At 48.9% G+C, this 555,869-nt stretch overlaps 8 protein-coding genes and 1 non-coding gene across 12 annotated transcripts; 7 read left to right on the forward strand and 2 right to left on the reverse strand.

The window, feature by feature from the left end:
- Nucleotides 1-2,339: 2,339 nt before the first annotated feature.
- On the forward strand, nt 2,340-19,006 carry CCM2L (CCM2 like scaffold protein). Its single transcript, XM_068987134.1, has 10 exons — nt 2,340-2,395; nt 4,787-4,954; nt 7,155-7,238; nt 7,331-7,514; nt 8,315-8,775; nt 11,211-11,346; nt 12,826-12,889; nt 15,269-15,398; nt 15,886-16,024; nt 17,129-19,006. Exons 1-10 carry the CDS (start codon nt 2,366-2,368, stop codon nt 17,437-17,439), a joined length of 1,707 nt encoding a protein of 568 aa, XP_068843235.1. The 5' UTR covers nt 2,340-2,365; the 3' UTR covers nt 17,440-19,006.
- An 18,042-nt stretch (nt 19,007-37,048) lies between these two features.
- Nucleotides 37,049-82,411, forward strand: HCK (HCK proto-oncogene, Src family tyrosine kinase). 3 transcript variants are annotated; one of them, XM_068987728.1, is made up of 13 exons: nt 37,049-37,310; nt 55,907-56,024; nt 58,992-59,034; nt 59,440-59,539; nt 60,297-60,395; nt 64,330-64,433; nt 67,927-68,076; nt 68,420-68,572; nt 70,085-70,264; nt 71,101-71,177; nt 76,472-76,625; nt 78,521-78,652; nt 81,951-82,411. In XM_068987728.1, the coding sequence occupies exons 2-13, from the start codon at nt 55,908-55,910 to the stop codon at nt 82,151-82,153; spliced, it is 1,512 nt and encodes a 503-aa protein (XP_068843829.1). In that variant the 5' UTR covers nt 37,049-37,310; nt 55,907; the 3' UTR covers nt 82,154-82,411. The 3 variants fall into 3 exon arrangements, with proteins under 3 accessions (XP_068843829.1, XP_068843830.1, XP_068843831.1); XM_068987729.1 differs by lacking the exon at nt 68,420-68,572; XM_068987730.1 differs by lacking the exons at nt 37,049-37,310; nt 55,907-56,024; nt 58,992-59,034; ... (3 more) ...; nt 78,521-78,652; nt 81,951-82,411 and adding an exon at nt 59,832-59,851 and having other exon boundaries at nt 70,085-70,375.
- A 15,134-nt stretch (nt 82,412-97,545) lies between these two features.
- TM9SF4 (transmembrane 9 superfamily member 4) lies at nt 97,546-149,621 on the forward strand. The gene is made up of 18 exons (XM_068986676.1): nt 97,546-97,561; nt 117,746-117,859; nt 122,087-122,186; nt 127,089-127,257; nt 127,357-127,486; nt 128,691-128,814; nt 130,096-130,214; nt 130,318-130,429; nt 131,528-131,598; nt 136,270-136,402; nt 137,000-137,081; nt 137,174-137,249; nt 140,020-140,103; nt 141,891-142,066; nt 142,536-142,599; nt 143,790-143,909; nt 144,659-144,748; nt 147,685-149,621. The coding sequence occupies exons 1-18, from the start codon at nt 97,547-97,549 to the stop codon at nt 147,832-147,834; spliced, it is 1,929 nt and encodes a 642-aa protein (XP_068842777.1). The 5' UTR covers nt 97,546; the 3' UTR covers nt 147,835-149,621.
- Nucleotides 149,622-158,191: 8,570 nt separating this feature from the next.
- On the reverse strand, nt 158,192-163,033 carry PLAGL2 (PLAG1 like zinc finger 2). Its single transcript, XM_068987816.1, has 2 exons — nt 162,755-163,033; nt 158,192-159,422 (listed from the first exon to the last, which is right to left on the reverse strand). Exons 1-2 carry the CDS (start codon nt 163,012-163,014, stop codon nt 158,192-158,194), a joined length of 1,491 nt encoding a protein of 496 aa, XP_068843917.1. The 5' UTR covers nt 163,015-163,033.
- Nucleotides 163,034-168,613: 5,580 nt separating this feature from the next.
- On the forward strand, nt 168,614-192,865 carry POFUT1 (protein O-fucosyltransferase 1). 2 transcript variants are annotated; one of them, XM_068986947.1, is made up of 7 exons: nt 168,614-168,746; nt 170,541-170,662; nt 175,067-175,249; nt 176,364-176,476; nt 183,658-183,850; nt 185,241-185,483; nt 188,875-192,865. In XM_068986947.1, the coding sequence occupies exons 1-7, from the start codon at nt 168,614-168,616 to the stop codon at nt 189,061-189,063; spliced, it is 1,176 nt and encodes a 391-aa protein (XP_068843048.1). In that variant the 3' UTR covers nt 189,064-192,865. The 2 variants fall into 2 exon arrangements, with proteins under 2 accessions (XP_068843048.1, XP_068843049.1); XM_068986948.1 differs by lacking the exons at nt 183,658-183,850; nt 185,241-185,483; nt 188,875-192,865 and adding an exon at nt 176,770-176,812.
- A 26,313-nt stretch (nt 192,866-219,178) lies between these two features.
- Nucleotides 219,179-254,562, forward strand: KIF3B (kinesin family member 3B). Its single transcript, XM_068987036.1, has 9 exons — nt 219,179-219,248; nt 239,507-240,963; nt 245,170-245,271; nt 245,484-245,606; nt 245,712-245,830; nt 250,663-250,776; nt 251,463-251,568; nt 253,643-253,821; nt 254,402-254,562. Exons 2-9 carry the CDS (start codon nt 239,572-239,574, stop codon nt 254,493-254,495), a joined length of 2,229 nt encoding a protein of 742 aa, XP_068843137.1. The 5' UTR covers nt 219,179-219,248; nt 239,507-239,571; the 3' UTR covers nt 254,496-254,562.
- Nucleotides 254,563-276,757: 22,195 nt separating this feature from the next.
- On the forward strand, nt 276,758-342,788 carry ASXL1 (ASXL transcriptional regulator 1). The gene is made up of 13 exons (XM_068987133.1): nt 276,758-276,814; nt 282,636-282,718; nt 283,681-283,683; nt 285,039-285,147; nt 331,598-331,718; nt 331,797-331,894; nt 332,457-332,550; nt 333,014-333,166; nt 334,395-334,558; nt 334,676-334,772; nt 336,154-336,259; nt 336,546-337,176; nt 337,963-342,788. Exons 1-13 carry the CDS (start codon nt 276,758-276,760, stop codon nt 340,864-340,866), a joined length of 4,620 nt encoding a protein of 1,539 aa, XP_068843234.1. The 3' UTR covers nt 340,867-342,788.
- Nucleotides 342,789-349,958: 7,170 nt separating this feature from the next.
- On the reverse strand, nt 349,959-478,301 carry NOL4L (nucleolar protein 4 like). Its single transcript, XM_068987217.1, has 11 exons — nt 477,981-478,301; nt 426,305-426,460; nt 419,832-419,943; nt 410,541-410,650; nt 373,558-373,699; nt 357,548-357,825; nt 354,953-355,138; nt 354,687-354,878; nt 354,407-354,529; nt 353,783-353,981; nt 349,959-350,499 (listed from the first exon to the last, which is right to left on the reverse strand). The coding sequence occupies exons 1-11, from the start codon at nt 478,299-478,301 to the stop codon at nt 350,279-350,281; spliced, it is 2,040 nt and encodes a 679-aa protein (XP_068843318.1). The 3' UTR covers nt 349,959-350,278.
- A 25,056-nt stretch (nt 478,302-503,357) lies between these two features.
- On the forward strand, nt 503,358-503,430 carry TRNAG-CCC (transfer RNA glycine (anticodon CCC)). Its single transcript has one exon. It is a non-coding gene; the product is annotated as a tRNA-Gly (tRNA).
- The last annotated feature ends 52,439 nt before the right edge of the window (nt 503,431-555,869 follow it).

The raw sequence follows: 555,869 nt of genomic DNA on the forward strand, positions 1-555,869 counted from the left end.
TGGGAAGATCCCCTGGAGAAGGGAATGGCTACCCACCCCAGTATTATTGCCTGGAGAATTCCATGGACAGAGGAGCCTGGTGGGCTACAGTCCATGGGGTCGCTAAGGGTTAGATACAGCTGAACAACTAACATTTTCACTTTCCGCTGACTTGTACTAAGCACCTGATCTGTTCATGATCCTGGGCTGGGACTGCAGAGAACACAGATATGGTTTGCTATTTTGAGTGGCATTCAGAACACTGGTCATGTTTGAGCTCCATAGGAGTTTACGGATGTTTGGAGTTAATCCAGGAATAAGAGACATCCAGGTTTTACACAGAGGGAAACTGAGGCTCAGAGAGAAGAAAAGGCTTGCAAAAGCCATCATGGAGGTTCCAGAGCAAGAGACCATGTCTCATTCCCAGCTGCCATCTGAGGGTGGGAATTCGGGACCTGCTCAGGGGTTAACTGGGAGGGTGACGTCCAGGGCGGTCAGGGATTGGCTAGTACATCCTGGCCTCTTCCTGTTAGCCCGCAAGCAGAGGCTTTCACTTCCTGCTGTAGGGACAGGACGGGCAGGGTGTCAGGGAGCAGGGAGGGTGGCTCTGTGAGCTATCACTGAGCAGTCTGGGCCATTTCCCCACCTCTGAAAGAGGGAGGAAGAGACAGAGGGAAGGCTGGTGTCTGAGAGTCTTCTGCAGCTCTCACACCCAGAGGCAGTAGGGAGCTATGAGCTTTGCTCCCACGGGCACTGGCCTGGCATACTGGGGTATTTAAAAAAAACTTTCCAAACAATCCTATGCATGGGCCCCTGCACTTCACAGTTTCCAACTGCTTTTTATCCATGGCCTGATATCTCTCCTCTCATACCTCTGACTCCAGGACAGAGTTTGGGGGCTTATTGTTCCCAGTGGAAAAATGAGGAAGCTGAGACCCAGAGAGGTTACAATAAGCAGCCTGCTTACATCATATAGCAAATCAGTTCCAGGGCTTAGGTCTCCAGAACCGAGTGGTCGGGGCAAGGTGAGGAGGGATCACTCAGAACCTTTCCCGTTGCTCTGGGTGGGCCACGCAGAGGGCATAGGCCCGAGAGGTAAGTAACCAGGCTTCAGATCGGAGCCAGACCAGGCAGAAATTCCAGGCTCTCATCCCATTTACTGTGTGCCCTCCCTGGGTTCACCTCCGCACTTGAGTCTGTTTTAAAAATCTGGATAGCACATATGGGGCTTCCTTGGCGGCTCAGACAGTGAAGAATTCACTTGAAATGCTGGAGACCTGGGTTCGATCCCTGGGTCGAAAAGAGCCCCTGAAGAAGGGAATGGTGACCCACTCCAGTATTCTTGCCTGGAAAATTATATGAACAGAGAACCCTGGCTGGCTACAGTCTATGGGGTCACAAAGAGTTGGACACGACTGAGCAACTAATACACAAACACAACACATATAACAATGGTACACCAATATTGTGAAGAATCAGTGAGATGAAACACATAAAGGGCTCAGTGGAGAACCACAAAGTGAGCCCTGCTTCCCTAGTAGTATTCTCTCAAGAGACAGTAAAACAGCCCAGAACACGCAGACACACAGATAGGTGAAGAGTTAATGTTTATTGAGTACTTCACATGTTCCAGGAGTTTTTCTAAGTGAGTTTAATTCTTACAAGTTCACTCTGAGGGTCAGGCTGATATTGTACCCATGTTACAAATGGGGAAATGGAGGCACAGGAGGTTACAGACCCTAGGTCATAAGCTTAGTAAGTGGCAAAGCCAGGATTCAAACTCCAGCGGCCTATCTCTGAAGCCCAGGCATACTGCCTCCCTTAATATTGGTAATGATTAATTCTTAAAATCATAACTTGCTTTCACACAATAGTCCCTAGTTTATGAAGCATTTGCCCACCCACTCTTTCATTTTTTTCTCACCACAGCAGCCTAGAGAGGAAGGCAATGTTTACTCCTAATTTATAAAAGGGAGGGGGAAACAGGCTGTGAAAAGGGGAACTCACCTGCCTTGCCAAGGTCACACAGCAAGGTCAGTGGCAGAAGTGGGGGTGGATCTGGGATTTTCTGTCTCTAAATTCAGAGGACACTTCCCAGCCTTAATCAGTTCCCAAGCCCCCTTGGTAGCAAGCCTGCGGGCTGGAGATCTTGGGGTTTTCTCCCTGGTCTGGTGCTCTGACTGGGCTTCCACTGTTCAGCTGGAGGGTCCCAAGGCTGCATCCTTCATCCACCCCTCACCCAGCGCTCACTATCAGATGGGAGGGGCAGGAACTCCAGGGCTGGTGGAGTTTCCGACCAGGCAGGAAAAAGAACAAAGGAACTGCGTGGGGGGAGAAGGTGGAGGGGTGGCTAGGAGGGTGGCAGGAGCGGAGGGGACGCTTCACCATGGAATATGAAGTCAAGAAAGGGAAAAAGGTAGGTGGGGGTTTGGAAAGGGTTCGGGGTAGAGAAGTGTACCCAGAGTTGGAGAAATGAGAAGCCTAGGGGTGGGGTGATGGGCAGTGAGTGGCGTCAGGAGCACCTTTCTTCTTATTTGGAAAGACCTTCCTCTCCACCCTTGGGCAGCCAGACATTTGGCTCAAACTCTCTAACCAGTCTGCCCGCTCTTAGTGACCTCTGCCATCCCAGAAAAGAACAGACGGACAGGTACCTTCCAGGAAAATCCAGCCAGCCAGATTAGTCTGGAGACACTCCCAACCTGCTTCCCTGGTGTTCCTGGGAGTTCTCCCCTGCAGTTTCTCAGACTGAAGGACAGACAGGAAAACAGACATCAAGCAAACCCATTCCCCTGCTCCTTGCCTCATCAGGGAGAAGGACCTCAGGCAGGGCAAATGTGTGCTACAAGGCTGCCTATCTGGGCTTGGGACATCTACCTCCTCCTCCTGCCAGGTTCTAGCTGAGCCTGCCCTCTCCCCATCTTTATACAGGGACCAGTTCTGCTCCAAAGGCCTCAGCCTGAGGGTCACTCCCCAACCCCCTAGATCTTTACTTCTTCCTGACTCTCAGAAATTTTCTAGTCTGGTTCTCTGGGCATCTCACCTGTTTGTCTTTGCTGTCCAGGAAGCCTCTGGGCTTCCAACTCCCACCCCCATCCCCACCGAGCCCTCTTCCCCCAGGAAACCAAGATCCAACTGTTTGGAAAGGCTCCCATGTGAATTATGAGGGCTCCGAAGGGAGCCAAGACATAGGTGCTTGTTGCTTCTTGGTTCCTTCCTTCTACAGATATTTATTCAGTATCTATTATGGGCCAGGCACCATGCCTGGTGCTCGTGATGGTGCACTGTGAGCAAAGTCAGACAAGGTCCCTCCTCCCTCCCTGGAGCTTACAGTCTAGTGGGGGAGACAGCTTTCAATTTTTTTTTAAGCAATTAATGTGAAAGTGTACAAAATTCTCCATATGCTGTGCTGGGAGAATGTTAAACCTTAGACTGGTCAGCCTGAGCTGATAGGTGGAAGGAAAGGGGGTAGGAAAGAGTGTTTCAGGCAGGGAAACAGTGTGTGCAAAGCCCCTCCACAGGAGGAAGGAATATAGCAAGTAGGAAGAACGGAAAGATGGCCCTAGAACCACAGAACAGGAGTGAGGGGCAGTGAGGTGAAGTTGGAGAAGTGGGCAAGGCTGGAACATTCAGGGCCACAGACAAAACAACCATTTTCCCGGTCCACTCAGGCATATACACATACTCCCATACATGGGATAAAGTCCTGGCTCCATAGCCAACATTCAAGCTCTCTATGACTTATTCATCTCATCATTTGACTGCAGTGAAATGGCTATAATACTTCTTCTCCAGGCTTGTGCTCATCCAGCCCTTGCGGCCCCCAGGGTTTTGCACATGCTGTGCCCTCTTCTTGGAATGTTTGTTCCCAGATTGCTTGATCTCATTCCTCAGAGCTTCCCTGTACTTAATCCAGGATCCATGATACTGATTGTAAAACTTGAACTGGGCATTAGAATCACCTGGGGTGCTTGTTAAAACACAGATCATGGGGGTCTCATCCCAGTTTCTGATCCAATAGGTCTGGGATGGAGCACAAGGATGTAAATTTCTCTTAAATTCCCAGGTGATGCTGCTACTGCTGGTGGTGGAGACCCAGGAACCACACACTGAGAACCACTGCTCTAAATCAGTGCTCACACTTTCCTGAGTGTTTAAATTCTGTTGAGCTGAGTTGAGGCCCTAGAATTTGCTCCTTCAATCTAGACCCAGGCCATTTTTATGCAGGTGCTCACTGGATTATACTACAGTATCATTAGTTAGAAATCAATCATTTCTAATATTGAGGAAAGCACAGAAAATAGCTTAATAAATACCTATGCACCTACCATTCAGCCAGATTGGATGTTAATATTCTTCTGTACTTGCCCCAGCCTAGCCTAGGTAGGTTCCTACTGTCACCTGGGTGTTTTTTTTTTTTTAACTTTTTATTTTGTATTGGGGTTAGCCAATTAACAATGTTGTGATAGTTTCAGGCGAACAGCGAAGGGACTCAGCCATACATAGACATGTATCCATTCTCCCCCAAACTCACCTCTAACCTGGGTATTTAGAATGAAGGTTTGGAGCCAGACTGCCCAGGGTGAACTATTGGTTCTACAGCCACTAGCTGGTAACCTTACTAGCTCTCTCTGAGGCTCAGTTTCTCCATCTGTAAAATGGAAATCACAGAGGTAACCTGCCCCTCCCTGCAGTGTTTTTGTTAGAATGCAATTAGATAATATAATGCTTCGTATAAGTGCTGGTGCTGGAGAAGACCAAGTCAGTGGCTATTATTATTGCTGTTACCCCCACGCCCTTGCTCCCCCAGGGCTTTGTGTCCCCCATCCGGAGGCTGGTGTTCCCCAAGGCTGCGCGCCGGGCAGCCTGTCGGAGCAGTGTGAGCCGCCGCCCCCTGCACTCAATGCCCCTCTATCCCCCCGACTACCTCATCGACCCTCAGATTCTACTCTGTGACTATCTGGAGAAAGAGGTCAAGGTATGCGTGGGATGAGGGGGGAGGGGTGCGAAGGATCTGGGGACAACGGATTAGGGGGAAAGTTTCCCTCAACCCTCCTAGGGTCCCTGGCTGGGTCTGAAATTTAAATTGAACAAAGATTAACTGGAGAAAAGCACACACATTTTATTAAATTTTCACATGTACATGAGAACGTTCAGGGAGAGAATGGAAGACCCTGAGAAGTGACTAGAGCCGGAAACTTTTATACATTTTGGACAAAGAAACAATAAATCTGTGAAGAACTGACAAGGCAGAGGTGTTCGGAGTAGGGGTAGTACACGGAAAAGGAGGAACAAGGATTGTTTATACAGACTTCTCGGCCCTCAGTTCCCTGTCTCTGGTGATAAGGCGGTCTCCCTTCCTGCTGGTACTCTGAAAAGAGGGTACCTTTCACCAAGGAGATTTATCTCCTGCTTTCAGGGAAGAAGGATGATGCAGGGGAATTCCGAATGACCTTCCTGCTGCTGTCCTTTCCTCTGACTCCTTCAGCTTAAAATAGTCGATGTGCTGAGGTGCCATATTTTAGGGTGGCGTGTTCTGGACCCCATCAGGAAAGACTTTACCTCTCCTGCACACCAACCTATGACCAGCCTTGTCTGACACAGGGGAGGCTCAGGGGAAAGAGGCCTGGAGTCAACCCAGCCTTGCACGTGCATTATGCTGGGAACCCTCAGCAAGTGACCTCCATCTGCTCAGCCTCAGTGTTCCCATCTCAACATGGGGCTCAAAGTTTACCCCAAGGGCAGAGCAGATGGGAAGGTGCCCTGTGCCCTGAAAAGCCAGTCTCCATCTTGTGAGATTTTACTGCAGTGACATTACTGCTACTTGGATGGTGTCCAGATTAAAGGAAGCCAGTTCTGCAAGTCACAGGGACTTGGGCCAACTCAAGGGCTTTACTTCTATTTCATGCGCACCATGAAGGAGCAGTGGAGAATCCTCATTACCCTACAAAGATCGATATGGGGGTAGGAGTGTCAGATTTAGCAAAAACAGGAACCCAGTTAAATTTAAATTTTGGTAGGGGGAGGGATAAATTAGGAGTTTGGGATTAACACACACTATTATATATAAAATAGATAAACAACAAGGACCTATTGTATAACACAGGGAAATATAGTTTATATTTTGTAATAATCTATGATGGGAAAGAATATGAAAAAGAATATATATATTATATATGTATACAGCTGAATCACTTGACTGTATACCTGAAGCATTGTAAATCAATTATACTTCAATAAAGTTTTTATTAAAAATTTGAATTTCAGGTAGGCAATGATATTTTTTAGTATTAATATATACCCAGTGCTACATGAGACTAAAATTACTTTAAAAACAAACTAAAAAATTAGTTGTTTACATGAAAACCAAATTTAATTGGCATCTTGTATTTTATCTGGCAACCCTATAAAGTGAAAAGCTAACAAATCCACTTAAAAAACTGGGGACTAAAACTTTATAGAGAATAAAAAGAAGAGAAATGGTATGATTGGTAGAATTCACCTGTAAGAATAAAACCAAAAATAATGAAAAATGTTAATTCTTACACTTAATGACATTTAGCTACAAGTAACATTAAGCTATAAGTAAGAATGAATGATTTATTTACTTATTTTTCTGACAAAATTATACACTAACTTGATACAATATTCTTTCCTTCCCACTTAATTTCTGCAACAAGGTCATAAAGAAGGCCAGTGACCTGTTGACACGGGTGCTTGGGATGAACAGGAGCCACTCTGGCCAAGTGGGAAATTACAAGTGGCCTGTTCTTTCAAGCTATTACAGTGACCTCTGCTTCTGCCATAGTCAAATAACTGTATGTTCATAAAGTAAGCTTATATTAGCAAAAATAAGCTAGCTGTGAGAGTGTGGGTTCTGGTGTGTGGAGTCCAGCTCCACCCTTTCTATTATAGATAATACTGGGCAGGTTATTTATTTTGACTGTGCTTTAGTTTTCTCATCCTCAAAGTAAGGATGAATGAGTACATAAAACTCGCAGGACTATGGGTCCTAGGATTGCTTTAATAACAGTTATTACCAAGCCATTATTATTAATTCAGATATTTCTATCTCAGTCTACCCTTACGGTGTCAGTGAGGTCAGGGTCCTCCGCGGCTTCAAGGTAACCTCTCTGCCCTTCTCCCACCACCCCCACCCCCGTCCCATTTCTATACAGTTCCTGGGCCACCTCACCTGGGTCACCTCCTCACTGAACCCCTCCAGCCGGGACGAGCTCCTGCAGCTGCTGGACACGGCCAGGGTGAGGCGCCGGGAGAGGGGAGGACAGGGTCTGGTCCCCTACGTTTCCCACCCGTGGCCACCGGGACTCAGGAGATCCGACCCACCCCGCAGCAGCTGAAGGAGCTGCCGCTGAAGACCACGGCGGAGCAAGACAGCATCCTGAGCCTGTCGGCCCGCTGCCTGCTGCTCACCTGGCGCGACAACGAGGAGCTTATCTTGCGTATACCCACGCACGAGATTGCCGCCGCCTCCTACCTGCAGGACGACGCTCTGCACCTGCTGGTGCTGAAGACCGGTACGGTGGGCGGGGCCTGGCGGGGCAGGGCGGGGAGGGGAAAGGGTAGAGAACGGCCCGACACCTAGAAATGGGCGCAGCCTGGGGCGGGGGCGGAGCCTGAGGCTGGAGGATGGGGTGATGGAAGGCCTGACCAAACTACCCCTAGACTAGGGATAGGGCATGGCTGTTTGCAAGAAGTGGGAGCCCAGTGTTGAGGGTTGAAGGAGGGCGGCCTGACCCACCATCTCGGAATTGATGGAGAAGCCAGAATCCTGAGGCCTGAACGCGTGATTCATGGGTAGCAAACCTCTGAGGCTAGGAGGGTACCTGGGGCAAGAAGCGGAGTCTCACTTAGGGGCGGAGCCGTACACTGGGGGGCGGAGCTCGCGGCTGAGCTACCTGGTGGGAGGTGTGAGACCCTGCCAAGCTAGGGGCGGGGGCCTGAGACCAGGGGCGGGGCTGAAGGGAAGCTTGGATCCAAGGAGAGGTTCCCGAAACCAAGAACAGGGTCAGAGTTAACAGTAAAGAGGGAGGCGATAGCCTGACCACTACTCAGATCAGACGGCAGGGTCCGAGGCAAGGGGCGTCTGGATGGGGTGGGATGGGTGGGAAAGGCCAGATCCAGGGGTGGAGCCTGAGGGTGGGGCGGGGTCGGGCCTCCTGATTTTGAAGCTAGGGGTGTGGCCTGAGCACAAGGGCTGGGGGACTCACTCCCAAACCCCCATCCCGCAGCGGCGGGTCAGGACCCCCAGCTGGCGTCGGGAGAGGGGACGCTTAGCCTGGATCTCCTGCTCTGACGGCCACCCGACCTCTCCTAGGTCTGGGCGTGGACCCGGTGCCAGCCGGCGTAGACGCCAGCCCCGGCGGGGCGGGGCGCGACCCGGGCCCACCTGGCATGGCGCCCGAGAAGCGGCGGGTGGGTACCACCGAGCGGCGCCACACCATCTGCAGCCTGGACTGGCGGATGGCGTGGGGCGGCGGCGCAGGCGCAGAGGCCCGGGCCGGGGGCGGCGGCGGCGGCAGCCTGGAGCGCCAGCGCGCCGGGGCGCGGGCGTCGGGCAGCTGGGAGCGGCGGCAGACGTTCAGCGGCAGCTGGGAGCGGCGGCACGCGGGCGGCGGCGGCGGCGCGGGAAAGCCAGGCGGCAGCTGGGAGCGGAGGCAGGCGGGCGGCGGCGGTGGCAGCTGGGAGCGGCGCCACCCGGGCCCCAACCCGCTAGACCCGCAGGACCCCAGCCCCGACGCCTACTGCAACCTGGTCATTCTGGCTGTGGCCAACAGGGTGAGCCCGAGGGCACCCTGCGCCCCTGCACCCTGCCCTCCAGGGCACGTCTTCACTCCCGCGCCCCCGCCCCCCATCCCTCTGCCCCTACCCCCGCAACCCTCCGCCCCCACTCCCGCGTCCCCCCGTCCCTTTTCATCTCCCTCCTTTGGCCCTACTCCCCAGGATTTCAGGCACTGTGTGCCCATGACGGCAAAAGGCTTCTACCCTCCAGCTCCCGGACACCTCCCCCTTACTTGTCCCGGGGGGGTGAAAGTTCAGAATGGCCCAGACTTAGATCTAATCCCTCCTCCAGCCCTCCTCTTTCCCCAAAGTCCTCAGTCTCCGCACTACCACAGTAAGAATCATGAGGACAGTAATCACCAGCACGAATTGAGTGCCCGACCTGTGCCAGACAGGAAACCAGCATTAATCATTTTGTTCTCACGTTAACCCCTAGAGGCAAATATTACCATCATTCCTATTCTACAGAGAAGGAAACAGACACAGAGGCTAAGCAACTTGTGCCAGGTCGCACAGGAAGCAGGCGGTGATTTCAACACTGGGACCCAAAAGTTCAGAGCCCGTACTCTTGGTAACAATGGTCATCACCCAAAGCATAAGATTTCCTGCCATTCTTGCCCCACCCTCCATCCTCCACATTCACCCTTGCTTTTAGTTATTTGACCATGTTTGTTGAGTACCAGCTTCTGCTAGGCTTTGGTCTAGGTGACATGGATACAGAAATCAACAAGACATAATTAGTGTCCTCCTTTAGGGAGCTCACTGTCTAGCAGACACCTCCAAACCCTGAGACTTGTAAGCTTTTTCTCTGACCCAGGGCCTTGAACTCCCCCTATATATAAATCCCATGTGGTGAACAAAATGGACATGGTGCCTCTTTAGAAAGAAAGGTGGATAGTAACCAGTAAACTCAGGCTATGGAGCGGACTTGAAACACTTTCGCATTTATCCTTGGCACCTAGAAAAGTGCCTGGCATATGTGTGCGTTCATGCTAAGTCACTTCAGTCATGTTCGACTCTTTGCAACCCCACGGACTGTAGCCCACCAGGCTCCTCTGTCCACAGGATTCTCCAGGCAAGAATACTGGAATGAGTTGCCATTTCCTAGCTGCTCAATAAATATATTGAGTAGATGGATTAGTTTGTAATATATTACAATATGTTGTGATGGGGACCAACAAAAAAACAGGCAACTTGAAATGATAAGGAGGAAGGAGATCCATTTTTCAGAGGGAAAGTGAGTTTGTGCCTTTTAAACTGAAATGTGGAAGAGAGAAGGAAGCAGCAGGGCAAAGAGCCAAGAAAGTCAATTCCAGACATAGGTACCAGTGTGTCCTGTTTATTCCACTAGGCTGGGAGGGCTTTAGGCCTTACCTAATTCACCTCTGAGACTCCAGAACCCAGTCCGGTGCCTGCCACACAGTGGAAATAAGTAATAATTTGTAGAATGAGTAAATAAATAAGGCTTTTTTTCCCCGGGAGTACCTGAGCCTCTGGCCTCCAATCTGAGGCATCATGGTCCCAAGAAGGGTATAGGAGTTAGAGTCAAAAAACCTGGGCGCCAATATTAACCAAAGCCAAGAGCCTGCTATATGAGTCACTTATCCAGTCTCATAAAATAAGTATCCCCTCTTCTCTGTCCACTTGATAGGGTTATTATAAGGATCAATCCTGGTTTAATGATAATTTCACTCCCTCATCCCAAAATGCCTGTCCTGAGGTTACATTTTAACTTATACCCTGGGCTGACTTTTTGAGAAGCACAAAATAAGAAATGACTTCATGAAGATGGACTCTTCATTAGTTGTCTTTCAATATCTCTTACTCAAAAGGTTAAACCAAAGAGGCAAATTCCTCTTCAAATTTGCCATCTCAAAAAAGTCTTACCCAAGAACCTAAATGCCTTCCTTCTGTCAGGGACTGAAGTTTATATATTCATCCTGCTTCCATTTTTGCCCTGGGTGCCAGGAAGCTCACATCTAAATATGGCACAATAGCTATGATGAGCCTATCATTTTCATACATGTAATTCTTCCTCCTCTTACTAGGTATTAGGAGACTAGGGTTCTAGTCCTGGCTAATCGCTTTATGTCTCTGGGTTTCAGCTTCCTACATGTAAACTTAATTTAATTTAGCATAAGCTTCAGGAAGGCCCATAATTCTCCCATAAACTGGGGGTACATGTTTGTACTTTTCAGAGCACAAGAGTTACAGTTGTCACAGGATTCTATAAAGACCAGTAAGTGGCTGTTTCTGTAAAAGCCACCCAGAACATGGCTATATAATTTTGATGGAAAATGACCTTAGAGTGGCTCTGAAGTCGCCCACAGTTGCATGTGTGCCCCGTGTGCCCGCTCACACTGCGTTTTCAGGAAGCAGGGGCATCTTGATCACGGAAGAGAAACTGAGCTCTGTCCTCTTCTCTGGACAAGGATGCTGCCGAGGAGTCCTGTGCCCTCATCTGTCAGGTCTTCCAGATCATCTATGGGGACCAGAGCATCGAGTGCGTGGACCGGGCTGGTTACCACTACACATCCACGCCTGAACGACCGTGGCTCTGTAGCCGCAGTGAGTATTCCAGTTCCTGGCCAACCTTCCTGTGAATCATCCCGAAAGGCCAGAGGAGGTGGGGGTCAGACGTGGGGTAGAGGGTGATATTTCCCAAGACTGGGGCCAACAAAAGCCTTTAGGGGTCCTGACTTCTACAGCAATTACAGTGTACCCCCAATATATAGCTAAAATAAAATGTCCAATTTCATAATGACCTCAAGCCTAGCTTTATAATAAGCCCTTTAGAGGTGAACTCTCTCTCCCTTTTGTATTTTGGCATCCCAGGGGGATTGTCTGTTTACTGAGCCGTCTAGCCCTACTAGGACTCTCGGTCAAAACCAAGATTTCAAGACTGGTCCTTGAGTGCTGTCAAGGGCTGGAATGAAAATGAAATCAACAGAGATTTGTTGAGCACCAGCTATGTGCCAAGCACAGACCCAGTGTGCCACATGTTTTGTAATCCTCATAACAGCCTCATCTGTCCTGTTTGCCACTGTGTCGCCTGTGCCTAGAGGAGGACCAGGGGCAGATGTTCAAGGTGTATTTTCTGAACAGATGAAAGAACTGTCTGAGGCCTTATGAATCCAGTTTTAACAGATGAGGCTATTAAGGCTCAGAGAGGTCGATAAATGTCTCAAGGTCACACAGCTGGCAAATGACAGAGTCAGGATTCAAACCCAAGTGCACCTGATTCTACAGCTTCCATCTGCAAAAGCTTCACTCTCCATGCTGCCTTCAAGGCCCCAAAGTGAACTTCCTCAGCCACAGCCCCCTCAGGGTGGTCCCTGTTTGCATAGCTCCATTGGAGAAGGAAACGGCAACCCACTCCAGTGTTCTTGGAAATCCTGTTTTTGTTTTTTTAAGAAAAAGAACCTGCTTTAAAAGAAATAGTTACACAAATAAAATGCAACCACACACTCTAGTATGAAAATGTATAATGAGAAACCAGCCTGACCTGGAAAGTCAGGGGAGTGTCCTGAGGAAGAGCCACTAAGTGAGCCAAGGAGGAGGCCAGTACCTGGGTTCACTGGGGTGACAGGGTCAGGTACAGAGCAAATTCTCTGTACCTGGTGCTCCTTTCTCGTGATTTTGACCTCCTTCCCTTCAAAGGTCTTTTCTCTCTCTCTCTCTCAAACATATATGGCTTACAAACCCTACGGCAACTGTTCCCTGGCTTGCTCTCCCCAAGGTCCCCATGAGTAGGCAGGAAGGTGGTGGTGTCACAACGTTGGGGAAGGTGAGGGCCAGGAGGAAGAGGTGGGTTGCCCAAGGTTGTCTCTGTGTTGGTGGTGGTGTCAGGAATCCTGGTCAGAATCTTCCAGTGGCTGCCCATTTCACTCAGTGTGTAAGCTAACTCCTGTACGATTGCTTACAAGGCCATCCTTGCTTCAGCCGCCATCTTTACTCCAGGGTGGGGCTGAGCTTGGGGCCTTGGGGAGCCGGGGATATTGGTCCCCGCTTTGCCAGCACTCACTGCCCTCTCTCTGCTGCCCCCAGGTGAGAGCTGCCGCACTGACGGGACCTATGCCTACGACGCCGACTTCAGCTGCTGCAGCTCCTTGTGGGTACTGCCCTGGCCAGGGACCCCACTCTGGTCCCTTCTGTCCCTGCATAAATAGGACTGCTCCTCTGGGCACTCTTTAGACCCTGTGGGCAAGAGAGGATGGGGGAAAGTGACTCCACTTTGATTTGTGCTGAGACACTGGGCTCTGAGCCTGAGGCTCTGGTGAGCTGATAGAATCTGAACCCCTGAGAGAGAGACAAGGCAGCCAGAGGCCAGAACTAGGTCCACATGACCCTGCCGCTCTTCCCCAGTCATCCAGACACTCAGTGGCTTGCAGAGGCCAAAATCACAAGTAATGCCAAAAAATCATTTTGGCTTCATGGAATAGAAAACTCTAAGAAGAGCCGCTTAAATAAGAGTTTCCTCCCCCTCCCCCCTCTCTTACATAAAGTAGACCAGGAGTTCATGGCCTTGTGGTCCTCAAGGGCCCAGATGTATCTTTCCAGCTTCCCTAACACTTGCTTTCATCCCCCAAATCACCTCATGGGCCAAAATAGTGGTAATAGCTCCGACCATCACAGCAGGTCTTTAATTCTTTGCTAAAATTTCCACCTGATGGCTTCTGCTTACATCTTGTCGGCCAGAACGTGGTCTCATAGGCACAGCTAGCTATAAGCAGGACTGGAAAACAAGGTTTTTAAAAAAGTCTCAGTGGGGAACATTGTCCAGGGTTCCATTTTGGGTGACCAACCACCCCAGTTTGCTCAGGATTTAGATGTTCCCCAGGACATGGAATTTTCAGTACTAAAACTAGGAAAGTCCCAGGAAAAGTGAGACACATTGGTCACCGTAATTCTGTTGCTAAGGCCTTTGACTGCACAAGGGCAAGTCTCTGCCAGTGATATATGCCTTACTCCCCCCACCCTATTTTTACCAGCAATATATTTGCCTAATACTATGTACCCTTAGGCCGGTCCTTAAACAATCTGCTGTATGCTAGAGAGGCAACAATCGTGACAATGAGTATCTTTTGAACTTGGTATGTGCCAAGGGCTATTTTATAATGCACTTCATTTAAAAAATCAACATAGCAACATTACAGTAACTACTGTTTATTTATTGCTTAGTCCATAACTCTAACGCCTCTATTTCTCACAATGACACCAATTTTTACCATCCCATTTTATAGCTAGAGAAATTTAAAAATAGAGAAGTAACTTGACACAAGGTCAAAAAGCTAGTAAGTTGTTGGCCTGGGGTTTGAACCCAAGTAGGCTTAGAGTCCACACTGCTTCTATAGAGCTAATCATTGACGATGGTTCTGGAACAACATAGAGATTGGGAGGCAGAGCCCAAGGCTGACTTTTATTTAAGCACTATTTATTGAGTACCTACTCTGTACCTACCCATGACACAGAGGGTTTTCTGATGCCCCCACCAAATGTCCTCTCTAACCACTCTGTCCCTCACACCCTCTGTCGCAGCCACAGTGGCCTCCTGGCTGCTCCTCAGACTCACCACGCGGATCCTGCCTCAGCATCCCTGTGTGCTGTGCTGTGTGCTAGGGATACAGGGGGAGCAAAGCAAGAATGAGACCTGTGCTCGCCACATAGTAGGTACTCAGCAAACAGAAAACCAAGGTCCCTGCTCATGCATGCTTTGCAAGTGTGGCAAAGGGACAGTGAAATCATTATTTAGTAGCAATAAGCATCAACAGTAAGAAACACTACCGCGAAGCTCAGAGAGTGGCTGCAAAAACCCTGCCTCATCTGGGGAGTCAGGAGGGCCTCTCCAAGGTGACGACACTTGAACTGAGACCTGATGGATAAAAGGGGGAAGAGCACTCCAGGTAGAGGGAACAGCAAGTGCAAGGAGGCGGAGGCAGGATATGGTTGGCGAGGCTGAGGAGCAGCCAGGAGGCCACTGAGGCTGCGACAGAGGATGTGAGGGACAGAGTGGCTAGAAAGGACATTTGGCGGGGGCATTGGAAAGGCCTCCATGTCGTGGGTAGACTTACAGACTTTGTGATCATATTGGACAGAGGGTCTAACCCGGTCGGGAGGGGTCAGGGAGAACTCTCCCGAGGAGATGACTTTTAAAATCCAATGATGAGGAAGAGTTAGCTGAGCACACAACAGGGAAAGAGAGGCATTCCAGGCCGAGGTAATAGCATGGGCAAAGGTCCAGAGGTGAGGAGGTACTTGGAGTATTAGAGGAAAAGCAAGAAGACAGGTGGCCTGAGCCTGAGCAGCAAGGGTGAGGCGAGGCTTGAGAGGTGGTGCAGGGCCAGATCACAGGAGACCTCAAGGGCCAAAATGGGGTCCAGGAGGAGGGCTCAGTCCCAGGGCATGGGTGACTGTCCCCTCCCACCTTCAGCCTACCACATGGAGAGGAGCTGGAGAGAGGGAGTGAGGCCCCTTCCCTCTGTTCCTGCAGCAACAGCTCCCAGGACACATTTGAAGCCTGTTACAGCGGCACGTCCACACCCTCTTTCCCTGGCTCCCACTGCAGCAGCAGCGACCACAGCGGCCTGGGCCTCGAGCAGTTACAGGACTACATGGTCACGGTGAGCTGGGGCGGGCAGAGTGGCCAGGTGTTTCAGGAATCATGAACAACCCTGGGCATAACTGAAGTGTAAGACCGCAGAGGTCAGGGCAGGGCATGACATTTGGAGAGTAAACGGAGTCAGCCATGAAAGACCTTAAGGAAGTCAGCTAGCAGTGAGTGCTGGCTTTATACCGGGCACTGTTATGAGCACCCATAATGTATCATCGCCTTTCATCTTTCAACAAAACCCAAGAGGAAGTGCCAACATTATTCTCACTTTGTGGATGAGGAAAGCAAGGGTTAAGGAGGTTATCGTCTGCTCATGATCACAGAGCTGGTCAGTAAAGGGGCCAGGATTTTAAATTAGACAGCTTGAGTCCACATCCCACTCTTAGATGCAACCCAAAGGGTCTGGATGTCCCCCAGGAGGCCAGCTTTTCTGAGGAGGATACACCCAGCCCTGGGTCTTTTAGGCAGGGGACTAATTTCAAATGGTGCACCCACAGTTGCGGACTAAGCTGGGGCCCCCAGAGATCCAGCAGTTTGCGCTGCTGCTTCGGGAGTACCGGCTGGGACTGCCCATCCAGGACTACTGCGCAGGCCTGCTGAAGCTCTACGGAGACCGGCGCAAGTTCCTCCTGCTCGGTGAGCCCCCTGCCCAGGCTGGGATTGTTCACTCTTTACCCTTTGGCCTCCCGTAAAGCCACATCATGAGATCCATGAGACAAACGAGGAAACCAAAGTGTGGAGAGGGGAAGGGACTTGTCTGCAGTCACAGAGCCGGGAAAGAGAGCACAGGTGTAACGATTTCACCTTCACAGCAAAGCTGCAAGAGGGCATGACACTTCCCATTTTACCCCACGAGGCATCCGAAATTCAGAGAGGCTAAGGAACTCGTCCAAGGTCATGGAGCTAGTAAAGAGGGCTAATGATAACAGAAAGAGGAATGATAATCCTTTTTTTAAAAGTTTTTATTCAATTTGTTACAATATTGCTTCTATGTTTTGGTTTTGTTGGCCCTGAGACATATGGGGTATTAGCTCCCAGACCAGGAATTGAATCTGCACCCCTTCGATTGGAAGGCCAAGCCTTAACCACTGGACCACCAGGGAAGTCCCAGGAATGATCATTCTTAATAAGTTAACATGTATTTGGCAGTTAACCATGTGCCAAAGGATCATCTGGTTGAAGGCCCTCAGTTCTGAAAGCTGAAACTGTGACTTGCCTCCGTTTTGCAGATGAGAAAACTGACGCTTAGAGAAACGAAGTACATAAGTCATAAAGCTAGTAAGTAGTGACAGAAGTAAAACAGAAGTCAAATGGGCTGCTCAGTGTGTGCTAAGAACCTTACTTAATCCTTACAGCTGGGGAGAACAGGTGCAATTACCTCCGTTTTACAGGTGAGGACAGTAAGGCTCAGAATACTTACTGAGGCTACTTATTGAGTCCATGGGGTCGCAAAGAGTGGGACACAACTGAGCGACTAAGCACAGCACATAACGAATAAATAGGAATATAACCATCGAAATAATAATGACAACAAGAATAAGCTAACATGCAGTGAGCATTTAAATGTGTACGGGGCACTGTACCATTATTCTCCAGCTCAGAGAGTCAAGGAGTTGTGCAAGCCACACAGCCAGCGAGTGGCAGGGCGGGGGATCTGAACTCCGCCCTCCAGCGAAGGTGATCCCTCGGTGGGAGGGGAAGGGCTGACCCCGGGGAATCATCGTGGCTCTCGACCCGCAGGGATGAGGCCCTTCATTCCGGACCAGGACATCGGCTACTTCGAAGGCTTCCTGGAGGGCGTGGGCATCCGCGAGGGCGGCATCCTCACCGACAGCTTCGGCCGCATCAAGCGCAGCATGAGCTCCACGTCGGCGTCGGCGGTGCGCAGCTACGACGGCGCCCAGCGGCCAGAGGCGCAGGCCTTCCACCGGCTGCTGACAGACATAACGCACGACATCGAGGCGCTGGCCCCCGACGATGACGAAAGCACGGACGAAGAGGCCCGGGACTCCCCGGGCGGGGGCGACGCGGCCGAGGACAACTACCTGTAGCCTGTGCCGCCGTCCATGCAGAGGGCGGGCAAGGGGGTGGCCCCGCACTCCCGCCCCTGAGTCTCATGCGCCCTTGTCTGTGCGTGTGTGTGATCCATCCCCAGGATCCCCTCCCCAGACCCCAGCCCGGGGCTCCGCGCTCCGGGGGCGGGAGTCTGTCCCTACCGGTCCCCCGCCCGGGTCAGTACTGAGAATGTCCTGCAAGGGGCGGGACCCAAAGCTGGGCTCAGCAGCTCCCTCTGCCGGTCGGGGAGGGCGGCGAACTTCTCTGTCCCGATAGCCCGGACGTTCGGCCTCTGGACAGACACTCGAGACTCCGCAACTTTCTGGAGGCCAAGCGAGTGATGGAGAGTGTGCTCCACCTGCTGGCCGGTTGAGAAAAGAATTCCCCGAGCCTGAAGACCTCTTTTCCTATTTTACAGTTTGAGAAACTGAGGTTCCAGAGAAGAAACTGGAGGGAGTCTCCTGATTCCCCTTAGATATTACCTCACGCTGGACATACTAAATCGTGCAGAGGGTCTTTCTGAAGCTCTAAGAGGCAGGGCCTCCCCTTTGCAGATGGACTTAGATCTTTAGTGTGGAATAGAGGTTTCTTTCTACCAAGAGTCGACCCAGAGGAGCATGATCTGGGTCCCAGCCCCCACCCTAAGGCTCTGAACAAGTCGCTCGTTCAGATCTTGCGACTGGAGCAGGACAGGCTAGGCTCCCTGTCTGGTAGGTGTCCTAGCCTCTCTGCCTCTCCCATTTTCTCTTCTGACCCCACACACCTCACAAGGGGGTCATAGGGATTACTGAAGGTCAAGACCTTAGTGCTAGGTCTAACACATGATAAGTGTTCAATAAATGCTGTTCCCTTCCACATCGAACACTTTCTGACTCAGTTTACCTGTCTTTAGCTGTGTGCAACGGGACATGAACTGAGGTGAGGGTGAGATGTAGGAAGATCCTCAGGGAACTCACAGTTTGGGAGGAGAAAATAGGACTTGCCCCTCACAGCTCTCTTCCAGCCTGACTCCATGCTCAAAGTCCAAATGAAAAGATTCTGCAGGCCAGCCGTCGCATCTCAGGTAGTCAAAGAAACCCAAAGACAGAATTGGAGGGGGAGAAAAGTCAGCATAAAGACAGGACTTGCACAGCCCCAGGAAAGGCTCAGAGGCTGAAAGAAGCCCTCAAAAGAGGCAAGAGAATTACCTAGAAGAGCTAAATTTTATCTGTAGAACTTTACATGGCCAGACACAAGGTGCTTACCATGAGGTAGGTACTATTATCGCCATTGTTAAAGTAATATCATTATTATTACCAGGGCTTGGATTCAGCAAGTTCCCTGATTCATAGTCAGTTCATGGCAAATGACTATCCCATCATAACTGACCCACAAAAGGCCCTTCTGATCACTGACTTGATGGACATGAGTTTGAGCAAGCTCTCGGAGTTGGTGATGGACACGGAAGCCTGGCGTGCTGCAGTCCATGGGAACGCAAAGAGTCAGACATGACTGACTGAATCTTACTTCGTTTTATATTCCCCAGACTTCATCCACACATCCCCGCAATCCTTCTCCTCCCCACCATGGGTACCCATCTCTATGTGTTGATATATGTCCCTGGACATAAAATGTATAATGTCTTATGTGTGTGTTTACCTTACATAAATGGTATTATGTAACAAACTCATTCTGTTGTTTCCTTCCTGTGTAAAAACCTAACTTATTGCATCCAACCACTGCAAAATATTCCAAGCTGAGCATCCACTGATGGACACTCAGGTTGCTTCCAATTTCCTCTTACCATAAACCACACTGTGATGAAAATTGTGCATGACCCTTGTGGGGCTGTGTGAAAATTTATTTGGGCTCTATACCCAGGAGTAGATCATAGGGTATATATGTTTTCATTTTCGCTAAAAGTCACTAGAATGGCTACACCAGTAGTGTGTGAAGGATACTGTCTCCCCACGTTTTCAGCAACTTTACCATCATCTAACTTTCTAACCTTTTGCCTATTTGGGTGTAAGGTGGCATCAGGTTGCTTTAAGTTGCATTTCTCTGTTAACCCTGAGATTCAGAACCTCCTCTTATACTTGTAAGGCATTTAGGCTTCCCCTTCAGTATTGTTTGTTCATATCTTTTTCCCATTATCGTTTGGGTTTCCTGTCTTTTTCTTGTTGATGTGCAGGAGTAGTTTATACCTTTTAGATTTTAATCCCTTGTTGGATATTGTTATAAACATCTTCTCCTAGTCCCTTGCCCATCTATTAAGTTTATTTATGGCAGTGGTTCCCAAACTTTAGCATGCATCAGAATCTCCTGGAAGGCTCTGTAAAACACAGATTGCTGATTCCCACCCCAGAGTTTCTGACTCAATAGAACAGAGATGGGGCCCAAGTACTTGTGTGTGTTTGTTTTTAGCATTTACTTATTTAACGTTTTTTTTAATCTCTATTGAATTTTTTTTACAATATTGTTTCTGTTTTACGTTTTGGGTTTTTGGCCACGAGGCCTGTAGGATCTTAGCTCTCAACCAGGGATTGAGCTCATGCCCTGTGTACTGGAAGGCAAAGTCTTAACCACTGGATCACCGGGGAAGCCCAAAGAACTTGTGGTTTTTAAAAATATTTATTTATTTTTGGCTGCACTGGGTCTTTGCTGGTGGGCGTGGGCTTACTCTAGTTGCGGCAAATGAGGACTACTCTTCGTTGCTGTGCACAGACTTCTCATTGCAATGCCTTCTCTTGTTGTGGAACACAGGCACCAGGCCTCGCGGGCTTCAGTAGTTGCAGTACACAGGCTCAGAGTTGTGGCTCATGGGCTCCAGAGCTTGGGCTCAGTAGTCAGGGTGCAAGGGCTTAGTTGTTCTGCGGAATGTGGAATCTTCTCAGACCAGGAACCAAACCCATGTCTCCTGCATTGGCAGGCGGATTCTTACCCACTGTACCACCAGGGAACTTCAAGAACTTATGTTTTTGACAAGTACCACGCTAGTGGTTCAGGGGCCACACTGGGAACCACTGGTCTGTGGTACCTTCCTCTGAGCAAATTTCCATTGAACAAATTTTTAATTTTGATATTTTCAAATTTATTTGTCTTCATTTTGTGGATGAGGGAACTGGAGCTCAAAGTGGTGAAGTGAATGACCCCCAAGATCCAGTGAGCTGCGATTTGGACCCATATCGGGCTCACCCCAGAGCCCAGGCTCCTACTGGCTCTGCTATCCTGTCTACCTACTTTTGGGTTACATTGATCAGAGGCTGAGGTATTTAGACCTGAGGCCATGGGGTGTCCTGGTAAGTTCCTGAATGAGGCAGCCATGAGGGGGAAGTCCATTGACAAGGGGCAGAGACCAAAGAGGTGGGAGTCCCTCTTAAAGGCCTGAGGGCTTTGCAAGAGGATCAGGCTTGGGAATTGGCCACAGTCCTAGCCTGGCACAGAGTCAGGACTGCTGAGAGGCACTGAGATAGCTCTTACCCCACAGCTCTGAGGATGGAGCAATTTCCCCACATACCCTGAGGAAGTCCCTAGCCACCCCGGAACTATCCTCTTACTAAAGCCATGCAACCCTTTGGTTTCTGAGGGCTGGGGTGACCCAGGCTCTGAGAACGGGGACTCTGGCCACACTTCCTCCTGTAGCCTTCAGAAACCCTGCCAGGGTCACTTCCCATCATGGTTCAGTTCCTGGCACTGCAAAACAGGAAACCCCCCTGGGCAGGGACAGCTGATTCCCAAACATCTGTAGGGGTGGTGTAAAGATGGAACTCCCCGACCAGCTAGATCCCCTGAGGACACTCCTGCCCCGTGCTGGGCAGTGAAAACGTCTCCAACTGCCACTGCCCCTGAAGTCCCTCCCACCTGGGGGCCCTGGAGACTCCCAGCAATCCTTTGCACCTGCATGTTGGGGATGGGTTCTGGCACCACTGCCATCCAGTCACTGTCATTTAGGGAGCACCCACTCTGTGCCAGGCATTGTGCTAGACACTAGAGGGAGATACAGAATAATCTTTGCCTGCTGGGGGCTCCTAGCCTGATGGTCCCCAAATTATCACTACACAAAATTCTCAGCTGTAAAATCAAACAGTGAAAAACCGGCTCTTTCGGGGGAAGCTGGAAAAACCTTCTTGGAGGAGGTGACCTACGAGTGAGACCTTGAAGGACAAGTAGGGTTTGGGCAGGTTGACAAGAGCAGGGAGAGCTCTTCAGGTGGGCCAGCATGAGTGTAGGCAGGGGAACATGGCACCCTCTGAGACACTTAAACACTCTGGCTCCAGGGTCAGACTTGTGGTTTTGAGTCCCAACTCTGTCATCTGCAGCTGGGGTAAGCCCCTAAAGGTCTTGTTTTCCTCATCTATAACGTGGGGCAATAATAGCATTGGCCTCAGAGGTCTTGTAGATTGCTGTGAGGCGTGAACAAGATAATCCGTGTAAAAGTGCACCTGCTGCTGCTGCTTGGTCGCTCAGCTCAGTCATGTCTGACTCTTTGTGACCCCTGGACTATAGCCCGCCAGGCTCCGCTGTCCATGGAATTCTCCAGGCAAGAATACTGGAGTGGTTTGCCTTGCCCTCCTCCAGGGGATCTTTCCAACCCAGGAATCAAACTGGGGTCTCCTACATTGCAGGCAGATTCTTTACCAGTTGAGCTATCAGGAAAACCCCAAAAGCATCTAGTAATCTAGTAAGTGCTTAATCAATGTGACCATGACTTATTTGGGAGGTACATGGAGTATGTGCGGTGAGGGGCAGGGCTTGTAGGGGAGGAAATCAGAGAAGCGGACAGGCTGAGATGCCCCTAGAAGGGCAGGCTGGGAAGTACAGGCAGTGCGGAGTGAGCTAATGGGCTTGCATTTTCTCAAAATGAATCTAGCTGTTTGGGGGGGAGAAAAACCTGGGCCCTGGGGCCCTAGGGAGAGGGCTGGGACAAGGACCAGAGGAGAGATGCTAAGAACTGGCTCAGATGTGGTAACAGGAAGGAAGAAGGGAAGGGAAGGGAAGTCACTCAGTCGTGTCCGACTCTGCGACCCCATGGACAGTAGACAACCAGGCTCCTCTGTCCATGGGATTTTCCAGGCGAGAATAATGGAGTGGGTTGCCATTTCCTTCTCCAGGGGATCTTCCTAACCCAGGGATCGAACTCGGGTCTCCCACATTGTAGGCAGACCCTTTACCATCTGAGCCACCAGGGAAGTCAGGGAAGAAGGGAGGGCAGGTTCAAAGAAGGAGGGAGGGGAAGAGGGCTTCCTATCATCTGAGAGACAGTAATATCTAATATCCTTTGATTAGAACACTCATTCCCTCTTTCATTCATTCTTCACAACTGTTTATTTAGCACTTGAACATTGGCCTCATGGGGCTTCCTCTCTAAGGAGTTTATATTGCTATTAATGTTCCAGATGCAGTAACCAGCAAATGACCAGAAATTGACAGCCCCACTGCTGTGTCCTGGAGAGGGCATGGCAAACCACTCCAATATTCTTGCCTGGAGAATCCCATGGACAGAGGAGCCTGGCGGGCTACAGTCCATGGGGTCACAAAGAGTTGGACATGACTGAAGTGACTTACCACATACACACGCACTGTTGTATCCTCCCATTTCTGACTTGTCTATTAGCAGACATTCCAGATGAAGGACAAAATGTTTTAGAGCCAAGCCAGCCTGTTTTGTCTACTTCTTGCACTGGAGAGCTTGCTGTCTTCTGAGACAGTTCTTTCCTTCTAGAACAAGGCTCACAACTGCCTCCTAGCCCACCCCTCTCCCCGCAACCCCACCACCAGGTCTTAGCATCACCTTCTAGAACAATACATGGCATGGCCACTCCCTTAACCCTTAGGTGGCCCTGCAGTGATGCACAGAAAATGATGTGACCTGTAGAAACTTCAGGCTTTCCTGGTGGCTCAGACAGTAAAGAATCTGCCTGCAATGCAGGAGACTCAGGTTTGATCCCTGGGTCAGGAAGCTCTCCTGGAGAATGAAACGGCAACCCATTCAGTATTCTTGCCTGGGAAATCCCATGGACAGAAGAGCCTGGCAGCTCATGGGGTAGAAACTTCTCATTTCTGTCTCAAAGCAAATTGTTCCAAAACATTATTTTTCAAGCTTATCACACAGACAGTGCCTTTGATGTATAAAGAGAACATTCAAATAAATAATAAGGACCCATAGCCCAACAGAAAAATAGGCAAATTATTTTTTTCAGTTCACAGAAAAGATGATTGGTTCTGAAACTTGTGACACAATGTTCAACTTCACTCTAATAAGAAAAATGCAAATTAAAACTGCATTGAGAAGTCTTTTTTTTTTTTCAGTTACTAGATTGGCAGAGTTTGGAAAGTTTGACAACTTACAGTGTGGGTAGGTGTGAGGAAACAGGCACTCACACGTTTTGGGTGGGAGGGCGAGTTGGTATAAACCCTACTTGACAATATCTATCAATATTTTAAATGCACACACCCTTCGATGCAACGGTTTCACTGCCAGGAATGTCTCCTGCATTCATACTCACAACATGGAAATGATGAAGATACAAGGAAAATCACTGCAGCTTTGCTTCTAAGGACAAGAGATTGGAAATAAATCGAGTGTTCAGTGATAGAGAACTGATTAAATAAACTGGGGCTCGTGCAGACAACAGAATACCACGCAGCCATAAATAAGAAGGGAGTAGCTCTGTGTGTGGCTGTCCTTTAGTTGTCATGTCTGACTCTTTTCGACCTCCTGGACTCCCTGCCAGGCTCCTTTGTCCATGGGCTTTCCCAGGCAAGAATACTGGAGTGGGTTGCCATTTCCTCCTGTTTCCTTCCCAGCCCAGGGATCAAACTTGCATCTCCTGCATTGGCAGGCAGATTCTTTACCACTGAGCTACCAGGGAAGCCCAGCTCTCTGTGTACTGATGTGGAATTGTTTCCAGGATAAAGTAATTGGAAAAAAGAAAAGCAAGATGCAGAATAATGCACTTTGGATGGTGCTATCCTGTTCTTTAAAGAGGGCAGAGAATGTCTTTGTGTCTCTGCATGGAATACATAGTTCTGGAAGGATATACAAAACAGGCGATAGTTGTTGTCTCTGAGCTGGAGGAATGTACAGTTGTAAAATATGGAGGAAAAGAAACTCTCTTTTCGTGATGTATCTTAAATATTGTGCCATGAGTATGAATCACAGAAAAACAATTAAAAATCTGTTATTGCAGTATTTATCATACTCTACAACCCCATGTGTTTCCGTGTCTACCTGACCTCCCTATCTCCATCTCCAACACACACAGAGTTTGATCTGGTGAGGAGGATGGGATGAACTGGTTGTGACTTATACTCCCTCCTGGAGCCCAACACAGCATCCAACACAAAGCAAGTGCTCAGAGAATCTGAATCCATATTCATAATGACTTCCTTCTCCAAGAAGCCCCCACGTAGTCTCACCTCCTGGCATTCCTGCTCTTGTGTGGGCCACTCCCACATGGAATGGAGATGACCTGTGTGACCAGCGTGACGCATCACCTCCTCTCTCCAATCACTCGCTCTAGGGGAAGCCAGCCGCCATGTCATCCGCACACTCAGGCAACCAACCTTATGGGGGGGTCCACGTAGTGAGCTTCTGGGCCTCCTGCCAACAGTTGTATGGGTGAATCATCCTGGAAATGGCTCTTCAGCCCCAGTCAATCCTTCATTTGACTGTAAACCAGGTTTACCTTGCCTGTTTCAGAGAGACCCCAAGCCAGAGCCACTAAGCTAAGCTGCTTCCAGATTCCTGACCACAGAAACTGTGTGAGATAACTGTTTATAATGTTTTAAGCTGTTAAATTTAGGGGCAATTTGTTACACAGCAATGTGTAAATAGTACAGTCAATAGTCTTTATTAAGCATCTAGTAAGGTAAGAAAAAGACGCTTACTCCTTGGAAGAAAAGTTATGACCAACCTAGATAGCATATTCAAAAGCAGAGACATTACTTTGCCAACAAAGGTCCGTCTAGTCAAGGCTATGGTTTTTCCTGTGGTCATGTATGGATGTGAGAGTTGGACTGTGAAGAAGGCTGAGTGCCAAAGAATTGATGCTTTTGAACTGTGGTGTTGGAAAAGACTCTTGAGAGTCCCTTGGACTGCAAGGAGATCCAACCAGTCCATTCTGAAGGAGATCAGCCCTGGGATTTCTTTGGAGGGAATGATGCTGAAGCTGAAACTCCAGTACTTTGGCCACCTCATGTGAAGAGTTGACTCATTGGAAAAGACTCTGATGCTAGGAGGGATTGGGGGCAGGAAGAGAAGGGGACGACAGAGGATGAGATGGCTGGATGGCATCACTGACTCGATGGATGTGAGTCTGAGTGAACTCCGGGAGTTGGTGATGGACAGGGAGGCCTGCATGCTGCGATTCATGGGGTCGCAAAGAGTTGGACACGACTGAGCGACTGAACTGAACTGAAGGTAAGTAAGTATGTCAGTCGTATCTGACTCTCTGTGACCCCTTGGACTGTAACCTGCCAGGCTCCTCTGTCCATGAAGTTCTCCAGGCAAGAATACTGGAGTGGGTAGCATTCCCTTCTTCAGGGCATCTTCCCAGCCAGGGATCTAACCCAGGTCTCCTGCATTGCAGGCAGATTCTTTACCATCTGAGCTATACTGTGTATCCATTCTGGGGGGGAGTACAAGAAAAAAAGACATGATCCTGCCCTCAGGGTAGAAGGCCATGTCCACATTCATCCTTCAACCAACATGTATTAAGCACTTACTATATACCTGGCCCTGTGTGAGATGCTGACTCATAGAATGCTGGCAATTAAAATAGGACAAAGGGGAACTTTCAGGATTGATGGCAATGTCTATTTTAATGGGGTTGAATTTATATAAATGGACAATCCATTTGCAAAAATTCAGCTAATAGACACTTAATCTTATGCAGTTTGTTGTACATATATTTTACATCAAAAATTTGTAAACAAACATTGAACTAATTCACTCTGAAATACTTTTAAAGAGGCACTGATGCACAGCTAGATGGATAGACATGTGATAAAGCAAGTAGAATGTTCATGGTAGATGCAGGTGGTGAGTATAGGGGTTTGTTGTAAAAGTCTTTCAGTTTTGATGTATTTGGGGGAAGTTTTGCAATAAGAAACTTTACAGAAAGGACCCTCCATAACCATACATACCAATCCTCTCATTTATTATTATTTTAATTACACAAATAAAAACAAATACAGTCTAGTTTTAAAAGCAGAGGAAAGGTCATCACCTCTTTCTCTCTGGTCCCATGTTACACTCTTCTTCAGTGACTATCTCTGTTCTTGTCGGCTGTGTATATAGGTAGACACAAAACAATGTGTTTCCCGTTAGTTTTTTTTTTTTTTTTTTTAATGAATAATGCTCTCTATACTATTTTGAAAGCATATATTGGGCTCTCTCCATGATAATTCATACACAACGTCTCAGTTTTAAATTGCTGGGTAGGATGTGCCCTCTCATTCAAGATGTGAGTCTCAGAAAGGAGGTCTTTTTTAGGAATAATGAGTTAGGACTGCCAGGAGGCGAGCCTCCTCCCCAGGCTCCAGGCCTGGACTCACCTAGCCGGAGCTCGGCCACCGAGTGAAGACCAGGCTGAGCGCGGGTTGGCGGGCAGGTCCTGCTCTGCCCCGCCCATCTTCCCGCCCATCCCTCCGCCCTTTCGAAGGACCCCCCTGGGCTCTGGCGCACCCGGACCCAGGAGGAAGTCCGCGTAGCGCTTCCTCTTTTGTTGGCCTCCGGAGACACGGGGGGAAGGGAGTAGGGTTGTGAAACCGAACTGTCCCCTACCCCTCCTCCCCGGGGGAGATCCATCAGCTGGAGGTGGCCACGCAGCTGGGGGCAGAAAAACAACTCCGTGGACACCCCCACCACCCCCGTCCCCGTTCCGCTCCGCCACACCCCTGAGCAGGAGGTCGGCTGCCGCTAGGGTATACCTGGGGTAGGCGGGCTTCCAAGACACCCATAGGGCAATCTCCCTGGTCACCCTCAGGAAAAAGTCCCAGCTCCTTATCCGGTGCTGCTGCTGCCATCTCCAGCCTCCAGATGTGCCTTCTCTTGCCTAGGGCTTCAGTTCAGTTCAGTCGCTCAGTCGTGTCCTACTCTTTGCGACCCCATGAATCGCAGCACGCCAGGCCTCCCTGTCCATCACCATCTCCCGGAGTTCACTCAGACTCACATCCATCGAGTCCGTGATGCCATCCAGCCATCTCATCCTCGGTCGTCCCCTTCTCCTGCCCCCAATCCCTATCAGCATCAGAGTCTTTTCCAATGAGTCAACTTTTCGCATGAAGTGGCCAAAGTATTGGAGTTTCATTCAGACACCAACAAAAAGGTTTGTGGTTCCTCAAACAGGCCAGTCTTCAGTCTTTGAAAGGCTGTAGTTTCTGTCTGGAGGACCCTTTACCGTGACCTTCCACTGTTATCCTTTAAACCTCAAAGGATCACCTTCTCCAAGAAGTTCTCCGTGATGCACCCCAGGCAGAGCCAGTGTCCCTCCTACTTGGTTCTACAATGTCATGTGCCTTTCTACCACAGAATTTTCTACTTCTGTGTCTAAGTTGTTGGTCTAAGTTTCTGTCTCCCTAACTGAATTGCTTGAGGGCCAAGACTATCTTGTAAATTTTTGTCCTGGCAGCTCCTGACTGCCTTCAGAGAGATTAAAGGACATGGGCCCTAACCTTGCTCAGGTGAATTAACATAGAGAGAGCTGTAAAACAAGCTTGTAGAACAGTACAGAGAGTATATTTATTTTTTAAAAATATAACATGGTTATTTTTTTTCACCTATGTGTGCGTGCATGCTCAGTCACTCAGTGGTGGGTAACTCTCTATGACCCTGTGGACTGTAGCCTGCCAGGCTCCTCTGTCCATGGAATTCTCCAGGCAAGAATACTGGAGTGTGTTGCCTTTTCCTCCTCCAGGGAATATTTCCCACCCAGGGATCGAATCCACATCACCTGCAGCTTCAGCATAGGCAGGCGGATTCTTTAACCACTGTGCCACCTACCTATATTTGTATGTAAATATGTAAAGAAAAGCCTGGAAGCTACACAAAGTAAGCCCTTCATAAATATTAATAGAATTAATCAATGAATGGGTTTGGATCCTAGGCACTGTCATTCATTTCATCATTCTATTTGTTTCCTTCATTCAGTTTCTCCATCTATAAAACAGTGTACATGAATAGTATCTGCATGGAACATGCCAAAAAAATGTAGAAAAGATAGACAACAAACAGGTTAACATAGATATGTATTAGAGTGCCTGGTGGTGTCAAGTTCCCTGGAGAAAAATGAGCCAGGGCAGGGGCGGAGGTGGGGTTGGCGGGGGCAGCTAGAGAAGATGGAGACTGGAGGAGTTTTTTAAGAAGGACCTGCTAGGGGCTATTGTGAAGTTCTCATGGGCTAACCTTCTCAGTTTTTCATTTGCCTCTCTTGGAAAATGAGGGCAACAGTGACCTCCTGCCTGGGAGGGTGTAGCTGTGAAATGAACACTGGCTACTTGGCAACTAAAAGGGGAAATATCTGGGCCCTGAAATAATCATTGTGGCTCTCTTCCCCATGCCCTATCCTGCTTTGAATGTAGAACAATCAGCAGTTCCCAAAGCATTTGAAATAAATAAAATGCAAATATTCCTGGAAATAGGAAAATATGTTTCTGAAAGAGCAGCCCTCTGGCCCTCTGTAAAGTGAAGCCTGCGTTGTTCTCCAAGACTGAGCCCTGTGTCATGTCCCGCCATCAGCATCTCTCTCTCCCTGCTCTTCAGTCTCCAGGGCACACTCACCAAGTTTGTGTAGTTGTTACAAGCTTTTGGAGGCACACTGGAGGCTCAGAGACCTGGGTTCGAATTTGTTCTTGGCTGTGTGACCTTGGACAAGTGTCTTTACTCCTCTGAGCCATCCTCTTATAATCATCCCTGTTTCAAGGAGATTAAATGAGATGATGTAAGTGAGGGCACAGTAATGAACTTGACATGCAATGATTCAGTGACCTGGTGAGGTCAGCGCTCTTACCATTCCACTTCACAGATGAAGAAGCATGGACAGAGAGGAGTTGAGTAACTTGACCAACGTCACAGCTAGTGAGAAGCAGTCAGTCCAGCCTCAGTGCCTTTGCTTCCATCATTCTTGCCCTGCTGGCACCAGTGTCAAGTGCACAGACAGAACCTTTTGGGACTCTTCATCCCCTAAAAATCCTACCCAGCTCAACTCTATCTTGTCCATGAAATCTCTGATATTTTAAATGTCTTTACTTTTGAATAATTAATATTATTTTTTGAATAATTAACATATTCAGGTGGTTCAAAATTCGAGAGTACCAAGGGTATACTAGGACCAATAAGCCTCCGTCTCTCCTCTCTCATCCAGCTACATAGTTCCCTTCCCTGGAAGAAACCACAGGAGCTGTTTCTTATGTGTGCCCTTCCTGACTCAGTCCAGGCATGTGCTGGTACATTCCCATATCTTTGTTTTCTTGTTCTACACACATAGAAAAACATAATTGAAGCTGTTGTGCACCTCGCTCCCCTCCACTTACACACTTGTTCCCTATTAGTACATAGAACTTTCTTCATTTTAAAAAAGCATTATTGAATTATAATCCACATAGTCATCCATTTAAATGTACAGTCGAGTAATATTTCATATGTTCTCAGAGTTGTGCAGCCATTAAGACATTTTCGTTACCCACTCCCCCCCACAAAAAGCCCTGTACCCATTAGCAGTCAGTCCTTGCTTCTTTCCACTCCCACCCTAGACAAACACTAACCTACTTTCTATTTCTGTAAATTTGCCTATTTTGGATATTTCATAGAAACGGAATTATACAATGTGTGATATTTTGTGGCCAACTTCTTTCATGTAACAAATATTCAAAGTTCATGTGGTACATATATCAATGCTTCATACCATTTTATTTTCAAATAATAGTCCATTGAATGGATATAGCACATTTTATTTATCCACTGATGGACATCAGAGTTGTTTCCACTTTGGGGCTATTATGAATAATGCTGCTATGAAAATTTCATTTACAAATTTTGGTGTAGACATACATTTCAATACTTTTTGGTAGACACCCTGGAAGTGGGACCACCTGGAAGTGGGTTCCGTGGTAACTCCATGTTAACTTCTTAAGGATCTGCCACACCACTTTCCAAAGGGGCTGCACGGTTTTACATTTCCACCATGATATGTGAAGGTTCTAATTTCTTCGTGGTCTTATCAACTGTTGCTATTATGTGTTTATTCTTATTAGCCATTCTAATGGATGTGAAATGGCATCTCATGGTGGTTTAATTTGTAGTTCCCTAATGGCTAAGTGTTTTTATGTGTTTATTAGCTACTTGTATAGCTTCTTTGGAGAAATACCTATTTAGATCTTTTGCCCACTTTTCAAGTATGTTGTCTTTTTATTATTGAATTATGTTGCTTAAATATTTAGGCTACCAGTACCTTATCAGATGCATGACTTGCAAATATTTTCTCCCTTTCTGTGTGCTGTCTTTTCATCTTCTTGATTGTATCATTTGCAATACAAGTTTTTACTTTTGATGAAGTCCAATTTATCTATTTTTTCTTTTATCTCTTATGCCACATCTAAGATTGCTTTGCCTAACCTAAGGTCGTGAAGATTGAATTCTAAGAGTTTTATAGTTTTGGGTCATACACTTAGTTCTATGATCCATTTTGAACTAAATTTTGTGGGTGGTGTGAGGTAGGGGTTCAACTTAATTATTTTGCATGGGGATATCCAATTGTTCCAAAACCGTTTGTTGAAAAGACTATTCTTTCTTCCCATTGAATTGTCTCAGCACCCTCGTTGAAAATCAATTGACAGTCAATGTGAGGATTTACTTTTGGACTCTTAATTCTGTTCCATTGATCTATAGTTCTACCTTTATGCCAGTAACCACACTATCTTGATTACTGTAGTTAAGTTTTCAATTAAAAAGAGTGAGTCCTTCAGTGTTTACTTTTTCAAGATTGTTTTGGCTGTTCTGGGTTCCTTGCATTTCTATGCAAATTTTAGGGTGAACTTGTCTATTTTTATTTTTTAAAAAAGATACCTGGGGTTTTGATAGGGATTTGGTTGACCATTTTGGGGAGTATCACCATCTTAATATTAAGTCTTCTAGTCCACAAAGGGGATGTCTTTTCCGTCCCATGAGATGACTTTATTTAGGTCTTCTTAAGCTTCTTTCAAAAATGTTTCTTGGTTTTCCAAGTATCTTGCACTTCTTTGGTTCAATTGATTCCCAAGTATTTTATTCTTTTCATTAATATTGTAAGTGAAATTGTTTTCTTAGCTTTATTTTCAGTTTGTTGATTGCCAGTGTGTAGAAAGACAATTAGTTTTTAAACATCGTTATTCCTTTGACAACTGCTGGGCACTCCATTATTGTATTATCATTTTTCCCTAGTCCTCAAATGACAGGCATTTAGCTTATTTCCAATTCTTTCCTGATAAAAAGTGGTGCTGCAATGACTTTTCCTGTGCATATCCATGAAGTTTAAGGGATCTGAAAATGACTGAGAAAAGACCTACAACTGTTGATTGCCACTACCCTGGCCCGTGCCACCATCATCTCGCCTTTGGAGCATAGCCTCAGCCTGCTGATTGGATTCCCTGCTTCCCCTTGGTCCCTCTAATTCATTCTCCTCTAAGCAGCCAGAGAGATCCCATTAAAATACAAGCCAGTTGTGCCTTATTCCTCTGCTCAGTTCAGTTCAGTTCAGTCGCTCAGTCGTGTCCAACTCTTTGCGACCCCATGAATCGCAGCATGCCAGGCCTCCCTGTCCATCACCAACTCCCAGAGTTCACTCAAACTCACGTCCATCGAGTCAGTGATGCCATCCAGCCATCTCATCCTCTGTCATCCCCTTCTCCTCCTGCCCACAATCCCTCCCAGCATCAGAGTCTTTTCCAATGAGTCAACTCTTCACATGAGGTGGCCAAAGTACTGGAGTTTCAGCTTCAGCATCATTCCCTCCAAAGAAATCCCAGGGCTGATCTCCTTCAGAATGGACTGGTTGGATCTCCTTGCAGTCCAAGGGACTCTCAAGAGTCTTTTCCAACACCACAGTTCAAAAGCATCAATTCTTTGACACTCAGCCTTCTTCACAGTCCAACTCTCACATCCATACATGACCACAGGAAAAACCATAGCCTTGGCTAGATGGACCTTAGTTGGCAAAGTAATGTCTCTGCTTTTGAATATGCTATCTAGGTTGGTCATAACTTTTCTTCCAAGGAGTAAGTGTCTTTTAATTTCATGGCTGCAGTCACCATCTGCAGTGATTTTGGAGCCCAAAAAAATAAAGTCTGACACTCTTTGCACTGTTTCCCCATCTATTTCCCATGAAGTCAGAACCCTCCAATTGCTCCCAACCTGTGTCAATTAAAGTTTAATATCAGGATGTTCATGGCCTGACAGTCCGACCTCACACCCTCTCCAACATCCTCTCCATCATTCTCTTTTGTGCCCATTCTATTCCAGCTACACTGACTTCCTTGTGTTCCTTAAACACATCAAGTGCAGTCACACCTCAGGACGTTAGCCGTTACTATTCCTTCTGCCTGGAACACATTTCCCCAGACTATTCTGTTACTCACTCCCCCAATTCAGCAGGTATCTGCATACATGCTCCCTCTTCAGAGAGGGCTTCCCTGCCACTCCGTCTTGGGTCACACCATCACTCCTTCCCCACCCCTGCCACCTTGCCGCTTGCTTTGCTTTATTTTTCTTATAATCCTTACCATCCTCAGACATAAGATGTCAGTTGACTCTCACAATGATTCACTGATGTAAATACTATTAGTATTCCCACTTGACAGATGAGGAGATGGGCTCCGAGAGGTAACTCAGTATGTGCAAGATCACTGAGCTGATAAATGGCAGTGTCGGGGTTTGAACTCCAGTCTGACTCCAAAGATGGAGTATTTAGCACCATTTCGTGTGGTCAGCTATATTCCCTATGACAATGAATGAATGAATGCCTGAGTAGACAAAATGTTTGCTATCCCAAATACTAGCAAGGCAGTGTTTGGGGGTAAAATTTGTTATTGTATCAATGTTCTTTCATGCTAATATGACTTAGAGGGGAAATATTTTTTTAATCACAAAGAACAACAATACAAAATTGACAAGGACATGGTAAAACTGGAAACCATGGTGATTCCCATCACTGGTGGAAATGCAAGGTGGTATAATTACTTTGAAAACCACTTTAGGTTTGTATTATAAAGTTACCGACCCAGGGATCAAATCCAGGGCTTCTGCAATGCAGGTGGATTCTTTACTGTCTGAGCCACCTCGTGGGAAGCTTAGTTAAACATGTGCTTACTATATGATCCAGCAATTCCAGTCCAAACCATTTAACCAAGAGACATGAAAATGTATCCATGCCAAGACTTGTACATGAATGTTCATAGCAGCTTTATTCATGTAACAGAAACAACCCAAATATTCACCAGCAAGTAAATGAATGAACAAATAGTGATACATTTGTACTATGGAATACTACTCAGCACAGTAAAAGGAAAACATACTAGAATATGAAAACACGTGGAAACTCTTAAAAGCAATATGTGAGTAAAATGAAGGCCCATTTTACTCACAAAAAGAAACATATTGTATGATTGCATTTATGTGAAATTCTAGAAAAGACAAAGCTAGTCTATAGTGACAACAAGCCAAACAATTTTTAGCTTAGGAAATGAGTGGGGAAGTTGAATGTATCAGGGTATAAAGGAACTTCTTGGAGTGATAAAAAAAAACTTTCTATCTTGATTAGTGTGGTAGTTACATGGATGTCTACAGTTGCCAAAACTCATCAAGCTGAGTATTTTAAATGGCTTATTTTATTTATATTATGCTGCAGTAAAGTTGATAGGGGCTTTGGGAACACATACGTGATTTTCATTGCAGCATTACTTTAATAGCAAAAAAAGAAATTGGAGAAATTGGCTATTAAAAGGAGAATGTTTCTGCTATCATTGGTCCTTTGCCATCAGAATGGCAAACTCAGAAGATGTGGCTGATGCTGGCAACAACACTCTAACATCCTCAGAACCTGCATCTGTCTTCTTAGAGGCTCTCTCTGGTGACTAGAGCATGCATGGGGCAGGCCAGAAATGTTGGAGCATTAATGTCCGGCCCCACCCGGAGCAGCCATGGGGTTGCAAAGTGTCAGACACTATATAGTGACTAAATAGCAGCAGGAGCAGCCCTCATCCAATGTCTGACAGGAGCTGATGTATAAATGCCCGGACTACTTCATGTCTCAGGTGGGGTAACTCTGTGTGGGTTCACTCCCTGGGCATGATTGAGCTCCAGGAGCCCCCAATTGGAGCTTGCTTGGTACTGCTTTCTTGAGTGGCTTTCTTCCCTTCTCATTCACCCACTCCTTTACCTGTGTTTTCTGCATCTTCTAAATAACCAACTTTCACTTTAATCTGTGTCTAGGGTCTACTCCTGTGGGACTCAAATTAAGACCAGCAGACAATACCTAAGGTACAGTCAAGATATGGGGAAATGGTGGAGAAGAATCCAAGCAGCAGCCATTTGGTAAGTTTCTGTCATTCTTGGCAAAGCCAAGTCTTAATAAAATGCTCACGTAGGTTCATAAGGGGACTCATATCAGGATGTTTACAGTGGCACTGTTTATGGTAGGGTGAAGCTGTGTGCCATCTGGGTGTCTGTGACTAGCGGAATGGATAAACAGACTATGGGGAATATAGACAATGACCTTCAGTAACATGGCTAGATATGAATAGTATCTAGTGATGGAGTGGGAAAAAAAAGTTTAAAATTTAGGTACTATCCAAGAAAATTAAACACACAATTAAAACAATATCTGCCTTTTAAAAGGCCATACATGTATTTAAGTACATAAACCAAACACATAAGAGCAGGGTCATTATCTTTCTCATTCATGGTTCTGTCCCCCTCCATCACCACCTGCCATCCCCCCAACCCCCCACCACAGGGGACCTTTGGTCATGTCCGGAAACATTTTTGGCTATCACAACTGAGGAATGGGGCTGCTCCTGGCATCGAGTGGATGACATCTGGGAATTCTGTTCAACCTCCTGCTATGCACAGAACAGCTCCCCACAACAAAGAATTTCAGGACCTAAATGTCAGTAGTGGGGCTGCCCAAGTGGCTCCATGGTAAAAAAATCCATCTGCAAGTTCCACCCCTGGGTGGGGAAGATCTCCTGGAGGAGGAAATGGCAACCCACCCCAGGACTCTTGCCTGGATAATCCCGTGGACAGAGGAGTCTGGCAGGCTTACAGTCTATGGGGTCACAAAGAGTCGAACAAGAATGAGCGACTGAGCAGGCACGCAAATGTCAGTCAATAGTGCTGAAGTTGAAAAGTTCTGTGTAGCTCAGCCCCAGCATAGTGAATGAACGAGTGAATGAGAGACGGTGGGGGCCTGAACTGACTGGTAGTGGGTGGGACTACAGAGACACTGTAGTGTTTCTATACATTTTGGGAGGTGTGTTCAGCAGGATTTAGGGTGACAGTCCACTTCCAGGAGGAGATGGGCTCTGCCCTTGTCTGGCCCTGCGCACCTCTCATTCATCTGCAGCCTCAAACTGTACCCTCCAGCACCACTTACTGCCCCCTCAATTTTCAAGCTCCTCTGAGCTATCGGGAAACTGGCCAGGAGTGAGTCAGGCTGGTTCCTGCGGGCAAAAACTTTGCATGGAGTTTGAATAGCCAGGGCCTGAGGAATGGAAACCGCAGACCACAGAAGAGCTGGGAAGGCTTGGGACACAGCGTTGGGGAGGGGACTGGGCTAGAAGGAGGCGATTGGAATGGTGGGGAAATGAATCGGAATGCTTGGGGGAGGGGGGTAGAGTCCTGTGAGAATGAGGAAGATAGGGTTAGGATCCTCCCAAACCGTCCTTTGATATGTGGGATCAGAAACCTGGAAAGCAGGGGTTGAACCTTTGAATGGGCTGGATTAGAGTCCTGAGGGGAGAGGAGGATTAAAATCTTATGTGAACAGGTTGGGATTACCCAGGAGCGAGATTAGAATAGAATCCCTAGGATTAGGGTAACAAATCTTGAGGGCTGGGTTAGAATCTTTTTATGAAAGAGACTAGGATCCTTCACTTGCTGGATTAAAATCCTGGGGGCAGAATTAGAAACCTCTGGTAGACGAGGTTAAAATTCCTTCATAGGTGAGATTCAAAATCCTTTGGGGCAGAATTAAGATCTCAGGAGGAGAAGATGGGGTGCTGGGGTTCTCGAGAGGGTGGGGTTTAGAATCATTTGGGACAGGGTTAGGGCACTGGAAGGCAGGATTAGAATACTTTGGAGGAGGCGTTAGTTTATTTGGGGATTAGGACCTTGGAAGCACCGGTTAAAATTCTTGGGGGCGGGGTTATTGCCCTTCGGGGATGAGGTAAGGATTCTTGGAGGCAGGGTTAGAAGCCTTGGATGGGCGGTGTTTAAAAAAATCCTTAGGCAGCGGGATTAGGATCTTGAGAGGTGGGGACAGAGATTGGAGTCCCTGAGGTGGGGTCAGAATCTTCGGGGCGGGTTTAGGACACTTGGGGGCGGGGTTAGCATCGCCCCGGGCGCGGCTAAGGCGCCCAGATGGTCTGTGGGGCGCCACCGAGTCCCTGGTTCCGGCCGGGACGCACCGCCGAGGCGTAGGGGCGAGTGGAAGGGGACAGTTCAGCGCCAGAGGGCCCCTCCCCCAAGGACGCACGGCACCGAAGCCCCTCGGAGCGCATCCCCAGCCTCTTCTTGAAAGTCAATTCATCTTCCCCTAGCTCTCAAGCGCCCCGGGACCCCGGGGACTGCCGAGCTGGGGGGGCGCTCGAGCTGCGAGGATCCGGGCTGCCCGCCGGAGGAGGAGCGGGCGCCCAGGTGAGTGCTTCGGACTCGGGGGTCAGGGGACACCGGCCCACGAACTTGGCCTGACGGTCGGGTCTTCGGGCTGCAGAGGGCACCCAGGGTGGTGAGTTTCGTAGGCCGGGGCGCAGCGGAAAGGAACCGTCGGCGGAGCGGCGGACAGGCGGCGGGATGCGGGGACCGACCCGCGGGGGAGGATGTCCAAATGAACAGCCGAATGGCCCGGCTGCAAACCTGGGAACGCAGGAGGGTGACTTTCTGCCTGAGCCGCCACTTCCCTAGGCCGTCCAGGTTCCTCTTCAGCAAGAGACGAAAAAAAGGGCTTCAAGGAGCCTGAGAGGGGAAAAGCCCTTACTGTTCCTGCTGGGGCTGGGTGACGGTCACGGTCACGGTCACGGTCACGGCGGCTTGGCAGCCATGGTGGGGAAGGGGACAGCTGGCCGTCGACGTGACAGCGCGAGCCACACCCAGGCAGGGCTGCAGCTGGGTCAGTTCCCTCGCTGAGCTCCCTCCTCCTCCCAGCTGCGCGCTGATCCCCAGGCGGTCTAGGTCGGACCCTGAAACCTCCTGGACAGACCACAGGAGGATGCCTGGCCCCTCATTTTCCTCCTGTGAGACTTTGGACAAGTCACTCACTCTCCCTCTTTAAATTCCAATTTCCTCATCTGTCAAAGAGGGCTATTAGGTCTGTCTTCCAAGACTGCGATGAGATAGAGTATATTAGAGGTCATGTAAGTGAGTTTGGGCTTCCCAGGTGGCGCTAGTGGTAAAGAACTGCCTGCCACTCTGCAGGAGACATGAGACCTGGGTTTGCTCCCTGGATCAGGAAGATCCCTGGAGGAGGGTGAAGGAGGGCATGGCAACCTACTCCAGTATTTTTGCCTGGAGAATCACATGGACAGAGGAGCCTGGCAGGCTGCAGTCCACTGGGTCGCACAGAGCCAGACACGACTGAAGCGACTGAGCGTGCACTCAAGTGACAGTTTAGTGCAGTGGTTAAGCAAGGGGTTTTGGGTGGGCAACCTGCCTGCTGGACCTTGAGCAGAGGATGTGTCCATTCTGTGCCTCCGTTTCCACAACTGTAGAATGGGGATTTTGAAATAATGGCTACCTCAGAGGATCTTTTAAAAAATGCATTTATTTATTTATTTGACCACGCTGGGTCTTAGTTGCAGCATGTGGGATCTAGTTCCCTGACCAAGGATCAAACCCATGCCCCGTGCATCGGGAGCTCAGAGTCTTAGCCATTGGACCACCAGGGAAGTCCCCATAGGGTTGTTTTGAAGATTAGATTGAGTTACTGACAGGTCTAACTGCTTAATATCCATTAACAACAGTCATAGCTATTACACGGAGAAGGCAATGGCACCCCACTCCAGTACTCTTGCCTGGAAAATCCCATGGATGGAGGAGCCTGGAAGGCTGCAGTCCGTGGGGTCGCTGAGGGTCAGACATGACTGACTGACTTCACTTTCACTATAGCTATTACAGTCTAGCCTGGTGGTTCTCAAACTTAAACAGTACATGAGAGTCACCTGGAAAGCTTGTAGAAACACAGATTTTTGGGGTCTTGACCCCAGAGTTTGTGATTCAATAGGTCTGGCACAAGACCTAAAGTATTTTTATTCCCGGATGATGCTGTTGCTGCTGGTTCAAGGCCCACACTTTGCGAACCACTTTGGCCAGCACAGAGAAAGGCCTCAAAAGATATCAGTTATCATCACTGCTTTCTCTGCACTATCCTTTTTTTTTTGGGGGGGGGGTGTTAAATACAGAAAAGTGAAGAGAGCAATATACTAAATATCCCAGGAACCCACCACCCAGAATTAACAAATGTTCCCATTTTGTCACGTTTGTTTCAGTTTCTTTGAAAAATAAAATTACTAAAAGTAACAGATAACATTGAAGCCTCCCCACCCGGTATCCATCTTAGTTCTGTTTCTCTCCCTCCCCAGAGACAATCTCTGTCATGAATTATAGCTCTTCCTGTCTGTGCCTTTAAAAATGTATTACATATATATGTGGGTGCATAAACAATACATAAAATTGTCTTTCGTGTTTTAAAGATCTACATAAATGCTGTCTAACTGTGAGATTCTGCGGCAGTTTCATTTTCCCTGCCTTGTTATCATTAAGTTGTCAGAATCTAGCCAGAATAAGATACAGAGCTCTAGTTTATTCTTTCTAAGTGGAGGATTCCAGGAGGGTACCGTCCTGCCCTGCTTCTCATTCCCCCCGATGTTGAACAGTCAGGTTGATCCAGGGCTTCAGGACAACAAACAACACTGCTGGGGCCAGCCTGGATGTGTGGTCTTGGGCTCACGTACAGGTGTTTCTAGGGGGAAACACCGAGAGGCTGAGTGGCTCTCCCAAGGGGCAGCTTTTGTGTATGAGGAGGACCGAGGCGTGGAAATGTCACCCAGGGGGTCTGGGGCAGAGAAGAGAGAAGAAAGGATCGGCTCTGCTGACCTTCCAGCTCCCTCTAGATCCAGGGCCACAGACACCTGTTCTCAGCTGCAGGAGGGCAAAGATTCTCCTCTGCCCTCTCCACTACGCCTGACACTTAGTATATGCTCCAGCAATAGGAGCATGCATCTTTTTTTTGTTTTGTTTCGCTTTTCAGTTTTTTGGTTTTCTTTTTGCCTCCCCTCACAGCTTGAGCAATCTTAGTCCCCCAACCAGGTATTGAACCTGGGCCCTCAACAGTGAAAGCACGGAGTCCTAACCAACGGATAGCCACGAAATTCCCAGAAGCATGAATCTTTAAAAAAAAATGTTTGGGTAGCAAATGTTTTAGTTTATTTTTATAGCCTTCTTTTTTTGTGTACGTTTTATTTAACATAATTAGTAAAATGCTGCCTATACAATTTTTATCCCACTTATTTGCTTAGTATTACATTGCAAGCATTTTTCCATGTCATTAAACATCCTCAAATTTTTAATGACTGAGTAATAGTCCACTGTTTGGAGGGACTATAATTTGTTTTAACCATCCTAGCAAAGCACTTTAAGCTAGCTTGCAATTTTTAAAAAGTATTTTGATGTGGGCCATTTTTAAAGTCTTTATTAAACTTGTTACACCATTGCTTCTGTTTTGTGTTTGGGTTTTTCGGCAGCGAGGCATGGGGATCTTAGCTTCCCAAACCCACACCTCCTGCATTGGAAAGTGAAGTTTTAACCACTGGGCTGCCAAGGAAGTCCATAGTCTTCCATTTTTAAAACTTTTTAAGGTGAAATTCATATAACATTATAAAATGAACCATTTTAAGTGAGCAATGCAGTGGGGCATTCAGGGTTGTGTGATCAGCACCTCTGTGTAGTTCTAAAACATTTTTATCATCTCAGAAGGAAACGCCATAGTCAGTTATTCCCCTTGCTCCCACCCCTCAGCCCTTGGCAGCCACCAACCTGCATTTTGTATCAATGGATTAATTTATTCTAGATGTTTCATGTAAATAGAATTACATAATATGTGACCTTTTGTGACTGGATTCTTTCAAGGTTCATCCACATTAAATACTGACACATTTAATTCCTTTTATGGCTGAATAGTATTTCATTGTATGTATATTCTATGATTTGTTTATCCGCTCATCTGTAGATGGAAATTCAGGTTGTTTCCACCTTTTGACTACTGTGAATGGTGATGCTATGAGCATGCATGTACATGTATTTGAGCACCTGTTTTCAGTTCCCTTGGGTATATACTTAGGAGTAGAATTTCTGGGTTATATAGTAACTCCAAGTTTAACCTTTGAAGAATCACCAAATTATATTCCACTACTTTACATTCCCACCAGCAATGTACTAGAGTTCCAGTTTCTCCATCCTGTGGTCAACACTTCCTATTTTCCTTTTCAAAAATTATTATTAAAACCATCATTCATTAAGCATGACTCTCAGTCTCACCTCTACCAGGCTGCTCTCTGGGGGCCTCTTACCCCAGAGGGTGAGGAGAGAGTTGTCTGCATTCAGAGGACTGGTCAGGGCTTAGACTTTAAACTCTTTTAGAAAATAACTCCCATGAGGGCACAGACATGTCTGTCTCCAAAACTACTGTATCTCTAACCCCTGGCACCTAAGACATAGTTCAGTTCAGTACAGTCGCTCAGTCGTGTCCGACTTTTTGCAACCTCATAAATCACAGTACGCCAGGCCTCCCTGTCCATCACCAACTCCCAGAGTTCACCCAGACTCATGTCCATCGAGGCATTGATGCCAACCAGCCATCTCATCCTGTTGTCCCCTTCTCCTCCTGCCCCCAATCCCTCCCAGCATCAGGGTCTTTTCCAATGAGTCAACTCTTTGCATGAGGTGGCCAAAGTACTGGAGTTTCAGCATCAGCATCTGTCCATCCAATGAATGCCCAGGACTGGTCTCCTTTAGGATGGACTGGTTGGATCTCCTTGCAGTCCAAGGGACTCTCAAGAGTCTTCTCCAGCACCACAGTTCAAAAGCATCAATTCTTCGGTGCTCAGCCTTCTTCACAGTCCAACTCTCACATCCATACATGACCACAGGAAAAACCATAGCCTTGACTAGACTGACCTTTGTTGGCAAAGTAATGTCTCTGCTTTTCAATATGCTATCTAAGTTGGTCATAACTTTTCTTCCAAGGAGTAAGCGTCTTTTAATTTCATGGCTGCAGTCACCATCTGCAGTGATTTTGGAGCCCCCAAAAATAAAGTCTGGCACTGTTTCCACTGTTTTCCATCTATTCCCATGAAGTGATGGGACCAGATGCCATGATCTTCGTTTTCTGAAGGTTGAGCTTTAAGCCAACTTTTTCACTCTCCTCTTTCACTTTCATCAAGAGGCTTTCCTCTTCCCTTTCTGCCATAAGGGTGGTGTCATCTGCATATCTGAGATTATTGATATTTCTCCCAGCAATCTTGATTCCAGCTTGTGTTTCTTCCAGTCCAGCGTTTCTCATGAGGTACTCTGCATATAAGTTAAATAAGCAGGGTGACAATATACAGCCTTGATGTACTCTTTTTCCTATTTGGAACCAGTCTGTTGTTCCATGTCCAGTTCTAACTGTTGCTTCCTGACCTGCATACAGATTTCTCAAGAGGCAGGTCAGGTGGCCTGGTATTCCCATCTCTTTCAGAATTTTCCAGTTTATTGTGATCCACACAGTCAAAGGCTTTGGCATAGTCAATAAAGCAGAAATAGATGTTTTTCTGGAACTCTCTTGCTTTTTTGATGATACAGCGGATGTTGGCAATTTGATCTCTGATTCCTCTGCCTTTCCTAAAACCAGCTTGAACATCTGGAAGTTCACAGTTCACATATTACTGAAGCCTGGCTTGGAGAATTTTGAGCATTACTTTACTAGCATGTGAGATGAATGCAATTGTGCGGTAGCTTGAGCATTCTTTGGCATTGTCTTTCTTTGGGATTGGAATGAAAACTGACCTTTTCCAGTCCTGTGGCCACTGCTGAGTTTTCCAAATTTGCTGGCATATTGAGTGCAGCACTTTCACAGCATCATCTTTCAGGATTTGAAATAGCTCCACTGGAATTCCATCACCTCCACTAGCTTTGTTCGTAGTGATGCTTTCTAAGGCCCACTTGACTTCACATTCCAGGATGTCTGGCTCTAGGTGAGTGATCACACTATTGTGATTATCTGGGTCGTGAAGATTTTTTTGTACAGTTCTTCCGTGTATTCTTGCCATCTCTTCTTAATATCTTCTGCTTCTGTTAGGTCCATACCATTTCTGTCCTTTATTGAGCCCATCTTCGCATGAAATGTTCCCTTGGTATCTCTAATTTTCTTGAAGAGATCTCTAGTCTTTCCCATTCTGTTCTTTTCCTCTATTTCTTTCATTGATCACTGAGGAAGGCTTTCTTATCTCTCCTTGCTATTCTATGGAACTCTGCATTCAAATGGGAATGTCTTTCCTTTTCTCCTTTGCTTTTCACTTCCCTTCTTTTCACAGCTATTTGTAAGGCCTCCTCAGACAGCCATTTTTCTTTTTTGCATTTCTTTTCCATGGGGATGGTCCTGATGCCTGTCTCCTGTACAATGTCGTGAACCTCTGTCCATAGTTCATCAGGTACTCTGTCTATCAGATCTAGTCCCTTAAATCTATTTCTCACTTCCACTGTCTAATCATAATGGATTTGATTTAGGTCATACCTGAATGGTCTAGTGGTTTTCCCTACTTTCTTCAATTTAAGTTTGAATTTGGCAATAAGGAGTTCTTGATCTGAGCCACAGTCAGCTCGCGATCTTGTTTTTGCTGACTGTATAGAGCTTCTCCATCTTTGGCTGCAAAGAATATAATCAATCTGATTTCAGTGTTGACCATCTTGTAATGTCCATGTGTAGAGTCTTCTCTTGTGTTGTTGGAAGAGGGTGTTTGCTATGACCAGTGTGTTCTCTTGGCAAAACTCTATTAGCCTTTGCCCTGCTTCATTCCGTATTCCAAAGCCAAATTTGCCTGTTACTCCAGGTGTTTCTTGACTTCCTACTTTTGCATTCCAGTAGAAATGAGAGATAGTAGGGCCTCAAAAATACAGAATTGAGGGGTGTTGAACACTCCCTCCCCTCCTTTGCCTGAGATATTTCAGCAAATATGTGTGTTTTAGTTGGCCTCACACAATGCTGCTGCTGCTGCCAAGTCGCTTCAGTCGTGTCCAACTCTGTGCGACCCCATAGACGGCAGCCCACCAGGCTCCCCTGTCCCTGGGATTCTCCAGGCAAGAACACTGGAGCGGGTTGCCATTTCCTCCTCCAATGCATGAAAGTGAAAAGTGAAAGTGAAGTCGCTCAGACATGTGCGACTTGTAACGACCCCATGGACTGCAGCCCACCAGGCTCCTCTGTCCATGGGATTTTCCAGGCAAGAGTACTGGAGTGGGGTGCCATTGCCTTCTCCGGCCTCACACGATGATTCTTCTTAAATATGCACTAATATTTAAAGTCAAGAGAGCTCATGGAAATCTGAGTTTCTGTCTTCTCTTGAACAACTGACAGAGCTGGGACTGGAGCCTTGGTCTCCTGTGCTCTGCTGCTATTCACTCATCGTAGCGTGGTGCTGCTGAGTGGGGCTGCCCTGTAGACTGCCCCCGAAACGTCCAGTTTGCAGCACCCTTGTCTGGACTACCTGCCCCATGTGGAAAGTCCTGTGGGCCCCTATAGCTCAGTTGAGTTTTCAAAGCCAGTCGTAAAATCATGACAAGGCCTCCCTTTTTATAGAAAAGAAATGTCAGGCCCAGAGAGGGTAAGTAACTTTCCCAGTTACAGAGTAAGTTAACGGTACAATCTCTTAGCCTGTCTTTCTAAGCCACCCCCGCCCCCACAGCGCTTTGATACGCCATGCCATTTCTCCAGTTTCCTCCACCCCAGGACTGGGAGTTTTAGTGTATAATTCCAGAGGCATGGGTAACGACAGAGAAGAAATCCTTGCTTGAATGTTCTTGGCCAGTGGCTGTGGCCACACAGGCTGCACCCTCTGGGTGGTCCTGCCCTGCTCTGGGCCTTGTGACAGTCCTTATCCTGACCTACGACACCTACCTGAGCTCCCACCATCACCATGAAATCCTTTGGTCCAGGAGACTTAGGTGCAGCCAAGAGAATAGAAGACCCTCCCTCCACTCTGCCAGAGAAATGAAGAACCATACAGCGCTGGAGAAGGAAGTGGCCACCCACTCCAGTATTCTTGCCTGGAGAAGCCTATGGACAGAGGAGCCTGGTGGGCTACGGTCCTATAGCGTTGCAAGGAGTCAGTCATGACCGAAGCTACTTAGCACGCATGCGTGCAGACAGAGCACGGGAGGCCTGCGTTTGAGTGCCGACATTGCGTGCCACAAGTTGTGATGCACCAGCCAAATTCTTTCACTCCCTGAGTCTCAATTTCCTCATCTGAAAAATGAGGATAAGATGACTACTGCCTCACCATTCATGAAAACGGTATTCCTTTTATGTTAACACACACATAAAAAGTGATACTCCATATTTTCTATGAGTGTATATGTGTCAGCCTGAGTTTCCCCAGAAGCAGACCCTAGAAGACATGTCAAATGCATTCACTGTTTAGTTTATTTGGGATTTGATCCCAGAAAACCCTGTAGGAGGGTGGGAAGCAAGACAGAGAAGAGAAGTGAAAGAGAGAAGTGAAAGTGAAAGTGAAAGTTGCTCAGTCCTGTCCAACTCTTTGCAACCCCATGGACTACACAGTTCATGGAATTCTCCAGGCCAGAACGCTGGAGTTGGTAGCCTTTCCCTTCTCCAGGGGATCTTCCCAACCCAGGGATCGAACCCAGGTCAGCAGACAATAAAGATGTGATCAAGTCAGTCCCATCATTGGCATCTGGAGCTCAGTTCTACTGGGAGTGCTGGAAGCCACTGAGCCAGAGGAACTGGGATGCTTATTTGCCTGATCCTGTCAGTCACAGCTGATGGGGATGAGATCAGCTCCCGCGGGCTGACAATCCTCTAGCACTTCCAGTTACCAGGCTCATGGGCAGGGCCAGCGCCAAAGACCACAGAGGAATCTAGAAGAAGAGATGCAGGTCCTGGCAGCTGGACGTCCAGCGAGTGTTCAGAAGGGTGAACAGCTGAGCAAGGAGGCGGGGCACTGATGTATCTGCTTTAGTATAATATGCAAATGTACAAGAAGAGGCTACCTGGGAGGGGGTGATGAATGGAGGGGTGGCCGTGGAGGGCCTGGAAAGGGTAACTTACAGGCCTTATTCCAAAGGTGCCTTAGATTTAGCTTTATTGTTTTCATTTTTAACAAGGACAATGTAGTGTTTTACTAGGTGATGAAAGGTAATTTTAAAAACAACAATGCATACCCTCCAAAACAGAAAAGAACTGGCTCTGTCAACAATAAAAAAGAAAGTGTAAAAGGGTCAGAGCACGTGATGGAAACTTTGAAGTTTCTATTTGAGGGGGTCAGACTTGGGGGCAGCAGACCTTGGAGCACGGTGGGAGGTTGAAGTGAAAAATTGTCCCTTGGGTGAACTGGCCACCACGTCCTTTTGGAAGGGGATCACCTTCACTCAGCTCCAATCAAGGAAAGACTTTGTTCCTCTCCAAGCAAAGATAAACAAACATGAACAGTCCTTCTCAGTTTAAACACACATTTGTGACTATTGTTTAAAAGGAGAAATCTAGGGCACCCTGGCAGCTAAGGGCATTTCATTCTGTTAGTCAGGTCCTTGGAGAAGGTGACTCTCAGAAACTGATTAGAGGGAATGCTTGTAGAAGGAGCTAGGAGAGGTTAGGAGAGGCATCAGATAAGACAGTAAGGCACTGTTGTTGTCACTCGGTTGTGTCTGACTCTTTGTGACCCCATGGACTGTAGCACACCAGGCTTCCCTGTCCTTCACTATCACTTGGAGTTTGCTCAAACTCATGTCCATTGAGTTGGTGATGCCATCCAATCATCTCATCCTCAGTTGTCCCCTTCTCCTTTTGCCTTCAATCTTTCCCAGCATCAGGGTCTTTTCCAATGAGTCAGTCCTTCTCATCAGGTGGCCAAAGTATTGGAGCTTCAGCTTCAGCATCAGTCTTTCCAATGAATATTCAGTGTTGATCTTCTTTAGGATTGACTGGTTTGATCTTGCTGTCCAAGGGATTCTCAAGAGTCTTCTCCAACATCACAGTTCAAAAGCATAAATTCTTCCAGGCTTGCCTTCTTTATGGTCCAGCTCTCACACCCATACATGAATACTAGCAAGGTATGTCTGACTCCAAATGAAAGAAGGAGAGAGGAAGGAAGGGAAGAAGCAAGGAAAGGAAGGTAGAAATGTCTTAAACTGCAGGGCAGTTCTAAGGAACATTGGCAAGGCTGTCAAGGAGGTTCCATCAGAGGTCCCCCTGGCATGGTCCTGCCTTGGTACCCCTGGCACTCTCAGCCACTGGGTGAGAGCAGCCCAAGGCAACAGTGATGTTCTTCACAGCATGACAGCTGAGGCCATTGGTCAGTTCTGCTCTCTGCATTTGGAGATCTGAGAGGCTCATCCTTGTGGCTACCATATTAGATGGTGGCTAAAGCCATGAAGAATATAGCTGGGAAGGGGCCAGAAAGTGATAGGAGTTGGGGACAGTGCTCCTATCTTAGCCAGGATGATAAGAAAAGACCCTGCTGAGAAAGTGAGATCTGCAAGAAGAGCTGGGTGAAGAGAAAGAGGCTTTCTGGGTGATGAATGTTCCAGAAAGCAGCCTGTGCGATGGCCCTGAGGTAGAAACATGGTTGGTGAGTTGAGGAATAGCAAGAGGCTAGTGTGGCTGAAATGAAAAAATCAAGGGAGGGCTGGAGGAGACAGGACTGTGAGGTTGAGGGGACCCCAGGCCATGGAGCCTTGCCAGCCTGGCCAGAGGGGACTTGGACTCTTACTCCAAGTGAGATGTCAACCCCGGGATATTTTGAGCAAAGGAGGGACGTGATCTGACTTATATTTTAAAAAGCTCACTTATCTGTAAGAAGCAGAAAGGGCATTCAAACCCAGCTCTTTCTGGCTTCAAGTGTTAGTTGCTCAGTCATGTCCAACTCTTTGTGATCCCACGAACTGTAGCCCACCAGGCTCCTCTGTCCATGGAATTCTCCAGGCAAAAGTACTGGAGTGGGTTTCCATGCTCTTCTCCAGAGGATCCTCTGGACCCTATATTTTTCCAAACTTCCCTGCCCTCTGCCTACCTTAAAGATAGAAGTATTCTAAGGAGGCTTACAAGTGCCCTTGAGTTCTGGAGTTGATCAGGTGACCCAGAGGTAACATTGAACACGATAAAAATTTACTACTTGTTTGGAGCAAGTGGTTGGAACATATACATCTCAGAGTCAACCTTCTGACTGAGTCAGGCAAATGACCAAAGACCCGACTTCCTCTTTCCTATGTTGCTCGGTCACTTGCTGTTGTGTAAACCAAGGCATGACACCCACCCTCTCTGGGTATTTGCAAAATCAAAGTTTTGAGCTCTTGATCAGAAAGAAGCTGACAGTTGGAAAAGGGAAGAGATAGAGAGTCAGAGGTGACCCCTAAATGTCCATCATGGAGAGCAGTCACTTGGAGGTTTGCCTGGTTTATTCAGAAGAGTCAAGGAACCCGAGGAGAGGGAGCTATGTGTTCCTGAAAACTCTTCAGGGACTTGGTCCCCGACAGCGGAAGGTTTGTTCCCCTGCCCCCATGGCTGAGCTATTCTGAGAAGGAAAATTTCCTCTAAATGGACAGTCTTGAGCCCTGGGAGAATGGGAGGAGGAGAGCTGGGTTCTTGCTCTACCTGCCACTGACTACCTAGGAATCCTCTCTTCTGTGGGCCTCCATTTCCCCATCTGACAGATGGGTTCATGTATATGGCCAGCCTAATCCATGTCAGGTCCTTTCTAGGCATGGCTTCAGTGCCACCAGCTTCCTACTCCACACACCCCTCACCCACTCTAATGGGTCTAGTACCCGCTTTACTTTCTTCTATCAAAACTTCCTTTAATAGGAAGTTACAGCAATCTTTGCCGTAAGCCATTTACACCTGAGTATGAATTGCAATCCTTTGTAAGAATTTCCTTTGCACTCAGCAGGCCTCTTTGAGGTTCAAAGGCACAGAAATCCAACTCAAACTGGCTCAAGCAGAAAAAGAAGGATATTGGAAAGTCCGTGAGCATATCTGCTTTATGCAGAGTTGAAGAATCTGTATTTCTTCATTACTAGGCTCTGCTTTGCAACACCCATTTTCCAGCCAAATGGGTGATTCTCATTGGCCAGAACTGAGTCACACGCCCATCTCTGCTCCTATTACTGCAAGTCTGATTGGCCAGACTTCATCACAGACCCATCAGCTCTGCCATACATAGTCCAGGAACTGATAATGGGAGAGGGGTGGTTCCCAAAGAAAATTGAGGAGCTATTGTCAGAAGGAGGAGGAGTAGCTGCTACACAAGAAAGAACTATAGCTGTGCCCTTCGGAGAACTAATCACCCAACATCTCATCTCATATTTGGGGAAACTGAGGCCCAGAGAAAGGCTGGGACTTGCCTAAGGTCACACAGTGAGTTTGCGGCAGAGGTGAGACTAAACTCCAGGGCTCCTTGCTCCCAGCCCTCAGAAGCCACTGCTTGAGCCTAAAAGCTCCTAGGAAACCACCAGCCGCCCACTCCACAGGCTGTTCAGGCAGGGCTCTGAGGAGGAGTCTCTGAGGCCTCTGTGGCCAGCACGGTGACCATGGGAAGCAGTCAGGCCAAGCAAGCTGAACTTTCTTGTTTCCCTTCCACGCAGGGCCTGCAGAAACCGAGGGGACAGGGAGCTGGTTTCAGGTTCCAGGGGTTTCAGTAGTGAGTTGAGGAAGTGTCTGTGCTGGGGATCAGCTGTTCTAAGTTAATGTGGGGCCAGGCAAGCCACTTCTGCTCTCAGAGCCTGGTTTTGAGTCAGGTTAGATAAGAAACATGTGTTTTCAGAAATTTCAAAGAGCCTTTCAAATCCCTATCCCACAGGACCTCAGGCCAACCCTGAGAAGCAAGTGCCTCCTATTATAAAGGGGCGGGGAGGGGGCAGAATGAGGCTCAGAGAGGGCAAGAGCCTTACTCAAGGTCACACAGCAGTCAGTGGAAGAACTGGGATCCAAAGCCAAGTATTCAGACCCCAGGCTTGGCCTTCCTTCCACTACATTGGTGGGTCTCAAATTTCAGTGTGCTAAGACTCTCCTAAAGAATTGTTTGAAATGCAGATTCTCTGCCTTCATCCCCAGAAACCCTAGTTCTTTCAATTCAGAGTGTTGCCTGGAATAGTTAAGAGTCAGTGAGGACTCTTTGGATACAAGTGGCAGAAATCCAATTCAAACTGGCTTAGGCAAAATTGAGAATTTATTTGCTCGTGAATTAGAAGAATTCTGAGGTTGAAAAGTTTTAGGCATAGCTGGATCCAGGTGTTCAAACATGTCTTCAGGAATCACTTTGTCCCCATTGCTCAGCTCTGTGGGCCTCTGATGGCTTCCCTCTAAGGCAGTCCCTCCCTTCATGATGTCAGAAGGGCTCCCACGAGCTCCAGTTTTCTCCATTCACACCTACATCTATACTCAAATCTATAGCTACACCTACATCCATTTCCATATCCACGGCCACATGCATCCACATCCATAGCTGCATCTATACCTGTGTCCACATCCACAGCTACGTCCTCATTCACACCCACATCTACAACAATGCTTATAGAAAAAGAATACTTTTTCCCTAATTTTCCCAGCAAAACCCCGAGGCAGACTGCCTCAGATAGAATCACATACATACCTATGACTGAACCAACCACCGTTGGTTGTCAGGAAGACATGGAATTCCCTAGTGGTCTGGTCCTGTATCAAGTTGTCAGTCCCTGAAGACAAGGGAGGGGTTAGCCCCCCAGAAGCCCCACTGAAGGCTGGGTTCCTAAGGAATATCCAGGCACGGTTATCAGAAGAGGGATGGATGCTGATGAAGCATGGAGAAGGCACTGGCCCCCTACTCCAGCACTCTTGCCTGGAAAATCCCATGGACGGAGGAGCCTGGTAGGCTGCGGTCCATGGGGTCGCTAAGAGTCAGACATGACTGAGCGGCTTCACTTTCACTTTTCACTTTCATGCATTGGAGAAGGAAATGGCGATCCACTCCAATGTTCTTGCCTGGAGAATCCCAGGGACGGGGAAGCCTGGTAATCTGCCATCTATGGGGTCACACAGGGTCGGACACGACTGAAGCGACTTGGCAGGAGCAGCAGCAGCTGAAGAAGCAAGAGCAAAAAATATTCACCATGCCCAGTTCTCAACTAGAATGATCACATGAATCACCTGGGCCTTGTAAAAACGTACATTCTGATTTGGGAGGTGGGGCCTGAGGGTCCTCATTTCTAACAGCTCAAATACGATGATGCTGCTGGTTTCCATGCTGGCCATGCTCCAAGCAGCCAGGCACCCTGTCACATTTCTAACTCACTTCCAGCCGCTCTGTGGTCCCCACCCTGCAGAGAGGCCCTGGGTTACACAAACTTCTTCTCTCGCTCTCTCCCTACCCCATCCCATGGTTCCGAAACCCAGCCAAACACCAGCATCATCTATTTGGGAAAAAGTGAAAGTCGCTCAGTCCTGTCCGACTCTTTGTGGCCCCATGGACTATACTGCTGCTAAGTCACTTCAGTCGTGTCCGACTCTGTGAGACACCATAGACGGCAGCCCACCAGGCTCCTTTGTCCCTGGGATTCTCCAGGCAAAAACACTGGAGTGGGTTGCCATTTCCTTCTCCAATGCGTGAAAGTGAAAAGTGAAAGTGAAGTCCCTCAGTCGTGTCAGACTCTTAGCGACCCCATGGACTGCAGCCTACCAGGTTCCTCTGTCCATGGGTTTTCCAGGCAAGAGTACTGGAGTGGGGTGCCATTGCCTTCTCCATGGACTATAAAAATACAGTCCATGGAATTCTCCAGGCCAGAATACTGGAGTGGGTAGCCTTTCCCTTCTCCAGGGGATCTTCCCAACCCAGGGGTCAAACCCAGGTCTGTCACATCCCAGGCAGATTCTTTACCAGCTGAGCCACCAAGGAAGCCCAAGAATACTGGAGTGGGTAGTCTATCCCTTCTCCAGCAGATCCTCCTGACCCAGGAATTGAACTGGGGACTCCTGCATTGCAGGCAGATTCTTTACTAACTGAGCTATCAGGGGAGCCCATTTGGGAAGCCCATTTGGGAACCACTTGTCAACATATAGGGGTTTCCCTTGTGGTTCAGGTGGTAAAGAATCTGCCTCCTATGCAGGGGACCCAGGCTTCTGATTTGATCATCCTCCCTTTCAAATGGTGCAACAGAACCCTTTTTGAGTCTTGAAGTGCTCTGTATATGGTTTTCTATCATAAACTCCCTCAAATTCTCTTTGAAAGACAGTGCTTCTATGAAATATTCTTGAATTTCCCCAAATCTTTATTGAAATCTCTCCCTCTCTTCAAAATTCAATTTATTATCCTGCTGCTCAATTATTATACACAAGTTGTTTTTACTATGAACAAAGTAACATATATATGTTAGTGGAAGAACCTGGATATATATTAGATTCACAAAATGGCTTGATATTATATGTGTCTTGCAGGTTGTTTTTCTCACTCAGCAAGTATTTTAGAAGTCTTTGCATGGCTCTGACTGTCTTTGCCAATACCTAACAGCTCCTTGGGAATGTAATTCTGTGTGTCCAGTCTTTGCATCCCAGCTGAAGCAGGAGCCAGGTCCAGATGCCTTTACCTTGGACTGACTACAGAAAGCATGGGCTTTGGGCGCACATTTATTCACTGACCATGTGTTACACTCCTACTGTGTGCCAGCAAGGCGCTGAGCTAACCACCAAGGAACACAGAAATGAGCAGGACCAGTCTCTGGGGTGCCGCTGTGATGGCAATATTCTGTATCTGCCCTGCTGAGTAGAGTAGCTTCAGCCACAGACAGCTCTTTCTCTCTCTTTCTAATATTTATTTATTTCTTTGGTCGGGCCTTAGTTGCAGCATGCAGGATCTTAGTGGTAGCATGCGGGGATCTTCAATTGTGGCATGTGGGATCTAGTTCCCTGGCCAGGATTCCAACCCAGGGCCCCGTGCATTGGGCGCACAGTGTCTTAGCCACTGTGGACCTGGACCACAAGGGAAGTCCTCACAGACAGCTCTTGAGCACATGAAACATGGCAAGTCCTAGCTGAGATGTACTGTACATGTAAAACACACACTGAGATATAAAGACTCAACTTAAAAAAAAAAAAGAATATAAAGCATCTCATTGATCATTTTATGTTGATCACATTAATAATAATTTTGACATATTGGGAAAAGTAAATACATCTGAAAATTAATTCCCTTGTTTCTTTTTACCTTGAGAAAACACGGCTATGGAAAATTTTAAATTATATACGTGGCTCACATTACATTGCTGTGTCTAGTGGTCATGAAAATGAGCATTTCAGAGGCCACTCTAGGCCAAGCAGTTGTGTGGTTCCCTTGGTTTAGGGGGAAATCATGTTGTATGCAAATTTGACTCTTGCCCATATACCACTTAAAAAAAATACTTCATTGTGCAAAAACGGAACTAACAGGAATTCCCTATTTTAAGAAGTTAACTTCTCAAGTATTATGATATCTCTAAACCTGAGGCCCAAAGGACTGGCAGTGTTCCTCCAGGGCAGGGCTATCTGCCAGTAAATGGCAATGATATGATTAGCTCTTCTGTAGAACTTAACTGTGTGGCGGATGCCTTCAGACTTCTCAACTCACTCTGTGCTCACCACCACCCTGAATCATGTGTTTATGTGTTAGGAGACCTACCCCTCAAGACCCTGTGGCCACGTTGAATATGTCAGTTGATGATGAATACCAAATACATGCTCAGAGAAGTGGAGGGAGCTGCCCACCTCCCACAGCCATCCTCTTCCCAGATCACCCTTAACTTAATCAAAATACATCGGAATATGATTTTCTGTCATATAGAACCTCACAATAACCTGTTTTATTTCCCACAACTGTAATACATATTTATCACAAGCCAGAGAGGTGTTGGTTTTCATTTTCAGTTCATATGAGTACATTATAAAACAGTGATTAATTGCAATAATTTTTCAAATTAATGATCCAGCACTCCAGGGTGGATCAGTTCCTTACTTTATTTGCAAAAGGAGAATGAAGCAGAAACCACTTATCTTAAGGTGGTAAACTGTTCCCAATTCCCACCAGGACAGACAAAAACATCCTTGTAAATGGAAAGAACCTTTTTAAAAAAGTAAATAAATAACTCCCATAAACCTAGGAGTTTGGGTTTTTTTCTTAAGCCACAAACGCTTGTTCATTTTAACAAGATAAGTATAACTGCTTTAGAAGAAAATTGCAATTGTGCAGAGCTGAGGAAAACAATTACTTCCTTATGTGACTTCCCAGCAAACACGTGCACATTTTGAGAAAAGAAATAAACGCTTCTACCACTTTAACGAAGTTTTGACTCTGATGGATCAATGTGATTTCTTTAAATTTTATTAATCCATTAGCAAAGTCTGTCAGCTCAACCTCCAAAATATGTAAGCTGATAATGCAAGGGATACCAAAATGTCCCCTGACCCTTTCTGCTGCTTACCCCCTCAGTAACCACCACCCCAGGCCAGGCCACCATCAAGCACCTCGAGCCTGACCTAGTCTCTAAAGGCCATATTCCACCAAGCAGCTGAACAGCTGACAGGGTTATTTAGAGTGCAGATTGAATCCTGTCATCCTTGGGAAACTTGCCCTGGTTTCCCCTCAGCCTTAGAATGCAATCCAAATTCCCCACCGTGGTAAAGATGGGGCAGCCTCGCCATATACTACCTGCTCCCACCTGCCTGTGACCTCCAGTCACACTGGCCTCCTTTCAGTACCTGATTCTCTTCAAGCACATTCCAGCCTCAGGGCCTGTGCACTCACTGTTTACACTTACCTTTGTATTCACTCGCTGGGAGCACTGTTCCCTCAGAGTGTTACATAACCGACTCCTTTGTGTCAGCTGGGCCCCAGGTCCAGCATCACCTCCTGAGAGTGGCCTTCCCCAGCCACCCTGACTACAGAGGCCCCGCGCTGTTGTTCCCTATCAACATCCTCTTTGAGCATCCTCACGCATTTCACTAACTAAATTTATCCCGTTAATTATTTGTTACCTGATCCTTACCTGTGTCTCCCATCCACCTCCAGGGTGAGGTCCAACAGGGGCGTGAGCTTGCTTGTCTTAGTCATGATTTAGCAAAGTGCTCAGTAGGGAATTCCCTGGTGGTTTGATCCCATGCCTCCACTGCAGGGGGTATGGGGTCAATCCAAGACTGGGAAACTAAGATCCCCCATGCCATGTGTTGCGGCCAAAATAAATACATAACTAAAAATTTAAAGGAAGAAATGTAAAGGAAGAAAAGTGCTCAGTAAATGTTTGCCCAATAAATGAATGAACGAATGAATGACCAAATAAGTCCACAAGGGAAAGAAGGGAAGGAAGAAAAAGAGGGAGGGAGGGAAGAAGGAAGGATGCTGTTAGAAGGCAATTGTAAAGTGATATGAGGGGTCTGGTGGCTTGACTGTTTGAGCCACATTATGTGACCTGATCTCTATTATTTAATATAAAATATTAACTTATTATATAATGAAAGTATAGTCTTACTGTTGGCTCATAGCCTGACTCTAGACTATTTCCCCACCCACGTACTTTCTCATCCTCCCAACACCCTGAGAGTAGGCTGTATTAGTATCCCCATTTCGCTGCTGAGGAACCGAGACTAGGGAGCAGGGGCAGTGATAAGTGAGCAGTTAGTGTGGAGGCAGGGAGGAAGGACCAAGTATCAGCTCAGGCTTTCTGATCCCAGAGTGTGTTGAATTTCAATAATCATCACGATTTATTCTCTCAATAAACTTCCCATCGCCAGAGTCCTTGGTAGCGTGACTTTGACAACTTGTCGGCTCTGTGTGGGTGCGTGGCAGATGTGGATATGGGGAAGCCCAGAGATGACAAGGGCAGAGTGAGCTCTGTAAGGTGAGGGTGAGGTAGCGGGGCTGACACGGGGAGGGGAGCCAACCTGGTAACAGGGGCTTTCAAGCCCAGCACCAAAGACTCCCCCTTGCGGGGATCAGAGCAAGCTGGGCTCATCTCCCTTCTCTCTACCGCAGGATGGGATGCGTGAAGTCCAAGTTCCTCCGGAATGGAGGCAAGGTCTCAAAAACCGAGCCCAACACCAACCCACACAGCCCCGTGTATGTGCCGGATCCCACGTCCTCGGGCAAGCGGGTGAGTGGGGGAAGAAAAGGGATGCTGGCGGCTGTCTGGGGCTGCCCCACGCTGCCCCAAACTGCTCTCGCCGTTCCCTGTTATCCCAAGGGTGAGGAGGGTGAGTCTGGGGTGAAATGCAGCTGACCAGTCACCAGCAGTGCCCTGACTCCCCAGGATACACGCCTTGGCCCCTCAGCCTGGGTGACCAGGTCCCAGGGGCATAGCCGGCCGTCCCACATGGCCAGCACCATAATCAGTGCTGAGGATAAGGAATGAGCAGCTTAGTCACAACAGCAGTTGAAGAAATGACAGTAATGATGACAGCATCGGTATCATGGCGACAGCTGTAGTAACAATGGTAGTAATAATAGTAACAACAATCCTCGTGGGAATATAATAGCAATGGAGGTAGGAACCGCAGCACAGAGTCTATGAGAGGAGTGGTAATACTCGCAGAGCTATCCGCTCACTTCTGTTACACTTACACAGAGCTTACGATGAACCAAGCACCATCCTGAGGGCATGATGGATATTAACACCTTTAAATCCTCACAATAGTGCTCTTGTGGGCCACAAGTTGTTTTATACCCGTTTCAGAGATGAGACGCAGACGCTAAATGACTTGCTGAACCTGCAAGGCTAGTAGGGATTCAAACTCAGTGCATGTTCCAGTGTCCCAGTGGCAGGAACAAAGTGACAGAGGCAGAGCCAGCCGCTAGTGACGGGAGCCGTGTCTTGGCGGCATTCGTGGGGGCCTGGGGGCAGCAGTTGCCACAGAAGTCCCCCGACTAGTCATGGTAGTTGCAATGGTTCGAAGAGCAATAACAGTTGTAATAGTGGTGGTTACAGTAATAGTCCTAGTAACAGGGCTGACAGTACTGTTGCTGCTGTTAAGAGCAGCAGCAGCAGTTGTAATAAGCATTATTGTTCTTTGGAAATCTTCTATGGTCTGGGCACTGGACTGAGCTGTTTCTATACCATTCAGTTCAGTTCAGTTCAGTCGCTCAGTTGTGTCTGACTCTTTGCGACCCCATGAATCACAGCACGCCAGGCCTCCCTGTCTATCACCAACTCCCGGAGTTCACTCAGACTCATGTCCATCGATTTGGTGATGCCATCCAGCCATCTCATCCTCTGTCATCCCCTTCTCTTCCTGCCCCCAATCCCTCCCAGCATTAGAGTCTTTTCCAATGAGTCAACTCTTCGTATGAGGTGGCCATTAATTCTCACCAAAAGCCGCGAGGCTGGAGTTAATGCTTCTTATAGCCAGGGTGACAGAGGCTCAAAGTTAAAAGGCTCCCTGGGCTCATGGTGCTGGGACGCAGCTGAGCTGGGTCGTTCTAAACTCAACGCTGGGGTTCTCTCTCCTCTGGGGTCCTTTCGTCCATCCCCTTATCTGAAGCTATCCCAGCAAGCACAGCCTCCAGAGGCAGGGGTGCACTTCTTCCTGGTGCTCCTTAGAAAGTTCTTCCTCATGTTGAAGGGAGGTCTATTACCCCATAACCCTTACTCCTGGATCCTATACCTCCCCCTTCAGTCCCACCCCAAACACATCTACTACCTTTGCCCTGTGAGAGCTTGTAGAGATGGAAGGCAAAGATCTTATCCCAACCCACCCTTTCCTTCCAAATCATCTTTCACACAACATGGGTTCCTGGCCTCTCTCTACCTGCTTGCCCTTCTCCAGGCATGATGCCTAGAACAGGACTAGTTCTAGAAACAGGAGAAGAGTGGAATAGGCACCTCCCATCTTCTGACACTTGACCTCCATTAATACAGCCTGAGTTTTACTTCCCATACTGGTGATGTCCTGAGGTGACATCCTAAACCCTAAGTCACTCCCAGGTCAGCTTCTCTCCTAACTTGCGTGGCCCGGGGCCCTTTCTGTGGCTAGGGCTCCCAAGTCTCAGGTTCTCTGAGGCCCCCTGACTTGTTCCTAGGGGGAAGTAGAGGTTTTCTCCCATCAGTTTTTGCCTGTTCTCTCTGAACATCAAGTTTAAGGGACATTATTATCAGCCATTCATTGCTCTGCTCATGCAGAACTTTTATTTAGCAGTAATGTAGTAACTGAGAAAGGATTCCCAGGTCAAATCAGCTTGCAAAGCACCAGGCCACACACTCCTTTCCGTAGGACTTCCCAGAGCCTTTATGAATCTTTGTAATGGGCTTTATGCATCTCCCCAAAAAGGATATACTTAGTATTTCCCAAAGCTATTTATTTAAATTAGCATTTACTTACGTGTGTGGCACACAAATTCATTCTCTTTTAAAATAAAAATCACAAATTACATTTAAAACTATAGTGTCTGCTGACCAATGCCCTCCTCCCTAGAAATACCACACCCCAGCCCAGAGATAACAGCTGTTGTCAGTTTAGCAGGGAACCTTGCAAACCTCTTTCCATGAATTTACTCACAACTGTACAGTATGTGTCCACAGAAATTGTTTAGGATGTGTGAGTATGTGTTTTATACCAGCGTATCATTTTTACCATTCTGAAGAACTAGCTTTGTTTACTCAACAATGTCCCTTTGAGGTCTTGCTGTGTCAGGAATGAAGTGGCCTCCTTCCTATTAGAGCTGCTTAGAGCAGCTCCCTTAATTTGGTGCAGATTCCCCTTTGGATGGACACTTAGGTTGTTTTATGTAATGGAGCCTTTGTTCATGGGCTTGCTGGTAGACCTAGGATCTCTTCAAACATAGCTTGGAAAACACTGATCTGGACCAACTCCCCTCACTGTATGTTGAGGGGAAGAGACAAGTCAGTGTCCCCCAGTATGTCTAAGGCAGAGCCCATAACCCTAGAGGGCTGCATCCTTGTACTAGCTGTGCCCCTAAGGTGCTGTGTGGCCTTGGGCACTTCCCCAGCCCCCTCTGGGCCTCCCCCCATGACACATGGGGTTGGGATATCCTTTTTTGACACAAACCTTCCATGGCTCCACACACACTGTTGGATTCATTCTCTTCTCCCGTTTCTTCCCCACAGTGGCCTGACAGTAGCAACGGCAACCCACCAGGGTCCACAGAGGGTAAGTAACTGGCAGGCACGTGCAGTGGAGTCTGGTGATTGGGGTGAGTATCTGGAAGGCACGTGCAGTGGAGTCTGGTGATTGTAGAGGATTAGGTTAGGTGCTTGGTGAGAGCTTGAGGCAAAAATCCAAAACAGTCAAAACCGCCCTTGAAAATCCCCTAATTTGCCCCCAAAGTACTTAGTATAGGCCATTGTGTTTCTATATCGCTATTTCACAGCATGAACATGACTCCATTAGCTTTGAACTCAAGAATGACCTTTGGCAAGATGCTTACTTGTATAGCATGAACACACACATCAAGGGGTCCAGGGCTGGGTGCCAGGTCTTGGGGTGAGAAACACCCAGGGCTGTGGGTGTGCTCAGATAAAGCCTCACCATCCCATGTATCTCCCTTCCCAACAGGTTCTGAGGATATCATTGTGGTTGCCCTATATGATTATGATGCCATTCACCATGAAGACCTCAGTTTCCAAAAGGGGGACCAGATGGTGGTCCTGGAGGAGTGAGTCCCCATCCCACTTCCCCTAAGACATAGCTATCTCTAATACTCAAATTTGCTCTCTTTTGTGTTTCAATAAAGAACCTGATAGGTTAGATTATACTAGAGTGTAAATGACTGATGAGAATGTGATCATAATAGAGGAAGAAGGGTTTGCTGTTAACCTGGGTTTTAGCCACAGTAAAGGGGCTTGTGTGCTGGCTAATGGTGCACATCCAGGCAAGGATAGACAGCTGACAGTGCTTTCCTAGGAAAGCCTTCCTTGGACTCCTATGATTAAGTGGCAGGCTTACCTATGGAACAGACCCTGTTGAGGTAACTTTGCACTCAAATCTGTGGATCTCTGAGTTTGCTACCTCCAATCTCCTATAATCCTCACCATCACTAGATGGAGTATCTAATATGTACTGGGACTGCTTATGCTTGGTCAGACTCCTGAGCCCAGTCCCTCTGGCCAGCAAGCCACTGTGAGTCTGCCATGGGCACAGGGCCCTGCCTTATATATGGCCGGTAAGGTCAAGGCCACAAGTCCAGGGAATGAGAGTGAGGCCAAAGACCTAGGCCTGTGGACTGTGAATGTAGGGACAGAGCTTGATTCTAGCCCCGGGGTTGTTGTAAAGATATTAACCTTCATCATGGAGTGCAGGCTGGGGGCTGGGACGGTAGTGGCCCTGCCCTTCACCCTACCAGCTTCCTGTTGTTGGGGGTATTCTAGGCCACGGCTGCGGGGTTGATGCCTTTGCCCTCTTCTGTCCCCCAGGTCTGGGGAGTGGTGGAGAGCGCGATCTCTGGCCACCCGGAAAGAGGGCTACATCCCAAGCAACTACGTTGCCCGCGTCAACTCTCTGGAGACGGAGGAGTGAGTATTCCATCTCCCTGCCCTCCAGAAGCAAGCATGAGCTGAGCCAGCCTTGCTTTTGCCTCAGGGCCTTTGTGCTCACTGTCTCCCCTGCCTGGCACACTCTTCCTAGAGCTGTTTGCCTGGCTGGTTCCTTTTCATCCTTTGGGTCTCAGAGAGGCCTTCCCTGGCCACTTAGTCTCAAGCAGGTCCCCACTGTGACTCTGGGTGACTCCCTGCTTTACTTCTTCTGAACACTTCTCACTAGCAAAAACAATCTTGTTGCTTTGGTTGTGCCCAGTTCACTGTCTGCCTTCCCCCACTAGAATGGGAGCACATGAGGGTAGGGACACGGTCTGTCCTCTGCTGTATCCTGCACTCTCCACACAGGCTGGCATGCAGTAGGTGCTCAATGCATATTTGTTGGATGAAGTATAACAGTTGTGCCAAGGAGGGTCCTCTGAGAGGCAAGCCAGCCCACACCTGGCTGGTCACTCCTCACATGACTCATTCAGCCTGCCTGTGCCTGCGCCTCCCTGAGCCCTGTGCCAACTGGGGGCCACAGAGCCAATGAGACATCCCCCACCCTCAAGGAGATCACTGTAACCCCTCATTCTTTACTGCGGGCTCTTTCTGTCTACCTTGACTCAGAAAACAGACAGTTGTACTTTATCCATCCATCCATCCACTCAATCATTCCACAGACCCTTCAGCATCCACTGAACTCCCAGTCCTTATTCCAGGAATACTAGATGACTCAGGCAGGCTTCCTCCCTGGAGATGTTCACAGTGTGGGGGGTGACACTGACAAGTGAGAAGGTGGCCACACTATAGGGTGGCAATAGATTCAATTCAGAATCAGCCAGTCAAAAAGCTGAAACCTGACGGTCACCACAGTTTTATCTCCTTTGCCTCCTCCCTCTGGCTAGATGGTGTTAAGGGTTTGGGATGCTTACTTGTTAAAACGGGCTTTTCCTATCTTAAAGTCACCCCTTTCTTAGCACACAGAAAACCTCTTTGTGCTGTGAAGTCTCCCCTCTGTGGCCATGAGGAAGCCCTCATTCCCAGCCCTGACCCTTCTGTCCTGGAATGCCCCCAGCACATGGCGTACATGCTGCAGCGGTGGGAGGCGGGGGGCGTTGGCTGCTTCTCTGTCCTTCCAGGCTTCCTCCTGGGGCATCTGTGCTCTGCTCCCCTGCTCCAGGCTCTGAACACTTAGAGAATTCCTGCACCATACCTCACCCTGCACCATACTCACCCTCACCCGGCATGGCTGGTATTACTCCTTAAAGCAATATAACTGCTGAGTGGAAAAGGCCAGGTGCAGAGGACAGATGTGGTGGGTTATCATTTGGGTGATAAGTTAATGGCTGGTTCTCAGTCTTGAGTGCATCAGCATCACCTAGAGGGTTAGTTAAAATGCTGGTTTCTGAGCCCCACTCCTCAACTGTCCAATTCATAATTGGCATTTCTAACAAGTTCTCAGGTGAGGTGGATGCTGCTGATCCAGGGACCCACCTTGAGAACCACTGACCTGAATACCCCTGAGTCTTGCACTCCCAGGCTCTTGTGTCCACATCAAGAGACTGCTCGCAGAGACTGCCTCTGAAGAGAGCAGCTGGGGCCTGGAAATCAGCGTGGGATGGAATCTTACTTCCTCATTTGCCTTGAAATAAGCAGCATTTTCAAATGTTTCAAAATGCAAATGGTCCAGAAGGACATATACTAAAGAGTGGAACGTCTTCCCCCACCCTATCCCCAGCCAGCTACTTCCCTTCCAGAAGCAACCAGTTTCTTGTAAGTCCTCCCAAATGCTTTATACTTGATTAAGAAACTACATATATCTTCCTCCAATTTGTTGAAAAATTGGAGTATAGCTGATTTAGAATGTTGTGTTAGTTTCAACTGTACAGCAAAGTGAATCTGTTATACATATAGATATATCCACTCTTTTTTAGATTCTTTTCCCATAGAGGCCATTATAAATATTAAACATAGTTTCCTGTGCTATAGCCCCCTATTAGGTATCTGTAGTATGTATATGTCAATCTCAGTCTCCCAATTTAACCCTCTTCTTCCCTTTCCCCACTGGTAACCGTAAGTTTGTTTTCTACATCTGTGACACTATTTGTTTTGTGAGCTCACTTGACCATTTTTGTAGATTCCACATGTAAGCGATATCGTTTGGTACTTGTCTTTCCCTTCCTGTCTCTCTTCACTCAGTATGATAATCTCTGGGTTCATCCATGTTGCTGCAAACGGCATTGTTTTATTCTGCTTCATGGCTAATATTCCACTATCATGTCTGTGGTGGCTCAGCGTTAAAGGATCCACCTGTAATGCAGGAGACACAGGTTTGATCCCTGGGTTGGGAAAATCCCCTGGAGAAGGAAATAACTTCCCACTCCAGTATTCGTGCCTGAGAAATCCCATGGGCAGAGGAGCCTGGTGGGCTACAGTCCATGGGGTCGCAAAAGAGTCAGACACGACTTAATGACTAAACAGCAGCAACAATATTTCATGTATGTAAGTCCTGCAACTTCTTGATCCATTCATCTCTTGATGGACATTGAGGTTGTTTCTGTGTCTTGGCTATTGTGAACAATGCTGCAAAGAACATTGTCTCTCTCCGTTTTATTCTACACTATCCTCTCCCACCTCTCCTGTTCAGATCTTCCGTGCAGTACCTGCAGTTGCCTCCGTTTCACAGCTGCAGTGTCTGCCATGTAGGCGCCCCACCATCCCTCGTCAGTGGTCACTTAAGCTGTCCCCGGTCTCATGCTGCCTTGAGTCTCCTTGGGTATATGCCATTTCTTCCTGTGCAGAATCCATGGGATAACTTCCTGGGAGTGGGATTGCCAGGAGGACAGCTCTTACTGTGTACCCTTAATATTGCTTGAACATTTTACCATGGCTTGACTCACTTTACCAAATGAAAGCAAGGAAGGCAGGGGTGTTGCAGGGTGATTAGGACCTTTGGCTCTGGAGTTAGACTGCCTGACTTTGAATCCTGCCTACACCACTTACTAGCGGTGTGATGCCAGGCAAGTTACTTGCTCTTTCTGTTTCTTGATTTCCTCATCTGTAAAATGGGGATAATAAAGGCAATGATTCCATAGAGTTGTTGGGTGGATAATAAGAGCTTGATAAATGGTAACTGCCTGTTTCCCCAGTTGATAGCAGAGGAAACAGAAGTCCAGAGAGGGAAAACAATGTGCTCTAAGTCACACATAGATTTGTGGCAGGGTCAAGGCCAGTTGACCTCTGGTCTGGGGCTTTTTTCATTACAGTGCATGAACTACTCCTCAGGGAATAAATTTGGTTTCTGCTGCTTAAAGTTATCCTTAGATTTTGGGGGGGATCTAAAGATCCCAAATAGTCAAGGAGGATGAAGAAAGGTCCAGGGATGTGGTGCCAAGTATAAAGTTATTTGAGATCTCACATTTGAGCTTAGAAATTCATGCTGATGTTATATTCAACTCTGTATCTATAGAGGAAGATGAACTGTGATGGTAACAAAGCTCAGCCCTCACTCACATGGGCCTCTAAGATCCTGAGAGGTTGATCAAACTAGAGAAGTCTGCAAAAGGAAGATTTTTGACCACAGTTGGTTAAGCCTGCTGTATTTTGCCACCCAGTCTTTTTGCTCATCACCTTATCCCTCATGTTGGGTGGTACTGGAATAACCAGCAACATTTTGTATTAGTATTTATAATGCTGTATTATTTTTCTTAAAGAAATCCCAAATTGCAAGTTTCAGCCCCAGCAAACTGGATTCACTTGTGGTAAAATGTCAATATCAAAGGAATGACTGCTTTCCCCGCAAAGAATCTTTGAGTAAAACTGACACCAGAGAAATCCAGGCCCTTGGAGTCCTGATGCCAGGCGAGAACGCTGATAGTCAGACAGGACTGCCCACCGCGGGCTTACACACTGCCCCCTCCCTTCCCTCTAGGTGGTTCTTCAAGGGCATCAGCCGAAAAGATGCAGAGCGCCAACTCCTGGCCCCTGGCAACGTGCTGGGCTCTTTCATGATCCGGGACAGCGAGACCACCAAAGGTGAGGCCAGTCCTCCTAGCCCTGTGTTTCCACCCCACCACACAGGGTAGCCCCAGACATGACTAGACACCATCCTTCCCTTGGGGTATGCCATTGTCTGAACAACTCACCCAGCCCCCCTCCCCGGCTTGCCAGGCTTCCTTCTGCTCTTTGTTCAAGTCTTCTCAGCCCCAAGACCTGCCAACTTAGGTCAGTGAAAGTAAGATGCAGTGGTTACTGCCCTGAAGAACAACAACCTGCTGAACTTGATCTTCGTTAGCTTGGATTCTTTTATATACCCATCAAAATATATCTTGTCCACAAGCCTGACTCCTCTCTCCTTCCATAAGGAAATGAGATGGACTCAGGCTGTAGGAAGAGACCTCAAGCAATCTTGTCTGGGACCTGTTTCAAATAACTCCTTTGAGGTATTTGGATATTTTGATGTCAGTGACCTGCTTCCTGAAACTTCCGTGCTGTGAGGGTGGCTTTGTGCCTGGTCATTGCATAGGAGGCAAGAGTAGTGCCCCAAAACAACAAATAACTCAAACTGGCATCAACTAAGGCCAGTTTTGCCAAAGGGATGATTGTAAGTAGGAGTCCTATGATTTCAGATTTCATACACAGTGTGTGCCTTTACTACTGTGTTTAGATTCAAAACTGCTTGGTTCAGAGACATCAGCAAATTGTAAAATGTATGACCTCGCAGTACCCTGGACAATCAGTTCAGGGGCCTTCTGCTTTGCCCCCTGATTTCTGAACCGGGGAAGCCTGAATGTGGCTGAAACAGCACTCACAATCTGTGTCAGGGAATGGTTGGGCTTCATTTCCTCCCATCCAATAAACTCCCTACCAGCCCCCAGAGGAAAAGAAATAGTACAAAAAGATAAAGCCGTACACAGCCCTCGGCTTCTCTTCTCCCTCTGGGCCATCCTGCACACAAGGGCAGGAAGGTGAGCCTGGCCACTCCCACAGCCGGGCATAGGTGGGTTCACTGAGTTAATAAACTTGTAGTACAAGTGCCCTGAGTCCCATCCTGCTGCTTCCTGGGTTCTGCCCTTCCCCGCTCAGCATCAGCCAAGTCAGCCTCCCCTTGACTGCGCAGAGTGATTAACAGTGTGGTCCCAGCTACCTGGGTTTGAAGCCCAGCTCTGCTACTTACAGGCTGTGTGACTTCAGGTTAGGTACTTCATCTCCCTGGACCTCAGTCTCCTTACGTACAACATTGTGGTGATATAAAACCTCTACCTGTGGGGTTAATCATTCACTGTAATGAACAATATAGCTTATTATGATGCATATAACTATAGTCCATTATAATGAATATTATTCCTATCCATTCATTGTTATTATTTATTATTCCTATTCATTCATTGTCAAGAGCTGACTCATCTGAAAAGATCCTGATGCTGGGAAAGATTGAGGGCAGGAGGTGAAGGGGGTGACAGAGGATGAGATAGTTGGTTGGCATCATCAACTCAATGGACATGAGTTTGAGCAAACTCCAGGAGATAGTGAAGGACAGGGAAGCCTGGCAGGCTGCAGTCCATGGGGTTACAAAGAGTTGGACATGACTGAGCAACCAAATAACAGACATTAAAGAATCCACCTGCAGTGCCGGAGGCCTGGATTCGATCTCTGGGTCGGGAAGGTCCCCTGGAGGAGGGCATGGCACCCACTCCAGTATTCTTGCCTGAAGAATCCCATAGACAGAGGAGCCTGGCGGGCTACAGTCCCATGGGTTCACAGAGTCAGACATGACTGAGCGACTAAGTACAGCAGCTTAGCATGCATGAAAATCGATCAGTTGTGTCCAACTCTTTCTGACCCATGGACTGTACCCCTCCAGGCTCCTCTGTCCATGGAATTCTCCAGGCAGGAATACGGGAGTGGGTAGCCATTCCCTTCTCCAGGGGATCTTCCCAACCCAGGGATCAAACTTGGGTCTCCTCCATTGCAGGCAGATTCTTTACCATCTGAGGCGCCAGGGAAGCCCCAGCATGTATGGTCAACTGTAATTCATGCAACAATTTAAACCTCCCCCATATCCTATGACATGGTGCTATTGTGGTGGAGAAAGGTGAGAGAGAGAGAAGCTAATAACTTGCCCAAGGACACACAGCTCACAAACCAGAACCATGGCCACGGACTGAAAGACATGTGTGTTTCTGGTCTATGTGAATCCAGGATAGTTCCCCATCGCCAGCTCCTTAACTGAATCATATGTGCAGAATCCCTTTACCACATGAGATGATGCACACACAGGTGTCAGGGATTAGGACGTGGCATTGTGGGGGGCCGTGACTCAGCCTGCCACGACATTTAATATGGACACTTACATTTCAATGTTTATATTGTAATAGTTGAACTGGATTGGTTTGTTTGTTTAATCTTTTTGCTTGTTTGCTTCTAAACAGCCTAACTTTTATTTTCAGAATTAATGTTTATTTGTATTTGAATAACCTATGGATATACCCATACTGCTTTCACTATAAAATCATCTATTTTTATTTTTTAAATTAACTAATTTATTTTTGGAGGATAATTACTTTACAATATTGTGATGGTTTTTTGCCATACATCAACATGAATCGGTCACAGGTATACATGTGTCCCCCCAGTCCTGAACCCCCCTCCCACCTCTCTCCCCACCCTATTCCTCTGGGTTGTCCCAAAGTGCTGGATTTGAGTGCCCTGCTTCATGCAATGAACTTGCACTGGTCCTCTCTTTTACATATGGTAATGTACATTTTTCAGTGCTATTCTCTCAAGTCATCCCACCCTCACCTTCTCCCACTGAGTCCTAAAGTCTGTTCTTTACATCTGTGTCTCCTTTGCTGCCCCGCATCTAGCATCATCAGGACCGTTTCTCTAAATTCCATATATATGTGTTAATATATAGTATTCATCTTTCTCTTTCTGACTTACTTCAGTCTGTATAATAGGCTCCAGATCCACCTCATTAGAACTGAAGCAAATGCGTTCCTTTTTATAGCTGAGTAATATTCTATTATGTATATGTACCACAACTTCCTTATCCATTCATCTGCTGATGGACGTCTAGGTTGCTTCCATGTCCTAGCTATTGTAAACAGTACTAAACAGCCTTGCTTTTTACCAAACTGGGTGTGGTATCTTGGTTTTTGTGAAAAATAGATAGATAATAGGAAGAAAAAGAAATAATAATGAACTCAATGACAGCCAATATTACTGAGCTTTTACATCCTGTGTGCAAGCATTACTTCTTTTGCCACCAGGCAGTGTGCTGAGGGGAGGAGATATGATAACCAGTCCCATTCTACAGATAAGAGGACTGAGGCAAAGAGAGGTGACTTGGTCACATGTCCAAGGTCTCACAGGGGGACATGGAACAGCCTGACAAGCACCCGGCAGCCGGACTCCACAGCCCACTCCTACCCTCTGCTCCACTGCACGGATGTCAAGACGGTACCAGCAGTGGCCTTAGAGGCTGTCAGGGTATTCACACCGCGTGGTTTCTCTCTGGCCCGCACAGGGAGCTACTCTTTGTCCGTGCGAGACTACGACCCCCAGCACAGGGACACGGTGAAACATTACAAGATCCGCACGCTGGACAATGGGGGTTTCTACATCTCGCCCCGGAGCACCTTCAGCAGCCTGCAGGAACTGGTGGCCCACTATTCAAGTGAGTCCTGCAGGGCTGCCTCCCTTCTGGGGGCCCAGCTGGGTGGGCCTCTCTCCTGGGAATCCTAGTCAACGGGCACTGCTGCCTCTGAGGCCTGCTAAGGTTTTCCTGACCCTCCCCCCAGACAAACAGTTGCTTTGGATTCTCCTGAAGTCTTTGCTCTGTTGAACGGGAGGGCAGAGATGCCATCTCACCATGCTCTGTTCTCTTGGGAATGTCTTCGATGGAGTGGTCCTTTGGAACAGGGGCCAGACGCAGTGGACCAGGAAGGGAGGCCTGGAGGGGAAGCCTGAGGCTGGCTTAGGGCTGCCTGCCCTTGGCTGACCAGGGGGCTCTGTTCCAGAGGGGAGCGATGGACTCTGCCAGAAGCTGACAGTGCCCTGCATGTCCTCCAAGCCCCAGAAACCTTGGGAGAAAGACGCCTGGGAGATCCCCAGGGAGTCCCTCAAGATGGAGAAGAAACTTGGAGCTGGGCAGTTTGGGGAAGTCTGGATGGGTAAGGACCCAGGGCCAAAGCCAGGAGGGGAGAGAGGGGAGAGGGAGGTCCTTGCTTCCAAGAACAGCCCGAGGCCAAGTGGGAATGCCACCCAGGGCAGAGGGGAGATTTGAATAATAACCGTAAAGGAGTGATTCCTCTGATAGCAAAGCAAATAGTCCTGCCATGCAAACACTGCCATGCAAATCTTTGAGGTCAGGCCTGTTGGGGTCAAAAACTTTCTTCTAAGAAGCGGAAGTCCTCGATGAGGAATCTGCTTCCTCACATGGAGCTGGGACAGTCTGGGGTTGAGAGAACCAGAGCATCTCTTAGAATGATGAGAATTAAGAATGGGAAAGTGTAGCTTGGAGATTTCCAGGTGAGTTCAATGCTGGCAGCTGATGAACACGCTGTTCTAAGCCCCTGCCGTGTGCCCAGCATCACGCTAGGGCATTGTAGGGCTTCAAAAAGACATATTCCACCCCTGCTGGGCTGCCTCTAATGACTTAAGAATAGCAAAGCCTGCCCTGCAGAGCTGCGGGGGTAGACGCGATGCCTGGCCCAGTGCCTGGGCCCCCCCCAACACCGTGTTTATACTCCACCACGTTCCAAATGGGAGTGAAGACAGCTTACAGAGATGCCAACAATTCAGCCAGAAAAAAACAAGTTTAAAATCCACTCACTTCAACGATATGTATTGAGAGCCTGCTATATGTCAGGCACTGAAGAAGAAAAGGCAGAGAAAGCATGGTGAGGAAGGCAAGACAAATCAGACTGACAGGGTTAGAAAACACACACACACACACACACACACACATTATATAAGGCCTTAGGCTCTTACTGTGGGAAGACCTCAACTCTGCATTAGAGCTTCCTGGCAGCTAAGGCAAAATGCAAACACAAGCAACACTGAGATTTACAAGATCAACAAGATGATGCAGGGAAGGGGTGGGGTGAAGTGAGAGAACAGCATGAGCAAAGTCCCTGTGGTGGGAGGGGGAGACGGCTGCTCGAGGGACTGAATGATATGCAGGCAGGTTGGTGCACAAAAGGCAAGGGGTAGAGGTGTTGGTGGATGACAAGGCTAAGTGAGCAAGGCCAGTTTATGCAGGGCCTTGTGGACCATGATGAGGCATATTTATTTTGAGAGCAGTGTTAAGATTAAATAAACATTTAAAGCAAAGATGGTGTGTATGTGAATGTGTGACAAAACAAAGGTAGGTGTGTGAGTGAGTGGCACAATCAGAGTGATGTTTTAACCCCTTAACCCCTGCATGAACCTTTGCATATGAGGAAACCATAGTTCAGAGAGGTTAAGTGACCTGCCCAAGGGCACACAGCTAGGAAATGGTGGACCAGCCTTCCAACCCACATCTACCTGAGGGCAAAGCACATGTCTCCCCTTCCTTCTCTAAGGGCTGAGATGGGCAGGAAAGGCTCGCTGGAGGAGGCAGGTCTGCAGCCAGGTCTTTGGGGCCTGTGAGGAAGAGCAGTGGGCCCTGACCACCTTTTCTGCTTCCTGTCCTGCTGCAGCCACCTACAACAAGCACACCAAGGTGGCCGTGAAGACGATGAAGCCCGGGAGCATGTCCGTGGAGGCCTTCCTGGCAGAGGCCAACCTGATGAAGACTCTGCAGCATGACAAGCTGGTGAAGCTGCACGCTGTGGTCACAACAGAGCCCATCTACATCATCACGGAGTTCATGGCCAAAGGTGCTGCGCGCTGGGAGCTGGGGGTACCAACTATGCCTCCTCCTGGTCACCTGCAGAGTCAGAGGTGACTCTGACGTGGTTCTTTGGCCTTCAAGATGCCCCCAGTCTGGCCAGGAACTCTTTTGACATAAACTCACTGAGCACCTTCGTATCTGACTGCCCCACTCTCTTGGTTAAGGGGAGTGAAATCATGTTAGGGGGATGCCCGGGAAAGGGGAGCACATGGACCTCTGGGAGAGGGGGTGGGGCCAGAACCCCTCTCAGGGATAGGAGAAGAGCTTTCTATGGGTTCGCCATGAGCCCTTGAGGCTGGGGAGACTCCCTCAACCACCCCCGACCCCCTGACCACCAGCCATCTTCCCTGGGTGGACCAATGCTCCAGGAGACTCAGCAAAGCATTCCTTATGCACTGGCTAAGCATCCTTTCCAGGATGTTCCCATCCTGCCTGCACACAGTCCAGGACGTCTCAGGGATATTTTTTTAGGCCATCATTTCTCAATAATGTTCAATTCCTGCCCATTTCTCAACATATAGAAATGTCCCACGTGACATCCATTTAGAAGGATTTGACGTCTCAAAGCTTTCATCATTTTCTAAACACCCAATTATGCCAGCCTTACAAAACCATGGCCCCAGTCCCCCAGGCTCAGAAAGCTGTCTCAATCAAACAACCAGCCTGGCAAGCACAAAGTCATTCTCAAATGCTCAGATTCTATTTCTCATATGCTAGGAACAATAAATAAATACTTTTATTGAAATTCATTATGATGAACCATGTTAACCACTTGTTAAAGTCATGAGAGTAGTAAATGCTGTTCCCCCTTCCCCCACACAGGCAGCCTGCTGGACTTCCTGAAAAGTGAAGAAGGCAGCAGGCAGCCACTGCCCAAACTCATCGACTTCTCAGCCCAGGTGAGAGTCTAATGGGGAAGTCGGGGAAGGGGAAGTCAATTATTTATTCAACACGTGTTTATTGATTGCACGCTATCATAACAATAATAGCTAACACGTATTGAGTGCTCAGGATAAAAGTATTCCTTTTAACTGTGCCTTCTATGATCTAACTTGGGGCTTTCCTGATAGCTCAGCTGGTAAAGAATCCACCTGCAGAGAAGGTGATGGCACCCCACTCCAGTACTCTTGCCTGGAAAATCCCATGGACAGAGGAGCCTGGTAGGCTGTAGTCCATGGGGTCGTGAAGAGTTGGACACGACTGAGCGACTTCCCTTTCACTTTTCACTTTCCTGCATTGGAGAAGGAAATGGCAACCTACTCCAGTGTTCTTGCCTGGAGAATCTCAGGGACGGGGGAGCCTGGTAGGCTGCCATCTATGGGGTCACACAGAGCCGGACACGACTGAAGTGACTTAGCAGCAGCAGCAGCAATGCAGGAGACCCCAGTTCAATTCCTGGGTTGGGAAGATCCCCTGGAGAAGGGATAGGCTACCTACTCCAGTATTCTTGGGCTTCCTTGGTAGCTCAGAAGGTAAAGAATCCACCAGCAAAGTGGGTAGACCTGGGTTCAATCCCTGAGTTGGGAATATCTCCTTGAGGAGGGCATGGCAACCCACTCCAGTATTCTTGCCTGGAGAATCCCCATGGTCCGAAGAGCCTGGGGGGCTGCAGTCCCTGGGGCTGCAAAACAGCACTGAACAACTAGGCATGCACACAAGTCCCTCCTCATATAGTCTTCATTCACATCAGCCTCCTAGGGTGAGATTTTTGTTATCTATTCCTTTGTAACCAACTGCTCCAAAGTTTAGTAGCTTGAAACAATAATGTATCATTTCCCATGATTCTGTGGGGTGGACTGGGGTTGGTTGGGTGATTTTTCTGCTCCACACGGTGAAACCCAGCCCCCTCTTGAGGATGCGTTCTGCTGAGAGCTTCCCGGGGGCTAGAATATCTGGGATGGTGGCTCATCCTCTGGGTCTGTCTCCAGTGACTCCACATCACTCCTTCAGTAGCCTAACCTGAGCTCCTTCACATCATGGCAGAAAGGCAGAGGGAGTCTTGCAAGGGACTAAGCGATCTTGAGCAAGCTCCTTTTCGCATCATGCAGGCTAACGTCCTGTTGGTCAAAGCAAGTCACATGACCTAGCCCAGAGTCAGTGTAGGAGGGACCGCAAAGAGGCGTGAGTCCCAGGAGGTGTGGTTCACAGGGAACCATGATGTGACAGTCTGGCCACAGATGGGTAATTGTCATCCCGTTTTACAGAACAGGAAGTTAAGGCTTAGAGAGGAAGTAAAGAGGAGATGAGGCAACTGAGGCCCAGGGAGGTGAAGTAGCTTGCCTACATGACTGTGTTACTTTGGGGGGATACGGCAGTGAATAAAATGGAAAGTACTGCTATCCCCCTAGGGCTTACACTTATTAAACAACTAAATATCTTAGAGAGCCACGACCCAAGTAGTCCTGGCTCAGTGTCAAAAGAATGTAGTATCCAGCAAAATTAATAATCTCCAGAAATCACAGAAACGCTTCTTAAAACTCCATTTTCTTTCTCATCTTCCCTTCACTTTATGGAGCTCTTCTCACCCTCAGCCTGAGTGCTTTTCACTTCTGTCCTCTCTCATTCATTCTCTCCTGTCTGTGGGAAAACAGGGGAGGAAACGGGTACTGGTGGGAACCCACAGCTGGAGCACTTCTCCCAGTCCAAGAGCAATCAGAGGAGGCTTCCCAGAGGAAGCGGTCACTAGGCTGAGGCCTGAATAGAAGTTGGGCAGGTGAAGATGAGAGGGAAGGGTATTCCAGGCAGAAGAAACAGTCTATGCCAAAGTCCAAAGGGCAAAACCAGAGCTCAACCTGGTCTGTTGGAGCCTGAGCCTGGCAAAAATGAAGGGGATGTGGCTTGCAGCCTGGAAGGTGTTAAGGAAGAGGGGCACCTGGGCCCAGGGCAGGGCCTTCAGGAGGTGCCTAAGGCAGAGTTCATTTGACTATGCAAATCCTGGGAAGGGTATAATAAAGGAAGAGTATAATAAAAGGCTTTGCCTTTCAGAGTCTTCCAATACCAGAGGCATATGGAAATCCAGAAGAGGCATTTCTCTTCAATGAGCCCTACCTCCTGGGGAAACAGGAGTCTGGCCTGTTGCTAAATTGTAACCGTCACACTGGCAGAAACCTTGCTGGGAGGAGGGTCATAGACCAGGGCAAGAACAATTCTCCCCGTGGTACAAACGGTAAAGACAGAAACCACAGGAGGGAAAGAGGTGCCAGGCCCTTGTGCATCCAGGAGCAGAGGTGGACTCAGAGCCCAGGGACAGAAAGGAGCCACCCTGGGGCCTGGTCTTCACCTCCAGTCCTAGAGAGGTAGGTGGGTGCAGCAGAGACTGCCCCGTCACCACCTGGCTGTGTAACGTCAGATCTGTGTAATTCTGGGTCTCTCGGTCCCTCCATTTGTCAAATGAAGGAACTGGACCATCTTTGTGCTTTTCAAGTTTGAAAGCCATTTTTTTTTTTTTTTTTTTAGCTACAACTATGTTGGTCAAATGAATCTTACGGAGCAGCTGATGATTTTAAAATAGATTAAAACAGAGCTGCTCTGATTGAAGGGGTGACCTTTCTTTTGTCCCTCAGTTAGATTCAATGTGAAGAGCCCTGAGCTGGAATATCCCTACAGGCCCTTCCAGCTGATTCTGTGATTCCCTGGTACTCTCTCAGAAGCAAACCCATGTGCCAATGACTGACATCACGGCAGACCATCTGGTGCTCATGAAATCTCACCAGCTCATCAACTCCCAATTCATAGACCAATCCTGAACCCAGCCAACCTACCCACTATTCGTTCAGTTGGCAAACTCTTGAGAAGCAACACTGTATACACATGGACTTAGGAATCATATGAGTTTTGCTGTTGAGCCCAGGGCTGCTTGTGTGAGTGAGAGTGAAGTTGCTCAGTCGTGTCTGACTCTTTGCAAACCAGGGGACTATAGCCCACCAGGCTCCTCCGTCCATGGGATTCTCCAGGCAAGAATACTGGAGTGGGTTGCCATTTCCTTCTCCAGGGGATCTTCTTGACCCAGGGATTGAACCCAGGTCTCCTGCATTGCAGGCAGAGGCTTTAACCTCTGAGCCACCGGGGCTGCCTGTGTAGTCTTGAGCAAATAGCTTAACCTTTCTGAGGGCTGCTTTCCTCAACAGGGACTGTTGAAGTGAATACTTATATGCCAGACTCTGTTCTAAACACTTGATGTGGATTTAGAGTATTAATCCTCACATAAACCCTCGGAAGAAGATTCTCTTGTCCCATTCTACAGAGAAGAAAAGTAAGGTACAGTGGGTAAAGTAGTTTGCTTGGAGATCACAGAGATGTAGGGCTCAAGTTGAGCTGGCCCAACCCGGGAATAACCTAGGCATTCTCATCTGCTGTCTTCTAAGTGGGGTTAGTCCCACTTGCCCCCTTGAGCTCATGTGCTCCTGTGCAAATCCATAACATGAGTGTCTGCGCCTGAGTACTGAAAAATGCTGACTACCAGCGTTAGTGCCTGTCTGCTCCGTGCTGAAAATTCAGGTAGGGTAATGGACACAGACCCTAAGCAGGGCTGTCAGATTTCCAGTCCTGGTCTCCACCTGGACCAGGTGGTTACTTCTCTGGGATTCAGTTTTATCACCTGTGAAATAATAGTGCTGAAGCAATAGTACCTACCGCAAAGCAGAGAGCAAATGCTATTTAAGTATTAAATATCATATTATGATTAAAGAATAAGCTACAACGTCCACAGTTAATGTTATGGCTGTTGTTAACTGTTCGTCTGAACTCCTTATAAATTTTCCACACCCATGGGGCCAAGACTGCCTCACCCACTCCTGGCAGGCGATGACAAGCAAAATCAGAAAGTCTGGTTTCGTTAGAAAAGGCTGGAGACTCAGATCGAGGTTCCAACGGCCATGGGTGCCCCCTGCTGGCCACTTTCCGCAAGCGTACCATCCACTTGCCTCAGACCTTGAACAGACCTTGGTTTAGTCTGGCCAGAAACCCTACCTCCCCAAATAATCTCACCAGATTGCAGCCACCTGCAGTGTTGGAGTTCTGGGTGCTTAAAGGCAGCATGGAGACCCTGGGGGTGGATATTCAAATCCTGGGGGTGTGATCTGACAAAGGTCTCTGTACAACAGAGACGGTGCTAACACCTGGCTCAAGGACGTCAAAGACCAGTTTATGAACTATAAATGCTATTTTCTGAGTTTCTGAGGGTTAATCATAAACCTCTTTATGAGAGGTAATAAACAAACTATTGTAAGAGGAAAACGTCTTCACAGAAAAATCCCCCATCTTTCTGTCGGGCTTCCCAGGTACCATTGTGAATAAGAACTCTTCACACAGTCCACTATGCACTCAGAAGCCCTGATGACATTAAAATATACATCAGACCATGTCACCCTCCTACTCTAAGACTTCCCACTTCCCTTCGTGCTCAGAATACAACCCAACCCCCTCTCCTAACCTACAAGGTTCTTCCCCATCAGCAGCCTTTCCCACAACCTCCTCTCTCCTCCCCACCTTCCCTTGGGCAACTTCTGCTCAGCCTCCTGTTCCATGAATACCCAAGCTGCTTCCTACCTCCGGGCCTTTGCACATCATCTTCTCTGCCAGGAATGCTCTTCTTTGACAGAGCATTTGCTGAAGTTTCACCTCCTGACCATCCAATCCAAAACAGCCCTCTACACTTCATGTCCTAGCACCTGCTTTCCCCTTTCTTTATGGTGCTTATCACCACCTGTGGGGGCTTTGCCTGGCTCCCGACCTGTCCAAGTAACATGTCTGGTGCCCACAAGACATTCAGTAGATGTTTATTGAATGAGTAAAGGAATTTTCCCTACCCCGGCTTGGCAGTGAAGCAGGCATAATAGACACAACAAAATGTGATGTGAGCCTAGGTTGTTCCCAGTAAGGGGATAGGAGATGAAAACCCTTCAAAGTATCCTGGGGTGTGTGTGTGTATTTCTCCTTGGAGAAATAATGCTTTTTCCTTAAAGTGTTTTCTGGAAGTCTTGGAACCCTAGAGAAGCTCCAGACTGGCCCAGGCTATGAGAATCCCCCCAACCTGATTAGGCAGACAGAGAAATGCCAATCTGAGACCAGGCCCCAGGCCAGCACACATATTTTCCAGTTTCTCACACTTGGACAGTCGTCTTCTGCTTTTGGGTGAGACCCACCTTGGGCTGGGCCAAATCTGAGGGTAAAGGTGTCTCTGTTTTGGGTGGAGATTGCAGAAGGCATGGCCTTCATCGAGCGGAGGAACTACATCCACCGAGACCTTCGAGCCGCCAACATCTTGGTGTCTGCCTCCCTGGTGTGCAAGATCGCCGACTTTGGTTTGGCACGGGTCATCGAAGACAACGAGTACACAGCGCGGGAAGGTAGGGGATGGTGTCGAGGGCCCCGTGGGGCCCACTGGAGTGGGTCGTGTGTACTGAGCGTTAGGACCTGTGAAAGTGGTATTAATCAAAATGCAAAGGTTTGTCCCAGTATCAGCTGTGTGTTATTAAGCTGGAGGGGCTCCATCTTGAGTTCTGGCCTCCAGTCTCCCCCATTAAGTGGGATCAATTGTAGATTGGGTCAGTCAAGTCATGTTAAAATTAAGAGTAAGGGCAAGAGCGACTTTAGGTGTGATAGACAAAAACAGGGAAGAATCTAAATGTCCATAAAGGGTACAATGATATTTAAATTGTGGTTTATTCACAGAATATTATTATGTAGCAATGAGAAGTTACAAACCAATGACTCACGCAAACGCAAAAGAAAATGGATGATTCTCACAGGCATAATATCAAAATAAGGGAACTCAGACCGAAAAAGTAGATGCTGGATAGTTTCACTTATATAAAATTCAGAAACAGGCAAACATGTATGCGAAGGTTGACAGCAGCATTATTCTTAACAGCCAAAAAGTGGAAGTAACCCAAATCTATCAACTGATAAACAAATACACAAAATGAAATTTAGGCATGTGGTGGGATGTTATTTGACCATAAAAAGGGATGAAGTACTAATATACCCTAAACATGGACAAACTTTGCAAACATCATGTTCAGTGAAAGAAGCCAGACACAAAGGCCATGTATTGTATGATTCCATTTATATGAAATTCTAGGCAAATCTATAGAGACAGAGAGTAGATTAACTCCAGCCAAGGCTGGAGTGGGGAGCTAGAAAGAAATGGGTGGTGACTGTTACGGTCTGGGGAAGGGTGGGGTGAAAATATTCTAAAATTCACAGCTTTGTGAATATATTAAGAAAACCATTGAACTGAATACTTTGAGTGGCTGAATTATATGGTCTGTGCATGCATCTCAATAAAACTTTTTAAAAAAACAGACAAAACTCATTTATTGTGCTAAAGGTCAGAATAATACTTAACCTGGATTGCAGCGGTATTGACTGAGATGAGGCAGGAGGGAGCCTTCTGAGATGCTGAAATTTTCTATATCTTAATCTGAACGGTGATTACAAGTGGGGGATACATATATAAAAGGCATCTAGTTGTATAGGAAAGATTTGTATATTTTATTTCATGTTTGTATAACACAGTAAAAGTACAACCACTAAAAGAATAAGAATAGAATGTATAACTTCTAAACCAGGAGAGGAAAAGCAGGAATAAAGAAAACTCTCTCAGTCCCAAGGGAGGAAGGGATGGGGGGAGCAGGAAACACACAGAGAATTTTCAAAACTTGACTGTACTAGATGATAAAGCAGGTCTCAACAAATTCCAAAAAACAGGTATCTTTTACACTGCATTCCCAACTACAGTGGAATTGCAATAAAAATTACTCACTAAAGGTTAACTCAACCTATCCCAGACCAGATGGAAGGAGAGGAGGGCTAGAAGGAGAGACACCCAGTGACTGGGGGAAACCGAAATCTTCCCTTCGCTGACAGTAGTTAGGAGGTCAAGGTAGCAGGTATGACCTGGACTCAAAGTCCCTTGAATTTCTGCTGTCCCCAAAGGTCCTAGGACTCTACTCTTCAGGAGTTGTAGTTCATCAGGACATCAGCTGAATCAATGAGGTGGCCCCAAGAGGGCAAGTCCCCTGCCACACCCCAGGTACCTTGGCTCACTCCTCCCTACTTCAGCCACTGGTCCTCAGAATGGATGCTCCTTGCTTCCACGGGGGCCAGATTGAGGGAAGTCACAGTCCTGCAGGGGGCAGATGTTGGCAGCTGTACTGATGTCCTGTTCCCTCCCCCTACCAGAGACCTAGCTCTGATTGCTCTCCAGACTCTCCTTGACTCTCCTCTGTTCAAACCACAGGGGCCAAGTTCCCCATCAAGTGGACAGCTCCTGAAGCCATCAACTTCGGCTCCTTCACCATCAAGTCAGATGTCTGGTCCTTCGGTATCCTGCTGATGGAGATCGTCACCTATGGCCGGATCCCTTACCCAGGTAGGAGAGAGGGCATCAGCCTGGGGCTGCTTCCAGGGCAGCCTGGCTCCCTTCTCTAGTCATTGTGTCCATTCAGACTGAGTTTTTGTTTGTTTGTTATTGTGTTTGTTTTTTATCAATATTTTTAATGAAGTACCATTGATTTACAAGGTTGTGTCAGTTTCTGCTGTATGGCAAAGTGCTTCAGTTATATATACATATATATATATACATAATAATATAAGCTCTTTTCCATTACAGTTTGTCATAGGATATTGAAGATAGCTCTCTGTACCATAAAGTAGGACCTTATTGTTTACCCATTCTCTACATGAAAGTTTATGTCTGCTCCACTCCATCCCTCCCCCTACTGCCTTCCCCTTGGCAACCACCAGCCTGAGTTGGTTGACCCTCACTGAGTTCTTGACCCTCACCCCCAGCCTCTCAGTTAATAACACTATTATCTGTCCAATTTCTTAAGCCTGAAATCTGGAAGCTTGCTTGGCCCTTCCTCTTCTCTCATCCCTTTCCACGTTCAAGGAGTCACAGGGTTCCAGCCATTGGACTCCAAAGCATCCCAAGTCGGTCCACTTCTAACTCCACAGCCTCCACCCACACCAGACCAACGTCCTCCGTCATCTCACTGGTACAGTGGCCTCCTAAGCAGTCTGCCCTCTCTCCTAAAGGCCATCTCTCCCTGGGCCAGAGGGATTTTTCTAAAATTGTGGGTCAGAACTTTTCCCTTCTCCACCTCTAACATTTTAAAGGCCTCCCAGCATAATTGGGACAAAATCCCAAACTCCTAATTGTGGCCTGCAGGTCCGGCATGATCCAGCCCCTGCCTACTTCTTCCCTCTCCCTTCATGTCATGCTATACCTCACCACCCAGTCGTCTAAAGTATTAAGCACGTCCCTGTGCTTCTCGTTCGCAATACCCTATGGTATTTCATTCACAGCATTTATCACCATTGATAACCATATTTATTTGATATTTTCTCCATCACACTCTGAGGTCTGTGAGGCCAGAAATCATGTCTGTATTCCTTACTGGTGCATCTGGACCGCTACCTTTCTGCTTGGCCTGTAGTGGATGCCTAGTAACTATTTGTCAAATGGATGAATTTATCTCCATGCCTGTGGGCGTCGCTCTACACTGAGTAGACCATGGGGTATACAAAGATATATCTGGCATGTAGAGTGCCTGGGACTCAGCAGATTAAAGTTTTTCTCTATTCCTTTTCAGTTGGGATGCTTCCTAGGGTATCTGTAGCCAGAACCCTGGGGCGGGAGGCAAGGTGGATATAAAGAGAATTCTGACTTTATAAGTAAATAGTCGTGAACTTTAATCCTGTTCCCATCAACACTTTGAGAAATTCACTTGACTTCTACCCCAGTTCTTCATCTGTGAAAAATATAGGTAATGAAGTCAACCACCTTGCAGAAGTGGTTCTGAAAATTAGAAATAAAAGGTGCAGACACTTGGTTCACTCATCAGTATGTATCAAATTCCTACTGTGTGTTAGGCATGGAGTGTACAGTAGGAGACAAAGCCCTTGCTTGGCAGGAGCTCACATTATAGCCTGAAGGAACACACACTAAATAGACGCACTTCTCAGTGGAGATCACTTGGAACAGAAAATGAAGCAGGGGCGTAGGAGAGTAACCTAGGGCTCCTGTGGGCAGGGAGCACCGTCAGAGCAGGTCATATCTGAGCTGAAAGTGAGCAGAGTGAGGATTAGGGAAAGGATTCCAGAGAGAAGGCACTGCCAGCTCTCAGAGCCTGAGTTGTATCTGAAGAATATCAAACAAGCAAGGTAGACGGAGACAAGAAATGAGAGCAGATGGTACGTGAAGCGGGGCTTGGCAGGGGCCCAGTCAGGCGGGATCCCTGGTCATGGTGAAGACTGTGGGTGCTAGTCTAAGTGTAAAGAAGCTACTGGAGCATTATGGGCAGGGAACTGGCATCGTCTGATTTCCACGTGCAAGTGATGCTTTGGTTTAGCGTGGAGAGTGGATCAGGGCTGGGGAGACGGTGGCAGCTGCAGCTGTTGCACAGACAGTGGTGATGGTAACTGATAAGCTGATGAGCTGGTGCTGTGTTTTAAAAGAAGAAAGGCTGTGACTTGCTGATGTGGAAAGCGAGGGAGAGAGAAGAATGAAGGTTGAGTCTCCTGGTTTTGATTGAACAACTGGATGCCTGATGGTCTAGGGATAAAAATTTAAGAGTTCTGTTTTAGCCCTGTTAAATTTGAGGTGGCTTATCCAAGATGTTCAAGGAAGCACTTGAATATATGAATACGTTTGGAGTTCAAGACTGGTAATATAGGACTTCCCTGGTGGTCCAGTGATTAAGAATACCACTTCCAATACAGGGGACAAGGATTCAATCCCTGGCTAGAGAACTAAGGTTCCATGCCATACAGCATGGCCAAGTATTTTTTTAAGAAAGACTGCTGCTGCTGCTGCTAAGTCGCTTCAGTTGTGTCTGACTCTGTGCGACCCCATAGATGGCAGCCCACCAGACTCCCCCGTCCCTGGGATTCTCCAGGCAAGAACACTGGAGTGGGTTGCCATTTCCTTCTCCAATGCCTGAAAGTGAAAAGTGAAAGTGAAGTCACTCAGTCGTGTCCGACCCTCAGTGACCCCATGGACTGCCGCCTTCCAGGCTCCTCCGCCTATGGGATTTTCCAGGCAAGAGTACTGGAGTGGGGTGCTATTGCCTTCTAGTAATATAAAATTGGGGATCATAGATGTTTAAATGGTTGTTCTTGAGGATAACTAACATAAACTTTTTAACTGAACAAAGAAATGTTCCTACTCATAGGATGACACTGAGTCCAGCTCCCTGACTTGTTTTATCTTGAGGCTTCACCAATAAAAACCAGGCAGGGGGTTATGGAGCCCTGCAGGCGGCAAGTAACAAATTAACAGACTGAGTGGCGGAAACAATAGGTAAATTGTTTCAACCCAGACTAAGGAGTCTGACACTGGAGACAGTCAGTTCAGCTGCTCAATGACTCTCAGGTCTCTGGGTTGGTTCCTCTGTGATTGTCTTCCCCATGTGGTCAGATGGCTGCTGCAGCTCCACAGACCACGTTGTGTCACAGTGTCCAAAGAAAGGAGGAAGGGTGTGGCCAAAAGTGGGCACCCGGCCCCTGCCCTCACTGCAGGGGAAGTGGGGGAAGGGATGCCTGGCTTGCATCGTGCGAGGAGCTCGGCTCCCATGAGGAGGTGGGGAGGGATGGTTGTTGGGGAGGCAGTGACTGTCTGCCCGGCCGACCCCAATCCCTCCCTTTATAATTCCGTGGCTCCTTCTCAGGGATGTCAAACCCCGAGGTGATCCGTGCACTGGAGCGTGGGTACCGGATGCCTCGACCAGACAACTGCCCGGAAGAGCTCTACAACATCATGACTCGCTGCTGGAAGAACCGACCTGAGGAACGGCCCACCTTTGAATACATCCAGAGTGTGCTGGATGACTTCTACACGGCCACCGAGAGCCAGTACCAACAGCAGCCGTGATGGGGCGGCCAGGTGGGCCCAGGCACTGAGGCCATGCCTGCGCGGTGGCTCCCGGCACCCGGCTCAGCCTTCCTATTCTCAGACACCCACCCTCCCTCCAGCCACAATTCCTCATCTGCCAAGTGGGTGGGACGGACTGGACACTCTCTTTTTTGACTCTGGCGATCCACAGTCTGAGATTCTCAGGATACTTCCAGTTGACATTTCTATTGCCTGGGACAGCTGGATTCTAGTTACCGCTGCGGTTTGGATAGAAAACTTTTAAACTGATGAAATAAATATTTAAATAAAAGATCTGACAGCTAAAGGTTTTACTAATAGGTTAGCTTTTCTTGTCTTGCCGGTTTTGGAACATTTGCCTTTTGGTGGATGACAAGTCAAAGGGGGAAGGACTGGCAAAGAGAGGTGGGGTCCAATGCTCCCAGTTTCCTAACTGCCCCCTGAATACTTGCTGGCTGTATTAGTTTCCTATGGCTTCTGTAACAAATTAGCACAAACTTAGTGGCTTGAAACAAAACAAATGTATTATCTTACAGTTTCAGAGGTCAGAGTCTGAGATAGGTTGGCAGAGCTGCGTGCTTTCCGGAGGCTCCAGGGGTGAATCATTCCCTTGCCTTTTCCAGCTTCCAGAAGCTGCCCAGCTGTTCCTGGTTTCCTTCTGCTCATCACTCCAAATTCTGTTTCTGTCATCACATCTCCTTCTCTGACTCTGAGTCCTCCCTCTGTTACTTGTCAGAACCCCTGTAATTACACTAGACTCACCTGGATAAGCTTCGCTGATAGCTCAGTTGGTAAAAAATCTGCCTGCAGTGAAGGAGGCCCCAAGTTCGATTCCTGGGTTGGGAAGATCCGCTGGAGAAGGGATAGGCTAACCACACCAGTATTCTTGGGCTTCCCTGGTGGCTCAGCTGGTAAAGAATCCGCCTGCAATTCGGGAGACCTGGGTTTGATCCCTGGAGAAGGGAATGGCTACCCATTCCAGTATTCTGGCCTGGAGAATTCCATGGACTATACAGTCCATGGGGTCGCAAAGAGTCAGACACGACTGAGCAACTTTCACTTTCACCTGGATAATGCAGACTAATTTTCCCATTTTCAGTTTCTTAATCACATTTGTAAAGTCCCTTTTGCCACACCAGATAACATCTTCACAAGTTCCAGGAATTAGGAGGTGGACATCTTTTTTTTTTTTCTTTTGGAGGGGGACAGACTATTATTCACCTGTCACACTGGATGGGTTTTTGTCTCCAAGGAGCTGCATGTGCCAGGCTGACAGGAATGACTTTTCATGATCTGGGACAATGGCTCTCCTGCTAAGCCATGTTTTTATACAAGTTGGTTGGTCTGGATCTCCCCCAGGGCTGGGGGCTGCCTATAGCCCCTGCATTTCCCATGGCCCAGCAGCCATCACGGTTGTGATGGAATCCTACAGTCCTACAGTGGAAATGTGGCTGCTGAGAAGTATCAGCTACCCTGAGTGGGAAGCTCTCAGAGGAGGGGAGGGGTGGGGGGACAGGTAAGAAGGAGGCAGAGAAGACAAGGAGGCAGTGGGGCCTTCCTGCATGTCGTCTTAGTTGAAAGTCCCCAGTGGTCAGCCTTGTAGAGGGAGTGATAGGAAGAGTTAGACCACGGGGTGGGGAGCAAGTGACACCCATCTGTATTCTTGTATCTCCTGAAGGATCTATATCATTTTGTGATGCACCCACCAGAGTCCCATGGAACCCTATACCGACTCGATTCTGTACCCCTGAGTAGCTCAGAGTCTAACCTTGGGCACTGGGTGTGAGAACAGTGGAAAATAAAATGTTTTAACTTATGTAGTTCATAACTGAATTTCTCTCTTGCTTCCTGGTTTGGGAATGTGTCTTTGGGTCTCTGAAAGCAAAGCCCAGGGTCCAGTGATAGGAATTTGCAAATATGATTGGTGGCACATTAGATTGCTATTCGGTAATCCATAAGAGGAGCTTACGTCCCTCCCTACCCCACTGATGTTGAGTTTGGCCACGGACTTGTTTTAGCCAATGGGATGTTAGCAGATATGATTAAGCAAAGGCTAGAAACGCTTGTGTGAGTAGGCTTGCCCTCCAGCCTTTTGACCTGAAACGAACAAAGTCCCGTGAAGATGAGCTACATGTGGAAAAGATCTGGACCCAACCTGCAGCTTGGATTTAAACCCAGGTGAGAACAGCCTTGATCAACTGAAACCCAGCTGTCCTATGGACATGTGAAAGAGAAGGAAATGCTTACTAAGCCTTTGAGTTCTGGGGTTGTTTTGTTATGTGGCCTTATTATAGAAATATATGATTGAGACATGATCTCAAAAGGCAAAATCTAAATGGACAAGATCAAGGGATCAATTCCTGCCCACCTGCTCTTTCTGTTTACACTGCCCTCTGAACCCCACTAGCCTACACTCTGATTTATCCCTTTGGTCACAGGAAAGCCTGATGAAAACATAGGGATAGGCACAGCACCAAAAGTATTCTCCATGAAAGAAAAAAACTGATAAACTGGAATTTATTAAAATTAAAACTCTGCTCTAAAATATTTAAAGTAAAGGAAACCTCCAGTCTGGGAGAAAATATTTGCAAAACACGTATCTGATAAAGGACTGATAGCCAAAATATACAGAGAATTCTTTAAAAATTCAACAATAAGGAAACAACCCAATTTAAAAAGTGGGCAAAAGACCTAAACAGGCACCTCAAGAAGAAGATAAACAGATGCAAAATAAGCATATGAAAGATGCTCAACATCATATGTCATTCAGTTCAGTTCAGTTCAGTCGCTCAATCATGTCCGACTCTTTGCGACCCCATGAATCGCAGCATGCCAGGCCTCCCTGTCCATCACCAACTTCACTCAGACTCACGTCCATTGAGTCAGTGATGCCATCCAGCCATCTCATCCTCTGTGGTCCCCTTCTCCTCCTGCCCCCAATCCCTCCCAGCATCAGAGTCTTTTCCAGTGAGTCAACTCTTCGCATGAGGTGGCCAAAGTCCTGGAGTTTCAGCTTTAGCATCATTCCTTCCAAAGAAATCCCAGGATTGATCTCCTTCAGAATGGACTGGTTGGATCTCCTTGCAGTCCAAGGGACTCTCAAGAGTCTTCTCCAACACCACAATTCAAAGGCATCAATTCTTCAGCGCTCAGCCTTCTTCACAGTCGAACTCTCAAATCCATACATGACCACAGGAAAAACCATAGCCTTGACTAGATGGACCTCAGTCAGCAAAGTAATGTCTCTGCTTTTGAATATACTATCTAGGTTGCTCATAACTTTTCTTCCAAGGAGTAAGCATCTTTTAATTTCATGGCTGCAGTCACCATCTGCAGTGATTTTGGAGCCCAAAAAAATAAAGTTTGACACTCTTTCCACTGTTTCCCCATCTGTTTCCCGTGAAGTGATGGGACCAGATGCCATGATCTTTGTTTTCTGAATGTTGAGATTTAAGCCAACTTTTTCACTCTCCACTTTCACTTTCATCAAGAGGCTTTTTAGTTCCTCTTCACTTTCTGCCATAAGGGTGGTGTCATCTGCATATCTGAGGTTATTGATATTTCTCCCGGCAATCTTGATTCCAGCTTGTGCTTCTTCCAGCCCAGCGTTTCTCATGATGTACTCTGCATATAAGTTAAATAAGCAGGGTGACAATATACAGCCTTGACATACTCCTTTTCCTATTTAGAACCAGTCTGTTGTTCCATGTCCAGTTCCAACTGTTGCTTCCTGATCTGCATACAGATTTCTCAAGAGGCAGGTCAGGTGGTCTGGTATTCCCATCTCTTTCAGAATTTTCCACAGTTTATTGTGATCCACACAGTCAAAGGCTTTGGCATAGTCAGTAAAGCAGAAATAGATGTCATTAGAGAAATGCAAATGAAAATAACTGAGTGCAAAACTACTACACTCCTATCAGAATTGTTAAAATCCAGAATACTGACACCACCAAATGCTGGCAAGGCTGTGGAGCACAGGAACTCTGACTCATTGCTGGTGGGAATGCAAAATAGTACAGCCACTTTAGATGACATTTGTCTGTTTCTTACAAAACAAGCATAGTCTTACCATACCATCCGGCAACTGTACTCCTTGGTACTTACTCAAATGAGTTCCAAACTTATGTCCAAACAAAAATCTGCACAGAGGTCTGTAGCAGCTTTATTTATAATTGCCAAAATTTGGCAGCCACCAAGATATCCTTCGACAGGTCCCATCCTCCCATCCATATAATGGAATATTGTTCAGTGATAAAAAGAAATGAGCTATCAAGACATGGTAGAAACTTGAACGCATACTGCTAAATTAAAGAAGTTGATCTAAAAAGGCTACATACTGTATTCCAACTATGTGACATTGTAGAAATGGTAAAACTATAGAGACAGTAAAGAGGTCAGGGGTTTGGTGGGAAACGAGGGCGGGATGAAGAGGTGGAGCATAGTGGGATGTAGGGCAGTGAAAGAAACTATTCTGTATGATACTCTTAATGGTGAATACATACCACTATAAACTCTTGATGAAAGTGAAAGAGGAGAGTGAAAAGGTTGGCTTAAAGCTCAACATTCAGAAAACTAAGATCATGGCATCCAGTCCCATAATTTCATGGGAAATAGATGGGGAAACAGTGGAAACAGCATTGACTTTATTTTTGGGGGCTCCAAAATCACTGCAGATGGTGACTGCAGCCATGAAATTAAAAGACATTTACTCCTTGGAAGGAAAGTTATGACCAACCTAGACAGCATATTAAAAAGCAGAGACATTACTTTGTCAACAAAGGTCCATCTAGTCAAGGCTACGGTTTTTCCAGTAGTCATGTATGGATGTGAGAGTTGGACTATAAAGAAAGCTACATACTGAAGAATTGATGCTTTTGAACTGTGGTGTTGGAGAAGACTCTTGAGAGTCCCTTGGACTGCAAGGAGATCCAACCAGTCCATCCTAAAGGAGGTCAGTCCTGAGTGTTCATTGGAAGGACTGATGTTGAAGCTGAAACTCCAATACTTTGGCCACCTGATGCAAAGGGCTGACTCATTTCAAAGACCCTGATGCTGGGAAAGACTGAGGGCAGGAGAGGGGGATGACAGAGGATGAGATGGTTGGATGGTATCACCGACTCAATGGACATGAGTTTGGGTAAACTCCGGGAGTTAGTGATGGGCAGGGAGGCCTGGTGTGCTCTGGTTCATGGGGTCACAAGGAGTCAGACATAACTGAGCAACTGAACTGAACTGAACTGATAAACATTTCAAAACTCATAGAAAGTACAACGCAAAGAGTGAAACCTCATGTGAACTATTGACTTTGGTTAATAATAATGTATCACTATTGGGTCATCAAGGGTAACATATGTACCCCACTGAGGCAACATGTTAGTAACAGGGATGAAATGGGGGGGGCGGGGTGAGGGCTGGATGAGGGAGTATACATGAACTCTATACTCAGTTTTCTGTAAACATAAAACTGCTCTAAAATGAAATTCTATTAATTAAATAAATATGGGGATAGATTTGGGGACACCAATTTCATGGGAAAACTGCATGGACTCCTCTCTGGAAGATGTCAAAGAAGGCATAGGTAAGATGCTCTTTCTAAGACGTTATTAACTTGCTTATATTTTCTCTAGTTGTAGCTTTGAGGTTAAATACAGAAAAAGCACTTGTTTCCCCTTGTGATTTGTAAAACTCCCTCTCCCCATTCTCCTACCTGGGCCCTCAATTTTGTCATGGATCTGTCCTCATCACAATAGGTTCTACTATAAGGCTCTATCAGTTTTCACACTGTTTGCATCCTTTCCCTTTCTGAGGTTGGCAATGACTGCTGGTTGTCCCCATATCTTATCCATGTTCCCCCTACTGCTAGAGAAATAGAATTTTATCAGGGACACAATTCCCTGGAATGAAGATTACATTTCCTACTTGTGCAACAAAGTATGGTGGTGTGATTAAGTTATGATCAATGGGTTGTAAGTGGAAGCGTGGTGTAGCATTTCCAAAATCCTTTCTTAAAGGACAACTAATGTGGGCTCTTCACCTCTTATTTTTCATCTCTTCCTCTTTCTGCCTAGAATGTACGTGTGAAGGCTGGAGCTCTAGCTGCCACCATGGACTCTGATGAAAATGAATTAATTCTAGCGATGGCAAAGCTGGGTGAAGCCTGAATCCCTGAAGATATTTTAGGCACAGCCACCAAATCAGCTAAGACAGTCTTCCCTAGACTTTTCACCTTGGAGGGTGTGACATGCACTGTTGGTATCCTTACAGTGGACTGAACTTCTAGCTGTAGTTATCTGCATCCCTGTGCCTGAGAACTCTTTTCCTAAAACTGCAAAAAGCCTCAGCTTCCAGTGTTCCCAGAAGGCCAAAAGTACCAAAGAATTAACACCCTGTGGGATCAGTCAGAACTGTTCCCTTGCCCTCTGGGTAGGATAACTCTAAGGTGTGTGTTTTGCATGGTTATCCAGAGTTTCCCCACAAGGTTAAGCTTGTTAACCACGATGGTAACCTGCTTGACAACATATGCTCTTTAAGTACAGTTCCAAGTATTCATTGCAATGAATGTGGGTTGACAATGTCATGTATATTCATGAATCAGATGAATCTGGAATAATGAAGGCATTCATATGTCAGAATTTCACTTGTTAGTCAATGATACAAGCAACTTCTTTTTCTTTTTTGTTGGAGTACAGTTGCTTTACAATGTTGTTGTTTTTATTTTACTGCATAGCATAGTGAATCAGGCATGCATTCACACATATTACCTCTTTTTTTTTTTTAATTTTCTATCCATTTAGGTCACCACAGAGGATCAAGTAGTTAGAAAACTGTTATTCTAGGATACAGGAACCCCGATCTTCACAGCAGCGCTATCTATAATAGATAGGACATGGAAGCAATGTAAATGCCCATCAGCAGAGGCATGGATAAAGATGTGGCACGTACACACAATGGGATATTACTCAGCCATAAAAAGCAATGAAATGCGCCATTTGCAGAGACGTGGATGAGCAACTTCTCTGCTGAATAAAACGTGTCACATTTTTGTGCTGACTACAATGTTTCGCAGCTACAAACACGTAGCTGTTAAAGTTTAATCTGCATCACTGACACTTTGTCACTTTAAGTCTAAGCTGGGGTTTGGCAAACTAGATTTTATTGGAACACAGCTCACTATTTATCATCTGTAGCAGCTTTTGTGCTACAAGGCCCAGCTGAGTAGTTGTAACACAGTCACATGGTCTGTAAAGCCTTAAATATTTATCACCTAGCCCTTTACAGAAAATGTTTGCTAACAAAGCAAAAATTTAAGCCCTGATTTGTAGCATTTGCTCATATCTGTGGTGTAGATGTCCCCACCATGGCCAATTTCAGGCTGCCACCCAGTGGCACCGTCACTTTCATGGACTTTAAGCAACCTTGTCTTTGTAGGACTCTTCCTCCATAAAACATACATTTTATAAATATCGATGTAAATACTTTCACTTATAAATACAAATTGCAGTCAACAGCTGCATTGATATAAAAATGAATATACTCGGAATTTCCTGGCGGTCCAGGGGTTAGAACTCAGTGCTCTCACTGCTGGGGCCTGTGTCCAATCCCTGGTCAGGGAACTCAGATCCTACGAGCTGTGCAGCATGGCCAGTAAATAAATAAATAAGCCCTGGTTTTAAAACAATGGAGTGCTAATATTATATACAAAAGCTTTCACTTCAACCCCAATGTTTACTTTTACCTTCTGATTTTAAAAGAAATTATTTCTTTTAAACATTTTCATGGCCCCTAAAAGTCTGGTGGGCCTTGGGCACTGTACCTACTGTGTTAATGCATAAACTGGCTCTGCTACAATCCAAAGCCACTGAGCTCAGAGTTGGGGGGAGGTGTGTAGTAGCAGGAATTAGAAGTATTCTGTTGTAAACAAAATAGATGTAAATAGAATCAGGAGCTTAGGGAATAGCAAAATTATTAGGAAATGATGAGTTTTGAATGTTTCAGGTGTGTGTGTGTACTCAGTCACTCAGTTGTGTCCGACTCTTTGTGACTCCATGGACTGTAGTCCATAAGGCTCTTCTGTCCATTGGATTCTCCAGGCAAGACTACTGGAGTGGACTGACATTTCCTACTCCAGAGGATCTGCCCAACCCAGAGATCAAACTCACATCTCTCATGTCTCCAGGAGGATTCTTTACCACTGCACTATCTGGGAAGCCCTTTGAATGATTCATACTTTTGTTTTTAATACCATTTATTTAATTTTAAATTAATTTCATTTTCAAAAATGCCCATGTTCAACAACTGGCTCACAAAATTCCTAAGAATTTAACCATCAGCTCTTGCAAACAGGAGCTGGCTCCTCCACATGACTGCCCTCTGGTATCCCTTTCCCTCCTTTTAATTATTTTAAATTACTCCCTTTAAACTACTTTTGCTTAAACTCCTGCATCTCAATTCCAGAAAAATAAACGACTCAATCAAAAAATGGGCCAAAGAACTAAACAGACATTTCTCCAAAGAAGACATACAGATGGCTAACAAACACATGAAAAGATGCTCAACATCACTCATTATCAGAGAAATGCAAATCAAAACCACAATGAGGTGCCATCTCACGCCAGTCAGAATGGCTGCAGTCCAAAAGTCTACAAGCAATAAATGCTGGAGAGGGTGTGGAGGAAAGGGAACCCTTTTACACTGTTGGTGGGAATGCAAACTAGTACAACCACTATGGAGAACAGTGTGGAGATTCCTTAAAACACTGGAGATAGAACTGTCATATGACCCAGAAATCCCACTGCTGGGCATACACACTGAGGAAACCAGAATTGAAAGAGACACATGTATCCCAATGTTCATCACAGCACTGTTTATAATAGCCAGGACATGGAAGCAACCTAGATGTCCATCAGCAGATGAATGGATAAGAAAGCTGTGATATATATACGTAATGGAGTATTACTTGGCCATTAAAAAGAATACATTTGAATCAGTTCTAATGAGGTGGATGAAACTGGAGCCTATTATACAGAGTAAAGTAAGTCAGAAAGAAAAACACCAATACAGTATACTAATGCATATATATGGAATTTAGAGAGATGGTAAAGATAATCCTATATGCGAGATAGCAAAGAGACACAGATGTATAGAACAGTCTTTTGGACTCTGTAGGAGAAGGCAAGGGTGGGATGATTTGAGAGAATAGCATTGAAACATGTCTATTATCATATGTGAAACAGATCGCCAGTCCAGGTTCAATGCATGAGACAGGGTGCTCAGGGCTGGTGCACTGGCATGACCCAGAGGGATATGGGGTTCAGGATGGGGAACACATGTACACCCGTGGCGGATTCATGTCAATGTATGGCAAAACCAATATAATATTGTAAAGTAATTAGCCTCCAATTAAATTAATTTTAAAAAATTAAAAATAAGCTATTCTTGCTTAGACAGCAAAAGAGACACAGATATAAAGAATAGACTTTTGGACTCTGAGGGAGAAGGTGAGGATGGGATGATTTGAGAGAATAGTATTGCAACGTGCCTATTACCATATGCGAAATAGATGACCAGTCCAAGTTCTATGCATGAAACAGGGCACTCAAAGCTGGTGCACTGGGACAACCCGGAGGGATGGGATGGGGAGGGAGGTGGGAGGGGTCTTAGGGACAGGGGGGCACATGTACACTCGTGGCTGATTCATGTCAATGTATGGCAAAAACCACCACAATGTCATAAAGTAACTAGCCTCCAATTAAAATAAATACATTTTTAAAAGTTACTCTTGCTTGAATCCTTGTGTCAGAGTCAGCTTCTGGAAGAAACCAAACTAAGACAGAAGAGTAAGCATTTATTTTGTTAAGCCACTGTTGTTTGGGGTGGGGTCCTTCCTTACAGCCACAGCTGTTCCCAACTGATAGAGGCCTGAGATGAAATCGTAATGCAAGCATTCAACCAATATGTTTTTGGCACATACTTAATACAGACACAGTTGGGTACACCACAGACCCACTGTAGGCTTTCTTATTGGAAGAAAACCAATAAGAAGTAACCAAAGTATCTCTCCCCACCGCCAACCCAACCCTGTGTGTGTATGCGTGAGTGTGGCAGGTAACAACTCTCTGAGTTGCCAGTTGAGCTGAGACCTAATCATGAGAAGCAGCTAATCACACAAAATGTGAAGAGTATTCCAGAGAGAAAGGCCTGCAAGTACAAAGGCCCTGTGGTAGACATGAGCTTGGCAAGTTTCCTGGGAGGTCTGTGTGGCTGGAGGCTTCAGAATGAAGGGGACACTGTGGGAGTCAAGGCCTGACTATTCAGGCCCTTGCAGGTCATGGTGAGGGCTTGAGATTTTAACTGGGTAAAGTTTTAAACAGGGGAGAAACACAGTTGATTCTTGTTTTTTAAAAGATGACTTTGATGGTTAAATGGAGAAGAGAGACGAGAGGTGACAAAAAAGTCTGTAGGAAAACCAGGTAGGAGGCCATTCCGGAGGCCCAGGTGAGAGAGGGGAAGGTGGCCTAGGCAATGATGGCGTCATGGAGCGTGACAAAATGACCGCTAATGAATCATGCCTCCTTGAATTCATGCCTTTGTGTGGTTCTCTCCCACTCTGACTCTGGATTGATCTCGTAACTCATTTTACCAGTAGATTGACTGGTTTGATTTCCTTGCTGTCCAAGGGACTCTCAAGAGTCTTCTCTAGCACTACAATTTGAAAGCATCAGCTTTTTGGTGCTCAGCCTTCTTTATGGTCCAACTCACACATCCATGTGTGACTACTGGGGAAACCATAGCTTTGACTATATGGACTTGTTGGCAAAGTGATATCTCTGCTTTTTAATAGGCTGTCTGGGTTTGTCACAGCTTTTCTTCCAAGCAGCAAGCATCTTTTAATTTCATGGCTACAGTCACTATCTGCAGTGATTCTGGAGCCAAGGAAATAAAATCTGTCAGTTTCTACTTTTTCCACATCTATTTGCCATGAAGTGATGAGACTGGATGCCATGATCTTAGTTTTCTAAATGTTGAGTTTTAAGCTAGCTTTTCCACTCTCCTCTTTCACCCTCATCAAGAGGCTCTTTAGTTCCTCTTTACTTTCTGCCATTATAGTCATATCTGCATATCTGAGGTTGTTGATATTTCTTCTGGCAATCTTGACTCCAGCCTGTGACTCATCCAGTGGGCATTTTGCATGATGTACTCTGAACATAAGTTGAATAAGCAAGGTGACAATATACAGCCTTCACATACTCCCTTCCCAATTTTGAACCAGTCCATTTTTCCATGTCTGGTTCTAACTGTTGCTTCTTGTCCTACATACAGGTTTCTTAGGAGACAGGCAGGATGGTCTGGTATTCCTGTCTCTTTAAGAAATTTCCACAGTTTGTTGTGATCCACACAGTCAAACGCTTTCATGTAGTCAATGAAGTAGAAGTAGATGGATTTTTTATTTTTTGGAATTTCTTTGTTTTTTCTATGATCCAACTAATGTTGGTAATTTGATTTCTGGTTTCTCTGCCTTTTCTAAATCCAGATTGTACATCTGTAAGTTCTTCATTCACATATTGTTGAAACCTAGCTTGAAGGATTCTGAGCATTACTTTGCTAGCAAGTGAAATGAGTACAATTTTGCGGTACTTTGAATATTCTTTCTTTGGGATTGGAATGAAAACTGACCTTTTCCAGTCCTGAGGCCACTACTGAGTTTTCCAAATTTGCTGACATATTGAGTGCAGCACACTAACAGCATCATCTTTTAGGATTTGAAATAGCTCAGCTGGAATCCCATCACCTCCACTAACATTGTTTGTACTAATGCTTCCTAGCATTAATTTTCTGAATGTCTCACATCATGTGAACTGACGGGCTGGATGAAGCACAAGCTGGAATCAAGACTGCCAGGAGAAATATCAATAACTTCAGATATGCAGATGACACCACCCTTATGGCAGAAAGCGAAGAAGAACTAAAGAGCCTCTTGATGAAAGTGAAAGAGGAGAGCGAAAAGGTTGGCTTAAAACTCAACATTCAGAAAACTAAGATCATGGCATCTGGTCCCATCACTTCATGGCAAATAGATGCAGAAACAATGGAAACAGTGAGAGACTTTATTTTGGGGGCTCCAAAATCACTGCAGATGGTAATTGCAGCCATGAAATTAAAAGACACTTGCTCCTTGGAAGAAAAGCTATGACCAACCTAGACAGCATATTAAAAAACAGAGACATTACTTTGTCAACAAAGGTCCATCTAGTCAAAGAGATGGTTTTTCCAGTAGTCATGTACAGATTTGAGAGTTGGACTATAAAGAAAGCTGAGCACTGAAGAATTGATGCTTTTGAACTGTGGTGTTGGAGAAGACTCTTGAGAGTCCCTTGGACTGCAGAGAGATCAAACCAGTCAATCCTAAAGGAAATCAGTCCTGAATATTCATTGGAAGGACTGATACTGACACTGAAACTTCAATATTTTGGCCACCTGATGTGAAGAACTGACTCGCTGGAAAAGACCCTGATGCTGGGAAAGATTGAAGGCATGAGGGGAAGGGGACAACAGAGGATGAGATAGCTAGATGGCATCACCGACTCCATGGACATGAGTTCAAGCAAGCTCTGGGAGCTGGTGATAGACAGGGAAGCCTGGCATGCTGCAGTCCATGGGGCTGCAAAGAGTCGGACACGACTGAGTGACTGAACTGAACTGAATTGACCCACTCCAATATTCTGGCTTGGAGAATTCCATGGACTGTATAGTCGATGGGGTCGCAAAGAGTCGGACAGGACTGAGTGACTTTCACTTTGCAACTGGTTATATCTTTGTTTAGGCTTCCCTGGTGGCTCAGCTGGTAAAGAAGCCAATGCAGGAGACCCCAGGCCGATCCCTGGGTTGGGAAGATCCTCTGGAGAAGCAAACGGTTACCCACACCAGTATACTGGCCTGGAGGATTCCATGGACTGTATAGTCCATGAGGTCGCAGAGTCAGACTCAAGTGAGTGACTTTCACTTTAATGGGCACAGAGTTCAGTCTATGGTGATAAAAAGTTCCCAGAGGTGGTGGTGACTGCACAGATGGTGAATGCATTTGACACCAATGAATTGCACTTACAGGTGATTAAAATGGTAAATTTTATGTGATATACATTTTGTTGCTATTGTTTAGTTGCTAAGTCACGTCTGACTCTTTCCAACTCCATAGACTGTAACCCGCCAGGCTCCTCTGTCTATGGGATTCCCCGGGCAAGAAAACTGGAGTGGGTGGCCATTTCCTTCCCCAGGGGATCGTCCTGACCCAGGGATAGAACCCATATCTCCTGCACTGCTAGGCAGATTCTTTACCACCAAGACACCAGGGAAGCAATGTGTATTTTACCACAATTTAAAAAAAATTGTTAAGGGAAAAAAGAAATTTGCCTCTACCATGGAGCCAGTGGGTGATGGAAATGCAATCTAAACCCAGGCAGTCTTGCCCAAAGATTCTGATGAATGTATGTATGTTATTAAAGGAGACTGGGTCATGAAAGCCTTTTGGGAAAAACAGAAGATATGAAGGGGAAAATGAAAATAACCAAGGAATAATATACCATTCATGGAGCTTCGTTCCTTATCATTCAACCCTCTTTTGGTTCCAGAAATGATAGGAAACAGCCAAGATTCAAGCTCCAGAACTGGTTGCAAGTTTAGAACCTGTGGCTTACTAGCTATGAAACTCCAGGGAAATGCTCCTCCTGCTCGCTCAAGTTTCTTCTCCCTTGGGGATTTATCCGTTGTGCTCCTCTTCAGGACGGTTGTATGAATCACAAGAGTTAATAGGTCTGTGTTTTATTTGCCTATTGCTTCATGAGAAACCACTCCAAAACCTAACACAACTGGGCTCAGCTGGGCAGTTTTTTTGTTGTTGTTATTCCGTATGGTGTCAGATAAGGTTATGCATGTAGCTGCATTCAGTTGGCAGTTCAGCTTGGGTTAGCATGTCCATGATGACTCCATCCACATGCCTGGGAGTCAGCTGGAATTTCTAGAGTACCTGGAGATGTTGGCCGGTCCTCCCTCCCTCTCCATGTGGCTATCAAGCTTGGTTGCCAGATGTCTTTAGAGCCAAAATGATGGAAGCAGAAACTGCCAAGTCTCTTGAGGCTTAGACCCAGAACTGGCAGAGTCATTTGTATCATATTCTGTTGGTTAAAGCAAGTGATGTGACCAGCCAGATTCAAAAGGAGGAGAAATAGAGTCAACCTCTTGGTGGGAGAAATAGTATGTTGATGGAAAGATCTGTTGGCAGCCTTCTTTGCCTGGCAATCAACCATAGCCCTGCTCCTAGGTGGGGATCAGAGTTCAACCACCCCCTGCCAAGAGGGGGACTAGAGGTCTAGACAAGAGAGCCTTATGAGTAGTTTTAGCGTGATGCTAAATGCTGCAGCACACAAATGTTCAGTACGTGATATTGACCATTATTAATCTTTCACAACTTTCCCTAACAGTTGCAGATAGCACTGGTACTGTACCAACTTTACAGTGATACATGGACCAACTGAACTTTCAGATTCCTGCCAATTTTAACACCACAGCTTCTTGAGTCCCCTTTTCTAGCTACTGGAAACTGAGGTTTAGGAAGGTGGAGCGACTTGCCTCGAGTTACACTCTTAGGTAACAAGGTGAAGTCCACATCCAAAGCTGTCTCCCCCACCCCACCCCCCAACTAAAGACGCTGCGTTTTCTTATTCCATTTAGTAAGTAGTGTATTGGGCACCTACCACACGACTGAAGGAGTAGACATAAGAGTATAATGACATTTATTTAATATATTATTCAACATTAGTTAATTGGATTCTCATCATAAACCTATAATGAAGGTGTTAAAATAGTCTCCTCCCCATTTCACAGATGAGAGTGAGGCAAAGCAAGGTTAAAAAAAAGGATCTTACCCACACAGGGATTAGAGTCTATTGGAGAGAATACTGGATAGCCAAGCAAATAATTAAATACATTAATTACAAATCATTCTGCTAATGGAGCCCTGGTACGGATCCCACTCAACCAAATCAAGGGGCTCAGGTAACCCTGGCAACGAATCTTCCTGCCAATAGTAAAGATGGAGCCCACAGAACAAGCACCTTTACGCACTCCGCTATTACCCACAATGCAGTGTCAGCCGGGGAAGGAGCGTGGGTCTGCCAGGAGTTAACATGGCTTCCGTAGTTACACCACCCTGTCTTTTTACTTAATCAGCGACCTAACTGCCCAGACCAGGCTAGCGATCAGGAGCTAAGTCTTCTTTGCGCCTCCACTCACCGCGACCACAAGAGCGACTGAAACAGGGCAGCACCTCGCGGAGGTAAACTCCGTAACCAAGGAAACCCTACTTCCGCTGACGTCATTACGGCGACACGTGGATCCAAGATGGCGGCGGCGATGGTGAGTGAAGGAGACTCCGGGAGCCGGAGATGGAGCGGGCCGCTCTGGGGGATCCTAGGACTTCCTGGCGTCCCATGCTCGGCCCGATCCACTTCAGGGACCCCTAGCTCAGGCCTGAGAGACATCCCTGATTGGGCTTGTCTCCCCCAAACTCCCCGTCTCCGGCCTTTGCCCCGCACTCAGGCTTGTCAAGGCCCGAAGTTTTGGGGGAGGCTCTGGGTCAGAGGAAGGGTCTCAGCTACCACCCTAGGCGGTTCCTATTCCAGTCTTGGTCTTTGCCTCCTGTGACCCCCATTTCCCAATTTTCACTTTGCAGTCCTCACCCCTTCAAAGAGCCCCCGTTACTCCCAGTTTTGCTCCTCCCTCTCACGTCTGTACCCTGCTTTCTCCACCTCCCCGCCTCCCCACTATCTTGACCAGTCCGCGGATGCGTGCTCACCTCTCCCACCCCAAACCCTGTGTCATATCCTTTCTACAGCCCTGTCCTCACCTCTACCCTCAGTTGTCCCCACTGCCGGTCTTGAGTGCCGATACCCGGAAGCATGCCTTTACCCCTGCCCCCCCAGCCCCCATTGTCAATCCCCAGATCCTTCTCTAATCACATCTCGTCTTCTCTCAATTCCAATTGCCTGCCTCTCTCCTAGGGATCTTTTATCCCACTGGTTGTCAGACTTTCCTGTGCATAAGACTTGTGGTGTGTGTGGGGAAGCTTGTTAAAAATGCAGTTTCCAAAGATTCTAATTCTGTTGGCCTAGGAGATGCCTAGGAATCTACACTTTTATAAGCACTCTAGTGATTATGATGGAGGTGGTCAATTGTGAAAAGCACTATGCCAGTGCCGCCTAGCCCCCTCCCCTTCACGTGCCCCTACAAGGCCACACAGCTCTTTAGGATGAAGCGTTTGTGTGGATAAGGGTATGTGGATAAGCTGTACCGGGAAAGTGGGTCAGAACTGGCTGGCTTCTGTAGATCTGTGAAAAACTGGCCCTTTCTTCTTCCAGAAGGTCGGCTCACATTCTGCTTGTCAAGAGACCAGAACCAAAATTGAAGTCACTTAGGCCAAGTGATTTCTTCCTCAGCAGATAATTTCATCCTGGGACACAGGATGGGACACAAAAGACATTTGACTTTAGTAAAGGAAGATTCTTGTTTAAATTCTTTGGTATTGATTTTTGCCAAGCAAGGATAGGTTACTGGCTGATTACAAATTCCCCTCCTCCTATTAACCAACTGATAAATTATCCTTTTTATTTAATAAGGGATTCCTTATTTAGAACCTCAGAGGTCAGGTAAAAGACTTCACAGCCTTGCCTGATATCTGTGCTCTTAGACCACAGAAAAAAATCCCAAACGTGGTATGTTGAAACCAATTTTTTTTTTTTTTCGGACCACTTTCAGAACAAGAATGGCATAAGAACTTAACATGAACAGGAAAAGTCACACCCTCTTTTGCCATAGGGAAGGAGTTCAGTAAAGTTGCATTTATAGCATTGCACTGGGAAATTCTTGCTCTGTTCTGAGGTTTTAAGAGGTAATAAGTTAACATATTTCTGGTACACATTTATTTAATCAACAAATATTTGAGTGCCTGCTCTGTGCCAAGAGTTAGGGATGTACTGGTGAGTTAGAGGGTCAAGGTCCCTGTGCTTGTAGAGTTTTTTCTAGCCTGAGAAGACAGTCAGTAGGAAAATACATGAACAAGGTAATGTCAGATAGTGGTAAGTGTGAAGAGGGCAAGATGACATGGTAGTAATTGGGGGGTGACAGGCTGGTGCAACTGCTTTGGATTACGTGGTCAGAGAAGCCTTCTCAGAGAAAGTGACGTGAGTTGAGACCTGATTGACGAGAAGGAACCAGCAATGCAGAGAGTGTTCCAGGCAAAGGAGATGGCAAGTATAAAGGACCAAGATGGAAAAGAATATGTTTGAGGAACACAGAAGGCTGGGGGTGCTGAAACATGGTGAGGAGTCGGGGGTAGGGGAGAGCAAAAAATGATACAAGATGGAATCAAAGAGAGGCAGGAAGAGCTGTGTTTCTAGAACATGCCTGTAATTGTGGGTTGTAGTCTACAGTTTGTAATCTGTGGATTGCATTTTGAAAGACTGTTCTGTTACAGTGCTTACCCTTCCCACACTTTTCAGAATGTTACATTAAGGGAGCTGACTTGTTCTCAGCCTGCAGAGAAACCATGGAAAGGCATTTGGATTTTATTCTAAGCACAGTGGACAGCAAAGTGATTTTATGTTTGTTGTGTCACCTGGGAGTATCATCCTCTGCTTTCATGATGAATACTATAAACTGATTTCCAGAAATTAAGAGTGTAGTGTGTACAGGGACCCACAGAGGCCACTTTAAAGAGGGCACATGAGCAGCTTCATGTTCGATGCAATAGTGAAAAGTCACAGAAGCACATTTATTACCAGGGAATACTATGTGTCTGTCATACTTCGTGTCTGTCATACTGCGTGTGACGGGCTGGGTGGGCAGATAAACTTGAGCTTGGTCTGTGTGAAGCCCTTTATTATACAGAAGTCAGAAGAGTTCCTGCACCCTCGTACAATAGGTTGTTTCACAACTGCTGGGGATGGAAGTGTGTGGCTCTGCTTTGGGGTGTCTGGGTTTCTGAGGCAAGTCATACAACCAAAGAGGAACCTAACTAATAGATTCAGTGACCATGGGAACTTGCTGGCTTTTGGTTTTTTCTTTTATTTTGAAAGTTAGGGTTGTGGGTGCAAGTTTCAAGTGATATTTATGGGTTTTTACCTCCCTCCCTTTCCTTAGTGATTGGTTCTTCTTCCCCAGGGGTCGGCTGCCACCTCCTAGATCTGTGTTAGCACAGTGGGTGTTTCCTGAACTTCCCCAGCTAGGAGTAGATGGCTGATGTAAACAGAAGTTCTCCGTAGTTTTCCTGCGTTCCTCCTGCCTGGCTTTAGATGACTATAAAGTTACACGATACCTAGTTGCTTTAGCTGGGTCTGAGGTGAGGAGCAGGCCCATATCTCATCCTTTATAGAACTGTTGAGCATATGGAATATGCTCTGAGGAATATTGTTTTGGTGGAACTTGGGAAGTGTCCATTGACGTTTGTAGACATCTCAGGAATCTAGAAACCTCTGTTTGGAAAATAAAACTCTGTATTTCTCTCACACATTGTTCATGCTGTTTGGGGTGTTATGTTTTTTTTCCATTTTATTGGATCATAATTCATATAACAAAATCCACCCTTTGAAAGTTTACAGTTCATTGCTTTTTAGTATATTCACAGAGTTGTGCAACCTTTACCACTGTCCACCTCCAGAATATTTTCATCACCCCATTAAAAAAAATCCATTAGCAGCCACTTCCCACTCCCTCTTCCCTCCAGTCCCTGGCAACCATTAATATACTTTCTGTCTGTATAGATTCTTCTGTTCTGGACATTTCATATAAATGGGATCAAACGATATGTGGTGTTTTGTTATCTGACTTTTTTTTTAAACAAGGCATAATGTTTTCAGAGTTCATCCATGCCATAGCATGTGTCATGGAGAAGGCAGTGGCACCCCACTCCAGTACTCTTGCCTGGAAAATCCGTGGACGGAGGAGCCTGGTAGGCTGCAGTCCATGGGGTTGCTAAGAGTCAGACATGACCGAGCGACTTCCCTTTCACTTTTTACTTTCCTGCATTGGAGAAGGAAATGGCAACCCACTCCATTGTTCTTGCCTGGAGAATCCCAGGGACGGGGGAGCCTGGTGGGCTGCCATCTGTGGGGTCGCACAGAGTCAGACACGACTGAGGCGACTTAGCAGCAGCAGCAGCAGCATGTGTCAATATTTCATTCCTTTTTATGATCAAATAATGTTCCATTGTGTGGATAGATCTCATTTGGTTTACCTTTTCATCTATTCATGGATTTGGGGATTGTTTCTACTTTCGAGATGTTATGAATAATGTTGCTGTGAACATTTTGTGTGCAAGCTCTTGGGTAAACATTGGTTCTGTTTTCTTGGGTGTATACCTAGGAGTAGAATTGCTGGGTCAGTTCTCACTGTTCCGAGGTTGAGTTTGATCCAGTCCAGAGGCAGGGGAATGGTCTGAATGACCTCTAGGTTCCTTTGATCAAACGAAAGCAGTGCTAGCCGTTCCTTCCTCCCAGTATCCCCCTCGGCTCCTGTCCCCCTGTTTCCGGGCCAGTCAGAAGCACAGGAATCGTGTTTTGTGATGAAGTCTGGCTGATAGAGGCCTGGGACAGAAGGCAGGAGGCCTGGACTCTGCCAGCAGTCCTGTGTGTGGCAACTTGCTGTCTCCCCGGGGCCTCACCTGGGAATGGCCAGCGCGGCTCATTGAGGAAGAGGCAGCTGGGGCTTAGTCCCAGCACTGCCACTGATCTATCAGGTGGCCTGGAGCAAATTACTTTGGTGTTGTTCGTCTGTTTCAGCACAGGTCATATGTGAAATGAAGATTTAGACTTGAGGATTTCTAAATTCTTCAATGAAATTTGTAAAATCTTCAATGATATTGAAAATTTCAACTTGAGGTTGAAGATTTTGTGGCTTAGAATACTTGCATTCAAGGTGATTTTTGCTGATATGCCTATAAAATCAGATTTTTTTTTCCCGTGATCTTAGTCTCTGTGGTCTTTCTGGGCTGCTGTCTGTTGGTTGTATTGTCTATTCTCTCCACTTGCTCCACCTGGCACATGTATTCTGCAGGAGCCGCTGTGTCCTTAGAAGCCGAGGCGCCAACACCAGTCCTTGGCACAGATGTGTTTCTCTGAGAAATCCCTTTAAAGGAATGCCCTTAATCCCCCCAGGAAGTCCAAGGAAGGCAGAGGCGGCATTAAGTTGCCTCTTGGTTTCTCTTTTACAACTTGGACAAAAGTTTCCCTTTGATCTCAGTGAAAAAGAAGCAGGTCACAGAATGTTGAAGGTTGAGTTTTGATCTCTGGGCACTGGCAGGAAGGTGGGAAGGACTCAGGATGAACAGGGCCATCTGGCCATAGGCGAATGGTAGGAGCCACCTACCACCCCAGACCTGCTTTGATCCTTGAACCATTTGCTGACACTGATAGTTCCCAAGTGGAACATGGTTTCGGACGCTGGGACTTCTTTCTCGGTTCTGTCCCATTCCTCTTCATTGCTTCCTTCTCTGCTCTGTATCATGACTTCTCACCTATCCCCAAGCATTAAAACTGACAGATCTCCCAGGGTTTGAAATCTCAAGGTTTTGTGTTCAGAGGGTATACTAAATGGTACTGACAGTTCTTAAAAAACAAAATCAAATCACAAATTGGAGCTAAATTCATAAGCCAGTTTAGAAGGGAGTCTGGGTGCCCTGGCCAGTCACTTAGTATCTTTGGGCCTCAGTTTCTAATGAAGCAGATCTCATGCTATGAAGTAACAGTTATGGAGCACATCTTCACATGGCTTTGATTGGGGTTGGGGGGCAAGGAAGAGAGGTTGGCAGGCACAGGACTTTACATTTTTTTCCAGTTAGCTGCCAATATTTAATAATTGGGAGATTCCACATTACGAAAGTTCAGGGTTTTCATTTTTCTCTTGAAAATTTGGGCCCAAATTTCCCATAAGGAACATTCCCCGTGCAGGACCCAGTCTTCCATACCTTTTGGCTTATTCCTTAGCAGCGTCACCCAGTAGGTAATTTGCATGGCCTTTCTAGAGGGTTGAATTAGCAACTCCTGAATGAGGTGGTCTCTCTATAAAAATCTTCCTATTTTGACATGCGGATTCAAAAGCAATATTTAAAGTTTGTGGTAATCCCCTAGGTTACCTAATTTTGAGGGGAAATTTTCTGTTCACAAGATACATGTCAGTTGATAAACCATATGTCCATCCATTATTCCATCTAATCTTTACAAAAACCCATTTTACAAATGAAGAAACTAAGGCTGGGTCTAAGCTCATGGACTAGAATCTGACACTGATTGGTTTTATGACTTCCGGCCAACCATTTGGTTCTTTAAACCTGTTACTTAAAACAAAAATTTTTTTTACTGTGGTAAAATCGACATAAAATGTATCATTTAAACTATTTTATGTGTACACTGGCTTTGCATGTACAGTGGCATTGCATGTACAGAGACATTGTGTGTACAGTGGCATTAAATACATTCACATTATTGTGCAACCATCACCACCATCCATCTCCAGAACTTTTTTGTCTGGATCAGTTTTCTTATTTTTAAAATGAGGGTGAGACTCTGAAAGAATTGTGATGATTAAATGAAATGAGAGATGAACACACTGTAACTTTCCTACTCCAGGGTTTGAAATCTTTAGGAGATGAACTATCTAAGCCTATTGCTTGGGCTAACAGAGTATTTAATAAATACCCAAGCGGGGAGGGAAGTTCCGTGCTTTTTTAATGTTTTATTTCTGCACTTTCTGGCCTCAAGGTCTGGGTCTGGATGTCTTCTGCTTGGTGGGGTAGTTATTAGTTTCACCTGGCCTTTCACACAGTTGGTTGTTCCCTACCCCCAAAGAACACTTTTGAGTCTTTGTGTGTGTCTCTGCCCCATAAATTATGTTAACTTTTTTGGCTTCGCTGGGTGGGATCTTAGTTCCCTGACCACAGTCTGAACAGGACCCCTGCCCTGAAAGTGCCAAGTTTAACCACTGGGTCTCCTTCTTTCTCCACTCTTGAAACAATGTATCAGCTACTAGTATTCAGTTCAGTTCAGTTCAGTTCAGTCGCTCAGTCCTGTTCGACTCTGCAACCCCATGAATCACAGCACACCAACTCCTGGAGTTCACTCAGACTCACATCCATCAAGTCAGTGATGCCATCCAGCCATCTCATCCTCTGTTGTCCCCTTCTCCTCCTGCCCCCAATCCCTCCCAGCATCAAAGTCTTTTCCAGTGAGTCAACTCTTTGCATGAGGGGGCCAGAGTCCTGGAGTTTCAGCTTTAGCATCATTCCTTCCAGAGAAGTCCCAGGGCTGATCTCCTTCAGAATGGACTGCTTGGATCTCCTTGCAGTCCAAGGGATTCTCAAGTCTTCTCCAACACCACAGTTCAAAAGCATCAATTCTTCGGCGCTCAGCCTTCTTCACAGTCCAACTCTCACATCCATACATGACCACTGGAAAAACCATAGCCTTGACTAGACGAAACTTTGTTGGCAAAGTAAGGTCTCTGCTTTTGAATATGCTATCTAGGTTGGTCATAACTTTTCTTCCAAGGAGTAAGCGTCTTTTAATTTCATGGCTGCAGTCACCATCTGCAGTGATTTTGGAGCCCAAAAAAATAAAGTCTGACACTGTTTCCACTGTTTCCCCATCTATTTCCCATGAAGTGATGGGACCAGATGCCATGATCTTCATTTTCTGAATGTTGAGCTTTAAGCCAACTTTTTCACTCTCCTCTTTGACTTTCATCAAGAGGCTCTTTAGCTCCTCTTCCCTTTCTGCCATAAGGGTGGTGTCATCTGCATATCTGAGGTTATTGATATTTCTCCCGGCAGTCTTAATTCCAGCTTGTATTTCTTCCAGCCCAGCATTTCTCATGATGTACTCTGCATATAAGTTAAATAAGCAGGGTGACAATATACAGCCTTGACATACTCCTTTTCCTATTTGGAACCAGTCTGTTGTTCCATGTCCAGTTCTAACTGTTGCTTCCTGACCTGCATACAGATTTCTCAAGAGGCAGGTTAGGTAGTCTGGTATTCCCATCTCTCTGAATTAGCTCCATTTTATTCCTGAAGAAGGAGAAGGCAATGGCACCCCACTCCAGTACTCTTGCCTGGAAAATCCCATGGATGGAGGAGCCTGGAAGGCTGCAGTCCATGGGGTCGCAGAGAGTTGGACACGACTGAGCGACTTTACTTTCACTTTTTACTTTCATGCATTGGAGAAGGAAATGGCAACCCACTCCAGTGTTCTTGCCTGGAGAATCCCAGGGATGGGGGAGCCTGGTGGGCTGCCGTCTATGGGTTGCACTGAAGCGACTTAGCAGCAGCAGCAGCAGCACCCCAGTAGTCAGTGTCTATGGGCTCTGAAATAAAGGCTACATTTTCAGTATCCTGTGGCTAATTTTGGTTCTGGGTTTGTTTGCTTTTCTTCCTGAGGTCTTTAGCTCCATGGATGCTGCTTGGTAAGTGGTCTTTGGCTGTCATTAGCTTTCGTTCAAGTATGGTTGAATTCTTAGGGAGCTTTAACTGATTAGGTAATTGATTTCAGTTAACTGTTGGCAAACTGCCCCAAAGTCTTTTTCTTTCTTCTCCCCCACCCCTGCAAATCTGGGGAGCAGTTACTGAATGATCTTGAAATAATGATTGTATCTTTGAAAAGGAGAAAGAAGAGTCTAGCTTACTCTTAAGGGAAGTGCAGCTTTTGCAGCAGGAAGGGCATGGAATAGGAATCTGGAAGGCTGTTCAGATTGGCCATGCTCTATACTCAGATGCTGTTTATGGGAAAGAAGACAGCAAGGCAGAGAGCTCCAGAAAACAAAAGGTTAACTTCTGGCCACAGAGAATATGAGTAAATGAAAAATTTTCAATTCTCAGGGGAAACTTCCTATTTTCTTTGGAAGAAGTTAATTGTTCATACCTTTCAAACTGGGTGGTGCAGAGTTGGCTGGGAGGGGTGAAGGGTACTTTTGGGTCCTAATAGTTCTTCATTTGGCTATTGTTTGGGAGAAGTTTTTCTGTGTGCCCAACCCCCAAGAATGAAATAGATAGAGAGGGCAAGACCTTGATTCTTAGGTCTCTTGAGCTTTATAACTTTCCTAGTCACCCATATCTTTGCCTGAGATGGAGAGTTAGATTACAATACAAGGGCTTCTAGATTACCATCACCTTGTTTCCTTGACATCCTAGCTCTGCAGTTTTGTGACTTGGAAACGAAGTAAAGCAAATAACATTGAATGGACTGGTTCACCTCTCCTGTGACTCCCACTCTGTTCATGGGTCTGAACATGCAACAGATGTTTGCTAAATACTTAACTGACTTTTCAGACAGTCTCATGTGAGAGTTTCTGGGGATCAGTTAAAAATTAAAGGACGATATAAAGGGATTTCACAAGAAGCAGGTACTTTGCTTCTTCCTAATTTCCTTACAGAAATGAAATACACGTCAAACATCCTCTGTCAGGCGGTCAAGGGCTACAAAGGTAATTAAGTCAAATAATCACAAAAAGTTGAAATGGGATCCAGTACAGAGTTCTTTAATCAAGGGCCTGTCAACTTCTAGGTCTTTGATCTCCTTGGACTCATAACGTCATATTCTGCATTTTGGAGTGTTTTTTCCTGGGAGCAGCTTCTGTAACTTTTTTAAGATTCTCAGAGGGATTTGCAACACTTTCCCAAGTTTAAGAATGACTGATCTGGTCGGGTTCAGATCACACACCTGGCTCTAGAATCTCCACGGCATCATTCTTAGCTTATAGCTGCCATTTTCTGCCCATCTTCAGGGGAACTTGCCCAAATGCTTTCAGAGGAAACCTTCCCCTTCCTAAAATGTCAGTGTATTTATTTTGAATATAGGTTATCCATGTACGTGGAAAAAACATAAATGTTACAAATGAAAAGAAAGTCACTCAGCTATCCCCTATCCCTTCATCAGGTGTACTGATTTTTTTTAATATTTCTCCAGAACATTTTTATGTCCATAAAACGTCTACTTTTTAAAAAATCTACTTAAAAAATAATCTGCTTTTTTAAAAGTAGATGTTTTATGGACATAAAAATGTTTTTTTGCTAGCTTTTCTGTCTACATCTATGATCCATTTTGTGAATTTTTGTACATGATGTCAGGTTCCTTTTGGACATGGCTACCAAATTGTGCAAGCACCATTTGTTGAAAAGACTGCCCTTTCCCTATTGAATTGCCTTGGCAACTTGGTTAAAAGTCAGTTTACTGTTAATACAAAGATTTATCTCCAGACTTTTAATTTTGTTCCACTGGCCTCTTATGCTTATCCTTATCACAGTGTCTTCATTACTGTAGCTTTATAATTGCTTAGAAATTGGTAGAATAAATCCTTTAGTTTTGTTCTTTTTTAAAGTTATTTTGGATATTTTGGGTCCTTTGTGTTTCCAGGTAAATTTAAGGATCAGCTTGTCAGTTTCAATAAAAAAGCCTGCTGGGATTTTGATAGGGATTGCACTGAATCCATAGGTTAGTTTGGGGAGAATTGCTATTCTAACAGTACTGAGTCTTCCATTTCAGTATGGAATGTCTCTCCAATTATTTAGATATTTTTCACTTTTCTTAGCAATGTTTTATAGTTGTCAGGATACAAGTCCTTTTTAAAAGCATATTCCTAAATACTTTATTCTTTTTGAAGCTACTGTAGATGAAACTGTTTTCTTAATTTTATTTCTGGGTTGTTTGTTGCTAGTATGTAAAATACAAGTAGTTTTTAATTGATATTGTAGTCTGTGACCTCGTTTAACTTGTTTATTAGTTGTAGTTTTGTGGATTCCTTAGGATTTTCTTGATACAAGATATGTGATCTGCAAATAAAAGGACTTTTTTCTTTTTAATCTGGATGGCTTTGGCGTAGAGTGTATTATTTGCATTTATAGAGCAGTGCTGACTAGAAATGACACAAGTGGACATCCGTGCCTTGTTCCTCATCTTGGGAGGAAACGTTCAGTCTTTCATCATCAAGTATGATGTTGGCTGTGGGTTTTTCAAAGCTACCATTTATCTGATTGAGGAAGTTCTTTTTTATTCCTAGTTTGTTTAGAGTTTTTGTCATGAATATGTGTTGGACTTCATCAAGTGCATTTTCTGCATTAATTGTGATGATTGTATAGTTTTTGTTTTTTATTTATACGATGTATTGCATTATTTGATTTTTAGCTATGAAGCCAACATTACATTCCTGGGCTAGAACCCGCTTGGCCATGATATGTAAACCTTTTTCTGTATTGCTAGACTCAGTTTGCTAATGTTTTGTTAAGGATTTTTCCATTTGTGTTCCTGAGGAATATCTGTCTATAGTTTCGTTTTCTTGTGATATCTTTGGCTTTGGTACATTCTTTTAAAAAATTTATTTAGACAAATGAGATTATAGTATACATTGATGTGCATCTTTATTTTCTACTTAATAATTTATGTTGGCAGTCTTTCAGTAATAATCCTGCCTCCCACTTAAGTGTATATTGTGCTAAATTGCTCTCCCCAAATTTATCTATATCTAGTGTATTCAGATTTTTTTTTTAACTTTTTCACTCTGATAGGTAAGAAAGATGTCATTATTTTCATTTGCAGTTTTTAGATTCTGAATGATGTTGAGCATCTTCTTGTGTCTGACCATATGAACCTTTTTTTCTTTAACTGCCTGTTCTTATTCTTTGGGGTTGTTTGTCCTTTATTGGTCTGTAAGAGTTCTTGGTGTATTGAAGAAATTAGTCCTTTGTCAGGTGTGTGCGAAATATTTTCATTCAAATTGTCTTTTTTTACAATGAATTTTTTTTTTCCATTTTCTTCCTTTCTGTATATTCTCTTTCTCAGTAGCTCCTGGATTTTGTTTTCTTCTTAGAAAACTTTTCATATCAAGATTGTGTTAAAGTATATTTTCTTTTAATATTTCTCCTGTTTCAATTTGTACATTTCTTTCCTGTCTTCTTCAATGCCGAACAGGTTGTGTAGCTCTATATTTAATATTTAGTAAAATTAGTCTGCCTTCACTTTTTTTTTTTTTCCTCAGAATAATCCTGAAGTAAAAGATAATTGTGAAAGCACTACAGTGCTTTGGTTATTAGTAGAAAACCATTGAATTGGGGGAGGGACAAGGAAGGCATAGTATTGGAGAAGAAAAGAATTAGAGGAGGGTAAAGGGAGATAAAAAGCAGTTAATCTGTGGCATCAAGTTCTTCTTTGGACACCTCTAATCATGACCTAAAATTATCTCTGAGCGTGGCTCGCACAGTGGGGACAAACTTCTGATCACCCAGCTCTGCCAGGTTTGGTAGAGCTGGACCTTCTTTACTCTGCAGACAACTTGCTGTGTGACCATGTCACTTCCCCTCTCTGGCCTCATGGATTATGTGACCCCCTATGGCTTCCCTTGGGGCTCAGATGGTAAAGGGTCTGCCCACAATGCAGGAGACCCAGATTTGATCCCTGGGTTGGGAAGACCCCTTGGAGAAGGGAATGGCCACCCACTCCAGTATTCTTGCCTAGAGAATTCCATGGACAGAGGAGACTGGCGGGCTGCAGTCCATGGGGTCACAAACAGTTGGACACGACTACACTTTCACTTTCAGGTTCTTCAAGAGATGTCTTTAAGGAACCCACCTCGGGTTGGAACTTTGCCTTGTTTTGTTCTACCTTTAGGCTGCTTGGCTTGGTGGAACGTCCCATAGTTTCAAAGGAATCATGAATTTCTTGAGTTTCCTGGGAGGTCATGAGGCTTCTGATTCACTTTTCCTCGCTAGGGTAGGGATATCACCGTCCTCTTCCTTCCTTGTCACCTGCTTCTCTCTGTTTAGCTCTGCTTATGGCCTTTTCCTTACTTCCCTGATGGCTCAGAGGGTAAAGCGTCTGTCTGCAATGCGGGAGACCTGGGTTTGATCCCTGGGTTGGGAAGATCCCCTGGAAGAGGAAATGGCAACCCACTCCAGTACTATTGCTTGGAAAATCCCATGGACGGAGGAGCCTGGTAGGCTACGGTCCATGGGGTCACAAAGAGTTGGACATGACTGAGTGACTTCACAATCACTTCACAGTCACAATGGCCTTTTCCTTAGCTAGGTAACTCTCTTGTTGGAATTTTCCTTAGAATGAGCATACATCTTCCTCCTTGCAATGTGCTCATTGGTCCTGCCTTCCAGTGCAACCCAGAGCAAAGCCACTCTGCCTTATCAAGCACACTGAATGTATACCGTCCTTAGTCCTTACTGCCGTCGTCACTGTAGCACCCTGCCACGAGTTGAGTATTAGTTTCCTAGTTTCTTCTCACAAATCAGAAACCTGAGACTCAGGGTTTAAAAAGCTTGCCCAAAGGCACACAGCTGGGAGGTGATGGGTCAGGACTTGAATTCATATCTGTATGACCCCCAGAGCCTGTGCTTTTTCCACTGCACCCATGGTTCTCAACGTGTGATCCCAAGACAAGTTCCAGCATCTCTTGGGAACTTATTAGAAGAGCAGATTCTCAGGCCCTGCTCCAGAACTACCAAAGAAGACATTCTGGGAGGTTAGACCCAGGAATCAGCTTTAATAATCCCTCCTGGTGATTTCCTTGCCTGCTCAAGTTTCAGAACCACTGCCTACCATTTCTGCTCCCCAACCTGGCTGCTGCTTCTGTTCACATTTGACCAAGAATTTATAGGTGACTTCACTTATCCTTGTTAGTTGTCAAATCTAGGGCTGAACATTACAATGTCTCTGGAGCAGAAGTGTGCTGGACACATATACACCCTTCCCCCAAACACATACACGTCCTCGGTTACCAGAGTAATCTTTACAACTGCAGATACTCCTTTCCTCCTTAAAGTTCTTCAGAGTCTCTCCAGTGCACAGAGGACAAAGCCCAGACTCCTCAGTGTGGCTTTGTGTGATGTATCCCTTACGTACCTTCCAGCCTCCTGGCTGCACAGACCTATTCATGCTTTCGACTCACAGAATGATCCATGAACTACAAGTGTTGTCATCACCTGTGAGCTTGTAAGAAATACACTCTCCACCCCTACCTCTAGGCCTGCGGAATCAGACTCTGCCTTTTAACAACGCCTCCAGGTGATCTATCTGTACATCAAAGTTCCAGTAGCACCAACCTACACCTCACCTGCCAAAAACTCCTTATGGTTGCCCCCAGGCCTTTGTCCCTGTGTTTCACTCTTTATGCAGCACCCCTCCTTGTCTCTCCTTTCCTTTGGAGGAGACTTGAATGCTTAGATTGACACCACACCCCTCCAAGACTGGGCGGGCTTGTTGCTGCTCTTATGTACTCCGTAGCCTCTTGGCTGCTAGGATAAGAGACTAGGCCCTCCATAGCAACTGGGACCTAGCATTGCAATTGGCTGATGACTTATCTGTCCCCCAACTGGCTCGTGGGGGTGCATTCTGTGAGGCTGGCACAGTGCCTGACAAATAGTAGGTGCTCCGTGTAGTGAACTCCTTTCTGTTCTGGTTAGAGCATGGACCTTGGAGAGAGACTGCTTTCATCTCTGAAATGAGAACAGTAAGAGTCTCTGCCTCATACGGTTGTTGTGAAGATTAATTGCGTTGTTGCATGAAAAGAACCTAGAACTGTGCCTGGCACGTGGTCAGTGTCCAGCAAATGTTAGCTGACATTGTTACCACTGTCATCATTACATGTGCATCATCTTATAATGCAGCTCACCTTCCTGAAAAGAGCATACTGTTTCTCTACATTCTGATCTTGAGCAAGTTATATAATCTCTGGGTCTCAGGTTAACCAGCAGTCATCTGGGAAATGATGATAGAAATCCCCAGGTAGTGGTAGTTGTGAGAATGGTGTGAGTCAGTGTTTGTAAAGTGCTGAGCACAAAGCGGGGACTTGGCACGTGGAAGAGGCTGTACCACAGTGCCTTGTACTTACTTTTAGGTGCCTAGTGACACTGTGACTTCCTGTTACTTTTTAATGTTGTTTTCCGCCAAGGTGAGTATTTTTCATCTTTTTGTTTGGTTGGTTTTTTTGTGTGTACTTGCTCCATTGATTTGAGACTTTGGAATAAAAGTATATTGAAGTCTTTCGGGATTTGCTTTTCATTCTTCTGCAACCTGAGATCTCATGGAGCCCTTCAGTTCCCATGGGCAGTGTCTCTCTGCTAAGATTAGAGGACTCTGTTACAAAAGAACTGGAGTAACTTCTTAGATTTAATTGGCTTGATAGCCATAAGAGATTATAATCATCTGCCCTGGCCTCAATTGACAGTTATCAGATAAGGCAAGTCTGGTGTTGAGCTTCCTAGGAAGAGAAATTTAGAACACAGACACACACACACACATATATATTCAGTTCAGTTCAGTTCAGTCACATTCAACTCTTTGCGATCCCATGAATCGCAGCACACCAGGCCTCCCTGTCCATCACCAACTCCCGGAGTCCACTCAAACTCACGTCCATTGAGTCGGTGATGCCATCCAGCCATCTCATCCTCTGTCGTCCCCTTCTCCTCCTGCCCCCAATCCCTCCCAGCATCAGAGTCTTTCCCAGTGAGTCAACTCTTCACATGAGGTGGCCGAAGTACTGGAATTTCAGTTTTAGCATCATTCGTTCCAAAGAACACCCAGGACTGACCTCCTCTAGAATGGACTGGTTGGATCTCCTTGCAGTCCAAGGGACTCTCAAGAGTCTTCTCCAATATATATATATTTAAATTTTATTGAAGTATAGTTGATTTACAGTGTTGTATTAATTTCTGCTATACAGCAGGGTGATTCAGTTATACATTCCTTTTCATTATGGCTTATCACAGGTTATTGAATATAGTTTCATGTGTGATACAGCGGGAAACTCCCAATCCTTTCTTCCCTCTTCCCCATTGGCAGCTACAAGTCTATTCTCTGTATCTGCGAGTCTGTTTCTGTTTTGTAGATATGTTCACTTGTGTTATATTTTAGATTCCACTTGTGAGTGATATCATATGGTATTTGTCTTTCTCTTTCTGACTTCACTTAGTGTGATCATCTCTAGGCCCATCCATGTTGCTGCAAATGGCATTATTCCATCCTTTTTTATGGCTGAGTAGTATTCAATTGTCTGTGTGTGTATGTGTGTGTGTGTGCACGCACATGCATATGTGTGTGTGTGTGTGTGTGTGTGTGCATACACCACATCTTTATCCATTCATCTGTCAGTAGACACTTAGGTTGCCTCCATGTCTTGACCATTGTAAATGGTGCTGCTGTCAATATAGGGGTGAATGGATCTTTTTGAAGTACAGTCTTTTTCTGGATATGTATCTAGGAGTGGGATTGCTGGATCATAAGGAAACGATTTTTAGTTTTTTGAGGAACCTTCATGCTGTTTCCTGTAGTGAGTGCACCAGTTTTCATTCCCACCGCCACCAGCACTGTAGGAGGTAGAACACATATATTTTTGATTAGCAAAAAATAACGATGTTAACTGTGGGCTTTTCATATGTGGCCTTTATTGTATTGAGGTAAATTCCTTTTATGGGCTTCCGTGGTGGTTCAGACAGTAAAGAATCCGCTTGCACTGTGGGAGACCTGGGTTGGATCCTTGGGTTGGGAAGATCCTCTGGAGGAGGGCATGGCAACCCACTCCAGTATTCCTGCCTGGAGAATCCCATGGATAGAGGAGCCAGGTGGGCTATGTTCCATGTGGTTGCCTGAATGGATGTTGACATTTATTAAATGCTTTTTCTGAGTCTGTTGAAAAGTTTGGTTTTTTCCCTCTCATTTTGTTAATGTAGTTTATCACATTGATTGACTTATATTTGTTGAACCATCCTTATATGGTGGGATTAAGTCCCACTCGATCTTGGTGTCCGCTACTTTTAGTGAGGTGTGAGGTCCAATTTGCTGGCATGTGATTGAGGATTTTTGCATCCGTGTTCATCCAGGGTACTAACCTATAGCCTATAGCTGGTTTTCTTGTGGTGTCTGTGTCTGCTTTGGGTATGAGGGAGCTACTCATCTTATGAGTTTGGAAGTGTTCCCTCTTGTATTTTTGGAAGAGTTTAAGGATTAGTATTAACTCTTCTTTCAATGTTTGTTAGACTTTACCTTTCAACCCATCTAGTCCTGTACTTTTCTTTGCTGGGAGATTTTTGATTACTGATTCAGTCTCTGTTTCATTCAATTTGTTGACCTATAAACGTTCTCCATAGAACCTTATCCTTGTTATTTCTTAGGCTTCTGTTGTAATGTCTCCTCTTTCATTTCTGATGTTGAGTTTTTTCCTCCTCAGTGTTGCTAGGGTTTGTCAGTATTAGCTTTTCAAAAAACCAACACAGTTCTGTTATTTTTTCCCTATTTTTAAAAAAGTCTCTTTTTAATTTATTTCTACTCTAATCTTGTTTCCTTACTTCTTCTAACTTGGGCTTAGTTTGTTCTTTTCCTGGTTCCTTGAGGTGTAAAGCTGGTTTGTTTTTTAATCCATTCAGCCACTCTGTGCCTTTTGATTCCGAATTTAATCCATTTACTCTCCAGGTTAGTCTAATGTGCATCATGGTTGAGAACCACTATCTTAGATGTACAGATAGGCTATGGACATAATAGATGTCTCAAAGAGTCTCAATGTAGGTCCTTGGATGGGTGGGAGGTACCACAAACTCCTTAAATTTGAAGATTTGAAAATCAGTTACCAAGGGGATATAGCTAAGTTAAGAACCATAGTATTCAACCTCTATGTGAATGAACAGTTTTATGTTTTTATAGATCAGAGGTTGCTTGATGCTTATTATTAGCTTGTTTGATAAGAGTTTATCGAGTAGTCCTACCAAGAAAGCCAGACAAGTGATTCATGTAGGTGGAAAGAGAGCAGATACTTAAACCATAATACAGCATGAAAAGTGCTAATAGTGGTGTGTTAAACAAGTACAGATTTAAAGTAGCCGTCTTTGAACATATATAGATGTGAAAGTTCATTTGGGTATTGGGTAGTTTCCAATTTCTTGCCTTTAGTATTGTGATAGAAATATTCACAAAGAGCCTTAAAAAATAAGGAAAAAAGAGAATAACTCCCCCTGTGGAGATCTGAGGAGTTCTTGAAGGAAGAAACATTACCTACACGGGACCTCCGAGTGTAGGTAGGACCTGAATAAGGTGAGAGCAAGTGTCGGAAACACCCTGAGCAAAGCCCTTGAAGGCAGCCTCACTTGGGCAAGTCTGCTCACCAAAGACAGGGACAACCTTAGGGGCTTCCTGAAGGCTTAGAAAGAAACAGTGGGAGCTGCTGATGGAAAAACATCTTGGAGCCAGCAGGTGGAGTTCCTTCCATACCAAGCTAGAATTGGCTCTAACCTAGGCGTTTGGAACAGTGATGTTTTCTTTTGCCTGATTTATTTCATTATTTTTCTTAATTGGTGTAAATTTGTATAATCCCCTAAGAAGAACTGGAAAATACAGATCTGTTGTGCTTAGTCGCTCAGTCATGTCCAACTATTTGCTACCCCATGGACTGTGGCTTGCCAGGCTCCTCTGTCCATGGGGATTCTCCTGTCAAAAATACTGGAATGGGTTGCCATGCCCTCCTGCAGGGCATCTTCCCAACCTAGGGATCAAACTTAGGTCTTCCACATGGCAGGCAGACTCTTTACCATCTGAGCCATCAGGGAAGCCCAATTACAGATATACAGAAAAGGAAGACATTGCCTCATTTTCTCAAACATAACTTTAAAAAGCGGAGCAGATCTTGCTGAGCAGGGTTCTATTCCCTAATTTTTCTACTTAAATCTAAAGCTCAGATATTCCTACTGAAAAAATACATCATCCTATTTAATAACTACATGAAAGGATACCCCATAATTTGACCCATTCCACTAACATTGGATATTTTACTATTGTAAGTTATGAACTATTTCACTATTTTAAAGAATCCTGGGGTGAACATTCTTTTATGTACATTTTGGCGTTTTGGCATATTTTTCTGAACATATCTAGTATTGGGTTGTCCAAGAAGTTAATTCGCGTTTCCTGTCCTAGCAGGGTCAAAGAGTGTCCAGTTCTGGGGGGCTTTTGTTACAGAGTATCAGACTGCCCCCCAAAAAATGTTTCAGTTTATAATCCCTCCAGCCATATGAGAATATCAAAGCAGTGGCATTTTAATAGCTAAAACTAACAGTATCATCTTGGTTTGGTCATTAATTCTAAACCAAATTTCTGAATTGCTTTTGGTTGCAAAAATATTAAGAATCTGGCATAGTATGGAAATCATCCTTTGCCATGTTTCATCTGTTGATTCTTCCTCTAAGATAAATTGTTCTGTGGTTTGTTGATGGTATCTGGATTACCTGTTTTCTGCATCATTTTCAAAAATTTAGAGTTAGCTTATTATTTTTAATTGATGTTTGGATGACAGTTTATATGCCAGTAGTACAGGATTTGTCTTTCTTGCATTTTATTAACTGGAATTCAGGTTCAGAGAGGAATTAGAGGAAAAGAAAGGACAGGATTTATTTCTCTCGCACAAAAGCACGCACAATCTAAGGAATGCCCCATAAGGCCTAGCAAAGAGAGAGAGCCGGAATCTCCTGATGACTGTTCAAGCGGAGGAAGTCCTCCACTTGATGGAGAGGAGGTTGGATGCTGGTAAGTAGCCCACAGTCAGTAGGCTTTCTGTCACAGAAAGAAAGAATAAAAGTCTGTTTGTTGTTGTTGTTGTATCAAGGCAGGCCCATACTTCTGAATGCTTCCCTTTGTACATGCATAGAATATCTCCAGAGGGATTTTCAAGGAACTGGTGCTAGCAGTTGTCTACGGGGAGCTGAAGAGGGAGGAAGATTTGTTTTTCATTGCTGTACCCATTTTTACTGTTTGAATTATTTACTGTGCATGTTTTACTTTTTCAAAATGTATTAAAATCTAGTTATTTTTTAAAAAACTCTTACCCATGGTTATGCAATGTGTTAACATTAGAGGAGACTGGGTGAGGAGGCCATTTAGACAGCTAGTCAGTGAGGGCTTCTCTGAGGACTTGAGAGGGGCCTGAATGAAATAAGGGATTGGACCTGAGCCAGGCAGGCATCTGTGGGAAGGACATTCTGGAGGAGGGAACGGTGAAGGTGATGGCCCGGAGGGTGCAGAAGGGCTCACCCTCAAGAAACAGTAAGAAGGCCAGTGTAGCTGGAGTCGAGATGGAATATGGGAGGTGGTGGGGTCAGGAGATGGCTTGTAGAAAAATACATTGGTAAATACAAGCTTCCTGACACCGGGAGCCCATTGCTGTGTAGAGAAGCAGAATTAACAGGGCGCTGTGAGCTTTGTCTCCCACTGGCCTATGGGACAGTGATACACGTGGAACAGAGACAGGAACATGGCTACAGGAGTGGGGAGCCCTGGCTCCTGTGTTAGTTTGCCCTGATGTTAATTACCGTGCTCAGTCTGTGGCTCATTTCTGGAAGTGCAGAATCTGCCTTGTATCACTTTGGGGGGCATTTGGATGGCAGTTCTTGGGGAGGTGCTCAGGCTTCTCAGAGTGGAGGTAAGATGGGGTCACTTGCAGCAGACATGAGGGTGCCGCAGAGGGTTGTTCACTTCTTTCCTCTGGTCTGACTGCTGCCTCTCTTCTTCCAAGCAGGATTGGTTGCCGTGGTCCCTACTGCTTTTCTCGCTCACGTGTGACACAGCAGCCTTCTACGTTCCTGGGGTCGCACCAATCAACTTCCACCAGAACGATCCTGTTGAGATCAAGGTAAGTGTGTTCTGGGTCTATGGAAGCCTCTGTGCTGGGCCAGGGACCTGGCTGCAGGAGCACAGTGAGCGGTCATGTCCCTCCTGTGGTTGCAGAGATCACAGACCAGTCAGCCTGAGAGCAAGAGGGTCCCCGGCTCAGAGCTGGAAGGAGTCCACCCCCGCCCTGCCCACCCCGGGGGCCCCGCAGTTCCAGGATCTCCTGCTCTCTGTCTCCCTCTGGGACTCTGTGCGTTCTCTCTCTGTGTTCCTCTCTCTCTTTCTCTTTCTGGCTCTGGCTCTATTTCTGGTTCTTTTGGTGTCTCTGTTTCTCTACTTTCACTTTCACAGGTGTCTCCATGTCTTTCTCCTATACTTACTTCTGTGTCTTTCTGTCTCTCTTCCTGTGTCTCTGTCTGTCTACCTGCCTCCTCCTCAGTGATGTTTCTGCCTCCCTTTTGGGGCTGTTCCATCCTCCTCTGGGCTTCCCAGGTGGTGCAGTGGTAAAGAATCTGCCGGCCAAGCAGGAGACTCGAGTTCAATCCTTGGGTCAGGAAGATCCCCTGGAAAAGGCAATGGCCACCCACTCCAGTATTCTTGCCTGGGAAATCCCATGGACAGAGGAGCCTGGCGGGCTACAGTCCCTGCGGTCACAAGGAGTCAGATGCGACTGTGCACACGTGCACGCACATCCTCCTCTCTGTCACCAGCTTTCTCTGCATAATTCATATCAGATGTGTGTATGCAGCCTATTATGGATTCTGTTTTTTCAGTTTTAGCTTCTGCCAGGATTCTGTGGTTTAGTATTTCTTAACTATGCACTGCATATCTGAGTGGTGGTATATGAGATAATTTTTAAGTTGCTGACAAATATATTTTAATAACTGTTTTCTTTTAATTATACTATAAAATATAGTGATTACTTCAGCTCATGATTTCATGACTGTCGTTGGTTTTCCATTTTTAATCGCGATAAAATGTTTGTTTCTTAAATGAGTGTATTTATCTAAAAATGAATCATACCCAAGCAAATAGTAGAATAAATGTTAGGTAGATAGGGCAAGTCAGTACATGGATGATTAGGGTTTGGAAAGCATTGTCCTAAATCAGAGTCCAGGCCACCTCACTTCTTCAGCTTAGGTGCCCATTTCCGTGTCAGTCACTTGTGACAGGGATTATGGGAGAGTCATTTAAAAATATGATTGATCAGGGGCAGTGGACAGTCTGACACCTTGGGTAATGTCTCCTATAACAACAGACTCTGAGTGGCATTCTCATAGCCCCAAATAGGGCAGGGGGTTGATGGTGGACCTTTTCGTATTTAGTTTTCCCCAGAATCAAACTCTAAGCTGGAGCTTTGCTACATGAGATTTATTGTCTAGGCACTCAGGGTCGGCACTTGAGAGGGAATGAGGGAAGCAGGACTGAGCAGAGAGAGACCTTGAACTATGATACAGCAGAGTCCCTTGGAAAACTCTGGCACTGCAGTGGCTGGCCCTGCAAAGCTGTCTTATATTAAGGCGCGAGGACCAGCCACCAGGGAGGGCTGCCACCTTGTACCAGAGCTCCCAGCTAAAGGAACTCCTCTCTCAGTTCAGTCGCTCAGTCATGTCTGACTCTTTGTGACCCCATGAACCACAGCACGCCAGGCCTCCCTGTCCATCACCAGCTCCTGGAGTCTACCCAAATCCATGTCCATTGAGTCGATGATGCCATCCAACCATCTCATCCTTTGTCATCCCCTTCTCCTGCCCTCAGTCTTTCTCAGCATCAGGGTCTTTTCAAATGAGTCAGCTCTTTGCATCAGGTGGCCAAAGTATTGGAGTTTCAGCCTCAACATCAGTCCTTCCAATGAACACTCAGGACTGATCTCCTTTAGGATGAACTGGTTGGATTTCCTTGCAGTCCAAGGGACTCTCAAGAGTCTTCTCTGACACCACAATTCAAAAGCATCAATTCTTCGGCACTCAGCTTTCTTTATAGTCCAACTCTCACATCCATACTTGACCACTGGAAAAACCATAGCCTTGACTAGACGGACCATTGTTGGCAAAGTAATGTCTCTGCTTTTTAATATGCTGTCTAGGTTGGTCATAGCTTTCCTTCCAAGGAGTGAGCCATCACCCAAATACAACTGCTCCTAATGCTTCTGGATATTTTTCTTAGTCTTTTTCTCTGTGCAGTGTTTACAGCCTAGTATACTTGGCATTCTCGCACTTCCATAAACCCCCAGCTTCTTGACTATATCAGTCCCACATAGGCAAAATAATTGAAATTTTTAGTAGTCCTTCAAATCCTTAGCAATTCTGTAAAAAGGGCTAGCAAAATTTATAAACTTATGAAAATAAATTCTGCTCCTAAAATGTACGTTTCTTACTTCATTATTGTGTTCTTGGGAAACCACATCTCTACTGATCTGAAGCCAGAAGCCCCCTCCAGAGCAAAGCTTGTGGTGTGGGGAAGGCTGGGTGGTTCTGGCTTCAGTCCTGCCAAGCTGGGTGTGTGAGAACATACGTGTGGGCGGGAGGGGACATAAAGGTGAGACTGCCTCTTTGTAATATGGATTCTTTTTTGATTGTCCAGGAGGAGAGAATATTACAAGACACAAAATAATAGGCAGTTACAACAGATAATAACTTTTTGATTATTTTGCTTTAAGCAATTTATGAAATGCTTCATAGAGGCCCCCAGTTCTCAATCCAACATCTAAAAAAGCTCTGAAACCAGGGTTTTTCTAAATTCATTGTAGGCAAGACCTGACCTGAATTTTTTTATTGACTTTATTTGTCCCATTTAGTATAATTATTTTTATATTTCTTTGTACAAACAGTCATTGAATGTGGGGTAGTACTCCATATCCAGCTGGGAGGTGTTATAAAACCACATTGCTCTCTTAAAATTAGAAAAATTCCTAATTCCAAAACAAGAGTTTTAAGTAAGGATTGGACCTGGATTTTTAAAATTATTTATACTTTCAGATGGTGTATAAGGAATGGTCAATAGAGTCTAAACAGCAAAGATAATTTTAGTTGCATTTAAAATTTATTTTTTGCAGCATTTTGATTGGTTCTATTTTATCCGTGATTTGGGGAGTAGTCTGTGGCTGTCACTGTTTCCAGAGCTACATTCTTGCATCAGTTCCTAAATGTTCTCCTTCATGGTCTTCTTAAACTTCATCTTTAATGGTTGCATAATATTTAATTGAATGACTAGTTTATGATTTATTGGCCAGTTTCCCATAATGGAGCTTTTAGCTGTTTTTCTGCTTTTTTCCTCTCGTTTTCCATTGTGCAGACATTTGGTGAGCACCTCCTATATGCCTAGATCTGTAGGCACAGTGGTTACATAGGTGAGCAAGATACATACGGTCCTTGCCCTCATGAACCTTAAATCTTAAGTTCCAGTAGGGGAGGCTGATTTCTTTTGGGAAAAAAAAAAAATCAAATAATTATATTTTATCAGACATGCTACAAAGATAACTAGGAGTGTTGAAGTAGAGGAAGTGAGGGAATTCTTTTGATAAGATGATTAGGAAAGGACTCAAAGGTGAAGAATTTCAGCTGAAACCCCAGTGGCTCAGCAGTAAAGAATCTGCCTACAGTGCAGGAGGAGACAGGGGTTCGATCCCTGGGTCAGGAAAATCCCCTGGAGAAGGGAATGGCAACCCACTCCAATACTCTTGTCTGCAGAATCCCATGGACAGAGGAGCCTGGTGGGCTACATACAGTCCGTGGGGTCGCAAAGAGTCGGACACAACTGAAGAGACTGAGCGTGCAAATGTGAGAAGGAGCCAGAATCAAGCCAAGAGGAGCAGGGTTCCAAGCTGGAGGCGGAGGGGACGGGTCAGGCTCAAGGAAATAGAGGCAGAAGACCACTGTGGTTAGGAATGAGGAGTGAGCTCCTTGTTCCTGAAGTGTTTTCCCTCATTTGGAGTTACTTCCTTAGGAAAGATACCCAGAAGTGAAATTATAGGGTCAAAGAATATCAACATGTTAAGGACTCTGAGTATATATTGGATTTGGTTGTAATTTTAAACAAAATCTATAATGCAGTCTGAAACTAGTGAGCTGTGCAATAATTCAGAATTGTAGAGTATATTTATAGTATACCAAAGTTGTGTCTGCTGCAGTTAGTTTGCTTTTTAGATAATAATACTGAGTATACTGAAGATGAGTGGGTACCAGGGAGGATTGTAGAAAGTCCCCTTGTTTGCTGGGTTGAGGAATAATGGCCTCTCTTCTCCCACCAGGCTGTGAAGCTCACCAGCTCTCGCACCCAGCTACCTTACGAATACTACTCACTGCCCTTCTGCCAGCCCAACAAAATAACCTACAAGGCAGAGAATCTGGGTAAGTTCTTCTCTGGCACTGCTGTTACCCTGTCCCAAAGAGGAACTCAGATCTTTTCATAATGATAATAGCAGTTAACCCTTAGATAGCACATACTGTGTGCTGGACGCCATTCTACATAGTTTGTTTATATATTAGCTCGTTTAATCTTCACAACATCCTGAAGGAGGTAGTTGTATTCATTCCTGTTTTTACAGATTAAGTAACTTGTCACTGGTTATGCTGTAAATTAATAGCTAAGCTGGACTTGGAATCTGTGTAGTCAGGCTTCAGAGTTGGAGCCGTTGGCTACTGTTCAGACTGGCTCTTCTTGATTTCCAGATATCCCCTTCTGTCTCTCATGGCTTCTGTAACGTGCTCTGCTTTTAATTAAGAGTGAGTGATTATCTCTGGCCTTGATGGAAGCAGACATCACTATAGTTCTTGCTAAGCTGTTCAGGCCTTGCCTCAAATAATGTGTGAAGCAGCCACTAGAGTGTCTGGCATATGTGTTCATAAATAGCAGCCGTTTTACTTTAATTCAAATAATTCTTCATTTGGTAGAATTTCAGGCTTAAAAGAAAAAATGTTTGGAGGACTCTGTTGAGGACATGATTATTAGTATTTTGTGCCTGTCTCACTTTAAGTCCTGGAGATAAAAAATTGGAAGGATGTCCCTCCACCCCACCGACTTTGAGAAAATGAAGAGACTTTCCTCTTCTCTTACAGCTTAGGGAGGGGGAAGGAGAGAACTGGTTATTGAGCAACCCCCTAAAAGGGCCGCCTTCTCTGTCAGGGCTGAACATGGTTCTGATGTTTCCAGAACCTCTAGCCAGTGTCTGTACCTCCTGTTGGGTATCGGGCATCCCAGGCCAGCTGGGGCAGACTTTGACCTAAAGCAGGCAACACCACCAGTCCCCAAGTCTCCCCTGATGCTGTTGAACGGAGGTTGATCTTAGGGCCCAGGCTGTTCCTGCTCACCTGCTGCATACCCTTCTTTTCCTGTTTTTTAGAATCATTCCCTTGTTATTCACTTTTGGCCGCGCTGGGTCTCTGTTGCTGTATGCAGGCTTCCTCTAGTTGCGGCAAGTGGGGACAGCTGTCTGGTTGCAGCGCCCCGGCTCAGCAGTGTGGCACGTGGGCTCAGCAGTTGCATGCGGCTCGTGGACGCTACAGTGTGGGCTCAGTAGTTGTGCATGGGCTTAGTTGCACTGCAGCACATGGAATCTTCCCAGACCAGAGCTCAAACCCACGTTCTCTGCATTGGCAGGTAGATTCTTAACCACTGGACCACTAAGCAAGTCCCGCTTAACCTTTTTTCTCTCTACACCACGCCATGTTCCCAGCACCCTGCTGCTACCAGGAATCCTGACCTGCTTTGTCCTCCAGACCCCTCACAGCAGCTCCTCCCTTCCCGTGAGCTGGTGTGGATTTGTCCACAGCCCAAAACTCAACAGTTGGGCACACCTCAGTGTGATACTAGGTGACCTGAACCTCCGTGAAGCTAGGGAATGTTCCTGCCTCATGGAAATGGAAACTGGAGTGCACAGAAGTTATCCTGCCACACTGTGTCTTATTCCATCTTTGTGTAGTGCCTCCCTCTGTGGCCCAGAGGCTCTTTGAGCAATGGGATCATGTCCTACATTTCTCTGTCTTTCTCTGCCACTTCTGACCCAGCCTCTCACACATCGTCATCATTCAGTTAAAGTTAACTGTCCTCCCTGAGTGGAGCAGAAACAGCCTTGAGCGAATGCCTATTGGGTTGCAAGCCTTGTTCTCTTCGTCATCATTATCATCACCGTTAGTCCTTACATGGCTCTCACAATGAGCCAGGGTTCTGAGCCTGTCTGTGCTTTAACTTAGTTAATTTTCACAACAGCCCTCTGATGTAGCTACTCTTAAAATCCACTTGTCATGGACAAGGGAAGTGAGCCACAGGAGGTGAAGTCACTTGCCTCAGGTTACTCACCGAGTTGGTGGCAGAGCCCAAGAACTGTGGCTTCAGGGTCCAGAGCCTCAAGCAGCACAGTCTGTGTACCGTCTCACTCAGTTCCCACTGTGACTGCACAGCCAGGTACACTGGCCTCCATGCCAGAGTAGAGGGCACAGCAGCTTCAGAGGTTTGAAAAAGTTGCTCATGGTCAGGGGGTGGTGATTTTAACCCAGGTTTGTTTTGTTTCTCTTTTTAGTATTTATTTTTACTTACTTATTTGGCTGCGCCAGGTCTTACTTGCAGCGTGCAGGATCTTGAATTGCAGCATCTGGGATCTAGTTCCCTGAGCAGGGATAGAACCTGGGCCCCCTGCATGGGGAACACAGAGTCTTGGCCACTGGACCACCAGGAAGTTCCCTTAACCCAAGTTTTTTAACTCTAAAACAGTTCTTTCTGTTGGCGGCTCACCTGGTAAAGAATCCACCTGCAATGTAGGAGACCTGGGTCCTATCCCTGGGTTGGGAAGATCCCCTGGAGGAGGGCATGGCAACCCACTCCAGTATTCTTGCTTGGAGAATTCCAGGGGCAGAGGAGACTTGTGGGCTACAGTCCATGGGGTCACAAAGAATTGGACAAGACTGAGCAAGTAACACTTGGACTTTCACTTTTCTGTTGTCCAGACTGCTTTTTCCAGAAAGGTTCATTTGGGCTGTCTGAGGGCTGTGCTCCTGATTCTCAGATCGGTTTACCGATAAAGATTCATATGGTGGGGGGTTTGTGAGGAGGCATCTGCAGAGGATGTGCTAGAGGACAGTGGCATTCTCTCTTCGAGTGGCCACTTAGCCTGCTGTTCGTTTAGTGTGGGTTGCTGACTGCTCCCAGCTTTAAAAGTTACAAGGAATACTTCTCTATTAGAAATGAGCTATTCTAGACCACTGTATCCTCCTTCTTGGTTTAAATCTAATTTCTAAATATCGAGAAGTGATACCTGTCTTACTAGATCTGCAGCCCTGTTCCTCTCTCTGTATGTTCTTCCTTTCCTCAAGTGAGTCCCCTGTTGACCTCACTGAAGACAAGTGGGTGGTAGGGCACGTGGTAGAGGAAGGAGCCTGGGGACTTGAGCTAGAACTTGGCTGTAGAAGCCTCAGAGTCTTTCTGATATGCACCCGTCCTCCTCACTCATCCTTTATATCAATCAGCACCAAGCCCCCTAGATTTCACCTCTTGGTAGCGCCTGATCGTGTGCTTGTTTCCACCCTCCCCCCACCCTGGAATGCAGCCACCACCACTGTTGGCTTGCACAGTGCCTGCCATCACCCCAGACAGTTCCTTGCATCTCTGATGTTTTCTTGACAAAATAGCCAGACTGATCTGTTACCAGAATCAGATAATGGCTTCTGCTGCCCCATTAGAAACCCTTTATTGATTTTTGTTGCTCTCTGGATGAAGATCAAACTTCTGTGTGGCCCACAGGCCCCCTAAGGTCCAGCTCTGGCCAGTCTCTCTGACTCACCTCAGGTCACCCTTGCTGTCTGCACTGCAACCATACAGGCCTCTCAAGTTTACCCTGTCGTCTCCTCTTCCCCCAACTCTTCCCCCGAGAAAGGACCCTTTGCACATACTGTTCCTTCTGTCTAGACTAGTCTTTCCCTGTCTTTTTGTCTCTTTAATCCTCTCTTCCTTTAGAGCTCACTTCAAGCATTACTGTTTCCAAGAAGCTGTCCTAGACCCGCTTCCCACATCTAGAGCAAGTTCCTCTTATTATACTATATCTTCTCATTGTCCTGATTGTTTAATCAGTGTGTTCCTACTAGACCATAAGCTCCATGAATATGTCTGTACAACATTGTGTCTTCAGAGCCCAGCATGTAACCAATACCCAGTTTAGGAAGGAACAAATGAGCAAATGAACAAATGACTAGGCCAGGAGTCCCACATCAGGCAGGTCCACTCTGACAGGCCGTTAGACCAGGTGTGGGTTCAGGCATTAGTGCAAAGCCTATGGGCTTTGGTTCGTCTCCTTCAGCTCGCCCCAGTTCCTCCTCATCCCAGGAGAATTGTCAGAATGGCTCCACATGAAAGCGCTGTTGGGTTTAGTCCCTGACTGCTTGGTGCCTGCTCACGGGACACCTGGCAACAGATTTTTCTGAGGTCATAGGTGTGCAAGGGTGTGCCAGTTCCTTAAGTAAGATGTTTTGGCTAAAAATCTCCAGTGCTGGATTTTACACTGCCTCCCTCCCTGCCTAAACCAGGATCTGAAGACACGGAAATAAATCATGTGCCCTTGAAGAGCTCATCATCAGGTAGCAGGGCAGAAACTTGGGCCATCAGTACATTGTGCAGAATCACAGCACTGACGTATGAAAAGGTGCAGAGGTGATGCTGGTGACAGAAGTAGTATTTGTTGCCTTCCTACTCTGTGTTTCTCACTGTAATCCTGTGAGATGGGTACTGTCATTCCCATTTTGCAGATGAGGAAATTGAGCCTCGTTGAGGTTAAATTACTTTCCAGGACTGCTGAGCTAGTAAGCTGCAGAGCCACGGTTCAGTAATCCTTGCTTCACCATCGTACGATGCTCCCTCTGTGCTGAGGGCAGTCCAAGGAGAGAGACGAGCTGAGCCTCAAGGAGGTCAGGAAGGGCTTCCAGAGAGTGGAATAAAAGCTGAGCCTGCAGGTTGAGAAAGTTTCCCAGGAATGTGGGGCAGGGATTGGGAAAGGAAATGATAATGCGGCTCAGAGGCATGGAGTGACGGGGCATGTTTGATGTGCCCTGAAGAGTCTAGAGGTGCTAGAGCACAAAAGGGAGGAGGGGGCAACAGGTGGGGTCAGGTGGGCAAGCTTGGCCTGAACAGGCGGGGTATCACATTGAGTGTGCCAGGCTGCAGGACTGCTGGAAGCCTTCCAGGTGGGCCCTGTGTCTCCGTGGGTCTGCTGACCTCAGCAACCTCGGGGCTGAAGCTCTGAGCTCCATCTGTCTCTCTTATGGCAGGAGAGGTGCTGAGAGGGGACCGGATTGTCAACACCCCTTTCCAGGTTCTCATGAACAGTGAGAAGAAGTGTGAGGTTCTGTGCGGCCAGTCCAACAAGCCAGTGACCCTGACCGTGGAGCAGAGCCGGCTCGTGGCTGAGCGGATCTCAGAGGACTACTACGTCCACCTGTGAGTTGTCCTCTCCTCCCCGCCAGCCTTGGGTTCCCAGAGGGGAGGGCCCTGAGGGAGTGGCAGTCTGAGGGACTGAGCGGGGCCTTGGGTTTCCAGCATTGCGGACAACCTGCCCGTGGCCACCCGGCTGGAGCTCTACTCCAACCGCGATGGCGACGACAAGAAGAAGGAGAAAGATGTGCAGTTTGAACACGGCTACCGGCTCGGCTTCACAGACGTCAACAAGGTATTGGAATGCCCTAGTGTGCTGAGAGGGCTGGGGAGCCACGCCCCAGTCATGAGCACTTGGGGCCACAGAGCAGGGGGAAACCTACAGCTCTAGGCTTAGAACAGAAAATACAGGCGTGGCCATGGCAAGTTCCTGCTGGTGCCCCCAGGTGTGGTCTGTCGGACGTTTGGGTGCTGGTGGGCAGGGCGCTAGCAGACGCTACAGAGGAAGTGGAAAGTGCAGTGCCTGAAACCTCAGATTCTGTACAACTATATGATCATATGGACCATAAGAGTAATTCTGCCCACCCCACCCCCACCTCCACAAAAATCTGGAATTTCGTCAGTGTGTTAGAGAGCGAGCTAAGTGGTGGTCAAGAGCACACAGGTTCTCTGGGTTTTGAATCCTGCCTTACTAGTTGATGAGTGACCCTAATCCTACTTCTTTCACCTCTCTAAGCTTTGTGTTCCTTTTCTATAAAATGTATGTGATAGCCATACCTGCCCTTTGGGGGGTCGTGCAGAGTATATCAGACAATCTGTGTAAGCACTCTGCAGCACAGCCACTGAGAAATACGCTAGTGGTGCTGATTGTAGTGGGGATTCTCTACATTTGTCATTTTCTAGACTGAACACACATTACTTAGGGAACAAAGAACAAACACATTTCTTTCGAGGCACAGTCACTGTCCTCCAAGGGCTTCTGTCATGACTGGGGCGAGAACTGACAGTGAGAGGCCCTGGAGCTTAAGTCCCAGTTCCAGTCCCATGGGCAGTGCCAGAGGAGTTCGGAGGGAGCGTCCGTGCAGTCAGGTTGTCACGGAGGAGGTGGGCCTTGAAAACTAGAGAGGCTTGAGCTGCATGAAGTCGGGATGGCATTCTAGTTGAAGTGAACACTGAACGGAGTTCAGGGTGGGGACCGTTCGCGAGGCAGGGAGAGATCCAGGGGAACAGGTGAGCTAGCCTGTCTGAGAATGTATGTCAGGGTTACAGGACAGAGGGCCTTGAATCCCAGCCTGTGGGGTCTGGACTTTAGTAAGCCCCACTGAGCCCTGGAGGGTTCACGAGTAACGGACTGCTGTGAGAGCAGTGTATTTGGAAGGTTGGTGCGGCTGGGTCTGTTAAATGCGGGAAGGGACCGAATACCTGGCCGGCCTGCCTGTGTGGGTTTGCTGGTGGTTCCCTGGCTCCAGCTCCTTCGTCGCCTGTGTTGCCCTGCTCAGATCTACCTGCACAACCACCTCTCGTTCATCCTCTACTACCACCGGGAGGACCTGGAAGAGGACCGGGAGCACACTTACCGCGTCGTCCGCTTCGAGGTGATTCCCCAGAGCATCAGGCTGGAGGGTGAGTGGGTAGGTGTGGCCAGGGGGCAGGGCTGGGCGGGCCTGGGCTCCCATACCCGGGGCCTCTGCGCCCTTGACTCCTGACGTGGCTGATAGGGGCCCAGCCAAGCTAGGGTCGCTGCATTCCCGTTAGAGAAAGCAGGGACAAGGGGAGAGCTGACACGCTGAGCCCCGGCCTGGCACCTGCCGGTTGACCCCCTCCCGGCCACCGGGGAGGTGTGTTCTGATGATGATGGGAACCAGAGGCTCAGAGAGCTCGGCGACTTGGCCACGACCAAACAGCAATTGGGCTTGGCTGGGCCCATCATAAGAACCAGCCAGCTCAAGAACAAGGGCCAGAGGTACAGACAGAGCTGTTGGGCAGCCAGTCTCAGTGTTTGTGCTTCTGCGGGTGAGTGAGTGGCATAGACTAAAGTTGGCCCAGGGTCAGCCGTCCCGTGGGAATTTGAGAGCCCAGGCCCAGCCCTCTGGGCCTGACTGAACCTAGTCCAGCTTCACCTCGCCTGGCAGCCCTTGCTCACCACAGAGCGCACTTCCACTTAGTAGGCCTGGTCTTCTGTCCACCGTGGTGGTGGGTTTCGGGACTTTTTTTTTAAGGTGTGGAACCTGGTATTCAGACAAACAAAATAATACTCGGAAGTCTCTTGTAAAATGTAGACCCTGTGCTTTTGGGGCACAGACTGCCTCTCCTCCCATCAGTGTTGTGGGCGCAGCCTGACGTTTACTGTGTGAGTGTTTGACAGCAGCTGCTGCCCCCGTGGTTCTTCGAGGTTAGAGACCCTGTCTTGTTTTCTCACTGTTTTTAGCCCAGTACCAGGCAGGCAGTAGGCGCCTGCTTATTGTATGTTTGTTACTGAATGAATGGACGATGGCAGGATGAATGGATGACTAAGTGAAGGGAGAAAGTGACTGAGGACTGATTGCTGGAGCGCCGGGACTCTGGGGACTGAATGAGCGAGGAAGCGTGTGAGACAGTGGGCTGGTGGGGTCTGCGTGTTGAATGGGACCGACTGAATGAGCAGGTGGATATTTGCTACGAGTGAAGGAAGAATCTGTTTGACTAAACAGGGACTCACACCCACTCCCTGCACGCACCTCTCTGCAACCGCTGAGGCTCTTTGAAAAGTCAGGGCTCCAGGGAGCACAGTTTTAAAGCTGTCGTTGCCAGCTCTTCTCCCAGCCTCTTCTCAGCAGCACGCCACCCCCGTGTACGCCCCCAGAACAGTCCCTGGGTAGTGGCACCTGCCCTCCCAGGAACAGACTGAGTCTCTGTCTCTTGCAGACCTCAAAGCAGATGAGAAGAGCTCATGCACCCTGCCTGAGGGTACCAACTCCTCGCCCCAAGAAATTGACCCCACCAAGGAGAATCAGCTGTACTTCACGTACTCTGTGCACTGGGAGGTGAGAAGGGGCTGCAGCCACAGCTGTAGGGGAGGAGGGCTCGGCTGGGCGGGAGAGGTCAATCAGGAGGCTTGGCTCTCAAGCACTTCGTCCCCACCGCCAGGAAAGTGACATCAAGTGGGCCTCTCGCTGGGACACTTACCTCACCATGAGCGACGTGCAGATCCACTGGTTTTCCATCATTAACTCCGTCGTGGTGGTCTTCTTCCTGTCAGGTGAGAGCTGTGGGCTGGAGGGTGGAGCTCTCTACTCTGGAGGGCTCCTTGGGGAAGACCGCGCCTCTCCTCACACACACCTCCGCTGGTTCATTCAATGAGGGTTCATCATTGCTCACCCTTTTGGGGCCCCAGATGCTGGATATGGTGTTGAGCAAAACTAACCCAGCCTCTCCCCTCAGTCTATGCTCAGGTGGTAGGAGAGAGACAGAAAAGCCCCAGAGTGATGGAGTTCCAGGTAGTGCTAAGTGAGGAGAGGGTGAAGGCTGCCTTAGAGAAGACCTCTCTGAACAAGGAGCCGCATTCAGAGACCCAGGGAAGGACTCTTATAGCCAGGGTCACACAGCCCTGCTGTGGGACAAACTTGGTGAGAAGCCAGATGACATGAGGGCGGGAGGGCAGTAGACATAACTGATCTTTTCAGTATCAGAGAGGAAGTAAAGATAATGTTGTCTTCATTAAACATTTACCCTGGGACCAGCTGTGGTGCAAATAAACACTTCACAAGCCTCCCCCCTCCTTTCAGCCAAGCCTAAAAGCAGTAAGTTAGCTCAGGGTCTGATAATCTGTTGTCTTAGCCGCTATACCGCTGCCTAGAGAGAAACAGCCCATGCCAGTGCCGATGGGGGCCTCTGAACTGTTCGGGGTGTGTCAAGAGGAGATGTCTTGAAGTGCGAGTAGTAGTTAAGGCAAAAGGAGTAGCCTGGGTTATAGGCACACAGGTGAGAGGGAGATGGGCCATGACCTGATAACCAACAGCAATAAATGACCAGAGAGGTGAGCCTGGGGAAGTTAGAAGGACCAACCACTGGAGGAACAGGGATGCTGTTCTCCCTAGAGTGGAAGTAGTGTCCTGTGACAGCCTCCACCAATCCCAGCAGCTCATTCCTCCCCTGACACTTGAGGGGTGACCCTCTGTTTGCTCCTCCCCTGGTCGCTGAGCTGGAGCCCTGCCCAGGAGAGGACCTGAGGTCACTGCATAGCCAGTTCCCACTGAAGAAAGCCAGACATGCTGGGGGGACCAGCAGCGCAGAAGACTCAGCTGGCAGTGCTGACGGCTTCTCTTCCTCCCCGCCCCCCGCCCCCCATTTGTTTCAGGCATCCTGAGCATGATTATCATTCGGACCCTGCGGAAGGACATCGCCAACTATAATAAGGAGGATGACATTGTACGAGGTCTTGGCTGGGGAGGGATGGACTTGCAGAGGGAGGGTGGTCTAGCAGCAGAGCTCCAGGCCTCCCAGACCAGGACTGGGAGTCGGGGGGGGGGGAGGGTTGTGTGATCATTCATAGCACAAACCTTGAAAGTATTGAAAAGGAAAACAAAACGTTTAATGACTCAAAGTGATTGGGATAGAGTTTCTCATTTTATTTTGCTTTTTTATTTTATTTTATGTTTGTGTTTGTCTGTGCTGGGTCTTCATTGCTCCACGCAGACTTTCACTAGTTGTGGCGATCGAGGGCCGCTCTCCATTGCAGCGTGAGGGCTTCTCATTGTGGTGGCTTCTCTTTTTGCAGAGCACAGACTCTAGGGCACACGGGCTTAGTTGCCCTGCAGCATGTGGCATGTTCCCAGGCCAGGGATTGAACCTTTGTTTCTTGCATTGGCAGGCAAATTCTTAACCACTGGACCACCAGGGAAGCCCAGCGTTCTAATTTCCAAGCTTTCATAATGGAAGAAAACTGGATTGATTTGATGACATACAAATACTATATGATATTTGATTGATATTGATTTGACATACATAATCCTTTATGTCAAAATAAACAAAACAGAAAAGTAAAATGGCAAACAATATATGCAACAAATATTTTAGAAGATGATAGTTATACAATATTGTGAAGTAATTATCCTCCAATTAAAAATAAACGTTTTTAAAAAGGAAGATGATGGTTAAAAGAACTGGTATTAAAAAACACTAAAATTCTCTAAGGTGCTGATGAACAAAAAAATACAGACAAGGATACATGGCTAAGAAACATGTGAAAAAGTGTTTTTATCTTAGGCATAAGTCTCCAACATGGGCTTCTCTGGTGGCTCAGTGGTAAAGAATCCACCTCCCAGTGCAGGAGACGCAGGATCAATCCCTGGGTTGGGAAGAGCCCCTGTAGAAGGAAATGGCAATGCATTCCAATATTCTTGCCTGGGAAATTCCATGGCTAGAGGAACCTGGCAGGCTACAGTCCATGGGGTTTCAAAAGAGTTGGACACAACTTAGCAACTAAACCACAACATCAAGCCCCCCACATGCAGTTTCAATCATCAGAAGACAGTTCTGGACCTTCAAATTAGCACAGCTCTGTATATATAGTATTAATTGTTGGCAAGGTTAATGTGTAATAAGCACCTTTCATGCCACCTATACAAGTGTAAACTGGTAATTTTCTGAAAAGTAGTTAATTGACAGTAAGTTTCATAAACTGTCAAAAAGTTAACTTTTTTTTTTTTTTAAATTTTTGGCCTCACCATACAGCATGTAGGATCTTAGTTCCCTGAGCATCAAAACCACAAAAATTTGATCTAGAAATATTTATAGCAGACTTGTTCATAATTTAAATAAAATGAATATAGATTGATATCCCATAATAGTAACTTGGTTATAGTATAATATAGCTGTACAATGAAAAATTGTACAGCTATTAAATAGTAATTGTAGAGAGTGTGTACTGACATGAGGTAATGCTCACGACCATCCCTCAGCTGAAAGTAACCAAGTAAATACAGTATGATCCCAGTTTTACTGTTAAAAGCTATATACACATACACACATGTATATATCTAAAGGGCTAAGGAAATAGATCAAAACAGTATTATTAAGTATATAAATCATTTTTGTATTTTTCTGGTTTTAGTTTTTAATCCTTAAGTGTTTATGAGTTTTATATTTTTTGTTCAATCTTTCTGGATTTTTTAGAAATTGTCTGTGATACACATTTACTACTTTTTGTTCATTTGAGTATCATACTAAAGAATTTTTTTTTAACTTTATTACACATGTAAGAGTACATACAGACATACGCAGAGATATTGTGGACTCATTCCTAGGCCATCACAATAAAGTGATTATTACAATAAAGCAAGTGAGACAAATTTTTGGTTTCCCAGTGCATATGAAAGTTATGTTTATACTATACTGTTGTTTATTAAGTGTGCAGTAGCAGTATGTCTAAAGAAGTGCCTTAATTTAAAAATACTTTAGGGCTAAAAAATGCTAACCAACATCTGAGCCTTTATCTGGTCATTATCTTTATCTGGCCTCAATGTTAATGGCTACTGACTGATCAGAGTGTTGGCTGCTGAAGCTTGGGGTGGTTGTGGCAATTTCTTAAAATAAGACAGCAGTGAAATTTGCTAAATTCTCACAGCATCTTCACCAGGAGTAGATTCCATCTCAAGAAATCATTTTCTTTGCTCCTCCATAAGAAAGAGCCCTTTACCTGTTAGAATTTTATCTAACAGGTGAGATGGCAGCAGTTCAGTCCAGTCTTTAGGCTCCACTCGTAATTCTAGTTCTCTTGCTGCTTCCACTGCATCTGCAGTCACTTCTGAAACCTTGCAGACCTCACAATTTCATCCATGAAGCTTGGAATCAACTTCATCAATACTTCTGTTAATGTTCATATTTTGACCTCTTCCTATGAATCACTTAATGGCATCTAGAATGATGAATCCTGGGACTTCCCTGGTGGTCCAGCGGTTAAGACTCCGTGCTTCCAGTGCAGGGTACGCAGGTTCAATCTCTTGTTGGGGAACTAAGATTCCACACGGTGCAGTTTAGCAAAACAAAAACGAAAAACCAACAGCATTAGAATGGTGAATCCTTTCCAGAAGGTTTTCAGTTTACTTTGCCCAGATTCACCAGAGGAATCACACTGTCTTATAGCAGCGTTAGCCTAATGAAATATGTTTCTTAAATAAGACTGCAAAGTCAAAACAATGCCTTGACCCATGGGCTGCAGGATGGGTGTTAGCGGGCATGAAGATAACATTAATCTCATTGTACATCTCCAGCAGAGCTCCTGGGTGATAAATATTTTGTCAATGAGCAGTAATACTTTGAAAGGAGTCTCTTTTTTTTTCTGAGCAGTAGGTCTCAACAGTGGGCTTAAAGTATTCAGTAAACCACGTTGTAAATAGACGTGCTGTCATCCAGGCAGAGTGGATTTAACGTAATTCTTCAAGGCCTCAGGATTTTCAGAATGGTAAATGAGCACTGGCTTCAACTTAAAGTCACCAGCTACATGAACCTGTAACAGAGAGTCAGGCTGTCCTTTGAAGCCAGGCTTGACTTCTCCTCTCTAGCTTTGAAATTCAGAGGTGGCATCTTCTTCCAGTCAGAGGCTGTTTTGTCTATATTGAAAGTCTGTTCAGTGTAGCCACTGTTAATGTAGCTAGATCTTCTGGATAACTTGCTGCAGCTTCTCCATCATCACTTGCTGCTTCACTTTGCACTTTTATGTTATAGAGATGGGCTTCTCTCCTTAAACCTCATGAACCAACCTCTGCTAACTTCAGACTTTTCTTCTGCAGCTTCGTCACCTGTCTCACCCTTCACACAATTAAAGAGAGTTGGGCCTTGCTTTGGGTGAGGCTTTGGCTTAATGGGATCTTATGGCTGGGTTGATCTCTCCAGACCACTCAGACTTTCTCCATAACAGCTATAAGACTGCTTTGCTTTCTTATTCCTATATTTGCCAGAGTTGCACTTTTAATTTCCTTGAAGAACTTTTCTTTTGCTTTCACAACTTGGCTGAATATTTTGTGCAAGAGGTCTAGTTTTTGGCTTGTCTGAGCCTTTGACAGACTTTCCTCTCTAAGCTTAATCATTTCTAGCTTTTGATTTAAAGTGAGAGACATGTAACGCTTCCTCTTACTTACAAATTTAGAGGCCATTGTAGGGTTATTAATTGGCCTAATGTCAATATTATGCCTTGGGGAATAGGGAAGCTGAAGAAGAGGGAGAGAGATGGAGCAGCTCGTTGATGGAGCATTTAGACCATACGTTTATTGTTTGTTTGCCATCTTTATGGGTACAGTTTATGGCAGCCTCAAACCATTGCAGTAGTAATATCAAAGATCACCGATCCTCAGTGGTCTAGTGGCTGGGACTCCATGCTCCCAATGCAGGGAGCCCAGGTTCCATCCCTGGTCAGGGAACTAGATCCCACATACTGCAACTAAAGATCCTGTGTGCTGCAACCTGTGTGCCACAGCTAAGACTTGGTGCAGCTAACTAATAATTAGGAAAAAAAAGATTATTGAGAATAGATCACTATAGCAAATATAATAATAATGAAAAGTTTTGAAATATTGCAAGAATTACTAAAGTGTGATGCAGAGACATGAAGTGAGGAAATGCTTTTGGAAAAATAGTGCCGGTAGACTTGCTTGATGCAAGTTGCTACAGACCTTCGATTTGTAAAAATTACAGTATCTGTGAAGTGCTGTAAAATGAAGCGCAGTAAAATAAGATGTGTTTATATCATTTTTATAATCAGTAAAAAAAAAAAAACCAACTTGTAAATATACCACTCAAAAACTATCACAGCGTTTTAGTGTGTTGGTTTACATTATTTTTTCATGCAGTAGGTTTGTGGCATGTGGGGAGGAAATTTTCCTTTCATACGGCTGTCTGCTCATGTTAGTGGCCTCCTTTCCCCATGTGACAGTTCTCTGAGAAGTACTTTCTCACTCACACTCCTGTGTAAGAGTGGAGCTGGTTGACACATCTGAGGCACCCTCAACCCCGATCAGAGGATGTGGGTCCTAGGGGTGGTCCCTGTAGGAGCTGCCTCCTTGGAGCCCAGGAAGAGCCTCACTCTCTGGCCCTTTGCTGCAGGAAGACACCATGGAAGAGTCTGGCTGGAAGCTGGTGCACGGTGACGTCTTCAGGCCCCCCCAGTACCCCATGATCCTCAGCTCCCTGCTGGGCTCTGGCATTCAGCTCTTCTGTATGATCCTCATCGTCATCTGTGAGTGGGCCTTGCTGGGCTGGGGTCAGGCGGGGGGAACAGCACAGGCCTGAGTCCGAGAGAGGAGTGGGCTTCCCTTCCTGGGGCAGAGGGACTTGTCAGCATCTCTGGGCCAGACAGAAGCATCTGTCCCAGCAGAAGGGCTGCTCCTCTCAGCCACAGGCCCCAGTGCTTTGCTCCTCAGATCTTGCCAGCACCGTCCATAGGCCCCCGCACAGCCACACTGCCACTGAAGCCACAGATCAGCACGGGGAGGTTGGCTTCCTTTTGCAGCTAGGCATTATATGACCTACGCCTTTCCACGCCAGGATTAGACTGGAATCAGGTCTCTTTTCTCAGAAAACACCCCCCAAAATTATTATATAGTGGCTGTAGGCAGTGCTGAAGTCAGTCTGCCTACTTTTCTTTTTGCTGATGTATGATAACTGCTGCACCCCTCTGAACCCCAGCTAAGACCCAGTCTTCTCCTGTAGAGAGGAGGGCGGAGGGAGAAGGGAGCCTCGTCCAGCCTCCCCTGTGCCGGGGCCCTGTCAGCCAGTGGGACGGGGTCCTCGGGCTGGAGGCCCTGACGTTCCCTCTCTCCCACCCCCTCCTCAGTTGTGGCCATGCTCGGGATGCTGTCACCCTCCAGCCGGGGAGCACTCATGACCACAGCCTGCTTCCTCTTCATGTTCATGGGGTAGGTGTGTCTGGGGGGCTCGGGGCTGACTCAGGTGGCCTCCGCTTCAGCTAACAGGTCTCCTTGGTGTGGACCCCTGCCATTTCCCACAGGGTGTTTGGTGGATTTTCAGCTGGCCGTCTGTACCGCACTCTGAAGGGCCATCGGTGGAAGAAAGGGGCCTTCTGTGTAAGTGTCCCAAACCACCTCCCTGTGCTGGTGGGGAGCTGAGGCGCTTCCTCCTCGGCTCCTTGGGAGCAGTCCTGGGGGGTGTTCAAGGCCAGAGGCTGGGCAGCAGCATGAGGGATGGGAGGGGTGCACCCAAGGAGGAGCCCTGGGCTCTCACTTCACCCATGGGTGCTTGCCTCTGAAGGCCTTAGTTGACACATCGATGAAAAGAGGGAATTGAAATAAGGTGACTTTTAGCCTGCGTTGTCCCATGGCTCAAGAACAAATAGAAATAGGGGATTCAGAATAATAGGAGTTAGGCACCAAGCCCGGGGTCAAAAGTTTAAGGTCAAAACCTGATCAGCAGGGCTGCTGGGAGAACACCTTGCCCAGCAGAGTAAAGAGAGAATTACCTGCCACAGGCGGGAGAGGCCGGGCCCCACGTCACCGTCAGCCTGCTTGCCAGACTTGGTGCCGCCGTTCCTCTGGAGTAAGGTCAGCTCCTGACGATCACTGTCCTGGTGGTGAGGAGAATTCTTGGCAGCAGAAAAGAGGAGAACACCTGGGAGATAGGAGGACACCTAGGAGTCCTAAGCCCCTTCTCCTAGAGCAAGTGAGCCCTTAGAGGACCAGGGAAACCCCTGGTGCCAAACTGGGAAAAGCCTCTAGACCCAGCCTTCTGAAACCATTCTCACAACTTTCAAAAACTCAGGGGAACTCAGGCTAGTCCAACTCTGGCTAATACCCTGGCACTTAGTAAGCCCTCAGTATGGAAGAGCCTTCAGTTGTTCTGGAAAGATCAAAAAACTTTCCTGAGTTCGTCATGCATCATGTGTTTTTCTTGGGCTACTATGAATGCTCGATGCATCGGATGTTTTCCGTGGGCCGCTGTGTACTGAGAGCCAGGGGTCTTCAGAACTGTAAAACCCAGCCCTCTTCTCCCCTGGTGAGACTTCCCTGATGAAGTCTCCCGCCAGATAGCCTCCAAGTCTCCCTGGGTGGGTCCCAGCACAAACCCTGTCTGCTAGCACCCACCCAGTCCCCAAGGCAGACACCGGGGTGGCTCCCTTTCCTCCTCCTATCCTATGACCCCCCGCCTCCCCTCATCCACCAAGTGTGGATGGTTCTCCTGCCAACTAGTGCATGAATTCCTTCCCACCTCCATCCCCAGGACTCTTGGCCACATGCAGGCGTCTTTGCCTTTCTCACGGACTTTGGCTATGCTAGACCTCCCCAGTTTCTCTGCAAGCTTGTGACCCGTCTCTGATGTGGAGCTCTGCATCCCTTCCCAGGCGGGCCTCTGCTGCAGTCATGCAGGTGTACGACCATGCCTCTCCTCTGGCACCTGTGTGGGTGGTTAAATCTTAGGTCCCTCCTCCTCCCCCGATTCTGACCTCAGTGTCCTCCTTGGCACCCCAGAGGGGCTGGCGCAAAGCCTTGTGCCTATGAGTGCCACATGTGGTGTTCTCCATTTGTGGATCTGAACTTTTTCCCTGTTCTTCCTCATATCTAGCACAGTGGCCAGTCCATAAATTTCAGCCAGGAGGACAGACAAGGAATTCCCTGCTACACAGCAGAATAAGCCAGGACAGACAGGAAGGAGGAAGTGACATTTGAGCTAGGCCTTGGAGAGGAGAGTTTCCACTGGATGGAAGCAGCCAGCAGGGCAGCCTCAAGTTCTGGAATCTCCTGGATCCCAGTCCTGGCCCAGTTCTCTCCTTGGTTGGTAACCTTGGCCAGCTCTCTGAGCCTTGGTTTCCTCATCTGTCCACGGGGGGCTGGTGTCTCCAGGTTGTTGTGTGGATGCAAGGAGACGCACATGGCAGGTCACCAGTGCAGCACTGACACTCAGGAAGCGGACACCTGAGATGCTATTAACTGTGCCTTTGATAAAGGGCCAGAGTCAGAGACGTGGAGGGGCAGGGGCCTGTCAGTGAGTGTGGGAGGCTACGGGCCAGAGACAAATAAAACTGGCCATGAGGCTGAGCGCCAGATTGCAGGGTGCCTCGGGCATCGTGGCGGGCGCCTCTCTTGGGTGCTCGGACAGCCACAGTAGTGAAGGAGGCTCAGCTGTGAGTCTAGAACTTTGGTCCACTGGGCCTGAGCCCCAGCCCCGGAGATCCCAACGGGATAGACTGCCCCACAGGGTGTCAGAAGTGGGACCTCTGCAGTCAGACAGCCGACAGTCTGAACCTCTGCTGCACCCTTAGCTGACTGTGTGAAGTTGGCATGGGGGTTATCTAACATCGCTGGGCCTCAGTGTCCTCTTCTTAAAAAGAGATGGTGGTGGTACTTCCCATCTAGGCCTGTAGTGAGGGTTAGGTGAGATCATGCACTTGGAGGCCAGCACCTGCCACCCTTAAGACAGTTAAAACTTCCCCACCACTCTAGACGGTTTGGGTTGAGGTGCAGACCACCATGTTTAGTGAAAGCTTTATCTGGTCATTCGTATTCAACAAATGCTTACTGAGCACACTGTGCTCTGAGTGCTGGGAGCACATCGCTGAGCAGGACACGGTCCTCCCAAGACCTCACGTCTGTGAGGGTCGCAACAGCATGAGACCGCGAACTTGAATGAGGGCAAGGGAGGAGCAGTCCAGGGATCTAAAAGGACAGAGCGGGAGGCCCGCGTAGTCTAGAGGTCAGGGAGTACTTTCTGGAAGGGATTATCTTGGTGCTGAGTCCTCCAGGACAGGAGGGCTTGGGAACCTCTAGTCTGGGTGCCCCAACTAGGGAGCAGTTGAGAGCCCCCCTAGACGCAGCTCCCCAGCCTGGTGTCTCTCAATTCCAGACGGCAACACTGTATCCTGGCGTGGTTTTTGGCATCTGCTTCGTATTGAATTGCTTCATCTGGGGAAAGCACTCGTCAGGAGCGGTAAGTGCCCTCCCCAGCCAGGGAGGGCCAGCTGTGCTCAGACCCATACCCGCAGGTGACTTCCTGCTATTTCCTTCCCTTTTCTGAGTCCCCAGAGGTCTGTTCCCAGCCCTGGGGGCTGAGGGCTGGCCAGGGTTTCCCCAGCCCTGTGCATCCATCTGCCCTGACCCTCCCATGGACTCTTTTCAGACAGCTGCCTAAAGCTCACTTCTCTAAAAGGAGCTTTCCACAGTCCAGGGGCCAACTGGGGAATTTCCCTTGTCTCAACCAAGGGAAAGCTGCCTGGTGTGACTTGGTGAGGTCAGGATCCCAAAACAAGGCTCTCCTCATCATGTCCCTGCCAGCCCCCATATGAGGACTGCAGACTCAGTTGGAGATGGGAGATAGTCTTATTAATTGATGAGCTGCAGGAGAGGTGGGGTAGGCATTTGCCATCCCAGCCTCAGTGGAGGGAACTGCTTCCCTCTCACTGAGGTACCCATTGAAGGGCCTTGGGTGGGGCCCACAGTCCAGGCTGTGGAGTATTGGGTTCTTCCCAGCGGTCCAGGGAGCTGCCCTCAGGAAAGACCGGGTCCTGTTCTTCCTCTCACTTCCTCTTTTTTATACCTGTCTCCCTTCTCTCTCTCAACATTTTCCTCCCAATTACCAGCTGCTCGCCATAAACACTCATTGTAGAAATTTTGGAAAGTACAGAAAAGTTAATGTAGATCTTTAAGATACTTTTACAGTCTTTTTTTTTTTTTTTGATTGCACTGTGTGGCTTGCAGGATCTTAGTTCTCTAACCAGGGATCAAACCTATGCCCTCTGCAGTGGAAGCGCAGAGTCCTAGCCAGGGAATTTCCTATTTTTGCAGTCTTCTAACCTCTTTTTGTTGTTCAGTCGCTAAGTCACGTCCGACTCTTTGCGACCCCGTAAACTGCAGCATGCCAGGCTTCCCTGTTTTCCACTATCTCCCAGAGTTTGCTCAAACTCATGTCCATTGAGTCAGTGATGCCATCCAACCATCTCATCCTCTGTCTCATCTCAACCTCTTTTTAGATGTATTTAAAATGGAATAATGTAATTGTAAAATTATAAAATAATATCAAACATATAGTGCTTACTTTGGAATAAGTTTTGTTCTAAATACTTTTCAGATATTAATTTATTTCTTTCATTTTACATGAAAAATGTAAGACTGCAAATGGGGATTAAAGAAGAAAATGAAAAATCAATTGCAATGCTCCCTACCCCATCTGAGGAAGTGCTGTTAACTTTTTGTCATAGGCGTCTCTGGGCGTATATGCATATTTAAGTATTGGGGTATTTTCATTAAAATGGAGTCCTGTACATAAAGTTTGATATCCAGCTTTTCACTTAGTGGTATAGTGTGGTGTTTTCATTGAACAAAATTGGAAACACACTATTTGTGTACTTCTGTTTTTTTTTCCACTTAACGTAGCACATGTAATTTCCCTTTATTCTGGCCCTTCATCTCCCCTTCCGGTTCTCAGGCCCTCCCTTGTTCTCTCCCCACATCCTCCCTGGTGACAAGCTCCTCTGGGATGCCGTGGTTCCCTCTTCACTTCGTGGCTCAGCTGGCCCTCCGTCTGCCCTCCACTTTCCCAGGGCTGAGGTCCACCCCAGGGTGGTCTGGCCAGGAGCCCTGTGTGGGGTGTGTCTGTAGAAGCTTCCCCCTCGTGGTGTCCTGCTGAGCCCTTCCTGCCCTGGGACCCAAACGGTCCCCATCCCCACTGCACGGCCCTGGCCTGGGCGTCAGTGGAGCCTCACAGCGCTGTGCCCACAGGTGCCCTTTCCCACCATGGTGGCCCTGCTCTGTATGTGGTTTGGGATCTCCCTGCCTCTCGTCTACCTGGGTTACTACTTCGGCTTCCGTAAGCAGCCATATGACAACCCCGTGCGCACCAACCAGATTCCCCGGCAGATCCCCGAGCAGCGGTGGTACATGAACCGATTCGTGGGGTGAGTCTCCAGCAGGGGCCAGGCGGGGGCTTCTGGGGTCCACAAGGCCGACACTTCCCAGAGCCGTCTCCTTGGGAAAACGTGGACGAGGGTACCCTTCCCGGCAGGGGCTGCACTGTGGCTGGCTCTAGACTGCGTAAGAGCTCAGCTTCACTCCAGGATAGAGAGGACCAAGTTGTAGCCAGACTAGGTGCTGGCTGGGGGTGAGGGGTGGGGTGGAAAGGTGCAGGGTGACAGGTTGCGACTGCCTGGGACCTCGGGCAGGCCACGCCCCTTCTGCATTGCAGCTCCCCATCTCTAAACGGGGAGAATGAGGCACGCCTCTTGAGTGACTGTAGTGACCCAAAAGCATCTGGAAGCACTAGACCTACCCCGAGTGTCAGCACTCGTTCTCCCTGGCTCAGGAGGGAGCCCGGAGCTTCCAGTGGCCCAGGTCTCCCAGCAGTGTTAACCCTCCCGTTCTCTGCAGTATTCTAATGGCTGGGATCCTGCCCTTTGGTGCCATGTTCATCGAGCTTTTCTTCATCTTCAGTGTAAGTACTGCTGCCTGCTCCCACCCCTCACCTTCACCCGCACCAGCCTTGTCCCCACCCCTCTGCTCGGTGCTCTGCCACCTACTGCCTGTGAAATTTCAGACAGAAATTTTAACTTCTCTTAGCCCCCATTCTTCACCCTAAAATACAGTAACAGTCCTGCCTCTCATGACAGCTTGGAAGGTTAAGTGAGATGTGCCATGTGTACAGGGTCTGATGTGGGAGGGGCTCAGTGAAATTTCTAGAAGCTGCTTTGGCTGTGTTAGCAATATTGCCATTAGTCACCACCTTTATTAATAGCATTGTTGCATCTGTTTTGATTTCTGGGTCTGCACGTGTCTTTACCTGTTTCAGTTACTCAGAACTGCTAGGAAAATGTGGGAAATGATGCTTAATTCTCAGGATCATCATGAGGCTGGAACATAACAATGTCTGCAGAAGGCACAGTGCTTGACATTCAGGAAATGCTTCTTAACTCAGAGCTGCTATTTTAATGATTACTGCTCCTCTCTCAGGCCTGCCCAGATGAAAGCTGGCAGAAGGGTTCTTCAGAGCCATCTAAGGCCAGCTGACCCAGCTCGGTGTCCAGCACAGAGAGAGGACTTTGCCCTAAGTCAGTGCTGGACAAGCAACCGCACCTCTGGAGTGGCCCAGCTTGCCCAGCTGATACCCCCTCGCCCACCCAGCCCTGCCTGGGATGGGTTGGCTGCCTGCCCAAGGGGGCCACCTCTATTCTGTTTGTGTGACCCCAGGCCAGTCACTGACCTCTCTGAACCTTGACTCCTTCACTGCAAAAGGCCACCCTTTCACAGGCTGACATGCGGAGTTGTGCATAAAGCATGCAGCATTGTGCCTGGCATGTGGTGAGCCACCCCAGGTAGTGGTGGCTACTGTGTAATTTTGATTGGGGTGGGATTTGTTATTTTCCACAAGCTGCTGAGTTCAGGCTAGGGCCCACCCATGGTAGGATCAGCCATGCCCCAGCCCCTCCCTAGGGACAGCCTGGCTCACCCTCTGCTCCAGAGAGGAGAGACCAGGCCAGGCACAAGCCAGGACCACAGGCCCCAGTGGTGTCATGATGGTTCTCCATTCCTGCCAGTCCCGACTGAGGGATGGAGTTCCCGAGCACAGGCAAGGGCTGCATGGGCAGGGGGCGGGCTCACTGAAGGCTGGCTCTGATGTATCCGCAGGCAATCTGGGAGAATCAGTTCTATTACCTTTTTGGCTTCCTGTTCCTTGTCTTCATCATCCTGGTGGTGTCCTGTTCACAGATCAGCATTGTCATGGTGTACTTCCAGCTGTGTGCAGAGGTGAGGGGAATGTGGCCAGCACTTGGGGGTCGGGGGAGCTGAGGCCGGCATCAAATGGGTCCGGGAAACTGGGTTTCCCGCGTGCTTCCATGTCTTCTGAGGCCTTGGGCAAGTGCGTCACTTCCCCTTGCCCAGCTTCCACTTGTTCAGCTGTAGACTCGTGGGTGGAGGTCACCACAACCTCATGACCGTACTTGTGAGTACTGAGTCCACTCCAGTAGGGATTTCTTCAACAGCTAGCGCCGTTTGGGTAACCTGCCCTCCATCTGGGGACTAGCTCTTGGCAGAGTGAGCAAAGCCAGGTCTCTGGGACAGCCTGAGCTGAAACCCTGGCTCCTCCCGTAGCTCTTGGCAATCATTTCACCTCTGTGTGCCTTCCAGACCTAGCTCAGAGGGCTGCTTCATGAGCTCTGAGCTGATTCACAATAAGCACCTAGAACAGGACGTGGCATGTGGTGAACGTTTGCTCACGAAATGCTGATGTTAATACTGTTCTTTTGTTGTTGATTTTTTAAATTGAGATGTAATTTATTGACAGTAATGTTCACCCTGTTTAGTCTGTAGTTGTGTAAGTTTTTAGAAATGCATGTGGTTGTGTAACCACCATCACAGTCAAGGCATAAAACCTTCACATGACCCCAGATATTACCATCCTTAGACAGGGTCTTTAAGCTCCTCAGGCAGCTGTGAAACTTGGGGAAGAGATTCAGCCTGGAGACAGCAGTGACCCTTCTCTGTTTCCTTCTCAGGATTACCGCTGGTGGTGGAGGAATTTCCTAGTCTCCGGGGGATCTGCATTCTATGTCCTGGTCTATGCCATCTTTTACTTTGTTAACAAGGTACCACCCTGCCTGTCCTTTCAGGGCAGGACTGTAGGGAGGGGGTGCTGGGGAAAAACCTCTAGTGTCTAAATCTTACTTTTCTACCAAGATTGGGGAGGACCAAGGTCATTCTAGAACTGTTCCTGCTCATAGAACAGAATCTTTTTGGAAAGAGAATATGTTTGGGTGACAAAAGCCTTCAGGATAGACGACAGTGAGAATGTTGTATGGAGAACCTGTGAGACAACAACCAAAGCGGAGCTAAAAGGAAGTGTATCACCTCACAGTGCTTTTAAGAGGGCGTAAGGTGACACAGTGTTCAGCTCAAGGAGACAGGGAGGAAAAAGAAACGAAGACGGGAAAAAAGAACGATAGCATGAAAGAATAAAAGCAAATGAGAAGAGTTAAGGAGATGAAAACAGAAACTGCTAAAGTAGCCTTTAGCGCTCAGATCGAGGAGCTCAGCTGTACTCACAGAGCTCACTGTCCCCAGAGGGTGGCTTAAGAGTCCAAATAGATCCCCACAACAGGTTTGGTGGATGTGTGCATAACACAGAAATCAGATGGGCTGCTGAGGGGAGTCTGAGAGTCGCTTTGGTTGGACCCTGTGTCACCTCCGGGACTTAGCCACTGTATTTTGGGTTTCCAAAGCAAGAAGTCCTCTGCTTATAACGAAGCTGTATTCTGAAACCAAAGTAGAGCCATAGGCTAAGCAAGTGAAGCTTGGAATTCCCTTTCCCAAAAACATCAGGTTGGAAAGGACTGTCCAGATATGTGAGTGTAGCGTTTCAGCCCTGCTTCCGGTCCCCTGACTGGCTCCTTCTCCAACGATCCCAACAAAGGATCACCTCGCTAAGGAGTCAGTCAGTGGTGGCCTGTGGGCCAGCAGGCCTGTTGCTGTAAAGTTTTACTGGCGGCTGTTCATTCAGTGTTGTCCAGGCTGTTTTTACACTGCAGCGGCAGAGTATTGTAGTTTTGACAAGAGACCACTGGCCTCAGCTGTTGGCTTGGGCAAAAAGTTCGATCGGGTTTTTCCATACTGTCTTCCAGAAAAATCTGAATGAACTTTTTGGCCAACCCAATATAACCTGTCCCTTTAAGAAGAAGCTTGCTGACCCCTGCTCTAGCACATCAGTGACTGAGGGGCATTCCCTCCTGACGCTCCCATTCTCTTCAGATAGCTCCTGTCATTATTAAGGTCTTCCTTGATTCACCCTGAAATCTGCCTCGCTGTGAACTCCACCTGCAGATCAATCTTATTGCTGGAATCCTGCAAAACAAATCTAATTTCCCTTCTCTGCAGCCCCTATAGGAAACTTCTAAATGGAAAGTGACCAAAACCCAGTTCCAGCTGGCTTAAGCAAAAAAAGAATGTTTTGGTTATGTGAGTTTAATAAGAAGTTGAAATACAGCTTCAGGCTTGGTTAGATCCAGCAGCTTAAATGGTATCAGAGCTCTGTGTTTATACCTCAGCTCTGTGTGTGTTTTCTTGGCTTCAGTCTGCAGGTAGGTCTTTTCACAAAGTAGAAGGATGGCCAGTAGCAGCTGTAGAGTCTCTTTTTAGCTTTGCAGCCCTAGCAATAAAAGAAAGTGTTTCCTCTGTCCTCATGTTATCAGTCCCAGGGAAGATGCTCATTGGCCCAGGTTATACGTCACCCTTCACTGTTCTTCATGTCCAGTAGGATGGTGTACTCTGATTGACTAGCTTAGGCTTTGTACTGGACTGACAGCCCCAACAGGACCACAGAGTAGGGAGTGGGTACCCAAGACCCTGGAAGAAAGGAAGATAAAAGCCAGCGTTGGGCAAGTGAAGCCTGCTTCCATAGCCGCCTACACAAAGGTCACAGCTCAGTGTCCTGCCCTTCCTGCCTCTGCCCGAGGCTTTCTTCTCTGCTCTAAAGCCAGCCTGAGAGCCTTGTCTGAAACGTGATGGCCTTGGCCTGTCTGAACTCTAAGGAACTTTCCAGCACCGCCTTTTTGCCTCACTCCTTTTCTGGTTTTACCACTGGATTTAGCACTACTCTGTCCCCCCCGTCACCTTCACCCCACCTTCAGCCATAAGAAAGCCCATAAAAAGAGAGATGGGTGGTTGAGCTGGAAGACATGGCCTTCATCCCCCAATTTGTGGCTATTTGACTTCAGGGAGATGGTCTCAAACAGTGACCCTTATTGTTTTCTTGTGGACTCCTGGCATTTTGTGACCATGGGTCTGCCCAAGAGCCCTGGAACAGGCCCCACTCGGGCCCTGGTGGGCAGGCAGGTCCTGATACCAGGGTCCCAGATTAGCTCCACTTGGCACAGTAAAGCCCACCACATGACAGGTTCCCTGGCATCGCTGCCCAGGTCTGAGAACTCAGCTAAGGAGTTGAGATGCTCCAGGATCGACTCCCCGTGAGATGGTAAAAAAAGTGACAGAGCGCCTTCAGGCGGAGAGCACCATAGGCTGAGGCAGGTTCATGGTGACTCTCTGGTCCTAAAGTCAGGAGCTGAGAACGCCTCTCTCCTCCCCCGAATTCTGTGCTCCAGCCATCCGCGAGTCTCACTGCACTGTTCTGGGGACTGTGGACGGTGGGGAAGCGACATCTGTGGCCTTTCCTGCCTTCGTCATTCTGGCAGTGGGCCCTGAGGTCAGCCCCATCTCCCAGTGAGCTCCCAGGCCCTTCCCCAGGAATACTCCTACTCCAACATGGAATGGCCTGGTCAGTGGATTTGGGCCTCTGACTCCAGGTTCAAATCCCTGCTCCTCTGTAAAATGGGTTACTAACCCACCACAGTAGTCATGAGCACGCAGGGCGGAGCACAGGCTCTGGTGCTGATGAAGGTTCACCCTGGCCGTGTGCCCCACCTGCCCCTCACTGCCTGCCCACGAGGTCTGGGCGAAGGTCGGGGGGCACCTGGGTGGCCACAGCAGGCTGGCACTGAGTGTCCCCCTTCTCTCCCCACTCGCGCCCCAGCTGGACATCGTCGAGTTCATTCCCTCTCTCCTCTACTTTGGCTACACGGCCCTCATGGTCCTGTCCTTCTGGCTCCTCACGGGCACCATCGGCTTCTATGCAGCCTACATGTTTGTCCGCAAGATCTACGCTGCTGTGAAGATAGACTGATGGGGGTGGACCATGGTCTGGCCCACTCCGTCCACGGACAGGAAGCCGCCCCGCACAGGGAACTGCAGGCACGTAGAATAAAACAACTCCTGCTCGTTTGGAATGTAACTCCTGGCACAGTGTTCTGGATCCCGGGGCTGCGTGGGGGGAGGGAAGGCCTGTAGATAAATCTTGCATTTTTCTTCATCATCTTATTGCAGTTGTATGGGGGATGAGTTTTTTGTGGGTTGTTTTTCTTCAGTGCTAGGGAAGTTCCCTCCAGCAGGAACTCTCGGACCTGTTTATTCAGGTGTATTTTTGGTTTGGGGTTTTTCTCCCTTAGTTTTTTTTAACAAATGGATCCAGGATGGATAAATCCACCGAGACACTGGGTTCTGGTCACTGTCTCCACCTCAGTTCCTCAGGGCTGTTGGCTACCCCACGACTAACTGGAAGAGGAAACGCCAGGGCCTAAGAGAGGTTTCTGAGCCTCTCATTGCCCGTCCTCGCCATTGATGCCGCGACAAAGCACAGCTCAGCCCGGACTCGCATCCTCAGTGCCAACCAGCCTCTTCCAGCCCCTTCCCCTCCCTATTCCTTCCTCCCTAGCCTCCTCCCAGGGCTACTCAAAGCAGGGCTCCCCACCAGGCCTCTGGTCATCTTGTCACTGGGAGCAAGCCCAGATCTTGGTTGAGCCAAGGAAATCCCCCAGAAGTACTGAGCGCCAAGTGCCCCAGGACAGCAGGAATCGCCCCTGCTCAGAGCAGCCGGAGTTTGCTGGACCAGAGGAGAGACTTGCAATGAACTGTCTTTCGTGCCAAGAAACCCTGGATCTGGGGCCAAGTATTTCCAGCGCCAAACCAAGCATTCACGCGTCTGTCCGGATGAGAGTCCTCACCCCTCAGATTGCTCCTCAGCCCCTTCCTGGGTTGGGTGGTGGGGGGCGCTGCTCTTTGCAGTGTGTGCTGGTGGGACACCCTCTCCTCCCCCGCTTCCAGGGCAGGACAAGGCCTGGAGACCTCAGGTCTCCTCTTCAGGTGGCTGAGAAGAGGCGTTCTCTCCCTGACATCCCCCAGCCTGTGCCCACACAGCTCTTTCAGCCAGACCCTGCCCCTCCACTTCCTGTCTGAGCTCTTGCCTCCTTTGGGGAACACCCAGAACACTACCTGCAAGAAGGAAAGTGGAAAGTAAGTTGTGTCATTCCTTCCCCGAGTCCCAGGAAGAAGCAAGGAGCCTAAGTTAGAAAGAGAAGCTGACACGGATGCCTGGCTTCCTCATCGGCGCCCCTTCTTCCTAACCTCTGCCCTCCCCCGTGCCTGTCACAGACCTTTGCTCTCAAGTTGCAAGAGACCAAACACACCCTGGGGTCAGGGTTTAAGTAACAGCCACTCACCCTTGCTCCAGCCCCATTAGGACCCCCACCACAAGACAAAGCTCAGGATGCTGGCTAAGCTAGGAACATACCCACCTCAGGCCCACCCCCAGATTCTCCCGGCAGCCCTCACCAGCTCCAACCAGTCAAACCAGTGATCTTCTCAACCTTGCCTCACAGTGACTCTGCAGTACCAAGCGGCGTCCACCAAGCTTCAGGTTGGAGGAAAGGGAACCCAAGCAGCAGAGTATGATGATGGAGTCTTGTTCATTCACATCTTGAATTTTTTCCCTAAGAGATTCTCTCTGGGGGGGGAGTGGGTGAACAGACTCCTCATAAATGGTTCAGACATCAATTTTTCTGACTTTTTTAATCATCATCATTTTTTTTTAATTAAAAGATGCCTGTATGCCTTTTTTTGGTCCAATTGTAAATAAATATGTCATTGTCCTGTTGTCATGTCTCTTGACTCTCGCAAGGGTTACAGGTCTGAGGTGACACAGATTTCCCCCAGGGGGTTGAGCTGAGTGCTTTCCCCTAAAGCTCAGTCTCCCATCAGGCTTTCTGCCACTCTGCCTGGTGCATGTTCAGAACCTCTCCCACCTGCCCAGCCCCTCCATACTGAGTCACTCAGCACGCCTCTCTGGCCCCCAGGTAGGAAATGGCAAGTGAGTGTGAGTGTTGGCAGCAGTGAGCCTGGTTTTTAAAGGACTCCCAGCTGTAATGGTTTGCTGCTCACTCACGTCACCTGTCATGTAAGACTCCTTCAGTGTCAGGCAGTAGGGACAGGTCACACTGCCCAAAGCCCCAAGGACTGATTAGCTCATAAGTCATCAAGGACAAGAGTGGTTTGGCTTCAGGTCTGGATAGATGCAGGGGCACAAAGGATAGCCTTAAGATTCTCCCTGTCGTCACTCTGCTTTTCTCTGTACCATTTTATCCCATTGTCAACAGTCTTCCTCTGTGGGAGGCCGGCAGAGCATGGCATAGATCAGTCTAGGCCTACATTGTGCTGTGCTCACTCAGTCGTGTCTGACTCTTTGTGACCCCATGGATCATAGCCCACCAGGCTCCTCTGTCCATGGGGATTCTCCAGGCAGGAATACTGGAGTGGGTTGCCATGTGCTCCTCCAGGGGATCTTCCCAACCCAGGGATCAAACCCAGGTCTCCTGCATTGCAGGCAGATTCTTTACCATCTGAGCCACCAGGGAAGTCCAAGGCCTACATTAGCCAGTTAAGAAAGCCCAGAAGAAAAAGACTTCCCTTTATGTTAGTATATTCAACATAGATAAATCCCAGGAAAGGTCTTTAAGGGGCCCAGCTGGGATTACTGTTTGTACATCTTGGACCAGTCACTACATCTAGGGGGACTGAGCACTATTAACAGGCTGCATACTCCAAGGATGTTGGATATTGTGAATTTCTGCCCACCAAAGTCACGTGGAATGGGTGATTAGGAAACAACGATTCACCATAGTAAGGGATGCACAGCAAACAAAAACGGTAGTTGTCTGTTAGGTCCACCCAGTCTTAATGCTGGACCAGTTTTTAGATGCGGTTGCCATTCATGGGATACTTCCTGTGTTCTAGACACTGTGGATACTTTTCATGTGTTAGCTCACTTAATCTTGAATATGATCCTCTGAGGCATGTTTTGTTATTAGCCTCCTTGACTCTGATGCTGGGAGGGATTGGGGGCAGGAGGAGAAGGGGACGACAGAGGATGAGATGGCTGGATGGCATCATTGACTCGATGGACATGAGTTTGAGTGAACTCTGGGAGTTGGTGATGGACAGGGAGGCCTGGCGTGCTGTGATTCATGGGGTCGCAAAGAGTCGGACATGACTGAGCAACTGAACAGAGGAGGTTACAAGCCCCAGTGGTTCAGGTAGACTGCTGAGCCATCCCATGGCAGGTGAGAGCTGTAGTACTCAACTGAAGAAGCCAGCTTCCAAAACCCGTTCTTCTAACCATTACTATAGCTGCCTTTTTAAAAGACTTTGTTTATATTTTAAATTATAATTGACAAACTACACAACTTGATATGTTGTTGAAATACATATATATTTGGTCATGCTGTATGGCATATGAGATTGTAGTTCCCCAACTAGGGATCAAACTTGTGACCCCTTGCAGTGGAAGCACAGAGTCTTAACCACTGGGTCACCAGGGAAGTCCCATGTTTTGACATATATACACACTCCATGAAACCATTATTACAATCAAGACAGTCAACAGTTTCCTTATGTCCTTTGTAATAGTGGCCTCTAGCCTCTCAGGAAGGCAGTGACCCAGAAGCCAGAAATATTCTGGATGATGTAGCTCCTTGGGACCAGGTACAGCTGGTGCGTGCGCCCAGAGCTGCGCTCCCGTCGTAGGTAGGCCCTGTCTGCCTGGGCACTCACGGCCTCCTGCTCCCCACTTGATGGCTTCCAGCGGGTCCACACCTGGGCCACCAAGTTCAGGGGCCCCAGGCCTTCGTGCGCCTCCGCTCCCACCTCTAGCTTCTCTTCCCGCACCAGCTTCACCCCGGCTCCCACCGGCTGCTTCCCCACGCCCCCCACCTCCGCCCCCTCCATGAAGATGGCGCCCTTCTCAGTCGTCATTTCCTCGACCTTCCCGCCGGCTCCAGCTCGAGCCCCCCACACTTCTGTGCAACAGGTTGTTGGGGCGCCGTCCCCGACAAGGCCGGTTTTCCGGGCTCAGGTCAGTGGCCGCAGAGGCCTCCTCCTGGCGCTCCCGGACAGGCGGGGCAGCTACAGGGCGGGCTGTGGGGTCTTGGGTACCCTCGTCCCCCAGCCTCTCGGGCCCCAGACGCAGGCACCGGGCGCGCAGCGGTTTCCAGGCGCCCCCCCCCGCCCCCCGCCCCGACCCGAACCCTCGTCCGCCATAACCTGCTGGAGCCCCGAGCCTGGAGGGGGGCTTGGGGCGACGCTGCGGATTCCACGAGAGGGAATGGCAAGGCTGGCAGCGACCCGCGGACCGCCTGCAGGAGGCCGAGAAGCGCGGTCTTCTCCTACGGGGCTCGCCCCGCCCCCTTTCGCCCCCACACCTTTTCGGGTGTGATTCACCAGGGCTCCCTAGCTAATAAGGGGCGAGGTACCCGATGGAGGGGCAAGGGGCTGTGACTGCAGGCACCCAGACGGAACTAGGAGTCGGGGTGGAAAGGGAGTGATGGGCAGGAGTGTAGCAAGCAAGGAACAGCTCTGAACAGGGACCCAGATCACAGACAGATAGAACCTTCCATCAGAGCCACCATGTCAAACAGTAATTTTCCCACCTGCGGTGGACAGGTGGGAGTTGCTCGGTGCCCACTCTACTGTGGCCTTGGGGTAGTTTTGCAGAGGATAAATTACTCAGGCAAATGCAAAGGACTCAAGAGGTATCCTTCGGTCTCTGACCAGACTGAAACTTGTATAGGAGTCGCTGGGCACACAGAGGTGCTCAAAATATTTGTGATAAAAGGAAGAAAAGAGGTCGAAGTGGAAGAATCAGGGACAAGGGAAATTCTCAGATGCAGCCAACCAGGGAGCAAGTGGGTCTCTGCCCGGTTTCCCTCCAAGAGCTGGATCCTCATGGCCTGGTGGGCTGAACATTGCTTTACCTCCTCCTGGGCCTCGGGGCTACCCCTTGTTCTGTTCCATTTTACAAACATGAACTGTAGTCTGAAGTGTAGGGCCTATGCCTGGAGAGTAAGAGCCTGGGTGGACCAACCCCTGCAACCCTAATCCTGCACATGCCTGCAGTCCTGTTATCTCAGCTCCTCAACCTGTGGCCCATGGTGGTCAGTACGCCTAATACTCCACCTCCTCACCTGAAAGTCTTTCCCACCTCCTCCGGAAAGCCTTCATCTTCTTCCTATCCAATGGAAAAGACTGCTTTCAGCCGCCAGACCCACTCCCAGGAATGCAGCTCCTGGAGGGCAAAGTGGATGTCCTTGGGGCCCTAGCAGAGGCCTGACCCATTGGGGTGGAGTTACGCAAGTCAACAAGCCAAAGAGATGAAGGGCCAGCCCACTGCCTTTGAACACAAAACACCTCTTAACACACATTAACATGGGATGTCCCATAAAGTCTTGGGCTGGACTCAGTGATTTGCACTGCTTCGCTATGGACAGTGGCTCCAGACCACAGAAAAGCAAGCTCAGTCTGAGCCTCGGATGAGAGGATCTCACTCAGTACAAGGGATGGGGCTCAGAACAGTGATGACCGCCTTCGCTGGACTGGCCAAGCAACATCAGGTGAAGCCACGACTCCTTTCAAGAATCTGTCTGAACCAGATGGGTGCCTACACACAAGTGTGGGCAAGGTCAAGTCCTAGCTCTGTCACCGACCAGCTGTGCACCTTGAGCCATGGATGACATTTTTTTCTTGGACAACCAGCATCCATTCCTCATTCTAACAGTACACCAGAGTTCCTTTGAGAACACACTCCTCCCCTTGGCTCAGTCTTGTCACCACTGGTCTACAGTGACTGGCTTGGGGATGGCACAGAACACCATCAAGGCCAATGAGACAGAAGATGCTTACAGGGCTCCTGTGAATAAAAGGACTCCTCTCTACTTAGGGGGCCTGGAAAGGGTCCCTTTCCATTTCTGGTCAGCACTGTGTGAGGATGACTGGAACCATGGCAGCCTGCTTTGATAAAGGGACAAGCCACATGGAAGGGCCTGATGGTCACAATTGCACAAGATATGGCAGAAACAGGAATGCTAAAGCCTACCATGTCTGAGATGCTGAAACAATACTAACCTCAAGACTGCGTTCCATCTGGCATTTGCAGTGATATGAAATTTCATCGAGTCCATTTGATTTTTTCTGATTCTTGCATCCAAGATTATTAAGTAGCATGATGCCACTTACCTCAAAGACCTTTCATTTCAGAGTACAGGGCTTGTGGGTGCTAACGTGAAGGGTTCTCACTGTGTGTTCCATCGTACCCACCATCCCCTTGGATGCTAACGATGTCTAGACTCGTTCTTCCTCAGGTTCTCTCCAGCCCCTTCCCAATGAGACAGGCTCACAACTTCCAAACACATCATTCAGAAGTTTTTAATAAACAACTTCATTATAAAAACTTTTTTTTGAAAATGTAATTCTGTAAAACATTGAAAAATCTACTTTAACAAAGATAGGCCCTGTGCATTTTCTAATGGCACTTATATTTTACAATTAAAAACCTTGTTTTATATAAAGCCAAAAATACTCCAAGAGGTTATTCACTGTGTTTACAAAGTGCTAAAAGGTTTTGTCTTGTATTTTTCTCTCTTTAAATAATCTGGTATTACGAAAGAGTGGCTCCAAAGCCTTGACCACTGGGAGAGAGGGAGGGGGGTGTACGAGAAGTGGTGTTTCAGGAGTTCCAGTGCCAAATGGTGAGAGTTGGAGAGGTGCAATATGGGGAGAACCCACTAAGGAAGTAGGCGAACATCTGAAGAAATTGAACTAGAACATTTCTTTTCAAACCCCTCCACAGAGGCACTTGATTACCATGGTGGATCCTCCTCCTGTCAGAACCAGTACACCCGTTTCCCTTGCCACAGACCCTGCTTTCCAGTGGTGAGGTCACAGCCAGTTCCTTCCACAGCAGGTTCAGAGCTCCAGGAGAGGCCAGGGTGGGGTCCCAGAGGAATCTGGACTTTTCTGGCCAACACCTGCCTAAGGCAAAAGTTTCTTATTACATAAATATCCTTGTTAAAAAGCAAAATATTGATCCTGTACAATATAAACTGTTAAAAAAAAGTCGTGCTTAAAAATAGCTCCTAGAAAAGAGGGGAGATGGAGGGGGGCTGGAGAAAACAGCTACCAAAAAGAAGGGGGCATAGAGGCTTAAAAGGGCTACTAGGGGAAAAGTTTAGGGCAGTAGAAGTTCAACTTAAGACAATATCTACGAGCAAAAAAGGAATCACACCTGCTTCCCAGATTTCCATGCACAAAATGCCATTTGTAAAAGGTTATGGGAAAAAAACTCATTGTTCCTCTCCCCTCTCCCAAGATGTGCAGATCCTCTGAGCTGACCCAGCTGGCATGCTACTAACCCCTGGCCCCCCAAGACTGCACTCAACCCTGACTAGCTTCTGTGCAGAGGGGGAGGTGCCTGCCACTATTCAGGGCAGCTCATCGCTGACAGAGGTTGGAGGCGGTGGGGAAGGGGACATCACCCCTTTTCCTGGTCCCTGTTTGGTCTCTGCCAACATGCCATGGCTCCTGTCCTGGACAGAAACCCCTAGGCTCTCATGGCCTTAGTAAGGGTACTGAAGTGGGTTTGGTACTGAGCAGGATAAAGCTGTTCTTATCCTTTGCACAACAGGTCAAGGACTTTTTTTTTCTTTTTCTTTTGGAAAGGGAGGTTTAAGAAATTGCTGGCTATCTACAGTCCAAAAAACAAAGTGAAGGCAGATGTTCCTCTGCACCAGCAAAGTTCACAGTGATAGGAAAATTATTTGTGGGTGGGAAGGGCATTGAAAGAAGAACGAGAGGAACAGGACTGGAAGGAAGAGGAGGGGAGGAGGGGCAAGGCCCCAAGTTACAAGGTTTTAAAGTTGCTTTGCCTGTCCTATGAGTTTCCCAGCATCACTATTGGGGGAGAGAATTCAAGGAAGGGACAGGAAAGAGCAGGCAAAGAGAAGGGACTCCTCTAACAGTCCGAGACTTCATATTCCATAGCCAGAGGCCCCTTTACCTCTGTAAACAAAAGATGCAGAAAAGGTGGCAAGGAGGGGCAAGGGTTGCTGGGTCTAGTGATGAAGGTCAGAGACGACAAGGACAATGGCGGCACTGAGTCCCAACTGGGTCCTCACTTACCATTTCCTATATACGAGTCCCAATAACATGCATAGCATGCAGAAGGGGGCTGCGTACCAAGGTGGACGCTTTTAAAAGTAAACCTTAATTAGTCCCTGGGACTCACTGAAGCTAATTTTTAGAAGTAAATCACCTAGTCTGATTCTAATCTTGCCAGACATCTTTATATCTGGTTTTGTCTTTTTTTTAAAAAAAAGGTATCCCAAGCTAGCCTGCCTAAATGAAAACGTTTATGCATTCCACATTGCTTCCAATCAAGGGCCAGGAAGCTACATTTTAAGGCTTTCACCTCAAAGAAAGAGTACTGGCCTGCACTGAAGCAGAAGCGTGGGTCTTGGACCTACCTGCTCATAAACCAAAGTGATTTCTAGACAGGATGGGGACAGGGAGAACTGGGAAGAGGCTGAGGCAGTTCCTTGGTAGTCTGTCCTGAAACTCTAGTGAAGAAGCCAGAAGCCAGTATGAGGCACCTGCTGAGAGAAGTGCCCAGAAACTGCTGGCTGCCATCTGTAGGAGTGAACAGTAAAGAGGTAGAAGTGTGTTTCTGAATCAGAGTGGAAGTGTCTCGAGAGGGCCCCATACTGGCGGTCCCTGAGAGGCCTCCCTTCCACGAGCGGGAAGAGCAAAGCCCATGCAGAACTGAGATGGAGCAGGGGTGGGGTTCAGCTGGGCAAGAGCTGTGCTGTCTGCGACAAGGGAGCCCCACAAGTCAAGAGAATTAATCGTTTATTGCAAGAAAACTTGCTGAGTACTGGGGGCAAAAGTGAGGGGCCACAAGAGGAAGGTGGAAGTTCTTTGATGGAGGGCAGAGAAGCCTATGCACAGTGGCCTTGAGTCCAGAGGGACTGCAAAGTGGAAGAGAGAGGAGGAACACTGTGGAGAAGAAAAAAGTTTGGTATGGGAGGCAGTGATGTATACCTCCCATGATACGTCCCATACATGGTGTATACCCCCCATACATGATACGATAATGATTAGGACTTAATTATCTGCCAACTTTCTGAAAACTCTTCTTCCAACAATTCCACAACTTCCTGAAAACGGGACAGGTAGGAGAGACATATGAGGGGCTCACACCCTCTCCTTTGCTATCCACACCAGCCTAGAACCCGAATCCCTCCTTCCAAGACCAATAACAACTCATGATATTCAGGGTAGGGATTAAGGAACGGGGTGGGGGCGGGGGGAGTGGAAGTGGGCATGCCTTTCATTTCTTCCCCTCTCTCCAGTTCAAAAGGAGGATGAGGGGGTCACGATGTACTTGAAGAAAAACAGAATTGCAGACCTGTGAGAAAGCTGCTCCAATCTTCTTGCCTGTCTCCTGTGGACTCTCCCAAGGAAGGCAAGAACAGACACAGTCATGGAAGGTGGCAGAGACTGAAGCAGTCCAAAGTCAGTTTATTTCCCCACAGGGGAAAAATGTGACCTCAAATGAAGAGAAGTCGGGACCCGACTCCGCCTTGTAAACAGGGCTCCAGTTAACACCAGGTACCAAGTGGTTCTGGCTGGTGCCAACTGGAATGGACTGGTGGGAATGGATTCACGGTGTGTAAACAATGTTCACTGCAATCATTCTAAGGCTAACAGCTCAGCAAGGGAGGTGAAATGGTGTGTCTGAAGCGACTGTGTAAACGGTACCGTTCCTGGAAAACACTGACTGAAAATGGAGGTGTTAGGACAGGAGGGATGGAGGTAATGGGGAACAACAGGCAGAGGCCTTCCCTCCTGCCTATTGATTGGAAGCAGGCGATGGACCCTCTGCAGGAGTGCCTGACCAACTGCTGTGGGGTCTGCAGGCTGGGACCAGAAGACGGGCTTCTTGGACTACTTCTCTCGAGGTCATCCGAAGTAAAACCCTCTGTGTCTTCAAGAGACCTCTCCCTTCTTCAAAGAGAAGGAGGTTCCGATGCTTTGGAGAGGGAGAAGGCTAGGTGTGGCTCCCGATTCAGATTAAAAAAAAAAAAAAAGTAAAAATACCTGAAGTCCTATTGTATGATATCTTTTCATGGGGTTGGGGCTCAAGATTCCTCCTGGAACTAATCCTGGAGCTTAAGCCCCCAAACCAAGTGCTCCATACAGATACTGGAATTGTTTTTTTGAACCCAGCTCTGAAAGCTCAGCTGCCTTCATGGGGGATGCAGATGGGATAGGTACTGAGGCTCCCTGACAGAGCCAGGACTGAGCTGAGGGCCTCCTTGTGGCTACTGGAATGCCTGGTGGAAACGAGGCAGGGTTGTGGTGCTCAGGCCAGAGGTGAAGACAGGTGGCAAAGAGTGCAGTGGCCCAAAGTTCAGCGGTCCCCCAGCTCCTGGGGAATCTTGAGGCTGAGCTTGCAAAGTGGTGAGCAGGGGCTGAGCCTCAGCCTGGGAGTAGCCCATGACCAGGCCTCCTGTGGCCCCAGGTGGGTTACATGGGGGCAGGTTGAGAGGAAGAAAGCCCAGTAAGTGGGAGAAGTCCACATTAGCAGCGCAGAGAGCCTCAGAGAGGTTGGCGGGGCTCTTGGTGAGCAGTGCTTCATCTAGGAGGGCCGCAGCTGCTGCCGGCTGAGGTGAGGTGGGCTGGGGTTCAGCGGATGAGAGAGACAGGCTTCCAGGAACTTCCCCCAGAAAACTATCCACCTCCACTTTGGGCAATTTGTCGGGCAAGTATGAGGTAGATCCAAGCTGGTATTTTGGAGGAAGCTGAGCTGGGGAAGAGATAGGTGAGGATTCCAGAGGGTAGCTCATGCCCATGGGCAGCGTGTTGTGCACCAGGGAGTGTGGCATGCCCGCACTCGGCATGGTAGGGATGTGGGCACCATACATGCCCATGGGCAACATGCCAGGGAAGGCCTTGGCCCCCATCACGTCCCGAGAGGCCATGCACAGCACAGGACTCAGCTCTTCCTTCACATTGACTGTGGAGCTGCAGCTGATTAGGCCTAACACATCCACTGGCTCTGTCTTGATCTTGAGCAGCTCTTGTGAGTGGCTCTTCTTGACATGACGTGTCAGGTGGTCTTTGCGGCCGAATCGCTGGGCACAGTACTGGCACAGGAAGTCCTTCCGGCCTGTGTGGACCACCAGGTGCCGCCGCACATCCTTACGAGTATAGAACCGCCGGTCACAGTGGTCACAGGGGTGCTTCTTTTCCTTGGCACCACCTGCTACCCGGCGTGAGTGGGCCTTCAGGTGCTCCAGCAGGGCCTGGGTACTCTCGAAGGTCTGCAGGCACACCTTGCAGCTGAGGTCACCACTGCTGGCGGCATGCATGGCCAGGTGGCGCCGGTAGCCCAGCTTCGTATTGTAATTCTTACCACACTCAGAACAGTGGAGGGCCTCCTTGTTGGGGTCATGGGTCTGCAGGTGGTTCCGCAGATGATCCTTGCGGTGAAACATCTTATCGCAGTACATGCACTGGTGGGGTTTCTGGGCTGAGTGGGTGGCCATGTGCCTGCAGACAGGGATGAAGGACAGAGAAGAAAGAAAGGAGATCATAATGGCTGGCTAGACAACGGAGTTGTGCACTAACAGGCAACTAGACACAAAAACTGTGGTAGAGGCATGCAATGGAATGGATGCCATGCCAACTACATTCTATCCTCTACCACCTGCAAAACCACATGTGCTGCTATTCTCTGCAGCACTGAATTCAGTAGCAAAAATATCAGGAACAATCTAAATGTCCATCAGTAGGGAACTGGCTAAATAAGTAATTAAGTCCATAAAAATGACTCAACTTTTTTTTGGCTGTGCAGCTTGTGGGATCTTAGTTCCCTGACCAGGGATGGAACCCAGCCCCACAGCAGTGAAAGCGTGAAGTCCTAACCACTGGAACAACAGGGAATTCCCACCTTAACTTTTAAATATAATGACGGCTTTATATATACAACAGGTAACAAGCTCCTAGATAGAGTGGGAAAAGGCTATGAGACAGAACAGTGCCTATGGAATGGTACCATGCATTGGAAAAGAGAGAAAATTTATGCATGTTTGCTCATATGAGCTTAAAATATTTCTGAAAGGATACACAAGAAACTAACATTGGCTACCCTTGGGGAGAAGAAAGGGCAGCTTTTCTGGGTGTGATGAAGAATTTTCATTGTATACCTTTTGAATTTTGAATTACGTGAATGTATTTCCTTTGCAACAAAAAGTGTATTTATAAAATTTAAATGACACAATAAAGGGAAAATGAAATATATCTAAACTTCCTGATCTGGAACAATCTCCCAAGAAACAGCGAGCCAAGTCAAAAAAGGAAGTTCAGTATGGTGTACGTAACACAATCCCCTGTGAAAATAAAAAAGGAAGGGAATACATGTTTGAATGTCTCAAGAGGGATACACAAAGAACTGACCCCAATGGTTGCCTTTGAGGAGAACAGTGGCTTCAAGTGTGACAATTTATCTTTCACTGCATGTCCATTTGTACCATTTAAATTGTTTGCCACATAAAGCATTTTAAATGTTTCAGAAGATGTGTTTGTGATATGGGACCTCAGTGCCCCTTGGTTTACCTGCTTCTGCTCCTACCTGGCTGGAAACCAGAGCTGATCCAGGAACTACAATCCAGAGCTCCATGGTATTTGGAATCAGCTCAGCAAGACTTTGACGTCCCATCGTTTACAAGCCCCATGTGAGCTGTGTCATTAACCCTGTGTTCTACATAAGAAGCTGATGCACAGGACAGCCCCACCCACCAGTCAGTAAGTGGCAGACAATTTTCTGGGTTTAAAATGCACTTAAACCCAGACCTTCTTGAGACCTGGATTCACTTAGATATGCCTCTGCTGTCTCTAGCACAGCACCCAGTGATTCTTTCTACCTGGAAGGTATCAATCATACCCACTATCCTCATGTTGTTTTGAGTGCTGACACCTATAAAGGTTACTATTAATCTCCTGTGACGTAAGTGGCATGGTAACATGAGAGGAAGATGGTGAGTGATCCACAGTCTATTTCCCTCATTTTGAAGGTGAGAAAACAAAGGCCCAATGAGGTTTAGTAATTTGCCTAAAATTGTATGACGACTCCGGGTGGAGTCAAGGCTCCTGTCTCCTGGCCCAGGACCTTTCCTAGAGCCTCCCACTGACACTCAGACCGCCACTAGGAAAGTCTACAAGGATACCCCCAACTGATATCCACCTCAGACACAGGAGCACACAGCTGAGGACCACAGAACTGTCATGAGGGCAATCCTGGTCACACACAACCCTGTTACCTGTTTTAGTTCCTTCCTATCAACTGTTTTCCAGACAAGGAACTAGAGGCTTTCTGTGGTCATCTCGTTCACGTATTTACTCGTGTGCTGTCTGTCCCTGCTATTAAGACAGTAAATCGAGGAGGGTCAGCAACCCCTCCCCCTATATCTGTCTGGCTCACTGATAGGAAGTGTCTGTCCCTGTCACTGAACACTGTGCCTGGTATGTGACAAGAGCTCATGGTCGAGGGATGAATGGCTGTGCAGCAGGCAGTCTGCATCACTGGCAAAGGGCACGCTCATGGTCCTCTGATGGAAAGGCAAGGATAAAATCAAAACTACTTCTGAGTAGGCCCTGCTCCCCTCAAAGCTGCTCTGTCATATCTGCTTTACACCAGGGCTTTCACATTCCATTTCACTTTAGATAGGGGTTCTTGCGCTTACAAGTTTCAGGAAATCTTCTAACCCAGAGGACTCTACAGAGTCATAAGTGATCATGTGAGCAATACGACCTTGGGTAAGTTAACTTCTCCACTCTGAGCCTGCACTTTACAAGTTACAGATTGGACCAGAGGGTCTCCTTTTCTCTCTAAACTTCTAAGGCTGATGCCTAATTTGGGGCTAATATTCTCACCACTACCTGACACAGGTAGGGAAAGAAGCACAGGCACACCTTGGAGATATCGCAAGTTTGGTGCCAGCCCATTGCAATAAAGCAAAAGTCACAGTAATAGGAGTCACATGAATTTTTTGGTTTCCTAGTACATATAAAAGTTATGTTTATACTATACTGTGGCCTATTAAGTGTGCAATAGCATCATGTCTAAAAAAACATGTATATATTTAATTAAAAATACTTTTCTGGGGACTTCCCTGGTGGTCCAGTGGTTAGGGCTTCGCCTTCGAATGCAGAGGGTGCAGACTTGATTGAGCTAGGAATCCGTGAGCCTCTCAGCCAAAAAACCAAACCATAAAAGAGCAGAGGCAATGTTGTAACAAATTCAATAAAGACTTTAAAAGAACAGTCCATATCACCTTTTAAAAAAATTATTTAAAAAAAAAAAAGAAAAAAAACACCTTATTGCTAAAAAGTGCTAGTCATCACCTGAGCCTTCAGCAAGCTGTAATCTTTTTGATGGTGGAAGATTTGAAATATTGTGAGAATTATCAAAATTCTTCACAGAGACATGAAGTGAGCAAATGCTTTTGGAAAGCTGGAAAACTGGGCCAACTTTCTTGACTGAAAATTGCCACAAAACTTCAATTTGTTACAAAAAAAAAATGCAGTATCTGTGAAGTGCAATAAAATGAGTTAAACCTGTATTGAAAGAAAAAAAAAACAAAACTCAATCTAGTCTGTTCATCGCTATCTGATATTGTACCCATCAGAGTCTAGTGTCTGAATAAAAAATACCACCATTATTTTTCAGTGAGTGACCTCAAATGGTTGACATATAGGATACACTTATGGGACAAATTAACCTCTACTCTTCTGCCACAGATAAAGTCCCACACTCAGTGGAGTCTCTCTGGCTTTCTCCCTGGGAACCTCAGGGCAGGAAGAAGTATGGGAGCATCACCTACCTATACAGCTTGTACTTGGAGGCAAAAGCCTTGCCACAGTGCAGCTGAGGGCAGCTATACGGTCTCTGCTCTGGATGGGGGAGGCTGTGAGGCCTCAGCTTCTCCCCATTTGAGAAGGGTGTCCCCGAGATTTCACATTGGCACTTCACTTGATTCTCCGCCTCCCGGCCCCGAGGCCTGGGCACTAGTTTCCAGCCCACTTCCTCCTCCTGCTTTGCATCTTGAATCCAGGGGGGGACGCTGGTGAAAAATGTGGTCATGGCAAGGCTAATGGCGAAGGGCCATGTTAGTGAGAAAGCCTCCCCATCAGCTCCACAGGGCTCTGTGCTCTGTCACAGCCTCCAACGCAGCCTTCAGAAAACAATCTCTTCACCTGAAACATCAGAACACCTGGTGTTAGGGAGCCCAATACCATGAAAACATGGGCTCTGGAGGCAGACAGAGCCCCAGTTCCATCCCAGCCCTTCCACTTTGAAGCCATGTGACTTTCAGCCAATTACTTACTTTCCTGAGCTGTTTCCTCATTTACAACATGGGCTTACTAATCTCCCACATCATAAGGACCTTTTGAGGGTTAAATGAGATAATAAATATAAAGCATTCAGCAGAAGGCTGGGCACCTAGTAAGTGCTACATGGTAACTATTATTACTAGTACCACCTAGGCTAATAGAAAACAGGATAATCGGAGGAAGTAAAAGCCCTAAACTCCCTTTCCCTCCCAACTTCGCTTTTACATCCTTTCCACTAACTTTAGACAGCAGCGCCTCCTCCTCCTCCTCACCCTGCCTCCTCCTCACTTTCTATAATTCTCCTCCTCGTGGAGGTGCTAAGGAGCAATAAAATGCCCAAAAGGCATCAGAAGAGAAAGAAGCCTTTACTTAGGAAATTTACACCCTGGAGAGTCAGCCTCTGTGCCAGACGTGTTTCTCAGCAGTGCATCAACATCAAGAGGTTCATCTGAAGAGGCAACAGCAGACTCAGCATTTCCACTAAACCAGTGCTGGTCCCATCCTGCCCTCCAACCACTACTCTGGGTCTCTTGGTCTCAGGGCCCAAACCACACTTCTTTAGCAAAGCCCGTCCAATAACCAAGGTGCTGAGCTGCCCCTCCTACAGACCCTCACAGAACACATGCATGTCTCCACTGTGAACAGGTAACATACTTGCATTAGAACTCAGACTCCACCACCAAACTCAGATACTTTGAGAGCTCAGATCATATCTCTTTCAGCTCCATAAACCTAGCATCTAGAAAAGGACTTTTGACTTTCTTTTAGATGAGTACATAAGTCACTGAATGCAAGTGGATTCTTACAGGCTAACATGCTCAGGCAGTTCTGGTTTAAACTGAGTTCCAAAGGGGGAGCCAATATCTTGAAGTCTTTCTACTGGGTTGTGGGGGAGCAGGTGAGCATAGGTAAGGTGACACAAGTTCTTTACTGACATCAACTCAGAGGAAGAGAGAAAGGGCATTAATTCTCAAAGGGGGCACAGCAGACCCACATTCACACTCACAAGCTCATCACACAAACAGGTTACCAACCTCAATGTAACTTGCTATAACAGGGGAATTTCCTTTGAAGAGCTCATGCCAAAATTTGGTCATGAGGCTTTTCCATGTAAAGGGAGCAAAGCGGGTATGTGGGGATTGTCCACGAGAATCTGGGGAGGGCTCCAACTGCACAAACTAGCTGTGGGCCAAAGAATGCTTGCTCAGCTCATTAGCACCTGCTGCTTACAGTGACCATTCAACCAACAGGCTGGCCATGAACGAGATGATGGGATCAGCGGGTTCATGCCCGAGAGAGCTTTGCTCATCATTAACATGAGCTATGTCCTGTTCAGGAACCATTCCTCTTATTGAAGAAACACTACAATGTAATATGATAAACAATTTCCCCATCACGAGTGGAGATGTGCCTAGAAAGATCTGCACAAAGGTGACTACATTTTGCATGACTCACGTGCTAACACTAAGAACTAGTCCCACTTGAGCCTTTGAATCATGGTATATTTGCCTACTTCACGATAAACCTCAAAGGCCTCTGACGTCTGGCTTTCATTGTTTAAGTTCTCCCTTCTTCCAAAGGGTGGAATTACCTGTTTATAATACCAGTGATTACTAGGCAGCTTGGAATTGGGTAGAGAGCGAGCATGAATTTGAATATCTAGTTTGGAAGGAACTTCCCCCATCTTCAAAGTCAAATTCTGGCCCCCACCCCCTACGTGAAATCACGCACCTCCGCCTCTGGAAAGCTGGGAATGGCAGCCAGAGGGAAGGAAGCAAGTCGCATCACTTGGCTGACGTGAGAGGGAAGCCTAGCCCTGGAAATTCCGCACAAACTCAGAAAGAGAACAGTACGTCCCCCACCTCCCACACATCCACCTCATCTGTTCTCCTGAACAAGCACAAACAAGACACAGCAGTGTAGTATGCTGCTACTGAAAGAGTGAGTAATGGGCTTCTAGGAAAGAGGCTGGTGGTGGCTAAGAAGAGCTCACGAGGTTGCATTGATAGACGCAAAGGCGGCAGGCAGCAGCCATGTGCTTGCCCTGATCTGCACGTACTGGGGCTTTGGCTTTAGTGTTACCTTAGGAATCCTTTAGGAAATCTAGTTTTTCTCCCTCTGTCCTTTATCTGCAAACTCCTCTCATCCAGGAAGATTCCTGGGCCTCTCCCACATTATTTGAAGGCCCATTTCTTCGGATTTCTTCTCCACACAACTGTGGGAAAAAAAATCCTGCTTCTCTTTCAAAGCTGTTCTTCTGGTCTCACACTCTAACCTTAACAACTGTAGAAGCTGACAGAACCTGTTCCCATAAAACAAACACAATCAATCCCTCCCAGTTACTGGTATAACTCGGTATATTTTCATCCTAAGATTCCTTCTGGCACCTGATATCAAGAGGGAGGTATTGTGGAAAGAACCTTGGACTTACTATCAGAAGAGCTGCCACTTACTGACTCTGAAACCACGGGTAGGTTAGTTTCTCTGAACCTCAGTTTCCTCAATTTCTGAAAGAGAGATTAGTTCTCCTTACCTACCAATATTCTCATGGAAGATTCAGTGAAACAACACTCTTGAAACATTTGACATAATATGTGTGAATACAAACAATGCAGTCTCTGCGATCTAAATTGTGTCTCCTTTTCGGCACAGGGCCTGAATAGTACGTTCTTTTCCTCCCTTAACGTGACTTCTCAGGCCTCAGAGCGAGTTTCCTTCCCTTCCCAACACCTCCTCAGAATGCAGCCTTCCTCTTTTCCCCCACAACTGACCCTCAGCACATCCCCCGGAGCCAATCCCCCTTTATTTTATCTTTCTCCAGCACCATATCCTGGGCCTGAGTTCCTTCAGTTTAGGAATCTCTATTATTAAGGCTCCGTAGTTAAAAATTCTTATGGCCCTCTTGGAAGCCTTTAAAGGAGGCAGATTACTCCCTCATCTATCTGTCCTCTGCTGTGTGCCCTTCTGATGAAACTATAGTTTTTATGGTGTTACATCATCTCTCTAGAAACTGCGTTCTTTCTCCATTATTAGCCTGTTTCCTCATCTATAAAACTAAAAATACTTACCTCACAGGCTTGTTTTAAGGATTATTTTAGTCAGGTATGCAAAGGGCTCAGCATTCGGCTTGGCTTCCACTAAGTACCCAACAAAAGGCAGCGATTATCTTTGCTTTTGTATTGAGTTGCATGTTCCCACCTTCACCAGAGTTGAAATCTCCCAAATCTCCCCCCAAACTGTTAAGAAATAGCCCCCCTGCAGCAAGGAAAGGGTTAATCTCTAAGTGTTCTTAACTAGAGACCCACAGAGGATTAACAGCTCCACTTCAGTGACTACCCTAAAATAGCTTTTATCCCTCCTGCCCAAGAGCTACTTGGGGATCTGAAGAACTCAATTCAACACCTGCCGAGGAGGAAACACACCCAGGAACTTTCCTTGGGGTGGACAGAATCTTCCCCTAAGCAGAACCCAAAATAGCAACTGGGAAATTATAAATAGAGATTAAAAAAAAAAAAAAAGTCCTGACCTGGGCAAGGAAAGATATACTGACTGGCTGGAGAAGGGTGAGTAGGAAAGGGGGGAATGGGTATAGCTGCCTCGCGACCCCCCCTCCCCGCCACACACACACACACACACACACTCCCCAGTGGTGAGAGAATTAAATTACAGGGAGGCTGGAGAGTCTCAATGGCTTGCATCATTCCAAGAGACATCAAACAGGATTAACAGGGGTTGGATTTACTCCCGGGCTGCTAGTTCTATCAGTGTACACGGACCCTCTTTGGAGTCCTTTTGATTCCCGATTCCGTCTGATTCCCCATGACTCTCACTCCTAAGGAGGTCTTGAGCAAATGGCTGCAACTCACAACAGCCCAGTTTTCACCAAGAGGAAACCTGATTAGACCCCCACCCCAATCCAGTGGCCTCACCTTGGGGGGCTGGGTTAGAAACCCCAGGCTAGGCTCTTTCCAAGTCTCAGGCAGACAGGTGGGAAAACACACAAGCCAGGAGATAGGAACTTATAGGTTAAAGTACCAACTCCCCACATCCAATATCCCCTTATCGTGCACCTTGCAGGTCCATTTTCCCCACCGAGACGTGGCCATAGCCTGGGATAGGATTTGCAGGGGACAGCTTGGCTCCTGAGCAGTTTCTAGACCACCATACTTCGTGGCGGGGAGGAGGGGGTGTGAAACGCCCCGGGGCTGGGAGGGCTGCGGGTGGACGGCTGCCAGACAAGGGACAGAAATTCAGGGAGAAGACTGGAGGAGGTCTCAGGAATGGGAGGGAGGGAGGGGCGACTTATCTGAATCCCAAAGAGACCCCCACCACACCCACCGCAAAGAAAGAGAGACGGGCTGGGGATGGTGTACAGCGGCTGGAGGGTTAAAGGGGCTAAGATAAAAGGCGAATTCCCTGAATTTCAAGAGTCTCAAAATGGTACCGAGTGGAAGCTGTCTGGAGGTTGGGAATAGGATCGCCGAGGAGGAAACTATGGGTAGAGCTCATCGGGTTCCCCAGAACCAAATATTTGAGGGAAGCCTCAAAAGGGGTTATGTGGTTCTGGGAAATAGAGGGGGAAGAGCGGACTATATGGAGCAGTAAAGGGGGTTATGTGGGTCCGGGTAGGCGTGTCTGAGGGGAGGGAGCAGGTGCAGCTTATCTGCGTCCCCCAGACCCGGGTCCCTGGTAAGGTCAGCTGCGCGTTATCTGGGTCTCCAGGGAGCCTGGGCGGGAGGGGGGGTGGGGCGGGGGTCGGGAGTAGGGGACCTCCAGGGCTGAGTCTCCGGTCTCGGTAGGGATTGGGCCAGAGGGTTTCTTCGAGTCCCCAAGACCCAGGTAACGGGTCCGAGGAGAGTTTTGGTCACCCCGGGGCCGATCTGGGCCGGGCTGGCGTAGAGGGGGCCTCGGGTCGGGGGTGTGGGCGACCGCGCTGACGGGCCCACGATGAGGGGCGCTGCCGCTCCGGGTGCCCGGCGCGCGGGCGTAGAGAGACGGCCTCCCGCCCCGCTCCCCGCTGTCCCCCGGGGTCATCGCTAGGACTCACCGCGCTCCGAGCCCCGCGCTGCGGGCCGGGCCGCGCTCGGGCTCCGCCAGGCCCGCTCAGGCCCCGGTAGTGGCGGCGGTCGGGCCATTGTGCGGTGCATTGTGGGAGCCGCGCGAGCGGGTGCTGGGGCCGTGGAGGGGGCGGTGCCGCGGGATCTCTATGGTCCCGCCCGCCCGCCGGCTAGAGCGGCCGGGGCGGCGCGCGGGCGGCACGCGAGGATCGCCGGGAGCGGGGTGGACGCTCGCGCTCTTCCTTCCCTCCCTGCCTCCGCGCCGCGGCGCGCTCTGGCTCTGGAGCCGCTATGGGCGCCGCCGCGTGGGCACGGTCGCTCTTGCCGCCGCGTGTGTCTCTCCTGCTGCTGCTTCTGCCGCTCCTGGGGCTGCCCGTGGGCTCCTGGGATCCGGCCGGTTACCTGCTCTACTGCCCATGCATGGGTAAGGCCTCCCGAGCCTTCTGTCCAAGTGGGGAAACCGAGGCCCGGAAAGGAGAAGCCACTCCTCTGAGGCTCCCAGAGACGCCTTGACAGGTCCGGGAATGGACTCCAGCGCCGGACAGGGCCTGCTCCTCGACTTTCTGCCCCTGTGGCAAAGACACAGGGGCTTCTCTGACCAGCCTTCCATTTGGCAGATGAGAAAACCGAGGCCGGGAGAGGTTACGACGTGTCATGCGCAAAGCCTGAGCCAGCTCCGAGTCCAGTAAATGGAGTTAGTGGGGTAGGACTTGATGTCACTGACCCAACGCTGGCTCTGGGCGATTCATTCAACACATGTTTATAAGGCACCTACTGGGTGCCCAGCCCTGTTCTCTGCTCTAGGGATACGGTGATAAGTCGGAAAGCTCTATGCCCTTGTAGAGCCTTTATTTAGTTGAGAAAAACAGACCATAAAAGATAGGCATAAAGAGTAAGTAATTGCATATCTTAAAGGAGAGTAAGTGCTATGGGAAAATTAAAATAGAGCAGAGTAAGAGAGAATCTAAAATCTGTCAGAGGGGTGCAGTTTAAATGGGGGTGGTGGAGTGTCATTTTAAAGTCACTCATTCCTACAACCCTCCAGTCTCCTAACCATGATGGTCTGTCCCTCAGTGCATCATCTCCACCACACCCTTCTCCGGAGACGTTCCAGTTGCAGGCACAGTTATCCCTTTCTGTTCCTTACACAAGCTCAATCCTGCAGCCTGCACAATTCCCTAGCTGGGAGCACCCTCCTCTTGCCTCTGTGCCAGACCAACATCTTCCCATCCTCAGGCCACAGCTTGTAAGTGTCGCCAGAAAGGACTTCAGTGACCTCAACCCAAATAATCTCATCATTTCCTCCATCACCACACATATTTATCTTTACTGTCACCCTGCTTTCCCTGGTGGCTCAGACGGTAAAGCGTCTGCCCTCAATGCGGAAGACCCGGGTTCGTTCCCTGGGTCCGGAAGATCCCCTGGAGAAGGAAATGGCAACCCACTCCAGTACTCTTGCCTGGAAAATTCCATGGACGGAGGAGCCTGGTAGGCTGCAGTCCATGGGGTCCCAAAGAGTCAGACACGACTGAGCAACTTCACTTCACTGTCACCCTACCTAGACTGTGAATGCCTTGAAGGCAGAGACCTTGACCTTCTTGCTCACTCCTGTGTCTCAGCACCTAGCAGAGATACTGACACATTTTGACCTCTCAACATTCTTTGTGGAATGAATGAATGGATGCCATGCTGGGAAAGACAGAAACAATCAGATAGGGCCCTTGTCCCTGAGGCATTTACAGGCTGAGGAAAGGGCCAAAGGCCAGGAAATGGGAAAGGACATTCTAGGAAGAGTGGAAGAACCACGAGTAGCTTATCCAAGGTGGGAGACGGAGGATGGGGACTGAATATGGCAGAGGGGTCGTGAAAGGATCCCAGTGAGTGAGGCATTGGAGTTACCGCTTTGTGTACAGAGGGGAGGAAATAGAAGGGCACCCCTGGCTGATGGAACAGCAAGAGCGAAGACGTGGGGGTGGGGATGGGAAGTGCAGAGCATGTTTGGGAAACAGCAACAACCTGGAATGACTGAGGCAGAAGAGGCAGGGCCTGAAGGGCCTTGACCATCAGACCCAGGAGTCTAGACTTGGTCTCATGCTGCCAGCTCCCCTGGCTCTCCTTGGTATCCTGGTCCTCCCCATCCCTGGCTCCCTTTCTGAATCTTGCATACCCTAAGCCCTCAACGTCCCAGTCCTCACTTCACCTGCAATATACCATCCAGGGCGCTTTGGGAACCAGGCTGATCATTTCTTGGGCTCCCTGGCATTTGCAAAGCTGTTGAACCGTACCCTGGCAGTACCTCCTTGGATTGAGTACCAGCATCACAAGCCTCCTTTCACCAATGTGAGTACCTCCTGCCTGCTGTTTGCCCATGTCTACCTTTCCCTAGTCATGCTCACTTCTGCTTGACCCCAAGTCCTTCATAGGGTTTATCTCCCATCCCCCTGAGTTTGCCCTATCCACCACCCACAACTGTCCTCCCTGGCTAACTCACTAATATTTGTTCAGCACCTGCTTTCTGAGCACTGCATGAGGATTAGTTCTTTTCCTCTCATCACATTTCTATTAAGAAACAGGTTTAGAGAGGCTGGGTATCTTACCACATTAACACAAGAAGAACTGGAATTCAAGCCCATGTCTGTGTGACTCCAGAGCCTGTGACTAGAAGCTCCAGACTCCATTTCCAGCCTTGTCTGGTCCCACCCATTGGTCACAGGTGATGGGTGCTATTATCAGTTATGAGGGAGAAACGAGCCACAAGTTAGTTAATAACATGTCCAAGGTCACAAACTAGAGGAGTCTGGCTCCCACCTCATCACCGGGTCCCTTAGAATGAGAAGTCCAGCATTGTCTTAATTTCTTGCATATTCTTTATGACTTCCACTGGCCTGTTGTCTGTTTTTGTTCACATTTTAACTCCAGGGGTCTGGTAGTGAGAACTGAGTTAATATTTAGTGAATTGACTTTGAAAGTTCTTAATAAACTTCAAAAGGTTATATGTAAAACACCCATATTTCTTTCTTGCAGCTTTTTCTCTGCATAGTTTTTATTTTTTCTTGTGCATGCCATTTTTAGAGAGATTTTTAACAGAGGATAAAAGCCAGAGTAATGAGGTCACAGCCTGAGTTGGCCACTTACTAGCTGTGTACCTGGTCAGGGTACTTGACTTCCTTGTGCCTCAGTTTTCTCATCTTTAAAATAGGCTGGAAATAATTCTTGCTCCTTCCCTCAGTGAGTTAGTGATGGTGGTATCCCTCCCTCTTAGAATCAGCTGAGCCGATCAATGTAAAGTGCTTATGACATAGAGAGTCCTCAGTAACTGGGCACAGTTGATGCTCTGACTTTTTGCACTTACTGTTACAGTTCAGACATGGCCCATTCATCTCCTTCTGGTTCACTTGCCTTCTCTTCTCAGCTAGGAGTCTTTCAGAGTCTCTTCTTGCTTTCTGCAGGTTACTCAACCTACTCTAGTTGGACTTTCCTTCCCCAATGGGACTGTTCTCACAGAAGGTCACTAGAGACCTCAGAATTGCCAAACCCAGGGGTCATTTCTCGATCTCTATCTCATCTGACCTCCCGGTGGCACCTGGCCCCATGAGCCTGTCTCCTTGAACTTCCTTACTCCCCTGGCTTCCAAGACACAGCCTGTTCCTGCTTTAGCCCGACCTGTCTGCATTTTCCTCTTTGTGCTCCAGCAAGGGCTCCTTTTTCCCCACCCACTGTTTAAATGTTGGTGTGTCTCCTGTTTCTGTTTGCTTGTTAGCTGTGTGACCTCAGATGAGTTATCTAGACTCTGTCCGCCTGGGTTTCTTCATAAGTAAACTAGGGATGGCTGTATTCCTACCATTCACAGTTAGGTGGTCAAGTCCATGAAACATGATGAGTATAGCACCTAGCGCTAATCCAGCACTCAATAAATATTAGTTGCTTTTATTACCATTATTTGCTTTGTTCTAAGATTCTGTTGACTCTTGCAGCTTTCATTATTCTCCATGTTCTTTCCAAATTTATCTGTGGCCCTGACTCTCTGATCACAGACCCAGTGTTTCAAACTCCTCAGCCCTTGAGTCTGCTTGGATGACCCACAGAGCCAGCACCTTCCCCTCAAACCTGTGTTCCTGCCTGTATTTCCAGCCTTAGTTTATGTCACCTCCACTCACCTGGATACCAAGCCAGGAACCTAGACATCATCCTAAATGCTTCCCTTTACTGTGCACTTCACCTTTCTTTACATTTTCTAACCTGTCCATGCTTCCCCATCTCTCAGAGTTAAGAGAGATGCTCAGGCATATATGTTGAAACAAAACAACAAAAATACCTGTTGAATGAATTGTTGTTGTTATTGTTTTGTCGCCAAGTTGTGTCCGACTCTTTGCAACCCCCTGGACTGCAGCACACCAAGCTTCCCTGTCCTTCACTATCTCCCAGAGTCTGCTCAAACTCATGCCCATTGAGTCAGTGATGCTATCCGACCATCTCATCCTCTGTTGCCCCCTTCTCCAACTCATGTTGAATGAATACTTGAACAAATAAAGGACCATTGCAGTAGCCTCCTAATCTTTCTGTCCCTCCTCTAATCTTACCATCAGGACATTCTCTCTTCTGTCACCAGAGAGATCTTTCAGGAAAGCAGATCTCATATTATTTCTGCTTAAAATCCTTTGCACAACCTCATTGCTAATAACTAAGGTTCTCAGAGTCTGCTTATTGGGACACCAATGGCTTATGTAGAACCAGTGCAGTGGTTAAGTCAGTTTGGGAAATTATGTTCTCAGTTCTTCATTCCCCCCCAGATTTGGAGAGTCAAAATGCACGTTAACATATTAAAGGCCCTGAGAAGTCCTGTCATAAAGAAACCTGCTTAACCTAGCATTTCTCAGCCCTGTTTATTTCTGGAGCCTTTTTATTGCAGAACCCTTTACCCACCTGAACTAGTGGAACATGCTTGGAAACTCTGACCTATAGGATAAAGTCTAAATTGTATTTCATAGTGTTCCAAGAAATTTTCTTAAGTCTCGAAAAATGCAGAGATTAATATAATCACTGTCCATGTACTCGCCATTAGCAGTGATAATCATTAACATTTTCTTGTATTTGCTTCATCTTTTCTTGTTGTTAAGAAAAGAAACAAAAGGTTACAGATAAAGTTGTTAAAAGATAAAGTCTGTCTTGGTTCGAGGCTACTCCTAGTCCCTCCCCCACAGTCAGAGGCAACTACTATCATGGACTTAAGTATCTTTTTTTTCCTTTTTCTTATTTTTTTTTCTTAGTGTCTTTTGGTAGAACTTCTTCCAAGTTCTTTCCAGTACTGCTTCCATTATGAAACTGACCATCCTTTATCCCTCTCCTGGTACAAAGGGCAAGAATTTGTCTAAGGCAAATACCTAGAGATAGAGGGTGCATTTAAAATTCTGTTTTTAACAGATGCTGTAAGAGGTTATACTCCAAAGTAGTGGCTCGAAAATGTATGCCTCTACTGTCAGCTATATATTTTCCAGTAGAGTTAAGCTTTTAAAAAATATTTATTTTATGTATTTTTGGCTGTGCTGTGTCTTCATTGCTGCGTGCAGCGAGTAGGGGCTACTCTTGGATGTGGTGCACAGGCATCTCATTGCAGTGGCTTCTCTTGTTGCAGAGCATGGCTCTGGGGTGTGAGAGCTTCAGTATTTGTGCCACGTGGGCCCATTAGCTGTGGCTCCCAGGCTCTAGAGCACCGGCTCAGTAGTTGTGGCACACAGGTTTAGTTGGTTCGCAGCATGTCGGATCTTCCTGGAACAGGGATCAAACCCATGTCCCTTGCATTGACAGGTGGACTCTTAACCATTGGACCACCAGAGAAGCCCAGAGTTAAGCTTTTAAACTTTTGTTGGTCTCTTGGGTAAGAAATGGTGTCTTGTTGTCATTTTCTTTTTCCTAATTCTAGTGAGCCTGCACATCTTTTGAGTGTATTGGCTATTTGGGTTCTCTTTGCTGTGAGCTGCTCACTCCTATCCTTTCCTGCCCATGTTTTCTTTTGTGTCATTTATCTTCTTTCTTACAAATCAGCAGGCATTTTTGAACATGAGGTCCATTACTATTTGTCCTTTAATTTACAGATGTTTTCTCCCAGCTTCTGTTCTAAGCTTGGTGTCTTTTGTCAAAAGTTTGTCACTGACGTGCAGTCTAAGATCTCTGGGTTGTAGAGTGCGTGGATTTGTTGGTTTTTTTTTAAATTAAACATTTTCTTATTCACTTTTGGGTGCACTGGGTCTTTGTCGCTGTGTGTGGGCTTTCTCTAGTTGTCGTGAGCATGGGCTACTCTTAGTTACAGTGCTCAGGGCTTCTCATTGTGGTGCTTCTCTTGATGCGGAGCACGGCCTCTAGGTGCACAGGCCTCCATAATCGCAGTACACAGGCTCAGTAGCTGTGGCGTGCAGCTCTAGGGTGTGAGGGCTTCGTTAGTTGTGGCGCATAGCTCAGTAGTTGCGGTTCTTGGGTCCTGGAGTGCACAGGCTTCAGTAGTTGAGGCTCACGGGCTCTAGAGTGTGAGCTCAGTAGTGGTGCACAGGGCTTAGTTGCTCTGTGGCCTGTGGAATCTTCCTGGACCAGGGATTGAACCCATATCCCCTGCACTGGCAGGCAGGTTCTTATCCACTGCACCACCAGGGAAGTCCTAGAGTATATGGTTTTAATGGATGTCTCTGAAGCAGCCGCTAGGATACTGAGGGAGGACTCTCCAACCCCTGCTTTTCCCCACTTTTCCTGTAGGTCCATGTGCCCTACCAGAAGTACTTCAAGCTGGAACCCCTCCAGGCCTACCATCGCGTCATCAGCCTGGAGGACTTCATGGGGAAGCTGGCACCCACCCACTGGCCCCCTGAGAAGCGGGTGGCATACTGCTTTGAGGTGGCAGCCCAGCGAAGTCCTGATAAGAAGACATGCCCCATGAAGGTGGGTCCTGTGGGTCAGGGGGGCCCTTTCTGCCTGTTCCAGGTCCTCTAGGCCCTGAGACACTGCAGGATAGCAATATGTGGGGGAAGGCACCAGAAGAGCCTGGCGTAGAAAGATGGAGATTTAAGCCCCATTTCTCGCATTTGTCAACAGTGTCACTTTGGGCAGAGGAGTTTGCTTCCTCTGAGCCTTCATTTCTACCTACAAAATAAAGACGCCAGTCCCTGTTGTGTCTTGCTCACAAAGTATCATGAGGGCAAGAAGTAAGAATGCTTGTAAACTGAAAAGTACCACATCAGTAATGATAACTAGTACTCACATAGCACTTATAACATGCTAGGTACCATGTTAAGAGCTTTTCACATATTATCCCACTTAGTCCTTCAACTGTTTCATGAGGAAAGTACTATTATTATCCTCATTTTATAGAGAGGACACTGAGTACAGCAAAGAGAGGTTCAATATTTTGCCCAAAATCATATAGCAAATAAGTTGTGGTAATATGACTCCATTTTCCACCCTCCTAACTTGTATACTTTCTTGCCTCTCAGCAGGCAAATGCAAGGCTGTCATATTTATCAGAAGTTTGTAAATTTCTGGCACTTTGGGAGTAAGACAATCCCCAATATGTCTTTCAGTGTTTATGCTAAAGTCTGGGGAGGGTAGGTGAAGAAGTCATGAAATTTGAGAAAGAAAATCTTGCTTTCAGTCCCAATATTGCCCTCACTTGCTCTGTGAGGGTTTCCATCTTGAAAATAAGAGCTGATCTTGAAAGTCTCTTGGAGCTCTTAGTCCATGGTCCCAAATCCAAGGTAGCTCCCTCCCCAGATCTCCACCAATGCTGCAGGTTTGGCAGGATATGGCATGTGAGCTGAAAGACTCCTTTCAGATACTGTGGTGAACATTTCCTGCTGAAAACCAGCCTGGAGGCCAAGCCGCCCTCCTCAGCCCCCAGCCCAGGAATTATGAAGTGACATTCCTACTCGCCCATCCTGTGAGAGTATTTCAGACCGAGTCAGATAATACAGGGTTTCCCCATCCACAGTTCCTTAGACCCAGTCCCACCTGGCTTTCTTTCCTGCCCAGTAAGCCTTTGGCCACTCTCTTTCTCCAGGAAGGAAACCCCTTTGGCCCATTTTGGGATCAGTTTCATGTGAGTTTCAACAAGTCCGAGCTTTTTGCAGGCATTTCCTTCAGCGCCTCCTACAAAGACCAGTGGATCCAGAGGTACATGGAGGGGGCATTGTTGCTGGGGTTAGGGGAGGAGTGGGGGGCCCATGGGCATTCAGCACTTTCCTGGTCCTCTTCCCTCTGCCACACCCTGTACCCTGATGTATGAGACCAAAGGTGCGGCTGTTCTGTCTCTTGAACTTGGGATCCTATGTGATCTGTTCCCATCTCAACGCCTGACACGGTGGGACGTTGACCTGCCACGAGGTTGAGCAAGAGTTTATCAGCCGATAAAGGATGTCATAAAAAGAATATTGTGCAGTCACATGCATCTCAATTTCCTCCTTGAGGCGTGAGAATCACTCCCCTGTTACCTTCCTCTTCACAAGGTGAAAATTGGAAGCCTCTTCTAGAGAAGAACAGCTTCAGGTGCAGACTGAGAAATGATGTCATCCTGATAATAATTGGATGTGCTTTATTAATTGCATTCCAGTAAACCCTATTTAAAAAAAAATAGGTTAGCAGGGCATAGGCACAGGCTGTGAAATATTTATAGAGCGTCTGTCACGTATGAGACATAGTGCTCAAAGGCCAGAGGTGATACATAAAAATGAGGAAGACCCAGTCTCAGCCTTCAGCTGCCTGCAGTCTAGATAAAATGATGACACTAACATAGTACTCTTGCCACTGATGCTATAGCATGGCCAGAAAGAGCAGGGGCTTAGACATCAGACCTGGGTTAGGAGCCATGAGGGGCTTATGAATTCTTGCATGGTCCCAGCAAGGCAAAGGAAGACTGATTTACCCTTAGACAGCCCTGAGCTCTCAGGCAGCCCTTTCTTTCTCAGATAACCCTGAGTGAGCCGGTCAGACTGTCTGACCTGAGCTTCCTCCTTGGTTTAATGGAAGGAGTACTATGGTATCTGCCTCCTAGTGTATAAATCACATGACACGTAGTAGAGGACCAGTCCGTGTTACCTGTTACTGTTATTCACATGCTTTATTTTATTTAAGCCTTTGAGAAATTTCATGAAGTGGGTATTATGATCAATTTCCATTTGACTGGTGAGGAAACTGAGATCGGTGAGGTTATTTAAATAACTTGCCCAAAGTAATGCAGCTGTTGAGTGGGCAGCTGGGGTCTATGTGTAAGGCTTTCATAGTTAATAAAAACTAATATTTATCTAGTACCTACTGTGTGCCAGTTGCTGTACTAAGTCTTCTCTACCTGAGTCTTCCAAGATAATAGCTCATTTAATACATTCACAGGTCTGTGACACAGTGTTATTGTCATCTCTGCTGCACAGGTAAGGAAACTGAGGCAGAGAAAAGTGAAATCACTTGCCTGAGCTTGAAGTGACAGAGCTGTGATTTGAACCCAGGCCGCCTGACTCCAGAGCACCCATTCTTCATCACTGTGGAGAGAAGAGCTGTGCCTTAAACAGCTCCCAGTTCCTATTTGGGACTTGTGTTAAGAGCTAATTCATGAGCTACTAAGGAGACAATCATGGCAGAGTCTTACCCCCTTCATAGTTGATCCTGCATAGGAAATTGTTGATTTCCATTTAATTACCTGCTTGATCCTCCCCATTCAGCTCTGAATGAACTCAGAGCTATTGCCAGAAGGCACACTATCCTCAGAGGATGGAGATTTGCTTCTAAAATGCTGGGGGTGGAGGGCTAGGGGGGAAAAGGACATCAGTTCTAAAAGCAAATTCCAAAAAACCAAAAAAAGCACACAATCCTGGTTGGAGAAGGGACAATGCTACATGGATGCATCGCTCAGACAGAGTTGCTGAAACGCTTGTTCCTGGCCGCCCCATGGTCTTGTTTGAGTTCGTTGAGTTGTAGGAATTATGTAAGGGCTTGGGTAAGCTTTTGCCTTTGAGCCAACTTTTTAGGTGTACTTTCTTGCTGTCGGAAGTTGTCCTTCCATTGCAGGAGTGTGGGTGTCGGGGAAACAGCACTAGCAAGAGTCAGATGCTTCCCTGTTCACTGGATAACTGCAGGTTGCTTCCCTTCTTAGGCCACAGTGCTCAATCTATAAAATGAAGGGATTGAGCAAGATGGATCATTTTCTTTCTTTTTAAAGCAATAAGATGATATTTGTTTTTTTGTTTGTTTTTAGTTTTTTAAAATGTATTCATGTATTTGGCTGCACTGGGTTTTAGTTGCAGCATGCAGGATCTTTATGGGCTTCCCTGGAGGCTCAGTGGTAAAGAATCCACGTGTACTGCAGGAGACTCGGGTTCAATCCCTGGGTTGGGAAGATCCCCTGGAGAAAGTGGCACCCACTCCAGTATTCTTGCCTGGAGAATCCCCATGGATGGAGGAACCTGGTGGACTACAGTCCATGGGGTCACACAGAGTCAGACATGACTGAGCATGTGTGCATGCATATGTGGGATCTTTAGTTGCAGCATGAGGGATCTAGTTCCCTGACCAGTGATCGAACCTGGGCCCCTTGTATTGGAAGCACAGTCCTAGCCACTCCACCACCAGAAAAGTTCTAAGATCGGTCGTTTTCAAACTGTTCTTTGAATTTTAGAGTTGTGGAGAAGCGCTTGTAGTGCCATGGGGGCCCAAGTTAGAGCTGTTCAGTTCCCCTCTCCCACTACCAATCAGTAACCCTCTTGTATATCAGCTAAAAGTTTCGGTGGTCACAGGTCTGGGTGTACCAGGTTTAAATTAGGTACCTGTAAGAGAAACCCCCAAATAACAGCAGACTAGCAAGACAAAAGTTTATTGTTTTCTTATGTAAAAAAGGACTGCAGCCCAGGGCTGCATGGAGGCTCCCTTGTGTCTAGAAATTAGGCTCCCATCTCTGCTTAGCTGTCCCATTACCGGCTTTTATCCTTAGTGTCACCTCATGGGTCAAGATAACTGATGAAACCCCAGGCAGCTGGAGGTACAAAAGGGGCAGAAGAAGGGCCCCTCCTCACTTTTCTAAGGAGCCTTCCTTACAGCTTGCTTACAGCAGCTCATTGGCCAGTACTTAGATGTGCAACCCATACCTAGCCCCAAGAAGTACTGAGAAATGTATTTTGGGCTTCTGTGTGTCCAGCTTGAAAGTTGGGTTCTAGAAGAAGAGAATAAGGGTTATTTCTTCCCCACTGAGGATCTTTCCATCTCTGCTGGTTCTGAATCTATGAATACCCTGATGGAGGTTTAATTCAACAGACATTTATTTATTGTACTTTCATTGTTGGAAGGCTGTGACTCATCAGGCTGAACCATTCTCTTGGCATGAAGGCAACAGGTATTTGAGCATGTGGCTTATCGTTCTCCCTGGCAGCAGCCTTCCTGAGTGGATATAAACAGGTGACATACAGTTGGCAGGGCTGAAACCTTAAGGATGAGAAGGAGCCAGTCATGAAGAGCTGCAGAGAAAGGCAGTTTTTCATGCCACAACCGAGAGCTAGACTCTGCCTCGTTCATGTGCCCGCATCCTCTGTACCCTGCATAATGTCCATTCACTGGTATCTGTTGGGCACACACGTGGGTGCTGTGCATGGAGAAACCCCAGCTTGGTAGGGGGGGGTCTCAGTAGAGTCAGTGTAATGGTAAAACACCCCACAGGCTCACTGCTCCCCGTAGTAGGAAAGTGTGCCTTATTCAGCTGGACAGCTACCAGGCTCAGGGCCTGACTTAGGGTCACCAGCCAGGGATGTGAACAGATGGAGCTAGTCAAGCTTTCTTTCCAAACAGGACCCTCACTCCCCACTTTCACTCCAAACACCAGTCTCCTCATTGGGAGCAAAGGAGTGCATCAGTTTGGCTTCTTGGTGCTTATCATATCAGTAAGGATGTCACATCAGATCCAACCAGGACGGCTGTGTGAGCTGATCCAGATCCAGGTAACGGGGGCACATATTCCAGACTTGGAATTCACCAAGGGTCAGCAGCAGATTCTTTCCAGGAGGTCAAGGAGGGCAGAGGTCCTGGTTTTATCCTAACGTTCCAGCCCCCTAGGAAGGCACAACTTTTTCATTTGAAGTCCTTTAAGGTGGCTTCTGAAAGTCACTTAAGGGCCTGGCCCATAGTAGGTACTCAGTTACTGTTCACTTCTTCTTTTAACCCCTGACTCCCTGATCTGGTCTTTCTGGTGAGATCCTTGGCTCATTAATTCATTCTAAGTATATTCATTGTACCTATTATGTGTTAAGGCCTGCACTGAGACTGGGAATCAGAAGAATAAGGCACAGATTCACCTTTTGAGGAACTTATTGACTGGATGGGGGAGCTGGGAGTGAGGTACAATAGTTAAAAACAAAGGTTCTGGAGGATTCTGCCTGGATTCAAATCCCTGTTCTGCCACTTCGTAGCTGTGTGACCGTGGGCGTGCTGCTTAACCGTTCTGTGTCTCAGTTTCCTTATCTGTGAAGTGAGAATAATGGCAGTACTTGCCTCGTGGGGGCTCTTAAGAGACTCAAATGAGTTAATGTACACAAAGTAACTGGAACACTGCCTGTCCCATGTATGTACATATAAAATTAAACTCTGACAAGACAAGTGTTAGAGCCAGGCTGTTGATGAACACTTGCTCATTGCTTCCTTGGCACAGGGCTTGCACTCGTGTGTGTGGCCTTCACCGTGAACAAAAGTACTCGGGGTCTAGCCTCATGTCAGGGGACAGGGAATGTGGTTACTGAGCACATCATTGTGCAGGAAGCAGTGAAGGAGAAGTGGGCTGGAGCCCACTCCTAGGAGCTGAGGCCTGGGTGTGGCAGCTGGTCTCAGAAGTTTAGAGGTATCTGTGGTGCTTGGTCAGGTGTGAATAAAGAGTGGCTTGTCCATCGCAGCTCTTTTGCATGGGGAAAGATGGAAACGGCCTCACTGACCAGCAGGAGGGGACTGGATAGATAAACTGATTTCTTCATGCAGATGGAAAACTTCAGGAGACGTTAACGTGATCCTGTGATCCACACCATCAACATGGCCAAATCTCTAAAACAGAGTTAAATTTTTTAAAAGTTGTAATAGATTACGTGCAGTATGATGACAGTGATGGATATGGTGAGAGTCAGAATTTTGTGAGAGCTTTCTACATGCCAAGCACTGTTCTAAACGCTTTGCTTGTATTAATCCGTTTGATCTTCTCAACAGCCCTCTGAAGTGGGAACTGTTATCAGCTCTGTTATACAGATAAGAAAACTGAGGCACAGAATGGTTTTAGTCACCTGCCCAAGTCAGTGACATAGCCAACATTAGAACAAGGTCGTCTGGCTCTATAGTGCACACTTTCACCGTTGCACTGTGTAAAGAGCACACAGGATGATACCTTTTTATACAAATAGTGAAAGTGCAACCGTTCATAAAACCACAGTATCTGGAAAGAGGAGGAAGAGGGAAAGAGACCACAGGATAGAGCTTTTATTTAGGTGTGTATTTTTAAAAATCTGAAAGTGAAGTATTAATATTTGCTAATTTGGGTCACAGGTATGTGGACTGTTAAATTATTTTCTCTTTTCCTGCATGCTCTGAAATATTTAGTAGTTTTTCACTAAAATTTTTACTCAGGTGATTGTAGGTTCACGTGCACTTGTAAGAAATATTAATAATACAGAGAAATCCCAAGTGCTGTTTACCCGGTTCTCCCCAGTGGTAACATTTTGCGAAACTATAGCACAGTATCACAACCAGGATGTTGACATTGGTACAATCCATCCATTTTATTCAGATTTTCCCAGTTTTACTTGAACTCACTTCTCTGTGTGTGTATATTTAGTTTTATTCAATTTTATCATGTGTGTATGTTCATATATCCATTACCGCAGTCAAGATACCAAACAGTTCTAACATCACAGAGGTCCTTGTGTGGCCAGTTTATAACCCACCTACACACATACACACACACACGCGCGCGCACACACACACACACACGCACGCACAAACAGCCTAGTCCCTGATGACCACTAATCCCATCTCCATTTCTTTTTTCTCTACTTTGTCATTTCACAAATATTATATAATAGAATGATTCAGTGTGTGACCTTTTAAGATTGACTTTTTTCCACTCAGGATTCCCTTGAGATCCATCCAAGTTGTTCTGTCTATCAATAGCTGGTTCCTTCTTATTGCAGTAGTGTTCTGTGGTGTGGGTTTGTTCTGCAGTTTGTTCAACAAGTCACTTGTTGAACGACATCTGAGTTGTCTCCAGTTTTTGACTATTATGAATAAAGCTGCTGTGAACATTCACAAACTAGTTCATGTGTCAATAGAGGCTTCCATGTCTCTGGGATAAATGCCCAAACGTAGGTCATATGGTAATTGCTTGTCTAGTTTTTTTTTTTTTTAAACTGCCAGACTGTTTTCTAGAGTGCCTGTACCTATTTCATAATTTTAGGGAAAGGATTTTGACTGGCAGAGGGAAGGCATACCAGGTGGAAGGGAAAAAGGCTGCAGAAATCTGGAGTTGGAAAGTACTTTGAAAGTTTATGGAACAGTGGGGCATCTTGTGTTGCTGGAATATAGTCTGGCCTTAGCTAATGAGAGAACACAGGTTTGCTCTTCACTCATTCAATCAACAAATCTTTACTGAGCTCTTCTGTGTATCTAGACACTGTTCTGGGCACACAGAGATACTACCTTCAGAAGCCTGAGTCCAGCAGAAAAGATGGGTGAAATAATTACAAGGTACACTGTGAACAAGGGGAAGGGAGAGCCTTTGGCAGGGAATGATGGAGGCATCTTCATGCCTCTGGTGCTCTCATGAAAGCAGGGATCACGCCTGTGTTACTCTCCTCTGGGCCTCAGCATGTAGTAGGCAATCAGTAGATATGCGTTAAGTGTTGAGTGAATGATCTCATCCACTGTACACGCTCCCTGGGAGTGTGACCTGTTAGCAGCTGCACTTCCTAATCCCACCGTGTGAGTAAAAGGGCAGAGACTCAGTCTAGACACCCCACCCTGGAGTGAATTACTGCACCACAGATTGGAAGCCAGCATGACATACAAAGGGCTGGAATGCTCTACTGTAAATTTTTAATTGTTAAACAAGCAAAGAAGGTTGTAAATTCCTCGTGGCGGGACAGTATTGCATATTGTGGCTGTTGCCACTGCCAAGGTCTCTTATCAGCCCGTTGGTGTTTCACAACCTCTCGTGCTTCTTGCATGTTACAGGGGCCCCTCCGCAGGGTCTCTGGGACATGGTGCAACGCCATCCTTTTTCCCGTGGGGGTGGCAGCCAGACTCTCTGTGCATCGTCTGTCTGACTTCTCATTTTGTCTCCTGCCTAGATTTTCTCCAGAGGAACATCCAGTGCTTGCCCTGCCTGGTGCCCCTGCCCAGTTCCCTGTCCTGGAGGAGCACAGGCCACTCCAGAAGTACATGGTGTGGTCAGACGAGATGGTGAGGACAGGGGAGGCCCAGATCCGCGCCCACCTCATCCGGCCCTACGTGGGCATTCACCTGCGCATTGGCTCCGACTGGGTAACTTCCCCCTTCCTTTCATGGCTGGGTTGGACGTATCCATGAGCAGGACCCATGTCTGTGACACTGAACGCTAAACCCATTGCACCAAGTCCCAGCCAGGGCAAAGAGACCTCACTCGGCCAAGCTGATGGGGCTGTGCCCCACAGTCCCACCATGGACACATCCGAAATGTGGCTTCAGAGTGCTTGCTTGGTAGTTCTCATTTTTAACAGTTGCCCTTTTTTCCTCATTTCACAAATGGATAAACTGAGGTATCAAGCTAGACTCTGAGTCAGGCAGCAAGCCAGAGAGAGCCTGCCCCAGCTCAGAAGTCTACTGGTTAGCCAGTAGACTCCTTGTTGAAAAACAAGCTCTGGAGGTTGGGTGGGGCTCCCAAGAAAAGAAGATATCATCTTCCAAATTCAGCAGCTGCTTAAATGTGTAGAAACCTCATCAGGTTATCCTCCCTGTGAAAATAACAGGAGCACTACAGACGATCTCCTTAGTTTACGTAAGAAGATATGTATATATCTGTGTGTGAGAAATACTCATTAACGGAAACTTGAAAAATACTCAGAAATGTGGAAATTAGATCAAAATTCTTTCAGTGTCATTTGAGGAAGCAGTCACATCCACATGACCCCCTTCCTGCCCCTCCACGAAGTAAAGGAGCCAGGACCTGTACTCCCCTAGGACATAAGAAAATAGAAGCTGCTTTTTTTTTTCAATCTAGCATAATGCTAATACCAAACTCATTAAAAGCTCAACTCAGGAAAATAGAATCCATTCTCACTAGTGAACGTATATGCCCAGATCCTAAGTAAAATATTACCAAGTAAAATCCAGTAGCATATTAAAGAACAAGAACACAAACAAGTAAAATTTATCCCAGTGATGCAGTGAAATTTATTATATTAATGCCCAAAGAAGAAAAATCATATAGTCATCTCAGTAGATGCCAAGAAAGCGCTTGATAAAAAGTCAGCATTCACTTATGATTTAAAAAAAAGAAGAAAAACAACTCTTAACCAACAGGGAATACAAGGGGCCCACCTTAGCTTGCTAAAGGCTATCTCTCCGAAACCCACAGCAAACGTGCACTTCTTGGGGCTATCAGAAGTGTTCCCACTGAAGTCAGAAATCAGATGAGGTTGCCCATTATCACCAGCACAGTTCAGAATTCTGCTGGAAGTCCCAGATAATGCAGTAAGACCAAGAAAAAAAAATTGTGAAAAGCCAATATCCCCTTAGCACTGTTAACTGCTGATGCATTTCCCTTTTCCTCAGTGGTTTAGAAAAAAGAAAAAGTTGCACTCGTGTATCACCTGCCTTTTTCCCTTTCCTGGGCTCACTCTTCTGGGGTTGTGGGCAGTGGCTGTCTATAGCTCTGTCCCCACCTGTCCCACAGAAAAACGCGTGTGCCATGCTGAAAGATGGAACTGCTGGTGCCCACTTCATGGCCTCCCCACAGTGTGTGGGCTACAGCCGGCACACCGCCGCCCCGCTCACCATGACCATGTGCCTCCCTGACCTGAAGGAAATCAGGCGCGCTCTGAAGCTCTGGGTGACAGCGCTGAACGCCCAATCGGTCTACATCGCCACCGACTCTGAGAGTTACCTGCCCGAGATCCAGCAGCTCTTCAAAGGGAAGGTACACAGGGGGTGTGGGCCTGGAGGGAGAGCAGCTGGAAGGGAATCAAAGGCAGTGCCAAGGTGCTCCCTCCACTCCCACCTCACGCTTCATGTTCTCCCACTGCCAGGCTTTTGCTTGAACATCCTGTTCTCTAGTTCCTGCCCTTCTTTAAACCCCAGCTCAGACACCTCCGCCGGGGCTCTGCAGGCTTCCCTCCACTCCTGATGCTGCTGGATCCCTACGGGGAGCTTTCACAGCACTTAATCACCTCTCCTCCCGAGACACCTAGACTGTGAGACTCATGTAGAAACATGTCTTATTTCTTCCCAGGAGCTGTGGCTCCTTGAAGGCAGGATCCAGGGTTCTTCAGGGTCTAGCCTGATACTTTGACCTCCTCCAGGAGAAGGAGAAGGAAATGGCAACCCATTCCAGTATTCTTGCCTAGAGAATCCCAGGGATGGGGGAGCCTGGTGGGCTGCCGTCTATGGGGTTGCACAGAGTTGGACACGACTGAAGCGACTTAGCAGTAGCAGCAGGGCTGAGACCCCGCCTTGCCCTCACCAGTGGCTAGGACAGTGCCTGACACATGGTAGGCTCTTGGTAAATGTTTGGTGATTAAGGATATTGAGTGGGCCCTGGGGGACAGAGCGGGTTGGGGCGGTCCAGTGCCACAGAGGGATGAAGAGCATGGACTGTGGAGCGTAGGGTCTTGGGCTCTCCTCCCTGTGCAGCCTTGCACAAGTTACTTCACCTCTCTGTGCTTCTGTTTCCTCATCAATAAAATGGGACTGAGAGTAGTTCTATCCTGTGGGGTAATTTTGAAGATCAAATAAGAAGAAGCTAAAACTGGTCCGGTACAAAATAAGTTGTCGATAAAGTTAGCTGTCATCGATAGTAGAAGTAGGTGGTTGATGAATACAGGAAAGGCTCTTTGGCTTCATAAATGCTTAAGGAAGGGGTGAATAGTCGGGGTTTGACATATGAGTAAATAGTAGAATGCGCTTGGTACTGTGTAAGTGAAGAACAGGTAATGAGTAGTTATGTATTGGTAAAATGGTGGAGTTAATAGTGAACATTCAGTAAGACTTTGGAGTGCATAAAGCCCCTGAATGCTTGTGCAGACCTTGAAAGACAGACACCCGCTTTCTAACAGCGGGCGCCCTTAGCTTTATGTCGAGGGGCTCCCTTTCCCCCTTTTACGGGCTTGTTGAGGAAGTGCCTTGTAGAGGAAGTGCCAAGTCACAGCATTCTGGTCCCCACCCACCCACTTTATAGAAGAATATCAGAGCCGGAGACCTTGGAGCACCTCCGACCCAACCTCTGCATTTTAAAACTGAGGAAACCAAAGCCCCAAAAAAGGATAGAATTTACCCAGGAGGTCTCAGGGCTAATTTTAGTGGGCATGACACAGAGCGGTTAAGTTTCAGGGCGTGGGTGGAATTGTTCAGGGGATTTTGGCCATGATTAAGCTGGTATTATTTTTCTGCTACCATCTGAATAGCAAGATGATGATTTTTGTTACATCAGAAATCTCTGTGTGACAGCAAAGCACTTTCAGCCCCAGCTCTGCCCACACCCCCTACCCCTGTACTAAATGGAAGGACTCGGAGAGTCCCAGGGAGTTTTTTCTGAGTTTTTAGAGTTGGTATACTTGCTACACCTTGAGCCTCTTGCCATTTCTATTTCCTGTTCCTGTGCCACTGTTCTTGCCCTTCTCCACTCCTCACCTCCTTTCATGGACTCGGCCTACCCTCTCTCCTGAACTAATCCTTGCTCATCCATTAAGCTGGGGCAGTGCTGAGCCGGGAATACTGATAAATAAGATGTGGTGCTGCCCTCCAGGGCTCACAGTCTAAACTCAGGAAAAGAGACTTGCAGAGAATTATAAGGTGTGCCACAGGAGAGGGCCAGGCTTGGGTATGGGGGCTCATTCACTCACTTGTCCAGTCCCCAGATGCATATTGAGACAGACCCCTGTCAGAAGTGACCAGCAAACCAACACAGCCCCAGCCAGGTACAGGAAATGGGCGTTAACCAGAGAATCGCTGAGTGAAAGCTACACGTGAAGGAGATGTGTACCACAAAGTGAAGGAACGTGGTTCTGTGCAAGTGCAGGGCAGAGGAGCCTGGACTAGACTGAGGGGGCCAAGGAGGGCTTCCCTAAGGAGATGAGACTTGAGCTGCAGAATGAGAGTTAAGTAGGAGTTAACCAGACAAAGAGGCAAGCACCCCCAACAGAGGGAGGAGCGTGTGTGAAGATCCTGAGATAGAAGGGAGCCTGGTGTGAAGTGGCTGGAGCGCAAGGTGGATAGGCAGCTGAGCAGGCCTTTGGCCACATTCAAGATCTGTAGTCCTTATCTGCAGACCAGTAGGGCACACACACACCACTCTTTCACACTCTGTCTTTGCTCGTTGGTGTCTTCTGCCAGGAATGCCTATCCCCATCCAGCGCAGTCCTGAGTTAAGGGTGCTCAGCTGGGGATAGAGGGAGGGAGGAATAAGGGAGTAGGGAAATCTGTGAAAGTGTTTTTTGGCTGCTTTCCTATGATATCTGGGCTTCCCTGATAGCTCACTTGGTAAAGAATCCGCCTGCAATGCATGAGACCCTGGTTCGATTCCTGTGTCAGGAAGATTCGCTGGAGAAGGGATAGGCTGCCTACTCCAGGGCCTTCCCTTGTGGCTCAGCTGGTAAAGAATCCGCCTGCAATGCGGGAGACCTGGGTTTGATTCCTGGGTTGGGAAGATCCCCAGGAGAAGGGAAAGGCTACCCACTCTAGTATTCTGGCCTGGAGAATTCCGTGGACTGTATAGTTCATGAGGTCCCAAAGAGTTGGACGTGACTGAGCAGCTTTCACTTTCACTTTTCCTTTGGTAAGCAGACCAGTAGAAAGAAAGATTATGGTGACCAGCCGGGGAGTGGTAGTCCATCAGGAGAAAGGTTCACCTTTGAGGAATATCTCAGGGATAGATTGGACAGGACTTTGGTCTCAGAGGCATCCAGGCAGCAGAACCAGTTGGGTGGGGTGCTCTTTGGTCAGATTGTAGTTTGGTTGGAGAAGCCAAGACCCTGAGGCGAAGGCTTTATGCAAAAGTCAGACCTTGAACTGAGCCTTGAGAGTATGGTCAGGACTGCGCTGGATGGGGATAGGCATTCCTGGCAGAAGACACCAATGAGCAAAGACAGAGTGTGAATGAGTGGTGTGTGTGTGGAGCTGAGGGTTAGGGTCACCATCTGCTAGGCAGCACTTCTCTCAGGCACCCCAGCCTTGCGTGTTAACGCTTTGTGTGCCTCCTTCTATGTCTGTGACTTCAGCACAGAGAAAGAAGGTCAGGGGTGGCTGCAGGCCTTGGCGGATCCGGCCACTTTGTCCTGAACCCTGGCTAAAACGCCCTGCCCTTCCTCCTGCAGGTGAAGGTGGTGAGTCTGAAGCCTGAGGTGGCCCAGATCGACCTGTACATCCTCGGCCAAGCTGACCACTTTATTGGCAACTGTGTCTCCTCCTTCACTGCCTTCGTAAAGCGGGAACGGGACCTCCATGGGAGACCATCCTCCTTCTTTGGCATGGACAGGCCCCCTCAGCTGCGGGATGAGTTCTGATCCTAGCTGGAGCACACCACCAGTCTGAGCTGTTCCCTCCAGCCAGGCCTGGCAGCCAGAGGTGCTCCCACTGTTGATTCCCCAAGGATCAGAGACCAGAGAAAAGTACCAGGAACTTCCTGGAAGAGGAAGACAGTCGATCTCCCAGGACACAGGACTTCCAAGCTCCTAGTGGCCAGACATCTCCCTTTCTCATATGCTCCCTATTGCTTCTCCTGGGAATTTCTCACACCAGCAAAGTAGTCCAAGCTCTGTCTTTTGGTCTGCCCTGCTCTGAGGAGGCTGAGATGCTCAATTCTCTTCAGAGAGATTTTATATATAGAAAAAGAGATTTTTATACTTCTGATACAAGATCATGACTCCCCTAGAATTCTCACTTATCTTAAAAAAAAAATCAGTGAAGTTCATTAACGTAGGTACCTAAAGTGACCTTAACAGAATGTGGATAAGGCTAGGGGTGGGTGGGTGTATTGACTGCTTTTCCACATGACCCCCCAAAGTGGCCCTCAAGCTCACCCCACTGCCTGGCCTGAGCCACTGTCAGCCCCCACTTCCTAGGCCATTTCCAGGGTTTGAGGCACAGTCTTCTCCGTCATAAACACTATGCACAAAGAAGTTATCGACCACAGTGCTGTCAGTACGCTGCAGACGGCCAAGTGCTGCTCACACAGCTCGTTCCCAGCAGGGAGCACCCTCCATCAAGCCAGGCTGCCATGGTATTGCTCTCAGAGTCTCTTGGTGGTTGATGGCTTGCCCCAAACATGGCACCATCAGGGTCTCATAACACATCACCAGGGCCTGGGCTTGCTGGCCTGGTAGGATCCTTTTGAGGTCTCTATTATCTCCTGTCCCAAAGGGCCTGGTTGTAGAACTTTGTCATTAAATTGGTTCCAGGCCTGTCCTCCCAGCCTTTCTCCTGCAGCAGGAGCCTTCTGACTGTATCCTCACAGGGGAGTGGTCACTAAGCCCCTGACCAGATGGAAGATCCTCAGTACCCAGGAGCCATCGCATTGCATTCCTGGGGTTGTCTGCTCCATCCCATCCAGTGAAGTCTCAGTCAAGCCCATGAGACCTAAAGTGTTACGGTTGTGAGTTTCTTTGTCTCTCAAATGCTGTAGTGGTAAAAATCCATGACCCCCCGAGACTCTGTGATTTTTTGGTCTTGAGGAAATTCTCAGTTTCCTCAGGGTCACACAGCCAGCAGTGGTCAATCCAGATTTGACCTCCAAAGGGCCAGTGCTGATAGCCAGCCTGCTCTACTCCTCCAGTTCACAAGACCAAGTTTACTCTGTGTATGTGCCATGGAGGCCTCAGATGGAGAAATGGTCAGCCACCTTTTGTCCCCATTGGGCTCTACTCATGGGTTTGCCACTGCCAGGACCCTTCAGGGAGGGAGAATCCCGCAAGAAACAGAAAACCCACCTGAAGCTTACAGTTCTCTTGGGTGGTTCTAAAATTCATGTCTGTTACCTGCCGATTACTTCCCCGCCATGTGACCTCCCTTGGCCTTCAATCCTGGGAAAGTGGGGGAGACTCTGATGAACGCCAGTCCCAGAGCTCCACAGCTGTGTCCTGTGGGTAGCCTTTGGGAAGAGACGCCTTTTTTTCAGGGCATTCTGGATCAGAGGCTGAAGGGCGACAAGGATCTCAAACAGCAAAGATGGCATTTGCTGCTTAGAGCTGCCATCAAACTCTTAATAGAGAAAGGGCATTTGTATTTCCCCTCTGGGGAAAATATTTTAAATCCTGGGGTGGACTCAGAAATAGTTTATCTGCTCAGACTTGTTCATGAGCCTCACTGAGGGACATGGGAGCGAGCCCCTGCCTCCATTGGGCGGTTGGTTAGGTGTGGCTCTCTGACTGATGTCATTTGCTGCACACACTTGAGAGTCTGGGGTTCAAATAAGCTGCTCAAATCCTCTTGATGAGCACCGGCAGTCATAATAGCTCGTGTTTCTGGAGGTGAGGGCTCTGGAGCTATAGTCCGATTCAGTGTGTTTTGTAGGCAAGCACTTTATTCCTTTGACCCAGTTTCCCCACCTATAAAACGGTGATAAAACCGACGATGGGGTTGTTGAATGGCCCCAGTCAGATAAAGGGAGTATAAGGGCCCATTGTAAACTTGAAGGAGACAAAGGCCCATACGTGGCTGTTGGTTAGTGTGACTGCCTCTGGTCACACGCCTCCTCTCTACCGGCCACTGTGCTTGCCAAGTGTTTTATGGATGTTCCCTGGTTTAACCCCCACCTTAGCCCTGGGAAGTAGAAACTTACTCTCTGCACAAGGCAGGATTAACACTTGGAAAAGTCTCAGTTTCCTCAGGGCCACACAACCGGTAGTGGTCAGATTTGATTTCCAAAGGCCAATGCTGTTAGCCAGCCTGCTCTGCTCCTCCGGTTCACAAGACCTGGTTTACTCTGTGTGTGCGCCGTGGAGACCTTGAATGGAGAAATGGTCAGCCTCCTTTTGTCCCCAGTGGGCTCCAGCCATGCGTCTGCCACTGCCAGGAGCTTTCAGAGAGGGAGGATCCCCCAGGAAAGAGAAAGCCCACATGAAACTTAAGAGTTTTCTTGGGTGGTTACTTAATTCAACATGCTTTCATTCAACAAGAGTTTATTGACCAGTTGCCAGGCTCTGTGCTGGGTACTAGGGATTTAGCAGATCAGACATAAATTCTTTATTCTCAAGGAATTTGCATTCTAATAAATAGAAGGCATAATAAGCAGATGTATTGTGGGAGGTGTTAAGTGCTATAAGAGAACTAAAAAGGCATGGTGGGTGCAAAGGGGGAGCAGTGCTGGTTTAGATGAGCTCGGGGAGGCCTCTCTAAAGAGCTGCTGTGGAGGGGCCATGCTCGTTCAGCATTTTGGAGGCAGCACAACAGCAAGTGCAAAGGTCCTGAAGCTGAAATGAAAACTAGCAAGGTCAATGTGACTGGAGTGGCAGATGTGAGGCAGGGAACAGAGTAGATGAGAACAGGTGACATGACCCGTCCTACAGCCTAGTTAAGATCAAGCCTTGGCTTTTATTTGGACAAATGTGGGGAGCCATGTGGGGTCTGAACTAAGGAGAGTCATGGTCTGATTTACCTTTTTGTAGGCTGCCATGTGGAGAGGAGATGGGAAGGAGGAAGAGTAGAAGCAGGGAGACCGAGATAGAGGTGTCACAGGGATGCCCGCAAGAGAAACGATTGGGCTCAGGCAGAGGTCATGGCATTGATTGTGGTGGAAACTGGTCAGACTCTGGATGTATAAAATGACTTTAAAGTGTCAATGTTTTTTTTAAAAATGTAAATCTTTACATAGTTTTAATCATGCAGTATATACAATTTAATGCCCTGTTTTTTTTACTTAATAGTATATCATGTTTTCCATATTGGTACATGGTCTGAATAAGTGTTTTTAACGATAGAAAATTCCACTGGGTGTCCCATAGTTTATTATGTCTCATAGTTTATTGTTGTTTTATTATGAGAACTTAGTACCAGTTTTTTACTATTATTATTTGGAAAATATTTTTATTTGTAAGTTTTTTTTTTTCTGTTATCTCACGTTTTTATTAAGATAAATTCCTAGAAGTGGATTTGTTAGATGAAGACTTACAAGCTACTTTTTGGGAATTCCCTGACAGTCCATTAGTTAAGACTTTACTGTCTCACTGCTGAAGACCTGGGGTTCAATCTCTGATTGGGGAACTAAAAAATCCTGTAAGCTACATGATGTGGCCAAAAATTTTTAAGAAAATAAAGCTGCCTTTTGGAAAAAATTCAAATATACATAAAAATTGTAATAAAGTAAATTTTCAGTTTCAACAACCCTCAGCATTTCACCAGTCTTGTTTCATTTACTGTCTCATTCCCAAGTCCACATACTGGAGACTTTTGAAGAAAATCTGAAATATGTTTTGAAGGAAGAGCCAGCAGGGTTTGCTGACACACTGCAGTGGAATTAGGAGGGAAGAGGAAGTCCAGAATGCTCTGAGGTCTGTGGCCCAAGCAACAAGGAGAAGAAGTTGTCCCTGACTTGCAGAGTGACCTGATGTGGGTCACTCACCTCTGAGTTCCAGATGCTAATGGTGGTCTCCGGAGGATCCTTGGAGAGAGCTGGTTAATATGGCAGATTCCAGGGACCCACCTAGGCCTGAGGAATCAGAATGTCTGGTGTGTAGTGCCCAGGAATCTGCATCTTAAGATGCACCTTCAAGTGATTTTGATGCCCAGTAGCCCAAGACTTACTTAAATTGTATTCCTTGGACGTCTGGTGTCGACATCCCCTGGGGCAACTTGTTTGAACTATAGACGCCTAGGCCCCGCTCTGGACCTGCTGAATCAGAATCTCTGTAGATGCAGCCCAGTGATTTTTTAACAAGCTCTCTAGGAGCTCAAACGAACACCACTGGTCAGAAGGTCGTGGGGGTGATGGACTGTGGTCAGCCAGCCAGCAAGCACTTATGGAGGGCCTTCCCTGAGGCTTGACATGCCTTGAAAATTCCACCAAGCATAGTCAGTGGTGTGGCTCTGAGAGGACCCCGTCATGCTCAGTTTGTGTTGTAACTGACTTTTCTCTCTTTATTTTGCACTGGGGGAAATACTATATACAGTCCTTGATTTAACGGAGTTCATTGTTTTAGGTTCATTGTTTTAGGATGGAGCCAAACTTACGTAAGCAAAACAATGAGAGTTACACTTTTTGAAAATTAAGTAACTACAAGTAGAGAGGGTTGTGGATTAGGCAGAAATGGAGAAACTTGTGTTCAAAGGAACCAAAGCTGGGCAATGCTGTCCTGATACATCACAGACCCTCCAAAAGCATGGAGGAGAATGGACAGGAAGGAGAAATGGGATAGAGGGTAAAAGAAAGCTGAGCTTTCATTTCCATGTTCTGTTCACTTCAAAGAAGCTTAATGATGATAATAAACAATAATCCTTCCCTGGCTCGGAAGTAAAGATCCTTTTCCTCAGTTTTCTCTTTGTCCTTCGTGGGTTTAACAGAAAAAAACCTGAAGGCAAATCTTGCTCTCTGGATTATGTTGTCAGAATTAATTCAGATTCTTACTTGAAACCCTATTAATTTCAAGGTTGGGACCTTTGCCTTGAAATAACATTATTTAAGGACAAGCAGGTTTGTTTTGTTTTTACAGCTAATCCTTTATGGATCATCAGCCCAGGACGCCAAACCCAACCAGGTAAAGAGCAGGAAGGGAAAGAACAAAAGGCATTTCCTATAAACTCCCTCCTTCCCTGCACGCGATGACTCAGCCCACCCCATTGGGAAGAGGGAAGCCTAGGAGGACACCCCATCCCTCTTTGAAGATCCACCTCTAAAAAAAAAAGTCACACATTCATTCTCTGCAGAGTGGGGCTATTTCCCCTCTGTTAACAGAATATAAGATCGTTTAGGAGGTCCAGGGCACTAGCAGAAGGAGAGGATTCTTTTCAGCAATTCCTCAGTCCTGTTAACAATGTCAAAGAGAAAGTCTCAGTTTAGTGCCAGTCGTTAACTACTCTACCACCTGCTAATCCATCCTGCTAACAGGGCAGACTGGGAGTCAGACATTAGCTAGCCAGAATTTAGTAACCCTGTTTTGCTTTGAGTATATTTATTTTGGGGATACTTTGCATTTGTATGTTTTCAATTACAGATGTGATTTAATGTTTCCTTTTAAGTAACTTACTTAGGTTACAAAAAACGATTTGATTTAGAGAAAAATATTAAGTAAATAATGTGTTGTGAATTATGAAGATCAAGGTTAGGAAACCCTCACTCACTTTACCTTTAAAAAAAAAAATCTAATAGCACCATTGTAGCTAATGGTACATGAACAGTCAGCTTTATTTAAAAAAAAAAATTCTTTCTCTCTTTACTCATTTGGCTGTGTCAGGTCTTAGCTGAGGCATTCAGGATCTTTAGCTGTGACGTGGACTCCTAGTTGTGGCATGTGGAATCTGGTTGCCTGACCTGGGATTGAACCCAGGCCCCCTGCGCTGGGAGCAAGGAGTCTTAGCCACTGGACCACCTGGGAAGTCCCTCGGCCTTATCTTTATACGAAGCCCTGAAGACCCTCAGCATAGGACCAATGGGGCTCTCAGGGGAAGAGGCATTTAACCTTTCTGAGGCATCACAAACAAGGCCGCAATGTAAACCATGGAACAGGTGCCATTTCCCACATGTGTTTGTAGAGTGGCATTGATGGGTCAAAAGAGAGTGCACATTTGTCACTTTGATTGGCATGACCACATTGCCCTCCAAAGAGCTTGTGCCAATTCATCCTCCCTGGCATGGTGCCTGTTCCCTACACTGTCTGGCTTCATTGGGTTTTGATGTGGCTTAGGGAGAAGCCACTTATCTTGGGTCCAGACACTTTGATTTCTGTCCTGGTGGTATATTACGATGACTCTACACAGTCCAGGAGATTTGGGTTTGAACCCCAACTCAGCCACTAACTGCTGTGTGACTCATTCAAGTTATTGGCCTATCTGAGACTCAGTGTTTGCATCTGTCAAATGGAAATAATGTCTTCAGTTGAGTCTCAGCTTCCTTTAAAGTCAAGTCCCAACGTATAAAGGCAAAATTTATTATTTCTGCCCTAATTTGTTGAGCCCATACATGATATAATTTCATCCTAATTTATAGGGTCATTGTGAGAATGTAAAGAACTGCTGTTACCAGAGTACCTGGCACATCGTCGATGCTTGATGATAATAGTATTATTTCACAAAATTGCAAAACTATCTTTCTAAGGCTTGGTTTCTGAACCAGCAGCTGACATGGGGCTGCCAGAGAGATGCTAAAGGGCACGAATATATTTTGGAACTATGGCAAGGGCTCCAGATATGGGGGTTAAACTTTACTGGGGCTCCAGAAGCCTCACCAGGCACCTCCTGCTGGAAACTTTCTTGACTTCTGTCCTTTGTGTTTCAGTGCTGTGTTAGCTCACTGGGAGACCATCTTCTCCCAACCATTGCTGGTGAATGAACAGGAGCTGAGCTCTCAGCCAACTGGGGAGATGGGCCAATGGGAGAGGCCCCACTCCTGCCCGTATTAGGTCAGTGGTATACAAGGGAAGGGTACAGTGAACTGTCTCTTAGTGACAGGAAAATCCCCGGCCCTCTCTCTTAAAATATATATATATATATATTTATTTGGCCATGCCGGGTCTTAGTTGAGGCACATGGAATCTTGAGATGCAGCATGTAAACTCTTAGTTGCAGCATGTGGGATCTAGTTCCTTGCATTAGGAACTCAGGCCCCCTGCATTGGAAGCATGGAATCTTAGCCACTGGACTACCAGGGAAGTCCTCCCAGCCCTCTCTGAACTCTTGTCTCCTATTGAACTAGAAAATGAGGACTTTGGATTGGTTGATTCTTTAGAAAAGGCACTAGGTTTGGTGTCCCAAGGCTTGGGTGCACAGACTATCTTTAATATTAATCTAGTGTGTAATCACTGGGACTCAGTGTTCTCATCTGTAAAATGGGAATACAAATTAAACCACTGAACCATTATAAATTGAGTCCTTCCTCTCATGGAGCTTGCTTTGTAATGGGGGAGAAACAGATAAGAAAAAAAATGTGTACATAAAGTATGAGGCGGTCAGGAAAACCATGAAGGAGAATGAACTAGGGTAGAGGGAAGGAAGGTGGCTGGGGTGGTCAGAGAAGACCTTTGTGTCCAGGTGACATCTGAGTGAGACCTGCAGGGGGTGAGTGAGTGCACGCATACTTGGGCAGAGCATTTCGGGTAGAAAGAAGAGCGAGTACAGAAGTCCTGGAGTGGAAGCTAGCCCGGCATGTTTGAAGGACAGGAAGGAGGAGTAGGTGAGGTATGAGGAGGGCACAGGCCAGACCTGAGTGGGCCTCATCTCTGGCTTTTACGTCAGTGATGTGAGAAGCCACTGGGAGGTCTTGAGCAGGGGAGAGACATGATCTGACCTATATCTCAGGACTGTCATTACCTATTGTGGATGCTGACTGCAGCCATGAAATTAAAAGACACGTGCTCCTTGGAAGAAAAACTATGACAAACCTAGACAGCATATTAAAAAGCAGAGACATCACTTTGCCAGCAAAAGTCCGTCTCATCAAAGCTGTGGTTTTTCCAGGAGTCGTGTACGAATGTGAGAGTTGGACCATAAAGAAGGCTGAGCGTCAAAGAATTGCTGCATTTGAACTGTGGTGTTAGAGAAGACTCTTGAGAGTCCCTTGTACTACAAGGAGATCAAACCAGTCCATCCTACAAAATCAATCCTGAATATTCATTGGAAGGACTGATGCTGAAGCTTGAATTGTTTGGCCACCTGATGTGAAGAGCTGACTCACTGGAAAAGACCCTGATGCTAGGAAAGACTGAGGGCAGGAGGAGAAGGGGACGCCAGAGGATGAGATGGTTGGATGGCATCACCAATTCAATGGTCATGAGTTTAAGCAAGTTCCAGGAGATGGTGAAGGACAGGGAAGCTTGGCGTGCTACAGTCCGTGGGATTGCAAAGAGTCAGACACAACTGAGCTACTGAACAACAACATAACAAGTAACCCAAAATATAGTCTTTTCAAGCATCAGTAATCATGTATTGTGGGTCAACAATTTGGGAGCAACTTGGCTGAGAAGTTCAGTTCTGATCTCTTGTAAGGTTGCAAGAAGATATTGGTCAGGGCTGCATTCGCCTGAAGGCTTGCCTGTGGTCGGAGGGTCCATCTCTTATATGACCCACTCCCGTGACTGGCAAGTTGGGGTTGGCTGTTGGTGGCTCAGCTCCTCTCCACAGGCTGGCTTGGCTGTCTTCACAGCGTTGTGGCTTGCTTTCCTCAGAGAGAATGATTCAAGAGGCCTAGACAGAAACTGCAGTGTCTTTTATGACTTAGCTTCAGAACTCATTCACTGTCCCCTCTACCATTTTTATTGGTCCATGGGCCAACCCTATTCCATGAGACTGCACAGGCCATAAATACAAGGAGGTGAGGATCTCCGTAGGCCACCTTGAGACTGACTACCACAAGGTTTTGGTTTTGTTTTAATTAACATATGGTAAAATTATTTTTTTTTTTTGGTTTATAGTTCTATGAATTTTAACACGTGCACATTTGCGTAACCACCACCACAAACAGGATACAGAACAGTTCCATCACCTCTCAAAAAGCCTTCCAGTTTCCGTTTGTAGTGAGATACTCTCCCCACTCTTAACCTGCGGTAACCACTGATCTATCGCCATTGTTTTGACTTTGAGAATGTCATAAATGCCGTCATGCAGTACAACCTCTGAAACTGGCTTCTTTCGCCCACAATAATGTCCGTGAGAGTCATCTAGGGTTACAGGTTGTTATTTAGTTAATAAGCCATGTCCAACTCTCTTGCAACCCTGTAGACCATAGTCAGCTAGGGTCCTCTGTCTGTGTAATTTCCCAGGCAAAAATATTGGAGTGGGTTTCCATTCCTTCTCCTGGGGCTCTTCCCAACCCAAGGACTGAACCTGTGTCTCCTGCATTAGCAGGCAGATTCTTTATCGTTAGCAGGCAGATTCTTTATCACTGAACCAGCTGGAAAGCCTATTTGCATCAAATAGCTCGTTGCTTTGCATTGCTGAGCTTTGTGAGGATATACCACAGTTTCTTTACTGATTTATCCAAGGAAGGGTGATTTCCAGTTGGGGAGTGGATTATAAATGAAGTGCTGTAAACATTCATGCGCCGTACTCCTTCTCCCATCCTTCCACTATGCTGACCTTTTGATACTGCACCATAGGTCTCATGGACCATGCTTATTTTTTTCTGTTGTTCAGATTGCGTAATTTCTATTGATCTGTCCTCAAGTTCACAGATTGTGCTATCTCCATTCTACTGTTTAGCCTATCCACTGAGCTTTTTTTAAAAAAAGATTGAATTAATTAACTAATTTTATTTTCGGCTGTGGTTGGTCTTTATTGCTGCATGTAGGCTTTCTATAGTTGCATAGAGTGTTGGCTACTCTGACTTCTCTTGCTGTGGAGCTCAGGCTCTAGGCTGGCAGGCCTCAGTAGTTGCAGCTTAAGGGCTCAGTAGTTGCAGCTCCCTAGCTTTAGAGCCGTGGGGTCGCTGAGGTGAACACGACTGAGCGAATTCACTTTTACTTTCACTTTTCACTTTCACGCATTGGAGAAGGAAATGGCAACCCACTCCAGTGTTCTTGCCTGGAGAATCCCAGGGACGGGGGAGCCTGGTGGGCTGCCATCTATGGGGTTGCACAGAGTCGGACACGACTGAAACGACTTAGCAGCAGCAACAGCAGCTTTAGAGCACAGGCTCAAAAGTTGTGGCTCACGAGCTTAGTTGCTCCGCAGCATGTGGGATCCTCCCAGACTAGGGATCAAACCCATGTTCCCTGCATTGGCAGGTGGATTCTTAACCACTGGACCACCAGGTAAGCCCTCCATTGAGTTTTTAATATCAGTTATTGTATGTTCCACTTCTAAAATTTCCATTTGAGATATTCTGTTATGAAAAGTTAAAGAAAGCTAAAATCTTTATCCTTACTCCATGGAGTATTTTTTAAAATTGTGGTAAAGCGTACATAAGATTTACCACTTTAACCAAGTTTAACTATACAGTTCAGGGCATTATGTATACTCACATTGTTGTATAACTGTCACCACTCACCCATCACCAGAACTTTTTCTTCTTTCTGAATTAAAACTCCGTACCCATTAAACATTAACTCCCCATTTTCTCCTTGGGGTATTTTTGGAGCAGCCGCTTAAAGGTCTTTAGATCATCCCGGCGTCTTGCTGTCGGCATCTTTTCATCGACTTTCCCATGCTAGTAGCCATTTTCTACTTCTTTGCATTGCGGGTCGTTTGTCCTGGAGATTTTGATTTTTATGTTCAGTTCAGTTCAGTTGCTCAGTCATGTCCGACTCTTTGCGACCTCATGAATCGCAGCACACCAGGCCTCCCTGTCCTATGTTAATAGCCTTTAATCTCACTTAAATCGCACGGAGAATATCGATAGTTATGTCTTAGCAGGCAACTGGCAAAGTGGGTTCAGCTCCTGCCTTCTGTGGGTTTTGGTTCCGATGTCAGTCCTGTTTTCAAACTCTCTTTGGTGCCGTGTGCGTCTGCTCTATGTGTGGGCCACTTATGGGCTTTCAGAACTTGGGTCTCGAGCAGCCTCACGCGTGATTCAGTTCTCAAAGTCTATGCGGAGCTGTTTAAGTGAGATCCACTCATGTACAGCTAGTGGGTGAGACCAGAAGTTCACAGTTAACTTTATGGGGTCACTATTCCAAACTCCCGCCTCCCTGCTCTCCCCCTGGGACTTTCTGGCTCCCTGGGGCTTTATTTACCCGACTCTGACACGCATTTCCCATGACTTGCTCAAGTAGGGGACAAATCAGTAGTGGTTCACCCCACTCTGGACCACAGCTCCTCCAGTTGGAGAGGAAGTTTTCCTTCCTCATTGTTTGAGGCTCCCGGAGGCACCTGCCACCACCTGTGCCACCACGGATGGCCTGGGGAGAAGGACACACGAGAATGGCGGAAAGGATAAAAATAAGGATCTCCCTGCGCCCCCATCCTGGTCCTTCTGAGTGCATTGAGACAGCCCAAGGAATACCAGAGGGAAAAAACAAAACACATGGGGGCTTCCCTGGTGGTCCAGTTGCTAACACTTGGAGCTCCCAATGCAGGGGACCCGGGTTCCAACCCTGGTCAGGGAACTAGATCTTACATGTCATAACTAAGACCTGGCACAGCCAAATAAATAAAAATAAAATTAAAAAAAGTACATACACTTCAGTTGGAAAAAAAAAAACACATAAACTCACTGCCGGATTGGTGATCCTTGAATTGCTCTCTTCCCCAATCTGGCTTCTACTGCTGACTTCTCTGAACTCTCAAGAGCTGCTTGTTGTCCCTGTCCAGCGTGTGGAGCTGCATTCAGCAGCAGAGGCAGGGTGGAGACTGTTTCTCCATCTTGCCAGAAGTGGAAGGACCACTTCAGGTTTTGCATCAGTCTCCCGGCTGTCAAATGGACAATGGACGGATGGGGGCCAGATTGGAAGCAAGGAGGCATGTGAGGATATCTGGGGAAGCTTCACAGAGAGAGAGAGGTGGCTGTTTTCAAAAGGGTAGGTTGGGAGCAGAGCATTCGGGGAAGAAGGATTGGCACGAGCAGTGTCTTGGGAGGTCAGAAGAGCAGACTGGGAAGTCTGGGGTGAGGATATAAGGCTGGGGCAGGATAAAGATTGGACACCTTGGAGAGAAGGCTGGGGACCAGGCTGGGACTGTGTGTTGGGAGGTGTGTGGTTTGATTTCTGATTTCTGTGGGTCAAAGAAAAAGACATATGTCTTTCACACCAATGTTTTCCACTGGTGTGCAAGGAGGGGAATCCCCCACCCTCACACTTGGACAGGATGTGGGGGTGCTCGTGGGAGATCGAGGCTATGGCAGGGAAAGGTGGCATCAGGGCTGAAAGGCTCAGTTCCTGTGCAGAAAGAAGGGCATGGCTTTATAGCTTGGAAGGGGAATGCCATATTGCTGCAGTCTCTCTTCAGTCAGATAATCTATAAGAGGAGCCAAGGGTATCTGCTTCTGTATCCCAGATAATAAACTTAACGTTTCCCAAGGCTCTCTGTAAGTTAGCTGGGGGAGGTGGGAGAGGATGGGGGACCAGGTGTTTAGAGACAGGAGTGACAAAGAGCTTTTGCTATATCTTGTTTCGTATGTTTAAAAATTTTGAACCTTGGGTACTAGTTATCTGTTTGTGTGAATGAACGAACCCTGAAACTCAGCAGGTGAAAACAATAAGCATTTATCGCCTCACCCAATTTCTAAGAGACAGGAATCTGGCATCAGCTTAGCTGAGTGGTTCTGGCTCATGAAATTATAGTCAAGAAATCATCCTTAGCTGTAGTTGTCTGAAGGCCTGATCAAGGCTGGAGAGTCTCCTTCCAAGATGGGGCATTCACATGGCTGCAGAAAGGAGGCCTCAGTTCCTCACTGACTGGTGGCAGGAGGCTTTAGTTATTCCCCATGTAGGTATTTCCATGAGGCTACTTTTTTTTTTTTAATTAATTTATATTGGAGTATAGTTGCTTTACAATGTTGCGTTAGTTTCTACTCTACAGCAAAGTGAATCAGCCATCCATATATGTATATCCCCTCTTTTTCAGATTCCCTTCCCATATAGTCACTACAGAGTACTGAGTAGAGTTCCCTGAGCTGTACAGTAGGTTCTCGTTAGTTACCATTTTATACATAGTAGTGAACATATGTCAGTCCCGATTTCCCAATACATCCCTCCCCACTTTCCCCTCTTGGTGTCCATACTGTTGTTCTCTGTGTCTGTGTCTCTATTTCTGCTTTTCAAATAAGATCATCTGTACCATCTTTCTTCCCTGGTAGCTCAGATGGTAAAGAATCCGCCTGCAACATGGGAAACCTGGGTTCGATCTCTGGGTGGGGAAGATCCCCTGGAGAAGGGAATGGCAACCCAGTCCAGTATTCTTTCCTGGATAATCCCATGGACAGAGGGGCCTGGTGGGCTACAGTCCATGGGATTGCAAAGAGTCAGACATGACTGAGCGACTAAGCACAGCATATTGGTTAAATCAGCCACGAGCCCACTCAGATTCAAGGAAAGAAAACATAGATTCTCCCTCTCCATGGGAGAAATGTTAAGGAATCTGAAGTGATTTTTTTAAAAACTGCCATAATTAGTTTTATAATTTTAAAATCTATTTTAAATAAAGAATGGGTGATAAAGCATTGAGTCTTCATTTCCTGAGACAATCAGTTGAGACCACCTAGCCTCATGCTCATTCAGCTGCTACATCCCAGACTCTTAGGTCCTTTATCTTTTTGAGCCCAAGCATCTCAGGGAAACTAAGATACCTTGGCTGTTACAACTTATAGTTCTTTTTTTTCTTTTCAGTATCTGGAACCAAGCCCTTTATGCAAATATTTATGTCTGGATTTATTTGTTCCCCATGCCTTGTTCCAAAAAGGATTTGAGGAAGCTTACCAGAATTCATACAGCATAATCATATGATTAAAATATATAAATAGATCAAGAAGCCAAGGTAAAGGGAAGGAAAGGTTGAAACAGTAAGTTGAGATCAGAGGGGAAGTTAGTTCTTGACAACACATGCTGTAGTCTTAAGTAAATATTGGGCATTGCAGGGCTGGAAAGGACTATATATGCTATCTGATCCCAGTCAGCTCTTGCAGTCTCTTTCCAGCACCTGCACTACACGTTAGTGTGCACGTCTCCAGTGATGGGGAACTCACTACATTGCAAGGAAACTACAACTATCAGAAACTGTAGACTCAGGAGCCACAAACTCACATGCTTCCAAAGGCCAGGAAGTCGAAGAAAATAAATGGGATTTCCCTGGCAATACAGTGGTTAAGACTCTGTGCTTCCAGTACAGAGGGTCCAGGTTCGATCCCTGGTCGGGGAACTAAGATCCCACATGTCATGTGGCACAGCCGAAGAAAGTTTTCTAAAAATGAGGTAGGTCTGCAAGGGACCAGGGAGCCAATGGCAACGTGGAATGCACACATTCTGTTTAACAGGGGCTGTTGCTACTGCCCCCAGCCTATTATTGCCATGTGGGAACCCAGACAGTGTGGCCAAGTCTTAGGAATCTTTTTTTTTTTTGGCCACAAGCCTCATGACTTGTGGGATTTTAGCTCCCGGACCAGGGATGGAACCCAGGGCCTTGGCAGTGAGAGAGAGTCCTAACCACTGGGCCACCAGGGAATTCCTTGGATATTTCAAGAGAAGCTGAAAATTCAATTGATAGGAGAAATCTGCTAGTTTTTAAATGTTGGCAATTGATTCTCTAGTTTTTTAAAATTTTTATTTGTATTTATTTATTTATTTTTGGTTGTGCGGAGTCTTCACTGCTGTGAAGACTTTGTAGTTGCGGAAAGCAGGGCCACCCCCTAGATGTGGTGTGCGGGCTTCTCATTGCAGCGGCCTCCCTTGTTGCAGAGCACGGACTCTGCACGTGGGCAGAGGGCATGTGGGCTTCAGTAGTGGCGGCACATGGGCTCAGCAGCTGTGGCTTCACGGCTCTAAAGCACAGGTTCAGTAACTGAGGCGCACGACCTTAGTGGCTCCACAGCATGTGGGATCTTCCCAGATCAAGGATCCAATCCATGTCGCCTGTATTGCCAGGCGGACTCTTTGCCACTGAGCCACCAGGGAAGCCCGCTCTGTTTTTAAAATATGTAGCAGACCAGATAAAACACAACTGTAGTCAGGTGCTTCCCCAGTCCACCAGTTTGTGGGCCCAGAGACACCAAAGTCATGGGGTTTGAAACTGGATTAGAACAGACTGACTCTGGCTCTGCCTCTTACTGGGTAACGATTTGAAATCTCAGTTCTCTGTGAAATGGAGATCATAATAGTTTCCACCTCCTAAAGATGTAGATATGGGAAAAGATAGGCTGTAAAGTATTTACAACAGTGCCTGGCATAAGGAAACACCAAATAAATAAATAATTTATAGTAAGTAAGTGAAAGTCACTCAGTGGTGTCCGACTCTTGTATAGTCCATGGAATTCTCCAGGCCAGAACACTGGAGTGGGTAACCTTTCCCTTCTCTCCAGGGGATCTTCCCAACCTAGGGATAAACAAAAAATAGAAACAAATATTTTAAAATGAATACGCAGTGCTAAATAAATGCAATAAATAAATAAATTGTTATGAAGGCCTCTCTTGGGCTTCTATAAACTGTTCCTAGCTCTGCCTGTGAAGGTAATTTTTGATAAGGATGGTTAAGGTAAGTTCCAAGGTTTTAAAGGAGGTGTGTGTGCATGCTAAGTTGCTTCAGTTGTGTTTGACTCTTTGCTACACTGTGGACTGTAGCCCACCAGTTTCCTCTTTCATGGGATCCTCCAGGCAGGAATATTGGAGTCGGCTGCCATTCCCTCCTCCAGAGGATCTTCCTGACCCAGGAATCAAACCTGCTATCTCTTATGCCTCCTGCATTGGTAGGCGGGTTCTTTACCACTAGCGCCACCTAGGAGGCCCTTTAAAGGGGGACTTTGGTTTTAATTGTTAGAAGTGCAGTTCACCTTTTCCTCTTCTTAGGTGTCAGCACATATGGTAAAGAATCTGCCTGCAATACAGGAGACCCAGGTTCGATTCCTAGATTGGGAAGATCCCCTGCAGAAGACGGTGGCTACCCACTCCCGTATTCTTGCCTGGAGAAGTCAATGGACAGAGGAGCCCGGTGGGCTACAGTCCATGCGTCTCAAAGAGTTGGACACAACTGAATGACTAGCACTTACTTACTTACTTGGTTTTAATTGTTAGAAGTACAGTTCACATTCTCCTCTTAGGTACCAGCACATATAACGTTTCCCTTTGTGCAAGACCGAGACAAAACTGAACTGAAAGAGGAAGCTTGCAGGACCCTATTTTGGAGTGGAATGGGGGTGGGTGAGGGGTGATGAACAGAGGTCTGTCACGTATGAGAAGAAAGAGGGGTCCAGGGGAGAGGGAATTCCAGGGGGGAAGGACCTCTGGAAAAAAAGGCACAAAGAGGCCTGTGGGCTCATGGGGACAGGCCAGAGAAATGTGGGAAATATGGCCAACAGTGAGGTTGTCAGAGCCCCCAAGCTCTGTCCCTGAGAGAAGGGGAGCCTCTGGAGAGTCAGAGACAGGCCAGGCAGATCTGCAGGGGTAGGGACTGAATAACCGAGCCTCATCACTTTGCAGGCAGTAATGGGCTGAATGGGCCTCCCCAGGCTTCATCTCAAATCACTATGAGTTTGTGTCTGCTCTCCACAAGTCTGGAAGCCTCAGGGGACGGGGAAAATAGGCTATTTTTTAGTCTGGAGACACATCCAGTATTTGCAGAAAACTTGAGAGAAGTACAGGGATGATGAGCTAGGGCCACCTGACTGTAGGGAGAGGAAACAGTGTGGGCTCTGGGTTCATGGGACAAAAACATAACCTTGGCCAGTTTTCCCACCTATAAGGTGAGGATGATAAAAGTGCCTTCAGAATAGGTGATTGTAAGGATTGAATACTGGACTTACTGTAAATGCTCCATAAATATCCTTTCCGCTCTCCCGTGGGCTTCCCCTTGGTCTTCTTACCCTCAGCCTTGTACCCTTGTACCTGTGGATTATCTGTCTCCGTTCTTAACCCAAGTGCTTCCTATCTTTTTACCCCCTGATCCCACTTTCCTACTGGTCAGGAGTGTGCCTTTGAATTTCTTTACTTCTGATTCTCCTTGGAAATAGCCAGAAGAACACATGTAGCTGATAAATGCCAGAGTTGGGTCTTGCATCCAGGTCTGAATTCTCAGTTCATGGGCTTTGATATCACACCATGCTCCTTGCGCCTGTGTTCCTCACTCAGTGGCTGTGAGCAATCAAGCATCTTGTCCAAGGCCTCACAGCCGTCAGTGGCAGGGCTGAGACCCAAACCCAGATCTGTCTGCCTCCAAACCTGGAGACTCCCCCTTACCTGCATCTCCCGTAAGCCATTAAGTAATGGAGCATCTCACTTCAGTGTTTCTGTTTTAAAATAAAAATAATTAATTTATTTGGCTGCACCAGGTCTTAGCTGCAGCACGCAGGATCTGCGATCTTTGTTGTGGCATGCGGGATCTTTAGGTGTGGCATGCAGGATCTACTTCCCTGACCAGGGATTGAACCCAGGTCCCTGCATTGGGAGTCAGAGTCTTAGCCACTGGACCACAAGGAAAGTCCCATACTATAGCATTTCGTTAGTAACTCTCCCATAGGAATTCTGTGAGGTCATCCAGCAGGAGTCACACCCAGGTTGTAGGTGAAGAAACTGAAGCTCAGAGAAGGAAAGCAACTTATTCAAGGTCACACAGAATTGGTAAAGCCAAGATTCCCCATGCTTCTACAGTCCCAGCTTAGTGCAAACGCTATGTCTTAGTCATCCTTAGGTGTCCTGTTGTTCCTAAAGTGATGCCCTGCCCACGGTCGCTTCAGTAAATGTTTTCTGATGGGTTGGCCATTGCTATGTTGGATGCTATCTTTGTGCAGAGCCTGAGTTTTGCTGTTTCCAAGGCATCAGAGATATCCTTGCTGCTCAGGGACAGGAAAGGGAAGTGATGGACCTTCATCACCCCATAGGTAGTGGTCACCCCAGGAATTGTAATCACCAGAATCAGAATGGTGGTTTGCCAATGATATCCTTCATTAAAACCGCAACTGATACTTAGTTCGTTCATTTTTTAAGTGTTTTTTTTAGAGCCGGATTCTAGGTTCACAGCAAAGTTGTCTCCTGTCCCCCACATGCATAACTGAACTGCCCCCATTATCACCATCCTTCACCAGAGTGGTGCATTTGTTACAACTGATGAACCTACTTTGACCCATCATTATCACTGAAAGTCCATAGTTTATGGTAGTATTCACTTTTGTACATTCTATGGTTTTGAACAATCTATAATGACATATGTGTGTTTGCATGCTAAATCACTTCAGTTGTGTCCAACTCTTTGCGAGCCTATGGATGGTAGCCAGCCAGGCTCCTCTATCCTTGGGATTTCCCTTCTTCAGGGTATCCTCCTGACCCAGGGATCGGACCTGAGTCTCTTACATCTCCTGCACTGACAAGTGGGTTCTTTACCACTAGTGCCACCTGGCAAGTCCATAATGACATATATCCAGCAGTGTAGTATCATGTAGAATTATTTTCACTGCTTTAAAAATACTCCATGCTCTACATTTTCATCCCTCTCCACTAACCCCTGGCAGCCATTGATCTTTTAACTGTCTCCACACTTTTTCAACCAGACAATTCTAAAGGAGATCAGCCCTGGGTGTTCTTTGGAAGGAATGGTGCTGAAGCTGAAACTGCAATACTTTGGCCACCTCATGCAAAGAGTTGACTCATTGGAAAAGACTCTGATGCTGGAAAGGATTGAGGGCAGGAGGATAAGGGGATGACAGAGGATGAGATGGCTGGATGGCATCACCGACTCAATGGACGTGAGTCTGAGTGAACTCCGGGAGTTGGTGATGGACAGGGAGGCCTGGCGTGCTGCGATTCATGGGGTCACAAAGAGTTGGACACGACTGAGTGACTGAACTGAACTGAACTGAACACTTTTTCAGAATGTCACATAGTTGCAATCATACATTGTGTAGCCTTTGCAGATGGACTTCTTTCCCCTAGTAGTACACATTTAAGTTTTTTCATGGCTTTTCATCCTTGATAGCTCATTTCTTTTAGCAATGAATAATAATATTCTATTATCTGGATATTCCAGTTTATTTATCAATTCACCTACTGAATGACATCTTCAGTGTGGCTTCCGAGTTTGGTAATTATTAATAAAGATGCTATAAATATCTGTATGTGTGGACAGTTTTTTTGCCTCCTTTGGATAAATACCAAGGAGCATACTTGCTGGATTGTATGTTAAAAGTATGTTTAGTTTTGTAAAAAAAAAACAACCAAAACTGCCAAACTGTCTTCTAAAGTGGCTGTACCATTCATTTTGCATTCCTGTAAACATAAGCTTGCATACTCAGTTGTGTCAGACTCTCTGCGACCCTATGGACTGCTGCCCGCTAGTCTCCTAAGATTTTCCAGGCAAGAATACTGGAGTGAGTTGCCAATTCCTCCTCCAGGCAACCTTCCTGATCCAGGGATTGAACCTGCCTCTCCTGAACTGACAAGCAGATTCTTTAACGTTGACCACCCAGGAAGCCCCATTCTACTTTCCCACCAGCAGTGAATGAAAGCTCCCACTACTTCACGTTTTCACCAGCATTTAGTGTTGTCACTTTTCTGGATGTTGGCCATTCTAATAACTGTGTAATGGTAGCTACTTATTATTCACAATAAATATAGTTCTGCTTACTACATAAAATTTAGAAAATACAAAAAGTGTTAAGAAGAAAATAAGAATAAACTATAATGCCAATACCCAAAGGTAATGACCATTGTAAATATTTGATGGATATACCTCCAGTTTTTTCTGCACGCATGCACGTGTGCACGCATGCACGTGCGCACACACACACACACACACACATACACAGACACATGCACATCTTTCTTCTTAAACCAAATGTGTGATCAGATACAGTAGCTTACCTGTAGCAGAGATTGTTGGTAATCTACTCAACACACACACCCTTCTTTCTTGTTCACAGAACTTCAGAAATTTTAATATTTATGTTTATTTTTATTTTGACTGCACCAGATCTTAGTTGCAGCATGAGGGATCTAGTTCCCTGACCAGGGATTGAACCTGGACACCCTGCATTACAAGCGCAGAGTCTAAGCCACTGGACAACCAGGGAAGTCCCTCAATTTTGTTTTTAGGTGGTAATGGAGTTGCCTTAATTTTAGAGAATTCAGCCTGTCCAGGGAAAGGACTCATGACCGATGCGGGCCACTCATGTTCATCTTATCCTCTCTCTATTAATAGATTGTATTGCTGCACTGTCCAATTTGGTTACCATTGCCCACATGTGGCTTTTAAAATTCAACTAATTAAAATGAAATTATAATTAACATATATGACTGTGGCTTCAGTATTGGACAGCATGGATACCGAACATCGCTGGAGGTGTGCATATGGCCCACTTCTGGCCAGGAAACATGAGTGGTGAGTTTGCTACCTCACTTTGCATGGATGGAAAGACAGCATCATTGGGATGGAGCCTCTGTCCCTGCGTCTTCCCACCTAAGATGCTGCTGTGAGCATCTGATGCTTGGAGCTGCTACCTTGCAACAAAGTGACAAGTTCAAGGACAAGAAAACAACCTGTGTGGTATGGAGGTAGAATAGGATGAAAAGAGCTAAAAGCCACTTTTCTTTTTTTAAAAAACTTGTGGTTTAAATATACATTATATTTACCCTCTTATTATTATTTCCTGCTAGCTCAGACAGTAAAGAATCTGCCTGCAGTGTGGAAGACCTGGGTTCGATCCCTGGGTTGGGAAGATCCCCTGGAGAAGGAAACGGCAATCCATTCCAGTACTCTTGCCTGGAGAATTCTATGGATGGAGAAGCCTGGCAAGCTACAGTCCATCAGGTCGCAAAGTCCGACATGATTGAGCGATTAACACACACACGTACTGTCTTAGCCATTTTAAGCATCCAGTTCAGTGTTAAGTACATTCTGGTCACTGTGCAGCCAGTCTCCAGGATGCTTCATCTTTGGAAAATGAAACTCTGTGCCCATCAAACAACAACCCCCCATCCCCCCACCAGCCCCTGACAACCACCATTCTATGGCTTTAGACTACTTTATGTACCTCATGTGGGAGAAGGAAATGGCAACCCACTCCACTATTCTTGCCTGGAGAATTCCATGGACAGAGGATCCTGGTGGGCTGCTGTCCATGGGGTCGCACAGAGTTGGACACGACTGAGGTGACTTAGCATGTGTGCATGCATTGGAGAACGAAATGGCAACCCACTCCAGTATTCTTGCCTGGAGAATCCCAGGGAGAGAGGAGCCTGGTGGGCTGCTGTCTATGGGGTCCCACAGAGTCGGACACGACTGAAGTGACTTAGTAGCAGCAGCAGCAGCAGCAGCAGCAGCAGCAGCAGCATGTACCTCATGTAAGTGAAATCATATAGTACTTATCTTTTTGTGACTGACTTACTTCACTTACCATAATGTCCTCAAGCTTCATCCATGTTATAGCACGTATTAGAATTTCCTTCCTAAATTCTTCCTAAATTCTAAATAGTATTCCATTGTATGTTTATACTCCATTTTATTTATCCATTCATCCATCCATAGACACCTGGGTTGCTTCTACCTTTTAACTATCGTGAACAATGCTGCCAAGAACATGGAGTGTACAAATACTTCTTTGGGATCCTGCTTTCAGTTCTTTTGGGTGAATATCTAGAAGTGAAATTGCTGGAGTGTATGTTAATTCTATTTTTAGTTTTTTGAGGAAATCAATGCTGAGTTCCACAGCAGCTGCACCATTTTACATTTCCACCAACACAGCATAAGGATCCAATTTCTCTACATCTTCTCCGACACTTGTTATAGCTCTTAATTTATGGTTTGATTTGTATTTCACTAGAAGAAGCACAAGCTGGAAGCAAGATTGCTGGGAGAAATATCAATAACCTCAGATATGCAGATGACACCACCCTTATGGCAGAAAGTGAAGAGGAACTAAAAAACCTCTTGATGAAAGTGAAAGAGGAGAGTGAAAAAGTTGGCTTAAAACTCAACATTCAGAAAACTAAGATCATGGCATCTGGTCCCATCACTTCATGGGAAATAGATGGGGAAACAGTGGAAACAGTGTCAGACTTTATTTTGGGGGGCTCCAAAATCACTGCAGATGGTGATTGCAGCCATGAAATTAAAAGACGCTTACTCCTTGGAAGAAAAGTTATGACCAACCTAGATAGCATATTCAAAAGCAGAAACATTACTTTGCCAACTAAGGTCCGTATAGTCAAGGCTATGGTTTTTCTAGTGGTCATGTATAGATGTGAGAGTTGGACTGTGAAGAAGGCTGAGCGCCGAAGAATTAATGCTTTTGAACTGTGGTGTTGGAGAAGACTCTTGAGAGTCCCTTGGACTGCAAGGAGATCCAACCAGTCCATTCTGAAGGAGATCAGACCTGGGATTTCTTTGGAAGGACTGATGTTGAAGCTGAAACTCCAATACTTTGGCCACCTCATGCAAAGAGTTGACTCATTGGAAAAGACCCTGATGCTGGGAGGGATTGGGGGCAGGAGGAGAAGGGGCCGACAGAGGATGAGATGGCTGGATGGCATCACTGACTCGATGGACGTGAGTTTGAGTGAACTCCAGGAGTTGGTGATGGACAGGGAGGCCTGGCGTGCTGCGATTCATGGGGTTGCAAAGAATCGGACACGACTGAGCAACTGAACTGAACAGAACTGAACTGAACTGAACTGAATGATTTTGAGCATCTTTTGAGCATCTTTTCACGTGTCTGGTGATCATTTGTATACCTTTTTTGAGGAAATGTCAAGCCTTTGCCTAGTTTTTAATTGACTCATTTGTTTTTATTGTCGAGTAGTAGGGATTCTTTACATGTTCTGAATATTAACCCCTTATACTTGCAACTATTTTCTGGAGGTTTTCTTTTTCATTCTGTTGATTGCCTAAGAGACTGTTTCTTGATGACCACCATGGGACATTAAAAGTTTTCCTGATGGATATACATATCCTACTCTCCCCCTCATTATATTTTCTGGAGCATTCCTACATATCATTTGATGCTCTTCAAAAAATATTTTCAATGGCAACTTTACATTCCCTGTTACTGATATATCAATAACTTAGTTTATCTATCCATTCCCCTAATGTTGGCATAATAAGTGAGTGAAGTGAAGTGAACATTGGACATAATAAGTGTAAATGAAGCTGGGATTAACATGCTTGTGTCTAAATCTTTAGGAGCATCTTTCATTATTTTCTTGTAATTGATTCCTAGAAGTGGTATGGGCTGACTCAAATGGTTCTTAGTCATCTTGTTAATTTTCCTTAAAATTTGTGCCAATTTCATCCCGTCTGCAGTGGGGTGAAAGTTCTCTTCATTCCTGCCAATGCCGAGTATTATGCGTTAAAATCTGCTCATTTAAAGGTGAATGGAGATAATATTTGCTTTTAAATGCCTGTGTTGTGCCAGAGGATGAGAAACAAGACAAGACCCTGTCCTGGGACATGGATTCTAGTTCTCATTCTGTCATCAGGCTTCCACAACGACCTTCTGGCTCTGAGATTTTAAACATCATCGGTTTTTCTGCATCTTCTACCGTTTATGGTGACTGATAGTTGGGAAAGCAGTTTCCCTCCCATTCTCTGGGTGAATTCTCACAGCAACCTTGCAGGAGGCGTGTAGAGAAAGAAGGTCCAGAAGGTGAACAAACTTGCCCAAGGTCGTACAGCCAGTTAAGTGCCTGAGGAGGAAGCATTACTGGCAAACTTCTGTCTGGCTTTCTTCAGAAAACACCAAGATGTGAATTTAGAAGACATTAGCTTGATTCCCAGCCCTTAGAGCCTCTTTCAGATCCCAGCGTCTCATCCATACTGAGCCTGGGCGCTCAGCCAAGCGAGGACCATCAAGTATGTCTCAGGCTCTTGGCTTCCGTCCAAACCCAGCATCTTGTTTCTTCCTGAAAGGGGCGCTGGGATGCCATCTCTTCTCATTCTCATAGACCATTCCCTTTGCACTCTTTTTTTCCCATTGACATAACATTATGTTAATTTCAAGTGTGCAGTGTGACGATTCCATATTTATATATGTGTATTGCACAATGATCACCACGGTAAGCCCAGTTAACATCTGTCACCACACACAGTCACAACAATTTTTTTCTTGTGATGAGAACTTTCCAGATCCAGTCTCCTGCTGCTGCTACTGCTAAGTCACTTCAGTCGTGTCCGACTCAGTGCGACCCCATAGACGGCAGCCCACCAGGCTCCCCCATCCCGGGATTCTCCAGGAAAGAACACTAGAGTGGGTTGCCATTTCCTTCTCCAATGCATGAAAGTGAAAAGTGAAAGTGAAGTTGCTCAGTCGTGTCCGACTCTTAGCAACCCCATGGACTGCAGCCCACCAGGCTCCTCCATCCATGGGATTTTCCAGGCAAGAGTACTGGAGTGGGCTGCCATTGCCGTCTCTGATCCAGGCTCCTAGCTTCTTTCAAATGTGCAATACAGAACTACTAACTCTAGCCACCGTGCTATACATCACCATTGCACTCACTTTATAATTGGAAATTTGGACCTTTTAACCCCCTTCCCCTACTTCACCAACCCTCACCCCCTGCCTCAGGCAACCACCAATCTGTTTTCTATATCCACGAGCTTGGTTTTTGTTTTGTTGCTTATTGGTTGTAGAATCCACACAGAAGTAAGGTTATATGGTATTTATCTTTTTCCGCCTGACTTATTTCACTTACCTTCTCCTTCTTTTTACACAATCCCTTTCCAACCCTCTTCCCCAATTGGTATGAAATTTCCAAGAAGACTAAACTCTGTAACTGGTAGGACTCCTTACACTGCAACTATTGTTTGCCTGGAGGAAGCCATGACCCTCACTCAATAAAGGAGGGAAAGAGAGTCACCATTTTTTGGAGCACCTACTAAGTGTCAAGCACTGTTCCGTTCTGTATGTCCATTATCCTCACAATAAACCTGAGCAGTGGCATTAATAGCTCCATTTTTCAGATGAGGAAACTGAGTGCCAGAGAGATAACGTGACATACTGGGACACTCGGCTATCTGGTGGAGGCAGAACTGGGATTCAAACCCAAGGCCATTTGGACCCCACAGTCATGCTTGTCATTTTCCATATCCCAGAGTTGTGCTATCCAATACGGTAGCCACTACCCACTCCTGGCCATATAAACTTAATTTAATTCAAGTTGAATAGATAAAATTCAATTCCTCAGTAGTACCGGCCACATCTCACTCAATAGCCATACATGGCTGGTGGCTGTATTGGACACCATCAAATATAGAATTTTTCCACCACTGTGGAAAGATCTGTTGGATAGCACTGCTGTAGAATGTCAAGAAAAGAAAGGAACTTTGGTGATTTTTACTCTTGCAAGGGGAGCCAGCCATCTGCCATTTGTCAACCCTGTATGGAGTCTATCAGAAGTTATCTTCCCTGGATGAGAGCAAAATAAAATTATCCATGGGTTTCTGGGCTGTGTTTTGTCTTTCTCCCGGTTTGGGAGGAGACTGCAAGCTGACTACACTCATTTCCACCCTGGACAGGTGCCCACGGATCTGTGTCCTCATACCCCTTCTGCCCCCAACCCCTAGCTACCCAGTGCCCTCCTCTGGCACAGGGGATTCATGATGCTCCTGGCCATTAAAATGAGATGTCTTCACAAGACAAGTCAGATGGGGACTGAGCAGTTTCACGACACACTGAACTTCGTTCCAGCTAGGTGGCTACTGGGTGCATGGAGGCTGCTGGGGAGAGGTGTCTTCACTGAGTGACAGTGAGGAGGAGGACTGATGGAGATCTTTGGTAAGGAGATGTCTGATTATAATTGGATTTTTTCTTGCTTAAGAACAGAAGGAGAAGGGGGCAACAGGATGAGATGGTTGGATGGCATCACTGACTCAGTGGACATGAGTTTGAGCAAACTCTGGGAGATGGTGAAGGACAGGGAAGCCTGGTGTGCGGCAGTCCACGGGGTTGCAAAGAGTCAGACACAACTGAGAAACTGAACAACAACAGAATCCCTTTCTTATATTCAAGGAATTCTCATTTTGTAAATGAAGGCAGTCTTCTCCCACCATAGAAGCCAAAAGCCAGGTATTTGCCTTTATAGTTTCCACTGCAAGTATGAGATGGGCATGTGAGTCAGACTCAACCAATCAGAGCTTGGGTTACAAAGAAGCTGAGACTGCCAGCAAACCTCATGTGGAGGATAGGTGAGAATGATGTTGAGATAGTGCCCATGGCCAGATATCTGTGGTGAAAGTTGGTACCCAATGTCCTCACCAGACGACTCCATAGTATAAGGTGTCACATGACCTGGTCTTGTCATTCCTGTTCACTTCTAGAAGTTTCCTGATGAGTTTTGAACTTCTCTTGTTTTTTTTTTTTTTAATTATTTTTATTTATTTGTTTGTTCTGGGTTTTAGTTGTGACATGTGAACTCATAGCTGTGGCATGTGGGATCTAGTTCCCTGACCAGGGATTGAACCTGTGCCTCCTGCTTGGGGAGTGCAAGGTGTTGGCTACTGGACTATGAGGGAAGTCCTTGAACTTCTTATTTAATGAATTGTGTTTCTGCTTATCATCAGCCAGAGTTGATTACTATTGCTTAAAATGAACTGACACAGTGGCGTTCACTGGAATTAGACCAGATCGTTTCTAGGCTGGAGTTTGCTCTGCAGGGGAGCTGGAGCGGAGGGCTCTCTGCTTTGGTCCACATGATATCTCCATATCAGGACCCACTCATCCCGGCCCCACTGGCCTCTTTCCTTGCTGTTGCATTGTCACCCTTTTTTTTCTTCCTTAAACTTAGCAAGTCTCCAGAACTGGGAGCTTGGGAGCTCTGCTCTGACTTTCTTCCATGCCGTGAGTCCTCTCTCCAGGACTTTAGAATTCAGAACATCCTTTCCCTATTTTTCTCCTGAAGCAACTCTTTTTTGAGCAATAATTGTCTCAAAGTCTAAGTTGAGTAGAAAGGGGGTCACAGTGTGAAAGCAAATGGAAACATACTAAGTAATATATCAAAATAGTACCCCACCATACTAGGGTGAATAACCACCCTGGTTTGCCCAGCTGAGAGCTTCCTTGGGAGATGGGACTTTTTCCCCCATGCTGTGTGGTTTGTGGGATCTAAGTTCACTGACCAGGGATTGAACCAACATCCTTGGCAGCAAAAACTCAGAATCCTAACCATTGGACTGCCTGGGAATTCCCTGGGAGATGGGACTTTTGACTGATAGTAAACAGGAAAAGTTCTGTGTAAACAAGGATGAGATGATCACCCTACACTTTAGTACTATTGTTACTAATCCTGTTTTTCTACACAGTTTTATATAGCTTGCTAAGGACAGAAACAAGATCAGGCTGTCATCAACAGGCCCTTATCAAAGTTTTTTTTCTTTCTGATAAGTGAAAAAAACCTCAATGTTATTTCAATTTTCATTTTCTTTAATATGAGTGAGCAGAGCATCTTTTTAGGTTTGAAAGCCATGTTTTCTATACCCTTTCTCTGAACTAGCTATTTATACTCCTTATGTACCTGTTTTTTTAAAAATTATAAATATAGACATCTAGTATTGATTGATTTTTTTTCTCCTTGACTCCTGCTTATATGACAGTAAGAAATAAAAAATGTATCAGCCCACAATGTGAATAGAAGAGGAGGCAGACATCAGTGGTCCAGAAATTTTGGCAGACTTACGGCAGACAGAGACAGAGGAGAAGTACTGACTTAAACAGGAGGAGGAAGTTACGATCTAATGTCTGCAGAGAGGAATACTGATAACTGAAAGGTGAGCCCAGAATCCTTTCTTAGGAGAAATGGATGCTAAAGTTGAGGAAATCTCCCAGAGAGTAGAACAGAAAAAGCCAAAAAAGAGGAATGAAAGAGAAAAACAATGAGAAAATTAGCTCAGTCCATTAAACACAATTTCTAATAGAAGGTCAAGACACAATTTCTAAAGAAGTTTAAGACATATAGAAAAAATAGCAATAGCTGCTAAGGAAAAAAATGAAAAAGTGTGGAAGAAATAAAACATAAACCCACATTATTGGGTTCAGTAGAAATAGTGTTTGTAGTTATTATAGGGTAAACATGATTCATGGACTTAACTATATTGAATAATGCTGGGTAGGCACGTAGAGTAGGTTAACATGTGAAGGGAAGTAAGTAAGGACCCAAAGGATGATTCAGAGTCAGGTATCTTAGTTGGGGCCAGCTAACTGCTGTAACAAAAATTCTCCTTGCCTCAGTAGCAGAATCTAGCAAAAGTTTATTTTTTTGTCTAGTTTGGACAGCTGTCTACTAAGAAGTGTCTCATTGATCCAGATTCCTCCAATTCTGCAACTCAGCCATCTCCTAGAGCCTTGAAGTCCTTCACTTTCAAGTCCTTTAAAGTCCTTCACCTTAAAGCTGAGGAAGTATGAACAATTATATGAGAGGTTTTTATGGGTTAGGCCTGAGAATGGCACACATCATATTCATTTGGCCAGAACTTGGTCTGAACCACAGGGAAGGCTGGGAAATGTTGTCTAATTGTGCGTTTAGGAGCCAGAAAATAATGTGAGAGGAGCAAGTAGCAATATTTGCCATGTTAGACAAAGGTATGCTGTAGGGTGGGGAAGAACATTCCAGGTATTCAAAGCTTCCCAGTGGCACTAGTGGTAAATAATCCGTTTGCCAATGCAGGAGACATTTGAGACAAGGGTTTGATCCCTGGGACAGGGAAGATACCCTGGAGTAGGCAATGGCAACCTTCTCCAGTATTCTTGTCTGGAAAATTCCATGAGCAGAGGGGCCTGGAAGACCACAGTCCATGGGGTGGCAAAGAGTTGGACATGACTAAGCATGTATGGACCTCACATACTTGTTGAGCACCTACTATGGACTAAGCATGGCAGATATAACAGCATGTGGCAGTGGGTAACAGCAGGTCGAGTTCCTGGGGGAGGGGTGTGGAACCTGGCCTTAGAGGCGAATGCAGCTAGAAGGGAGTTTTACTGATTCTGTAGAAAGTAGTAAGGGCTTTGGCCTTGATTTTGAAAGAAACGGAAGTCCATTAAATGGTATTGAGCATAATCTGCTTTATGTTTTAAAATGATCACTTTGGCCACCTTGTGGGAAATAGATTGGGAGGTCAGGGCTGGACACAGGAGTAGAAGTAGAGCTTAACTATGTCAGGCAGGCTAGAGATGAGGACAACGCCTGGCCTGATGTGATGGCACTGGGGACAGAGAAAGGGGGATAGGAGAAATATTTGAGAGGTACTGGTTCAGACGGTAAAGAATCTGCATGCAATGCAGGAGACCCAGATTTGATCCCTGGGTCAGGAAGATCCCCTGGAGAAGGGAATGGCAACCCCACTCCAGAGTTTGCCTGGAGAACTGCCTGGAGAATTCCGTGGGCAGAGGAGCCTGGCTGGCTACAGTCCACGGGGTCGCAGAGTCGGACACGACTGAGCGCCTAACGCACGCACATACACACTCTAAATAAGAGACATGGTGACTGACTTCATGGGGTGGGAGGGGCATATGAAGGAGAAAGAAGGGACAGGAATGATTGCTGAATTTTCGGTTGAGTGGTCTGTTGGACTGTAAACGGGAGTTTGAGACATGAAAGCACTTTAGAAAAGGCCAAAGGACACAACAAAGCCAGTGCGTTACATTTTACAGATGGAGAAACTGAGGCACGAGTCAGACCGTGTATCGCTCGTCTCACACCCCCTTAGATGGGTGAAAGGACCGAAGGGTCTTGAGTACCTACTAAGGGCCAGTACCTGGCCGGGCCCGGCCCCTCCCTGCCGTGCCTGACTGTCAATGACCGTCATTCGTGTCTCAATAAAGTTATTGAAATTGACACTGGTTGCTAAGGAAGTAGGTCGCCGAGCCGGTTGCTAAGGAAGTGAGCGGCCTCGTTCTCTCCCCATCCGGGGCAGCGGGGAACGGCTGAGCCAACGGCTAAGCCCACGGCTCGCCGCCGCCCCCGCAGCCGCCCGCTTTCAGCTCCGGCTGCAGGTGAGTCGGGGTGGAGCCGCAGGGCCGCTGGGCAGGGCCGATCTTTCCGCCGCATGGTATCTTCCCCTGGAGGCCCGCGGCGGCACCACCGACAGGCTTTGCAGCTCCGGCAGCGGGAGCATCTTCTGCCCTGCCTCCTGGGCATCTTCAGGCAGTCCGGACGGCCTCGTCCCCTTCTCCCCCAAGCGGGAGTGCGGCCCGACCCCAGACCCGGCCGCGAGGGGTGGAAGTCAGAGACGGAGCTCTGGGGAGAAGCGGGAGGGAGAGGGGAAGCGGTAAGGGAGGTGGGGAAGCGAAAGCTTGGGGTCCAAATCTTGGCGCTGCCTCTGGCTCACTGTGTGACCTTGGGCAAGTCCCTTTCCCTCTTGGCCTCAGTTGACCTGTTTGCCCAGTGGGGTCCTAACACTTGCTGCTCGGAGTGTTTAAGATATTGAGCCGTGTATGCTGGAAGTTCCCTCAGTGGGGAGGAGAAGGGCCAAGAGTCCAACTTGAAGTCCGAGTGTCTGGATTTGAGACTCTGCATCTCCACTTAGTAATGGTGTTGGTTTGGGCAAATTAATCTCTGAGCCTTTTCTTATCTGTAAAATGCATTAATGAACTGCAGTGAGAATCCAGTAAGATGGGTATGTCAAGTAGCTTGGCACGTAGTAAGTGCTCAACAAGCTGTTAGGAGGCATGTGGGGTGGTTTGGCTAAGGCTTCCTGGAGGGGCTGACTTTGAGACAGGTAGGGTTTAGGTGTGTAGTGCACCAGTGATGTTCCTCCCTTGTTGACACCCCCCCTCAGTTTTACTTCTTCATTCTGCTAAGAGCAAGGGAGGTGGTGTGGATTTCTGCAAATTGTCCTGTTGGGGGAAACCCTAGGGTCAAGTCCTTGTTGACAGTTGAGGTTATGGTTTTATTTTTTACTTTGGCCTTGTTGACTCTTCCAGAAGACAAAGAGTTATGTTTCTGTCTTTTGAGAAGTTCTTGAAACAGTAATAGCTATTTCCAAGTGTGACTGACCCTTAAACAACACAGATTTGAACTGTGTGGATGCGATTTTTTTTAAACAAAGTTATGTACTTCACCTTTATGTATAAAGAACTTGAGCATCCATGAATTTTGGTTTCCACCGGGGCTCCTGCAACCAATTCCCCACAAATACTGGGGGTCAGCTGTATATGATTAAGAAGCACTTTTCAGGTATATTATCTCATTTAATCTTCACATAGACTTTGCCAGGTAGGTGGTGATGTCATCTCCATTTTGAAGATGAGGAAACTGAGGCTAAGAAAAGTGAATGACTTGCCTAAGAATTTTATACCTATTAAGTGATGGAGCTGGACACACTTCCAGGTAAATTCTGTATTTTCTTCTCCGTACCCTGATATCTCTGATATTTCAGCGGTTCTTTTGTTCCTTCTGACTGCTATGGCTAGAGGCTTTTCTTCCACTGACAAGGAAACAAGATCTTACATAAAGCTTCAGTTAAATAGATACCATCCAAAGTGTGAACTTCAGAACAGAGTTGAAATGTTTAAAGGGGTTTCCCTGTCCTCCTGACCCCTCCTCTGTAAAATGAGAGGAGTAAGCTAATGGGTCCTTTTAGTGCTGTTGTGCAATTCTGATGGCATGCTAGTGGTTTAAAAGCATGGAATGAAGCTGCCTGGCTTCAAATCTTGGCTCTGCTGCTTCGAAGTTGTGTACCACTGAGTAATTTGCTTTACCTCTTTGTGCTACAGTTTCAGCATCTGGAAAAGTAAGGTAATATTAGTATCTACCATCTATGGCTGTTGTGAAGATTTATTATGCCTAATACATGTGAAGTGCCTGGCAATTTTGGTAAACATTAGCTATCGTTATTTAGGCTATGTTAAGGAGAAGGCAATGGCACCCCACTCCAGTACTCTTGCCTGGAAAATCCCATGGATGGAGGAGCCTGGTAGGCTGCAGTCCATGGGGTCACTAAGAGTCAGACACGACTGAGTGACTTCACTTTCACTTTTCACTTTCATGCATTGGAGAAGGAAATGGCAACCCACTCCAGTGTTCTTGCCTGGAGAATCCCAGGGACGGGGGAGCCTGGTGGGCTGCCATCTATGGGGTTGCACAGAGTCGGACATGACTGAAGTGACTTAGCAACAGCAGCAGCAGCAGCTGCCTAAATAACCTGAATTAAAACTGAACTGAACTGTTGCTTTATATTCTAATGATGGTTAGTGAATGAATAAATTAAAGCATATGCTGATGATACTAGGTCTTGTCAACTTCACAAGGTCACTGAATTCATGAAACAGTAGCTGTCATAGTATGGTATAAATGTCACTGTTACAGGGTTACCCCAGGAACCTGTAATCCCATGTCAGAATGGATTGCAAAGAAAAACGAAAGCTGATGGTCAGATGCCAGGTCTGGTTGTCCAACTCCCAGTTCAGTAAATGTTTACCAAATCCCTATTTGCCAAGCATGTGGGGCATGTGGAGATCAGCCCCAACTCCACATTCTTCAAGGACCTCGGAGCTTAATTTGCATATCGCTAGCATTTGAATTGAATTTGATGTCTTTAAGTGAGTTCGTGTCTTGTGTCTTCCCCTCCTTGGTGTAAAGGTGTGGATTCACCTCTCTTGTGTCCTTAGGTTTCTGTTGGGTGCCTGGGCTAGAAGTCTTGGCTTGCTCTCTAAGCCCTTTATCCACTGATTTATGGGTCTCTGAGAAAGAACCTTCTGTTGTGCTGGTTTATAATACAGTGCCCTCTTTATGGTGCCTAATGGTTTACAAGAATGCTTAAACGTGTCTTCACTCATTTGGTCTTTCAGTAACCCTGTGAGGACAGGAGGGTGCAGATTGAGATTCCCATTTTACAGTTGAGGGACTTGAGGTAAGAAGCCAGGCTGCTAGTAGGTGGCCCATTTCACGTTGACCTCCAGGCCTTCTGACTCCAAGTTCAGTGCTCTCGCCCTACTGGCTTAGTTTCATTCACTTGCTGAACACGTGGTGTGTGTCCGGTGCAGTTCTAGCCTGGAGCTGTGATGGTAGAGAGGTAGGTGAGGTCCTTGCTCTCATGCAGCTTCCATTCTAATGGCAGCAGCAGCAGCAGAAACCGGTAAATGAATGGAAATAGGTACTCTGAAAACAGTAAAACAGTGTGTCATAGAGAGTAACTTCTCCATGGGGGTGCTGCCACTTAAACTGGGTGGTCCAAGAAGGTTACTCTAAGATGATGACATTTTTGTTGAGATTTGTGGCCAGCCATTTGAAAATGGCAGAAGAGCAGGGGTAAAGCCTCTGAGGTGGGAATAAGGTTGGTAAATTCTGGGAACCAAAAGAAGACTCAAAGTGGCTGGAGCAAGTGGACATGTCGGGGATGGGTGGGGGTGAGGCTTCAGGTCGTGCAGGGCCTGTAGCCCAGAGCACGGAGGTAGGCTTTTATTCCAGAAGCAATGGGAAAGCACTGAAGGCTTTAAGAAGGAAGTGATATGATCTGTTTTGTGTTTTTAAAAACTCACTTTGGCCTCTGTGGCCAGTGAATTTTAAGAGGTATAAGAATGGCAGCCTGAACAGTCGTTCAGAGGCCAAGTGAGAGGTGATGGTGGCTTTCTAGGGTGTTGGCAGTAGAGATGGTATAAGAGGATGGATTGGGGATGTGTCGTGGAGGTGAAACCAGTGGGATGGGGGTTGAGGGCAAGGAATCATAGATGATTCCTGGGTTTTTGGCCTGATCAATTAGGTAGATGTTGGTGGTGCCATCTGCCTTGAAAATGATAAGACAGCTTTTTGGTAAGGTGCCCTGTGTGGAAGAATTAGCTCTGGTTCCTGTGAACCCTTGGAGGAGAGGCACAAGGTATAAACATCCCACTTAGGGCCTCTGGGGAGGAGATCCTACAGGATAGACAGCCAGGTGTGTCTGTTTGAAGCCTCCTCCAGGACATCAGAAGCCCTACTTTTCTTGAAGTCTGGCTCTTTGCCAGCTTGTGGAGTGGCAGGTGCGGGCTGTGCCAGAGCAGTGCCCATCTGTTTCATTGCTGTTGGCTTTGCTGTCCTAACTCAAGATCTTTGCTGATGAAGGTTCCTGGGGGAAGGCTGGCCAACTCTGGGAGACAGAATGGAATCACTTGTGAAGTTCAGTGAAGTTCAGTGCCTCAAATGGCCACAGTCTGCCTGCCAAAGTGGTTCTTTCTTGGCCATCGAATGACATTTCTAAAGTTTCAGAGCTTTTGATTTGGGAATCCCTTGAGAAGCTGTTATGTTCTGCTAGAATTCCTAGAGCATCCTTGAATGGAGTATCTCTTCTGAGCAAGGGAATTTGAGCCTTCTTTTCATTTATGCTAATAACTGCCTCGGTAAATTTAGACTTCACAATGTTGTAGATTCAGCACTGTGAATAGTAAGACTAATAATTTACCACCTCCGCTTGTCTAGCTTTGTTTTCAGTTTAGAATGCTCTTTCCTCCACATCCTTGTGTACTGATGTTTAGTTAGTTGAGACCATGTGGCACATGTATTTTACCTAGTTTACAGATGAAGCATTGAGAGGGCATTCATTTTGGTCAATAATATTAGATACTTGGTAGGTGCAGGGCTAGGTAGATCCTTGTTGGTCCAAGGCTGTTCTGTATGATCAAGGCACCCATGTGCCCTGAGAGCTTATTAGAAATGTAGAGTTTATGTCTAGATATAGTCAACCTGTCTGCATTTTACCAAGACGTGCCCCCAGGGTGTTTTCTGGGTACATTAAAGCTGGTGATGCACCTCTTCAGTAATAAGTCACAAAACTAGGACTTAACCAAACATAATGATAATAAAAGTACAGGCTTCCCTTGTTTTATTGTGCTTCACAGATACTGCATTTTTTACAATTTGAAGGTTTGTGGCAACCCTGCATTGTCAGGTGATGGTTAACATTTTTTGGGGCAATAAAGTATTTTCAAATTAACAATTGCATTTTAGTTAAACAATTACATTGTTTTGTTAGACATAATACTCTTGCACACTTAATAGACAACAGTATAGTGTAAACATAACTTTTATATGCTCTGGGGTACCAAAAACTTTGTGTGACCTGCTTTATTCCAAGATTTTCTTTATTATAGTTGTCCAGAGCCAAATCTGCAGCATCTCCAAGGTATGCCTGTAACAGGAATAGCTCACATTTATTGATCCAAATGCTGTCCTTTCTTTACACGCCTTGTCTCGTTTAGTCCTCACAGCAGCCTGGTAACTGAGTACTGTGATGAATCCCATTTCCCAGAAGAGGAAAGTAGAGGCACAGAAAGTCAGATAACTTACTCAGGCCTGCTGACTCCAGGTCCACTGCCCTTCCAGCCCCTCCTTGTTCATCTGTTTTTCAGATGGGCAGCACCTCCCTAATGTCTTGTCAAAGGCCTTTCTTTCCCTTTTGTACCTGGGTGACTAGCTTCAAGTGCTAATGAAGGAAAAGTGACTTCATAGAATGACTGAAGAAATCAGGGGAAAAACCCTTGGTGTTTGAATATAATTCTGGATGTCAATTACTTGACTGACAGGCATCAGACAGATAACCTGATTAGAGAGATAGGCCACCTCTCCCTCTTCTTAGCTCTAACTCAGGCCTGAAACATGAAGCGGGTAGGCACTGTGAGCTTGTATTTTGAGTCATTCAGGCCTGAACTGCTTCTTGATTCTGGTGATAACATCAGTACCAGTGAGGAGAAGCTGGCTAAAGTCCTGTGCCACCAGCGAGGACTAATTGCAAAAGGTTCCCTTTGTTGAGCCTCAGCTCTCCCTGTCTGCTGGGTGGGATTTTCCTTTCAATATCCCCTTATCTCTGCAATCTTAGAAAGAGTTCTTGATCAAAGCCTGTACCATCACAGGAAATTCTGGTGTGAAAAGGCAGTGGGATCTGGGTGGAGACGAATTATCAGCACAATTCTGCCATTTGCTGTGTTACCCAAGGCAAGTAACTCAGCGTCTTTGGCCCTCAGGATCTGTATAGTCAAAATGGACGTGGGATCGTCTTTCAAGGCTCTTCCAGCGCTGCCTGAAAGACAGCTTTGAGTTGGGTAATCTTTTCCTTTTCCTTGGTGACTTGATGCAATGCTTTCTCCCAGGCCTTCCAGGGTGGGGCTTTGAGAGCTCTGTCTTGGCAGTCAGAGATCCTTACCATCAGCTCATCTTATCAGCACAGACATCTGCATTGCTGCTTGGGATGTTCTTGTTTAAGGCTCAGTTAATCTTGATGACACACTGTGTCTCCTCAGTTTGTCACACTGATAGCAGATGGAGAGCTCTTCACACACAGGCACATCTATCTTTAGCATGCTGGTTTATTTAAATCATAGTTTGCATTAGAGAGCATCAGTGATAATTGTGGTGGGTGTGGTTTTATTTTTATAATTTTTGGCAAGATATTTGCAGCAGTTGCATTTTGTCATATTTGAACATAGTATATAAATGGAAGTGGGTCCAAGTGAAATAGAAATTGTAATAGATTCTTCGGAGCTGAGACTGGACATGCTGTTACCCACCGTGGGGTCCTTAACATCCCCTTCAGCACTGGTTTCTGGAAGGACTTGCTTTGAGGCTTTCATGTGTGATATAAATTAAACAGAGGCTAAATCTCATAGTACTGTCTCCAGCAGCATAGGGGACTGTAGTAAGCATTACTTTATAACACATTTCAATAACCTAAGCAAAAAAGTCTAGCTAGTAAATCATAAAAGATTCCATCCAGATAAGATAAAACGTCAGCTTGAGTTACTTAAGATAACCGCAAGAAGATAGTTCTTGGTGGAAATAGTTACTGGTTTTGCAAGGTCTGCAATAGCAGGACAGATTCTAGCCCAAGAAATACATGGTGCTTTTCCCTCCTTATTTCTTCAATTTTGTCAGCATTTTAAAAAAATGTTTTTCCCCCCTGACTATAAAAATAATTTCCACTGAGGAAAAATGAGGAAAATCCTAAAAAGATTAACTAAGATTCACCCAGAAATAACAACTGTTAAATCATCTTACTGTCCAAAGGAAAATGCATTCGTAAATGTGTTTTATCTCATGGATATGCAGTTCTTACCTATTTCCCTAATCATTGTCATTTAGGCTGGTTTCAGTACTTAATTCTATGAGTAATGCTACAGTGGACATCTTAAAGATTATCTTTGCATAAACTTGTATTTATGTTTCTGATGATGTTTTTAAAACTAAAACAATGTTTTGGTTGCGGCGGGTTTTCTGTGCTGCTCACAAGCTTCCTCTCGTTGCCGAGAGCGGAGGCTCCTCTCTAGCTGCGGTGCTCAGGCTTCTCACAGTGCTGGCGTCTCTTGTTGCAGAGCACAGGCTCTAGGCAGCGGGCTTTCATAGTTGCTGTATGTCACGTGGAATCTTCCCGGACCGGGGATCGAACCCACGTCCTCTGCATTGGCAGGCGAATTCGCATCCACTGTACCACCAGGGAAGGCCAAGTTTTTTTTTTTTTTTTTTTAACGAGGATCTTTTTTTTTTTAAGTTTTTATTGAACTTGTTACAGTATTGTTTCTGAATTTTATGTTTTGGTTCTTTGACCTGGAGGCATATGGGAACTTATTTCCCGGACCAGGGATTGAACCCGTACCCCCTGCAGTGGAAGGCAAAGTCTTAATTAACCACTGGACCCCCAGGGAAGTCCCCTCGTGATTTCTTTAAACTGGATCCTTTCCTTGTTGAAAAAAAAAATGTAATTGTAAAGGCAGCCTTCTAAATAATGTTTTCAACAAGATAGTGTCTAAACAAAGTTGAAAAGGCAGCCATTAATGGTTTACTGGGGAGGGATTACCTTTAAAAAAGGTATTCTGATTCAGTTTCAGCTAACTGGTCCACTTGCAGATGTCTTTTCAGATAGTTGCTCTCAAAGTGTATTTCCAGTGTTGCATTTGGAGATGTTCATTTAACATTTCATAACCATTTTTCCGTATTTTCATGTTTAGTAGTTATGAACTAGTAAACTTTCCCTAGCAGTGGGCACTGATGATGTTTCTGGCTTTTAATAATCACATATAGTGCTGTGGTGAGCATCTTTGCTTCTCTGCCAGCCTCATAAGAGAACAATTCTAAATAAATTAGTTTAGGGAAAGTTAGAACTTTATGAAGTTCAAAAGGAAAACTGTACCTTTTCCTTCTTAAAATTTTATTAGGACCCTCTAAAAATATCTTTAAAAAAAAAGCATCATGAGATATAATTCACATACCATAAGGTATCTTTTAATAACTTTTGTCAGCCTTCTTTGCTGTCTCCTTAATCTGTTTTTCTTTCTTATTTAATTATTTGACTGTACCAGGTCTTAGTTGCAGTTCACAGATCTCCGATCTTCGTTGTAGGATGCGGAATTCTTAGTTGTGGCATGTGGGATCTAGTTTCCTGACCAGAGATTGAACCTGGGCCCCCTGCATTGAGAGCATGGAGTCTTAGCCACTGGACTATAGTGAAGTCCCTGTTTTTCTTTTTGATACAGAATTCCTTGTGAATAGGACTCAGAACATGAGACTTTAACATTTAAACCCTTCATTCTCTGAATAGACTATTGGCTGGTGACATTAACCAGAAATACTGTATGTATGTTACCAGTTTTGTGCAGTGGATGAGCTGTGAGAGCAAGCATGTCTTTATGGAATCAGGCAGTGAACCATGATATTTTTGATGGACTTCCAGAGAGGAATTTTTAAAATGTAGCCAATTCATTATATTACTGAAACACCCTGTGATTTATGGGATATTCTGTTTGATCAACTTTGGAAACTGTTTACTATAAAGGTAGCATGTGTAAGCAGCTTCTCTAACATGAATGTACACACCAGAATCACTAGAGATGTTGATAATGGGACTCTGATTTTGAGGATTTAGATGGCATTAGATTCTAGAGGTTAAACAAGGTGGGATAGGGGAGGATTTTAGGTGACACTCCGATACAACATCCTAAATTCTGTTGAGTTGACACTGTGAGAGTTATTCCTTCTGAAACTCTTTTGGCTCTTCTGACTATGTCAAGAAGAGTATTTGGTTCCAGTCTTCCTTAACATGTGCTGAGTTCCCTTTCTAACCAAGGGGGATCAGTTCTGGGGCCTTAGATAAGCTATAGTTATTTAGTTTGAATTTAGTAACACTGTTGTGTGTCCTTATATTTATTTTCAGTTACCTTCCATTTACAAGTGATACTGGTTTTTCATTTATGGTAGTGATAGAAAGTTTCTTATAAAAAGAAATGTGTGTTAAAAGTAGGTTTAATGCAAAACCTTAACTCAGTAATAGTATAGGTAGTGCATGGATATGGCAAAAACTGTGAAGTCAGATGACTGACATTTAGGACATGCTGGTGCGGAAAAAAGGCCATGAACTTTGGAGCCAGGTCGCCCTGGTTTCTGCTTACTTTGCTGCTGATTATCTCAGTCTGCCATGTTGCTTCTCTCTCCAATCTCCAAGGTTTTTCACTCCCGTAAATTGGGTCAAGGCAGAGGCACCTCCTGTAGGCCAGGCATCGTCATGCTTGTCCTTCTCTGATCCTCACACAACCCCAAATAGCCGGGCATTCATGATAGTCCCATTTTGCAGAGGAGGAAATAGGCTCAGAGGGGTGAGGGAACTTGCATGGAGTCCCAGCGCTGGGAATGGTTGGACTGGGTTTCAATCCCTGGTGTGTCTGAACCTCTTTTTTGTTATTCCAGGCCACCTTCCTCCTTCAAATACAGAATTTGTTGTGGCTGTCTGCCCAGCTGCCTGGCTGTCTGATTAAAAGGACAAGTCATTGTGTACACTCATCATCACTACAACATTATTGACAATAGCCAAGAGGTACAAGTAGCCCGCATGTCCATGGCCATATCAATGGATAAAGAAAATATGGTATATGCTACAATGGGATGTATTTAGCCTTATAAAAGACAGAGATCTTGTCACATGCTACAATACAGATGAACCATGAGGCTGAATGGTGGTTTCCAGGGGCTGGGGAGATAGGGAGGTGGGGAGTTGCTATTTGATAGTATAGAGTTTCAGTTTGGCAAGATGAAAAAGTTCTAGAGATCTGTTACACAACACTGTGAATATCATTACTGAACTGTACACTTAAGACTGGTTGCGAGGGTACATTTTATAATAAGGTGGGTTTTTTTTTTAACCACAGTTAAAATTTTCTTAAAAGTTAAAAAAAAAGTGCCATTGGTCAGAAGGCAATCTGTTTTTTCTTCCATTTTGGAAACTCTGAAGCATACATAAAAATCGAATAGTGGAATGAACCATGAACCCATTACCCAGCTCCAGCAGTTATCAGCACATGGCAGTTCTGGTTCACCTGTGACCTTTTATCCACCCCACTGACCTCACCCCTGATTATTTTGATTCCAGATAGCATGTCACTTTTATCTGAAAATGCTTTTGTATCTCTTAAGAGTAAGAACCTTCTTTAAAAAATACCATTTTTATACCTAAAAAGTAACGATAGTTCCTTAACATCAGGGTTTGAAGTTTCTTGATGGTCTCATATATTTTTAATAATCAGCTTGTTCAAATCAAGATCCAGAAAAGGGTCCTACTCAAGGACCAAATGTTGTATTTGGTTGATTAAGTTTCTGACATCACAGTATAAATTTTAAGCAGAGAGACTGTTTCATTTCTTTGCTGGATCAGTACTTGGAACAAGAAGTTCCTGGCAGGCAGGCTCTTCCAGCTTCATAGCTTAGTGGTAGTTCAGAGCATTAGCCCTGAATGTCAGGGTCGTGTGGACGGTGGGTGCCCTGTGGGTGAGAGGATAAATGGTGTAGCCAGGAGAGTGGGTAAGACCGTGCCCTCTGTCAAAAGGACATGCATAGCCTTTAAACCTCTAGCAGTAACTTCTACTAAGAACCTCCACATATAGTTAAAGGTATATTCATTCGCGTTGTACGCTCAGTCATGTCTGACTCTGCAATGCTATGGAATGTAGCCCACCAGTCTCCTCCGTCCATGGAATTTTCCAGGCAAGAATACTGGAGTATTCTTTTCCTCCTTCAGGGGATCTTCTAGACCCAGGGATCAAACCCTCATCTCTTGCATCTCCTTCATTGACAGGCAGATTCTTTACCATTGAGCCACCTGGGAAACCCAGTGTTCAGGACATTCACTGCAGCATTGTTTGCACTAACCAAAACCTTTTGCAAAGACCAAAAACTGTTGGAGTTTCCCTCAGTGGGGAACTGATCAAATACATTATCAGGCAACTGTACTGTGGTATCTAAGCAGTTACTTAAAAGGTAGGGACACGGGTGAGGGTTGGAGAAATGGGAGGTTTCTCCAAGATCTATAAAGTAAGATAAAGAATGATGATATATACTTACTTACACCTCAATTTTAAAAGTGGGGAAGCAATGTTTATATTGGTTAAGATATATTAAGCATGAATATATCATATATTAATGTTTGCATGTGCTTCAAGTATCTCCCCAAGGGTAGGAGGAAGATTTATTTGTTCACTGTATATACAACTTGAATTGTTTTAATCTCTGCATATATTGATACACATGTATATGCATGTGTATATGTTTAGTAAGTTTAGAGTTTTTCAGTAAGACAAACCTGGTTTTAAATCCTGACTGTACCATTTAACTGCTGTGACCTTGAGCCAATAAATTTTTCTGAGCCTTCCATCCTTGTTTTTAAAATAAGGTTAATACCTATTCCTCAAAAGGTGATTTTGAGGATTAGAAGAGGTATATACATTAAGTGCTTATGAGTCATGACTACTGAATACAAGGAAGCCCCAGACCTACATTGATTCTGAATTAGTGTCCCCTAGACTTGAATATATTTTTTATGAATGCTTCGGTTTCTTTGCCTCTTTTCCCTGCTAGATAAGTGCTTTCTTTGTTTGCTTGTTGGGGTCATCAAATGACGGAGCTCATGGCGGCAATTTGAATTTGGGGCAGGCATTTATGTAATCATGTTTCTTGTCTGTGACCTTTCCAGGTTTCTTTCCAGATAAATAGTCTGTCATCTTAAGACACGTAAGCTGAAACCAAGGTACTAGACCTTTTTCCCCCAAAGAAAAAATATTTTTATTGCCATCTCCCTGCTTGATTGTAAGAAACAAAATACACATACTTATCACAAAGGCCAAAGAAAGCAAAAACAGTAATTTGCAAGCTCACTCCCAGAGATCAATATTATTTGCCTTTCTTGAGGGTTTATTATGCATCTTGGACTAGACTGAGCATTTAACATTTATTAGCTTACTTAGTCCTTATAACAGTTCTTTATGGTAGGTGTTGTTACTTAATTCCATTTTATAGAAGAAACTATGACAGTGTAACTTTCTTGAAATGTTATAGCTGAGTAGCAGAGCAGAATTTCAAATCCTGACCTGCTGAATGTTCAAGTTTATGCTTGAATGGTGTGTCTTGTCTTTGCAGTTTCCTTCACATCTGTCTCTGCACTTGTGCACGCACATGTAGACATAAATTGCATCATAGTAACTGTCCTGTTGGGTAGCCTGCTTTTTCCCTCCCAACAAGATGTCATGAACATCTTCCCTTGTGTAAGTAGCTAGAGGTTTATTACCATTCTTAATGATTGCATAATTTCCCATTGTAGAGATATGTCATAATCTAACCAGTTCCTTATCAATGAGTATTTAAGTGGTCAGAGATGCAGTTGAGATAAACATAAAGGTGTATGTATATCTTGCACATTTATTCAGTTATTCACTGATGGCCTTAAAATAGTAGCAAGAAATGGAGTTGCTGTTTCAAGGGAGTATTACATTTCAAGTACTGCATTTCAATGTTTTTATATATATATATATATATAAAATTTTTTTTAGCATGTGTGACATGCAGGATCTTAGTTCCCCAACCAGGGTTTGAATCCATGCCCCCTGCAGTGGATGTGTGGGATCTTAACCATTGGACTGTCGTGGAAATCCCTTCAGTTTTTTGATATTGATTGCTCAAATGCCCTTAAATAATTTGTGCCGGTTTGAAATGCTGTGCCTCTTATATTACTATAAGAGATAGTTTGAAAGTGTTTAGACAGAGCACTCAACAGTTTGGCTTACAAAAAAAGATTCCCTTATGTTTCTAAACAGTGCCTGTAATAACAGAATATATATTATTAGTCTGTTATTTTGATGTCTTTGTTCTGAATGCCTTTTATGGCTGAGGCTACATGACACGTAACATTGACATTAGAATGTTAAAGACTCCATGGCTGTAGACCTCATAGAAGCTCTTTTATGACACTTCCCCGTGAAGTGGGAACAAGTAGCTTTACTCCTAGGGCCCTTGTTCATTAGTTAAAACATTCTATTATGTTATATTTGTGGTGGTCAGTGAAAGTGGATAGATGAAAGGAAAATGAGTTTTAACATCTGGATATAGTTTAGTTAATTTCACAAAAATTTTCAATCTTTTTTCCTCCCCTAATTTGATTTTAAGACTGGGTAATATATTTACATGATTCAAGAGGTATAAAAGGATATACAGTGTAAAGCCTCCCTTCGGCTCTTGGCTTTTAGCTACCCAGCTCTTTACAGGCAACCAGTGTTGTTATCTGGCTCTTGCATATTCCTCCAGATGTATTTTGTGTACATAGAAGCAGCTATAGAACTATTCTCTCAAAACAGATTCCATGTCCTTTTAAAAGTTCTCCAGGCAGGGATGTTATTTTTTCAATTGGAGATGAATAATCTTGTTTTGAAAATTGTGTAATTCCCATTTTGTTAACTGGCTGTCATGGGAACCAGAAACCCAGAGTTGAGCTTGCTCTCTTGATGTTGGTTCAGGGATTGGCAAACAAGGAGTCCTGATCCTTCAGAACAATTAACAGCAGTTGCGAAAGAGTCGTGTTGATGGTGATGAGGTGGATACAGAGTAGAAACAGCTGCTTCCCCGGAGAGAAAGCTGCACACGGACTTGGTTTGGGCTGGTTAATAGGGTGTCACTTTTATCTTCTTGTCTGAGTGTTGTGGTGCTTTTCTGCTGGGCTCTGTGATCTGTGGCTTGGGTTGCCTTTCAGACACTCTGAGTCCTTGAACTCCAGGCCAGGCAGTTGGCAGGTGTTTACCTGATCTGAGCTTAGAGAACACTGCGTTGAAATGCATCCATTAAAGGTGTATTGGTATGCACTATGTACCCACGGGGTACCCCTCCTTGCAGGGCTGTTCCTGCAAGGAACAGTGAATTGCCCAGTGAATTGCCAGACCTTTATTTTTTTCCCACTTAAAGATACCACATGCTTGTTAGAGAAAATTTGGAAAATATAGAAAGGTTGAGGGAGCAGGGAAAATCTCCTATATGCAGTCCCATCTCACAGGGTGGACCACTACTGCTGTTTTGATGTGTGTCTTATTTTTATACAATTGTGATCGCTTGTATTTAATTTTGTAAACTGCTTTTTCATTTATGCTAAGCATATTCCATGTCATTACAGAGCCTTGGTAAGTGTCATTTAAAAAGATGGACCAGCATGACAAGGGCTTCCCAGGTGTCACAGTGGTAAAGAATCCACCTACCACTGCAGGAGGCACAGGAAATACAAAGGACACGGGTTTGATTACTGGGTCAGGAAGATGCCCTGAAGTAGGAAATGGCAACCTGCTCAAGTATTCTTGCCTGGAAAATTCCATGGACAGAGGAGCCTGGTGGGCTACAGTCCACTGGGTCACAAAGAGTCGGACATGACTGAGCGTGCATACATAAATTTGGTCATAGACAGAGATGCCTACAGGAGCCAGGCAGGAAGTGTAAATGAGCAAAGCATGCTGGGAGTGAGACAGTAGGAAGTGTGGGTTGGGGAGGATTGGGTGGCTGGGCCCATCATTGGGTGACTGAGCTGTCATTCAGCTCCTATTGCTGGCGCTTGGGGCCTGGGCCAGGGGCCATCAGGATATTCCCATTCTTCCAGAGAAGCAGAAATCCTGTCTATTTTAATGTGAAGTTGCTATTGGTTTTTTGTTTGTTTTAGTTTTTTTTTTTTTTTTTCAGAAATCTTAAACATTCAGAGAATAATGTAGGAAGCAGAATTGACAATTGTTAATGTTTTCTCTTATTTGCTTCAGGCCTCATAACCTGCTTCTATTTGTTTTTAAGAGAAATGATAAAGTATTACAGATAAATTAAAAAATCCTTTACATTTTTTTGTTCGGTTCTCTACATTTCACTCTGTCCAGTTTTAGCAGGTACTATCATAAATTATTGTATATCCTTCTATTCCATTTTTGGGGATACTTAAACATATATATAAATGCAAATCCATGAACATATTGTTTTCTAATTTTTTAGAAATTTCATAATTGTCATTCTGCAGCTTGCTTTTTCACTCAGCCTGTTTGTTTTCTTTCTTTCTTTTTTTTTTTTTAATATGTATTTGGCTGCGCCAGGTCTTAGTTGGCATGTGAAATCTTTATAGTTACAATATGTAGGATCTAGTTTCCTGACTAGGGGTCAAACCTGGGCCCCCAGTGTTGGGAGCACAGAGTTTTAGTTACTGGACCATGAGGAAAGTCTCAACCTGTTTATTTATTAATGTAAATATATGTAACTAATTCAGAGTTGACAGACTTTTTCTATGACAGATCAGGATTTTAGGTTTTGTGGGCCACACTGTCTCTGCTACAGCTACTCAGCTCTCCTATTTTGTAGCTAATGCAGCCATAGATAGTATGTAAGCAAAGGGATATGGCTGTGTTCCAATAAAACTTTATTTACAAAAACTGGCTGTGGGCTGGATTTGGCCTGTGGGCTGTCATTTGCTGACTCCTGCTCCAATTTATTCCTTTTAAATACTGAATAGTATAATATCTGTAGCATGAATGTATGATCTTTTGTTTTTCAGTTCCTCTATAAATGGATGATTAGGTTGTTTCCAGTTTTCTACTATTGTAGCAGTGCTGCAGGAAGCATCCTTTTCTGTGTTTCCTTTTGCATATGTGCAAAGGTTTTTCACCAAGGCATATACAGATTTAGAGGTAGAATTGCTGGGGGGTTTGTTTTGTTATTTTTTTTTTAAACAATGGTTGGGCCAAGTAAAAATGGCTTCAGGTAGAATGTGACCAGTTTGTGACCTGTGTTCTAGAATCTCTATAGGAAGCTGATAGTTATGATCATCCAAATCCACCCCTAGTTCTAGAATTTGTTGTGGACTCCTTGACAGCACAGGTGAGAGGGCGTGAATCCAAACACGAAAGATTCTGGGAGAGAGTGGTTGCCCTGAGAAATGTGCAGCTGATTTCCTCAGTGGACAAAAGAGATGAAGCTGGACAAAGACTCAGTTTTTCGCGTGTAGTATCTATTCTGATGGTGGTTGTTAACAATGGGATGACAAGTTCAAGCAGAGGAGGTGTTCGGGGTGAAGACGCTGAGCTGGTGACCTGTGGTTTCTCCTTTCCTGGCAATGCTGTGAGTTCCTTTAAAGATTTATCACTGTAATTAGACAGACCAGAAGAAGGAGGAGGAAGGTAATAAAGACTATCAGGGCATCCTTCCAAGAAAACCCTCTCCTTTGAGGAGGACCCACAGCAAGATTTTAAGCTCTGGTGGCAGGAAATTAAATTAGTCCATCTTCCTGAAGTAATATGTCAGTAGTACATGACTAGTTCAGCCAAGCTCAGTGAGTTCAGAAAAGAAATGATGTTCTGTGTTCCAAGTCAAGGAGATTTAATTAAGTGGACTCAGACTTTGGGAATTCCTTCTTTTTAAAAGCTTTTTAAGGTTACTGTGGGTCATTATCATTCCTTTGTTTTTATTGTTTTGGAGAACTCAGAAATATACAGGGCTGTAACAGAAGCAGCTGAACATCAATATCTCTGCATGAAAGCCTGCCGCAGGCTTTTTAGTTTTATTAGAGAGGCTTGGGGTCACATTTTCATAGGTAAAACCTCTCCCCAGGTATGAAATGCAGAAGAATCGGTCTTCTCCAGTGACCTGTTCCCCATCCCCCTCTTCTGTTTCTTATTCCTTGGAGTCTCAGCTCTTGTCTAACCATCCCATGTGCTACAGCAGAGGCCTCCCCAAAGGAGGCTCTGGGGCCTGGGGTTTGGGCTTGGCACCTAGAGAGCTTTTAGGCCTCTGTTGAAGTGGAGGGAGAGACAGTCAAGGGATCAGCCATGGCTGTAGCTTGGGGGCCATTCCCCTGGAAAAGAAAAGGAGACATGGCAACCTGGCCATTCTGATATCTGATTCGAAGCATCCGGCGAAATTCTAGTAGCTTCTAGAAGGTGATGAATGAAAGCCTGCCTTTTACATAGTTTTCTTTAAATGACTTGATATTTACTTTTAACTGAACATTCCCTGGAGAAGGAAATGGCAGCCCACTGCAGTATTCTTGCCTGGAGAATCCCATGGACAGAAGAGCACGGCAGGCTGCTGTCCATGGGGTCGCTAGAGTTGGACACAACTTAGCGACTAAACTGCAAACCACTACGGTTGAACGTTGATTAGTTATTTGGATCTAAATTTGAACTGATTTTTTTTTTTTTTTAAGGATGATGACTACAAATTGAACAAGAGAAAATATTAGTCTAGTGATAATTAATGCATAAAATTAGGCTTCCCTGGTGGCTCAGCAAAAAGGAAGCCACCTGCAATGTTGGAGACTGCCTGTAATGCTGGAGACACGGGTTCAATGCCTGGGTCGGGAGGATCCCCAGAAGAAGGAAATGGCAGTTTTCTTGCCTGGAAAATCTCATGGACAGAAGAGCCTGGTGGGCCACAGTCCATGGGGTCACAGAGTCAGACACGTCTTAATGACTAAACCACCACCATCACCACCAGTAATCTTTGGAATGCCCCTCTGACAAGGGTTTTGGATGCAACTGTTGTAGTTTTTTTTTTTTTTTTTTTTTTCTTTTTTGGCCATGCTGTGGCATGTGAGCAAAAGTTCCCCACCAAGGATTGAACCTGTACTCCTTGCAGTGGAAGTGCTGAATCTTATGCTTGGGACAGCCAGGGAAGTCCTTGTATTAGTTAGTTTTAATCTGACTATTTTAGTTCAGAAAGTATTTCCACCTTTATAAGTAACTGTTTGTCTGACAATCATCCATAATGAAGGAGAATTATCCCTGTTTTACAGATCTTACAAAAACACTGATGCAGGGAGGCTAAGAGGTCTTGTGGTTCTTCATTCTTAGAGAACATTATTTTATTACATGTAACAATTAGAAGAATTATGAAAAGTAACTTCTCATGTTTCCACGTGCTTACTTACCGACAGAACAATTTTTTATGAAAGATCAATGAAGGAACATAACAACTCTATTTATTAATTGGCAGCATATATTCCTAGAGTGACTCATTACGGCTTCACATTTTTCTGCCTTTTGTTGGCAAGGAATAGGTCAGTCTCACAGCTCGATGAGTACTATAATTCGTGTTCTACGTATCTATCAAAATTATAAATGCATATATCCTGTGATCCAGATAGACTTTTTTTTCCCATACATGAAAGGATGTGGTCCTAGGTTTTTATAGTAAAATATCAGAAACAGCTTAAGTGCTAGGGTAGTGGTTAAATAAATCACAATGCCTTCATACAGAGGGATGTTTTACTGCTGTCGTAAAGAACAGGGCAGCTCTGCATTTACTGAGGCGAACAAACTCCAAGATAGGTTGTTAAGTAAAAAAAGGCAAGCTGCAGGACACTGCGGATTATATATTACATACTATGCTTGTGTTAAAAAGGAGAGGGTAGTGTGTGTTAATACATAGAGCTTGCTATGCATAAATTTATTCAGGAAGATTCAAAATCTAATAATACTTGGCTGGAGAACAGGTAAGGGAGAGGGACCTGTCAGCAAAGGACCTTTTGAATCAAGAATCATGTGAATTACCTGTTTGTTTTTAATTTTAAAAATATATATTTAAAAATAATTTTTGTTTTAAAAGTTATTTTATTTATTTGCTTATTTTTGGCTGTGCTGGGTCTTTGTTGCTGCGAGGGCCTTCTCCGCTTGCTGCGAGCGCAGGCTTCTCATGATGGTAGCGTCTCTTGTTGGGGAGCACAGGCTCTAGGCACAGGGACTGCGGTAGCTGCAGCGCGCAGGGCTCAGCAGTTGTGGCTCTCGGGCCCTAGGGTGTGGGCTCAGTAGTTGGGGCATATGGGCTTTGTTGCTCTGTGGCGTGTGGAATCTTCCCAGACCAGAGATCAAACCTGTGTCCCCTGCATTGGCAGGCAGATTCTTATCCATTGCGCCACCAGGGAAGTCAGAATTATCTGTTTTTTTAAAAAGCCTTGGTTTGAGGTTTTGGGGAATTTAACATCATATGTATCTCTTTGCTCTAATTTGCTTGCTCCCTACCCCTTCCCAAAGAACCCATTTAATCATCCATTCTTCTGCTCCATGAGTTTTTAGCACCAAATGAAGTTCTTTTTTGTTTTTACTTAAAAATTTCTTAACATCTATTTTCTTATTTGCATTCAAATTTAAATTTATTGACTGGATAAGTGCTTTCTATGTGATGCATTACCCCACATCCTTGTTTATTAGAACACATTTTGCAGAAGCCATAGTTGATTTTAGAATGGAAAAGTGTTATTAGTACAAGATAGGAAATTCAAGCAGTACTAATGAGTGTATAGTGAAAGTGCTTTTTTTCTTTCTCTAGATCTCTGAGTGTCCTCTGGCCCATAGTTCCCCTCCCAAGGTTGCCACCGTTACCACTTTTACATGTATGCTTCTAATATTGTAGCATGCATATGTAAACTGTGCTATAGACACTGTTCCTCGTCCAGGGTTTTTCACTTAACAGCATATCTTGGTTTAGGATTATGTTTAGATTAGCACATTCTTTTTAGCAACTGCACAGGATTCCACTGCATATATTAAATTTATTTCATCAGCCCCCTCTTGATGGGAATTGAGATTGTCCACAATCTATTGCTACCACAGATGATGCCACAACAGATATCCTTCTATCTGTAGGATAAATTCTTCGAAATACAACTGCTAGATCAAAGGGGCTTTGCATTTTAAATTTAGATAGATAGCTCCAAATGGCTCTATGCAGAGGTTATGGTAGTTCCATAGCATATAAGGTTATTTGGGCTTTTATAAAGCTTCCAGCCACCTCAACCTGTAGTATAGGATAAAATATACATTGAAGAGTGGACAAGCTAGTTGGTCGAGTAGGGTTTTTATTTTTCTCTCTGCAACTGGTTAAGATCCCATGAGGAAATAGCCATTTGTAGTAGTTATTAAGTATGGCTGTCAGAAGGTTGGCTAGATGGAGGTGACCTGGGTGTGTAATCAGCCCCCAGTGACAACTGTACTGTCTGTGCTTACTTTTTTTTTTTTTTCTCCTCCCCTAGGACCCTAGCATCCTGAGATATTTTTGGATTCATAGCCCTTAAGAGTGACCTGGTCAGAGGTCATCATGTCAAAGCTGAAAAGCTCAGAATCAGTCCGGGTGGTGGTTCGCTGTAGGCCCATGAATGGCAAGGAAAAGGCTGCTTCATATGACAAGGTGGTGGATGTGGACGTGAAGCTAGGGCAGGTGTCTGTCAAGAACCCCAAGGGAGTGGCCCATGAAATGCCCAAGACCTTCACTTTTGATGCTGTCTACGACTGGAATGCGAAACAGTTTGAACTCTATGATGAGACCTTCAGACCGCTGGTGGACTCTGTCCTTCAGGGTTTCAATGGGACAATTTTTGCCTATGGACAGACGGGGACTGGGAAAACCTACACGATGGAAGGAGTCCGGGGCGACCCTGAAAAAAGAGGGGTCATCCCTAACTCGTTTGATCACATCTTCACCCATATCTCTCGATCCCAGAATCAACAGTACTTGGTCAGGGCTTCTTACTTGGAGATCTACCAGGAGGAGATCCGAGACCTGCTCTCCAAGGATCAGACCAAAAGGCTCGAGCTCAAAGAGAGGCCTGACACCGGGGTGTACGTGAAAGACTTGTCTTCCTTCGTTACCAAGAGCGTGAAGGAAATAGAGCATGTGATGAACGTGGGGAACCAGAACCGTTCTGTTGGGGCCACCAACATGAATGAGCACAGTTCCCGTTCACATGCAATTTTCGTCATCACCATCGAATGCAGTGAGGTGGGCCTCGACGGTGAAAACCACATCCGGGTAGGGAAACTGAACCTTGTAGATCTTGCTGGCAGTGAACGGCAGGCCAAGACTGGTGCGCAAGGGGAAAGATTGAAGGAGGCAACCAAGATCAACCTGTCCCTTTCGGCCTTGGGTAATGTCATTTCTGCCCTGGTAGATGGAAAAAGCACTCATATTCCATATCGGGACTCCAAGCTTACCAGGCTCCTCCAGGATTCTCTTGGTGGCAATGCTAAAACTGTGATGGTGGCCAACGTGGGGCCCGCCTCCTACAACGTAGAAGAGACCCTAACCACTCTAAGATATGCCAACCGTGCCAAAAACATTAAGAACAAGCCAAGGGTCAACGAGGACCCTAAGGACGCCCTTCTCCGAGAATTCCAGGAAGAGATTGCTCGGCTCAAGGCCCAGTTAGAGAAGCGGTCCATTGGCAGAAGGAAGAGGCGAGAGAAGCGGAGGGGGGTTGGGGGTGGGGAAGAGGAGGAGGAGGAGGGAGAAGAGGGGGAGGAGGAAGGGGATGACAAGGATGATTATTGGCGGGAACAGCAAGAGAAACTGGAGATCGAGAAGCGGGCCATTGTTGAGGACCACAGCTTGGTTGCAGAGGAAAAGAAGAGGCTGCTGAAGGAGAAGGAGAAAAAGATGGAGGATCTGCGGCGGGAGAAGGATGCTGCTGAGGTGCTCGGGGCCAAAATCAAGGTACTGTACCCTGCCGTAGGGCCGTTCTTTTTTTGTTCTAATTTTTTTGTTTTATCAAAAAAAATGATATGAGGAATGATGTTGATATTCAGTGCCCAAGGGCTTCCGTAGTAGCTCAGCTGGTGAAGAATCCTCCTGCAATATAGGAGACCCCAGTTTGATTCCTGAGTCAGGTAGATCCCCTGGAGAAGGAATAGGCTACCCACTCTAGTATTCATGGGTTTACCCGGTGGCTCAGACGGTAAAGAATCCACCTGCAAAGCAGGAGACTTGGGTTCAATCCCTGGGTTGGGAAGATCCCCTGGAGGAGGGCATGGCAACCCATTCCAGTATTCTTGCCTGGAGAATCTTTGACAGTAATATCCATGTACCCCTCTTCCTCCCCCAGTATAAGAAACAGAGTAGCATCTGTATCTTTACAAGCTCTTTGTGCCCCTACCTCCCCAGAGGTAACCGTTACTTGGATTTGGTGTTTATTCTTTCTTTGCTTTTCTTTATAGTTTACCCAAATGTGTATATATGTCTCTACATAAGGGATCATTTTGTGCATGCTCAGTCGCTTCAGTCATGTCCGACTCTGTGTTACCCTGTGGACTGTAGCCCACCCGGCTCCTCTGTCCATGGGATTCTCCAGGCAAGAATACTGGAGTGGGTTGCTGTGCCTTCCTCCAGGGGATCTTCCTGACCCAGAGATTGAACCCACATCTCCTGGGTCTCCTGAATTGCAGGCAGATTCTTTACCCACTAAGCCACCTGTTCAGTTCAGTTCAGTTCAGTCGCTCAGTCGTATCTGACTCTTTGTGACCCCATGAATTGCAGCACACCAGGCCTCCCTGTCCATCACCAACTCCTGGAGTTCACTCAGACTCATGTCCATTGAGTCCGTGATGCCATCCAGCCATCTCATCTTCTGTCGTCCCCTTCTCCTCCTGCCCCCAATCCTTCCCAGCATCAGAGTCTTTTCCAGTGGGTCAACTCTTTGCATGAGGTGGCCAAAGTATTGGAGTTTCAGCTTCAGCATCAGTCCTTCCAAAGAAATCCCAGGGCTGATCTCCTTTAGGATGCACTGGTTGGATCTCCTTGGAGTCCAAGGGACTCTCAAGAGTCTTCTCCAACACCACAGTTCAGAAGCATCAATTCTTCGGCACTCAGCTTTCTTCACAGTCCAACTGTCACATCTATACTTAATTACTAGAAAAACCATAGCCTTGACTAGACGGACCTTTGTTGGAAAAGTAATGTTTCTGCTTTTGAATATGCTATCTAGGTTGGTCATAACTTTTCTTCCAAGGAGTAAGCGTCTTTTAATTTCATGGCTGCAGTCATCTGCAGTGATTTTGGAGCCCCCCCAAAATAAAGTCTGTCACTGTTTCCACTGTATCCCCATCTATTTCCCATAAAGTGATGGGACCAGATGCCATGATCTTAGTTTTCTGAATGTTGAGCTTTAAGCCAACTTTTTCACTCTCCTCTTTCACTTTCATCAAGAGGTTTTTTAGTTCCTCTTCACTTTATGCCATTAGGGTGGTGTCATCTGCCTATCTGAGGTTATTGATATTTCTCCCAGCAATCTTGATTCCAGCTTGTGCTTCTTCCAGCCCAGCATTTCTCATGATGTACTCTGCATAAAGATCTTTTTAGTTTCACATAATTTTTAACTTTTGTATCAATTGAATCCCACTGCTGTGATCTACTTTTATTTGCTAAATGTCATGTTAATGAAATTTACCCATTTTGATGCCTGGAACTGGGATTCATTCATACTGCTCTGAGATTTCCATGGCATTCCATTCTCCTGATAGTGTGGGTTGTTTTAGTTTTCTTGCCCTGATTTCCTTGTCCTTGACTCGAGGAGAACTTGTGTGGTGAGTCTCTTGCTTGACACCATCAGGTCTTAGGGTGTGTTTAGCTTCAACTTCACCAGACAACAACATGTAGCTTTCTCACGTGGTCATGTGTGTTGATGCTTCTACCAGCGGGGTGTGAGTCCTGGTTGTTCCCCATCCTTACCAACACTTGTGATTAGCAGGCTTGAATTTTTGTCTCTCTGGTAGATAAACAATGGTGTCTGCTTGTGGTTTTTCTGTGCAGGGTGCCTCATTAGGCAAGATCACCCCCTGGGTGCTCCCTTGCAGCCAGGCCCTGTGTGCCAGTGGCTGAGTAGAATTCTAGAGTGTGGAGGCGCCCGTGTGTTGCCTGTTCTTTCTGGCACCAATTCCCTCGGGTGCCTGGACTCTGGGCTGCCAAAGGGCTGTCCTGGCAGAGGAGAACACAGCGCTGGCTGTGGAAAACCGAGGATGACCACTGCTTGACAACCCGTCAGAATTCCTTTGAAGCATTGGGTTCTATCTTGTGTTTATGCAGACTTTGATTTCTACTCTAAAACGTGTCTATGTTTATTAATTTAAAAAAAAAATGCCAAAGTGATCTCTTTCCTGCCTCCCCTTCCCCCACCACGTGAAGCTGTACTTTATCTGTGGCATCATATCTGTAGCCCTTTCAGAGAGCTGGGTCCTGTTTGACTTCAGAGGTAGGGATCCTTTGTAGGACTCTCAAGACCTGGTATGAAAATGGAGTCACATACAACACACTTAGGAAGTAACTGTGTTCTGGGGAGGGGCTTACTATGGGGTTCTGTTATGTCACGTGACCCTTCCTGACTCCTGCACTGTGTAACTGGGTATGCTTGTGTTTAATCTGCATGTGGTATTTTTAAAGATCACGGCCTTTATTCAAGCCTGAGAGCACCTAGACTCTAAACAACCTGGGGTAGTCGGGCAACTCTCAGAAGCTGAGTATGGCCAGACTCAGCATCAGCTCAAGGTCACTGGACCTCTTACATGTTTTATTTATGGGAGAATGACATGACATCTGTCTTTCTCAATCCCTGGATGATATACAGTCATAGGACAAAAGAATTTTAGAGCTGGAAGGGAGTGTGTTGGGGGTGGTGATTACTAATCAGTCCAGCCTTTTCGTTTTGAAAAAAGAGGAAAGTCGCAGGGGCAGAAACATGGCAGCAGAGGTAGAAGTTTCCTTAAAGCAAGGTTGTGGAGTTTCTGGAGCCCATGCTTCTCAGGTGCAAATCATTCCCCTGGCTTCAGCCCTCATCTAAATGCTGAAGGTTTTCAGTCTGCATGGTTAGCCCAAAGCTGTCTCCTAACATCCCAGCTGATAGCCTCTGCCTGCTGGGTATTTCCACGGAGATGCCCAGGGCCACGCAGAGCCTGCTTCGGCCTGCCTTTCCTCAGTCTAGCCAGACTCCTTCCTAGGAGTTATCATTGCCAGCTGCCACTCTCTCTCCCGTGGTCTCTGAATCCTGCCTCTCTCGGACCCATCCACTTTGCTCTCCCAACCTCTCCTGCCCCAGCTCAGGCCTGAAACCTTAAAACAGCCTCCTGTCTGCTCTCACTCCACCCAGCCTGCCCTTTTCCAGTTTTTCTTCCTGTTGCAGGGGAGTTTTGTTTCTAAAACACAGATCTGGTTATGTATCCTAGTGCTCAAAGGACACGTCGGTGGTTCCTGCAGTTCTCAGGGTCAAGCTTAGTCTCCCAAACAAGGCTTGGAGGTTTTTGAACTACCCCCTGATCGCTTTGCCAACTTCATGTATCACCGCTCTCTACCCTACCCTCTGAAAACAATTTTTTTTTCCTTAGCTGTTTCCTATTTTTACTTTAGCACTCTTGTAGCTGTCCCTTGAGACAGGAAGCTTTTTCCCTGACTGCCTTTGGGAAGGGCCTGAATTCCCTTCTTCCCGTGTGCCTCTGCCTGTATTACTCTGTCCTTTCCTCATGATAAGATCTGACTCCATCTGATAAGAACCTGCTTACTTGTGGCCCTCTGTGGACTCTCAGCTTTTGACTCATGTTCACAGTGCATCCTCAGTACCTAGCATGTAGAAGGTGCTTAATAGGTTCTAACTGAGGTCAATACTTCATACAAACAAACCAAAAATTTTCTTTAAAATATAAAGAAATATGTCTAGGGAAGCTGTGTCTTCAGTATTTCCATTATAAAGCCCTAGTGAAGCCGCCAAAGCTCCACCCGAGTGATGAGACAGGCCCAGCTGAGCACAGTATATTTTCCCTGAGAATTTACCTGCTTTGGCTCGGTCCGGAGCTCTTTGTTTTTCACAGGCTTCCCTGTGAGGAGCTATGTTCTGAGCGAGACCACTCACGACATGGATTCTGCTCTTTTCTCACAAAGGCCATGGAGAGTAAGCTGCTTGTTGGAGGAAAAAATATAGTAGACCATACAAATGAACAGCAGAAAATCCTGGAGCAGAAACGGCAGGAAATTGCAGAACAGGTAACTTGTCACTCCCTTTGGGAGAGAATGGAGTGGGGCGGGGTGCGTCAATGCTACAGAGCCAATATCTTCTCTGTTAGACTCTTCAAAGGTGATGGGAAGGACATGTGTCAGCCCCTTCCTGGTGGGAGACTGATCTGGAGCACCCAGCCCCATATTCTTGAATAGACGTTGTCTGTAGGCACACTGATCAGTTTTGTGACATTGCTCAGAAACGTCGAGAAAGAGAAATCCAGCAGCAGATGGAAAGCCGAGACGAGGAGACCTTGGAACTGAAGGAGACATACAGCTCATTGCAGCAAGAGGTGGACATCAAGACCAAGAAACTCAAAAAGGTAGGAAAGGAATGAGGCAGGCAGACGCTCCTTGAGGTGTGGGGCAGAGTGAACTCTGTTGTCTAGAGGGCTGCCCGGCTCAGCCGCCTCTCCTGTTGTTTCCAGCTCTTCTCTAAGCTTCAGGCAGTCAAGGCAGAGATCCATGACCTCCAAGAAGAGCACATCAAGGAGCGGCAGGAGCTGGAGCAGACCCAGAATGAGCTCACCAGGGAGCTGAAACTCAAGTAAGTCCTGGGCCTTCCGGGGCACCCCAGCCGCTTGCTGTGTTGTTGTTTGTTAAGTAGGAAACCCCTCAGAAGACAGAGCCCCTGCTTGCTTCTCTCCATCTCTCGCCACCTTGTCTGTCTTCTGTTTATTCCTAAGAAAGTTATTTTCTGTCTCTGCATCCCATCTGTTAACTGAGTATCTTCACCGGATGATCTCCAAGTTCCTCCCATTCTGCCTTACTGAAGCCATTATCTATTGATGAAAGGGAATCTTTTATTAATTAGAATTTTCTGAATGCTATAAGGAACACCCAAATATCCATTGCCCAGCAGTGGTGGTGGTTTAATCGCTAAGTCATGTCTGACTGTTGTGATCCCATGGACTATAGCCTGCCAGGCTCCTCTGTCCGTGGGATTTCCCAGGCAGGAAGGCAGGAATACTGGAGTGGGTTGCCATTTTTTTCTCCAGGGGATCTTCCTGACCCAGGGATCGAACCCAAGTCTCCTGCATTGCAGGTGGATTCTCTACTGGTGAGCTACCAGGAAAGCCCAAGATGCTATGATAAACAGTCTTTTGTTCTCCATCTTTCATAGTTTGGTTGCTTTTGGTTTTTTAGGGGGGTGGGCTCTACCATGTAGCCTGCAGAATCTTATTTCTCCCACCAGGGATTGAACCCATGCCCCCTTCAGTGAAAGCACAGATCTTTATCCTCATAAAAATACTTTAAAGCAAATCTTACATCATGTTACCTCATTCCTACATACTTACATATGTACCACAGTGTTGTTTTTTTTTTAAGAAAATCTTTATTGAGATATAATTCACATACCGTACAATTCACTTATTTAAAGTATGCAAGATACAAGTCAGTTTTTTTACTGTGGCTGCACAGCTTGGGGAATCTGTTCCCTCACCAAGGATTGAACCTGGGCCACAGCAATGAAAGCCAGGAATCCTAACCATTAGGTAACCAGGGAACTCCCCCACAAGTCATTTAAATATGTATGCATATGTTTACTTGGCTGTAAAGTCAACACTACAGTCTAATTTTAGAACATTTGTGGGTGCCCTCACCCAAAGAAAACGTGTACCGGTTGTCAGTCACTCCTTATTATCTCCTCCCCCAGCCTTATAAGTAACTGATCTACTTTCTGACTCTGTAAATTAACCTATTCTGGACCTTTCGTATACACGGAATTAAATAGGATGTGGTCTTTGTGACTGGTTTCTTTCAATTAACATGTCTTCAGGAGTTATCCATGTTGCAGGATGTTAGCACTTCTTTTTGTAGAGCTGACCCATATTATATGAATATTCCACATTTTATTTATCCTTTCATCAGTTGATGGACATTTGGGTTGTTTCTGCTTTTCAGATATAGTTAATAATGCTGCTATGAACATTTGTGTCCAAGTTTAATTGTGGACTTAACATTTTTAGTTCTCTTAGGTTATCCAAGAGTCTTACAGATTTAGGTCTTACATTTAGTCTATGATCCATTTAGAGTTAATTTCTTACATGGTCTGGAGTATGGTTCCAGATGCATTCTTTTGCATGTGGATATTCAGTTGTCCCAGCACCTTTTGTTGAAAAGTGTCTTCCCTTTTTTTCTTTGCATCCTTGTTGAAAGTCAGTTGACCGTAATTGTAAAGTTTGTTTCTGTACCTTCAGTACTGTTCTGTTGAACTGTATGTCTGTCATTATGCCAGTATCAACCGTCTTATTTACTGTAGCTTTGTAGTAAGTTTTGAAATGAGAAAATGTGAGTGCTCCAGTGTTTTGTTCTTTTTCAAGATTCTTTTGGCTATTCAGGGTCTCGTGCATTTCCATATAAACTTTAAGATCAGTGTCTCAATTTCTACAAAAGAAAAACAGTTGAGATTTTGATTGGAATTGTGTTGACTGTATAGATCAATTTGGAGAGTGTTGTTATCTTAACAGTATTAAGTATGCTGATCCATGAACATGGGATGTTTTTCCATTTATTTGAATCTTCTTTAATTTCTGTCATAAATGTTTGTATTTTTCATTGCATAGTCTTTGCACTTCTTTTGTTAAATTTATACCTAAGTATTTTGTTTTTTGATGCTATCATATGAGGAATTGTTTTCTTAATTTTATTTTCAGAATGTTTATTCTGAAGCTACTGTGTCAGAATTAAAATTGATTTTTGTGGATGTAATGATAGATTTTCACCTAACAAAATTAACATTGTTTCTTAGTATTCTCTCATACCCTACCCATATTTGGACTTCCTTGGTTTATTTGTATTAAGATCTACATAAGGACTATATATTGCATTTAGTTATTATGTCTGTTATGCTTATTTTAATCTGGAGCAACCCCTTTCCTTTTTAGAAACTTTTTTTCGTAGTTGTATTGTTGAAAAGGCTGGGGCAGTTAGCCTAGAGAAATATACCACATTCTGGATTTGTCAGTCTGCTGCTTCTTCATGGTGTCATTTAGCTTGCGTCTCTATCTTCTTTACTTCCTTTAACTGAAGGTGAACTCTGAAGGACTGGTTCTTAACCTTGATTACACACATAAATCATCGGAGGAGTTTTTAAAAATAGTGACACTTGGGTCCTACCCAAGAGGTTCTGATTTCACTCGTCTAGGCAGTGGTCCTTAAACTTTCAGCAGGTACCAGTTCATCTGAAGGGCTTGTTAAACGTGGATCGCTGGGCCCCACATCCAGAGAATCTGATTCAGCACATCTGGGGTGGGGCCTGAGCATTTGCATTCACAAGTACCAGCTGTTGTTTCTGCTGGTTTTTGAGCACACTTTGAGAATCACTGATCTCTCACGAGGTCTGACTAAGATATTGTGAGTGATATTGATGTGCAGCCTGGCTTGAGAACCACTGAGCTAATGGTTTCAGCCAACAGTGATCTTTGTGTAACTCCATTATTTCATTAGGGGTTTTGCAAATTAAAAAACAAATTTTTAATATCAGTTCTTCCACTTCATTTGCTCCAAGTTTTCTTTAAAGAGGAACTTTTTATTGAGAAGGAAATGGCAGTCCACTCCAGTATTCTTGCCTGGGAAATCCTGTGGACAGAGAAGCCTGGTGGGCTACAGTCTATGGGGTCGCAAAGAGTCAGACACAACTTAGCAACTAAACACAACTGCAGCAACAAAGACTCAGTGCAGCCAAAAATAAATACATTTTTTTTGAAAAAGAACTTTCAAAGAGATTCTTTTAATGATTAAGTTGTAAATTTGGGACGGAGTCCTTAAAATTAAATATATGTGTTAGTTCTCTTGCTAGGCATGTACACCTAGAAAAAAGGTCAGAACAAAATATGTCAAAATGTCTGTTTCTGAGTATTGAAATTGTAATTGTATTTCTCACATTTTCTTTTCTTAAAAAAAATTTCTTTTTCACCCTGCATAGAATGTAGGTTCTTAGTTCCCTGACCAGTGATTGAACCTGCACCCCCTGCCTTGGGAGGTCAGAGCGTTAACCACTTCACCACCAGGGAAGTCTCACATTTTCTAATGTATAAATAAGATCTTTAAAATCACAAAAAAAAGGACCCCAAATATATGAAAAATCATTTCTTAAATAGTCAAATAAAGAGAAAATGTCATCTCTCCAAATTATTTTTTTAAGGAAGTAATTTTCATTGTTCTGTCTCTTCTTCATATCTACTTAATAAACAGCAAGCCAGCCTGTTTCTCATAGTCCCCTCGACCTCTGTGGTGTTTGTTTTGTGTGTCTCTGTCGTTCACACCCTGTTGGCATTGTTCTGTCCTGAGGTCTGGAAGGAGTGCACTCAGAGAGGGGCAGGAAATAGTCATCACCATGGAGAGACACAGCTCAGCGGGTTCCAGTTTCACTGTCTCCCGTGTTCCCTGGGTGCTTCTGAGGCAGAGACTCTTCTCAGGAATGGTCTTCATTTGCAGGGATCTAAGGGGCTGAAATGCATCTTGTTCTCCTCTTTGTTCTGGTGATTCGAATGTGGAGTTTTCCACCTTGGGCAACAGTCCATAGGAATGGAGGAAGGCATTTGAAATTGTAATCTGTTTTCAGCATTTTGGAAATTAAGGAGCAGGTTTAGCAGTACCAGTGGCCCTCCCTCAAGTACTTAGCACAAGTTCACTGCAGCATAGCCCAGGCATTGCCTTCCTCTTTATTTTTAAAAATTATTTGTTTATTTGCCTCAAAAACTGTGGGATCTTAGTTCCCCGACATCAAATCCAGTCCCCTCGCATTGGAAGTGTGGAGTCTTAGCCACTGGACCACCAGGGAAGTCCCTCCCTTCCTCTTTAGTCCTTCCACCTCCTCAAGCTGCTACTGCTTGGGGATAAGTGACCTTTCCATATTCCTACAATAGCTGCTGCTAAGTTGCTTTAGTCGTGTTTGACTCTGTGCGACCCCATAGACGGCAGCCCACCAGGCTTCCCCGTCCCTGGGATTCTCCAGGCAAGAACAGTGGAGTGGGCTGCCATTTCCTTCTCCAATGCATGAAAGTGAAAAGTGAAAGTGAAGCCGCTCAGTCGTGTTCAACTCTTAGCAACCCCATGGACTGTAGCCTACCAGGCTCCTCCCTCCGTGGGATTTTCCAGGCAAGAGTACTGGAGTCGGGTGCCATTGCCTTCTCCATTCCTATGATAGACCTGTCAGCATACCTACGAGTGTTCCTCTGTCTCAGGCAGGGGCCAGTGTCGTTCCTGTCTGTACCCCAGCTCCTAGTATGATGGTAGTCCCCTTGTACCTGCTCAGTAGATGTTGGTTGAGTGACTTGGCCCTTACCTATTACTTGCTTCATGTGGGACCAGATAGCCAGCACCCATTTCTTGTTCTTTGTCCATCTGTTCGCCTGTGTATTTGTGCTCTTACAGGCATCTTATTATAGAAAACTTCATTCCCCTGGAAGAAAAAAGTAAAATTATGAATAGATCCTTCTTTGATGAAGAGGAAGATCATTGGAAATTACATCCTATAACCAGACTGGAGTAAGTCACTATTGACTTGTAATGTGGGAATGGGGTGGGGTAGAATGTTGATAAGCTGGACTTGCCCAGAGGAGAATGGTAAAATGCAGTCTGGTTCCTTTGAACTTGGAACCAGTTGCAGCTGTGACTTTGTGGCTGCTGTAAGTTCATGAAGTAAACATTGGGTGACGAGTGTGGTATTAGGAATTGGGAAACATTATCATAGTGAACTAATGGCCTTTCCCAAGTTCCTGCTCTTCAGCTTCCCCTGTCCAGTGAAGTGTGCCAGGCCAGGGGCGGGGGGGCAGTACACAGGTGTTATCTTATCTGTCAGTCTGACTGTGTGGAGGATTCTCAGTCTCTGTCTGGGTCCTGCTGGAAAGATGAGAGAAGTCTGCCAAGGATGTGGGAGTGGGGAGTGTGGACAGCTCAGCTTCACGCCTGCTATCTAAGAACTGGATGATGACTCAGAGCCCCTCCAGCTTGAAAGATGCATGATGCTCACATGTGAATCAGAAAGCAATTCAAGCAGAAAATATAAGCAGCTGCCACCCCATTTACATGTCAGCCCTCAGTCCAGGGAGTTTCCCATTTTGGGTTCTACCTAAAGGAGGCTCAGAATTTTCTGAGTGCTAGTTCCACAGTCCCAATCCTGGGACTGTGGGACACACTCTGGCCTGGGTCTTGAGCACACAGTCCATTTCCAGGAACCAGCAGATGATGAAAAGGCCAGTCTCAGCTGTGGGATACAGGAGACCGTTGAGCCAGCACGCAAGAATGTCCATGATGGTTCGTCCAGACGTTCGATACAGGGTGAGAAGATTGTACTCATGTTTCTCTCCTCTCTGTCCTGGAGGAGTTTAAATTTATGTAAACCCTTTGACCCGTCTGCACAGTCATAATTTGTATCCTGACACTTTTAAGAGGGACCTGAGGACAGCTACATTAATAACAATTATAACAAATAATACGTATGACTAATGAATCATAAATAACAAGGTAAAAGAGAATGAGATTTAGCAAATTAGGGCTAGGGAAGGAGAGAGTACAAACATACTGTAGTCCCTGTGGCCAGTACACATTAATAGTGAGTTTCAGAATGGCCTTGTGGGGTGACGGGAAGGAAAGACGTCTAATGACAGGAGATGGAGGTTCGTGAAAGAACTTGCGGTCCTTCCATTTAACAGAATATGTGTGAGCCATGTAGTTAATTGAAGTGACATAATTGATAACTAGTTAATGACCCAAGCATATTTTACAGTAGAAACACCATACAGGCTTCTGTTTATAAGCACTGATCATGCAGCAGGCCCTGTACTCAGCGCTTTGCTGCTTTGTGTGACTGAGCCCTCCCACTCACTCTGTGTGGTCAGTCCTATGGCTTAAAAGTTCAGGTAGCTGGTAAGTGGATGAGCCAGGAGATGCAGGTATTGTTCAGCTATAGAACAATTGGTCCTGAAAGCGTATATATGAATTTAAAAGTCGGGTGCAAAGTAGATCAAAATGTGAACTGGTAATTGCTGGTTAATGAAAGCACAGTCATTTAAAATTTTCTTCATTTTGCTTATCTGTATTTTTTATAACTATCCATGGGGAACCTCTATTATGCTTATTTATTTAGACTGCACTGCATGGCTTATGGGATCTTAGTTTCCCCAACCAGGGTTCGCACCTGGACCACAGCAGTGAAAGCAGCAAGTCCTAACCACTGAACTACCAGGGAGTTCTCTAAATTACTTTTATGATGAAAGCTTGTCACTTAAAAATTTTAAGATGTTTTTGAGTCTCCCTTGGCAGCCAGAGCAAGGCAGATTAGGACTAGTTAACTCTTCAAGCACCGTTCTTCCTGGCACTGAGTTATTCTGAATAAGGAAAACAAAAGCAAAAAAGAGATTATCAGATGTGGCTTTATGTCGTGGAAGATGAGGAATGTGTCAGAGTTCTCGGAAGCATTTTTCTAGCAGTTTCAGAGGATGCATATCTTGCCAGTTCATTTCATGTCTTCAGCCTAAAAACATGATTTTAAAGCCAACAAATCAAATACATGGGTTTCCAGGGGGCTTACCTTGATCCAGAGATAGAATTTCAAGCAGTGGCGCTCAGATGATTGTTAGCAACAGACCTGCTCCATTGAGAGACATGTATTGCAGTATCTCAATATATAAAATTGATCAACGGAGCCACTCCATTCTCTCCCGTAACCTCCTCCCAGCTGGTTTCCCTCATGCCCCGGCCAGGGCCTTGGGGCTTGAACTCCACTGACTGGGAGGAGCTAGAGGGGAAGATGTGGAGCCATGGGTGTTCTTCCCTCGTCACCCTCGGCTTAGTGTTTAGGGGCTAGGAAAAGGCCCACCACAGAAGATCGAATGAGGGAATCTCTCTACAAGGCCAGTTATGAGGCAGAGCCTGCTCTGATTTTCAAAATCTGATAATAAGCACGTACACTGCCCCCTGCACACACTCCTCATATATGCACCATACCTGCCTCCTTCCCTCTACAGCCAGAAAATTCATCAGAGCTGCTGTAGGTATGGAGATTTTTGATGACTACAATTTTCTTCTGCATATCTTTTTATATTTTTATACTGTCTACAATAAATGGGTTGTACTTAATTTATTATTTTCTCTTGATTATTCCCCTTAGGGTGCAATACACATTCTTTTTTTTTTTTTTTAAAGGAAAATAGAGAAAAGCATAGAAAGTAAATAAAAGTCATCTGAAATAGCACCAGGAAAAAAGTTATAAAACTACATCACTTTTTCTAGACAGACCCTTGGTAGGCTTTGAGTAGCAAGCAATCTGAGGTTCTGTTCTTGGGTTTAGATTGTTAGAACTCCTTTTGTCTGATTGGGCGCCATCCTAGCTGTCTTGGCTCTGCTTCTGTAGGCAGAAAACATCATGCTGCTGGAGCTGGACATGCCCAGTCGGACCACCAGAGACTACGAGGGCCCCGCCATCGCCCCCAAGGTCCAGGCCGCATTGGATGCGGCTCTACAGGATGAAGATGAGATACAGGTGGATGCGTCATCCTTTGAAAGCACTGCACATAAGAAAACCAAGGCCAGGTGAGTGGCCTTGGGGACCTATGTTTGAACAGAACATGTCTGAACAAGGACAGATGAGGGGAGAGGGTAGCAAATGTGCTTGTTTATCATAGAACTAAGTGGCGAAGCCCGAGTTAACCTCAGTCTGTCTGCATCCACAGCCCAGGCTCTGAGCCTCAATTTAAATAACCAGCCACTTAATTTGGTGCTCAATTAGAAATCCTGTCTTATTAAATTCCGGATTAGAAGTTTAAGGAAAATAACTGAGTACAAAGCCAAAAATGGATGGAATTTTACCTGCATACTTAGTTTTTTTTTTTTTCCTTCTTACCAATTTGGAGAAGACAGTCAAGATGTAATTTTAATGGAAGAACAATTGCTGAGAATCAAGAGTCCCTCCCTGAGGTGTCATCCGTCCATTGTCGGGTCATGTCGGCTATCCGAGAGGGTCACGCTGTGCCAGTCTCTGGTGGTTTTACAATTGAAAGTCCTTGAGGCAAGGCCACTCTGAGACATAATGGCCACTGATGGGAAGGGAGGCTTATCTGCATCAGAGAGAGCAATGGGATGTGTAATGGACATATGTGCTTGACTCTTGCAGGCCTAAAAGTGGAAGGAAGTCGGGCTCCTCCTCTTCCTCAGGAACCCCCGCATCTCAGCTTTATCCACAGCCTCGGGGGCTAGTTCCAAAGTAAAGCCACTTCCCCTCTCCCAGGTTACAAACAGCCTTGCCTTCTGGGAGAAGAGACAAGCAAAAACCTGCAGAGAGGACTTGACCCCAAACTCAGAACCATTCCCCTGGGGAGAAGCAATGGCCTCTTTGCCGATGAACCAACTTAATCTGGTTGAACAGGCTGGTCGTAAGATGGCACTCAGCTCCTCTGGGACTTGTCCTTTGATTAGCATCTCAGAACTGCCTGGATAAGGTAAAGTGTGATAGCCAGAGTGGAAAGCAAGAGAGTGACCGGTGACCTTGCTTCCCTTCTCCCTTGCCACCTCCTCTCCTTTTTCTTGCTGTCCCATCCTCTCCCCGCTACTTTTCTAGCCTGTTCTTTATACTGGGCTCCCTTCTTGTTGAAGAATAGGGCAAAATCAGGAGTCACCTCAGCAGACCAACTCTTTGGAGCCTCAGGATAAAGTGGCAAAGGGTCTGAAAAGCGAAAGTCCTAGAACTTGAGCAGGTGCTCGTTCTTATAGGTAGAAAATGAGAAATCTCATTTGGAGCTAAGCCTCTGAGGGGCACGGTCCATGCACCTCAGTAAGAAGTGGATCTGCTTTTGGGATCTGCTGAAGGAGCAGATATTTTCCAAGGAAGCTGCCAACTTCTGCTCCAGAAGGATTCCATGTCAGAAGCAATAGAAATAACACTTCCTCTGCCTCCTTGGAGAGTTTAGGGAAACAGCTTCTCTAGAACCTCAAAACCATGACCATCTTATCCAAGACGTGAATCTGTAAGCTGATGCCATGTCCATACGCCGTGTCACTTTGTTCTTTATTGGTCACCATCTATTCCCACGCACATTCCCTGAGCAAACCTGCCTGGGGCCATCCTCTGCCTCCGGAGCATGCTCTGCAGTGGGCCTGTATTTTGGGAAAAGGGAGGCTGTCTCTGCCTTCTCTGATGGGACCAGAGCTGGGGGCGTGAGACACAGAGAAGCACTTCTGCATCCCCTGTTTTGTTCCATCCTTGCATAGAGAGCTCTGGGGTGACGAGGTGGGTGCCAAGATGGAGTCGTGAGGCTTGGTGCAGTGGCAGAGGAAGACGTCACAGCTGGTGCGGCAGAGGAATCCTGCCTGCCTCCGGCAGAAAACTCACCTAATCCTAGAACTGGGGCTCCCCCCAGGCAGAGCCCGGGGCAGTAGCAAGGCATGGCCGTGCGATGGAATAGTTCAGAGGAGTTAGGAGTTCCCGTTTACATGTACTGGTTTGGTTTGTAAGTTTTAGTTCTCTGTATTATTGAAACTCAGAATTTGGCTTTATGTTGGTCACTAGGTGGATGTTACTCATTTCCCCCCATGAGAAGCTCATAAGTGTGTATGGGTGTGCAAGCACAGTGGTGCCTATGTTCTTTGAATGTGTCGTGTGTGTCTGTGAGAGAGAGAGAGAGACCAAGAACTTGCCCGACTTTAGAAATACACTAACGTGCAGTTGTTGCCTTTGTCTGTATTAAAGGCCCGCTGAATGACTAATCCAGGCTGGAAGCTCCCACGTGGGGTCTGAGTCCACGAGCCAAGCCTGAGGGGACAATATGTGTCCCTAGTCGGCCACACCGGCGCACTTTGCTGGCACCGTGCCTCGGGAAGGTGGCGACTCAGTGGGCCTTGAGTTATGTTTTAACTCAGCTGCTCAGTTCCCAGGGCACATTTCTGGATCAGAACCCGTGGGAAAGAGGAGGTACCGAGTGCAATGTCTTAGCGTCCTGCAAATGGAGATCTGTCGTCTACCAGCTTATCTCCTGTTTAGTAACCATTCTTTCTGAACCCAGGGCCCTTTTCAGCAATTCGTGGAGCATAATGGAAGCATCCCTCATCTTTCTCGGGATCAAACTCTGTTCTTTATTATTTACTAAGAATGTCCCTGTTTGAACAGGAACCAAATGATGGGGTGGGTAGCCTAAGATGGTGACCTGCTGGTTACACCTGTCTCTTGGCACTGCATTTCCTTGAAGCTGATCTGAATTCTGTAGGCTGAACATTTCCATCTAGGAAGTCTGAGAATTAAAAATTGCAGATAACCCTGTAGCTGAATACTGATGTCTCAAGGTGACTATTCTGACCATGGGTGGTTGAATGACCATGGAACTTTTCTAAGAAGGCAAAAGAAGCCAAGTTGACAGGCAGGGTCATGAAAACAGGCCTGCCTTGTACTCAGCTGTGTTCATCTGGTGGTCTGTGAAATGAAGTCGAAGAACACCTGGCTGGAGGTTGAGTCTCCGGTGCTTTTCTTCTCTCAAATGGATCCGATGAATATTCGAATAGAGTAAAGTGTCCTGCTGCCACCAGGAAGCTGCTGCTTTGGGCTCTGAGGGACCAGGTTTTTATTGTCTGTTGTCATGCTAGAATGTTCCAAGCCCTCTGAGCACCTTCACGTCAGCAGCACCTAATGAAATTTGGCAGCAAGGTCCCAGGATCTAATAAGCTCATCTGAGAGAAGGAGTTTGAGACAGACGTGCAACTGCCTGCAGAAATGTATCGTTTCAGATTTCAAATCCCATGTCTCCCAAGCCCCTGGATTCAGAACTCACGGCCACAAATCATAGGCATGAAGCACTTTCTTAAGACTCCACCCTAACGCTGGATGGCTCCCCGTTGAATGCCTGCATGCTGCTTGAATGGCACCACCCGCATCTCCACGACCACGGGCGTCAAGAGAGTTGCTCAGCTCCGGCATGGGCCACGCTCTACTTCTCCTGTGTGACTCTTGTAAGTGCCCCTTCACTGAATGTAGAATCGTTGCCAAGTTTGTGAGAAGTGTCCATTCCCTGTCAACGTGGGATATCAGTCCAGCCTCACATTTCCCACTGGAGGTCAAGGCTCGGTGCGAACACCACCTTGGGCCATCTCAGCACCATCAGTGGACAAAAATGGGGCTGTTAATACACTCTAAAAGCCATAATCAGAATGCTCAGAAGGACCTGGGTAAGAACAGCAGGCCTGGCTATTGTGTATCGTGCAAGGCTGTGTCTTGTACTGTTTGGAAATCTGACCCCCCTCCTCCCTGCCCTCGCTTCTTGAATGAAATGCTTCTGAGGTTATTTATGAAAGGAGTGATCCTGGGGCAGGCAGGAGGCAGTGGGCTTTATGGCTCCTTGGAGTTACTATTGATCTTGACCTTCTCTTTGGCTACCTTTAGACAAAGAATATGCCAATACTTGGGGCTCTGAGTTTTATAGTCAATATTTATTTGTATCATCTCTTTGTCTAGGAATGTAAAAGTGACTCTAAACTAAGATGTGTAATAAAAATCAGATTTATTGTACCTCCAAAAAGGTGTCCTCATAAATGACTGATGCTTCTGAGAATGACATGCTGGTGGCTGACACACTGCCAATTTCTTTTAAACATTTGAATCTTTCCAGTGGAAGGAGGGTGGGAGTGGAACATGAAGACTGAGTTGGAATGTTGGCATTTAAAAAATATAGCAGCAAGGTGAAGGGACATGAAATGAAAGAGTGACAAAAGAATGCTCTTTGTGGTTTTCCATGGAAGTTCCTAAGACAGGCATGAAATTACTTTTAATTTCTGTGTTTTGTTTTTTAATGTTTCTTTACATTTATTATATACTTTAGAATATACATTTTTTAACACAAAAATATTTCATGTTATTTACTATCAAGAAAAAATTACCAGAAATGAGCGACTCATTGTTGGTCTTATGGTTTCTTATGTGCTCAGGCCTGCTGGAGTGTCCCGGCCCCCAGGATGGAGGAAGGGTCATGTACCTTGTGTGAGGGGTGGAGACTCAATAGAAGGAGCTCAGACCCTGGACTCTGAGCTCAGCTTGAATCCTGCTTGTGCCTATGCTTACTAGCTGTGCAACTATGAGGATTTTAGTTTTTCTGTCTAAACCTTGGTGTGTGTGTGTGTGGAGGGGTGGGGCTTGTCTGTAAAACAGGGTCATAGTCACACCTGGAAGGGCCACTGTAGGGATTAGCATTGCATTTAAAGCAACAAGTACACGAGTATATGGATGAAAGCAGACATTTTCAAATGTGGTTATTGGGCGTTCCCTGTGGTCCAGTGGTTAGGACTCTGCACTTTCACTGCTGAGAGCCTGAGTTCAATCCCTAGTTGGGAAACTAAGATCATACAAACTGTGTGGTGTGATTCCCTCGTACCCCCAAAGCCCCCACCCCACCCCCGCCACCACTCAATAATAAAATTATTTGGTTATTGCTGTGACAGGGCCCTGGATTCAGAAGACACCATGAGCAATTTGTATCCTAAGAAACTAGAAGCTAGTACTGGGTGTATTATGTTCAGAAACCCCTAGGCCTCTATAGAAAAGCGGCTAATCACTTAACAAATACATGTTGAGTATCTCCTCTGTGCCATGCTGTTCCAGGAACTGGATACAGAGATGTGAGCAACATAGCCCCTGCCCACACACAGCTTGTGCTTGCATGGGAGAGGGAGGTGGGGTAAATGCTAACCAAAAGCACCTGAATGTATATTACCCAGTCATGACAAATGTCCTGACATGCTATTATAAGAGAGTAATAGCAGCCTGATTTGGATTGGGTGAGTAAAGAAGGGAAGGGCTTTCTGAAGAAATGGCATAAAGTGAGATCCAGAGGACAAAGAGTTACCGGGACAGGAATAAAGAAAGAAATTTGTTCAAAGAGGGAACAGCACCTGTGAAAGCCTCATGTAACAGACAACTAGGATTTCATGGGAAGGTATCTGCAGTCCTTTTCTACCCTCACTAGGGGGAAGCATGCAGAGCTTCTGTAAAAAAGATTATAGTATAGGACTTTAGAAATAGGTACACCAGCGAGAAATGGAAAGAACAGAGAGGACAGTGGTTTCTGTGATTGGGCAGATGATCCTTAACTCTTCAGAAGATGCCCTCAAACTACATGTAACATCCCTATAGTCCCCTTTCTTTCCCAAAAGAGTTAAAAATCATAGGTTAGCCTAGCCTACATGGTTAACTATTTTAGAATAAAATCAAAACTCATTAGCCGGAAAGCAAGGGTTCAAAGTGTGATCTGAAGAATTATGAGTGTGTTCTTGAAAGTGACAGAGCTCTGGGTGGTCAGGGGCTAACCTATCAGGGGAGGTCCAGGGCAGGGTTGCTGGGCAACTTGGAAATTCCTGCTGACTCACCAGGTTGTCTTCTCATCTTCTGGATTGTTTTAAGGAAAAAAAAAAATCAAGAAACTACTCAAACCTTGTGTGACAGAGTAAGAAGTATGTAGTTGGTCTTCGTCCCCCAAAAAACTTCTACAACCCCTGAAATTTCCGTAATTACAAGAGTAACTTCCGGTGTTTCTAAGAAGCCCCTTTCAGCCACACCAGAGCTTAGGCTAACAAAGTGACCTATGGATAGCTTAGGGGTGGAGGCTGGTTGCCAGAGGAACCGATCATGTGATTAGCGTTGGAACTTTCAGCACCCTTCCTGACCTCCGGGTAGGGGAGAGGAACTGGAGATTGAGTTAATCACCAGTAGTCAATGATTCAGTCATTCCTGCTTGCCTAATGGAACCCATCCATAAAAGCACCTGAACGATGAGGGTTTGGAGCACTTCCAGGCTGGTGAACTCACGAAAGTGCTGGAAGGACGGCGTGCCTAAAGAGGGCCAGGAGGCTCCATGGCCCTCCCCTGACCTGGCACTATGCAGTTCTTCCATTTGGATGTTCCTGAGTCGCATCAGTAAAATGGTAATAGTATAAAGTGCGTTCCTGAGTTTCTGTGAGCCATTCATTCTAGTAATTATTTAACCTGAGGAAAGGATTGTGGAAACCCTCGGCAGTTACAGCTGATTGGTCAGAGGTCCAAGTGGCAACCTGGAACACTGGACTAGCCTCTGAAACGGGGTGTGTGGGGGGGGGCAGTCTTGTGGGACCAAGTCCTTAGATACTGGGAGTTAGTGTCAGTATTGAAAATGGATTTGCAGGACACCCATTTGGTGTCTGGAGAATCAGAGACTTAATGGGTGGAGGGAAGAAAAAACCCATGCATTTCATTGTCAGAAGTACTGTGACTAAGAACAGTTGACCTTGGAAACTGTTTTGAACTTGACGCTGACAGTCTGTCTCAGGGCGCGTGATTTTGGCAGGCCCTCTTGCACTAGAGTTGCCATCGGACTGAAGTTTACCCTGAGAATCTGGTCTCCGAGGACCATGCGGTGGTCACATCTGCCAACAGGGTTGTCAGTGGCGTTTATCAAGGATGTAACTGTAGCTCTCACAGCTGCTCCTGTTTCATCCTCTGTTTCTATCAGCAGTCTGTGGTTAACCATCCCCCGGTGCTTCAGTTAGGCGAGCTGACTGGGGATGGCTTTGAGGGTGGGGAATGGGCAGAAAGAGAGGTGGCTCACCCGCATGGCTAGGGACGGTGCCACCCACAGGAACTTGTTGAATGCTTGCAAGCGCCAGGTGTCTTGCTCTGCCCTGGAGACAGGAGTAACATGTACTCTAGCCCTTCTGAAGCCGGGAGAGAGAGAAACAGGATGAGAGAAACAAGTCTCAGAACGGTGATTCAGAGTGGTTAGGACCCTATAGACGGCCAGTCTCCTCCCCTCGTGCCGCTCTCCCAGGCCTCCTCTTGGTGCTCGGTAATTCCAGCCGCTTACAGGCCATGACGCCTTCGCATGTGCTGTGCCCTGTTTCTGGTAATTTCTCCCCACTCCTGCTTGGTTCACTCATACTCATCTTTCAGACACTCATTTAATGCCATCTCTTCTAAGAAGCCTTCCCCAACCACCCATTCTGGTTTCCCCTCGTCTCTACCTGGCTGTGCAGTGTCTCTCACTGAACCGCATGTCCTTCTAAGCCCTTTCCCCAATTGCAATGTATTTGTTTGTCTTGGTCTCCCCACGCTGGACCGTTAAGTTCCCTGAGGGCGTGTTGTGTCGTCTTCTCCAGCTTGATGCTCTGATGGATCAAGTGGTAGGGTCAGTGCTGACACCCGCAGCTCAGAACAGAGTGTTTTCTGTCAGAGGAAAGGGTGGTGGGACAGGAGGGGTAGAAAAAGACTTCACAGAGGAGGCGTGCTCCTGCAGAACGAGCAGGGTAGCAGCCCCCTCCAAGGAGGAGGGAAGGGCATGGCAAACAGACAACAGCATGGACAAGCACAGGGAGGGTGTGCTGGAGTGAGGGAGCAGACTGTGAGAAGGGGCTCAACTCCACGGCACAGCCTGAAGATAGAGGGCCGGCCCTTGGAGGCTTTTTTGGTGGATGTGTGTGTGAGGGAGTGACGCCCGGTCCTACTTACACTCCAGGCATTTTCTCCTTAAGCCAGCCTCTCCTGCTCCTGTTTCTCCCCGAGATAACAGGAAGCAGTTTCACCAAGTGCTGCTTTAAGTGTGCCTGCTGTTCACACAGGTTTTCTGGGCTCAGTTGGCAGACTCCATTCTGCAAGGAGCTTTCCCTGGCACAGCTCAGAACCCAAGGAATTCCAAGGGTTGACTGTGAGTCAGTTCCCTTGGAAATGGGGCTGAGGCATTTTTCAAAGCAGTAGGATGGAAGGTGGTGCCTTTGCTACGTTTAGGAACAGAGAAATTAAACTTCTGCCATTGGTTTTGAAATTTATCTTCTTTGGCCAGTGACCAAAAGATTTACCAAATGCTGTTCAACACTCTATGCCAGAAAGGGCTACATATGACTCAGGGCCCTGCCCTTCGGAGCTCCCCGCCTGGTAGGGAATTATCATCCCGCACAAATGCATACATTTCAAAGTGCTCAGTGGTTCAGATACAGCACTCACGGAGTGCAGTGGGCGGGTTGTAGACTTTCCAGGGTGCAGTCTGTTAAACGTGGTGATGAGTCTTCTTTGCTTGATCTGGGGCAGTGAGAGGAGCCAGCACTTTGGTGTCAGATCCTTTCTCATATGTGGGGGCATTGTTCTAGTCGCAGGGACCCAGGCTGAAGCTCCTGCTCCCAGGGATGGCACGTTCTAGTGGGGGAGACAGGTGGTTCACCACAAAGGTGCCCTGTAGGACAAGGCAGGGCAGGGGTGAGAGAGAGATGAGCAGGGGTTGGTGGCTGGCTCAGGCTGGGAGGCCAGCCAGGGCTTCTGTGCAGCATGTTTTCCATTTGAACAGAGCCCCGAGTGAAACTGGGGAATAAGCATGGGTTTCCTGCACCAGGACCAAGAGTATTCCAGGGAAGAGGATCCAAGGTGTAGAGGCCCGGAGGCTGCGGTGTGTTTGAGGACAAGTGTGGCCGGCAGGCAGGGACAGGTGGCGGGGGACCAATGCTGAATTGTAAATGAATTTTATTTTTAGACCACTGGAGGCTTTTAAGCAAAAGAGGGAAATCTGACAGGAATGCTTTAATAGGATCCCTCTGGCTGGTCTGTGGAGAACAGAGGAGCGAGAGCACGGGGAGGGGAAGGAGACTGATTAGAAGGGGTGTGGTGGTTTGGAGAAGAGGTGGTGGCTTGGGCCAGGCAGTGGGAGCCAGTGGGGAGAAGTGGGAACACGCCTTAGGATATACACTGATTGCTGATAATTGTATGTGAGAAGTGAGAGACAAAGAAGAGGCAACAGCGGTTCCAAAGTTTTTGATCTGAAGCCTGTGGAAATTCCACCCCTGCCACTTCCTTCCATGCCCCCCCACTTTAAGATAAAAGGCGTTATTAACATATAATCCCCCTACCATGCGTTTTACCCATTAAAGTACATATAATTAACTGGTTTTTAGTATATTCACAGTTGTGTAATCATCAACCCCTATCAATTTTAAAACATTTTCATCACCCCCCAAATACCCATTAACTGCCACTCCCCGTTTCCTCCCCACCACACAAGCTGTAGGCAACCACTAATCGATTCTGTCTCATCTGTCCGGTGCTCAGAGCTCCAGTTTCCTCCTCTGTAACTTCACAGGGTGATTGTGAGGCTGAAAAGAGAGCATGAAGAGAAACAGGACAGCATGCCTAATGGTTGCCAGGCAGAATGGCCTTGGCCTTCATAAGTGCTCTGGAAATCCCAGCTCTCCCCCACTGCTCGCCATCTTGCTGAGGCATCGTGGCCAGGGGTGAAAAGCATGGGCGCTGGGCCCAGATTGCTGGATTCTGAATTCTGAACCCACCACTGACAGGTTGTATGATTATTGCAAAGCTTTTTAACCTCCCTGGGGCTTCAGATTCCTCAACTGCCATAAAGGCATCATAGCAAGTACTTCCCAAGTTGCTCGTAGTCAAACCATGCGAAGCACTGGGAAGAGTGCCTGGTGTGTAGTAGCAAGTGCTCAGGGAGGGGTCAGTGTTGCAAGGCTGTTATCATTAAGTGAGGAGCAGGCAGGTGGCAGCTCCCAACATTGAGGCCAACGGGACATTTCAGGCAGTTTCAGTGGTAATGGAGAAAGAAATCATAGATTTATTTTTAGTCTTGTCCTTTTGTGGGATCTCTACTTTTGGAAAAGTCCCTTCTGAGCCTCAGGTTGCCCATCTGTAAAATGGGGGCAAAAGATCTTACCTCGTGGGGCTCTGTGGAGGATTCAGTAACCTGTTCAGTACTAAGCACTGTTTTGAACACAACAGGGAAAAAAACATGCTTCCCTAGAGCTTGTGTGGAGCTAGTAGAGAGACACAGCAAGTAAATATTAATCATAAAGACAATAGTTATCATAATACATTAAAAATACATGAATAAGAAAGCAGAGATGTAACGTACCTGGCCCCTGGCATGAGGCAAGCCTTCTGTCAACGGAAGCTGTTGTGATTATTATAGGAAAGCACTTTGAAACCGTGGACAGCAGTGTACAGAAGTGGTTCTCCAGGTGACTGCAAGCATGTTGCCTTCATCCAAGCCTACTACCCTCATCTCTGCTCAGTTAAATTTCACTCAGCCTCCAAGGCCCTTTCGAGTTGCCTGGTTGAAATCTCTCTCATGGCAGAGCATTCTTCTTTCCTCTGTTCAGCTGGCATTAACTGAATGCCACTTTGGGCCAGTCCCAACGCTCAGGCTTTTGCGATGAAAAACCTGGGAGAGGTATGGTCACCAGCGTGAATGGAAAGGCCCACAGCACTCTGTGCTACACTGTGTTGAAGCCTGGCACCTTGGTTTTAGTCTGCCATGGGAGAGCCCAAGGCTTTTGAACTCAGTGATCAAATTAGCAGATAAATTAAGACTTCTCAACATTCTTGTTTAAATACTTCATTGTAAAAGTAGACAGCTGCATTATAGTCAAATGCATAATGTCTATTTAAGCACTAAGTGTGAAAGTGTTAGTTGCTAAATCGTTTCCAAGTCTTTGTGACCCCTGTAACCCACTAGGTTCTTCTGTCCATGGAATTCTCCAGGCAAGAATACTGGAGTGGGTAGCTATTCCCTTCTGCAGGGGATCTTCCTGATGTGGGGATCGAAGGGTCTTCTGCATTGCAGGCAGATTCTTTACCATCTGAGCCACCAGTGAAGCCCCATTTAGGCACTATGATCTAACCAAAGAGCTACAAGATAGAGATATAAGGACCTGTGGAGGAGCAAAGACTTCAGGGCAAAAAATTTCTCAAGGTGTAGACAGTATTCTACCAGATAAGCAGGAAATGTGGCAAATTGGAACAGAGGTTTTGGAGCTGGGCTTCCCAGGCAGCGCAGGGATAAAGAATCCACTGGCCAGTGTAGGAAATGCAAGAGACGTGGGTTTGAACCCTGTGACAGGAAGATCCCCTGGAGCAGGAAATGGCAACCCACTCCATTATTCTTGCCTGGAAAATTCCATGGACAGAGGAGCCTGGTGGGCCACAGTCCATGGGGTTGCAAAGCGTCAGACACGACTGAGTGACTGAGAACAGCACAGCAGCAGCAGCAAACCTGGGTTAGCACTTTCTACCTGAAGCAAGTTACTGCACTTTGGTAGGAGGGTTAATACCTACCCTGCTACTCTCAGAGTTTGCTGGAAGGTTAAAGAAAACAGCCATCAAGCACCCGGCACTTAATAGATACACAATGGTGGTTTAGTCAGTAAGTCGTGACTACGCCCACCATGCTCCTCTGTCCTTGGGATTTCCCAGGCAAGAATATTGAAGTGGATTGCCATTTCCTTTATCTTTCTGACCCAGGAACCAAACCGTGGCTTCCTGCATTGCAGGCAGATTCAAGAGGCATATATAATTAAAATAGTAATAACTATTATTATTAGTAACAGTGTTGCATTATGGAAAGCGCTCTTGTGTCAGCCAAGCTCTTGTGTCAACACAAGAGACTTGTGTTCAGATCCTGACATTCCCATTTCAAGTTGCTTAAACTTTCTGAGCACTGGATTGTCTCCCTTCTCTGTAAAATGAATGAATAATACCTTCCTTGTAGGACTGACATGATAAATGTGATAATAATAAGTTCCTAGGTTGTATAATAAGTGCTAAGTGCCATTTTAAAATCAAAATACAGAAAGCTTTATTGAATATTCTGATTATAAAAATCATATTCTGATGATAAAACATTGAAACAATATAAAAACATTTAAGGAAATACTTACATATCACTGGAAATTCCATTTCCTATAGCTGATGGTGAATTTTTTAGGTATCTCTTTATGCAAACTCTTAGTTTGACCTTCATAATATACATGGATCCACAGTACACACCTGTCCTGTTTCCACTCAATAATATGTTATACACATATGTTCAGTTAATAAATATAGATTTATATTTTCATTTTTAATCACTTCCTAGTAATCTGTTGTGTGAATCACCAGAATTTATTTAATACATGATGATCATTGAAGTAATTTCCAGATTATTTTCTGTTTTATATAACACTGTATTTTTTTTTTTTGGCTGCACCACGCAGCACGTGGGATCTTAGTTCTCCAACCAGGGATCAAACCCTACAGTAGAAGCAAGGAGTCCGAACCACTGGACTGCCAGGGAAGTCCCTATACAATAGTGTGTTAAGCAGCCTCATACGTAGGTCGTTGTTCACTTGTTTAACGTCCTTCCTGGGATAAATCACTGTAAATGAATGACTAGCCAAGAATTTTCCCATTATAATTTTGTTCCATTTTGGTAAACTGCCTCCCAAAGTAGACTATATGAATTTGTGCTTCCACCAGCATAAACTGTGCATAAATTGTGCCCACTTCCATACAGCCTTGTTAACACTAGGTTCTCCCAATCTTTTTGATCTTTGCCAGTCTAACCTGTTGAAAAATGGTGTCTCAAATTTGTTTCTATCTGTGGGTACTAATGAAGTGGAAAATATTTTCAAGTATTTATTTCCATTTGTGATTCTCCTCTTGTTAATTGCCTGTCTAGGCCATTGTTATTTGATGATTTTTCTATTCAGGTGTTTCTTATTGACATTTTAAGAACTTTTTGTCATGAATGTGACAGATATTTTCCTCCACTGTATTGGCTGTTTTTAACCTTGTCTGTGGTGTTTTATTGCCGAAGACGAATTTTTAGTTTTATGAAGTCAAATCTTTTTTTTTTTTAAGTCAAATCTTGACTTGATTTTACTTGATGGATTAAAAAAAAAAGTTTTAAACATGTTTAGAAATACTGCCATTTCCAGATTATAAAAATAGTCACTTGTTTATTTCTTCCCCCAAAAGAAACAAATTTCATTGTTTACATACACCTCTTTGATATAGGAAGTGAAATTTAGATTTAAGGAGAGAGATGGAGCTCCAACTTAATTTTTCTCCAAATGGCTACCCAAACGTCCTGTTCTGTGTATTGACTTCCATCTTTTCTCCACCAATATGACATGTTACTTTTACTGTGCGCTGCAATTCCTTATACATTTGGCTCTATTCCTATACTCTGTTCAGTTTAATAGGTCTGTCAGTTCATTTTTCAAAATGGCACTGTTTTAGTTGGTGTAGTGGTAGTGAAAGTCACTCAGTCGTGTCCAACTCTTGTGACCTCCATGGACTGTAGCCCGCAAGGTTCCTCTGTCCATGGTATTCTCCAGGCAAGAATACTGGAGTGGGTTGCCATTTCCTTCTCTAGTTGGTGTAGGTACATTTTAATATTTGGTAGAACAAGTCCCAACTCATCCTCAAACTTTTCTTGGCAATAGGGCAGTGGAGTGGAGTGGTTCAGTTCACGGAGTTTGTGTTCTTTCAGCCAGCCTGAGCTTTATAGTTTTCTCATTTTTTTATTCATGGCTGAGCTGGGTCTTTGCGGCTGCACGCGCTCTTCTCTAGTGGTGGCGAGCAGGGGCTACTCGCCAGTCGCAGTATGCGGGCTTCTCATTGCAGTGGCTCGTTTGTTGCTGAGCACAGGCTCTAGGGTGCTCGGGCTGCAGTAGTGTCAGCATGTGGGCTTGGTAATTGAGGCTCCCAGGCTCAGTAGTTGTGGTGCACGAGCACGTGGGATCTTCTAGGGAACCGGGATTGAACCAGGGATTGAAGCTGTGTCTCCTGCATTGGCAGCTGGATTCTTTACCACTGAGCCACCAGGGACAACCCAGCCAGAGCTTTAATCCCAGGTCAATCATCCACAAGCTGTGTAATCTCAGGCAATTTTTTTTTCTCTCTCTGAAACTCTGCTTCTTCAACTGTCTAAAGTTAATTGTAACAGTATCTACCTTACTATGTTTTTGTGAGGATGAGATGAAATGATGCATAGCAAGTCTGGCACATGGTAAATGGTCAGTAAATGTTCAGTCTTTCTGTTATGAAAAAGATGCATCTATTTTTCCAGTTGAATTTTAGGATCACTTTAACAATAAAATCTTCCTGGGATCTTGACTGGGATGACATTTAGTTGATATGCTAATTTTCAGATAATGAATGTCCACATGTTATAGCATTTTCCAGTCCGAGGCAAGTTGTGCTCTTTATGGGTACAAGACTTTATGCTCCTTGGAAGAGTTTATAGTTTTCTTCATATAAGAGGTGCAATTTTATGTTAATTTTATTTCCAGGTGATATAAGTTTTGTTGTCATTTTGGTGAACGTGAATTCTTTAGTACATAAGAAAGTTATTCACTTCTTAAATTGAGAGGTAATTGACATAATATTAGTTTCAGGTATATAACATAATGATTCTGTATTTGTATATATTGCAAAATGATCACCACAATAAGTCTAGTTAACATCTCTCACCATAGTATACATCTTTTTTCTCATGATGAGAACTTTTAAGACCTATTTTTTTAGCAACTTCTAAATATACAATACAGTATTATTAACTATCGTCACCATGCTGTGCCTTATATCCCTGGGACTTACTTTATTGGAACTTTGTACCTTTTGATCACTTTTACCCATTTTGTCCACCCTGCCTCTGGCAACCACCAGTCTGTTTTCTATATCTAGTCATTCATTTTTAAATGTATATGTTGCACCCAAAGTAGCTATAATTGTTGATATGGGGAATAATTTCTCCCTGCACAGTATCAGCTTTGAGACATTCCCTTCTCTCAGCTCTGGGAGCACCCCAGGTTTCCATCCCTTGGTTTTCTGTCACTTGAAATCCATCTCTCTGATGCAGAAACCGTGTCTAATTGGGCTGTTAGTCCCTAGGGCTCAGCATAGGGCTTGTATCAGTACAGACTTACCAGTGCCAATTAAAGAAGGTGCCCCATGCTGTATTACTCTTTTCTGGAACAGAAGAGCCTCTCTTCTAGGACACAGGGCAGGACAGCAAATAGGCCGGCAATCCCTGACCTCATCTGGCTGACAGTCTAATTTGGGAGCAGACATTGAGGAAGTCATCATTAGGGTCAAGAGTGAATTACATTAAATATTTTTCCTCATTACATTTTGAAGGGAGTTTTGGGTGCTATGGGAGTATAAAGGACCTAGTTGAGTACAGAGCAGCAGGAAAAGCCTTGCTGAAGAAATATTCCAGGAGGAGCCCAGGACGACTCTGCACCCAACGCGTTCCCTCTCCAGGGCAGACTAGTGTTAGCACCCAGGCCTCCTTGAATAAATCCATTCAGCAAAGAGCATCTGCTCTGTGTCAGGTCCTATGCTGCTGGGTCTGGGGCCACAGGGTTGGGTAAGAGCCAGTATCTGAGCTCTAATCAGAGCTCTGCTGATTCTTGGGAGTTACAGGAGACAATCAGAACTCCTCAGCATGGGGATCTATCTCCTGTCTCTCCCTCATGCCCCCTACTAGGCCCCAGCCCACCTCTTTGACCTCGTCTTTTCCTGCCCCACTGAACTGCTAGTCTCCTCGCCAACTGAACACACTTGCACTTTCACACATGGGGAGGCTGCCATCCCTTGCGCCCATCATATTCACTGTAACTTCTACAAAGAATTCCCTTGAGCCTCTCCTTTTTTCTCTCGGCATTCAAGAACCAGAGTATCACCACCTCTGTGAAGTCTGCCCTTCCAGAGTTTGTTACTGAATCCTTGTCCAATACTGATGGTCGTGTACAGTTATGCTTCCATGTGTATGATCCCATCAGACCAGGGGCCCCTCAGAGTCAGTGACCTTGACTCTGTCTCTCTGGTGGGAACTAATACACAGTGGATCACTTAGGAACTGCAATTAAAATGGGGTCAGAGAAACTTCTATAAGGAAAGGGGTAGAGTACAGAAAGAAGAGACAGGGTGGGGTTAGTTAGCTTAGAGCAGCGGTTCTGAACCTAGGGCTCTGAGAGCAGAGAAGCAAGCTGGCAGAGTGTGAGCCATGTGCAAAGCTGGGCTGCGCTCTGTCACTCAGTCATGTCAGACTCTTTGCGACCCCATGAACTGTAGCCCGCCAGGCTCCTCTGCCCATGGAACTTTCCAGGCAAGAATAATGGAGTGGGTTGCCATTTCCTTCTCCAGGGAAAGCTGGGTTACTTGGGTTTCAATCCTGGCTCTGGCATGTTAGTAGCTCCATGAGGTGGGACAAGTGGTTTTATTTCTCTGAGCATTCAAGAAAAGGGGAAGACTATGATTAGTCTTACCATGTTGGCTTCAGAGGGTCTGGGCACATGTTAAAATTCTGTAAAGAATTTTGTTTGAAAAAAAAAAAAAGAATTTTGTTTAAATAGGTATAAGTTTTTCTGGAAGGATGGTTCCTTGACTTTTAAATTTCACAAAAATGTACAAGCTAAGCAGGAGAAAGGCATTTTCTTAGTTGTCTATTGCTATGTATTGCTGTGTATTGCTGTGTAGCAGATGACCCTAGAATTTAGGGAGTTAAAACAATGAACATTATCTGACCAAAACAATGAACATTATCTGACCGTTCCTGTGGGTCAGGAGTCCAGGAGAAGCTTGTTTGGGTGATCCTGGCTGTGGATCTTTTATGAGATTGATCTCTCAAGATGTTAGCCAGGGCTGAAGTCATCTGAAAGCTTGTCTGAGGCTACCTGTGGTGTAGATGTCACCTCTCCATATGGCTGCCTCAGTGTCCTCATGACACGGTGCCTGGACTCCCCTAGAGCTTATGATCTGAGGGAACAAGGCAGAAACTGCAGTGTCTTTTATGACCGAACCCCAGAAGCCACACATGGCTGTTTCCAAAGCACCCAGTTGGTTTCATGGTTCAGCCCTATTCAGAACAGGAGGGACTAAAACAGGTGTGAATGTCAGGGCTTTGAATCACTGGGGGCCATTTTGGAGGCTGGCTACCACAGTGCCTTACAAGGAATTTGGAATGGGAGGAGCTTTCCGTTTAAATCTTGACTCCACTGACAACTGTGCTTGGGAAAGTTCCTTCGCTTTCCTGGCCCTGCCAGTTTTCTCACTCAGTTCACATGGTAATTGTGCTACTCAAGAGTTAAGGCCTGTGAAAGCCATTTATCCAAGCCCTGGACTTCACATTCGGTTATTAGCAATCAATAAAGAGGAGGAGGAAGAAAAGCCATTTGGTGCAATGTGTAAGTTAATGTTTTCAGTACAAAAAAATAGCAAATGAAGAACTAACCAGCTCATCTACCAGTCTCAACAAATTAGCACCACTCTTACAATTTTGGTGTCAAAATGCACTTTAAAGTTTCTTTTCCTTTTTCACAGAGAAAGAATGGGGGAAATGGCTTAAATTAAGATGAGAAAGATTTATGGTAGATATGGGTACAACTCTCTGGCATTAAAGAGACTGAAAACTGGGATGGGTTCCTTCATGGGGTCCTGAAATCTCTACCTGAAAATTTAAAAGAATTAGGCAGTATCCTGTTCTTATCTACAATTTTGGTAAAAAATCACTCAGGTCATCCTTTGAAGTCATTTTAGGAGGGGATCCCACAGATCTTTTAAAGTAAAATAGTGGTGGTGGTTTAGTTGCTCAGTTGTGTCAGACTTTTATGACCACTCGTACTATAACCCGCCAGGCTCCTCTGTCCACGGGATTTCCCAGGCAAGGATGGTGGAGTGGGTTGCCATTTCCTTCTTCAGGGAATCTTCCTGACCCAGGGATCGAACCCAGGTCTCTTGCATTGCAGGTGAATTCTTTACCAACTGAGCCACCAGGAAAGTCCCTAAAGTAAAATGGAAAGATGTATTATTGGGAGTTCCCTGTCAGTTCACTGGTTAGGACTCTGGGTTTGCACTCCAGGGGCCTGAGTCCAATCCCTGGTCAGGAAACCGAGATCCCAAATCCTACAAGTTGCACAGCTCAGCCAAAACAAAAACAAAAAAAAAGTGTTCTTACATTGTTAAGCATGAAAAACTTTACTTTTTCATCATACTCAAATGAGTATGAGTAGCACATACTCATTCTAGAAGATTTGGAAACTACAGACAACTGTAAAGAAGTGAAAAACATTAGATCTGCCACCTTAATCTAAATGCTTTGTTTTGTGGTTTAGATGAGAAATAATTTTTTTGGAACTCCCCTGGTGGTCTAATGATTAAGACTCTGCCTTCCAATGCAGGGCGCAGGTTCAGCCCCTAGATGGGGAACTAAGATCCCAGATGCCTCAGGGCAACTGAGCCCAGGCACTCTGGAGCCCAAATAGAGAGCCTGCCAGCAGCAATAAAGATCCCAGGTGCCGAAACTAAGACTCAACGCAGCCAAATACAGTAAAAAAAATTTTTTTTTTCAACTAAAAAAAATGTAATGCTTTGTAAAACCCATTCTCCCCCCAGTTGAATGTAGTCTTACAAACCAGAAGTAACCAATATTAACAGTTAGGATTTAAACACCTTTTTCAGCCTCATGGGAGACTGAAAAACAGGAATGGATTTAAATGATGGTGAAAGGCAGATAAGCTGAATTAGTGTGGTGATGAAGTCCCCATCTCTAAGCATCTTTACAGCTTGCATAGATATGTTTGGGTGAATCTTGCCTGTTTACCAATTCTGCCTGGGCAGATTCCAAATACTGTACAGGGCTCATAAGTAGTACTTAGGGATTCTGTCCAATACAGTAATTATTGAGTAAGGTAATTAATTCCACAGATTAAGTGCCTACCACATGCCAAGACTGTGCCAGGTGTTGAAAGTGTGATGATGAACCCAAGAAGATACTAACAAGAGCAGAGACACTAAACCAAAAATCATACAAAGAAATGAACTGTGGAGGGAGACCAGGAGAGGTGCACATTTGCGAATCATCTGCTGTGTTGGAAGTTTAGCCAATGTTATCTCCCTGGGACTTGAAGGAGATAATCTGACCTCTCTGAACTTCATTTGAAAACGGGGACAGAATCACTGGGAGAGAACATGTGTCAGTGTGGCAAACTCTGTTCCAGGGCTTGGTTCACTGAAGTATAAAAATGAGGCACTTTTTACACTTCTGACCCAAACCTTCTTGATGGCCTTTAGTGAGTCTGCTGTGTTCCAGTGAGTCCGTTGTGATCTCTCTACAAAGATCCCACTTAATCCCAATTCCACCCATTTGAGTTTATGTACCCCATTATCCAAATGATGACTCTGAGTCAATGAGAGGTTTCACAGCTTGACCAAGATCACACAGCCATGGAGAATGACTACAAGAAGATTCAAACCCAGGCCTGCCAAAATCCAAAGTCCGTGGCAATGCATTATCTCTTGGTGAGGTTCCTAGGGTATATGTGTCCTCTTGAGAATGCTTAGGTTTGCTGATGGTATGCTTGCTATTCAGATTCCTGTGTGCTTTGCTCATAACTGTGCAGTTTGAAAACACTGACTCATCCCCAAACAGGGCAGGGCTGAATATTAGACCTGTTTATCTTATACTGCGCTGTGGCACCTTTGTTGACTTCAAAGAAACTTTGTAATAAAAACACTGTGATAAAACAGAAAAACACCCCCCCCCCCGCAAATATATATATATATATATAGGCTTGTTTTTGGTGTTTCTGACAATAGAATACACTCATGAGTCTCATTAACTTTAAAAAAAATGACAGCTACTTAAGGTTTAATGACTAAAGCCAATTCTCTAACACACATCTTGCAGAGTCCTCTGAACATACTCTTTTCACACTTAACTATGATGTTGTCATTGGTTTCTGTTTGATTCTGCAAGGGCAGAGACTTTGAAACATTCACATCTGGATTCCCCTGTGGCTTGACTCAACTGGGAGCCAGAAAAAAAATTAGGTATCTCCACAGTCCCTGGATTAGCTTTCTTTTGCTATTATAAAAAGTTACTAGGTTTAGTGGTTTAAAACAACATTCTGTCTTACACTTTCTACGGGTCACAAGTCTGGACTGTGTGGGTCAGCTGGTTCTCTGATCTGGCTAAAATCAGCCTGTTAGCAGGACTGGACTTCTTTCTGCAGGATGAGAGACGGGGAGAATGTGCTTCCAGGCTCATTCAGGTTATGAAATCTCAGTCCCCCGTGACTGTTGAACTGAGGTCCCATTACTTGTGGACAGGTTCTCTGCTTCTAAAGGCTTCTGACATTCCCTGGCTCATGACCCCTTCAGCAACAGTGGGTTGACTTCTTCTCAAGCTTCCAATCTGATTCTTTTCTGCCATTTCTCTCCAAGGCATCTCTTTTGCCTTCAAGGGTCCATGTGATTACACTGGGTTCACCCATATAATCCAGGATAATCTCCCTATTTTATGGTCCTTAATTCCATCTGCAATGTCCTATTTACCATGGAATATAACATATTCACAGATTCCAGGGACTAGAGCATAGTTTTTCTTTTTTTTGGCAGGCGGGCAATAGGAACATTATTCTGCCAACCACAGTGCCTATACTAAACGTGAACATTTTAGAATAAATCTTCTCTGGTGACTCTCTGGAGGTCAGTGGGGCAGGGGTGGTAGTGGGATGAAGCTACTCAAGAAAAGATTTTAAACAGGCCAAATGACCTGTCAAAGGTTATAAATTAAACCACTACCACCACCATCACCCTTTTGTGAAAAGTCAGGGCAAACACTTTTTTTCATCATGGAAATGGGGTTCTTCTTTCCCCGCATTGGGGTAAAGTTAGAAGGGGACAGAAGATTAGAAAACACGCTTAGGAATTCCCTGGCAGTCTAGTGATTCGCACTCTGTGCTTCCACTTAAAGGTGCACAGTTTCCATCCTTGGTCAGGAAACTAAGATCCCACATGCCAAAAAAAACCCCAACAAAACCATGCCTTATTTTACCTTGCAGTCTATTCACCTTGCAGGATTTTGTTTACTGGACCTGAAAGCCTCCTGTGTGATGAGAATTTGAAGGGGGAGCACTGAACTCCATGGTGTTCCACGTGGGCAGCACCCTGTTTATCTTCCCTCATCACTGGCTCTCCCATGTGCTAACACCAGGGAGTGGAAGGTGTGCTTCCTCACTGCGGGAATCCTTTCAAATGTGACCAGTGACACCTCCTCTCTAATTTTAAAGAATTGGCCATTATCCAGTTTAGGACCGATTCTAGCGATGCTTCTGGGCAGTTGGCTGATTCAATAAATTAGGCACAGAAAACCTATGCGTTGGGTACTCTGAACCTCATTTCATTTCATGCTTCTGCAACCAAAGCTTGGAGAGGGTAAGTACGTTGCTCATTGTCTCTTAGCCTGTACCAATTATTAAACACTTACTCTATGCCAGGAGCCAAATTATACGGACCTAATGTCAGGGTTCCCCCTGCACACCCTCTTCCAACCTGCCAGGTGTTTTACGCTGATACTCATCTCAAAAATACCGTGATAGCCACGGAATGGTTTAGCCAGGATTCGGCTCTAGGTTCTTTTGACTCCATGTTCTGTGTTTCCTCTGGGGTAGTGCTTCTAAAAAGGTCTCAGGTGCATTCTGGTAAGTACGGCTCCAAAGTCCAAGTTCTTGACACAACCCGTAATCTTATCAAGTTCACCAGGTGGTAAGAACGCTGTAGGCTGCGGGTGCAGCTTCTGCAAACGTACAGCGGCATGAAAGCACAGGAGGAAATGGGGAACTAACTGTTTAGGTCCATCAATCGTGCAATAACCGTTTTACTGGTATAAGTGTCTTTCTGTCTCATTATTATGCGGCGGTGAGTCATTTAGGGGAGGACCAAAAGGGAAAGTCCTGTCTAGTCACCTACAAGAAGTGTCAGTGAGAACAGCTTAGGCGGAGACGGGGAAAAGTGGGCGCTGGGAGTCGAGCTACCAGTTCTCTATTCCCACCCTTAGCCGCGCGTCGGCCCGAAGACGAGACGCGCCGAAGGGGTTAAACGTAGCTCGGGGTAGGAGGGCAGCCGGCCACCGCCCCTTCCCAGCACCACCTCCCACAATGCCTCGGGCCCCCAACCAGTTCCCGCACCTCGCGAGACTCGCCCAGCCCCTTCCCCGAACGACTGCCCGTCCCCCAGTCCCTACCGAGCTCTGCGCGGGGAGAAGGAAGAGAGGGGAGGGCGGAAAAGACGGGAGGCGGGGCACGTCGGGAAGTGTGGTCCAAGAGTTTCATGCAGCCATATTCTTCCGGAGCGGGGGAGGCCAGAGAGGCAGCCGGGACTACGACTCCCAGCCGCCCTTTCGGTTTGTTTTTGTTCAAAAAAAAAAAAAAAAACCCCACACTCCCCCTCCTCACTCTTCACACACACTCACACACACCCACGGCAGACACGCACACACCCGGGCGCCGAGGGGAAAGCCGATTCTCGCCTTCCCGCCCCGCCGCCAGTCGGGCCTTGGCCTCTTAGCAGAGCGGGAAAGCAGAGGCCGGAGCCGTGACCTCTGACCCCGTGGTTATGCGGAGCCGCCGCATTCCTTAGCGATCGCGGGGCTACTGCCTTCTTCGCCGCCGCCGCCGCGGGCGACTGACGCAGCGCGGGCGCGTGGAGCCGCCACCCCTCCCCCACCGCCGCCCTCGCGCCGGGTCTCGCGCCAGCCGGTCCCCGCGCGCCCGCCCCCTCTCCCCGGCCGCACCCGAGTCCTCGCGCGTCGCCGCCGCCACGCGCCCCCCGCCGCCGCCGCCGCCGCCCCAGCCCCGCGCCGCCGCCCGCCCCGCCCGGAGGTCCCGCGTGGAGCTGCCGCCGCCGCCGGGGAGGAGGAGGATGAAGGACAAACAGAAGAGGAAGAAGGAGCGCACGTGGGCCGAGGCCGCGCGCCTGGTGAGGCTAGCCGCCGAGGGGGCCTCGGTGGGGGTTGTGAGGGGTGGGCTCGCCGAGCACCCCCCCACTGGGAGGGGGAGGGGCGAAGCCCTGCCCACTGCAGGAGGGGGCGGGCCACCTTTCTCCCGGAACGGGACAACCCCCTAAGGCGTTGGGTGGGGAGAGGTCCCCCGCCGGGTCGGATGTGGCGCCTTTTTCTGCACGCACCCCCCCACCCCCCCCAAATTCCTGCGGAGGGTCGAGCTGGCGGGCCGGCTCCTCCTCCTCTGGGCGGCGGGGCCCCAGCCTCCCTTCCCCCACTATTTGGCAGCGTCTAGGGGGTCTGGGGAAGCTTCGTTTGTGCACTCGGGGGAGTTAGGTTTCCGGGAAGGGTCGGAAGCTCCTCCCTCGCTTCCTGGTGGGCAGTGGGGTGGTGCTTTTGGCTAGGGATGGGAAAGAGCACCCCCAGTCTGAAGGACGCGAGTGGCATTTTGAGCTTTCGCAGTCTAAACCGGTGTGTGGAGGGAAGCAAAGGCTCACTCCCAGCCTGAACCCTGAGCCTTGGTTTTCAAACTTTAGTGTCCTGTGGGGGCACCTGGGGAGGTTGTTAAGAATGTTCATCCTAGGGCCCTGCTTAAGACCTAATGAGTCTGAGATTCTGGAGTAGAACCTGAGTATCTTCATTTTGACCAGCTTCTCAGGTTGGCTGTAATGCAGGTGACCCACGGACCACACTTTGAGATCTGCTGAGCCGAGTCCACAAGCTAGCCCGAAGATAGGCAGTCTGCAGACAGCTAACTACACTTTGTAAAGAATGTTTGCGTGTGTTCTCTATTTTTTAGTGTCCTCTTGCATGTAAACATGAAGTGTTGAACAAAGACCAGGTGTCTCTGTTTGAAGACACTGCTCACTGAGGATTTAGCAAAGGAGAGAGTAATTTGAGTATTTGAAGCTGCCTGGTAATGCGGTTTTTGTGAATCTTCTGTTGTCCCAAAATGTCAGAGGACCTGCAAGTGAAATATATTCCTCTGGATTTGTACCCAGAAAGTGAAGACACTTTGAGACATGTTCTTATAAAATCTCGCTGATGACAATAGTAGCAGGTTACACTTGTCTCAGAGATGTCACTTCTTAGAACTGTCACAAAGCAGGGTTATAGTGCAGATAGCATCCTTGTGTCTTGACACCCTATAGTTTATATGAAATTGCTGTAATTTACTTTTAATGATGAATGAAGCTCAGCCTTCTAATCTTTAATTTTATTGGGAAGTGAGGTTCCTGCCTCAGAGGTGTTGAGCAAAAAAGATGAATATGTGTTGGAGGTTTTTACAAATCTGTGGTACACTCTTCTTTCTTGGAGCCTTAAAACTCAGTTATTGACTTAAAAGAGGGAATGCTGTTTGGTGTGTGGGAGAAATTTCACTGGTGTACCTGATCATCTTTCTCATACCTTTTTTGCCCAAGAAAGGGAAGTAGCAATTAGTTTGTATGTTGAAGTTTCGTGCTTCAGTTACTTTGTTTTGGTTTGGCATATGAAATTTGAAGATTTTGAAGTACTTAAGTATGTTTTTTGGATGCAGTCAAATTTGGAACCTTTGGTTAGCTTTCAGAATCTCTTGGAAGTTTCAGATTTCTCCAGGATTGCTTCACCTGGAAACAGATTTAGGCCTAGAGGAGAGTAGTGAGAGCCAGAAGGACGTGCTTGCTTTCTCCTGGAGGTTGAGGCTGTTCATTGAAATTCTCCTCTGAGTTTCTGTTCTGCAGGTGTTTATGACTCTGGGCACCAAAAGGAAATTTGCTTGCCAGAGTTTTTACTTGTTAGAGGTAGGTGAAAGTACCTTTAAATCCTTTCTTATTTATGTCCTGACAGAATTCTAAAGTCTGCCTGTCTTAAAGCTCCGTTGGCTCTTCCTAGTTGAAAGACTCTGGGAATTCAGGGGTCCACTATTATGTCTCTTTATAGTCTTGAGTTTACTGTGATCTACAATCCAGTTCCAGGTTGCTATTTCTGTTTTATCATCGCTCAGTTTGTCCCCAGTAAATTCTTTTTCTTTTATGATTCTTCATTAAAAAATAGTATTTCCTACTGGGAATTACTTTATGCTCTTAAACTCTTGCAAGATGACTTGTGGGAATATAGTGTGTAGTTTTGTGTATCTTCTATTGTTTTTTGTTTAGGATTTTCTGTCCCTTTGGATGGACCAGTTGGTGGGTGAGGGGGAGCTCTTAAGAATTCTCTGCTCATACGGAAAAAAAAAAATTGCTTTAACAAACCAAGTGCTGGAGAGTTTGTGAGTGCTTACACTGGATAGAGAGAAGAGTGAGTTGTAATGGTAGGAGGGTAGGTTAGTTCTAAGTACTCTTTGGACAGGTGAATTTGGAGTGCTTGCTGTGGCAATCAAGGTGCACTTGCTTGGGGGCAGTTTCATATTGCTCCCGACCTTGCTCAGTTTGGTGGTTAAAATGATACCAGGAACCGTTTTTAAGCTATTCTGATAGGAAAGAAGAGACTTCTGGACTATTTCAGTAATGTAGTAAATCCCAGGAGATTGATTTTTGCAGCTGTTAATTATGTTGTTGAGAAGTAGATATTCTTCTTTCTAACACCTGCTGGTATTGTTTTTCCTAGATGTAGGAAGTAGACTTTAGGTGGTTGGGTGGGTCTAAATCCTCCTGCTTGGTAGAAACAGTTTGGGAGAAATAGCTGAGTGGATTTCCCTTTAGATTGAATCCCCTTAAATGGATTCTCCCTGGCTTTGAGAAACTCTTCATTGCATGCTTTATCTTTCACTTTGATTCATGACTGACCATTCTTACATCAAACATTTTTTCCCCCTTTGAAGTTGGAGAAGAGATACTTTTTGTATGCTCTAGAAAGACAGGGTGGGGAGAGAACACTGCTGAATTGTTCTTACACTAAAAGCTGAAGGCATATACAGTTTTAATAAAAGTGAATACCTTGTATCTTTTGATGTAACTTCCCTATAGAGATTCTGTTTCCTCTGTCTTAAGATTCTCAGGCTCTTCCTGACTGCTGTTTAAATAATTGGTAACTAATTTTTGAGTCATGCTTCTTAAAAAAAAAAAATTACTGTGAAAAAATTCACTAGCTCAGCTCACAATTAGTATCAAAGAAGTCATATCTGTGGCAGTGAACATTAGTAGTTTGTATTGTGGGTTTGTTCATCAGTGCTGCTTAACTTGGCAGTTAGGTTCTTGGAATTACAGAGATGGATATGGTCTGCCCTTGAGGAGCTTATGGTTTTTCTGGGGTTAGAGTCCTTCTCTAACAGGTGAGTAGAATTTCATTACAAGCATGGTAAGTGCCAGCATAGATGTATAAATGGTAATAGACATCCTGATTTCTGCTTACTGTCTAGGCATAATTATGAATAGTTCCTCCTTTTATTCTCAAGTGTCCTGCTTTGGAAGATGAATTGTATGTGTTGTGCAACTATGGGGCACTGAAAAAAGACGCTTAACTATCTGGCAGAGAGTAGAGAAGGCTTCCTGGAGGAAGGTGCTTTCCGAACTGAATCTTGAAGGGTGAGTAGGAGTTAGACTCCTCACAGAGGACATAAGCAGGAGCTGGCAACAAAAAAATAGGAGAGTGTGTGTATGTGTGTGTTTATCTGCAGGGTGGAGAGTGTGGGAATTGGGTAGACCTGCACGTAGTTTTTGGAACATAAAGCTTGTGGAGTAGCAGAGAGCCAGGCAGAGACCAGATTGTGAGGGTCTGGCATGCCTGACCAGCACACACCTTGTGTCTGGCACCATAGGCACTTACTCCATTATCTCTGCAACAACTCTGAGAAGAAGGCCTCAGTATCCTTCCTTCACAAGTGAGGAAACCTAGACTCAGGGCGGGTAGGTAACTTGCCCAGGTTTTTTTGTTGTTCAGTTGCCAAGTTGTGTCCAACTCTTTGCAACACAACTCTTTGCCGAGGTTTAGAAGACCAGAATTTGAATGTTTAAAACCACGTCTGTTTGCTTTTAAAACCTGTGCTTTTCTAGTGGGCCAGTGGCCTCTCTGGAGCTTCAGCTTTCGCAGTATGGAAATAGGTTGCTGTCGAAGAACTTTAATGCAGAAAGTGGTGAGGGCAGGTTTATTTTGTTGGACTGACCTCACGCTATAGCAGGTTAAGCTCTGCAGAGCTTTGGTCTTTTTTACTGATGAATGTCTAAAATTGTTCCTAGCACAGAGTATTTCATGTATTTGTTGAATGAAGGATGGCAGCGGAGTAAGAATGAATTTGAGGAAAGCAGGGATGTTAGAGAAGAGGCTGTTGTGTCAAGTCGGGTCAGACACTGGCTGTGGGGGAACTTCCCTGGTGACCTCGTACTCACAGTGTAGGCGGCCCAGTTTCGGCTCCTGGTCAGGGAACTTGATTACACATGGTGCAGTTAAGAGTTTGCGTGCTGCAACTCAAGATCTAGAGTGCTGCTACTAAGACTCGGTGCAGCCAAATAAATAAAAAAAATTTTTTTTTAAAGGAAAGAAACTGGCTGGGAGAACTGGGGACAGGTGAGAGTGAAGGATGATGCCTTGGTTTTAAATTAGGTGATGAGACAGACTGCCAACCAAGGAGAGGAATATCAGAAGAGAGAAGATGATCATGAGGGATGTCCAGTACCGAACTGAATATCTGCGGCCTGAAGCTTAGGGAGAAATCCAGGCCAAAGGTTGAGATTTGGGAGTTAATTCAGTATTTTGGTAGCGTTGAAACTGTGAGAGATGATAATGATACCCAAGGAGAATGTAAACACTGAACAGAGAGATTAAGAATGGGACCATAGGAAATAGGGGTTTTATTTCAGCACCTGCTTCTCCAAAACTTGACTTCTTTATCACTTAGAACCCTTGTTCTTCCACAGAGAGAACCTTCACAGCAGTCCTGTTAGGCTTCTTGCTTTGCATTTTATCTGTGACACAGCCATGCAGTACTTTGTTAGGGCTGTTAAATGACTGTAAAATGTTGGTATGGTTTGGTGTAACCTCAGCAGCTGTACTGCTAGAGATGGTACAGAGATACTGACAGCCTGTCTTTTTTCCTTCCTGAAAAGGATGACATTTCTAAAACAACTCAGCTTGTTCAAGTGAGAGAGCGCTGGTTGCTCACTAAGACATTGTTGCTGGGGCTTAATTATAGATGTCACTAATATAAATGGGATGTTCCATTTCTCCTTGTTTTGCTTGTACCAGTCATATAGAATCGTAGCATTGTATTGCTGAAAGGCAAATTGTCCTGTACTAATTAACACCAGAATGCCACAACCCAGTGGCGAAAGTCATCATTGAAAAAATACAGGTATCTGGAATTCCCTGCCGGTCCGGTGGTTAGGGCTACATCCTTTCACTGCTGAGTGTCCAGATTCAATCCCTAGATGGGGAACTAATCCTGCAAGCCAAGCCGCCGTCCCCTCCCCCCTCCCCCCACACAAAAAAAGATAAAAATATTGTAACTAATCAAACTTACTTGGGAAGGAAAGCCTGAATGCAGTTCTGTCTTACAGTTTATAGTGCTATGTATTGTCTAGTTTAGCTGTATTAATAGCATCAGGTTAAGTGGCAATTAAAGTTGGAAAGGCCCCACATACCAGAACATGGATGCTGAGAGGATGTGTATTTTCAGAATTGAAAATTAGAGTATTTCTTCTAATTGCAGTCACTTTCAGCAACTAGTTAGATACATGTGTAATTTGGTTTCAGAAGTAATTTTGACTGTGGAAAAACTTAAGATGTCAGCAGTGGTATCTCATAGCAGAATTGTAGCCTGTGTTGTATAGTAATGGATATAAATGGGAACTGCACACTGAAATCAGAACATTTATATTTCTTCAGGTACTGGAAAACTATTCGGATGCTCCAATGACACCCAAACAGATTCTGCAGGTCATAGAGGCAGAAGGACTAAAGGAAATGAGGTTTGTATGGCTCTTGTTGCTTAATGTGAGGGTTTTAGAGAACATGTGTCTTCCTGCAGTTAGGTAGTGAATGAGAAAGTCCACAAATGCATATATGTGTGCGCACATACACACACACGTGTTTGATGGTAGTGTGGAGCTGTCTCGGTGTCGTTGGTCCTCTGGCTGGAGGGCGGGAGTGGCTGCAATTCCGTTGGTTTTCGTCAGAGGTGCAGCAGGTTCCCCGTCCTTGCTGTACTATACCTTTCACCGTGGAGCTTGTTTTTTGCATAAGGAGTCAGCGTGTTTTCTCTTGTATTCCGTTTTGCACGTTTCAGTAGTAGAGAAGGAATAGACTGATCTGCTCCATCATGTCTAAAACTATCCTTCTCTCTGTACCATATCTCTGAAGTTCTTTGTTTTTAGGCTCAGAGAAGGGTGATCCAATCATCATAAAACTTACTGATTTTTTTCCCCTACTGATTCTAGCCTTTCCTGCTATGAGCATGCTAAATTTGGTGATGACCTTGATTTTCTTATCCTATATTTTTCCTAGAGAAGCAATAAATTGGAAACACAAAAAGAATTGCAGGCACAAATAAAAACCAGGGACTGTCCTGAATCCTTTCTCTGCTCACCCCAACCTTTTTTTCAAAATTTAAGTGGGAGGGGAGAGCACAACACAGTTCCTTCTTGGGATTCAGAACAATCAGCATATATTTTGCTGGTTAAGCTTTAGCTACTTAAATTGATCTTTTAGGATCAAAAGATCCTCACTTTCCAGTTGTCAGTTCACACATTCTCAAACTGACATTTGTGGGGAGGGAAGGTCGGGATTGTCTGGATCATGTTCTGGTGCTTCATGTAAATACTACCTATGCACGGTGTGGTGGTGTAATTGCGTCTTTTGTTTTATTTTGTTTTTATGGGCTATTTCCCATCGCGCCGCTGTCTGCACTGCTGGTGGACCACTATGCCTATAGAAGGTAAATTAGTCCTTTTAGGACAGATGGAATTGAGAACCTAACTTGTTTCTGCTTCTGGCTCTTACAGGAATTATGAAGTGGTCATGGTGGCTCGTGATGAGTGAGCAGCTCTATAATTTGTAGACAGAGGGATAGTGTGTAGGAGTCACGCTGTTGGAAGAAAGACTCTGCCAGCATGCTTTCTCCTGTAGCAGAGATGTTAGCACACCCACTTGACACTCCAGACTCTGCACAAGGTTTCTTATAGAGATTGGTCCTTGGTGAAATTTTTTTTTTCTTAGGCATCCAGGGTGTTCCAAAGCCGAATAAGTAATAGTGTTTTTTGATGACTTTATAAGACTGAAAATTTATTTTTAACGTGACAAAAATTAGGGCCTCTAATTTTGAAAAATGCTGAGAGGCATTACTTAAGATATTGATATTTATATATCTTGCTGGAGAGAGGGACAAGAAGGTGCACAGGTAAACCCTAGTACTAACATGCTAGTGTCAAACTCAGTTAATAATGGGCATTTGTCTGTATTTTTGACAGTGTCTCTTTTTGAGATTGAATAAGTAGTCTCTAACTCTCTCGAGTTGTCATTGTTTTGCAACCTTCTGTTGTAGCAGGAACCGTGAAACAACTTAAGATGCTATCTCTTTTTTTTTTGGTTTAATGGTTGAGCATTATATTATTGCATACTAAGTCTGTTTGACTTTTTTAATTCAAATTTAAAGAATTGCTCCTGGGTAGATACAAAATAAAATGCATCTTTCCCCCTTCCCAACTGAGAAAAAGCAAATGAAATGCTATTCCTTTTGTGTGTGTATTGAAAAATAATTTAACTGGAAAAAAAAAGTATGTTTATTTTCTTGGGACAGCATCACTGATGCCTGGTCTTTGTGTTAAAAATGTTATGTGGCAGTTTCTGAGCATGATGTGCAGGTTGAAAGATAGAGGCTAGGGAACCCTGGTTTTGTTTCTAAGTAGCATTAAAATTTAATTTAAAAAATTTTGAGTAAATAAAAATATTGGGTAATTTTTTTTTCAAAACTCCTGAGTGTACCTGAAAAATATGTGCAGTGTTTCTAAATTTCTTGAGAGTTTGGTTCATATTGGCAGAAGGCACTTAAGAATCATCAGATGTGGAGTAGAGATACCACGTAACCTGTTATCCCAGCGCTCTCTAGGTGTGATTTATGTGAATTTCATGTGCTACTCCTTTGCCACTTTCAGAACAGAATTCTTGTCATGGGATGTTTTATATTTCTTCCTGTTCTTCTTGATTTAATAATGAGTTGAAGTGTAAGAGATCTTTGAGTAAGTAGATACCTTGGTTTGTATGACCTTTTTCCATCCTTGTATGTTTTTACAGTGGGACATCCCCTCTCGCATGTCTTAATGCCATGCTACATTCCAATTCCAGAGGAGGAGAGGGGTTATTTTATAAACTGCCTGGCCGAATCAGCCTTTTTACACTCAAGGTAAGTCATGTAAATTCTCCTTTAGTGCAGTGGTTCTTAAAATTTTAGTGTTCATAAGGATTACCTGGTAGGTCTGGAATGAAGCCCACAAATTTGCATTTATAATAGGCAGGCGAGGGATGCTGCTGTTGTTCTGAAATGGCACTTGAGAGACGATCTAGTGTGAACAGGGTATTAGGAATTATTAAATATTTAGTCATATCAGCTATTGTGTCTGTAATGTTTTTCCTTGTCTATATCTTTGCAGATTATATGCAATAGAGGGATAAGTATGTGTGTGGGTAATTGCAAATGTGCTTAATTATGAATTTGTTTATAATAATGTTGTGAAGGATAAATTGCCGGACAGCTGAGTAAGACCTACTGTATGGAAAATAACTGAAATTTGAAAATACTTGTGGAAATTCAAAAACTCGTTAGCATTTAACAAGTGACACTAATTACTATTGGAGAGAAATCAGGTAGAATTCACAATAAAGCTTAAGTAGAGCGAACTGATGGAGAAGGCAGTGGCACCGCACTCCAGTACTCTTGCCTAGAAAATCCCATGGATGGAGGAGCCTGGTGGTCTGCAGTCCACGGGGTTGCTGAGAGTTGGACACGACTCAGTGACTTCACTTTCACTTTTCATGCATTGGAGAAGGAAATGGCAACCCACTCCAGTGTTCTTGCCTGGAGAATCCCAGGGGTGGCGGAGCCTGGTGGGCTGCCATCTATGGGGTCGCACAGAGTCGGACACGACTGAAGCGACTTAGCTGCAGCAGCGGCAGACCTGTGATGGTGAAGGATGAAACTGAAAATCTGATGCTAATCCTTCTAATCATCCATAATGTAGTTATAAATTGCAGTAGTCCATAAAATTTTGTTTTAGTTTTGTTTTGATAGACTTGTTTATTAACAATGAAGATTTGAACAAACAGCAGCTGTATAACCTGTGGTCATAAATCTTGATCTGTAGATACACATGTGTATCTTATGTTCCCCTGTCTGTGCTATTTTCTATATTTTTATTTATAATATTTCAGACTTTAAAAGGCAGCATAATGTAATGTCAGAAACTGAGCCTTGAAAGAGGTAGCCCTGAGTTCAATACCTAGCTCTGTAACCTGGGACATATATAACCCTTCTTTATGGTCATGTATGCATACCTGACACGGTCAGTCCTTAATAAGTGGTAGCCTTTAGGATAGTCCTTTAGGTTCCTTAATCTTAATTGCTTGTTTATGGCATTTTTCTGTTATATATTATGTATTATAATTATATGTAATTTTGTATAGTTATAATTATATGTATTACAGATGTGCCTGTTAATGGAATGTTTCTCTTTTAAGAGGAAGGAGAAATACCTATTTCTATGGACACCTAAAGGAAAGGAATTGAGTTTCATTTGTCTTTGTAATTTGACTCTGCAGAATTCTCTGCTTAATAAATATTTGAACTGAGTTCAGTATCTTAATTTTCTGAGTGAACTCTGTTGTTTGAATTTGCCATAAGCTTGAGGGTGTTCTGTTAGTCTGCAGCCCATGTCTGAGATGCATTGACCGTTGTGCTCAGCACATTCTCTTACCTGCATTGCCCTTATGTTGCCCAGTCTCCCTAGCAGCTTGCTCATTGGAGTTGTACATCACCTCCCTAATATTTTTGAGTTCATTGTCTGGTTCCCCCAGTGAGACTGTATACTTGAGGGTGGAGAGTGGATCTTATTCATTTCATTATCCACTTGGATAATGTACAAAGTGACTGTCAATAAGTATATATTTAATGAATGAATTAGTGAATAATGGCTGCATTCTGGTACTTCATTATTATCCTTTGCTTTTGACATTTGGTAATAGATACTACTTACAATCTTGATGAAACTATCTATAGACCTGCCTCTGGCATCTCACTCACAGCCAAAATGAAAGATGCTTATTCCTGTGGCTTTGGTAGACTTTTAGCTTGGCTGATTATCTATGCTGTCTCTTAACATTTTGATCTATTATAAAGTGATACATGGAAATGTAACAGAAAGTAAAATACAACAGAGAAAGTGAAGGTAGCCTGTAAATTCTGCTACTTGTAACCTGATAATAATTTATGTAAATAATATTTGAAAAAATTGGATTGTAATTTCTTTATGGCTTTGGTGCTTATTTGTTTGGTTATTATGTTTGCTGTCTTGGTACATAGGTACACACCTTATTCTCCCCCCGACCTCTACCCCCTTGGGCTTCTTGAGAGTGAATCATTGATTAGTCTTATTAGTTGCCTCATTATCACTATGCTGTCTTCTAGAAATTGTGCAGAGATTTACTTTATTGTTATTTGGGAATGGATAAGAAAGGATACCAAAAATCTGAACCAGCTGATTACCATCCAATCACCTGAGGACCTAGGTCTGCTGACTAAAGTCCACGGTGGTGCAGTTTTTTCCTTTCTTATCTCAAAAAAAAATTTTTTTTTTTTTTTGAAAAAATTTCAGACCTACAGAAAAATTGGAGTACTGTAGCCAGCTTGCTTTCTTCCTGATTGCCATAAGTTTGCTTCATTTGCTTTATCCCTCTATCCATATGTATGCGTTTTTCCCCAGAACCATTTAAAAGTGTTAAACTAGTACTGGTATTTCACCCCTACACATCTCAGAATGTACGTCTTAAGAACAAGGACATCATATTGTGTAACCATAGTATCATTATTATAGTCAAGAAAATTAACGACATAGTAGTATGTGATATAAGTCTATATTCTCATCTCTTCTGGTTTTAAAAATATTCTTCACGGCTTATTTTTTAAGTCAGTCATTCAGTCGAGAATCATACACTCCATTTGGTTGCCGTGTCTCTGCGGTCTCCTTTAGTGTGCGACAGTTCCTTTACCTTGCTTTGTTTTTCATGGCGTTGGTATTTTTGAACACTCCAGGTAGGTTGCCCTATAGAATTAAGTACATTTTTCAGGGACTAATAAGCATGTGGAAATCTTGGTTATTTCCAGACGCCTTCACGTTTGTACTGCCACATCACGTCTCCTGTTCCAGGTTGTCACCCAGAGCCACTCGACGGTGAAAGATGGAAGTGATGGGATGTTTTGTTTGGTGTCTGTCTAAGGGTAGTTTGCTCCGAGTCTTGCTTGTAATAAGGGACAGGAAGGCACAAGTTATTTAACTCATACTCTTGTTTTTCATTTTTAGTTGTAGTGACACCTATGAACTCCTGTGGTATTTTTTCTGCCTAAGTGTTTTCCATATTGTTGAGGACAAGCATGTGCAGAAAGGTTTGGTTTCTTTCTCCCTCCTGCTTGAAACTCTCTTCTAGAGGACCATAAAGGTCAGAAAGCATGGGATTTTGCTACTTAGTTGAAAACAGGAGTTTTTTTCAGTTCTAAAGTTTGTGTAGCTTTATCTATGATTACAAAAGCTTTACTGATAAGCCAGAGTCTTCTGGGGCTTGCCACAGGATTCCTTTTCTGATAAAATTTGTTCTAGGTAATGTGATGGTACATTTGACACTTCATACATAGATGCTTGCATCAGGCCTTAGAGCTAGTCCTCAGGGATGGATGGGGCAGATGAAATCTGTCCATGCTTTGAATTGTTGATTTGAGTTGCTTTCCTTAAGCTTTCTCTGAAGTTGGCTATCAGTGTCCATCATTACCTGGTTAGAGATGGGATTTATATTGTCTTTTACGCTTGGGATTTCCCATCCTTGTAAACCAGTGAGAGCGCCTTTGTAGTGTTCCATGTTTTTAGGAGTTTCATGCTGAATAACTTCCTTCTGTGACAGGGTGCTTCTGTGTCTTTGGTGAGGTTAATCTGGTTTGGTGAGTGGCCGTTCCAGCACTCACTGTCAGGCATGACTGCAGTCATTTGAACATTGTAAAGTTTTATTGTGAAATGATGCTCAAGTGAAGATGTCATGGCTTTTTGGACCTTATTATACCTCACGTGGTGATGCAGGGCTCAGCCTTAGGGGTCCTTTAATTCAAATAACAAGTCTAGCTGAATCTTTCAAATACGTAGAATATATAAATTTAAAGTACTAAAAAAATCTTCCTGGTAAAAGAAATAGATGTCTGCACTTGAAATATTCATCCATTAAAATTCATAGTTTGCAAATAAAAGCAAATGGAGGAAGAGAGGGAGGTAAGTTTTGCAGTTTCACAGTGTTATTTATAGAACTACAATTAATTTTTTCTTGTACAACTCCACAATTACATCAATTCTAGAGCTATTTACATTACCATTAAATATCAGGGAGACTTTGATACAATAAATTATAGAGTCATTTGAAAGGCAGCCCCAGAATCCATTTTGATTTTTGATAGGTGCATATCAAGCAAAGTGGTCTTTTAAAAACACAAATCATATCATAAACCACTGTCCTGCCTGGTCCTTGCCTACTTCTCTGATTTGCTCTCCTGATACCTTCTCCTTGGTTATTATACTTCAGCCACCTTGGCCTTCACTCAGTTTCTCAAAAGGCCCAAACTTGTGTCCACCTTAGGGCTCTTAGACTTGGTAGCCGCTCTGTCCAGAAAACTCTGGAGTAACTTCTTGTCATTTGGTTGTTAGTCCAAGAGTATCTTCCCAGTGAGGCTTTCTCTAAATACCAATTCTAGTTACACAGCATTGACAGCGTTTTGGTGGTTTCAAAGTCCTGCCTTGTTTGTTTGGTTACTTGGTTATCTCTAGCCTCCTTCCACTAGAATATCAGTGCAGGGGCTTGTTTTCACGGTATCTCCTCTCTCTGGCAAATAATACATATGTAATAAGTATTGGCTGAATGAAAAATAGAGGATAGCATCATCAAAATCTTAAGCCAGATAGTCCTCCTGGTAATCTAGTTTGGTTTTATGTTTTATTCTAGAATACGCATATTCTGGGTTATTCTTCCTTCTCAGCAAGTTGACTTCTTAGAATCCTCTTTTTTTCTTGCCCTCTTTAGAGCAGTTAGTTCTGCATTAATCTGTGAAAGAATCTGCTGACACTGGAAATAAGTCTTTCCCAGGCTATGGCCATAATCTGCTTCCTCCAATTGCTGAAGGCAGAAACTGTGCCATTATAGTTTAAATATTTTAGGTATGTTTTAGATATCATGTTGATCTTTTTAGAGTTTTAAACTTTGATCATCTCTCTTAGAACTTCTTTTATATAAAATGGTAATGATGTTTTTAGGTATCTTTTATAATTTGTGTTAGCTTTATCAAATATATGATTTTTTAATGTGTAGAATCCTAGAATTTCAGTGTGGAAGAGCCTCTGAGACCATCTAGTTTATTTGTATTTTGCAGACAGAAAACCGAGCTTCTAACAGTTTAAGTGACCACGTATCCTTCATGACCATGTATCCTTGTGATGAATGCATATGGCCTAGTTGACACAAGAATCCACGTTTTGAGTTTGAGTTCTTATAGCTCAGTTGGTAAAGAATCCGCCTGCAATGCAGGAGACCCCAGTTCGATTACTGTGTCGGGAAGATCCGCTGGAGAAGGGGTAGGCTACCCACTCCAGTATTCTTGGGCTTCCCTTGTGGCTCAGCTGGTAAAGAATCTGCCTGTGATGTGAGAGACCTGGGTTTGATCCCTTGGGTTGGGACAATCCCCTGGAGAAGGGAAAGGCTACCCGCTCCAATATTCTGGCCTGGAGAATTCCATGGACTGTTTAATCCATGGAGTCACAAAGAGTTAGACATGACTGAGCGATTTTCACTTTCTTTTCATTATGCCATTTTAGAATAAATTTTCTTCAGGTTTTAAGACCTTTGGTTACTTCATCTTTTTGAAGCGTCTTGTGAGTTCCTTGATATTTCTCAAAATGTTAGTTTTATTCTCTTTACTGAAAGTTCTTATAATTAAGGACAAGTAACTTTTCACATCCTTAAAGGTGTAGTCTTTAGTTATGGACAGTTGGTTTCCTTTTCTGCACTCTGCACTGATTATCTCAGCATTTCTGATGGCGGTGGTTCTTTTCTGTACCGGAATGAGTGGTATATGGTGGTAGTGAGAGCTCTGGACTAGAGTGGGGGTCTGGGTTTCAACACAGTGCCTCAGGCCCTATGGAATATCTCCATTCATACTGCTTTGTCTCCGACACTGAGAAGTTGAAGTAGGTTGGTTGTTTAAAAAACTTCAGGTATAAAACCTTTTTTCTCATGAAATGGAGCTGCATGGTATAGATGATTGTGAAACTGCTCTGGTAGAAACAGGCATCTCTGGTGGACTCTGCTATCCCCTTCCTATGCTCCAAGCACCCAGGACATCTTTCCCAGACCCTGAAGCTCTGTTGAAAGCCTCCTGGAGTCAGAATTCAGTGAAGATCCTTTCTGTGCTCACATTCTAGCATCTAGACTATGTTGTGTGAACAGTTAAGTTAGCTCTGGATATTTTTCTTTTGTGGTGCATTTGGAATTTACTAGAGGCTGACTGTTTTATTGTAAACCTTTTCCACTCTGTACTGCATAGGTCTCTTGGTAGAGTGGTACCATTTGCTGTGGTTAATGGTAGTAATAGTTTGGTTTTGATGGAGGTTTTGACCCCTCAAGTTTTCTTATTGGAGTAATTCTCAAGGGCTGCCTGGATCCACCTTTGAAAACTGGGGTATTCTATTGTCTGACAGATGTTCAGCTTGCTCAGGGAGAAAAGAGAACTTGCTTGTCAGTGGAGCCCTGGTCTAACTCTGGTTTGATGCCTAAAAGATGATGAGTGGCCCTTTGTCCTGCTACCTCCTGAAGTTCCAAGCCCTGTAAGAATGAAGTGGTGAATGGCAAAGAGCAGGGAACAGAGGTTTGGAAAGCACCACCACTGGAATGATTTTGTGCAGGTCAGAGGGGTGGGCAGGATGATAACTTTTTTAAGTGTGATTTTTAAAGCACCAGCGTTGTAGGAAAATGAAGACCTTGTCCAGGCTTTAGCCTTCCTTGGGACTGTGTGTGAAAAAATGCTTAAACTTTTTTGGTCAGCCAGTATGTAAACTACATTTGATCTCTTCTCAGTCCTACACATCAGACTACTTGGAATTGTTTGAGGAACTTGTTTAGTCTAAGGAAGTTTCTTCTTCTTCTAGTTTAGTTAAATCTGGTAGAAAAGATGGAAACTGATGCTTGAGAGCTGATATATTCCAGACAGACATCATACTGCACACATTGGTCTTTTGAAAACAAATATGTTTTCCTATTCCTGTACTAATGGGGGAAACAGCCTGAGAGAGTTTAAGTACAGTACGTCAAGGCTGTATATTGTCACCCTGCTTATTTAACTGATATACAGAGTACATCATGAGAATCCCTGGGCTGGAAGAAGCACAAGCTGGAATCAAGATTGCCGGGAGAAATATCAATAACCTCAGATATGCAGATGATACCACCCTTATGGCAGAAAGTGAAGAGGAACTAAAAAGCCTCTTGATGAAAGTGAATGAGGAGAGTGAAAAAGTTGGCTTAAAGCTCAACATTCAGAAAACGAAGACCATGGCATCCGGTCCCATCACTTCATGGGAAATAGATGGGGAAACAGTGGAAACAGTGTCAGACTTTATTTTTTTGGGCTCCAAAATCACTGCAGATGGTGACTGCAGCCATGAAATTAAAAGACGCTTACTCCTTGGAAGAAAAGTTATGACCAACCTAGACAGAATATTAAAAAGCAGAGACATTACTTTGTCAACAAAGGTCCATCTAGTCAAGGCTATGGTTTTTCCAGTGGTCATGTATAGATGTGAGAGTTGGACTGTGAAGAAAGCTGAGCACCGAAGAATTGATGCTTTTAAACTGTGGTGTTGGAGAAGACTCATCGAGAATCCCATGGACTGCAAGGAGATCCAACCAGTCCATCCTAAAGGAGATCAGTCCTGGGTGTTCATTGGAAGGACTGATGTTGAAGCTGAAACTCCAATACTTCGGCTACCTCACGTGAAGAGCTGATTCATTTGAAAAGACCCTGATTTTGGGAGGGATTGAGGGCAGGAGGAGAAGGGGCCGACAGAGGATGAGATGGCTGGATGGCATCACTGACTTGATGGACGTGAGTTTGAGTGAACTCTGGGAGTTGGTGATGGACAGGGAGGCCTGGCGTGCTGCGGTTCATGGGGTTGCAGAGTGACTAAACTGAACTGAAGTCTCCTTGGTATGAATCTTCAAGTTGTGAACTTTCAGAGATGCGATGTGCATCCCATCAACGTCAGGCGTGAATGAATGAAACTGCAGCTTGCCCTCCATCTCCTACTGCTGAGTCTGTCATCTCTACCACCTTCCACCTTCTCTCTTCCAGTCAATAACTCATTTTGCCTGTTCACTCGATGCCAGCCCCTGTGTGCCAGCTGTTGTACAGTGCTACTATAATTTTCAAGGCACTGTGAAGTTAAAATTGTTTTTGTTTTTTTATGTTATTATTGTGTGAAAAGTATTTTAAATCTGTTACAGTACAGTATTAAATTGTACTAGTGTTAGTTGTACCTAGGCTAACTTTGTTGGACTTATGTACAAATTGGATATAGGAATGTGCTCTCAGAACAGAACTTGCTCATATGTAGGGGACTTGATATAAATGATATGAAGTCACATTTTTGGTTATTTGAGAGACTGGTATTTAACACATGGAGGACAGGTTAGAATATTCTGCCAAATGAGTTGATTCTCAAATGTTTGCAATGCATTCTCAGAGTTCTGGAAGAATAACTTCAAATTCTTTGTGAAACATGAGGCAGGAGAAGAATAGGGAGTCTAAAGGGTGTCCATTTTCTTCTGGAAGATGCTGTCGTCTTTGATTCACGTGTAGTAGATGGGCTTTGAAATGTGTGCCTTTTCAGTCAGGTAATCCTTTTATTTTAGCCTTCTCTTTATGCCAGCTTTTCTTGAGGAAATTAGCTGCTGACATTTCTTTTAGAATTGGGTTTTTTTTTTTGGTCTGCATTTCCACTGCCACCTTTAGGTTGTCCTTGTGTGCCAGCTACTGAAATAGCTCCTGCCTGGTCTACTTGCTTTCCCTTGTGCTTCCTTAGAATCCGGTTTCCTCTTTTGTAATCCATAAAGCAGCTAGAGAGATTATTTTAAAAAACACCATTTGATCACGACACACTTCTCTTTGACTCCTGGCAATAGTTTCCCTTTTTATACTGTTCAGGGGGTTCTTAAGGCAAAAATACTGAAGTGGTTTGCTATTCCCTTCTCCAGTGGACCATGTTTTGTCAGAACTCTCCACTATGGCCCATCCATCTTGGGTGGCCCTACACGGCATGGCTCATAGTTTCACTGAGTTAGACAAGGCTGTGGTCCATGTGATCTGTTTGATTAGGTTGTAGTCAATGTGATCCGCTTGCTTCTTGGAAGAAAAGCTATGACCAACCTAGACAGCATATTAAAAAGCAGAGATGTTACTTTGCCAACAAAGGTCCATCTAGTCAAAGCTATGGTTTTTCCAGTAGTCATGTATGAAAGTGAAAGTTGGATTATAAAGAAAGCTGAGCACCAAAGAATTGATGCTTTTGAACTGTGCTGTTGGAGAAGACTCTTGAGTCCCTTGGACTACACGGAGATCCAACCAGTCCATCCTAATGGAAATCAGTCCTGAATACTCATTGGAAGGACTCATGTTGAAGGTGAAACACTAATACTTTGGCTACCTGATGGGAAGAATTGACTCACTGGAAAAGACCCTGTTGCTGGGAAGGATTGAAGGCAGGAGAAGGAGGCGCCAGAGATGAGATGGTTGGATGGCAACACCAACTCAATGGACATGAGTTTGAGCAAGTTCCGGGAGTTGGTGATGGACAGGGAAGCCTGGTGTGCTGCAATCCATGGGGTCGCAGAGAGTTTCAGACATTACTGAGCAACTGAAATGAATAGTTTCCCATGGTGTTTACCAAAAAATTCAAACTTTGCTCAGCCACACTGCCCTTCTTTCAGTTCTTGTAATTCCGTAAGCTCTTTTCAGTTTTATGGTCTTCTATTTGGAAGTCTCTTCTCTCCACTGTTGCCTGGCTCCACTAAGTGGGTCTTAACTTAATTGTCAGGTCCTCAGAGGAGCCTTCTCTAAATTGGGTTTTCCTGTTGTGCCCTGAACTTTTCACTTGTAAGTTTATAATTATAATTATTTGGGTGATTGTTCAATGTGTTTCTCCTGACTAGGCCCTAGGGGCAGAGAATCTGTTTTATTTTGTTCGGGGTTATATCCTCAGTACCTATCATAGTAGGTTTGTTAGACAAATGCAGTGGAAAAACACATAGAGGTTGTTCTGATTTGATTGGTAGCAGTTCTCTTTGCCAAACAGTTAAATTGATTGAGAATAGTAATTGTCAGTATTAAAACTGAAATATGTGGTACAGAATGTTTATCAGGATCTTTTTTTCATGGAATGGGGTGTTTGGAAACCTCCGAAGTGCAAGCTTTGTTTTCTCAAAAAAGGAAAGAAGTAATAGTGCCCAGTGTTACTCTTGAGATCTAGTGACATATTGATCCCTAACACTGTGTATGTGCCCCCTTCTTTTTGTCTACTGCCTTTCTCTGATTTCCATGACTGTACACTGTAGTGTGGGTCTTTTCTTTCACTCCACATGCCTTATTCGGATGTCTGGTGATTTTTCGTGGAGGCCCTCTTCTTGCTGCTCCTAAGTCACTTCAGTCGTGTCCGACTCTGTGCGACCCCCTAGACGGCAGCCCACCAGGCTCCCCCGTCCCTGGGATTCTCCAGGCAAGAAGAGAATGAAGGAAGGAAATGCCTGCCATTTCCTTCTCCAATGCACGAAAGTGAAAAGTCAAAGTGAAGTCGCTTAGTCGTGTCCGACCCTCAGCGACCCCATGGACTGCAGCCTACCAGGCTTCTCCATCCATGGGATTTTCCAGGCAAGAGTACTGGGGTGGGGTGCCATTGTCTTCTCCACCTCTTCTTGAGAGCCAGGGTTTTAAATGCTGGTGGCAGATTTCAGGGCGTTGTGGTTTTGCGGCTTCACTTGTCTTCTGCAGGGGTAGTGGTGGTCACTTAGATGCTTGGTGTTGAAGGAAGGGTGTCTTATCTCCTGATGCGGACTGAATAGTCATGATTTTCCCACTTCACACCCATTTCACCCTTACCTTGAATACGTCAGTTAGTGAGAATTCCATCTTTTTAGTTGCTTAGGTAGAAACTTTGGAGTTCTCTTTGAACTTTCTTTTTCCTCCATGGCACATGTAATCATCAATAAATCCTATTGGCTTAAGTTTCAGGATATACCCTATCTTACCATTCCCCCACCACCATTCTGGTTTAAGTCACCATCATCTTTCTCCTAGATTGTTGTAGTAGCTTCCTAACTGGTCTCCATACCTCACTCTTACCACCCTCCTCAGCACTGGAGCCAGGAATTTTATTCAAAAGGTCATGTCAGATTGTGTCATTCCTCCAGTGCTCGGCCCCCCAGCCCCCCTTCACTCAGGGTAAAGGCCGAAATCCTTTGAGTTGCTTGCAGTGCCCTTTCACCATCTGCCTCCCTCACTCCCATCTCTCTTACTCTTGCTCTGTCCCCTTTCACTCATTCTGGTTGATAAACACGGTGGCTTCCTTGGTGATCTGTAAACATGCTGCCAGTGTCCATCTCGGGGATTTTGCCCCTTCGCTTCAGCTGTCTGAAATGCTTCTCTCCCCAGACACCCTCATGGCTGGCTTCCACACCTCCTTCCAGTCTGCTCAAATTGTACCCTGACCTCCTCACACCACGTAGCTCTCCCAGTCTCCCTGTTGCCTTAGATTTTCTTCTCTTGCTATTTATCACTGCCTGATATACTACATTATATCCACATTGTTTGTTGTTCTTTCCTGTCCCCTTTGACTGGAACCAGTCCACTAGGGAAGAATTTTAATTTTAGTTAATGTTGTTTCTTCAGCCCCTAGGAAAAAGGTAGGTACTCAGTAAGTGTGTGAGTAAATGAATCATAGTTCATTTCTTTTAATTTGGTAATACAGTGAATTATGTCAGTATATATTTTTTTCCAGTATTCAAGCATCCTTGTATTCTTAGGATAAATGTCGTTTTGACATGGTTTTCTTTTAAATACCACATTGTTGGTTTAGAGTATGAATAGTTAATTTAGGATTTACATCTGTGTTCATGAGTGACCTATCTACGTTTGATTTTTTGGTATAAACCTTGCCCTGTATTGGCATCAAAACAAGCTGCGCTGTTTTCCCTGTCTTGATTCTTTTTAGTAGTGTCTTTTAAGACAGTTTTCTTTTTTGTAAAATTTGCCTGTGAAACCTACTGGACATGATGTATCTTACTTTGAGAACATGTTTTTACTTTTTAAGATTGTGAAATGTATAAATTATGCAAAAGAGAATATATGCAAGTTGAGTGTTATTTTAAATAATAATAACTAAGAAATAAACTGCACACTCCTGTATCCACTAGCCAGCTCAGGAACAGAACATCCTCAGTACTCTTTGAAGCCTCTGCTCAGATGCATCTCTATCCCTGTAAGATAACCACTGTTCTCATTTTCCTATTGATCACTGCCTTCCTTTATTTCCAGGTTTATCCACATGTGTATGTATTGTGGAACATGCCTTTTAAAAATACCTTTATGTGAATGGATTCAAACTGTATGTGTCTTTCTCAGACCTGCTGTTTCTGCACTTACCATTTCTGAGCTTGATCTGTGTTGGTGCATTTAATTGAAATACGTCATATTTTCTGCTGTGTGCTGTCTTAGGGTTTGAATATTCCATGATTTCTTTGTCCATTCTGCTTTTGATGTGTATTTGGGTTGTTGTTGGTTCTCGCTGTAACAAACACTGCAGCACTGATTATACCTGTACATCTCTTGGCATCTGTGTGTGGTGGCTTCTGCAGGGTGTGTACATTGCTGGGAATGGGGCTGACTAGTCGGTCTTACACCTGATCATCATTACTAGGTAGTACAGCGGTTTTTCAAAGTAATTGTATGAATTTACATTCCTTTCATGGTATATGAGAATTCCTGTTGCCCTACGCCTTGTAGAGGTAAAACGGTTTATTTTCCCCTGTTTTTAAATAATGACATCACTTACATACAGTAGAATTCACTCATTTTGATGTACTACTGTACAGTTCTGTGAGTTTCAGAAAAGATTGATTTGAAATTTTTTTTTAGTTCACATTTGTTTTGACATTTTCTTTGGCATTTTAATAGTGCTATTTAAAGGTATGCCTTACGTGGTTTGAATGTGGTTGCTCCAGTAAATGTTGGTGCTAACGTGCTTCTCCCTCCCCTGAAAATTCACTTTTAAATTTGTGGACAGTAAAATTCACCCTTTTCAGGTTATAGTCTTTTGAGTTTTGGCAGACACATAGATATGTGTATTTGCCACCATCATTAAGATATAGAGGAATTTCATCACCCTAGAATTCTCCCATGCTTTTTTTCCCCACATGCTTTTTGGTAGTCACTTCTTCCCACCTCAGCTCCTGCCCAGCCATTGATTTGTTTTTTATCCTTGAAGTTCTGCCTTTTCTGGAATGTCATATAAATGGGCTTATACATTATGAGGCCCTTCAAGTCTGGCTTCTTTCGCTTAATGTGAGGTGTTTGGGACTTAGCCATCTTGTAATGTATAGTATGCTGCTGCTGCTAAGTTACTCCAGTTGTGTCCGACTCTGTGTGACCCCATAGTCGGCAGCCCACCAGGCTCCCCCATCCCTGGGATTCTCCAGGCAAGAACACTGAAGTGGGTTAATGTGTAGTATAGTCCCCCTTTATCCAGGGTTTCACTTTCTGTGGTTTCAGTAACTGGTGGTCAACTGCAGTCTGAAATATTAAATGAAAAATTCCAGAAGTCAACAATTCATAAATGTTAAATTGCACACTGGTCTGAATAGTGTGAAATGTTGAGCCGTCCTGTGCCCTCCCACCTGGGATCCCCAGCCACCGACACTGTGTGCTCCTGGCATCCAACCATTGATGCCGTCACGGCTCAGTGATGTAGGGTTGCCCGAAGCAGACGGTCTTCCTCTTGTAGCCTACCACTCCGTCACAGTGCCTGCACCATTCACCTGCCTTCATCTCACATTGTCACAGGGAGGGTGAGTGCAGTCTGATAAGGTAATTTTGAGATAGAGACTACATCTACATAACTTTTACTACAGTTCTCTTTATTATTGTTGTTGTTAATCACTGTGCCTAATTAGTAAATTAAACACAATTATCATTGGTGTGTATGTGCAAGAAAAAACATAGTATACATAGAGTTTGACACGGTAGCAATAGTTTGTTCCTTTTTATTGCTGAATAATATCCTGTTGTATGGATCTACCATGTTTTACTTATCCATTCCTTAGCTGATAGACATTTGGATTATTTTCTTTTAATAACCAATATTTTGTTTTTATTTAAACAATTTAATATTTTTTATTGACATATAGTTGCTGTACAATATTATATGTTGAAGGTGTACAGTATAGTAATTCACAGTTTTTGAAATCTACTCCATTTATAGATGTTACAAAATCCTGGCTGCATTCCCTGTGTTGCACAATGTATCCTTGTAGCTTATTTTACACATGATACTGAATTGGCCAAAAAGTTTGTTCAGGTTCCTGTAATATCATATGAAAAACCTGAATGAATTTTTTGGCCGCCTCAGTAGTTTGTACTGTTTTTTAAATTGGAGGATAATTGCTTTTCAGTGTTGTGGTGGTCTCTGCCGTACATCAATGCCAATCAGTCATAATTATATATATATATATATATATATATATATATATATATCTCCCCTCCTTGAGTCTCCCTCTCCCCCACTCCCCCGGGACATTTGGATTATTTTCTTGTCTGGACTATTAAGAGTAGTACTATGAATATTTGTATACAAGTCTTTGTGGATAAACGTTTTAATTCCTCTTGGGTAGATACGGCACCCCACTCCAGTACTCTTGCCTGGAAAATCCCATGGAGGAGGAGCCTGGTGGGCTGCTATCCATGGGGTTGCTGAGTCAGACACGACTGAGCGACTTCACTTCCACTTTTCACTTTCATGCATTGGAGAAGGAAATGGCAACCCACTCCAGTGTTCTTGCCTGGAGAATCCCAGGGACGAGGGAGCCTGGTGAGCTGCCATCTATGGGGTCCCACAGAGTCGGACACGACTGAAGCGACTTAGCAGCAGCAGCAGAGTTGCTGAGTTATAATTCCTGTTTACTAAGAAACAGCCAACCTGTTTTCCAAAGTGACTGTATAACCTTACATTCAAGTTTATTGTTCCTTAGTAAAATTTTTTCTTCCCTATGCCCCAGCAATATTATTTTTTCCCTGAAATTATTTTGTTACTGGATACAGCGCATCCAGCTCTCTTATCATTAGTTTTTGCATGGCATGTTTTTTCCATTCTTTTGCTGTTAACCTATCTATATCTTTTAAGTTTCTTCATATTTCTAGTTGGGCTCTTATTTATTTTTAACCAGTCTAATAATTCCTACATTTTTTAATTAGGATGCTTGAACCATGTACATTTAGTGTAATTACTGATAAGGTTGGATTAAGTCTTCCATCTAGTTGTTCATTTTCTCTTTTTCTTTTGAATTTCTATTTTTCTTTTCCTGCCTTTTGAACGAGTATTTTTAGTTTCATGTTTCTTTGAGACATTTATTTATTAAAATTTTTTTATTGAAGAATAGTTGATTTACAGTGTTTCAGGTTTATAGTAAATGATTCAGGTATACATATACATATATATATATATATATATATTCTTTTTCAATTCTTTTCCATTACAAGATATTGAATATAGTTCCCTGTGCTATACAATAGATCCTTGTTCATTTTATATATAGCAGTGTGTGTTTAACTCCAGGTTCCTAATTTATCCCCCCCTGCTTAACCCTGGGTTGAGTGTTTTTAATATTCCTTTTATCATCACAGCTTATTAACTATTATCTGTTTTTTTTCTTCAGAGGTTGCTTTATTGTTAACAAAATGCACCTTTAATTTTACATTGACTACCTTTGAATAGTATTACACGTTTCACATAAAATGAAGGATCCTCATGATGCTTCCATTGACTTCCTCCTAGCCTTTGTGCTGTTTTTTTTAATTGAAGGATAATTGGTTTATAGTGTCACATTGGTTTCTACCAAACGTCAGCATGAAACAGCCATAAGTTTATTCTTTTTGTATATGTGTGTATGTGTATATGTGTAGGATTTTATTTATTTTTGGCTGTGCTGGGTCCTCCTTGCTGTGCAGTCCTTTTCTCTAGTTGTGTGCGGGCTTCTCATTGCAGTGGCTTCTCTGCTTGCAGAGTGTGGGCTCTAGGTGTGCAGGCTTCAGGAATTGCGGTACTAGGCACAGTAGTTGTGGCTCCCTGGCTCTAGGGCGCAAGTTTAGTTGCTCCCTGGCCTATGAGATCTTTCTGGACCAGGGATCAGATCGCTGTCTCCTCCAATGGCAGGCACCTTCTTTACTGCTGGAGCCACCAGGGAAGCCCTATGCTATTCTTTTCATACATTCTGCTTCTCCATAGGTTATACACTTCACAGAGCATTGTTACTTTTGCATTAAACAATTTTTTTAGAGAACGTTTAACGTGAGGGGAAGTCTTATTTCACCCACACGTTTGCTGTTTCTAGTGTTCTTCGTTTCTTTGTGGAAGTCCAGGTCTCCATTTGTTACTATTCTCCTTCCTTCTGAAGGACTTTTAACAGTTCCAGGGTGCAGATCTGCTGTTACAGATTCTCTCAGCTCACAGGCTTCATTTTGCCTTAAAGACTATTTTATCTAGACACATTGAAAGGTGTTTTTTTTTTTTTTTTTAACCCCCTCAGCATTTTAAAGATGTCCATCCTTTGTTTTCTGGTTTCCATAGTTTCTGATGAAAAGTTTGTGATAATTCTTACATGTGTTCCTCTTTTTTTTTTTTATGTTGCAGGTTTGGAGATTTTTCTCTGTAGTATAGGTTTTGACAGCTTGCTTATGGGCTGCAGTGGTGAACTTCTCAAGTCTGTGGGTCAAATTTGAAATATTTTCAGCCATTATTTAATTTTTTTCTCATTCTCTTATTTTTTCTGGGATGACATAGGTATTTGGTCACTTTATATTATACTGCAGACAACTGATGCTCTGTTAATTTTTGCTAGTCCTTTTTTTTTTTTTCCTGTGCTTCATTTTGAATATATTCTGTTATCACTGGTCTTTTTTCCTGCACTATCTAATCTGTTTTTAATCTGATCAAGTTAATTTTTCATTGCAAATAATGTACTTTTCATCTTTAGAAATTCCTCTATTTTATATCTTCATTTTTTCTTATTGTGTTCATGCTTTTAATCCTTGATCATAGTGCATGCATTAAAAGTAGCTGTTTTAAGTCTTTATCTACTAATTCCATCTCTGTCATTTCTGGGTCTTTTGCTGTTGACTCTTCTGCTTATGAGTCACATTTTCCTGCTTCTTGGCCTATCTAGTAGTTCTGTTTGGATGCTGACAATGTGAATTTCACGTTGTTGGGTGCTACAGTTTATCTTTCTTTCAAGAGTGTTGGGCTTTATTTTGGCAAGTCATTGGGTTACTCCCTTTGGATTAGTTTACTCCCTTTGAGGCTAGTTTTTAAGCTTTGTTAGGGCAGGTCAGAGTAGCCTTTTCTCTAAGAATGAATTTTATTCTCCTACTAAGTTACTTCCCTTCTGAGGTCTCTACCAAATGCCTCAAATGATTAACTGTGTCCCTCCTCTCTGGCTGGTTGTAACTCCTAAGTCTTCAGTCCTTATGTTTGGGGGAGTTTCCTCTGGGAATTACTCAGCCATTCATTGCCCAGCCTAATGGAGTTTCACCCCATACATGTGCAGAGACCCCATGCAGATTTTTCTGCAAAGCTTCCTTCTTTTTGGAATTCCGTTGTGCAACCTCCAGCCATCTCTGCCAACCAGAACTTTGATCTCTGTCTCAGCTCAGGAAACTGCTTGGGATGCCCTGTGTGTGTGTTTTTTTTTAAAGATAAACTATTTCCTGAGTTCTTTGGTAATTCAAATTAAAGACTTTAGGGTTTTGGCCTGATCTTTTCTGATTTTGCATGTATGCCTTCTTTGTGGAAATTTTGACTCCCATTAAAACCACATAATTATTCATTTGCTTTTCCCTATTAATAGTCTTCTCAGAATAACAATAGCAACCGCACCATCGCCAATAAAGTAAAAGTAAAGTGAAAGTCGCTCAGTCATGTCCAACTCTTTGTGATCCCATGGACTATACAGTCCATGGAATTCTCCAGGCCAGAATACTGGAGTGGGTAACCTTTTCCTTTCTCCAGGGGATCTTCCCAACCCAGGGATCAAACCCAGGTCTCCCACATTGCAGGTGGAGTCTACCAGCTGAGCCACCAGGAAAGCCCTCTAAAGGGATTTTGTTGTTGTTGGCCTTAGGGTGTATCTTACTAGGGATTTAACACATCACTGCAGTTTAAAAATCACTTGAAATAATTTGTTTGTGGTCGTTCCATTTACTTGATACACAATTCGGTGTATTAATTTTATTCACATTTTAAAAATAGATTGCATGTGTAAATTTTAACTTTGCTTTAAAATAATACGAGGGCTTCTCTGGTGGCTCAGAGGGTAAAGTGTCTGCCTGCAATGTAGGAGACCTGGATTCGATCCCTGGTTTGGGAAGATGCCCTGGAAAAGGAAATGGCAACCCACTCTGGTACTCTTGTCTGGAAAATCCCATGGATGGAGAAGCCTGGTAGGCTACAGTCCATGGAGTTGCAAAGAGTCGGACACGACTGAGCAACTTTACTTTCACTTTCATATTAATATAAAATATATATGGTTAAATATACAGCACAGTATTTAGTGAATTCTGTCTCCTTTCTGATATCCTTTACCTGTTCCTTCTTTTCCCTATGGATAAGCATTTTATTTTATTTTTGTTATTTTCCTTTCTTCTCAAAAATATAAACAAATAACATATTTAGATTTACATCTTCCTCCTTTTTTAGAATGGCACCATACTCTTCCCCACTTTATTTTTTTTTTTACTTAGCAATATGGCCATGAGATCTTGTAGCTATATTATGAAGATTGTTTGTTCCTCTTTACAGCTGTTTAGTACTGTATTTTGTGGATTTACCATTGTCGGTACTAATCAAAGTGTGATCCACAGATTGTTGTCAGTTTGTGAACTGTTATTCTTATCTGATAAGTACAGAAGGTAGGAATGTTTGGAAACTTACTGTAGCTCGACATTGCCACAACATCTGAGCATGACTGGTGGACTCATCCCTACTCTAGAGTGGAGTGTAGATCGGCTTGCGTGTTTTCAGGCTTGCACAGTGAGTAACGTGTACTAGTCACGTGCAGTAGGACCACATACCGGCCTTGGATGGGTTGAGGGAAAAACAACGAAACTGGTTCTTTAACCCAGATAGAGTATTTTAATTTGTGTACCCTTTTGGTGTACGTGGCCTCACAAGTTTTGACATGTATACTTTTTTTTTTGACATGTATACTTTTAAATTATTTCTTTAGTTCTAAATATTTTGGGAATTCTGTTACAAAATTTTATGTAATTAATGAATTGAAATGTGTGTGTGTGTGTTTTTTTTTAAAGTTTCCAGATGTATGTATTGTGTTCCCCTCCTTCCATTTTATTTGTTGTATAAAATCAGTGTCAAAGAAGTGATAATGTGTATTTTGGATCCTGTTGAGACTTCTTTTCTGGTTTAATATTATGGTCAGTTTTTTAAAATGTTTAAGGTGTGCTTTGACTGTATATTTTTTACTAGTCTGTTTATGTTTACTATTTAGTGTTTATATATTACCTGTCAAAATTTAAATGTAAGTTTTAAAAGGTATATCTTTAATTTTTAAGTCAAACTTGATCAGTTTGAGAAATATTCTCATTTAACTGTAGATTTCTCCATTTTTCCTTGAGATCAGACAGTTCTTCCTTTATGTAGTTTGATTCTATGGTATTTGTGTTTTTAGTTACATACTATGGTGTAAGAAAGCACTGCAAAGCTTAGCGTTTTAAAACAGCAGCCATTTCAATCACGTCTCATGAATCTCTGGGTCGATTGGGCTTAGTAGAGTGGTTCTTCAGCTCCACTTGAGCTGAGGTTGCAGACATGTGGGACCTCTATTAGACTGAAAGGTCCAAGACTGATGACAGTTTTGGCAGTGTGGCAGGGATGGCTGAAAGGCAGGGCTTAGCTTGGATGGTTCTGGAATGACTAGCTTTCTTTTCATGTGGTCTTGGGGTTTTCCCTTTTCACAGTCCTTCCTATGCTGTTTCCCTGGCAAGGTTATCCAGCTCAGGGCTCTCAAAAGTGCAAACGTGGGAATTGCCAGGCATTCTTAAGGCTCAGGACTGGCACAGGGCCACCTCTTCCGCACTGTGTTGTGCAAAGCAAGTCAAGAGATGAGGCCAGATTCAGTGGGCGGGAGCTGTACGAGGATGGGATACCTGGAGGCTTCACTCATTTGGGCCAGTTGTAGAGACTGGCTGGTTACCACAGTGTGTGGTCAGGTTTCTGATTGTTAGAACCTTCAGATTGCTTAGATGGCCTCTTTTGTGTCCCTCTTTATCTGTATAAATGCTTTTTGCTTTGGATTCTTTTGTCTTTGGGTGGGATACGGTTGCTTTCTTCTCTTCAAGGCTTTTCCTTTGAACCTTTCTGTGAGTGTTTTTGTTGTTGCTTATGAATAGTTTATGGCTGGATTGTTTTTTAATATTTAAAGTTTCTACATTTTAATAAGTGAATTAAATCTATTTACATTTATTGTGATTACTAATATGTTTTTGATCTTTTTTTAAAAACACCTTTAGCATGCTTTTTCTTGTGTTGTTGCTCCTTTTCTGGCTTTCATTCAACTGATTTAAAAAGTTACTGTCTTTTTTCCCCCTCTCTTACTGTGGTGAAATATCCGTAATAAAGTTTACCATTTTGCCCATTTGGAAAGGTACAGTTTTGTGGCGTTGGTGAGGACACGCGCGCTGTGCATGTGCTGTGGCGTGTCGCCGCTGTCCACCTCCAGACCCTCCCCAGCTAAAACTCTGCCCGTTAACCGCTAGCTCTCTGTTTCTTCCTCCTCCAAATCCTATTTTCTGTCTCTGTGAATTTTATTACCGTAGTGGTTATGTAAGTGGAATCATACAGTATTTATCTGTTTGTGATTGCCTTATTTCATTTAGTATAATATTATCTTCAGGGCTCATCCATGTTGTAGCATGGACTCACTTTTAAAGTTCTTCTTTTTTTTACTCTTGTTGACTTGTAAGTTATTTTTCTATCATACAGATTGCTTTTGCGTTTTTCAACATGAATACTTAACAGCCTAAACTGAGTATGTGTCCCTCCTCGTGAACAATAGTTGCATTTTACAGTGTTTTAATTCTGAATATTTCATCTCTCCCATGCTCTTCTCTAATTCTACCTTACTTTTAGCTCTCTTGAAGACAGGGATTTAAAAAATGTTTAAAAGTTCATATTTATGTTGAGCTATTACAAATTTATTAGCCTACCATGGCTTCTGGCATCCTGTTCCTTCAGTTCTATGTTTCATTTCTTCTGTTTTAATGTACACTGTTTATATAGCACTTTCAGTTTGGATCTGTAAGTAATAAACTACCTTTGTATATCTTAAGGCCGCTTTTGTCCTTACTCTTAGATGGCATTTTACCTGTGTAATTTTGTAGTTGACTGTTATTTTTCCTTGTAGGAAGAGGTAATTCACTTGTTTTCTGGCATCTGTTGTTGCATTTGAGAAGTCTGGGATCTGTTGCTGCTTTATAATAATTCTTTCCTTTTGGTTGCATCTTACTACTTTCTGCTTGCCTTTATTTTGCAGTCTTGCTGTAGTGTATAATATGAGTAAATTATCCTGGCAGTCTGAAAACTTATGTTTTCAATTTTGTTCAACGTCCTTTTTTTTTTTCTTTCTCTATCTAATTTTATTTATCTGTTTTTGTCTGTGTTGGGGGTCTTAGTTGCGGCACATGGGGTCTTCATTGCTGGGTGTGGGCCCTTGTTGCTCACGGGAGCGCAGGCTTAATAGTTGCAGCTCACCAGTTTAGTTGCCCCGTGGCATGTGGGATCTCAGTTCTCCAACCAGGAGTTGAACCCACGAACCCTGCCCTGGAAGGTTCATTCTTAACTGCTGGACCACTAGGAAGTCCCCAGTACATCTTGGAATATCGTCTTTCTTCCTCTTCTGAGATCGATACTTACTGATATTTCAGTGTTAAAACTTCTGATACTGCCTTCAATGCTTTCATATTTTCCGTCTCTGTTTTTTCGTACTACATTGTATGAGGTTGTTTCAGATCAAGAATACTAATTTCAGATAAACTTTACTAATTTAGTTTTGACTGAGCATTCCGCTTTATAATCACATTTTCATTTCTAGATTTTCTATCTGATTCTTTTTGAAATTTGTGTAATGCTCATTCTGTCCTGTTCTTTTTAACTTTATTTCTGTACTTTGATCTGGAGGCCTGAAATTGCCTATTTGTTGTGTCTACTGAAAATCCTTCCTGTCTTGGATGGCTCATTTCTTTATATAGTCTTAAAGTTTGACTTATAAGCTTATCATTTGTGGAATTGTTTTTTTGTGTGTGTGTGGAGGTGTCCCTGTAAGGAAGTTTTGAGCTTCTCCTGAACCTGGCAGGTTTCTGTAGCATGATTCCTGTGGTTAGGCTAATTCCTTGGTTTGGGGTTCCTGGACTGTTTGGGTACTGTGAATTTTGGAACTCATACTTGTGATGATGGGGTTTCATTTTCTCAGAGGTTATTTTTTCACCTCTTGACTTCTGGCAAATGGGAGACTTCTATTTCAGGGACTGGAAATGAGAGTTCATGTTATTCCTGTGTAGTTTTTTGGTGGCTTTGGTATATTATGCATATGATTCATTTTCAATTTCTTATCTCTTAGTTTCTTTCAGGAACACCAGCTCCAAACCCTAAGTCCTATATCTGGTTTTAGTAGCCCTGTGAATCATTTGGCCTGGTAGCTTGTATCTGGCCTCAAGGAATTTCCTATCTTGCTTTTGAACTTGCCAATTTGTATGTGTTGTCTTTTGCACAGTTGTTCTACATATTTGGATTGGGAGATAAGTGCTGCTGTGTCAGGCCTGTCTGCCATGTTCACTGGAAGATCCATGACACATTTGCTCACTTGTTACATCCTGTAAAACAAGTGTAACTCACTAAAACAGAAGTTTCTGAGTTCTGTCAGAATCATACTACTGATGATGCAGCTGTGGTGTCGTTGGGATTTTTCACCTCACTTGCAAAGCACTGTGTCAGATATGTGTCAAGGATATATCAGTTGACATCATCAGTGGCCCTTTGCACTTTGATTGATCAGGGTGTTTTGATTGCCTTGTTAGCACAGTTCTTCCTCATCACTTGTTCTTGTGGGAAAGAATCACTGCAGTGGCCCAGTGTTGTTTTTTGAGTTTAAATATGTCTTTAAATAGAGAAAAGATTCCTCATCTTATTTTTTTTCTTTTTAATTCTGCCACACCACATGGCTTATGAGGGTCTTTGTTCCCCAACCAGTGATTGAACCTGGGCAGTGGAAGAGCCAAGTCTTGACCACTGGACCTCCAGGGAATTCCCAAGATTTTCTTCTTCTTTTTTTTTTTTTTTTAAAGTGATCTAATCTGTGCCCCTTTGCACGTGGGGTCTTAGTTCCCACATGCCTGGGGACCAGGGATTGAACCCACTCCCCCGATTCAAAGCACAGTCTTAACACTGGACTGCCAGCGAAGTCCCTAGTGATCCTATCTTCAGCTATCACAGCCGAGTGGGCAAATGCCCAAAGTTTTGTCTGTAATTCAAGAACTCCAGATCCACATGCCCTAAAGGACATTTCCATATGAAGATTCCACTGTTATCACAGCTTCACCTTGTCTTTATCTCGCGTCCTCTTTCTGGCACCACAGATCAGCCTTCCTCTTAGGCTTCCTGCTTCTGTCTGTGCCCTCACTGTCTTCACAGTAACCCAGAGTCAGAAGCTGAGTTACTCCTGACTTCTTCTTTTTCTTCTTTTACATGCAGTCAGCTGCTAGATCACGTTACCCCTTTTTCATAGTAATCCTATCCTGTCTCTTACCCTGACAGAATCGGGGTATATATTCTAGTTCACAGTCTCTCATTATCTCTCCTAATTTTCCTCTCTGATCAGTCTCTTTATCTTATCCATTTAACTCAGACCAAGGTCTCACCTTCTTATTCTCCTTTCTTATCCTAAACTTTTGGTGAAGTTCCCCAAAATGGCTTGTTTGTATGGTGGAGACATTTTCCCTTTGGGCACATTACGACATAACTAGAAAAAGAACCAGAAATGTATTTCCCATTTTTGTTCTGTTTTAAACAAGTTAGTGAGTCATTATGAAATTTTCTCTGTGGTGGTCAGGGAGTAGGGGAAAGGCTGAACCTAGAGACTGGACTTTTAGTCACTAACTAATAGAATGACTTTGGATAAATTACTTATTCTCTGAGCCTCAGTTTCATCATCTATAATATGAGGAGTTGAATTAGGTGATTATATTATAGTTAGCATTTATTGAGCTCTTAATTTGTTCCAGGAACTGGGCTAACAGTATTTTCATGTATTGTTATTTGTAAAACAAAACAAAACAAAACTTTTTGTTAGGAAATAATTCTCAACTCACAGAAAAGTTGCAAGGAGAAAATAAATACTACAAAAATACCCTTATATCATTTACCCAGATTCAACTATTGTTAACATTTGTTAGCAATGAAAATATATGCATTTATGTTTATGACGTGTATTGGACTGCAGTTTTCTTTTCATGTGAGAATAATGCTGTTCTTACAGAATGAATTAGTGTCTTTGGATTGCTGTAGCAAAATACTGCAGATGGTGTAGCTTATAAACAGCAGAAATTTATTTCTCACCATTTTGGAAGCTAGAAGATCCAAGGGTCCCTCATGGTGGGATGAGGGCCCTCTTCTGAGTTGCAGACTTTTTTTTCCCCTTGGCTTTGCCGCATAGCATGTGGGATCTTAGTTCCCCAACCAGAGATTGAGCTTGTGTCCCCTGCACTGGAAGTACAGAGTCTTAACCACTGTACTGCCAGAGAAGTCCTCGAAGTTGCGGACTTCTTATTATACCATCACATGGTTATAAGAGTGCTGATTCCATTCATGAGGTCACTAAATAATCCACCTCATGCCTTAATCACAGCTCAAAGGTCCCACCTTTGAATACTGTCACATTGGACATAAGGATTCCAGTGTTTGAATTTGGAAGAGGATATGGGGGACACATTCAGATTATAGCAATTGGAAACTATCTTTTCCTTTTAGATTTTCTGAAAGAGTTTTTATAGAATTGCTATTATTTCTTCCTTAAATAGAGTTCACCTAAGGAGCCATATGAAGTTGGAGATTTTTAATTATAAATTCAATTTCTTTTATTGATATAGAGTTGTTTAGGTTATCTCTTTCTTCCTGGGTGAGTTTTAGTAGTTTGTATCCTTTTCATCCAGATTGTCAAAATTATTGTCATAAGGCTGTTTATAGTGTTTATTTCCTTATCTTTTTAACATTTGTAGGATCTGTAGTAATGTCATTGCTGTCTTCCTGATACTGGTAATTTGTGTCTCTGTCTTTATTAATCTGCCCAGTGGTTCATCTGAAGTAGGTGAAGAAGGGGAAGGGGGTTAAAAGGTCCAAATTTCCAATTATAAAGTGAATGCAATGGTGATGTATAGCACGGTGGCTAGAGTTAGCAGTTCTGTATTGCACATTTGAAAGAAGCTAGGAGCCTGGATTGGAGACGGCAACGGCAGCCCACTCCAGTACTCTTGCCTGGAAGATCCCATGGACGGAGGAGCCTGGTGGGCTGCAGTCCATGGGGTTGCTAAGAGTCGGACACGACTGAGCGACTTCACTTTCACTTTTCACTTTCATGCATTGGAGAAGGAAATGGCAACCCACTCCAGTGTTCTTGCCTGGAGAATCCCAGGGACAGGGGAGCCTGGTGGGCTGCCATCTATGGCATCGCACAGAGTCGGACACGACTGAAGTGACTTAGCAGCAGCAGCAGTGGTTCATCAGTTTTAGTAATTACCTGAAAAATCAGCTTTTAGTTTCTTTAGCTCTTCTCTATGGTTTACCTGTTTTCTGTTTTGTTGATCTCTGCTTGTTTTTGTTATTTTCTTTCTTACGCTCGATTTTGGTTTAATTTGCTCCCTTCTCCCCATTTTTCTCATGATGGAAGCTGAGGTATTTATTTGAGACATCCCTCTTTCCTAAAATAAGCATTTAATGTGTACAGCACAATTTGATGTATTTTTATTCTGTTCAAAATGCCTTTATAATTTTTCTATTGTTTCTTTAAATTACTGGTTATTTGGAGGTTGATATTTAGTTTCAATATATTTGGGAAATATCCAGAGATCTTTTTGCTACTGATTTTTAATGTAATTATTGTTGTGGTAAGAGAACACACCTTGTATGATTTGAATCCTTTTAACTTTATTGAGGCTTGTATTATGGCCCAGAATACAATTGGTCTGGATAAATGTTCCACGTGTACTTGAAAACAATGTATATTCTGCTGTGGAGTGATGTGTTCTGTAAATGTTGATTAGCTTGTTGGTGGATAGTGCTTTTCAGAGCTATGTATTTTCTTACTCATCTTACTGATTTTCTATCCACTTATGCTAGCATTATAACTGTATATAGGGAGGGGATATTGGAATCTCTAACTGTGGGTTTATGTATTTCTTTTAGTTTTACCAGTTTTTACTTCAGGCATTTTAAAATTCACTTTAAAAAGCACAAGAACATTTAGATTCCTCTTGATGAACTGATTCCTCTGTCATTTTGAACTGATCATCTTTACCATTTCTGGAGCAAAGGTAATATTCTTTGCTCCAGAATCTGCTTTATCTCATAGTAATATAACCACTCCTTTCTTTTGATTTAGTGTTTGCATGGTATGTATTTTTTCCTTTTTCTTTTAGCCTGTGTCTTTGTATTTCATAGGAGTATTTTGGTAGGTTTGTTTATAGTTGGATCTTGCTTTTATGCAGTTTGTTAATGTCTGCCTTTTTGTTGCGTGTGTAGACCGTTTACATTTAGTATGATTACTGAGGTTATAGAGTTTAAAGCTACTGTCTTGTTAGTTGTTTTCTATTTGTGTCCTCGATTCTTTGTTCCTTTTTTCTTATTCTGCCTTCTTTTGCATTATGGATTTGAAAAAAATATAATTTTTCTTCTTCTCTTAGTGGTTACTTTAGTATTTATTGTATAGATATTTAACATCACAGTTTGCCTTCAAGTAATGCTGTGCCACTTTCCCTGGATTTAGGACCCTTATAGCAATATACTTCACTCCCCGCACCCCAAGTTTTTGTACTGCTGTTGTCATACACTCTACTTGCACAGACGTTATAAACGCCACAGTACATTGTTATTATTTTTCATTTAAACAGTCCTTTTAAGAGTCTTTTTGAGAGATTTAAGAAATGTCTGGTGTTCTTTATTGCCTGTCTGAAATTTTCATTCTGCTAGAAGGACTTTCTTTAATGTTTCTTGTAGTGCAAGTCTGCTGGTGATGGTATTTTAAAGCATTTGTGTGTCTGAAAAATTATTTCTCCTTCTTTCTTAAAGGATATTTTTCACTTGTTACAGAATTCTTTGTTGATAATTTTTTTCTTTCTGTACTTTGAGGATTTACTCCTCTGCTTCTGGCTTCCATTATTTCTGATGAGATGTGTACTCTTATTTTAATCTTCGTTCCTAAGTATCTTTTTCTTCTCCTTTTTAAGATTTTTCTTAAAAATTTGTTCTTATTTATTGTTTATAAAATTTAAAAATTATTTATCTTATTATTTATGATTTATCTTATTATTGCTGTGCTAGGTCTTCGTTGTAGCAGGCAGGATCTTTTAGGCATGTCACTTGGGATCTTTAGAGTGTCCTGAGCAGAGATCGAACTGGACCCACAGCAGTCAAAGTGTGGAGTCCTAGATCGTCAGCAATTTCCTAAGATTTTCTTTTCGTTTCTGCTTTTCAGCAGTTTCATTACAACGTGCCTTGACATGATTTAATTCATGTTTCCTGTTGCCTGGGTTTTGCTATAGTTCTTGGGTCAAATTTGGTAAATATTCAGCCATTATTTCTTCAAATATTTTTCTCTGACTCCTACCCTCCCACTCTGGGGCCTATAATTTATAGTTTGACCACTTGAGATTGTTTCAGAACTTACTGGTGTGCTGTTTCTGTTTCTTCTGGTTTTGTTTTGGTTAGTTTCTCTGCTACATCCTCATTGTCACCAACCTTTTTTTCCGTAGTGTTAGATCTGTTTGGGTGTTGTTTATATTTTACGTGTCTCTGCTTAATGTGCTTAATTTTCATCACATGAAATATATAGGCATACCTTGTGCTTTGCATGGAATGTGTTTCGTTTTGTTTTACTTGAAAGTTTATGGCAGCTCTTCCTTGAGCAAGTCTGTCGGCATCGTTTTCTGACAGCGTTTGCTGCCATCATATCTCTGTGTCACATTTTGCTAATTTTAGCAATATTTTAAACTTTCTCACTACTATTATTTTTTTGGTGATCAGTGATCTTTGATATTACTGTTATAATTGTTGTGGGGTGCCATGAACTGTGCCCAGATAAAACTGCAAACTTAGTAAGTTTTCTTGTGTTCTGACTGTTCCACTGACTAGCTGTTCCCCCATCTCTCTCCTCCTCCTTGGGACTCCCTGTTCCTGAGACATAACAGTATTGAAATTAGGCCAATTAATAATCCTACAATGGCCTCTTAAGTGTTCATGTCAAAGAAAGAATTCTGTGTTTCTCACTTTAAGTCAAAAATTTGAAATGATTAAGCTTAGTGAAGAAGGCATGTTAAAACCCAAGATAGGCTAAAAACTAGACCTCTTGTGCCAAATAATTAGCCAGGTTATGAATGCAAAAGAATAGTTCTTGAAGGAATTAAAAGTGCTACTCCAGTGAGCACAGGAATGATTAGAAAGCAAAGCAGCCTTATTGCTGATGTGGAGAAAGTCTTAAGTGTTCTGGACAGAAGAACACACCAGCCACAACATTCCCTGAAGTCAAAGCCTCATCCAGAATGTGGCCCAGCTCTCTTTAGTTCTCTGAAGACTGAGAGAGGTGAGGAAGCTGCAGAAGAGAAGTCTGAAGCCAGCAGAGGTTGGTTTATTAAGTTTGAGAAGAGAAGCCCATCTCTGTAACAAAAATGCAAGGTGAAGCCACAAGTGGTGATAGAGAAGCTGCAGCAAGTTATCCAGAAGACTTCACTAAGGTAAGGAATGAAGATGGCTATACACTGTGGCCTTCTGTTGGAGGAAGATGCCATCTAGGACTTTCATAGCTAGAGAGAAGTCGAAGCTCAGCTTTAAAAGGATAGGCTGACTCTTATTAGGGGCTAATGCAACTAGTGACTTTAAGTTGAAGTCAGTGCTCATTTACCATTCTGAAAATCATGGGGCCCTGAAGAATTAATGGTAAATCTATTTGTGTTCTAGAAATAGAACAACAAAGCCTGGGTGAAAGTAGATCTGTTTATAACACAGTTTGCTGAACACTTTAAATTCACTATCCTCAGGAAAAGAAAACTCAGAATATTATGGCTTATTGACAATGCGCCTGGTCACCCAAGAGCTTTGGTGGAGATGTACAACATGATTAGTGTTTTCATGCTCATTAACGCAACATCTGTTCTATAGCCGTGGATGAAGCAGTTATTTCAACTTTCAGATCTTATTATTTAAGACATAGATTTTGTAAGGATAAAGCTGCCATAGATAGTTACTACTCTGATGGGTCCTGGCAAAGTAAATTTTAAAGGATTAGCAAAGTAAACTGGAAAGGATTAACCATTCTAGATGCCATTCAGAACATTCATGATTCATGGGAAGAGGTCAAAATACTGACATTAAAGAAACAGGAGTTTGAAAGAAGAAGTTGATTCCAACACTCACGAATGACTGACTTTGAACGGTTCAAGACATTAGTGGAGGAAATAAACGCAGATGCGATGGGAAGAGCAAGAGAACTAGAGTTAGAAGCGCAGCTGGAAGATGGACTGGATTGCTTTAATCTCATGGTAAAACTTGAACAAATGAAGAGTGATTCTTATGGATGAGCAGAGAAAGTGATTTCTTGAGGTGGTTTCTTTTCCTGGAAAAGATGCTGTGAAGATTGTTGAAATCACAGCAAAGGATTTAGAATGTTACATAAACTTAGTTGGTAAAGCAGTGGCAGGGTTTGAGAGGATTGACTCCAGTTTTGAAAGAAGTTCCGCTGTGGGTAAAATGCTATCCAGTAGCATTACCTGCTATGGATAAATCTTTCATGAAAGAATCTTTTGATTTGGCATATTTTATTGTCTTATTGTAAGAAATTGCAGTGGCCACTCTAGGCTTTAACCACCATCCTGACCAGTCTAGCTATAAACATGAAGGTGAGACCCTCCACCAGCAAGAAAGATAATGACTTGATGAAGTCTTAGGTGATGGTTAGCATTTTTTAAACAGTAAAGTTTTTTTTAATTAAGATATGTACATTATTTTTTTAAACATAATGCTATCAGACAGTTAATAGACTACAGTTCAGTTCAGTCGCTCAGTCGTGTCCGACTCTCTGCGACCCCATGAATCGCAGCACGCCAGGCCTCCCTGTCCATCACCAACTCCCGGAGTTCACTCAGACTCACGTCCATCAAGTCAGTGATGCCATCCAGCCATCTCATCCTCTGTCGTCCCCTTCTCCTCCTGCCCCCAATCCCTCCCAGGATCAGAGTCTTTCCCAATGAGTCAACTCTTTCACATGAGGTGGCCAAAGTACTGGAGTTTCAGCTTTAGCATCATTCCTTCCAAAGAAATCCCAGGGCTGGTCTCCTTCAGAATGGACTGGTTAGATCTCCTTGCAGTCCAAGGGACTCTCAAGAGTCTTCTCCAACACCACAGTTCAAAAGCATCAATTCTTTGGCACTCAGCCTTCTTCACAGTCCAACTCTCACATCCATACATGACCACAGGAAAAATCATAGCCTTGACTATACGGACCTTAGTCGGCAAAGTAGAAGTCTGACACCATTTCCCTGTCTATTTCCCATGAAGTGATTGGACTGGATGCCATGATCTTCGTTTTCTGAATGTTGAGATTTAAGCCAACTTTTTCACTCTCCACTTTCACTTTCATCAAGAGGCTTTTTAGTTCGTCTTCACTTTCTGCCATAAGAGTGATGTCATCTGCATATCTGAGGTTATTGATATTTCTCCCGGCAATCTTGATTCCAGCTTGTGTTTCTTCCAGTCCAGCGTTTCTCATGATGTACTCTGCATATACATTAAATAAGCAGGGTGACAATATACAGCCTTGACGTACTCCTTTTCCTATTTGGAACCAGTGTGTTGTTCCATGTCCAGTTCCAACTGTTGCTTCCTGACCTGCATATAGATTTCTCAAGAGGCAGGTCAGGTGGTCTGGTATTCCCATCTCTTTCAGAATTTTCCACAGTTTATTGTGATCCACACAGTCAAAGGCTTTGGCATAGTTAATAAAGCAGAAATAGATGTTTTTCTAGAACTCTCTTGCTTTTTTGATGATCCAGTGGATGTTGGCAATTTGATCTCTGGTTCCTCTGCCTTTTCTAAAACCAGCTTGAACATCAGAAAGTTCACGGTTCACGTATTGCTGAAGCCTGGCTTGGAGAATTTTGAGCATTACTTTACTAGCATGTGAGATGAGTGCAATTGTGTGGTAGTTTGAGCATTCTTTGGCATTGCCTTTCTTTGGGGTTGGAATGAAAACTGACTTTTTTCCAGTCCTGTGGCCACTGCTGAGTTTTCCAAATTTGCTGGCATATTATGTGCAGCACTTTCACAGCATCATCTTTCAGGATTTGAAATAGCTCCACTGGAATTCCATCACCTCCACTAGCTTTGTTTGTAGTGATGCTTTCTAAGGCCCACTTGACTTCACATTCCAGGATGTCTGGCTCTAGATGAATGACCACATCATCTAGATGTGGTGATTATCTGGGTCATGAAGATCTTTTTTGTACAGTTCTTCTGTGTATTCTTGCCACCTCTTCTTAATATCTTCTGCTTCTGTTAGGTCCATACCATTTCTGTCCTTTATCAAGCCCATCTTTGCATGAAATGTTCTCTTGGTATCTCTAATTTTCTTGAAGAGATCTCTAGTCTTTCCCATTGTCTTCTTTTCCTGTATTTCTTTGCATTGATCACTGAAGAAGGCTTTCTTATCTCTTCTTGCTATTCTTTGGAACTCTGCATTCAGATGCTTATATCTTTCCTTTTCTCCTTTGTTTTTTGCCTCTCTTCTTTTCACAGCTATTTGTAAGGCCTCCTCAGACAGCCATTTTTCTTTTTTGCATTTCTTTTCCATGGGGATGGTCTTGATCCCTGTCTCCTGTACAGTGTCACGAACCTCATTCCATAGTTCATCAGGCATTCTGTCTATCAGATGTAGGCCCTTTAATCTATTTCTCACTTCCACTGTGTAATCATAAGGGATTTGATTTAGGTCATACCTGAATGGTCTAGCGGTTTTCCCTATTCTTCAATTTGAGTCTGAATTTGGTAATAAGAAGTTCATGATCTGAGCCACAGTCAGCTCCTGGTCTTGTTTTTGTTGACTGTATAGAGCTTCTCCATCTTTGGCTGCAAAGAATATAATCAGTCTGGTTTCAGTGTTGACCAAAAAGCTGGTGTGACTTGCTTTATTGCGATAATCACTTTATTGCAGTGGGCTGGAACTGAACCTACACTCACAGTGTCTTCAAGGTTTGCTTTTAATAACTTTCTGTAGACTCTTCAGTAGTCCAGCCATGTGTCATTTTGGGGTCTGTTTCTATTTATTTTTGTCATTATAGGTTAAATTCCTCTGGTTTGCATTCCTAATAATTTTTTATTGGATGACAGACATTCTAAGTTAAACCTTGGATTCTGGATATTTTTGTATTCATATTAATATTTTTGAACTTTGTTCTGAAATGCAGATGAAGTTACTTAGAAATGTATCCTTTTGAGTCTTGCTTTTAAGTTCAGTTCAGTTGCTCAGTCATGTCTGACTCTTTGCAACCCCATGGACTGCAGCATGCCAGGCTTCCCTGTCCATCACCAACTCCTGGAGCCTACTCAAACTCATGTCCATTGTGTTGGTGATACCATCCAAACATCTCATCCTCTGTTGTCCCCTTCTCCTCCTGCCTTTAATCTTTCCCAGCATCAGGGTCTTTTCCAGTGAGTCAGTTCTTTGTATCAGATGGCCAAAGTATTGGAGTTTCAGCTTCAGCATCAGTCCTTCCAATAAATATTCAGGACTGATTTCCTTTAGGATGGACTGGTTGGATCTCCTTGCAGTCCAAGGGACTCTTGAGTCTTCTCCAGCACCACAGTTCAAAATCATCAATTCTTTGGTGCTCAGCTTTCTTTATAGTCCAACTCTTACATTCACACATGACTACTGGAAAAACCACAGCTTTGACTAGACGGACCTTTGTTGGCAAAGTAATGTCTCTGCTTTTTAATGTGCTGTCTAGGTTGGTCATAGCTTTTCTTCCAGGGAGCAAGAGACTTATAATTTCATGGCTGCAGTTGCCATCTGCAGTGATTTGGAGGTGGAATTTATCGTTCTTGTGTTTATTTTTATAAAGATACACAGATAAATGTTTTCTTATTTCCTTTTCTTTCTTTTACAGAACTGGCCTATATGTGTTCCTTTCATTCATTCTTAATGCTCATAAGTCTTTTTCCTTACAGTTCTAACATTCTTACTTAGGCAGTAATTACCCCTGGCCTAACAATTGCATTAGTCTCTTAATTAGCGCCCTCTGGTTTTCAGACTCTTCGCCGTCTGTAATGCAGTGTTCAGATTCCTGTCAGAATGATTCTAAAATACAACTCTGATAATGTTTGTTGTTGTTTAGTTGCTAAGTCGAGTCTGGCTGTTTGCGACCCCATGGACTGTAGCCTGCCAGGCCCCTCTGTCCGTGGGATTTCCCAGGCAAGAATACTGGAGTGGCTCACCATCGTCTTCTCCAGGGGATCTTCTGACCCGGAGGCTGAACCTGGGTCTTCTGCATTGGCATGTGGATTCTTTGCCACTGAGCCGCCTTGCAGGCCCTTAAGTTGTCTGATACTCTGTAAAAAATCAGTTGGCTGTGTTGCATATGGTTCCGCTTTTGGTCTCTGACCATTCATGCCTATATGCCTTTTCCTCTGTCAGTACCGTGTTGTCTTGATTGCTGTTGTATAGCCATCTGATAAGTTTTTCAATTAGGTAATGTGATTCCTCCAATTTTATTCTTCTTCAGAACTGTTTTACCTATTATGGTATCTTTGCTTTTCCATATAGAACTGTCTCAACTATATCTATAAAATATTTTGAGATTTTAGTAGTAAATATATTAAACCAATAGATCACTTTGGGGAGAAATGGCAACTATGTTGACTCTTCCATTTTATGGATGGTATGACTTTTCATTTACTTAAAATTGTTTTTGGTATTTTCATCAACAGTTTTGGGTTTTAGCATCCAGAGTCTGTACATGACTTGTTAGATACATACCTTAATTTGTAAATAGTATGGTGCTTTTAATTTTGGTTTCTAATTGTTGATTGCTAGCATATAGACAGGATTGATTTTTTTTTAAATGTTGGCCTATATCCTGTGAATGTGATAAATTCACCTAGTCTAGGAGTTTTTCCTTTAGATTCTTTGGGATTTTCTATGTAGATTGTCATGTTATCTGTGAATAGGGCCACTTATGTATATATTCTTTTTGATGTGTGTGTCTTTTATTTCCTTTTCTTGTCTGATTTCACTGGCTAGGATTTCAGGTGATATGTTAAATCGGAGTGGTGTGTGTGGACATCCTTGCCTTCTTCTCAGTCTTAGTGGGAAAGCAATGGAGGAGATGCTGGTTTAACTCCAGGGTTGGGAAGATATCCTGGAGAAGGAAATGGCAACCCGCTCTAATATTCTTGCCTGGAAAGTCTAATGGACAATTGAGCCTGGCAGACTGCAGTCCATGTGGCAAAAAACTGGGCACCACTGAGTGACTGAGCACACTCAGTCTTTTATCATTAGTGTTTGTTAGCCTGTAGATACTAGGAGATGCTCTTTACCGAGTTGAGAAGGTTCTCTTCTGTTCCTAGTTTGCGGAAAGTTTTTCTCATGAATGTGTATTGAATTTTGTGAAAAATTATACTGTGTTGGTGAAATATATGATTTTTTTTTTACACATACCTCATTTTAATTGATATTTTTCATGATAAATGTTGTTGAGTACCTTTTCTTCATGTTCTTACTGATCATTCATGTCATATAAGTTGTCTGTTAAAGTTTTTCCCATTTAAAAAAGTATTTTTTAACAATGATAAGCTTTCAAAAAAATTTTAAGTACAGTGCAAAATTTATCACTTTTCTGGAACCATTTTAGAGCCTTGTTATAATACTTAAATGTATAACTTTACAATTAAGGACATGTATTACATGTTCTTAATACATGTATCAAATTCAAAAAATTACATTGTGGCATTTTTGCCATCTATTCTTTGGATTCCATTTAAGTTTTGCTCAATTGTCCCTGTAGTGTCCTTTATGCATAAAGAGTCTGATTCAGAGTTTACATGTCGTATGCAGTTGCTATAAACCTTTGGTCTCCTTCAGTCTAGAAAAGTTCCTTCCTCTTTCCTCGACTTTCATGGCCCTGACTCTTTCGAAGACTTTGTCATACTTACTTCATAAAATGTGTCCATTTGGGCTTTTCTTAGGTTTACTCATGAGTCCAGTTATGCGTCTGTATCAGGCACGTCAGAGGAGTGACGCTTCTTAATGCATCTTCTCAGTTTGCTCATTATTTCAACGTGTCCTATTACTAAGGATGCCACTTGGTTAAGGAGCATCTGCCAGATTTCATAGCTGTAAAGCTCCTCTCCGCCCCCGCCACCTTTGAATAACTATTTTGTGGGAGGGGCTTTGAAACTGTGATATACCATTCTAAATTTTGGGTTGTTTATATCGATATGATATCCTGGTTTTCTGTTTCACTTGGTGTGTTACAACTTACTAATTTATTTATGACCGCACTGGGTCTTCATTGCTGTGCATGGGCTTTCTCTAGTTGCAGTGAGCAGGGGCTACTCTAGCTGCAGATGTTCATGTTGTCCCTGACTTGGCTGGTGGGAGTTTTGTCAGTCTGGTTTGTGTGTCCCTTTGACATAGTCCCATCATTCTTGGAGTGATGTCATCTTTCTGGCGAAAGATGATTTAGGCTCACTGTGTACTTTGCCTACCTTGACACTGGTTCTTTTATTGTGTAGTGGTATTTAGAAGCCAAGATCTAGGTTCTAGATATGCTTGCTGTTATTGGGGTGTTGTTGATCCTGGTTCCTCTCAGTGAGAAGAGGCTAAGGAATATTTGTGTATATTTACATACATATCTCTAATATATCTCTCTTAATATATTTACTTGTTTAATCTTCCCAGTCTCTTAGATAATTAATCTCTATCACTGTTGCTGCCCTTCCCTCATGAACATGACCTCTTGACCCATCTTAGACTCCAACCCCATCTCCTGGCTTGGCCCCCATGGATGATGGACCCACCTGCACAAATTCTGACCTCCCCACCCTGCACACGCGCGCGCGCGCGCGCGCACACACACACACACACACACACACACACGGCTGCCTTCTTATATAAACACCCTCCTCACCCAATTTGAGCTTTGATACACTGCCTCTTGTCATTCTTTGTTTGGGAGTTTCACCCTTCTTGAGCTCTCACTCCCACACCATGAATGCTACCCTCAGATGTGAATACCTTCTGTCCCCTACTCGGACTCTGACATCCTACTCTTGGCCACTGGGGCTCGTCTCTCCACCTTTCTCATACACACACACGTAATGGAAGGAAGAAAATAGCAGCACTTTCCTTTTTATTTCTAAGTCGAAGTATAGTCATTTTGGTTTTCATTTGTAGATTTAAAAAAACAATACGCTATGGATACAAATCCTTTGTCAGATATACGTATTGCAGATATTTTTCCCAGTCTGCTGGCTGCCTTTTCTTTTTTTTTTTAAGATCTGCCCCTCTTCCCCTCGCAGTATGTGGGGTTTTAGTTCCCTGATCAGGGATCAAACCTAGGGCCATGGCAGTGAAAACACCGTGTCCAACCTCTGAACCACCAGGGAAGTCCCTGCCTTTTCATTTTTATTAAGCTGTCTTTGATTAGAAATCTGCAATTTTGAGAAATTGCAAATTTTATCATTTTATCAACATTTTTAAAGGATAAAGTTGGTGTTTTTTAGAAATCTTTCTTGGCCAGTGAATATTTACTACAGTTTCTTCTATGGAAGCCTTGTATTTTTTGGCTGTTAAATTTAGGTTTGGCTCCCTACTTTATCTACTTTGTATCTACTTATTTGCTAAGTTCTAGAATAAACATTTAATGCTTCCAGAATTGGCCGTGTGTGTGTGTGTGTATATAGTGAAAATATTATTTTCAGGAGTTGCTGCTTGCTTTAGATCCACCCTTGCCCTCCTTCAGTGTGGTTGTGTTACTTGAAACACATAAAGCAACAAAATTTAAAGTATCACAATGTTTTCTCCTTTTAAGGCTGTGGGAAAACAATCACTGTCATACTTAGCTTTGGGAATACGAATCTGTACAACTTTTTTTGAGGGCAACTTGGCTGTTAACAAAATTACTTCTACATCTACCTTCTGATTCATCGTTTCTACTTCAAGAATTTACCCTGAAGATATACCTTCAATAATACAAAAGCATAGATTCACAAGGTTATTCAAGGCAGTGGTGTTTCTGTTTGTAAAATATTTAAAAGCCATCTAAATGCCTTCATGTAGGGAAGTAGTTCCATAAACAAACTTTGGTATGTTTGCATCGTGGAGCATTATACAGCTGAGAAGAGAACGAGAAGGAATGTCTATAAAATGAAAGAGTGATTTCCAGGATACGTTGTGGTTTTTTTGTTTTGTTTGTTTTTGTTTTGGGGTGCATCAGTGCATCTTAGTTCCTCGACCAGAGATCGAACCTGTGCCGCTGCATTGGAAGTGTGGGGTTATGCTGTGGAATGGGTCTTTTTTCATTCATTGTGCAGGGCATTTTGCCTTATTAAATAAACCTGAAGACTCGGGTCTTTTAATTTTGGGAAAACCTACTATCCTCTATTCTGTGTTCTCTTTTTGGAACTTCTGTTTGTTGTATGTGGGACTTTTCTTGATGCAGTCCATTCTCTCTTTCTTTTGAGTCACTTCTCTGGGGAATAGCCTATTGGTTGTTGCTGATTTTTTTTTTTTTTCGGTATTATTTTAAATTACTAGCACATTGCTTGTGGTCTCAGATGTTTCTTCTTTTTGTTTTTTTAAAATAGCATTTTGTGCTTGTCTTTGTCTCTCTGAGAGTATTTGTTGTGGGAGCTTCATTATCTCTGTTTTCTTTCAGTTCCTCCTGTTGTTTATTTTGGTTGCTGGCTTTCCTGTAGCAGTAGTCCTTACTTATCTGGTGGGCCTTGATAGATCATTCACGGTGAGAACTGGCACATTCTGTGTTGCGGACGCTACTTGTCGACTGTCGTCGAGTGGGGACCTGGATGTTGTGTTTTTTTAATTCCTCCAGTTGTCTGTACCTGGAAGGTGTTTTTCCTTCAGCTGGTCACTGTTTGCTAGGTAGCAGAGAGCAGTCTGGGGTTGGAGTTGTAGGGCTGCCACTGTTGGGAGAGCTTTGGGAGTCAAGTTGAAGGAGAGAGCTAGTGGTATCACCATTTTGTACAGGTCTTTGACTTAATACTTTGGCTTACGGAGTGTGGCACCTCACTCTCTCCGTACTCCTTGAGCTAATGTCTTCTGTTCCAGAAAAGCATTAGCTCAGTTGTGTCTGACTCTGGGACCCCAGAGACTGTAGCCCGCCAGGCTCCTCTGTCCATGGAATTCTCCAGGCGAGAATACTGGAGTGGGTAGCCATTCCCTTCTGCAAGGGACCTTCCCAACCCAGGGATCGAACCCTGGTCTCCTCCATTGCAGGCAAGTTCTTTACCACTGCACCATGTGGGAAGCCCTCTATTCCAGAACCTCTCTGATTTAGTCCATTCAGAATATAAATCTCCTGTTTTCTTCTGGACCCAGAGGAGAGTATTGCCTGACTGGGGACAGAGAGGAGATCTGAGAGGTCTAACTTAGAATTCCAACCAGTTCTCTTGTTTTCATTCCCATGCCTCACCTCTGTCGGCAGTGGTTCCTGGTGCCTCTTAATCCCTGTCCCTGTAGGGATTTTACAGTACGGCTGGCCTGGTCATTGTGACTTTTCCTTCTGCTGTCTTAGACTTCAGTTGTCTTTCCTTGCTGAGTATTCAGTCACTTCTTGTCTTCCTACTATTCATCTTCTGTAATTCTGTTGATAATTCTCATGTGCTTCCTTCTCTTCCTTTGTTCTCTTTGTGTTTATACCGTTTAAAATACAGCCATTCCAAATGAGGCTGCAGGAGTTTGCAGAGAGCTGTGTGTGTGTTCATTTCACCCTGTTTAAATGGGAGCTGCAGCTTTTGTGCAGAGAAAGTGGGAAATGCCTTTGACTTCCACACCAAACCCTACCCTTATTCATGCCATCCAGGCCTGTGTCCCTTGTTCCTTCCCAGTAGCAACCAAAGATTATCATCAGTTTAAAGTGCATCCTTCTTATTCATATGTATCCATGAAAAATGTGTGCTTTGTTTTTGTAGATGTATTTTTTTAATTCCTCTTACCTACTGTTTAGTAGTATATCATATCAATATTATCTATCCAGTACCCAGTTATAGACATTTAGGTTTTTCACATTTTTTCCCAGTTTTGCCCAATTACAAACTGTAATAGTAAAACTGCTGTAATGATCATCCTTTTACTTTTGTACTCTTCATATGCAAATGTGTGACATTTTTCTAGGAGATAACTTCCCTATCTTTTAATGGGTAAAATGGAGGTAGTCATTGGGGGGGCTCAAAAATCTTTCATTACATTTTCTTTATATCTGTTGGTGAGAAAAGTAGAATTACAAAACTTCTAAATGTTTTAAAATTTTTATTGAGAAAAGTGCTTTTTTAATGGTCTAGAAAGAAGAAAGAATTTATTGCTAAGTCTTGCGATCCCATGAACTGAAGCCCGCTAGGCTCCTCTGTCCATGGGATTTCCCAGGCAAGAATATTGGAGTGGGTTGCCATTTCCTTCTCCAGGGGATCTTCCCAACTCAGGAATTGAATCCAGGTCTCCAACATTGCAGGCAGATGCTTTACCCACTGAGCTACGCGGAAATTCCCCATGGTCTAGTAATCCCTTGTTTGGTCTTCCCAGGTGGCTCAGTGGTAAAGAATCCTCCCAATGTAGGAGACTTGGGTTCAATCCCTGGGTCGGGAAGATCCCCTGGAGAAGAAAATGGCAACTCATTCTGGTGTTCTTGTCTGGGAAATCCCGTGGACAGAGGATGTTGGTGGGCTATGTAATAGTCCATGGAGTAGCAAAAGAGACTGACACGACTCGCCAACTGAATAAATCCCTTATTAACAGTACTAAAACACGAAACATTTTGAGAATTGAAAAAACTTATTCCTAACTCATTTGGTAGTAAAAACCTGGCTTGTCTAAACTCATTTGGTGGCAAATCTCTGCTCTAGACTGACAGGGACACTTTAAACCTATTTATTTCACTTGGTATATACATATATGTTAATTCAAAAAAAATTAACGTCTGTGATTGTGGATTACTGGTCGTGTTAATATGATATATTGCCATTCTGAAATTCAGGAAATCTTAACTTCTAAAGTACAGCTAGACCCAAGGGTTTCAAAGGAAGGATCACGGGCCTGTCAACTAGAAAGTTTGTTTGCAGCCATCAGTGGCACATCAAGCAATTTATTTTGGTTGATGGAATTTATTTCTGGTTGATGAAAACTACTTTTTTGTCATTAGTGAGATCTCAGACAATTTCTTCTCTTTAAATTGAAAGAGTGTGTTCATTTTCAAAAGAATAGCTCTTTCTTTTCTCTTTGACAGCTGTAATATTGAAATTGCTTGTGATAATGCAAATGGATTTCAAATTCAAAGAACTTATTTTACATTAGGTATTTTAAAAAAGGATAAAGCCTTTTCTCAAGCATGCACAGAGGTTGCTTTTTACTAGTTTTAATTTTCCTTTAGGGTTCACATAAGAAAGTTAAAACAGTAATAGACCATTGTCTAATGATGTTTTACTTTGGATCTGTAAGCTTTTTATATACTTTAATGTTCTTTATTTGGTTTTTACAAATTTTTATTAGATTCGTTCATGTTTTCAAAGGTATTGAATTTAGTAAGCAATTTTTTATCCAAGTTTATTGGGATATAACTCACAGACCATATAGTTTACCCATTTAAAGTGTACAATTCAGTGGCTTTTAGTATATTCGTAACTGTGTGCAACCATCACCATTATCTAATTCCAAAACATTTTCATTCCCTGTAGAGAAACCCCACACCCTTTAGCAATCATTTCCTGTTCTCCCCTTCCCCACCCCCTAGCACTGCTAATCTTCTTTAATTTGTGTGTGTAGTTAGTCATTAAGCTGTGTCTGACTCTTGGAACCTCATGGACTGTAGCCTGCCAGGCTCCTCTGTCCGTGGAATTCTCCAGGCAGGAATACTGGAGGGGGTTGCCATGCTCTTCTCCAGGGGATCTTCCAGACCCAGGGATCAAATTTGGGTCTCCCGCTTTGTAGGCAGATTCTTTACTGTCTGAGCCACCAGGGAAGCCCACTCCTTTAATTTACTAGAGCTTTATTTTTTTTAAAAAGCAGAGCCTCTCATCTTGTTCCTTTTTGAAAATATCTTTTGCTTATTTGCGGCCCATTGCTTGTCCCTGTACAATCAAGTACTACTAAAAAAAAAAAAATTCAGCTGAGAGTTTTATTGAATTTCATTGAATCTGCTAGTCAATTTGAAGAGAATTGACTTCTTTACAGTGTTGAGTCTTACCTTCAAGAACATGATATAGCTCTCCATTTATTTCAGTTTTAAACCTATGTCAATAGTTTTGTTTTCTTCATAAAATGGTTATGTTTCTGTTGTGAGCTTTATCTCAGAGTAACTTACATTCGTTGTTATAAATTACATTTTCTAATCATTGGTATTATTGCTGATGTTAGGATCACTGGCTTTTTTTTTCTTTTGATGTGATTTTGAATCTTACATCCTTGCTGAATACTAGTTTGGAGTCTCTTGGATCTTCAGTGTAGCTAATTATACTTAGAAATTATGATAGTCTGATTTCTTCTAATTTCTTCTTGTTTTTTCTTGCTATGCATTGGTCAGGAATTCTAATATACTCTTGAATGGTTGGTCTGTTCTTAGCTTTTAATAATACATGTTAAACAACCCTTCGATCAATCAATCAGCCTTCCCTAAGAGACAGTATAGATTTTTTTTTTAAACATTTGACTTATGGGAAAATATTTTATCTGGTTTTATTTATTAATACTGATTGTTCCCCTCACCCTCATCACTAGTCTCTTTGCCAGTTGCCTTCCAAACGAATAGATTTGTATTTTAAAAACATTTGTTTGTGTTAACAGGTGAACATGGGTAAGAATTATATGGCAGGTGTTCTTTGTACTGCTTTTCGTCTTACAGCTTTTCTTTAAAAGCGAAGTTGTAATGAGCTGCTGATGTATGCAGCAGCACGGACGACCCACGAGCAGGAGACTGAGGGGCCTCCTTGGCGGCCCAGCGGTGAACCGCTCTGCGGTGGGCACGGTTCGATCTCTGGTCATGAGTCTAAGATCCCGCACGCCGTTTACACAGACAACAACAACAGGCAAAACTAGTTTCCAGTGGTAGACATTGAAACAACCATTATCCCTTGGGTGAGAGGGGCAGTGTTTGTGCAGACTGACTAGGAAGGGCACAAAGGAAACTTCTAGGGGTTCTGGGTATGGCCTGTGTCTTGATAGGCATTTGTCAGAACTAATCAGGTGGTATACATTTCACTCTTTGTAAATTATCCCTCAGTTTTCTTTAAAAAGGGAAAGGACACAAGGGGTGTACGTTGATTCAAGGACTTTCTCCTACATAAGCACAATACAGTTCATCCATGTTGTAAGTACTTGTAGCTCACTGGTTTTTTTATTATTGTGTAATATCCATTTATTGCGTATTGGTCAGCACAGTCGTTGATCAGTCCGTGTAGTGATTCTGCTGATGGGCACTTGGTTTATAGCCGAAGTTACAGATGATGGTGTCGTGAGCATCTGGGTATGCTTCCTGATGTGGACATGCATGTCTTTCTCCAGGGAATTGAAACCTGGGACTGACTTGCTGGGTTATAGGACATTTATATCTTCAACTCTGTCAGATAATGCCAAACTACATTCTCAAATGCTTGAATCCATTTTCAGTGTCCTTGTTCACATCCTCGTTAGCACTGCTTGGTATCGTTAAACTTTAATTTTAGCCATTCTTGTGGATGTGATATCATCTCATTGTGGTTTTAACTTGCCTTTTTTTGGTGTGTCTTCCTTACTTAGTGAGGTTCAGTATCTTTTCATGTGAACGTTGGCCATTTAGACATCCTCTTTGGTATAGTACCTAATTCATGTCTGCCTATTTTTCTTCCTGATTGTCTTTTTCTTTCTTTCTTTTCCTTCTTTCTTTTTGACTGCACTTCGTGGCATGTGGGATCTTAGTTCCCCAACCGAGGATCAAGCCTGAGCCCCCTTAGTGAAAGTGCAGAGTGCTAACTACTAGACTGCCAGGGGAGTCCCTGGGTTGCTTTTTTTTTTTCTGACTTAGGCAGTTTAGATACAAGTTCTTCATTGGTTATATGAGTTGGAGCTCTCTTCCTCAGCTCTGTAGAGTAGCCTGCCCTTTTTACTCTATTAATGGAATTATTTGCTGAACAGAGAATATTAATTTTAATGTTCAATTGATTGATTTTTTTTCCTTTTTAAAATAATGTCCTGTGTGAATCTTAGAGATGTTGGGTTAAAAAGTATATCATTTTTAGATTTTTGGTCACAAATTTCTTAACTCACTATCTGTATATAAACTTTTAAATACCATTTTCACTCTCACCAACAGTATTTGTGATTTCCCCACACTTCTGCCAGAACTGGAGTTTTGGGGTCCTTTTTGACAATTAATAAACCTCTTTTTTCATTAAATCGAGTATTTTATGTTAGTCTGCCTGTATGATTGAGGGAATAAATTTATTGCATCATTCTAAGAACATGGCAGCCAATAAGCATAATTGCAAGATTAATACTAAAAGTACTCTTTAGATTTTGATCCTTGAGGCACATTTATGGTTGGTAGGGAAAAGAAATAAAGATATAAAAAGCCATTTTGTTTTTATTAATTAGGTCAGAATGATATTGGGTTAAATTCATGAAAACAAATTGATGAAGACTTACTACAGTAGTCCCCCATTGTCTGGTGGGGAGTACGTTCCAAGACTCCCCAAGGGGAGGCCTCAAACCGTGGATAGTACCTAGCTCTGTATATACCTATACATACTTGCCTATGAGAAAATTTAATTTTTATATTAGGTACAGTAAAAAGTATAAATCAGACAGAGTAAGGAGTGCCAGCAGCACCGTGTTTGCCTTTGGGGCCATTACTAAGTAAAATAAGGGTTGCTTGAACACAAGCGCTGCAGTAACCATGACTGTCGATCTGATAACCGCAGTGGCCACTCATCGACTCATGGGCAGGGTATGCTAGACAAAGAGACAGTCCACTTTCCAGGTGGGGGTCAGACCTGGACAGCATGAGATTGCACCCCACTACTCGGAACAGCGGGCGGTTTGAAACTGATGGATTGTTTTATTTCTGTTACTTTCCATTTAATGTTTCTAAACCATGGTTGATCATGGAAGGTTAAAGAAACCTGAAGATAAGTAAGGGCTACTATATAGTAGATCAAAGGACCCGTGGAATTAATGAGTTAGAATTTTGTGGGTTTCCCTTGTAAATTTTTGACATGTTTTTAAGTGATATAATCATGATTTTGCCTATTCTTTTTTTTTTTTTTTTTTTTGCCTTTCTCTTTTAATTCCTTCCCTGCTCCAATTCTTAAAAAAAAAGTACCCAGAAATTAAACACAAGAAAGCTCAAAGAGCCAAGGCAAGTCTGCCCAAGAGTAGCAGGCTCCCTCCCACAGGAGCCAAATTCTGGAAGCTGGGGTCTCCACTCAGAGCCTGGTAGTATGGTGCAGAATAAGGTAGTTCCAGAAGCTAGTGGTAACCCAGCCCAGAGGGGCTTTCTGCACAGGGACACCACTAACAGGGTCAGGCCGTGTAAGAAATGATGTTTGTTGGACTTGTCAAAGAGCTTCTTCCCATAGGCATTTGGAAACTGGGCTCCATGTGCCCCATAGGAGGCCAACCCTAAGGCCCCAGCTCTGAACAAGGCACCCCCAGGCAGCGGAAAGCAGCCCTGGGACCGGCCATGGCTGTTGACAGTCACGGCTGAATGAACACCGCCTGGCCCCCCCAAGAAGCCTTGCCTATTCTTTTTCACATACTTTTATTCAAAGAAGGCGTCCCCACCCCAGTCTGTTTCTGCTCCCCCTCCTCCCCATCCCCCAGTATTCATTCATACTCCTTCCTGGTTTCAAGATAGCTCCTAAGTTTTCCTTGGAAATGGATATTGATTTGAGACTCTTAAACAGACACTGTTGGAAGAAATGTTTGTTAGGAGATGAAATTTGGAGTGGCACTCTCCTCTACACGCTAACCTTTTTCCTGCTGTCTTACTTTAGATCTTTATCCTTTTCAAGGGCTTTCTGTCAAAGTCTTAACTCTTCTTCCTGCCTCCAGGCTTCCTATGGTTAATGGAATGAAATTCCTGAAACTCAGATCATTCTCCTGATTAATATCCTTCAGAGACTGTAAAATATATCAGTGTTAATCCCTCAGCACAGTGTCATGACAGTCATCAACCCTCTTGCTGTCTCTGTCCTGCGCACACATCCAATTTCTCACATGCCCGCTGTTTAAAACTCAGCCCAAGCAGCCCATCTCCTGGGAAAACTTACCTCCCTGGTCCTAATCCTGTTTCTGTACCTCCAAACCCTCTGTCCTCCAGCTCAGTTAGATGCTCCCTGTTCTGGGCTGCCCCTGCTCTCTTCTATCCCTGTGCTTTGTATTGTTACAGCTTGGGCTTTCTCCTCTACTCATTTGGGGGTAGGGCTCTGATTCCTCTGCTTAGTCCCACCCGACCCCCACCACAAAACTAGCATGGTGTAGCTTATAGGAGGCACCTCATAAATGTTTAATGAATGATTAGATGCAAAGTTATATCTGAATTTCTTGATGTATATATGAAAAGAATTTTCGAAGAAAGAGGTCAGTTAGAAAGGGATGGGAATTTAATCATTATTCTAAATCCCGCTTCTCCGTAAGCAGTACACATTTAGGAATGACTGCTGTGCTTGTAGGATTTGTAGGGTTTTGCTCACCTGAGTCATGCCTTGTTGTCACAGAAGGATGCCCTGCAGTGGTCTCGCAGTCCAGCTGTGGTGGAGGGAGAGGAGCCAGAGGACACAGCTGATGTGGAGAGCTGTGGGTCTAATGAAGCCAGCACTGTGAGTGGTGAAAACGATGGTAAGTGCCTTTGACAAGATGGGCGAAGAGCCACAAACAGTCGAGCTGGGGACTAGCCTTTACTTCCCTCTCTTCCAGTTTCTCTCGATGAAACATCTTCAAATGCTTCCTGTTCTACGGAATCTCAGAGTCGTCCTCTTTCCAACCCCAGGGACAGCTACAGAGCTTCCTCACAGGTGGGAGTGCTTCGTGACTGGGTTGGGTAGATGAAGAGGCAGGCACAAGATAGAACTCCTCCTGCTGTGTTCAGTGAGCATGCTGAAGTGTGGAGAAAATCCCTGTGGTCTCCACCTGTTAGCATCATTTGACAGTGGGCCTTAGGGAAAGTGGGCAGTAGATCTGAGAACAGAGCGGTTTGTTTTTTCTTTTTACTGTGGATGGATGATTTCGTTTGTATTTATGAAAAACCTGGGAACATGCAGGGAGAAGTAGAACAGTGGGGAGAAAGAACATGAGCTTGGGAGTCAGAAGTTTGAATTGTGGCCCACCACTCACTAGCTTTGGGTAGATTCTTCATCTGGAAATTAGGGATAACAGTGCATTCCTTTCAGTATGGGATGATGTTTGGCACGGTGGCTCCATAGCCTGAGTTGTTGCTGCAGTCGGCATCACCTGCCCCTACTGGTTGAACACTAATTCTCTTTTACAAGACAGTGGGGGAGACAGTGGTCCAAGAGGGACGGCTGGTGTGACCTGCAGGTGACACGGGCTCCTTTTGTATTCTCTCTGGGGAAGCAGGCAAACAAGCAGAAGAAAAAGACAGGGGTGATGCTGCCTCGAGTTGTCCTGACTCCTCTGAAGGTAAACGGGGCCCACGTGGAATCAGCATCAGGTACGTGCCACCTCGTGGTTGTGATGCTCCTTCCTCAGGTCCTGGGGCCTGCCTCCCTCCAGCAGCAGTTTCTGGCCCAGGTAGTGCCGAGCCAGTACAGTCAGGAGCCCTCCTCTGACGGGCGGCGCACCACGGTGGTGAGACCCGACCTAGGTTCTGGCGCGGGCTCCGCTGGGCGCCCTCCCCTTGGCCTCACGGGGCGGTCGTGAGGGTCCGGTGAAGGCGTGTGCAGGTGCTTGGTAAAAGGTCCAGTGCTGTGCAAACTAAAGACAGCGGTTTGGCATTCTTACATGATATTTTAAAGCCAGACCAGGAGGTGGTGATCTCTGACAGCCCCAGGCTGGGCCGTGGAAGCACCGGTATTGCTGGCAGCATCTCAGGGAGAGCTGGGAGAAGTAAGCTTGTCTGAGAGCCGTGGGCACGGCGCGTGATGCTCTTGACCCGTGGAATGCTGTGCCTTCAGGGTTCTCGGGCCGCCACGCCGATGGCGAGAGCGGCAGCCCGTCCAGCAGCGGCGGCGGCTCTCCGGCCCTGGGCAGCGCTGCTATCCGTGGCCAGGCCGAGCTCGCCCGGGACCCTGCCCCGCTCCTAAGAGGCTTCCGGAAGCCGGCCACAGGTGAGTGGCGTGGCGCTCATTTCCCTACCTGTAAGGGGCCCCTGCAGGCCTAGAGATGATGATGTCTTCTGCTCCACTTCCTTTATCGATTCTGTGGCTTGTTTTTACTTCTTGGGTGGCCCTCTGTTTTTTTTTATTTCCTTTGGCTTTCAGCTTGTAGTTTGGTTATTTCACAGAGAGTTTTCTCTGCTAGACTGAGAGGACTCCCTGTGGGCGCAGATGGTACCCCAGTGCTGCTTGTATGTCCCTGTAAGGGCCTAGCCTCTGCCTGCCTTGATATGGCTCAGAAAGTGCTCAAGTGAGTGAAAATGGCTTCTGAACTTCTCAGTGGAGCATTCCAGCATTTGTTTTCTTTCTTTGGTAGCGTCCTGCCAAGTTTGTTCTCCACATCTGTAGTCTCCATCAGATGCCCTTTTTTTATAACCTAGTCAGTATGTGGGGTGGGAGCCATCCATTTGGGGCATGCAAATAAATTCAGTAGCATGTACCCCCTACCCCCAGTGGGGCTTACTTAGCAAGGCTGGTATGCCATTTGCTACTTCTGGCTCTGTGTCTCAAAGCCCACATGCTGGATTTTTGTAGAAGGGTCCCATGAAACTGTTAGGAAGACTAACCTTGGCTTCTGAGGATGAGAATAAGCCATTGCCCCACTGGCAGCAAGGCTTGCTGTCCTGTAGCTTCCCCAGCTCCTCAGCAGTGCTCCATTTCAGTCTCACAGGTCTGTATACCATTGGCCGAGGCCTTTGTGAGAGGCATTGACATTTCAGTGGGCTTTAAGCAACTCTTACTACCTTTCTGCCTGGAGGTCAGACCCCTCCAGTCCCTTCACAGAAGACTTCTGCAGGTTTTTCTGTAGGACACTCACTAGGTTTGCTTTTAGACAACTTCGTAATTTCTCCCATTGACTTTGTGGAGCCTGTTCTCCAGCTTTGGGAGGGAAATTCAGAGTCTGCCCCTGGCCTGAGTTTCTCTGGGAAGATTGTCCCTTCAGGCTGTGATACAATCTGCTACAAGAGTCTTGTCTGAGGTGATGCCAGCCCAAGTGTTCTCTTAAGTTCAATGATAGCCAATAGGTTAGACTAGACTGGACGATTGAACGGAATGTGTGCAGATAAGTTCTGGGAAGCTTGGGTGCTGCCACCAAAGTTTTCCATCAGTTGGCATTGGCTTTTTTGCTTTAAGAAGCTGAAAATCTACATTTTGTTTCTTATGGCTTGAAAAATTACAGGTCAAATGAAGCGCAACAGAGGGGAAGAGATAGATTTTGAGACGCCTGGGTCCATTCTTGTCAACACCAACCTCCGGGCCCTGATCAACTCGCGGACCTTCCATGCCCTGCCGTCCCACTTCCAGCAGCAGCTCCTCTTCCTCCTGCCCGAAGTAGACAGACAGGTATGGATGGGAGGCTTCCTCTGTGCGCTCTCTGCACCAGCTTCTGTTCTCTTTCTAAGATTCTTTATTGTTTGTTTCATTCGTGTGCCTTTTTTTTTTTGGCCTCTTTCCTTCTAGGTGGGAACTGATGGCCTGTTACGTCTCAGCAGTAGTGCGCTGAACAATGAGTTTTTCACCCACGCGGCTCAGAGCTGGCGGGAACGCCTGGCTGATGGTGAGTAGACATTCTCATCCCAGTGGCTTGAGAGGTGCCTGCCATGTGTGGTGTCACTTGTCTCCTGGTGTTTAAAATCCAAACGCTTGTTTTTCAATGATCTTTTTTTCAAGGAGTATTGAGTATAAAGCAGGCTTTTCTCTAATTGATATGGTGGATATAGTACCCCATGGCTCTGAAGAAGCTATAAGAGTGTTTAGCTTTCACTGTTTAGTGTGTATATATATTCATCTATGTTGCCTCTTCATCATTAAAACTGTAAACTCCTATTCTTTCCAGTAACCATGGCATTGACCTGCTTTTTAAGTTCCACCAGGTACTCTTGTCCTTTTAGACATTGTCACTTGGAGTGAATATTAGCTTCTCTGTAATTTTTGGCTGCACAGTATGTGGGATCTTAGTTTCCTGACCAAGGGTTGAACCCATTCCCCCTACAGTGGAAACACAGAGTCCCTAACCACAGGGCCTCCTGGGAAGTCCTGATTGTTAGCTTCTCTTAATTCAGTTTTGTGGGGAGGCTATGTGGAAACTGTGCTGGGAGGTCCCCAGGACCTCTCTCCCGGCTTGATGATTTGCTTGGAGGACTCAGCCCATAGTTGTTCTCACAGCTGTAATTTACTTCAGGAAAGAATAGAGACCAAAATCAGCAAAGGGAAATGAGGGAAACCAGGCGCACGTTTCCCAGGTCCTCTCCCAGCAAAGTCCCATCGGATATGCTCAGCTCCCTTAGCAAGGAGTTGTGAACATATAAGTGAAGGGTAGTCTACCGGGAAGCTCGTCCAGGACTTGGTGCCTCATGTTTTTATTGGGAGGTGATCATGTAGGAAGCCTCTGCTTGGTGCATACCTGAATTTGAGATTCCCCGAAGAAAAGCAGGTGCTCACCATTAAGCCATCTGGTTTGCATAAACTGTTTAGGCACGGTGAGCCATTCCTGTCAGTTAAGGGGTGGAAACCCTCCTGAAATCCAATTTCCCAGATGTCAGCCAAGGGCCCACCTTGTCAGCAGGCCTGCCTCAGCCTGCTCTGTTAACTTCTCCCTATGTGTGGAGTAAGAACGGTTCTCTTGTTGATTGGTTTTGTTTTGCATTTTTGATCAGTATGTTGCTTGCTTTCCAAGGACTGATGACCCTAGCGAGGAGTCAGTTTCCGTTATAGTAGACGTGTTAATTCTGTCCTGAGTAAGGGCAGGACGTGAGAGGGCCTAGGAGGGAGCCAGGAGCCAGCATGAAGATAGTGAAGGGTAGGGAATGATTTCCAAGCTCCCCAAAGCCACGTGTTGTTTTGTAAACTCTTGACATGGTAGAACAGCAGGATTTGGCTTTTTCTGAGGCATATTAATCTCCTTAATATGCTACTCAAAAAGTTTTGTTTCTCTCTAGGTGAATTCACTCATGAGATGCAGGTCAGGATACGACAAGAAATGGAGAAGGAAAAGAAAGTGGAACAATGGAAAGAAAAGTTTTTCGAAGACTACTATGGACAGAAGTAAGGCCCTGGGTGCTGTGAGTTGTGTGGCTTCTGCGGATGGTAGGTGGGGGGTGGGCAGAGCAGGTGTTTTCAAAGCTGTGCGTGTTGCTATGTTTCCCGAGAGCTGGAGATCGCAGGGACTCTCGTTTGACTTGATGCCGTTTGTGAGGAAGCTGACATAGGATTTCACATAGTTACCGTGCAGATTGGTTTTGTTCTGAGAATTCTAGTATCTGAGTGTATGTCATACGTAGTAGATGTGCTCTCTCTGCCCTGTAGCTGACAATCTGACTTTGATTTGCAGGTTGGGTTTAACCAAAGAAGAGTCATTGCAGCAGAATGTGGGCCAGGAGGAGGCTGAAATCAAGAGTGACCTGCGTGTCTCGGAATCAACACGACCACAGCGTGGCCCAGCCACCCGGCAGCGAGATGGGCATTTCAAGAAACGCTCTCGGCCAGATCTTCGAACCAGAGCCCGAAGGAATCTGTACAAAAGACAGGAGCCAGAACAAGCAGAGATCGCTAAAGACACACAGTCCGTGGCACTAGACATCCCCCTCCACAAGGACGGGGAGGCTAAGACCGACGCAACAGGGGTGGGCAGCCCCCACCCACCTGGCACGTCCTCCGCAGCATCCAACCCAGAGAGTCCCGAATTCCCAGCGGAAACTGTGGCCTCCCGGCTCCAGCCCAGTCCCAGTGACCCAGCACGTGTCTCTGCGTCTCCAGACAGAATTCCCAGCTTGCTGCAGGAGACCGTGGATCAGGAACCCAAGGATCAGAAGAGGAAATCCTTTGAGCAGGCGACCTCTGCCTCCTTTCCCGAAAAGAAGCCCCGGCTTGAAGATCGTCAGTCCTTTCGTAACACAATTGAAAGTGTTCACCCCGAAAAGCCACAGCCCACCAAAGAGGAGCCCAAAGTCCCGCCCATCCGGGTAGGTGGCTATGTGATCCTGGCTGCCCTGCGCCTGGGCCTTTGAGAGACAGGAGATTTGTGGGGCTCCTTTATAGGGACAGAAGGCCCTGGGCCCTTGTGCTAATTCTGTGAGCGTGTAGAGCTCTCTATAGAGAGCTGTTCTTGAGACTAACGCCAATAGCCCAGGGCTAAGGTTCTTCTCTTCCTCACTTGGTTGTTCACCATTATCTCTACAGGTCAGAACCCTGAGGGGTTTTAAAATCTTTTACTAGGTGGTGGTAGATTCTTTGTGTAGTGACTTGCACTGTCCCACCAGAAATTAAATTTAGGAGTAGGGAACTTAACAGCCCTTGAGCAGGGTCTCTTCAGAATGATGTGATGTCTTGTACAGCTATGAAATGATTTGATTCTCTAGGCCATGACTTTTAAGCTACTAGGGTCCCAGTTCAGAGAAGGTAGTGGCACCCCACTCCAGTACTCTTGCCTGGAAAATCCCATGGACGGAGGAGCCTGGAAGACTGCAGTCCATGGGGTCGCTGAGGGTTGGACACAACTGAGAGACTTCACTTTCACTTTTCACTTTCATGCATTGGAGAAGGAAATGGCAGCCCACTCCAGTGTTCTTGCCTGGAGAATCCCAGGGACGAGGGAGCCTCATGGGCTGGCGTCTATGGGGTCACACAGAGTCGGACACGACTGAAGTGACTTAGCGGTAGCAGCAGTAGCAGCAGGGTCCCAGTTTAGCTTAACAGTTTCTAGGTCAGAGCACTCAGTCAGTTAAAACTGTTCTGTTCTTCTCTTGCAGATTCAACTTTCACGTATCAAACCACCCTGGGTGGTTAAAGGTCAGCCCACTTACCAGATATGTCCCCGCATCGTCCCCATCACGGAGTCCTCCTGCCGGGGCTGGACTGGTGCCAGGACCCTTGCAGACATTAAAGCCCGTGCTCTGCAGGTCCGAGGGGCGAGAGGCCACCACTGCCATCGAGAGGCGGCCACCACTGCCATCGGAGGTGGGGGTGGCCCGGGTGGAGGTGGCGGCGGGGCCACCGATGAGGGAGGTGGCAGAGGCGGCGGCAGTGGTGATGGTGGTGAGGCCTGTGGCCACCCTGAGCCCCGGGGAGCCCCGAGTGCCCCTGGAGAGCGTGCGTCAGATCTACAGCGAACACAACTACTGCCGCCTTGTCCTCTAAGTGGGGATCGTGCCCAGGCCGAAACTGCCGTGTCCAGAGCCAGGAGAGAGGACCTGGCTTCTCTCAGAAAGGGGAAGAGCTGCCCACTGCAAAGGGTCCTAGATGGCCCCAACAGTGGGCTGGAAGATGCCTTCCAACTCCCCGTTGCACCCACTCGGGACCCGCCATGCCAGGCTTTGCCCCCACTGCCCTCTAGAATCCCAGAACCTGAGAGGTTAGTTGAGCAGCTTGTGTTGCATCCAGAAGGTAGAACTGAATGTGGGTCTGGTACCACTGCCTGGGAAAGGGGTGATGAGGAGCCAGCACCTACGATCCCCTCAGAGAACAGTCCTGTTCAGGCTCTGGCGAGGCCTATTGGATTAGAAGAAGGAACTGGCCAGGCTCCAGACAGCGGCAGTAATCCCACCATGAAGGATCTTGTGAACGTGACCCCCATTTCCATCCCCGAATCATCCTTGGCCAGTTGCCTGCAAGACAGACCATTTGATGATGAATCAGAACTTGATGACTCGGGCCCACCCACAAGGGAAAGTGCTTCTAGACAGGAAAACTTGAAAACTGAGGCTCCTGTCTCCCCTGGTGCTGCTCCTTGGAGGCCTGGCCTGTCAAATGACGAGGCAGCAGGACAACCTGAGCCCGACTCCAGAGAAGAGGTCCCATCCGCTAAGTCCCAGGTCAGAGAGAAGTGGGAGAAAGCGGCCCCCCTCATCCCGGCATCGCCTGCGGGCTTGACAGCGGAGGAGGGTCTGGATCCGCCCCTCTGCTTGGCTTCACTCTGGACAGTGCCCTCTGGCTGTGTTGACAGCGGCGACAGCGGCGGCAGCGACTGCAAACAGCTGGACGGTGACAAGCTCAGAGTCAATGGAGACTCGGAAGCCCTGAGTCCTTACAGCGAGTCCACAGACACCGCCTCTGACTGTGAGGGCCACCTCTCCGAGGACAGCAGTGAGGCCGAGCCTAGTGCAGCCTTGGGGCTGAAGAGGTCCTTGGTGGCAGAGCAGGGTGAGAAACACAACCGGAACCGCTGTGCCTCGCTCTCCAAGGTGAATGGCAACCTGAGTCTGGTCCCCAGGACAGATGGGATGGTTGCTCCTCAGAGCTGGGTGTCTCGAGTATGTGCAGTTCCCCCAAAGATCCCGGACTCCCTGCTGCTGGCCAGTCCCGAGTACCAGCCGAGGCCCGTGTCCCTGGGCAGGCCCACATCCTCCGTGGAGGCTGCTAACCCCCTTGTGATGCAGTTGCTGCAGGGCCACTTGCCCCTCAAGAAGGTTCTCCCTCCAGCCCATGGCGGCAGCAAACCCGAACCCCCACAACTCACACTTACAGCAGAGCAGAGCCCTGGTGGCTCCCTGGGGGTGGGGTCATTGCAGGATCCTGGGGAGAACAGGTGCGAAGTTGGCAAGAGCAGTCCAGAGTCTCTGCTACCTGAGAGCTGTGAAGCAAGTACCGGCTTTGCCCGGCTGGAGGCCAGCCAGGCTCCTGGGGCACCCCTAAAGATGTCCAAGAACGCCCCGAGTTTAGACTCTCTATATCCAGTGACCAATCCAGTGGCTGCCTCTGGAAAAGCAGAAGTGGATTTCAAAGAGCAGTTACCTCCCTCCAGCTTTGAAGATCAGAAGGAAGCCCGTGATCTGTCCCAGTGCAGTATTTCAACTGCTGCCCCAGGTGTGAGTCTGGGAAATCTCACTACCTCGAGAGCCCCTCTTTTCTCATCTCCAAATGCTGTCTCCTCGGGTCCCGATCAGGCAGGTAGGGCCCTGGGGGATCAGAACAGTGCAGGAGGCCAAGGGAAGAAGCTCTTTGGCTCCAAGAACACAGCTGCAGCCCTTCAGTGCCCCCGGCTGGTGGAGCCGACGCCACTGCCTGCGGATGCCCCTCCCGCTTTTCCCAATAGGAAGTCAGGGCCAGGCAAAACCTCTCTGTCTGGTGGGGTACAAACTGCCAGGGAAGACTGGGTCCCAAAGCCACCGCCTTCCTCTGTTGGCAGCATCAAGAGCGAGAAGACTCTTGGTGGAGGGCCTCTCAAGGCGGATGCAGAGAACAGAAAGGCAGTGGGGCCTGGTCCCCGGGATCTGGTGGATCACTTGCAAGGGATGCCCTTTGTCCTTGATTTGCCTTTCTGGAAATTACCCCGGGAGCCCGGGAAAGGGCTCAGTCAGCCTCTGGAGCCTTCTTCCATCCCTTCCCAACTCAACATCAAGCAGGCATTTTATGGGAAGCTTTCCAAACTCCAGCTGAGTTCCACCAGCTTTAATTATTCCTCCAGCTCCCCCCCCTTTCCCAAAGGCCTGGCCGGAAGTGTGGTGCAGCTGAGCCACAAAGCAAACTTTGGTGCAAGCCACAGTGCATCCCTCTCCTTGCAAATGTTCACCGACAGCAGCACAGTGGAAAGCATCTCGCTCCAGTGTGCGTGCAGCCTGAAAGCCATGATCATGTGCCAGGGCTGCGGTGCGTTCTGTCATGATGACTGTATTGGACCCTCAAAGCTCTGTGTATTGTGCCTTGTGGTGAGATAATAAATTATGGCCATGGGAAAAGTTGTATATTTAGTGTGTGTATTTTGATAATGATGGATCTTAAATCTGTATACAGAATATCATTGATAAAACAGACTCTGTCTTTCTAGGCAAGAGTTCTCTTGCTGCTCCCTGAAATCTACAGTGCTAAAGCCCCTTGGCCACTTGTCGGCCCTTTGGGTCTTGCTGGAAGGGTTTCCTGCAGGGCAGCTCGCTGGGCTGCCTAAGGCCGGCCAGCTAGCCCGAGCTCTCGTCACAGAGACAGAGCCTGGTGCGATGTGGGGGAGCCTCCCTGAGACTTGGAGGGTCTTGAAACTGAAGCAAGAAGGTTGTGTTCTCCACCCAGGGGACTAACCTACCCGAACTGAGTAGAAATGTCAGTCTTCCACTGCCCCCTCCATCTTTCCTGCGGCTGCTCCTCTGGGGAGTTGATGGGGAAGAAGCCAGCACAGGGTTAAAGCAGCTCCCAGCAGTGCCCACCAGGGGGCTTAAGCACCTGCTGACCTCAGGGTCACAGCCAGTCATTTGCCAGTTGATGGAGCCAGTGTGATCTTCGGTTCTGTTGCTGAGGCCAATTTGCCCTGTCTCCGAATAACCCACTGGCCTGCAGGAGCTTTCGGAACCTCGAACAGACCTTCTTGGACAACAGGTCAGGGCTAGGATTGTCTTTCCTCCTTGTAAGTCAGGTGTCCAGACGTTTGGCAGGTGAATTCATCTGCGCAACAGCTTGGGCATCACTTTGGACTCCGGGGGAGTGGGCATCTCCAACACACCTGTGTATGTGAAACTCATTTTACATTTCAAAGCAGTGTGTTTTTCTTATTTTTATATTTTTAACTCTTTATCCTTGGATGTATAAAGTGAACTTTTGGCTTCTGTAAGTATGCTCTATGCACCTCTGATGTTTTACCATATATTTATATGTTGTACACAGTACTGGCCGATTCTGTAAATGGATGTATTGTACAGAGAACACGAACGACTCTCCCTTATTTCGCGTCTTCAGCATCGTTGCATTAAAGTGGTGTAATTGACTTCTCTCCACCCGTGTCAGAGCCACTGCGTGCTGTGCCGCCCAACACGAGGGGTGGAGCGATTGACTTAACGACCTGCCGGTTGTCCCGGTGTTTGGTCACCGGTCAGCCGCTGGACCTGCTGCAGCTGCAGAGCCACTGGCAGCCTGGCCACTCGTTGCTGGGCAAACTTGTCTTGCTCCTCATCTCTTCTCCAGCCTTCACTGGCAGCTCGCTGCCGTGTGTGACAGATCACCACCACCAGTGTTAAGTGCTTCTGGATTCTCGGGTGAGCGCCCTGGGCAACCCCCAGGTGGGCCTTCCGTTCCCAGCTCCAGGCTCACCACCTGTCTGCAGTAACCGGGGACCACACTCTCCTGGGGCCGCAGGGCTCCACTGGACACACCTGTGACAGCAGGTTAAGGAAGAAGCAGCTGTGCCAGCCTCCGGCCTCTCTCCCAACATGTTCCCAGCAAGTAGATGTGTCCAGAGCTGTCTCGCCTCCTGCTTCCTGCCTTATCTTGTACCTCGAGTTGTGAGTCGAGCCTCCTCCTTGTTGAACTTAGGTCTCACTGTGCGAGTGCGTCTGTGTGAGCTGTGAAGTTGGTGTGACTTCAGCAAGCCTCGTTTCATCTGGAAGGTCTTGTCTTTCCCCCACTTTCCCTCCAGTGTGGCATTTGTGTCATCTGCAGCACGAGTGGGAAGTTGGCAAAGACGTGGTGATTTAAGTGCAGTATTGGCCAAGTCCCGGTTGTCAGCTTCCAGAGTCTTGTTTACCAAAGACAGGGAGCAGAGGTCCAAGCGTGTTTGATCCTCTTCTTCCTTCTGCTGTGACCTTTGGGGCCACTCGAGGGGACAGTTGGAAACTGGTCCGCCAGGGAAAGCACTGCTCTTGTATGTCTCTGTGGTCTTGGAAAAATAAACCTGTACAACGTGCACTTGTGGTCTCTGTCGTCTTCTGCGGCCGTCTCGCTGGGCTGGGAGGAAGGTCAGGCTGAGGGGGAAGAAACTGGCTCGCCTCACCTCGGCGTTGGAGCTGTCTTTGTGTGCGGAGTTCTTTTGTGACATGGGTTCCGAAGGCGTGACTTGTCAGTGCCATGGATCTTCACACCCTGTGCGTGAGGTGGTGAACACACCCATTATCCACTGTGTGGACTGGAAAGCAGAAATCCCATGTCAGCAGTGAGGTTCCTTTCCTCTTGAGAATCCAGTCGTGAGCTATGACATCCCTCCACAGCTCTTCATCCTGACTGCCTCGCTGAAGCTGAGGTTGCCTGCGATTCCTGGGTATCTGTGGGGAGGGTGACAAGCAGCGGTGAGGGTGGGGCTGGCCTGAGATACGGGGTCTGGTGCTGGTTGATGAGCCTGAGTGGATAGAAGACCTTTGACTTTAAAGGTTAACTGAAGTTCATAGCCATTCGTTTCCTGTGAATTGGAGAAAGTAGACGTTGCGTGTGGGGCAGTAACGAGCTGTGATTCTGTGGTGCTGCTGTCTGATCAAGGTGTGGGTGGAGAAGTCAAGGTTGGGGGCTTTGTGGTGACAGGTGACTGGCGGTGGTGCCATGCTTGTGCCTTCATGTCTCGGAATTTGCTCACTTCTGCAGCTGCTTAGAACGCAGTCAAAGCCTTGCATCTCAACAGGAGGGTGGAATGGTTTCGAGAGGGCCTGGCTGCCTGCCAGTACCGTGGTAGGGGCAAGTCACTCAGCCTCTGGTACCTCTCTCATCTCTGATTTGGGTTACTAGTTGCCGCTTCATAAAACAAGTGCGCGATGCCTAGTGGGTGCTCCAGCCTGTTCACTTGCCCAAGGCCAAGACCCTATCTGAACGCACGGGAGAGCACAGTATAGCTCCTGGTGCCTGCCTGACCCTCACCCCAGAGAGGAGCTATGGAGAGGGGACCCATGTGGCGTGCTGAGTGCTGGGGCAGGCAGAGCGGACATCTCTCTATGGTTGAGTGTGTAGTCCTGGGTTTAGAGATGGGTCCTTGGGAGGAGAGGCTTGCTTAACTCATGGTCTTACTGGCCCGGCACAGGCTCGTCTGCTGGTTTCCTGTTCAGTCTGCTCATGTGAAAATCAGACCTTGCTTGAGAGGGGTGCTTGCGTGTACGTGTGTGTGTGTGTCAGACCCTGCTTGAGAGGGGTGCTTGCGTGTACGTGTGTGTGTGTGTGTGTGTGTGTGTGTGCACACTCAGTCCGTTGGGCCTCAGGGACCGAAGCATCTGCCTGCCCTGGGCCCTGAGAGGAGGCGGCCCGGGCTGTATGTATGGGTGGGTGCCATTTAAATTGGAGGTTAATATTTGAAACCAAACAGTGCCAGTGATCTGTGCGTCCTCAAGTCTTTGCGCATCATTTTGAAAGCCTGGAATGAACATCTCTTGAGAACCAGAAGATGTAGATGGAAGTTCTGTGAGGAAAACAGTGACAGCTGTCGGTGCAGTGGTTCTTCACTTTCTTGGGAACACAGACTCCTTTGAGAGCCGAGTGGGAGCTCTGGACCTTCTTCCCCCAGGAGTGCACGTGTGCGCACGCATGCACAAAGTGGTCTGTATTATTCCAGATGGGTTACAAGCACCCTGCCCTGGCAGCTGGAGCTCCTCACTGAAGAATGAAGAACCCCGCTGACTGATACTAAACCTAGTAAGAGCTGGGTTTATACAGAAAAGGGGAGAGATGACTTTGCATCCCTCTGCAAGGGATTCTTCTTCAGTTTCCTGTAACTACTGAGCTCCCTCAATGGATTTCAATTACTTTAAAACTGCGTTACAGGCACAGCCGCCCACCCCCCGGTCGAGTCCGCTGAGCCTCGCCTGCTCAGTCACTGAGTGGCCTCGAGCTTGTTGCTGACGACAGGGGCACCTGCTTGATGCTGCGCTCTCCACACCGTGCCAGTGCTCGGGGGCTGCATTTCAAGGAGCCAGACTGGAGCCAGCCCTCTTCTGTCCACAAGCTTCTCCTCGGATCCCAGGGCCTGTACTGCTGTGACTGCACCTGGAGGTAAGTGCTTCCCGCTGGGCCAGCGCAGACTGCGTGTGTGTGGCCTACTGTGTTGTCCCAGGAGGGGGTGTGGGATTTGTGGTCCCAGGGTCTAGACTAAAACTGTGGACCCCTCTTCTTTTATCTATTTGATATATTTGGCTACTGCATAGAGTTTCACTTTTTTAAAGAAAGATTCGTCATTACATATGTTTTCAGAAAAACTGCCATATAGTGTGTGTGCATACATGCAATAGTAACAGTTGTATTTATGCTTTTAACTCCTGCAGAATTGCTTTTAAACTTGTGACAGTCGGGTTTGGCCCCAGTCAGTTGCTGCAAGTTTTCCTTAAAGTTTAACCTCAATTATATGTAGGATAAAAAAAAAAAAAGGCTGCACACAAATCAACGTCTTTGAAAGAAAAAGCAGCTCTTTTGCTTCCTTTAAGATGGGATCCCAGGTTTTGGTCAAATGGAGTGTCAAGTCCTGATGGTTCAGGACCAGGGACAGTGTTTCCTCGGTTTCCCCAGCCTGCGCTTAGAGACTGCTGCCTGAGTCTGGTTTCAGCCCACTGAAGAACTGCGCCCTTACGGGGAATGGGAGCGGGGAAAGAATGGTTTGCCAGGAAACGGCTGCATCTAAGACGTTGCTTGAGCACTGGCCACATTCAGGTGAGGCGTACACTTGGCGTGCCCTCTTCCTCACCTGCAAATAGGGCTAGAGCACCTCCCTGGGCAGGTGGCCATGAGACATGAGATTTCAATTTGGTGTGTGCCTGTGCTGAGCACGTGATTAGAACCAGGAAAGGTCCATTTCTTTCCCTTTCTGATGGGTGAGGCACCAAAAAAAGTGACCAGTTCATTTGTTCAGAATCTAGCAAGGATCTCCTGTATGCTAGTTTATTGGCTACTGGTTGAAGGGTTGTTTTGGGGCCAAACAAGCTGGAGAGAACAGAACTGGCCGGCCATGCTCTTGTGGACAGGACACCGTGGAAATAAAGCATTCGGTTTGTTATTCAGTGTTTATTAAGTAGATTCAGTCTTATATATGATATACAGATTCAAAAGGAAAAGGATTCCACATACTTATGAAATCAGTGCATTTAGCAAGTAATACCATGGAGATAACAGCTCGATTAACAGCTCATTGGTCTTTTGTTAAGTGAGGGGAGAGGGAGTTGGCCTGTGCTAGTCATTCCACAAACAAAACAGAATTGAGTTGCATCACATAGAGAAGACACATTCTAAGAATTAAAATATTAAGCCACATTTACTGGAAAAACTCACTATAGAGAACACAAATCATTTTTATAGAGCATTGAGGAGGAAGTCCTCACCTGCTTAGAAGAGCCACGTTAAGTTGCATAGGTGCATATCTGTAAAAATATAATTTAGAGGTGAAGCCATTGACGAAGTAATAGAGTCACCTTTAAAAAGTTGGTGCCATCTGCTGTTTGCCTTAAGTGCCATATGCTTACTGTCTGGAGCCCCCTGCCCCTCCCCAGAGGTCATGCCTCATGAACCAGCTGCCTCTAGGGGACCCTGAAGAAATGCTTCTACCATCTGCATTGGAAAGTCTTAAAACTCATCTCAGGTAGAGAACTTGGCCTCTTCCCAAATATGTCTGAAGGGATTGGCAACCCTCTTGGGTTGTCCCTGAATCATGGGTGGCTTGATCCTAAAGGTCGTATGAGTTAGCATGGCCTCCCCATTCCCAGGCTGCCGGGAGAGGAGCTCTTTCCACCGCAGCTCTGCAGCCAAGCCCTGCGCCCCATCTCACGAGTGCACGCGGTTACCCACCCACCACTGCCAAGAAGCCTCCCTCCTGAGCCTGCTCTTAAGCGGACCACATGACAGGCACATGGCCATCTGCCGCACAGAGATTTTTCTGAGCTTAGAAAAGTATTTTTCAGCAAATCTGAGTTCCGTGTGGTGTAGGGTTTTTTTTTGTTTTTGTTTTTAGGTGGAAACGTAGGTCAAACGTGAGAGGTTTTTGTCTTGTGGCTTTGCTAAGCAGATGAGCCTAGTGAGGTGCACCTTCCTCCTCGGGAGCGAGTCTTGCAGGACACACAGGGACCGGGGCATCTGTACATGTAAACAGTACACTTTCACTGAGTCCAAAATTAGGAGCAAAAATACAAAGGTTCACATTGGTCTTAGGTAGATACAGGCGAAAAAGGGCTGAGCTGTTTAGCTCAGAAACAACAAAAACAAAGTTTCTAAAGCACCACTAAATTATATAAAAATCAGACCATGGACGGATTGAAACTGGTATTCTGGTGAAATACTTTACTATCTTGTAAAAAGTTTTACAAAAAATTACAAATTAAAAGTATCAACCCTCTGAGTTCAAAGCAGCATTTTGAAAATGAACTGGTAGTTAATCCTGTAACCACCCCTGGAGTGGAAAGTGGCCCTTGGGGATTGGGATGGCTGGGTTCTTCCTGTGTGAAATCCTCTAAAACCTTTCTAACCCCGCTGCCTGTCCCCCTCCCCCTCAACACTGTCCTCGGGTATAAACTGAGTGGCGACGATGAAATGAACTGTAGATGGGTTATACTCTTACTGGTCTACTAAGATGATCCACCACCAAGACCAAATCCCCACTTCTCTGATTCCAACCTCGTGGGATTAGCCCCCTGCGAAGACTCTGGAACTGGTGTACTACCCTAGCATTTCCTTTTAAACTTAGGATCCCAACTCATCAGTCTGTGCCCTGAGGCCCTCTGTAAGAACTGGCTGTGGGCGCTCCCTCGGGGAGAAGGCAGTCCCCGGGGTGGGGGAGCAGCAGCGAGCAAGGTTCCCCAGAGCCAGCTCTTTGGTGCTCTCCCAAGTCAGGAGGAAAGGGACGGGGCTGACGCTGTGTCTTTTAAAACAAAAACGAAACCGAACAAGTTCCCTGACTGGACTAGCTAATGGAATATGCTGTTTCCACACAGCAACTTGCTCCTGATCCTGCCATCACGAGAGCTTCACGTGGAGCTTCACCGGGAAGGAGCCCACCGAGAGGCGGGGTCATCGTGACGGGACCCGCTGTCCTGCAGGGGCTCTGGAAGCCCCAGTGGGCCCTGACCACGAGCACTCGTTCCTCTCTGACACACACTGAACCTCCACTGTTTACAGCAGTGCTCAGGCTGCTGAAGGTGGTCAGTTAGGACAAGCTTGACTCAAAACCACGGCTTCACACTGTAGCCTATACTGATCTTCACGTCGAATCCCTTATGTCGGGGGTGGCGGGAGCCCCTTCCCCAATCTTTCTCACTCCTGTCTCTCAAGAGAAGCGAACCATTCGTGCCTGGCCCGGGTGCTGCCTCCGGGAGGAGAAACGACATGTTAAGCAGTTGATATCAAGAATTCTAAGTAAGGCGGCGATTGTCTCTGCCAGTTTTCAACATTAAGATTTTCACAAATTGCCTGGGGTAACATTTTGCAAAAGATCTACTGATTTGTAGTATCGTTCACACACAAAAATAAATATTTACATAAATTCAAACGTCCGGGAGTAGTACTGAGCAGGTGGGGGCTGGACGTGTGGACGCTGGGGCGTGGGGGCGGCCTCGGGCACCGGAACTTGTGCTGTGCTGAGGGCGGCAGGTCTCGGTGTCCTGACCGGAGCCTGGGGACTGGTCAGATGGAAGGCAGAGGTGGTGTGGCCAGGTGGGGTGCTGGAGGCCACTTGAGAGAGAAAAGGCCACCCTCAACCTCCAGGGGCTGGAAGCAAGCAGAGAGGGGCAAGACCCCCCTGCCCTTCCGACCTTCTGGAATCCGGGGCCCACAGCTCAAGTCCTGGATCTGAAGAGGGGAGGCGTCCTCGCTGGAACCCTCTCCCTACCCCTGCTGAGGGCGGTCTGCCACAGTGCCGGCAGGCAGCTGGCTGCAGAAAAGCTGGTTTGGGAGGGGGTGCCTGCTTTGGGGTCGAGTGGCTCTCGATCCTAAGGTCCCCTTGGCCCGGGCTCCCCTGGGACCTCTTTGCTCTGAGGGAGGAAAGGCAACAGAGGGCTTCTGCCATCTGGGCAGGGGCGGGCAGCAGAGAGCTGCTGTCATGGCTACGGAGTGGTGCACGGAGAGGCCCTGCGGGCCTTGTGAGGTCTGGGCAAATCCCTGGTTTTAGCAGCACTGGTAGGTATTGCACTGAGCAAGAGGAAGTGCCTATTGGGGAGGAAGGAAACCAGGCCAGCCTTTTGTTTGCCCTTTCTCACACTCCAGGGATTATGGGTTTCTTCTAGGACTGGCCCCTTCAGAAGGGCTGGTCCTTGGAGAACCCCAGTGGCTTCTCCATTTCTCTGATGGTCCCTTTTACTCCAACCACGGGGGCATGGGGGAGGGAGCTGCAGTCTGCCTGGTAGCTCACAGCTGCCTTTTCTGACAGCCAGGGTCCCTGAAGAAACGGGGCCCTTCAAGGCTGCAGGTGTCCAAGGGGCCAGAGCCTGTGCAGAGACGTGTGCAGACCTGGCCCCTGGGGCAGGCTGAGGGCAAGGGCCCTGCTGACCAGCTGCCATCTCCCAGCTCTCTGTCCCATCAAGCGCCGAGGCCAGGGGACAGCCAGTGGCGACTTTTGTGGGCCGAGGTCCTCCCAGGGCTCCAGCTCCTGGCCTCCCCCTCTGGACTTAGCTCCCGGGCAGACACCCTTGGGGGGCAGGTGGGAGACAGCTGTTCGGAACAGGCTCGGGGCACACCCTGGAAAAGCCCACGCTGGAGTGTGAGGTAGAATACGGGTGACCGTGTGCCTGGAGCGTCTGTGGGGGTGGGGGGTGGGGAGCCATTTTTTTTCTGTCTTTGCTCTGCAGTGGGTGTGGGTGAGGCCCTCCTGCTTGGCAGTGCCGGGCACTCGAGAGCCGACCGGCCCAGTGCCCCCGCTGCCCCGCCCTGCTGGCCCCCAGCCCGTGCCAGTGTAGTGATATGGAACGTTAGGTCACAGGGACACAGCCTTCTGATCAGACACACACAGACTGGCAATCTGTACAAACACAAAAGAATCCATTTTCAGAAAAATAAATTACTAAGGGGAGAGGAAGAAAGGGTCCACTTTGTTTTTCTCAATAAATATGCGATTCTGCTCACCTAAGACTTGAAAGGTAATTATCTGGGGGTGGGGGGGTCTAACATCAGGGCCCACGAAGATGATTCTACACAGAGCTGTGGCCCCAGCGCCTCGTCGGGAAGGAGGAGCCCAGCCCTTCCGAAGCTGCCCCGTTGGCCTCTTCCAAGCAGGTCAGAGCACCCGTGTGGTGAGATTCCAAAAAAAAAAAAAAAAAAAGTGTCCTTGTGCCCAGAGTCTCAGGCGCTTGGAGTGTGGCTTAGAAACAGCTCTTTTGGATCCACCTCTTTCAAAAAACAAAAGGTACCAAACTGGTGAGGCGGGAAGCCGGTCCAGGGCCGGGAGAGCCTCCTTCCCTAGGGTAGTGCACTCCACCAGCCGCAGGGTCAGTTCTGCTGCAGAATGAGGTTCTCCAGTTCATCTGCCGAGCGCAGCAGGAAGGCGGCAGACTCTCGGTAGCCGGCGATGAGCTGCCGCACGGCGCTGATCTCGGTGGGGCTGAGCTGGGCGGTGGGCATGGTCCGGCTGGTGCTGTTGCTGGAGGGGGTGGGCGTGGGCGTGGTGGAGGTGGTAGAGGCCCCGCCTTTCATGCTGAGGTCCGTGGGCCCTGCAGAGAGGGGAGCCAGGGTGAGGGGCATCCTTTCCTCTCTTCGGGGGACCTGAGACCCTCATCTGTCTCCATGGTTGTGCCCCTAGTGCTTCGAAAGGGTGGGTGTGTGAGGGTCAAAAGGTAAGATGGGACCCAGAGGTACCCTCCAGAGAAATCACCTCCCCTTTGCTTGTGAACAGCGGCGGCCAAGAGGGAGTCTGCAATCTAACTGAAACACACAGGGGAGGTGTGCGGGTGGGGGGCGGGTGGGAGTTCCTCTCCGTCTTTCCCAAATACCTCTACGGGGTGGGCTGTGGGTTTGGAGTCAGAAACCCGGACCGGCGGCCTAGGCACTGTTTGGCCACTCTAGGCAACTCCTAACTGCCCTGGGCCCCCGGCTCTCAGCTGCAGCACGAAGAGGCTGTTGTGGGGCTGAGCCACGCTGGTGAACCCCTCAGTGAGGCCGGGGCTGCTCAGCCTATGGAAGGGCCAGTGGGAAAGGACTTCCAGGAAACACAAAAATGCCTGAAATTTGAAGAGCATTCTTTCCAGGCATTCAGCAAGAAGAAAGCCAAAGAAGAGGGTCTGGAGCTCAGTGTAGGAGTTGGAGCTTCCCTGGGAGGCCTTTTCTTACCCAGCTAGGTCCCTGTGCCCTGCCCTGCGTTGAGGTGCACATGGGTGTTTGAGGCTGTTCTCCCTGATAAGCCAGCTCCTCTCTACCCCATTGGTTCTGACAGCTGGTTTCACTCATCATTGCATCTACAGTGGCAGTTTTTTTTGTTGTTTTTTTTTTTTGCTGTGCCACAAGTCTTGTGAGATCTCAGTTCATGACCAGAGATTGAATCCACGCCATGGCAAGGAGAGCCTGGAATCCTAACCACTAGACCACCAGGGAGCTCCCTACAGTGCCAGTTTTTATGTTGCTATAGAGATGGATAAGCTTGGCACTGGAGACACAGACTGGAAGTAACATCTTGGGAGCAATTTTGGAAACGACTATCGGTAGTGGGAACCTGCTTCAGCCCCCAGATGGGGAAGGAAGTTGGAGTCTAGGATGGGATGGTTTGTCACATGGGGTTATTTCCTCTCTAACCAGAGAACAGGGATGCCAAGTAGGAGGTCCTAGGAACCGGCTTGCTAAGGAACATCCTTGGAATTGAGGGTCAAGGGAAGTCTATTAAAGCGCAGGAAGAAGGACTGGAGGTGTGAACTGCTGGGAAGAGCAGCCAAGCAGGTGGCTGCTGCCTACAGTGGTGGCTGCCGCGACAGGCTGGAAGCAGGCGGGGACTCTGCAGTGGGTCCTGGCTGTGGCAGGGTTAGGTGCCCTCAGGACACTGCCTGGGGATGGCAGTGGAAGGCCAGAGGCGCCTGCCACATCGGTGTGAGCTGGCCCTGGGCTTCCTCTCTTTCCTCCCTCCACCCCCAAGCATGGTCCTGTTTACTGCTGGGCTCAGAGCAGTCCTTCTGTCTTTCCCCGGGGGCTCTGGTTACTCAGGGTGTTGCTAGAGGGCAACTTGCCCAGCACCGCAGGGAAGACAGGTGAGCCTAAGGCTTATCTGGGCTGATCTGGGTTCCCTGATCCACTCATGAGCTAAGTGAGGGGCTCTAACCCACTGGCAGGACGACCCAACCAAGACACCAGACTGACTGACCCCACGTTAAGGGCTGTCGCTGGGAGGGCAGTGGAACTGGGGCTGTGTGCGGTCTTCTTCCAAGTGCTGGACCCAAACAGGATGTGGCTGCCCCAGGCAGGAGGTCAGCGAGCAGAACTTGGCTTCTGTGACCTCACTGCCCACACCTAAGGAACCAGGGGAGACTGAGCTAGTGGCCTGCCTTGAAGCCTCTCCGGCAAGAGTGAACAAACAGGTAGAGAGGTGGAGAGCCCTGGCAGCTGTGCCGTGAGATGGGCCCTGCTGTGTGGCACCAGGTGGGGGCTTACCACCATCGCCCGCCGCCTGGGAAGGGCTCTCCCCAAGCACAACAGGGCACTCTAACTTCCCTGCCGCCGCTCCTTCTCCAGACCCACTCTAACCAGGTCCCCATGCAGCAGGGCTGTCGGATGGTGCTTCTTCCTGGAAGGAAAGCAGCCCGCCTGGGACAGCCCTCCCCAGCCTGCCTGCAGCCGGCCACTCTGGCCTCAGCCTCAGGGATTAGGGCCAGGCAGCCTCTTATTTTAGGTTAAGAGGCATTAGGAAGGATGAGAAGTTAAGCCCAGGCAGGAATCCTTCAGGGACCCTCAGATATTTCCCAGTGGTGGGGAGCAAGGGGAGTGGCAGGTGCCTGAGCTCTCTGCCATGGGAAGGGACCCGCGAGGGGTCTCCCTCCTGCGGCCAAGGCCAAGGGCTTGAGAGGAAATCTCAGGCACATTCGGCCAAGACCTAGAACCAGAGTTCCCTGGCCTGCAGGCACCTTCCTCTAACCTACTCCTCAAGCAGCAGCTTGCTGTCACCATCGGCTCTTCCTCACCTCTGAATGCCCCCAAAGCACGCTGCTTCGGCCTCCTGGCCTCCACGGTAAAATCACACAAGGGTGGACAGCACAACTCACAGCCTCCTTTGCTTAGAGCCTATCTGTGGCTCCCACCACACACAGAACAAAACCCAAATGCCTGACCCAGGAAGCCCCAGGATCGTCCCCCAGCCTGCTCTCCACGGGGGCACTGTTCTTCCCCAGTTGCTCCCACCCCCCAGGCCTCCGTATGAAAGGGCCCGAGGCCCCCACTCAGGGCAGCACCTGGCTCCATGGGGAGGTTTGTTATCTTTGGGGGGCTGTTTCTCTCCAACACTGATCTGTGTCCCGTCTGCATCAGTCACCTGGGAAGAGTTACAGAGAGCACCTGGGGGTGGAGAGGGGACAGATGGCGACCCACTCGCTGCCCCCAGGTGACCTAGATGGGGCCCCACCATGCTCCCTTGAACCTTCATCTCACACCTGAGGTCATGACCTGTGGCCTGGCGGGGGAGGTGACCTGCCTGGGGCTGAATCCTGGCTCTGCCATCAACGTTGGGAGACCTGGGCACAAGACCTGGTCATTTTCAGTAAGACGAGTGCCAGGTAAAGCGCTGGGACTCTGCTTGCAGTGGCGGGTGGGGGCAGGGAACCAGGGAGAGGCCCAGCAAGCCTCCTGGGAGCCGAGAAAGGAGTGGTAGGTAGTGGTTTATTTTAACCTTGCCTTCCCTTCTGAGGACGGCTAAGATGACAAGATGGGGAGGGTCCCTGTAACACAGGAGTCACTTTCCCGGCAGCCTCTGTCCCCACCCTCCCCACCGCCCCCACCAGGCTGCTGGTGTCCCACACTCACCATTACTGTGATTTCCCGTTTGGAGGGAGGCAGGAGGCTGCAGGTTGCTGCCCAAGGCCCCGTAACCACGGTAACTGTAATTGAGGCCACCATTGGCGTACACGGGGTCCTGGGAGTAGGAGGCTGGCAGTGAGTAGGTGGAGTGGGCGATGGCTGTGGGGTCCCGGGAGTGCTGCTTGTCCAGGGCTATGGGCTCGTCCTGCGGGGCGGGAGGGAGGTGCTGGGGAACCTCAGAGACAGCCAGCCCTGACCAAGGTTCCTGGACGGTGGGTAGATGGTGGCCCCAGATATGCTGGGACTCAGTGTGGGGACCTGCAGAGCTCCCTCTCTCTCTTGCCCAGGGCCTTCCCCAGACCCCCATCTCTCGTCTATGTTCCATGCAGATTTGATCTGTTCCCGCCTGGCTGAAGACCATCTTGGGTCTCGAGATGAAGTCCAGAGGCCTTTCCGAAGTCTGCAAGGCCTTTGTGTCGGCTCCTCTGCCTCCCCGCCCGCCCTAGCACCTCCCCTGCCTGAGGACGCCCTGCCTGCTCCCTCTGCACCCGGGGCCCTGGGACCTGCGGGGCGGCCGAGGGCGCCCCCCGGCAGCTGGCAGCAAGCAGGCAGCTGGCAGCAAGCAGGCACCTGAGAGGTCTGGTACATCTCCAGGCGCATCCTTTTGGCCGCTTTTCTCGTCTCGCTCTCGCAGGCAGCTGCCAGGATGTTTTCTGCCATGGCCGAGGTCAGGTGGGGAGGTGTGGGTCTGGTCTGCAGACAGAAGCGGGGATGGAGCCAGAGTTGGGGTGCAGAGACCCCTGGCAAAGAGGTGGGCGGGGCAGGGCTGGGGTTTGAGCTCCTCTGTGAACCAGAGGCCACAGTGTCTGCTTCCAGAGGTACTGGAGGGGGCTGGATGCTGGGGGCTCACCATCTCCATGCCATTCTTCTTCATGCGCCGGCAGGACTTGAGGTACGTGCGGATGCGCTTGCGGGCCCGTTCCTGGAACTCAGGGAACTGCCGGCTGCACGACTCGATGATGGCCTGGATCTTCTCCTTGGGCTGCTTGGAGATGGGCACCATGCGGTCCAGGTTCTCATCCACAAAGAGACGCACGAACATCTGCGGAGGACATGGGCGGTGGGCAGGACTGGCCCGCTGCGCCCCCGCCCCGGCCACCCCAGGCGAGCACTCACGTTGAAGGCCTTGAGGCGCTCCGGGTCCATGCCCTCCGAATCGTTCATCTTGTCATTGTCCTCGTGGTCGTCGTGGTCGTCGTCGTCATCATCTGCCGTGGGGGCCCGGCCCACGGTCAGGTCCTCGGGGCAGCCACTGACCTCGGTTTTGATGGAGTCGTAGCTCCCCGAGCTGTAAGGTGGGGACTGAAGAGGCCGGGGCAGGGGGTCAGGTCACGATGAACGTGGGGACTGGGGGGTTCGGGCACACCCAGCTGCCCGGTGAGCCACGCTCTGAGGTCCTGAGCAAGTCACTTTCCTTCCTGCTCCCTTTATCTCTTAAGTGTGGACAGCGACACGGCCGCACCTCTCAGGGTGGCTGCAGGAAGGACCCCCACAACTGATGCCCTGGAGAAGCTCACTGGAGGGGGTCGCAGCACCCACACCATGACCTGCCTCCTCGTGCGAGGGAAAGGCAGACACAGAAAGGGTTCCTGCCACCAGCCAGCCTCTTCTGCTTGTGCCAAGATCCATTCTGGCTTCAGGGTTTTCCTCCCTCGTCCCCAAGGGGCTGCAACCCCGAGCTGACAACCGAGCTGTCACAAAAGCAGCGAATGTGCTGTCTGTCGGGGATAGGGAACAGATGGGCTGGGAGAGAACCAGCCAAGGAGACGGCCATCAGGCAGAGCATCCCCGCAGCTCCCGGGCTGGGCTTCTCCCGTCTGCCGCCACCCCCGGAAGTCACTGGGAACCTGATGCAGAGCCCGTGTGTAGAAAGAGGAGAGGGAACCAGGTCTAGCCCACGGGGCAACCACCCTGTCCTGCAGCAGGAGCAGAGACGGGACCCCTCCTCTGCCCTCCAGAATAAGGAGCCCTTCCCTAGCTCTCCCGGGAATACACTTCCCCACTCTCCTCCCTGCTTTTTCCCTCTTTTTCATCCTTTACAGCTCAGTTCCCATCCTGTCTCCTGCCCCCTGCCACACATGCTCTGGTAAGGCCAGAGACCACTGTCGTTTGCCTTTTAGAAAGTTTGTGGCTTTGGCGAGTCCTGACCGGCAGTGTCCTAGAAACACGGGGAGGTCCTGAAATGGGATCCTCTGTCCTCACAGAGGATAGCTTCTAGTAGGTGGCCAACCCCAGGAAACAGATCAGATCCTGCCACATGGCTATACAGTGGCCCAGGTGGTACCCAGCTCTTGCTGATGAACGAAAGGATAAAGACAGACACTGAATGCTGCCCTGTCCGGCAGTAGCTGCCACCACCAGCTTCCATGTGACCACACCCAGCAGGGTTAGCCCTCCCAGGGTCCCTGGCCTTGTGCCCATCTCTCAAGCACACCTAGTGCCCACCACACCTAGTCTCTGAAGGGCTAGGGACAGCCGGGTCCTCTGGCCTCCTGCCAGGCTGTGTCAGACTCGCACAGGAGGGTCAAAGTGGCCATGGGTCAGTCACATTCCCAGGCGCTCCTTGATGGATCCTCAGCCAGGGTGAGAGGAGACAGACTGTAGGAGACACGCTCCCATCTCACTTCCGTGGTCCACACGAGTGGCCTGAGGCCACAGCGGCCACCTCACACGTGCCGGCTCTCTGCCTGCCGTACAGAGGCTGTGCCTGCCACTGGGACACAGTCAAAGGGTAGGATGGGGACTTCCCTGGTGGTCTAGTGGTTAGGACTCCATGCTTCCAATGCAGGGGGCACAGGTTCAATCTCTGGCCGGGGAACTAAGATCCTACATGCCACAGGGCTCGGCCAAAAAATAAACTGGAGAAATGAAAGTGGAGGGGGAGGCGATGCACTGCCAGTCCTGGCGCTGAGGCCTGGGCTCGGGCACGCTGACCGTATGACGACTGTATAGAGACTCTAGTACAGAAACATCCCACGAGAGATACCACTGCAGGCCAGCACTGGTACCCACCCGACACCCCCTGCAGAAGAGCCAACAGGCCCCAGGAGGAGAAGGAACCTGAAGAGGGGCCTCGGCTGGAGCCCAGGAGAGTAGGGGTCTGAGAAAGCACCTCTGGCCCTCCAGCCCTGGCAGGAGAAAATGCCCTCTCCCCGGGGTAGCTCCCGCACCCAAGGCCACGCTGATCTTCGTGGTCTGGAGGTGACCAGCAGAAGTAACAGGAAAAGGTGGGGGAGGCCAAATGGGGGGCATCTATCTGCCCACCTAAGACTGCTCTAGTGGATTTTATACCTCCATGTCCCTGAGGCCACCAAGGCCTCAATCTGCACCATCTGTAAAATGGGGACAAGCGTGCAGACCAGTCAGCAAATGGGAAGCCTGGGGCCTCTGCTGAGCGAAGCCCGCTTGCTGCTGCTCTTCACAGCGGACCCTGTTATGGAGGCAGAGGGGCCCGGTCACACATCCCTCCCCACCTCCACTAGGGCCCAGGCCACCAACCTCACTTCACAGATGGGGACACAGGCGGAGAAGTGAGGGGCCTGCTCCCGCTTCACGACCTCCCCAGGCAAGCGATGGCACAGTGGCCACGGCCACCACCCTGCCTCCGCTGGTGATGGCCACATGCGATTTCACATCAGCCTCGCACAACCCTGCCGTGTATGCAGGAGTGGCTGAAGCTCACAACTGTGGGGAGCCCGCAGCCCCACACACCTCGGGGGTGGTCTTCACCCCGTACTTGACGCGGCTCCGCAGTCCATCGGCGCTGCAGCCATCGGAGGGGTAGGAAGGCGTGCCCAGAGTAGAGCCCTGCGGGAGCTTGTCACACAGGTTGATGGGCTGATCCTCGGCGCTGGCGGTGAAGTCCATGGGGGCCACGGCGCCGTTGCCGTTCATCTCAGGGAAGGCCGGGTCTCCCTGCGTGCTGCTGGAGGTCGACGGGTTCAGGGTGGAGGAGCCATTACCGCTGCCGCTTTCAGAGGAGGAGTCGTCTGGAACGAGAGGCCTGGGTGTGAGGCCCCACCCCAGCACTCACCGGCCCCCAAGACACCCCCAGGTATGTGGCAGGACAGCTCAGGGAAGTGATACTTGCCCCGTGTAGTCCTCACAGGCATCCCTGGGCAGGAGAGCATTGCTGTCCCTACTGGAGGCTCCAAGAGGCTCCAAGCCTTACCCCAGCCCCAAGCTGGGGGGCAGGGTCCCGCTGCCAGAAACCGGGGCCACCAGGAGCAGAGCAGCCAGGGAGTGTGCAGGGCGTGGGGGCCTCCTGCCGTCCACCCGTACAAATGCCACATTCAGCTTCCAGGGCCTGGGATGACCGGCTGCAGCCTCCAGTCCAACGCACCCGGCACTGGCCCAGCGGTCCTCTGACACCCCTGGAGGTTGCACGGGGCTTTTCCTCTGGCTCACCACTGCCTCACCCCTTCACACCGTCTTCCCCACAGGACCCCTCCCCACCGCAGACCCTGGAATTTCTCCACCCCCTGACTTAAGGATGGCTCCACTGTGACACCCCTGCTCCCAGCAAGCAGGCCTGGGCCCAACCCTGGCCAGCCTGTGTAGACACAGACCTGCCTCTCCGCATGGCCACACGACACTGGACACCCAGAGCCAGGGCTGCAGGGGCTCTGTCCGCGGCACCTCAGTGGGCCATCCCGCCTTTCCTGCGGCGACAGCCCTACAAAGCCCTGTGGAGGGCGCCCCCTGCTGCAGAGAGCGCAGCATTGCCGGGGAATCCAAGACGCCAAACTTAACTCCGGGGCTAGACCTTTCCGATGAATTTCAGGCTCCTTTCCCCGACCCTGCCCCCTGCCTCCTGCTTGGTCAGCTGAGAAGGCAGAGGCCCGAGCTACAGTCTAGCTCCCGGGGTTACTGTCAGGTGAGTACCGCGTGGTTCCTGGCGGCGCCCAGGTGCCCAAGCGGCTCTGCACCTGCCACCAGGGTGGGAGGGGGAGGGGCGGCCGCAGGGAGCCCTGACCGCATCCCAGGACACCCCTTCCCCCCCACCTCCGCCAGGGTCGCGCACGACCCCACCCCCACCCCCACCCCTCCCAGCCAGCAGATTATGAAGATTTAGTCCTTGGTGCTGGGCACTGGGCACGCGCACCGCCCGAGCGTCCCCATGGCGACCGAGCGGCTCTAGCGCGCCAACCAATCACTGGCCTGCCGGTTGCCCAGGGGCGGGGCCAGGCTGCCCATCAAGCAGCCAAGGCCCAGGGCAGAGGGGGATGGGAAGGCCTCCGTGCAGCGGCACCCCTCCCCCTCAGCTGCCGCAGGTCCCCTGGGCCAGGCTGCCCCTCCTTCTCCTCCTCTTCCTCTGGGCAGTCACTGCTTCTGCAGGCCGCTCCAGGCTCTACTCAGAGCCGCCCCACAGACCGCCCCCCCCCCCCCCCCCCCGCCCCTTGCTCAGCTACATCCCCGAGTCCCCAGGCCAGCCGCCCTGCTACCTCTGGAAACTCACCGCCCATCCCTTCCTCCTCAATCACAGATGGGTCTGGTTTTCTTCTGACAGTGTCTCCAGTGACCAATCTAGACATTTGTGGGATAAACAAACTCGCCAGCAGTATTTATTGAGCACCTACTGCATGCTGGCCCGGTCCCAAGCTGAGAAGCAAAGTAGTGACTATGACCAAGAGGCCAGTCCTCCTGAGGGCACAAGATGCTCACTGCTGAAACACAGGGGAAGTGAATGGGCTGCCAAACTGCCAAGCCACACCCACCCCCACCTTCCATCTAGTCTTCTTGGCTGAGTTCCCTCTTCAGCACTCCAGCTTCCCTTGGTCACACCCTTGCACCTGTCTCCACCCTTCCCTTTCCCAGCACCAGCCCAATTATCACTCCCCTAGTCCCCACCTTCCTGTTGCCCACAGCCTGCCCGAGGAGAGTTTGCCCTCTTGCTGGTATGTTCTTAGTCCTAACCTCTGCAGCCTCCCCCAGCCCAGGTCCCACTGTACTGGCCACTGCTGAACCTCACAGCTCCAGGCCTCTGTTAATCTGCCTGCCTTGTGTCCAGCTCAGTAAATGTGAGTCCACCCTTACTGGCTGGCCCAACACTGCCTTCTCAGAGCAGGCCTCCTCCCTCCGCAGTCCCTGGGAAGGAGGTTCTCACAGACCCAACCCCAGCCTGTGCCCATCCCTCCGAGGGATATGTCATGCCTCCTCAACCAGCTCAGGTGCAGGCCTGAGAGTTGCCCACCTCCCCATCAGGGCTCAGCCTAGCTGCCGGAGAAGCCCCAACACCTGGGATTTCGGGAGTCTCTGCCAGGGCCCAGGAGATGGAGGGCAAGGATCACGTCCATCCTGGCTGACCGTCTGAGCACCCCTGAGCTCTGGCCAGTGCCTATTCTTAGCCCACCTGGCAGGCGTGACTTCACACCCTGCACCACTCCATAACCAGCCTTGACCTCAGAGGGCCTTGTCTTTCTCCTCTGGAAGGAGGGGATGCTTGGAGGTACCACACCAGGCACAAAGAGAGCCAATGTCACAATGCTCAGCTTGGGCATCAGGCCCAAGGCCTCCTGACACATCACAGTGGGCATGGGCCCAAGAGGTGGCACCCCAACCTCCTACCTCCCAACCAGATTGTCTCCAGGGAGGAGGGACCCTCTTGCCCTGTGCCTCTCCAGGCATGAGCACGAAGGAGGCTGGGATGCTACGAGGATGCACGCGTGTGCATGTGTATCTGTGAGTGTGTGTTTGCCCGGCCCTCCAGCTCAGGAGCCCAGGGCGCTGGCCTAGACTCTTGAGCTCCCAACTCCCTTCCCCCAGGGCTGTGCGCCTCACCTGCCCACCCAGGGAGTCACAGGCAGTGGCTCCAGTGGCGGCACAGCCCCTCCTCCGAGGTAGATGCCACCCCAGTCTGGCAGGGAAATGGCTGGGCAGATGAGACCCACGAGGCCAGGAGTCTGGACCTTGTGTAGCTATGTATTCCAAGTTTTTAGAATAAAACTGGAAATAGGCACCCATGTGTAAATATCCAGGTTTTTAAATATTGGTGACTGACTCACATTGTTTACATTTTGAAGAAACTTGCTGGACAAACAGACAAACCAAACGTGGCCTATCTATGCAATGAGATATTCGGTCATAAAAAGGAATGAAATTCTGATACATGCTACGACATGGATGAACTCTGGAAATGTTAGCATTAAGTGAAATGAGTCAGACACAGCTGGACAGATATTGAAAGAGGACACACGTGCAATATCAATATCGAGAATCGTCACATCCACAGAGAATGAGAATATCTGAGGGGTCTCCAGGGGCTGGGTTTGGGTGGAATTGAGAGTTATTGCTTAATGGTTACAGAGTTTCTATTTACAGTAATGAGAACTCTATCTTGGAAATAATGTGCGCTGGTTACACAACATGGTCAGTGTACTTAACGCTTCTGAACTGTACACTTAAAAATGGTTACAAAGTGGCAAATTCTGTTTTACAAAATTTACCACCACAAAAAATTTCCCCAAAGCAAAAAACAAAACAAAAATCCTGGAGGAGGCCAGTGGGCCCCAGTTTACAAGCTCCATCCGCTGCCATCCCATGGACCCACAGGCCAAGCCTCTCCCACCTCCGCTCTGCACCTGGGGGCCGGGAAAGCCAGCCACACACACAGAGCCCACCTCAGGGGGCACAGGTGAGTCACAAGCACCAACCCCCTCAACCCATCACGCCGCCCTCAACCTGCTCACAGACTGCCTGCAACTCTGCTGACCAGGGAGGCCATGGGCTTTAGGCAGAAGGCAGAGGGGCTGTGTGTCCCTGAAGACGCCTCTTTGCCTCCTTTCAAAATGGTGCCATGTCAGTAAAATAGGATTTATAAGGTGTAGACAATATCCATCACAGCAAATAGGTGTTGAAGAAAAAAAAACAAACAGAACTGGTTCTCTGACCCCAGGCTTTCTCACTTTGTAACACATACTCTCCCAGACTGGACTGTGGGTTTCCGGGGGCCCCTCAGAGACCAGCTTGGTGCCAAATCTGAGGTGGGCAGGTGAGGGGAGGTGGGAGAGGGACAGGGCCACGACGACACTGCCCCTGCCCTCGTCCCTCCCTTCCTCGAACACCTGCTGGGTGTCGGGCCTGTGTGAGGCACCGGGGACACAGCAGCAGAAAGATGGGGGTGGCTGCTGTCCTGGGGGCTCATGTTCTCAGGAGCAAGAAACCAAACAGAAGGCCCAGAGGACTCTGGGCTCTGGGGAGAGCCTTGTGTGCTTGTATCCTTGATCCCTATCCCTGCAACCCCTCCTCCTCTGGGAAGTCCTCTCTGACTGCACGAGCTCAAGGCCCCAGTTCCGGACCACCCTCAGTGGAGCTCCCCCCCGGGGAGGGGGAGTCTAGAGTGGGCGCTGTGCAGGAGGGAGGCAGGGTAGGGTTTCTGGAGGAAGTAGCCCATGGAAGAAGCCTCCAAGAACAACACTGAGAAGGTCAGGGGGCAAATGCAGAAGCCCTCTAAGGCCAGCAGGGCACAGGAGCTGCTGGGGGTGAAGTGTTATCTGTCAATGCCCCCCTACCAACCCCAGCAGTGGCTATGATCCAGCTGCAGCCCTTGGACTGAGTTCAAACCCCAAAACTGAAGCCAAACCCTCCCAAGGCCTCCTGCTGGGCCCTCCTGACAGTGCCCCACCCCCACCCCATCCCCAGATGTTGCCCCATCAGCTGTGCCCTGGCCTTGGCACTTACTGTCCCCTCTTCTCGGGACACTCCGTGTTCCCTCCCACTCCAGGGCTTTGCTGAAAGGTCACCTTCTCAGTACGACCTCCCTGCCCCCACTCTGACACACTGACTCCTTTACCCAGTTTTCCAGAGTGTTTATCACCGTCTCACATGTTCTGTCTGTGGTCTGTGCCCAGCCCCCCTTGTCAGCTGCCCCAGGTGGTTCCTGTCTCTCCAGAAACCACAGCCCTCTCCCTCTGGTGAGGGCACCCCATGTCTCCCAAGGGTGAGCCTATGCCCCGAGCCCAGCACAGTCCATCATAGCAATCCATGACGGGCCCACAGAAGTCAGTCCAGGGGCGTCTGCAGAAACGAAGAAATACTCTCCCATCAGCCCAGGAGTTGTACAGCTCACTCATCAGGGAGCCCCAGCAGGGCTGACAGGCCAGGACAGACCAGTCCCCCCAAAATCCATCCGTGCCTAAATCCAAAGAAAGCCCTAGACTTCTCGTTACAGGACCCAATGATTTCCTTAACTGCGAAAGCTGGCTGGAGGCAGGCTGCATCATGTGGGCCTGGTCTGGACTCTGAGTAATCCACGGTTCTGCCCCTGGGAGGGCCCAAGGGAATGGAGCCTCCCCCTGCTCCCCCACCCCACCCCGGGGCTCTCTCCTCATCGTGGCCCTCCCTAACCCCAGGAGAGGCCAGTGGCAGGGCCCACCACCAGCACCCTAGCACAGCCCTGGCCCAGAGACCTGTCTGTCACTGTCTGGGGAAAGAAGGAACAGGGAGAAACATTAGCACCGCAGGCCAGGGCAAGCGGGGTTGCAATCCACTCACAACTCTTGTCTCGCCCACCGCCCTCTGCAAAGACAAGTGATTTAAGGGAGACACGGTCATGGACCCAAACCCATGCCCGAAGGAGCGGTGCCGGGGGAACAGGTGCAGGGCCTTGCTGCCTCCTGACCTTGGGCACAGCCCGCCTCCCTGGCTCCTCTTATCTGCAGTCTAGGGAGTTGCCGCTGACGCCCTCTTGGGCTCCAACACTTTATGACCCTGTGAAAGAACCCAGCTGGCCCCATGGGCACTTGGAGTGCTGGAGTCGGGCCTTCTGGGGTGCAAGCCTCCAGGCATGTGACGCGGAGCTGGAAGTGACCCTCTTGTCTCCGCTGGTCCTGACCTGCATGGCTGTGCAGGAAGCCCCTCCAGGGTGGGCACCCCACCCACGGCCAGCCTGCCGGAGCCCAAAAGTCATGCCAGCAGAACAAGATAGCCCCCAATCTGTGGCTTCAGTGACAGGGACAAGTGCGGTGCGGAACCACAGGGAAGCAGAGGGAAGGCACCCCTTCTGAGCATTCCCACAAAACCAGGCCTCCCGGGCGCCGGCGAAGGGCAGCTCCCCATTCTGGGCAGGACACAGGGCCCACCACCTGGGCCCGGAATGCCTCCGGGCAGGGAAGGACTGCGTGCCCATCTATGTAACGTGGGGCAATGTGCTGCTATTCAAATGGGGGAATTAGTGATGAATGGGGGAAATTGTTCCTCCTTCTGTCCAGTCTCCAGAAGGAGACAAAAACCCCTTTTACCTCGGCAAACAATGCCCTTATGTGGGCGCCAGCGCCCCGCAGCCCGCACAAGCCCAGCTCTGTGCAAGCCGCCAATTGCCACACCGGGCCCTGGGGCCACAGCCAGTGGCACCCTCTCCCAGGGGCGACCCTCGCTGGCTCCCAAGGAGGGCTGGGCAAGGGCGCAAAGGTCTGCTGGCCCATGGTCCCAGGGTGTACATACATATGGCCCCACGGGTTCTGGGTGCTGGTGGCCTGCTATGGCCAGAGGTGTGGCGAGGCAGGCAGAGCCTCCCTTCTCTGCCAGCTTCCAGGCAGGGGAGAGAAGAGAGCATCAATAATTCACACACACCAGAGACGAGCTGGGGAGGAGGTGGGGAAGCAAGAGTGCTGGAGCCAGCCAGCGGCGGCGGGGGCTGGGGCTGGATCTGGAAGAGCCAGTCCCTGCCCCCCCACTCACGTGGCTTCGGGCTGCAGGCTTGGGGCACCGACTCTGCTCTGAATTTGGGGTGCGCCAGGCCAGGCCAGGCCAGGCATCCTCCTGCTCTGACAAAGGCCAGCGGCTGGGCTGTGTTTACATGATGCATAGTTCCCTGGAGCGCCAGGCTCCTGGCAGGCTACCCTGCTCTTCCACCCGGAAGGAAGGGGGAGGGCCCCGGGGTCAAATGGGGGACACTGAGGAGTTGGGCGAGGTGGTGTCACTAGGACTCCCCCATCCTGAGTGGTGGGGACACACTGGGCACCTACCCCACAGCTTGGCCTTCAGACCCCCACTGCCCCTAGCTGCCCCTCATGAGTGCCACCCTGCTCCATCCCTGTGGTTCCAAAGGCCTGGCCCAGTCCTGCTCTCCATCTAGCCTCCATTCTTGCCCCCTAACCACCCCCAGCACCTCTACTCCACAGCATCCATCTTCCTGATCAACCTTTTTTGACTCATTCCTTAAGCTGGTGTCAACACCTGAGGCCCTCAGAGTCCAGAGTGGCGCTGTCCAACAGACACTTAATGTGAGCCACATAAGGAATTGTTAATTTTCTAGCAGCCATATTAAAAAAATGTAAAAAGAAAATAAAACAGGTGGAGTAAATTTTAATAATCTATTTTATTTAACCCAATATAGCCAAAATATTATCTTTTCAACATGTAATACTATGTTAAACTTGAGCTATTTTACATACTTTTTCAAAGAAAGTCTTTGAAACTGCGTGTATTTTTACACACATGGTACGCCTGAGTTTCATGAGCCCTTTTCAATAGCAGTCTGTGGCTCCCACATTAGGGCACACCCAGATTTTTGTGATGTTCCCCCTAACCTGAAATCACTTCTCTCAGTGCAGGGACCCTGGAGTCTCGGTCCCAAGTTGCAGATGAGAGCTGGGGTCTTGGGGCAGGTGGCCTGAGCAGGGCTGGCAGTGGGGACAGGGTTGGGGGCTGCCTTCAGTGGGGGTGGGCACCAAGTATGTGGCAGGTGCCAGGCAGTCTCACTGTGCCTGCTTTGCACCCCGCTTCCCCTAGAACAGACAGCAGGAAGGAACCAAAGGCCCCCAGGGGGAGGTCATCATCACACAGTGTGAGCAGGACACAGACAGGCCCCAGTGTGGCCTGAGGTCCTGAAGCACCCCCAAACCTCGTGCTCTTTCTTCTCTGGCCTTGGCTTGCCCAACTGTACTACAGGACAGCCCTCCACCCTGCCACTGTCCCACTCTTTGCAGCCCCCTCCCCAGTAATACTGGCCAAATGCACCCCGAGGGGAACACTCTCTGTACGGACCGAGGTCTATGTCTTCCCAGGGCCAAGTTTCCCTGGCACCACCCTCAAGGACAAGCACGCGCAGTGAGAACTCAATGCTGATTCAGTGTGCTAAGCTCCAGCTGAGAGAGCAGCTCCCCTGCATTCCTCTGCCCCAACCCCACAACAAATGATGTGTTCAGAGCAAAGAGAATGACTTCGGACAACCGTGTGTGAAGGAGTCACAGAGCAGGGCCCTGGCCCCGGAGCCTGTATGCTTGTGTACAGGCCTCCCGCCAGCCTGCCCAGAAGCCGGTCTGGGTTCGGTGCATCCCAGTCCTTAGGTCAGAGTGATGACGCCGGTGGCCCTGGTTACTTCCTGGTTCCCGGGAACGTCACCCTTGGACAGGCTCGGATGGTGATGCCTCTGGGGCACACCCCTTCCCCGGCCTCCTCTCCTGTACGGCTGTCCTGCCTCCATAGAGGGTCAGTGGGCAGCTGGGTCTCCATGGGTCCTGGGCTGGGGAGGGAGGCAGGGCTCTGACACCCCAATGGCTGAGCAGGCCTAGGCGAATCTTCCGGGTGTGCAAGGGATCTCCTTTTCTCTTTCTTAGCAGGTGAACTTCACCTCTATGGGCCTGGACCGTGTCCTGCCCTCACCAGGCATCTGGAGGCCTGTGAGGGCCTAAGACCCCGGCAGGCTGCACAAGGCCGGGGCTGTGTGGGGCCGGCCTGCTCCAGGGATAAAGGGATCTCTCGGTGCTGTCTCCTAGCCTCCCTTACCCCGTGGCGGCCAGAGACCAGAACAGCTCAGCATTGTCTGAGCTGCCTGCAGCCCAGATGATGATGGACACTTTCCTGTGACCTGGGACTGGGGGGGCAGCCCATAGCCAATCCCCAGAAGGACTCGGGTCCTAGTTCTCTGCTCCTGGTGGGGGAGGATAAACGGCAGGAGGCCACCGCCACCACCTCTCCATCCGGTGTGGAGTTTTGGAGCCTTGAATAGGAGCTAAGAGCTACTAATCTAGAAGGAGTGAAAAAGTGACCAGTAGCCAGAGAATGAGGCCCAGACATAGCTTCCAGCCTCACCTGAGACAGGTGGGGTCAGGACCAAGACCAGCAGGCACGAGGGAGGGGAGGCTCAGTTTAAAAGCCCACTGCAGGAAGCCATCTCAGGGAGGCCGGAGCGAAGCAGTCGCAGTCTTCCCTACATGTCAACAGTGACCAGGGAGGATGCCCAACCGCGACTGTCAGGGCCACTGGCAGCAGGCTGCAGCAGGCCATGAAGCCTGGGGCCCCTACTGGGGTGGGCACCATGGGCAGATAACATGTGAAGTGGATGAAGCTCAGGGGCAAATGTGGGTGACTGCCTCTGAGCCTGCCTGGCCTGGCCCCGACCCCACTTGCAGGACGGCCTCTTGCCTGTTCCCTCAAACGAGCAGCTCCCATCCCTGGCTGGGAACACTTCTGAGCAGCCTGAGTGCCCACAGGGGCCAGCATCCAGTGGGTAAGCTGCTGCCCAGGTGCCTTCTCCTTGGACGGCAGTGCTAGCTTGCAGCCACCAGCGTGGGAGCTTGGGATGGGTCTGGAAGATCTGCAAGGTCCTTGGAGACATAAGGCGCTCCCAAAATCCCTGGCACATGTGGGTGGGGAGTGGGATGGGAATTCAGGAGATGCTAGAGCAAGCTGTGAGCACACAGGTAGTGAGCTTGTAAAGAGAGCTGTGGTCAGAACCCCATAGGGCTCAGTGGGCAGTTGAGATCGAGAAAGACCTGGAAGGATGAGGAGACAGGATTGGACCAGGTGAGGCAGCGAAGGGTCCAGAGAATGGGGAAGTGAGGAGGACCACTCAGTCTTTCAAAGGAGGCCCCTGACCCACCTCCAGCCCTTCAGCCTGTGAGTGCCAGCTAACCATGGCCTCCCGCCTCCAGCTCTTCATCAGGACCCCCTACACCAGCCTGGCCACCTGAGAGAAATGATCCCATTCCCATCCAACCTGGCCTTCCCCATCCACACATCGTCCGGTTCTCACCAGCCATCCAGTGAGGGGGAGTGACTGGCCACACAGCAAGATGGGAGTGTGTCTGGGGTTGGGGCACACTCCCCACTCAGACCTGCTCTGTGGACACCAGGGAGGAGCCCACGATGGGGAGAGAGGCAAGGACAGGAGAGGCAGCATTGCCGTAAATATGGAGCCCTGGGCAAGCAAGTCACACACCTGCGCCCCCAGTGATTGCCCCTGCTGTCCAGTTTGCATTTCTGGCTAACGGAGGGCCCCATCGAAGGGCAGCAAGAGCAGGAGGCAGGAAGCCTTGGGCCTCTCACAAAGGGCTCCTAAGACACACCAGGATTAATGGCTGCAGTCACCGAGGGCACACTACAGACAGAAGCCAGGGATCAGAGGTGAGCAACTTGCTTCAGACCGCACTGCAGGACCAGCGCAGGCCAGGACCTGCTCAGGGGAGCCCTGGCAGGGTGCCAGGGGCCACCAGCAGGGAGTCGTGTCCAGCTGAGACCCCAGGCCCTAGAGGCAGCCTCATCTCTCTTATTCCTCCTGGAACCCTCAAATGCCAGCCCCTCAACTGGCTGGGGCCCTCTCTCCTGGCTGAAGCTTGGGGTTACCAGGAGCTTCTGGAGACACGTGACCCAAGAAACCCCCTATCCTGGCATTCAGCATCATCTTCTCCTCCTCCCAGCCTCCTCCTGACATACTGCCCAAGATTCCTAGGTTGCTATACACTTGCCTGAACATCACACTGTGGCCTTCTCCGAGGCGCCTCTGCTGGTCCCCCAGCTCTGCCACGGGCTTCTTAACAGCTGTTCGCTAGGCACCTGCTCTGAGTCGAGGGCTGGGGATAAAGCCCAGAAGAGGATGCTTGGCCCTGAGGCTATTCCATGCTGCACGGTTTGTGATAACGAGAAAGAGGGGCTGGAACACCCTTCCCCATGAGTGGTCCAGACTCAGGCTCTGGGGTCAGAGACACCCTTGTGGTCACATGGGGTCTGGCCAAGTCACCTCCCCCTCTGTAGGAAAGGCCTAGTCACAGCTCTGAGCTCACAGCCAACTACCATCAGCACAGATTTGAGCTAAAAGTGGGCTCAGCAATGGGGCTTCCAGTCACTGGGATAATTGGACCACTTTTAAAAATGTGGTATCAGTGCAGGGGAGAGGCGAGACAACTTCTAGGAAAAAAAGGTGACTCCAACACTACGTGATCCCTCCTCCTTTGTTTTTTTTTAAATAAAGAAGACAAGACTGATTACATACACAGAAAAGACAAAGAAAAACATGCCCAAAACACTGATAATTGTGACTGCTTTTTTTTGCTCCTCTGTTTTTTTTCTATTATCTACAATGAATGTAATAGATGTAAAAAGACATGTTTTTTCAGTGACACATCTCCTGCCCTCAGACAGCTTACAACCTGGCAGGGGTCCCTGGTTCTGAGCGCCTGCCCTTCTCCTGCAGGCTCTCGGAAGGGACAAAGCCAGGAAGGGGTTATCAGCCTCCCGGGCCACAGGGCTCAGTATTCACGTGACAGACCCGGTGGAGAGTCCTGAAAGAACCAAGGGCTTAAGCCAGGACCCTCAGTGCCTCAGCCCTGACGGGCCCTGGAGGGGAGGCTCCAGGCGTCCAGGCAGGAAGTTTTGGCACCATGTCCCCAGGGGGAGGCAAGCTGAGGTTCAGTGGGTCCCAGAGGCCTGAGACTGGAGGGGGCCTCTCATCTGATAGGCACTAACAAGAGGCCCCTAGCGGCCCCCCAGATCCTACCCAGCACCACCACCCCTCACCCCCACCCCCACCATGACCCTGCAGGAAGAAAGAAGCAGGACCCTGGGTTCTGCCCTGGCGCTGACTTCCTGTCTGCCCGGGAGGTGAGTAATGTCCGCTCCCCACCCTCCCGCATCCCTTCTGGGGGCCAGGCTTCACATTTTCCGCTCAGGAAGGGGCAGAGCAAGAGGCCTGATGAAGCACATCAAGGGGAAATGGAAGAAGGAGAGGGCCCTGGCCTAGCCACGCCTCTGACGTCCAAGGACGCTGGCTCACCTACCCAGCCTGCGCCCCTGTTCACTTACTCATTTAACAGACACTCCTCCACCTGCTTTGTGCTGGGCACCAGAGAACTGGCTCTCAGAGTGCTTACTCAGGATCTGAGGAAGAGATGGCCATCAAACACAGCATCCCACTGACGGGGCATAACTACACACAGGTGTGCTGTTCAGTCCTAAGTAACGCCCGACCACAGCATCTCTGGACACGGTCTCAACAGTTGGCTTTTTCCAACTGTCCTCTCTACTTTCTAAAGTGCAGCCCCTGGGCCAGAGTGTTTTCCCAGGCACCTATGATGAGACCAGGGTTCTGTTCGGACTCCAAAGAAAGTCCAAACCCTCAGCTGGTGCTCAGTGCTGGTCTGGGGGGACCTGGCTATACGTGGGCTGGAAGCAGGGGTGGGAACAGCCTGGATCACTCAGCCCAAGAAGGAAGTGCTCTGATTTTCCAGGGGGCAGCCTCCTCTAGTCCCCAGACTCCCATGCCCATCTTTTCTGGGGAACCTCACACATGGCCTCAATGCCTGCCAAAGAGGAAAGAGGACGGCAGCAGCCTTGGCATCCCCCAACTCTGGCCAGATGGCCCCAGTTCTCTCACTGACCAGCAGTTCCCTCCTGAGCTGGGGTGAGAGCCATGGGCTCACCCACAGCCGCTCTGCCCTGATGAGGAAGCACTTTGGGACTCCCCAGCCAAGCACCCCTGCTGTGATGTCCAAAAGCTGGGAATGGGGTCCATAAAAGAGCTCTCTGATGTGAGGCCTCGCGGGTGGTGGCAGGCTTGGGGATGAACGCACCACCAAGCACTCTCCCACTCCTGGTGAACCGCAGACAAGCTCCCGGGAGTGAGAACCGGCCTGATTCATTCCTGGCCTGGGCCACAGGATCTGCCTCGGTTAAAATTTGAAAGAGGAAGAGGTAGAGGAGGTGGTGGAAGAGAAGGGCCCCAACACATCCACCAACAGGTGTGAACCTGTGCAAACTGCCTGGTTTTTTGAAATGCTCTGGGCTGCACTCCTGGCCAGCAGAGGTGAGATGCTCCCTGACACAGCCCTGGGAGCCGCCACATTTTCTGGCTAAAAGAAAAAGACCCAGGTGCTCAGGCTGGGGAGGAGGGCCGAAATCCCAGGAACAAAGAACCCAACTTGGCCCCAGCAAGGAGCCGACCTCTATCCCCTCTGGCTGGTGTGCTCGGGGGCGGGGGTGGGGAGGGAGGGACTCAATAAATGCTGGTTCCTTTACTCATCTGGGCAACAGATATTCAGCAGCCCCTATAATGTGCCAGGCGTGCAACCAGAGTCACCAGGGACAGAGCAGAGAGCAGGATCCACGTGGTCCACCCCTTGCAGAGCTCACAATGGGGGCCTCAGGCATGGAGGGCCAAGGGCCAGAGGCTGAGCACCAAGCCGCCCTGGGGGTTGGTGTGTGCTGGAGAAGCCTCTGGATCAAGGCACAGGAGCAGGGAGTGGAGACGTGGAGACCATGGAGGGTTGTGGCTGGATTCAGACAGAGCCCCCGCCTGGCCTGCCCCTGCCCAGTTCTTCCTTAACAACAGGGGACAGGAGAACACCTTGAGGACCCTTCCAACTCTCACTGATGAGAGCGGGTTCCCAGTTCATGTCTCCACTGCAGGCACCTTCAAAGAGGGGGCTGGGGGGGCTGACCAAGGACTCCAGGCCGGGTCTGTGCCCAGCCCAAACCCCTTGGGAGCCCATCGGTCTGGACAGACAGGGTGGTCACCACCAGAACTAGGACCAGAAGGGCAGTAGCGATGACCAGGTCAACTGGTCTCTCTGGGCCTGCGATCCTCTGCACTGGGTATGGGTCGGCCTCTGGCCAGCACATCAACCCACAGCCTCCAGACACAGGCTGTGATGGCATAATTAAATTGATGGTATCATGGTCAACACCATCCTCCCTGTCTCCAGCTCTGGCTGCCCACCCTGATGAACACCCTCATGCCGTCAGCCAACCTAGGCCCAGCACCCACAGCCAGGAGGGACCTGGGCAGCTGGGTGTGGGGGGGTCAGGGGAAGACATGTGTGAAGACACCTGGCTTGGCTCTCCCACCTGGCTCCTCCGGGACCAGCTGCGGGGATGCACTGATCCCATTAACCCTGTAGCTGAGGAAGCCCCGTGACCGTTTCCCCCCAGCCCCGGACCTGATACTGGAGGCCCCAGATCACCAGATCTCCCTGGAAAGTGTCTCTGCCAGACCTGAGCCCCCAAAAGGTGGCTGTAAGCAATAACAGCATAAGAATTATTGAGGATGAGCTGGGGACCATGGCCCCCATTCAGTCCTACTTCTCGGGGGTGGGGGTGGGGGGTGGTTATAAATAAATGCTCCGGATCCTTCTTGGGAAGGTATTGTCCACAGCCTTGGGCTGAGCTTTGCTGGTGTGGCCCTTGGGTATGGCCCTCAATCAGCTCAGATGAGGCAGGAGGCCAGCTGCTGGGCACATCTCACCCCAGGGCTCCCCCACGCCAGCACGTGGTGCCCCCACCCGGCCCCCACCCGTGGGAACGCTGGAAGGCGGTGCTGGTCTGGGAGGCAGCACAAGGGGGTCGTGCTGACCTCCTGAGGCATCAAGGGACAAAAGCCTTTTCTTTCCCAGCAACCTCGCACCCCATTCCTCACAGAACCACACCCGGGGCTCCCCAGCCTGTGGATGGGCCACCCCGGCTGTCTCTGTGCTGGGCCTCCTCCCAGACAAAGCCAGATTTCAGGCCTCTGAAGGCTGTAGGGAGGCAGGCACGCGGGTTCCGCCATGGAGACGAACTTTGACCCAAACTGCAAGGCTCCTACTCCTTATTTACTCTGTAAGGCTAACCTATTTCGCAGAGTTAACATTACACCCCTTTTTAACCCTGCACCTTCCCTCCCACATTCCAGGCCCCGACCTTCGACCTCTCCTAATTGCAGCTCTACACCCCCGTTCTCTCCAGCTCTTCCCCCACCCACCTCGTGTCCGCCCGGAAAATCCGAGCCCAGCCCAGGACGTTCTGTCCACAGGTGCCACTGCACACCCACAACCAAGTCCAGCTGAGGTAGGCCCAGTTTGGGGGGCTCAACACAAGAGTGCCAGAGTAGACCTCTGGGGTCTGACCCTGACCCCAACTCTCCCACCCCAAGAAGATGCTTCTGTTCCGAGGGAGGCTGGAGGAGGCTGCCGGGCTTGCCTTGGAGGCGGGGGTGGGGGGGATGGGGGTGGCCAGGGCCAGGGCAGATCTGGACAGCTCCTCAGCCAGCCCACCTCCTATCCTGAGGGGCCAGGGGCACATGACACACAAGCATAGTGTCTGCTCGCTCACCAGCGACAGGCAGGGACCCTGTCTCAGAGCCTCACATCCGGGCCACAAAGCCCAACTCCTGTTTTCATGATTGGGAGGCTGGACTGTTCTGGGTCAGGCACACTGTTAACCTTCCCAGACCTGAATCATGATAACTTTGAAATCCACATCCCACCAGCATGTGAGCATCAGAGCAGACAAACTGGCAGGATGTGGCCAGGCTGCCAATCCCCGAAAGGGCTCTGAGCCATTCACCTTTGAGAGGAACAACTGCTCTTCCTGGAACTAAGGGCTGGGGCAGCGGGGCCCATGGAGATACTGAGAACGCTGGGGGCCGCTGTCAGCCTGAGCCTCGGCCACCCCTGGAGGCTCCAGCCCAGAGTCCTAGGCTCCTGGCGTGGACACAATCCTTCCCCTGCTGGCCACGAAGGAACACTCACCATCCTCTTGACTGTGGAGGTTTTGTGGGCTCCGCATCCTCTCGTCCTGGCTGGGACTCAGGCTGGAGGCCAGGTGTGGGTCAGCTGACATCCATGTGGAGTCGTTCATATCAAAATCTTCACTGCTCACAGAAGTTTCATCCTGATCAGGGACAAAGAAGGTGGGCGTTGAACAGGGACGGGCTCTCTGCAGCCCCTCGGCAGCATACAGGGTAAACCCAAGGGCCCGAGGGTGTTTGAGAGTGCCCCCATAGGCCATAGCGCACCCCCAAACGTTGAGGTGGGGACGGGTTTCTCCCCCTGGCCTCCCACCAATGGAAGTGGCTGGGGCTCTGGTTCCTGTCGGAAGCTGGGGCTGAGGGCCGGCGCTGGCTGTAATTGAAGACAATTACGAGGTCTCGCATCCTGTAGGAGCGGGTGGCAGGGCCTGGCTCTTACCCCTGTGAGCCAAGGTTGAAGCAGGCGCCGTAAACAAGGGCCACTGCTCCCTACTCCCTGCCAACAGCCTTGGGAGAAGGATTCACTCCACATAGGGCCAGGCAGGCAGACGTGGGCAGCAGGACACGTCGGGCACTGCCGAGGCCAGGCTGACGGCCCCCACCACGCCGGCCGCCCAACTCCTGTGGAGCATGCATGGAATTCCTTTCTCCCACTCCCCCAGCCCAGAGGACATTTCTGTCTTCCTCCTTCCTAACCTTTGCTGTGCTTCAAAGATATGCTCTTGGGCGGCTTCCAGAGCTGAAAAGGCCAGCCCCAGAAGTATAGCGAAGGAAGGGGGTGGGGCAGGCGAGGGTTTGGATCAGACCGCAAAGGGGGTTCGGCTCAAGGGCCTGGGGGGCCGCCAGGGCCTTCCAAACAGCCGGAGGGCCTGCAGGCGAGGACCACGCCTGCCTCCGCTCCCCTTGCTGGCTTCAGCGAGCCCTGGGCCAGGCATCCGGGAACCCCCGGGGCGGGGCCCCTTCCACCCAGCTCTCCAGTGGGAAGGGACCCCACCTCCTTCAGGCCCAGCCTCTTTCAGGAGCAGCAGCTAGCAACTGTGTTTGGGAGCTGGCTGTAAAACACAAGAAAGATGACCCAGCAGCTCCCACACCCTGGAGCTCTGGCTTTGCCCCCTCCCCTCCCCCATCCGGCAAGATACAATGGCCTCTGTGGGCCCCCAGTAAGGACCTCTGGCAGAGCACCATCCCCCCCAAAGCCTCCCTCCAGGGGCCCCTCACAGAGGTCTCTTTTACAGCAAGCAAACACACTCCGGTTCGAACTTTCTTCTTCGGCTGCTGTCCGAGGCAGACACATCTGCTCCGCAAGTGCCAGGCCACCAGCGGGTGCTCCTCCACGCCCTCCCCCACCAGCCCGGCTGGCAGGGAGTTTCCTGGGATTTACAGCTTCTGGGCAGCACAGAAGAGTGGGCATCTTCTGTGGCTGAATCAGGAGGACGACAGCTCTGCCCAGCTCAGGGGTCCCCATGCTGCTTGCACAGAGCCTTGGGACACAGGGACCACGTGTGCCCTAGGGGCCCACCACACACACACACACAGCCGCCCTGCCTCCCTCCCACAGGCTCCCTGCTCCTCATACACAAGAATGCGCCTCCACAGCTGTCCCTGGGTGAAAGCCCACTCACTCAGACTGCATTCTCATACCTGGAGGGACACACACACGTTCAAAGGGTTCTCTCTGCAAAAAGGGCAACATGACTGTCCCTGCGCTAACTGGGCAGGGACAGGTGGGTGAGGGGTGGTGAGCAGGTGGGGAGAAGGACCCTCAGAGGGGTATCTGGGTTCTGGGAGCCAGGAACTGGGCCATCCTCGAGTGGGCTTTTGGCTCCTTCCTGGCTGTCCTGGGGTCACTGGACCCTGAAGTCCCAGCTGAAGCAGGAAGGCCTTCTCCTGGCTCTTGTGGAAACACTTGTGACTTAAAGGACAAGTAGTCTATTAAACATCTGGAAGCACCACCCACTCAAAATTCTCCATCCATTCAACAAGTTATTTAATGAACATCTATGTGAAACTCGCTCAGTTCTGTCCATCTCTTTGTGACCCCATGGACTATACAGTCCATGCCATTTCCTTCTCCAAGGATCTTCTCAACTCAGGGATCGAACCCACGTCTACTGCATTTAGATGCTGGAAAATTTACCTGTGGACAAGTCATGGCCTTCCTGGTGCTCACTGTGGAGAGGGACAGCGGGGGAGAGGGACCATCAGCAGAAAAACTCATAACATCGGGAGTGTGAGGGCAACACAATAAAGAATAAAGCAGGACAAGAGGGGCGAGGAACCTGCAGGACTGTGTCCCAGAGTGGCCAAGAAGGGCCTTGCCAGTCAGACAATCAGAGCAGAGGCTTGCAGAAGTGAGGAAGTTGTGACAGCCGGTCCGTGTGGGGAGCTGGTGGGTTCCAGCACACGCTGGAACCCACACGCTGCCACACGCTGGTAAGTTCCAGCAGGCAGTCAGGAGGCCACTGTGACTAGGGGATGGGGGAGCTGCGTGGGCAGTGAAGCCATTCGGGGTGTCTCCTCCTAAGGGGCACATAATCCCGGTGGGCATCTTCCACTCAGAGAAAGGAGTTCCACCAAACACACAGGTTTTCTTCATCAAGGAGCAAGGACAATTCAGAACTGCTGGGTGCAGTGCTAAACCTCACTCTAGCCCCACTCGGCCACAGTTTAAAACAACGATGGAAGCCATGGTTTATCAGTTGCCAAGTGCATCACAGGCCCACTGGGTGCATGCAGTTATCAGCCCCATTCTACAGATGAGGAAGCGAGGCTCCAAGGGGTGAAGGCACTCACCCAAGGTCATGAGCAGAGCCAGAAGCGTACAGTCCTGAAGGCCCAGACGCTAGCCTCCTTCCTAGCCCCTCACCTGGAATGCCCACGGTGCACCTCAGAACCCAAACTCCAAACGCACGTCCCCCTTCTCCATCAAGTCCAGCTCAGGCTCCATCCCACCTCTCCTCACACGGTCTGCCTGTCTGTACCATCAGCCCGGCAGTTGGGCAGCAGAGAACTCAGCTGCAGTGGCCAGCACAGTGGCTCTCTGCCCTCTCTCCCCCAGACAGCCTTAAGTCCTTCCAAGAGTGGGGAGCAGGCTCTATGTTCTCTGGACAAAGCCAGTGAGACCAGTCAAATTGGCTGAGTTGCCTGGCATGACACTGGGGTTTAACGAGGATGCGGCATCAGTCTGACAAGCAGGGGCTTGGTCCTGTTACACACGGTTCCTGAATGGAGACCATATGAAACCTGGACCCTGGCTGGCAGGCGGGTGGCAGCGTGCTGCCGTGCGGCATTCCCTGCCTGCAGCTGCCAGGCGCCCCCATGCAGAGCCTCGGGTTTCTCTGGCTCAGATCACTTAACTGTTCCCCAAATGGCCCTCCTTCACATCTCCCTGCCTGGACAGGCCAAACTGGGCAGAGGTGGGCTACATTTTACACTGAATTGCGATCACCCAATAAGGAAGAGCACCCAGTGCCCATCCATGAGGGGCTCTGAGACGAGGGTTGTCTGAGCTTTCCTTGTCCAATAGGAACAGCAGGCACCCGTTTCAGGCCTCTCTCTCCGGATCTGGTACCCGCCCTCCCCGCCTTGGACCTGCCTTAGCTGCCCCAGGGCTCGTGAGATCTGAACCCAAGCAGTCTGCTCAGCGCCCACATCACAGTCCACCACTCCGAGGGGCCGCCTCACCACACTTCCTCCCTTCAGTCCAAAGAACCAGATGCCTTAACAACAAAGCGTCTCAGGATGAGACCCAAAGGAAATTCATGGGAGGTGAAGCTATATTTACACCCACACCGGGACCACTCTTATCAATGAATAGATGCGCACTGATGGACCACCTACTACGTGCTGGTGCTGTATTAGGAGCGCTGAGACCACAGCAGGACTCCTTCCCTCCAGGGCTCTGTTATTCAGGGAAGGACAGAGACAACTTTTGACCCACGTGTAAGCACTGAAGGAGAAGGGGGCTGGAGAACCCCCTCTCCACTTATTCACTGACTACCAAGCTTTCCCCAGTGAGTGTGCCCACAGCCCCCAGTGTTTTGCCACATGAATCCCTGTTCTGTGGGTGATGGTTCTATTTAAGCTTTTGATACCATTGATACAGAAATTTTTAAAAATTTATTTTTATTTGGCCTTAGCTGTGGTCTTAGTTGTGGCATGCTGGATCTTTAGCTGTCCCATGCGGGATGTAGTTCCTCCACCAGGAATCAAACCCTGGCCCCCTGCACTGGGAACGCAGTGTCTTAGCCACTGGGCCACCAGGGAAGTCCCTGATACAGTAAATTTTTAAGCAAGAAATCACATTTATGATGCCTAACTAAAAAAAATACACCAAACTATAAGTTCTCATCAAAATCAGCTCCTATATCCTCACTTCCGGGCGGACCTGCCAAGAGAAGGCTGCCCAAGCCCCCTTTGCCATCCATCTGCTACAGCAAAGCCCCCTGCAGACTGTCACCTCACTGGCTCACACCAGGCCCAGGCTCCAGGAGCAGGCCAGTGACACAGGCAATTACCAGCACACAGTTCAGAGCCTGTCAGAGATGAGCAGAGTGGGACATACCTGGGCCTGAGGGACCTGCAGGAGGTGATGGTGAGGGTTACGGAGAGCAGGCCCAGAGGTCACAAGTCGGGCACTCTGGAATCTCAAGGAAACCTGGTCTACTAATTTATCTTTCTGTAAACAAACTTCATTGAAACTTTCATTAAAAAATAGAGTGTGTACAATCCATTACTTCTGGGGCCCCTCTTCCTAGACCCCACGTGACTCCTGGCTCTGGCTTCAGACACCCTGCAGGCTGCAGCCTTGCCCACCTGTTGACAAAAGGTCATCATTTATTTGGCGCCAAAGGACCTGAGCCACTTGCGGGGTCACAGGGCCATTGGGTCGACTGCCCTTCTGGAAAGGGAACTCAAGAGCCGGGGCGGGGGCAGGGGGGGGGACGGCAGGAAGACAGCACCCAAGGCTGCTCCTGGGACACACCCCAGTCTGGGAGCCCTGACTCTGGGCAGGAGGAGAGGAGCCGACCAGACCCTCCCTGCTCTTATCTGCAGTCCAGAATTCACGGGCAGGTTCAGTTTCTCTCCACCCAGGTTCTGAGGCCCTTCCTCCTCTGCAGGCAAACTAGCACCAACCGCTGCCCAGCCCAGGAGGAGGAGAAAATGGGAGACCAGAGGGGAAATGGTGGAAACGCGCCTGTATCCATGGCGTGTAACCAGGGGCAGGTGCTATCAGTAACCTGATTATTTTACAACTGGGGTCAATTTCTTGGGAACTGGGTTCCTGGTGCCTCTGAAGTTGAGCCATTTGCATCCTCCAGGACAGGGATCCTGGGGTGTGCCTCACACAACATTTTCCAGGCCTATCCTCAGAGCTGTAACTCTATCTCTACTGCTTGCTTTGAGAGAGAAAGGGAGAAGGATTTGCTGCGAATTTAGTGCCGTTGTGAGCAGTAAGCCCTGATCAGGAGCCTTGGGTGTGTGTTTCAGAGGAGGGGTGGGAGGCAGGCATGGGCCAGGCAGGAAACAGACCCCTTCTCTGTCCAGCCTCTTGGGGTGGGTTTGATGAGAGGCTGAAGCTCCTGCCAGGAAGACCACCAGGCTCAAGGCAGCTGCCCTGGCACTGCTCTACCCCAAACCGGCGGACACCAGAGTGGACAAAGTGAGCACCTCCTTCTGGAACACCTGTAGGCCCCTCCCAGGCCCTGGAAATTCTTCAGCGCGAGGCAATTCCCCTGCCTGTCTCCATGTCAGCGAGCATTACACACACAGCCTTCTGAGCATGCCAAGGAGGTACTGAACCGCATTTGACCCCAACTTAACCACTTCAGCTCATCAGATGGCTTATTAATGGAAGACGAACCCCCCCCCTCCCCCAGGATCCAAAGCAACAAGGGTTCAAAATCCTGGTTGGGAAGGAACAGCACAAATGACATCTTAGGGTGGTCTGAGCCACAGCTCCTGGGGGCTAGGGAGTCCCAAGGCTGCAGCTCATGCCCTCATCCCAAGCTCACCTGGCCACCAGGGGCAGATGCCAGGCTCCTTGGGACACTCCGCTCAATTCCACTCCTTCCTGCCAGCATACCTCCTCTGTTTTCTAGCCATACAAGCTCTTCTGGGAAACATGAAGTGGGGAGAGCTGACATAGCCAATCACCTACCACATTTTAGGTTCTGTCTCTCACACACACACGCACACACATGCACAGGGTCTGTCAGAGACGTCTGCATCAACACAGGGATGCTCTGTTGTCTCGGCTGTCACGGGTGCCTGGATGCTGGGGTGAGCATTTTCAGCACCTTCCTACTAGTGTATTGAGTGTAAAACGGGCTTTTGTTTCCCAAGCAAAGGCAACTGGCTGTTTTCCCAGCACTCCTCACCACGAGGGCCTCATTGATACCCCAGACCCTGCCACGAACAGGGGTCTCTTTAAAAAAGGGAGGCTGGAGAGATGAGCTTCAGCAGACAAGGTTCTTCCAGCAGAAAAGTGGGCTCTAGAGAAACCACTCTGCACTAATCCCCTGCAGGAGTTTCCTTCCAAGAAAAGGACCCAGACAAGACAAAAAAAAAAGTTCTTGAGCAACTCAGGGCCAGTGCAGCTCCACATGGCCCCAGGGTGACTCAGGCCACATAAGTTCTCCCAAATCAGCCTTTCCAGCTGGGAGGAAGGCCCCGGGTGCTTGGTTTCCTGCTGTTCCTCAGGACTGTGCTGAATGGGGTGTTGGCACCCAGCCATAGTGCAGTGGATGCGGGAGCGGGGTGGTGCTGTCTCCAACCCCCACTCTCCAAAAGAAGCCCACCTTGAGATGGGATTAAATTAAGCTTGATAGTATTCACCTAAGAATTCAGGCTGTAATGGGTTTCCAATGTAGGGGTAATTCACTACCTCCTGGCTAAACCATCACCCTTTATGGGTCGTTCCCTCAGAACAACCCGAAGCCCAGAAGCAAGGGGCAGGCAGGAAGGGGCCCCTGGTCATGACTCTCTCTGGAGCAATTATGAGAGCCCCACAACCCTCTCCCCACACCCCCAACCTGGTAGGACAGGGGCCCAGGCTGGGGTTTCCAGCTCATTCTGGGATAAGTAGGGCTTTATCTCAAGGGAGAATCTATTTCAAGCCACAATCCTTCTCAGAAAGCGGAGGAAATCACAGAGTCCAAACACCATTTCAGGTGAAATCAGGAGGTTATTAATCTCCCCTCAGAGCAGACAGAAAGAAAAATCAATGTTTTAGAGGGGGGAAAAGGTTCCGTTTGAATTAATGGGTTTGTGGCTTCTCCATTGATCTGCGCCTCTTCACACTTTCTTTTCGTGCTTTTGTGCTCTTGGGGAGGAGGGAGGAAGAAGGGAATGGGGAGGAAGGGGGTGGGCCTCCCGATAAGGAAAAGGACGGTCTAACCTTAACCTTTCTCCAGGAATAATGCTAATTAGCGAGGCTTAATGAGAACTTCCCCCAGGAAGCGCGGCCCGCTAGGGGCGACTGGACTAGGGCAAACGCGGCTCCAGGTGGGAGTAGAGTTGGGGGGGGGGGTCACTTCTGAACCCGAGCGGCTGGAATAAAAACGTGAAGTGCACTCCCCCAACCCCCGCCGCCCGAAAAAGTGTCCGGCCTCGGAGAAGCGAGAGCGGCGGACGGAGGTGTAAATCTAACTTAACCCGGGCGCGCGCCCAGGCTCTGGCCAGCTGCCCCCGACCCATGCGCCCCGGTCCGTAAGGAATGCCCCTAAGACAGGGGCCGCCGAAACCCCAAGCTTCTGCTCCGATCCTTCACTTGACAGGGGCACCAGGTCTGGTCCAGGGAGGGGCTGGGGTCTGCTGAAGTGGGCTCAACTCTGCAAACCCCGTCTCAACTCCCCGCGCCGAGGCAGGGAGCCCCTCCCTGCCACTCAACGCTTCCCGTCCTCACATCTCCAAACAGTCCACTTCCCTTCTCGCTACAGCCTCGGCGGCTGCCACTCGAGCCCGGCCCCCACCCCGCCGCCTGCGAATGCCTGCCTCCCCGGGACGCGGTGCCGAGCCCGCCGCAAACCCTGCGGCCGCGGCACAATACCGCGGCGCGGCGCACACAATCACCGCCCCCCAGGACCGGCGGCGCGCACGGCGCGGGAGTGGGGTGCGCCCGGCAGCCCCCCGCACTCGGGGCCGGGCGCCCCTCTAAAGAGCCCCGCGGCCCCCGGAGTGCAGGCTTCACCTCCCCCACCACACTTGGTCCCACTTACCCGCCCCCCACCCCGCGCCCCAGCCCACTCCGCCCAGGGCGCAGCCGCTTCCGCGCGCCCCCCGCCTCAGCCTCGGCGCAGGAAGCTCCCCCGCGTCCCCCTCCCCGGAACCCCCCCAGTTTCCCGCCCCCCTAACCGCAGCTCAACGGCCGGCGGCAGCGGCGGGAGAAGGGGGGGCGGCGGCCCAGGGGCCCGGAAACGGCCCGATCGCGGGGATCCGGGCCGGACTCCGTACCTGGGCGGGAGGCGAGGCGGAGACGGGCGGTCGGGCTCGGCGAGTGAGCGGGGCGGGCGGCGGTGACAGCCCTCCAGCTCCAGCTGCTGCTGCTGCTGCTGCCGCCGCGGCCGCCCGGGGAGAGGGGCTGGCACCGCCGCGGCGCGTCACTGCCCGGCCCGGGGGCGGGGGTGGCCGGGGGGAGGGCCCAGGCGAGCGGCGGCGGCGGCGGCGGCGGCGGCGGCGGCGCCGCGGCCGGGAGGGAGGAAGGGGGAGGGGGGCACCGGGCACGGGGAGGCGGGGGAGGGGGGCGGGACCCGGCACGGGGCGGGGGCCGGGGGGAGGGGAACGCAGGGAGGGCTTACGCTGGGGGAGTAGGAGGAGCAGCCCGAGGAGGTGGAGGGGCGGGCGGGCAGGCGGGAGGAGTGGGCCCGGGCGGGGGGAGGGGGAGAGAGGAGAAAAGAGGGAGGGGGAGTGGGGAGAAGGAAGGAGAGGGTGCTGGGCCAGGTAGGGGGAGGGATGAGGGCGCGCTGGACGCGCCGCCGAGCGCCCCCGGGGGTGAGCGCCCTTAAGGGGGAAGCGCTAGGAGGAAGATTCTTGCGGGGGACGGAGCCCGGGAAAGAAGGCGCTGGGGTCTGTGCCCGCCCCTTGCTCCCGGAGGACCCAGTCTTCGAGTCCGGGGTGAGGGTTGGCGGGCGGCGCGCGGTCGGCTATCCGCGTTCAGGCCAGAAGAGAGACTTGACCCAAAGAAAGTGACTCAGGCACCTTTAGGAACTCTCGGCACCCTGGGCCTTCGGCAGCCCTCGACCCCTACGCGTCCCCGGGTTTCCAGGGGACGCGGGTCCTCGCTGGGCGGGGCTGTTGGGCCAGAGGCCTGGGTTCCCCGGCGTTCAGAGGGAGCCCCGGGTCTGGGAAAGACAGGCACGTGGTCGGCTCTGTGCTGCCCGCCCCCCAGCCTCTGGGCCCCCACCTTTTCTCGATCAAGTTCAAGCTCGGGCTCCTCGGCGTTGCTGCCCACGCGCTGCCCCCTCCCATCCCCCTCCTCTATTCCGCACCATCTCTCTTCTTCACTCTTCCTTTGTCTCTTTCCCACCACTTAGTTTCCACCCTCCCCTGCTCCCCTTCCCTACTGGCGGGCGCCTCGGAGTCCGGGTGCGCTCACCTGTGCGACCCAAACATTTCCACCATCTCCAGCGCCCGCCGCCAGCCTGCTCCCGGGTCCGTCCCCGCTCCCCCACCCGCCGGTCATTGTGCTCCCCTAAACCACACTGCGCGGGCTCCTGAAGACGCGCAGGGTACAGCTGTAAAGTAACAGGATAACATCAAGAATGCTGCTCCATCCCAGACCCGGGAGCGCGCGGTCCAGACACAGCATCGCAGTAGGGGGAGGACCCGCGCGGATCAGAGATGCGGTGCCGCGCGCAGACGGTCCTCGTGCACCTTGGGTGCAGGAGAAGACCGCACCGGCCGTCGCTGGGGTGTGGGACCCCGGACCTCTGAGCAGCCTCAGACTCAGCCTGGAACATAGCGCGCTCGTATCCCAACAGCAGAATTAGACCTCCCCGAAAGCAGGATTAGATCCCTACAGAGAAGACGGGTCAGGGGCAGACTCTCCCTCCCCAAATCCACACCCTCCAACAGGTCAGCCTTCAGAAAAACTGTTTTAACGGGGTTGGAGAGCTGCCCTCGTAGAATTCTGTGAGGAAATAGCAAAAGAAAAGAAAAAAAAAAGAACCACCAGAAACGATCCCATCTCCTGATTCCTCTGGTCGCATCCAAAGAGGAAGGGCAATTTCTACTGGCTTTATGCTACAATTCATTCACAGGGAAACCAGCGAAGAAGAGAAAACGAGACAGCCAGCGGGATTGTTTGCAATTTTGAAACAGACTGCCTTTAACCCTCCAACTTTTTTTTTTTCTGTAAAAAGCCTTTTTCTTTCTTCCACTGAAAGCTTTGCATTGTGAACAATCCGAGGTAAACAAGGCTCCCTCTACAGGTACGAGTTAGAAATACAATATCACAGGTTCAGGGCTCAGTATTCACCCATTAGAAAAATAAAAAGATGACAACACATCGAATTAACAGCGCATAGACTTCCTTCTGCACACGCTAAAGATTTCACTGTCGATATAAGCCCCACACTTTATTTTTAAAAGAGGCTCTAAGCATGTTACTCATTAGCACCTTTCATCCCTAAAACCAAATGTGTTTTCAAACCAGTTCTCTTCCCTCCTCTCCATGAGATCTTTACGTCCCCTCCTCTGTGGTAGGAGACAGTCTGGAAACTTCACTGCCTTATCTGTCCACACACAGATAATGATTTTTAGAATTAACTAGTGGCCATGATTCTTGAATTCATACAGGGAAATGTGGCTGTTTTCAACACGGGAACTGCCCTTCCTCACTCTGCAAATGACATAATTCAAGCCCAGGATTTCCCATCGCTTCCCCCAACATTTCTGGAGACCTTTGACTTCTCCTGGCCTGAGTCACGATTTCACAGCAATGGTGGACATCTGGGCTTGAAATATAAACCCAGATCCAACTGGTGTTCAAAGGCGGAATTGAACCCAGATAACCCACCTCTTCTCTGACAAATAAGAGAGCTAGTGCCGCCCAGAAGGGCAGAGCAGTGATTTTCTCTAGGCATGAAATGTGAACTCATTTACCATCGCTGAGATAAAACAGCTCCAGCCCCACTCGACCCACAGGAAGTGGCTGGGGGCCCTGGAGAAGCCTGGCTGTTTAGCAGCACTGCGAATTAGAGTTTTCCTGTGTGCTGAAGCCTGCAGAAACCTGGCTCTTTAATTCCTGCAGGAGCTGCCTACTCCTTGAGTAACCTTGTGTAGGTTGTTTTCAGCGTCTTTGCGCATCTCCTTAAAGTGGCCACAGCATGGGTCCCAACAAGGAATGGCATGACCTAGTTTCTTGACCACTAATTCTCCCAGTGATGTGTCTCTTCTTCCAGCCCCAGTCTGGTGAGAGACCACAACAGAGAAAGGCTACTCTTGTCTGCTTAAGGGTGCAGTACTGCCTTCATATCCCTTCCAGGCTCTACATACAGTGGGTGCCTTTGTAAATGGCGGCATTTGCTCTGTGGAGCTTCTTAAGCAGCAAACCACTCCAGGCAGATTCCCATATGAAACAAGCATGCTCCAGGAGCAGGGACCTGACCATGGGAACCAGTGGTTCGTGATTAGGAATAACAGGATCTTATCGTGACCAGAATAGATACTATTCAAGCATCTCAGTGCATTCAAAAATGCTTTTCCCTGCAAATTACTTATAAAAGACACATGTACCTGCCCCAAGGCAAGGCTGGCAGACACTCCTCAACCAAGTGATCAAATCCGCAGACCCTGAAGTGGAGCCCACCTGAAACGATGTGCTCACCTCCTGAAGGGATGCAGTGAGAACTCACAGCATCACCTGTGTTGAGTTCTCCTCATGTCAAGTCCTCCCGCGCAAAATACTTAACCTGAATCTGATCATGAAGAGACAACCAGACAAGAAATACTGAAAGACTGACTCTCCACAAGTGTCTCGGGTTCCTCAAAGATTCATTGTCATCAGCCTGACAGTTCCCCATCACGAGACTAAAGAGAAATGACAACAGAATGCGAAGTTTGACTCCTGGTCAGATCCTGGAGACATGGGATGCAGTGGTGATGGGGTGAAGGAGAAGCGGAGATGAGGGGGTGAGGGGTGGAGGGCACACAGGGGAGACAAGGTGGGCTCTGGGCTGAGTAGTCAAGGAAGCCCCTCAGTGTGAGAAAGCCCACATGGGCCCTGCCCCTGGGATGGTGGAAGTTGACCCCTGGGTGAAGACTTGGGGGCACAGTCTTGCAGGTAGAGGAAAACAGCTAGTGCATAGGCCCTGAGGCGGGAAGAGACTTGGAAAGAGCAAGGGGGAGGTTGGGAGGAGCGGAGGGGGAGAGGGCATGTAGCAGGCCCAGCACTCAGAGCCTTGGACACTACCGCGAGGTGTGGGACTTTTATTCTAAGAGCGAGGAAGTCATGCAGTCTAAATTATGAGATCAGAGGAGATTAGATTATATCTTATTATATATCAGGAGTGGTTTGGGGGTGACCATGAAGGAGGTGGACTAGAAAGAGTTTAGCCAAATGGGACTGGTTCCAGTTCTGGCTGTGACACCAAACAAGTGTCCTGGGGTACCGGTTTCCTCATCTACAAAGTGGATAATAAAAGTGTTTTTAATGTGTTTGACACCAAAATTTCCCCTTTGACATTAGAAACTGCCAGCCTCCCAGCTGTCCCCAGATGAGCCTTGCCTCCAAGTATCACGCCCTGGGTCCCCTGGCACAATGGATAGGGCAGTGGAATTGAGGGTCTATGACTTCTGAGGTTAGGTTAAAACACAAGCTTGCCCCTTCCCCCAGAGGGAGTACTGGTTCAGCAGCAGCTTTTGTTGGCAGCATCAGGAGGCTGCTTCTCACAGTGCTGGTCAGCAGCCTCTCCACAGATGCTGCTGCACCAGTTTCCTCAGCGGCCAGTGGCGCCTGGCAGTTCCCATTTCACTACAGGCTTGTCAGCGCTTGGTATCAGCAACCTCTTTCATCTTCACCAATCTGAGAAGTGAAAAATGGTGTCTCTCTTTGCCCTCTTCATTTGGGAATGGGAGCCTATATTTATGCATATCATGTGTTTACTGGTCACATGTAATTCTTTTAAAAAAAAAAAACTATTCATATTCTTTGCCATTTTCTCTACTGGGTTGTGGTCTTTTATTTTTTGTAAGAATTATTTAGAAAGGGAGGATATTAGTCTTTTGTTATAAAATTTGCAAATATGTTTTCTTTTTGTTATTTTTATTTTGTTTACAATGCGATTTTTTGCCATATGAAAATTTTACATTTTTATATCATCCAGTTAGTTTTTTTCCCTTAGGGCTTTAGGATTTCAGGTCAAAACAAAGGGTTTTTTTTTTTTTTTTTCCACTCTAAGATTATAAATGTAATTCACCCATATTTTCTTCTAGAGCATTTATAGCTTCATTAGAGTTAAATCTTTATTCTATCTGTAATTTATCTCCATATAAGAAGTGAGGGAAACTGAGAGAATCATAATTCAAAAAGGCACATGTACCCCAATGGTCATTGCAGCACTATTTACAGGAGCCAGGGCATGAAAGAAACCTTGATGTCCATTGACAGATGAATGGATTAAGAAGCTATAGTACATATATACAACAGAATATTACTCAACCATAAAAAGGAACAAAACTAAGTAGTAGGTCATGAGGTGGATGAACCTAGAGCCTGTCACACAGAGTGAAGCAAGTCAGAAAGAGAAAAATATCATATATTCATGCATATACATGCAGTCTAGAACAGTGGTGCAGGCGAGCCTGCTTGCGGGGCGGAAGTAGAGACACAAGCGTGGGGAATGGACCTGTGGACACAGCAGGGGAAGAGGAGGGCGAGGTGGATTGAGAGAGTAGTACTGACATGCATGCACTACCGTGTATAAACTGGACAGCTAGTGGGAAGCCGCTGTGCGGCACAGGGAGCTCAGCTCAGGGCTCTCTGATGACCTAGAGGAGTGGGTGGGGGAGGGGAGGCTTAGTGGGGAGGGAATATGAGTATACATATAGCTGATGTTGGTGTTGGTTGTTGTACAGCAGAAACTAACACAACCTTGTAAAGCAATTATACTCCAATTTAAAAAGAAAGAAGTGTGGCAAAGCTCTAGCTTATTCTGTTTTTTTTAATGGCTATCCAAATTGTCCCAATATCATCTTTTAAATAACTCATCTTCACCCACTGACTGGAAGCACCATGTTTATAGAGTACTACTCTTCCATTATTTTGGGAATTGCCTATTCTATTGATCTGTCTATTCCTGTCTCGACAGTATAGCTCTGGAATATATTTTAATGTCTGGTAGAACCAGCACTCACCTCTATGCCCACCATGAACTGTCCCTGCCTCAGCAGAATAGAGACAGTTAATCCCTTCCCACAGCAGACAGTGGTCTAGATACAGCACAGTTCTGCCATGCGGGGGGGGGGGGGGGGGGTGTTTCTCCTTAAGGGGCTGTTAGCGGGTGGTTCCTGGGTAGCTCAAACAGTAAAGAATCTGCCTGCAATGTGGGAGACCTGGATTCAATCCCTGGGTCAGGAAGATCCCCTGGAGAAGGGCATGGCAACCCACTCCAGTATTCTTGCCTGGAGAATCCCATAGACAGAGGAACCTGATGGGCTCTAGTCCAGGGGGTTGCAAAGGAATCGGATACAACTGAGTGACTAACACCTGGAAGAGGTAACATCTACTCTGAACCAAAGAAGGCTGGAGGAATGTGACAGATGGCCAATGGAGAGGGCTTCCCAGCAAGAAGAGGAGTGTGGCTAGAAGCTCCAGGCTCTACCCATGCCTGGATTCAGAATACCTGGTCTTCAGGCTGGGCAGTAACTCAGCCTGCCCGTTTCTTCCTCACATGCGCTGATTTTTGCCCAGCTGGCTGCCAGCTCACAGTCGGTTTGACCCCTTTGTGGAAATCCAGGAGAAGCTGTCCCACACTGCTCCCGCACACCTTCCCTGTTCAGATAAATTTCCCATGATGCACAGAACTGAGAGCCTGACTTGTCAAAATGCAGTTTCCTAACAACCACGACAAAGGTAGAAACGACAATTTCATCAACTGCGTTTTCAGAAACATGTTGCTTTAAAATGCCATCGGTTAATCTCTGTTAGTGACACTCTCCTACGCCACACTTCAGTGGCTGCCCGTTGCTGGCAGACTCAGGTCAGAGCTCTCTGGCCTCGTGTTTTAAGGGCTTCCACGGCCCAGCCGGCCTGAGAGCCTTTTGTTTCAAACTGTGAACTCTACATGTCCAACAGACTCACCTCTTCTGTCCCTCAATCACCCATGTGTGATCCCCCCCAAGCCTTTGATCAAGCATGCTTCCAGACATGTTTTTCCCCCCACAAACATGTATAGTGCCCCTCCACGTGCCAGGCACCATATGATAAGTATGGGTGAGACAACAATGGACATCGCAGTCAGCCTGCTTGGAGCCTGCAGGCCAGGAGGAGAGAGAAATTAAACGACCACAAAGTTTCTAGTCACAGGATATGTGTCAGTTTGCACATGACAGGGGCAGGGCCTGCTAGGAAGGAAGTACCTAGTAGGTGAAGGACATAGTGGATCCTGGAGGGCTCCACTGAGGAGGTGACGTTTAAGTTGGGCACTGAAGGATGCGTGGGTGTTCACTAGGTAGAAAAATACTTTGGGCCATCAACAAAGACATCCTCCACCCCTGCCGATGTAGGCCCCTCTGAACTCAGAGTGGCAGTCTCACAGACAACCCAGCTGGCTCTGGTGACAGGTCTCTGTCAGTCTGATGTCACAACGCACTGTGGTCCTTCCCAATTCCTGCATTATACATCTTCCCCAACTGGACCGTGAGCTCTCAGGGGTTGGGACAGGCTTTTAGATGGCAGAGTCCCAGGCAGCATCGGGCCCTGTAGGGACTCACCAATGCATTGCTCAGGACTCCGTCCTACCCTCTGTCCAGCACAGCCCTGAGGTCTGCAACAGAGCTCCAAGTTAAGCGCACTCCCCCCTTAACACAGACCACACTTCACAGCTCCCCAGAGAGGGGCAACCTACCTCCTCTCCTTTCTGTCATAGCACCTCTGGAGAGGCTTGGTCAAAAAGCCAAGACCAACCCCAATGGCACCATTGCTCCTAAATGTGCACGGGACAAAAACGAGTTCAGACGGTCCTTAAAGAACACACACTGGAACGGTCATGGCAGCACTATGCACAGCAGCTCTGGCCCGGGAACTCCCAAGCGTCCATGGAGAACGGATGAGGGCGGTTCATGGGCTGTGGAGTACTGCTCAGCAATGGGCAGGAACAAACGAGCGGCACAGGGCAACACGAGGACCCTCTCAAACTCATGCTGTGGGGGAAAGAGCATACACCGTAGGATTTTATTTATATCAAGTTTTAGAATAGGTAAAAGCCATCTGTGCTAGGGACTACACTGGTGGTCCAGTAGTTACAAATCCACCTTGCAACGCAGGGGACTTGGGTTCAATCCCTGGTCGGGGAACCACATGCCGCAGAGCAACTAAGCCTGCACACTGCAGCTAGAGTCCATGCACCACTATGAAAGATCCCGCATGACATAATGAAAATCCCACATGCCACAGCTGAGACTTGAAGTAGCCAAATAAATAAAAAAAGAAAAGAAAAGCAATCTGCGCTGTTAGAGGTCAGGAGAGTGGTCACCCTTGCTGGGGGCTAGTGACCAGAGGGGGACATAAAGAGCCTTTGGGGTGCTGACCAAGTTCTGTTTCTTGATGTGAGTACTGGTCACAATAGGTGGATTCTGTTTGTAAAAATTTTCTAAGCCATCCACTTAATGATATGCGCTCTTTTCTGTATGTGTGTTAAACTTCTATTAAATTTGAAAAAGGGGGAAAGAAGCTAAGGCCAGTTACTATGGCCGAGGTCAATGTAATGAATTACCACGACCCACACAACACTGGGCACTGTGCTGGGTGCTAGGCTATGTGACCTTATTTCACCACCCAAACAAGGGTGATATTAATTGCCACTCTGCACATGAAGAGCAGGGACTCCGGGAGGAAGATTAAATGACACATCCAGTCACCAACAGCTCAGAGACCAGGGGACATGCTCACAGTCACAGAACAAAAGTTAGTGGCCTTGCTGGGGTTTGAAGCAGGGCACACTGATCTCCAGAGCACGTGGTGGACCCCAGGCGGGACCCCCAAGCTGGACTGCAGGATGCTGGGCTTCACCCACCTCCAGCAGAGCAGAGAGAGGAGGCTCTGGGGCTGGGTGAGTGGAGGCTTCCCTGGGCTGGGAGCTGGGAATGGGCTGGGGCTGCTCCACGGTGGGCTTCTCCGTGCAGCCCCCGAAGGCAGCTGAGCCTGGGGGCCTACTGGGTTGCAGCTCTGGCTGCTCCTCAGCAGGTGACCGGAGGGGGCTGAAACTGGCACAGGTGGCACTTCCCATTTCAGACCTGAATCCCTCCATGATGGAGCTGTGGGTGTGTGTGTTGGGGGGCAGGGGTGGTATGTGGCAGCCAAGGCTTTGGGGCCAGAGCTGGTGCACAGAGGCCTTTCTGGTGGCTGAGTCAGCTTCTAGGGTAGGGGTGGAGCAGGAGTAGGGGATGGGCTTTGTTTGCATTCGGGCCCTTCCTCAGTGTGATTTCAGGCAGGTGACTTCTCCACGCCTCAGTTTTTTCATCTCTGAAATGGGGGCACAGTAACAGAAGCTTGTTTCTGAAGGCTGCCTGCTGTGCGGCTTAACCGCAGGGAAGCCTGCAGGGTGTGGACTGATGCCTGGTGTAGAACACCTGCCCAAAGCCTAGCTATTGTTAACAGTGATATTGATATGAAAGGTAAGTAATTAACGATACAGACATTGGTCAGCAACATTTATTGAGACCCTACTGTGTGCCAGGGCCTAACCCTGGTGAAGGACTGTGGCAGTGAGATAAGCAGACCTGGGCGAGCACTCGTGAGGCTGCTGCTGCAGCGCCCTCAGCCTGGCCCTGCCCTCACCATCGCTTCCTTTCTCCCTTCCCTTCTCCCCACTCCCTCCCCGCCCATCCCTTGGGAAGTAAGAGCCTTAACCTGGGAGGGAACAAAGCTCTCCCTCCCACTCACTCTGTGACTTCCAACGAGGTTCCTGAGCTCCCTGAGCTCCCTGACACCGAGCCTCAGTTCCCCCATGTTGTTTGTGTGGGACTTGGTACAGAGACGGCCTCAGACAAAGGTTCCTGCTCCCCTCCTCGCTACCCGCTCCTCCTCTCCTTCCTCCCTGCTTCCCCTCTGTTTCCTTCTCTTACTGTTCTTCTCCTTGTCCGAACCTTTGGGAACTTAACACCCAAAGGCATTGTCAAGCTCAGTTGATGGCGCCAAGGCCACGACACGTTCTGGGGACTAACTTACTTGACACCCAGACTCAGCATTTCTCCCTTCTGGTCTCAACTACAGAGCGGGGAGGAAGTGAGATTCTTTCTTTCCCAGCACCCCATGCAGCTGAAGGTGGCCATGTGACCCTGGCCAATGAGATGTTAACCAAAGTCTGTTGGCAACTCTCTGGCAGTGCTTTTGCTTTGCTGGGCTAAGCTTATGCCACCCCTTCACACCTTCCCTCTCGCCCTGAATGTGGACAAGATGGCTGGAGCAATAGCCACCAACTTGCAAGCATGAGGAGAAGGTCAACAGCGTCACAGACACCAACCAAACGAGACTGACGTTACTACCAACAGCTGCTCCTGCATTCTTTCTGTTTCAGGTGTAGAAAAACCTTCATGTTTTGTTTCACAGTCAGCTGAGCTTTTGGACCTGTAGTCAAAAGCATCACTGTCTGATTCATAGGGCTCCTGTTTGTAGATGGACTTGACAGCAAGGCCTCGCTCCCAGGTGGCCTTTCCTCTAGTGTAAACTCAAAGAGACAGATGACCAGGGCTGTGTTGAGGCAACTGCTGTGACTACTGCGGTGTGGCAGGGGGGGACTCAGCAGAGGGAAAGGTGCCAGGCTTTGCACAGGTGTGCCCGGGCACTCCCCAAGCCGCAGCAGTGTTCCAGTTAAAGCAGGTCTTCTGTTTCTGCTTCTTCTCGAGGCACTTGGAGCCATTCCAAACATCTAAGCCTTAAAACGACCATCGGGCTGGCACAGCATGGGCTCCGTCACTCATGGCTACTGAGAAGGAAGCTGCTGGAGAGACAGGAGTGGCCAGCCTGGGGCTGGGCTGCCTGTGGTGGTGCTGGGCCGGGCCTCTCTCCTGCCTGTGTACAGCGCCCCAGCCCACAGCTCAGGGCTGTTCAGGCCCTGTGACCGACTGCTGAAGGTGGGCTGGCGGGGAGCAGGAGGGCAGGTTGGGCAGCACTCCGGGGGCCCTTTCCCATCTTTGCCAGCAGCACGCCTGCTTGCTGCTGACCCTTGACATGTTAACTTCCTTCCTAGAAGAGTTTCCTTGAAGAAAGGAGTTCCTCTGTCACAGAGCAAACTTTGAAAACCACTGAAGTCTGGCCCAACCTGCTGTTCCAGAAACAGGGAAGCTGCAGCAGGGAGAAGTGAAAGTCAGACGGCTGGCGTGGGGCAGAGCCACACCTAGGGTCAGAGTGGCGGGGCTCTCCTAGCCACTCATCCCTACTGGCTGTCACCTCTCTCTGCCCTTTACCTGGAGGCTCTCCACGCATGTGACAGGCAGGCCAGAGGGTGCTGTCCTCTGTAGGCTGCTGGGGCTTCTCCCAGGCACACAGGCCCCTTGCTCCCCTGTCCTGGCCCCCTTGCTGTTCCCTCCCCAGGGCCTTTGTACTCGCTGTCTGCTCCACCTGGAAAGCCTTTCCTCCACGGGACCGGCCACCTCCTCCCATTTGTGTCTGGGCTTGGATGCCATCTTTTCAGAGAGGCCTTCTCACACAGAGGGGCAGACTATCAGTGGTCTCAGTTTTAATTCTCTGCCTCAAATCTCTCACTTTTGCATATCTGTTTTTTTTTTTTTCTTTCTTCTTGACTTATCATCTCTATGGCCTGTGAACTCCCTGAGAGTGGGCTCCTTGTCTACCTCATTCACTGCTGTAGCCTCAGTGCTCAGGACAGTGTCTGAGATGTTGAAGGAATTTGAACGATATCTGAATGAATGAAGGAGAAGATTTTTTAAAAACATGCCAAAGAAAGTTAATTTGCTTATCTAATTCCTTCATTTCAAAGAGACAGTATTTAGAAGTCAAACCTAGTGACATATAGTTTCAGGGCTACATTTGATCATAGTGTCATAGTGCAATTTGTTGAATACACTATTTAATTTTAAAATGCATTTTATAGAGAGATTTTTAAAAATTATAGCTCCAATTTTTATTGCTAGTATATAAGCACATATATACTTTTTAACATTACTGATATATAAAAATAAATGTCATTTAAAAGCTTTTCTAACAACAACAAAAAAAACTATACAAACACAGGGTTACAGGGAGGGCAAGGGCCTGGAGGGCTGTGAGCAGAAGCTGTGGGCCCTTGCCTCCTCTGTCTAGGTGGAGGAGGGGGAGCTCCCAGCCCAGCAGGGGTCAGCGGCTGGTCACCCTATGAGCAAAAACGAGGCAGCGGCACAAACTCACAGAGCGACACTGCTGTGCCACCCGGTAATGAGGTAAACATAATCACAACCTGGAAAAATCTTGCCCATGCTTCTTTGAGTCCACCCAGAGCCATTATCTCTAATTGATCTCCAGACATCAGCTGCTGAAGCGTCGGGAACCCTCCTGCATTTTCTAGGTCTGGTTACAAAGCCCAGACCATCCAACCCACGCACCCACCAAGGGGTGGAGGGGGTCAGGTCTCCTGCAGCAGCTCTTTGCTAGGGGCTGGGACCTGTCTGGGCCCCACCTGAGAAGAAGCCATCAGGCTGGCAGGGTCAAGGAGGTCAAGATGCTGGGTAAAAGACCCGAGCAGCCTGCATTGCGGTGCCTTAAGCAGAAGGCTCTGAAAGCCACCAGGGGTCTCGCTCTCAAAAACATGTGACTAAAAGATAGAACTGGAGAAAGCGCCCTGCCCAAGCTATCTCCCTTGTCCTAGACGATCTCTAAGGACTGCAGTCATGATAATGAGACTCAGCCACGAGACAAGGCCCCTCTGGGTCTCAGGCAGGCCAGATCCAGAATGGAGGGGGGTAGTCAAGGTGGGCAGCTGGTTCAGTGACCACATGGATGTTTTGATTCGCTCCTTCCTGGCCCAGCCGGGGAGTGATGCCTCTACCTTGCCCCCACCTTTTCCCCTGACAAAGATAAAAGCATCCCAGGGCCGGCCCGGCATGCAGGACTCTGCTCCAGGCACCAGGCAGCTCTCCTGCCTACACCAGTGAATTATGGCCACTGCATGCATTTTCCCCCCAGATAATGAGGTTGAAAGGCTGTGTCGGCATCCTCGTGTGCATGGGGCTGGATTCAGTAGCCTGGAAGGGGACTGAGACTTTAGGAGCAGATGGGGACAATGAGCTGTTGGGGTTTGGGGTACTAACTGCACCAGGCAGCTAACTGGCTTTCGAGACAGGGTGCTGGCTCATTTCTGCTGCTTTCCCACAGTCCTTCAGGGAAGCAGGAGGAAAGAAGACAGACACAAATGTCTCTGAACCCAGGCTGCCCTGGCACAACAGCCACAGTGCTCATTTGCTTAGAGTATGTGGAAACTGCAGCAAGTTTCTTGAAAGCACTCAAGGACTGTCAGTGAAACAGTGACTTAATGTTCACTAAAACAATGCTCACTGGGGGCTTCCTTGGTGGCCCAGTGGTTGAGAATCCGCCTTGCAATGCAGAGGATATGGGTTCGACCCCTGGTCTGGGAAGACCCCACGTGCTACAGAGCAACTTAGCCCGGGTGCCGCAGCTACTAGGCCCACGTGCCTTAGAGCCCATGCTCCACAACGAGAGAAGCCACTCCAGTGAGACGCCCTCACACGGCAACTAGAGAGTAGCCCCCACTTGTCACAACCAGAGAAAGCCCTCTCGCAGCAAGGAAGCCCAGTGCAACCAAAAATAATAAAGAAATAAATAATAAACGTGTCCTGTTCTGCCTGTCACCATCTTCAGGCGGCTGGGAATGCTGGGCTGCTGATGTTTTTAGCTTCCAGTTTCCTTCAAGGGACCATGATCCTCCTGGCCCCCAGCCCAGCTTGTTTGCTGGGTGAACAGAAAGGCCTGCGGTCAGTGTCCCAGCTTCACGTTTATGCAGCCGCATCAGTGGTGCCTCTACAGCATCTTTCCCTCATCAAGAATGGTATATGAAGTTTTTTAGGCATTAGACTTTTTTTTTTTTTCAAGTAACTCTTTTTCAAGCCAAGAAAACGTCTAAAAAGAAAGACAAGGAAGGGAACCATTCCTGCTACATAGTAAGACGTATTAGTCATGAGATGTGTCGGATATTAAGACGTATTAGTCTCGACATTTAAAGCAGTGTGGAGCTGGCACATGAATAGACAAAGAAACCGACGGACTGGATAGAAGTAGATTCTGTTTCAGATGGAAATTCAGTAAATTATAAAGGCGGCATTTCAAATCAGTGGGAAGCAAATAGATTCTTTTAATAAATGATGTTGACACAAAAGGGTAAAGGAGGATATGTACTCAATACATATAAGCTCCAAATGGATCAAAGATCAAATATGAAAACATGTGTATTTTTTTGCTGTGTCAGCAGAGAGGGTCTAAAAGAAAGGACACCCCAGTAGCAATAAGCACAGTTGGCACCCAGATCTTGGTTTTTTTAAATATGATTCTATAATAAAAGGAAGATACAACTGATTCTAGGATTGGGGTAGAAAACATACAAGATGAGCCTGGAGCATCTTGTAGTACTGGAAGGTAAAAAAACACTAAAAAAAAAAAAAAATCCTACGAAAAACAAACCAACAAAAACCATTGATGGGGGTGTGTCAAAAGAGTACAAGAACCAACTGGAAGAGTTCCCAGTGGCAAAGCTGGAACAGTTTGAGCATCAAAACAGATACAGTAGTGCTGGATTATAACACAAAGTCAAGAATAAACAGCCATATAAATAAATGATTGAATATATTTATAAATGAGGAAGGAGAGACAAACCTCCCATGCCAAAGAATTTGAGATAATGTATGTAGATACTTCACTCTCAAGGAGGGAAATTATAAAGCCCATTCCTTAGGTGTGGGCTGTACACAAAGAGTACAGTTTGGAAGGGGGTAAAAGAATAACCTTACATTGATCAGACCAGACAAACATTAGGTCAGCCAGGTGCAATCAAGGCAACACCAATAGTCATGAATCACAGCGACAGTATGTACGCTTAATATGATGTGGTATGGGACTTCCCTGGTAGTCCAGTGGCTAAGAACCTGCCTTCCAATGCAGGGGACGCAAGTTCGATCTCTGGGAAGCTAAGATCCCACATGCCTCAGGACGACTAAGCCTGCACTCCACAACCCCTGAGCCTGAGCCTTCTGGAGCCCATGCCCCACAACTAGAGAGAAGCCTGAGTTCGGCAACAGAGTGTCTGGGTGCCGTGACTAAGATCTGATGAGACAGAAAAGAAACACGTTGTAAAAACAGCACTCTGAGTTTGGGATTAGCAAAGACAAACTATTATATATAGGGTGGATAAACAAAAAGGTTCCTACTGTATAATACAGGGAACTATAGTCATTATCCTGTGATGAACCATAGTGGAAAAGAATATGAAAAGAAGAATACATATGTGTGTGTGTGTGTGTAACTGAGTCACTTTGTTGAAATTAAACACAACATTGTGAATCAACCATCCTTCAATAATTTTTTTAAAAAAACAACACTCTGTCTGTGGTCTTTCTCCTAATAACCCACAACCACAGTTTTACATTGAGAAAAACATCAGACAAATTCCAAAATTCTACAAAATATTTGACCGGTATGCTTTAAAACTGTCAAGGTCATCAAAATCAAGGAAAGGTTGAGAAACTGTTACAGACAAGAGGAGCCTAAGGAGATGTGACAGGTAAATGTAATACTGTATCCCAGGAAGGACTGTGGAACAAAAAGAGGACAGGAGGTAAAAACTAAGGAAATAAACTATAAACTTTAGCTGACAAAGTGCCAAAGAATTGATGCCTTCAACTGTGGTGCTGAAGACTCTGAGGGTCCCTTGGACAGCAAGGAGATCAGACTAGTCAATCTTAAAGGAAATCAGTCCTGAATATTCATTGGAAGGACTGATACTAAAGTTGGAGCTCCAATACTTTGGCCACCTGATTCGAACAGCCACATCATTGGAAAAGACCCTGATGCTGGGAAAGATTGAAGGCAGGAGAAGGGGACAACAGAGGATAAGATGGTTGGATGGTATCATCGACTCAATGGACATGAGTTTGAGCAAACTTCAGGAGATAGTGAAGGACAGGAAAGCCTGGAGTGCTGCAGTCCACGGGGTCGCAAAGGGTCTGACACAACTGAGCAACTGAACAGCAACAACTGGTTTACTAATTGTAACAAAGGTATCATACTAATGTAAGGTATTAATAAGGGGAAACTGGTGGGGATAATGTGGAAGTTCTGCTCTATCCTCTCAGTTTTTCTCTAAATCTAAAGCTGTTCTAAAAAATTAAAAAACAAAAATACTAAAAGAGGACACAGAGGCAGAGTGGAGTCAGCCTTTTTAAGACTCAAATGCAGAAGATACTAGAGAAAAAACTGAAAAGTCTGAGTACATGAAAACAAACATGTCAGAACACGCACAGCATAAACAAGATCAAAAGACAGAGGGCTGAGGTTGGGGAACAAAGAGGCAATGGCTAACTCTGCAGAGTCAAAGAAAAATGTGGACCTTCTTAATGACCCAGTGGTGCAGAGTCTGCCTGCCAATGCAGGGGACACAGGTTCAAACCCTGGTTCAGGAGGATTCCACATGCCAAGGGTCAGCCTAGCCCATGCACCACAACTACGGAGCCTGTGCTCCGAAGCCCACATGCCTGGAGTCCACGCGCGGCACCAAGGAGCCACCACAATGAGAAGCAGGCACACCGCAATGAAGAGTAGCCCCTGCTCAGTGCAACTAGAGAAAGCCTGGGCAAGCAATGAAGACCCAGCACAGCCAAACATTAATTAGTTAATTAAATTATTTAAAAAAAGAGGGACTTCCCTGGTGGTCTAGTGGCTGAGACTCCGAGCTCCTAATGCAGAGTGCCTGGGTTTAATCCCTGACCAGAGGGCTGCGACTAAGACCCAGCATGGCCAAATAATTTTTAAAAATAATAAAAATAGAAAAGGAAAGGAAATGTAATCATAGTGTGCTAATCAACTCATTTTTGAAAAACTTACACAGTCATAATAATATAAATATAATAATTTATCTAAATAGGGAAGTATGGATAATATTGAGGGATGGAAAAAGGAGAAATAATACATGTGTTTATGAGAGGGTGTGACTGTGTACATATTTATCTCCTCCAGCAAGAAATTAAACAACAGTAACCAAAACAGTCCAAACTGAAAAATCAAGAACTAGCAGTGTGAACACAATTTTTTAGAAATAGGAGATGAATACTAGAAGAGATAGCTGAAAACTAAGGAAGAAAAGAAGCTGTCTCTGATGGGTAGAAATTGAAGTGGGGAGGCTGGGACAGGATCTGCCATTTCTCTATATGATTTTTAAGATATATATTTTATTGATACACATAAAAGTGATTACAAGTAAATAAAAAAGATGAACACTTGCTAAGCTGTTTCTGAGGGTTAGCTGCCCTGGGGTTACGCGGGAGGGACCAAGGGGCGCAGGGCAGAACCTGAGGACAGCCACTACCCTCGCACATCTTCTCACAGCAGCAATGTGCCAAGGATCATTCTTTGCCCGCAGAAATCCAAACAGCAGCCTTGGTCAAGGTCAGTATTTCAGTGGCTTCTTGTTTTTCTCGCTGCAGTACAAACCTTCTGCAGTGCCAGGGACTTTTGGAGATGGGAAAAGGTTTGTGCTGCAGCTTCTCAGATTTTGAAAATGGTGCCAGTGGCATTCCAAGCCTTTCTTGGGTTTTCATGGGGGCAAGCCCAGCCCCCTTGACTCAGCTCCATAAAAGTAACAGTGGGGGCTGATCTTGGAGGCCTGAGGGGAGTGCCTGAGAGGAGAAAAGCAAGAAATGGAACTCTAGTTGAGAAGGAAGTCAGCTGTGGACCAGGAAGGCCTGGAGTTGGGAAGAAGACAAAGGATGGGAACTGAGAGGGTGGCCCCAGCATATCTCAGTGGGTGAGCTCAGTGAGAAGAGGAGGAGAGGGACTAAATTCAGGCAGTGAAGGTAGCAGATTCAGCATTCTCAAGTCCCACAGGGTCCACCCCTCATATTACTCTATGTAGGTTTAGAGAGTAGACACTGATGCTCAAAGTATGAAAATACTGGTCTAGAGAAATGGCTACAGCAAGACAGCAGCAAAAAAATGCAAAGGTGCTATAAGGCAATTATCCTTCAAATAAAAAAATAGATTTAAAAATTAAAAATGCAAAGGTGAAGTGAAGAGCCTTATGATGAGAAGATGCTGATGGCTGGGAAAGAAACATGCAGCCTCTCACAGTGAAGCCTAAGTTACTCATAGACCTATTGTCTTCCTTCACCTCCGCACAAAGCAGACCTCTGAGGTTAAGAGGTCTCAAACTCCCCAAGGGCAGACCTCCAAAGTCAAGAGGCTCTGAAATTTTACTGGGAAACTGTGCTTTCAATCAGCATACAATATCTCACTTTGCCCTATTTAATTTTTTTTTTTGCCTTGAACTTGTTCGACATTAATAGTACTTCCCTCTCTTTCCTATGTTTTCATCTTTTTTTGTCATTAAAAAAAGTCTTTTATAAACACCAAGAGGATTCTACCATTAAAAAACCTCATTTGAGCATTTTTGACTCTTTCTAGTGGAACTTAACCCATTTACATTTATTGTGATTTACTAGTGTTTGACCTTGTTCCTGTTAGTTTATCTGTGTTTTCCATTTATTATAACTCTTTTTGATTGCTTCTTCTTTTATTCCCTCATTTAATTACTCTTGCTTTGGTTGCTTTAATTACTTTCTTTGGTTCTGTTATTTTTTTCTAGCCATTTAGGAGTTCTACATTCTGTTTTTATTTTGTGAAGATTGTTGCTTCCTTTTCAAGAAATACATCAGCTTTATCAAGAAGATGGTGTCGAAGGTAAAGGAAGCCCCTGCCCCTCCTGAAGCTGAAGCCAAAGGAAAGACTTTAAAGGCCAAGAAAGTAGTAATGAAAGGTGTCCACAGCCATGCAAAAAAGATCTGGACATCACCCAACTTCTGACAGCCCAAAACACTGCAGCTCGGAAGGCAGCCCAAATACCCTCAGAAGAGTACCCCTAGGAGAAACAAGCTTGAGCACTATGCCATCATCAAGTTTCCCCTCACACTAAGTCAGCCATGAATAAGACAGAGGATAACAACACACCGGCTTCACCGCGGATGCCAAGGCAAAAAACGGACACCAGGCCGTGAAGAAGTGCTACGACACGGCCAAGATCAACACCCTGATCAGGCCCAGTGGAGGGAAGAAGGCTTCTGTACAGCTGGCCCCTGACTATGAAGGTTTGGATGTTGCCAACAAATTGGGTATCACCTAAACTGAGTCTAGCTGGCTGTTTTTACTATTAAAAAAAGAAGAACAAAAGAAACACGTTAGAACCTCTGCTTCCTACTGCTACTGCTAAGTCACTTCAGTCGTGTCCGACTCTGTGCAACCCCATAGACGGCAGCCCGCCAGGCTCCCCCGTCCCTGGGATTCTCCAGGCAAGAACACCGGAGTGGGTTGCCATTTCCTTCTCCAATGCATGAAAGTGAAAAGTGAAAGTGAAGTTGCTCAGTCGTGTCCGACTCTTAGTGACCCCATGGACTGCAGCCCACCAGGCTCCTCCATCCATGGGATTTTTCCAGGCAAGGGTGTTAGAGTGGGGTGCCATTGCCTTCTCTGGCTGCTTCCTAAAAAGACTATTAAATCCTTGGACATGGCAAAGTTTCCATTCTGCTATTTCTCTCTTGAGCTCACACCTTGCCTGGGCTTTGGGGCAGCCTGAGGATGGGAAAGAAGGAGATCATTATTGCCATCAAGTTTATATATAATTTTATTTATTTATTTTTGGCTGTGCTGGGTCTTCACGCTGCACAGGCTTTTCTCTAGCTGTAGAGAGTTGGGGCTACTCTAGTTTCGGTGCATGGGCTAGGCTCAGTAGTTGTGGCACACGGGCTTAGTCGCTCCTCGACATGTGGGATTTTCGAGGACCAGGGATTGAACCCACGTCTCCTGCATTGGCAGGCACATTCTTTACCACTGAGCCACTAGGGGAGGCTGTCATCAAGCTACTAAATCTGGATGCAGCGTCAGCATTTGCAGGTTCTCTGCAGGTGGAAGTCCTACGAGTCAAACACTGTTTAAGTAAGTGACAGGATCTCACTGTGACCCATCAACTGTGCTTCTTCTTTGGGTCTGCGCATTTGGGGGGCCCCTGCTGAGCAGGAAGAAGCCTGAGTATGTCCATGAGAAAAGCAAGCCATAAAGAGGGGTGAGAACTGAGAGAGAGAATGAGCAGATCCCTGTTTTAATCCCTCCCTGTCCCACAGCCTGGTCTAAAAGATTAAAATAGTAAATGTGGCCAGCCCCTAAGTGGAAACCACCCAAACGGCCACCAATGGATGAATGGAAATCAACAATGTGGTCTGTTTATACAATGGAATAGCATGCAGCCATAAAAAGGAATGAGGTTTGGACACATGCTGCCACATGGATGAGCCTTGGAAACAACACGCTAAATGAAATAAGCCAGACACAGAAGGACAAATAATGTGATTCCACTTAAAAGAGGTACTTGGACAGTCAAATTTAGAAAGTGAAACAGTGGTTACCAGGGGCTGGGGGGTGGGAGGAATGGGGAATTATTGCTTAACAGTTACAGAGTTTCTGTTTGGGGTGATGAAAAATTTTGGAAATAGGGGTAATGATTGCATAACATCATGAATGTACTTGATGCCACTGAACTATACACTTAAAAATGATTAAAGTGGCAAATTTCACATTTTGCCACAATGAAGAAAGTGAATGTCGAGAGCTTTTTAGAGTGGGCTTGTTTCCCTCTCCACTAAGGAAGATGGGAACCTGAGAAAGTTTCACACATGGAATGTGCTCATTTCCTGCCCCCAATCCTCGCCTGGCTCCCCAGTGCTGACTGGGGAAAGGGCTCTCTTGTGACCACCCTTCAAGAGGCACACGTGATGAGTCCCTTAGCCTCCTCTTTCTCCTTCCTTCTCCCCCTTTTCCCAAATTGGCTGTGGCCTTTCCCAGCCCAGGTCCTCCTAGAGCTGTTATCCCTCAGCATCCCTCACCTGGACCTTCTGGGCTGGTCCAAATCTCATTTTAAAATAAGCGAGTGTCCCCTGAACCGCCTGGCAGGTTCCTGGTCCCTTCCTGTTTCTATTTTCTTATCCTGGATTACAGTTCCACAGCCACTGTTTTGTTCTCTCTACTAAGAAGAGCTCCTGGAGACCAGCTATGCTGTCTTATTCATCTTCGTGGCCCAAGAATGATCTTGGACAAGGTCCTTCACTGTGTCTATTGAACCAAGGTTGCATAATAAGATAACCATCAACAGCAGCAGAGGTCACTGAGGCTTCCTCTGTGCTTCTAAGGTGCCCCAGTGCTGTGCTGAGCACTGCGCCTGCTTTGTGTCATTTAACTCCTGGGCTAAATCTATGAGGTGTACTGATATTATTATACTATTATTACTCTCAAGTAACAGGAGAAAAGGGCTTCCCTGGTTGCTCAGATGGTAAAGAATCCGCCAAGCAGGAGACTCGAGTTCGATCCCTGGGTCGGGAAGATCCCCTGGAGAAGGAAATGGCAACCTACTCCAATATTCTTGCCTGGGAAATCCCAAGGACAGAGGATCCAGCGGACTACAGTCCTTGAGCAACTAAACAACAGGAGGAGGAAAAAGGAGCCCGGAGAAGTGAAATGATTAGCTCCAGGTTACCCAGCTGGTAGGTAGAACTGGAACTGTCACTCCAGCGTCTTTGGCGGGTGGGCTGGAATCTTGGCTGGGAGCAGTGCTGCTCCACACCGCCTCCTGAAAGGAGCAGGAGGGCCAGTACTCTGGGGGACCCCCGGCTCTCTGGGCAGGGACTACCCTGCAGGCCCCACATCTGGGCGGTGGAGGAGGGCAGTCTGCCCTTCCTCCCCCAACCTCCAAGACCCAGGGAAAACTCTGGGCCAGGGGAGAGCTGCAGAGGAGAGGGAGGCAGAGGTTAATGGAGACAAATAAGAGCCTCCATCACGCGGGTTTAAACAATGGAGCGCGGCACCGCTTCACACGCTGCTGGGAGAACCATTAAAACCATTAGCGGGACATTAGTGCTGCTCCAAGAATTGAAGAGAGGGAGGCGGGAGGCGAAGGAAGGTGCTGACAGGCTTCCCACTCTGAAAGGAGCAAGGAGTTGGGGAGGGAGGGTGGCCAGGGGTTGCCCTGGGGAAGTTGCTAAGCCTCCCGGGGTCCCAGTCTCTGCTTCGATAAAATGAAAGTGCGTGTTGGGGAAGGAACACAGGATTTGTCTTTCTCCTTGGGATCTGGATCTGATTTCTACAATGGGGTCTTGGTTCAAACACTTTGCTCTCAGGAAAAATCAGGTTCATATCCTCTATAACATGGATATCAAATTCTACATGTACCCCAGCAGGTAACTGGGCATTCGCAAGGCAGGGGGAGACCCCCACCCCACCCAGGCCCCCTACCAAATCCCTCCTTCCCACATTTCCTTAAGCTTCATCTACTTCAGGCGGCTCCCAGTTCCCAAGCCAAACAAAGCTTTCTGCCTGCTCTGCCAGCGTCTCTGCCAAGGACGTTTTTTCTCTCCTCTAGCCCTGCCAGCGACCCGCTGCTCAGGACACAGGTGACCCACCGCCTCGGATTCTAAGGAGAACACCCTCACCCAAGAAGTCCATGGAGAAATAGGGCCTGTGGCTGTAGCAGGGGCACAGGTTTGGACAGAAAAGATCTGAGTTGTAGTTCATGTCAGCGGTTGTGTGACCTTGAGCAAATACAGAAACTTCTTGATTCTCAGCTACGAAACCAGCGAGATGAGGATGATAATGTGACCCTGTTGAGCTGGGAGGGCGAGGGGTGATATTTGCAAAGGGCTGGACACAGAACAGGTGCCTGAAACGGCATCCACTCTGCTTCCCTGTCCCTCCTCTGCTCCACCTCTAAGTGCTTCCTACAGACCCCAGAATGTTGATTTTGATTTTCCTTGTCTGTTTCACTGGTCTGTGAGAGGCAGCAGGGCAGAGAGACTGTTCACCACTGTCTCCTTAGCACCTGCCAGCTCAGGTGCATGATGGATGGATGGATAGATGGATGGGGGATACGGGTGAGGAATGAGTGAGTGACAAGAGAATTATAAGATCAGCTTATCTGGTAGGTGGAAACATCAAGGCTTGGAGAGTAAAGAGACTGAATAATACAGGAAAGCAAAGCGGGTTGTAAAATGGTACGTACAGGATAATTCCGTTTTCTATTCAGTAGTCTGGAAGGTTGCACCAAAATATTCAGTGATCCAGGTGGTGGGAGGATGGTGAGTTTTATCACCATGCTTTTGTTTTTTGGTGACGGAGGCCAGATGTATTTGTGTAATTTTTTTTCAGCATGAAAAATAGAATAAAATAAGACAGAAAACAAACCAGTGTCTGCATGAAGAGATCCTAACACTCCCCTTGGTACATCTTGCACACAGCACTGAAAGGGAATTTGAAAGATCAGCGGCTGGGGGTGCACTTGCTGGCCACCTCTGGCCTTATGAATGTGGCCTGCACCCCTCCCTGGGACCCCATCTTATCAGAAGAATGCTTTGGAACATTCTTCATGACAGTCCACATCTCATGAGATCCTCACACCCAGCCCCCTACAAGAAAACACATTCGTCATCGGTAAAGCTAAATGTGATTTCAGTTGTATATCTTCATGATTTTTTCCCAAATAAGGGGAAAAAAAATACCTGACTTTATCGGGTGCCCCTCACCTATTTTCAGCTCTATGTGGCCACCAAAACGACAGCTTGTGGGGGATCTTGTTTCTTAGGATGGAGGTCCCGGGAGGGTGGACCTAAATGTCTTGCATGTTGAGACACCATAATAAATATTCACTGCATTGGATCAGATGTCAATATTCTGTTTTGTTCCTGTGAACATTATTATTGGAATTCCCAGGTGACACCAGTGGTAAAGAACCCCCTTGCCAGTGCAGGAGATGTAAGAGACACGGGTTCAATCTCTAGGTTGGGAAGATCCCCTGGAGGAGGGAATGGCAACCCGCTCTATTATTCTTGCTTGGAGAATCCTATGGACAGAGGAGCCTAGCGGGCTATAGTCCATGGGGTGGCAAAGAGCAGGACACGACTGAAGTGACTTCAGCACGTACGCATGGACATTATTATTAGGTTTTCACATTACCTAATATCCTCCGCAGAGAAAGACCCATTTCTCAGCACATTAATCCAACACAACTGGACAAAGGTAACACGATTCTGTCCAGTTCACAAACAAACCCCACCACCTGTTCATTGCCTGCTCAAAGCCGAGGGAGGGGAAAATGCCCTACTTGCCTTACTGTTGTAGTGTCTCCTGGATACCTAATGCTGGGAAAAACTGAATTCTTAGGTTCTTCTCACTCAGAGATTTTAGATGCAGAGCTTTGTTCAGCATTCACAAAATATCATTCATCCCAGCTGCTGTTATTTACAATTGGGTTTATCTTCCATTCCAGCCTTCATGAATGATATGCAGACACTACAGGTGTCTTTTGTTGGCAGGCCGTTCGGGGTCAGAGGGATGCTGCAGCAAATGAAACTACTCCCAAAGCCTTGTCTTGGGACATGGTGTTTGACAGCAGCAGAGCCAGACCCGTAAGGGGAGCCCTGCTCTGACATCACTACAGAAAGTGTTAGCCACCTAGTCATGTCTGACTCTTTGCAAACCCACGGGCTGTAGCCTGCTAGGCTCCTCTGTCCATGGGGTTCTCCATGCAAGAATACTGGAGTGGGTTGCCATTCCCTTCTCCAGGGGATCTTCCCGACTCAGGGATCAAACCTGGGTCTCCTGCATTGCAGGCAGATTCCTTACGGTCTGAGTCGTCTAAACCACTAGGGAAGCTACATTTTCGCTACAGGAAAGAAGCTACCAATTCAAGTAAGTGTATTTTTAGTTTTCAACTCAAGCTGAAAAATCAAAGACACCTGGGTCCTTGGCCCTTCCTTGCTGCTGCAGATATATAACCTGGTGAGCAGTGTGACTTCTTGTTTTACCACGTGCCTGGCTATTGAACCGGGATCATGGTGCTGGTTGAAAGGCTGAGGCCTTGAGCGCTCACTGCGGTATGTGCAGGGCAGAAGGCTGACAGCTGGAGGGCCCCAGGTGGAAGGGCCTCCTCACACACACTGCATCTCCTGCCAGGGGTGTGCAAGGAGGGTCTGCATTTCAGTCTTCTACCACACACTGGAGAAGGTCGGGGACATTCAGAGGGCCCCAATTTGGGAAACCAGGGATGGAGGTGAAGACACAGTCAACTCCACTGTCAACTCAGGCCACCTCAGTCTCAGCTTCAGCCCCAACCCCCTGGGGACAAACACCTCCCACACTCCCTCTCTATCAGAGTAGCCTGAACCTCACCAGGGCGACTTATCCATGAACTTCCGTTCATTCCCAGACGACCATCAAGGGCTTTCATGCCGGACTTCCTTGGTGGTCCAGGGGTGAAGAATCCACCTGTCATATATTCAGAGAAAAGCATGGCCTGAAAAGGTCCACGCACCCCAGCGCTCACTGCAGCGCCGCTTACAACAGCCAAGACATGGAAGCAACCGGAATGCCCACCAACAGAGGAACGGATAAAGGTGTGGCGCATGCGCACAGTGGAATATTACTCGGCCATTAAAAAGGAAGCGACAAGGCCATCTGCAGCAGCGTGAACGCACCTAGAGAATGTCAAAATGAGTGAAGTGAGCCAGACGGCGAAGGAGAAATATCATGTGACGTCCCTTATACGTGGAATCTAAAAAGAAATGATATGAATAAACTTACTTACAAAACAGAAAGAGACTCACAGACTTAGGAAGCGAACTCATGGCTGCTGGGGGTGGGGGCGGGAAGGGATGGTTGGGAACGTTGGGAATGTCCTGTACACACTGCTTGCTATATTTAAAATGGATAACAACAAAGACCTACAGCAGAGCACAGGGAATCCTGCTCAGTGTTATGTGCCAGCCTGGATGGGAGTGGGGCTTGGGGGCGAATGGATACATATGCATGGCTGAGCCCCTCTGCTGTTCGCCTGAAACTGTCAGCTATACCCCAAGGGTATAGCTATACCCCAGTACAAAAATGTTCTTAGTGTTAAAAAATAATAATTAAAAAAAAAAAAGAAAAGATCTGCCTGCCAATGTAAGGGACACAGTTCCACCCCTGGTCAGGGAAGATTCCACAAGCCCATGTGCCCCAACTACTGAGCCCGTGCTCTGCAACAAGAGAAGCCACCACAATAGGAAGCCCACACGTCACAACTAGAGAAAGCCCATGTGCAGCACCGAAGACCCAGAGCAGCCATAAATAGAGAGACAAAAAGGGCTAAAAGCGCTGCCATGCCCAATGCTGTGCTTCTCCCACTTTTCTTTAGCTTCAGAACTGCTCACACTCTCTGCACCAGCCATACCAGCCTCTCAAGCCACAGGGCCTTTGCACAAGCTGTTTCTTCAGACTGGCGCTCTCTTCCCTGAAGATCTAACTCAGCTCAAGCATCCTCTTCTAAGGCAAACCTTCCCGACCCCTGTGTTGGTCCCCCCATCATGCCCATCTAACTACCCATGGCACCACGTGTCTCCTGCCTGGCACTTGTCACAGCTGTACCCATGATGGCTGGTTAATCTCTCACCCAACTCTGCAGCCTGCTATGAGCTTAGCACTTGTGTGTGATTTTTTCATTAGTGTCTATCTCCCCCCAGATCATAAGAGCTGGGAATGGTGCTGTCTTTGGTCATCCCTAGAGCCTGGCTCTTGGAGTAGGGCTCCATAAATATTTGTTAAATGACTGAATCCTCGTTAATGCACCTAACCAGCTTCCCTGGTGGCTCAGACAGTAATGAATCTGCCTGCAACGCAGTAGACCCAGGTTCGATCCCTGGGTTGGGAAGATCCCCTGGAGAAGGAAATGTCAACCCACTCCAGTATTCTTGCCTGGAGAATCCCATGGACGGAGGAACCTGGGGTCCATGGGGTCACAAAGAGCTGGACACGACTGAGCAACTAACACACACACACACACCCCCAGTCTTAATGCCCCTTGGGTTCGTGCATGCTAAGTCACTTCAGCCATGTCCAGCTCTTTGCGTCCCTGTGGACTGTAACCTGCCAGGCTCCTCTGTCCATGGGATTCTCCAGGCAAGAATACTGGAGTGGGCTGCCATGCCCTCCTGCCGGGGATCTTCCCGGCCCAGGGATGGAACACACGCCTCCTACCTCTCCAGCACTGGTAGGCAGGTTCAGTACCACTAGCACCACCTGGGAAACCCCTTAGAGCCCCAGAGACAGCAGGAATTTGTATAACCGAATGAAACATGCCAAGATCCGTTAATGAGGGATCCCAGTGTGGTGCACTGGCCACTACCGGTTCTGGCAGTGAACTGGGCTCAAGCGCCATTTTGTGGGGAAAAGAAAAGCCATGGGGCTGAACTCCTGCTGCTTGGCTGTTTGCGTGCCTTTGTGCTTCACCTCATGTAGTGGTGCTTAGATTTTATAACTGTTGCTTCTGTTAGGGCAACACCCTTATAACTGGCATTTTCTGCACAAAACAGCTTTGCGGTTTTGAGTGGAAAACCTGACACCATTATCCCCACTGTTTTTGAAGTTTCTTAGGGATGCGATCGTCATAGAAAAGAGAACATCTCAGATGAAAAGACGGGAGAGATGCAAACAACTCCACCACCCAGAGCCCAGCTTACTTCATCCGCCCTTTTGAGGCTGTGGGGATGGGAGGGCCACCACACCTCCTCCCCAGGGCAATGCAGAACTCAAGCCAAACGGCTCAGATCCTCAGACCCCAGCCCCAGATACTACTTGAGCACCTCCAGCTACATCCCCTCAGAGCTGACAGCGGAGCTGTCACCCTCCTCGGCGCACACACACCCAGGTTGTCAAGGAGACCAGCCACATCCCAGATAGCATGCACCCGGGGCTGGAAGTCAGACTTCCAACGGAGGAGAAAACAACCCATTCCCCTAGTCAGGCCTCAAAGATACGGCAGGTTCAAATGTCACAGCTGATGAGAAAGCTTGAAGCAGGAGGTGAGACACTCTGACTCTGGGTTGGAGCAGTGCTCAGGGAGGGGGGTGGCACTCACCCAGTCCTTCTCTGAAAGACAGTCAGGCTACTCGCCTTGCAAAGAGCTAGAAGGTGGGCTGTGGAGGGAGGTGGGCAGGAGAGGTTTTCTTTTCACAGCCTGTTTCTGTGGTGCCTGACAGCCCTGGGCAATCCACAGCTGGGGAGTCCTGGACAGCCCGGGGCGGGGCGGGGGGGGAATTATCTCACCCTGGGCCACGCTCCCCAGCTCACCCTCCAGGCCCGCTGGGTCCCCAAGAGTGACAGAGGCTACAGGTAGGTGTGGCCTCCCTCTCACCTCCCCAGGGCAAGGAGACGAGTGGCACAGCAAAGGGCAGAGCAGGGCAAGGGCAAGCCGAGAGCCAAGGCCAGCAGCTCTCCCCGCCCCCACTTCCACCTCCTTGCTCCTGCCCTTCAGGAAGGCTTCCCCGAAGACCTGGCAGGGCGGTCTGCCCAGCAGACCTTGTCACTAGGAACGCGTTCCTTCCCTCCTCTCAGCCCAGACTGCCCGGCCCAGATAACCAGATAAGGGCCTCTTTGGTTTCCAGGGTGTTTACACAGGCTGTGGTCCCACATCTCGGAAAGGCTCAACCACATCCAGGCAAGTTAGGACGCCTCCGGTGGGGTGAGGGGGACGGATGCCTTACCTGCTCCTGGGAATTCATCACGCGCAACTTCATCTGTTTCAGGTACGTGGAGGTGAGGGGCATGTTGTAATCGATGATCCCAGAGACCAGAGGAGATGGAGGCTCGTTTTCTGGTGGAGAGAAGAAAAGGAAGCCCCTTTCAGCCTGTGCAGTGTGCCGCCAGCAGCTTGGCACCCACGGGGGGACCCCACCACGGAGCCCAGGCAGGAGGCCAGGTGGGCAGGTGGTCTCTGACTCATGGAGCGCCCACCGTATCTGGCCCGTGGATGTGGACTGCACGGTGCTGAGAGTGTTTCTCAACTAAGTGACCGTGTTTAGTAAGAGAGGTCACAGTTGAAAATCGGGGATTTCTGGCTTCTTCGAAAAATGGAAGGTCTGGCCACACGGGGCCCTCACTCACATGGCAAACACCCACTGCAGCTGAGCCTCTCCTTTTAGACAGGGCTCGAGGGCTCTGTTCTGCTGCAGTGTCCACCCGTTCCTGTTGCCCTGCACACTTGCACTCAACGATGATGCTTGCCAGGCCCTTGAAGTCAAATGTGTAAGTTTCCTGCACTGGTCTAAGCTCACTCACATGCCACACTGCCCCACGCTGACCCTCACCCCCCACAGCATCCTCCCTAAAGCCGCCAGGGACCACCTGGCTCATGGGTCTGGGCCAGGCCTCCAGTCCACCCAAATTCTGCTGCTGCTGCTAAGTCACTTCAGTCCTGTCCGACTCTGTGCCACCCCATAGACGGCAGCCCACTGGCTCCCCCGTCCCTGGGATTCTCCAGGAAAGAGTTCTGGGGCGGGCTGCCATTGCCTTCTCCGCCACCCAAATTCTAGTTCCTCTTTAATCACATGGAGAGGAGCATTGTTCCTCCCTTTTATTACTTTCTTGTCCTGAAGATCAAAGTAACGCATTTCCTTTTGTAGAGCATTTGCAAAGTGTGGAAAGATGTAAAGAAAAAAAAAAGTCCATAATTGCACCAAGCAGCTTGGCATATGCTTCTGTTTATTTTTTCCTCTGTGATTTCTTTTTTACATATTTGATATCATAATGCGTACCGAGAATAACAGTCTGCTTTGAAACCTTTTTTTTTTCACTTTTTTGTCATAGGCATTTCCCCTACCATCAAAAATCTTGTTTTGCTTTGCAAATATAATTTTTATATCCCTGTATCGTTTTATCATATGTTCTGTAAGTTACTCCCTTACGGTTGGCTACTTAGGCTATTTGCTATCAGGGGCTACTTATAAACACTGCTGGGAACATCTCTGTACATGAATACTGGTCTGTATTTGGGATCGTTTCCTTTTTAGACCAGATTCCAAAACATGGAATTCATGGGTCAAACGGAGAAGGCAATGGCACCCCACTCCAGTACTCTTGCCTGGAAAATCCTACGGACAGAGGAGCCTGGTAGGCTGCAGTCCATGGGGTCACTAAGAGTCGGATACGACTGAGTGACTTCACTTTCACTTTTCACTTTCATGCATTGGAGAAGGAAATGGTAACCCACTCCAGTGTTCTTGCCTGGAGAATCCCAGGGACGGCAGAGCCTGGTGGGCTGCTGTCTATGGGGTCGCACAGAGTCAGACATGACTGAAGTGACAGCATAGCATAGCATAGCATGGGTCAAATGGTAGGAATATTTAACAACTTTTTTTTGTTTTTCCTTGACCTCCCCCAGAGGCATGTGGGATCTTAGTTAGAACAAGCTAGTTATAGAACAAGGATCGAACCCACGTCTCCTGCACTGGAATCGCAGAGTCTTAACCGCTGGCAAGTCCCTACTCAATGACTCTTGAAAATGTCTGGTCATTTCTGCAAAGGCCCCTGCAGTGGGCCCAGCCTGCCACTGTGCTGTGCATCCTAGGTGCCACTGCGGATGCCGTTTAGGAGCGACTGCAACGGCACAGGAGTAAGTCAACAAGACGGGAAGCATGATTCAAGGGAAGCCCATTGCCACTCTTTCCAGTCCAGCCTCCCCTTCAGATGTCTCCTGCTGTGACCAAGCTGGAAACCCTGAAGCCACCTGCCGGGACCTGTCACACAAAGCAGGGCCTCATTTTGTCATTTAGTCACTTGACCTGCCTTCACCCTCTGTCTGGGGAGTCATCGTGGTTACCTGTTTTCTGGCTGCCTCCTCCCCCAGCCTCCAAGCACGCCGGGCCTTTGACCTAAGACCTCCTTGGCGCCTCGTTCTATCTGTGGGCTGGGGTTGGAGTGGCGTGAGAAGTAGGGGCGACTTTCCGATGAGCTGAAGCCTGCCTGCTGCCACTGGCACCACGCCCAGGAGGACAGGCTGGAGGGAAGCCGGTGGCCGGTGGGTTGGAGGAAGGCAGGGATCTGCTGAAGCTGCCACTCAGAGCCAGAGCCCACAGCAGGCCCCCACAACCTTGAAAACACTGCTGAGTGAGAGAAGCCAGACGCCACGGGACAAACACTGGGCGATCCCATGTGGATGCGACAGCTGGGACAGGCATGTTCACACAGACAGAAAGTAGAAGAGGGGCTGCCAGGGCATCTGGGGATGGGAAGTTAATGCTTCACGGGGCTGCAGGTTCTGTTTGGCAGGATGAAGAGTTTTGGAAAATAGATGGTAGTGATGACTGCTGGGCAGTGAGTATAACTATAATGCCATCAAGTTGTGCACTTAAAATGTATTAAAATGGCAAGTTTTGCATTATGTTTTATCACAATAAAGAAAAATGGCTCCTGCAAACAAGAGAGCAAAACTAGCCAGGGGGCACCAGGGCAGTTCCTACTTGGTGAGGATAGAATAGCCCCGCAGAGAACAGGGGTCCATGCATCTTGAGGTGGTGCCCCTCTGGTGACTGTACTGCTTGAATAACATTTTCTATTAAGTTTCATAAAAACGCAGAGCTTTGTTCCCCCTCCCCCCACCCCCCGCTTTAAAAAAAAAAAAAAATGTGGCCGCGCTGTGCGGCTTGTGGAAGGAGTTTAGTTCCCAGACCAGGGATCGAACCCAGTCCCCTGCAGTGGAAGTGCTGAGTCCTAACTGCTGGACCACCAAAGGAATCCCTTGTTGAGTTTTTGAAAGCCATGTGGTCATATGCAGAAATGTTCATTCTTCCAGGACTCGCTAACAGGGAGTCTCAAGAACTGGCTTGGAAAATGGGCCAAACCTTTCCTTCTATTAAGGGAGCCCCTCCTGGTTCTGTGGCAGAAGGCTTTTCTGACACAGTGCACACTGGCCCCACCGGCACAGACGCCCAGTGCTGTGGGGAAACTAGAATTCGTTTTTGTGATTGTGGGTTCTCTTCTTCTTGCCGCCCCACCATCTACCCAGACCTGACCTCTTCAACCGAGGCAGCGGGGGGAGGGGCACGCTGGGATCTGCCCACCCCTTCCCCTCCCAAGCCCCGCAACTCCACGAGGCCAGACGCGCTGTGTGAGGCAGACCCCGCAGCCACACTGAGACATGTCATTCGAAAGAGCCAGCCGTGGTTCCTGTTTTGGAGTGAGTGTCTTCAGATGGAGAATGCGGCCGTTTGCATTTTGTTTCCTCAGAGACAAGGCTGTCTGCTGAGAAGTTGCTGGACAATGTGGTACGTGAGAAGGGCCTCCCACCCTAAGGGTCCCCGGTCAGAGCCTCAGATGAAGACTTCATTAAGTGACGTAGCAACGTCCTCTGTGTTTCGTAGTCCTGGGAGGCCGGACACTGTGTTCCTTTACCAATGGTCACCCGTGTCCTGCCTGAAATGCCATGAATCCTTACAAAGAGGTAACTTAAGGAAAAAAAACAAACAGGGCCTTCCCTGGCAGTCCAGTGGTTACGACTCGGCACTTCCACTGCAGCAGGTGAGGGTTCCATTCCTGGTCTGGGAATTACGATCCTTTGCGCCTGGCGGCATGGTCAACAACAAAAAAGTAATATCAAAAATATAAAAATAAATAAATAGAAAGAAAAAATTTAAAGCCAAGGTTCAGCTTAGTGTAGGGCAGGGAAAAAACCCACAAAGGCTGGGAAGGTGCTCTTGGGAAGTGGGAGAAGGGGTCTTCCTTGGCCTGTTCCCTCCGCATCATGTCCACAGTTCAGAAACTGCTTCTGGTGCCCAGAGGTGAGCCAGGAGAGCTCAGGAAGAGGAGGGTGGATGCCCTCGTCGGCGGGGGGTGGGTGGGGGGTGGGGGTGGAGTGGAGCAGGACACCCTGGGCACACAGACGAATCCATCGGAGATCCGTGTGCCGTGAAATGCTTGCGTCCGCAGTTCCAGAAGTGAGGGCTCTGTCGGGGAGGCAGGACCTTGGCAGGCAGGAGACATTCCTGGGGAGGGAACGCGCCAGGGAGCTGGCTGTGGGAGGTCAGGGCTCGGGCCACACCGCAGCCAAGAGACAGGCAGGCAGGTTTTTGGCAGCAAGGAAGCCGCATGGTTCTGGGAGAGATAAGCACACACACACAGACTCATAGGAAGGAGCTAAGGAACAGGGCCAGTGGGGGCTGCCTGGAGTCACGTGCTCACGTAGGGAGGTAGGGGATGAGAGAAGGTGAACCCACGAATGAGGAAGCAGCAGCTTCCCCGGGTTCTGCCGGACAGGCCAGGTCCCTGCCGTGGTCAATAAACACAGGGGCCACGCCTGAGCCACCGCAAGGAACCTGAGACCACCAGTGAGTTCAGAGCCAGTAAGGGTCATGGAGCCGAAATAACCCCTTTGGTGGCTGGTGAGAGAGCCAGAGGAATCACCCGAAGAAATGTTTCGACACCTTTTTGCCAAGAAACCTGAAACCAACCCCAGCGCCAGACCTAGCTTTACAGGCTGTTGAAAAGAGCCGATGACGCAGAGGCTCTCCCCAGGCCAAGCCGAGCGCTGACCATAGCTAGGCCTCAGTGACCGGGCCAGTCAACGCAAACTCCAGCTGAGGAGATGGCCCGGATCCTCCAGGTGGAGCACAGAGTGGCAAATTCTCTTGAGTTTCCACCCACAGGAATGGAAGAACTCCTCAATCCAGAGACACTGTAGTTTCTGGGTGCCAGGGCAAGAGCTCCCAGGGTCAGGGCTGGGTGGGTGAAGGATGTGTGCGCAATAAGGGCCTGGCGCAGGGGAAATGTGGAACCGGCCAACCGGCCATGGCGTTCAGATTTGGAACTAGAGATCCCAGACCTGGGGTTGGCTTAGAAGGTGATGAAAAAAAATCCCCTCTCTTCCAGGGAAGCGCTCAATAGGTCAGCAAGTCTTCAAGGAGCACCGAAGGGTGTGCATTCACGGTGGGGATGGTGGGGGGAAGGGCACAGGGCCGGCCCCTGGGCCCAGCAGGGTGGGACTGACGGCCAGTCCATTAGCGCTCCAAGGAGGAAGAGCTCCAGGGCCGCTGGCGTAGGTCCAGGCAGCTTTGTGGAGGGGGTATTTCAACAGGACTTCTGTTCAGTCACTTGGATGACAGCTACTGAGCCCTGCCAGGGCTTCACGCAGACCCTCCTGCGTGAGGCTCCCAAGAACTCCCCAGTTTACAGATGAGGCAACCTCCCCACCCCAGGTTACACAGGGGGTGAGCGTGAGAAGCGAAAGAGGGCAGGCCAGCGCAGGAGAGGCTGCAGGGGCAGAGGAACGAACCAGAATGGGGTCATGTGGGGGCAGGACAGGAAGTGGGGGGCTCTGGAGCGGCCAGGCAGGGAGGGGGTTGAAAACCACTGCAGGGGCGCCACCACCTGAGTGGACGGCTCTGGCTGAGGAGGGACCCTTTGGGGGGTAACCGGCGCTGCCCGCTGCTAACTCCTCGTCTGCAGCCACGCAAACAGCATTTTGTCACGTCAAAGAAAAGTGAGACGTGCCCTCTCCCGAAGTCCCTCTCCACAGCGGCCCAGGGCTGGGACCAGGGCACACCCGGCTCTCATCTTTGCCTCCTCTCTGCCCAGACTCGCTCCGGGGGCCGGTGGAGCTGGGAGGCCCTGGAATTTCCCATCCTCGGACTTCCTGATCCTCGCAGCCTCCTTTGTTTGTGCTCCTGGCGCTGGGGGAGGGCATGGGACTGTCCAGCACACCCTCCCACCACCACCTCCGCCTTCTCTCCCCTCCCCGGGACAAACCAGCAGAGCAGCAGGGGAGGCTGCTCTGCTTCCTTTCTTTCTTTCTAACACGAGGCCAGGAAGCAAGGCGCCCTCCCAGCCGCCCCTCGAGAACTCTCCATCCTGCTCTGTGGCCCCTCCCACCCCACCTTCCTGGGACAGGAACCTGGGGCCTGCCTCTGGGGCCAGGCGCAGGCTCTGAAGGAGGAGGGAAGGCTGGCAGAGCAGAGCAGAACAGGGGTGCCTGTGAAAGAGCAGTCGGTGCAGCTGACCACATCCAGAGAGGCCAGCCTGGTGGGCGGAGACCGCGTCTCCACGCTCTCAGCTGGGGCAGGAGACGGGAGGACCTGCCAGCTGACAATAGGGGTCCAGGCACGATGCCTCTGACCATTGAGCAGACAGCAGAGGCTTTCAGCCTCTAAGGCTCTCCACTAGCAGTCTCCAGAAACCCTTTGGCCCAGCGGCCAGGCTGTAGGTGCTTGCTTGGGAGGGTGACTGTGTGTCTCTTCGTGGGACACCTGGAAGCTGGCAGCCTTGCGTTTGGCTGGGACAACAATACTGGGTGGAGTGGGGGACAAGCTGGTGTTTCCCAGGCACTCGTTGCACCAAGTGCCCTACAGAACGGGCTCGTTTAATTCAACTTCATCCTCCTGAAAACCCCAAGAGAGAAGTGTTGCTCCCATTTGCTGATGGGAAGGTAAGTTCTCCTGCTTTCTGGGGGACCTTGGGCAAGTGACATCACCGCACCACCTCTCTCAGCCTCCTCTCCTCAGCTGTGAACCAGGTCAGACACCTCCCAGGATCAGCAGCTGTCACGAGCAGCTGATGTCCAGAAAGGTTCTCTAACCTGCCGAGGGACACACAGCAGGGAGCAGGGCAGCACACCCAGGCCTGCCTGACCCCAAGCCCACCTTCTGAGATACTGAGGCCATGCCGCCTCCGGCTCCCTTGAGATCTCCTCCCCTCCCTGCCTGTGGGCAGCTCCACTCCTGGGGACAGGGAAGTGGCATTCAGCCTGAGGACAGGCGAGGATGGGCAGGGCGCAGACTTACTCTGCCTGCCCTCTTCCTGCTGGAGCCCCTGGACACAGAGGCTCCAGCACAGAACCCACGAAGCTGGACACGAGGGCCATCCTCCACACCAGCGGGGAGAAGGCAGCAGAACAGACGGAGCCTGCAGACACCCCAGAGCAGTCCACACACACAGCCCCTCCTGGCCTGCCTCTGTTCCCCCAGGTTCTGTGTCTGACTTCGCCAGTTGCTATGGAAACGATAAGGGCAGCTCAGGAGGGGACAGGCGGATGGGTGGGCAGAGACGATGCAGCTACTACCAGGGCCTGTGCCCCTGGGACGTGGACCCGGGCAGGGTGGGGAGGACGGCAGGGAAAGTCTCCTAGCCCAGCGGCAGGTGCTAAGGGGGCTGTCTTAGCACAGGGGTTGCAGCTGCTGAGCTGGGGCCAGGCCATATGGGGCACGGGGCCTCCCTCAGGCCTCAGGCGTTATCACAATAACTGCCACAGCCTTGGTTCTCTCATCCTGTGCGGCAGCCCTGCCCTAGGCACAGGGTTTAACTCTCAAATTTCATCAGGACCCTGCCCCTCTCTCCTGCTACCAGATAGATGCCATTATTAACTCCATTTCACACATGAGGAAACTTAGGCTCAGAGAGGTGAAGTCACTTGTTCAGGACCCACAGTTACTGCGCGGCAGAGCTCAGATTTAAATGCACTCAGTGCAGCCCTGGCGCGCCTGGCTCTTAAACCAGGAACCCAGCACTTATGAGGGATGAACTACATTAACTCGTGTCCCTCATACATCAGCGGCTATCCGATGAACTCAGTGAAGTGGCCGTGGCCTAATGGCCCCCAAGGACAGGAAAGCCTCTGGGTTTGTGAAGTGGCTGCTGTCCAAAGTCGCATCAGGGACCAACTACCAGCCAGGAAAAAGACTGATGCTGGGAAAGATCGAAGGCAAGAGGAGAAGGGGGACGACAGAGGATGAGATGGTTGGATGGCATCATTGACTCAATGGACATGAGTTTGAGCAAATTCTAGGAGACAGTGAAGGACAGGGAAGCCTGGTGTGCTGCAGTCCATGGGGTTGCAAAGACTCAGACGTGACTGAGCGGCTGAACTACCAGCCAGGAGGAAAACCCCCCTGGCATCTACGTTCCAATGCCCTGCTGTCGCTGGGCGGCGCTGTTGGTTTTCACCACATTTGATGGACGCCACTGGGGCACCGCCTGAGGAAGTGCCTCACCCTTCTGTTCCCATCCTCAGGCAAACACCCCAATACCCACCGACCTCAGCACCCTTTGCAGGCCTGATGCCTAGGAGCCCTTATAAATCGCCCATCTGGGCACCATTCCTCAGGCTTGAGTTACGGTCACACCAGCCAAACATAATGGCCCTTCTTGCTGTGCCAAAGCCACCTTCAAACAGGTGACTCAGACTTATTGGAGGGAGGCCTCTGGGACGTTCAGGTTGAAACTTTGGGGGGACTGAGGTGGGGGTCCTTGCAGGGAAGAGCTGGAGAGCGTGGATGTGTGTCTAAGGGACCAGCTTGGACTGATCACACATGCTCTGGGCATTTTCTCTGTTTTCCCTATTTTTTGGCTTCACTGTGTAGCATGCAGGATCTTAGTTCCCTGACTAGGGATCGAACTTGTGCCCCGCGCAGTGCAAGTGTCGTGTCTTACCACAGGGCCACCAAGAAAGTCCCTCTGGGCATTTTCAATTCTAACCAATCCCCACAGATCTCCTGGGTGTGCACTGGGGGTAGAGGGCAGGGGACAAACACTTAGGGAGGCCTACTACTAACGGCAGGAGGGTGGCTGTAGGGGAGAAAGCCGCATCCAATGAGGGCTGTGCTCCTGTCCCTAGGGAGGGCACAGTGAGACCAGATCCACGTGGACACTGCCACGGGTGCGGGGGGAGACCTGGATGGCGAGGACTGCAGAGTTTAGGAAATGGGGCGAGGTGGCCATTTCCGTCTGCAACCTTGGTGGGAAAAGAGAGTGTTGAAGGGCAGTAGGAATGTACTGTTGGTTTTTAAGTGAAACTTGACATTTAAAAAAAGTTAAAAACAACAACAACAAACCAAACCTAAAATGAGGCTCTCTGGGCAGCTCCATGGACCCACGCTGGCCCCTGGGCATTATGACAGCTGCTGGTCGTGCACTTTCCTGTTCCTGCCAGCAAAGGGCAGGCCCTTCTGGGGGAGAACCCCTGCCCTGCACAGCCTCCCCCAGGTCTCCAGCACGTCCACCTGCTCTCCTACCTTTGGGCTCCAGGCCATTGGAATTAAAGTGCATCCTCTTCTGACACTCCGTGCAGCTCATCAGGAACCGGGTCACGGCTTCCCGTGGAAGGAAGGCGTAGGTCTCTGCGATCTGAGGGAGAGAGGAGGCTGGCTGTTATGTGGATCTGTGCGGAGGCAGCTTGCTCACTGGGTCACTAAGGGATCTGCTTTGGTGGCAGGCACTTGGCCCTTGCCAGGAAGGGCAGGGATTTGAGGAGCAAGAGGCAGATGTCTTAAGAGTCTCAGCCATAGAAATGAGTCAGTACTTTCGCAGAATACCAGTAGTTTTAAAATTTTAAATGAAAGAAGCTTAAAAATTATAAAAGCAAAACACTGAAACATTGTCTAGTCTATAACCTGTGTTCTCATGAACTGGGAATATTCCTCAGGTCATTTCATCACTGCTACTGAAGAATGAGTTGAGAAACACTGCTCTAGGGTAGGAGGAAACAACTCCCACTCTCAGAAAAGGATAAACTGAGCCCCACTTATAAAGCTACCAGCTGCGGGCCTACAAACAGAGCCCAACACTCTACAGGCTGTTCCTTGATCTATTCACAGACCCAAGAGAGCTGTGAAATGCCTCAAACTGGACAGGCTCTCAGGAAGCCCCGTGTTCCAGGCAAGGTCACAAGGCCCAGAGAAGTGAACCAATTCACTTAAGGTCACACAGCTCTTTATAATAGTGCCAGACTAGAGCCGAAGCTCCAGGTTGCCCCCAGAGCTGCCTCCAGAGGGCCTCCCCTAGCTACGGAGAAAGAGTCAGCAGTGTGGGAGGGAAGGTGAAAGCGATGCCAGGGAGCACAAGAAAACGGCTGGGTCGAGGAGTGGGGAAGAGGTGGGGTGTAGTCCCAGCAGCTCAGTCCTCTCCTCTTGCTCTGGGTTTTGGGGAAAACCAGGTTGGTCCTGGTTTGGTGGCCTGAGGGGGCCGGAGGGACCTCTTGGGCCCAGGTTCTCTGGCTGAAGCCGGCTGCTGCCCGGTTGCGGGTTTCACACATTTCCCAGAGCCCAGGCCGTCTCGCTCCTCTCCACTAAGGGGCAGCATCACCCCAGCGTTCCTCCGTCCTCGCCGCAGCCCGGCCGGGAAAGTTGGCCAAGGGCGCTGGTCAGCCCACAGCAGGGGATTGGCGGGGGACGGTGCACTGCTCTCCAGGACACACCTGGTCTGTTCCTTCGGGAGGCACACGTGCCCTGCTCCATCTCTGTAGTAGCCAGGAAGGGGAGCAGGGTGGGGAAGAGAGGAGGGGACTCAAGAGGGTTGCCAGGCTCTCCTTCCCCGCGGCCCCCGCCCTGCGGCCAGGCCCTCAGAGGACAGGCTTGGGCTCTGCTGCCTGTGCTCCATGGGCCAGTCCTGCCTGGCGGCTGGCTGCAAATGCAGAGTTAATTTTGGTGACACAATTGTTATTTCTCAGCTGATTTGATGCTCTGCGGAGCAGGCAGGCTCCTTGATGAGTTATCTCCCTTCCAAATTCTTTGTCTGATTGCCTTCCTCTGGAGGTCAGGAACAAGGGCAAACCCCTGCTCTCCGATTAGAGCCAGTGGATGGGAAGGTGTGAGGGCGAAGACACGGGGCTCGGCTCTCCTGCCACATACGGGGACATCTTTATCCCTAGCCTGGGGCCGCCTGGAAGTCTCAGGGCAGCAGTCCCCTCTCGGGCCCACGGGGTTGGGAGGGACAGGTCCTCTTGAGGGACTAACAGCTATGGGAGTAAAGAGAAGAGGGAAGGACGCCCTCTGGGTCAGGCAGAGGGCTGAGGCTGAGTTGGGCCAACAGATGACCTCCTAAGGAACTGAGCTGGGGCATCCCAGGTCAGGCCTCAGAAGAGCTGAGCTGAGCACGCGGAGGAGGAGGGTTGCAGTCTGCTGGGAGAGGAAGAAGGGTTGATACCATGGAGAAAGCCCGACTTCAACGCATGGAGCTCTTTGATCGCTGGGCAGAGACAGATTCTACAGGGCTCAGGGAGGGCCTGCCTGGTAGGGCTGCTCTGCTTAGGGCTGCCCATGGCGTGGCCAGAGGCCCTGCTTGCCGCCTGGCCCACTGAGGATACAGGGGCAGTTACCAGAAAGTGCGCAGGGGCCTGGGCCTTAGCAGAGACCCAGCAGATGCCAAGGCTGGCTGGAGTGCCACAGGGAGCTGATGCACTGGGTGCACAACTTCTGGCTCTGGATCCCACGGAAGGGCAGATGGGCGAACCCAAGGCAGGTGGGTGAGAAGCCCTTGGAGCTGTCAGAGGGCCCTATGCAGCTGGATGGTCTGCGGCCTCGCTAAGAGCTCCCGTGGGGCGTCAGTAAAATGTCCAGCTCTGCGCTGCTGTAGGGACCTGAATGGAGGAGGATGCCTTCCCCCACCAAGGCCTTCAACCTCCTATGGGCATCTTTTGGTTCACGCTCCCGCTTCATCCACGTGAGAAATGGGACCTCTGTTTCTGTTTGGCTGCACAGATGCCCGAGGCCACAGGGACCACAGGGTGAGCTGAGACACAGAGGATCATCCCAGCTGATGCCCTAGTCAGCAGGATGGTGGTTTTCTGATAGTTTTAGAGCTACAGACACTGTTCTGGAAATAGACTCTTATCCTGAAGCCCAAAACGTGACACAGATAAAGACGGAGCTGCTGCATTTAAGAAGGGGCCCATCCCCGCCCAGCAGCTCTCGGCAGCCCTGGACTATTGCCTTGCTCTCAGGCCCCCAGCCTGGATGTTGAGACCGGTACCTGAATCTGCCTTTTACATTTTTCTTACTGGGAAAAGCTGGGTGAGATTTCACTGGGAGGGAGTGCAGAAGCTATTTGCAGAGTCGCTGACTTGCAAGGCCCCATTTTCACTCCCCAACTCAGAGGCTGACAAAGACAGATGAGGCCAATTGGGGGGATTTGCACCACTTTACAAGATCCTCCTTCTGCCCTGCGGGCGGATTAGCACGTGGTGGGCCTGGAGCAGCTGCTGACCACATCTGGCCCCAACTCCAAAGTGGTCTGGGCAGTCAGATCAGGGCTCCAAAGCCTGACCTCGCCTTCCAGCACCCCGGGAGAGAGGAAGGAAGCAACAAGGCTCTCTCTGATTCAGGTGGGTGCAGACACCAGGGCTCAGCTGGTAAAGAATCTACCTGCAATGTGGGAGACCCAGGTCAACCTCTGGGTTGGGAAGATCCCCTAGAGAAGAGAACAGCTACCCACTCCAGTATTCTGGTTTGGAGAATTCTGGCCTGGGTTCAAACAGTTGGACACAACTGAGCGACTTTCACTTTCATGAGACATCAGAAACAAGCTTCCCTGGTAAAGAATCCACCTGCAATGCAGGAGACCCCGGTTCAAGTCCTGGGTCGAGAAGATCCCCTGGAGACGGGATAGACTACCCACTTCAGTATTCTTCAGCTTTCCCGGTGGAAAAGAATCCGCCCGCAATGTGGGAGACCTGGGATAGATCCCTGGGTTGGGAAGATCCCCTGGAGGAGGGCATGGCAACCCACTCCAGTATTCTTGCCTGGAGAATCCCCATGGACAGAGGAGCCTGGCGGGCTACAATCCATGGGGTCTCAAAGAGTCAGACACGGCTGAGCGACTAAGCACAGACATCAGAAACACTCCTTGAAAAAGGACCAGTCCTCCATGTGGGCTCAGAGAACTTTGTAGAACACATGGCTCTGCCTTGGCAAGACTCCCTGGGATCCTCTGGACCTTAGGCCATGTGGCATCAGAGGCAAAGTTAAGGCAGGGCTTCCTGCCCAAGACGGGGACTCCCTGTAGTATCCGTTGTCAATGGTCATCAACCCCGGCTCATAGACCTACAGGTTCAGAAAGCTCCTTACCTGCCCTCCCCGATCCACTGCTGGACAGCAGTAGGTGCTAAAAAGTTCTTTTCCTATTGAAGAGTGTGCCTCCTTTAATGCTTTGAACAAGATTGCCCATCTCCCCTGCAGTCCCCTGCTCCCTTGGGCACCCCAGGCCTGTAAGACTCCATAAAGTCCCAGGTGCCCCCAGAGACAGTAAGGCAGTCCCAGAATTCAGGTTTGGCAAAGCATACACAGATAGATCCAAAAACCCCTCCAAAAGGCCTGATGCAAACACTGAGGTGCCAGGCTGTACCCCTCTGCAGCCATCAGCACCGAGTCTCCTAGCAGGCATGGATGGGGCTGAAGAGCTAGGCTTGTGTTGAGGCAAACGGGAGCAGGTGAAAAGAGGAGGACAAAAGTGTCCCCATCACCCTGCCCCCCAAAAGGAAAAGGGTGACAGATGGGGAAGTGGGAGAAGGGAGAGGAGGTGCATGGGGGAGGAAGGGGGTGCGGTGGTCCCCTTGGCTGCACACCCACAGCAGGAGGGCCTGGCCTGCTCCCTCTGCCTTGGCCCTGCTGCTGAAATTCCAGCTCTGAGCGCAGCCCAGCTGGCTCGTTGCCAGTCATGTGCCAGCTCCAGGCTGGGCAGCGGGAAGTGGGGCACGCGGCGGGCATATGGACGAGAAGCCAGGAAGTGCAGAGCCAAGGGCTGGACGTCCGCTTGGCCCAGAGACACAAAGCCTGGTGGGCGCAGCCAGCCTCGCCCTCTCTGCAGCCTGGAGGTCGCCAACCCCAGCCTTAATGAATACCCAGGAAGTGCCTGAGGGTAAGGTTTGGGGCTGGGTACCCATGGGACCAGGGAAATCACACAGCCCAGTTGGCCTAAGTCTATCTACTTTGACAAGCAAGTCAGGAGGCTTGTGAACTGGCCACAAGACGTTTGCAGCAAGGCAGCATGTCTAGTGGTCAGGGCACAGGCTCTGAGCCAGATGCCCGACTCTGAACATCAGCTGGGTGACCTCAAGGCAGGCTTAATCATCTTTCTGAGCCTCGCTTTCCTCCTCTGTAATGGTAGCGCCTGCTTCATCCTTATACCCTTCATCTGCATGATGGCTCTGAGAGCCAGCGCAGGGGAGGTGCTGAGCGCACAGCCAGGCATGAGCCGGCTCCCAGCATGGCAACCTCACTGCTGAGAAAGTACAAGGGGTATCGTCAGCACCAAGGGGCCCACACGGGCCCCAGCTCAGGAGTCCTTCCTTCCATTTATGATCCTCCAGTGGAAATACCCTCAGAACTCCCTTCCCACAAGTCACTCCCCAACACACAAGTACTGAGCTGCAGGGTGGGGCAGGTGGTACAGTCATCTCCTGCTTCCCTCAGCCCGACCCCTCCTCTCTCTGAGGTCTTTGGCATGTGGGTCCATCCTTAAGACACATTTAACAAAGGTCATCTTCTGAGATCAAGGACAAACCAGATGGTTGGATTTTTTTTTTTTAATCAGGTCATATGGGGAAATTATAGACTTATACAGGCCACCTCTGCCATACTCCAAGGCTATTTAGAAAAGAACTTGGAAGGGTTGGCATCTACTTTGGGTAAGGAAGGCCCATCACAGAGGGGCAGGTCTCTAGGAAGCCAGAGAGAAAGTCAACCCAGAGCAGGGACTGAGACGCTGGCTGAGCTGCCTCACCGCTGTGTGACCTTAGAGTGGTAGCTGAACTCCCTGGGCCGCAGTTTCCTTAACTGTGAAATGGGCCACGGCGCCTCCATCACAGGACTGCTGTGAGGCTTGAGTGAACACGAAGTGCTTGGCTTCCTGGTTTAGTGGTGGGTGCCGGACAAGTGGTTCAGAGCCGGGCATAAGCCATGGCAATGGGGGCTACTGCGGGGACGCGACCAGAACCCAGGCAGGCTGTGGCCACCGTCCCCTCGACAGTCTTCCGTGTGACGTTTCCCATCCTAGGTGGCCGCCTCTGCTCCCTTCTGCCTACCCAAAGCTTAGACTGCTAGCTGACCCGCCACCCTCTCCATGAAGGCCCCTTGCCTTAGCACTGAATGCTGGTGTCTGGAGGGACCTCGGCTGAGCGCCCAGGTAGCTGGGTTCTTATTCCCTTGAAGATAGTCTTGGAGACATTTCTGTTTCTCTCAGCATCCCCAACCCCAATCAAGCTGTGCTGTCCTTGAGGGCGGGGCCCAGGTCCTCAGAAGTCCCCTGGGGAACTTCTGGCACTGACTTCACGTTGTAGGGGACTGAACGCGGGGAGTATTAGGACAGGTTTGGCACAGAGCGAAGGCCATGGAAGCATTTGCTCTGCTGATTACTATTATCTGGCCTCCCCCTCCCCCAACCGCGGGCCCCAAGCCTAGGGGGTGGGGGGAATGGAGCGAAGCAGAAACCAGGAAGAGGAGAGCTTTCCTCCTGCCCTCCTTGTCCCTCTCCTTCCCTCCCTCTCACCCCCTTCAACCTGCTTCTCCTTTGTGCTCCGACCACAGAGCCCGCCCCCTCGCCCTGTGAGCCATCTCTGGCTGCCATGCCCTTGCCCCGTGCCCCCCTGGATCCCCAAAGGCCGTTTCATCACGCCTCAGCTCCCTGCCCCGCCCCCTGCCCAACATGTGCGGAGCCCATGGCCTCCTGCCAAGGCCTGGGGCTGCCAGCAGAGGCCAAGAGACAGAAATCTCACCGCTCGGTAGGTTTTCTTCTGCCCAGCGTGCTTGGGGGCTTTGCCGGGCTCCGCTGAGCTCTCCACATGCATCGAGTAGATGATGTCAAAGAAATCTTCCACCACAGCGACCCGCTTCAGAGAGATGCCCTCCGGCTCCGACAGGCCATCTGCCCCCTGCGACAGGGTGGACAAGCTGTGTTAGTGTCAGGGATGACGGTGGGGTGAGAGCTGGGCCCTGCGGCCGGGCAGTGGGGTGGGGGCAGGCTCGCTGCTGCTCGCTGACCCCCACCAGGCCTCCTGAGGGTAGGTCTGGGGGGACCTGGAGGGGACAGGAGCCTGCTCAGAGGGCCACAGGGAGGGGGCAACCAGAGTCAAGGGTGGCTGCTGCTATGAAATCTACCAGAAACAATGGGCAGAGAGAAACAACAAGGAAAAATACAAATTAAAACCCCAAGAGCCTCCATGTTCACAATTTCAGACAGATTGTGCCAGACTCAGGCGGGGAGCTTTCGAGTTGCACGCTGTGCCAAGACCATCCTGGAAGTCTCTGGGGGGGTGGGGAGGGGGGTGCTAAATAGATGCGTCCCCATCAGGAGCTCGCCAATTAGCAGTAACCTTTTACTGTGGTCCCGGGCTGGGGGCCCAGGGGAACGGCTCACATCACCTGGGTGACTCCTGCCTCGCCCTGGCCTTTCAGAAAAGCTTTTCACCGCTGCCCGCCTCCCTACTCCAGCAGCTGAGCGCCAGCAACAGCACCCGGGCTCTCTGTGTGTGGAGGCACAGAAATAACACACACAAGGCCATGTGGGGGTGGCAGGCCGTGTGAGTGGGGTGGCCGTGGGGCCCCCCTGAGCCTCTTACTGGGCTGGCACGAGTGTTGTCAGCTGGCCCCGAAAAGGTGTGCCAGGATCTCAGGGGCACTGGGCTCTCTGCCACCCTCTCCGTAAAGGCAGACCTGGAGGGCTCTGGGGGCGTCAGAGAGGAAGAGCAAGCAGAGGGGTGGGGGTGGGGATTTAGGGAAAAGGAGGCGGGCTTTTCTGTAAAAGTGCTTGGAACACAAATCTCCCGGAGGATTCTTCCCCAAAGGACCCTCGCTCAAGAATGTCGGCTCTTTAGAGGAGGGAGTGGAAGTGTGTGGGGCGGGGGTTCTTCTGTTGGCTTGCAGCTGTCTCCCTAGCACCGAGAACGATGCCCAACACATAGTAGGCTCAATAAATAACTGCCAAATGATGGCCTGGTTACAGGTAGCCGCCAGGAGGGGTAGTTTGGCCACACGCTTCTTCAGTGTCAGGTGGGCCCCATCGTTTAAGTGGCTGTGTGACTCTGAGCAGGTATCTTGCTTCTCTGAGCCTCGGGTCCTTTATTGAGAAAATGGGGATAACAGAAGGCCCCTTCCCACAAGCTATGGAGAGGAGTAAATGAAATATGCGTCCAACTCTTAGCATCAAGCCCGAACACAGGAACTCCTGGATAAATATTGTCATTAAGAAGTGCTTTGCCGACTGCCAAGTTTCCCCTAGCCAGGACGGGGCTGAACATCGCAACCAGCCTGGGAGACTGTGAGGGTCAGGACCTGCCTGTGGAACGGTGGCTGGTAAGTGGAAGGGCTGGCCCAGGACGTCGGTCTTTGTCGTCAGAGGGGAATCGAGGCCACACTGAATGTGATGCTCACTCACAGCACATTCCAGCCAAAGTCAGGGTTTGCTTTTATCTTGCAACTTTCTCAACCTGCCCTGGTAGGATAGCGGGGCTGTCTCTTTGCCAGGAGCCCACTTGAGAGCAGATGGGAGAGGAAAGGCCTCTGGGGTGGAGGGACCAAACCTCGGGCCTAGTGGGCAGTGCCCATGAGTGATGGTGCTGGCTGGTGCCCTCACTGGCCTTGCACAGGCCTTCGAGCCGATGGCTTTCTCCCAAGTTAGCATCCATGGCGATGGGGACTTCTCAGCAAGTATCTGGGGGGGGGGTGGTGTATGTATGCCCACCTGTGTAGAAAGAGTTGCCTGCTGGTCCTGCTCGCCTGCTACGAGATTGTAGGCAAACTCTTCAATCTCTCTGAGCTTCACTTATGAGGTATAAAACTCCATACTCTTCTCTTCTTAAACCCCTCAGAAGTTATTGTTACCTCTTTCTTGAGGGTATCTGAAGTCCCCCTCTGAATTCCTGGGCTCATCAGTGACTAACTCATTTATTAGCTGATGTGTAACTACCAGCATTTTAGAGATCTCCAAATACTGCTATGGTGGAGCTGAATGGGACAAATATTATGACAGGTCAGTTATAATACACTTCTAACCAGAGGTTCATGTTGGCAAAAACAAACAAAAGAACCTCTAAGAATGAAGGTATAACTGGGTTTCTATTTCTTGATCAGGATGGGTTCAGTTTATAAAAAGCTGATCTGAACACTTAAAATTTGTATACTTTTCTGTGTGTCTGTTGGGCTTCCCTTGAGGCTCAGCTGTTAAAGAATCCGCCTGCAGTGTGGGAGACCTGGGTTCGATCCCTGGGTTGGGAAGATCCCCTGGAGAAGGGAAAGGCCACCCACTCCAGTTTTCTGGCCTGGAGAATTCCATGGACTGTATAGTCCATGGGGTCACAAAGACTCAGACATGACTGAGCGACTTTCAGTTCACTGTGTGCCTGTTAATTTGCATTTTGCTTTGTTATTTTTTTTTCTTAACACCAAAAGTGTCTGCTAATTTTAAAAGTGATATTTTTTTAAAAAAAGTATAATGGGGTAGGTAGTTCCAAATTTTGATAATTTGAATCCAGAGGCATAATAATGGGTTTAGAGATGCCTACAAGTGAATAGACCTCTCTGGTCATTAAACTGCTTAAGGCCAGAACACAGACACTCATGGAAAAAGTTTACAAAATTGGATGAGAAGGAGTGGAGGAAGAAAACAATCTGATGAAAGATAATATTTTAGATAGGTGGGATGGAAAAGCGTCCCCTAACCAGCTAGGTGACCTTGGGCAGGTCACTTTTTGACCTCTAAAAACTCATTTTCCTCACACCTGTAAAATGAGCCTACAAAATCCTAGCTGGATGTGGTTCCAAGGCTAAGTAAGAACATGTTAGGCATCTACCACATACAGGCTTGTAAACATTCATCTCTCCCCTTCAGACCCACCGAGTGTGGACATTCTGTATTTAGGGATCCATTCTCATCTCCTGTCCCTCTAATCCATTCAGGTTACAGAAGGGGTCCCCCAAGGTAATACGCACCAGCAGAAGAGATACAAAGTCTTATGCAAAATAACCTGCTAAGGATGTCACAGAAACTTGGAATAAGCTTTCCTAAAGTCCAAGTATAATTAACTAACCCAGATTAAAAGCAAAACACACGCCCAGCTCCTGGTCTGCCTCTGTCCCAGTCCTCCACCTCCATTCATAGACAGACGTGGGTAATCAACCTGGCCCAACGTGACCACAAAATTATCTCGGAGAAACTCTTCAGGGTTGCTCCCTCTTTAAAAATGGATTATGAGGACCACTTCCCAGCAGTTCCCATGCAGGGGATGTGGGTTCGATCCCTGGGCAACTAAGCCCTCAAGCAGCAAGGAGAGAAAGTCAGCAGGCTGCAACGAAGACCCAGCACAGCTTATTAGAAACAAAACAACACAACAAGGACTCTGCTCTTCCCTGCTCAACCCTGAGTCCTGTAATCGGTCTATCTTAACTGCAGAGATATACACAGGAAAGAAAAGGGCCCTTAGCAACCAGAATTCAAACCACACAAGGTCTGCAGAGCCACACCTTGAACTGTCCTCTGGTGAGCTGCGGCCACCTGGACACCATGTGTACTGCACCCTGAGGGAGGAACATCAGGATATCTGTGTGGCCTTCAAGGAGAACCCTGGGAAGAGAACAAAGGGATCCCACGGCAGTCACGTGCTGCAGGCAACTCTGCCATGCCCTGCGTTCACAGAGGTAATAACCTTCATGCTAAATGCTGCAGGAGAGGCATGCTTTTCCTAGCTGAGAATCCAGACGCAGTACTACAAGGCAAAAGCTGCTAATTAAGGGATCGGACAGCACCTTCTCCTTAGCCTTGGGATGCCCCTGCCAACTACCTCTGCTTAGTACTCGAGTTAGCTTAGTCTGATCCATAGCCCTAAGCAACCTGGGCCCTGGGTTGACAAAGGAAGCTCACTTCATTTACAGGCTGGATAAAGAGTGGGACTGGATGGAGCTTCTTGACTATTCCCCACTTCCTGGGAATGCCGACCAGGAGTGATGGCATGGAGCCCTGGAGCACCCCCCGGGAAAAGCCATGAAACACACATGGTCAGTTGTGCAGGACCAACCTCTGGGGCCTTCCTGCGTGGGGGAGAATATTGCCATGGTAACATACTACATCTTTTTGAAACAGCTAATTCCAAAACAGCCCATCAGACTTGGGCCAACAAAACCAGACGTGGCAATAGCTTTCAAAAATTCAAGGAAGGGGGTTGCCTGGTGGCTTGGTGGTAAAGAATCTGCATGTCAGTGCAGGAGACAAGGGTTCAATCCCTGATCCAGGAAGATCCCACATGCCTCAGAGCAACGAAGCCCGGGTCTCACAACCACGGAGCCAGTGCCCAGAGCTTAGGGGCTGCAACTACTGAAGCCCATGTGCCCTAGAGCCTGTGCTACACAACAAGCGAAGCCGCTGCAGTGAGGAGCCCGCGCCCCACAACTGGAGAAAAGCCTGCAGGCACCAAAGACCCAGCACAGCCATACATAAATAAGTAACTCTTAAAAATTCAGGGAGGGGCTTCTCTGTTGGTCCAGTGGCTAAGACTCTGTGCTCCCAAAGCAGGGGGCCAGGATTCGATCCCTGATTGGGGAGCTAAGATCCTGCATGACATACAGTACAGCCCCACCGCCCAAATACATAGAGCTGCAAACTTTCTTGGATATTACCATCTTCCTTAAAACCAGCCTATTTGAGTTCTAAAAGCCAGCTTACGAGTCATTGAAGAAATCACCAAAAGTCTACTTAAGTAAGGCTGGTATTTCAGAATATTTATAACAATGGTTGGGCTTCCCAGGTGGTGCTAGTGGTAAAGAACCCACCTGCCAGGACAGGAGACTTAAGAGACTCGGGTTTGAGCCTCTTAAGTCTGGAGACTTTAAGAGACTCAGAAGAGGAGGACATGGCAACCCACTCCAGTATTCTTATCTGGAGAATCCCTATGGACAGAGGAGCCTGGCGGGTTACAGTCCTTGGGGTTGCAAAGAGTCGGACAGACTGCAACAACTTAGCATGCATGCACGCATGCACGCACAACAATGGTTTGCAAAGTGTGGTCCCTAGGCATCGCCTGAGAACTTGTTAGAAATGTGATTCTCAGGTCCCGCCTCAGACCTACCAAATTTGACACGTTGAGGGTTTTAATAGGCCCCCAGATGATTCTAAGGCAGGACAGAGTTTGAGAACTGCTGATTAGAATGTCTCTGTGATTGAGACAGGGGGGTGGCTAGTAAGGCAACTGGCACTGGATAATGAATATAAATATCTTCTGTGCTGCTGGGCCTAATATATTAATACTTTCTTCTCTAGTGAGTGACCATTTTGCTAACAGTGGGGACAAAAGATTCTTATTGGGCAACATGAGTATGAATTTGAAACACCTACCCAGAGACTTGCTGGGGAGTATGGGTAGAAAGAGAAGGAGTGCCCAGCATCCTGACATTGGAGTTTTAAAGTCCTTCCTGGTGAAATTAATTCTTAAGCAGGTCATCCCTTGACAAGTCTTTTCTGGCTTCCTCAGTTTCCTCAAACAATCTAAATGCTCAATATAAGGAGGACTGCTGCATCCAGGGCTGCAGACCTACAGGGAAGATGAGTGTATCCTCCCAGGCCCCTGCCCGGGCAGCCTTATGGGCAGTTGTGAGGAGTCATCCTCAGGTGAGCTCCCGAGTCTGATTGAATCTTGCCTGTCTCCTCACTAAGCCAATTAAATGGACTCCTGACCTTGATGGCAGGGGAGGTTCAGTTGCTAACGGATTGCAGTTCTGTCATCTCCACTGGAACTTCAAAGTCCCTGGCTGGTAATAAGTACACACTTATCCAGGTGGGTGCACCCTTTCAGGCCACCAGGGTGCCATCTAGCGCACCACCACCACCATATTAGAGGCAGGTGCCTTCCAGCAACCAAGTGTCTATGATTAAGAGAATGTGGCTAAACAGTGGGGACATTTCTCAATTGGGTTCCTTCTTCAAGAGGAAGAAACCACAGAAAGTCCATAGGATGAGCACTTTCTGTGCAGCTCTCAACAAAGAGCAAAAATCAACGAGATTGCCATTACAGGAAAAAGTCCACGAGGAGAATCCACCCCTGGGGAAACACATCTTCGGCCACCGATTGTTTGGGAACCCAGGACTTCAGGGGGTAGATTGTATGGGCAAGTGTGAGGATACTGCTCCATCCCACGTAGGCCAGCCAGGACGACAGGCAAAAGCTACAGCAAATATTAGCTTCCTGCTCCTCCCAACTTAGAAGTGGGTAACAGAGGATGAGATGGTTGGATGCCATCCCTGATTTAATGGACAGGAGTTTGAGCAAGCTCCGGGAGATGGTAAAGGACAGGGAAGCCTGGTGTGCTGCTGTCCATGGGGTTGCAAAAAGTCGGGCACGACTGAGTGACTGACCAGCAACAACCTCCCAACTTCTGGAACTGTCCCTCTCGTGCCCCAAACTACATTTTAATAAGTTCAGGCAGGACCAAGGTTTTGGAGATGGGGCTAACAGTTTTGGGGAGTTCCCACAAAAGTTCTCCTTTCCACAAAAAAAAAAAGTTCTCCTTTCAACTCCTGGTAGGGCTGAAAGAAGACCAAAGGGAAGGAGTCAGCTTCCTGCAAAGGGTCCTCAGAGAGAAATGGATGGGAGACAAAATTTAAAAAGCAAACTGAACTAAGAGAATGAAAAGAACAGGAAAGCAGAATGAAGACCCTCACCCCAATATCCAGAAATTCTCTCCTCAGAACCTCCAAGAGAAGCCAGTCATAGTTTATAAAAACGATCAGATGACTAATGGGGGCTATTGTTTTAATGGGACAAGGACAGTATTTGAATTTCTCTCCTGTATGAATACTATCTACCTTCAGATTGGAAACCCAAACCAAAAAAACTCAAAGATTCACGCCAGAAATTTCTGGACCCATGGTTATACCGTAGCCAGAATTTCTGGACCCATGGTTATACTGTAGCCAGAATTTCTAGACCTATGGTTGCACTGGACCCATGGTTGCACTAGGCTTGGACAAGACTGAGGGATGAGACCACCCCCCCCATAAATAAATAAACACAAAAACAAGGCGTGGGAGACTCATTGTAGCACCTGCCTCTTCTCCACCCCGTGCACAATCTCCAACTGCTAGTGCGGAGTGGCCACCGCGGTGCACCTGCCATCTGGAGCAGGCCTCATATATTCCAAGACCTCCTTTCTGCTTCGCTGAACCTCCATCTTCTATCAAATCACGCCAGGGACCAAAAGGCACACCCCAGGCCACAGGGCAAGGTGCCTAGGATGGGGCCCCAAACAACAGCCATATCTTTCAGCTCTGAATATTTTTTTTTTTTCCTTTTGTTAACTCTTGGGATGTCTGGAAAGTGAGGGGCGGGGGAAAGAGAAAGGGGGGAGCAGTGGTCCAAAGTGCTCCCCTCTTGGCCACAGAGGGGCAATGACCCCGGTTTAAGGGATGGAGGGAGGAGGTAGCTGGGGCACTCTCAGGCCAGGTAGGGTAGGGCCTGAGGGACAGAGATTCTGGCCTGGGGGGTGCCAGGAGGGTCCAGGGGCTCTATAAGTCAGAGGTCTGAGGACAATCCAGCCGGGACCCTGGGCCTCAGTTTCCTCCTGTGTAGAGGGGACACGGTACGTACAATGCCTTTAGCCACCTCACAGGAAGCTTATGGGAACCCAAAGGATGCACAAACAGCCCCTGCCCTGGGCAGAACATCCATAAATGACCCGGTCACCACTACTATGAAGAGGCGCGCTCCAGGATTCTGGGGACCCTCCTCCCTCGGGCATTGCGGCCAAGGGCAGGGAAGGGGGTCCCTGAGCGGGGGTTTCTAGGCGGAAGGGGGCGGTCCTGAGCCAAGCGGGCCCCGCGGGCGGGTCCCTTCGGGGCTGCAGCGGGCCGCCCCGGCGCGCTAATGAGCGGGCCCCAGGTGCGGGCCCCACCCCGGGCTGGGGGGCGGGGGATGAGGAGGGGCTGGAGGGGGAGGGGAGAGGCCCGCGCTAATGACTGTTGACAGCGCGCGCTGGGGCTGGCCGGGCCGCGCGCGCCACTGACAGCTGCTGGGGCGGGGGGCGGGGGACGCGGGCGAGGCGGCTCGCGCTCCCCCCACGGCGCACGCGCGTGCGCCTCGGCGGGGAGGGGCCGGGAGGCGCGCGCGCGCCGGGCACGGGTTCGGAGGGCCTGCTGGAGCGGTTCGCGCGGGCTCCTCGCGGGCAGGCAGGTAATGAGAGTAACCATGGCAACCCACCAGAGGAAGTGTATTCTGCAGGAGACGTTAATCCCCTCTCCCCGGAGCTGGGACAGCCTGACTTTCCATTCTCACACAGTAATTAGATACCAGCTGTCAGTGCAGGGGGGACGGCTCCGCGGCTGCAGCCCGGCTGGGGGAGGGGGGCGCACAAAGGGGGCAGGGTGGGGAACGCGAGGAGAAGGGCATTAAAGACACAGGGACGCTTTCCGGCGGGTGGGCCGGGGCGGCGCGCCTCAGCTCCGTCTCCGGCCTCTAGGCGCGCGCCCGCTCACCTGGAGACCCCGCCCGCGCGGGACCCCGCCCACTGGACACGCACCTGCTGCGCGCGCGCGCGCGCGCCCGCCCGCCGGCCCGAGCGCTCCCCCTCTCCAGGCCCCGCCTCCCCGCTCTCCGCGCACCTGCTCCGCTCCCCGCCCTCCTGGGACGCTGCCCACCTGTCCTTTGTGCGGGGCGGTACCATTCGATCTGGCCAGCTCTCCTTCAGGGAGCGCCCGCTATGTGCCAGGCGCCGTGCCAAGCCTGATCTGTGTAATCCTCCCAGACCCTCTGCGGTAGGCGCCTCTGCTGTTCCCCGCCCAGGGCGCAGCGGGGTGTGGCCATTTGCCCAGGGTCACTCAGACTTGAACCCCCATCCCGATGCCCATTGAACCACCAAACTACAGCGCCTCCCTATCGCGTCCACATCCGTTATAGCTCCAAGGGCCTCCCAACCGCCCAGGGAGACAATCAACACTGGTGGCTGGCATCGTGGTGCGTTTACTGTGTGCCAAGCATTTGCTGCCTCATTTCAGTTTCCCAGCAGCCGTGGGAGGATTGCTACCCCCATCTTACAGGTGAGGAAACTGAGGGACAGAAAGCTGAAGGGACTTGCCCACAGGCATGGAGAATAGAGGAAGAAGTGGGATTCAAACCCAGACAGCTCAACCCTAGTATCCATGCTCTCAACCACGGGCACTATTAACTCCACCCCCAGGTTCCTGGTGGCTGTAATCCAGCCCAGGCCTTCTCCTTTCACCATTCAGCCCGCCCACATCCTGTCCCAGCATCAGAGGAGCTGCCTCTCTTAGCCATACCTAAGAAATCGAAGAAGTTCCTAGGCCTAGAGCCACTGCCACGTCCCTGATTTCTGCAGATCTCCCCGACCCTGGCTCTTAGTGAGGATGCTGTCCTGTGCTCAGTTGCTTCAGTGTGACCCTATGGACTGTAGCCCACCAGGCTCCTCTGTCCATGCAATTCTCCAGGCAAGAATACTGGCGTGGGTTGCTGTGCCCTCCTCCAGGGGATCTTCCTGACCCAGGGATCGAACCCACATCTACTGCTGTTCCCACACTGTAGGCGGATTCTTTACCACTGAGCTACTGGGGAAGCCCTCCCTCAGTGAGGATAGCCACTTGGAAATCATTGGAAGACTCCCTGTTTCCCAGGTAGAGGAACCAAGACCCTCAAGGTGAAAGGCTAGACCAAGGAGGAGATGGCGTTATGGAGCTTTTCATAGGGAGTCCAGTCCCTGCAGGCCCAGCTATGTCTCCTGCCCCCCACCCCACAGTTGGACCTGTGGGTGGGCACACCAAGTAGGGGCAGGAAGTGCTGAGAAGCAGAGCGGGCTCCTGTCCCCAGTGGCGGCGGGTGTCTGGGGCAGGAGGAGGCTATCTGATCCCTTCCCCACTGCCCTGGCCATGACCTCCTCTCTCCCTCCCTCCCTCCATCTCTCCCTCCCTCCTGGCCAGGGTAGCCAGCACCCTGGACTGCAGCTGAGAACCCAGCGTTCCCGACCCGGCCCACATTCCTGTGGGAGGAGGGGTCGGTGGGGTGGTGGGGGGGTGTTGGGCCAAGGGCTTTAGGGACAGGGGCACCCCTGGGGCTGCCCCACCCAGCTTGGGCCAAGGCCGGGCTGTCTCCAACCTCACCATTTCCTGCCTCCGCTCTCCCCATCTCTCAGTAGCAGAGCTGCCTAAATTTGGCTCCAGGAGGGAATGGGGGAGGTGGCAGCAGGCGGGTGCTGTCAGAGGCCAGGGCGCAGCTCCCTGTCTAGCCGGCTGGCATTTTTGCTGTCTGGAGGAGGGCAGGGGGGCCCACCAGCCCTCTCCAGGAAAGGGAGATGTTCGTACCTTCTGACATGCACTGAGTAATGTGCAAACTACATGCAAACCAAGCTTCAAATCAGCATCTCAGCCAGGGAACAGCCTGGGTGCTGCTTTTGGGATAAGAACAGAAGAACCAGTGGCCCACTCCCGGGGCTCCAGTGGGAGCTGGGGGTGGATGCAGGGTGGCCAGGGCTGGGAGTTGGGAGCCTCCGTTTCTTGCCAGGTGGAGTTTGGGGGCTTTAAATCAGCGGCTGGACTCTCTGCCTCCCAGCCTGAGGGCAGGGCCATGGCCTTCTCTGCCTTCTCTGGCATAGTGCTTGGCACACCGTTCCATGATTAAGCACATGAGGTTGTAGTTATCCCGTCCAGGTTTGAACCCTGGGTCTCCACTGGCCAACTTGGTGAATTCCTCAATGGTATACCCGGGCAAACAACTCATGTGATTGGCATCCCTTTTAGGACTTCCCTTCCCTAGAAGGTGGGCACAGGGGCATGGCCCAAAAGAACACTGGTTTTGGAATCAGACCTGGATTCCAGGTCTGGCGTAGCCAGTGAGGCTCTGAGGGTCTCACGCCCCTCCTCTGGGAAATGGGTTCAGTATCTCAAGTTCTACTATGATGTCCGTGTGGGGGCCTGGCACTCAGTGGACAGTCCAGAATTCTTCCCACCAGTGCAGTCTCACTGCTGTCTGCCTTCATCCAATTACATTCTCTGTCCCAGTCCCATCTCCCCTCTCCCTTGGGTTTCTCCCTCCTCTCATTCCCTCCACTCGTCATGGTGATCTCAGGGAGGTCACTGCCTCTCTGAGCCTCAGTCTGCACGTCTATCTGCTCCATGGGGGTAATGGGAGATGGATGCCGTCTGGAGTCTAGGGCCCAGGAGGCGTTTGATGGGTGGCAGCCCTTTACAAGGCCCATTTATATCCCAAATGATCAGGAGGGGTGGGCTGTGCCCTCCAGCTCTATCAGGTATGGGGTGTTGGGGCCCCTCTTCTTGGTAACTCTGTTTAACCCCAGATAACTGCTCTCCTGCCCCTCGGCCGGGGCTGATATGTGCTGAATCCAACTTCCTGCCACCCAAAAGCCACTTCCTGCCAAACTCGAGCTGATACCAGAAGAACTTGTTTTCTGTGCACAGAGAAGTCCCGCCGCCGGGCGGCCACCGGCCTGCCCCGGGTGTGAACATTTTTTTCCATTTGCTGGTCTGCCTGGTGGGGCTGGGCGGGGGAGGATGGGGACTCTGCTCTCTTCACCTCTGAACCTGCCCATCCTGCCCTACCAAAGCCTCTGGGCCTGCCAGCCTGCCCAGGAAGGGTGCCAAGTGTCCCCTTTGGGCCCAGACAGACGCATGTAGGCAGTGATACACAGCCTGTCACGGCTGCACACCAACCAGCCAGTCTGACAGACCCCAGAGCCACCAGGTGAGGACTCCGGGAGACAAGTGTGAGACCCCGTCAGACAACAGTCACACACACTTTTAAAGTCACACACACGGTGATGGGGACACCCAATCTCAGAGTCACTCACGCACATGCACACAGAGCTCCCTCACACTTGCCCAGCGTCCATCCCCCTTCCAGGTGTTTCACTAATGCAACAGACACTCTCTGAAAGGCCTGCTCTGTGCCAGGTCTTGGTCTAACCCACAGTAAAAACTATTGGAATAGTAACTAGCTGACCTGTGCTGTTCCCTCAGTTTCCTTATCTGTGAAATGGGGATAACAGCCCTGCCCCACAGGGCTGTTGGGAGGATTAATGACCTAATGCATGCAAGGCCCCTGTCCCCGGCTGGCCCGTAGACAGTGCTAAGTTAGGCTATCTTAGTTAGCCAGGGGCATCCTGTGCCCAGCTCCGCTGAGACCTTACATACTTATCGCCCTGAGTCCTGACCCAAGCCCCTGGCGTCTCAGGTCCACACTCCTGTTTCCACAGATGAGGAGACCGAAGCTCAGGGAGGAGGCCCACAGGTCCTTAGGGTACCGCCACGACTCCTCTCTCCCCTCCTCCTACTCTGCCGCCCCCGGCTGCCTCACGACCCACCCCACCACACACACACACACACACACACACACACACACACACACACACACACACACACACGGCCTCTGTCTGCCTCACGACCTACACACACACACACACACACACACACACACGGTGGCCTCTGTCTGCCTCATGACCTACACACACACACACACACACACACACACACGGTGGCCTCTGGAGTGCCCCGGCCACTTGCTCTTCCTTCTGAGCTGTCCACTGCCCTGGCTCCTCCCCAGAGGCCTGTTCACTTTCCTCAGGACACTCATCACCCGTGGAGCACCAGACCCCCCACTGGATCATTCTGTCCTGTCCGCCGGCACATAATAGCGGTTCAACAACTTCGGAACTAAATGAATAAACAGCCTGCTCCTCACACCTAGCTACTGAGGCCAGCGTCTGGAACCACACCAGGACACCCCTAAGCTGGAGCCCAACTCCTAGGCTAGCCTGCTTCTCACACCTCCAACAGGCACTGCATAGCGTGTGAATGAATGAATGAATGAATGAAATCAGGATTTTGGGATCCCAGTCCAGGGCTCTCTGGGCTAAACCTCCTTCACTTCCTGGCAGCGTGGACAGGAGCCAAGCTCCAGCCGCCTCGGATGGTGGCGGGGCTGACGGGCCGCCTGAAGCCGGCTGTCAGGAGCTCGTCTGGCCACAGCCGCCAGCAGGGGAGACCAGCTGGCGGTACAGGGTCCATCGGCCCAGGCCTGGAATCTGAGCCGCCCTGAGAGGCCCAGCTTCTCTCCAGGCCCCCACAAACTGGCCTTTGTTCCCCAGGCCAGCCAAGACCCAGGAGCCTGGGCTTTCTCTCTGCCTGCGGCACCCGCGCTGAGCCGGCGGGGTAAATGGGCCAGCCTCCCCTCTGTCCGGGCCCATGATGTCGCTTCAGGACTAAATGGAGATGTAATTTTCTATACAAATCCATGACAATTTAGATGGAGTGATTGTAATTGGCTTTTCAATGGGGGTTTTGTCCAGTGCTGGTGGCTAGAACTGGGTGGCCTGTTTGAGGCAGGCTCCATTTAAATGACAATAAAGCAATAATATTGAGGACTTGTACAGTACCCAGAGCCCCTCCTGGGCCCAAGTGGAGCCTCATGTTTATGGATCTGGTCCTTCCCTTGGGCAGTCTGGGCAACCAGAGGGGTGGGAGGCACCGAGCCCGGGAGAGGAGCCATTCCAGACCTAAGGGCTCTGGGGCGGCCAGGGCAGGGCCCCATGTCCCCCGGCTTACCTGCTCCATCATTCACCATAAAACCACCAATCAGTGCTGCCTGTGGGCTGGCTGCTATTCCAGCTGTTGAGGGTGCCAAGAGTCAGAGAACCCTCCCAGGCAGGTCAGAGGTGGGAGGGAACAGTGGCAAGGACAGACAGCATGACCCAGAGCCAGATGGCCGGGTTCAGATTCTACCAAGCTCCTTACTAGCTTTCTGGGCTTCAGCAAGTTACTTAACTTCTCTGTGCCTCTGGCTGGCCGGCCACAAAACAGCTGCAAAGTTACTGTGAGGACGAAACCCCTGACCAGGGCTCAGCATAGGGCCTGGCATGCGAACGATGCTGTCGGTAAGTTACTGCCATTGTTTGTTAAAACCCCAGCTCTGGTGTCAGACTTGCTAGCGGTGACCGTGTGCTTGTGCTTGTGACTTAACCTCTTTAAACCTCCACTGGCCTCTCTTTGGGGCTACCCTGGTGGTTCAGATGGTAAAGAATCCACTTGTAATGCAGGAGACCTGGGTTGGGAAGATCCCCTGGAGAAGGGAATGGCAAGCCACTCCAGTATTCATGCTTGGAGAATTCTAAGTTTCTCTTTAAGGTGGGGCTTTTAGGAGAGCCTACCCCACGGGGTGGTGGGGATTTAAGGAGAGGATGCAGAAAGTGCTGGGCTCAGTAAACACTAGCTCTCACTTACAGGACGCTTTTTGGCCTTGAGGAGCTTGCCATTCAGTGATAATTATACAGTTGAGTGTTGGGAGACAGCAAGGGAAGAAGAGAAAAGCTCACAGGAAGCCAGGACAGAGCTGTTGGTCCTGGCAGGGGATGCAGGGGGAGGGAATGATCTGGAGGGGCCTTGGGATCAGGGCAGGGCTGTGGGCTGTGTTAAGGAAGTAAGGCTTCACAGAGGAGGTGACATTTGGGCTGGGCCTTGAAGGATGAGTGACAGGCTTCTGCCAGCATAGGGCGGATCTCAGTGCCAGGCACTGTGGCTATAGCGTCACAGGCAGACCCTCCTGAACTGCTTCCTACCTGTGGGAGGAGTCGAGGTGGGACGGGGGATGAGGGCAAGCCTTCAGGGAGGCTGTCGTGAAGAAGCGAGGCTGAGAGCATCTAGGAAAGGAAACAGCCTGTGCAAAGGCCCGCAGTGGGAAGGGATCATGGGCCCTGGTGAGTGGACAGCAGGGGAAACTGTAAAACATGGCTAGAGGGAGTGGACAGGGGCCGTGGTTTTTACTCACAGTGAAGTAGGCGGCCTCAGAGGGATTTTAAGCAAGTGAGTGACACCATGCACGCTATATTTTTAAAGGATCCCTCTGGCTGCTTGTGGGCGATGGGCTGCAGAGTGGAAGGGGTAAGAGGGAGACCCTGGAGAAGCGGTTGGGTCACTGAGGGGAGGGAAGTGGTTGGATCCGAGAAACAGCAGGCGCTCAGTAACTGTTGTCTGGAGGATGGGCAAGTAGAGCACGATGCGGGGCTGGGTGCAGCTGGCACATAGCGCAGTTGGTGAAAAGAGATGAGAAGAGAGATGAGGGCTGCCTCCCACCTCCCCTCATCAGGCTAAGGCTCTGGGGCTTTTTCCTGAAGGCAGCAGGGGAACCAATCCAGTTTTTTCCTTTTTTCTCCAGGCAGAGAAAGACCATGCTGGGACTTGTGCTTGGAAAGATCATTCTGCTGTAGGGTGGGTGGGTGGGAGGTGGCAGGTGGGTGAGGCTGGAGGGAAGGAGGTGGGGAGGGAGAGTGGCTACTGGGGGCTCAGAGGCCTCAACAGGCATCCTAGCCATCCCCCAACGCCAAGAGCAACAAATTTCCTCTTCAGTGAGGTCTAAAATCCAGTCCTGGGTCACAGAGTGGTCACTGGCAGAGTTGAGATCTGACCCCAGAGCAAACTCAACGGCCACTGCTCTGTTCCCTTTCGGCGCCATCTGCCTTGATTGCTAATGTAGTCCATTATAGATAGTGTTTCACGGTAACTGTCAGCGCAGAACCATTACTACAAACCTGGGAGGTGGGTATTGTTATCATTCCCATTCTGCAGACGAGGAAACCAAGGCCCCGAGAGGCTGAGTCACTCATCTAAGGACACAGAGCTGGGAATAGAGATCCAGGGTCAGTCCCAGGCAGTCTGACTCCAGACCTTCACAGCGGAGGTCCTTTGAATTTACTGCTAATCCCTGGTGGCTCTAGTAAACAATCTGTAATGCAGGAGACCCAGGTTCGATCCCTGGGTTGGGAATACCCAACTCCAGTATTCTTGCCTGGAGAATCCCACGGACAGAGGAGCCTGGCGGGCTCCAGTCCATGGGATCGCCAGGAGTCAGACACGACTGAGTGACTAACATACACTTAAAGGCTGGGAAATTTCATGGAGGAAGAAAACCTGAACTTTGCACAGAACCTCCTGATGTTGGCAGCTCCCAGACCCAATCCTTGAACCACATCCATCTAGTGGCCCCAGGTTTGCACCTCCAGCCTGGGCCTATCCTCTGCATCCATTCAGCCCACTGGACATATCTGAAAGCAAGTGCGTGTTTAGGGCCCCTGTAAAGCAGGAGTCCCCAATCCCTGGGCTACATGGCAGGATGTGAGCAGCAGGCAAGAGAGCAAAGTTTCCTTAACTTCATCTGCTATTCCCCATCACTCGCACTACCACCTGCACCCACCCTCACCCCCGTGGAAAAATTGTTTTCCACGAAACCCTGATATCAAAAAGGTTGTGGACTGCTGCTGTAGAGGGCCAGGAAAAGGCATCCATCTATTCATTCAATAAGCATCTGGACCACTGCCACCCTCCACACTGCCTGGCCACCACCACCAACTCTTCCTCCACCGGAAGGAAGCCTTCTCCACATTCACTTTCTCAGCCAAGCACCCGGGAGTCATCCTTGATTCCTCCCTCTTTATCTCACATCCCCCCTCCATGCCCATCCCATCCATCAGCAAATCCTGTTGACTCCACCTTAAACTGAGTCCAGAATCCACCTGCTTTCCACCATTTCCCCTGCCCCTGCCCTCCCCTCCTCAGACTTGTGGGGTTTTGGGGAAAGGCATGAGCTAGCACTGGAAAGGTCTTGGTCCCTGTCCTCTGGGTCTCAGTCTCCTCATCTGTAGAGTGGGTACATGCTAAGTCACCTCAGTTATGGGGACCCCATGGACTGTAGCCCTTCAGGCTCCTCTGTCTGTGGGATTCTCCAGGTAAGAATATTGGAGTGAGTTGCCATACCCTCCACCAGGAGTTCTTCCCGACCCAGGTTTTGAACCCACATCTCTTATGTCTCCTGCAGTGGCAGGTAGGTTCTTTACTACTAGCACTACCTGGGAGGCCAAGGAAGTGTGGGTACAGTAGACCATTTGGCTCCCATTATCCTTTCATCCTGGCGGGACACAAGTGGCACTAAGGAAGAGAGTGTGAGTGCAACAGAAGAAAAGTTAGACACACTGGACCTCATTAAAACTAAAAACTTTTGTCTTTCAATGGATACCACCAAGAAAGTAAAAAGACAGCCCATAGGCTGGAAGCAAATATTTGCAAATCATATATCTGATAAGGAATTTGTATCTAGAGTATATAAAGAACTTATAACTCAATAATAAAATGAATAATGCAATTAAAAAACAGTCAAAAGATCTGAATAGACATTTCTCCATAGAAGATACACAAATATCCAATAAGCACATGAAAAGATGCTCAATATCATTAGCCATCAGGGAAAGGCAAATCAAAATCACAATCAGATACAATTCCACTCACACTCTGACGGCTCTAATCAAAATGACAGATAGTAATAAGTGTTGACGAGAACATGGGAAAACCGGAAGCCTCCTACACTGGATAAGACTGTAAAATGACGCAATGATTTTGGAAAACAGTCTAGCAGTCACTCAAAAGGTTAAACGTAGGATTACCCTATGACACGGCAATTCCACTCCTAGGTAGAAAAAAACTGAAAACATATGTCCACACAAAAACTGTGCAGGACAGTTCACAGCAGCATTATTCATCATAGCTAAAATCTGGAGACAGCCTAAATGCCCATCAACTGTTGAACAGATAAATAAAATGTGGCACATCCATCCAGTGGAATATTATTCAGGAAGAAAAAAGGAAAGAGGTATACGCTACAGCATGGACAAACCTTGAAAAAAACTGTAGTAAGTGAAAGAAGTCAGGCACAAAAATCCACATATCATATGATTCCATTCATAGACAATGTCCAGAGAAAGAAGGCGAATCTACAGAGTAAGAAGTAGTTTCCTGGAGCTGGGGAAGGACATTGGGATATGGGGTTTCTTTCGCAGGCACCACAAATTTTCTAAAATTGATTGTGGAAACACACAATTCTGAATATACCAAAAAAAAAAACCATTAAGTTGTATTTTAAATGGGTAAATTTTATGGTATGTGAATTATATCTCAATAAAGCTATTATAAGAACAAAAAGCAACCTACAGAACAGTGTACAACATATTTTGTGTAAAAATAGAAACAAACCCCAGAAATGCCTGTGCATATGTGCTTATACATATGTATAAAACATCTCTGGAAGGAAACCCAAGAAATAATAGTGGCTGCCCCTGGGGAGGGGAACTGGGTGGCTAGGAGGAAGAATTTTTTTTACATTGGTACCTGATGAATTTTTTTTAAAATAATGAGATTCTATTACCATTTCAAAATGTTATACTTGGAAAAAACCAAACCAGTGGTTTATTACTGGCCCTCAGCCAGAGGATGGGTTAGGCAAGACAGCTCTGAAACACAGAAGATAGAGAAACCCACCTTCACAGTTTTCCAAGCCTTGCTAACATCCATCACTGCTTCTTTTCCTCATGCAAGTCCTGTCGGAGGGCTTCAGCACAAGCTCTGTTTCCACCAGCAAATACTGTGGGTCCTCCTTCAAAAAAGGGCTAGAATCCACCCACTTCTCACCCTCCGCCGGTACCACTGTGGCTCAGGCCACGAGCCCCTTCCACCTGGCTGCCCTGGATCATGACACCAGCCTTCTCCCAGCTTCCACTCTCTCCAGTCTGTACTCCACACAGGGCTCCCTTTCCTCCCACCAGTCACCTCTACAGCCTGGGCTCCTGCCCGCTGGCCTCCCCATGGTTCCTCAGACTGACAGGCACTTCCTGCCTCAGGGCCTTTGCACTTGCTCTGCTTGCTACCTAGAGTCCTTTCCCACCAGATATCCACCTGGAGGCTCCCTCACCTCCCACAGTTCACTGTCCAGTGTTTCCTCATAAAGAAGCCTTCCCAGACCTCTCCATCTTCCCCTGCTTTATTCTTCTGTATAGTGCTGACACATTTAATATTTACATTTACTTATCTGTGATCTGTCCCTCCCACCTCCAAATGTAGGCTCCGTGAAAGGCAGGCTTCTGTTTCTTTCCCCAGCACCAAGAACCACTCACATTGTAGGAGTTCCAAAATATTTATCAAAATAAAACTGGGTCCTAAGAAAGCATCACAGGCCAGAGGAGCTCAAGGAGATATGAAGACTAAATGTAACGTGGTCTCTTGCTTGGGATCCTGAAACAGAAAACAAACCTTAGGGGAAAACTAGTGAAATCCAAAAAGAAAAAAAGTGTGAGCTTAGTTAATAGTGATGTATCCACGCTGGTTCCTTAGCTGTAACAAACATACCATAATAGTGTCAAATGTTGACAACAGGGGAACCTGGGTGAAGGGTACGTGGGACTTTTCCGGACTATCTTTGCCGCTTTTCTGTAAGTCTAAAATTGTTCTAAAATAAACCATTTATTTAAATTTTTAAAATGTGTTAAATGAAAGCATACATGTGCAAACTGAGGCTTAAAGGTGAAGGCAAGGACTTCCCTGCTGGTCCAGTGGTTAAGGATCCACCTGCCAATGCAAGGGACACGGGTTCGATCCCTGGTCAGGGAACGAAGATCCCACATGCCTCAGGGCAACTAAGCCCACGTGTGCTGCAATTACTGAAGCTCACACTCTAGAGTCCATGCTCTGCAACAAGAGAATAGCCCCCACTTGTCACAACTAGAGAAAGTCCACGCACAGTGCTGCAACGAAGACCTAGCACAGCCAAAATTAGTTAAAAAAATTTTTTTTAAGGGGAAGGCATTTGCCACAGGCTACATAGCCAATGAGAAGCTGTGGCTCGTGGGCAGAGATTAGTGAACATCCCCCAAGGGAAGGAGGCCCCTGTTACTGGAGACCCATTTATGTTTCAATGAAAGGCAATGTGTTGGGGGGAGATGGAGGCTTTCTTTCCAAGCATCATAGGAGACTGAGACATTTTACTGAGAATCCACGTCTGGCCCTGTGGAGCTCAAAGACAGGCACGCTCTCCCAGCAACTGCCTGGGAGACTGTCCTTTTCTCCTTGGCTCCCAGGAAGCCCAAATGGCCTCTCCAGTCACAATACTGTTTGCCAATAGTTCTTGGCCCTGGAATGCAAGATCTCAAGCCAGGTCATACAGATCAGGTTAGGGGACAAGGTGGGGGGCCTGAGGGAGACAAAGGGTGGCCCAGGAAGGGAAGAGAGAAAGGACAAGTCTTCTTGAGCACTTCCAAGGAGCTGGTACAGGCCAAGACATTTTAGGTGTATGTGCATGCTAAGTCGCTTCTGTCGTGTCCAACTCTTTGAGACCCTATGGGCTGTAGCCCGCCAGACTCCTCTGTCCATGGGATTCTCCAGGCAAGAATATTGGAGTGTGTTGCCGTGACCGCCTCCAAGGGATCTTCCTAACCCAGGGATCGAACCCACATCTCTTATATCTCCTGCATTGGCAGGTGGGTTCTTTACCACTAACGCCACCTGGGAAGCCAGGTGTGCCTTTTAGGTCTATGTGACCTGATTCCAGGCTCCCAGACCCACAAGGCTGGTCGGGTCATTCCTGTTTCACTGATGAGGAAACTGACGACTGGAAAAGAAAGCAGCTACGGGGCGATGAAGCAGTCACAGTGGGGTTTGCTCTCTTGGGCTTCATCTTGATCTCCTCTCCACGTCCTTCTTGCCTTCTAGCGACACCAGCTTCTCTCAGAACCATATCTGCCACCTGGCCTTCGCCCACACTGCACCCTCTGCCTGAAACACCTCCTCTTCCCTATGACTAAGCTAACTTCTACTTGACCTTCAGGCCTCGGCTCCAGTATTACTGCCTGTTATGGGCCGTTCTGTGTACCCCCCCATCCCCTCTCCTCTCACTGCAGTTTCCTGTGTTGAAGTCTTAACTTCTGTACCTCAGATTGTGACTGTATTGGGAGACAGGGTCTTAAAAGAAGTGATTAAGTCAAATGAGGTCATTAGGGTGGGCTCTAATCCAATACGACTGGTGTCCTTAGAAGAAGAGGAAATCAGGACACGAGACACACAGAGGAGAGGCCGTGTGAGACACAGGAGGAAGACGGCCATCTGCAAGGCAAGGAAGCGGGCTCAGAAGAAGCCGAAGCCCGGGCGCCTTGACCTCGGACTTGAAGCCTCCAGAATCGTGAGAAAATTGATTTCTGCTGCGTAAGACCCCCAGTCTGTGGTACTTGGTTTTGGCGGCCCCAGCAAATGAATAGACTGCCTCAGAGACGCTCTCCTGACCCCCATCCCTAGGGCACGACCTTGGGAGCCCCCTTCCTTCGCGGGGCCTTTCACAACGACGATATTCTGTTTATTTGTGTGTCCGTTTGGTTAATAGCTATTGCCCTCAGCAGACGGTGAGCATTGTGAGGGTACAGAGGGGTCTGCCATGGTCTCCACCAGGACCTAGCACAGTAGGTGCCCCATAAACAGGCACGACGTGATGCCATGGAGTAAAGGACTTGGTCTTGTCTCCCTTTCTACCTCTGACCCTGACCACAAAACAGCAATTTTAAGGCTTCTGGAACTCTTAAACTTCATTCCTCTCCTGAAGCAAATATTTCATTGTGGGGGCGAGGGGTGTGGGTAGGCTTTAGGTCAGTTAGGCTCGGTTTTGCCCAGCAACTTTGAATCAGATCCTTGCTAAAAAATGTAAAATTCATTCCTGGAGTCAACAAAAGAAAAAAGGGCCACACCCTCGACTACCTGTGCCCTGCCTCCCTGAACCCTGTTCTCCCTGCTCCCCAGCTCCAGCTCCGCCCAAATCCTGTCGACTGCCCTGGGCTACATCCAAAAGGCTCCCTCCCAAAGAGCTCATCCCAGAGATGAGGGAGCCCAGAGATGAGGGACCCTAGAGACATGGAATGGAGGCTCAGAAAGGGCAAGGAAGTGGCCCAAAGTCACACAACCAAGCAGAGGCTGGTGTATCTGTGAACCTCAGCTCTGGACCCAATCCCATCCCTTGGGGCATCAGCTATGGAATCTGCCCACATAATGCCATCAGCCCCGAGGATGCGATACTTTTCTGACCTCAAGTGCAGCAGAGGTCATGGGGCACAGCGAGGGTGTGACCTGCCCAAGGCCACACAGCCAGGAAACAGTGGAGCCAGAGCTGGAAGTCCGGGAGCCCAACCACCCTGCCCTTACATGTGGGCTGCAGGAACTGGGTCATATGATACTGATGGAGCGTTGCGGGGTGGGGAACCTCAGGAATCAGACAGACCCGCGTGTGTCTGTGCTCAGTCGCTCAGTCATGTCTGACTCTTTGTGACCCCATGGACTGTAGCCGGCCAGGCTCCTCTGTCCCTGGGATTCTCCAGGCAAGAACACTGGAGTGGGTTGCCATTTCCTTCTCCAGTGCATGAAAGCAGACAGACCTGAGTTCAAGTCAAATCACCGTGTAACCTCAGACAAGTGACTAAGGTTGTTGCCTCCACTGTAATGGAGTCCACCTGGTGGGGATATGGTGCAGGTTCAGTGAAACAGGTTAATGTCTATTCTTTAATGTTCATGTTAAAGGGATGAAGCCATCAACACAGAGCTGTCTACAACATAAAGCAGGTCCATCTGCTCAGCCCATTCCACAAATCGGGGTCTACCCTCCCCATCCCACCCCCGTGGAGGGGCCCCCTTGCCGCTACACTGCACTGGGGTCCTGTCTGCTGAGTCACGGCACCCTCTCCCCGCATCATTTGCATTGTGGATGGTGCCAAAGGTGCACAGGTTACTTAGGATGCTCTCAACATTTCCTTGGTCTCTACTTACTGTGGGTACAGAGTCATGCTCTGAACGCAGGATCCTCTCTGCAGGGGAGTCAGGAACAACAGAGCCAGGTTCCTAAATCTGACCACGTGGACATGCCCAGTGCTTGGGCAGGGGGAGACTCCTGGAGACTTTATCTCCTACCAAGCTCTGCAGCCTCTGGGAATCGTTTAATCCCCTAGTGGTCAGGGGGCAAACACTCACACTAACCAGCTCCTTCGAGGTCTGAAAACAGGTTCTGTACCTCAGGTATCCCTGGAAGGGCAGACAGATGCTGATTGAAGTGGTGCCTTCAAAGGAGGGGATGGGCGGGGGGGGGGGGGGGGGGGGGGGCTGAGCAGCAGGAGGAAAGAATGGAGGATATTTACCATGTCTTTTTTAAACTTTCAAATTTTGAATCATGCAAATGCACTGTGTATTTATTTTTTTAAGTCTTTTATTAAATTTGTTACAATATTGTTGTTTCTGCTTTATTTTTTTGTTTTGTTTTGTTTTGCCTTGCCTGGGGCATACGGGATCTTAGCTCCCCAAGCAGGGATCGAACTCACACCCCAGGCATTGGAAGCCGAGGTCTTAACCCACTAGACTGCCACAGAAGTCCCGGCACTGTGTCTTTAAACAAAATTAAAGTAATGATAACAGAACCTAGGATTCTGGATGGAAAGATTAAAACCCCCAGTTTCCCGAGCTAGCCTGACTCTTCTGCATAATTGACACTGGCCAGAGAGGTTTGGCTACTACGTGCGTACTACGTCGCTTCAGTCACCTCTGACTCTTTGTGACACTATGGACTGTAGCCTGCCAGGCTCCTCTGTCCATGGGGACTCTCCAGACAAGAATACTAGAGTAGGTTGCCATGCCCTCCTCCAGGGGATCTTCCTGACCCAGGGATCAGAACCCACGTCTCTTATATCTCCTGCATTGGCAGGTGGGTTCTTTACCCACTGAGCCACCTGGGAAGCCCGTGGCTACTACAGGGGCAGCTAAATGCAGATCATTTCACCTTATGGGCCTCAGAGTCTCCTCAGGATCAAGAGAGCTGTTGAAATCTACGTCCTAACCTAGTCCTGACTTGCTAGTCTTCTCTTTGGACTAGATATGGAGAGGGCAGGAAATAGTCCATCATGGAAGCCACTGGGTGAGGGGTGGGGGCGAGCTCGTGAGAGCTCCAGGGGCCCTGTACTCCACATGAGATTCTCCAGGCACCACCCAGACAGTCCCTGTATTTTGCTCATGGGGAAACTGAGGTATGGAACTGGAAAGGGACTATGTGCCAAGCTGACATCACCAGGCTGGATTACATCACCACTACCCACTGGCCTGCACCTGACTGCCACAATCAGGGGGCTCTGTTTGCATTAATTTCACCCCTGCACCCTTAAGAGGCTGCATGGGCAGGTGGAGGCTTTGGCCTGGACGTGGCCCTATCCACAGCCTGGGGAAACCAGAGGGTCAGCTGCACCGGTCCAGCTGGGACCGTTTTTTCAGGCTGCAGTATGGAGTCTGGTCTTTGTCCTAAGAGCCCCTGGGGAGCCACTGAAGGGTTTTAGGCCAGAAGCTGATGTTGTCTGATTTATGTCTCAGAAGATTGCTCTGGCTGGAGCTCTGGGTGGAGAATGAACCGGAGGGCCGAGAAGGGAAGCTGGAGACTGACGCTGAAGCTGCTGCAGCCTAGACTGACGAGGGAGCGGCGGGAGAGCGGTGAGTGGGTCCAAGGGAAGGCCAACTGACTGCAAATGGAAAAAGTATATTCCTCCCTGGGTAGTGAGTACCCCACCCCTGGACATGTTTAAACCAAACCTAGACCACAACATGATAGAACTGTTACTGAGAGGACTTGATAAGGTGGATCATAAGGCCAAGTGTCTAGGTCACCTCCTCCAGGAAGCCCTCCCTGACTCCCAAGCCTGGGTTGGCACCCCCCAGGGCACTTCACATCACAGCACTGATTACCCTGCATCATAATCATCAGTTTCCAGATTTTTGTGCCCTTTCCCATTACAAGGGCAGGGGCCCCTCTGCTCCTCTCTGAACTCCTGAAAGTGAAAGTATTAGTTGCTCAGTCGTATCCGACTCTTTGCAACCCCACAGACTGCAGCCCGCCAGGCTTTTCTGTCCATGGAATTCTCCAGGCAAGAATACTGGAGTGGGTTGCCATTCCCTTCTCCAGGGGATCTTCCTGACCTGGGGATCAAAGGTTCTCCTGCATTGCAGGCAGATTCTTTATCTGGACTCCTGGACTCCTAGTGCTCAGCAAAGAGTCTGGCTCACAGCAGGACCTCATATATAACTTCCCCTCCTTTCCTTATGCTTCTTTCCTCGACACCCGCTTCTCCTAGGTCTTTCATCTGGGTATCCCCAATGCCCAGCCCAGATTTTGGTACAGAATAGGTGCTTAGTAAATATTGGGCTGGCCAAATAGTTTGTTCAGGTTTGGCCATATTACAGAAACTGACTCATTGGAAAAGACCCTAATGCTGGGAAAGATCAAAGGCAGGAGGAGAAGGGGACGACAGAGGATGAGATGGTTGGATGGCATCACTGACTCAATGGACATGAGTTTGAGCAAGCTCTGTGAGTTGGTGATGGACAGGGAAGCCTGGCGTGCTGCGTGGAGTCGCAAGGAGTCGGACACGACTGAGCGACTGAATTGAAAAACTGAGCTATTTCTTGCAATGGACCATTTCTCCGGTGGATCTAACACACAGTAGGAGTTCAGCAAATGTTCAGCCCCTACTTCTCACGAGTACAGCCAACACCACTGCAGCAACCCTCAATGGGTGCTCTTCTCGACCATGTTAAGAGCTTAAGGTAAGACTACTGTCATGTTTATTTTGCAAACCGGTTAATGGAGGCCCAGACAGGTGTGGGAGTTTGCCTGGGCCACCCAGCTGTCAAACAGCAAAACAGGGATTTGAACTCAGACTGTGTGGCCTTGTGCTGAGGGCCCAGCTGCTAGCACCACAGTTCCTGATCCATAGGAGGTGCTGAGACCTGTCTGCAATGGGTCCCCCAAAGGACACAGTCACCCCAACCCAGCTGCCGTGAGGAGCATCAGCCTGATACCACTCTCCTCCCAAGCCTGGGTCTCCCTCCCGCCTGAATGGGCCAGGCCATCCCAGGGGGCCGCGGCCAGCCCAGGCCTGCCTAGGCCCCGCCGCCCACGCGGCCTTCCCTGAGCCGCCAGCAGGCGGGCAATGTGGCCTGCCCCAGGGGATGGAGCCTCGGCCGCCGGGCAGCTCAGACAAAGGCCGGCAGCGTGCCCGCTCCCCTGGCACTTGGGCTGCCTCCTCCTCCTCTCCCTCCAGGGCTGGGGCTGGGGGCACTGGCAGAGGTTGTTTTCAAAAAGGGAGGTGGAAGGAAGGATACGGAACAGGGCTGAGCAACCTCAAGGGCAGAAGCTGGAGCAATTAGAATGTCGAGCAGGAAGCAGGGCCGTCCTGCAGGGCAGAGCAGCCCAGAAATCAGGTGGGTGGGGGGATGGCGAGGGCACAGCCGGGCAGGTCTGACTCCTCTCCCCGCCCCCACACTGGCACCCAGCAGGCGCCAATCCAGGTCTGTTGAATAATGACCACTCTCCGTACTGAGTGCTGTCAGGGTGGGGCCCTGGGCACACGCATCACTGATCCTCCCAACAAGAGAGAGTGCTTCAAACTTGCCCGGAAGAGAACAGGTATGGAGACAGCTATTAATTATCTCTCCAACGCAGCCAAGAGGAACCTGGGGTTCCAAGAGGCAAAATGACTTGCCTAAGGTCGTACCGTTGAAAGTGGGACAAATATGAACCCTATCTACCCAGATTCTATCTGATTGCTGTGGGCCACATGCTTCCCACTGCCCTGATGGTCTCTTTACACATAATTAATTACTAATAAACATAGAGACAACAACTAGTCCTTACTGAGCATTTAATATGTGCCAGGCTCTGTGCTTAGGCATTGCCTGTATTAAGTCATTTAATCCTCATGGCAGTGCTATGAAGTAAGAACTATTATTGTGACCATTTTACAGATGAAAAAACTGAGGCCCGGCAAAATAGAATAACATGACCAAGATCAAACAGCAAGGAGGATTTCAACCCAGCCATCCAGAGCCTGCACAATACACCAGCGTTCTATCCGGAATGGGGACAGAAGGATGGGTGGATAGATGACGGGATGGACTGACTCATGAGTAGGAGCTCTGCCCTGTGTGCACCAAGCCTGCAGCTGGGCACCCAGTAGGTGCTTGGCCAGCAGTAGCCATGACAACACTGTACTTTCCCCTGCAGCCCTTGCCAGAGGGGCCTCGTGTCCCCAGCAGGGCTGGAGCTTGGGGGCCATGGCCGTGTGCCCAGGCTGCTAGGGCTGCCCCAGCTCCCTCGCTGAGCAGAGCTGCAGCTTGACGGATGTGCCCGCCGCCGCGGGGAGCCTGGGGTAGAGCAGTTGCCTGGAAACAGGCTGTTCTGGCGGCCCACACTCAGACCTTTGTCACCATCTCAAGGACCTTTTTTTCCTCCTCCTCCTTTCTCGCTGGAGCCAGACCCGGCACGCAGGTGAGAAGCTGCAGCCGATGCCGCCAGCAGCCCCTGTCACAGGGGACCCAGGGAGAGGGCGGGGGGCGGAGCGGGGGGAATGGCCCCAGGTTGGGGAGAAGGAGGCAGATGCGGGAGAGACAGGGGAGCCTGTGGTGGGGGGCACAGGCGGCGGGGGGCGGGGTGCGGCGCGGGGGGAACCGAGCTCTGCGGTGGCCCAGACAAGGCGTGGAAATATCCTGATGGTGGGGCACTTCTCTCACTGGCTTGATTTCTCCCAGCTTCTCTGACAAAATTGAGCCTCTGTCCTTCTTCTAAATGGTGCAATGCTGGAAGCATTGGCTTCTAGAGCTGAGGGAGGTGCCTGAAAGATCTAGGCAGGGCTGGGCCTCTGGGGGGCCCAGGGCAGGGGGACAGGTGTGGCAGCTACTAATTGGCTCCCGTACTGGTGGGCCCTGACAGGGGATTGACTGCGCCCTGGGGAACTGGCTGGGGACCGGGCCACGCCCCAGCCAGGGCCCAGCTTGGGGACAGGGGTGTGGAGGAGCTGCAAGCAAGGACTCTGGGGCCAGACCAGCCTGGGCTCAATCCCAGCCCTGCTCGTTGGACAGATCATTTCTCTTCTCTGTGCCTCAGTTTCCTCCTCAGTGATCGGGGAAGGGCTGCCTAAAAGGGCAGTGGAGGAGGGCATGGCAACCCACTCCAGTATTCTTGCCTGGAGAATCCCCAAGGACAGAGGAGCCTGGCGGGCTGCAGTCCATGGGGTCGCAGAGAGTGGGACACGACTGAGCAACTGAGCACAGCACAAGAATGCAATGAGATAACCTCTGTAAAATAACCTAACACATGGTGAGCAGTCCATGAGAGATTCCAGGGAACTTGTCGCCGAAATGTTGGGGTGCCCGGCTGCAGGCACAACGTAAGGTCGATTTCAATCTCACCCCAGGCACTCAGGGAGGCAGAAAGGCCACAGGCAGTACTTAGACACATGCAAAAGCTGAGGTTCTGGGAAGTTTCTGGAGGGATGGGATTTTCTCAGGTTGGACACCCAGGAAGGTAAGAGGCCAGGCTGACTTCTACCCCATCAGGTTTCCAGTTTGTACAACCACTGTCTCAACCTCCCTGACAAATGGGGCTGCACCTTGACTTTGAAAATGAGATCTCAAGGCTGCCTGCCTCAAACCTTCCATGGCTCCCAGCCCAGATAAAATCCAGGCTCCTCTGCTGGGCAGTTGAGAGCTCTGTGATGTGGCCCTACTCACCCTGGCTTTGAAGCATGCTTCGTGCCTCTGTGAGGCTGCCTCTGCCGGGATGGCCACTCTCTACTCGACTCCTTGCTGAGGAGTCCTGGCCCTAAGGCAGGCCCTCCCAGAAAGGCTTTCCAGCCCAGCACTCCCCAGGCCAAGCCAGGGACACCTCTTCCTGTGCGCCAATGCTCTGTTCACCAACACCCCTCTGCCCCGTGGGCCTGGAAGCTCTCTTCCCTGGAATCTGGGGCCAGAGGGGAGAATGGCCCCTGGCCTGACATCCAAGGCTGCACAGTCAGACCCTATCTATCTTCCAAATCTCTGCACACCCCCAACCTGGACCTGCCCCAGGGTCCGGCGGCAGCCTGAGTCCTGGGCCACTAGCCTGAGAGCCTCGTGGCCCCTGAGCAGACTATCTACCCATTTGCGCTCCACTTCTCTGCTCACATAGAACCCCCACCGAGCTGCCTGCTGAGTCCCGTTGAGACCCTCCCTCCTTTGACCACCCCAGGCCACAGGCAGTCCTTCGACCTGATTTTCCCACAGGAGTTGCAGCTGCCTCCCTCCAGCGTGTTCCTGAGGCCTGGGGAGGGAGGGCAAGGGAGAGGGGGAGAAAGTGGGAGGGGGGAGGGAGGAGGAGTGGAAGGGGGAGAGAGGCGGGACTGGGAAGGAACTCCATCGTTGTTAGGCCCTGTTCTAGGCACCTGACCACACAGTGTCTCAATTATTCCATTGCTTGGGGGAACAAAAGAGGCTCAGGCTCTGAGAGATTAAGCCTGTCTCTTGCTAAGGGCCTGAGGCCTAGCTGGGCTTCCCCTGCTGCCTATGACTCTGAGATGGGGCTGCATGGTCCCCAAGGGTTGTCACTGGGCTTGCACTTCTTATATTCTCCACGTGGGCCGGCACAGGCCAAAGGGGATGGCAGCAGTGACACTATTTGCTGATCATGGACCCCATTTTGGTGCTGGGCTCCCAACCCACACCATCTAAAGTCCAAGGTGAGGAAACTGCCACCTAGAGAGGCAAAGCACCTTCGCAGGTCACCCAGCCAAAAAGCCACAGAGCCATGATCTGAACCCCATGATGGAAAGGCCGTGACATCCTGGAGCCCAGGACACTGCCTGGCCTCCCAGCCAAGCTGGCACTGGCCTCGGGCACCCGGAGTCCCAATTCCAGCCACCAGGTCCCAAGCCTGTCCCCAGCAGCCACCCGCTAATTAGCCAGACAGCTTCTGCGTGCTCTGTGGCTGCTTCAGAGCAATTCTCCCAGGAAAGGTCGAGCTTGCAGGAGCAGGCAAGGTACTCGTAATCTGCACAAGAGGTGACAAAGGGAACAAATGGGGACAATGGTGTCGTCGGCTGCCCAGGGCAGCCTGAGCCGGCCTCATGGCTATGTCTGGGACTACCCACTGCTTGTCACCCTCACAGCAGGCTCCCTGAACATCTGCTGTTAGCAGACACATCCATGCACAGTTCTGATCCAGTCTGGGTCACCAGGTCATGCCCCAGGAAGAGCACAAGTGAGCATTCACATGGCCCCTGCCATCCTTTCAAGCACCGCAGGGAGGGCTGGACAGGAAGCTCAGAAGTTTCAAAACCTGCCACCGCTGTGCACATCCTCATTCCCAGGGCACTCGGCGTGGCTGCTCCCCGGACCTCACAGCAGCTCGAGGGGGGATATGCCTCTCAGCCCCATTTACAGGTAGGAAGACTGAGGCATGGGGAGAGGAAGTGACTACCTAAGGCCCCATTCCCCGGCTAGGACATGATGGGGCTGGGATTCACATTCAGCTTGTCTGTCTCCAGAGTTTCTGCTCTCAAGTGAGATCACCCAGTTCCAGTCTCCCATTTTGCTGCTGAAGAAGCTGAGGGCAGGAGGGCTACGTTATGGAAAAAGCACAAGCTCTGGAGTCCTAGCACTGCTCTCACGACCCATTCATGTTAGGATGTAACCTTTTCTCTTTGAGCCTCAGTTTCTTCATCTAGAAAATGGGCCGAGGGAACACTGCCTTGGTGGTCCAGTGGTTAAGAATCCTCCCTGCACTTCAGGGGACACGAGTTCAATCCCTGGTTGGGAAACTAAGATCCCACGTGGTGCGGAGCAGCTAAGCCTGTGTGACACAACTAGGGCTGTGCAGCGCAACGAAAGACCCTGCGTGATGCAAGGAAGACCCCGGATGCCGTGACTAAGACCCAACGCAGCCAAATAAATAGATGTTAAAAAAAGAAAATGGGCCTAGAAACCCTTGCATTGGGTGGGGATGGGGCAAAAGCTGCCTGGGGCCTTAAATGCACTGAATAAGGATGAGGTCCCTGACGTCTTCTTCAAAGGGGCCAAAGGTGAGCCCAGTGCCCACAAGCAGCTGATGCAGGGTAGAGCTAGAATCCCATGAAGATTGAGGTGTGGCAACTAAGGAGCAGAGACTGGTCTGCAGGGCCTTCTGTCAAAGGTGACGAGGCCAGACTGTGGCCAAGAAGGCAGGCCGAGGGAGGAAGGCAGGCCGAGGGAGGAAGGGAGCCGTCTGCACAAAGCTTGCTTACTGGCCCCTGGCTGAGCCATGACCAGGAAGGGCCAGCGCTGGGGCTTGGCCAGGTGGTCCTGGGTCCAAATCCTGGCTCCCCGCAGGCCAGCTGGGCACACCTTTCTCTGAAGTTTGGCTTCCTCATTTGTAATGCACCCCTTCCCCAGGCTGTGCCAAGGCTCACGGGCTGATCAGGTAGGGCGTCTGGACGACAAGGCACAGGGGGCCAGGCTGCTCAGAGACCAACCCGGAGACCTGGCTGGCTCTGGCCACAAAGGCCAGACACCGGATGGCCAGACAGGCCCAGTGGACAATCACATGAGCCCAGACCTCTTCCTCTTCGCAGGGACCTGCCCGCCTTTGCCCGCCTGTGGCCTGAGCTTCCCCACACTCTGGGCCTTTCAACATCCTTACAACAGACCTCCAGACCAGCCAAGCCATGCCTTACAAAACCTGCTCAGGGACCACAAATCTGAAAGTCGCTATTGTTGCTTGGTGCAGGCGATGTGTGCACATATGGACACGCACACACACTCGTGAGGGAATGGGGGTGGGGGCGGGCTCTGAACAATCTCCACTCCCCTCGCTCCCCTACTTCCCTGAGCCAGGAGACCCACCTCTTTGCCCTCTATCGGCCCTGCCTCAAGGTGACTTTGGGTCCTCAGTTTACCCCTCTGGGAGTTGGGGCTGATACTTCCTCCCCACCCTCCCACTTCCTTTTTAGAAGACTCAAGCAATATGACAAATTCCCAACAGCTGTGAAAACAGTTTGAGGTCATATAAATGTTAGGTTCTGGCTTTTAACATATACTGAGCACCTCCTCCAGGAAGACCCAAGGTTGGACACTTATACACGTGCTTCCAGGTATGTTTCCCGCCAAATCCCATCCCATCAACCCTGATACATAGGCATTGGAGCCTCATTCTGCAGATGAAGACACTGGGGCTCAGAGGAGGATTTACCAAAGGCCACATATTCAGAAAGCAGTGGGCCCTTGGTTTGAACCCAGGGCCATGACTAGCAGTCATGTGGAGCGAGGAGAACCATGGTGTTCTCTTTTATAAGCTGCAGCACAGGTCTTAAAATTCACCCTTTGAGTTGATGAAACAGGCAGCAAGGCCTCTGCCCTGGCCCCATCCAGGAGGCACCATCACTCACTCTCCCCCAGATAGGGCTATGTGGGCTCGGAAATCATTGTGTTCTGGGGTCTGAGGTCTTGAGAGGTAAAATGTGGTGTTTTGATTCCCAAATACAGGCTGGGGGTGGGGGTGGGGTGCTGGGGACACTGGTCTCCTCATTGTTTCTCAAATCCTCCATGCACACTCCTGCCTCAGGGCCTTTGCACTTACAGTTCCCTCTACCTGGAACCCTTTTCCATCAGACACCCTCATAACTTGCTCCTGCACCTCCTTCAGGGTTTTGCATAAAATGTCACCTTCTCAGAGAGGCCCTCTGTGACACTCTGGTTAAAATTCCAATATCTCCCACTCCAGCACCTCGGATTCTCCTCGCTCTGCTTGGTTTTTCTGCACAGCTTTGCCAGCATGTCACAAGCTGGGAGCTTTCCTCGTTTACTACATAGTATCAGTCTCCACCAGAACGTCAGCTCTTTGAGAGCAGAGGTCTTCATTTGTGTCTCCAGAGCCTGGCACAGAGCACCTGCTCTGTATGTATTTGAACAAAAGGATAAAACTGAGGTCCAGAGAGGGACAGTGGGGGAACCCTGTCCACACAGGAAGAGCAGAGGCAGCATCTGTGTCCAGGCCTTCTACTCCCAGCCCCAACCCGGTCCTGTCTTTTTATTGGCATGGGATCAGTTAGGTTTGCCAGAACTGGGTGAGGATGGCTGGAGCCTGGGTCCCAGAGGCACAGCAGTCAGCAGTCAGTACAAGAAGAACAGTCCCTTCCCTGGGGCCTGTGTTGGGGAAGTAACAAGCAGGGGTGTGCACAGTGTGTCCATCCATCCAGGAGCCCCTGGTTCCTGTGTGCCCCTCTCCATCCCAGGCAGAACTGAGTCTTTCTCAGTTGTCTCCTAATTAGGGAATGGGCTCTCTCCCTGGAAACATCAATTGCTACATGAGGGTGGTGTTTCCTTGACTTTCTGGTGGCTTCCCTGGAGGATGGTTCTCCTCTTTCACAGATGAGGTGCTGAGGGCAGAGGAGCCATTTGCTCAAGCTTGCTGGGGCAAAGCCTGACCTCAAACCCTGTTCAGGCAAGTCAGACTCGTGCATTCTCCCCGGCGCTGGGCGCTGTGCTAGGTGCTGGGTCCAGAAGGCAAGGAAGGGGCCTGACAGTCATGATAATGAGGGGGAGCTGCCTGCTGGAAGTGGCAGGTGGCTATGGCTAGGAGCAGTTTGCTGGTCAGCCCGCCTTGCCTGGGTTTACATCCGGGTGCCACCCCTTGACTCACAGGGGGCCTCAGGCAAGTTGCGTAAGATCTCAGTGCCTTGCAGGGTGGTTGCAGGAGCCCAGAGTGCAAACACACAGGAAGCACTTAGAGCAGGCCGGCATTCAGTGAGCACTCAGTAATGTGGGAGCCAACACACCACCAACCTCAGCATCAGCATCATCACCATTACCGTCATTATCACCATTACTCTAACTATCATCACCATTGTCATCACCGTTACCACCATCAGCGCTAACACCATCACCGTCACCACTACCATGACCATCACCACCATCACCATCACAGCCACCACCACTAGCACCATCATCACCATCACCGTCACTACTACCACCATGACCATCACCACCACCACGACCATCACCACCACTACTACCATGATCATCACCATTACCACCATCACCACCATCACTACCATGATCATCACCACCACTACTACCACCATCATCATTACCGTCACCATCACTATACCATTACCACCATCACCACTACCATGATCATCACCATGACCACCATCACCGTCACCACTACCATGATCATCACCATGACCACCATCACCGTCACCACCACCATGATCATCACCATGACCACCATCACCGTCACCACCACCATGATCATCACCATCACCACTACCATGATCATCACCATGACCACCATCACCGTCACCACTACCATGATCATCACCATGACCACCATCACCATCACCACCACCATGATCATCACCATGACCACCATCACCATCACCACCACCATGATCAACACCATCACCACTACCATGATCATCACCATGACCACCATCACCGTCACCACTACCATGATCATCACCATGACCACCATCACCATCACCACCACCACCACCATCATCATTACTGTCATCATTGCTATTACCATGACCACCATCACCATCACCACTACCATGACCATCACCATGACCACCATGACCACCATCACTACCATGATCATCACCATTACCACCATCACCATCACCACTACCATGATCATCACCATGACCACCATCACTACCATGATCATCACCATGACCACCATCACCATCACCACTACCATGATCACCACCATCACCACCACCACCACTACCATGATCACCACCATCACCACCATCACCATCACCACTACCATGATCACCACCATCACCACCACCACCACTACCATGATCACCACCATCACCACCATCACCATCACCACTACCATGATCACCACCATCACCACCATCACCATCACCACCACCATGATCATCACCATCACCACTACCATGATCATCACCATTACCACCATCACCATCACCACCACCATGATCATCACCATCAACATCACCACTACCATGATCATCACCATTACCACCATCACCATCACCACCACCACCACCATCATCATTACTGTCATCATTGCTATTACCATGACCACCATCACCATCACCACTACCATGACCATCACCATGACCACCATGACCACCATCACTACCATGATCATCACCATTACCACCATCACCATCACCACTACCATGATCATCACCATTACCACCATCACCACCATCACTACCATGATCATCACCATGACCACCATCACCATCACCACTACCATGATCATCACCATCACCACCATCACCATCACTACTATCACCATCATCATTACTGTCATCATCACTATTACCATGACCACCATCACCATCACCACTACCATGATCACCACCATCACCACCATCACCATCACCACTACCATGATCACCACCATCACCACCACCACCACTACCATGATCACCACCATCACCACCATCACTACCATGATCATCACCATGACCACCATCACCATCACCACTACCATGATCACCACCATCACCACCATCACTATCACCACTACCATGATCACCACCATCACCACCACCACCACTACCATGATCACCACCATCACCACTACCATGATCATCACCATCACCACCATCACCATCACTACTACCACCATCATCATTACTGTCATCATCACTATTACCATGATCACCATCACCATCACCACTACCATCACCACTACCATGACCATCACCATCACCACTACCATGACCATCACCATCACCACTACCATGATCATCACCATGACCACCATCATCATTACCATCATCATCACTACCGTGATCACCATCACTGCCACTGCCATCACCACCGTGCTACCACCATCATCACCGTCACCACCACCATCACCATCACCACCACCACTACTATCACCGTGCCCCATGGCATCTTTCCCACAGTGCATCCTGAGCTCTGCCAGGGCAAGAGCCACATCTTTGAGGCTCACCACTGCACCCCAGGAAGCTCTCGCCAAGTTGTTGATGAGTACATGAGTGAATGGATGAATGAATGATGAAGAGGCTTTTATGAAGAAAAAAGCACCTAATACAAGGAAGACATTGTTAGATCCATTCTTCTAGCCCCTCCCCGGCTTCCTCCACTTCATTTCTGTAGCTTCTGCTCCCAGTTGGGCTGCTGTGCCCAAGAACCCAGAGCTTCCCTGGGTCTCAGACTCCAGTTTTGCACACATACTGGACCAGACTCAGCTCCCTAAAACCCTCCCTCCCCAAGTTCCCCTGCTCTGTGATACTCAGCATCTCCCACTGTCTGAGATCCGGCTTTCTGGGGCCCATTACGGTCCTCAGTCCCAGACCACCCTTCAGGCCTGTTTCCCCTCCCATCTTCCCACAGTTGTGTCCCTCTCCTGCCTGGGCTTCCCAATGTGACCAGGATGAGTCCAGATGCCTCCACGTGGGGCTTAGAGCCCTCCCTGATCACCTGCTGACCCTATCACCCTCTTCTGGCGCTCTCAGCTCTGAAACCGGAGGAATCTGCTTGTTGGGCAGGTCAGGGGGCCTTTGATGGGACCCTGGCCTGCACACCAACCCTCAGGTAGGCCGTAACAGCTCCGGTCCATCATTCTGCAGAGGAGGAAACTGAGGCAAGAAGAGGAGAATGGAAAGGCTAGAGACATCATTTAACAAATACTTCCTGAGGGCATACCATGCAGGGGGTCTCTGGGGCTCACAGCTCTGGGTGGACAGAGATCAAGTCTATCCTACTCTCCACTCCAGGCACATAGTAGGGACTCAGAAAATCTTTGTGAAATGAATGAACAGGACCTGGTACACAGCAGGTGCCAATCAAAGTTTGCTGAGTGAATCAGTGAATGAATCCACCCAGTGCTGGGAACACAGCAGTGAGGGAGTCCAGGGGAGCACACAGAATGCAGCATTAGTCTGATGTCAATAAGGGCTTGGGAGTGAAGTACAGGGCTTGAGAGTGATGGGGAATATAGGGCATTTTGAAAAGGCAGTCAGGGAGGGCCTCCCTGAGGAGGTGATATGTCAGCAGGGCCCAGTGAGGGCTGGGGGACAGGCTAGAGGCTAGGGGTGATGAAGGGCAGTGAGCAGAAGCCCAGAAGGTGGAAAGAGGGGCAGAGCTGGGCCATGTGGGCCTGGTGGCTTTTGCTCAGATGGTGATGGGGACCCATAGAAGGGTTTGAGCAGACAATGACCATGGTCAGGTTTACATTTTAACACCACACTTTGGCCTCTGTGTGAAGAGGAGAAAATAGGTAGGACAATGAGTGCTGTTGCTGGGGAGGAGGTGATTAGACCGGAGCGGGAGGGGCTGATGAGAAAGGTCTTGCATTGCACCCCCCCATTCCCTCCTGAGTTTTACTTCTGGGAAGGGGAAGTCAGAGGAACCAGCAGGGCTAGCTTGGGGACACCAGGCAGAAATGGCCCCTTGAGCTCAGCAAGGCCATCTCAGTGGGGACAAGGGCCCAGTCATCTGAGCCAACCTGCTGGATGGCACATCAGGCCCTAGGAGCCCCCTGACCACCAGCTAGTGGAGGTGCCTGGAACTCTCAGATCTAGGAGGGCAGAGATCAAGTCTGTCCTACTCCTGACACATAGTAGGTGCTCAGTAAGTCTTGGTGGAATGAATGAACAGGAACTGGTACACAGCAGGTGCCAATCAAAATTTGCTGAATGAATCGGGAATGAATGGATTGCCTGCAGCCCTGTATTGTTTGCTGGTGGTTTCTCCAGTTCATTCATTTCAATTCCTTAAAATAATTGCAGCTGCTGCCAATCACAGAGCCTTACTCTGAGTCAGACCCCTGGCTCTCTTTCTTACCTGCGTCCAACAACCCCACAGAGCAGGTTCTATTTCTATGCCCATTTTACAGAGGAGGAAACTGAGACCCAGAGAGTTAATTAATCCCCTTCCTCTTAAATTTCCCCAAGGTCACTCAGCTTCTAAGCAGCACTTTTATATCTTCCAAACTAGGATCTTATCAATAACACCATCAACGCACTTATAAATTCCCTGGGGGCAGAAACCTGAAGCTGGGGTCCTAATAAACAGCTCAAGACTCCATCACATCTGAGGGATTGCGGCTCCTCACTGCAGCTTGGTACCACCTTCCTGATAAGGAAACCAAGGTCTAGAGCCGGGAACTCTCAAGAAGCACAGGGGTGAATTGTGGCAGAAACCTCATTTTCTGGGGCCTGGCCAAGGGCTCTCTGCACAGCCCCTTCATCCTTACTGTGCCCATCCCACCTCATGTCCCCAGCGCAGGGGCAGGAGATGGAGTCCCCATACCACAAGCGCTGAACGGGTAGGAAGTAAGTAGTGTTAGTTGCTCAGTCATGTCCGACTCTTTGCAACATCTCATGGACTATAGCCCGCCAGGCTCCTCTGTCCATGGGATTCTCCAGACAAGAATACTGAAGTGGGTTGCCATTCCCTTCTCCAGGGGATCTTCCCGACCCAGAGATCGAACTCAGGTCTCTTGCATTGTGGGCAGATTCTTTACCATCTGAGCCACCAGGGAAGCCCAACCAATGAGTGGATGGCCCAGCCAATGATGTTAGGCCCCTCTCCATCACAGGCCTATCTCAAGATGCAGGTACACCAGGATGACCTCTGGGTGGACCTCTCACCTCTGCTTCTTCCTCAGTGGGCAGAAGCAATGAAAACTGAGCTTCAGGACCTGCTGGGAGAGCTGGGCACTTAAACTGCACACCCAGTGTGCATAGCTGCACATGCACAACAATCATCATGGAAGTAACAGCAACGGCAACGGCAGCAGCAGCAGCCAGTGCTCCTGGGGCACTCAGCCACCAGCCCTACCCTCTGCTAGGCTTTAGGAACCCTGGTCCTCGTAACAGTCCAGAGAAGCAGGTCCTGTTACTATCCTCTGCTTTTTAGACATAGACACAGAAGCACAGAAAGGTGGAGTAAGTTGCCCAAATCACACAGCAAGTATAAAGCAGGTTCGGGATTCAAACCCAGGCAGCCCAGCTCCAGAGCCAAGCGTATCAGGAAGGATACCTAAGGGACTGGCCTCCTCTGGGCAGGGGAATGAGGTGGAGGGGGTGTGCTGGGCACTTCTCACCCTCTTAGGGGGCTGCTGTTTGGTTGCTGTGGTTGCGTTGTCAGGTGTCTGTATCACCTTGAAAATAAGAATCTCTTGTGCTCCTCCGTCCATATCACCCCTTCCTCGTCCTGGGAGGCCCTGTCCCTTCCTCTTCTATTTCATGACTCACACCTCCTCTAAGAGCCCTCCCAAGTTTCTCCCTCTCCTCCGTGGGTGCTGCCCAGACCAGGCACTAGCCACCTATATCCTCTGGGGCCCACTGGCAGCTGCCTGTGACCTGGTGGTCAAGCCATCCCTTGTCTCATGCTGGTGGGCACAAGGCTCCCCGACCTGAACTGGATGAAGCGTGCTGGCTGGCTGGCTGGCCGTGGGGCTCCATGCTGCAACCCGGCCCTCCCCGAATCACAGCATCCTTCAGTGTTCCCTGAGGGTCAAGCTGACCAGATCCCATTTGTGCCCAGGGAGTGTGTTCCAGAGTCAGGTGCACTCTGTCAGACAGACTCACCCCCTGCCTCCCCACCTGAGAAGAGCCATCATCCAAGCCCAGGTAATACCAAAGGGGACCCTAGGCTCTGAGCTTTGCTGTCAGCAGGATGGGTGATTCAGGGAGCGGAGGCCATGACACTTCCGCACTGTGTGGGCTCAAGCCCCTGCTCTGCCTTTCACTAGCTGTGTGGCCTCAGGCATGTGACTCAACCTCTCTGAGCTTCAACAGCTGCATCAGGAAGATGGGGATCCTAACAGTAGCCCTGTTCCAACAAGCACACAAGAGGCCGGGGTATAACCTATTCAGCAGAGCGCCTGGTATTTCAAAACAAGCACTAGCTGTGCCTTGACTGTCATGGTCTCTGCTCAGCAGCAGGCGCTGACTGAGTACTTTATGCATCTCAAGTGATCCCTGTAACAACCCTAAAAGGTGGTTGATATCACTATCCCCATTTTACAGATGTGGAAATGGAGGCTCGGAGAAGTTGAGATGCATCCAAGTTTGCACAGCTGGTTGGTGAGGCAGGATCTGAACCCAGGGCTCTCGACCCTGGGGAGCATGCGCACTCTTAGTACCATACCTGGACTCAGGGAAGCCCACTGCTCCTCTAACCCACCTTTCCTGACGCCAGCTGCTGACTGGACTAGCAAGACTTCTGGCCTCTCCTTCCCACCTGCTGTGGCTAGTGCTTTCCCTCTGCCCTCTCATCAGAGGACTGGGTTTCCCAGCCCTCAAGGGCAAACCCGGATGACCAGCCCTCGACCTAGAAGTCCTCCCGTCTGGTTTCCCTACACACACTCCTTTCTGCCTCTGTCCTCTGCCACTTCTGTTCCTCTCTGCCTCCAGCAGCCACTGGCCCTACCCCAGACTCCAATCCCTACTCCACCAGCCCCTGGCCATGCCACAGATGCAAGCACAGAAACGCTCCCATTTCCTGTGCTGAGGACTTGACAAGGAGTCTCTCTTCGCCTCCCCACAGCGACCTTGTGAGACGGGTCAATCTCAGAGAGGAGGAAACTGAGGTTCAGAGAATGACTTGTTTCAAGGTCATCTGGCTAGTGAGTGCAAACCTGGGGCCAGCCTGAGCTTCCAAGCCCAGCTCAGCAGCATGGCTTGAGTGGCCTTGTCACGGATTGGAGGGTTATTGATTGGCTCACAATCATAATCCTAATTATAGCTCCCTTTTATTGAGGGCTTGATTATGGCCACCCCCTGGTACAGATGCTTCTAGATTATAGAATATAGTATGCAGTATATGTAGTGTATACACATAGTATAGAACACGGTGTAGAAGGATATAAGTGAAGCCACAGCTATCATCATCCCATTTTACAGATGAGGAAACTGAGGCTCACAGAGGGTAAGGGATCTGCCCAACCTGCACAGCAGTGTATGGCAGAGCCTGGACCCAGCCTCTGCTTTCACACTCTCCATTCCTCTGCTGACCAGCAGGGGCCTCCCATTCAGCACAAAACCCTTTGCCCCTCAGTCTGCTCCTATTCCAGCCCCTAGATCTCCCCGAGAGGCCCCGCACCCCAGGGAGCTTCCCAGCCTGAACTCTCTGAGCAGCCTCCCCTCCCCTTGGGAGGTTAACAGCTGTCTGGTTTGAAGATCTTTGCACTGGAGTTGGGGGAGGGGGGTGGTTCTCCAAGGGACCCTGAGAAGGAGCTGCATCCCCTACTCACTGGCCTGTTTGTCAGGCCTGGTGTTATGCCATCTTCCCAGTACCCCCCAGGGTGTGGGTCATCACCCACTGATGCCTAAGCGGGAAGGAATCAGAGTAGGCAAGCCATTTGCCCTGAACCAGGAGCTGGTGGCAGAGCTGGGACCTGAATGCAGGTCTGTTGGCCACCTTACCCTCTGGCCTTCCCGAGGGCAGTTCTATCCAGTGGAGAGCCCCTGTTGCCTGGATGGACCCCTCTTCGCATCCTCATGCAAATGACAATCCCAGTATCTAAGCATTTCTCGTAACTCCCTCCTTCCATTTTCCCAACAACCCATAGGGGAGGGACAATCATCAGACCCATTTCTCAGATGAAGAAACTGAAGCACCACCAGGCAGTTACTTAGCTGGGTGCCCAGCACAGGCTGTGCCTTGGTTCACTGACCTGTAGAATGGGGTCATGACAGCTTCCTAAGACAGCTGGGGATGTGTGAGATTGTGGAAGCCTGGGGCTCATGGAGACATGCCCTCGGGATGCTCTTAGACAAGGCCGGAGGCTGGAGTGTGTTATTCTCGACCAGCCAGCATCCAGTGAGGGCCTGGCCTGCCAAAGGAAGGGCCGCGTGTCTCCTTGAACATTTCCTGAGCCTGGGGATGCCGAGAAAACGATGAGTCATCCACCAAGCACCAGCCTCCCAGGAGCCGGCCTCGGGTCCCAGCCGGGGCGGGGAAGGTTCCAAGCTGGGAAGGGGCCCCATGAACAGGATTACTCCCAAACTGTCCCCACTGAGGCCTGAGTCACCAGGTCTCCTCCGCAGCCTCCCACTGCCATATGCTACCAACCTTGGGGGCAGTTCTTGGGTTCTGCCCACTAGACCCTGCCTCTGGGTCATCACCCTGGATCTGTGGGTCTGCCTACATTCCTGGCTTCCTAAACGCCTCGCTCTCTACCCAAGAATATTGTGTCAACCATGACCATTGACCATCAAGCTTCCCTCCCCACAGCCCATGTCACCCAGTCCCAGACACTCAACCTCTTGTCCCAAGGGAACCAGCCCTCCTCTATGCCCCAGGCCAGCCTTCTCTCTCCATGTCTCACTATATCCCAGCCTCCTGTTTTACCTTCTTTGTAACACATCTCCCTCTTGCCACAGTTTCCTGAGGCTCCTTCTAAAACCTGAAGCTGACCTCATCTCCCCTCTGCTTGAAAATCCTGTGAACCCCTAGGTCTCCTTGATGGTGACACACTAGCTCTCTGAGTGGCTTTCCAGACCCTTCTCTTCCATGTGACCCCAATTGATTTCACCAGCTAATCCCCCTCAGGATCCCCAAGTGGTTCTCCAGCGGATCTGACCATTCCACTGCCCCCCTTCCACCCGTCTGAAATGCTCTGTAGAACACGCTTCTCTGGGAGAGTGTCCCTGGTCCTCATACCCCCTAAAACCTGTCCCACTCCAGCCCTTGCTCATGTTCTTACTCCCTGGAGGGAGCCTTCCCATGTTCTGTTCTTGCTGAATAATTTAGTTTGCCCCTCGAGGTCCAGCTTAAATGCCGCCTCCCCCAGGACTCCTTGGATGCCCACAAGAAGGCGGAAGGTCTAAGCCTTGGGGCTCCTGAGGCCCTGAGTGCAGAAGGCCTGGGTGGTTCTCAGATGCCTGCTCTAAGGCACCTGCTGCCCCCACAGTGGGGAAGCCCCTTAGTGGCAGGGGCCCTGGGGATATGGCAGTGAACCAAGCTAACTGGTCAGAGCTCATAGCCTTATGGGAAGAAAGATATTCAACATGTAAACTCGTCAAATATATATGCAATGTCAGAGGGTGGTAAGGGCTAGAGAGAAAAACGAAGTAGAAAGAGAGTCCAAGGAACCTAAGATGGCCCCGGCTGGGTGATCAGGGAGGGCTTTTCTGAGGAGGTGACATTTGAGCAAAGATCTGAAACAGGAGGGGGAGCAGCCATGCAGAGAACTAGGGGAAGAGTGTTCCAGGCTGGGGAAACAGCCAGTGCAAGGGCCGTGGGGCAGGTTTGCAGCTGGTGGTTTTTAGAATCGCAAGGAGGTCAGTGTGGCTGACACTGAATGAGCAAGGGTTGGGCAGCAGGGCCAGATCACGTAGGCTTCAGAAAAGGCTTTGGCTTTTCCTTTGAGTAAGATGGGAATCTTACAGGGTTCAGAGCAGGGGAGGGAGAGCATCTGATTTGCATTTTGCTTTTACTGATTTTGCTGGATGTGTGAGCCAGAGGGAATACAAGGGGGGCTGAAGAGGACTCAGGGAGCCCAGTGGGAAGGCTGATGCATTGCCAGGCTTGGACGAAGCTAGAAGCCATGGAGGTGGTGAGAGGGTAAAACCGGAGATGTATTTTGAAGGTAGAACCAACAGAATGTGCAATTTGGATGGGGAGGGAGGGGTGGTAAGAGAAAAGAGTCAAAAATGACGCCTGGGTGTGCCCTGAGCCTGGGAAGGGTGGAGCCCCTGTGATGGGGAGGGCGGTGGAAGGAGCAAACGAGTGATTGAGTGAGTGAATGAATGAGTGAGTGAATGAATGAATGATCCTCTGCTTTGGAACCCGATGGGCTCACACTCAGCCTGGTTCTCTGTGGGAACTGGAGCTCCCCGCCTCCACCTTAGTCTTCCCAGCAGCTCAGGAGCCCTGAGTCCAGTCGGAGTCTGGATGCTGAGGGAGTCATTGACCTTGTGGGGACAGGACAATTGTTCTCTCTCCGCCCCCGGCAGCCTGCCCAGGACAGGCCAGGGGAGAGCTGTCTGACCCTCTGAGCCCACGGGTGCCCTGGCTCTCCCCTCCCTACAGTGACCCCTCATCTGAGGGCACCCTACCCAAAGGTGAGAGGGTGAAGGTGTGGGTGACGAGGCGGGGCGGCATCTGTCTCCCAGGGTCCAGACAGGGAGGAGGGCAGCCTCAAGCTCTGGGCAGCTTTTGCAGGGTGTCCTCAGATGGGGACCATGGTGAGCCTGGGGTGAGGAGGTGGGGAAAGCCAGGGCACCTGTGGTCTGAGAGGGTCAGACAGCCACAGAACCCAGGCCCTGCCACTTTCTCACTGCAGGGTTCAGGGAGGCTCCTGGGCCTCTCTGATGCCAAGGTCTCGTCCACTTCATGGAATCCAGGGGAGATGAAATAGCGTGCCTAGCACATGGCAGGGGCTTGAGAACACGAGGGAGGTGCTCAGACCACTGCCCCACGGGGACAGTCACGACACCAGCCTCACTGTTTTCTCTGTAAGAGCCCAGAGCTCAAGCTCCTAGCCAAGGACTAAGGCAGGGCTCGGGGGAGTGTGTGGCTGGGGGCGGTTAGCGAGAAGGCTCTGGGAAGCACATCCTTCTACCTTTCTACCTGGCAGGCTCCTTAAGGCCTGCGCAAAGCCCCCACTCTCTCCTCTCTAGCACCTCTCCATGAGCTCTGGGATTAGACACCCCCAGCAGCAGCAGCAGCAGCACCAGGAAGGAATTCAAACGCAGGAGGGACCACGGGAGGCTTCCCTGTGCAACAACTAGGGAAACCAAGGCTCAGAGCAGGGCAGGAGCCAGTCAGGGCAGAGAAGGACCCCTAAGCCTTCAAACCCCAGCCCTAGGGGCTCATGCCACACCTATGGCCCTTGCCAAGACCTTGCTGACTTTTTAAATTTTTTGAAGGATAATTGCTTTACAGAATTTTGTTGTTTTTCTGTCAAACCTCAACATGAATCAGCCATAGGTATACATATATCCCCTCCCTTTTGAACCTCCCTCCCATCTCCCTCCCCATCCCACCCCTCTATTGCTGGTGTTTTGTGCAATTCAATACAACATTAACCAGGCCCCAGTGGCACTGGAGACACAGAAATAACCCAGACACAATCTCCAGGGAACCAATAGCTGCTTCCCACCAACTACATGCCAGGGATTTGGCTGGGTGTGTTATTTCCATGATCTAGTTCAATATCCGTGACATCTTATTACCATTCCCATATTTCAGATGAGGAAACTGAGGCTCACGGAGATCACACAGCAGCTGACATTTCCTAAGACTTGCTATATTCTTTAAGCTCTGTATACATTAATGCATTCATCTTTGTAACAGTCCTATGAGGAAGATAGGATTATCAGCACCATTTTACAGATGAGAAAACTAAGGCCAAATTGGTGGAAGGGCAGAGCTGGGATTTGAATCCAGGACCCTGTGGCTTGACACCCGAAGCCCTTCACTTCCCCTCTATGTCAAGGTGGGCCAGGGGCAGAAAGTGGACTCAGGAGCCCTTGTTCTAACAAGCCACCCACCTGGGTGGGCTCTCTCCCAGCTTCCTTCAGCTCCCTCCCTGGCTTTGGTACCCAGGGCCCAGGCCTGGCTTTGACTGAGGTTAGCAGAGTGACCTCCTGAAATGACAAACAGAGCCATTTCCAGTTTTCCAAGTCTCCTGGAAGCGGGACTTTGGAACCCATTTTCCAGATAAGTAAACTGAGTCTTAAAGAGGGCAAGCAGGCTATTTGCCTGAGATCACATGCCAAGGAAGTGGGTGCTTTAGGTTCCCACCAGTCCTGGCCCCCTCACTTGAAGTTCGGAACCCTCTCTCTCCCACCCTGCCCTCATGGTGCTTGGCTTTGGGTGCCGGAAGTGCCACCATGGCCAAGGTCACAAGCTTTCCCTGTCGCCCTTGTGGGGCAGGAGGTGGGGGAAGAGGAGGAGGAGGAAGGACGCTGGAATCAAAGAAGTGCTCTGGCCACTGTCGTGGGGACCGGGACATGGCCCCACCCCTTGTGTCCACTCCATCCCTCACACTTGGCTTCAGCAACTGCTGACACTCCGGGGGCAGCAGGGGCCAGGAGCGCAGCGCCGGCTGACTTGGTTATAATGAAGACGCCCCAGCAGCTCCACACTGCCAAAGGACAGGGTGTTTTTCAGTAGGATCCTGAACATGTGGCATGCACACACAGTCACACTTGTGGTCTGCCAATGCCCACACGCCAGGTGCTTGCACATCTGCCGACTCAGACACTCACAGTCACACACACTCACATGCAGTCTTTCCTCCACCTGTACACATGCGTGCGTGCACACACACACACTGCCCCAGGCACACAAGCATCCCCAGCCTGCACAGCAGGCACACGCACACTCACGTCCACACAGCCACACTCCTGCACACATACCCACACGCACATACATGTTCTAGCCCAGGAGTGCTCACGCGTGCTCACCGTATTCAATCTGTTCACAACCTCCCCGGTAAGAGCTGGCTTGGAGAAGCCCAGCTTTACCTGAGGCTGGGTTGGACCCTTGACCTTTGTCCCTCGGCAGCCCCAGCCACAGCTCCACCCTCACCTCCCAGTCCTCCCCAGCAGTATTTCTGGGGTCCCAGTTGGGCCTCCTGACTCCCAGGCACTCAGAGACGGGAAGGCAGCCTGTAGGGACCATGAAAGAGAGGATGCTCATGCCAGGCCTCGCCCAAGGACATGAGTGGGGGTGTGCTGCCCCATCCCCCACCAGCAGAAGGTGACCCAGGATCCAGAAGAGAGGGCAAGGGAGGGCAGAGCCTGGTCCAACAGGCTCCAAACTGAAGCCCCTCCCCCAGAGATCCCAAGACCACGTTCGCCCGAATCACCGTGGCTTCATAAACGAAATAGCCCACTCTGCCATTCATGAGAAATCCAAATAGGGCCCGTGTCATTGTCAACCTTCTCCCTGAAAGTCCCCCAGGACCCAGGACAACAGAGGCCTTCCCCCTCTTCTCCTCACCCTATACCCATCCTGTCGTGCCCCAGGGAAAGTCCCAGACAGCAGACACCGAGCCAGCCCTGCCTGAAGTGCCAGCCTTGTTATTACAGACATCTTGATGAGAGTCTTCTACACTAATTCAGACTAAGGTGTAACGGACTGAAAGCTTGTCACGAAAAGTCCTATGCTTTCAAAGCACATCAGGCTGTAAGACATCTCACGGAGGTTCAGAGTGGAGGGGTGTACCGGCGATACCCAAACTCTGCCTCCCCTGCCGGTGGTGTGGCCTTAGGGAAGTTCTGAACCTCCCTAAACCTCAGTTTACTCATCTGAGGGATGGCAGTGGCAGCAGCATCGACCTCTGGGCCGCTGTGAGAGCCTGACACAGGGACAGGCACACAGTAGGTGACTCAGAAAGGGTCACTGTGGTGACACTTAAGAGAAAAGTAGGAAATACCGAGGTGTTCAACAGAAGGTCACAGCCTAGGTTAAGCTGTGCTAAGTCAGAGGCCATTTCCCGCCTAGACCAGTGGCCGCAGGTGCCAAAGGTTTACACGAAAGCTCTGGGGAGAAAGGCTGAAGACTGAAAACGCTCTCCACTAAATGAACGTTGTCTGCAAACTGGGAAAAGACCACCATTAGTCAATTTGGCCCGCGGAACACCTGGGGTCTGGCTCGCAGAAGCCGGGTGCTGAGAGTGGAGTTTGGCAATCTGGTGTTTCCCTCGGGGGAGGGGGCTCTAATGGGGGGATTCCTGGCATGTGATGGACCCCCAGAGAAGCCTCAGGGCAATGCAGAGATCTGCCTTCCAGGCTCCCCACCAACGGAGACTGCCTCGCTTGGGGCATCAGTTTTCCCATCCGGAAGATGGTAGAGCTGGGCAGAGAACTTTTATCTGTAAGGAACCTGGGGGTTCTCCAGTCCTGGGAGCTGACAGATGGCCTGGGGCCCCGCCCCAGACATAACCTGTGGGCCTCGCAGGCCCCGGGAACAGCCCCATTCCGAGAGACCAGAGGAAAAGGGTTGGTTCACTCTGAGGCTGAGGCTGGAGGAGTCGGGGGTCTCGGCTCCAAGGGGCTTGCTTCCCTCTCTTGGCAGCCCACTGAGACCAGAGAAGCCCAAACGCAAGAAATCATAAATCCAAACCAGGCTTTGCCCAGTCAGGAGGCCCGGCTGGCTCTTGTCACAGAAAAATCTTGTCCCCAGGAGCGCCCCGTGCTGCTGCCCAGTGGAGAACTCCGCCCTCCTCCCCTCAGCCTTCAGCCTCCGCCTCCACTTCTATTTCCTGTGACAACCTGCAAACTGAAGTCCAACTTGTCTGTCTCTCCCCCAACCCTCCACGCCCAGGCTTCTGCTCGACCCCCGCCCCGCCCCGCCCCGCCCCGCCCCACCCCACCCCACCCCACCCCACCCCACCCTGCAAGCGGGCCCCAGCTGCAAGAGGCCCCGGCCGAGTGTAATTCCCTGCACCCGCCTCTCCACCCTGGGCCCGTCCGGACAGATTAAGCCTTTGTCACACACACCCAGAAAAGCTCAGGGCCAGATGGGACGGGACAAGCGGTGTCAGATCATCGACCCTCCACGGCCAGGACTAGGAAGGGCCCTGACCGCAGCACCACATATGGCTGTGAGAAGAGGAAAGGGGGCCCCCCGCGGGGTACGGCCAGAGAGCAACAAGGATGAGAGATGAAACACCACGGCCACCCTGGGGATCCAAGCCCACACAGGAGCGCAGGGGACCCTTGTTCCACGGCTGAGTGACACAACTCCCACACCCTCTCTTTGCTAAAATTGTTCTGCCTGCCTGCCGGCCCTCCCCTGGAGCTTCTGTGGGCTTCTTGACCAGATCCTGGGCTATCCCCACCTCCCCCACCAGCTGGGTGCCCAGGGAGCAGGCTCAGAGTCCAACCTGCTCCAATGCCCCAGGGCCCCCACAAGGCCTGTGGATGCTAAACAAACGTCTCACACAAAGGTTTGTGGCCCAATGACCTTCACAAAAACCCACCCAGGACAAATGACAGGATCTCTTCCAACTGACATCAGAAGCAATGATAACTTTAACTCTGTGTGTGTCATGTGTGGGCATGTGTGTATATGTGTGTGTGGTGTGTGTAAGCCAGTGAAGGTAGAGAATGTCCTCTGCACCTTTCAAAGATGGGCCCATTCAGTTCCTCCCAGGAAGAGGCCATGGCTGCCCCAGAATTCCCAGCAGGACTTGTCCCTCTTAGATCAATGAAAAGGAAAATGGAACTGTAAAAATAATAACTGAGCCCCAGGAAGGTGCTTGGAACTGGGGGTGGCAGGACGAAGGGCATCTCCTGTGGCTGGCTCCGGATGGTTGGGTGAGTGGCAGGTAACTAACAGGCTCTCTGGGGACCCGTGGGCCAGGCAGGTGGGTGTGGGTAGCTTGAGGGCACGTCTGTTGTGTTTGTCGTCCCCCTGGTAGCCTGGGCAGGGAGGCCTGGGTTCCCTTTCTCTGCCTCCCAGGCAAGGTGGTCCCTCGGGAGGGCTTATTATTGGTCTGGGAGTCCGGGTGGAGTCTTTCCAGGCTCCTGCTGCCAGGCAAGGCAGGTCAGGGTAGGCCTTGCCAAGGATCCGAAGGCTGGCAGGACCTGGGGTCCAGGCGGAGCACCCAGTTTCTGAATGTGGCCTGGGTAGGTGTGTGTCCCACTTGCTCCCCCTTGACAGCTGTGGGGCTATAGGGGCAGCGGGACTGACGGCTTCAGTATGCTCATTCCCTAGGGGAGAGGTCGACCAGCTCAGAGAACCAGTGAGCTAGCTGCCAGGCCTGAGGGCCACCTGCTCCCAAACTCCAGGAGTGCATGGAGTGGGGGCTCCTGCCTCAGACAGAAAGAGGTCAGGCCAAGACGCCCAGCTCCCTGGGGAGGGAAAACAGGGATGGGGTGGGGGTGAGGGGCACCAACTGACCTGGGAAGCCTGGATGGCTCAGGGCAATGACCCAGGGTAGGGAGCGCAGACCCAGGCAACCATCTGGTGGGTCACTGACCTCGAAAAAACCACACTTAGGCTGGGGACACTAGCCCAAGATGGAGGAGAACCGAGGCGGGGTACGCAACTGGCAGAGAGGAGAGCTGACCTAGGCAGGGGAGAGGCAAGGACCCCTACTCCCTGGTATGGACAAGTGGGCATCAGTTTGGGCTCCCTGACCCGATCGGGGAGGAGACAATGACCCAGACTCCCGGGGTTTGGCAGAGAGCACTGATTTAGGCGGGGAGGTCCCGACGCTGGCGGGGTGGGACCCTGACCTAGCCTCCCCCTCCGGGAATCCGGCCCCGGCGCGCCCCCCTCGGCCCGGCCCCCCGGCTCGGGTCCGGCCGGAGGCGGCAGCGGGCGCAGATGGGCGGCCGGCGGCCGCAGTGGCGGCGGCGCGGTTATCAGCGCTCCTCGCAGATGGGCCGCCCGCCCTCCGCGCTCGCGGCTCCCCACTCCCCGCGGCCTGCAGCCCCGTCCCCTGGGCGCGGGGCGGGTGGCGGGGAGGCGCCTCTGGATCCGCTCCTCGGCCCCCGCCTCCCTCCCTCGCGGCCCCCTCACCCCGCGGGCCCGGCCCGGGCGGCCGCCGGAGGGGGAGGGGGAGGGGACAAGTGCACTTTTCGTAACGACCGAATCAATTGTGTGTGAAGAGCCCGCTCCGGCCGGGGACGGGGCTGAGCGCGGGGCGGGCGGGCCGGACGGGGGAGGAGCGCGGAGGGGGGAGCGGGGGAGCGGGGGAGCGGGGGAGCGAGGGAGGGAGGGAGGGAGGCCGGCGCGGGGCCGCCCCGCTCGCTCGCTCGGGCCGGGCGAGGCCGGGGAGGGAGCGAGGGGGGCAGGGAGGGAGGCCGGCCTGGCCCGGCCGGGCCGGGGGCTGAACGCACTAACGGAGGGTCTCCGCCACGGAAAGTTCAAAGCTCAGCAGCGCCCCGGCAGCAGCCGGCCCCCCCAGCCCCCACCCGCTGCAGAACAATGAGGTCCCGGCGGGGGAGCCGCGGGGCCCGCGCCGCACGCCCTCTCCAGGGCGCCCCGGGCCGGAGGGGACGCCCCCGCCCGGCCGCCCGCCTCCTCCCTCTCGGCGGCTGCGGTTCCCCGCCCCCTCCCCCACGCCACCCCGCCCGGACCCGGGCCGGCCGCGGGGACGGGGGAGGGGAGGGGAGGGATAGGTCAGGCCGCCCCCGTCCCAGGGAGGGGGGGAGCTAGGGGCCCGGGGGGCGGAGGGGGCGCCCCACCCACCCGCGGGAGGCGGCTGCTGCGCCAGGCTGCGGCTCGGGCTGCCCCTCCCCGGGCCAGCCCCGGGTGGGGTCGGGGAGACGGTGCCCGGGCGGGCCCCCTCCCCTGGCGCTGGGAAGCCGAGCGGACTCCCCGTCCCGTGGCTCCCCTGCCCCCCTCTCCCGCGGCACCACCCTCCACACACACACACAGACACACACACCCCACACCACCCAGCCGGCCCGGGGGCGGGAGCGCGGGGCGCCCGGGACAGGCAGCCCCGGGGCGGGCGGGGGGAGGCTCGGGCTTCGGAGCAGCCGCCTGCTGGCGGGGGGAGGGGACGGGAGGACGGAACATGCTGGGGTGAGCAGCCCGGGACAGCCCGCTCGGCACGGCCACAGCCCGGGCAGCAGCGCAGAGGGGGCAGGGACGCCCCGAACCCGGAGCGCTGCCCCGGGCGGGCTGGGGCGAGCGGGCGAGCAGGGACGCGGGCGCCCCGGGCGGGCCAGACCCGCGGACCACCTCGGGGATACACGTTCGGACACACATCCACACCCCCACCCCGCCCCCGCCCGCCTGCCCCGAGCCCCGCGGCGGGACCGGCCCGCGGCCGCCTCGCGCGCACTCACCGAGCCCGTCTTGACCGGCACATACACCACTTGGCCCATCTTGGGTTCCCGGCCGCTGCCCAGGCGGAAGCCCTTGGAGCGCACCCAGAACTGGAACTTGCCTTTCTCGCCGGCTGCCGGGCCGCTACCCGCGCCGGTCCCGCCGCCGCCCTGCAGGACCTCGGCGATCCGCTGGTATTTACTGCGTGTCACCGTCTTGGTTTTGGCCGAGTCGCCGTAGGTGCGCAGGCACCAGTCCCGGAACTGGCGGCCCAGCTCCGAGTCCCCGGGGCTGCGCTCGCGCTCCCAGCCCCCGCGCAGCAGCAGCGTCGGCTTCGGCATCCTCCCGCCGCGCCCGGCGCCCTCGGGGGCGGGCCGGCCGCCGGGCCGCCCGGTGCCGGGACTGGGCTGGGCTGGGCCGAGCCGAGCCGGGGCGCGCCGCGGCCCCGGCTGTCCCGCGGTGTGGCTCCGGCGCGGAGGCTTGATGGGCACGGGCGGCGGCCGGACGCGCGGGGCTGCGGCGCGCTCTGTCCTGCTCGGGCGGCGGCGGCGGCGGCGTTGGCGGCGGCGGCTCCGGCTCGCCTCCTGCTCCGCCTCCTCCTCCCCCCCGGCCGGGATGCAGGAGCGATGGAGGCAGCTCCGGGCCCGGAGGTGCAGAGGGGGCGGGCCGCCCCGCGGGCGGCCGGGGGAGGCGGGAGGCGGGGAGCGGCCCCGGGCGCGGGGAGCGAGACCGAGCTCGGGCGCGGGCGGCGGCGGCGGCGGCGGCTGTCAGCTCGCGCGGCTCATCCTGCTCCTGCTCGGGCTCCCGCTGCCGCTGCTCTTCCTCCTCCTCCTCTTCCTCCCGCGCCCGCCTCCACCACGCCGCGGGATCCCACCTGTTAGAGCGGCGCAGCCTTCGCCGCCGCCCCCCACCCCCCGCGCGCCGGCCCGCCCGCCCGCGGGGCCCAGCCCCCGCCCCGGCCGGGCCCCTGGGGGCGCGGGGGCCGGCGCGCCCGCAGCCGCCGGGAGGGCAGGAGCCGCAGGCGCACAGTGCCCAGCCCAGGGACCGAGTTCCCTCCTGTCGGGCCTGGCCCCGAGCTTCGCAGGCCGCGCTCCGCTGGGCAGGGAGAAGGGCGCAGACCCCGCCCGGCCACCGGCGTCCCTGCCTCTCCGGTCGGCCCCGCCCGATTTTAGCCCGGCGCGGGTAGGACCGGGCAGGGCCCCTACCCCTTCTCCCAGCAACTGGCCTGACCTCTCCGGTGCGAGCTCGGCGCCAGAGGATCAGTGTTCCCCTGGGGAACCCCAAACCGCCGGCCTTCAGGGGGCCCCCAAACTTCCTCCCCTCTCGGCTCACCTGAATTCCCCGAAGTTTGGCCGGCCTTGCTTCTGCTAACCCCACTGCTCTGGGACTGCCTTAGGCCCCAGAGAAGTCATCAACATTGACCAGTGGCCTCACTCAGGCTGGCCTCTCACCAAGGCTCAGGGCAACGCTCAACACACCCACAAATTCATCTCGAGGCACCCGGCCTTCCCGGGTGCACAGTGGCCTAGAATCACTGGCTGAGTAAACTCAGGTGGATCTGCCAGCCACCTCCTCCCCGGGTAGGACTGACCTTGGGTAGGGCCAGCCCCCTCCCCCTTCTCGAGATAATAACATAAATAAAGGCACAGGTCAACTCCCTGGGCTATCAGCCCTCCTTTCCTAACAGGTATGAGAAATTGCTGAGCTTCTTTCCCTGCTCTTCCTGGGGTCCACCCCCAGTGTCCCCAGGCCACTCCTGCAGGCAAGTCACCTCCAAGCCTGAGTCCCCAATTTTACCCAGTGCAGGACCATTTTCTGCCTAGGAATTACTGGCTACCCTCATCCCAAGTTTCCCTGCCCTGGTATCTACAGATTGCCAGGTCCAGGCAACTCTGAGAGGCAAAGGCGACTGGCTCATTTCACAGATGAAGGCCTGGGATTTGGAGAGGTGGCCTGACCTGGTCAAGGTCATGCAGGGAGGAGAGGAGGGTTCTGACTCAGGTCTGTCTGGCTCCTGCTGCCACATCACACATGAAGTCTCCTCCTGACGACCCGCTGGGAGGGATCCCCACACTGTATGTGGCTGCCTCATGCTCCCCAGTAGACTGGGAGCTCCAGGTGCTCAGGGTTCCTGTCTGTCTCATCGGTAGACCCCAGGCCTTAGCACAGCCCCTGGCACACAGTAGGTGCCAATAACTGCTGAAAGAACCCAAGAGGTCTTCCTAGTCTCAACCACTGTCAGTATTTCACATAGATGTATTTTTAGATAATTTACATTTCTGTGTTACTTTATATATACCAACAACTCCACACTCATTTTTCCTCTTTATCTTCCTAAGAACTCTATTTGGTTTCATACTGGCATGCCCATTTTTCAGCGATGACCACTGGGGCTCAGAGAGGGCAACACACTAGGCAAAGGCCACACAGCTCCCTCCCCCGAAGCAAGGAGGGGCTTCTGCATGGTTTGGAAGCCCATGCCCTGACTTTTCCAATACATCCGTTTGCACATACCCCCACAGTTGACTCCCTTCCTGAGACCAATGGTGCTTTAGCCTAGCTATGCCAATGCTCACTTTCAGCAATGGTGCCCTGGTGCCTAGGTAGTGGGGCTCCTTGTTTGTGCCTGGTCTGTGTCTATTCCAAGGCACACCAATAACCAGTAAGCCAAACCACCTCTCTATGCAACCTGGGTCTGCCTGCCTTCCAGAACCTGAAAACCTGATTGTTAATCTTGGGCTGAGTTCTAGGATGGCAGAAAGTGTAGTATAATGTAAAGAATATAGGTTTCAGGGAGAGTCAAACAGACTTGAGGTTGAATCCTGACTGCCATTTGCTGTGGCATTCTTCGTGCCCACAGATTCCAGTTGACTGCTTCCCACCTGAATTAGCCCATCAGTTGACCCTTTGCTGGGTGACCTCTGGCAGGTCACTGAACCCCAAGTTCATCTTCTGTATAATAGACTGTAAAGGTTCAGCAGAATAAAGTATGCGAGAGAGCCTGACACATATAACAGGTGCCTAATAAATGCCATTTTCATCTCCATGGAGGTTGTGAAGTATTCAAAAAGGAAGGCGAACTTTGTTAATACTTTTTGTGTTTCATTCAGTCAACAAACTTTTCTTGAGCAGTCACTATAAACCAGGTACTGAGGATGGAGCCAAGGGATCCCCAAGGTCCTTGTCCTCTCAGAGCTTACTGATGGGTGGGAAAGAGGGTCACTGAACAACTATCAGTTATTATAGCTTAGGGTAAGGGCTGGGCCTTCCTCTGTGGCTCAGTGATAAAGAATCTGCCTACAATGCAGGAGTCACAGGAGATGCAGGTTTGATCCCTGGGTTGGGAAGATCTCCTGGAGGAGGGCATGGCCCACTCCAGTATTCTTACCCTGGAGAATCCCTGGTGGGCTATAGTCCATAGGGTTGCAAAGAGTCGGGCACAGCTGAAGCAACCTAGCACACACGTAGCCTAAGGGCTATGATTGAAATAGCAAGTCGTGATAGCAAATAAGAGACAAGAGGGACTGCTATTCTTGGGGGCCAGGAAAGTCTCTAGGAAGGTAGATTTGAGCAGTGACATAAATGGCAAGGAGCCAGCTATGTTGTGTTCCGAGGGAAGAGCACTCCAGGGAGAGGGGACAGCATATGCGATGGGCCTGGGGTGGGAAAGAGATTGCTGTTTTCTAAAAGTTGAGAGGAGGCCAGTGTGGTAGCATGAAGTGAGTGAGGAGGGGCTGGAAGGCGGGAGACCATGGAATAAACATTGGATTGCAGTCTAGATGTGATGGGAAGTCATTGGTGAGTTTTAAACAGGAGAGAGACTGAGGAGTACTCGAGCGGAGTAGAGGGCCACTCTGGGCACCCAGGGATCTGTGGTCTGGGAGCTTGGAGGTCACAGGCCTTGGTTTCTCCGCCCATGTGTCAGCTCACTTTACAGCAAGCACTTCTCAGCCTCTTGCCCCAAAGGGTACTGGGAAAAGAGTGGAGATGGCTGAGCCAAGGATGAGAATGGCCTCCTGCAGCCCATCCCCACTTGTGCAGAAGCAGGTCCCTGATCTCCGGCCTGTTCATGTCAGTAGCATCTGTTAGCAGGGATCCTGCCCCATAGCATGCTGGGTAGAAGGTAAGTTTCTCTTGGGGAAGAAAACTGTTCCTCCTTTCTTCCCATTCTAGATAGCTGCCAAAAGGACAAAGTAGGCTGCCCCATTATTTGTAGGTTATTGGGTCCCTGGATTTTTTTTTTAACCCGTAATCCAGATGTCCGGTGGATGGCAGTACTGAAGGAGTCCAGACCCCCAGGGTTCCTGTCCGCTTCCAATACTGACAGTAACGTACTGGGTCACAGGAAGTTAAGTGAGAAACAGTCTGCAGAGAGTATACAGTCTCAACCCTGCCTTTTGCAGATGGGTAAACTGAGTCCCGCAGAAGGGAAGAGGCTCAGGGCTACCGGCAGAGCAGGGCATCTGGCCTTTGCCTGGTTTGGCCCAGATCACCTACTTTTCACTGAGCTCTCACTCTGGGCCTAGATGAATGGGAATGCCTGTAACTCAGAGGTGAGGTGGCCCCCACTCAGCCAGGGGTAGGGCAGAGTTCCAGGCCTGGGTAGGGCAGACTGACTCAGGCCCCCACAGAAACCTGACCACCAAAGGCTAGGAGGAGCAGGAGGTCCTGGGTCCTTGGTATGTGGTGTGGGTGGCTTCCACTGTCAGACTCTGATGCCACTTGCATCAAGGACTATGCTGCCACTCAAACCCCGACTCCCAAGCTTCTCCCACTGTGGTCTGCTTGGCCACGGTGACCTGCTGCCTCAGGTCCACTCCACCCAGAAAGGCATCCTGACCCCTCAGTTTGGTTCAGGGGCTTCCGTGTCTGCTTATAGACCCCGGGGCTTTCTCCATCCTGGCTTTGATCATGAATGCCTGGGTACCTGGACCCACCAGTGCCCAACATGGGGGCCAAAGTTTAATAATGATGAAATAAATGAGAGAATGAAGAAATGAATGAGTGGGCTAGTTCTCAAAATGCGCGTCTCAGACGGACAACTACAGCATTTCCCACCACTCTACTCTGCCTCCCCCATAATCAACCAGCCTATTAGCATTTAGTGTGCTCCTCCTAGAAGGCTCTTTTGTTGAGTGACCTGACATAGGTGCCTTGATTTCTCTGAGCCTTGGTTTGCAAAACCAGTAAAATGGGGATAATGATCATACCTAACTCACGGGGCTGTTGTGAGAAAACGCGCTCAGTGAATGTTTAGCTCCATTTATCACCATGTCCATCTGTCATTCATTCAGATGTTTGTTTGAGTGGCCTCTGCGTGTCAGATGCCATGCCTGGCGTAGGGATCACAGCCACAAACAAGATGGACCTGGCCCCAGCCCTCATGATGTTCAGGGACCAGCTGCCTTTGAAAAGATCAAGACAAATGGGTTGAGAACTAGAGAACAAAAAGCTACCATAACACGTGAAGGGGGCTCAGATGAGCATCTTCTGAGAAACCCTGCCTAAGGGTTCCTTGGATGGAGGCGCTCAGAGCGAAGAAGGGGGAAGGAGAAAAATGTCTCCACACCTACAGTGGCCTTGGCTGTGGAACCACACCTGAGTGGGAAACACTGACCCACCTCGCAGAGGTAAGGAACCCTTGAGCCCAGCATCTCCTATTCTGCAAAATAAAGCATACAGAGATAAGGATTTTGTTCAAATGTCACTGCCCCAGTAGAGCCCTCCTTGACCACCCTTTCAAAAATAGTTTCCAGTGTCTCTCTATCCCCTGCGCTGCTTTATTCAACTTCCTAACCTTGGCACCATCTTCTATTATAATGTGTATTAATTTGTTTCTTCTATTATAATGTGTATTTATTATAACCTGTGTTTATCTGTTTCTCATACACTGCCATGTATGTATCAAAAAGGTGGGAATTTTGTCTTGTGACCGTAGTATCTCCAATTCTCAGAACAGCCTGGCACATAGTAAGTGTTCAACACGTGTTTGCTGAATGAATGAGTGAATGAAGAAACCCTAAATGTGTGTGTGCGTCTGTTTGCGTGCACACGTATCATAAATAAAATGCATAATGAGAACCAGGAAGAGAGATGTTGGATTGAAAAGGAAGGAGGCTTTTCTTTCTGTTGCTAATTTTGTCTGTTGCAAGTTACCTTCCTTCATTGAGCCTCAGTCTCCTCATCCATGAAATGGAGCTAGTACCTATTTCACAACATCATTGTGGGATGTCAATCAAATGTGGTGCCAAAGTGCCCAGATGGGACCAGGCACACAGTACGTGCCTGTAGGGCGTCTGTTATTCTGACGGAGCCCTTAGTGGAGGAGGCTCCTGAAGGGGGATCCCCAAGGCCTGAGCCTTCCCATAGGACGCAGAAGAAGCTGACACTGGATCTGTCCCGTCACCTGAACTCGTCGGTAATTTATTGATGCTGGATGCTGGCACCTAGCAGCTTGCCGGGTCAGCCTCAGGGAGCAGGTGTGGAGACATCAGGACCTACACTCAGCCTCACCCAGGAACGGCAGGGTGGGAAGAGTGCATCTGTCCAGGAAAACTGATAGCTCAGTCCTTATAAATCCCTTACTATGTGCTAGGCACTGGGGGACTAGGAAAAAAACCCAAGTGTGTTCCCTGCCTGACCAGAGCTGATAGAGGGTGTTGGTGTTCAGTGACTAAGTCGTATCCGACTCTTTGTGATCCCATGGACGGCAGCACGCCAGGCTTCCCTGTCCACTGTCTCCCAGAGTTTGCTCAAGTTCATGTCCGTTGAGTCGGTGATGCTATCTAACCATACCATCCTCTGCCACCCTCTTCTTTTCCCTTCAATCTTTCCCAGCATCAGGGTCCTCACCCTGATAGAGGGCAAGAGAGACGCAATTCATAATTTGAACACCTACAAAAATAGTGACAGATGATGAGGGCCTACCGTGTGCCAGGAACTTTATACATATAAGCACATTTAAGCTTCATATGAATAGACCTTGATCAGATTCTATAGGTCAGAAAATGTCACCAAGGGGGGGTAGGATGATGAGTGGCAGTCTGAACCCAGATATGATTGGCTCCAGAGCCCACACGTATGTTACCACCATCCTGCCCACCTCGGGCTGGCTGGACTAAGAGGCATATAAACAAAAACCCTAAATAAGGAGCTCTAGGAGGTCAAGGTGAGCAGAGGTCCATCCCACTAAGCTTCCTGGAGATCCCTTCTTTTAACTGGCCTTCAGAAAGTGAAAAGTGAAAGTGAAAGTCACTCAGTCCAGCCCAACTCTTTGTAACCTCATGTACCATACAGTCCATGGAATTCTCCAGGCCAGAACGCTGGAGTGGGTAGCCTTTCCCTTCTCCAGGGGATCTTCCCAAACCAGGGATTGAACCCAGGTGTCCCTCACTGCAGGTGGTTTCTTTACCAGCTGAGCCACAAGGGAAGCCCTTTAGAAGATGAGTGAAAATACCAGAGGAGGGTGTATCTTAGGGTAGGGAGACAGAGCAAAAGTTTGAAGGTGGAAAAGGGACTGATGGGTTTAGAGCGTGTGTGGTGGGCAGGCCCACCTGTGAGAGCAGAGGGCCTATTAGGCGCAGTGGATGTCAGTGGTTTGAATGCCTGGCCACCTCTGGGCCTCCCGCGGTAGGCCATGCAGAACCTGGGAGTTGAAGAGTGATAAAGCCACCATTTCCTGTTGACCTGTATGTGCTAAGAGGCCTGGCGTTCAAGGACCTGTAACATCTGGTTCAGCCTCACCTGCCTTCTCTCCCTGTACCAGCCCTCTGGGTCTGGCATACTCACTGACTCCAGAACACATCTTATTGGCTCTCACCTCCATACCTCTGTTCTCCCAGATCCCAACTCCCACATCCTACCCACTGCTCAGGCCTCACACCTAGGTCTGCTTCCTCCAAGAAGCCTGCCCTGACCACACCAGCCCTCGGTGATATGCCTCAGCCTCAGAAACCTGGGCTGGGCAAGGGCCCATCCTCCGCTAAAAGCCATAAGCACTCACCAACCATAGTGGTCGGCTGGTGCCTTCACCTGCCTAGCATCATTCTGCCCCTGGTAATCTGAAATGCCTTTGAGAAACTGCCCCTTCCCCTTCTTTAGAGCAGTAGCTAGAGCAGGACAGGCCTGGACCCTGGCCATCAAAAACATCCCCTCCCCTTGACCACTGTGATGGTGGCCAGGTTTCTGATCTTACTTGAGCCCCTTGATTCAGTCATGCCTGAAGGCCCTTTGTATTTTTCACTTAGGTCTCTTTGGGCTGGATTGCAACCAGCCAAAGATCCTTGTCAGAGCTTCCCTGATGGCTCCGTGGGTAAAGAAGCCTTCTGCAATGCAGGAGACACAGGAGATGCAGGTTCAATCCCTGGGTTGGAAAGGACTCCTGAAGACGGAAATGGCAACCCACTCCAGTATTCTTGCATGGAGAATCCCATGAGCAGAGGATCCTGGCAAGTCCATAGGATCGCAAAGATTTGGACACGATCGAGCAGCTGAGCATGCAAGACTTCTCAGACCCTTTTATTTGCTATTGGGCACTGTGAGCCTATGCGCCAGCTTGCTCCATTTCAGGAGTGAGGAAACTGAGACCCAGAGAAGGACAAGGACTCATTCAGGCAGCTGGCAGCAGAACCGAGCCCAGGGTCCCGGCCCCTGCCCCCACCCCGACCCAGTGTTCTCCCGTCCACACCTTGGGCCCCTTCTAGAAACAAGTCGCCTCTGTAGCAGAATGTCAGGAGCAAGGGCTCCTCCCCTTGCCAGGTGTGTGGCCTTGGCCAAATGACTTAGCCTCTCTGAGTTCCAGTTTTCTCATCCATCACGTGAGAAAGTGCCTACCTCATGAGGTTGCTGTGAAGGTTCAAGTCCACTCAGGAACGCAGCACAGCGCATAGTAGGCCCTCTGTAAATTGCGACCAGCACCTCAGTGGCTTCAGCTTCCTCAGGAAATGCTGGGTACACTGAGCCCTGACATCTTTGGGGAGCTGTGGGTCTTTCTAGAGAAAGACGCCAGCACAGTGCTAGCTCTGGGCTGGGCTCACCTCCACAGGGTTCGAATCTGGGTCTCAGCACGGGGTCTGCCCATCTGGATGCCCAGCTGTCAGGCCTTCCTCCTCCCTGATTTGAAAAGAGGCATTTTTTATTTAGAGGAATCTTCCCCCCCCCCACACCCATTTCATATTGGCTCTATAAATTGGATTTTGTCGAGTGGTTTCTGACAAGCAAGTCGACCAGGCACGTGAACGGAGGAAATGCAAGGCCGCCTCTGGCCACGGGGGTGGATCCAAGGCCTTGAGTTCGGCTGCTCGCTGGCCACGAGCTCAGGCCCTGGGCAGCTGCATCCCGGGGAGGGTGTGTGTGTCCTTGGGGGAGATCCAGAAGGACTTCTTCCCCAGGGAATTCTTTCCAGAGGTTTCCCACAAACTTCCCTTAGAGGAAAGGCCCCTCTGGCATAGGGACCTGGCTCCCTCTGTCCTCCAGCCAGCCTGTACCACCTGGATTCAGATTTACGGTAGCCAGGGGCTGTCACTGAGTGTCCTACCCCAGATCAGGTCTCCTGAGATGATAGTCAAGTGTTTCTCCAAGTCACAGTGTTTCTACATATCTTCAGCCACCGAACAAGGGGTGATTGACATAGTAAAGCAGGAGAGATTTCAGTTAGACAGTAAGAAGGACTTCCTGCCAGATGGCTCAAACTTGAGCTATGCACGACCTTGGAAAGAGCACTTAATTAGAAGGCAAGACAGCTTTGTTACTGTGTCAGTGCCTAAATTTCTCCTTCCCTTGGTTTGCTCATCGATAGAATGGGGATTAGAATATCTGTTCACCCTGCCTCCATGTCTTCAAATGAGACAGTGGAATGAGGCCTTGAGGGCAGTGGCAAGGGGTTGGATCAAATGACCTCCATAGGTTCCTTTCCCTCTCTTTTTGGGAAGGAATTCCCAAGGCTGTGGCCCTGGCCTCAGGCCCAGGGACCAGGTGGTGAAGTGTGTGTGTGTTTGTGTGTGTGTGCACGTGCGTGCGCACATGAACAGGACTCTTGATCATGTAGTAGGTGCTAAGTAAACGTTTGGTTTTCTCTCACTTCTCTTGGGCCAGTCTCCAGATACAGAAAGAGCCCTGGGGAGGTGTCAGGAAGCCCAGATTCTAACCCTGGTTGCTTTGACCTTGGCCATGTCCCTTACCCAACTGACTCTCCATTTCCCCATCTGTACCAGGAGGACTTCGGATGGTTTCCAAGACCCCTTCTCTCCTGAAACCGTGAAACTCATGACTGACCCAGGGAGGTCTGACCCCTGCCCCCGCATCTCCCCCACCAGCCATCACTGGGGGTTCAGAGACACTGACTTTCCTTTGCTTCCTTGAATTTGTCAGGACCTTGGGAACGGGCTTAGACCCCTCTCACAAGTTGTGTGACCCTGGATGCGTCACCCAAGGGTCTCTGCCCAAACCCTTCCTCTCTTGCCACAAATTCACCTAATTTGCTCCAACTCATCCTTACAGCTCTCAGCTCAGTCATCACGTCCTGATGACCCCTCTATCCCTAACATCCTCCTCCAGGACTCACTCTCCTGCACCCCTTCTTTATAACACCTAACCGCCTGTACATCTCACGTTTATGTGGTTTCTTTATTGGTATCTATTCCCCCGCCCCAGACTGTGAATTCTATGAAGACAGGAACTGGCTGGGTCTCAGTCACCACCATGTCTGGGTGCATCAGTACAGAATAGATGCTCAAAGAATGAATGGATGGATGACCTCCTCCATTCTTGGTCGGAGGCTGAGTGGCTGACAGGCCTTACCTGCAGAAGATGGGCTGAGGGTGTATTGAAAGCCCCTCACACCCATAGCCGGACTTTCCTGTGAGGCTCTCCCAGCGGTCCTGAGACCTCAGGACAGGCAGATATGAAGTATCGGCTCCATTTTTTCAGATAAGGAAAGCAGCCTCAAAGGCATGCTGGCTGGAGCAAGGTCACATAACAAACACATGACAGGGCTGGGGTAGGATCCCAGGGGTAACGAAGCTGGAAGGGTTTTCCAGCCTCCATTTGACAGAGATGGAAACTGAGGCACAAAAGGGGAAGGGATGGCATCAAGGTTTTCCTAGCCAGGCAATGGCAAGGTGGGGAGAGGAATCTGTGGTTCTTGAACTCAGAGACCTTTCTCCTGCTGGGCTGAGGAGAAGGATCCATGGGCTTGACCCCGGCATGACCAGGAGGCTTTAGATAACTGATAACACCACACTGTGGCCTCTGGGAGTGGACACCACTGAGGAGAAGCACCCTAAGGGTTTGGGTGTCTGCACAGAACCAGGCTGCCTGGGTTTGAATGCCAGCTCTGCCACTCAACAACCATGTGACCTTGTTTGGGTCACTCTACCTCTCCATGCCTCAGTTTCCTCATCTGTAAAATGGAGGAGACCTGGGTTTAACATGTAAACAAAACGAAGCACTGAGAGCAGGAAGTGGTCTGGGACGACTGCTAACACGTGTGAACGGCAGAGCTGACCTGGCCAGAAGCAAGAGGAAGTGATTCATTCTCTGTGCACCAGGGAACTGGGGCCAAGAAGTATCAGCCACCTGCTTCTCGCCCCTAGGTCCGCTGGAGAGAATACACAAGAAGGGCTTCAATGATCACAGCAAAGTTTCTTGAGCCCTCTGGTACTTTACAATCCACTGAATCCTCAAAGCCACCCCGGGAAACAGGATCTGTCACTATCCCATTTTACAGATGTGAAAACCAAGGCCCAGACCCGTCACCTGCTCAAGTCTCACAGTTGGTGATGGGCAGAAACAAGACTCAGAGTTCCAAGGATGAAGGGTTCAGAGGACAAAGGAGGAAGAGAGATGTGTTGGCCAGGGGAGCAGAGAACTGGACCTCGAAAGCTGAGGACACCTGGGCAGTGGTGGCGCTGACAGAAGATGCAGCTAGAGCCCCGTCTCCCCTGGGGCAGGACTGTGGGTGAGCCCTGCGTGGGAATCACACCATGTCGAGCCCCCACCCTGGCCAAGCTCTGTAAGGGCAGTGCTAAGCCTCTTATCCCCACCATCAGGGCCCCCAGTCCTGCCCAGACATCGTGAGTGCTTGTTAGGTTAGTGGTGCACCAGACACCCTCTCCACTGAGGCCAAGCCTCTTGACCATCACCAGCCCCATTATCCAGGTAAGGAAACCAAGCTCAGAGTGGGGAAGGGACATGCCCTGGGTCACACAGGTCTGTCTAAATCTTCACTCTCCTAGGGGACGTGAGCCCAGAGACCACATCTCCCTGCCTCCAGCGGTTACAGCCTGCAACAGACCCTGGAAGGCAGGTAATCCTGAAGGGGTGGGGAGCATGAAGCATCTCTCCAAGGTCTCAGGAGGTTGGAGAGTAGAGAAGGGCAGCTTCTCCATGCCTCCCCAAATCCCCAAAACATGGAAACGTAAGGACCGTCTTTAGGGCTCAAGGAGTCCTAGCTTCCCCTTTTACAGATAGAGAAACCAAGGTCCAGAAAAAAGGATGAGCCACATTCAGGGCCATCAAGCAGCTGAGGAACTGCCCAGAACCCAGCAGAGCAATTCCAAAAAGCCCTGAGGTTGGCACAAAGTGAGAACTAAGACTGGCAGGCTGAAGAGAGGTGAGGCTGAGGTGTGCTGGGACCAAGCCAGGCAAGAAGCTGGACTCCAGGGCAGAGCAGTGGGAAGGCATTGAACTGGAAAGGTCTGTCCGCCACCTGGTTTGGTGCTTAAGAGACCCAGCTGGCGGCCGGGGACTGACGGGCCTGCAGGAGGGCGGGATGGGAACAGGAGACCCAGAACCGAGCCGACGCTGATCCCAGCCCGCTGTTCTCCCTTCCCCTCTAGACGTGCCCGTGGGCCTGCCAACTCGGCCTCACACTCAGTGGACTGAGGGCATCCTAGCAGCACTTGTCCAAGCCCGAGCTCCTGAGTTCCATCCCAGATCAGCCGCTCTACCACCTTCCCATCTCGGTGAACACAAACTCTGTTCTTCCTGTTGCTCAGGCCCAAACCCCTGGAGTCAGCCCCACCCCGCCATTCTCTCACCCCCTCCACCTGATCCGTCAGCAAATCCCTTTGGCTCCACCTTCACAATATGACCAGAATCTGACCACTTCTCAACACCATGCTGCTGCCCCTGCTCATCAGCAGGATGAATGCGCCAGCCTCTCCCAGCCCCACGGTACCCCTTCCATCAGGCTGCCAGATCCCTCGGTTCCAACACAAGTTGGATCACGTCCCTTCGCTGCTCCAAAGCGTCCCGTGGAGCCTCACCTCTCTCAGAGTGAAGTCTTGACCTTGGCCCTCTCAGCTCTCAGGCTGCAGCCTCCCTGTCCCTGTCTGGCCCTCTCTCCCCAGTCCCTCACCCCGTCTCTGCGGCAGCAGCTCCGTGTTCCTCTCCTGACCTCCAGGCACTTGCACCTGCTGTGCCCTCTGCCTGCAGTCTTTCCCCGATGTCTGCACTAGGGCTCTCTCACCTCCTTCAGGTCATCAAAGGTCACTTTTCCGGGAGGCTTCCTGTGACCACCAACTTAAAACGGCAGACCCCTCATCCCATCACACACACGCATACGTCATTTGTCAGCTTTATTTTCTCCATCATTTTCTAACATCTTGTTTAATCAACCTGTTTGTATTGTTTTTTCTTGGCTCCCTTGGTACCCCTCTCACCCCATAGTAGGATTTCTGCTTCCTGAGGGCAAGACTATTTGGCTCACCAGTACCAAGAACGGCATCTGTGCACAGCTGTTACATTTGATTCACTCTTGCGTGGTTCAAACAACTCAGGGTGGGAGGCCACCTTAGCCTCCGATCACAGACAAGGCAACTGAGGTCCAGGGAGGAAAACCATTTGCTGGGGGTCACCAAGCCAGGACACAGTGGGGCTGGGATCTGGACCCTGGCCAAGCCTCCCTCCACCCCACCCCGGCCAGTTCAGGCCGAGTGTGGGCCGGGAGCGGGGCCGCTGAGCTGGCTCTTGGGGAGGCGGCCACAGGGCCCTGCGGTCAGCGCCCTCCCCAAGGGGGCCACGGCAGCCAGCAGCCAAGCAGGGAGAAGGATCCAGGGCGGTGGTGTAAGAGGGGCATTGGGAAAGGCCCCGGTCCATTCTACGGTTGCCCAGTCCTCAGAGCCTGAACGGCCATGGCTGAGAAAGGAAGTCAGCAGGATCCAAAATAGGTCTGTGTTTTGGGAAGTGAAACCGGTGCTGGGGACACTTGGCTAGAGGAAGACCCAGGCCTCCTCGGTTGAGGCTGTCAGGCTGGGGTCGGGGGTCTTCCCCTCCCTCCTCTGCCTGCCGGGGTTGGGTCTTGGGAATGGGTTCAGGCCCCTCTCACAAGCCAGGTGACCCTGGAAGTGTCATTCTCATTTTCTGACCCTCAGTTTTTTCATCTGTAAAATGGGACTAAGGAAAGTACCCACCTCACTGGGGACTGGGAAAGTGCAATGAGATCATGCCCTGAAACCTGAGGCTGTTGCTCAAGAGGTGGTAACAGTCACTACTGGTATTCCAGACCCGTCTCTGGTGCAGCCTCTTCCAGGAAGCCTCCCCAGGTCCTTTGGTCTGGAATAACCAATAAACGAATCTCTTCTCCCTGGTGTCCCAGCCCCTCCTAACTTCTTTTTGCTTCCGTTCACATGTGTCTTTTCCACCAGAGGAGGCCAGGCCCTCATCTGAGTCCTCTCATTGTCTCCTGTGCCCGGGACAGAAGCGATGGGAGATGCCACACAGTGGGGCTGAATGGGGGAACCAAGGGCAGATGCTGATGTGTGCCCTCGAGGCTCTGGTGTCTGTGTCCTGAAAGCCAGCTCCAGCTGGCCTGGAGTGGAGGCAGGAGGTGAGTAGGTGATTTAGGATTCCTCTGAGTCTCAGTGTGCTCATCTTATAAAATGGGGACAGTTGGAAAAGAGGAGTCATGGTTTCTTTGTCCTGAATCAGAGTGAAACATGGGCCACCCAAGATGCCACCCCAAGCACCTCAGAATGGGCCTGGGACAGGGCTACCCTCGGGGAAAGGAAGACTGTTCAGACCCAGGGGACCCTGCATTCTGCTTGCTCCTGCCGCCACCCTACTATCGTGAGAAGCAGGACTTTGAAACTGAACAACACCCCAGGTATAACTGAGGACTCGCCACCTAATGAAATCAGGAGGCTCTAAATAACAATAGAGTCAACAGTCTGTAGAGGCCCTCACATCACCCGGGTTTTACAGATAAAGCCCAGAGAGGTCAGGTTACTTGTTCAGGATAACAGAGCAAATTAGGGCAGAGAAAGTAGGGTGTCCAGCCCTCCTAAGACTCAGTCCTGGGGCTCGCTCGGCACCTCTCCACAGATGAAGACCTGCAGATGAAGGCCTCATTCTACAGATGAAGACCTCAGACTTTGAGAGGGGACGTTCTTTCCCAGGACCACCACCCAGAGGCTCTACTCTTAAAGTTTCTAAAGAGCTCTTGGGGATCCCTTGAAGGCTGGATCTTGAAACCCAGGGACTGAATGTAGAACTGAGGCTCCACCAGGAAGGACCTCGAAGGGTCTGTATGGCCCTGAGTTTCCCATCAGCCCTCTTGTCCTGCCAGGCTCAGCTCTGAGTCAGGTACAGTGCACGTTTGGGAGTTGCCACTATGCATCCCACCAGGCAGACTCAGAGCAATGAGGCCCACATGACATTTCCTGGGTGCCCCATTCTAAGGGTTTTACTGCATAACTTGCTTGAGTCTCAGAAGAACTCGGTGAGGTCAACTCCACGACTGGCCGCATTTTACACAGAGGAAAACTCATGCACCTCCCAGACTGCGCTCAGCATCTGCAAAGCTGTTCCTCTCCCAGTTCCCAGCCCAGGAAGTGGCTCCTGAAGCCCTCAGGGAACCGCACTGAGAACAGGCATCACTGCTGATCCCCACGCTGCCTCTCCCCGCAACATCCCATCAAGCCAACCTCCTTAGCTGGGCACTGGAGCTGAGCCAAGGAGCTGAAGCTCTCTGGGTCTTATCTGTCAAGCAGGATAACAGCCCAGGCCTGTGAAGGGCATGGCAGAGTCGTGGAGATGGGCCATCTCTGCCCAGCGGGTAACCTGTGGCTGGAGGACCAACCTCTCTGAGCCGCAGCTTCCATGTACATGAATCGGAAAGGATAACACGGCCTACTCCTGGGGTCTTAGGGATGATTCAGGGGCTCCTTCCCTCCATCCTCATGAGACATTGCTCCAGCAACTATCCCCTTCGCTTAGAGGTCCTCAGCCTTTTCCTCTCGACCGAATCAACCTGAGCCACGTCGTTTCTCTGAGCCCACACCCCACCCCTGCTGCCTCGCCTCTCCCCTGCCCCACATGGGAGCTCCCTGAAGGGGAGTCTGTTGTCACTGTCCCCACTCCTGCCTGGAATCCTCTGCCCTCGGGTTTCCATCTGCCTCCTCCCAGGACACCAAGGACCATGGAGGAGCTAAACCAGCACCTTCACTAGCCCTCGTCCTTCTGGCCCCACGCAGCATGGATTCACCAACCCTCCCTCCCTGCGTCTTTGATGCCTTCCTTGCTGGCTGTCAGAACGCTCTGGTTTCCTCCGACTTCCCGGCTGCCCCTTCTCAGCCCCTTTTCTGCTTCTTCCTCCATCTCACCCCCAACTCTTAAAGTCAGGGGCCCCGGGCTCAGTCCCTGGTTCTCTGGTTCTCTCCATCTGCCTTCCTCCTTGGCCGACTTTCAAGACGGTTTCTCTGTGAGTCCCCTACCCGGACGTGGCCAACCAGGACTCTGCCCTGAGCTCCAGGCTCAGCACCCACCCTGCTCCTCTGCACCACCTCCTGCCTTCCCGCTTCACCCTGTTCCAGTCTCCCCTCCCGATACTTGCACGTCAACCTGATTCACCCACAACCTTCATCATTCCGGTGGAGGGAAACTCCATTCGCCCCATGGTCCAGGCCAACACCCTAGCTGCCATCCTGAGCTTCCTCCCTCTGACTGTCTCTCACATCCCACATGAGATGCATCCGTGAGTCCTGCTGCTCGAACTTCTAAATCCATCTCGGTTTCCAGCACTCCTCAGCCTCCGCAGGTCAGCCCCCATCATCTCGCTCTGGAACCTTCACCACAGCTGCCTCCTGTCCTGCTTCCCGCACCCCTGCGGCCTCTGCTCTGTCCTCCACACGGCAGCCAGAGGGACCCCACTCCGGGCAGGGTCAGACGCAGCCTGCAGGGCTGCACCCTCCAGTGGCCCCTCACTCGGAGAAGCCCCGGTCCTTATGAAGTCCCCCAGAGCCCTGCCTGCTCCACACCCCATGGCTCCCTCGGCACCCCCCGCCCCTCCCCAGGTCCACCCCCACCCCAGCTTCTGCCGCAGGGTGCTGGCTGCCTGGAATGTTCCACCAGCAGCATGTGGGCAGAAGGCTCCACCTGGGATGGCCTTTCTGGTGCCCTCTCCACCATTTCAACCTGCCACTGCCACCGCCTCGGCCTGTTCCCCATTTCTTTCTTTCCCCGTGGCACTTGCACGGATCTCACGCATCATGTGTGCTGAGTCGCTTCAGTCGTGTCCCACTCTTTGCGACCCTATGAACTGTAGCCTGCCAGGCTCTTCTGTCCATGGGATTCTCCAGGCAAGAATACTGGAGGGAGTTGCCGTGCCCTCCTCCAGGGGATCTTCCTGACCCAGGGATGGAACCCATGCCTCCTGTGGCTCCTGCCCTGCAGGCGGATTCTTTTACCACTGAGCTACTGGGGTAGCTTTACCACGCACCATATGGTTCACTTACTTATCTTGTTTAGCATGGGGCTCTTCCAGGAGGGCGGGAATTTTCTGCCCTGCGTCCTGTGTTCCTGTCGTCTCCCCGCCTAGAACAGGGTCTGGTGGGCGGTGGGGACTCCTGGGGGCGGCGCTGTAGGGATGCTGGGTGAGTGCTCCCGAGCCTGGAATGCATGCGGCCCCTCCCACCCCCAGCCACGCAGGTCTATCAGGTGTCTTGCTCTCCCAGAGCCTTTCCGTCTTCCACTACATCCCTGCCTCCCATCCATCCCCGGGCCCACTGAGATCCACTCCCTTCTCCACAATGGACACCAGAAGGATTGTTAAAAGCTTGGATCTAGTCATGTCATCTGCTTTCCCGAGCTGTTGGATGGCTGCCCTTGGCCCCAAGGCTAATGACCCAATTCCCTACATGACATAGGAAGGCCCTAAGGGTCAACACAGCCCCCCAGAGCCACCCCCTCCTCCCCTGCTGTGCCCTTGGAAGGTTCCTTCCACGAAGCATCCCCCAGCAGGCTGCCTCCCACCACGGGCCCCTGGTGACTGTGGACATGCTTCCTGAGTGCCTCGGGGCACAGCCCTAGACCAGAGGCCCCGCATAGCCCGTAACTCTCCACCACCCACCGTGCCAGCTGTGCCAGCTTTTACTAAGCACTTACTACATGCAGGGTGCCGAGAACGCCGCAGTAGTGAAGATGCGCCTTGTCCTCACCTGCTGGAGACACATTCGAGAGAGAAGGGCAAAAGCGCCCCCTCAGGGCCTCTGCCCCTGACGCCTTCCCCGCAGAGCCCCGAGCTCTGCCTCTGCTTCATCAGAGCCCCCTGCTCTACTGTGACCATCCTGGTGAGCAGCCCCCAGCCCTCTCCTGCGTTCGTCTTGGTGCGACTCGCAGGCTACAATGTGCCCCCTGGGAAAAGCCAGGAGGGGATGTCTGCTCTGTTCTCTGCTCATCCCCAGCACCTAGGACAGTGCCAGGCACAGGGGAGCCGTGTGCTGAGTAAAGGAACGCAGTCGAGGAGGTCCACGAACACGTACAGCCCAGGACAGGGGTATGGGGGGGTGAGATGGCTCTGTTCTGATTGACATTGGTCCAGGAGGCCTCTCCCAGGAGATGGCATTGAGCAGAGAGACTCCAGGCCGTGAATGCTGAGCCTGAGGAAGCAGTAAATTGCAGGGCCCTGAGACAAGCTTTCCTGGTGGCTCAGATGGTAAAGAACCCGCCTGCAATGCGGGAGATCTGGGTTCGATCCTTGGGTTGGGAAGAACCTCTGGAGCAGGGCATGGCAATCCACTCCAGTATTCTTGCCTGGAGAATCCCCATGGACACCAGGGAAGCCTGGGATCACGGGGTCACAAAGTCAGACGCAACTGAGTGACTAAGCACAGCACAGAGATAGGGTGTTACAGAGCAGCAAGGGGGGCTGGAGTTGAGGGAACCAGAGGGGTGCTGAGGGGCAGGGGGGCTGAGGGGCAGGGGAGGCTTCCAAGCTCTTTTCCAGGAGGGTACACTGAGGCCCAGGAAACTAAGTGACTTGTCCGAGGCCACAAAACAAGGAAGGGGCAGAGGTGGGCCTGCTGATGGGATCTGGGGTCAGAGACTCAGGCCGCCCCCCTCCCCAGTGGGGGCCCCTCCCCGTGGCTCTCTGGGGCTCACCCAGGCTCTGCTCAGTAATAACTAACCGGGGCCCCACTGGCTCAGCAGCCTCCAGGTATTGGCTCCGCCCAGCGGCCTCTGGGGCAAAACCCGGGGCGTGAGCGAGCAAGGGGCCTGCTGGGGAGCTGGGGAGGAGCTGTTGTCCCCTGCCCCACCCCGCCCCACTGCTGAGCCTTCGCCACTCAGGGGAGGCTCAATTGGCTGGAGTCGAAGCTGACTGGCTAGGGCAGGGGACATCACAGCCAAGCGCACAGAGACTGCACGAAAGTCAGGCCAGGTGGCCCCCACCCAGAACCTTCCCGGCGCAGGTGGATCTGAGACGAGCCGTGGACTGCCTGCACCTGGGACTCGAACCTATTCCCTCTCCTCACCCCTGGGCTCCTGCCCTATGGCCGCTGGGCTTCCCCGCTGCTCCCGAGCTGTGGCCGCCATGCTTCTGCCCCGTCCTTCCCTCTGCCAGGGACTCTCCTCACCCAGTGCTGCCTGGCTGGTTCCTGCTCAGCCTCAGCTCAAACATCCCCTTCTCGGAGGCCTTCCCTGACCACCTGTCCAAAGCAGGTCAGCCCCCACCCCCTCTTACTCTCCATCAGAGGGCATCCTGAGGTCTTTCATGACACAACAAAAAATGACAGTCATCCTATGTGTTTTTATTGTCAATGTCCCCATTCCCAGCCTGGGAGGTGATCTTTTCTCAGGAGTCTCCTTAGGGCCTACCCCAGGGCCTGGCGCACATTAGATGAGTGATAAACATTTGTGGAATGAGGGCATGAGAGCCTACCCTCCTCGTTGTACAGAGGCAGTAATTGAGGCTCAGAGAAGGTGAGTCACTTGCCCAAGGTCACACAGCAAACCAGAAGCAGATCCAAAACAAGGGCCCAGCTCAGCTCTCCTGACTCTGTGTCCAGTGCTCTTCCACCTGCATTGTAACTGCTGCTGAGGGCTCAGCCAGGCCCACTCCAGTCTCCCTTATAGGACCTCTACCCTCACCGCTGTCTCTTAGCTCTGGGAAGAAGGAAGCGGTGGGTAGAAAACCCAGAAGACAGCGAACAAGGGAGACTGTGTCAGACAGACGGGTCCTCAGGAGTCACCTCGTCCCACCTGACCGGGCCCAGCAACATTGGGCACCTGGCCTGGGGCTTCGGGGCCCCAGTCCAGTCTTGCCCTTGCTTTCTGAGCTGGAAGGGGTTAAATTTTGTGCTTGGCTCCTGGCTCGCTGTGGACCGTGGCTGGGACAGAACATCTGTCTGTTGCTATGGTTGCCGTACACTTGAAGGGGATGGCTGGATAATTATGGCAAATGCTGCTGAGCAAGTGAGCGGGTGCCCAGAAGCAGCTCAGGACCCCTGCCCGCCCAGTGCAGTGGAGGGCGCAAGCCCCTTGCCTGGCCTGTTCACTGTAGGCCCTCTCTGCAGCCTTTGGCTCCCAAGCCAGGTGGAGGGGGGTCAGCCAGAGCCATCTTGACCTTTGCACAATGAATGGGCCTGGCCACAGGGCTCCTGGGAAGCCGGGAGCAGAACACACACTGGCAGCCTTGGCACTGGAGCCTGAGGGCAGTGGGCTGGCTGGAACAGGGGGTGGGCTCTGATCCTGTCCCAGTGCCTCTGTGTCCTCCCCCCAGGGGAGATGGCCTGTCATCTGTCCCTTTTCTGTAGGTCCCATGGAGCCCAGGAGGTGGCAGGCGGGGACTGGCTGCCTCGGCCCAGGCCTCTCTGCTCTGTCCACCCTCTGGGCGACGCAGGTGGCCCCCCAGCCCCCTGAGCCTCAGGGCCCTCATCTGCTCGTGGTGGCGGAGCTGAAGGACTAGGACTGGGGCAGGGCAAAGGTGGCTGCCCCACTCTGGCTCACCAGGCCACTTGTGAACCTCACTCAAGCGGCCATGGATATGAATTCTAACCTGTGAAGTGAGGCCCCCTGGAAGGGCTGGAGGCGGCTCAGCGCTGCGGCCAATCACAGGGTTTGTCTTTGGATCCAACCACTGCCCACTGAGCTGTGGGCACTGGGGAGGGTCATTCCCCACCCCACTCTCCCCTCTCAGTTTCCAGAAAGCTCTGTGCAGACTCCCAAGCAGACCCACAGGCAGACCTTAAGGCCTGAGACTCCCTCTGGCATGGCGGGCAGAAGGCAGGAGATGAGGGCTGGCACCCCCTGCCCAGGGCCACCCTTACAGGTTCCTGGTTCTCTCCACACCACAGCCCCCTCCTCTGGCAACTTCTCTTCTGTCCCCCCATCTGCTTCCCTCACATAAGAATTGCAATAATAATAACTGATATCATGCAGGTGCCGAGCACCGCATGTATCAGCTTATTTACTTCTCTCAACAATCTATGGTTAAGATGTTTCTAATGCTGTTTTCAGATGAGGAATATCAAGGCACAGAGCAGTAAGGAGATCATCCCAAATTCCCCTGGTAGCTAGCATAACCCCGAAGCTCGAGCAGAGCCCACTCCCAGGGACTTCCCTGGTGGTCCAGTGGTTAAGTCTTCACCTTCCGTTGCAGGGGGGTGCACGTTTGATCCCTGGTTGGTGGGACTAAGATCCCACAGGCCACATGATTCGGCCAAACAAACAAAAAACAGGGGCCACTCTGGGCATCGATTCCCCTTCTGTCTCCCTTCCCTCTGAGGATGACCTCTTTGGTGTCAGAGGAGGAGGGTCTAGCTCTTTGCCATCAGTCCTGAGCACACAGGAGGAGCAGACACGCAGTTAACCTTCTGCTCAATTCATCAAGCGCGGACCACACTTTACGGGCCAGGCCCTGGCCTGGATGGAGCAATGATCTGCGCATCTGGAGGTCTCTGAAGACAACTGATCCCAGTGCACACAGGTGGATTCAAATGAAGGCTCGGAGTCACTCTGGCAGTCTGGATGCTGCCACTGGCTTTCTCCGTTACAGAAGTTCACGGAGACTAGGTGCCCTGCCCAAGGAACACACCCAAGTGAGGCAGCCCCTGGGACCCAGAATGTTGCACCCCAGGGAGCTGTCAGGGTGGGGTGGCCTTGGTCTTGGAGTGCTTACAGTAGAGCTACCAGCAGGTCCTGGTTTGCATCCCCCAGACCCAGGCAACCTGGACAGGTGGTGACCCTAGCCCGGGACCTCCACAGACCCCAGCTCAGGTGCCGCAGGCCCAAGATTCAGAGTCAGGCTGCCTGGTCTGAGCTCCAAGCTCCCTCTCTTCCTGAGGGTGTGATCCTGGAAAGGGGAGGGCCCTTTTGGGCGGGGTCCTCCCTGCCCTGCTGTGACCTGTGGGCCCCGCCCCAGGCTACTTTAACAGGTTAGAGTCACTAATTCTGTCTTGGGAGACACCAGGCCTACCTAGTTCCTGTTCCTCAGGGCACACAGGCTGAGTAGGGAGGCCCAAGCCAGCCTTAAAGAGACAGGCACAGGCCACAGTCAAGCTCCTATTTAACAGGCAACTCCTGCGAGGCATGAATCAGCAGCCTTCTGGGCAACACCAGAAGCACTTTCCCAGCCAGGCCCCTCTTGCAGCCATTGGGGTGGGGCGGGGAAGGGGATGGCAAGGAGGTCTGCTAGGAGGGGCTTGTGGGCCCAGAAGGCTGCTCCCCTCCCAGCTGCAGGGCCTCCTTGGAGTCTGACAGGCCCCAGCCAGGGCTTCCAGGAGACCTGCAAAGAGGGCCTGCAGTGAGAGGCACAGGGGCCAGGCGGGGGAGACCCTGGTACCAAGACTGGCTCTCCTGCTTCCTGGCCGTGTAAACTTGCGTGGGCACCTGAGCTTCTCCAGGCCTCAGTATCCCTAAGCAATGGCATCTGACCTCTGTGACCTCTCTGACCCCATCCAGTTTTCCTGAGATTCTCAAACTGAAACCAAACTTCCAGATTTCCAATGACACCAGCTGAACTCTGCCTGGCCTTCGTGTCCCTAGGTCACAACATTCAACCTGATACACAGTGCTGAGAACAGAGAATAAAAAGATGGCTGGCTGGCTGGATGATAGGAGATTGGTTGGGAGGATGGATCTATGGATGAATGGATGGATGGATGGTTGGAGAGAGAAAGACCTCGAGCCAGTGGACTCCTCAGTGCCCAGTGAGGGGACTGCCTGGCTCTGCTTGGGTAAGGGACGACCAGTGGGTGAAAGAGTCCTGGCTTCCTCCCAGCTCTTAGCCTCACATCCACAGCCCCGTCAGGGCCACGATTTAACCTCCAATTTCCTCTCCATTCCGGTACCTTCTGGCTGAGGCCCCTGCCCTCTTAAGCCCGGACGACCGTAGCACCATTCTCACTGGACACCCTCACCCCGCTTCAGACTCTTTTCTAAGAGCTGGAAGAGTGAGAGCGGAGATTAGCCCTGGCTTCCTCCTGCCTCGACTCTCTGCCCCACCCCCGCCCTCCTTACCCTGGCCCACAGGCCTCACATAACTGCACCCCCAGTTACGACTGGGCCTCATCTCCTGCCACTCACAGCCCCACCCCAGCCCATCTCTCTGTGCTCCTTCACACTGCCTGGTCTCCTCAGGTGCGCCCTGCTTGTGCCTGCCTCATAGGCTGGGAACAACCACCGCCACATCTCATAACCAGTACACTCACCTGTACCCACTTACCTTCCCTCCCCTTCAGATCTCAGTTCAGTGGTCACTTCCTCCAGGAAGGCCCCCTTGACTCCCAGCTTGTACCAGCCACTCCCAGACATTTTTTTTCTAGCTCTTCTTGCCACTGACTAATAGCATCTATTTTCTAGCAATGTGAACCTTCATGAGTCCTTCCCCACTGGGTCCCCTGCACCGAGGACAGGGCCTGGCACCTAGTCAGGACTCACCACGTATTTATTGAATGAATGAATGAACAAATGAACAGATGGAAGGATGGATGGATGGAAAGGAAATGGACAGAAGGAAGTAGAGGGTAAAGGTCAAGGTGATGACTGCTTAGACTGGGTGGTTGGGGACCTGAAGTCTGGGTAAAAGGTGGCCTTTGGGAAGAGTCACGGAGATGGTGGGGGGCAGGTGGGGGGCATCTAGGCAGAGGAAAGAGCACTGCAAAGGCCCCCAGGAGGCCAGCATGCATGTCCCAAGGACACGGGAGAGAGTGGAGTCAGAGAAGCCAGAGGGCGTCTGGCAGGCCTGTGAACCCTGGAGCTTGTCCAAAGGGAGGCGGCGGTGGCGGTGGCAGAGCGGGGTGGCGCGGGGAACCTTTTGAGGACTCTGAACAAAAGAGCGGTAGCCGCGCCCCTTTCTCCCCCGGGGGTGGAATATCCACTCAGCGAGGGCAGGCTCTGCTCTGTCCCACTGAATCACAGTAGTGAGTACGGTTTCAGGGAGGTATCTGAGTGGTCCTTGCACAGGGATCCGAGGGGACGTCTGCCATCCTCTCTCTGGTGCGTCCAGTGGGAGGACCCTCTCGTGGCTTCCAGATCACTTGGAGTAAAAGCGCTAGTCTTCGGGCCCCTCAGCAGGTCTTCCCCAGGTGGCCCGAGCACTGCAGGATGGTGGCCGCAGCCAACCTGGGCTCCACCTGCTACATACCAGTAGCATCCCACCCCTCAGCTGTGACAGACAGAACTCTGGGGACACTGCCAAATGTCTGTCTCTGGGGACAAAATCTTCCCTGGCAGGGAGGGGCGGGGGGGGGGAGTAAAAACCACTGCCCTACCAGATCTGTGCTGTCCCCTCATCCCACCTCTGTCCTGGACCTCCTGCTGAAAATAGCCCCCACCGCCACTGCCCAGTCTGCCCCAGCTTAATTTCTGCCATAGATCTTACCAGCATCTGACATCTCTTTGTGTGTTTAGCTGGTCTGATTCCCCACTTGCCATGAATTCCATGAGGGTGGGCGCCAGCTTGGATCCCCAGTGCCCAGCACCCGGGATGTGTGTGTGGTGAGTGGATGCCTGATTTTGGGTCATCACTCCCTGTTTTATGGATGAGAAAACTGGATCAGGAGAGGAAGAAAACTAGATCAGAGAGGTTTGGTGACTTACCCAAGGTCACCCAGCTGAGTCTGTGACACCAGCAAGACTAGAACCAGGGCCTCTGACTCTAAATCTGGGTTCATATAGGGACTTCCCTGGTGGTCCAGTGGCTAAGACTCTGCTCTCCCAATGCAGGGGGCCCGGGTTCCATCCCTGGTCAGGGAACTAGATCCTACTGAACAATCCCACATGCCGCAATTAGGACCCAGTGCGACCAAATAAATAAATAAAAATAAATATTTAAAAATAAATCAATCCATCTGGGTTCAGTTAACTCCATCTGTGCCCTCAACAGCCAAGGCCTGGGATGGGGTGGGCAATGCAGAGTAGCCAGAGTCCAGGAAACAGGATTCCACTGGGGCCCAAACCCACGACCACCTGAATGTGAAGCAGATACGTGCTGGTCACAGTGTGGGGCTGAGGGAGAGGGGGTATCCCTGGGGGATGTGAGCAAAAATCTCCCAATGATTAACCCATCCTAGTGAACAAGGTTTTATTGAATTTTTAAAAGACTCGGGCTGGGCATTTCAAAAAACATGGTTGCAGTGTCTCCCCAGGAAATGTGCTTCGATATCAGGCAAGCAAGCAGACGCTCTTTAAGATAAAAGTTCAGTGAATTTACCCAGTAAACCTTCCAGCTGGGGTCAAGGGAGGTGGTGCTCAGGAGAAAGGGGTATGATTTCCTGAAGAAGAGAATACGCTTTTCATAAATTACTAGGAGGAAAATTGTATGTGTCGGAATAAACCCTGTCAAGAAATATAGCAGGGCTGCCGGATAGTTAATAATTCAGAGCTGTTCCCCAGCATGACATGGGATTTAAAAAATATTTCCTTGGGATTGTTGTTTAAAAATACTGTTAATGGTGGGGCACCTTCTCATAGCATCAGATGGCAGGAATGCCAGCCATGGGTGCTGTTAATGGTGGGGCACCTTCTCATTGCATCAGATGGTAGGAATGCCAGCCATGGGTGGGCTTCTGCTGGAAGGCAAAGGGCAGCGACACAGTGACCCACTGTGGTGTGTCAGTGAAGGACCAGAAAGGGACCACAGGCACGCATGCCATTCTCCTCGCAGTCCCCAGGATGGCAGGTGAGGACTGTGGGACTCAGGGAGGGCAGGAGCACAGCTCCAGACCACACAGCTAGGAAACGGAGTCTGGGTTGGGATGAGAAACCAGGTTGCGGAGGTTGAATTGCAACAACCTCACCCTGACTTTGAGCCATCGATTCCCCTCCTCTGTGCTTCAGTTTCCTCATCCGTAAACAGGAAATCTGTTTATTTGCTTCTGCAACAAGTATTTATGGGGTAGTTGTTAAAATCTAGGTATTGGGATGGAGTGTGAGCAAGACAGATCCAGTGCTCGCTTCCATGGGGCTCAGTCTGATGGAAGAGTCAGGCGATGAACAAATATAGCCCATTACAAATGGTAATCAATAGTCTCAAGAAAAATAAAGGCAAGCAAAGGGGCAGGCTGGGTGGGAGGGTGGATACTTGAGTTCAGATCAGATGATAGTTGGAGAGAGACCTGAAAAAGAGGGAATTGAGAGGATTTCTGTAAGAACAAGACAGAGAGAAGAGCAAGTGCAAAGGCCCTGGGGTGGGGGGCTTTGGGGCCGAGCTAGAGCAGCAGAGAGAGGGCCTTCGCACCTGGAGTGGAGGGAGTCAGTTGAAGAGAGGAGGGAGGTGAGGTCAGAGATGTCGGCCCAGATCACAGAGGACCCCACAGAAATTTGGGTGTCATTCTGAGAATTCTGGGGACCCACCAGAGGGCTGGTTTGCAGGAGAAGGACCAGTTATAGTGTATGTTTTAAAATGAGCTGCTGGGGAATTCTCTCCAGTGGTCCAGTGGTTAGGATTCTGAGCTTACACTGCAGGGGGCACAGGGCTGATCGTTGATCAGGGATCTAAGATCTAAGATCTCTCATGTCTCGATGTAGCCAAAAATCAGTCAATAAATAAAAATTAAAAAATAAAACGGCCCCTCAAAATTCTTTATTGCCAAGTGAAAAAAGCACGGGACAGAACCACGTGCTTGCATGCTACTGTCTGCTTTAAAAAAAAAAAGAGAGAAAGGTATGCACTGATTTGTATATGCATAAAATTATCTCTGGCATGATAGATGAAAATAGGAGGAAACAGTTTGCCTCTGGGGAGTTCTGCTGGGCTGGGAATGGGTGGGAGGGATATTTTCTTTATTCTCTCTTGCACCTTTTGAATGTTGAGTCATGCAAATTTGTTACCTATTCAAAAAATAAATAAATACATTTTTGGAAGCAAAAGGAAGAAAGGGGGAAAAAAGGCCTCTCTGGCTACCGTGTGGATAATGGATTATAGATGTGCCAGGGTGGCAGCAAGGAGGGAGATGGGGGGGAATGCTAGGGCCCCTTGGTCGGTATATTCAGCACTGCTTTACAGGTGAGGACTGTGGGACTCAGAGAGGGCAAGTGCCGAACTCCAAACCACACAGCTTGGACGTGGAGGATGGGCTTGGTGGGGAAGGCAGGTCTGTTAGGTTCTTCCATTTTCCATTTTCTGCTCTGCGTCCTTGGATCCTGGAGGTGTCCTCCGCCAGGCCCCAGTGTGAGGGGTTTGGTTCCCAGGCCCTGTACCAACAGCAGATCTTGCCCTCAGGAAGGGATCATAAATATTTGCTGAGTGATGGATTTGTTCAGCCATTCATTCATTCAGTGGTGGTACTGGGGGCCTTCTCTGGGCCAGGCCCCAGGATTCAACCATGAGCCAGACAAAGCTCCCATCTTCCTGGAGCTCACATCCCCAGGGTGGGGTCAGGGGAGGATGTGGGGCTGCAGACAATTAGATGTGACCTGAGATATGTCTAATATCAGCACCAGGAAGAAAAAGCAAAGCAGAGAGGTAACAAGCGAGAGGGGACGTGCCTTTAGATGATCAGCAAGGGCTGGTCTGAGGAGGGGGTATTAGAGCAGAGGCTCCGAGGGAGTGCAGGAGTTTGCCCTGTGGGGCTCCGAGGGAAGAGCACGGCAGGCAGAGGGAACAGTTAGTGCCCAGGGTGGAGCTGAGTGCTGGAGGGGAGGCAGCCAGGCAGAAAACCCCAGAGTGGGGAGGCCAGAAGGGACCGTCCCATCCTTTGGGCCTCCTGGGGTGTGCTGAAGAGGGTCTGGCCATGTAGACAGAAGCTGATGTCCTTTCCCAGGCCTCAGCTGTCTGCTTTGTCATAGGGGGACAGGGTCACGGATGGAGGAGAGCTCCCCAAGGCTGGCCACACTCTACGCGTGAATATCAGCGGTGCCTGATAGAGACTGACCTGGGCCTGGAGGCCCCCGCCATCGCCCGTCCCCTTGCAGTCCGGGCTCTGGCTCTGGAGACTGGCCTCCTGTGCTTCCACCATCTGTGCATCACGGCTGGCCAGGCGTGCGCGACTCTGGGGTGCCCCTCTGGACACCAAGCTGACAGCACACCCGGCTCCAGCGATCAGTCACAGACCCATCAGGCTTCCAGGGATCCGGTTTTGTTTTTCGGCCCACCTCCTCTCCTGGTTGAGCTGACAGGGAAAGCAGGGGCAGACAGAGCTCACACTGCCTGTCTCCTCCTCCGTGCAGGAGCCGTGTGGGCCTTGACCGCCACCCACGACCCACCCTCCGCCTCCCCACCATATACAGCTGAATAAACTGAGGCTCAGAGAATATGGCAGCCAAGTGTTAAAAAACCAAGCCAGGGTTTAAACCATCACTTTCTACCAAATCCCAGTTCCTGCTGCCAGCAAGTGGGGTGGGGTGGGGGTCGGGGATGACAGCGCAACATCTTCATTCCCAGGTTCAAGGGAAGGCCACGGTTCCTCCATAAGGAAGGCCACGGTTCCTCCATAACGGTGAGGAGGTAAGCTGGCCAGTGGGCTGTGTGAACACAGCTCCCTCCTCCCCGTGGGGCAGCCGTGCCCCGGGCGCATGTGAGGCAGCACCTGCAGTTTGAGTCACCACCTGCCTGGCCTGCCAGCTACAATACCCCAGGGCAGTGGGCAGGCAGGCTGCAGGCCTCTGTCTGCCGGCCTGGCCTGGGGAAACCCAGAAACGGAGGTCAGGAATGCTGCTGCCAGGCTTCCAGAAGCTTCTCCAATTTCAGCAGCCCTCTTGCCTGGAAAATCCCATGGGCGGAGGAGCCTGGTGGGCTGCAGTCCATGGGGTCGCTAAGAGCCGGACACGACAGCGACTTCACTTTCACTTTTCCCTTTCATACATTGGAGAAAGAAATGGCAACCCACTCCAGTGTTCTTGCCTGGAGAATCCTAGGGACAGAGGAGCCTGGTGGGCTGCCGTCTCTGGGGTCGCACAGAGTCAGACACGACTGAGGCGACTTAGCAGCAGCAGCAGCAGCAGCTACTTCTGGAATGGATCCCAAATTCTTGTTGGACCCCCAGTGACCCCAGTGGACCCCTGGCAGCCTGACCCCGGCCCAGATCCTCTCACAAGTGCCAGCTCCCACATGCACACACATTATCACCAAGGATGATGCTTTCTGCCCTTGGCTTGTGAGGGGCTTTGGAGATTTCAGGGAAAACTCACAGAAGTGCTGCCATCCTGAAATCCACCATCAGCCAGCATCATTTTGGGTTAAGAATTGTTTTTTTCCCAATTTTTACCTTAAAAAATTTTTTGCCTACAGGGACTTTCCTGGTGGTCCAGTGGTTAAGACTTCACCCTCCAATGCAGAAAATGGTCCACATCAAAAATCTTAAAAAAGAAAGAAAGAAAGAAAGAAAGAAAATGCCTATAATCTCATGAGGGAGACAATGATAAGTCTTCAACAAATCAGTGAAATAGGGACGGTGGTTAAGATTCTGTGCTTTCATTGCCAAGGGCCCAGATTCGAACCCTGGTTGGGGAATGAAGATCCCACATGTTGTGCGGCGTGGTCAAGAAAAATTAAAAATAAAACCAGCTTGCAAGGAGGAAAGAGCATCGAATTTCTGTTAGACTCATCGTACTTGAACTCAAACTGTGATCCACGCCTTCACACCAGAGGCCTCTCTCTGCTCCTCTGGCCTCATATCCTTCGCTGGGTCCCCCTCAAAGGCACCACTTCCTCTCCTTCCCCAGGCACTCCCGTGGAGTCAGTCCCTCCTCATCCCTCTCGAGGACTGTTGCAGTAGCCTTGCCACTGATCACAGCCCCTCTGTCTACCCTCCACAGAGGCTATGGAAACTTCTGTCTCAAACGCAGCTCTGACCCACCCCTCTCCCACTCAGAACCCTACTACGGTTTTCCAGAAACCCCAGGAGTAGGTCCTGACACCTTAGCTTGGACTTCAGGGGCTTTTGTGGCCCAAGTCGCACTGCTGTCTGATTCCACCTCTGGGTATTTGAGCGTATGAGCTCTGTGGTTGCAAGTGACTTATTTTATCTGAATCTCAATTCCTCATTCATAAAAGAGGGCAGAGTTTAAGTTGTGTGATTTCAGTGAGCTCATGCCTGCAGCACTGGGCTGGGCATACAGTCAGAGCTCAATAAAGGGGGCTATCTTTATTTATCCACTGGCCCTAAGAAACAAACAAACAAAAAATAATTCCCCACCATTGCGTGCTGTTTCCTGTCTCTGAGACTTTGCTATGTCCTCAGCTTTGACAGCCTGGTGAACTCCTATTGATCCTTCAATGCCCCTCTCAGGCAGTGCCCTGACCTGTATCAGCTCTCTTTCCCCAGAACACTCCCCCGTACTGAACAAACGGCTGGTATGGAATTTTTCTATTTACTTGATCCTCCACTATATGACTGTGGGTTCCCAAGGCAGCAGCTGACAAATGACTGAACCCAACCAGCCAGGGAAGGCTAGAGTGATGGGGGAGGGGTTTCGAGAGAGGAAGGAGGGAAAGGTGGGGGGCGGGGCTCTGTTGGCCAAAACTTCCATTCTTTCAATCATTCATTCATTCATCCAACAAATGTCTTTGCCCTCCTTTTCTACCTAAAGTCATTTGCTAACTTTCCACAGCCTTTAGAATCACAGCCCAAACTCCCCTCCATGGCCCACAAAGCCCTGAGATCCAACCCCAGACCACCTCAGTCTCCCTGTTCCTCTGTGCTCCTGAGATAACTGGCTCCTTCTGGTTCCTCAGGCAGAGCCACATTCTAGAATGTCCTTCTCCTGACCTTTCCAGGCCAGCCCTCTGGAGAGGCCTTCCCCAAACACTTCTGTGTAAATGGAGGCTCAGTCCGTCTGGCACCGGCTCCTTCTCAGCCCAGGTCTGTCTCCTTCCTCACCCTCACCGCCCACACCCCAGACACACTTGTGGGATTAAACAATTAACGCCGCCTCCTTGTCAGGCTGTGAACTCCCCACGTCCCAGCTCATGATCCTGACTGGTGCCTTCCAGAGAGGCCACGCCTTTGGAGAGCTGCCTGGGGAGCCTGGGGAGGCTGGACCCAAAGGGGGTCTTGGTAGCATGTAAGTCCGCCTCCTCATGTTATAACAATAATAAAAATAATCATATTTCCAACAATAACAACAGCTAATACTGCCCACAGTGCTAGGCTCTATTCTTTTCTACTCACTGTTTCCTATAATCTGAACAACAGCCCACCAGAGGCGTTTCCAGTGTATCCCCATTTTACAGAGGAGAAAACCAAGGCTGAAAGAGGGGGAGTCACATCCCCAGCTCTGGCCACAGAGCCTCTACTTACTCTTAGCTAACCCCTGGGCCACACTTCCAGATGACAGGGGACAGGGAACAGCCACAATGACCACCGCAGCAATGACAGGGCAACGGTAAGACTGAAGTGGGTTGAGGCGACACCTTTTCAGTTGCGTGACCTTAGCAAGGTCACATAACCTCTCTGGCCTCAGTTTCCTCATCTGTAAAATGGAAATAAGCACAGTCCCCTTCATAAGATGAACGTTCACAGAAGGGAGGCCCCCAGGGGAATGGGTGCTGTGAAGGCAGAATTCTGGGAGTCCCCAAACATTGCTCCAGGCCCGGGGCCTCTCCCACAGCCAACTCCCCACAAAGCCAGTCTTGCTCCCCACCTGGCTCCACCAGGACCCGGGCAGGGCAGATGGGTGAGTGGGTCATAAACACCCTTCCTGAGAAGGCCCAGAGATGCCATTGTGGGTGGTGAGACCTAGAGATCCTGGGGTGTGCCATGGGCACCCAGGTGGCAACACCAGTCCCGAGTTGAGCCCTGAGCCGCAGGGACCCCGAGCACCCCTAGCCCTCCTGCCACCTGCTCCCCCTTGCCCCACGGGCCAGGCAGCAGGAATGGGCGTCTGCTGGGGCCTCCCCTGGGCTATGCCAGCCTCCTGGTGCCCAGACAAAGCCCCTTTCCTTCTGGCCTCTCAGGAGGGGACAGCCGAGTTGGGGAGCTGACAAAAGGAGCCGGTGGGGCTGCGCCTGGGGCTCATGCCACCCCTCCCCGACCTGCCCAGAACGCCCGCACCCCCTCCTGCCACTTGGCCTCTCGGCTGGGGCGCCCGGCACCGTTGCTATGGTGGCAGCTCTGGGGAAGCTGCAGCTGGGTAATTATTGCGAACATCCATCCTGCCTCCTGCCTGCCCTGGAGAGCGGGGTAGCGAACAGCCAGGGCCAGGGCAGCCCCTCCTCGCCTGCCGCCGGGTGGCCGCACCCTGGCCTGGCACGGTGCCCACCCGAGGTGCAGGGCGGAGGAGAACCATTCAGGCAGCTCGGGCAGCGGGCAGGCAGCTCCTATGGGCCCCCCAACCCCACTTCCACCCTCCCCCGCACCACGGCTCACTCTTGGAGCTGACCAGCCAGGCCAGAACTTATTTTTTCTAGTTATCAACATACATACACACACACAACACCCCGCCAGAGCAGCTCCTTTGTTCAGAGTCTTCCCTCAGCCCTTGTGGGACAGTGGGGGCCTGGTCTGGGCTTGGGCCTGCCACACGGGGACTGTCGCCCGGGACAAGGAGGTCCCCCTGGGGCCCTTCTGTGGGCCCCACTACCTCCTCAGCCCCAGGAGCTCATTCTGGCCCCAGTGTCTAAATATAGCTCAGCCTGGCTGAGCTCGAGGTCACACATGCTCCCAACTGGCTGGGGTGGCCGCACCGGGGCCGGTGAGTAGCTTCCACTTGTCCGGGTATCTGACAAGCATACTCAGGGGCCTTCACTGGGCACCACGTAGGGTCCAGAGCCGAAGCCATGAAGCAGGCCTACCCCCACCTTCTGGGGCTCAGGATCCCCTTCGAGAGACGCACAGCGGAGACACAGGCGCTCACTCCGTGGGGGGACATGGGAAGGGGCAGGTGATGTCGGTGAGGAGATCGCGGGCCTGAGGGGAGAAGCGGGCCCAGCAGAGGGGAGAGGGAGCAGGCCCGGGACAGCCTCCTGTGGGTAGGAGTGTGGGCTGCACCCCTGCCCCCTGCCAGACATGGGGCCAGGAGCAGTGGGATGCTGCGGGCCAGGGGTCAGCAGGCCACAGGCCACAGGGACTCCCTTTCCCCTCCTTTGGCTCCTTTCACTCCCTGGGGCTCTGCACAGGCCTTGGCTGAGGGCATCTGAAAGGCATTCAGCCAAGATCCCTGCTAGGGTCCTTGTTTTCCAAAGATCCCTGGGGGCCAAGGTGGAAATGGCAGGGGCATGAGGGAGGGAGGAGAAGCTGGCGGGGGCAAGGGCCATGGGTGAGGCAAGGCTCCCTGGGATAATGGGTTAGAGGGGAAAGGGAAGAAGTGATAGAATGCGGGGTTGAGAGGGAGGGAAGGCGTGGCCTGCCCTTCCGGCTGCCTCGGCCCACCCCCCAGACCCTGGTCATTTAGGTGCTGACCAGGGCTCTGCATGAGATGAACGTGCAGAAATAAAAGGGAAAATGTTTGCTGACAGAGATCCCAGCTCTGACATGCCCCCAGACATCAGAGAAGACAACGGGGAGAAGGCCATTTGTTCTTCCATCGCTGATGGAAGGAGAGCAGCCCAGGTTTCCTCAAAGCCTTCGGGGTGAGGACCATCCGGTCCTGATGGCTTCTGGACCTCACACTTACTGTCACATGAGCCATCAATAAATATTGTCAATAAATCTTCCCAATGGATCAAACTTTTTCATATGGGAAGTTCTTTCCCATCCAGCCTCTTACACAATCTTCTAACAATCCTGGTGCTTGGCTGCAATGAGGAACAGTATCGTACACACAAGGAGACTGAAACTCAGAGAAATAGCAGGGCAAGGGAGAGGGGGTCATGACGTCAGGCACCTGTTAGGTGGTGGGAACCTGGCATACGTCAATCGGCAACTAGAAGGTGCTAGGAGCAGAACCTGAACTCACAGCTGATGCCCTGGTCCAGAGGTCCCCTCAGTCGCCTCCTGAGACAGGCTGGCAGGAGTCAGAGGCCAGGCCAGGCTCCAGCAGCACATTTCCTGAGACTAGCAGTCAAAAAGCAGGCGTCCAAGACAGGCAGAAGTGCCCTTAGAAATCATTCAATCTGAATATGGCCATGTCTGGGCTTCCCTGGTGGCTCAGATGGTAAAGAATCTGCCTGCAATGCAGGAGACTTGGGTTTGACCCCTGGGTTAGGAAGATCCCGTGGAGAAGGGCATGGCAACCCACTCCAGTATTCTTGCCTGGAGAATCCCCATGGACTGAGGAGCCTGGTGGGCTGCAGTTCATGGGGTCACAAAGAGTTGGACGTGACTGAGTGACTAAGCACAGCACATAGGACCATGTCTATCTTACAGATGGAGAAACTGAGGTTCTGCCAGGCCCAGACCCAAAGAATCTGCTCTTTTCCAGATCTTGGAATAGCCCATTATCCCCAGAGTCCTCTTGGGTCCAGCTGTCCACGTGACACGTGGGGTTTTCACTTGGAACATGGGAGAAAGAACTCCAAATATGGCTTCAGGAAAGAGGGTCCCGGGCCAGCCCTGCAGCTCATGTCAGCTCTGGGGACTCATGGGTCACTGGGTCAAAATGACTTGGAGCAGGAAGGCTGAGGAGGGGCCAGCCCCAGCCATCTACAGGAATCTCAACAGTGCAAGTGACAGTGACGGCACATGTCTTCTGGTGCCGCGAGTGAGAAAATGAAGGTAGGGCCCTTGAAAGAGCACCTGGCACGCGATGAGGCTACAGGACGCGCTTGCCACGATTGTTATTATCATCCCTGTCCCTCCTCACCAGGTCTCTGCCCTGGCTTTTCTCACTTCATCCTCAGTGTGACTCTAAAGGGAGGCACCAGTGTTACCTGCATTTTAGAGACTCGAAATGGAGGCTCAGAGATATCCATCCACGCACCCATCCCTCCATCCCTCCACCCATTAGCCATCCATCCATCCCGGCCAATCCGTTCCTCCTGTAGCGGAGACCCAGCGCTGGGTACAGGCACACAGGGGTGAGTCAGCGGCTTTGACCCTGCCCCCATGAGGCTTCCAGTCTAGACAATTTTCTAATCTGTAAAATGGACATTATGGTGTCCATCTCCTGGAGTTGTTGGCAGAGTGAGTTCTCAAGTATGGAAGGCCAGAGCATGGGCATCAGTATCAGTAAGGCAGGTGTCATTGGCTACAGGTGAAAACGAGGGTGGTAATGAACTGCCAGCCAATCCCCAGCCTCCATGGCCCACAGGGCAGGCCTGGTCTCCCACAGCTCCCAGCTCTGCCCTTGGCACCATGACCCAGACCAGGCTGGTCCACCATGAACATGCCAGGTAGGGGATTCTCTTGGGGTTCAGTGGTTAGGACGCAGCACTCTCACAGCCCGAGGCTCCGGTTTGATCCCGGGTTAGGGAACTAAGATCCTGCAAGCCCCGTGGTGTGGTCAAAGTAAAAATCAAGAAATGAAACTAGAAACAAAAACAAACAAACAGAAAGCATGCCAGGTTCATTCCCAACTCAGGCTTTTGTTCAGGCTCTTCCACTCACCTGGAAGGCGCTTCCCTCTCTCCCCAAATCCTACCCGTCTCTCCAGATGCTCCCTCCTCACAACACACGCGCGCGTGCGCGCACACACACACACACACACACACGCACATATACACGCATCCACAAACACACTTTTCTATCGTTCATTGGTCTCAGGTGCTCTGGAGAGCCAGCACCACCTCCTACACACATCTGAGCTCCTATGCGTGCAGGGCCCAGGTTCTGCGGCTACAGAGGCCTGAGTTCAATCCCTGGCTCCTTCACTGTTCTCTGCCTCCTCACTTGCAGGATTATAGTACCCACTGCAGAGTGAGCGCTTCAGGCTGGGGTGGCACCAGGCATGCAGGAGGCACTTTATAAGGAAGAGGCCCTTAGGATGGTTCTGTTTCTTTGGTGCCCCTGCGTGTTCCACCTTTCCACCCTTCTTTGCCCCACGCTGCCCATGTAGCAGGAAGCCTCAGGTAAAAGGGCTCCTGAAGGGGGCAGGTCCTTCACCAAACTTCTCACCTTCATGGAGTAATTTCAGGAGGGGTGGCCTTTAGAAGGGGGAGAAATCTGGGGATGTGGGATTTCAGCCTTCTCCCTGAAATCACCACAGGCAGCAGGCTACTCACCAGAAGGGTAAGCCATGATGGCGGGGAAGTTCCCCGTGACCCAGGTTTCAAAGCCAAGCCAAGGGAGTGATTGGAGGCTCAGTGAGGAAGGATTATGCCAGGAAAGGAGGCCTGATGCAAAGGTGTGACCCGCGAGACAGCTCAGTGCTGGTGATGAGCACGGACAGATGCGGGAGGTCTACGCCCTTGGGCGGGAGCGTGACTAAGACTTCCTGGAGCGAGGTTCGTGAGTAGCTAGTCCACGTTCTCCCCAGCTCTTCAGCGCTGCCAGGGGCTAGCCAGGTACCGCTCCCTGAGAAATTGCTCGAGTGCACAATGAGGCCAGGGCTGTTTGAAAAGCAACAGAAACAATTTCAATGTCCACCAAGAGGGGACTGCAAAGAATTGATGGGCCAGCTCGCATTACAGAATGCCACATGTGTACCTGTTAAAAAGACAGAGGTGATTATATCTGTACAGGCACAAAAACTGTCCATCACATGTTCAGTGAAAATAATGCATCCTGCAGAAGACGACACACAGACTTACCATTTACCATTTATGTGAGAAGCACACCATCACTACAGACACAACAAAATCCATAGTTACAGATGATACAGATATGGATATAGACACAGGCACGTTATTGTTTAATCGTTTAGTCGTGTCTGGCTCTTGCAACCCCATGGACTGGAGCTCACCAGGTTCCTCTGGTCCATGGGATTTCCCGTGGACAAGGATACTGGAGTGGGTTACCATTTCCTTCTCCAGGGGATCGTCCCGACCCAGGGATCGAACCCCCATCTCCAGAAAGTCTCCTGCATTGGCAGGCAGATTCTTTACCACTGAGTCACCAGGGAAGCCCCATAGATAGAGGTATAGATAAAAATTGAGATATAATACAGTATTGTAATGTAAAATAAAGTAAAAATAAAAATAAAAAAAACCTGAGATATAGATATAGAGGTATAGACATATACAAAGAGTAAAACTTCCTGAAGGATGCCAACTGACAGAAACGCTTCAGGGAAACGGAATTTGAGAAGTGCAGGGAAATTATTCAGGCCTTTTAAGAATATTCATTGGCTTGGCTGCACTGGTTCTTAGTTGCGACATGAGGGATCTTTCAGCTGCGGTGTGTGAATTCTTAGCATGCGGGATCTAGTCCCCTGACCCCGGCCCCCCTGCATTGGGAGCACAGTCTTAGCCACTGGATGGCCAGGGAAGTTCTTACTTGAGCTTTTCTTGGCTACATTTTTATTAATGTTTGAGATATTACAATGAGAATATTTTCCTAAAATACGTGTGTGGTGCTAAATTTTAGAAGGAGCCTGGCCACGTGACTGGGAGCCTGAGTGAGGGCTGGGCTGGGGGCTCGTGGGGGGCAGGTCTGTAGGGGTCAGGCCCGCTGGGTTCCTAAGGCCGCACCTGGAGCTTCTTCCTAAACCAGCTGTGGCTCCTTCTCCCCGTACCGCCCCGGCCAGAGGCAGAAAGAACTGGCTTTGGCAGCGGCAGCATGGCAGACTCCCTGGCCTGGAGGTAGAGGAACTCGGCCCACTTTCTCTGCCAGATGGGCCTCCTTCTGCCCTGTGAGGCGGGGAGGCCCCCACAACCTGGCAGAGGAGGTGACCTCAGACAGGAGGGCAGAGCACTGGACGGGGGACCCCACCAGCCCCCAGACACGCATGTAGGGTGCTGTGTGGACCCTGAGGGTGTCTTCCCAGAGGGCGCTCGCAGCTGAACCTGGCAAACACGGCACCAGAGGAGCCAGTGGCCCACCTGTGTCCCCAGGCACCTGGCCCCAGGGTGGATGCGGTCCCTGGGTGGGAGCGGGGAGAAGGCTGTACTTTTCTTACTCTCTAACATTGATCTTGTAATTTCGTTTGGGAGCAGGGGGAGGTGGTTTAAGTTTTCGGGGTTTTTTGGCAGAGTTGGGGAGTTTTTTTAGGTCAGATAATGAAAACAAGGGGTTAAAATAATTCTAATACTGCAAAAGGTTATACAGTGACAAGTCGTGCCCCTACCTTTGCTCCCAGCCCGCCAGTTCCTTTCTAGGAGGATGCAGAAGCGGGTGGGTGTGTTCAGAACCCGCCCTTCCCACACTAGCAGCACACCTCAAAAACTGTTTGGTCCTTTTCCTTTTTCACCAAAAATATGCATTGTTTTAGAGCTTTTTCATAGCAGTCCATTCAAGCCAACTCATTCTTTTTCATGCCTGGACTTCCATGACATACAGAATAAAAAAAAATTAATTCATTAGTCTGGCTTAGCTGCAGCACGTGGCGTCTTTCGCTGTGGTGAGCGAGGTCCTCTCTAGTGGCACACGGGCTGCAGAGCGCCCAGGCTCAGTGGTTGTGGCGAGCAGGTTTAGTTGTCCCACGGTGTGTGAGATCTTAGTTCCTCCACCAAGGATCAAACCCACATCCCCTGCACTGGAAGGTGAATTCTCAACTACTCCAGCCTTCACCTGTAATCAGATCTGGAATTCTGGCCTCATGGTTTTGTGCCTGCCCTGTACCTACTTCTGTTCTGCACAACACTCCTGGGACGCATAGAGTTCCCTGTGTTAGAGATGAAGAAACAAGGGTGACCACTTCGTTTGCCTGGGGACTGTCCCGGTTTTAGTCCTGAGAGTCCCGCCTCCCAGGAAAACCCTCATTCCCAGGCAAACTAGGGTGGTTAGTCACCCTAAAGGAAAGCGAGGCTGGGAAGGGGAGGAAAGACTTTGTGAGTGGTCAGTGCAGGCCTGACATTGCAACTGTCCCCTTGTCATCGATGACACCACAGGAAGACCGTGATAGCAGCACCTGCTGAGTAAGTGATTCCCCAGTGCCAGCGGTCACCCGGTCCTCACAACGGCCCCAAGAGCTAGACGGCAGGGCACTTTGCACAGGACCCGTGGGCAGCAAACCCAGGTCTGCGTCCAGCTGCAGGGTCAGCTCCCTGTCAGCCTCCAGCCCTGGACCCAGAACAAAAAAGGCGAGTGAATAAATGAAGCACTAACATTTATTATTCTCATTTTATAGATGGAAAAACTGAGGCACAGAGAAGTTAAGTCACTGGCCTGAAGTCACATGGCTCAAAGCAGCAGGGTCAGGATTTGAACCCAAGTAGGCTCCAGAGCCCATGTAACTTTGCCCTCTTCTGGAATGTTCTTGCCCACATTACCTGTTGGTGCCCCCACCTCCGACTCTTCAGATTGGTCCGCCCACCCTGGCCATCACTGCCACTAACTTCCCCTTGCTTTCACGGCACTGCACTGCCCGGGCCCCTGGTCCCAGCCTCCTTTCACAGGAGTCTTGCCTCCAGCTCCCGAGTCCACACCGCCCTCTGTGCCCCTGGACTGGAGGCTCGTCCGGAACCAGAGTCTGAGTTTCAGCCTTGCCCCACAGACTTGGTTGCATTGGGTCATTCATTCATCTGACTCTTCATTCCTTTGCTCAACAAACATTTACTGAAACTGAAATGAGCCAGCTCAATCCCCGGTGCTGGAAATTCAAAGATGAAGCTAGCCTGGGCCTTGTCCTCAGGGGACAAAGAAAACCAGACAAAGACACAGCGCTCGCAACCCAGTGAGACAGCAGCTCTGAAGGAGGTAGCCTGGGCAAGCAGCAGAGGCGGGTGGGCGTGGGGGCTCCCAACCCTGGGGCTCTGGGAAAGCTTCCTTTAAAGGTTTTGTCGGGCAACTGCAAAGATGAGGAAGAGGTAGCCAGACAGGGAATCAGGGAGAGAGAGCTGGGGGTGGGGGCCTGGAACAGCTCGGACAAAGCAGCTGGGACGTAGCAGAGAGTGTGCAGTATCCAGAAAGGGCAAGGTGTTCCTTCCAGCTGGGGCCAGGCTATCCTCGGGCGGGGACACGTGGCTCTGGGAAACCCACCTCCTCTCCTGGTTACCCAGCCAGCTCGGCACCCAGCAGGGCTTCCAAGAATCTCATGTCTAAGAATTAATCAGGAAAAAACCACAATAATCAGCGATGTGGACATGGAATTATGTATGTGTGGAGGCTGTTTATCACGGTGTTCTTTGTTAAAGCAAACAAATGGAAATAGCCTCAGTGGTGAGCACTGAGAAATGTTCTCCTAGCCAGGAGTTCACTGCCGGCTGGAGTCCTCTGAAGGGCTTAGAAGTCAGGTTTTCAGAGATTATTTCGTGCCACCAGAAAATGCATCTGATGTGATTTTAAGAAAAAAAAAAATAGCAAGATACACACTATTATATTATTCTCAGGATGTATCTATATACACGTGGGTATCAGGAAGAAATGTATCCAATGCTTCACAGTGGTTATCTCTGGTGATGGGTTAACCTAGGGGTTGTATTTCCTTTTTACAAATAATTTCCTGTGTTCTCTGATTTTGCAACAGTGAACCAGTCTCACTTTTGTTTTCGGAGTCTGATTCTAGGAGACAAGCTCTGTGAGGCCAGAACTTCCTTTTCCAGCCTCCTCTGAACCCTACCTCCTGGCCCACCAAGAAGTCTCCACTGGGACTTCCCTGGCAATGCAGGGGACAACAGGTTCCATCCCTGATTGGGGAACTAAGATCCCACATGCCACGGAGCCACTAAGCCCTCAGGCCGCCACTAGAGAGTTCATTAACCACAAAGAACGTGCAAGGACGATCCCTGGTGCTACAACTAAGACCCAAAGCACCCAAATAAATAAAAAAGCAATTTTTACAAAAGAGCCCTCCACTGAGCCACACAGACCCACCTATTCCCCAGCATCCCTGTGCGTTTTCTCTACCGTTTCTCTGCCAGCCCTTCCCTTTCCCTCCGTCTCTGGTGAAACATCCCTGGCCTCTCACCGCCTCTGTCTCCTTCCTCCGAGGGTCTGGTGTACGTGAGCGCCCACGCCATGAAGCCTGGGTTTACCCACCCACCTCCTGCAGCAGACCCTAAGCTGCTGGACAGAAGGACCTGCCTTTTCTCCCCCAAACACTTCAATCGGGAACCAGATTTATTGTATTTATTCCCCCCAACACTTTATTTTGAAAATGTCTAAGCCTCCGAGACGCAGTAAGACAAACACTCACATACCCTTCACTTAGATTCTTCACGAGTCATTGCTTCCATCCCTCACCTGGTCTTGCTGACCCAGGGCAGATATCTCAGGCCAGGGCTGGGGCTTGGAAGGTGCTCGGCACCCACTGGAAGGAAGTAGAGAAGGAACAAGGACACAGTGTTGCTCCGCTCTCAGCCCTCTGCCCCAGCGAAGGGCCCTGCACGGCAAGGCACCGCTATTTCTAAAAGGCGGACACCGCGGAGTCACTTACCTGACTGGAGGCCGGCTGTCCACAGTCAATGCAGACCCTTCTTGGACACCCAAGGCCCCTCTGTCCCTTCTGGCCTCCTCATCACTGACCCTGGGAGGCAGCCTTGCCTCCACACCAGCCTGCTCCCCACACTCTGTGGCATTTGGGTCTTGGAGCCTCTGCCCTTCTCGCTCACCTGGCGTGGACACACAGCCTCGCCTTCCACATCCTCAGAGAAGCAGAGGCTTTCCTCGGCCTCTGTAGGGGGAACCCTCATGCTGGTTTGCCCAGGAATTTACTGTTGAGCACTGAAAGTCATGCGTCCTAAAAATCCCTTAGCCCCTGGCAGACCTCAGTGACTCGTACGGGGTGGATCAGACCCCGATGCCGGGAGTAACTGTCTGTGAGCCACTCGGGGCGAGCCCACTTCCCCACGCCCCGCCAAAGCCACCGAACAGGCCCAAAGCAAGGTTTGCCGATGCTGGTTGACTGCCTCAAGGAGCGAATGGATGAACGCCTATGGATGAATAGATGGACGGATGAGCAAACAATAGCCCTCTCTCCTTTGAATCTTTGCTCAAATGTCACCTTCTCTGTGGGGCCTTCCCTGGTCACACTGTCTCACATGACAAGTCCTCTCCCCAGGACCCCCAGCCCGCTTCCTGCTGTTCCGGCTTCCTCGGTGTCGACCACCAGGCGACATTCCCCGTATGTCACTGTTCATTTCCCCTGGGGTCTCTCTCTCACTAGAGTGTTAGCTCTACCAGGACAGGAGTTTCGTCAGCCTCGTTTACTATCATATCCCCAGTGCCTAAAACAGTAGGTGGTCAGCAGGTGTTACTGGAATGAATGAATGAATGAATCTGCATTTTCCTGCAAAAGGTGGAGCCTCGTGGCCTTCCTCTCACACATTTGGTCTTTAGAGCAACTTGCTCCACAGACATCAGCATGCGTGGTGTCAGTGGGTGGGGAGGGAGTTGCCGGAAGGAGCATGCCCAATCTGATGGCCTGATGGAGGAGGGGCAGAGGCCAGGATAAGAGCCTCAAAAGCCCTCACACCCAGATGTACATGAAGCCGAAGACCCAGAATTTGGCGATAGGGTCTCTGGGGCAGGACGCCCTGCACTTTGCAACAGTCCTAAAAGCCCAGGATCACAGAAACCATGGCTGACATATGTTAAATACTCGTGATGGCTCAAGCAGAGTTCTGGGCTCTTTATGTGTGTTTTGTTTTCTCACTTGATTCTCACATCTCCGAGAGGTGTTGTTGCCCCTAATTTGCAGATGAGGAGACTGAGGCTGGGGAAGCTGAGCACCTTTCTCAGGGGGCCGCAGCGAGCAAGTGGGGAGTCAGAATCAGACTCTAGAGCCCACTGCTGACCCCGGTGCCCTTGAGAAGGAAGGAGGCTCAGAGAGGTAGAGTCCCACTAGGTGGCCGGCCTGGGGTGGTGTGAAGGGTGACCAAGGGGAGGAGGGGAGGAGGCAGGGGAGGAGGACAGAGACCCTGGGCCAGGCGGGCTGGGACCCATGTGCCAGAGGTGCAGAGCAACTGCCCAGGATGCGGGGACTAGAGGGATCAGCCTTGGCTGCGGAGACAGGGGACAGACTTCTTAGTGGAGGTGCCCTCTCTTCCTCTCTCAGAAGTGGGTATGGAAGCCGTGAGCGACTGTCTCCCAGCCCTCACATGGGCCTGGACAGCAGTATGATAAGGCTGGGTTGGGCAATGGCCCCTTTCCCTGCCACTCCTCCTGGGCCCCCAGCATCCATCCACCTGACCCACATGTTGATACCAAGGCTTATTCCTGGTGGCACCAAAGCTTATTCTGTGTCAGAGGTGGCTGAGTGCCTCAGGGCGCTCTAAGTTACCTAATTCTTGCGTGTGTGCATGCTCAGTCGCTTCAATCGTGTCCGACACTTTGCAACCCCATGGACTATAGCCCGCCAGGGCTGCTATCCATGGGGTTCTCCAGGCAAGAATATGCTGGAGTGGATTGCCATTTCCTTCTCCAGGGGCTCTTCCCAACCCAGGGATCAAAGGCGCGTCTCCTATGTCTCCTGCATTGCAGGCAGATTCTTTACCACGGAGCCACCAGGGATACCCCTATCTAATATCTTACACTCTCCTAATACAGACAGAGAACCCCAGTTTACACAGAGAAGAAACTGCCCAAGACACCAGCAGAGTAGGGTTTCCAACCTCAACTGTCTGGCTCCAGGGTCTGTGTCTCTAACACCTGCCCATACTTGGGGCCCCAGCTCACCCTGGCTCCCACCCTGCCAGCCTGCACATCCCAGCAGACACTGCATTCAAGGCTCTATTGTGACCCCACAGAGGACTCAGTGCACAAGGCACACACCAGCACAGCCTGTGATTAAATCATACAGCAGTCACCTCCCCATTTGGATGCCCTGCTCCAGGTCTGGGGAAAAGTAACACTCCCTCATTTGGACAGAATGCAGGTCTTTTCAAAATCATCCCATCACGGGTGGGAGGGAGGAGGGAGGTTCAAGAGGGAGGGGACATATGTATACCGATGGCTGATTCATGTTGACGAATGGCAGTGCTCTGCTGTGCTTGATTACTCAGCCATGTCCGACTCTTTTCGATCCCAGAGACTGTACCCTGCCAGACTCCTCTGTCCATGGGATTCTCCAGGCAAGAATACTGGAGATTATACCAACTCCAGGGGATCTTCCTGACCCAGGAATCTCGAACCAGGATCTCCTGCATTGCAAGTGGATTCTTCACCAGCTGGGCTACCAGGAAAGCCTGCTGTATTGGCAGAAAGCAATATTGTAAAGCAATTATCTTTCAATTAAAAATAAATAAAATGTTAAAAATTTCTTCTTTGGAGGGCAGAGAAGCAGCAAGAACACAGGCTTTCAACCAGCAAACCTGGAAATGACCCCTAGGTCCACCCTCACATGTTTGAAAAGGTCAAGTGACTGCACCTCCCCGAGCCTTGGTTTCCTGTTCCGCTCATAGGAGGTGGACAACAGTCAGTGTGAGGATTCAAGGAGACGCCACAAGAAAGGGCTGGGCATGCAGCAGGGGCTCCAAAAAGAGGTGTTTTCCACTGAGGGTCACAACAACCCCCAGGGCTCTCCCAGGGTCTGAACCTGACCCTGGGCCTACTTTTAAACTGAGTTGTTGTTTTTTTAATCAAAGAAAGATTCATTTATTTGGCTGCACCAGGTCTTAGTTGTGGCACAGGGGATCTTTCTTTTTTTTAAGTTACAGCACGTGGGATCTAGTTCCGCGACCAGGGATAGAATCTGGGCCCCTTGTATTGGAGTCTTAGCCACTGGACCACTAGGAAAGTCCCCAGACTATGGATGTTTGGAGTCACGGTACATGTGAAGTTTACAGAATACACAGAAATGAGCTGCCCCTGGTTGGAGTGCTCCAGGCTGGCACAACTCTCGTCTTCCCCTCCCCCCAAACTTATTTATTTTTAATCGAAGGGAAATTGCTTCATAATATCGTGTCGGCCTCTGCCATACTTCCGTATGAGTCAGCCGCAGGTATACACGTGTCCCTTCCCTCTTTAACCTTCCTCCGACCTCCCACCCCTTCCTGCCCCTCTAGCTTGTTACGGAACCCAGGTTTGAGCTCCCTGAGTTATACAGTGAATTCCCACTGGCTACCTATTTTACTCGTGGTGGTGAACACGCTTCCTTGCAACTCTCTCCATCCGTCTCACCATCTCCTCCCCTTCCCGCCGGTGTCCGTGAGTCCACAGCCGTCACCTCGACAGGGCCTCTGCTTCCGCAGTGTCTTCCCCAGGCTGGGGGCTGCACCAGGTCCCAGGGGCGGGGGACTCCCCAGAGGAGTCGCCTTTCCTCCTCACAGCTTCCTCCGCAGGGCGTCCTTCATTTACCCCACCTCACAGGTGGAAAGACCAAGGCTCTGAGCCACGAGGTTGCTTCCCACAGCCCACAGCCAGCGAGTGGCGGAAGTAGCATTTGTTTTCATGTAGAGGTATATTTATTGACACGGAAAAATGTTTACAATCTATTATTAAATGAAAAAGCAGCATATAAGGCAACAGAGTATAATTTGAAAGAGCATCGTTAAAATGTTAACAGTGGTTGTCTCTAGGTGAGAGGATTATGGACCTTACCATTTTTTTCTTTTTTCTTCTGCTTATGTGCATTTCCTAATTTTTTATAGCAGCTTTCTGGAGTTATAATTCACACAGCACACAATTCACCCATTTAGTGTCCATTTCAGTGGCTTTTTGGCTTATTCAGAGTCGTGCAACTATCACCGCGGTTCTCTTTTTTAAGCATTTGTTCCTTTATTTGACTGCGCTGGGTCTTAGTTGGGGCACTCGTGGTCTCAGTTGCAGTACACCGGACCGTTAGCTGCGGCACGTGAACTCTCGGTTGCAGCTTGTGGGATTTGGTTCACTGACCAGGGTTTAAACCCAGGCCCCCTGTATTGAGTGTAGAGTCTTAGCCACTGGACCACCAGGGAAGTCCCAACACTGTTTTCAAATATTAGCATCATCCCTCTCCTCAAAACCCCTACCCATTAGCAGCCACTCCCCACTTCCCCAAAGCCCCCTATAGATTTGCCCGTTCTAGACAAGTCATACAAAAGGATTAATGCACGTGGTCTTCATGACTGGTTTCTTTCACTCAGTATAATGTCTTGAAGTCTCACCCATGTTGTAGTGTGTATCAGTAAGTCATTTGTTTTTATGGCCAAATACTATTCCATATTATATTTATCAGTTCATTAGTGCAAAGGCATTTAAATTATTTCTACCTTTTGGCTATTGTGAATAATGCTGCTATTAACATTTGTGTCATTTTTGGGGGTGGACAGGTGTTTTTAATTCTCTTGGATAGATATCTCAGAGCACAATTGCTGGGTCATAGGTAACTCCAAGTTCAAGCTTTTGAAGAACTTTCAGACTGTTCTCCAATAAGACTGCACCATTTTACATCCCCATCAGATAAAGGCACCGTTTCACTACATCCTTGCCAGCATATGTTGTTATCGATGTTTCTGATTCTAGCCATCTAGTGGGTGTGAGGTGGTATCTCATGAGGTTTGGATTTGCATGTCTCTGATGTTCAAGCTGGATTTAGAAAAGGCAGAGGAACCAGAGATCGAATTGCCAGCATCCGTTGGATCATAGAAAAAGCAAGAGAATTCCAGAAAAATGTCTACTTCTGCTTTATTGACTACGCCAAAGCCTTTCACTGTGTGGATCACAACAAACTGTGTAAAATTCTTCAAGAGATGGGAATACCAGACCACCTGACCTGCCTTCTGAGAAATCTGTATGCAGCTCAAGAAGTAACAGTTAAAACTGGACACGGAACAATGGACTGGTTACAAATTGGGAAAGGAGTACGTCAAGGCTGTATATTGCCACCCTGCTTATTTAACTTATAAGCAGAGTACATCATGCAAAATGGCAGGCTGGATGAACCACAAGTTGGAATCAAGATTGCTGGGAGAAATATCAATAATCTTACATACGCAGATGACACCACCCTTATACAGAAAGCGAAGAAGAACTAAAGAGCCTCTTGATGAAACTGAAAGAGGAGAGTGAAAAAGCTGGCTTAAAGCTCAACATTCAGAAAACTAAGATCATAGCATCCAGTCCTATCACTTCATGGCAAATAAATGGGGAAACAGTAGACAGTGAGAGACTTTATCTTTTTGGGCTCCAAAATCACTGCAGATGGTTACTGCAGCCATGAAATTAAAAGACGCTTGCTCCTTGGAAGAAAAGTTATGACCAACTAAACAGCATACTAAAAAACAGAGACATTACTTTGCCAACAAAGGTCTGTCTAGTCAAAGCTATGGTTTTCCAGTAGTCATGTATGGCTGTGAGAACTGTACCATTAAGAAGGCTGAGCACCAAAGAATTGATGCTTTTGAACTGTGGTGCTAGAGAAGACTCTTGAGAGTCCTTTGGACAGCAAGATCAAACCAGTCAATCCTAAAGGAAATCAGTCCTAAATATTCATTGGAAGGACTGATGCTAAAGCTGAGCTCCAATCTTTGTCCACCTGATGTGAAGAACTAATTGGAAAACACACTGATGCTGGGAAAGATTGAAGGCAGAAGGAGAAGGGGACGACAGCGGATGAGATGGTTGGATGGCTTCATCGGTTCGATGGACATGAGTTTGAGCAAGCTCCAGGAGATGGTGAAGGACAGGGAAGCCTGGCGTGCTGTAGTCCATGGGGTTGCAAAGAGTTGGACGTGACAGAACTGAACTGAACTGAACTGATGGTTCATGGTGTTGAGTGTCTTTCAGGTATTTGTGGGCTCTTTATATGTCTTCCTTGGAGAAATCTCTACTCAGATCCTTGACTCATTTAAAAAATTGGGTTATTTGTATCTTTATTATTAAGATATTGGAAGTAGGATTTGGAGCCAGGTCCTGCTGTACCAGGGCTTCCCAGGTGGCGCTAGTGGTAAAGAACTGGCCTGCCAACGCAGGAGATGTAAGAGACGTGTGTTCTAACTCTGGGTCGGGAAGGTCCCCTGGAGGAGGGCATGGCAACCCATTCCAATAATCTTGCCTGGAGAATCCCATGGACAGAGGAGCCTGGGAGGCTACAGCCCATGGGGTCACAAAGAGTCGGACACGACTGAAGCGACTGTGCACACACACCGCTGGACCAATAGCTCCTGCACTTGCAGGCGTGCACCTCTGCCTCCAAGGAGCTCTGGATGCACGCTGGAGGCTTGCCCACCCTTGGGACAGGTGAAGGCCAGCACAGCCACCCAACCTGGAGGGGGCCCGGGGCACAGCAGATGCCCAGGTCCACGGGTGGACAGAGAGAAGAACAACTCTATCTCCAGGAACTGGTGAGCTGAAGGGAGAGAAAAATCACTCAGGACAAAAAGTCTGCACCCCAGAAGGAAGACACTCCCGAGGCCTTGCTCCAGGAGGCAGAGATAAAGCCCTGAGCGCCTAGAGGCCACCATGACAACTCCTCGTGTCTTCGGTGGTGATGACCTCTCTGCCAATTTTCACGCTACTGACTGTTGGCCCACATGAGACCGGCAAGGGGAGGCCCAGGAGATTAGGGAACCCTAGATGATATCTGTCCAGAGCAGGCTGTAGTGGGTGTGCAGGGGCAGCAGCTAGACAGGGGACAGCAGAGCCTGAGGGGGGCATGACCCCACAGCAGTGCCTCTGCCCTGACCGCAAGGACCCACTGCTTTGTCACCAAGGGCGCCCGTATCTTGAACACCCAGCTCTGGAGTCCAGCTGCCTGAGTCCAAATGTCAACCCCACCGCCTCCTTGCTGTGTAACTGGGCACGATACTTTCCCTCTGTGAGCCCTGGATCCCCTCTGAGATTCTCCTGCAGAATGAAGCTTGGAACGAAGCCCATCAGGGTGAGAATGAAATGAGAGCATCGAGAGGCCTTAACTCGGCCTCTGGTGGAGCCAGGCTGTGGACGGCACAGCTCACCCGTGGGGTGTCCCCACCCCCTGCCCTCAGAGCCAGAAGACTGTCACAGCAGTCACAGACTCTCCTGAGAACTTTAGAGACCAGCCACTTGCAGGGAGCTGCTCCCTCAGACAGGAGCTTAATGCAGGGCTGCAAGCGCCGGGCAGCTTTTGGGGCCCTGTGGGCCCCAGAAGGTGGACCATGCAGTGGCTACGAGTGCAGCCCCTCACTCAGGCAGCCTGGCTTCAGATCCCAGCACCGCCACTTACCAGCTGTGAACCTGGACCAGGACTTGTCTCTCTGTGCCTTGGTTTACCCTTGAGGAAGCCACTGAAGATGACAACAGTCCTTACCTTCTAGGGTGGTACGAAGATTAAGTGTGTTAATAGGGAAGATAGGGATAAGGTCTTCCCAGGTGGCTCAGTGGTGAAGAATCTGTCTGCCAGTGCACTGGATGCAGGAGACGCCGGTTCAGCCCCTGGGTTGGGAAGATCCCCTGGGGAAGGAAATGGCAACCCACTGCAGTATTCATGCCGGGGAACTCCCGTGGATGGAGGAGCCTGGAGGGCTGCAGTCCATGGGGTCGCAAAGAGTCAGACACGACTGAGTGACTGGGCACACACACACACGGATAAAGTCTTAGCTTTAAAATAAAGGCTAGAGTGGGACTTCCCTGGTAGTTCAGCGGTTGAGAATCTGCCTTCCAACGCAGGGTCCGTAGCTCTGATCTCTGCTTAGGGAACTAAGACCCTACGTGCTGCTGGGCATCTAACAGACTCACAGGCCACACTAGAGCAAGTCCACATGCCCCAAAGAAGAGCCCACGTGCTGTAGCAAAGACCCAGCATGGCCAAATAAAATGAATAAATAAGCACATAACTAAAGAGAAGAGCATCTTCTGAATTTTTTTCTCCGAACCCCACACTCCTCAAGATTCTTCCAGAGTCCTAAGATTCCTTCAGCTCTGACATGTAAGTAAGTAAGTGAAGTTGCTCAGTCATGTCCGACTCTTTGCGACCCCTTGGATTGTAGCCTACCAGGCTTATCCGTCCATGGGATTCTCCAGGCAAGAATACTGGAGTGGGTTACCATTTCCTTCTCCAGGGGATCTTCCCGATCCAGGGATCAAACCCGGGTCTCCCGCATTGGAGGCAGACGCTTTAACCTCTGAGCCACCAGAGAAGATACGTGGAGTGGTGCAAAGTTCTATACTATGTTGAAAGTGAAAGTGGCTCAGTCTTGTCCAACTCTTTTTGACCCCATGGACTATACAGTCCATGGGATTCTCCAGGCCAGAATACTGGAGTAGGTAGCCTTTCCCTTCTCCAGAGGATCTTCCCAACCCAGGGATGGAAGCCAGGCCTCCTGCATTGCAGGCAGATTCTTTACTAGCTGAGCCACAAGGGAAGCCCCTTTTCTATGCTGTTACCTCCCAAAGTAGGTTTCAGAGCCCACTAAGCCTGCGAGATGGTCCAGGATAATTGAAAAGGACCCTCAGAGAGGCCTGGCTGCTGTGTAGACAGAGCTGCTGCCTCTAGAACTTCACCGGTGCACATGAAAGGCTCTGAGAAACCCCGCAGAGGAGAAACCATGTCGGATGGTTAGGTCAGTGTTTTCCCGAATTTATTAGACCACAAACACCCTTTTCTGCCCAATACCAATTTAACATCCTCCTAGAAAAACACTGATGGTCAAGGTCATTTCTAGCTTGTAGTTTCTGCCTCACAGAAGAGACAGAAGGTTTTCTAAAGATTTTTCATCCTTGCATTGGAGAAGCCCCTGCCAGTTTTTCCAGCACTTTGACACTCGCCCACAGAAAAACGCTGCACGCCTGCGATACACCCTCAGCCCTGCTCCTTGGGGCAGAGAGGACCAGGTGGAGAAGGCCCCCTCATGGAAGCCCCCAGGACTGGCCCAGCTCCCTTCCACCCCCTGCAGCCGCCTCCGGCTCCAGGCCAGACTGCACACCCGGAACACTGTCAGGACAGTAGGCGGTGTCTTCTGGGAGCCTTCTAGAGAAGCAGTTGCCAAAAAGGAGCTGCTGTGGGTTGAGCCAGCCCAGCCTCAGGCAGGGGAGATGCCTTAGGAGGCCCTGGGGCTGCCAGCCTCCATCGGGAGGGTCAGCACCACTTCCTAATACAGTCGCCTCCCCTGTCTCCCTGTAAATGTTTCAGCAGTCCTAATATTTGGCAACCAGAGTACATCTCCCCACCAGCCGCGTGAACACAGGACAAGTGCCAAAATTCATCTCCAGCTGAATCAGTGAGTCAGTGGAGGAGAGCATTTATTGAGCACCTACCACATTCTGGGTGCTTTGTGTAAGAAGCTCTGCCATTATGATGAGATCTCAATTCTGATAATAGCCCCATTTTACAGACAGGGAAACTGAGGCTCACGGTGGTGAGTTAACATGACCAGGGACAAAGCAGAGCTTGGATTCAAATCCAAACCTGGTTTAGACTTCCCAATTCCCACATGCCCACCCCCAACCCTGCACTCCCTCATGCTGTTACTGGACATCCTGGCTGAGACCACTGACAGCTGCTATATACTGTGTTTCTGACCTCGCCCCCTAGGCCCCACTCATTATTAACCCAGGCTTCCCAGGCTGGGGTACGAGGATGGGAATCAGAGGGAGAAAAACAGTCTGGCCCCTAATGCTCTGGCCCATGAAGAAACTGGCATTTGGGTTTGTTAATCCCTGTCCTGGGCTTCCCTGGTGGCTCAGATGGTAAAGAATCTGTGTGCAATACAGGAGACCTGGGTTCGATTCCTGGGTCTGGAAGATGCCCTGGAGAAGGAAATGGCAATTCACTCCAGTATTCTTGCTTGTAAAATCCCATGGACAGAGGAGCCTGGTGGACTATAGTCCATGGGGTAGCAAAGAGTTGGACACAACTGAGAGATTAACATTTCACTTCACAGCCCATGTCCTGGAGAACTGGCTGTCTGGGCCCCAGTTCCCTGATCATCCTTGGTACGCGGACTGGAAGATGTAGAAAAAAAATCAGCTTTCTGAGTCTGCTAAGCGGAAGGCCAGCCCACCAGCCTGAAGTAACCCTGCCAACCCAAAGACCCCCACCCTGGGAACCCAGCCAGAGCTGGCACCAGGGCTGGGCCCCTTTTCTCTTTGCCATTCCTACGGCTTTTGGCTGCAGCCTCCTTTCCTGCCTCCTGCCTCGCCCACCTCTCAGGGTCCTGGCACACAGCCTAGGGGGTTAGGCCCTCTGCACAGACCTTGGGAAACCCCTCTCTCCTCCCTGACTCCCCAGAATTCCTTCAGCAGTGGGGCTGTGTGCTGGGGAGAGGGTGGATGCTCCCACCTATCCGTCTCCAGGAGGGCCTTCACCTGCTGTGTCTGCACAGCTGCAGGGAAGGGACATCCCACCTGGAGTTCCCCGCCCCCCCCCTCACCTGGCCACACCTTTCCATCTGCCCTTTACAGGAAGTGCCCATTGGACACTGTGGGAGAGCAACCTCCCAAGTGCCACTGTGTGCCAGAAGCCTCTCCTTCACCCGAGCTCATTCTCAAGCCATCTGACAGCAGGCTTCCTTACCTCCGTCCTGAGTGGGGAGCCAGTCCATGGAGAAGACAGGGGCTTGTGCCAGGCCATGCAGCCAGGCAGTGCCAGGCCTCTCTCCCAGGGGTGGCTGACTCTGGAGTTGGGGGTCCCTTCTCCTGCTATAGTGCAGGGCTCAGGGATGCAGGTTCGGGATCAAGACTGCTGGGCTAGAGTTCTGGCTCCTCCACCTCCTTGCTGGGTCACCTGGGGCTGGTTACTTGACCTCTCTGTGCCTCAGATTCTTCATCAATGCCGTCAGAGAGTGCCTGAGTCCAAAGCCTGAGTGAGCTGTGTGGGTGAGTGACTTTACCTGTCTGTGCCTCGGTTTCCTCCAATTTAAAACAGAGCGATTGACACACAACAGTCGTTGGTATAAAGATTAAATGTGGCAACTGTACATCTATCTACGGCTTTCTGGCAGGTGGTGCCCGGCAGATCCGTGGGGCCTGCTGATTGTTTGCTGGGGTTGCGGTCAAGGTGCTGCTCTGCGAAGAAGCACAAGAAACAGATCTCAGAGGGCATCTCTGGGCAGGGAAAGTGGGCGGGGGGAACCTTAACTTTCTCTATATGTTGTTTTGTGCCTTTAGAACTTTGTATTATTGGACTGGCCAAAAACTTCGCTCCAGTTTTTCTGTAAGATGGTACAGAAAATCAGGACAAAATTTTTGACCAAGCCAGTACAACTGTGGAGTATTACTATTTCCAAAGTTGATTACAAAGCTACTGTACAAAGACGCTCCCCGCCCTGACACGCAGCCTTGGGCAGGCCAGAGACCCCATCCTTCCGGTGCCCCCTTCCTGCTTGGCGCCCCCCTCTGTAGCCACACCCGGGCCTCTTCCAGGCCCCGCCTTTTAGCCCACTGCAGTCTCCCAGCAAGTCCCCAGCACAGCCTCAAGGACCATAAGGTCTCTCCTTCCAAGCACAGTCCTGTCCCTTTTACCATGGGATGTAGGCTGAGCCTTTGTTCTCTACCATCTCACCTGTAAGAGAGATGCTGGTATCTCCTAGGGTAACTGTAAGAGCTAAAGCGTGAAAGTGAAAGTGTTAGTCACTCAGATGTGTCTGACCCTGTGTGACCCCACGAATGTAGCCCTCCAGGCTCCTCTGACCGTGGGATTCTTCAGGCAACGATACTGGAGTGGGTTACCATGCCCACCTCCAGGGGATCTTCCTGACCCAAGGATTGAACCTGGGTCTCCTGCAGTGCAGGCAGATTCTTTACCATCTGAGCCACCAGGAAAGACTAAATAGTTATCACAGTGTGTGTTAATCGCTTAGTCGTGTTAGACTCTTTGCGGCCCCGTGACTGTAGCCTGCCAGGCTCCTCTGTCCATAGCATTCTCCAGGCAAGAATGCTGGAGTGCCACTGCAATGCCCTCCTCCAAGGGATCATCCTGACTTAGGGATCGAACCCCTGCCACCTGCACTGCAGGCAGATTCTTTACCGTCGGAGACACCAGGGAAGCTCTAATGAGGTGCTAATTTGTGGGAAAAGGGTCACATACAGTTCCCGGCCCAGAGTCCCTCTCCTCCCTCTTGTCCTCTGGTAGGGAAAAATAATGCTGAAGGAAAGCCGCCAAGATCCTGGAGCTCATCTCTAGCCACCAAGCCCCCTCCCACCCTGCAGGAGGACCTCAGGCCTCCCAGGCCAATTCCTGCCTCCAGGCCTTTGCCCCTGCTCTTCCCTCCTGGCCAGCCCTCCCCTGATCTTCTCATCACGCAATTACTCCCACCTGCTGGCCTCCTCTGAGAGACGCACCGTGTCTGAAATGGGCCCCCGCCCCTCTACCTCTTGGCCCTGTTTATTTTCTTCATGGTACTTACCATTGCCCCAAAGTGTTTTTTTCTATTTTGGTCGTGCTGGGTCTTCGTGGCTGCCTGGGCTTTTCTCTGGTTGCTGCAAGAGGAGGCGGCTCTCTCGTTGCAGTGCACAGGCTTCTCGTTGCAGCGGCTTCTCTCGTGGTGGAGCTTGGGCTCTTGGAGGTGTGGGCTTCAGTGGTTGAAGCACACAGGCCTAGTAGCTGCAGTTCCTGGGCTCTGGAACACAGGCTCCATAGTTGTGGCATACAGGCTTAGTTGCGCCAAGGCATGTGGGATCTTCCCAGATCAGGCATCGAACCCGTGTCTCCTGCACTGGCAGGCGGATTCTTTACCACCGAGGCACCAGGGAAGCCCCCAAATTGCATTTTTGAATAAGTTCTTTTTAGGGACAAGTTTTAAATTCACATAAAAGTTGTAAAGACACAGGGTTCCTGAGTATCCTTCACCCAGTTTTCCTAATGTCAGCTCATTACCTCATGGTGGTACCTCTGTCAAAATGAAGAAATTAACACCAGTGTATTGCCATCAACTAAACTGCAGATCTAATTCAGATGAAATTCTACTTTCCCTTTATTGACTGCTTGCCTTCAGCTGCCTCCCCCACTGGAAGGAAAACTGAAAGCAGGGAGACTGCCTCGCTCGCTCTCCATCAACACCCTCACCACGGTGCTCAGGCGCTCCGTCCTGACTCTGCGACCCATGGACCGTAGCCCGCTAGGCTCCTCCGTCCATAGGATCCCCAGGCAAGAATAATGGGGTGGCTTGCCATCTCCTCACCCGGCAATTAATACTGACTGATAAAAGGAGGGGAAATAATGGTAAAAAAAAAAAAAAAGAAACACAGCCACGATGCCTGAGGACTCACTCTTGTTCCAAGTGCACTGAACATTGTAAATCCCTTCATCCCATGGCAACGCACGAGGTAGCAGCTACTTGTGGGGAAACTGAGGCCCCCACAGCACGGTGGAGGCTGAGGCCGCACAGACGGTCAGCCCAGGGCGGGCGGGCTTGCGCACCTCCTCCCGGAACCAGAATAAACGTGGATCCTCCCTGACCTCAGTCCATCCACATCAGAGCTGGAGGTTGGCACCCTTCTGTTGGCACCCAGGATGCGGAGGCCCCTGTATGGCTGATTTGCCTGAAGCTGCAGGTGGACCGGAGCGCAGGGCTGGGCTGGAACCTGAGCCTTCCCGCTCCAGCTGGTGCCCCTGGAGGCAGCTGCCCTGGCTCCTCAGGAAGGGTGTGGGGTGTCGCTGCCAGGGCCACCAGCCCCGCCCCACTCCCGAGCAACAGAGTGCCTGCTTCAGCCACACACTGTGGGCTCACTCCTGTGCCCCTGATGCCCAGGGCCCTGCAGATGTGGAGTGGGGCGAGACCCTCCAGCATGCCCCTCTGCCCTGGGCCTCCTGGATCTGCGGCTAGGAGAGCTAGGTGGGAGGATGGACACCCCCTCCATCCTGGAGGGTCAGCCTTCTCTGGGGAGCCTGCTGGCCTCTGGGGCAGCGAGAACAGGAAAACGGTGACCGTCCCTTTCCGGATGTGGGGTGGGAGCAACACAAAGGGAAAAGCTGTCCCTAGCTGTCACACAGAGCCAGGACAGTCACCCCAGTCCAGCCTGGGTTCTGCTCAGCCCGGCACAGACCCGAGGCCCTAATAATGTTTGCTGGATGCCTTCAACACAAGTGTCAATGCCCAGAATCCCCTTGAGGCTTCAGCCAGGCGTGCCCACCCCATCCCCCATTCTGGGGGCTGAATAAGGACGGGGTGGGGGGGTTGACAGGGGCACCGTGAGGTGGCAGCGGCCTCTGTGAGACACGCAGGCCGTCAGCACAGGGCCGGGGGCAGGGGTGCCTTGCATGCGGCTAATTAAACAGTGACTGTGATGAATCGGGGAGAGGCTGCCGCTTGCTAATTAAAGGTGCGGGCGTATTGCCTGGCAAGGGTGGAACCGTGTCGTGGGGCCGGGCCAGCAAGGATGGTGCTGGCTCTGGGCCTCCCAGCAGGAGTCCCGTGACCCCCTCCCCACTTCCCTATCTCTCCTCCCCACCTTGCCCGGGGCCTTGGACTTCCCTTCCCCACCAACCCAAATTGCTTTCCTGATAAGGGCCTGGGCGTTGGGGAGGAGGAGCCTGGTGGGTGGGCATCATTTTGAGCCCTTGAGTCTCCTATCACCCCCTCCCTCCAAGACCCCAGAGCTGGGCAGAGGAATCCAACCCTGACAGCAGCCAGCTGCTGGAAACGAGGCCCCAGGACAGTTTTTAGAGTCGTAGACGCTGAGACTCACAGGCTTAGGCATCACCCAGGTTTCCGGCAGATGTTGCCAGGCTCCTGCTTTGCCTCAGATGCCTGGTGGGCGTGAGAGAGACCAAGGGAAGCTCTTCTTTGGGCCTCAGTGCTTCAGTGCCGAAAAAGGCCGATCAGAGCAAATGCTCTCTGACCCCTGAAGGTTCCTAGACAGTGGATACGAGGACCTCAGGGCTGCCTCTCTCTGCCCTGCGTTGGCTTAACCAGGAGGCTCAGTACCTAAGAGCCTGGGCTCTGGAGGCCAGACGCCAGGGTCCAGGTTCCAGCCCCACCATCGGTCAAGTGTGTGACCTCAGGCAACATAGCTTAACAGCCATGTGCCTCGGTGGTCCCGTCCTCAGCTGGGGGAGGTCATGCTGCCTACACGAAGGCTCCCAGATGGGGGGGGGGGGGGGAGAGAGAGAGAGAGAGAGAGAGAGAGAGAGAGAGACAGAGACAGAGACAGAGAGAGAGAGAGAGACAGAGAGAGAGACAGAGACAGAGAGAGAGAGAGAGAGAGAGTCTGGGTGAGACGCTCTGCACAGTGTCCGGTCCGTGGAACAGACCCAGGAAGTGCCGGCCATTGTTATCGGGAAACTGGGGCAGGCGGGCGGGTGTGGCCTGACGCCCGCCTCGCCTCCACGTGACCTCCGCGGGCAGCCCCGTGCTCTGAGGACCATTACACTCGACACGGGGAGAGCATGTCGCTCTTCACACCGGGGCTCTCACATCGTCCCTGACGCCGACAACCTTCTGAGGGAAGCAGAGCAGCAAAGACGAAAACTGAAAGCTCAGGGAGGCTCAGCAAGTGGCCCAGAGCCCTGTGGCTGAGGAGCGGAGGCAGCCGCCACCTTTGGGGGGGACCCGGAGTCATGAACCAGCCACCACGGAGGGAGCTAAGGGGAAGGGGAGAGCCACTCTTGCTCTTCGAGGGGGCAGGTCTGCAAGGGGAGAGAAAAACACAAGTAATGGGCTTCTCTGGCGGTCCAGAGGTAAAGAATCTGCCTGCCAAAGCAGGGGACACGGGTTCAATCCCTGGTCCAGGAAGATCCCACATACCACGCGGAACTAGACCCAGGTGCCACAGCTGCTGAGTCTGTGCCCTAGAGCCCCAAAGCCGCAACTACTGAAGCCCACACGCCTTACAGCCCGTGTTCTGCTGCAAGGGAGCCCACTGCAATGAGAAGCCCGTGCACTGCAGCGGACAGCAGCGCCCCCCACTGGTCGCAACTAAAGAAAAACCCACGCGTGGCAACGGAGACCCAGCAATAAACAAACACGCACACACAGAAGTAATGGAACCAAGGCGAGCTGCCGGCATCCAGGCGAGGGGCTGTGGCGTCCCTCCGGGCCACGGACTGAGAGAGGCTGCTCTGGAGCTTGGTGGCAAAGCAGATGTTCTGCTTCTGTTTGAGGGTCCGGTCAGCATTAGGAGAGTCTGGAAGGGGCCTGATGGAGCCCCTCTGGTGTTCTCAGGAGAATCCTTCACAAACAGGGTCAGACATTCTGCTCTGGGAAGTGCCAGGTGGTCCCTAAGGTCCATGGTCCTGATTTCTGCAGTTCTGGGGTCTGCCATATGAGGTATCCAGGGGTCCAGATATTGTGGTTTCCGAGATTACACTGTCGAGGGCCCCCATTGTGAATCCATCCATATGCAAAACGGTCTGTGAGGTGTCCCTTCCAGGTGGCCAGGCACTCCCCAGAATAGGGGCTCCCTACTGCTGGGTAATGCGGTGGGGGAAGGGTGTATTACCATAAGAGGCCTAGAGACAGTGGAAACCTTTTGAGGTTGAGAAACTCAAGGCTGTTGGCGTTGACACTGGGACGTGGCCTTACGGGGGCCCCCCCAAAGCAGACAGAGATGAGGGCAAGGTTGCTGGCTTTGGAGGTAATGTCGCCATCCTCCCTCCTCAGAGATCCGTGCTAAGCTAGAGGGATGCATAACCACTAGTGGCTCCAGGAAAACAGGTCCTGCCTCTTAGCCTCCCTGGGGCCACCTGCACCGAAGCTGGGCCAAATGCTGGTCTGGGGCGCCCTCTGGTGGTCTTCCTGGGGAGTGGCAGAAGCAGCAGTGGGTTTCGGGGTGTGTAGTCAGAAACAGGGGAGAAGGCAATGGCACCCCACTCCAGTACTCTTGCCTGGAAAATACCACGGACGGAGGAGCCTGGTAGGCTGCAGTCCATGGGGTCGCTAGGAGTCGGACATGACTGAGTGACTTCACTTTCACTTTTTACTTCCATGCATTGGAGAAGGAAATGGCAACCCACTCGAGTGTTCTTGCCTGGAGAATCCCAGGGACGGGGGAGCCTGGTGGGCTGCCGTCTATGGGGTCGCACAGAGTCAGACACGACTGAAGCGACTTAGCAGCAGCTGCAGCAGTCAGAAATAGGAGGACTTGAGTGGCTCACCTCTTCCACTGCACAGATGGAAACACCGAGACCCAGGGAAGGGAGGATGCAGCGACTTGCCCAAGATCATACAGAAATTTAGTGGTCAAGCCAAGAACAGAACCCAGCCTTCCCTCTGTACTGGTGGCTGCCCTTGGTGGGTCTCAAGGCATCACTACTCAGGGAAGGAAGGCTGTGTCCAGCAGGCTTGACTCTCCAGTGACTGTGGACAGCTGGAAGGAAGGCGGCTGAGCAGCTGTGTCACGGGGCATGCAACACTTCCCCTCCCTGGGCTTGAGGTCCTCACCTATAAAACCTGGGGCTACCATGTTGTCAAGGGGCAAGGGGACTGAGATCCTTCTCATACACACTAGTGGTAAGACTATATCCAGCCAACCTCCCAGGAAATCTTAAAATGACCCTTCCTACAGCGAGTACTGCATTTAATCATGAAAGACTGGGTGCTTTCCCCCTGAGATCAAGAACAAGACAAGAATATCCACTCTCACCATTTCTGTCCAGGACCATTTCTGTCCTGGAAGTTCCAGCCAGGGCACTCAGGAAAGAAAAGAAAGGCATTAAGATTGCAAAGGAAGAAATAAGATGATCTCTATTTTCAGGTAACTAATGTATATAGAAAATCCTAAGGAATCCACCCAAAAAGATTAGAATTAATAAACAATTTCAGCAAGGTTGAAGGATAGAAGTGGAATATACAAAAATCAATTGCATCTCTATACATTTGCAATGAACACTTCAAAAATGTAATTAAGAAAATAATTCCATTTACACTAGCATCAAAGAATAAAATGTAAAGGACTAAACAAAGGCAGTATGAAACTCATACTATAAAAACTATAGAATATTATTAAAAGAAGTTAAAGAAGACCTAAATAAGTGGAAAAACATCCCATGTTCATGGATCTGAAGATCTAATATCATTAAGATGGCAAGACTCCCAAAATCCCCATCAAAATTTCAATTTGCACCTTTGCAGAAATTGACAAGCTGATCTTAAAACATATGAAAATTTGTGACCTCCCAAATAGCTAAAACAATATTGAAGAAAGAACAATGTTGGAGGACTCACACTTCTGATCTCAAAACTTTCTACAAAGCTACAGTAATCAAAACAGAGTGGTACTGGCATTAAGAAAGACAGGCAAGATGAATGGAATAGAACTGAGAGTTTAAAAATAAAGCCTCACATTTTCAGTTAATTGATTTTCAACAGAAGCACAAAGACAATTCAGTGGGGGAAAGCACAGTCTTTCCAGCAAATGGTGCTGGGCAGCTGGTTGTTTGTTGCTGTTTGGTTGCTAAGTCATGTCAGACTCTTCTGCAACCCCAGGGACGTAGCCGCCCAGGCTCCTCTACCCATGGGATTTCCTGGGCAATAATACTGGGGTGAATTGCCATTTCCTTCTCCAGGGGATCTTCCCAATCTAGGGATTGAACCTGTATCTTTTGTGTCTCTTGCATTGATAGGTGGATTCTTCACCACTGAGCCACCAGGGAAGCCCCCTTCCTCACACCCTACACAAAAATTTGCTCAAGATGAATCTAGACCCAAATGGAAAACTTAAAACTGTAAAACTCTTTGAAGAAAACATAGCCATAAATCTTCATGACCTAGTATTAGGCAAGAGTTCCCTAAATATGACATCAAATGCACAGCAACAAAAGGAAAAAAAATAGAAAAACTGGACGTCATCAAAATAAAAAAACTTTTGTGCTGCAAAGGATATCATTAAGAAAGTAAAAGACAACCCATAGAATGGGAGAAAATATTTGCAAATCATGTATTTGATAAGGAATCACAACCAGACTATATAAAGAACTCTTACAGCTCAATAATAAAAGACAAATAAGCTAATTTAAAAATGGACAAATGATGACTGGACATTGATCCAAAGAAGATTTTAAATGGCCCTTAACTTCATGAAAGGTGCTAAATATCATTAGCCACCAGGGAAATGCAAATTAAACCCACAAGACACTACTTCATGACCACTTGGTTGCCTATTAAAAAAACAGATAATAACAAGTGTTGGCAAGGATGTGGAGAAATCAGAACCCTCACATACTACTGGAAAGAATTTAAAAGGATGCAGCCACTTTGGAAAATCATCTAGCAGTTCTTCAAAAGGTTAAACAGAATTAGCACCAGTTCCGTTCAGTAGCTCAGTTGTGTCCAGCTCTTTTCAACCCCATGAGCTGCAGCACGTCAGACCTCCTTGTCCATCACCAACTCCTGGAGCTTGCTAAAACTCATGTCCATCCAGTCAGTGATGCCATCCAACCATCTCACCCTCTGTTGTCCCTTTCTCCTCCCGCCTTCGATCTTTCCCAGCATCAGGGTCTTTTCCAATAGTCAGTTCTTTGCATCAGATGGCCAAAGTACTGGCGCAAAGAATTAACATATGAGCCAACAATTCCACACCCAGGAGATATACATCCAAGAGGAATGAAAACATACATTCACAAAAAAACTTACATGAATGTTTACATCCATAAAAGCTAAAAGCAGAAACAACCCAAATGTCCATAGACTGATGAATGAATAAAATGAACTGTGGTATGACCGTGCAATGGAATACTGTTCACCAATAAAAAGGAATTAAGTCTGATGCATGTATGACATGGGTAAACCTTGAAAACATTAAGCTAACTGAAAGTCAGTCATAAAGGTCACACATCGTATGATTTCATTTATAAGAAATGTCCAGAGCAGGCAAATCCATAGAGGTACAAAGAAGACTGTCTTCTTAGGGGAGCCACATGGCATGTGGGATTCTAGCTTCCCAATCAAATCTGTGCCCCCCTGCATTGCAAGCATGGAGTCTCAAACACTAGACTGCCAGAGGAGTCCCAAGAAGATTGTGTTTTATGGGAATGGCTGCCTAAGACCAGTGGAGAGGACTGGGGGAAATGGGAGGGGGGTCCATCATGGGATGATGAAAATGTTCTAAAGCTGACGGTGGTGATGGTCTCACAGCTCAGCATGTGCTAGAAAACACTAAATTGTATGCTTTAAATGGGTGAATTATATGGTATGTTGGAGAAGGAAATGGCAACCCACTCCAGTGTTCTGGCCTGGAGAATCCCAGGAATGGAGGAGCCTGGTGGATTACAGTCCATGGGGTCGCACAGAGTCCGACACGACAGAGCGCGCACACACACATATGGCGTGAGCCTCATATCCGAAAAAAGAGCCTGTGCTTTGGACCCACGGTAAGACTTCTAGAAACTCCTAGGGACTCATTCACAAAAACATGCAAAAAGCTTTCCATCACAGTACTACATGTAACGCCAAAATTGTGAGAATAACCTAAGTGTCCATCAGCAGGGAAATGAGTTGGCTATGTTCATCCCTGGGATGGAACAATGGATTCATTAAAAATGAGAATCACAAGGACAAGGCCCAGGATACACTGCAAAACTTTTTAATTTAAAAAAAAAAAGTTACAAAAATAAACCTGTAGATTAAGGGGATGTGGGGCTTCCTGGTAGCTCAGTGATAAAGAATCCGCCTACCAATGTGGGGGACGGGGGCTCGATCCCTGGTCCAGGAAGATCCCACATGCTTCAGAACAACTAAGCCCGTGTCCCACAACTACTGAAGCCCACCTGCCCTGGAGCCTGCGCCCTGCAATGAGAGAAGTCACTGCGGTGAGAAGCCCACGCGGCCCACTGGGGAGCAGCCCCTGCTTGCCACAACTAGAGCGCACAGGCCCAGCCGCAGAGACTTCGAGCTGCCAGGAATAAACTGATGCTTCAGAGAATAAGAAACAATAAAGGGATTTAAAATGCAAGATTTTTTTTTTTTTAAGTAAAATTATAGCATCTAGGGTTTCCCTGGTAGCTCAGCTGGTAAAGAATGCACCCGCACTGCAGGAGACCCCAGTTCAATTCCTGGGTCGGGAAGATCCCTTGGAGAAGGGAATCGCTACCCACTCTAATATTCTCACCTGGAGAATTCAATAGACAGAGGAGCCTGGTGGGCTACAGTCCATGGGGTCACAAAGAGGGACTTAAGCACAGCACAGCATCTGGGGAAGCACACTTGAGTGATAACAAGCAAGAAAGTGATCATCTTAAAAATCTGGATAATGGAAACTTTTTGTTGGGGGGGGAGGCAGGGAGCATGACTGAGATGGGGCACACTGAGGACTTCTCGGGGCAGGGCAGAGTTCTTCACCTGGGCAGAGGTTCCAAGGGTGTTTGCCCTCTACTATGTCGAGCTGAGCAAGCATTTTATGTAGTCTTTCTACATGTGTCATATTTTACAATAAAAAGATTTAAAAGGGACTTTTCTGGTGGTCCAGTGGTTAAGAATCTGCCTTCCAGTGCAGGGGACGAGTGTTTGATCCCTGATTGGAGAGCTCAGATCCCACAGGCTGCAGGGCAACCAAGCCCAAGCACCACAACTAGAGAAATCGGAGAGCCACAGGGAAAGATCCCGCAAGCCGTAACTAAAATCTGATGTGGTCAAATAAATAAATAATTTTGAAAAAAGATTTAAAAAGTAAAGTAGGGCTTCCCTGCTGTCTCAGTGGTAAAGAATCTGCCTGCCAATGCAGGAGACACAGGTTTGATCCCTGGTCCGGAAAGATCCCACATGCCACAGAGCAACAAAGCCCGTGTGCCACGATTACTGAGCTTGTATGTCAAAACTACTGAAGCCCGTGTGCCCTCCAGCCCATGCTCTGCAACAAGAGGAGCCCCCATAATGAGAAGCGTGTGCATCGTAGCTAGACCGTAGCGCCCGCTCGCCGGAACTAGAGAAAAGCCCAAGGAGCAGTGAAGACCCAGCACAGCCAGAATTAAATAAATAATTAGATGCTTTCTAAAAGGGCATCAGTTCAAATTATTTTTAATTAAAAATATACTCATTCCAATTTTTTAAAATTGAGTATCATAGGATTCCATTCCTCTAAAACTATATGTGGATATGCAGAAAAACAGTCAGAAGTTTGAATTTGGGGTGCTCTTTTTTAATATTTTTTCTATTTTTTTTTTCCTGCAATGAACAGAATTACTTTTACAGCCAGGGAAAAAAAAAAAGAATAAAGCTTTTTGCTGTGTCTTGGATATTTCCCTGGAGCTCTGGCACTGTGTGAGTGGAAAGGGAGATTGCTGGGAGATGGCCCAGGGGCTGGGCAGGAGAAGACCAGGCCTAGCCACGACCCCAGGGCCCAGTCTGGACACTCAGCCACCTTCGGGTTGCAGGTGGCAGCTGCTGCCGGGCCATCATGCTGGCCTCCTGCTCCAAAGATGCTGGGAACGCAGTTTGGCCTGGCGAGCGGGATGGAGGTCACACCGCTCCCATCTGTCCAAGTCTCCTATCATGGGCCAAGGAGAGGAGCTGCAGGCAGAGGGCGGGGGCGGGGGAGGTGTGCGGCAGGTTCTCACCCTGCCTGGCTTTGCTACCACCAGCAAAATTCTCATGAAAAAAGATAAATGAGCACTTTCTGCATGCTAGGCACTCATGCTGGTTGGAGCTGGGGGAAGGGGGTCTTGTGGTTCATTTTACTGAGAACTCCAAGTGACCTGGGGCTTCCCTCGTGGCTCAGATGATAAAGAATCAGCCTACAATGCAGGAGACATGGGTTCGATCCCTAGGTTGGGAAGATCCCCTGGAGAAAGAAACGGCAACCCACTCCAGTATTCTTGCTTGGAAATCCCATGGACAGAGGAGCCTGGGAGGCTACAGTCCATGGGGTTGCAAGAGTCAGAAACGACTTAGCTCCACCACCATCAGCAGATGACCTAAAGGGTGGGTGGGATCGTCATCTTCATATTACAGGTGGCCAAAGTGAAGGCTGGGGAGGACTTCCCTTGTGGCCTAATGGTTAGGATTCTGGGTTTTTGCTGTGGTGGCCTGGGTTCAATCCCCGGTCGGGGAAGATCCTTCGAGCGCGTGGCCGGGGATGCCCCCGGAGCAGTCACTATCCTTGAGTCTGGACTTAGCCAGGCCCCTTGTGTATACAGCTTCAGCGACTCCTCACAGGATCCCTAGAGGGCGGCTGCCCTCACTTTGCAGATGAGGACGCAGAAGCTGAGGGAGGAAGTCAGCTGCCCACGCCCTACAGCACCTGTGAGAGAAGGGTGGCAGCCTCTTGCAGCCTTGAGGGGGTGGCCATGTGCCCGCCTCTGCGGACCAGCTCCTACTCGAGCTAGCGATTGTATTATAATCTCGGGAGCATGCGCGACAGCGGCCACTTTCACGACACCCTCTCATTTGCGGCTTTCAACAGGCTTATAAATCTTCAGTCTGGCTGCATTTCCCCCCATTTTAAAGCCTGGAAGCCCAGAGAGTTGAGTGAGGGGGCCGAGAGGACCTGGAGCCTCCATCACGCAGCTGCTGTCCCTGGCCTGTCCCGGGGGTGACGGGTGTCAAATCCTGCGGAGGGGTGCGGCCAGCCTGCTTCCCGCTGCTCTCCAAAGGAGTGGGCCCCCTCCTGGAAGAGCCCCTCCAACACGTACGCTCCCAGCAGGAGAGAGGACACCCAAGGGTGAAGTGCCAGGGACAGCTGCCAGGTCTCATGGGATCCAGAACCCTCCACGACCCCTGCCCGAGAGCATCTTGTACACTTCATCGGTCAGCAGCAAGCCAGCTGGTGTCATGGGACTCACATCACTAGAGAGGCCAGACCGCCACCCAGGAGAGGAGCCGCTTCTCCCTGAGTGACGGCCACCAGCCGGCCACTGACTGTGCCAGCCACCGGAGCCTCCCCATGCTTTCAGTATCAGCCCCATTTTACAGAAAAGGCAATGGAGGTTCAGAGAGGTTGAGAGACTTGTCCAAAGTCACACAGCCAGCAAGCTTCAGTTTCACCCAAGGAGGGACAGAGGAAGGGACCCATATGGAAGAGGTAGGGAGAAGGCAGGGCCGGCATGGTGAGCTCTGACTCTCTTGGGACAGAACTTATCCATCCATCCGGTCTGGGTTCCTCTGCATATCCGTGGACCCTCTTCACGTGCCAGTGTCTTTGCTGGGCACTGAGGACTCGTAAACCTGGCTGATCTCTGCCCTCCCAGAGCTCGTGGCCTGGCAGGGCAGGATGGAAAGGGGAAGTGAGGCAGTCAGAGGCCCCTGCTGGCCTCGTTCCACTAGTAGGTACTGGGGGTGTACTGCAGGCCAGGCCCCGTGCTGGACTCTGAGGGCACATGGCTCCCGCCCTCCTGAAGCATACATTCTAGAATGTCCGGCTTTGAATCCCAAAAACAGCCCTGCTTGCGTGACTCCTGAGCCCCAGCTACCACAGGAAATTTCTTGGGAAGGGCTGGGGGAGGCAGCAGACCTCAGGGGTCTCTGTGGGTCATACCGAGGCCTGGTTCTGGGCTGCAGAGCAGGGATCTGGAAAAGGCAGGGAAGCCTGATAAGTGCCTTGCTAGGGACTACATCAGGGCCCTGGAGAGGCCTGAGGTATTCCAAGGGGTCTGGAGTCATCTGGTCTGGACAACTGGAGCACCAAGGGCCAGCCTTTCGGAGGATAGCCACAGGTTCCTGGGGCTGGGACACAGCACAGGATCAGAGCCGGGAGAGGGTCCACGGCTCTTACAGGGCAAAGGCTCCCTGCTGAGGCCACCCAGCCCCACCAAGCCCTGGTTCCTTTGGTCCCTAGTGAGGCAGTGCTGGGTCAGAGGCGCCATCATGGGTTTTGATTCCAGCCACGCCAGGGTCAGTTCCACATTACAGCCTAGGGAGGGGAGATATGGAGCCGTAAGAGGACTTACCCGAGTCCATCCGTCAGCTCATCACAAGCAGAGGGTGAACAGCGAGCGAATGGCCCAACCCAACCCTTTCCTCCAGCTGGCATCCGGGGACGCTGCCCAGAGGACGGGCATGCCCACACCGGCTCCGGGCACAGAGGGAAGCCCTCTTCCTCACCCTCCCCGGTGGTGCTGCTGGGTTTTATTGTTTATTTTTTTCCAAATGCTCATCCTTGGCCGTTGCTCGGAGATGTTAAACCAAGGGTCTCTCTCAGTGTGACTAGCAGACAGCATGGCTCAGGGTCGCTCCATCTTGGTGACTGAAAAACTGGGTTTATATTTTTAAGTGGAAGTTTTAAAACTGCCCAATTCCCTTGGTTAAAAAAAAGAGAGAGTCAAAAGAGAAGAATTAAAAAGGAGGAGAATGGCTAAATAAATTATTAATAGAATATTATACAGCCATTAAATAACTTTAAAGGAAATTTGAATGCTCTGAAAAAGTGTTCACAATATAATGTAATGTGGGGCGGGGGAAGGAGGGGGAATCAGCTATAGAGTACGGCCACAATTAAAACACACGCTAATATACATATGTGTGACCCATGCAGAAAAACAGGACTGGAGAGAACTACAAGAAAACTGCAAGTGTTATCTCTGAGCATGGGGATGATGGATGACTTTCATTTTCTCCTTTCTACCTTCTTGTAGTTCCCAAATTTTATAATGAGTGCGAATCGCTTTTATAACTAGACATAAAACAAAAAGCAGAATCGGGCTTACTCTAGTCCAAGCTCACCCTCCCCACCTGCCCCCTTCCCCCGTAGCCAGCCGGGGGCCGCTGGGCTCTGTCCTGGCCGGAGGTCAGGGGATTCACCAGCCACCCCCACCCATGGAGGAACCAGCAAGGGGACACTGTCCTCTTGGGGCCCAGGCTCCCCCCAGCAGGTCCTCTGGAAGGGTCTGTAAATTTCCTGGCTGGGGACTGTGGGAGATGATCCTCCCCAGGGCTGAGAGTCAGAACGTTCATTATCTACTATGAGAGAAGCCATCTTCTTTGTTCCTTGTGTTTCTTTCAGAGAACAGGAGGGCTGAAGGAGAGCTGGCCCTTGTCGTCTTCAGGCAGGCTCCCAGCTTCCCCGTGTGGGACTGGAACGCCTGGCCCACCTGGTCCGCTGGGGCCCTTCCAACCCCAACGCTCCCGGCTGCCTCTAACCTGAGAAGCAAAGGCCCAGGGGCGCTGGCCCTGTCTTAGAAAAGCCATCCGGATTCATTCAAGAGCAGTGTTTGGAGAAGACTGGAGACTCAGAAAGTGGCCATTCGCCCTGTCCCCAGTGGCCCAGCCCTGCGGCTGGTAGGCACCTGCTTTTGGCCCACCCTGCTCTCACTCACAGGGGCTGGGCTAACAGAGGTTTCCAGAGGCTGGGGTGGCGGGGGGGGGGGGGGGGGCGCTCCCTGCTCTCCAGAGGGGGACCAGTTCCAAGAACAGTGCCCTCACTTCCTTTCTGCCACCGCCTCCTGGTTCTGGAAGCTTCTGTCCTCCTCCCCGGCTATTTTAGCAATCAGGTCACCCGTGGGCTCCCTCTGAGCTTGTGGCCAATTAAAACCCACAAGACTCTTCACAGAAACGGTGGTGCCGCCGCCTCCTCCAGATCCTGCCGTGGTCGGCGTCCTCGGGATGAGAATTCAGAATGGGGTGGTGACCTAGTGGTCCTCGCGCAGCAGGAGGTGGGGGTCTTGCTTGGGAATGGAGGCCATGCACTGCTTCTGTCCCCATGGCGGCCAGCGCCCTGCAGGGGCGGCTGATGGCAGGGAGGGAGCGCTGGGCACAAGGACACTGGGGTGCCCTGCACATTTGTGTGTTCCCACACGATGCCCCGTCGGCGCTGGAGAGAGGACAGCCCTCCCTGTGTCCTCACCGGCCCCAGGCAGCAAGCCAAGACTCATCTCGAGGGGAGCTGAGTGACCCGTCGAGGTCACGTGCTGGTGAGCAGCAGAGCTGAGACGGACCCTGGGGAACCCCAGCAAAGCCCAAGTCCTCTGGGGCTGCCCTGGCGTTTCCTGAGGGCCTCGCAGACGGTGGCAGCTGGCCCGGCTGCCAGAGGAATTCTCATGAAGCCTGGGAGGCTCTGCAGCCCGAGGTCTACCCAGGCAGCAGGTTCCCAGCACCCCATGAAAAGCCCAAAGCCCCTTAACAGCCCGTGTGTTCCGAGTCAGAACCACTGACTACCTACTCCTGCTTCAGGGAAACCCTGGCCAACAGCAGGAGAGGCCCTCTGACCTAAGACCCCGCCCCCACCTCCAGGTGGAGGAGTCTGGGCCAGTTCTCATCCTTCCCCCAAACTCAGGCCTCCGACTGACCATGGGCCTTCCCCAACCAACGAGGACCCAGGTCCTGGACTAAAAATAGAGCCTCCGGAGTCTGCACGCCATCTGGAGGGAGAAAGATGAAAGACACATGCCAACAGGACTTCCCTGGTAGTGCAGTGGTTAGGACTCTGTCTGCCAGTGCAGGGGACACAGGTTCGATCCCTGGTCCGGGAAGATCCCACATGCCCCCGGGGCAACTAAGTCCGTGCGCCACAACTATTAAAGCCAAGTGCCCTGCTCTCGGGTAGGGCAGAGCCCATGCTCTGCAACAAGAAAAGCCACCGCAATGTGAATCCCATGCACCACTGTTTGTGGCAACTAGAGAAAGCAATGAACACCCAGCACAGCCAGAAAGAGAAACATGTTGAAACAAAACATGCAAACAGAAGGGTTCTCTGTGGTCCTGCAATGGAGGCATGTGGTCAGGCAGCGGGGGTGGGGGTGGGGCAGGGCAGCTGAGGCGGGGTGGAGAAGCGCTTCGGGAAGACGGATCAGGGGCTGGGAAGAGCTTGGCGCCCGCAGGAGCTGAAGGAAAGCCAGCGCGGCTAGAGAGGCACTGTCCAGTAGGAACAGAATGTCAGCCACACGTGCAATTTACAATTTTCTAGTAGCCACAGGAAGAAAAGGAAAAAGAGGGAGCTGTATGGGGTGTTTGTCCAGGCTGGTTCCACCACAGTTTCCTTTAAGATCACACTGACCTTGGACCCAAGGCTGCCTTACAGAGTACTCAGTGTTCCCAAAAATACACCTTTCACAACAGTCTTAAAGTTTGCAGCAGAAGAATTTAAAGTTCCTTCAGCAACAAGTGCACCTATTACCAATGGTGGAACAGAGATAAATCCCATGCAGACAGCTGGAAATGCTTTTCCAAAGCATGGTTCAGAAACATTAATTATTCCTAGAGGTTTAGAGATCATGTTGGAAGTTGTTATCCTACTTGGAACACACAATTACCTTTCAGAATAAATACCAGTATTGTTGTTAAAAAAAAAAAGTAAAAAGAAACAGGTGAATTTCATTTTAATAATGTATTTTATTTAACCCAATATATCTCAAATATTATCATTTCAACATAGAGTCAATATAGAAATTATTATCATTATAACCCTGTGATAGACATGTAACCCTGTCTTAACAGTTGCCTTCCTCCCAGGAAGAGATCTGCACAGTTGCTATTTAACAAAGTCTACAGGAACTCAACCAGAAACATTTTGCCAAAGGCCCAGAATTGAAACGGCTGCCACTTTCTGTATCTCAAAGAATCACTGCATTTCTGAGCAAGAAAAGATAAATCTTCTAATGCTCAGTATCATCTAGTGATAAGGTGATCTCTGGGATCAGCCTGCCTGCTCTTGAATCCCTGCTGTCTTTCTAACTAACTGTGCAACCTTGGACAAGACAGTTGACCCTTTTGGGCTAGTGTTTCCTCATCTGTATTCCAGAGGTATCATAATCTCTACCTCTGGGGGTGACTGGGAGGAGTAAATGGGTTTATACCTATAAACCCAGTTGGCTGACTTCCCTGGTGGCACAGCGGCTGAGAATTTGTCTGCCAGTGCAGGGGACACAGGTTCCATCCCTGGTCCGGGGAGATTTCATATGCTGCAGGGCAACTAAGCCCGTGCCCCACAACTACTGAAGCCCACACAACCTAGAGCCTGTGTTCCACAAGAGAGGCTACCACAGAGAGAGGTCTGTATACCACCACAAAGAGCAGCCCCTCGCTTGCTGCAATTAGAGACAGCCCAAGCACAGAAATGAAGACCCACTGCAACCAAAAAATAAATAAAATTTTTAAAAAGTAAAGTGTGCAATTTTTTTTAAAAAAAAAGAAAAAAAGTGGCTAGCTTAGTGCCTGACACATATGAGGCACTCGTTACACGTGCTTGATTATGACTGTTGCTGTTATTACTAACAGATGAGATGACTAAGGCCAAGGGACAGGAAGGGACCTGCTCAGTGTCACATAACAAACCTGCACCCAGGCAGGAAATAGAATCTAAATTTTCTGATTTTGGCTCCCAGTTGGAAATGCTGGTCATCCCTTTGTTCAGACAGTTACCAGCCTCTCCTCATGTGCCAGGTGCCATGCCAGCCACTGGGGGACACGCTGAGATGGCACAAGCTCCATTGCTGCAATATCAAGGCTTTCCAGTTCAGAAGGAAAAAAGCTCTTTGTCAGCCAACCTGGACTACAGGGGGAGGGAGGTTTTGTTCAGTGCAGGCAGAGATACCTGCTGATAACCGGGCAGTCAGAACAGTGCTGACCCACGAACTGGAGACCCCAGGCCGGGCCACCTCTGCCTGCGCCGCTCTGTGCTGGGGGCAGAGGGCTTCACCTCTCTGATCTTGGCACCCCTGGCTGCAAGGCAGTGAACAGATGTTAATGAGCACCTCCTCGGCAGAGCTCTGAACTCCAAAGTGCTCACAGTCTGCTTGGGGAGAAGGAATGAGCTGCCAGTCAGACTGGGATGTGGCCGCCAAGGACTTGGACCCTACCTACAGCCCAGATTTTCTGGAACCTTGCTGATCGACCCACTCTTTTCATAACAGGCATGTGTATATTGGACCACATATCCTAGTTTTTAAAATATAATTAATCACGATAATAAAGTTATGAGAATCTGGTTTTCAGGATTTCACAGACCAGTAACATTTCTAAGGAAACCTTAGGGAACCTTCAAAGGACTGAAAATTTGTTATTCTGCCAAAGTAGGCCCTTAAAACCAAACAACGAATGGCGCTGGGAAAACTGGATATCCATGGGCAAAAGGATAAAACTAGACCCTTATCTTCCACCATATACAGTGAACTCAAAATGGATTGAAGATTTAAACATAGGACCTGAAACTATAGGACTGCTAGGAGAAAACATAGGGGAAAAGTTTCATAACACTGCTCTTGGCAATGATTTCTTGGGTATGACACCAAAAGCACAGTCAACAAAAGCAAAAATAGACAAGCGGGTCTATATCCGACCAAAAAGCTGCCGCACAGCGAAAGAAACAATCAACAAAAAGGCAACCTGACGGAAACAATTCGTGAGCCATATATATGATCATCTTCCCAGGCGGAGCTAGTGGTAAGGAACCCGCATGCCAGCGTAGGAGACGTAAGAGATGCGGGTCGCCCCCTGGGTCGGGAAGATCCCCTGAAGGAGGGCACGGCAACCCACTCCAGTATTCTTGCCTGGAGAATCCCATGGACAGAGGAGCCTGGCGGGCTACAGTCCATGGGGTCGCAAAGAGTCAGACACGACTGAAGCTACTTAGCACATGGCACTCATATATTATAATAGATAAGAAACGCCTACAACTCAAAAACAAAAACCCAAAGAACCAAATTTAAAGATGGGCAAAGGGGGGGTTTCTCTGGTGACTCAGTAGTAAAGAATCCACCTGCCACTGCAGGGACACGGGTTCGATCCCTGCTCCGTGCAGATCCCACATGCCTCAGGACAACCAAACCCTTGCGTCACAACTACATGACGGCGCTCTAGGCCCATGTTCTGCAACAAGAGAAGCCATAGCAATGAGAAACCCACGCACCACAGCTAGAGGGTAGCCTCCGCTCGCAACAGCCAGAGAAAAGCCCGGGCAGCAGCAAGGACCCAGCGCAGCCACAAAGAAGTAAACAAAATAATGAATGAACACATGTAAAAAAAATTAAAAGGGCCTGAACAGACTTTTCTCCAAAGAGACCCAGATGGCCAACAAGCGTGTGAAAGGTGTACAACACCCCTTATCATCAAGTAAATGCAGATCAGAGCCGCAATAAGATGTCAGCTCACACGTGTTAGAATGGCTATTATCAAAAAGACAAGAGTAAACAAGTGTTGGAGGATATAAAGAAGGGAACCCTTGTGCACTGTTGGTGGGGATGTAACATGGTGCAGCTGTTAGGGAAGACAGTATAGCGGTTCCTCAAAATAAATTAAATACCATGTGATCTAGCAATTGCACTTAATATCCAAAAATGAAATCAGGATCCTCAAAATACATCTGCATCCCCATGTTGACTCTAACATTGCAACAGAATTGGAGACAACCTCCATGCTCACTGATGGATGGGTGAGAGTGAAGAAAATGTGGCGGGGCCTCCCTGCTGGTCCAGTGGCTGGGAGTCCACCAGCCAATTCAGCGGCCTTGGGTTCAATCCCTGGTCCAGGAGGATCCCACACGGGCAACTGGGCTCATGTGCCACAACTACTGAGCCAAAAATAAAGAAATAAAAATTTTAAATAAAATGTTAAATAAATAATTGAAAGTTGCATATTAAAAAAGAGAAGAAAATGTGGTGGATACGTACAATGAAATGCTATTCAGCCACAGAAAAGAAGGAAATCCTATCTTAGGCTAAACACCGATGAAAACTTGAGGACATGCTAAATGAAATCAGCCGGTTACAGAAAGACAAATATCGTATGATTCCACTCACATGAGGCACCTAGAACAGTCAAACTCATAGAAACAGAAAGGAGAAGGGTGGTTGGCAGGAGCTGAGGGGAGGGGAATTGCTGTCAACGAGGGTGGACTTTCAGTCAAGCAAGAGGACTAAGTTCTAAGTATGTGCTGTATAGCACTGGGCATCCAGTTAGCAATTCTGGGCTACACACTTAACATTTTGTTACAAGAGCAGAATTCATGTTATGTCCTCTTTAACCACAATAAAAACAACAACCAAGTACCTTCTGGAAAGGATATCAAAACACCAAAAACTAGGAAGGCTATCATTTCAGACTGAAGAATAGTCCTGCAAATTAAGTAGCCTAGTTCTGTGGGGGAAATGAGCCACAGCGTGCGCATGCGTGTGTGTGTGTGGTGTGTGTGTGCGCACGTGCACGCATGTGTGTGCGCACGTCTGTATGCGTGTGTGCGTGTGTGCGTGTGTGTGTGCATGTGTGTGTGTGCGTGTGCATGTGTTGCTTTCCATGCCCTCCCTATTTCTCATCACACCAGACCTTATGTCTGGAACTCTAGGGGAGGAAGTCATGGGCTCTTCCTTCTCTGATCACTGCTCCACCCTCCACTTCTTCCTTCAAGCCCCCAGCGTTTTGCACACACAGTTCTAGAAGATTTCTCTCCCTTACTTGGAGATGGCCCTGCATCTTCCCATGGGGCTGTGAGCTCCGGAGGGCAGGGTGCAGCCCACCCTCTGTCCTGGTCTCCCCCCAACCCGTCTAACTAGCCCTGGCATCACGTGGGGCCCATCACACACTGTTGGGTGAAAAGGGGAGTCTGACTAAACCTGGGGAGGCAATGCTGGCATCGGGCCAGGAGACCCAGAAGGACTTGGGAAGGGAAGAACGGAAACCGTTTGGAAGGAGTGTCCATAAAAGAAGCCTGCCCCCAGCACCAAGACCCCTCCGTCAGGAGGGCTGGGCACCTCTCTGCCCCCCCTCACAGCCTGGAGGCACCTCTCTGTCCCCTAGGGAGAGGCAGAGGGGACAGGGTGGGGACAAGCCGTGGAAAGAGTCCTTTCTGATAAGGCCCAGGGCTGGGACAAATGGCAGGAAGAGGCTGGCCGGGCCCTGAGAACCACAGACAGCTGGGAGGCAGGAGGCCCCGCCCCTCCTGGGGCCGTCCCGCTGCCTCCCCTCTGCGCTGGCCGAGGTGTCCCGGCCCCAGCAGCCAACCACAGGGAGAGCAGGGGGTGGAAGTGGCTGGCTCCTCAGACCTGGCTGCCGGAGGAGGGCTCAACGGCCACAGGCTCCTCACATTGCAGCCACCGCAGGTCCCCCAGGCCCAGGGACCCAGGTGGGGCTCCAAGGGACATGTGACGAACAGATGGCAGCTTTTGAAGCACACGCTGGTCTTTCTGCTTGATTTTCACTAGGTCACCCCCTCCCCTGCTTAAAATCCCTCACAGTGACCCTGTGCCCTCAGCATAAGGATCGGCTGGCCAGCTCCAGGCTCCCCTGATCCTGCACTCATCTGTGCCTCTTGCCCCACCGTTTGGCTCCGTTTGCACATGTGCGTTAATTTGTGAGATTCTTCCAATGTGCACGGACATGTCTGCTTTTGCTCCTGTGGCGTCCCCTTCGTGGTGCAGAGAGCCTGGCTCTGGTGGCCACACAGCGCTGTTTTGCTGATAGAATGAATGAAGAAGCTGGGGAGGAGGGTGGGGTCGTGGAGTAGCAGAGGGTCTGGTGATCAGGCAGGCTTGGGAAGACCTGTGAGCTGTGCAAGCTTGGGCAGGGCACTGCCTGGCCAGCCTCTTCCAGCCTTGGCTGGCTCAGCTGTAGATGAGTCTCAACACACCCACCTGTGAGCACAAAGCAGGGGCTCTGCTGTTCAGAGAAGACGAGTTTCCTAAATTTGTTTCTTTAAAAAAAAAATCCAGCCCTTTCATTTTATGGCCAGGACACGAGGGAAGTGACTCACCTGGTCTCATCTTGGTGTTTATGTTAATCTGAACCAAACTGTTTTGGAAAGAGACTTAGCTGTCACCTGCCTACATGCAAAATGCTAGCATCTACCAGCTCAGCCCTGGTGCTTCTAGGAACTTGTCCTACAGAAGATATGTTTTTGGATGTGTTAGTCTGGTATTCAGAAAAAAGTACAATACTTTGCTTTGTGCTTAGCTGCTCAGTCGTGTCCTACTCTTTGGGATCCCATGGACTGTAGCCTGCCAGGCTCCTTTCTCCATGGGGATTCTCCATGCAAGAATACTGGTTTGGGTCGCTATGCCCTCCACCAGGGGATCTTTCCAACCCAGGGACTGGACTCAGTTCTCCCGCATTGCAGGTGGATTCTTTACCAGCTGAGGCACCAGTGAAGCTGAATAGTAAAGGAAAAGTGAAAGTGAAGTCAATCAGTCTTGTCCGACTCTTTGCAACCCCATGGACTGTAGCCCACCAGACTCCTCCATCCACAGAATTTTCTAGGCAAGAGTATTGGAGTGGGTTGCCATTTCCTTCTCCAGGGGATCTTCCCAACCCAGCGATTGAAGCCGGGTCTCCTGTCTTGCAGGTAGATGCTTTACCGTCTGAGCCACCAGGGAATCCTGTAATAGTAAAGGAGGGCATCCTTAATAAAGGAGAAAAAAAGCAAGTGGGAGAACCTTCAGTGTTTTTAGAATCGACCACCAGGGGGCGCCTTTGGGTCAGGGGTTCCATCAGGTTATCCTAGAGTACGCCTGGATTTTTTTTTTTTTTTGACTGCTCCCCGCAGGATGTAGGATCTTAGTTTCCTGACCAGGGATCAAACCCTAGCCCCCTGCAACCCTATACTGGGAGTGTGGACTTTTAACCACTGAACCACCAGGAAAGTCCCCAGAATGCCTAGATTTATTTATTTGTTTTTAAAATATTTATTTGGCGACATCAGTTCTTAGTTGCAGCATGTGGGATCTAGTTCCCCGACCAGGGAGCTGACCCAGGCCCCCTGCATTGGGAGTGCAGAGTCTTAGCCACTGGACCACTGGGAAAGTCCCAAGTGCCTGAATTTACAGGACAAAAATGACGATACCCAGCCCACCTCAAAGGATGTGCCGGGGCTACTTCATCCAACCTTCAGAGCTTTTGTTACAGATGGTATCTATGTCTGCTCTTCCTCACAAAAAAACGCCCCTCACCAAAAAAAGAAATAAAGAAATAAAAGAAGGCATTTTTAACTCTTTCATCCTTATATTGTTCTGCTGGGTTTATTTCTGTCTAGATCTTCATCTCAAAGCTTGCTGTTGGGGTTCAGTTGCCAAGTCGTGTCTGACTCTTTGCAACCCCATGGACTGCAGCACGCCAGGCTCCTCTTTACTCCACTGTCTCCCAGAGTTTGCTCAAATTCATGTCCATTGAGTCAGTGATGCTGTCTAACCGTCTCATCCTCTGCCACCCTCTTCTCTCAAAGCTCCTCAGTCAGAATTCGGACGGTTAGAATTTGGGACTTGACTGTGCCATGTCCTTCACGGGCTTCATGACAGATGGATGCCACAGAGCCTGTTATTCCTGGGGACAGGTGGGGAAACCGAGGCTGGCAAGGCCCATGCTGCAAATAGACAACAGCCCAGAGGAGTGAACCCAGATCAACTCAGACAAACTCAATGAGCTCAGCCCTGACCCCGAGCAGGGAGCCCAGGCTTTGAGCTCCTGCTCAGCCTGCTAACCTCTCCTCTCTCTGCATTGTCGTGATTCCATGTCCCTGGACCCAATCTCTCCTATCTGCTGGGAGTGTGCCAATCATCTCTGCCACAGGTTTGGGGCCCTCCTTGTGGGCCATGTTCACCCCCCTCCCCCTGCCACACCCCAGGGAATCCAGGCAAGGATTCCTCCCCTTGTCTGTGTGGCTAAAATAATCAGAGGCTTCCCTGGTGGTCCAGTGGCTAAGACTCTGTACTCCCAATGCAGG

The sequence above is a fragment of the Capricornis sumatraensis genome, chromosome 15 (genome assembly GCF_032405125.1).
Source record: "Capricornis sumatraensis isolate serow.1 chromosome 15, serow.2, whole genome shotgun sequence".
Classification (NCBI taxonomy): Eukaryota; Metazoa; Chordata; class Mammalia; order Artiodactyla; family Bovidae; genus Capricornis; species Capricornis sumatraensis.

Bases quoted from the DNA above. Each gene is read 5' to 3' on its own strand.
- CCM2L (XM_068987134.1), top strand. From the start codon at position 2,366: ATGGAATATGAAGTCAAGAAAGGGAAAAAG. The intron at 4,955-7,154 runs GTATGCGTGGGA...ATTTCTATACAG, and splicing joins ATCTGGAGAAAGAGGTCAAG to TTCCTGGGCCACCTCACCTG. The intron at 15,399-15,885 runs GTGAGCTGGGGC...GTGCACCCACAG, and splicing joins TACAGGACTACATGGTCACG to TTGCGGACTAAGCTGGGGCC.
- HCK (XM_068987728.1), top strand. From the start codon at position 55,908: ATGGGATGCGTGAAGTCCAAGTTCCTCCGGAATGGAGGCAAGGTCTCA. The intron at 59,035-59,439 runs GTAAGTAACTGG...CCTTCCCAACAG, and splicing joins CCCACCAGGGTCCACAGAGG to GTTCTGAGGATATCATTGTG. The intron at 59,540-60,296 runs GTGAGTCCCCAT...TCTGTCCCCCAG, and splicing joins CAGATGGTGGTCCTGGAGGA to GTCTGGGGAGTGGTGGAGAG.
- TM9SF4 (XM_068986676.1), top strand. The intron at 117,860-122,086 runs GTAAGTGTGTTC...TTCTCCCACCAG, and splicing joins ACGATCCTGTTGAGATCAAG to GCTGTGAAGCTCACCAGCTC. The intron at 130,430-131,527 runs GTGAGAGCTGTG...CATTTGTTTCAG, and splicing joins GGTGGTCTTCTTCCTGTCAG to GCATCCTGAGCATGATTATC.
- PLAGL2 (XM_068987816.1), bottom strand. From the start codon at position 163,014: ATGACCACATTTTTCACCAGCGTCCCCCCCTGGATTCAAGATGCAAAG. The intron at 159,423-162,754 runs GTAGGTGATGCT...CCCTGTCTGCAG, and splicing joins TCCAAGTACAAGCTGTATAG to GCACATGGCCACCCACTCAG.
- POFUT1 (XM_068986947.1), top strand. From the start codon at position 168,614: ATGGGCGCCGCCGCGTGGGCACGGTCGCTCTTGCCGCCGCGTGTGTCT. The intron at 168,747-170,540 runs GTAAGGCCTCCC...TATACCATCCAG, and splicing joins GCTCTACTGCCCATGCATGG to GGCGCTTTGGGAACCAGGCT. The intron at 176,477-183,657 runs GTACATGGAGGG...TCTCCTGCCTAG, and splicing joins AAAGACCAGTGGATCCAGAG to ATTTTCTCCAGAGGAACATC.
- KIF3B (XM_068987036.1), top strand. From the start codon at position 239,572: ATGTCAAAGCTGAAAAGCTCAGAATCAGTCCGGGTGGTGGTTCGCTGT. The intron at 245,272-245,483 runs GTAACTTGTCAC...GACATTGCTCAG, and splicing joins GGCAGGAAATTGCAGAACAG to AAACGTCGAGAAAGAGAAAT. The intron at 253,822-254,401 runs GTGAGTGGCCTT...TGACTCTTGCAG, and splicing joins CATAAGAAAACCAAGGCCAG to GCCTAAAAGTGGAAGGAAGT.
- ASXL1 (XM_068987133.1), top strand. From the start codon at position 276,758: ATGAAGGACAAACAGAAGAGGAAGAAGGAGCGCACGTGGGCCGAGGCC. The intron at 331,719-331,796 runs GTAAGTGCCTTT...CCTCTCTTCCAG, and splicing joins TGTGAGTGGTGAAAACGATG to TTTCTCTCGATGAAACATCT. The intron at 331,895-332,456 runs GTGGGAGTGCTT...CTGGGGAAGCAG, and splicing joins GCTACAGAGCTTCCTCACAG to GCAAACAAGCAGAAGAAAAA.
- NOL4L (XM_068987217.1), bottom strand. From the start codon at position 478,301: ATGCCGAAGCCGACGCTGCTGCTGCGCGGGGGCTGGGAGCGCGAGCGC. The intron at 357,826-373,557 runs GTGAGTGTTCCT...CTCTCGTTCCAG, and splicing joins CCTCCACAGTCAAGAGGATG to ACGACTCCTCCTCTGAAAGC. The intron at 353,982-354,406 runs GTGCCTGCTTGC...CCCGCCCCGCAG, and splicing joins AGATGTACCAGACCTCTCAG to GACGAGCCCATAGCCCTGGA.